This window comes from Carassius carassius, chromosome 8 (assembly GCF_963082965.1).
Source record: "Carassius carassius chromosome 8, fCarCar2.1, whole genome shotgun sequence".
Classification (NCBI taxonomy): Eukaryota; Metazoa; Chordata; class Actinopteri; order Cypriniformes; family Cyprinidae; genus Carassius; species Carassius carassius.
Genome location: NC_081762.1, coordinates 30475574 through 31046587, shown reverse-complemented (window position 1 = coordinate 31046587; position 571014 = coordinate 30475574). Strand labels below are relative to the sequence as shown.

Here is a 571014-nt window from a genome sequence, read left to right as displayed (position 1 = left end):
ATACTGTTGCAACATGTGTACATGTGATAATATGAAAGTAATTTGTACTTAAATGGACCCTGAAAAATGTTGCAACTTTCCCCATACATGGGGACAGTTGCAACAGTACCAAGGGGCAGTTGCAACAGTCATTTAGATGTAATAAAACTCATACTTCGGCATCATTTTTCAAATCTTTTTTTAGTTTATTTGAGACCAGAGTTCACTGAGTTAACTTATTAAAGTAAAAAACCAGTACACAACCATGTAACACCTTTGTAAATCCCACAAACTGATTAATGTAGGCCCTAACAATTTTATAACACCACCAAAAGAACACAAACTGTTTATTTCATAGCATCATGTATTCACAATTCCCCATCTGACTCATAATTGTGGCAAACGTAAATGGAACCACCATCAGTGCAGGCTTCATGAGCCCATGCCTTGCACTGCCAACATTGAAGTCACACCTCGCTTGGTCTGGAGTAGCTCTCCCAACAAAAATCTTCTTCTTTCTCAGAGTCACTGTCCTTCTATGTATGCTTTTTCTTCTCGGTTTTGGTTTGTTGGCTTGTTTCCATTGTGTTTTTTGTCAGTTTTCTCTTAACTTTGGTTGGCTTTCTCTTTACTTTTGCTTTCTCCCTCTCCAAAGCCTCCTTTTCGGGGTTGTCTGTCAAGATGGCTGATTTGCATTTTTTCCTACCATTTGCTTTCGTTATCTTCCGTGGTCCTGCTCTGGGGTGAGGTCTAACAGTCTCAGGTGAGAACTCAGCTTGCACTGGAGGAACTGTAGTAGCAGCAGAAGTCCCAGCATGCACTGGAGGAACTGGAAAAGAAGCAGAACTCCCAGCTTGCACTGGAGGAACTGCAGAAGAGGCAGAAGTCCCAGCATGCACTGGAGGAACTGCAAAAAAGCAGAAACAATGCGTTGCAACTGTCCCACCCCCTGGCAGCCATCTTAAAACTAGTGATGCTAACCTAACAAATTAGCTTGAACACATTGTACCTAAGTCTGTTAAGAGCTAAGAAACTGCACATTCAAACTATAAAACTATAAAGATCAATGCTTAAACAGTTTAGACATTATGACAAAAAATCTAGTTGTAAAAAAAGTTACTTTTTTACCCTGCATTTCAGTTCTCCCATAATGTAGTTTCACATGTGGCTGTAAACTTCCAGAAAGAAGGAGGGGCATACTGAGCATGTGCAGTAGGACTGTCATGACTCCAGCTCATTCCTGATTGGATAAATCAGCAATGTTGCAACTGCCACACGTTGCAACTGTCCCCAGTCTCCCCTACATGGATACATTTAAGGATTTGTTCAAAGAAATGACTGATTCTTCACCCCATTGATCAGATCATATCTGAACACCGAGGCTGTATACGTCATCCATATACGTTCTGTATGTCATGAAATCGACAAATGAAAGTGAAAACATAAAATATTACAATTCCTTTGGGGCTCAGCCTGTCAGTTCCCTTCCAATCTCTCTCACTTTGACCTGGATGAGTACGACATAACACTAGGCCAGGCTGTGTGAAACAGGCCTAGCTGCTACTCTACTGTTGTGATACTCGCAACGTTACACCAGACACATCAAAAAACATTCGTAGTAGCTCAAAACCAAACTGTACGTACCGTTTCAGTATTGACGTCCTCGATGTCTTGGTCCTGTTTTTCGTCGTCGTCTTTGACAAGCTGCAGGAAAATGTTTTCCATTGATGCCGACCCGTCGTTCAATATAATCCACTGCTTGCCCGTTCGCCTATATATTAAAACAGGTATCCCATACTCAGTATTCAGTATGGGATTCAGTATGCAGTCCCGGAACCATTCTTTTTCGACTGTTTGTCTCTCAAAAAATGACGCAAACAGTTCGAATGCAAAATCCATGTGCAGTACACCACATGGCTTGTCTTCATAGGGTAACGTTACCAGCAACTCCTCCAACACCTCTGGACTCCCCGCAATTGTGGACTGTCAGATTTATCTATAAAATAATCTATTTTTTTTAAGTTTCCTCACCAGAGAGCGTCTGGAGTGAAACCCTTAAGTTGTTGTGCTTCCAGCTTGCGGTCCGTACTTTCGTCCTCAGAATGCTGTGATCCATTTTGAAATAAAGCGCAAGCAAACCTGATTGTTGGGGTGGGGTCAGGTGTTGTGCATCAATGGGTGGATGGTGCGATTTTTGTTGGGTCAGACCCATCTACTAGCGATTGGGGGGAGGGAGGTGGGACTGAGGGGAGCTACATGGAAAATATGCACTGAAAAAGCCTCTTTGAAATGTTGATTTTTTTTCATGAATACAAAAGTTGAGTGACCCTCCCCCTAGACTAAAAAAAAGTTTGATGACCCTCCCCTCAGCAAAGAAAAAAAAGACATGACCCTCCCCTATTTTCCTCCGGTGGCCCCTTCCATAAATACCGAACGGTCCCTTACCAAGAAATAATTGATATTTTCTAAAATAATGTAATAATAATGACTTTTTTTATAAAAAAACATTGAGAGTCTTAACTAAAAACAAACAAAAAAAGGCCAAATGTATCCATATGGGCCAAAGTATGTGGGAATAGTGCTCATTTTAATTTAGGTAGACCAGAAAGTTAAAAACACAGAAAAATGGCTGAGATTTTAAGAGGTAAAAGCACCTGGTGTAACCCTGGGGTAAAATGACAACATTTGAAGTATAATATATTTAATGTAATATTTTGTAGCCTGGTGTGTGTGTAATCATGGTTTAAGATGACAGCATTGAAAATAAAAGGAAATTTCAGACTTCATATTGACGTTACATATTTTATATGTCAGGGATTCCTGTCCTTTGTAGAAAACTCATCTTCAGGACAGTTTATGTAATGGCCATGTTTATTACCACAGTAATATAGTTTATGCGTAGCTTGTTAAATTATTGTTACACACTTAACATACAGGTGTCTTTTAGATTGCAAAAGGTAGTAGTCTTTTTCTGATTTTCATTTCAGAAAATGTATGCATATCCCTCTTTTCAACGGCAATCGGCAACATCAAGCCGACTCCTCATGGCACCTTCGGTAGAGGCGAGGCGCCTTGAAAATGTGGAGTCTGGAAGGGCCAAACCTAAGGAGGAGGTGCTGTCAGAGGCCAGTACTTTTGTCAGCACAAACGGTGGAGACCCCAGTGACCAGGTTTTATTACTGGCTCACTGCAAACTTCAGTTTGGGAAGTACCAGGGCCAGAGATTTAGATGGCTCCTGGAAAACTCTCTGGGGTATGCCGTGTATTTGGTGCTCAGCATTTCCAATGAGACGGCGCAGACAACACCCCTGCCAGAAAATAAACAACTGTTCCTACAGTACACTTCTCAAATTAGAGAGATGGCAGAAGAAGTGGAGAAGTATCAGAGGAAGCAGGAAATGCAGGCAGAAGCCCGGGCAACTGGAGACCAGGGCTGCTTGATGGTGGAGTTTGGTGACTTCCAGGGCCGGTCCATGAAAGATGTTTATGAGGACCAGAGCAAGGAGGCTCAAGCCCTCATCAGGTACCTCGTTAAGGCAGATGCCAGGCCCAAAACCAACATGGCCATTTTCAAGACATATGTCCTGAAAAGACGGGCTTCTGCTGTGGGCACCAGCGTATGTCAGCCTGCACCTCACGCTGCAACCTCCAGTATTTCTGCAACCACTGCACCTCCACCTGCAGCTTTCCAAACTGGTGTACAGAAGACCGCAACTGTGAAAGCGCTGTTGGCACGTGGCAAAAATTTGTCGCCTTCACAGCTGGCGAAAAAACTCACGTCACCAGTTAAAGCCTGTGAGTAGGAGTGTGAATATAGAATTTTACCTACAGCATTTCTACATATATTAATTTATCATTATGGCAAACTTGTCAACTTGCCGTTTCCAGATCCATTATTGCAGTGCACTTTACCTCCTCCAGCAGCAGAACCCCCAGCCAAACATTTGCCCCCCATGCAGCTTTTCGCTACTGGTAAGTAAGCACCATCTTACATATGTTTGTCTCTGTGTATTGTTCACAATGATAGTTTTAACATTTGTGCTCCAGGCAAGTCCGTTCCCACTGCTGAAGATGACGATGAGGAGCTGGTATTTGCTGCATCACAATGTGAAGGACAGCTAAATACAGGTGTGGCATATGACACAAATGCACATATTACAAGAATGTTTTGTGAAAACACACTGAGAAGCGTTATTTCTTGGGGGAAAATAATCAACATTTTAAAATATGTTTTGTTTACAATACAGAATTATATCATATCATGCCTCAAGCGGGATGCTTTCTTTGAGTGCACTTCTTCAAAACCGTAAGGATGTTCCAAGGTGTCAGTGTATTTATTTGCGTTTCCGAACTTACCCGTTGTTAGATAATCACCAGATAACTTTTTCACACCGTTTGCTCTTCTCACACACTCTTCAGCTCTCCCTGAGCAGACAGGATGGTGGAGATTCATTGTTCTAATGATTAGAGGAACAGTTTTTCCTTACTCTATCTGTGCGTATGCTTCATGTCCGTGGGTCAAAGAAGACTGGCCACATCTCAGAAAAGGCGGTCAGTGCTCGCATTACCCAGAGGGAGTTGGCACTGCACTGCCGGAGGAGGACCAGGGGGGTGGAGGAGACCGCCAGATTGATTGGGTCACTGATTGATCAGTTTGACAGTGCGGATGGGAAGGACACCCTGGGAGTTCCTCTGCTGGACCACGAACGGATCCAGCAGATATGGAAGGAACAGCGCAAGCACGTCCAGTGTATACAAGACCCAGAGGACTTTCCGCTGTACATGAAGACAGGGACACTGAAGAAAGGCAGCGTGGAGCTGTGCTGCTACAGGTGTGCTCGTGGCTCTACCTCCTTGGAATCGTTCCACCTCCACCTGAACCGTTTTATTCCAGGTATTACATGCATATGGACTATTATTTTTCTGTAGAAAATATAAGCACTGTAACTGCTTCCATCACTGTAAAGTAATGCCGCATTAATAAATGTCACACTCTACATTACAATTACTTTTTAATGTCATTAGCATTGACAAAGCTGTCTTGACTAACAAGTCACTAGTAATACAGGAATAAGTGACAATCATTTTTAATTTAGTTACACAACTCTATTAAATGTAGTATACAAGTTACTTCAGAGCACCTTATGTGTAGTACATATATTGTACATATGTGACATATAAAACCCTTTTTTATATATTTTTTAATATTATTTAACTTTTAGGAACCAGTGCCAGCGATGCGCATTTTCAGGCCTATCTCCTTGAGGGCTTGATGCGTTGGAATGATGACCGAATGGAAGATGCCATAAAACGGGCGTCCTCCATTCGGACATATGGCAGTGCCATGAGAGAGGCTGTGGACCGGCTTAGCCGAACAGTCTTTGGGAAGCCCTGGGATGAGCGCTATCGCCCTCCTGGAGCATATACAGGTAAGAAATTTAATTTGTTCTTTTGCAATATTCTATATCTAAGTTATCTCCAATGTACTTGATAAATTATTAAGAGCACTTTTTTTCTTTTTTTTATTATTTTATTATTGTAGGTGAATTGCTGGGAATCGAGTACCTTTACAGCCAGACTGGCAAAACACTGACTCCAGTGCTCCAGAACCCAGAGGAGGAAGACCGGCTGGTGGAGCAGGTTGATGATCAGGACCTGCTAGATGAGGGGTTTGAGGAAGAGAGCATGGAGGACATCACAGTTCCAGTGCTGTATGAGGATGACCCCTGCCGTGATCTCAGAAACAGCCCCTCATCTTTGCCTCTGCCTCAGTCCCCAGCATCACTGGCTGAGCCGTCCACATCATCTGGAGGAGAGGGACAGCATCTCGCCCCTGCCTCTTCAGTGCTGTCACAGCCATCTGACACTGGAAGCAGTGTCTCCGGCGAGGCTCAGGTAAGACACTCTAAGGGCTTTATTTTGTTTCAGTCTCGTTTTATTCCAAATACACTCCAAGCAAGGTGTTTTTTTTAAGCCTGCATTTATTTGATTCAAAATACAACAAAAGCAGTAATATTTTGAAATATTTTTACTATTTAAAATAACTGCTATCCATTTGAATATATTTAAAAAAGTAATTCAGTCTTGTGATTTCAATGCTGAATTTTAGCATCATTACTCAGGGCACACGATTCTTCAGAAATCATTCCAATTTGCTGCTAAAAAAACCGGGTGCCGGGTGCTATATTATTATTATTATTATTAGGTTAAAAATAGCTCCTAGAGATTTTTTGTTTAGGTTTCTTTGATGAATAGAAAGTTCATTATATATTGTAACATTATAAATGTCTTTATCATCTATTTAATGCGTCCTTGCTAAATAAAAGTATTAATTTCTATAATTTAATACTAAATATATAATGATTTAAATGTTCTGACTCCACACTTTTGGATGGTATAGTGTATAATGTTAAAAAAGCTTTTTATTACAGATAAACTCTTATCTTGGATCCTTCTATTCATCAAAGAATCTTGAACAAAATGTACACAACTGTTCTAAATATTGATAATAATATCAATAAAAAAAGGTTTCTAGAACAACAAATCAGGATATCTGAATGATTTCTGAAGATCATGTGACACTGAAGACTGGAGGAATGATGCTGAAAATACAGCTGAGCATCACAGAAATAACTTACACTTTAAACTATATTCAAATAGAAAGCATTTTTATTTTAATTAGTAAAATTATTTCACAATATAATGGCTTTTGTTAAATTTGAATAAAATAAATGCAGGCTTGTTGAGCAGAATTCTTTAAAAAATGTAAAAAAAATATTTCTGTTCAAAGGCTTTTGACTGAAAGTGTATATTAACACTAATCTGCATTTCCTAGGGAGCAGTCATTGGACCTGATGGCATCGCTGGGTGGGACAAGGTCCAGGATCTGGCTGGTTTCCTGGTGGGTCTTCGTGAGGCTCCTTACCTCACCAACCTGCAGGTGACAGAGGCCATCCAGCTGTGGACAGCTCTCCCTGGCGTTGATAAACAGCGGGTCAACTATCAGCCTCGACATCAGCCTCAGCTGACACATGGGCGCTTTAAGGCACCGAAGCGGTCCGGAGTCACACCGGGTGTGGAGAGTGTGAAACGGTGTCTGATTGGACATCCTGGGGGTCCAGCACAGTGGCCCAGCACCAGTCGCTTGGTTGAGGCCATTTGTATGAAGCTGTGTGCTTTACACAAGTCACCGACCAAGAAGGCTGGAGTTTACACCCCCAGGTGGTCTAAAATCCTTTCAGATTACCACCACATCCGAGACCTGGTGCTTAACAGTCGAAGGCTGATGGATGAAACAATGATCCAGCTGTTTGAGCTGAACCAGAGGACACTCATTCAGTGGTAAGCAAGGCACATTATTTGGTTCCAGGGAACTGAATACTTCTGTACACACACACACACACACACACACATATATATATATATATATATATATATATATATATATATATATATATATATATATATATATATATTTTACAAGTAATTTACTTTCAGGTTTCAACGGCAGCAGAAGAATCAGCAAATGAGTGTCCTCGCCCAGGGACTGACTCCATCTGACCCAATTGATGTGGCTGATACGCAGCTTCCTCTGCCGAGGGAAAAATTGGATGACGTGCCATCAACATCAGGCCCAAAACATCAATTTATCCTTCCGCCAAATCGAGAAGGACAGGCTCCAATTCTGCGACCGGGTCGCCGGCCCACTGCTGCCAAAAGGCAGTGCCCTATCGCACCCGTCCCCACAGCAGCAGGAGTTGTGCAGCCCATTTCAGCACCTGGGTCACTGTTAGGCACACTAGTCCTTAACCCAGACATGACTGTGTCGATGGTGATTTCATCTTCTGGTGCTTTGACATCCGGTCCAGGCCCAGCTCCGCCTGCTCCAGCGCCTGCTCCAGCGCCTGCTCCAGCGCCTGCTGCTTCTGTGTCCCGTTACACCCAGAGGAACAGGCGCCGGCGGGCCCTGGAGACGGAAAGCGGAGTCCATAAGAGGAAGTATGTGCGAGGGGTAACTTTTAACAAGTACAGCGAATGTGGGCAGCCCAAAACTAAAGAGTTTGGTCATAGCCGATATGGGAATGCCACATTTTGCTCACGCTCCTCTAATGGAAAAACTTTAGATGATTGGTTGGCAGAACAGCGGCAGGCAAAATAAATGACAAACTCCGCCTCCATAGTAAATAATTTATTTCCTGTGTATATTTTGTATATATTATATGGGCCCACTCTTTTCATATATATTTTTTTAATATAAGTAGTACATAATATCTTTCCTGTATATATATATATATATATATATATATTGTTTATATTATATGGGCCCACTCTTTTCATATTTTTTTTTATACAAGTACATTATATCTATCCTGTATATATTTTGTTTATATTATATGGGCCCACTCTTATCATATTGTCCTTTTTAGATTGTGTGTATGTATGTGTGTGTTCATTTTAATAAAACATTTTGTATATATTACTTGGGCCCACTCTTTTATATTGTTCTTTTTATATTGTGTGTATGTGTTTGTATTCATTTTAATAGAACATTTTTTTGATCAGATAAAAAAAAATCTGCTAAATCATATCAATCAAATCATATCCACACACACAAAACATATTTGAAGAAACGTTTTTTATTAATTCTATTTAAACACAAACATGAAAAAAGTTTTTTTTAATACACACACACACACACACACAAATCTATGTAGTATAAAAGCAATCAATGGTATGTCATAGATAACAAAATAAAAGTCGTGGACATATGACGTCACGGCTCATCTGAGAGAGCACGGGTTCGAATCCAGGCCGCGGAGGGTAGAATTGTTTCACATGTAATAACAACTCTTCAAAACGCAGAAACATATACCCCGAGTATTGCCGCAAGGGAAATCCTTCGGCGTTTTCACGTGTTCTGCGTCTTTTTCGCTTGCATGCGGGGCTCAAAGATTGGACCCCTTCCTTTGCGCAGCGAGCGCTCTAATTCCCCTGGCCTTTCAAGAATGACGAGCATAGCTGGGAATGACGGGTTTGACGCAAAGAGGCTGTCCCTCCTCTGGGCTTGCTCCTTTGCACTGGCCGAGATTATGTTGTCGAATTTACAAAGAGATTAAGCTTTTGTGTTTAAGGACCTTCTCGGTCTTGTTATGCCAGTATGCATGTGTATGGATTCTTGTATTATGTAGGCTACCTTGGAACACTCGGTTCATGCAGACAACTTCTCACCTCTTTTGCTCACACTGACTTAAAGTCTAAGGAAGCGTTTCTCAATTCTAGTCCTCGCTCCCCCCAGGTCTGCATGTTTTGCATGTCTCTCTTTGTTAGCACACCTGATTCGGATAATCAGCTCATTAGAAGTGAGCTCCTAGCGATTGACATGGTCCCTACACAGTGTTCATTGCTCCCCACTCCCTGAGCAGGGGAAATCCGTCAAAGTATTCTTCACTTTGGAACATTGGTTCACGGATTTGTGCTGCGCAACTTCTTCACACATGGAGAAGTGTGACATCATTTACCTCTGTATACCTCGATACACCACTGTATTACTCACTATGAATTGAACATATACATACGCTTTGAACTTGAATCACGGAGGGATGTCATGTGATGTCCAGTTCTCAGGGCACTTACGTTCGAATGGAACAAATGTCTGAAGCTATACGAGAAACTTACAAAATGTGAAGAGCAGGGGGCGCGAGGACTGGAATTGAGACCCGCTGGTCTAAGTGACATCTGACCGTTTCAGCTGTCCTCCCTAACATCCCTCTACATGTTAGATACAGCCCCATTTTTAGGTCAATTAAGAGGCCAACTTGCATTCGTTAGCCTTTTACACTGTCTCGAGGACTTTGATTGCTTCCACGTTATTTCATGTTCCTTCTTTTGTTCATTCAAAATATATAGATGTCTTCATCATTTAATGCTCTCTTAGCTTTTATTTAAACCAGTGTTTTTGATAATATCAGCAGGTCTCATCTCAGCCAGAAGATCTCCCCCTTCTGTGGCCACAGACAATGCCACAGCAAGACCAGAAGTGGGTGTCAAAGGGAAAGCTGGAGCTGCGTGAAAACCTACAGTTGTGGTATCACCCCCCTCCACCAGCCCTGTTGTACCACCAAGCTCCAACACCTGATTTTTTTCACAGCGTCTCTTGCTCTGGATGCCATATAAGCTGTGGAAGGTGCGGCTCCAGTGTACTAACCCTGCCTGTGCCAAGCAACAGCTGTGTGGTGGTGGACTGCACAGGAGGGTACGACAGGTGTTAGACATTGACAGATACTGCAACCTGGTGACAGAGACCCTGATCTGCACCAGGTGTAGAACCAGCTACCTGTCCTGGAGTCATGCTGTGCTGCAGCAGTTGGACCTGGCCCATCAATCTGAATTCAGGGTCATCCTCACACGCAAGTAATTATTGTGCAGTCATTTTCACTTATGTGCTACCTTTTTTGATAAATATTTCCTACAATAATTAGATACCTTACAATAAGGTACTTAAATGAATACTTTTTTTCCAAGGTATGCCTCTGACATTCGGGTTCTTCGCTTGCTGCGTGAGAGGGGCATGGGGAATGGCCCAGTGAGGATCATCGGCCAGCCGAGAGAGAACCACAGTGAGGAGTGGTTGAAACGTGCGCTTCGGTACACATCAGAGTGTGTGGCCTTTTTTGATAATCGTGGCCTGCATCCGGTGCACTTCCAGGAGCCACCACCACTTGCTTCAGTACCCAGCTATAAAGGGTTCCTCACTGTATACAGTCAGGACATTCTCAACAGGCTCGATCACATAAAGGCCAGCATAACATCCACGTATGGATCAATTTTAAAAATGGATTCAACTAAGAAGGTCAGATAAGCTGCTTACTTGACTGTACCCATATCTATAATGTATTTTTAGACCGAGAGAGCTTTATTTTTTTCAGTGTAACTGATTTGGATGCCTGTTGTATTATTTGCTATGCTTATTGTTTGTTTCAGATCACCAAGAAGTTGAGCGGGCCTGCGAAAGGCACAGCACAGTGGCTTACCTCAGTGGGCAATGAGATAGGTCAGGTGCTGATGAGTGTCCTGACTGCGAATGAAGGGGCTGGGTTAGACCTCATGGCTGCAGGGCTCATGGAGCGATACCGGAGTGCTGGTGTTGATCCTCCCACTGTCATTTATGTGGACTGTGATTGTTGCAAGACAGTGGGAGAGACTAAATTGAAGAGGCGGTTCAGCGGCTGGCCCGATGTCATCGTCCGCCTTGACATTTGGAATTTTATGCAACGTCTGGCAGTAGGGTGCACCACTGATGCCCACCAGTTGTACCCTACTTTTATGGCTAGGCTGTCATCCTGTATTTTTGAGTGGGATGCAGGGGATCTCACTCTGCTGAGACGGGCCAAAAGGGAGCAACTCATCCAACAGGGCTGGCCTACACTGACGGAGGCAGAACTGGACCATCATTTAACTAAAGCTGAGGTGCTCCAGCACTGCAGGAGGAGAACACGAGGAGAAGAAACCACTATCCGCCTCCTTGATATGCTCATCAGAGAGCTCATGGGTGGCAAGGGGAATGATGCTCTTGGTGTTCCACTACTTGACAGTGTGACAATGCAGCACATCTGGAATGTCCAGAGGCGGCACGTCACCTGTATCCAAGATCCTCCAAATGTGCCGCTCTATACTGAAACTGGAACTACAAACAAGGGTGGGGTGGTTCTAAAAACCTATCGTTGTGCCAGAGGCTCCACATCCCTGGAATCATTTCACTGCCACCTAAGCAGATTTATTCCAGGTTTGTCATGTCAGAATATACCACATTTTGCCACTAATTCATGTTTATCAAGATATTTGCAGATTAAATTTTCTGTTTTGCATTTTCTCAAAGCAATATTTGGCTTTCTATTTCTTTTTCTAGGGAACAGCGCAAACAGCCTGAACTTCCAGATTTATCTCCTGGAAGGTTTATTACGCTGGAATCAGGACCGGGCTGAAGCTGCTGTTGCAGATGAAGGTTCAACTCTGCGCTCTTACACAGGGGAGCTGGTTTACTCTGTCAATGAGAACTACAATAAGTTGTATGGCAGGAAATTGGTCCCAAGCTTCACTCGACCTGCAGTATACACAGGTAAAAATATTTTGATAAATGCAGCTCATGATGTAGCATGTTTTTGTTAAAATTACAATTGCTTTTGGACAGTAATAATGTAATTTTGACATATCAGAGAAAAATTATACTACCAGAATATTTGTACATTATTCTGTGTTCTAGGTTTCAGGGGAGAAAATAAAATATATAGTAGAATATAGAGTAATCCTTGTCTTTTTATGATACCCTCTGAATTAGATATATATTGTTCATACAGAAGTGGACAACAAAATATTTACTGCATTTCTGAATAAACCTTTCTGCATAATTTCCATTAAAAACGTTTTCTGTTACAAATATTTCCTCAGGAGAGCTCATTGGAGTACAGTACTTGTTGAGGCAGAATAGTCAGCCCCTGGAGGACATGTGCCCTACCTCTGAGAGGACCTCTCATTTGCTGGAGGAGATAGATGTGGAGGAGCAAGTGGAAAGGGATGAGGGTTTCTTTGATTTCTTTGGAGAGGAAGCCACAGTGGCAAATCTTGTGGCATCAGATGACTTAGTCCTTTCAGGTCCACCAGTTCTACCAGCTGCACCAGTTCCCAGTGTCCAGGCTCCTTCAGCTGCACCAGTGCCCAATGTAGCTGCACCTGTGCCCAGTGTCCAGACTCCACCAGTGCCCAGTGTCCAGGCTCCTTCAGCTGCACCAGTGCCCAGTGTCCAGACTCCACCATGGCCCAGTGTCCAGGCTCCTTCAGCTGCACCAGTGCCCAGTGTAGCTGCACCAGTGCCCAGTGTCCAGGCTCCTTCAGCTGCACCAGTGCCAAGTGTAGCTGCACCAGTGCCCAGTGTCCAGGCTCCACCATGGCCCAGTGTCCAGGCTCCTTCAGCTGCACCAGTGCCAAGTGTAGCTGCACCAGTGCCCAGTGTCCAGGCTCCACCATGGCCCAGTGTCCAGGCTTCTTCAGCTGCACAAGTGCCCAGTGTAGCTGCACCAGTGCCCAGTGTCCAGACTCCACCAGTGCCCAGTGTCCAGGCTCCTTCAGCTGCACCAGTGCCCAGCGTAGCTGCACCAGTGCCCAGTGTCCAGACTCCACCAGTGCCCAGTGTCCAGGCTCCTTCAGCTGCACCAGTGCCCAGTGTAGCTGCACCAGTGCCCAGTGTCCAGGCTCCTTCAGCTGCACCAGTGCCCAGTGTAGCTGCACCAGTGCCCAGTGTCCTGGCTCCACCACTGCTCAGAGTCCGGGCTCCTTCAGCTGCACCAGTGCCCAGTGTCCAGGCTCCACCACTGCTCAGAGTCCGGGCTTCTTCAGCTGCACCAGTGCCCAGTGTCCAGGCTCCACCACTGCTCAGAGTCCGGGCTCCTTCAGCTGCACCAGTGCCCAGTGTCCTGGCTCCACCACTGCTCAGAGTCCGGGCTCCTTCAGCTGCACCAGTGCCCAGTGTAGCTGCACCAGTGCCCAGTGTCCAGACTCCACCACTGCTCAGTGTCCAGGCTCCTTTAGATACACCCTCAGCAATGGTAAAATTTCCTTTTCTATACGAATTGTGACTCATTTAGTTATTTGCCATTAAGCAGTAAACTTACTTAACAGCATGTAAATACCTAACCAACAGTTATATATTTCCAGGCTGTTGACGAGCACTGCATTCCTGGAATGGACCGGGTGGATGCGTTGGTAGAGTGTCTGGTGGAGCTGCGCACACAGACAAGCCTCACACTTACCAACCAACAAGTTGCGACCATTGTGGGTTTGTGGCAGAACCTGGACAAATTTGATAAAGACAGGGTAGTGTATGCTGCTCGTCATCAAGACAGGCTACTTACAGGACGTTTTAGGTCCCCGAAAAAGAAAGCTGTCTTCACTCCTGGTGTCGAAAGCACAAAAAGGTGTGTTTTGGGTTCTAGCGGCTCTCCAGCACAGTGGCCTAATTGCTGTTGCCTTGTTGAAATGATTTTCATAAGGTTATGTAACATCCACCGAAGCCCCAAGAAACAGCAGACAGAATCTCTGTCTAGATGGGATCTCATTCTTCGTGATTACAGAAGAATTCGGCAGCTAATCTTGAGCAATGGAACGGTGATGAGTGACACAACCCTTCAGCTAGTTGAGGTAAATCAGAGGACTCTTACGACGTGGCACAATAACCGTTTAAAGGGTCAGGAGGTCTCCTTGCTGTTGCAAGGGCTGGACCTTCCAGAGGCACGTCCAGTGGCTTTGGATGCTTTGCCTCCAGCACGAGTACAGCCTGTTGTGCCTCCACAATATAGCCACCAGTTGCATACCTACCAGATGCCACCAGACACAGCTGGACAGGCAAAGACCAAGTTTAGAAAGATTGGGCCCTCAGCTACCTGTACATCTGCCACAGCAACTTCAATCTGGCCATCAGCCGTACACCCTCAGCGTTCAGCCACGTCCACCCAGTTAAGGCCAATTTGTCCCAGGCCGACAGCACCACACCCATTGGTTCCTGACACACCCACTGCCCCTGTTGTGTCTCAGATGTTTCTGGTGCTCTGCCTATTTTGCAACCAGTTTGCGCAGGACAATGTCTGAAATACTTTTCGGCAGCTTTTAGTCCAAAAAAATTAACTAACGTAGAGAGTGTGGCCGCATTGCATCGATGCTCAGTCTGTCTATTTAGGGCAGTGGTTTTCAAACCTGTCCTGGAGGCACCCCTGCCCTGCACATTTTTATTGTCTCCCTTATTAGACACACCCAAATCAGGTCTTGCAGTCTCTACTAATGAGCTGATGATTTGAAACCGGCTAGAGAAGGCAGCTCGAGGGGGGTGGAAGTCGGAAGAAAAATTTTAGAATGAGACCTAGAGAAAACACTTGCACTGTACTCAGAGCACTCAGAGGAATCAATTTTTGTAAATTTTATGCCATAATACTGAAGAAATATGCATAGAAACATTTTTGGATTTTGGTGAATTTCACCACATGTGGTGCACGTTCACCAAAATGTCACATATTTTGCCAAGCTGTAACTCCGCCAAAATAGGGCCAAACAGCACCAAAATCGGGTCAAAGTCAGACCACGGGGCCCTCTATCCAACGACACCTGCCCCATCACCCTATGTCCCCGGGGGTCCGAGATACAGACTCCCAAATTTTGCAATTTGAACCGTTATAACTCAGGAATCGGACCACCCAGGAACTGTTGGGTGGTCGCATACGTTAGGCCCCTCGACCCTCTAGGGATCCCCCGAATTTTAGTCCCAGGGTCCAACGCTTCGCGGAGATACTAGCAAAATAATAGTACCATCCACCCCCCCTCTCACCTACTCATCCAGGCCGGCCAGGGTGCACCCTCCACAGCTAGAGAAGGCAGCTCGAGGGGGGTGGAAGTCGGAAGAAAAATTTTAGAATGAGGCCTAGAGAAAACACTTGTACTGTACTCAGGGCACTAAGGGGAATCCATTTTTGTAAATTTTATCCCATAATACTGTAGAAATATGCATAGAAAAAATGTTGGAATTTGGTTAATTTCACCACATGAGGTGAATGTTAACCAAAATGTCACACATTTTGCCAAGCTGTAACTCCGCCAAAACGGGGCCAAACTGCACCAAAATCGGGACAAAGTCAGACCAGTGGGCCCTCTATCCGACGACACAGACCCATGTCCCTATGACCCCGGGGGTCCGAGTTACGGCCCCCCAAAATGTGGAAAAATATATCCATTATAACTAAGTAACCGGACCACCCAGGAACTCGAGGGTGGTCGCATACGGTAGGCCCCTCGACCCTCTAGGGATCCCCCGAATTTCAGCCCCGGGTTCCACCGCTTCGCGGAGATATTAGCAAAAAAATAGTACCATCCACCCCCCTCGCACCTACTCATCCATGCCGGCCAGGGTGCACCCTCCCTGACTAGAGAAGGCAGCTCGAGGGGGGTGGAAGTCGGAAGAAAATTTTTATGATGAGGCCTAGAGAAAACACTTGTACTGTACAAAGGGCATTCAGAGGAATCCATTTTTGCAAGTTTTATCCCAAAATACTGAAGAATTTGCATAAAAACGAGCTTAGAATTTTGGCACACTTGTGCACCACATGTGGTGCGTGTCTCACTGTTCATTAAATAGCAACTGTATTTAACTTTATTTATTTCAAATGTGTGCCATATTATTAAAGGAAACACCTCTACTGTACGCAGGGCACTCAGAGGAATAAATTTTTGTAAATTTTATCCCATTATACTGAAGAAATATGCATAGAAAAAATGTTGGAATTTGGTTAATTTCACCACGTGGTGAATGTTAACCAAAATGTCACACATTTTGCCAAGCTGTAACTCCGCCAAAACGGGGCCAAGCTGCAGCAAAATCGGGACAAAGTCAGACCAGGGGGCCCTCTATGCGACGACATCAGCCCCAACTCCCTATGACCCCGGGGGTCCGAGTTACGGCCCCCCAAAATTTGGAATTTGAACAGTTATAACTCATGATTCTTGCTTTGGGAGCGAGAGGTCCCGGGTTCAAATCCTGGACGAGCCCTTGTTCAGGTTAAAACGTGAAGCTTTGTTGTCTCATTGCGTTCACAAACATTATGGCAGGTTTTTTTTTCAATCAGGCAGACACAGATGGCTAAGCCAGGCCGGTTAGCTCAGCTGGTTAGAGCGTGGTGCTAATAACGCCAAGGACGCGGGCTCAATCCCTGTACTGGCCAGCTGTTTTTATTGTCTGGGGGCTCATCTCTGCTCTGCTCTTCAGCTCTGACAAAGAGTAGGGTGATCTCACTGAAATCCCTGCTTGCTAAGCAGAGGTTTGTTGTAGCCGAAATAGCTCAGTTGGGAGAGCATTAGACTGAAGATCTAAAGGTCCCTGGTTCGATCCTGGGTTTCGGCAAAATCTCCCACTCTTTTCCCTTTTTTGAGGCGGGCCATTGACCAAAAATCACTGGGTTCCAACATCTCTGTATAACTGCTTCCCCACAGCCAGAGAGCTATCTGTTTCCAAGTTGGCCTCCAACCAAGCAGTTTCGGTTCCATTGTGTAATGATCAGCACTCTGGGCTTTGAATCCAGCGATCTGACTTCGAATCTCGGTGGGCCCTGTGTGCTTTCTTGCCGCAGGAAAAGATAAAACAGCACTAGTTTGGCGCTGGTGCCAGTGTTTGTGGCCCTGTGAGCAACAAATGCTCCAGTTAAGGTTCCATGGTGTAATGGTTAGCACTCTGGACTCTGAATCCAGTGATCCGAGTTCAAATCTTGGTGGGACCTATTTTGCAACCAGTTTGCGCAGGACAATGTCTGAAATACTTTTCGGCAGCTTTTAGTCCAAAAAAATTAACTAACGTAGAGAGTGTGGCAGCATTGCATCGATGTTCAGTCTGTCTCTTTAGGGCAGTGGTTCTCAAACCTGTCCTGGAGGCACCCCTGCCCTGCACATTTTTATTGTCTCCCTTATTAGACACACCCAAATAAGGTCTCGCGGTCTCTACTAATGAGCTGATGATTTGAAACAGGTGTGTTAGACGAGAGGAAATGCGAAATGTGCAGGGGCAGGGATGCCTCCAGGACAGGATTGAAAACCACTGATTTAGGGATGTGTGAGTAAAAGGGCAGGAGCCAACTTGGAGAATGCAGGCATCGATCCCACTACCTCTCGCTTGCGCCTACTGCTTCCCACCGACTGAGCCAAAGTAAGCACAAAGTAAGCCCACATGAGCCAATCGCGTTTCGCCTGTGGCTTACTTTTGACCAATCGCGTTCCGCCTGTGGCTTACTTTTGACCCATCGCGTTTCGCCTGTGGCTTACTTTTGATCAATCGCGTTTCTCTTCCGTGGCTTACTTTTGATCAATCGCGTTTCTCTTCCATGGCTTACTTTTCTCCAATCGCGTTTCTCTCCTGTGGCCTCCTTTTGACCTATCCCCGGTCGTTGTTATTGTCATCTTTGTTAAAGGTAAGGCTATTACTTCATTCATTGAAAATTGGTCATTATTTGTTCATATACAGTGTGTATTTTGGGAAAATGAATCGTGTCAGTATAGCTAGCTAGCATGTACAGTTCATGCTTTCTTCAGTACCTGTGAACCTGTAACTTTTCACATGATAAATGATCAGATAAGTTAAATTTATCGACCGTCAGCTAATTAAGCTATGCTACTGTCAACAATGATGTGTTTATTGTCTAAGAAATCATGGTTTCTGGGCCCTATGAATGAAAATAATGATTAAACTATTTACATTTATATTTGGTATTAACACATAATAACACACACACATTTTAATTGTAAAAATCGTTACCAAATTGTTGTGGAGATATGGAAAACTGCATTTACCAAGAAATAATTGATATTTTCTAAAATAATGTAATAATAATGACTTTTTTTTATAAAAAAAAACATTGAGAGTCTTAACTAAAAACAAACAAAAAAAGGCCAAATGTATCCATATGGGCCAAAGTATGTGGGAATAGTGCTCATTTTAATTTAGGTAGACCAGAAAGTTAAAAACACAGAAAATGGCTGAGATTTTAAGAGGTAAAAGCACCTGGTGTAACCCTGGGGTAAGATGACAACATTTGAAGTATGATATATTTAATGTAATATTTTGTAGCCTGGTGTGTGTGTAATCATGGTTTAAGATGACAGCATTGAAAATAAAAGGAAATTTCAGACTTCATATTGACGTTATGAATATTTATTTATGTATATTTATATATCAGGGATTCCTGTCCTTTGTAGAAAACTCATCTTCAGGACAGTTTATGTCATGGCCATGTTTATTACCACAGTAATATAGTTTATGCGTAGCTTGTTAAATTATTGTTACACACTTAACATACAGGTGTCTTTTAGATTGCAAAAGGTAGTAGTCTTTTTCTGATTTTCATTTCAGAAAATGTATGCATATCCCTCTTTTCAACGCCAATCGGCAACATCAAGCCGACTCCTCATGGCGCCTTCGGCGGAGGCGAGGCGCCTTGAAAATGTGGAATCTGGAAGGGCCAAACCTAAGGAGGAGGTGCTGTCAGAGGCCAGTACTTTTGTCAGCACAAACGGTGGAGAGCCCAGTGACCAGTTTTTAGTACTGGCTCACTGCAAACTTCAGTTTGGGAAGTACCAGGGCCAGAGATTTAGATGGGTCCTGGAGAACTCTCTGGGGTATACCGTGTATTTGGTGCTCAGCATTTCCAATGAGACGGCGCAGACAACACCCCTGTCAGAAAATAAACAACTGTTCCTACAGTACACTTCTCAAATTAGAGAGATGGCAGAAGAAGTGGAGAAGTATCAGAGGAAGCAGGAAATGCAGGCAGAAGCCCGGGCAACTGGAGACCAGGGCTACTTGATGGTGGAGTTTGGTGACTTCCAGGGCCGGTCCATGAAAGATGTTTATGAGGACCAGAGCAAGGAGGCTCAAGCCCTCATCAGGTACCTCGTTAAGGCAGATGCCAGGCCCAAAACCAACATGGCCATTTTCAAGACATATGTCCTGAAAAGACGGGCTTCTGCTGTGGGCACCAGCGTATGTCAGCCTGCACCTCACGCTGCAACCTCCAGTGCTTCTGCAACCACTGCACCTCCACCTGCAGCTATCCAAACTGGTGTACAGAAGACCGCAACTGTGAAAGCGCTGTTGGCACGTGGCAAAAATTTGTCGCCTTCACAGCTGGCGAAAAAACTCACGTCACCAGTTAAACCCTGTGAGTAGGAGTGTGAATATAGAATTTTACCTACAGCATTTCTACATATATTAATTTATCATTATGGCAAACTTGTCAACTTGCCGTTTCCAGATCCATTATTGCAGTCCACTTTACCTCCTGCAGCAGCAGAACCCCCAGCCAAACATTTGCCCCCCATGCAGCTTTTCGCTACTGGTAAGTAAGCACCATCTTACATATGTTTGTCTCTGTGTATTGTTCACAATGATAGTTTTAACATTTGTGCTCCAGGCAAGTCCGTTCCCACTGCTGAAGATGACGATGAGGAGCTGGTATTTGCTGCATCACAATGTGAAGCACAGCTAAATACAGGTGTGGCATATGACACAAATGCACATATTACAAGAATGTTTTGTGAAAACACACTGAGAAGCGTTATTTCTTGGGGGAAAATAATCAACATTTTAAAATATGTTTTGTTTACAATACAGAATTATATCATATCATGCCTCAAGCGGGATGCTTTCTTTGAGTGCACTTCTTCAAAACCGTAAGGATGTTCCAAGGTGTCAGTGTATTTATTTGCGTTTCCGAACTTACCCGTTGTTAGATAATCACCAGATAACTTTTTCACACCGCTTGCTCTTCTCACACACTCTTCAGCTCTCCCTGAGCAGACAGGATGGTGGAGATTCATTGTTCTAATCATTAGAGGAACAGTTTTTCATTACTCTATCTGTGTGTATGCTTCATGTCCGTGGGCTTCGTTGCTTTACACTTAATTCATCACACCACATTTTCCTTCCTCCATTCCATCTGATCCTCATTCTCAGTGAGCTACACTGATTCCATTTCTTCTTAAATTAATATAGTGTATGCTGTGTTCTTTGCTTCCTTTACACTAGTACCACTTTCTTCACTCTCGTTCCTAAATATAACATAATAATTATGAATACTTGTCCAAAAATTGTGCTTTGCAGGCTGTTTGTGCACTGCATTTATGGCATATTACTATCAAATGCAACAGTCATCCTTATTGTTTTTTTTTACTATTCACTCAGAGGACTGTGCTGGTCCATCTCCATCAGTGGAACCTGCCAAGGCACCAGCTCCTTCACATCACCAGCCACCAGCTGAGCTTCCAAGTCACTGGAAAGATCAACTTCCACCTTTCCAGCATGAGTGGATCCGGAACACACTATTTAAGGCCAACCCACGAACCGGCAAGTCAGAACTAGTGTCCCAGCTGAAACTTTGGTGGTATCTTGGACATCAAAGATGTCCAAGACGTAAGGTCTTGGACATCGACGGGTGGTATGACCTTGCCACTGAGTATCTGGAGTGCAAACGCTGCAAAAAGAAATATCCTGCCTGGTCTGAGGACATCCTAGGACAGCTGGATATGGGCCACCGCAGTCAGTTTCCAGCTTTGCTGACATACAGGTAATTCATAATGACAATCATTCATTATTAGGTGCTTTTATATGGGTTATTTTTTACCAACTAAAGCATTTGCATGATTATACTGTTGTTTCCTTAGATACTCATGTGACAGCCGGGTGCTGAAGATGATGAGGGAAAGGACACTGGGCAACAGTGTGACTCAGCTTTACAGGAAGCTGATGGAACAGCACAGTGAGGCATGGACACAGCGTGTCTTGCAGTACCTGACTGTCTGCGAACCATTCACAAGGTCCTCCCTTGTGCAGCCTCCTGTGTTTGCTGATCCTCCACTTTTACCTGCCCTGCCTAAACCTAAGTGGCTGTTAGCCTTGTATGCCAGGGATGTTCTGGGGCGACTGCACGAGGTCAAGGCCAAATTAACATCTGTCTTTTGCTGTGTTCTCAAGATGGATTCGACAAAAAAGGTATCAAAGCCCTGTTTATATCCAGAAATTTGCCAGATATGGATATGTGTGTGATGTGCGTACATAAAGAGCACATCTTTTATTTTTCCCAATAGGTCACAAAGAAACTTGCCGGTGCTGCTTCAGGAACAGCTGCCTGGTGCACAAATGTCGGAAATGAACACGGCCAGGTCCTTGTCTCTGTGCTGACAGCTGCCGAGGGACATGGACTGGACTCCATGGCAGCTGGTCTGATGAAACGCTACCGAGAGGCAGGAGAGGCAGCCCCAAAAGTGATGTACGTGGACAGGGACTGCTGCAGTCAGTATGGCCAATCGCGGGTGAAGATCATGTTTTCGGAGTGGGATGAGCTTGTAGTGCGCCTCGACATCTGGCACTTCATGCGGCGATTTGCTGCAGGTGTCACGACAGAGGCTCATCCACTCTACGGGATCTTCATGGCACGTCTGTCCACGTGCATCTTTCAGTGTGATCCAGAGGATGTGGCTGATCTTCGCTCTGCAAAAGAGAGTGACCTGGCGGCAAAGAAGACTGGCCACATCTCAGAAAAGGCGGTCAGTGCTCGTATAACCCGGAGGGAGTTGGCACTGCACTGCCGGAGGAGGACCAGGGGGGTGGAGGAGACCGCCAGATTGATTGGGTCACTGATTGATCAGTTTGACAGTGCGGATGGGAAGGACACCCTGGGAGTTCCTCTGCTGGACCACGAACGGATCCAGCAGATATGGAAGGAACAGCGCAAGCACGTCCAGTGTATACAAGACCCAGAGGACTTTCCGCTGTACATGAAGACAGGGACACTGAAGAAAGGCGGCGTTGAGCTGTGCTGCTACAGGTGTGCTCGTGGCTCTACCTCCTTGGAGTCGTTCCACCTCCACCTGAACCGTTTTATTCCAGGTATTACATGCATATGGATTATTATTTTTCTGTAGAAAATATAAGCACTGTAACTGCTTCCATCACTTTAAAGTAATGCCGCATTAATAAATGTCACACTCTACATTACAATTACTTTTTAATGTCATTAGCATTGACAAAGCTGTCTTGACTAACAAGTCACTAGTAATACAGGAATAAGTGACAATCATTTTTAATTTAGTTACACAACTCTATTAAATGTAGTATACAAGTTACATCAGAGCACCTTATGTGTAGTACATATACAGTACATATGTGACATATAAAACCCTTTTTTATATATTTTTTAATATTATTTAACTTTTAGGAACCAGTGCCAGCGATGCGCATTTTCAGGCCTATCTCCTTGAGGGCTTGATGCGTTGGAATGATGACCGAATGGAAGATGCCATAAAACGGGCGTCCTCCATTCGGACATATGGCAGTGCCATGAGAGAGTCTGTGGACCGGCTTAGCCGAACAGTCTTTGGGAAGCCCTGGGATGAGCACTATCGCCCTCCTGGAGCATATACAGGTAAGAAATTTAATTTGTTCTTTTGCAATATTCTATTAAGTTATCTATTTAGCCTCCAATGTACTTGATAAATTATTAAGAGCACTTTTTTTCTTTTTTTATTATTTTATTATTGTAGGTGAATTGCTGGGAATCGAGTACCTTTACAGCCAGACTGGCAAAACACTGACTCCAGTGCTCCAGAACCCAGAGGAGGAAGACCGGCTGGTGGAGGAGGTTGATGATCAGGACCTGCTAGATGAGGGGTTTGAGGAAGATAGCATGGAGGACATCACAGTTCCAGTGCTGTATGAGGATGACCCCTGCCGTGATCTCAGAAACAGCCCCTCATCTTGGCCTCTGCCTCAGTCCCCAGCATCATATTCATGCCGGCGCTAATGATGTTCGACTTCGCCAGTCGGAGATCACTAAAAATAACATTAAAGAGGTGTGTGAACTTGAAAGCACGATGTCAGACACTGTAATATGCTCTGGTCCCCTCCCTGCTTACCGTGGTGATGAGATGCATAGCAGATTGTCATCACTCAATGGCTGGATGTCTAAGTGGTGCCCACAGAATAACATAGGTTTCATAGACAATTGGACGAGCTTTTGGGGCAGACCTGACCTGTTTAAAAGAGATGGTCTTCATCCCTCCTGGGGTAGCGTCACTCTTCTCTCTAGAAATATGGCAAATAGTCTTAGTGTTTATACTTGACTAACTGGGGCCCAGGTCAGGAAGCAGACAGACTGGCTAAACCGACCGTCTGCTAGCTGCCTCCCGTCACAGAGGTCAGTTAATTCTCAGCACATAGAGACTTTTTCACCTAGGTATCACACTATAGAGACTGTGTCTGTTCCCCGAACTAGAAAAAAACAAAAAACGTCCAAACCAAGTTAAGATTAACAATTTAATTGAGGTTCAACAAATAAAAAACAGAAGCAATATGGATAAACAAATGATAAAGCTTGGCTTATTGAATATCAGATCCCTTTCTACGAAAACACTTTTTGTAAATAATATGATCACTGATCATAATATAGATGTACTCTGTTTGACAGAAACCTGGCTAAAACCTGATTATTACATTATTTTAAATGAGTCCACCCCCCAAGATTACTGTTATAGACATGAGCCACGTCTAAAAGGCAAAGGTGGAGGTGTTGCTTCAATTTATAACAACGTTTTCAGGATTTCTCAGAGGGCAGGCTACAAGTATAACTCGTTTGAAGTAATGGTACTTCATATAACATTATCCAAAGAAACAAATGTTAATGATAAATCCCCTGTCATGTTTGTACTGGCTACTGTATACAGGCCACCAGGGCACCATACAGACTTTATTAAAGAGTTTGGTGATTTTACATCTGAGTTAATTCTGGCTGCAGATAAAGTTTTAATAGTTGGTGATTTTAATATCCATGTTGATAATGAAAACGATGCATTGGGATCAGCATTTATAGACATTCTGAACTCTATTGGTGTTAGACAACACGTTTCAGGACCTACTCATTGTCGAAATCATACTCTAGATTTAATACTGTCACATGGAATTGATGTTGATGGTGTTGAAATTATTCAGCCAAGTGATGATATCTCAGATCATTATTTAGTTGTTTGCAAAATTCATATAGCCAAAATTGTAAATTCTACTTCTTGTTACAAGTATGGAAGAACCATCACTTCTAACACAAAAGACTGCTTTTTAAGTTATCTTCCTGATGTATCCAAATTCCTTAGCATATCCAAAACCTCAGAACAACTTGATGATGTAACAGAAACTATGGACTCTCTCTTTTCTAGCACTTTAAATAAAGTTGCTCCTTTACGCTTAAGGAAGGTTAAGGAAAACAGTTTGACACCATGGTATAATGAGCATACTCGCACCCTAAAGAGAGCAGCCCGAAAAATGGAGCGCAGCTGGAGGAAAACAAAACTAGAGGTATTTAGTATTGCTTGGCGGGAAAGTAACATATCCTACAGAAAAGCATTAAAAACGGCTAGATCCGATTACTTTTCTTCTCTTTTAGAAGAAAACAAACATAACCCCATGTATTTATTCAATACAGTGGCTAAATTAACGAAAAATAAAGCCTCAACAAGTGTTGACATTTCCCAACACCACAGCAGTAATGAGTTTATGAACTACTTTACTTCTAAAATCGATACTATTAGAGATAAAATTGCAACCATTCAGCCGTCAGCTACAGTATCACATCAGACAGTGCACTATAGACCCCCTGAGGAACAGTTCCACTCATTCTCTACCATAGGAGAGGAAGAATTGTATAAACTTGTTAAATCATCTAAACCAACAACATGTATGTTAGACCCTATACCATCTAAGCTCCTGAAAGAGGTGCTTCCAGAAGTCATAGATCCTCTTCTGACTATTATTAATTCCTCATTGTCATTAGGACATGTCCCCAAAACCTTCAAACTGGCTGTTATTAAGCCTCTCATCAAAAAACCACAACTTGACCCCAAAGAACTGGTTAATTATAGACCAATCTCGAATCTCCCTTTTCTGTCCAAGATACTAGAAAAGGTAGTATCCACACAATTATATTCCTTCTTAGAGAAAAATGGTATATGTGAGGATTTCCAGTCAGGATTTAGACCGTATCATAGTACTGAGAATGCTCTTCTTAGAGTTACAAATGATCTGCTCTTATCATCTGATCGTGGGTGTATCTCTCTATTAGTTTTATTGGATCTTAGTGCTGCGTTTGACACAATTGACCACAACATTCTTTTGCATAGACTTGAATACTTTGTTGACATCAGTGGAAGTGCATTAGCATGGTTTAGATCATACTTATATGACCGCCATCAGTTCGTAGCAGTGAATGAAGATGTATCCTATCGATCACAAGTGCAGTATGGAGTACCTCAAGGCTCAGTACTAGGGCCGCTACTCTTCACGCTTTATATGTTACCCTTGGGAGATATCATCAGGAAACATGGTGTTAGCTTTCACTGTTATGCTGATGATACTCAGCTCTATATTTCTTCGCAGCCCGGTGAAACACACCAATTTGAAAAACCTAATGGATTGCATAGTCGATATAAAAAACTGGATGACGAGTAATTTCTTACTGCTAAATTCTGAAAAAACAGAGGTGTTAATTATAGGACCTAAAAACTCTGCTTGTAATAACCTAGAACACTGTCTAAGACTTGATGGTTGCTCTGTCAATTCTTCGTCATCAGTTAGGAACCTAGGTCCTAACCTAGTCCTAACTAGGTCCATCTTTTTAACCTGGCATACACATAACATACTAATATGCTTTTATTATCCAAATCCGTTAAAGGATTTTTAGGCTGCATTAATTAGGTAAACCGGAACCGGAAACACTTCCCATAACAACCTATGTACTTGCTACATCATTAGAAGAATGGCATCTACGCTAATATTTGTCTTTTTCTCTCTTGTTCCGAGGTCACCGTGGCCACCAGATCCAGTCTGTGTCCAGATCAGAGGGTCACTGCAGTCACCCGGATCCAGTACGTATCCAGACCAGATGCTGGATCAGCACCTAGAAAGGACCTCTACATCCCTGAAAGACAGCGGAGACCAGGACAACTAGAGCCCCAGATACAGATCCCCTGTAAAGACCTTGTCTCAGAGGAGCACCAGGACAAGACCACAGGAAACAGATGATTCTTCTGCACAATCTGACTTTGCTGCAGCCTGGAATTGAACTACTGGTTTCATCTGGTCAGAGGAGAACTGGCCCCCCAACTGAGCCTGGTTTCTCCCAAGGTTTTTTTCTCCATTCTGTCACCGATGGAGTTTCGGTTCCTTGCCGCTTTCGCCTCTGGCTTGCTTAGTTGGGGACATTTCATCTACAGCGATATCGTTGACTTGATTGCAAATAAATGCACAGACACTATTTAACTGAACAGAGATGACATAACTGAATCCAATGATGAACTGCCTTTAACTATCATTTTTGCATTATTGACACTGTTTTCCTAATGAATCTTGTTCAGTTGCTTTGACGCAATGTATTTTGTTTAAAGCGCTATATAAATAAAGGTGACATTGACATTGACATTGACATCACTGGCTGAGCCGTCCACATCATCTAGAGGAGAGGGACAGCATCTCGCCCCTGCCTCTTCAGTGCTGTCACAGCCATCTGATACTGGAAGCAGTGTCTCCGGCGAGGCTCAGGTAAGACACTCTAAGGGCTTTATTTTGTTTCAGTCTCATTTTATTCCAAATACACTACAAGCAAGGTGTTTTTTAAGCCTGCATTTATTTGATTCAAAATACAACAAAAGCAGTAATATTTTGAAATATTTTTACTATTTAAAATAACTGCTATCCATTTGAATATATTTAAAAAAGTAATTCAGTCTTGTGATTTCAATGCTGAATTTTAGCATCATTACTCAGGGCACACGATTCTTCAGAAATCATTCCAAATTGCTGCTAAAAAAAACCTTTATTATTATTATTAGGTTAAAAATTGCTTCTAGAGATTTTTTGTTTAGGTTTCTTTGATGAATAGAAAGTTCAGTATATATTGTAACATTATAAATGTCTTTATCATCTATTTAATGCGTCCTTGCTAAATAAAAGTATTAATTTCTATAATTTAATACTAAATATATAATGATTTAAATGTTCTTACTCCACACTTTTGGATGGTATAGTGTATAATGTTAAAAAAGCTTTTTATTACAGATAAACTCTTATCTTGGATCCTTCTATTCATCAAATAATCTTGAACAAAATGTACACAACTGTTTTAAATATTGATAATAATATCAATTAAAAAAAGGTTTCTAGAACAACAAATCAGGATATCTGAATGATTTCTGAAGATCATGTGACACTGAAGACTGGAGGAATGATGCTGAAAATACAGCTGTGCATCACAGAAATAAATTACACTTTAAACTATATTCAAATAGAAAGCATTTTCATTTTAAATAGTAAAATTATTTCACAATATAATGGCTTTTGTTTTATTTGAATAAAATAAATGCAGGCTTGTTGAGCAGAATTCTTTAAAAAATGTAAAAAAATATTTCTGTTCAAAGGCTTTTGACTGGAAGTGTATATTAACACTAATCTGCATTTACTAGGGAGCAGTCTTTGGACCTGATGGCATCGCTGGGTGGGACAAGGTCCAGGATCTGGCTGGTTTCCTTGTGGGTCTTCGTGAGGCTCCTTACCTCACCGACCTGCAGGTGACAGAGGCCATCCAGCTGTGGACAGCTCTCCTCGACGTTGATAAACAGCGGGTCAACTATCAGCCTCGACATCAGCCTCAGCTGACACATGGGCGCTTTAAGGCACCGAAGCGGTCCGGAGTCACACCGGGTGTGGAGAGTGTGAAACGGTGTCTGATTGGACATCCTGGGGGTCCAGCACAGTGGCCCAGCACCAGCCGCTTGGTTGAAGCTGTGTGCTTTACACAAGTCACCGACCAAGAAGGCTGGAGTTTGCACCCCCAGGTGGTCTAAAATCCTTTCAGATTACCACCACATCCGAGACCTGGTGCTTAACAGTCGAAGGCTGATGGATGAAACAGTGATCCAGCTGTTTGAGCTGAACCAGAGGACACTCATTCAGTGGTAAGCAAGGCACATTATTTGGTTCCAGGGAATTGAATACTTCTGTACACATACACACACACACACACACATATATATATATATATATATATTTACAAGTAATTTACTTTCAGGTTTCAACGGCAGCAGAAGAATCAGGAAATGAGTGTCCTCGCCCAGGGACTGACTCCATCTGACCCAATTGATGTGGCTGATACGCAGCTTCCTCTGCCGAGGGAAAAATTGGATGACGTGCAATCAACATCAGGCCCAAAACATCAATTTATCCTTCCGCCAAACCGAGAAGGACAGGCTCCAATTCTGCGACCGGGTCGCCGGCCCACTGCTGCCAAAAGGAAATGCCCTATCGCACCCGTCCCCACAGCAGCAGGAGTTGTGCAGCCCATTTCAGCACCTGGGTCACTGTTAGGCACACTAGTCCTTAACCCAGACATGACTGTGTCGATGGTGATTTCATCTTCTGGTGCTTTGACATCCGGTCCAGGCCCAGCTCCGCCTGCTCCAGGGCCTGCTCCAGCGCCTGCTCCAGCGCCTGCTCCAGCGCCTGCTGCTTCTGTGTCCCGTTACACCCAGAGGAACAGGCGCCGGCGGGCCCTGGAGACGGAGAGCGGAGTCCATAAGAGGAAGTATGTGCGAGGGGTAACTTTTAACAAGTGCAGCGAATGTGGGCAGCCCAAAACTAAAGAGTTTGGTCATAGCCGATATGGGAATGCCACATTTTGCTCACGCTCCTCTAATGGAAAAACTTTAGATGATTGGTTGGCAGAACAGCGGCAGGCAAAATAAATGACAAACTCCGCCTCCATAGTAAATAATTTATTTCCTGTGTATATTTTGTATATATTATATGGGCCCACTCTTTTCATATATATTTTTTTAATATAAGTAGTACATAATATCTTTCCTGTATATATATATATATATTGTTTATATTATATGGGCCCACTCTTTTCATATTTTTTTTTTATACAAGTACATTATATCTATCCTGTATATATTTTGTTTATATTATATGGGCCCACTCTTATAATATTGTCCTTTTTATATTGTGTGTATGTATGTGTGTGTTCATTTTAATAAAACATTTTGTATATATTACTTGGGCCCACTCTTTTATATTGTTCTTTTTATATTGTGTGTATGTGTTTGTATTCATTTTAATAGAACATTTTTTTGATCAGATAAAAAAAAATCTGCTAAATCATATCAATCAAATCATATCCACACACACAAAACATATTTGAAGAAACGTTTTTTATTAATTCTATTTAAACACAAACATGAAATAAGTTTTTTTTAATACACACAAACACACACACACACAAATCTATGTAGTATAAAAGCAATCAATGGTATGTCATAGATAACAAAATAAAAGTCTCGGTTTATTGCACGCTTAACAATACACGTCGTGGACATATGACGTCACGGCTCATCTGAGAGAGCACGGGTTCGAATCCAGGCCGCGGAGGGTAGAATTGTTTCACATGTGATAACAACTCTTCAAAACGCAGAAACATATACCCCGAGTATTGCCGCAGGGGAAATCCTTCGGCGTTTTGACGTGTTCTGCGTCTTTTTCGCTTGCGTGCGGGGCTCAAAGATTGGACCCCTTCCTATGCTCAGCGAGCGCTCCACCATTTGAGCTAATTCCCCTGGCCTTTCAAGAAGGACGAGCATAGCTGGGAATGACGGGTTTGATGCAAAGAGGCTGTCCCTCCTCTGGGCTTGCTCCTTTGCACTGGCCAAGATTATGTTGTCGAATTAACAAAGAGATTTAGCTTTTGTGTTTAAGGACCTTCTCGGTCTTGTTACGCCAGTATGCATGTGTATGGATTCTTGTATTATGTAGGCTACCTTGGAACACTCAGGTCATGCAGACAACTTCTCACCTCTTTTGATCACACTGACTTAAAGTCTAAGGAAGCGGTTCTCAATTCTAGTCCTCGCTCCCCCCAGGTCTGGATGTTTTGCATGTCTCTCTTTGTTAGCACACCTGATTCGGATAATCAGCTCATTAGAATTGAGCTCCTAGCGATTGACATGGTCCCTACACAGTGTTCATTGCTCCCCACTCCCTGAGCAGGGGAAATCCGTCAAAGTATACTTCACTTTGGAACATTGGTTCACGGATTTGTGCTGCGCAACTTCTTCACACATGGAGAAGTGTGACATCATTTACCTCTGTATACCTCGATACACCACTGTATTACTCACTATGAATTGAACGTATACATACGCTTTGAACTTGAATCACGGAGGGATGTCATGTGATGTCCAGTTCTCAGGGCACTTACGTTCGAATGGAACAAATGTCTGAAGCTATACGAGAAACTTGCAAAATGTGAAGAGCAGGGAGCGCGAGGACTGGAATTGAGACCCGCTGGTCTAAGTGACATCTGACCGTTTCAGCTGTCCTCCCTAACATCCCTCTACATGTTAGATACAGCCCCATTTTTAGGTCAATTAAGAGGCCAACTTGCATTCGTTAGCCTTTCACACTGTCTTGAAAACATTGATTGCTTCCACGTTAGTTCATGTTCCTTCTTTTGTTGATGCTGGAATAGCTCTTTTTTCTTGGCCAGCTGTTTTTATTGTCTGGGGGCTCATCTCTGCTCTGCTCTTCAGCTCCGACAAAGAGTAGGGTGATCTCACTGAAATCCCTGCTTGCTAAGCAGAGGTTTGTTGTAGCTGAAATAGCTCAGTTGGGAGAGCGTTAGACTGAAGATCTAAAGGTCCCTGGTTCGATCCTGGGTTACGGCAACATCTCCCACTCTTTTCCCTTTTTTGAGGCGGGCCATTGACCAAAAATCACAGGGTTCCAACCTCTCTGTATAACTGCTTCCCCACAGCCAGAGAGCTATCTGTTTCCAAGTTGGCCTCCAACCAAGCAGTTTCGGTTCCATGGTGTAATGGCACTCTGGGCTTTGAATCCAGTGATCTGAGTTCGAATCTCGGTGGAGCCTGTGCGCTTTCTTGCCGCAGGAAAAGATAAAACAGCACTAGTTTGGCGCTGGTGCCAGTGTTTGTGGCCCTGTGAGCAACAGCTGCTTCCATGGTGTAAAGGTTAGCACTCTGGACTCTGAAGCCAGTGATCCGAGTTCAAATCTCGGTGGGACCTATTTTGCAACCAGTTTGCGCAGGACAATGTCTGAAATACTTTTCGGCAGCTTTTAGTCCAAAAAATTAACTAACGTAGAGAGTGTGGCCGCATTGCATCGATGCTCAGTCTGTCTCTTTAGGGCAGTGGTTCTCAAACCTGTCCTGGAGGCACCCCTGCCCTGCACATTTTTATTGTCTCCCTTATTAGACACACCCAAATAAGGTCTCGCGGTCTCTACTAATGAGCTGATGATTTGAAACAGGTGTGTTAGATGAAGGAAACATTCAAAATGTGAAGGGCAGGGGTGCACAGTTGAAAGAGCACAATATGTTTAATCTGAGTATTTGTTTTAGTCAAATTAATCCATAATGCTCTATATTTATTTATTTATTTATACTCAATAACGAGTTGTATGAGCCTAGGTCATTGAGACATACAGCCATAATAGAAAGATCTATCACAACATGTTAAGAATCTATATATAAATAGTTCTTATACTTTTGTTCTTGTCATAATTTTTTATATGTATTTTTTGTATATTTGTACATACATACATACATATATATATATATATATATATATATATATATATATATATATATATATATATATATATATATATATATATATATATATATATATGTATGTATGTATATAATTTAAAAAAAAAAATTATATAATTGTTTTGACATGATATATATGACTGAATTGTGCAATTGAAATATTTCCTCTTGGCATGAATATAGCCCCTGCTGCTGACATGGCATTAAATGATAAATAAATAAATCACAACATGTTATATGTAAGATAATATATGTATTATAATGGATTTATAATCTGCTATAATATGGCGGTCGTTTTGGACCAGGAACACAAAACTACCTATCATGAAATGAACACAGCAGGAGGGTAAATGCTGTGTTTCCAGGCTACAATGGCAGTTAGTGTAACGTGTTATGTAGTGTTTCAGGCAACGACATGGCTTCAGCTAAGTCTCACAAAGGCATGAGTAATGCTGAATGGCTTGCGTGTCTGGAGAGTTTTGCCCAAACAAGAGTTTGGCCATCTACGCAGGGGAATAGACCTTCTCCCCGACAAAAAAGATGGCATGAGTTGTATCAGAAGGTAAGTTATGCAGCTAGATTCATGGGCAAACTAACAAACATTTTTGATAATACATTGTGGTATTTTTATTTATATGTATGGATAAGTAATTACTTACCATGTAAATACAATGTTATATTGATATAACTATGATGACTTATGGCTGTTTTGAGATCCAGTGTCAGAGGTATAATTCATGTTCACAGATAGAAAAGTGCCCTCTGCAAATGAGGGGACAGACCACTCTTCTGAAGGAAGCTCAGACATGTATTTGTGGATTTCACAAGGTAACTTCAATTAGCCTGGTTCAAGTTGCATAAATAGATAGATGTGTTTGCCACATCAATATTTCTTTATATCTAAAATCACATTAGGAAGACTGTTTTGTACTTTATGCATGTGTCACAGGTTCATCTACCAGTCACAGTGGAAGCATCACAGAGCACCCCGACCCAAAGCACACCCTCTGTCAGTGATGTGTCATGTCCTGCAAAGAGAGCTAAACTAACATTGTCAATGGTAAGCAGACCACACTATTGCATGCATCACTGCAGATATTGAAACATCTCAACCTTTAACTATAGTGTTAGGGTTTTGTTATCACTAACCATGACAAATCTTTTCAGTTTGAAAAGTCAAGGTTTGGAGGCTCACATGTGGCAGCAGCAAAACCTAATTTGAGCACCCAGAGGAAAACCTCTCAGGTTAATATTAAAAGACATCAAGGCTTTTATAATGACATCATGACTTTATTACTATGTAATTTTAATTTATTAAAAACATGGCAATCCCCTTAATAGATTAATCATAATGTTTGACTCCACAGATGTTAGAGCACTCCAGTTCAGCTGCAGTTTCATGTCCACCCTCTGATCCTCATCCTTCTCCATCCCCCAAACCTCATCAGCCTGTCATCCAGTCCTCCTCTTCCTTCTTCCTTCCTCCACCTCAGAGTTCACAACGCATCAAAGAAACAGCAACGCCATCAACTGTTTCTGAGAATACTGTTGTGAGGAGCCCAGTAAGATCTCATTCAAAATATATAGATGTCTTCATCATTTAATGCTCTCTTAGCTTTTATTTAAACCAGTGTTTTTAAAAATATCAGCAGGTCTCATCTCAGCCAGAAGATCTCCCCCTTCTGTGGCCACAGACAATGCCACAGCAAGACCAGAAGTGGGTGTCGGAAGCACTTTTTAGGGTTGGTGCAAAGGGAAAGCTGGAGCTGCGTGAAAACCTACAGTTGTGGTATCACCCCCCACCACCAGCCCTGTTGTACCACCAAGCTCCAACACCTGATAGGTTTTTTTCACAGCGTCTCTTGCTCTGGATGCCATATAAGCTGTGGAAGGTGCGGCTCCAGTGTACTAACCCTGCCTGTGCCACGCAACAGCTGTGTGGTGGTGGACTGCACAGGAGGGTACGACAGGTGTTAGACATTAACAGATACTACAACCTGGTGACAGAGACCCTGATCTGCACCAGGTGTAGAACCAGCTACCTGTCCTGGAGTCATGCTGTGCTGCAGCAGTTGGACCTGGCCCATCGATCTGAATTCAGGGTCATCCTCACACGCAAGTAATTACTTTGCAGTCATTTTCACTTATGTGCTACCTTTTTTGATAAATATTTCCTACAATAATTAGATACCTTATAATAAGATACTTAAATGAATACTTTTTTCCAAGGTATGCCTGTGACATTCGGGTTCTTCGCTTGCTGCGTGAGAGGGGCATGGGGAATGGCCCAGTGATGATCATCGGCCAGCTGAGAGAGAACCACCGGGCTCCTTCAGCTGGACCAGTGCCCAGTGTCCTGGCTCCACGACTGCTCAGAGTCCGGGCTCCTTCACCTGCACCAGTGCCCAGTGTAGCTGCACCAGTGCCCAGTGTCCTGGCTCCACCACTGCTCAGAGTCCGGGCTCCTTCAGCTGCACCAGTGCCCAGTGTAGCTGCACCAGTGTCCAGTGTCCAGACTCCACCACTGCTCAGTGTCCAGGCTCCTTTAGATACACCAGTCCCCTCAGCAATGGTAAAATTTCCTTTGCTATACGAATTGTGACTCATTTAGTTATTTGCCATTAAGCAGTAAACTTACTTAACAGCATGTAAATACCTAACCAACAGTTATATATTTCCAGGCTGTTGACGAGCACTGCATTCCTGGAATGGACCGGGTGGATGCGTTGGCAGAGTGTCTGGTAGAGCTGCGCACACAGGCAAGCCTCACACTTACCAACCAACAAGTTGCGACCATTGTGGGTTTGTGGCAGAACCTGGACAAATTTGATAAAGACAGGGTAGTGTATGCTGCTCGTCATCAAGACAGGCTACTTACAGGACGTTTTAGGTCCCCGAAAAAGAAAGCTGTCTTCACTCCTGGTGTCGAAAGCACAAAAAGGTGTGTTTTGGGTTCTAGCGGCTCTACAGCACAGTGACCTAATTGCTGTCACCTTGTTGAAATGATTTTCATAAGGTTATGTAACATCCACCGAAGCCCCAAGAAACAGCGGACAGAATCTCTGTCTAGATGGGATCTCATTCTTCGTGATTACAGAAGAATTCGGCAGCTAATCCTGAGCAATGGAATGGTGATGAGTGACACAACCCTTCAGCTAGTTGAGGTAAATCAGAGGACTCTTACGACATGGCACAATAACCGTTTAAAGGGTCAGGAGGTCTCCTTGCTGTTGCAAGGGCTGGACCTTCCAGAGGCACGTCCAGTGGCTTTGGATGCTTTGCCTCCAGCACGAGTACAGCCTGTTGTGCCTCCACAATATAGCCACCAGTTGCATACCTACCAGATGCCACCAGACACAGCTGGACAGGCAAAGACAAAGTTTAGAAAGATTGCGCCCTCAGCTACCTGTACATCTGCCACAGCAACTTCAATCTGGCCATCAGCCGTACACCCTCAGCGTTCAGCCACGTCCAGCCAGCTAAGGACAATTTGTCCCAGGCCGACAGCACCACACCCATTGGTTCCTGACACACCCAGTGCCCCTGTTGTGTCTCAGATGTTTCTGGTGCCCTGCCCAGCCCCATTTTCCACCATTAACCCTGGAGCAATTACCTCTGACCCACCTGCAAATGACACAGCCACTCCAACCAAACGGTCGTACAATCGTACTGTAAAAGAAAATTCGTGCAGAAAGTGTGGCCAATTTCGTACTCAAGAAACTGGCCATAGCCAGTACAAAGGCAAAATATATTGCCCTAATAAAGAAACATTTACGAAGGAGCAATGGTTACAGATTATGAGAAGATAACTCATTTATTTATGTGTGATACATTCATTTTGTTCTCTTGGTTGGATCTGTTTTTTTTGTTCTGTTTTTTATCTTCCAGCCATATTTAATGTTAAGTAATTATACTGTGCACTTTTTTATCTTGTATTATTATTATTATTATTATAAACATGTGGGCATGTGTATGAATACACTATAATACATATGTAAATATATAATACATTTTAAATAAAGTTAAACTATTATATTATTATTATTATTATAGAAAGGTTTATGTGTAAAGGAAGCAGTATAAAGTAAAATACCAAAATGTGTATATTTTGATGTATATATTTATATATTTTTTGTAATTATTTTATATAGACTGTGCACATAAAATACTTAATTTTATATTGAATTAAGTACATTTACTACATTTTTCTAAATATGTATATAGTTAATAAATATATTTCTTGTATTGTTGTTGTATTTATTTGTTTTATTGAATGTAATGACATTCAGTTTACAGTTGCATTCAGTGTCACGTGTAGCTTTGCAAGTAATATGATACAATAAAGTGTGAATGCCATAATAAGGAGGTTATTTTGTCCCTACTGCCACAGGAAATGATTGCCTTAATAAATGCACTTGGACAAATGATAATGATAATGATAATGAGGATACAATAAAAATCAATCTTAGAAACTTGGAACATTAAATCAAAAACATTACTCTCAAAATCAATCTTAGAAACGAAACAATAATTAAATTCAAATACATTACTTTTAAAATCAAACTTGGAACATTAAATCAAAAACATTTCTTTCAAAATCAATCTTAGAAACGAAACAATAATTAAATTCAAATACATTACTTTTAAAATCAAACTTGGAACATTAAATCAAAAACATTACTTTCAAAATCAATCTTAGAAACGAAACAATAATTAAATTCAAATACATTACTTTTAAAAGCAAACTTGGAACATTAAATCAAAAACATTACTTTCAAAATCAATCTTAGAAACGAAACAATAATTAAATTCAAATACATTACTTTTAAAATCAAACTTGGAAACGAAACAATCGATTCACGAGTTTTAACAATTTTTAACAACTTTATGTGACAGCGTGGATTCGAACCTGCGATTTCCTGAGTTTCTCGCGCTTCTCTTCCTCCCTCTCCCCCCCTTCTTATACAGACTATTGTTCCCCAGCTTTGGCAGAGTTGGGAGAGCGTTAGACTGAAGATCTAAAGGTCTCTGGTTCGATCTCCCACTCTTTTCCCTTTTTTGAGACGGCCATTGACAAAAAATCACTGGGTTCCAACCTCTCTGTATAACTGCTTCCCCACAGCCAGAGAGCTATCTGTTTCCAAGTTGGCCTCCAACCAAGCATTTTCGGTTCCATGGTGTAATGGTCAGAACTCTGGGCTTTGAATCCAGCGATTCGAGTTCGAATCTCGGTGGAGCCTGTGTGCTTTCTTGCCGCAGGAATAGATAAAACAGCACTAGTTTGGCGCTGGTGCCAGTGTTTGTGGCCCTGTGAGCAACGGCTGCTCCAGTTAAGGTTCCATGGTGTAATGGTTAGCACTCTGGACTCTGATTCCAGTGATCCGAGTTCAAATCTCGGTGGGACCTATTTTGCAACCAGTATGCGCAGGACAATGTCTGAAATACTTTTCGGCAGCTTTTCGGCAGGTCTGCATGTTTTGCATGTCTCTCTTTGTTAGCACACCTGATTCGGATAATCAGCTCATTAGAAGTGAGCTCCTAGCGATTCCGTCAAAGTATGCTTCACTTTGGAACATTGGTTCACGGATTTGTGCTGCGCAACGTCTTCACACATGGAGAAGTGTGACATCATTTACCTCTGTATACCTCGATACACCACTGTATTACTCACTTTGAATTGAACGTATACATACGCTTTGAACTTGAATCACGGACGGATGTCATGTGATTTCCAGTTCTCAGGGCACTTACGTTCGAATGGAACAAATGTCTGAAGCTATACGAGAAACTTACAAAATGTGAAGAGCATTGCATTCACAAACATTATGGCAGGTTTTTTTTTCAATCAGGCAGACACGGATGGCTAAGCCAGGCCGGTTAGCTCAGCTGGTTAGAGCGTGGTGCTAATAATGCCGAGATACAGACTCCCAAAATTTGGAATTTGAACCGTTATAACTCAGGAACCGGACCACCCAGGAACTCGTGGGTGGTCGCATACGGTAGGCCCCTTGACCCTCTAGGGATCCCCCGAATTTTAGTTCCGGGGTCCACCGCTTCGGGGAGAAACTAGCAAAATAATAGTACCATCCACCCCCCCTCTCACCTACTCATCCAAGCCGGCCAGGGTGCACCCTCCCCGGCTAGAGAAGGCAGCTCGAGGGGGGTGGAAGTTGGAAGAAAAATTTTAGAATGAGGCCTAGAGAAAACACTTGTACTGTACTCAGGGCTCTAAGAGGAATCCATTTTTGTAAATTTTATCCCATAACATGTGGTGAATGTTAACCAAAATGTCACACATTTTGCCAAGCTGTACCTCCGCCAAAACGGGGCCAAACTGCACCAAAATCGTGACAAAGTCAGACCAGGGGGCCCTCTATGCGACGACATCAGCCCCAAGTCCCTATGACCCCGGGGGTCCGAGTTACGGCCCTCCAAAATTTGGAATTTGAACCGTTATAACTCAGGAACCGGACCACCCAGGAACTCGTGGTTGGTCGCATACGGTAGGCCCCTCGACCCTCTAGGGATCCCCCGAATATCCCATAATACTGTAAAAATATTCATAGAAAAAATGTTGGATTTTGGTAATTTTCACCACATGTGGTGATGTCACACACACATTGCCAAGCTGTAACTCCGCCAAAACGGGGCCAAACTGCACCAAACTTGGGTCAGAGTAAGACCTCCAGAAGGCCTACCAAACACCGTTTCAGCTGTCCTCCCTAACATCCCTCTACATGTTAGATACAGCCCCATTTTTAGGTCAATTAAGAGGCCAACTTGAGGTCTTTGATTGCTTCCACGTTAGTTCATATTTCTTCTTTTGTTGATGCTGGAATAGCTCTTTTTTCTTGGCCTTGGGCAAGAAGGCTCGTTGGTCTAGGGGTATGATTCTCGCTTTGGGTGAGAAACGTCCCAGGTTCAAATCCCGGACGAGCCCTTGTTCAGGTTAAAACGTGAAGCTTTGTGGTCTCATTGCATTCACAAACATTATGGCAGGTTTTTTTTTTCAATCAGGCAGACACAGATGGCTAAACCAGGCCGGTTAGAGAGCTGGTTAGAGAGTGGTGCTAATAACGCCAAGGTCGCGGGTTCGATCCCCGTACTGGCCAGCTGTTTTTATTGTCTGGGGGCTCATCTCTGCTCTGCTCTTCAGCTCCGACAAAGAGTAGGGTGATCTCACTGAAATCCCTTCTTGCTAAGCAGAGGTTTGTTGTAGCCGAAATAGCTCAGCTGGGAGAGCGTTAGACTGAAGATCTAAAGGTCCCTGGTTTGATCATGGGTTTTGGCAAAATCTCCCACTCTTTTCCTTTTTTTGAGGCGGGCCATTGACCAAAAATCACTGGGTTCCAACTTTCTCTGTATAACTGCTTCCCCACAGCCAGAGAGCTATCTGTTTCCAAGTTGGCCTCCAACAGCACTAGTTTGGCACTGGTGCCAGTGTTTGTGGCCCTGTGAGCAACGGCTGCTCCAGTTAAGGTTCCATGGTGTAATGGTTAGCACTCTGTACTCTGAATCCAGTGATCGGAGTTCAAATCTCGGTGGGACCTATTTTGCAACCAGTTTGCTCAGGACAATGTCTGAAATACTTTTCGGCAGCTTTTAGTCCAAAAAAATTAACTAACGTAGAGAGTGTGGCCGCATTGCATCGATGCTCAGTCTGTCTCTTTAGGGCAGTGGTTCTCAAACCTGTCCAAGAGGCACCCCTGCCCTGCACATTTTTATTGTCTCCCTTATTAGACACACCCAAATAAGATCTCGCGGTCTCTACTAATGAGCTGATGATTTGGAACAGGTGTGTTAGATGATTGAAACATTCAAATTGTAAAGGGCAGGGGTGCCTCCAGTACAGGTTTGAAAACCACTGCTTTAGGGAACTGTCTGTAAAATGGCACTGTTTTGCAACCAATTTGCACAGGACCATGTCTGAAATACTTTTTGGTAGCTGTGAGCCCAAAAAAAGCTAACGTGGGTGTAACAGTCACTGTCTGTCACATTATTTACTTGTCCTTAAGGTCAGTGCTATGTTCATCCCATTCACTAGGTACACCAGTAGCATATATACCTTGTGTATAAAAGAGGAAGGAGAAGAGTAAGAGGTTGCTCCAGTTTGAGTAACCACATTGTTAATGGCTGTTCTCTTAAATAATCCTGGCTTGAGAAACTGTTTGTTTGCTGCTCAGCTAGGACCTTTGCATTACATGGAACTTACATTGCCTTGAGTGCTGGCATGAGAATTTGCTTGGGTGCTTAGGACAAAGCAACTGCCCAAGGATTGTATTCCAAGACTCCCGGACTACAACCAGAAGAACAAATACTTCCTTCCATCAATACCTACCATTTGCAGATAAGACTGTTCATTCTTATGACTGCTCACTTGATCAACTCCATTATTCATCAACATCTTTATGGAACATTTCACACTTATCCACTCACACCATTACTTTTTTGTGATTTATTCTAGGTTTGAGTTTGTTTGATTGTTCGGTGTTTATGGTGCACTGTTCATGTAAAAATTCAATATATGCAGTGAAAAGATTTTCCTTTCTTGTCTTTTGTTAATACATGTATACCCTGAACACAGAATCCAGTAGGATAGAGTGCAAGATTGATTCCACCTCATTCTTCTGTTGCAGGCCTGATTTAAAATAGCTTGGGACAGTTATATGGGAGTGTCGCAGCATTGCGTCAACGCTCAGTCAGTCTCTTTAGGGCAATGGTTTTCAAACTTTCCTGGAGGAACCCTTGCCCTGAACATTTTGTATGTCTCCCTTATTAGACACACCCAAATCAGGTCTTGCAGTCTCTACTAATGAGCTGATGATTTTAAACCGGTGTGTTAGATGAGGGGAAATGCAAAATGCGCTTCGGTACACATCAGAGTGTGTGGCCTTTTTTTGATAATCGCGGCCTGCATCCGGTGCACTTCCAGGAGCCACCACCACTTGCTTCAGTACCCAGCTACAAATGGCTCCTCACTGTATACAGTCAGGACATTTTCAACAGGCTCGATCACATAAAGGCCAGCATAACATCCACGTATGGATCAATTTTAAAAATGGATTCAACTAAGAAGGTCAGATAAGCTGCTTACTTGACTGTACCCTTATCTATAATGTATTTTTAGACCGAGAGAGCTTTATATTTTTCAGTATAACTGATTTGGATGCCTATTATTTGCTATGCTTATTGTTTCTTTCAGATCACCAAGAAGTTGAGCGGGCCTGCGAAAGGCACAGCACAGTGGCTTACCTCAGTGGGCAATGAGATAGGTCAGGTGCTGATGAGTGTCCTGACTGCGAATGAAGGGGCTGGGTTAGACCTCATGGCTGCAGGGCTCATGGAGCGATACCGGAGTGCTGGTGTTGATCCTCCCACTGTCATTTATGTGGACTGTGATTGTTGCAAGACAGTGGGAGAGACTAAATTGAAGAGGCGGTTCAGCGGCTGGCCCGATGTCATCGTCCGCCTAGACATTTGGCATTTTATGCGACGTCTGGCAGTAGGGTGCACCACTGATGCCCACCAGTTGTACCCTACTTTTATGGCTAGGCTGTCATCCTGTATTTTTGAGTGGGATGCAGGGGATCTCACTCTGCTGAGACGGGCCAAAAGGGAGCAACTCATCCAACAGGGCTGGCATACACTGACGGAGGCAGAACTGGACCATCATTTAACTAAAGATGAGCTGCTCCAGCACTGCAGGAGGAGAACACGAGGAGAAGAAACCACTATCCACCTCCTTGATATGCTCATCAGAGAGCTCATGGGTGGCAAGGGGAATGATGTTCTTGGTGTTCCACTACTTGACAGTGTGAGAATGCAGCACATCTGGAATGTCCAGAGGCGGCATGTCACCTGTATCCAAGATCCTCCAAATGTGCCGCTCTATACTGAAACTGGAACTACAAACAAGGGTGGGGTGGTTCTAAAAACCTATCGTTGTGCCAGAGGCTCCACATCCCTGGAATCATTTCACTGCCACCTAAGCAGATTTATTCCAGGTTTGTCATGTCAGAATATACCACATTTTGCCACTAATTCCTGTTTATCAGGATATTTGCAGATTAAATTTTCTGTTTTGCATTTTCTGGTTTCATTTTCTGGAGCTGGTTTACTCTGTCAATGAGAACTACAATAAGTTGTATGGCAGGAAATTGGTCCCAAGCTTCACTCAACCTGCAGTATACACAGGTAAAAATATTTTGATAAATGCAGCTCACGATGCAGCATGTTTTTGTTAAAATTACAATTGCTTTTGGACAGTAATAATGTAATTTTGACATATCAGAGAAAAATTATACTACCAGAATATTTGTACATTATTCTGTGTTCTAGGTTTCAGGGCAGAAAATAAAATACATAGTAGAATATAGAGTAATCCTGTCTTTTTATGATACCCTCTGAATTAGATATATATTGTTCATATAGAAGTGGACAACAAAATATTTACTGCATTTCTGAATAAACCTTTCTGCATAATTTCCATTAAAAACGTTTCCTGTTACAAATATTTCCTCAGGAGAGCTCATTGGAGTACAGTACTTGTTGAGGCAGAATAGTCAGCCCCTGGAGGACATGTGCCCTACCTCTGAGAGGACCTCTCATTTGCTGGAGGAGATAGATGTGGAGGAGCAAGTGGAAAGGGATGAGGGTTTCATTGATTTCTTTGGAGAGGAAGCCACAGTGGCAAATCTTGTGGCATCAGATGACTTAGTCCTTTCAGGTCCACCAGTTCTACCAGCTGCACCAGTTCCCAGTGTCCAGGCTCCTTGAGCTGCACCAGTGCCCAATGTAGTTGCACCTGTGCCCAGTGTCCAGACTCCACCACTGCTCAGAGTCCGGGCTCCTTCAGCTGCACCAGTGCCCAGTGTAGCTGCACCAGTGCCCAGTGTCCAGGCTCCACCACTGCTCAGAGTCCGGGCTCCTTCAGCTGCACCAGTGCCCAGTGTAGCTGCACCAGTGCCCAGTGTCCAGACTCCACCAGTGCCCAGTGTCCAGGCTCCTTCAGCTGCACTAGTCCCCAGTGTAGCTGCACCAGTGCCCAGTGTCCAGGCTCCTTCAGCTGCACCAGTGCCCAGTGTCCAGGCTCCACCACTGCCCAGAGTCCGGGCTCCTTCAGCTGCACCAGTGCCCAGTGTAGCTGCACCAGTGCCCAGTGTAGCTGCACCAGTGCCCAGTGTCCAGGCTCCACCACTGCTCAGAGTCCGGGCTCCTTCAGCTGCACCAGTGCCCAGTGTAGCTGCACCAGTGCCCAGTGTCCAGACTCCACCAGTGCCCAGTGTCCAGGCTCCTTCAGCTGCACCAGTGCCCAGTGTCCAGGCTCCTTTAGCTGCACCAGTGCCCAGTGTCCAGGCTCCACCACTGCCCAGAGTCCGGACTCCTTCAGCTGCACCAGTGCCCAGTGTCCTGGCTCCACCACTGCTCAGACTCCGGGCTCCTTCAGCTGCACCAGTGCCCAGTGTCCTGGCTCCACCACTGCTCAGAGTCCGGGCTCCTTCAGCTGCACCAGTGCCCAGTGTCCTGGCTCAACCACTGCTCAGGGTCCGTGCTCCTTCAGCTGAACCAGTGCCCAGTGTAGCTGCACCAGTGCCCAGTGTCCAGGCTCCACCACTGCTCACAGTCCGGGCTCCTTCAGCTGCACCAGTGCCCAGTGTCCAGGCTCCACCACTGCTCAGAGTCCGGGCTCCTTCAGCTGCACCAGTGCCCAGTGTAGCTGCACCAGTGCCCAGTGTCCAGACTCCACCAGTGCCCAGTTTCCAGGCTCCTTCAGCTGCACCAGTGCCCAGTGTCCAGACTCCACCATGGCCCAGTGTCCAGGCTCCTTCAGCTGCACCAGTGCCCAGTGTAGCTGCACCAGTGCCCAGTGTCCAGGCTCCACCACTGCCCAGAGTCCGGACTCCTTCAGCTGCACCAGTGCCCAGTGTCCTGGCTCCACCACTGCTCAGAGTCCGGGCTCCTTCAGCTGCACCAGTGCCCAGTGTAGCTGCACCAGTGCCCAGTGTCCTGGCTCCACCACTGCTCAGTGTCCAGGCTCCTTTAGATACACCCTCAGCAATGGTAAAATTTCCTTTTCTATACGAATTGTGACTCATTTAGTTATTTGTCATTAAGCAGTAAACTTACTTAACAGCATGTAAATACCTAACCAACAGTTATATATTTCCAGGCTGTTGACGAGCACTGCATTCCTGGAATGGACCGGGTGGATGCGTTGGCAGAGTGTCTGGTGGAGATGCGCACACAGACAAGCCTCACACTTACCAACCAACAAGTTGCGACCATTGTGGGTTTGTGGCAGAACCTGGACAAATTTGATAAAGACAGGGTAGTGTATGCTGCTCGTCATCAAGACAGGCTACTTATAGTACGTTTTAGGTCCCCGAAAAAGAAAGCTGTCTTCACTCCTGGTGTCGAAAGCACAAAAAGGTGAGTTTTGGGTTCTAGCGGCTCTCCAGCACAGTGGCCTAATTGCTGTCGCCTTGTTGAAATGATTTTCATAAGGTTATGTAACATCCACCAAAGCCCCAAGAAACAGCGGACAGAATCTCTGTCTAGATGGGATCTCATTCTTCGTGATTACAGAAGAATTCGGCAGCTAATCCTGAGCAATGGAACGGTGATGAGTGACACAACCCTTCGGCTAGTTGAGGTAAATCAGAGGACTCTTACGACGTTGCACAATAACCGTTTAAAGGGTCAGGAGGTCTCCTTGCTGTTGCAAGGGCTTGACCTTCCAGAGGCACGTCCAGTGGCTTTGGATGCTTTGCCTCCAGCACGAGTACAGCCTGTTGTGCCTCCACAATATAGCCACCAGTTGCATACCTACCAGATGCCACCAGACACAGCTGGACAGGCAAAGACAAAAATTAGAAAGATTGCGCCCTCAGCTACCTGTACATCTGCCACAGCAACTTCAATCTGGCCATCAGCCGTACACCCTCAGCGTTCAGCCATGTCCAGCCAGCTAAGGACAATTTGCCCCAGGCCGACAGCACCACACCCATTGGTTCCTGACACACCCAGTGCCCCTGTTGTGTCTCAGATGTTTCTGGTGCCCTGCCCAGCCCCATTTTCCACCATTAACCCTGGAGCAATTACCTCTGACCCACCTGCAAATGACACAGCCACTCCAACCAAACGGTCGTACAATCGTACTGTAAAAGCAAATTCGTGCAGAAAGTGTGGCCAATTTCGTACTCAAGAAACTGGCCATAGCCAGTACAAAGGCAAAATATATTTCCCTAATAAAGAAACAATTACGAAGGAGCAGTGGTTACAGATTATGAGAAGATAACTCATTTATTTATGTGTGATACATTCATTTTGTTCTCTTGGTTGGATCTGTTTTGTTTTCTTTGGTTTTTATCTTCCAGCCATATTTAATGTTAAAGAATTATACTGTGCACTTTTTTATCTTGTATTATTATTATTATTATAAACATGTGGGCATGTATATGAATACACTATAATACATATGGAAATATATAATGCATATTAAATAAAGTTAAACTATTATATTATTATTATTATTATAGAAAGGTTTATGTGTAAAGGAAGCAGTATAAAGTAAAATACCAAAATGTGTATATTTTGATGTATATATTTATATATTTTTTGTAATTATTTAATATAGACTGTGCACATAAAATACTTAATTTTATATTGAATTAAGTACTTTTACTACATTTTTCGAAATATGTATATAGTTAATAAATATATTTCTTGTATTGTTGTTGTACTTATTTGTTTTATTGAATGTTATGACATTCAGTTTACAGTTGCATTCAGTGTCACGTGTAGCTTTGCAAGTAATATGATACAATAAAGTTTGAATGCCATAATAAGGAGGTTATTTTGTCCCTACTGCCACAGGAAATGATTGCCTTAATAAATCACTTGGACAAATGATAATGATAATGAGAATAAAATAAAAATCAATCTTAGAAACTTGGAACATTAAATCAAAAACATTACTTTCAAAATCAATCTTAGAAACGAAACAATAATTAAATTCAAATACATTACTTTTAAAATCAAACTTGGAACATTAAATCAAAAACATTACTTTCAAAATCAATCTTACAAACGAAACAATAATTAAATTCAAACTCATTACTTTTAAAATCAAATTTGTAAACGAAACAATCGGTTCACGAGTTTTAACAAATACACGCATAACTTTATGTGACAGCGTGGATTCGAACCTGCGATTTCCTGAGTTTCTCGCGCTTCTCACCTTTATTTATATAGCGCTTTAAACAAAATACATTGCGTCAAAGCAACTGAACAACATTCATTAGGAAAACAGTGTCAATAATGCAAAAATGATAGTTAAAGGCAGTTCATCATTGGATTCAGTTATGTCATCTCTGTTCAGTTAAATAGTGTCTGTGCATTTATTTGCAATCAAGTCAATGATATCGCTGTAGATGAAGTGTCCCCAACTAAGCAAGCCAGAAGCGACAGCGGCAAGGAACCGAAACTCCATCGGTGACAGATTGGAGAAAAAAACCTTGGGAGAAACCAGGCTCAGTTGGGGGGCCAGTTCTCCTCTGACCAGACGAAACCAGTAGTTCAATTCCAGGCTGCAGCAAAGTCAGATTGTGCAGAAGAATCATCTGTTTCCTGTGGTCTTGTCCTGGTGCTCCTCTGAGACAAGGTCTTTACAGGGGATCTGTATCTGGGGCTCTAGTTGTCCTGGTCTCCGCTGTCTTTCATGGATGTAGAGGTCCTTTCTAGGTGCTGATCCAGCATCTGGTCTGGATACGTACTGGATCCGGGTGACTGCAGTGACCCTCTGATCTGGACACAGACTGGATCTGGTGGCCACGGTGACCTCGGAACAAGAGAGAAACAGACAAATATTAGCGTAGATGCCATTCTTCTAATGATGTAGCAAGTACATAGGGTGTTATGGGAAGTGTTTCCGGTTCCGGTTTACCTAATTAATGCAGCCTAAAAATCCATTAACGGATTTGGATAATAAAAGCATATTAGTATGTTATGTGTATGCCAGGTTAAAGAGATGGGTCTTTAATCTAGATTTAAACTGCAAGAGTGTGTCTGCCTCCCGAACAATGTTAGGTAGGTTATTCCAGAGTTTGGGCGCCAAATAGGAAAAGGATCTGCCGCCTGCAGTTGATTTTGATATTCTAGGTATTATCAAATTGCCTGAGTTTTGAGAACGTAGCGGACGTAGAGGATTATAATGTAAAAGGAGCTCATTCAAATACTGAGGTGCTAAACCATTCAGGGCTTTATAAGTAATAAGCAATATTTTAAAATCTATGCGATGCTTGATAGGGAGCCAGTGCAGTGTTGACAGGACCGGACTAATATGGTCATACTTCCTGGTTCTAGTAAGAACTCTTGCTGCTGCATTTTGGACTAGCTGTAGTTTGTTTACTAAGCGTGCAGAACAACCACCCAGTAAAGCATTACAATAATCTAACCTTGAGGTCATAAATGCATGGATTAACATTTCTGCATTTGACATTGAGAGCATAGGCCGTAATTTAGATATATTTTTGAGATGGAAAAATGCAGTTTTACAAATGCTAGAAACGTGGCTTTCTAAGGAAAGATTGCGATCAAATAGCACACCTAGGTTCCTAACTGATGACGAAGAATTGACAGAGCAACCATCAAGCTTATCTTCCCCCCCTCTCCCGTCTTCCCCCCCTTCTTATACAGACTATTGTTCCCCAGCTTTGGCGGAGTTGGGAGAGCGTTAGACTGAAGATCTAAAGGTCCCTGGTTCGATTCTGGGTTTTGGCAAAATCTCCCACTCTTTTCCGTTTTTTAAGGCGGGCCAGTGACCAAAAATCACTGGGTTCCAACTTCTTTGTATAACTGCTTCCCCACTGCCATAGATCTATCTGTTTCCCAGTTGGCCACCAACAAAGTAGTTTTGGTTACATGGTGTAATGGTCAGCACTCTGGGCTTTGAATCCAGCGATCTGAGTTCGAATCTTGGTGGAACTTGTGTGCTTTCTTGCCGCAGGAAAAGATAAAAACAGCACTAGTTTGGCGCTGGTGACAGTCTTTGTGGCCCTGTGAGCAACGGCTGCTTCAGTTAAGGTTACATGGTGTAATGGTTAGCACTCTGGACTCTGAATCCAATTATCCGAGTTGAAATCTCGGTGGGACCTGTTTTGCAACCAATTTGCACAGGACCATGTCTGAAATACTTTTTGGCAGCTTTGAGTCCAAAAAAGTTAACTAACGTAGAGAGTGTGGCAGCATTGCATCGATGCTCAGTCTGTCTCTTTAGGGCAGTGGTTCTCAAACCTGTCCTGGAGGCACCCCTGCCCTGCACATTTTTATTGTCTCCCTTATTAGACACACCCAAATAAGATCTTGCGGTCTCTACTAATGAGCTGATGATTTGAAACAGGTGTGTTAGATGAGGGAAACATTCAAAATGTGGAGGGGTGCCTCCAGGACAGGTTTGAAAACCACTGCTTTAGGGAAATGTGCGTAAAATGGCACTGTTTTGCAACCAATTTGCACAGGACCATGTCTGAAATACTTTTTGGCAGCTGTGACCCCTGCCCTGAACATTAGCTCTCTTTGGTGGTGTTCCCATGTATTATGAAGGTAAAAAAGGGATAATTTACATAAAATGATACTTCACCCAGTGCTGAATATTAAAGTGCTGTCGTGCTGTTGGTAACCTGAGTGCTTACGGCTACCGTGTGTTCCTCGCCATCCACACCCTTTCCTAACTAATTGCAACACCTGTAAATATATCTACCTCCCAGTGACGTGTCACACATAGTGCAACACTCCCACCCAGTGGCTAGAATAATAATAGCTATATTAACCTATCCAGAGAAGGTGAATATATAAATGGCTCCTACACCCCGGCCCCATAATTGTGAATGTTTACTTTAACCACAATTACCCAAATTACCAATTTTAAACTAAAGGAGCCATTTGTGCAATGATAATCTTAAGTACAATCTTCTTCTCTTGAGCTTAGGACATCTGTAGGCAGATCAGCTAGTCAGGACCTCATCTGTGACACTTCGACTTCCATCAATAGGCAGATCTTTGTTACTGGCCGTTCCAGCTGACCCGTTTTTGTTTTCAGCAGCACCGAGCGAACAAAGCCTTTCTTGTCAGGGTATGTCTGCATAATTTTTCCCATCAGCCAGGACCCTCCATGACCACAATGTCTCCAACAGAAAAGCTTCTTTTTGGTCTCATCCACTTCTTTCTCTCCTGGAGTAGTGGTAAGTATTCCCTCACCCAGCGTTTCCAAAATAGATCAGATAGGAACTGCACCTGCCTCCATCTTCTCTTTAGATACAGGTCATCCTTACAAAAGAGCCCAAGAGGGAGGTGTGGCTTTGACTTTAAGAGCAGGATGTGGTTGGGTGTAAGTGCTTCGAGGTCATTCACATCATCAGAAGCGTTTGTAATAGGACGACTATTGAGAATGGCTTCGACTTCACAAAGAATGGTATGAAACCCTTCATCATCCAGTGTTTGGAGTCTGAGCGTGGAAGAAAGGACCCTTTTCACAAGACGAATAAGACGCTCCCAAACCCCTCCATGGTGAGACCCAGCTGGAGGGTTAAAGGACCATGTCAGACCATTCTGCAGTAAGACATGCTGAATCTTCTGTTGGTCTAACTCAGCAATGGCTTCCCTTAACTCCTGATCAGCTCCTATGAAATTGGTGCCATTATCTGATGTCAGGTGTGTCACCTGACCTCTACGACACATGAAACGGCAAATGGCATTTATGCATGAGTCAGTGTCTAAAGCATAAGCAACTTCGAGATGAACTGCCCTGCTCACCATGCAGGTAAAGAGAACGCCGTAGCGCTTTGCTCTGCCCCGGCCCATCTTCACCACAATTGGCCCAAAGTAGTCGACTCCCACATTTGTGAAAGCAGGTAAGTCTGGCACAATCCTCTCTACTGGTAGGTCAGACATTTTTTGTTCCCCCGTCTTTCCTTGGAGGCGGCGACAAACTACACACTCAGAGATGACCTTCCTGCAAGCAGAATTGGCATGAGTAATCCAGTATTGCTTCCTGAGAGAAGAGAGCATGTGATTTCTACCTGCGTGACCCAGTCTTTGATGGATATACTTTAAGATGAGTTTGGACACATGCTGCTCTTTAGAAAGAATGACAGGATGTTTTTCAATTTCTGGCATGGCAGCCCTACTAAGCCTTCCTCACACACGCAGCAATCCATCCTCCAAAACTGGGTCCAATTTGTAGAGGTCACTGTTTCTTTTGAAAAATCCTCCATTTTTCAAAACTGCAATCTCATCGGAAAACCTTTCTTGCTGGGAAAAACAGATGATGGCACTTTCTGCCCTCTCAAGGTCACCTGCAGTCAGTGGCTGTCCACGAAGTGCCAATTTTTCCCTTTGCATTTCGGCATAGAGGTAGTTGCTTCTTTGGCCTCCATTATCGTGGCCAGGACAGGGTTAGAAGCACATCTCTGAGTCTGAACATCCATGCCACAGACGTTCTTAGCTTCTTAAAATCTGAAAAGTAGCTTAAAAACACCTTTGTTGCATTCAGTGGACGATGGGATACAAAGGCATTCACCAGTAGATCTTTCTTCACCTCCGGGTCACCCAAAGGGATTAGAGGTTGTTCCATGATGGTCTTAGGCTATTCCACCTCCCCCCTCAAGAGAAAGTCTGGTCCCTTCAGCCACCGCCTGCATTCAAGAAATTCTTCAGACCCCTGGGAGGCCTCATCTGCTGGATTAAGTTTTGTGCCAATGTGTCTCCATTGTGCAACATCCGTTTCATTTCTAATCACAGCCACCCTATTTGCCACAAATGTATGAAACCTCCTGATCTCGTTTCCAATATACTTTAAAACAGTTTTACTGTCTGTCCAGAATACTGATGGGTATAAATCTAGCTGAACTCCCTCTTCAGGATGTTGTCCACCCGGACAGCCAGGACAGCAGCAGTCAGCTGAAAGCGAGGAATTGTTATTTGCTTTAAAGGAGCAACCCTGGCCTTGCCCAAGATAAAAGCAATACTGACATGATTTCTCTTATTCTCCATCCTGAGATATAACGCAGTTCCGTAGCCATACTCACTGGGATCGGAGAAGTGATGCAACTGCAGGTGAGTAGGTGTTCCAAAATCCTTCAGCCTGATGCACCGGTCCACAGTGAGATCAGTGGTATGATGGAGATCAGCCAGCAATTTAGACCACTGCTCGGAGAAGACATGAGGTATGTTGGCGTCCCAGCCGATGTTCAGCCTACACATATCCTGCAGCATCCTTTTAACAGGTAAAGTAAATGGTGCAAGAAAACCCAAAGGGTCATAGATAGACGACACCACAGACAATATGCCACGTCTTGTATGTGGGCGCTCTTCGATGGCTATCCTAAAGGTCAGCATGTCTGTATCTATGCACCAATGAAGACCAAGAGCTGTTTCGACAGGACTTGCCTTTTGATCCAGGTTAGCCCCCTGGTGGTCATGGAGCGCTGTGACTGAGGAATACTAGCCAAGACCTCACTGCTGTTGCTTGTCCACTTCAACAGGAGGAATGCTCTCTTCGAACAGGCTTCAGTCAATTCATTCACAGTTTTTATGGCTTTAGCCTCTGATGACACAGATTTTAAACAATCATCCATGTAGAAATTTTGGAGTATTGTGTTCAGAACACTAGGTTCAAAGCTGTCTTTGTAGTCTTGCACAATTCTCCCAAGCCATAGTTCAAAAATGTAGTAAAAGTACTTAATTCAATATAAAATTAAGTATTTTATGTGCACAGTCTATATTAAATAATTACAAAAAATATATAAATATATACATCAAAATATACACATTTTGGTATTTTACTTTATACTGCTTCCTTTACACATAAACCTTTCTATAATAATAATAATAATAATAATAATATAATAGTTTAACTTTATTTAATATGTATTATATATTTCCATATGTATTATAGTGTATTCATATACATGCCCACATGTTTATAATAATAATAATAATAATACAAGATAAAAAAGTGCACAGTATAATTCTTTAACATTAAATATGGCTGGAAGATAAAAACCGAAGAAAACAAAACAGATCCAACCAAGAGAACAAAATGAATGTATCACACATAAATAAATGAGTTATCTTCTCATAATCTGTAACCACTGCTCCTTCGTAATTGTTTCTTTATTAGGGCAATATATTTTGCCTTTGTACTGGCTATGGCCAGTTTCTTGAGTATGAAATTGGCCACACTTTCTGCACGAATTTGCTTTTACAGTACGATTGTACGACCGTTTGGTTGGAGTGGCTGTGTCATTTGCAGGTGGGTCAGAGGTAATTGCTCCAGGGTTAATGGTGGAAAATGGGGCTGGGCAAGGCACCAGAAACATCTGAGACACAACAGGGGCAGTGGGTGTGTCAGGAACCAATGGGTGTGGTGCTGTCGGCCTGGGACAAATTGTCCTTAGCTGGCTGGACATGGCTGAACGCTGAGGGTGTACGGCTGATGGCCAGATTGAAGTTGCTGTGGCAGATGTACAGGTAGCTGAGGGCGAAATCTTTCTAAACTTTGTCTTTGCCTGTCCAGCTGTGTCTGGTGGCATCTGGTAGGTATGCAACTGGTGGCTATATTGTGGAGGCAAAACAGGCTGTACTCGTGCTGGAGGCAAAGCATCCAAAGCCACTGGACGTGCCTCTGGAAGGTCAAGCCCTTGCAACAGCAAGGAGACCTCCTGACCCTTTAAACGGTTATTGTGCCAGGTCGTAAGAGTACTCTGATTTACCTCAACTAGCTGAAGGGTTGTGTCACTCATCACCGTTCCATTGCTCAGGATTAGCTGCCGAATTCTTCTGTAATCACGAAGAATGAGATCCCATCTAGACAGAGATTCTGTCCGCTGTTTCTTGGGGCTTTGGTGGATGTTACATAACCTTATGAAAATCATTTCAACAAGGCGACAGGAATTAGGCCACTGTGCTGGAGATCCGCTAGAACCCAAAACACACCTTTTTGTGCTTTCGACACCAGGAGTGAAGACAGCTTTCTTTTTCGGGGACCTAAAACGTACTGTAAGTAGCCTGTCTTGATGACGAGCAGCATACACTACCCTGTCTTTATCAAATTTGTCCAGGTTCTGCCACAAACCCACAATGGTCTCAACTTGTTGGTTGGTAAGTGTGAGGCTTGTCTGTGTGCGCAGCTCCACCAGACACTCTGCCAACGCATCCACCCGGTCCATTCCGGGAATGCAGTGCTCGTCAACAGCCTGGAAATATATAACTGTTGGTTAGGTATTTACATGCTGTTAAGTAAGTTTACTGCTTAATGACAAATAACTAAATGAGTCACAATTCGTATAGAAAAGGAAATTTTACCATTGCTGAGGGTATATCTAAAGGAGCCTGGACACTGAGCAGTGGTGGAGCCAGGACACTGGGCATTGGTGCAGCTACACTGGGCACTGGTGCAGCTGAAGGAGCCCGGACTCTGAGCAGTGGTGGAGCCTGGACACTGGGCACTGGTGCAGCTACACTGGGCACTGGTGCAGCTGAAGGAGCCCGGACTCTGAGCAGTGGTGGAGCCTGGACACTGGGCACTGGTACAGCTGAAGGAGCCCGGACTCTGAGCAGTGGTGGAGCCAGGACACTGGGCACTGGTGCAGCTGAAGGAGCCCGGACTCTGAGCAGTGGTGGAGCCAGGACACTGGGCACTGGTGCAGCTGAAGGAGCCCGGACTCTGGGCAGTGGTGGAGCCTGGACACTGGGCACTGGTGCAGCTACACTGGGCACTGGTGCAGCTGAAGAAGCCTGGACACTGGGCACTGGTGCAGCTGAAGGAGCCTGGACACTGGGCACTGGTGGAGTCTGGACACTGGGCACTGGTGCAGCTGAAGGAGCCCGGACTCTGAGCAGTGGTGGAGCCTGGACACTGGGCACTGGTGCAACTACACTGGGCACTGGTGCACTGGTGCAGCTGAAGGAGCCCGGACTCTGGGCAGTGGTGGAGCCTGGACACTGGGCACTGGTGCAGCTACACTGTGCACTGGTGCAGCTGAAGGAGCCTGGACACTGGGCACTGGTGCAGCTACACTGGGCACTGGTGCAGCTGAAGGAGCCCGGACTCTGAGCAGTGGTGGAGCCTGGACACTGGGCACTGGTGCAGCTACACTGGGCACTGGTGCAGCTGAAGGAGCCCGGACTCTGAGCAGTGGTGGAGCCTGGACACTGGGCACAGGTGCAGCTACACTGGGCACTGGTGCAGCTGAAGGAGCCTGGACACTGGGCACTGGTGGAGTCTGGACACTGGGCACAGGTGCAGCTACATTGGGCACTGGTGCAGCTGAAGGAGCCTGGACACTGGGAACTGGTGCAGCTGGTAGAACTGGTGGACCTGAAAGGACTAAGTCATCTGATGCCACAAGATTTGCCACTGTGGCTTCCTCTCCAAAGAAATCAATGAAACCCTCATCCCTTTCCATTTGCTCCTCCACATCTATCTCTTCCAGCAAATGAGAGGTCCTCTCAGAGGTAGGGCACATGTCCTCCAGGGGCTGACTATTCTGCCTCAACAAGTACTGTACTCCAATGAGCTCCCCTGAGGAAATATTTGTAACAGGAAACGTTTTTAATGGAAATTATGCAGAAAGGTTTATTCAGAAATGCAGTAAATATTTTGTTGTCCACTTCTGTATGAACAATGTATATCTAATTCAGAGGGTATCATAAAAAGACAGGATTACTCTATATTCTACTATGTATTTTATTTTCTGCCCTGAATCCTAGAACACAGAATAATGTACAAATATTCTGGTAGTATAATTTTTCTCTGATATGTCAAAATTACATTATTATTGTCCAAAAGCAATTGTAATTTTAACAAAAACATGCTACATCATGAGCTGCATTTATTAAAATATTTTTACCTGTGTATACTGCAGGTCGAGTGAAGCTTGGGACCAATTTCCTGCCATACAACTTATTGTAGTTCTCATTGACAGAGTAAACCAGCTCCCCTGTGTAAGAGCGCAGAGTTGAACCTTCATCTGCAACAGCAGCTTCAGCCCGGTCCTGATTCCAGCGTAATAAACCTTCCAGGAGATAAATCTGGAAGTTCAGGCTGTTTGCGCTGTTCCCTAGAAAAAGAAATAGAAAGCCAAATATTGCTTTGAGAAAATGGCTTGGATGTTTGCCATCAGCGCTACTCGATCATGTCTAAACCTAGTAAGTACGCCAAGTAAGGTGCTTGTGAGGTGAGGCCCCTGCAACAGCTGAGAATTCAATGAAATTCCTTTAAACACAGCAGCACAGTCAAAGACAACTTGAAGGGTTTTCTTTTTTGGATGGTATACCCCATGATGGGGAATATACCACACCTTGCCATCATCTCGCTTCAACTGCTGATGTGGTACAAGCTCAGCATAACCCTTTTCAATGACTTCGGAGAGGAAAGCTGTGTACTCTTGATGATAATCTTTATTCCTCTTAAACTTCCTGTGAAGACTTAAGAGAAGCTGCTTTGCGATGCTATAATTATTTGGCAAGATGACATCTTTAGCCTTACAGTTTTTTACAGACGCTAGGATACATTTCTCAATACTTAGGTCACTTTTGCAAAACTCTTCACACAGTTCTCCTAACCAACTTTCAGCTTGGCAAAGCAGTTCATTTCACATTCAAAAAGGCACTACATCTATCAAAACACTTTATTCAGGTCTCAAATCAACTCATTCTTCCAGAACACTAGCAAAGGTTGACAGCCAACAAACACACTTTGTCAACCACAAAACAATGACCTAAAAAACACTAACAACATGTAGCATTATACAATGTTTTCTTTTGTAAAACAAGGACACATCTCTGTTTATAATTCACTGCAATATAGGTTACTTGAATGAATCAGACATGATGCAGAATCCGTCAATATTTTATGTTGTTTATTTATTTATTTATTTATTTATTTTTGCACTGAGTAATTCCGAAATACAAGAATTTGTATACACATCATCCACTGATACAGATACAATAGTAATGCTAATCTACTAATTGTCCAATTGTTTTTATAGCATTTAATTTTAAGATTTAAAATATATTTCATTCAAATATTACTGTAGAAATGTAGCAAATTGCTGTCTTACTCAATTTTGTATTATGTTGTTTTGAACATAAGTTTAACAGTTTTGAAAACAGTATGTAAGCATGTGCAATGATCAATGGACTTTCCTGCAGGCCAGTCATATCAAAGTACACATCCAAATCTACTACTGCTTGGTTCAGGGATCAGCCATAGAATGTACTTGAGTGACCTGTTCAGTCTCCAGGCTTAATTCTCATTTCAAATATCTGGTTGAATTTGAAGAAAGCAGTGGCAATGTGTAAACCAAAGATTATCAGTGATCTGAAAGCTTTTTCAGGTGTGGAATGGGCCAAAACTGTAGTAGAGAGGTGACAGAAGCTTCTAAACACTTACAGACAGCGTTTATTGGTGATTTTAAAGAATAAAAGATTCTGCACAAAGGGGGTTGAATAATTTTGAACATGAATGTTTAGAGTCAATTTGAATTTTATCATGATTCATCAATGTTCCATTCTCAGAATCACTCAAAAGTGTATTAACAAACTTTCTCTAATACTTTACTGATGCCTTTGTTAAATTGATTTCATAAAATGTTATCCTTCACAGCAAATTGTCTTGCAAGTCAAGTGTTTGAATAATTTTGAACACAACTGTATATCACAAGTGAAAGGCTTGTCACAGTCCCTGCTCATATGACCTCTCCTCAGACAGCTGAAACACACTCTGCCCACCTTCAAAACCTCCAATTTCTCCCTGTGTGACATCTCATCAAGCTGTGAACACTTCTCCACTGAATGCTGACTCTTACAAACACAGCATGACTCTTCGTCATTCCTTAGTGAAGCTGGCCCTCTGTGCTGTTGGTACCAAGCTGCTGATGTGGTTGATCCGAAGGCAGTATTGATGGCAGCAACAGTAGCTTGACTTCTTCCGGTATGTCTACTCTTTTGTTTAGAGGAAGAGTTTGATGGCGTACCCTGTAGGTCACAGAAGAGAGGATCAGACAGAATCTTTACCTGACGCTCAATGAAGGCGACAAAGTCTGGGAACATAGCTCTGTAACCACGGCGCTCCTGTAGCTCCCAAACGACAGACCTCCATTTTTCCCTCAGTTTATATGGAAACTTCATCATTATCAGGCGAAGATTGGATGGCACGTTCAACTCCTCCATATGCTGTAAATCTTCCATAACATTACAACAGTCCCTTAAAAAGATTAAAAAGGACTGCAGAGCATTAATGTCATCAACCCTCATCGTAGGCCACATCATAGCCTTCTCCATATAAATTTTTATTTCATTTGCGAAGAATTCTTTCAATAGATTCTTTGCTCTCTCATAGCCATGCCCAGGAGCCATGTTATAGCAACTCCGAACCAGTTCTCTGGGCTGCCCTCTGGTATGTTGTTCAAGATAATAAAGATATTCTTGTTTATCTGTAGTTTTCCTTTCAATTGCTTGCTCGAAAGCTCTAATGAAGGCACCATACTTAAGTGGATCACCATCAAACTCTAGGATAGCTCGTGGCGGAAGAGAGGCTAAGGCTTGGTTCTGTACCAGCTGACCGATTATGTTAGTTTGTTGTTGCATAAGGTCATACAAAGTAGGGTGTTGAACATTGTCAACAGAGGAATGATGGTGCGACTGTGATTGCATACATGTACTCCCTTGTGAGGTCAGTGGTTGAAACCCTTCTGTTGAAGCGTTGGTGAGTCTGGATCTGTCAGAAGAGGTCACTTTCAAAGAGACACTTTCAATTTTACGAAGCAACAACACTGAAACAGTCTTTCATTTCAATTTCGAGAGTCCACCTTTTTCCAATTCCATACATCAGCAGAAATATATTAAAGTATACCCACCAGCTTTCCGTGATTGCGGTCTGCGTGAGGACTTACAAATGTTTCAATTATAACTTCCAGGCTCCGTGACAGGTAAGCAATCCAATGAAATGGGCAATCCTTTCAATATCCAAGCGATCAGGCCACTCCTGTCCAATTCAGAAGCATCTCCCAACGAAAAGGAATGGGTTCTTACTGTGTTGAGGCTATCCTATAAGCCTCGGCATAGATGGCATGGTGTTCTCAACGCGTAGCAGAAAATTCTGAGTCCAAACATTAGCTCTCTTTGGGTGGTGTTCCCGTTTATTATGAAGGTAAAAAAGGGATAATTTACATAAAATTATACTTCACCCAGTGCTGAATATTAAAGTGCTGTCGTGCTATTGGTAACCTGAGTGCTCACGGCTACAGTAAGAACCGTGTGTTCCTCGCCACCCACACCCTTTCCTAACTAATTGCAACACCTGTAAATATATCTACCTCCCAGTGACGTGTCACACATAGTGCAACACTCCCACCCAGTGGCAAGAATAATAATAGCTATATTAACCTATCCAGAAAAGGTGACTGTATAAATGGCTCCTACATACATATATATATATATATATATATATATATATATATATATATATATATATATATATATATATATATATATATATATATATATATATATTACAAGTAATTTACTTTCAGGTTTCAACGGCAGCAGAAGAATCAGGAAAAGAGTGTCCTCACCCAGGGACTGACTCCATCTGACCCAACTGATGTGGCTGATACGCAGCTTCCTCTGCCTAGGGAGAAATTGGATGACGTGCCATCAACATCAGGCCCAAAACATCAATTTATCTTTCCGCCAAATCGAGAAGGACAGGCTCCTCTTCTGCGACTGGGTCGCCGGCCCGCTGCTGCCAAAAGGGTGTGCCCTATCACAGTTGTGCAGCCCATTTCAGCACCTGGGTCACTGTTAGGCACACTAGTCCTTGACCCAGACATGACTGTGTCGATAGTGATTCCATCTTCTGGTGCTTCGACATCTTGGGCAGGCCCAGCTCCGCCTGCTCCAGCACCTGCTGCTCCTGTGTCCCATTACACCCAGAGGAACAGGCGCCGGAGGGCCCTGGAGACGGAAAGCGGAGTCCATAAGAGGAAGTATGTGCGAGGGGTTACTTTTAACTAGTGCAGCGAATGTGGGCAGCCCAGAACTAAAGAGTTTGGTCATAGCCGATATGGGAATGCCACACTTTGCTCACGCTCCTCAAATGGAAAAACTTTAGATGATTGGTTGGTAGAACAGCGGCAGGCAAAATAAATGACAAACTCCTCCTCCATAGTAAATAATAATTTTGTATATATTACATGGGCCCACTCTTTCATATTTTTTTTTATATAAGTAATACATAATATTTTTCCTGTATATATTTTGTTTATATTATATGGGCCCACTCTTTTCATATTTTTTTTATACAAGTACATAATATCTTTCCTGTGTATATTTTGTATATATTACATGGTCCCACTCTTATCATATTGTCCTTTTTATATTGTGTGTATGTATGTGTGTGTGTTCATTTTAATAAAACATTTTGTATATATTACTTGGGCCCACTCTTTCATATTGTCCTTTTTATATTGTGTGTATGTGTTTGTATTCATTTTAATAGAACATTTTTTTGATCAGATAAAAAAAATCTGCTAAATCATATCAATCAAATCATATCCACACAAACAAAACATATTTGAAGAAACATTTTTATTAATTTTATTTAAACACAAACATGTAAAACGCTTTTTTAAAATAATACACACACACACACACATCTATGTAATATAAAATCAATCAATGGTATGTCATAGATAACAAAATAAAAGTCTCGGTTTATTGCACGCTTAACAATACACGTCGTGGACATATAACGTCACGGCTCATCTGAGAGAGCACGGGTTCGAATCCAGGCCACGGAGGGTAGACTTGCTTCACATGTAATTACAACTCTTCAAAACACAGAGAAATATACCCCGAGTATTGCTGCAGGATAAATCCTTCGGTGTTTTCACGTGTTCTGCGTCTTTTTCGCTTGCGTGCGGGGCTCAAAGATTGGACCCCTTCCTTTGCGCAGTGAACGCTCTACCATTTGAGCTAATTCCCCTGGCCTTTCAAGAATGACGAGCATAGCTGCGAAAGACACCTTCAAAGAGCGACCCTTATCCTAACGGGCTTGATGCAAAGAGGCCGTCTCTCCTCTGTGCTTGCACCTTTGCACTGGCCGCGATTATGTTGTCGAATTAACAAAGAGATTTTGCTTTTGTTTTTAAGGACCTTCTCGGTCTTGTTACGCCAGTATGCACATGTGTGGATTCTTGTTTTATGTAGGCTACCTTGGAACACTCGGGTCATGCAGACAACTTCTCACCTCTTTTGCTCACACTGACTTAAAGTCTAAGGCAGCGGTTCTCAATTCCAGTCCTCGCTCCCCCCAGGTCTGCATGTTTTGCATGTCTCTCTTTGTTAGCACACCTGATTCGGATAATCAGCTCATTAGAAGTGAGCTCCTAGCGATTGACATGGTCCCTACACAGTGTTCATTAGTTTTCCGGGGGTTCTGGTGTTTTCCGTGATCAAAGGGTGACAATTTCAACTTTATGGGTTAGACCTGGATAGTAAGTTTAGCTGAAAGTTCATCTACTGGTCAAAAGGATGTGAAATCTTTTAACAAGTCAGACCATAGAAAAATGTAGTTTAATTCGAATTAATTTAGTTTATTTTAGTTACATTTATAATTTTATTAACCCCTAGATCTTTCAACCTCAACATAGACGTACTGAGAATGCAAACAAGTACACAAACACAACCATACAATCATAAACACACACACACACAGATACAAATGTAAACATACAGAAAACATGAACATGTAACCAAACAAATACAAATATACACTCAAACAGGTACATAAATACACAAACAAACAACCGTAGTCTACCTTGCTTTTTTCAAGTCTCAATACACACCCACACACCCCCCACCCCACACACACACACACACACACATACTTTCCTTCTCCCGCGCTTATGTCATGTTATCTAGTAAATAAACCAGACATATGTAGTTAAAAGTATCCCCATTTAACAATATAACAGGAAAGAAATATACAATTCGTCTCAAGTTGTGCATCGAAACGTGACTGTGTCCGGCGTCTGGTGTTGTCATTTAACCGCCAAAACCATCCAGTCATACATCCCAATGTTAGGATTAACAAGACAGAGGGTGTTTTATATATATATATATATATATATATATCGATAGTTTTTATTTTAATTACATTTATTATTTTTATTCACAAGGTGATTTTTAAACACCGATGCAAACATTAATGCACACAGGTCATACAAACAAGCGTAGGCTACCTTGCTTTTTTCAAACCTCAATACACACACACACACACACACACACACACACTTATGAGGTTTTTAACTTATTAAGACTATGACTTATTGACTTTTGATTTATTAAGATCTTTGATTTCCAATGTGAGACAGAATAACTTTTAAACGCAAACGATACACAATACTTTGTGGGGAGAACCGCTAAACAGATATCATCGCATTGATTTTGGAATTGTTAAAAAAACCAATGCATTTCAAACAATCCAAGTTAATGCAGTATCTACTCCGTCGAGATGAAAGACCGTCTTTACGCAGCAGGATATAAGATAAAGGCCAGACGGTGTCTGGCGTAGATCATGCCGGTAACAGATACATTCAGTCAAGTTGTAAAAATAATATACATAAATCAACGTGTATGGGTAGCCTATTAAAGATTTATGTTATCAGGGTCTGTTCTACTGAAGTTTATTATATTTTAGAGGTGTTCTCAAGAGACGCCCACAGGGCTATCCAACCTTTAAAAACTAAAAGTTGTGTCATGCTCATTACCTGCAAATTATCTTCAAGACGTGCTACGTTACAAAACCAACAATAAACGAAAACAATGGCAGACAACTACCAGGGTGAGTTTTTTATATATATATTTATATATATATAAATGATTTAAATATATTTTAAAGTGAATATTTGTTTAATGTTTCGTGAATGATCTCTAGGTTTTGAGAATCAGGATTTCAATGAAGGTTTGGAACAGATCCTTGAAGAGTTATGTGAGTATTTTCCAATTGTATTTTATTAACTCAATGTCTAATAATCACATCAATAACTTTTGCTATCATTCTTACAGTTGATGAGGCCGTGTTGTTTGCCTGTGATGAACCCGGAGCTGTTAATAACGGTAAGCCTTTTTCTCAATAAGTTAAAAATTAATGTTCACATAACATGATTAGGCTACCAGATAAATAATAATAATGAGATATATTTTTTTTGTTTATTTTTTTGACAGACGAGCAAGCTGTTGGCGACAATCAAGCTGTGATAATTCCGCCAGAAAATGTTTCACAAGAGGTTGTGATAATTCCGCCAGAAAATGTTGACGACGAAACGTCAACGGACGATATTCCAACCACCAGTCGTTTTAGGATTTCGGAGAATAACGGTATGTATTAAGGCAGAAAATTTGTTATTACGTTTTATGTTTTGCATTTTATTCAACAAAATAATAATACAAGTTTTATCAACATTTACAGAGCAAGGATATGACGAAGGTGGACTAACAGCCTGGACCGATTCGATGGTGAGCGCCTGGGATCGGGCGTCTTTTAACGAATCGGCAAACGAGGAGGAGACGGAAGACTTACCTCACGAAAATCCTCAAGAGCTGTTCCGTGAATGTGATTTAAATAGAAGGCTTGATTATGATATGCTTCGCCGTGTTAATCGACGGTTTGAGACACTTTTCGATTTGAGCGGTCAAGCATTGTCCTATCGGGGTGCAGAAGAGATCGTTGGTAATGCACAAAGTGATGTGGTGGCAATTTTAAGGAATATCATAGAGTGTCAACAACAGCTCAACGAATCATTGCGTCACGCGGCTGAATTTTGGAGAAGTTGCCATGAACTGCTATATGGAGAATTTCAACAGTTTCAACAGCGCATGAGCGGGGTACTGGGAGAAATCCATCAGGTACAAGTGGAACAAAATCTATCTGTTAATGCTCTTACTCTGATCACAGAACGTTTAAATCTAATGCAAAGAATGTTATCAGATTTGTATCGGCGTGATCACCCTTGATATGTATTATATTGTTGTTTTTTATTATTATTATTTTTTTTTTTTTTTGGCTTCGATTCGTTATTACCGCCAAATATTTCTTGCATTATTGTTTGTTATTTCTTACATGTAGAATTGTTTTGTTCTTGGTAGTGAATTATCATTATTTCTTTCATTTATTAATATTGTTTGTTGGCATTGATTTATACCTTAGCTATTGCATGTTATTGTCTCCATATTAAGTGTTGTTTTACTTACGGGGAAAAGGTGTTTTGAATTTATACCTGCTGTATGTTTCTGTTTTTCATCTGATTATATCGCATTGTGAATCGGTGTCGGTGTTTTCAGGAGCATGCACGCTTGTCTTTAAAATTTAAAAAAGCTGTGTTTTTCGATTTAAAATAAATAAAAATAATTATTCAAAATGAGTAGTAAAAGATGTCACGATGATTTACATACCCACACTTCAGAAGATGATCAGAGACCATTAAGACCCAGATATGATTTTCAAAACAATACACAACAGTTACATGAAATTATTAACAATCATTTACAGATGTTACCGCATAATCCTCTTAACATGATAGATAGATTACACGAGATTATAGACGAACAACACGAATGGTTGGGTGCCGCTATAGACAGCGATGATCAGGTCGGTGCAGGTCCTTCTAATAACGGTCCCTCAGGATATGATCCGACAGCTCCAGATATGGGTCTCAGTCGGTCTTACATAGACAGACTGGTGAGAGAAGGAGGTAGTGTGGGTGATTTTACGATTGTCCCAAGACCTCGATTTAATGGATTAGAAATTCGCAGAACTTTAAATTTTCGTGAAATAGCAACAGATGATTTTGCCGCTTATAATATATTTTTACATGATATTTTGAACGAAATTGTTACGCTTTCCAGATTATTAGCTGGTGAGGGTTTTTTTTAACATCTCTCTGCAAGGTGCAAATCTCCCCACAGATATTAATGCCGTTCTAACGCCTGATAACAATCACGACGTTAATGTATTTGTAGACCAAATCGAACGAACAGTTCAAAGCAATACGGATGTGGGTTTTGACACCGCTTTAGAGTTATGTGCCTCTGTAGCGCGAAACAAACAAGGTGGGGCTTGTAGGAAGTTGGCAGACCTGGCACATAATCAGGTCATACAGAAAAATAGAATGCATTTGTTTGCCCCCAAAAATTTCACAGACAATATGTGTTTTAGCATGTGCATAGCTCACTTTCTAAATCCACAGTGTACCGACGCAGAATTGTTGACATTAGCCAGAAATATACATACCGATCTGGGTTACGATCCACAAGATAAAATTGCGTTGCATGATGTTTCTAAATTTGAAGCCTTTCTAGACCTGAAAATAGTTATCTTTCACAGATCTGATTCAGGTGAATTGGAAGTGTATAAAAATACGGATGAGCCGCATCACAAGACGTTGCATTTGTACCTGCATGAAGATAATTTTTATGGGATAAAAAATCTGAAAGGTTTCTTAGGTTACTCGTATGTTTGTGAGTTCTGCTATCAAGGGTTTAGGGATCGTGGTGTACATTATTGCAAATTTACATGTAACGTGTGCACGAACATGTCTTGCTACACGCATCCCAAGAAGCCGTTCCAGTGCAATGATTGTTTGAGATACTGTAGATCTGATTTCTGTTATGAAATGCATAAACAAGCACAAAGTGATGGTTCAAAGTCTCAGTGTGATAGCATAAAATACTGTGATAAATGTTACAGACAGTACAGAACAAAATGGGCCGGTCATAAGCTATTAACGCACAAATGTGCACCATCCAGATGTGCGCATTGCGCCGAAGTTCTCATGGGTGAAGACCAGCACTGTTGCTATATTCAACCAGCCAAGCCTAGAGAACATAGCCAAGACTATATTTATTTTGACTTTGAGACGATGTATGAAGACGGGCGGCATAAGGCAAATTATGTTTGTGCATCAACGCAAGCTGGGGATGAATTTTCGGCGGAAGGGTTAGATTGTGTAGATCGCATGATCAAGCATTTCAGACGACCGAAATTTGAGGGTTACACATTTATCGCACACAATTCTTCGGGTTTCGACTCTTTTATACTGCTCGAGTATTTTACTAGTCAGGGACTAACTCCAAACATCATACTCCAAGGTTGCAGACTTGTTTACATGTACGACCAAGCCTTTAAACAGAGATACATCGACAGCTATAGCTTCTTGCCCATGAAATTGTCAAAAATGACCTCTGCTTTAAACCTAAACACCAGCGAAAAAGGGTTCTTTCCACATCATTTTAATCGCTTGCAGAATGCAAACTATATCGGTCCGTATCCGTCAAAAGATTATTATGGATACCAGACAATGTCTGACGCTGAACGTGTGAAATTTGATTCGTGGTACGAGGGCGTAGCAGGAGAGGTGTTTGACTTCAAAAAGCAATTAGCCTTGTACTGCAAGAATGACGTTGTATTGCTACGTGAAGGATGTATGAAATACCGAAAAGAGTTTATAGAATGTACAAACGTTGATCCTTTCGGATGTATAACATTAGCCGGATGTGCTATGAAAGTGTTCAAAACGCTTTTTTTAACCAAAGACACAATTACATTAAAGCACACAGAAATGTAGATGTTCATCACGCTTTAAATTATGGCGAAGTCAAATTTGGACCGTATCATGTGGACGGCTATTATGAGGCTGATAATGGCGATAAAATAGCTTTGGAGTTTCTGGGATGTTTCTGGCACGGACATTGTTGTCGTTTTAATCCTAACGATTTGAATCCGGTGTCAAAAACACCTTTTGGCCTGCTCAGAAGACAATCTGACAATAAGCTGAAAGTTTTGCGTGATACCTATAATCTCAAAGTGCACAAGATTTGGGAATGTCAGTGGGAGTCTGCTAAACAAAACGATCCAAGTGTCGTTGCATTTATGAGTAATTATAATGCACCAGCGAGACTGAATCCTAGAGAAGCACTCTACGGAGGTCGCACGAATGCACTCCGCTTGTACCACGAGACCGGTGAGGGCGAGCGCGTGTCATATCTGGATTTCACATCTCTATATCCGTATGTACAGTCGTGTAAAACCTACCCTATTGGGCATCCTGAGATCATTTTAAAAGATTTTGAACCGGTCAAATCTTATTTCGGTCTCATTAAATGCAGTGTACTGCCCCCACTTAAACTACTGCATCCAATATTGCCTGTCAAATCCTCTCAGGGGAAACTACTATTTGCGCTGTGTCGCACCTGTGCTGAGGCACAGTATCAGGGTCAGTGTCAGCACAGTGATGACGAAAGGGTCATTTCAGGAGTTTGGACCTCTGTCGAGCTCTCCAGAGCTATTGATAAAGGTTATTCGGTAGTCAGAATTGAGGAAGTCTGGCATTTTCCACAGACATCAGACACTTTATTCAGCGGTTATGTTAAGACGTTTCTCAAATTCAAACAAGAGGCTTCAGGTTTTCCATCACACGTAGTGACAGATGCTGAAAAGGAGTCTTACGTCAGAGATTATTTTGAGAAGGAGGGAGTTCAGCTCGACCTTGACAAAATAGCACTCAACCCCGCATGTAGATCTATAAATAAATATTTATTGAATTCGCTTTGGGGTAGATTTGGACTTCGGTGTAATCAAGCTACAGCTGAGCTTTTAACAGACCCTGAAGATTTCGCCCACTATATCTTTGGAAACGGACGGGTCATTAAACACTTCTCATTCGTGTCGGACACTGTGGCTTTAGTTCAATGGTGCTATGCCGATGAAGACCCCGCCCCCGCGAGTGATGTTAATGTGTTCATCGCAGCGTTTACCACGGCTTACGGGCGTTTGGAGTTATATGATCTCATGGATCAGTTAGGGCCCGTGTTTTTTACGTAGATACAGACAGCGTTATCTTTGTATCGAAAGATGGAGATTGGGTACCTAAAACAGGTGCATATCTTGGTGAATTGACGGATGAGCTTGATGATTTAAATATATTCATAAGTACTTTTGCGTCAATGGGACCAAAAACATACGCGTTTAAAACCACAAAAAATCAAGTAACTCTTAAAGCTAAAGGGATCACGCTGCATTCTGCTAATGCGAAAATTGTAACTCTAGAAAGCATGATATGCCTGATACAGGGATATGTAACATCACGTGACACTAGCCACCTGCTCACGCACACAGAGACCATTGTGCGGAATAAAAAGAAGTTCACTCTGCATAATAGAGCAGTCTTGAAAAGATTCAAAGTGGTATATGACAAACGCGTGCTACTTCCTGATTACACCACACTTCCTTATGGGTACTAATGGTATTTCTAGCATACAAAATGTGTATGTTGAAGAGGATTTTGACTTTCGTTTCCAATATCCTTTCTCAGCCTTAGTCTCTGGGCTATCCGGGAGCGGAAAGACTGTTTTTGTAAAGAATTTATTGTGTAACGCACTCAAGTTGATCAATGTAAAAATTGACAGTATTGTATTTTTATACAGTTGTTGGCAACCTTTGTATGATGAACTGTTGTCATTGTATGATATAACATTTATTGAAGGTATTCCAAACTCTTTAACCGATGAAACTTTAATAAAGCCTAATGTCAATGTGTTGATTATCTGTGATGACCTAATGTCTGAGGCATTTTCAAACGATGAACTCTCGCGAGCTTTCACACAATATGTTCATCATATACCATTTTCTATCATACTGATAACACAGAATCTGTTTTTTCACGGTAAAACCAGTAGGACTATCGCTCTCAATACTCACTATCTTATTTTGTACAAGAGTCCGAGAGACTCGATGCAAATAATGACTTTAGGACGTCAGATTTACCCAGGAAATACAAAGTTCTTTATGGAGTGTTATAAGGATGCTACCAATCAACCTTACGGATTCCTTTTGATTGACTTTAAAGCTAAAACACCAGAGCGTTTTCGTCTCAGATCAGAATTGTTTTCAGATCAACAGGTGGTGTATGTACAGAAAAGACTACGGTAAATACTGTTGTTGAAAATGAGTGATAGGCTCTGTAAAAACCTACCTCTTTTAAAACTATTATATAAGGCTTCACCGAAACAACGCCGTGTTATTTTACAGTCAGCGTCAGATCAGCTAATTCTATCCCTGTGTGAGATAGCTCTTAATGTACTTCACGGTAACATACCTCTAAACACCAACCAGTTCCGGAGGTTAAAAAAGAAAAAACAGGAGATCAAATACGCCGCTAGTAAAAAGGTTAACATCCAAAGAAAAAAGCGGTTGATTAATCAACGAGGCGGTTTTCTTGTACCTCTGTTAAGTGTGGCAATACCATTTATCACTAGTTTAATAACCTCCAGACAGCATTAGGAATGGAATATGCCGAAAAACTTTACCTAATCCCTCAGAATCAGATGAATAAATTAAGAACTGCCGGTGTTCGTGAGACAATTCAACAAACGATTTAGATACGGCTATAAGAAACGTATTGCAGAGGAGTGATTTAGATTCGCATGGGAAGGCTAAACTTTATTCCAGCGTCTTACAGAGGTTTTTAACTATATTAAAACAAGGTGATTTGGAGACTAGTACTTAAATCTTTCACTACCGAAAACGGACGCTATTCACGCCGATGAACTTGCTAATACACCTGCTACAACCCGAATTCCGGAAAAGTTGGGACGTTTTTTAAATTTTAATAAAAATGAAAACTAAAGGAATTTCAAATCACATGAGCCAATATTTTATTCACAATAGAACATAGATAACGTAGCAAATGTTTAAACTGAGAAATTTTACACTTTTATCCACTTAATTAGCTCATTTAAAATTTAATGCCTGCTACAGGTCTCAAAAAAGTTGGCACGGGGGCAACAAATGGCTAAAAAAGCAAGCAGTTTTGAAAAGATTCAGCTGGGAGAACATCTAGTGATTAATTAAGTTAATTGATATCAGGTCTGTAACATGATTAGCTATAAAAGCTTTGTCTTAGAGAAGCAGAGTCTCTCAGAAGTAAAGATGGGCAGAGGCTCTCCAATCTGTGAAAGACTGCGTAAAAAAATTGTGGAAAACTTTAAAAACAATGTTCCTCAAACGTCAAATTGCAAAGGCTTTGCAAATCTCATCATCTACAGTGCATAACATCATCAAAAGATTCAGAGAAACTGGAGAAATCTCTGTGCGTAAGGGACAAGGCCGGAGACCTTTATTGGATGCCCGTGGTCTTCGGGCTCTCAGACGACACTGCATCACTCATCGGCATGATTGTGTCAATGACGTTACTAAATGGGCCCAGGAATACTTTCAGAAACCACTGTCGGTAAACACAATCCGCCGTGCCATCAGCAGATGCCAACTAAAGCTCTATCATGCAAAAAGGAAGCCATATGTGAACATGGTCCAGAAGCGCCGTCGTGTCCTGTGGGCCAAGGCTCATTTAAAATGGACTATTTCAAAGTGGAATAGTGTTTTATGGTCAGACGAGTCCAAATTTGACATTCTTGTTGGAAATCACGGACGCCGTGTCCTCCGGGCTAAAGAGGAGGGAGACCTTCCAGCATGTTATCAGCGTTCAGTTCAAAAGCCAGCATCTCTGATGGTAAGGGGGTGCATAAGTGCATACGGTATGGGCAGCTTGCATGTTTTGGAAGGCTCTGTGAATGCTGAAAGGTATATAAAGGTTTTAGAGCAACATATGCTTCCCTCCAAACAACGTCTATTTCAGGGAAGGCCTTGTTTATTTCAGCAGGACAATGTAAAACCACATACTGCAGCTATAAAAACAGCATGGCTTCGTCGTAGAAGAGTCCGGGTGCTAACCTGGCCTGCCTGCAGTCCAGATCTTTCACCTATAGAGAACATTTGGCGCATCATTAAACGAAAAATACGTCAAAGACGACCACGAACTCTTCAGCAGCTGGAAATCTATATAAGGCAAGAATGGGACCAAATTCCAAAAGCAAACCTCCAGCAACTCATAGCCTCAATGCCCAGACATCTTCAAACTGTTTTGAAAAGAAAAGGAGATGCTACACCATGGTAAACATGCCCCGTCCCAACTATTTTGAGACCTGTAGCAGAAATCAAAATTGAAATGAGCTCATTTTGTGCATAAAATTGTAAACTTTCTCAGTTTAAACATTTGCTATGTTATCTATGTTCTATTGTAAATAAAATATTGGCTCATGTGATTTGAAAGTCTTTTAGTTTTCATTGTATTAAAATTTAAAAAACGTCCCAACTTTTCCGGAATTCGGGTTGTAATACACCTGCTACTGCACCTGCCACCGCCTCTGTTAGTGCACCTGCTGCTGCACCGTCGCACGATGAAAGCGAGGATCAGATTGTCAATGAAATCTTAAACAATGTGCCGCAAAGAAGTTTAAAAAACATCAAACTCATTCTGAATAAAATGTCTAATGCCAAACAAGTGTCTTCATGGACAACTTCTGGCGAGTTTGTATTTAAAGGGAATGTAATCGTAGGTTCACACATGTTGGATTTGGTTAAAAGTATAACGGCGCCTCACACGCTCCGTGATGAATACAGACCGTGTGGTTGGGATGAATTTCTGGATGCTTTTGCAACTTTAAATATACCATTTTCCACTATCACGAATCCGCAGGTTAAACGCATGGTTGAAACCCTTAAAAGGAAATCGCCTATCCCCATGAAAAAAGAGATTCGTAAAAAGCATGCGTCAAAGACTATACCACGATCTACGGCCACTGATGGACAGTTGTTTAATTCACCCTCACTCGATACTACTGCCTGGTTATCTTTTTTAAAAAAAAAATTAAATTTTTTTTTGTGTAAATATGTTTTTGAAATAGTTGTGTTGTGTTATGTATTAAGTTTTTGATGTTAATAAAAAAGATGGAAAAAGAGATCTGTCTATACATTGTCTTTATTTATACAGTACAACCATATTGTTAATACATTCAAGATTACATAGTATTTTATTTATTATTAAACATAAAATAATAGCACAGTTCTAGGCGTACTACAGACACCTTTTACAATTTTGTACACACTTAATACAATTAAATGTATCACAGAGAGAAGGTTTCAGTCTCTTTACAAATCGTGCAACCATATTATCATTTTTTATCAGATCATCATGATACATTTTAACAACATTTTCATAATCATAACCCTTTGACATGTGATACAGAAAAAACACACAATGTTGTCCGCAAGTGTCTGATGTGAAGTCTTGAACCTGTTTGATAGAGTATTGTACACAGATAGAATTGTTTTTTAAAAAGGTTTGTACGGTCTTTGGAAAACGGGGGTCTTTTGGAGATCCTCCAAAGGTATCAAAAAAGCAGCTCACGCCATCCTTGGTTATGTAAATTGCTAACCAATGCAACCCCGGTTTTGTGGAGGGGTCCGAGTTAAAAATAAGCATAGACGGGGTATTCTTTACGGTCACTTTGGGTAGATAATCGCTGGGAAGCACTCCTAAAAAACTTGTATTGTGATCAATTTTATCCATAACAGACGTTAGTTGAACCGTATTCATTTTCCCTCCTCCTCAGTAATAATCCACTAACACCTGTCTTCGATTGGATATTTCAACAATTGAATCAAAAATCGCATATACGATAATGGTTATTGATTGTCTGAGAGGTTGTCTGAATCGTGCTTCTAGTCTAATATTTCCCGATTTAATTAGTGAAACATGATTCGAACAATCTTCATCAGGGGACAAATTAAAGGCATAGAGCGTGTAGCCGTTTAGAAAATCCTGACGATCTATTACAAGAGGTTGATTTTTAAGATGTCTTCCGGTAGCCGTCACGAGTTGATAAAAGTCCCTAACGGCTGATCCGCTTTCATATTCCGGTTGAAACGGTTTGGATGGAATTTGGACGCCGTCTTGATATAAAGCCAAAAACTCCAGGTTAAAATGTTTAAAAGCAAAGGGGTTTTTATCATACGCTCCTGAAAAGGCTGAATTTTCGGTCATTGCTAAAATTATTGATTTTGGTAGTGTACCGAGAAAAAGATTTTCTTGATTAGATACGCGAGAACCAGCTGGGATAGAAAAATTCTTCACACACAAACGGTCTATGGGGTATTTAGCAGTAGTGCTTAGAAGCGCCTGAGCATGCCCCAACCGGACTCCTGGTGAAACAGTAACTTTTTTGACAAAAAGAGATGCTGACACAATATTGAGTTTATAACCAACAGCGTCATCTCGCATTAGGCAGAACTCATCTTTAGCTCTTGTCATCCTTATTTTTATATCTACACCATTCAACATTAATTTTTCTTGAAAGAAAATGTCGCTGTGAATGGGGGCTAGTAATTCTATCACATTACTAGCATTGGTAAATGCAGCTCTCTTCATTAACCCCGTATTTTCTCCAGCAGGGTCAGTAGCATCCATGTGACCCGGTGTATCTTTGTAGAACAAACCGGCTGAAAAGACACTTTCGAGTGTATCTTTTCCAAAATTAATCAGAGCTTCAATCAAACATCTGTAGGGGTAGGTACTGGAACTCTGGGTTATCAGACGATCCCCCAGAGAGACATCCACCTGTGAGAATATACATGCTCCCGGATAGTTTATTAAACCAACAGGCGATCCGTCTGGTATATTTGAACCGTCGGGTCCGGTTATTTTGAGTCTAGTGTATAAAAGAGTGTTATTAAGATCCAAATAATCCTCTCCCGTGCCAGCGATAAAAAAATTCTAATGGTGATGAATCGGTTATTGCGGATAGAGGCGGTATTTCGACGTAAGTATTTTTTTCAATGGACGTCTGTGTCATGGGGATCGTGAATAAATCTAACTCTGATTTAATACACTCCTCGGACATGCGATGGAATAGAGCCATGTTTAGAAAATAGTGTTCAGAAATCTTTTGGTACGGACGGTTTTCTTTACACGTTTAGTGCGGGGACGCCGGTTACGTTTTGGGGCCGCGCGCTTGTTACTGCGACATTTAGCTTTCTTCACACGGCCACTCCCCCTACGTAGACGCTCACCCGGTGGTTTAAAAGAACCTCGTGACATCAACATTAATCCGTTGTCATTTTGTCCATTATTATTATTATTGTCGTTATACGATCTTGATAGAGCGCTGGTCACAACATCGCTAGCTATATTTCTAGCAGCAGTTTTTAGATGTGGTTTTACTATACTAAAACCTCTTTTCAACAGCGGTAGCGCCGTCCTAAAAAGAGATTTGAAGATGCCACCTATGCCTGCTCCGTACATAACAGGACCGCCCGCGTAACCTGGTAACCCGTTACCCGCCTGGTTCCGGTAGTATGTAACATATCGCTCGGGATCCATAGTTGCGTAATAGTTTGCTAAAACTAAAACTTATTTCACCGGTCTGAAGTGAAGTTTAGCCACAACTTTACCATACGTGAAACGCACGAGTTTGTTCTGATCGTCTTTAAGCTCAATGCAGATATCTGTAATATTAGATTTATTCACAGGTACGTAATGCGGCTTGTCGAATCTAACACTGACGCTGTCATTAGATGTACCGTCTATATGTACAGTTCTCAGTAGCTGTACGTACGAATCACCTACTGCTTGATATTCGATCATATCACTGTATATTTACATGCTATAAAATGCACCTCTTATGTCAGCTTGATGCGTTGCGTATGTGACGACAGGTCAATGTCAATGTCACCTTTATTTATATAGCGCTTTAAACAAAATACATTGCGTCAAAGCAACTGAACAACATTCATTGGGAAAACAGTGTCAATAATGCAAAAATGATAGTTAAAGGCAGTTCATCATTGGATTCAGTTATGTCATCTCTGTTCAGTTAAACAGTGTCTGTGCATTTATTTGCAATCAAGTCAACGATATCGCTGTAGATGAAGTGTCCCCAACTAAGCAAGCCAGAGGCGACAGCGGCAAGGAACCGAAACTCCATCGGTGACAGAATGGAGAAAAAAACCTTGGGAGAAACCAGGCTCAGTTGGGGGGCCAGTTCTCCTCTGACCAGACGAAACCAGTAGTTCAATTCCAGGCTGCAGCAAAGTCAGATTGTGCAGAAGAATCACAGGTGCGCCGTCAGAACTATTTTTGGTGTGCTGTTTTGCAGTTCCTAGAGACACACCAGACTTTAATCCTAGAATAATAGCCAACTTCCCATAAAATATCAAAGATGTGTTTGTCGGTGCTTTTAGAAATATCCTGTTTTTGATGTGATCGTAACCAAGTGAGACTTTCGGGGGAAGGTTGGCATTGATTTCTCTAACCAGAAATAGTACATATTCATAATAACCCGGTTTTAACGTATTGCACACTTTAGATACATTTTGTAGATTTTTTTCTTTAATGTAGATAATCACATCGCTGTCCTCTTCGTAATGCGTCTCATCATATCCCAGTATATTAGGGTCGGTGTTAATAATAAAGGCGGCATCCTCCTCATTAAACGTATACCAGGAAATAGGATAATAAAACTCGATTAAACCGACTTCCCATTGACCTTTGAGGTTCATACTTCTTGCTAGTCTCGTTTTGTAATTTGAGATACGATTGTCAGGGTAAACATCCATAGATGCATTACAAGGTAGCGTGATATAAAAGCCGCCCTCACTCATGGTGTAGTTTTTCACAAATGCTACTTATGACACCTCCGGTTGTTACTTTAATGGATTCTGTATGTCCACAATCTCCTTTTCTGGTAACCATGAGGAAAACTTAGTAGGCCAGCCCAGCCACTTGACAAGACAAAGCACTTGGCGGCCGCTTTTTTTTTTCGATCTAAAATCTTTTCTATTTTAAACGATTTGTCTTGGTTCACAATGATTTTTTTTAATTCTTTTTCATAAAAGCAACCGTCGATAACATCACCGTCATAATCTTGTAGTCTGTACACTGGAGGGTTTCGTGGTATACGAGCGGCTATAGTGAAATATTCCTCGGTGTAATTCTGTTCATAACCCTTCGAAAATACACTTCTAACTTTTGAAACTCTAACTACATCCCCTATTTTATACTTGGAGACAGGTGTTCCTTTACGTAACTTTCCATACAGATTATTGAACACATCTGTCTCATTTTCTTTATTGACGTCCAACGGTCGCATTTTAATACTTTTGTGATAACTGGCGTTATATCCTTCTATAAGATCTTGTAAGATATTGTAGTAACGCTTTGAATTGATAGCCGTTAAAAACCGAGCCATTTTCGATTTAAAAGTGCGATTAAATCGCTCCACACAAGAGGATTTTACATCACTTGCTGTAGCAAAATGATGTATGTTATACTTTTTCATCAGTTGTTGGAAATGTTTGTTGAAAAATTCTGTACCTTTATCGGTCTGTAATTTTTGAGGTATACGGTTTTCTTTGAGTATGGAGTCGAATGCTTTCGTAACCTCTACACCTGTTTTATTCTTCAGCGGACGTACCCAAGCATACTTGCTAAAAACATCTATACATGTCAGTAAAAATTTGATACCGTCGTTTTCTTTCAAAAAAGCAGACATTTCAACAAGATCTGCTTGAAACTGTACATCTTTTCCGTACACTATCACTCTATTCCGTTTGTATTTGATAGGTGCTGTCTTGTGTAATGTATAAGTGTCCTGATATGCTAGCCAATCTGATATTTCTTTATCCTTCAGAGTTACCCCGTATTCCTGTAGTACATCGTGTTTTATTCGTTCTTTACCTCCCAAAGAACCAGGGTGCGCTGGGTTGTAGTACACTTTTTTCATTAATTCAGACATCTTACCACCACTAGTGTTTACACAAAACAATGACATAGTTATTAGGGTCAAAAGCTTTTTTATTAGCAATCGTTGCAGAAGACACATACGAGTTCAATTTGATTGGTCATACATTATCTAATTATACATCATCTAGATATTGAAGGAATTTCACACACATTAAAACATTTTTCGCTATCATATGCTCAACTAGCATGTCAATAATTTTATATACGTCTATCGGATCATTTCTTGACAACAACATTACACACACATCGGTTACATGAGTACAAGACATAAAATGTTACCTATTTTAAGACTTTCTTCACATTCAGGCATAAGTTCAAGAATATTTTTAACAGTCATGCGCGGGTTATACGTGTTTGTGAGGCAGTGAGTTGTCATAACACACCACTCCTCCGATATTCCCCTCACAAATAACATTTGTTTTTTTAATTTCATTAAACGTTTATTGTCCACATAACATTCACTCTCATCATCTATAATCTTATACAATAAAAAAGGCCTGCTCGCAAGTTTCATCCACAAGTTTCGTCCGGATTTCTGCCAGACCTTCCACTATGTACATCTCATCTCTGAGGTCACACAGAACACCATCGACAACCCCCTGAATTCTTTGCTGATGCGGTGTTAAACCAAGTTTCAAGGTTTGTGCCAGAATGAGTTTCAGATCAGGTTTACATAATTTATGCGAGAGTTGTTCAAAACATCCCAGATAATAGTATGCAGGTGCCTCATAGAGACATGAATGTTGTGTTTGCGAAGGATGATCGACCTGACATCCGTAACAATCTTTCTTCAGCTGTTTGTCAACCAGATGTTCCAGAATTATGGCAACAACAGCTTTAATGATCTTATGTCCGATCACCCCAATGCAACCGTCGACGGTGTCCGAGACGTTTTCAGAATTTGCTGTGCCAGATGGACCAACGTGGGGAGGTGGTGGCGGATTGTGCTTTGCGAGGAAGGCGAGGTTATGGTATCCGAGCTCTGTACAGAATTTGTTCAGCCAGGCGTCATTGTCCGTCGCTGACCACGGTGCGGATGCGTTGTCAGCGCATACAAATTGTGGAGCTGGCGAGGTATTTTCTTGAGTCATGTTGGTGGTGGTGATGTCGCTCAAAGTCTATTTCCACAGAGGCCCTTGACGTGCATATTTAATGATTATAGATGGTAGGCGGGGCCACATGAACCCCTCTCCGGCTGGCCACACACCATTCAGGGTGAAACAGCTTCACTTTTATGTTGTTGTATCTGTCAAACGCCTCGCACCACTTAAACATTTTGTCTATCTTTCCAAATATCTCCTCTAACGTAGGCACGTCTTTCCACTGAAACAAAAATTTAATCTTATAGTATTTAAGATGGTCCTCTTCAGATATTGGCCATGTGCGTTCAGGTAAATCCAGGAGACGGTCGCTGCAAATAATATATATATAATCATCAGCATACTTGTCAATGTGATCTCCGAGCACTCTGTAACGCATTCCTGGAGTGATACCGTTCCATTCGCCTATGAATAGAGGATCGTCGCCTCCATCTTTTAGATCACGCCAGACATAATTGTAAAATAAACACCAATCTTTTACTGTGAAAAACAGATCAGGATCCTCGGCTGTGTCGTACGTGACCCTTTCATCACTGTCCACGGTGCTCAGTCTGACCTCGCGGTTGCACTTGTCAAAATCGTAACTGCAAATACGATTACCGGATAGATGAAACTCACGCTTAACATTGTCCAAAGGTTCGTGGAGGAAATTGGCCAGACACGGCCCCTGTTTTATCTTCCTCGGGGCCAACATTAGCTGTTCCATAGCTAACTCAACACTCTTCTCAGGAGTTTTAGGTGATGATGTCGTGGCCATTGTTACAGAATAGCTCTCCAATTTTTCCAATTCACAAAACACCGTTCGTATTTTACAACTAGGTACGGATAAATTAGTTTCAACAAAAACCTCTTTTTATACACTTGTTACAGCCAAATTGATGCTTCTATCACGCCTCCTGCCCGGCCCTCTCTAGCGCTGGAGGCGTGGTTTTTTCCGGAGCATTCCCGAGCCTCATTCTAACTGTGTTTGCGGTGGTGGTAGGTTGTTTTACGGACGCTTCACAACTCTGCTGGAGGATCTTTTTTTTTTTCTTTCGTCTAACAGTCTCGCTTTTTAAAATTGTAGTTAGTGGTAAAGTACTGCATAGATTTGACAAGTATCTTGTCCGATGTATTTTATTTTAAATCCGCGTAATGTCTACCATCTTTTTTCTTTTGTTTTAACTTTTCTCTAACATCGTGACAAAACTCCTACTTTTCTGGTTTGTATCGCTGCTTTACATTCGTTTCTTTTTTTCAGTTTGAGGTAAGGTACAAATGCTAAAACTCTATTACCTAGTTTTCCTTATTTTCTAACCTAGTTTTATTTCATTTGTAACAACTTTAACAACGTTGTTACACTTTTTTTATTTTACTTTTTGTAAGGGTACACAGACCATGGGATCAATCACAGAATCAATGATGCAAAAATAGATGAAAACCCATGCTGGATGCTCCCTGCCAACTGAACAACAGTTTCTAATGGAAACATATGAAGAGGTTAAACATATAATATGTAAAAAAGGGAAATACAGCTGCTAAAATAAAACTAAGAGAAAGTTTTATTTATAGATTAGATAAAATCAATTAGATAGAAAAAACAAATAGATAGAGGTGCTGGTCATATAATTAGAATATCATCAAAAAGTTTATTTATTTCACTAATTCCATTCAAAAAGTGAAACTATTCATTCATTACACACAGACTGATATATTTCAAATATATCAGTCTGTGATATATCCCAATACTGAAATCCCAAATTCAGTATCTCAGAAAATTACAGCCAGTGACCCTCTGATCTGGATACAGACTGGATCTGGTGGCTACGGTGACCTCAGAATAAGAGAGAAACAGACTAATATTAGCATAGATGCCATTCTTCTAATGATGTAGCAAGTACAACGGGTGTTATGTGAAGTGTTCCCGGTTCTGATTATTTAATTAAATTGTGGCCTAATGGTTAGAGAGTCGGACTCGCAATCGAAGGGTTTTGAGTTCGAGTCTTGGGCTGGCAGGAATTGTAGATGGGGTGAGTAAATGTACAGTGCTCTCTCCACCCTCAATACCACGACTGAGGTGTCCTTGAGCAAGGCACCAAACCCCCAACTGCTCCCTGAGTGCCGCAACATAAATGGCTGCCCACTGCTCTGGGTGTGTGTTCACTGCTGTGTGTGTGCGCACTTTGGATGGGTTAAAAGCAGAGCACGAATTCCTAGTATGGGTCACCATACTTGGCTGTATGTCACTTTCATCTACTTCTTTGCTAACTGTGTGAAAAGTTTTGACAATGTGACTAATGTTTTTTTGGAGATGATTTTAAAACCAAATGTTAGCTAAATCGGACAAAAAAAATGTATTGTACAAAAATGCAAGTCCTCCGTTAGAGTTGGGATGTGGATTACACCTAGGTTGCAGTATTTATAACTATATATAAAACAATGGAATTCCATGGAATGTCCCTATTTAAATAGCTAAGTGCATGTTTGCTTGTGTGTGTGTGTGTGTGTGCTTGAACATTCCAGAAACCTGCAGTCATGTAAAAATCATGATTTATTATCTGAGACAAGTCAACTCAGTCAGTACATACTAAGATATATTTACCACAGGTATGAACTAGGCTGTGTGTGTTATAAATGGTTGATTTTTATTTACATTTTTGGACTGCTTAAATGCATTGGTTAAAACTGACATCAAAGCTCTCACAGTCAGTGATATAGTCATCTTTGGACAAAACTGTGGATATTTTTTTTGGTAAATGGTTTCCATAACCACAACTTAATTGTCCTATCATTCAGAAATAGTGATTTTACATGTAAAATACTATATATATCATATATCAACACTTTGAAAAGCTTTTAAAACTGTTAAAACACATTCAAAATTACTCTATTGAAATAAAGAGAAAAACAATAATATATCTTGAAATAATAATATTAATAGCAGCTAATTGTAAACTAAACTGACAACCTACTCAGGTGTCATCTTTGCCATCTTCTTTTATAAAAGGGAATGGCTTTAAAATGATTTTGGATCCTCAGGTTGGTGGGGAAAGAAGAGTAGGAGACAGGGATGACCAGAATACTTTCAGTACTCTACAGAGTCACAGCAGTGTTCACCGCTCCTTATTCCCTTAGCATGGTATATCCTTTGAGGTTTTCTTTACTTGACAGAATGCATTCATTCATATCACTCTGTATTGTCTTCACACAGAGATGGAACTCCAGTAGCACACATTAGGAACGTTTGAGGTATGATGACACTTTTACAGAACAGAACTTTACACAGATCTCCTTACCCATTTTCAATTTGGAACAGCAGTAAATTTCACATCCAAATGGCACCAAAACCAAAAGTTATTCTTCCATAACACGTTTTCACCCAACAAAAAGAATTTGTCACTCATAAAACACTAAAACACTAACAACAGGACGCATTTTACAATGTTTTCTTCTATAAAATATCTTTACAAAACAAGGATGATACACCTCTGTACTGTTAGATTTCACTGCATTATGTTACACTACACATTGTCACTGGCTTCCTTATAATCAAACCCATCTGATTTTACCCATTTACAGCTCCTTAGATTCCATGACCTGAAAGGGATGGATCAGATAAAGGAAACATCCAAAATATGTACAAAATGCCTCCAGGGAAATGGTTGGGAAACGCAATAGAAAAATGTAAGATAATAGCATCATGGGATGGGCTGACATGCCCTGGACATGGGACACAGCTACATTGTCCTATTCAGTTGTTCAAATGATGGCCTATATTTCCTCACTGTCTTGCTTTACCTGACAGAACATGACCACTTTTACAGTTTTCTCAGTCGCTTTGGTGCATTTCTCAAATCAGAAATGAAATTCTCAAAACTACTTGTACAACCTCCACATTATCATGCAGATAAAGTTTTAATAGTTGGTGATTTTAATATCCATGTTGATAATGAAAAAGATGCATTGGGATGAGCATTTATAGACATTCTGAACTCTATTGGGGTTAGACAACACGTTTCAGGACGTACTCATTGTCGAAATCATACTCTAGATTTAATACTGTCACATGGAATTGATGTTGATAGTGTTGAAATTATTCAGCCAAGTGATGATATCTCAGATGATCATTATTTAGTTTTGTGCAAACTTCATATAGTCAAAATTGTAAATTCTACTTCTTGTTACAAGTATGGAAGAACCATCACTTCTACCACAAAAGACTGCTTTTTAAGTTATCTTCCCGATGTATCCAAATTCCTTAGCATATCCAAAACTTCAGAACAACTTGATGATGTAACAGAAACTATGGACTCTCTCTTTTCTAGCACTTTAAATACAGTTGCTCCTCTACGCTTAAGGAAGGTTAAGGAAAACAGTTTGACACCATGGTATAATGAGCATACTCGCACGCTAAAGAGAGCAGCCCGAAAAATGGATAACCTATCCTACAGAAAAGCATTAAAAACTGCTAGATCGGATTACTTTTCTTCTCTTTTAGAAGAAAACAAACATAACCCCAGGTATTTATTCCATTTATACAGTGGCTAAATTAACGAAAAATAAAGCCTCAACAAGTGTTGACATTTCCCAACACCACAGCAGTAATGACTTTATGAAATACTTTACTTCTAAAATCGATACTATTAGAGATAAAATTGCAACCATTTAGCCGTCAGCTACAGTATCACATCAGACAGTGCACTACAGACCCCCTGAGGAACAGTTCCACTCATCTGATCGTGGGTGTATTTCTCTATTAGTTTTATTGGATCTTAGTGCTGCGTTTGACACAATTGACCACAACATTCTTTTGCATAGACTTGAATACTTTGTTGGCATCAGTGGAAGTGAGTTAGCATGGTTTAAATCGTACTTATATGACCGCCATCAGTTCATAGCAGTGAATGAAGATGTATCATATCGATCACAAGTGCAGTATGGAGTACCTCAAGGCTCAGTACTAGGGCCGCTACTCTTCACGCTTTTTATCATACCCTTGGGAGATATCATCAGGAAACATGGTGTTAGCTTTCACTGTTATGCTGATGATACTCAGCTCTATATTTCTTCGCGGCCCGGTGAAACGCACCAATTTGATAAACTAATGGAATGCATAGTCGATATAAAAAACTGGATGACGAACGAGTAATTTCTTACTGCTAAATTCTGAAAAAACAGAGGTGTTAATTATAGGACCTAAAAACTCTGCTTGTAATAACCTAGAACACTGTCTAAGACTTGATGGTTGCTCTGTCAATTCTTCGTCATCAGTTAGGAACCTAGGTGTGCTATTTGATCGCAATCTTTCCTTAGAAAGCCACGTTTCTAGCATTTGTAAAACTGCATTTTTCCATCTCAAAAATATATCTAAATTACGGCCTATGCTCTCAATGTCAAATGCAGAAATGTTAATCCATGCATTTATGACCTCAAGGTTAGATTATTGTAATGCTTTATTCGGTGGTTGTTCTGCACGCTTAGTAAACAAACTACAGCTAGTCCAAAATGCAGCAACAAGAGTTCTTACTAGAACTAGGAAGTATGACCATATTAGCCCGGTCCTGTCAACACTGCACTGACTCCCTATCAAGCATCGCATAGATTTTAAAATATTGCTTATTACTTATAAAGCCCTGAATGGTTTAGCACCTCAGTATTTGAATGAGCTCCTTTTACATTATAATCCTCTACGTCCGCTACGTTCTCGAAACTCAGGCAATTTGATAATACCTAGAATATCAAAATCAACTGCAGGCGGCAGATCCTTTTCCTATTTGGCGCCTTAACTCTGGAATAACTTACCTAACATTGTTCGGGAGGCAGACACACTCTTGCAGTTTAAATCTAGATTAAAGACCCATCTCTTTAACCTGGCTTACACATAACATACTAATATGCTTTTAATATCCAAATCCGTTAAAGGATTTTTAGGCTGCATTAATTAGGTAAACCGGAACCGGGAACACTTCACATAACACCCTATGTACTTGCTACATCATTAGAAGAATGGCATCTACGCTAATATTTGTCTGTTTCTCTCTTATACCAAGGTCACCGTAGCCACCTGATCCAGTCTGTGTCCGGATCAGAGTGTCACTGCAGTCACCCGGATCCAGTACGTATCCAGACCAGATGCTGGATCAGCACCTAGAAAGGACCTCTACTGCCCTGAAAGACAGCGGAGACCAGGACAACTAGAGCCCCAGATACAGATCCCCTGTAAAGACCTTGTCTCAGAGGACCACCAGGACAAGACCACAGGAAACGGATGATTCTTCTGCACAATCTGACTTTGCTGCAGCCTGGAATTGAAATACTGGTTTCATCCGGTCAGAGGAGAACTGGCCCCCCAACTGAGCCTGGTTTCTCCCAAGGTTTTTTTCTCCATTCTGTCACCGATGGAGTTTCGGTTCCTTGCCGCAAATAAATGCACAGACACTATTTAACTGAACAGAGATGACATCACTGAATTCAATGATGAACTGTCTTTAACTATCATTTTGCATTATTGACACACTGTTTTCCTAATGAATGTTGTTCAGTTGCTTTTATTGCAATGTATTTTGTTTAAAGCGCTATATAAATAAAGGTGACTTGACTTGTCTTGACTTGACATCATCTAGTCATTTATACACATCATAAAACCAGTTTCTCATTCTTTTGAACAAGTTGCAATTGCTTTTGTACATTCATGCAATTGATTATGTACATTTATCTGCAGTTTCCTACATTATCAGTTGCTAATATCATGTCACTCAAAATGTATTATTCAGTTTTCTGTGCAATAGTCTTACCCCTCAAAACATCGGGTCTTTAGTTCATCGTATAAGTCATTAAATGCAAAATGATTAATCTAGTTGTCAAAAACTGCCATCACACTTTTTATTTTTATTTTTACACATTACAGTTTTTCTCAGTCACTTTGGTGCATTTCTCAAATCAGAAATGAAATTCTCAAAACTACTTGTACAAACTCCACATCATCTAGTCATTTATACACATCATAAAACCAGTTTCTCATTCTTTTGAACAATTTGCAATTGCTTTTCTACATTTATGCAATTGATTATGCACATTTATCTGCAGTTTCCTACATTATTAGTTGCTAATGTCATGTTGACTGTAGTTAGAGTTTTGCACATGTGACTCCAGTTGTGCTCGCTGTCGTTTAGCAATCGAAAAAAAAAAAACTGTAAAAGAAGAGCTTTAGGTTTTGAATAGTTTTTTTCAATTGCTTAAGCACAATTTTGAAAACAGGGCCTGGTTTTTCAAACCCCGTCACACAATTAGCACAACACTACACCAAAGTAGCACAACACCTCAGATCATTTGCAAAATGAAACTCTTTTGTCAAAACTAAACAATGTCTTATAAAAACCTTATTTTGTTGTCATAACATAAACACAACCATCACATGGTCTGATTCTGTTTGAATCAGTTAAACACTCCTGTGCTCAACCTAAAACACTTGTAGCATTTACACAAAAAGTGTAAAAATAAATTCACCAACACCACATGACACCAATTGTGCAGACTGATGAAAATATTACAGTTTTTTTCAATTGCTTACACGCAATTTTGAAAACAGAGTTCTTTTTGTCAAAATATAATCACAATTATACAAACACCACAATCAATTAGCAAATTTCCTAGATTGTTTGCAAAATGACACACTTCATTCAAAACATATACACATATTTGTGAAAATGCTATTTGTTTTCATTTAACCAACACAGTCATCAATGATCATACACTATTGCAGCCAGTTTCACACTGCTGTGATAAATAAAAAACACATTTGTAAAAAAAAAAAAAAAAAATAGATTTTTGGCCAGACATTCTTATTGTATGCAAGAGATAATTTGGGTGACAAAAAATAGTGAGAAACTCACAACATTATTCATGATTTGTTTTGAGATATAAGGAGAATGTAGACAAATACTGTAGGCCTACTATAACCTTACCAAGCACTGCACAACACTTGATGCTGCAGACTGAATATTTCAAGTATTTATTTCAATACTTACAGTATTTCTTCCCATAATCAGTTACAGTAAATCAACCAACAATGATATCAATTACTGTAAACAAATAAAATCTATAGACAAATAAAAATTACTGCATGAATTACAGTACATACACTTTGACTCTGAAGAAAAGTAAAGTAAAAGTAAACAGAAATGAAAGAAAACTACTGTAAAAGCAACAAGAATACTGTAACTATCCGTCTCTCCGTCTGGCTGGATCAGGCCATAAGATTTTATCCACATCACAGGCTATGTCTTCATTGGCAAGGCACAGTTGGAAGAATCGCCTTGTGTGACGAATCCACCCCTGCACTGAAGCTGCTTCAATAAGATCACATGCCTGTTCCATGGCCTGAATGAGGGGCAAACGGTCATAGTGAGAACAAACACCACACGCAGGTCATATACCTTCCACCGCCACGCTGAAAAAAATTATTCTATAGGATTCAGGAAGGGGGAGTATGGGGGAAGGTATAAAACTTCAAAATCAGAGTGATCATGGAACCAGTTCTGGACCAGAGCAGCCCGATGAAATGAGACATTGTCCCAAACGACAATGTACCGCATCTGGTCCACTTGGTGTAATGCTGTGACAATCTCATGCAATCGGTCAAGAAATGCAAGTATCAGATTTGCATTATAGGGTCCCAGATTTGCATGGTGGTGGAGGACCCCATTTTGTGTGATAGCAGCGCAAAGGGTGATGTTACCCCCTCGCTGCCCTGGCACATTGGTGATTGCCCTGTGCCCAATTACATTTCTCCCTCTTCTTCTTGTTTTTGCAAGGTTAAATCCAGCCTCATCCACATATATAAATTCATGTTGAATTTCAGCAGCATCCATTTGCAAGACTCTCTAAAACACATTAAGGAAATAGGATGCTATTCAATATCTATAGCACAGTATTTTTTTTGGTACCCGGTATAAATGGTACCCGATACAGTTGCTTCATGTATATTTGATTTTCGTTGGATGTTATTGAAAATATTGTCATCATTGATGATATTGGCTTGGATTTCTCGTAGCCTGATACAATTATTGGCCAAAACCATGTTCACAATGGCGGCCTCTTGTGCACGACTAAACATAGGGCCCCTTCCACCTTGGTGTCCTCGACCCTCAATCCTATGTAAAAAAAAAAAAAAAAGATAAAAAAAAAAAAAAAAAAATATATATATATATATATATATATATATATAGCCTACTGTCAAATGTCACAGTAAACAATATTGATTATACAAGCTTCAGTTTCAATGTATACTGTGTGGTTAGCTTACCTGTTTTCTCGATGAAATGTCCGAATTACTGACGCAACAGTATTTCTGCTGAGATTTGGTTGAACTCTTTGTCCAGCTTCCATCAGTGTCAGTCCATGGTTGATAACATGGTCAATAAGTGTTGCACGGATTTCTCAAGTCAAATTTGGTCCTCGTCTTCTTTGTTCAGGTTCTATCACCTCTTCAAGTCCTTCTCTACCTCTTCCTCTACCTAGGTGTCTTCCTCTACCTCCTTCTCTTCTTCCTCTACCTCCTTCTCCTTTTCCTCTACCTTCTTCTCCTCTACCTATGCCTCTTCCTCTACCTTCTTCTCCTCTACCTATGCCTCTTCCTCTACCTCCTTCTCCTCTTCCTCCTTCTCCTCTTCCTCTACCTTCTTCTCCTCTACCTATGCCTCTTCCTCTACCTCCTTCTCCTCTTCCTCTACCTCTACCGCCTTCATCTCCTCTTTGAGCTCCCCCTCTCATTCTCACTCTTCTTCTTCTTCTAACTCCTTCCATTTTTGTTGAAGACAGGTGAACTCACCTGCTGCCTTTTATAGCACACCTGAGTGCTGCGTTTTCAAATTAGCACATGTGTGCTTCCACACCTGGTAGATGTGTTTATCCAATTCGTTCATTAGTGTGGTTATTGGCAATCCGGTGCTTTGTAATTACAATGAAGTAACCTCACAATCCTTATCTGTGTCTAAGGTGTGAAAATGTGTGTAGAGTTTTACAAATCACTGTGTGTAATGTTTTGCAAAAAGGGTGAAGCAGACATTGTGTGTAATGTTGTGCAAATATGTGCAGGTGTTTTGCTCATTGGAGTAAAATTTTGCTAATTGTGTGGAAATTTTAATTTTAGTGTGTAAACAATCGTAAAAAACTGTAATTTATTTTCATGTACTCAAGTCAGTCAATACTGAACATTTCAACAAAACATTCATAAAACATGTTCCAGTTTTCATATATTACAGTATTACTGAACGTACCATTGTACTCTAAGTTTATAGTAATACTGTAACAAATTACATATCCAGTTCAGTACCGAAAAAAATAAAAATAAAAAAATAAAAAACCTAAACATCTCTCCGCCTAGCTGGATCTGGCCACAGGGCCTCGACAACATCACAGGCTAGATTTTCATTTGCAAGGCAATGTGGGAAGAATCTTTTCGAGTGACGAATCCACCCTTGTATGGATGCTGGTTAAATTTGATCACATGCTTCCTCCATAGCTTGAATGAGGGGCATCTGGACATAGGGCCGGAGATCATAAACCTTCCACCGCCATGTTGAGAAGAACTCCTCGATGGGGTTCAGGAAGGGGGAGTATGGCGGTAGGTATTGAACTGTAAATTGTGGCTGTTGTTGAAACCAGTTTTGGACCAGAGCAGAACGATGGAACGCTACATTGTCCCAGACGACAATGTATTGCATCTGGTCCCTTTGGTTTGCTGCTGTGATGATATTGTGTAATCTGTATAAAAATGTAAGAATGAGTTCAGTGTTGTAAGGACCCAAGTTGGCATGGCGGTGGAGGACCCCATTCTGTGTAATGGCAGCACAAAGGGTAATTTTGCCCTGGTACATTGACAATAGCCCTGTGGCCGATGATGTTTCTTCCCCTTCTTCGTACTGTTGTCAGGTTAAATCCAGCCTCAATGTAAATAAACTCATGCGGGACTTCCTCCGCATCCATTTGCAAAACTCTCTGAAATACAGCAACAGATCACATTGTGTAGATCAGTATACTGTAGGTCTGCTTATACAGTAAAATTACATGTACAGTAAAAAGGTTATGTGTGCAGTACACAATACTACAGTCAGTGAACAACACGTACCACCACATATTCACGCCGCAGGACTTTCACCCTGTCTGAATTTCTTTCAAATGGCACTTTATACGGTTGTTTCATCAGAACTTTAGGTTTTTTAAGGATACGGGCTATTGTTGACAGAGAGACCTGTTGGACATTATTGAAAATTAGGTGATCATTGACAATATGGGCTTGAATTTCTCGAAGTCTGATTGCATTATTGGCCAAAACGAGGTTTATGATCTCTCTCTCTTGCTCCTGTGTGAATATGGGGCCCCTCCCTCCTTGGTGTTCACGACGTTCAAGCCTATGTTGGCCAAACAAAATACAGTACACAGCTTACTGTAAAATGATACATACAGGAATATATACAGTACCAAAATATAGAGTACATATACAGTACTGTTGATATAGTACATGCAGTAAGCAATGGATTTTCTGTTGACTGAAGAGAAGTTTCTCACCTGTGCTCTTGACGAAATGTCTGAACTATTGATGCCACTGTGTATCTGCTTAGGTTAGGCTGTACTCTCAATCCAGCCTCCCTCAGTGTTAGTCCGTGGTTTATTACATGGTCCATAATTGTAGCACGAATTTAGTTACACAGATTTGGTTGTCTTCTTTGTGCATGTCCTACCCCTCCGCCAGGTCTTCCTCTTCCTCTCCCTCTTCCTCCACCTAGTACTCTCTGGATTCCCCCTCTCATCCGCACTCTCCCTCTTCCTCTGACACCATCCATTTTTGTTGAAGACAGGTGAACTTACCTGTTGCCTTTTTATAGTGCTTTAACCTGATTGGTGTGTCTACAATTAAGCACCAGTGTGTGTGCACACCTGGTGCCTGTGTTTAACCAATTGGTTCATGGGTGTGCTCATTTGAAAGCTTTTGCTTTGAAATTGCAAGGAAATTAAATCATGATAAATTTCTGTGTCAAATGCATACAAGTGTGTTTAGTGTTTTGCAAATCACTGTGTGTAATGTTTTGCAAAAAGTGTGAAGCTGACAATGTGCTTAAAGTTGTGCAAATCTAGGCCGGTGTTTTGCTCCTTGAGTGTAAGGTTTTGCTAATTGTGGGAAAGTGTGTAAGCAATTGAAAAAAAACAGTGTGTATATGACATAATCAAAAATATAACATTATGGTAAAGGTGTTTACAACATAAGACAAATGTTTGCTTTTGAAATATGTTTGTGATATTTTGACTGTGGTGTTTCATTTTGAAAGTTTTGAAAAAAAGAGGAAAACTCTGGAAAATGTGTATAAGCAGTTGAAAAAAAAACTGTAAATGCAAAATGGTCACATTTTTACACATTATTACAGTTTTTCTCAGTCGCTTTGGTACATTTCTCGAATCAAACTCACAATTTGCAAAACAGTAAGTGCATTTCTCAAAACAACTCGTACAAATAGCAAAACACCATGGATTACCTGCAAAAGCCAGTCTCTTGCTCAAAATCCTTAGTTCATCTCTCAAAAATAAATATCTGTGTCAATGAACATGTCAGTGCCATCGAATGACAAGTCCTTGTGTCATAGTTTACGGATAAGACAGTCAAATCGCTTAGTCATGTTGTCAATATAACAGTGTGCTCTGGAGAGATGTTCTGATGTAAACTATGCCATATACTTATGTATGCCATATATCCATTTCAACAGTACAAATTTACACATTACTGTATGTGGGATATTGATTGAAAGAGACTGGATAGAATTCCCAGTTACACTTTTACCTGTGGTCTGGCCAAAAACCTTTACAATGTCAATGTGATATAGAAAAGGAAAAAGAAATATGGGCACAAAGATGAAAATAAGTCAATTGTCAGAATGTGTAACTCTTGTGTTTTCCTCTGTCTATACAGTATAAGCTTTCTAACTGAAGATTCATGAGATGAACCTTTGAGCTATTTCAGAGAAATGGTCTATCATTGGTTTATCATCTACATTCTCCTCTTTAGTAAATATTCACTTGCACAATTCATGCCAAATTGACAAAAAGTCTAATAATAATGTGTAAAAAAAAAAGTGTGCTTGGCAGTTTATTACAACTAGATTACAGGTTTTTTACAGACGCTAGGACACATTTCTCAATACTTAGGTCACTTTTGCAAAACTCTTCACACAGTTCTCCTAACCAACTTTCAGCTTGGCAAAGCAGTTCATTTCGCATTCAAAATGCACTACAACTATCAAAACACTTTATTCAGGTCTCAAATCAACTCATTCTTCCCGAACACTAGCAAAGGTTGACAGCCGACAAACACACTTTGTCAACCACAAAACAATGACCTAAAAAACACTAACAACATGTAGCATTATACAACGTTTTCTTTTGAAAAAAACAAGGACACATCTCTGTTTATAATTCACTGCAATATATGTTACTGGAATGAATCAGACATGATGCAGAATTTGTCAATATTTTATGTTGTTTATTTTTTTTTTTGCAATTATAGAATTAATTCCAAAATAGAAGAAATTGTATACACACCATCCACTGATACAGATACAATAGTAATGCTAATCTACTAATTGTCCAATTGTTATTATAGCATTTAATTTTAAGATTTAAAATATATTTCATTGAAATATTACTGTAGAAATGTAGCAAATTGCTGTCTTATTCAGTTTTGTATTATGTTGTTGTTCTGAACATAAGTTTAACAGTTTTGAAAACAGTATGTAAGCATGTGCAAATTGACTTGTACGTACAAAGAGTTTTGGCAGTTGTTGTGTCTGAGTGAGAAAATATTTCATGAAATTTGAGAGATGTGGTCATTGAATGCATTTTGTGCCAAAGCAATGATAATCGATCCTCAGTTTAGCCCAAATAGACTTCTGTTGTGCTCACTGTGTGAAGAGTTTTGCAAAAGTGACCTAAGTATTGAGAAATGTGTCCTAGCGTCTGTAAAAAACTGTAACCATTTTGCATTTAATGACGTATACGATGTTTTGAGGGGTAAGACTATTGCACAGAAAACTATATAATACATTTTGAGCAACATGACATTAGCAACTGATAATGTAGGAAACAACAGAGAATTGTACATAATCATTTGCATGGATGTACCAAAGCATTAGCATCTTGTTCAAAGAAATGAGAAACTGCTTTTTTGATGTGCCCAAGTGACACAATGATGTGAGAATTGAACAGGTAGTTTTGAGAATTTAAATTCTGATCTGAGAAATGTACCAAAGGGACTGAGAAAAACTGTATTAGACTTTTTGTTAATTTGGCATGAATTGTGCAAGTGAATCTTTACTAATGAATCTTTACTAATTTTGGCTGTTATCCAAAATGTTGCCATAGTTTACATCAGAACATCTCTCCAGAGCACACTGTTATATTGACAACATGACTAAGCGATTTGACTGTCTTATCCGTAAACTATGACACAAGGACTTGTCATTCGATGGCACTGACATGTTCATTGACACAGATATTTATTTTTGAGAGATGAACTAAGAATTTTGAGCAAGAGACTGGCTTTTGCAGGTAATCCATGGTGTTTTGCTATTTGTACGAGTTGTTTTGAGAAATGCACTTACTGTTTTGCAAATCTCAAGGATGATTCGAGAAATGTACCAAAGCGACTGAGAAAAACTGTAAAGAGATGGAATAGGTGTGCTTGTTCTAAAAGCTCATCTAAAAGGTTTCAATACTACTTACACAATACACATACAATATAATTATATGTAGCAGCAGTACTTCAGATGAGAGAACTTTCATTATTCTATTTACATTATTCCCCTGACTGAGCCTGGTTTCTTCCAAGGTTTTTTTCTCCATTCTGTCACTGATGGAGTTTTGGTTCCTTGCCACTGTCGCTCCTGGCTTGCTTAGTTGGGGACACTTCGTTTACAGCGATATCATTGACTTAACTGCACAGATACTATTTAAACTAAACTAAGCTGGATGATGACATCACTGAATTCAATGATGAGCTGCCTTTTTGCTTTATTGACACAATATTTTCCCATTTAATGTTGTTCATTTGCTGTCACAATCTGCATTGTTAAAAGTGCTATATAGGCTAAATAAAGGTGGCAACTTGACAAAAGAGAACAGGTTTTGGACTAAACTATTTGATTTTGACCTGGAAGTTTGAAGTTTGCATAAATTGTATAGTTACAATTTAGTTGTATATTTTCAAGTCGCTGAATATTTTGGTGGGGCGCTAACCCACCTGCCCCTATAGAGGAACAGCGGTTGCCCTTAATTAACAGTCCATGGTTTAATGTTAGTATTCCCACAACAAAAAGGGCATGTGTGGGAGAGTGTTTTCCACCAGCAGCGGTGTTATGTCGGTTTGTCATGTTCACCGCGCCCTGGAGACTCAGGTGTCCGCAGGGCTGCGCTCCATCGCTTCCGTGTTTGGACGCGTAGTGGGCGGCTGTTTGGGTGTGCCTCTATAAATCTAGCTGATCACGACAGTCTGACGAGAGTCTAACGGTCCTCTGCATCAACTCAGCTCACATACATCAGGAAACATGAACAAAATCTTGCTCGGAATCTTTGCAGTTGCGGTTTGTTTCGCAGTGGGTAAGATTTTTTTTTATATATTTTTTATATGTAAACATATACATTTTCTATGTTTTTATATTATTTTCCTTCGAGTCAAAGCCTACTAAACGATATTTAATAACTTCACACTGTGAATGTAACTTCGAATAGCAACTAGAATTGTAGATTATTTATAATTGAAGATTGTTTGTAATTGTAGATTATTTGTTGCTTATTTCTGGTTGTTTTATTTGTGTGATGAATGAGTTTTTTTTCCATTCCACATTGTTCCAGTCATTGTGGGACACGTGAGTCACGAACATATTAAATTTATAAGCCTGTGGTTTATGAGTCATTCTCCTATGATTATTTAATTATTGCTTCTAGTGATTTGGGTCTACATCAAGCTTTTGAAAATAAATATTCTGGATTCTGAGCACTTCTTTTTCTTAATAATGCAGTAATGTAACTTGTTAGAACATTGTGTTTGGAAAGCTTGTTTTATTTTTATTTTTTCATGCTCTTTCGTGGGAAATGTGGATGTGTGCTTGTTTTTTAGAGAGACACAGATTACCTTAAGGCAGAGAGACCCACCCAGTTCACAAAAGAACTTGACTGAATTTGCCCACTGATTAAACTCTGTTGTTTTAAAATCTTGGATCATATCACTTGTAGATAATGTAATCTCATTTTGTGTTTTGGTTCTTGTACCTTTTCTTGGCTGAAATGAGAGCTAAAAAAAGAAAAAGAAAAAAACACGAAATATCTGCCTAACTGCAGGTTATCACACACCCAAAAGCACATAACATTACATAATGACTAAGCACACTTCATCATTTGCACTTCATTAAAACAAACATTTAAGCTTTTTCAGTGCTAGTCCTTCACAGAGATTTGATTAAGGATGGTCTTGTCCCTACCAATTTTAGGAAAGTCAAACGTGTCATACTGGTAAAATAGAATAGAAGTGAAAAGCTTTTGAAAAGCTTTTTCTTGAAAATTACATTGTGAAACCAAATGCCACCTTAAAATACCAGGCGATGCATTATTTTTCTCACAGATAAAAACAGAAAATGATGGAAAATTTACTTTCAAGTATCTTTCAAACTGAGGGATTATTTGTAGAGTACCCTCATGGGATAATTGGTTCAAAATAACATTCCATATAACAATACAGCGAGTGTTTATACCAGGGGGCGCTGTTGGCTCAGTTATCAGATAAAAAAATAAAAGTTACCTTTTAGAGAGAGAAAAAATGGATTGCCCATACAAGCTGCATGCACTAGTAGAAAGGCAATGCTTTGTTTTGTTTAGTTTGTTTTGTTTTGTTTTTTTGTAGCTGATGTTTTTCTTGGTCATGAACCATGTTGCCTCAAGGAGTATGACAAGCTTTATACTGTTTGCATTGTCTTAGTAAATATAATTTGACAAACTGATGCTGTATTGTTTGTTCACTCCTCCATTTTAAACTCAGTCATTGTGGAAAAATACCTTTTGATTATAATAGAGTTAAATAGTCTAAAACAGGGCTGGGCCGCCCTGTTCCTGAAGATCGTCTTTTTTTTTCTTTTTTTTGCAAAGTTCAGCTCTAACCCTGTTCAAACTCAACTCAACCAACTAATTAAAATCTTCAGGAGCACTTGATCATCTCAGACAGGTGTGTCAGATCCGGGCTGGAGCTGAACTCGGGTAGATAGCTCTCCAGGAACAGGACTGGGCAATCCTGCTCTAAACAATCACGTAAAATCACTTCGAAACTAAGTTTGGGTTGCTTTCCCTATCCAGTCTTCAAAGAGTAGAAAATGTGCAATTATTTGTTAAAGAGAGTCCCTGTCAATAAATATTCTGTCATAAAGATGTATAATGAAGAATTAATTTTATACCATTTATTCATATTTGATATATATTGATTATTTTATGAACCAGACTCCATCCTGTCATTGCTATGCAAAAATGCTAATAAATATATGGTCTGATGCTTCTGATAACGTTGAGCTTCTGAAATGCAAGCAGCACCTTCGGGCCCCATCTGGAGCAACACACTTTCAGTCACTCTGCTTCTGATCTTATCTGTGACTCAAAACTGTGAGTCACTGACTGGAAAACTGTTTGCCAACACATTTTCTATGGCTTTTATTTTCCGTATTGAATCTAGAAATCTTGAAGAGATGACGCTGTCTCAGCAACCGCTAGGTTGGTAACCAAAGGACTGTTTGTTTTGAACAGTACTGAGCAACTTTCTGTGTCAAAGTTGCTGTAACCTCCACACACCCTACAGCTCTAAAGAAGATCAAAAGATCCAGTGGAAAACAGGTTAGACAGGGATTTGTGAAAGGCATTTCACAGAAAACTGGGATGAACATTATAATTATCTGAACTGTCACAAAGTTAGGCTAATGCTTGCCCAGATCTTGCAAAACCAAAAATAAACCCCAAGTACACCTGAATCATCCTGCATGTTGGAGAATGACAAATTATGTGTTTATTTATCTTCATTAGTAGTAACTCATTGTGTAGCAAAGTGGTGGTTTAAAGAGTTTAATGGTTCAGAGAATTTGCCTCTTCACTTTGTTTGTCCTGTGCTGCCTTTAACCCACTTGAATGGTTTGCTTTAACTGCTTCATGTTTCAGAACCCTGTTAGTGAAATGTGACTGGAATTCCTGACTATACAATATGGAGCATTTGCTGTGTGATATGTATGTCTTCATTCTGTAAAATGTAATGTGTACATGTAGACAGAGGGTTAGTGTAGCTTTGGGTGAGGTGAGAAATTGTGTCCAGAATGAAAAAGTCAGAAAAAGTATATATATATATATATATATATATATATATATATATATATATATATATATATATATATATATATATAAAATTCTGACTTTTTAAAAAAAAGTCCCCAAAGATAACAATTATTACTAAATATTGGTAAATAATGTTTTGGTCTACTTAGTGGTTAGTCCGTAATTGTTCTTTTAAAAACGACTGCACAAGAATCCCTGATGTAATGAAATGCTGTCATGGAGAGATCCAGATGAACGTAGGTGTGGTGGAAAGGAAGGGTCGCTTCTGTAATCCTTGATCCTTAAAAAGCTTTAACTTCCACCCAGGGTGTGACCGTAACCAGTCTGTGAAGATTTCCATTTCTTTCGTAAGACTGTCAGCTATATTCAGTTTCTGCTTGTGAGTGAGTAAGTTTAGGTGTAGAGGGATAGAAATGACAGTTTGTACAGTATAAAAACCATTATAACTACGGTTGTGTGTTGTATGTGTACCTGTGCATGTGTACCAGATATTAAAGTATGTAAAACTTTTTCAAAATTGTCAACATTTCCTCTCACTCCATCAATGGGTTATAAAATTAAACATTTATAAACAACTTTTTTGTATGTTAGGCTGAACTAATATTGTTGATGAACTCTTGAAAGCTTAAATTTAATGTGTAATTCTTCATCCCTCTGCTGCCGTGAATGACATCATTTAGCAGAGATGTGTATTGCCCCAAAGAAACCAGACCAGTCCAGCAAGATTTTATAGTGGTTTTCTTCTTTTTACGTGAATATTTCAGGTGCTTCACAGAATCTAGAGCACACAGATAGGAGAAAGGGCTGTTGAGAAATGTTGAGAAGGTTACTTATGTTCCTTATTTGATCTATGTGAGAAGCATGTGCAACAGGCTATTCTATAACTTGTTTATTAATTTTTATACTGCAGAAACGTCTATGCCTTTTTTTTCGTTGTATTTGAATACATTTCATGATGTTACTGACAGTTTGAATTTTCCATGAATCTTTTATCTCTCAGGTCAAGCGCTGCAGTGTTATGAGTGTAAACTGGGTTTTTGGGACCTTTGCATTACAACCAATAAGACGTGTAATGATGGTGAACAATGCTTCAGCGGATTAGGGACAGCTAGTAAGTTTATGCTCTTCAAAAGCCATCGAACACTTTTTTATGGGATTTTAAAGCTTCATTTGTTTTTCTTGCATCTCTGTTTCAGTTGGTTTCGTGGATATCAAGACAAAGGGATGTCTGGAATTGTCCAGATGCAACAAAACTGAACAGACGAATTTCCCGTCCAACTCGGGCAGCACGATGTACCAGGTGACAAAGACGTGCTGCTCTGCTGACCTGTGCAACTCTGCTCCGGCTCACTTTCACATGTCTGCCGTCAGCGTGGCCTTCGCGGCCATCAGCGCTGTGTTCACGGTCAAATACGTCATCTGAGGAGGATTATTTCAGCTCACACACGAAATACAGTATATAAATATATATATATATATATATATATATATATATATATATATATATATATATATATACACACACACACACACACACACACACAACATCGCTGAGCAAATCCTGCACACTAAACAATCCAAATTAATTTGTTGCAAAGCAGTTTATGGAATAATTACTCAAAATAGGTCACACACTTGAATATGTAACATTTTCAGTAGATTTCCAAGTAGTGACACGTTCAGCATATTAACAATTTAACATATTTCTACATATAACATGGCAGGAATAAATTTAATGTCAGCAATGAAAACAATTCTGGCTATAGATAAGCACTTCACCCAGCTAACCTTCAATAAAACCAGCAATATACAGTTAGGTTGTTTACATACAATTACACACACACACATCATCATCATCCTGCATTCAGACAGATTGTTTTACTTTTCTTTAGGGGAGTTTGAAAGATACCCATAATAATTAATAATACCCCAAATAAACCTTTTTTTGATAGCAGTTTGCTGTGTATTTTTATTATTTTATTTCTCCTGTCTGCATTTCACCTATAATACACGGTCTGCTAATAAGACCAGGGGGTTTGGCTGTCAAATCATAATTGCATGAATTGCATGCTTATGAAATCATTTAGTTTAATGTTGGGGTGGGGGGTTATCCACTGTATTATGCATGCCTATTCATTTACACAGGACATTCTTCATTTTCAAACATAAGGTTTATCAAAGCCATTTTGGTCAAATTTCTAAAGATGTCAACATGGTGTTTTATATTTTGTGGATTTGTCTGATAAAGATGACATTCTTTATTGAAATAAATGTACGAAAAGGGCAAGAAGGAATGTTTTTCTAGAGGTCTGCCATCAGTAATGTCCACAGAACCCCTGTGGCCTGCTCTGACAAATGACCTGTTTTAGTTGCTGTCACGATGTGTGTATAAATTGCAAATATAAGATCAATAAAACTGGAATTAAAACTGGTTTGTTATTGATGTCTGTGTCCTTCTTGAGTTTCGCAGTGACCAGACGAGTCCTGCAAGTTCTTTTTGAATATATTCATGAACTGACGAATATGATCACTTACATTATAAGACATAATACTTGCGCAAGGCATCCTTAATCAGCAATCAGCAGATATTCATTACATCAGTTTTTCAGCCACTGACGTTTTATACAATGGCTCAGATCCACTTAAGCTACGATGTTTTGTTGCCTACATTGACAGAAATCAATGTAAAAACGTCCAAACGTTTTTATTTTACATCTGATTTTATAATTCATTTTATTTAAGATGCAAGACTGGTAACTTGAATCATGTGATGAATGACAGTATTTTTTGTTAGCTCTCTCCACGTGAGTTGAAGATGGATTGACGATTGTGACATACACATTCTAATATGCAATCACATGATTACGTTTGTTTATGGTTTCTTAGATACAGGGAGCAGCTCATTTATTCTTATTCTCAATTTACCTCATTCTCCCCTAAAAGAAAAAATGGTAACACTTTAATCTGACAGTGCACTTTAGACATTCTACTAACAGGAAGTACCTCCGTGTCAGCTAGCAGTCATTAGAGTATTAGCAGACTGTCTGCTTGATATCTTCCAACACTTTATTGTGATGGGTCCACAACATACAACACACTGATTATGAGAAACTGAACAAGTATATTCTACTAACTCTAAACCTATCCTAACTAGATGTAGTTGCAAAGTTACTGATGGTTACAACAAAGTGGCTGTTGGACAGTGTTTTCTCTACTTCCTGTTGGCTTTCTGTAGCAAATTGTAGCTCCGTGTAGCTGTTTTTATTTGATTTTTTCTCTAGAATCTTTATCTTACTATCACTCTCTGTTTTTTAAAGTGGTAAAATATAACTTAATTCACACCATATTTCTGATATTATCGATCAATCTTATCAGATTAACTTTGATCGTTCACTTTTATTTTATATCCGTGAGTGCAGTACACCTGCAAAGCGTTAGCACTCGTTAGCTTGTCATTAGCGTTTTCATTCGAACCTATCGCTGTTTTCTTTTCTCCTCTCCCTCGCTCCAGTTTTTCACAAGTTCATCAAAAAACCGCAGTAAGAATATTTCATCAAGCACGGTGAGTAATGGCTTCTCCCGTCATTGTTACTTGCACCTCTTGCCACATGTACAGTTTACCTATCTCTGTCGCTGATGAGGGATTCACATGTGATAAATGCAGGGAAATAGTTAGGCTGACAGAGAAGATTTCAGAATTAGAGACACGCATTCAAACTTTAATTGAGGACAGTAAGAATGTTAGGGCTCTAGATACGGCTTTGGATGCGTCTAGCTCGGGGATTCCTGTACATTGTTCGGTTCCGGAAACAGAGCCCCTGCAGCAGGGCAACTGGGTGACGGTGAGGCAGCGTAGTCGTGGGTCAAAACACCGCTCTTCTGTTCCAGTCAAAACATTAAACAGGTTCTCCCCACTCAGTGATGCACCCACTGAGAAACCTGATGAAAGTGCTCTAGTTATCGGTGATTCTATTGTACGGAACGTGAATATAGAGACACCAGCCACCATAGTCAAATGTTTACCGGGAGCCAGAGCGCCTGACATCTTGGCAAATTTAAAAGTGCTGGCTAATGCTAAACGTAAATACAGTAAGATTGTTATTCATGCCGGCGCTAATGATGTTCGACTTTGCCAGTCGGAGATCACTAAAAATAACATTAAAGAGGTGTGTGAACTTGCAAGCACGATGTCAGACACTGTAATATGCTCTGGTCCCCTCCCTGCTTACCGTGGTGACGAGATGCATAGCAGATTGTCATCACTCAATGGCTGGATGTCTAAGTGGTGCCCACAGAATAACATAGGTTTCATAGACAATTGGACGAGCTTTTGGGGCAGACCTGACCTGTTTAAAAGAGATGGTCTTCATCCCTCCTGGGGTGGCACCGCTCTTCTCTCTAGAAATATGGCAAATAGTCTTAGTGTTTATACTTGACTAACTGGGGCCCAGGTCAGGAAGCAGACAGACTGGCTAAACCGACCGTCTGCTAGCTGCCTCCCGTCACAGAGGTCAGTTAATTCTCAGCACATAGAGACTTTTTCACCTAGATATCACACTATAGAGACTGTGTCTGTTCCCCGAACTAGAAAAAACAAAAAACGTCCAAACCAAGTTAAGATTAACAATTTAATTGAGGTTCAACAAATAAAAAACAGAAGCAATATGGATAAACAAATGATAAAGCTTGGCTTATTGAATATCAGATCCCTTTCTACGAAAACACTTTTTGTAAATAATATGATCACTGATCATAATATAGATGTACTCTGTTTGACAGAAACCTGGCTAAAACCTGATGATTACATTATTTTAAATGAGTCCACCCCCCAAGATTACTGTTATAAACATGAGCCGCGTCTAAAAGGCAAAGGTGGAGGTGTTGCTTCAATTTATAACAACGTTTTCAGGATTTCTCAGAGGGCAGGCTACAACTATAACTCATTTGAAGTAATGGTGCTTCATATAACATTATCCAGAGAAACAAATGTTAATGATAAATCCCCTGTTATGTTTGTACTGGCTACTGTATACAAGCCACCAGGGCACCATACAGACTTTATTAAAGAGTTTGGTGATTTTACATCCGAGTTAGTTCTGGCTGCAGATAAAGTTTTAATAGTTGGTGATTTTAATATCCATGTTGATAATGAAAACGATGCATTGGGATCAGCATTTATAGACATTCTGAACTCTATTGGTGTTAGACAACACGTTTCAGGACCTACTCATTGTCGAAATCATACTCTAGATTTAATACTGTCACATAGAATTGATGTTGATGGTGTTGAAATTATTCAGCCAAGTGATGATATCTCAGATCATTATTTAGTTCTTTGCAAAATTCATATAGCCAAAATTGTAAATTCTACTTCTTGTTACAAGTATGGAAGAACCATCACTTCTAACACAAAAGACTGCTTTTTAAGTTATCTTCCTGATGTATCCAAATTCCTTAGCATATCCAAAACCTCAGAACAACTTGATGATGTAACAGAAACTATGGACTCTCTCTTTTCTAGCACTTTAAATAAAGTTGCTCCTTTACGCTTAAGAAAGGTTAAGGAAAACAGTTTGACACCATGGTATAATGAGCATACTCGCACCCTAAAGAGAGCAGCCCGAAAAATGGAGCACAGCTGGAGGAAAACAAAACTAGAGGTATTTCGTATTGCTTGGCGGGAAAGTAGCATATCCTACAGAAAAGCATTAAAAACTGCTAGATCCGATTACTTTTCTTCTCTTTTAGAAGAAAACAAACATAACCCCAGGTATTTATTCAATACAGTGGCTAAATAAACTACTTTACTTCTAAAATCGATACTATTAGAGATAAAATTGCAACCATTCAGCCTTCAGCTACAGTATCACATCAGACACTATAGACAGTGCACTATAGACCCCCTGAGGAACAGTTCCACTCATTCTCTACTATAGGAGAGGAAGAATTGTATAAACTTGTTAAATCATCTAAACCAACAACATGTATGTTAGACCCTATACCATCTAAGCTCCTAAAAGAGGTGCTTCCAGAAGTCATAGATCCTCTTCTGACTATTATTAATTCCTCATTGTCATTAGGATATGTCCCCAAAACCTTCAAACTGGCTGTTATTAAGCCTCTCATCAAAAAAACACAACTCGACCCCAAAGAACTAGTTAATTATAGACCAATCTCGAATCTCCCTTTTCTGTCCAAGATACTAGAAAGGTGGTATTCACACAATTATATTCCTTCTTAGAGAAAAATGGTATATGTGAGGATTTTCAGTCAGGATTTAGACCGTATCATAGTACTGAGACTGCTCTCCTTAGAGTTACAAATGATCTGCTCTTATCATCTGATCGTGGGTGAATCTCTCTATTAGTTTTATTGGATCTTAGTGCTGCGTTTGACACAATTGACCACAACATTCTTTTGCATAGACTTGAACACTTTGTTGGCATCAGTGGAAGTGCTTTAGCATGGTTTAAATCGTACTTATATGACCGCCATCAGTTCGTTGCAGTGAATGAAGATGTATCCTATCGATCACAAGTGCAGTATGGAGTACCTCAAGGCTCAGTACTAGGGCCGCTACTCTTCACGCTTTATATGTTACCCTTGGGAGATATCATCAGGAAACATGGTGTTAGCTTTCACTGTTATGCTGATGATACTCAGCTCTATATTTCTTCGCAGCCCGGTGAAACACACCAATTTGAAAAACTAATGGATTGCATAGTCGATATAAAAAACTGGATGACGAGTAATTTCTTACTGCTAAATTCTGAAAAAACAGAGGTGTTAATTATAGGACCTAAAATCTCCGCTTGTAATAACCTAGAACACTGTCTAAGACTTGATGGTTGCTCTGTCAATTCTTCGTCATCAGTTAGGAACCTAGGTGTGCTATTTGATCGCAATCTTTCCTTAGAAAGCCACGTTTCTAGCATTTGTAAAACTGCATTTTTCCATCTCAAAAATATATCTAAATTACGGCCTATGCTCTCAATGTCAAATGCAGAAATGTTAATCCATGCATTTATGACCTCAAGGTTAGATTATTGTAATGCTTTATTGGGTGGTTGTTCTGCACGCTTAGTAAACAAACTACAGCTAGTCCAAAATGCAGCAGCAAGAGTTCTTACTAGAACCAGGAAGTATGACCATATTAGCCCGGTCCTGTCAACACTGCACTGGCTCCCTATCAAGCATCACATAGATTTTAAAATATTGCTTATTACTTATAAAGCCCTGAATGGTTTAGCACCTCAGTATTTGAATGAGCTCCTTTTACATTATAATCCTCTACGTCCGCTACGTTCTCAAAACTCAGGCAATTTGATAATACCTAGAATATCAAAATCAACTGCAGGCGGCAGATCATTTTCCTATTTGGCGCCCAAACTCTGGAATAACCTACCTAACATTGTTCGGGAGGCAGACACACTCTTGCAGTTTAAATCTAGATTAAAGACCCATCTCTTTAACCTGTCATACGCATAACATACTAATATGCTTTTATTATCCAAATCCGTTAAAGGATTTTTAGGCTGCATTAATTAGGTAAACCGGAACCGGAAACACTTCCCATAACACCCTATGTACTTGCTACATCATTAGAAGAATGGCATCTACGCTAATATTTGTCTGTTTCTCTCTTGTTCCGAGGTCACCGTGGCCACCAGATCCAGTCTGTGTCCAGATCAGAGGGTCACTGCAGTCACCCGGATCCAGTACGTATCCAGACCAGATGCTGGATCAGCACCTAGAAAGGACCTCTACATCCCTGAAAGACAGTGGAGACCAGGACAACTAGAGCCCCAGATACAGATCCCCTGTAAAGACCTTGTCTCAGAGGAGCACCAGGACAAGACCACAGGAAACAGATGATTCTTCTGCACAATCTGACTTTGCTGCAGCCTGGAATTGAACTACTGGTTTCGTCTGGTCAGAGGAGAACTGGCCCCCCAACTGAGCCTGGTTTCTCCCAAGGTTTTTTTCTCCATTCTGTCACCGATGGAGTTTCGGTTCCTTGCCGCTGTCGCCTCTGGCTTGCTTAGTTGGGGACACTTCATCTACAGCGATATCGTTGACTTGATTGCAAATAAATGCACAGACACTATTTAACTGAACAGAGATGACATAACTGAATCCAATGATGAACTGCCTTTAACTATCATTTTTGCATTATTGACACTGTTTTCCTAATGAATGTTGTTCAGTTGCTTTGACGCAATGCATTTTGTTTAAAGCGCTATATAAATAAAGGTGACTTTGACTTTGACTGATAGTTAGTAGAATGTCTGAGATTGACATTCAAAATAACAGAAAAATCTAATAAAAAATTATCCAACAGTAAATGTGTTTAACTGTTCAGTGCTCAGTAACATGAGCTATTAAGGGCATACTAGCTTTAAAATTGTTTGAGTTCTGCTTAAAAAGATCCTGAACTGGAGTAAAACTTCTGTTGTCCGTCATGCTGTCCATGTTCTGCCCATTGCTGGCGTGAGATTGGGGACAAACATGAAACTAATGAACAACCCCACTGTCAAATCTTTGACGCTGTCTTTACATGTTCTTCATACAGATATAAATCTGTTCCATTAAACTGAGAAATATTAACCCAAGATATACCCACCCCCCCCCCACACCACCATCTCAGTGTCATCAGAATGAAAAGTCCTTGTGTCATTGTGTACGGATAAGATATAACAGTGTACTCTGGAGGGATGTTCTGATGTAAACTATGGCTACATGTTTGATGACAATTATTGTAAATTGTAGGTTAACACCTTAGTGTATGTGGGAGTTTGATTGCAAGAGACTGGACAAGATTCACATTTATGCTTTTACTGTTTGTAATGTAATTTGTAGACAGACCGTGTCATTTCGATACAGAAAGGAAAAGACAGCACTGCATAACACAAGGAAAAAAACTAAAGTAGAAATGTATCCATGGGACAGTCTCCTTAGGGAAAACTGTACTAGCAGTGCTGTAGGAATTACAGTGCAGTCTTCCCACACCTCCTGACGTTCCGGTCTGTTGGGCCACAAATTCTCATCCACATCACAACGAATATCTTCTCTTGCGACACTCCGTAAGACACTCTGTATTGTATGGCCCAATAAAGGGAATATGCGTTAGCACACCATTCTCAGAAATAGCTGCACCCATGGTTATGTTTCCGCCCTGTTGGCCTGGCACATCAACTGTAGCTCTGTGGCTGATGATATTTTGACAATGCCTTCTGCGTTTCGTTAGGTCGAAGCCAGCCTCTTCCAAGTATGAAGCTGTGTGGTGGTCAGAGGTGGGTAGTAACGAGTTACATTTACTTCGTTACATTTACTTGAGTAATTTTTTGGGGTAACGAATACTTTTCGGAGTATATTTAAAGATGGGTACTTTGTACTCTTACTTGAGTAAATTTTGGGGGAAAAATCTGTACTTTTACTTCGTTACTGTGGGCGACGCTCCTCTCGTTACTTTATCTTAATGCAATAAATGCATCAGTTTATTCCAAACGCGCCGTCTACTTTTCTCTGGGCAATGAGCGATGCCCATTCGCGAATGATTCATTCTTTTGAGTCAATTCTGTTCAAAGGCTTGATCAAACCAATTGGCAAACGAGTGAATTGGTTCATGAATCAGTTTGAATGAGTCGTTCAGTTCCCTGCCGCACGCGCTGAGCGTCTGAAGTGGTTCACTCGGAGTTGTAACGTTTAAGAACAGAAAGAGCGTTGAAAACGTGGCTGGAACGGCACTGAATTGAAATCTGCAAAGGTTATTGTTTGCTAGCGATGGAGATCCTTATTAGATGAACACCGCGTGTGCTGTCTACTGTTTAACAGGTAATAACTTGGGCTACATTCGATTACAGTACACGATACCACTGTGACATTAGTTTGTTGTAACGTGTGTGGCTTATAACAGAGGGGAGTCAAGTTGAATGCAGCTTCCAAAAGACAAAAAATAGCCGATTAAGATTTTATTAATTTTACTACAATCACACTGGTGCAAGTACGTTCAGCGAGTCATATTATCAGCTGCTAAATTCAGATCTGTGATTGCTTGCTGGGCTTAGCCAGAGATAGATGCGTTTATACAGCGCTGCGTATTATAACAAATCACACATGATTCTTTTGAGCTTATTAAAGCATTGGCCAATCAGAGGCTTTCAGATGAGTCATCGCTAAAATGCCGGTGCTTCCTTCACTTGCTCACTGACTGAATACCTCTTTCTGGCGAATTCTCTCGCAGGAACAACAAAGTGCAGATGTGTGTATGAATCTTTAATTAAGATATTGATTTCACAGTGTTAACAGTTTCAGTGATTTTAATGGGAGTTTCTGAGAGTGATTGAAATCTAGACTGTCAGTGAAAATTATCTTTAATAATGTAAATGTTATTTGCTCTCTTTCTGAACAATGAAAGATTAGTAGCAATATTTATATCACATTAACTTTCAATGTTAAACTCACATTTAATATAAAGTCAGTCGTATTAAAAATATGTTATGGCATGACACCTATATCTGTTACTTAAGTAAACAGACAGGGTTTTATAATAAATTACATAAATTGGAGTAAAGGCTGATGAAATATATACATTTATACACACACACATACATTACATACATTTTATCTATATATCTAAATAAAAATAGGCTCAGTATATATGACCCAAAGTAACTAGTAACTAACTACTTGAGTAGATTTTTTATCCGATAATCTTTTACTCTTACTCAAGTAACTATTCAAGACTAGTACTTTTACTTTTACTTGAGTAAATATTTCTAGAAGTACTTTTACTTTTACTTGAGTACAGTTTTTGGGTACTCTACCCACCTCTGGTGGTGGTTCACTTTCTTCCAGTTACATTATACACTATATCCAGAAGACACAAAATTAGTTTTATGAATTACATGCATTTTCATTTTGGCTAAGATACAGTTACATGAAATGTATACAGCACATATTACATCTTCTTTTTTACAGCCATAGCAAATGTGTAAAGGTCACACTTACTGTACTGTATATCACTATAGGATGTTGTACTGTTTACTGTGAAGTACAGTTGCTGCAGGCTCATACATGTTTTACCTGTACATACTGCTAGCACAGCTCCTTCACTATTTCACACTTTCTTTCATATGAAACCGTGTACAGCTGTTTCACATTCATTTGGTGTCTTTTCAGCACCCTGTCAATGGTTGAGATGCTGACTGTTTGGATGTTTTCAAAGATGTTGTTCTCCTCTATAATGGCACTCTTATCTCCCTTAGTCTTAGGGCATTGTTTTCTACAGCCATGGTGCAAATAGCCTCCTCCTGTTCAGGTGTGAAGAGGGGCCCTCTGCCACACCTGTTAAGTTGCCTTGCAGTCCTATATGGACAAAAATATAGTAATGCAAAACACAAAATTGAGTAAGATAAAATTTCACTGTTTAAAGTATACTTACTGTATATTGTAAAATGCAAGTTGAATGCTGTAATATTGTATGAAGCATAACAGAAAGTATACAGTATTACAGTACAGTGCCTATTGTTAGATTACATACCCGTTCTGTCGACAAAAAGTCTGAATGATTGAGGACAGAGTTGTTCTCCCAACATTTGGCTGCACCCTTCAACCAGTGATTGAGGACGTGATCTACAAGAGTGGCTCTTATCTCATCAGGAACACGCATATGTCCTCTTCCTCCTCCACCACACAGCCTCACTCCTCTTCCTCTTCTTCTTCTCTCTGGCTGTTGATCCTGTCCAATTCCTTGTCCTTCCATTGTCAGACATTGAAACATTGTGTTGTGCTCTGGTTATATATACTTGCCAGTTGATGGCTCATGAGATGCCCCTTCATTAGAGAAAATCAAGATTCACCTGGGAGCAATTTAGCAATGCAGGACAGATTTAGAAAAAAAAGTCTAATGGAAATCTATAAAAATATGCTTGACATATTATGACAACTTTTTCAACCATTTTGCATATAAAGACTTATACTAGGCCTACTGTATGAACTAATGCCTAAATGTTGTGGGGGGGTGAGACTATTAAACAGAGACCCATTATAATACATTTTGACCAACATAAGCAATTGATAATGTAGGAAACAACAGAGAATTGTACCTATTCATTTGCATGGATGTACCAAAGCATTAGCATCATGTTCAAAGAAATGAGAAACTGCTTTTTGATGTGCACAAGTGACACAATGATCTGAAGATTGAACAGGTAATTTTGAGATTTTCAGTTCTTATCTGAGAAATGTACCAAAGTGACTGAGAAAAACTGTAATAGCATAATTAGCATTAACCTAATTAATTCAAATATACAGATGTCAATATTTGCTTGAAAAAGCTTCAAATGAACATCAATTAAAACTTGAAGGTGGTCCTTCATTCATGATTGTTCTTTTTTATTTATTTTTTTAGTGGGTGCTGGGAAAATGTAATAAAAATATGTATTTGTACATTCAGTGTTGAGGCTTCAACAACAATACCAACATGTTATCAACCTATCACCTTCCACTTGTGGGAACTTTATGCTCAGATGATTATTGAGACAAAACAAAAGATCTTGATCTAGGAACACAGTGTACAAAATCACAGTCACTGTGTGTCTACAGCGTGTGAGTGTGTGTGTGTGTGTGTGTGTGTGTGTGTGTGTGTGTGTGTGTGTGTGTGTGTTTGACAAACATAAAAAACAATTGACGTCTACAAAATGTACTTATAGCTAAGTACACATGTGTGTGTTTGTATGTGTCAAAAATGAGGTATCTCTTAACTCCCCAAACCAGATTGCTCTGTTCATTCTTCACATTCAAATGCGTCTTTCCACCTGCATATATCCATTGTCACCCCTATGTCAAAAAACCCCACCCTCTCTATCAGGGCTATATATCTGGACAGATTCAGACCAGCATCCAGTGCTTGCTGTCCTCACAAGAGCTTCTCTGCAGTCAGACTTCAGTTCTGTTGGACACGTCGTCAACATGATGATCAGGATTGTGCTTGGAGTCGTTGCAGCGATTGGTTTCCTCACTCTCAGTAAGTCTACAGAGAAACAGGGCGTTATCATCCTCTCCCCTTAATTAATTACATTATTCTGATTCTTTAATGTTTTTAAAGAAGGATCTTCTGCTCTCCAGGCTGCATTTTCTTGATTAAAACATAATAAAAGCCATAATGCTGAAAACTATTGCTGTTATTTAAAATAACTTTATATTTGAATATATTTTCAAATGTGATTTATTCCTGTGATGGCTTAGCTGAATATAGTCCATTATCCATGGCTGGTATTTGGCATTGAGGACATTGTTGTAATTTTGGCAATTTGTTTTTCAGTATGTGTTTTAAGTGTATTTGCAAGAGCAAAAAGAGGTTCAGCTAAATCAATTGAAGAAAAAAAAACATTTTAAGGTTATTAGGGAAGAGTTTTACTGTAATGTTTTTTACTTAAAACACACCATTCACCAACAGAGCTTTTTGTTAACACTTTAGATTAGGAAACACTATTCACTTAAGTAGTTATTTATTAGCAGTTATTATAAGCACATATTAAAGGGATACTCCACCCCAAAATGATAATGTAGTCATTAATCACTTACCCACATGTCGTTCCAAACCTTTGTTCGTCTTCAGAACACAATTTAAGATATTTTGGATAAAAACAGGGAGGCTGTCCCATAGACTGCCAAGTAACTTACACTGTCAGGGTCCAGAAAAGTATGAAAAGCATTGTCAGAATAGTCATCTGCCATCAGTGACTCAGCTGTAACATTACAAATACAATTAAAGTAAAAGAAATAAAGTAGATATTGTTGAAGCATCAGAAAAATGCTTGTGATAGAGGGTGGAAATATGTTTAGGTTACCCACACAGACACGTTTGGTTTTCAGACTCACAACAGTCTATCTCTTTAATCAGATTTCAGGAAACTCAGCATCAACATAGTAACATTCTGACCGTGCTGTGCTGTCCTGTTTGAAGATCTATCACATTTCTTTATCATTTCTATATGTAGTTACTGAATTACTCAATCAGGATTACCCAGACCTTTTGGGGGAGGGATATGCCCAGAAGTTTACAAGAATGCTAATTTTATTTCCTGTTGTTGTTCTGTGTTTCTCCAGGTGAAGCCCTGACGTGTAATTCCTGTAAAGTGGGCATTCTAGGCAAATGTTTATTCAGTTCTCAAGTGTCCTGCGCTGCCTCCGAGAACAACTGCTACACTGCCAAAGCAGGTCAGTCAACACACACACACACACACACACACACACAAGAACTTCATTTAGTGATATTTGTAATGGGTTTATACTGAGATGATGATATTTGCTGAAGCCTTACCCTCACCCAACCCAATCCTACGCCTAACCCTCACAAAACCTGTTGGTATTAGTGCGGTAGATCAAATAAAACATGATTTAGCAATTCATTATATTTCCATATAGTTAGGGGCCACTTTAGATGCCTTCATAAGTCAGTTTCAACAACATGCCCACGTGTATAGTAGACATTTTAATGGGGGAGAGCCTTCCACATTTTATTCGTCATTCCAGTTTGTTTATTATCACATAAAGCTATAAAGACTACAGACCTACCTGTAAAAGAAAACCAAAGTCAGGACTGTTACACATTGTTGAAAGTTACTAACACAGGCTTCTGGAAAACACTACTAGTTTTATTAGTAGAATAATCAATCCTGACATTTTGCTTCTGCTCCTCTCTAATGCTCTCGCAGAGTTCAATGTGACTGGGTTTTTGAGCCTGTCCTCCAGTGGCTGCACCTCTGATTGCAACAACACTGCTGGAAGCATCCTGGGTGCGGGCTACACCGTGACCAAAAGCTGCTGCGCTGTCGATCTGTGCAACGGAGCGAGTGCTGCGCAGCTGTCGGTGGCTGGAGCTCTCAGCGCAGCACTGCTGGCCTCCATCTGGAGCAGCTCCATGCTCTAGATCTAAAACCTCCATGTCTGTGATCAGTGTTAGGTTCACAGTAACTGAACCGGTATCAGTGAAGATATCAGCTCTAGAATGTATAGATCCCATAACTTTAATCGTTTACTTCCTGTGTTTATCTGTCTATATATATAAACATTTAATTACAATATAAAACATATTTAAAATTTCAAAACTTTTGATTTATATATATATATATATATATATATATATGTGTGTGTGTGTGTGTGTGTGTGTGTGTGTGTGTGTGTGTATAACCTACATTTGGATGCACACTGTGGAATAAGGTGATGATATGTTCGAGGTGGAACTGAATAAATTTCACAGCAGTGCCTCTGGGTTAGGTACTGTACTTGCTCTGGATTTTTTATATCTTTTAGTAAATTATGTCAGTTTTAATTTTTGGATGAACTATACCCTGACTTTATTGTATATTTTAGCACATTGTAACATTAGTCTAGATGAATAAATATGAACTGGAAAAACTGTTATTTTCGTTATGTTTTTGTTAACTAGTGCTGTCAAATGATTAAATGCATCCAAAATAAATGTTTTTGTTTACATATGTATGTGTACTGTTTACTTATTATGTATACATAAATAGACACACATTCAGTATATATTATGAACATTTTTACATTTACATTTTATACATATATGTGTGTGTTAGATTATGTATAAATATATTTAATATTTTAAGATCATATATTTTTCTGAAATATATACATACACATATATGTATATATATATATATATATATATATTTACACAAAGTCACTTTTTTTTTTTTTTTTTATAGACCCAGTAATTTTTATTTTGGATGTTTTGGATTAATCTTAATTCATCGTTTACTAGTATTAACTGTTACCAAATGTAACCTTATTGTAAAGAGTCACCATTAAACAAACTTAACATACTTCAGCCTTTTTGAGAAGATATTTTATATACATTTAATTCAGCTTCTTTATGTCATCATAAACTTTAATGTAAGTCAAACATTTGTTTAATCTATAAATTAAATATTAAAATAATACTTATATTATTTAGACTTATATTATCTTTAGTCAGATATATGCATGGTCTCCAGTCCTAGCAGTCGTGTTGGGTCTGAGTCGAGTCCTAGTCTTTAACCAAAGACTCGAGCATAAGTGGGAGACATTTGTATCTTCATTTTATTTATTTATTAAATGTACATTAATCAGCAGTCATGAATGTAAATGTACCCAAATTAGCCTGAAGGCTACTTTTCATTGCTAGTCTCTTTGCCAGAGGTTATTTAAACCTAAAAATAAAAATAAAAACCTACAAAAGAGAAAAGAAACAAAGTAGAAGAACTGTAACAAGGAAATAAAACCAAAAATATAAACAACTCTATAAAATACAATTAAACAACAGATTATACAAAATGACAATAAAAAATAAATAAAGAAATAAAAAAGAAAAAGCAGCTTATCAAAATAGATGTTCACATTAATGTTGCTTATGAAGAAGCCATTTCTTAAAATTATACTACAAAGTTATACGCAAGAGGTAAAAAAAAAAAAAAGCTTCTATGTTGCTTTTATGTTGTTAGTTATTTTTTATCTGTATGTTAACATGACATAGACTCGTCTGTACTCTGAGAAATGTATTCTGTCAAGACCGAGTTCATCCGAGTATCTCAGCTCTAAACAGCACACTTGTGCTGCTGGTACAGATTCAGGGTTTCCAAAACAGAAGTGCCTCTGTCAGTGGAGCTGCATAGGACTGTGTCGGTGGAAAAGTGGAATGAGAGAGAGAATAGGAAAATCCCTGTTAGCTGTAACTCAGTTTGCTGGAGCTGTGTGTTTGGTAAACACAGAAAGACATGCACAGGGACAGAGAATGCACGTCTGTATTGCCTCACAGTTTCCACTCCTACTAATGACTTCACCCTGTCTGAGTGCTCTCACCACACCTAAAACACCCCACCTTTCTTTTACAAGCTTGTTGTGTTGTGTCTTCACACAAATAAATGACAGCTTGTCAGATGGTAAAGATAGTAAGAGTAGAGTGCTATTCTGAAATCAGACAAAGGAATGTGTATAATATGTATTTATGTATTCACAGACTTACTTTGAACAGAAAAATAGTTTAATAACTAAAGTAACTCTACAGAAGATGGTATAGTCTCAGCAAGTTGACCAGATCTATCTATCTATCTATCTATAGAAAATGCACCACATCTAGCACCATGGTCACAGAGCCCACTGCAGATGTATATACGTGCAGAATTATATAACCTCTGTATCTTATTTTTTTTTTTATGGTTACATCCTGTCAGCTAGTGGGAAAAAAGTGTTGGTGCCACGCATTCTGAAGAATAGGCCTATCTCACTATCATTGTCAAGATCACTAGTGTGAGGGAGCGTGAAGCAAGGAATGCGGAGAACATCAACAAGGAGACTTTAAAAACATCAGAGAAACCAGGAAAACACATGTAGCAGAGGAGGTTGACACTAGATCTAAATGAACAAAACACATGGAGAGCAAAACACACAAAACACAGAACAGAGTCTGACATTAACTCCCGGAAGGTGCGTCCCACATCGTAACAGTTCCACCTGGGAAGAGGGCTGGGCCCTGGAGGCTGGAGCAGGACTGGGACATGGGGATACCTCAGGGGCAGATCAGGCAGTCCAGGGTGCCCCGGCACTCGGCCCGGCCTCCACAGATGGACCCCTGCTATGGGCTCCACCTGGAGCTGGCATCCCACATAGCAAATGTCTTCTGGCCCATATCCGGGCCACAAAATGACTTTTCTTTTGGCCCAAGTACCGCAAAGAATGAGAGCCCTGAAGTGGCCCAGAACTGGATTAAAGACTCGGGCCACACATGGGCCATAACCGGCCCGAATCTCAGCCAGTTAATGAGCCTTAGCTGGCCCTGAACTGGGCCAAAACAGGTTTTATTATTGGTGCCAATTCTCAGCCTTAAGGAAACCAGAATCCTCAAATCTGAGCCACACTTGAGCCTCATATAGTCCAGACCCAACCCAGACAGCAAGCAGTGTTGGACCAGATCCGCCCGAGTGGATTTCACACGGGCCAGATGTGGGCCGGATCTGGGCCAACACTGTATTGCTGTCTGGGAATTTTAATATTTCATGCACTTGACTGATTTGCTTAATTTTTACATGATAATGTTTCATTCTGTTTTGACTTGTCATTTCAAAGACTTCATTTTAACAATACTACACTTCATTTAACCATTATCATGCAATATTGTATTTATCTTGTTTATCATGAGTCACAAAATATGCTGCCAGATCTTAGCCTGATTTGGGCCACATATCACCTGACTGACCTGGGCCACACTCCTACCATCAACAATCGGCCCTCATGTTGTTTGCCGGATCCCCGCCGTGCCGTCATTGCCACACATGGCCCAGCTCTGGCTGAAAGGGTACATGCCATTGCCGACAGGAGGCCAGCAGTGCCACCTTCAGTCCGTTTGCTATTTGCTATGCATCCTCATCCAAACCACCCCAGAAACAGTGCACCAAAGTCCACCGGTCAAGGGAAGTCTGCTCAGAGCAGGAGAGGAATTCATGGATATACTCTTCCAGGAGTCAGCCGTCTTGATACACGAAACAAACCACTCAAGGGGATCCATTTGAAAAAAAAAAAAAACAGAAGTAAACACTGAGAGAAAAACAGGAAAATAAAGCGCAGGGTAGATCGCTGCTCACTGTTTCTGTTTTGGTCCGGTATTCTATGAACAATAAACTGATAAAATCAAAGAAATGAACAACATCAAAACGAGTAATTCAATTAAATGTGGGAAATACAGTAATCCACTGAGCACTGGTTAACAGGGCTGTTTCTGATCACTTCATGTGTATAAGGAGAGCCTCATAACTAAAATTGACCATCTGTCTGGAATTCTCCCTCACTGAAATGTGTAGCTTATCATGAGCAGCAGCATATTTCCATATTTCTATCAAGGAGAAGTATGACATATTGGTAAAGACTTGTGACACTTTGTATTTTATTTTAGTACCAGAACAAGGGCTGTTGAATATGCTGGAAGATATCAGCTCACTCTGATTTGTGCTGTTTTCTCAGTAAATAAATCATTGGTGGCAGGTATCATTTGTTAATTATGTCCATAGGGATGTAGGAATTGTTTAATTTTAATGATCAGTGTGCAGTGTGGCCTGTTTTTCAGTGTTGTTCTTGTTCCTCCTGCTGTCTGTTTGACAAAGGAACAGAGAATTCCAGTCAGGGAGAGAAGATTAAGCTTTTCTCTCTCTTTGAGGGACACGGCTTCAGCACGGATGAATCTGATGTTGCTACCAGCGGTGATTAAACTTAACAACTGGTTAGCTTATATCATAACCGTGCAAATTGTTACATTTCTTTTTCTTTTTCTTTTTTTAAAATTCTTTTTTGAAACTCCATTTCTCAAAACTCTACACACAAAACCACAAAACATAGAAAATGTCACACACATATTGCAATAGCAAACACTTACTATAAAAAACTGTTTAAACTTTTCTAAAAATGTATAATTATTTATTTATTTATTTTTCTTTGCGTAGTAACTCTACACACAAACATAAAATAATTAACCACATACAAGCCAAACAAACTACACACATATGTGAAAAATGTCAAACACTATGTGTCTTTTGCTTGTCCAGTGTGCAGTGGAGAACAGGAGTATATATATATATATAGTATTTTATTTTTTATATTATATTATTATTATTTTTAAGTATAGTTTCTAGTTGGCTCATCATTCTAATACTGTCTAATTAGGGTTAGGGTTAGATTGATAATTTACTCATTTGAAATGTTCATGTTTCAGTTTTCTACCACTAGGTGTCAGAATGACGTTGGCTGTTGAAATGATACTGTCCCTTTAAGCCAGAAACAGTTAAAGCAGTGGTTCTCAAACCGGTCCTGGAGTACCCCAGACAGACCTAAAGTCCCAACTCGGGATGCCATTTGATCTAAATAGTTACTTAAAATTAAAACTAAATAGTCATTACAATTAGGTTAAAGTAAAAGAATAAGTTAAATGTACTAAATTATTTTAAACTACTTACTATTAATAAAAAAAATTCCGTACTCATAAAATATGCAATACACGAGTGTCTTTATGCATATTGATCAGCTGACTAATTTGTTTGCAAACGTTTGACGTAGCGGGTTAAAAATAGCGCAGACGGAACAAAAGAAGCTGAGCGCGACTGTAGCATCACACAACAGTTAACAGTTATAATATGGTTACAAGTTAGAGGAAGTTCAAATCAGGAAGAGAGAGAGAGAGAGAGAGAGAGAGAGAGAGAGAGAGAGAGGGAGGAAGTAAGTAAGTCTTGCAGTAGGCGTTATTGATTTCGATACTTAACGCGAACAGCAGACATTTATTCAGTTTATAAGATACTCGGATATTCAGACACTTCTTAGCGGCGTTTGTTTGGACTTTCTCCAAATTCGAAATCCATAGCTCGAGGGGGTAAAGTTGCACACAGTTTGAGTGTCGAGGGTCCAGCGGAAGTGCGCTCGGAGGAAGAGAAGGCGCTCGTCGGTGAAGCTGTAGCTCGGAGTGAGTCCAGCATGAGTGAAGACAGACCTGAGGTGGAGCTGTTCGTGAAGGTGAGTGTCTGGACCACTGCTGCCCATCCGAGAACTACACTCAGTCTCATAAACAATGCGTTAGACGTAATAACATGCTGGTTATGCATTGATTGGCTCAAACATGACAAAATCGCGAGCGTATAACCTAATAACGTTTTTTTTAAATTGTGATATGAAATCACCAATGTGTTTTATGAAAAAAAGAAAAGAAAAATATAAACAGCGGTTATCCTTTCTAAATATAGTTTTGAACTACCTATGAAAAATTCAACAGATTTATATATTCATTCATTTATTTATTAGTATTTTTGTTGTTGATGATGATGTTATTGTTTATTTTATTATTTCAGGTTTATTTGACAGGGTCAATGCATATTAATAATACTTGTAGCTACATTGTGCCAGAAGGCTAATTTGCAACCCTGGGCTGATGGGAAAATTGTCACCCTTAAAATATAAAATAGATAATATTTATTCCAAAATACATATGAATGTTATTAGTAATAACATCATTTCCGTCAAGTCATCTTTATTTATATATCACTTTATACAAATGAAAGCATCTTTCCAGCGATGACGCCACGTGTCGCCAGCACAGCCTCAGTGCGGTTCTGTGTTTGATGATGCTACTGGAGAGCACGGTCTAACTCAGTCCAAAATCTCCCATAAAGATGTTCAACTGGCTTGAGATCTGCTCAATGCAAAGATCATTTTTATATTAAAGCCTTTGGTGACCCCTCATAGCTCTGGATTCTGGAAGAGATCATGTCTCATCAAGTGAAAGACGCATGTATAAAGAGTACATATGCAGTATAAAGAGTTTGTCAAGAACTTGCGTTAGGTTTAAAAAAGTCAACTACAATTTACTTCTTTGTTTTAATCCAGTGCATAAAACGTTAAATCTGTTTTGGGGCCATAGCAAAATAATACCACAAAATTTGTGTAATTTTTATAAAACTCTTTGACTTCCCAATATAGCTTAATGTGCTCATCAGTTTTTGTTAAGAGAAAACATTGTTCAACATACAGTATACTATAAGTTGCTACCATGTATTTATAATGTAAAAAAAAATTGTTTTACAAAATAATCTGTTAAATCTCATTATTCAGATGACAAGTCCCAATGAAGTGGCTTGATAAGAGCAGTTTTTTATTTAGCATTTATAAATAAAATGTGGTGGTTCCTCTAAAGTGCTATAAAATCCAGTGTTTTAAAGAGCACAGCCATCAGTGCAGCTGGTGCGGTTTACCTGAACACCCCTCCAGGTCACCGCTAGTGCTCGGACAATATATCACCCCATATCTCTCATTTAAACTGTTTGGACAATAAACGTCAGACTTGTATTGAGCAGAGCTGAGTGCAGTCTCATTCTCAGTCTCCATTAGTAGCAGTTCTGTCTAATAAAATCTGATGGGGAGAAAAAATCTGGGTCCTAGAAATCCCCCTAAATAATAATAATATAAAAAAAACATGAACTTTATGCAAAATCAGAAAAATGTGCACATCTTCATCCTTTTCAAAAGTTTACACCCCTGCTCTTAATAATGTGCATAATGTATAATTTGAGCATGAATCTTTGCATATTTTGTGGCATTTGCGTTCGAGTCCCTCAGCTGTCCTCGGTGTGTATAGACGGATCTCAGAAACTACAGTCACAGCTGGGAAGGGTTCGAATAAACAGAAGATGCTGGAAAACCAAAGTGTGTGCAGGACCTGGAGCACTGGACTGCTCGAGACAAACAAGAAACTCACACAAAACATGGATCATCCAGATAATGATAAACACTGTTAAGAAACAAGCATATCCAAACAATCCATCTTATTTTGTTAAAATAACATTTTGCGTGGTATATATGAAATTTATACTTCTATGTTTATTTGCCAGTACTTCAGTTTCTGGGTAACTTATCCTTCCTCATGAAGGAATCAGATTTTTCCAATGTGATGTGTATTAAATGACCTTGTTACGCTCTTAATGCTCGACGGCACAAACTATTCACACTGCAAACTCACATTCCCAGTTTGGGTACAGTAGGATTCTTTGCTGTGGCTGCTCGCTGTACACTTGCTGTAACTGTTTTGTAGTTATGTGTAAGCTGCACGGTCTTTCAGAAAGCTGCAGTGATCCTCTGTTGATGTGTGTAGGCAGGAAGTGATGGTCAGAGCATTGGGAACTGCCCGTTCTCTCAGCGACTCTTCATGGTCCTGTGGCTGAAAGGCGTGACCTTTAATGTGACCACCGTGGACATGAAGAGGTGGGTGTTTCTGTGCATTCATGAATCTAATGCAGATACATTCAAGTAAACCTGGAATGTTAATGTTTCAGACCAGTACTATGCAGCATTGTATTGACACTGTATTCCAAAGAGAAACTGGTGGTCATGAGTAGCATCTGTAAAGAAGTTATGTGCTATTCCTCTCTCTGTGTTGTGAGCAGGAAGCCAGACATTCTCAAAGATCTGGCTCCTGGCGCTCAGCCTCCTTTCCTGCTGTACGGCACAGAGGTGAAGACGGACACCAACAAGATCGAAGAGTTCCTGGAGGAAAACCTCTGCCCTCCTAAGTAACTCTCTTCATCCACACATGCGTTATTTCCCATTGTTTGTGTTTTCACGCTGTTGGTTTGCCATATCCTCTTCATCCCTCTATCCACCACAGATACCCTCGGCTGGCAGCTCGCAACCCTGAGTCTAACACCGCCGGTCTGGATGTGTTCTCCAAGTTCTCCGCCTACATCAAGAACTCAAACCCGCAGATGAACGACAGTGAGTGTTTGCATTCTTTCAGATTTGTTAAAACTATTGTAAAGTGGCCTGAGGTCTTGAGACTGTCTAAAGGTCTGAAAAGCTCAGTGCCCTTGACCCATCCTAAATCCACACACGTTTAATTGTGTTTCATAGGTCCTGCAGTCTGCTTTTTAAATCCATAATTCAACATATAATACAAATATTCACTCTACTCAGTTTTACTCCAACAATGCATTCCTGCAGATTTAATTTGTGCGTTTATTATATTCAGCTAAGATGTGACATGACATGTTGATACTGTGTTGGTCACTTGTCTTCAAGTGATGTGAATTCACAGCTCAGTTCATATTTGTTCTCGCCAATTCACATGAATATAAATCGAGTCATTGAAACATAAAGTGTATTGTGAGTGAGACAACAGAGAGAAACTGTTCGATTGGTGAATCAGTTTTGTAACTGATTGTGTTGCATCACATTTTCGTCCACATTGGTCTAAACGGATAAATCTCGTGTGAATATCAGATCCATGTTGGTGTGTACAGGCCACCGGCATAGAACATTATGGTTTTACAGGCTTTTAAAAATAGGACAAGCCCCTACTCAAACAGGAAATTCATCATCACAGGAAATTGCGCCTGTCAGGTCATGTTGTGGGTTCTTGATTAAACGAAGCTGTGTGAACCGTTTGCTCGTGCAGATCTGGAGAAGGGTTTGCTGAAGGCCCTGAAGAAGCTGGATGACTACCTGAGCTCTCCTCTGCCGGACGAGATCGATGAGAACAGCGCTGATGATGATGTCACTTCCTCCTCCCGCCCCTTCCTGGACGGTCAGGAGCTGACTCTGGCCGACTGTAACCTGCTGCCCAAGCTGCACATCGTCAAAGTGAGTCAGACAGAGCGACGCTTTAGCAGAAGAGCTGAGGAAAGCAGCTGATCTTCTCTTTCCCTCGCTCTCAGGTGGTGTGTCTGAAGTTTCGAGGGTTCTCCATCCCTCGCTCGCTGACGTCTCTGTGGCGATACCTGGACGCGGCGTATGCCCGAGAGGAGTTCTCCTCCACCTGTCCCAGCGATGAGGAGATACACGTGGCCTACTCCTCCGTCGTGAAGGCGCTCAAATAGAAGAACACAGTCACACACACACACTCATGTGCGTTATTACAGTTCTCCTTCCAGATTGTCCCAGTGTTTCAATTGTACGTTCCTCATGAGGTCTCACTTTTCAACTAAACGTGGTCTAAATCGTGCTGCCTTCACATGCTCTCGGAATTATTCCAAATATGACCAAACTTTAAACATGGCGGATGGGAGAAGGATTTCTGCTGTGCGTGCTTTATTAGTAGATTTTCCTGCAACAGCTTCATTGCCTTGACTTGTCATTAAAGTAGTAGCTTATCTAAATATTAATAATCCTTTGAAGCATATTGTATTTTTATACACAGCGAAAATAGCATGCGTTTCAACAATTTTCCAGAATAGAATAGAATAGAAAAGAAAAGAAAAGAATAAAATATCTAGGTGAAGTAAAACTATACGGTGGGTAACTATTTCCTTAACTTGTCTACATAATGCTTTTGTTGTGAATGTGATTATAAACAATGGCATCCTCAATTCTTGACAACAAAGCACCTGAACACAACAAGCTCATAATCAAACTTAAGAAGTGCACATGATCAAATTTCCAATAGCGTGTGAAGGCAGCATATATATTATAGTTCATATTTCTTTAAAGCAGCTGAACTGCAAGGTCAAGGTCCCTTCTGTGCGTGTAAACATCGGCAGCCTGCAGCCATACAGTACAATAATCATCAAATGTTTCAGCTTACAGGCAGTAATTATAGTTGTTTTTCACTGGGTTATGGACGAGTGCATTGCTAGCCGTTACAAACAGGAAGTTGTTGCCTCATTCCTCCCATTGCTGTCCCTCCCTCTCAGTGTGGCGGTCTGTAATGACAGCTTTTTGCTCACAGCTGCTTTGGTCACGTACATTTCAGAAACTGTTTTAAGCTGCTCTTTACATTCCATATATGATGTTACAAAATCATGAAGGTATCATAAAAGTAGCCCTAATGAATCCTGTGTTAAGGTTTATAACTGGTTTATATGTGAGAAGTAAAAACTGAAAATCCCAATCGTCTCATCTCGTACATATATGATCTGATGTATGTGCAAATTTGAGTCACTAGAATATTCTTCCATCTCTAATTATGACTGTCAACTTCCACATTGAGAAAACTCGTATTTATTGTCTGGGGAGAGTTATGAAATACATGCACATTTATTGTCTTCTCAAAAAATAGAAAACCAGTGACAGCAACAACTGCTGCCTTTTTAAAGTTGATTCGGCCTGTTTCTAAGATGACCTTAACACAATATTTTTCTATGCAGTATCATGCTTTATCCCCAGTCCTCTCCCGTGCACTTCTGTTTTCACTTCCTCTCAACCACTCAATGGTCCTTTCCAAATCTCACTCTGCACTCAGATGGACAACACAACATCAGTCCAAGTATTGATTAGTTAGGATTTTATTGATTAGAGGGATGTTACAACAAAGTCAGTTTCTTCCTGCATTTCTAACATTGTTATTCAGCAATACAGTTTATAATAAAGTTCAAATAAAAAATAAATAAATGCTGAGTACATTTTTTCTTGACCCTTCATGTTTAGATCAGGTTTAATATAATATATATTGTTAAATTAGATTAATTCAAAGAGAAAAAAAAACTTGAAAAATAAGTTTCAAATATTGTTATGTGCTCTACAGCCTCTGGAACACAGCCTGTCCGTATGAAAAATATGCATTAATGTTTCTAGAATTACTACAAATGACAAAAAAGTTACTGTCATTAGTATTTACAGCAAAAAATTAAGCAAAATGTTAGATTTAGCAGTTGTGTGGGTTTTATATTTAGAAGAAGAGTTTCAGTATTTTGAGCATGCATGACTCATTCTCATGAGTCTTGACTCAGTGTGTGTGTGTGTGTGTGGTTGCAGGCACTTCCCTTCAAGCAAGGCGTTTGCAAGAAAGTGCGTAGATGGACTTACAGTTTCAGTCTTATGTGCATGTCAAATTTGAGTGGATGCATTGGTTTTAAACAGACGGTGTTGGTATGTGGTGGTGTTTCTGAACCTCAGCCTTTGCTGATGGTGTTGTAGCACCTCGCATGAGAGCAAGAGCTGCTCATCCCAGCTGGAGCAGGAGAGCCAGACCGCAGAGGCGCAGCACTGCTCCAGTCCAGCGGGGGGAGCTGATGGGTGCAGCAGTGTTGCAGAGATCCGTGTCACAGCACTCATTGGTGTAGTTGAACTTTATTCCTGCGGCCTGTTTCTCTCCGCTCTGGTCACACTGTGATGGCAGGGCACAGCTCCGCTCGTACAGGACAATGGACACTGACCCTGGACACACACAAACATCACATCTCAGTGCTGATGCACGGTGTCCCAGTCAAGGGACGCAGATCACAGTGTGCCATTCACAACAGTTTAGCACCTGATAGTATTATCATCACTGATGATCTGGTTTTGCACCAACAAAATATCCACTAGGATGAAGTTACCCCAAAAAAAACTGCAAGAGGCCATGCAGAAATATTAGAGCAAACATGAAGCTCAATGCCACATGTAAGTGAGAACTACTCGTGATGTAGTTTCCAAATGCTTCTTGAGTGAAATCACAGTAGTAAATTACCGTCTGACTTCACAGAGCGACTCATGTTGTGATTATACAGCCAGAGCAGAACTAAACTCTTTCCACCACCACAAATTTACCTTTAATATTATTTTCTTCATAAATGCAGTTGAGATCAATTCTGAAATACATTTTTTTACAATACTTATGACCTAATTTCAGTTCCTAGATTACAGGTCTTTTGCAAATCACTTGACTCGGTTATTATCAAGAAAAAAGCCACATTATTGTCAACAGAACATGAAAAAAAACTGTTGTATGATTATTTGAACAAGCTACAACATGCATCATGCTGGACTGTTATTGTGCCTTCAACAGCCACAGGTTTTCCTGCAACACACGCCTGATGAGAAATAAATCACCTGTCGCTTATCATTTCACATATTTTTCAGATCATCTATTTCATTGGCATAAAGTGACAAGATGTTCTCAACTTTGTTGATAGTAAAGACCCTGCTTGCGAAACTAAACTTGTGACGCAGTGTTAAATCAGGTTCTGCAGAATCAGGTCCTGACAGCTTTATTAGGGAACACCGTTACTCACTCACGAGGGCAGAACTCGCCTTAAAAACATCATCGTCAAGTCCACGTTCAACCAAGTCCTCTAACTCATACTCAGAATACACCTTCACTCCTACTTTCCCACACCTTACATCACACACACACACACACACACACACACACACACACACACACACACACACACACACACGTGAGATGTAAGTATCATATGTGTGTGTGATGGTGTGGAAAAAAAATCAAATCAGGATCACACTTTCCCACAGACTGCCGATTCATTCTTTTGCTGTTTTTGTATCAGTCAGTAGAACAGTGCAGTGTTCGGTTCAGTTGACCTTTAACTCCTATAGCTGTGCTGGCAAGACATCGCTGGCCCACGGGACACTCCTGGGGGAACTTCAGACAGTCCAGAGGAGAGATGGCTGGAAACATGCATGTGTAGCATGTCAAGGACAACACTGCAAGAGAGGGACCATAGTCAGTGAATGTTTCAGAATCTGATAGTCTTACATGTTAGTCCTCTAATGTTTTTTCTTTAAAGGGGTCATGAATTGCCTTGGTTTTCATTTGTGTACTGTTCTCTGATTTTTTAGCAACTTCTGAAATGAAAAGGATGTTTTAATAGTACAATGATCTCTTATATTTCAAAAGATCAAGGGAATTTTGTTTTCTCAGTTCATGACCCCTTTAAACTGGTCAATTAACGTTGGTTCCCTAAAAACTTTCACTGGTGTCATCTGAATAATAAGACTCACTACCCCTTGGTGAACTGCTAGTTGGTAACACTACTTCTTAAGACAATCTTAACATAGAGACTAAGGACTGGATTTACTAAAAACAAAAAGGCAAATTAGCGTGAGAGTCTCATAAAAGTGCTGACGGGAGTGGAAAGTCCTGCGGGTTACTTACTGAGAACACGGATGTAATTTCCATAATGACCAATGCAAAACAGAGATCATTTGCATAAAATTTGTGTAATTATATGTTCAGATAATGTCTTCCTCTTGCACTCCAAATAAATTCATTATCTCCCTTCTATCATGGTCTCTGTCCTCTGTGGAGCCTCCTTCTGGCATCAACAATCACAGCCATGTCAAGCGCAAAATGGGTTAACGCAGGCTTTGAGCTGGTGAATAATGGAGCAAATGCCAGTGAATTAACTTCTGCCAACCATGGATAATCAGGTTGTGTGATTCCTGTAAATATGCATGAATGGGGCACTTCTACAAATGCATATGTAAGAAGGTCAGCCACACAGATGTCTACATGGCCTTTGCATCACAAATTTTTCATTACACACCAGTAGTAAATCCTGACAGTAGTTTTTTTTTTTTACGCCGAAGAGGGTTTGCACTGGCACAGGCTGTTAGAAAATCAGGCTCTAAATTTATGCAACTGGCCCCTGATCCCGTTCACCCTTCCTCACCCATGCTCTTTTAGTTAACTCAATTCAAAGGTTTCTCCTGACACAGAGTTGAGAGTCAAAGTAGAGGAGACTCCAGAGGACACTAGATCTGAATAGCCACATGCAATCAAGGTATTGACATCTTTAGCAGTTGTAATGGGATAGAGTTGTGCATGATTCATTCCAAACATGTGAACTAAGAAGATATTGATGAAGTTAGGAATACATGCAAATCTAAGTCTGTACTCTCTTTCATTAGTCCTTGAATGGCAAAAACATTGAAGTGATGCTTTTTATACTCAGAGAACAGCTCCAGCTTAAAGCAACGACATTCAGCACTGCTCCAACTAAGCACATCGTCTTCAGTGAGGCGACATAAAAATGTTTCGAATCACAAGTTTCTTTGGTTGAATGAATTGTAATCTCCATGTTTAGATGCATACATACCTGCTAAAGGCAGACAGCCGATGAGGATGAGGAGGGATCCTTTAGATTTCATCATGATCACCAAAAAGAGTCTTCCAGATCAAATTGAGAAGAATCCCAGGCATGTAATATTGAGTATAATGGAGTCAGAATCGAAATGACTATGAAACTCCCACAGTTTTTGGTTTGCTGTTGTCTAGAGCTGAAATAGGATTGTGGTGGGCTTCGGACTCCACCCTGGCAGTTTGATTTGATTTAGTGACGAGAACTAAACTGGAGTCAGGGCATCAATTATAGGCCAAATCACACTGCACTGACAGACACAGATCCAACAAGTCCCTACAAACACAGATTGAACATGATCAATCAATGAAAACAAATGCCGATCAGACAAAGCCCAGCGGACGTCTGCGTCTGTCAGTGCAGTGTGAACTGGCCATAAGAAAACACAGAACATCTGACATCTTCTTTTTTTAGTAACTGATCTGATCTGGTGGCGCCACTGCTATAGCTTAAGAAGGAGTGTATATGTGTGTTTGTGAGCACTACAATGAACAAATGCACAGCCTGTTTGTACTAAATTACAGGCATGCAGAGCAGCAGGGAAATCAAATGACAGCAACCTTGTGACACAAGCGTGACACACAGTCACGATAAACGGTTTATTAGTGATTATGGCATTAAGGCACACACAAACACACCGCAATGCAAATCTCAGACAGAGCATGGAGATATTTGAGAATCTCTACTGGACTGACGGCTCACTCCCAACAGAGTCATGCACATACATGTGCAGCCAAAGAGGACATGTCTGTGTGTGTGGCTGTCGTGAGGCTGTTTGCTGGTTTAGCTTGAGAAACGAGGGATGGACAGATGGTCTGTTCTTTAATCCCGTCTGTCCTCTGCTAGTCTTTGTCTCGATCTGTTGCTCCATTCCTCTGCAGTCATGGCCGTGTCATTTTGAGCTGTCTGTGGATCAGTGGCCTCATGCCTTGCTGCTATACAGTTATCACGTCACAGCTCCTTCAGATCCTAAAAACAAACTAGAAAAGGTGCTACTATACACTCACTGCCGTAACGACAAATCATGATCTTAACCTTAAATCACAGGCAGAATCATTAAAGTGCTGGTGTCCAGAACACTGTGGTCAGATGTTTTTAAATGATCAGCAGAAAACAGTGCTCATGAACAGCTGTTGAGATAGCTTTATTCGATACCTCACAACAGATTCAGAGCCACAGCATGGCTTGCTAGTGTATTGCTTTTATTGCTTTAGCAATCCAATAAACAAGAAGTTAGTGATGAGAGAAACAAAACTTGTCAAAGTGTCTCAGTGACACCCCACAAGCATGTCAGAACAGCTTAAACATGCATAGAAAATGCTTTATTGAAAGTTATTCTCCTCAAGCTCATTAAAGCAGGATGGATTCTGATTAACTGATTCTGATCAATGTTTTTTATCATTCATTAGCTGGGGTGAAAAAATATTGTTTTAAAAGTGAATGCAATGATATTGTTCCTATGTGCAATTATCATTATAGGTGTGGTGTGGACTCTTCTTTTAAATTTAGAAAGATTTTTTAAACTATATGGTTAACATTGTAGTTATTGTTATCTTGTTAATGGACCTTAAGTCACTAGATGCCACCTCCTGGCACAATGATGCAACTAGCAGAAAAAAATCCCCTGAACCTCCAAAATCACCATCCGCCTCTCTGAAATGTGCAAACATAAAACATGTGGAGTGATACGAACAGCACAGTCCCGCTGCTATCGGACCGTATCAGCACCAGAGCTCACTATTGTGTATAATACAGCTTTTTCAGTGACTGACTCGTTTCATTAAAGTCCTATAAAATCACCTTAGCAGGTCTTCAGTTTACTGCAGTGTTTTTCAGATCTTCCCAGCGCTGCACATTGTGGATGTTTTCCTTCTCAGACTCAAGTTCTGATCCTTTAGCTGGGTTAACAATGAGAGACACACAAACTGTGCGGTGCATTTCTTCTGAAATAGGGTGTGACACTGAAGGACTAAGAATTAATTATATAGGATTTGGTTTACTTCACAGCCATGAATCATGGTTGCTGCTTGTGGGAGTGATATTCATTTGTGAGAACTTTTTATTGGACACACCCGCAAGTGCATGAGTGAGCATTTTAGTCAGATTTCAGGGAGAGTGAAGGTGACGATACATGAGAAATGTTGTTGTGTATCATCACATTGAAATTTGAAATGTGTTATCTGCTAAAAGCATTTTTATCAGCATAGATGTACGTGGGAACTAATAGCCACAGAACCCATATATATGCATTTCATGTGGTCTAAAAACTTTTACTATTTCTTAAAAACCACCCATTCCATGAGCATTGATGAAGCAGAAAAAAGCAGAATTCAGTGACGTCATCTCAGTTCAGTTTAAATAGTGTCTGTGCAATCATTTGCAATCATCAAAACAAAACTTAAAGTGCCCTACAACATTGGGTTTTTAGTGAGAAATCAGCTTTGTAGAATTAAAACCAGTTTTGTTATTGAAGGAGGTATGGCCTCTTAATTGTGCTCGTAAAATGCACCAGAAAGATGCATTTAACTAAAACAAACAAACAGAAAATGTTTTCATAGGAAAGCATTCCACCAAATCCTCCTGAGGGTCTGAGGTCACCCCACCACAGTCCTGTCTGAAACACCAGCCCATAACAGCAAAACAACACATCTATGAGGCGAGGACACTAAACCTGACCTACATATTAAAAGAGTGGATTAGAGAACAGCTGCAGACAACAGAACACAGACGAGGGCTGCTTAACTGTGTCACAGCTCAGAATCCGCTGAACACTCAGTATTTAACATGAATAAAAGAGTGTGTCTCCATACTTGCCCCATCTTTAAGTTTCCAGTCCGGGAGCGATGGGGGTGTGGCTGTAAACAACAGGGCTGGTGAGTGGAAAATCCTGAAAGATGGTCGGGAATGTCTTTAATTTGGATCAGAGTTTGGCAGATGTCTAGAAGCGCTGTGTCACTTTGACTCAGAGGGAGGCTAATGTTACTAAACCAGTGTAAAACCAATGTAAGTGCGCTTCCCTGACATCAGCTCCGAGTGCACTCGTTTGAGTCGTGATGAGTAGATTCAAGGATCGCTTATGGCCAGACAGGAGGGAAGCACAGGGACTGGACAGGATGGATGGACGGACTGAGGGGGAAGGGAGAGAGAGAGAGAAAGAGAGGAGAATAACGGTGTGTGTTTGTGTGAGGCGGTCAAAACAGCTCAGCGCGTGCACAGAAACAAACAGAGTTAACGCGTTTCATCGTGTCATAAGGTAGGACTTTGGGTTCTAGAGTTCAGGGCGTCAACTTTGGCGGCGAGACACTTTTGACAACTGTTGAACCGCTTTAGAGTAACGTTAGTTCATCAGCACGACTTTACACAAACACTTAGTGTCTTCGAATCTCGGAAAAGTGCGATGAATTGGTGTTTTCTGGAAGTTTGACCGTTAGGTTTGTGAGCTGCTGCTCTGTAAACACAGACATCGACTGTAGCTCTGCCGTTATTAGCATAAAGTTACCCAAACAAACGCGTTGTTCGTAGTGTGTTCTCGTCTGTTTGGAAACTAACGTTACAGTAGTTGATATTTACTGGTAATACACTACACTTCCAGATTCAGCCGTTTTATCAGTTTTGTTTTCCCTGAGCAATGTGGATACAGTTCTTCTCTTATCTGCAGTAACGTAACTTTTATATGATTTGTAAATTATTTTAAAATACAGATTATGTCCTAAAGTGTTTGTTGTTGAACAGAACTATCTTAAAGTATGAGTGATCTGAAATGATACCACGGTACTATGCCAGAACCAGGAATTCTCCCACATTCTGTTGTTGTTGTTGGGATATATATACACACACACACACACACACACACACACACACACGTCACACATATGCCAAAATATTCTCCATACCATTTACTCAAAGTTCATTTGACAACAGTTAATGTGCATAATCCACTGACAGAGCTGTTTAACTTTTTTTTTAAACATATACAAGGTTAAAAAACAAACAAAAACGTTAAATTATTTGTACAGTGTTGCTGCTAACCTCATAAATGTGGATCTTTGAGTCCGCTTTAAAGTCCAGGTAAAAGACATTATTTATGAATTATATGTTCCACTGAAGGGTTTTTAATTTAGCTCTCAAGCAGCATCAGGTTGATTCGTTTCAACTTTAGATCCTAGAGGTTTCCGAGACCCAAAGATTCACACATTAATTGGTTTGGTCTATAGCTCTTTAAAATGTTTTTTTTTTGTTCTCTCTCTCAGTTTTTTATTTTCTCTGTCTCAGGCAGTATTAAAGGGATGATGCTCCTGGAGGTTTCTTCCCTGGGGATTCAGAGACGTCAGGAATGATTTGCTGATCCAGTTGCTGTTGCCAAAAGCTTCCAATCACTTCCACTCCAAGACTGACTTCAAACCTGCACACACACACACACACACACACACACACACAGTTGAGCCTACACAAACATACCATTCATATACACGCCGTCATGGCCAACATCTATCCGTACGGCTGCTTCACGCATGCTGTGGTCAGAGGTATCCCAGAATCCTTTGGGAAGTTGGCGGAGGGTGGCGAAGGGCTTCAGACAGACCTGGCCAAGGCCCAGCGTCAGATGGGGGTGCTGACGGGGGCTCTGAGACAGAAGGTGGGGCTGCAGCTGATAGAGATCCCAGCAGTGACCGAGCTGCCCGAGAGCTGGAGGATCGAAGACGTGGCTGTGATCCAGGGCGACACGGCGCTCATCACCCGACCACTCAAACAGCAGAGGCGCACTGAGGTAAGGGCCGCTCGCGGGGCTGTGGGACACTCAGGTGTGACTGGGGCTCAGAGCTGTGTCTTCTCCAGGCGGAGGCCGTGCGGCGCGTCCTGAGCGAGCTCAAGCTGACGGTGCTGGAGATGGGCGACGAGGAGGGCCGGTCTGCTGGAGCCACTCTGGAAGGAAGTGATGTCCTCTTCACTGGAAAAGAGTTCTTTGTGGGCATTTCGAAACACACCAATCACCGTGGGGCAGAGGTTTTGGCCGACACCTTTAAGGTGAGTGTTGTGATTCGATTGAACTGGAAAACACAGAATCTGTTAACAAAATAGAAAAAGTACAACAGAACTTAATAATAATAATAATAAAAAAAAGTATTTGAAAAGGGCCCTAAAAATTTGATCTTTCTTAGACTTTTAGTAAAGTGTTTTTAACTTTCATTATTTCAATCAATTAGACATGGCTTTTGGTTTATCAAAATTTTATTTAACCATTTAAACTGAGTCCAGAAAAACACAAAAGGAATTTTGGAAAATTGAAAACACTTCATAGGGCCCTAATTTTTACACCCTTCTTGTTATAACTACTTAAAGCTCTTTCAACTCGTATTATATTTAATTTTACATGATATTTTACAGTTTGTCAAGGTTTGTAGGCTTTACATACACGTTTTCACCCCACAACAATTATTTTATACTTCCATTTAATAATTTAGCAGACACTTCGCTCATCATCGTCAATTCAGTTCAAGTTTATTTGTATAGTGCTTTTTACAATACAACTCATTACAAAGCAACTTTACAAAAATATTAAGTTTCTACAATATTAATAGTAGCTTATAAGTGGTGACTGTCAGTTTGTGCGCATATGAAAGGATTTTTTTTTAATTAATACAAGACGTAGTCAGCCAGATGATGAACATTATTAATATTATTAATAATTAATTATTATATGATGCAGTCACACTTGTAGCAATATTTGTAGTTCTGTTTGTTGATTCAGGGTTAGCATCATCATAGTTTAATAATGAGTTTAATTTCTTAAATACTTTGAATTGAATTCTTGCTCTTATTTTGGTACCTCTGTATTGCAGTAGTCCCATTATCGTAAGAATGTCAGCTCACAGTCATTAGTATCTGCAAACTCTTTATTTGTATGGTCTCCTCTTTGCAAGTGCATTCTACTATTATTCTCCCCTAACCTTGATCATCTACTGATACTCTAACGAGAGTTAGCTGACATGGAGTCAGACTCACTTATAGTTAGTAGAATGCATAAAGTGGATTACTGCCAAAGTATAACAACATAGAGTAAAGAAGAGCATTACAGTGCTTGGACGCAGTGGCTTGTGAGTGGTTCCAGAGCCTGTGAGGTTCTGCTCTGTGGATATGGATATAGCAAGTAGGTGATCACTAGTGATTGCTTAGAAAGGTAACAGCATCGCTCTCCTCAGCAAGCTGCAGAACTGAAGGTATCGTTCACGTCCAAAGCAGCACGGGATGCTAAGATTCAGTACTTGGGGTTTTCACTAATAATAAGAGGAGATGCCAGCACAAGGCAGCTAACAGTGCTGTGGTGCGGCGTGTGTTCAGGACTTTGCGGTGTCCACTGTGCCGGTGTGTGGAGGCTCTCGTCTGAAGAACATCTGCTCCATGGGCGGCCCTGACACCATCATCATCAGCAGCAGCGACGGGGCCAAGAAGACCCTCCGAGTGAGTGTGTGTGCATGTCAAATACCTGACATAGTCGCTTCGTGGCGGACAGCTTTTCTGAGGAGTGCTTGTGGTTTCAGATGATGGAGCAGCTGACTGACCATCACTACGAGATCTTGTCTGTGCCCGAGGATGTGGCTGCTAACTGCGTTTACATCAGAGGTCCTGCTAAAGTGGACTTCCTCCTGCACCCCACGGCCGAGGAGTGTCCCAACAGTGTTCCCGTGAGTAACAGAGCGTGTACAGTAAAACAGACCATAATCAGCAGCTCTCGTTGGCATTATGTCATCCCACTCATCTAAGGATCTTGATTTCAGTGTAACATATTTTTGGTGGAAACCATAATATGTTACCATACAAAAGTACCACTAAAAACACACTTTTATTTAACAAGGACAAATGGAAATGATCAAAAGTGACACAAAGAACAGCGTTTATTTGTAACATAAATGCCTTTAAAGACATTCTACTTCCTGTCAGTAAGTTTGTAACTAGCAGTCATTACAGTGTGTGCATAATTATTATTATTAGTTGATTTTCTCTTTTTTTCTGAGGTCATGCCTTAACTTTACAAATTCTAGTATTGCATTAGTTTTGAACATTTCTCGTGGCATTTAATTTTTTCTTACTTTTCCATCTGAGGTGTATCTATTTTCGGCTCATTTTATCTGTAAAAGAGACCCTGCTTAATAATTATTCACACCTGAATACAAGGTGTTTTTCACTTCCAACCTTCATAGGCAAATATATACTGTATGTGACCATGGAGCACAGAAGCAGTCTTAAAGGGTTAGTTCACTCAATAATCAAAATTATGTCATTAATAACTCACCCTCATGTCGTTCCAAACCAGTAAGACCTCCGTTTATCTTCAGAACACAGTTTAAGATATTAATTAGATTTAGACCGAGAGCTCTCAGTCCCTCCATTGAAGCTGTGTTTATGGTATAGGCTATAGGTCCATGTCCAGAAAGGTAAGAAAAACATCATCAAAGTAGTCCATGTGACATCAGAGGGTCAGTTTGAATATTTTGAAGCACCGAAAATACATTTTGGTCCAAAAATATCAAAAACTACGACTTTATTCAGCATTGTCTTCTCTTCCGTGTCTGTTGTGAGAGAGTTCAAAACAAAGCAGTTTGTGATATCCAGTTCGCAAACGAATCATTCGATGTAACCGGATCTTTTTGAACTAGTTCACCAAATCAAACTGAATCATTTCTAAACTGTTCACGTCTCCAATACGCATTAATCCACAAATGACTTAAGCTGTTAACTTTTTTTAATGTGGCTGACACTCCCTCTGAGTTAAAACAAACCAATATCCTGGAGTAATACATTTACTCAAACAGTACACTGACTGAACTGCTGTGAAGAGAGAACTGAAGATGAACACCGAGCCGAGCCAGATAATGACTCATTCTCGAGTCAAGAACCGTTTCTGTCAGACGCGTCTGAATCGAGAATCGAGGAGCTGATGATACTGCGCATGTGTGATTCAGCGTGAAGCAGACTGACACACAGAGCGTCTGAACCAAACTGATTCTTTTGGTGATTGATTCTGTGCTAGTGTTATGAGCGCGGATAAACCGAAGGCTTGAATCAAGGCCAATCATCGCCAATGACGCCATTACGACGAGCGCAAAAGAACCGGTGAACCCTTTTCTTCAACCGGTTTATTGAATTGAACTACTGGTGATCCGAAAACCGATGCAACCGGTTCTTGACTCGTGAACGAGTCAGTCTGTTGTTCGTTATCTGGCTCGGCTTGGTGTTCATCTTCAGTTCTCTCTTCACAGCAGTTCAGTCAGTGTACTGTTTGAGTGCATGCATTACTCTGGGATATTGGTTTGTTTTAACTCAGAGGGAGTGTCAGCCACATTAAAAAAGTTAACAGCTTAATGCGTATTGGAGACGTGAACAGTTTAGAAACGATTCAGTTCGATTTGGTGAACTGGTTCAAAAAGATCCGGTTACATCGAATGATTCGTTCACGAACCGAATATCACAAACTGCTTTGTCTTGAACTCTCACAACAGACACGAAAGAGAAGACAATGCTGAATAAAATCGTAGTTGTTATTTTTGGACCAAAATGTATTTTCGATGCTTCAAAATATTCTAACTGAGCCTCTGATGTCACATGGACTACTTTAATGATGTTTTCTTACCTTTCTGGACATGGACAGTAGACCGTACACACAGCTTCAATGGAGGGACGGAGAGCTCTCGGACTAAATCTAAAATATCTTAAACTGTGTTCCGAAGATAAATGGAGGTCTTACGGGTTTGGAACGACATGAGGGTGAGTTATTAAATACATAATTTTCATTTTTTGGTGAACTATCCCTTTAAGTCTCTGGGGTATGGTTTTAGCAATAGGCAAAAATACATTGTACTGGTCAAAATTATACAGTTTTCTATTATGCCAAAAATCATTAGGGTATTGAGTAAAGATCATGTTTTATGAGGATATTTTGTATATTTCTCACCATAAATATATCAAAACTTAATTTTTGATTAGTAATATACATTGATAAGAACTTAATTTGAAAAACTTTAAAGATGATTTTCTCAATATTTAGATTTTTTTTTTGCTCCCTCAGATTCCAGATTTTCAAACAGTTGTATCTCAGACAAATATTGTTCTCCTAACAAACCATACATCAATGGAGAGATGATTTATTCAGCTTTTATTTCTATTTTGTTTATTTAAAAAATTCACACTTAAGGTCTTTTTGTGGTCCAGGGTCACATATCATATAATACATACACAACTGATTGAAGTTATTAAAATTGATGTTGATTTGGCATTGGTAAATTGTGCTTGGTTAAAAATATGATCAGAGTATCAACTTGCCTAATAATAATCCATGCACACAATGAGTTAACTGAAGCGTAGTTGAAAAGCTACCTCTAGTTAGTGGGATGTCTACGGACTTGCCTTTTCCTGTCAAACTACTTGCTTGAAGCTAATAAATATGAGTAAATGCAAATCTCATGGCTTATTGTCCCGTTGTCTTCAGCTGACAGCTGTGTTTCTAGAAGTAACGGAAACCTGTTTTCTTCATAGCAGTTTGCATGAGCTGTTTATGTTTGCTTCTTCTGTTTCAGGCTTTCCAGCGCTTGACCGACTACACCCTGCTGCCCACCGCCTGCAGCGAAGCCTCCAAACTCGGGGCGGCGCTGTCCTCCCTTTGCCTGCTCATCAACAAGAAACCCAACTATTAAAGACATTCAAGTACAATCACCGCATAATCGCTTACTTCCTTTACCTCTCGCCTTTTCTTGTGTTCCCTTCAGCCTGAGTTTTAAGGGCTGCAACTGTCCCTATGTTTCTCTTATGCTTTAATTTCTTAGCTGTTTTATGCAGGTTCGTTTAGATTTGGATAATGGACACACATTAATGAGAGTATTATAATAAATGGCCTTGAAAATAGTTTTGTTATTTACTCCTGTTCCAATCCTGGGGGTTTTAACACTGGACCTCAACCTCCAGCCTTGCCCGAACACAGGGGTCTTTATAGCAGTCCTGAACACTTACTCTCAGGTCCGCTAGTTCATGTGTGTTTGATCAGGATGGTGGACCTCGAGGTCTCAAGTGTTCAGAAGACGTGTCGTTTCATGGCGTCTGTGGGTATATTCTGCTATTAAAGCTAGTCATGTACAATCATTTTTTGGTATATTGTTGTTTTCCCTCAACTGTATTGACAAAAAAAAAATAAAAAACATTGTTTGCTCTTGTGGTTTCTATAATGAGCAGTTTAGTTTTACATGATTCATTTAAAAGAAAAGAAATGCCTTCCTCTCCAAAAACTCATTTTGTTTGGACACATTCAGAAACTGCCCACAGGTGTGTGATGGATGGGTCATCTGTCTGTCTGGGGGGGTTCCTCACCTGTGACCCTACAAAGGACAAGCATTTGGCAAAATGCATGCATAATTCTGCCATGAACTAACTTCAGTTTCTTATTAGTGAGTGGATGTTATGTTGGCATTTTGTATATAAATATGTACAGCTGTTCTAATTAAACAAGAACAAAAGTTAATGCAGTGGTACACAGACAATGAAGCCATCTTTTTTAAAACAGGAGGCCTTAGTTTGATTAAAAAATGAAAACATTTGGGAAAAAAAATGTTTTATTAGGAAAATACCGGATACATAAATGGGCTCTTTCTATACCACATTTCTTCACATTTTATAAAAAATGACAAACTTCACAAACCTTTTAGAACAAACGAAAAACAAAATCACCCTGTGAACATGCAATGCTAAGATAGCACTTACATGTATGATGTTTTTAAACATTGCTAAAATGGACAATACCTCTTGTTGTTGCACTGAGTAATTAAATATACACACACACAAATACATCCTAACACATGGTAATGGGCCTGTGGTGCTGTTGCCTCCAGTATATTACAAGAGTACAGCTTAAACCACAACTACACTGCACACAATAGCTGTGTGTATATTCCATGAAACACTTCTGTTATGAAATATGATTAATTCATACGTTTATAAAACAACAGATGTTCAACAGTTTGGCTTCACACTTTCCAGCTCATCTTCAGTGGTTTGATGATCCCTGAGACAATAAAGAACAGCTGTTAGACATCAGCCTGTGTTTGTATGAGATGATGCATGTTTCTGAGCTGGTGATTGGCTGGGCAACGTAAAGCAGCAGCCAATGAATAAGCAGAGAGTTACTCTGCGAGGACTATAGCACACCAGGACCACGAGCAGCATCAGGGTGTGACTCTAGTCTCGCTTTACTTGATCAAAAACATACAAATCCCAATCAGTCAGTCAGAAGCAAACTCACGCTGACAGCACTGTTGAGCCGGTGGACGCTCCTCCTGACCGATACGCCATTAATGACCTCATCCACCAGCATCTGCAGGGGCTTCGAGAGACAACCACACATTACACTTCAACCACTGCTGAGCAAGTCACACACACAACAGTCTGATAAACAGGGGTTTGTTTCTGAGCTGGTGATTGGCTGGGCAACAGAAAGCAGCAGCCAATGAATAAGCAGAGAGTTACTCTGCGAGGACTATAGCACACCAGGACCACGAGCAGCATCAGGGTGTGACTCTAGTCTCGCTCTTCACACATTAAAGCAGGAATCATTTAGATCTGAGTAATGGACAGCAGCAGCAGTACCTTCAGCGTGTGAACTCTCCTGCGGTCATCAGCTGCTGTTATCAGTGTGTGTCTGGAGCAGCCGAGTGGAGAAAGCAGCTGGTGCTCTTCTCATTCAGGATTACATCACTGTCAAAGAAGAAGAAATAACGGTTTGATCCAATCAAGAAATGAGAGTCACTACAAACCAAGTTCAGGCAAATACAGAGAAACTCAATCTCAACCAGGTGCAACAAATGACCAACAAATAAAATAAAAGTACAAACCCCATCTCTTCCAGTAATCTGAATCTGACTTTAATCAACTGAAACCACAACAAGCAGGAAGAAGGGTTGGGTATCATTTGAATGATCAATTCAGATTCTGCTTATTGATTCAGATTCTTATCAATCCCTAGTTTTGATTCCGATACGATCCAAAAAATGAAGTCAAACATTTAGACATCAAACAGTTGCAACAGAATACCATGATGAAAAATCAGCTCATTTAGGAGCTGTTTGTGTGCAAAATAGAGATGCATGACTATGAATTTAATACTTTCTTTTATATTAAATGGAGTTTGGGTTTTTCTTGGGACTCAAGTAATTTGTATTTTTTACATAACCAAGTGAATGATTCAGTGACTCAATCTCGGTTCACTTGTTACTAAAGACAAACTGGCGTAATCACGTATCAAATCTTCATTTGAAGCATCAAATTACTTTTAAACGGTGACTTTATTTTAACTGCTACTGTATACATCAGTGTTTAATTTTGAACTATAAACTTATTGTAGTAACTAGAGGTCGACCGATATATCGGGCCGATATTTGTCATTATTTAATATATCTGCATTGGCTGATTTCCGTGTTTAGTAGCGCCGATTTAAAGTCAGGCACGTCGGCGGGCAGCCCCGTGTTATTGGTGCGGTGGAAAGTGCTGCTGCGCATGTGGAGGACCCCAAGCCAAAACTTTTGGAAGACTCAACAACAGTCCTTGGGAGATAAAGGTGGTCAGAGAATCTCACTCTGTGAATGGGGTGGAGAAGTTAGCAGCTCTCACAAACACTGGAGCGTGATTGAGGGCTCCGTTACTCCGCCTCGCTCACAGACAGCACCGTGCACCGAGAGATAGCTGTCCTGGAGCTGCCCAGAACCGTGAATCACATTTGTTCAGAAGCATGGTTTGATGCAGACAATAGCCAGGTTTCCATCCAACTCATTTGCACTTAGGGATGTCAATATTCGCTCATTTCCATGATCGATCGACGTTTAAATTAACGATCAATTAATAACCTTAATACTGCAAAATGCATCTGCAGCGGTATTATTATTATGTGCAAAAGCCACTTGGAAAAAAGCTTTCTCACCCGAATTAAAGGGGTTTTAGTCTGAATAAAATACTAGTAGCAGGACTGTAAAATGAATAGATGTGATTATGATCATTTGATAAAATGAAAATACGTTTTAGATCATGTTACTTTGCTGACTGTTTCCCGTCAAGGAGACCGCTGAATGCGCCTCTTTAAATGGTTTTGTGGTGCTCGTTGTTGTATTTTAAAACGCAATTGCAATGTTTTCAAATGACACTAGTATTAAAAATAAAATGATCCCAAACGTAACTGTGATGCTTGTGGCTGTGCTGCACAGTCAGTAAACCGCTTTTTCACATCAAACATTTTATGCAAGTATTATCACCAGTACTTTTTTTGTTTGATCCTGTTCTGCAAAATATTTGATTAAGAATTTTTGCATTCCGCTTGACCTATTTGTTTTAAAAAATCCTGCCTTTACAGAGCATTCGATCGAGACGCATGAGTGCATGCCTGCGTGCATACGAGGACGAGCGAGCGCGGGTTTGACTAGATGTATTTGGAGGTTATTGCTCAGGTCTCATTCTGCGCATATCCAAATGTTTGCACATTCACAATGTATCTGAATGTTAAACTAAAATATATATATATATATATATATATATATATATTTTTTTTTTTTTAAATGTAAACTAGACGGAAAAGATCATCCTCTTCACATGAGCAAAAACGTCCTTGGAATAACAGCAGAGTGGACAGTATACTACGGTCTATTTAAACTGACCAGTGTAACCTTTTAAATGTTTGGTTGACTGTACTTTATTTTAATAATGAACAGACTGCGATTTAAGTTTAAAATTAGAATGCACTTTAGATGTTCTGTGTCATTTATACCAAACACAAATGTTGCTGGTTGCTAGTGTGTTTGCAGCACTATTATTTTTTTATATATCTATTTTTTTATATTTTAGTTTAATTGATTTTTATTTATAGCATTATATTTATTTTATTTAAATGTATATTTAAGTTTACATTTATGTTCCAACCAACTTGAAAAATTCTGCTTGCTAAATGCTCTAAAACTTTTTTGTAAATGATTGACTTTCTGTCTGTGCTCAAATGATAAGTTTAGAAATGTTGTGCATCCAATTATTATTAGGGTGTCATTTTAGCATGCAAATGAAGGGGAAAACTTCAAGATATCGGCCCTAAAAAAAATCGGCAGCACATATCGGCCACCGGCTGACCCTGAACTCTAAACATCGGCTATAGAAAAACCCATATCGGTCGATCTCTAGTAGTAACTACTGTGTACTGTGCATTAGCACACCTGTGATTATTTGAATGTAACAGAAATAATGGTCCTGTGAGGTTGAAAAAAAAAACTTGCTCTCCTTAGGTCAGCCGCGGCAATGTGAACACAGTTCAAGACTCAAATCACACTGGTGTCATCTTTGACAATTCGTTGAATTAAAGTGCTTTATGTTGTTGGTGACACTTCACTTGCAACGTGTTTAGCATATCGCAAATATTATACTTCGATTTTTTGGCTTCTGATCACAAGTAGCCAAACTTTATAGAGTATCTGGATTAGCGAGCATGGTCCTGGCAGATCGCCAGCTCAGGTCCTCACAGATAAACACAATAAAAAAGCAGGAATTGGGAATTAAAATTTCATAAGTCTCTGATTCCTGAAGTTCCCTGACCTTAAAGAAGACCTTAAAGTTCCCTGAAGTGCATTGAAACACAGGGTTATTCTATGTGGTGACATCATTTCAACTGAAACAGGAAGATGGGGCGGGACATAGAGAAGCCCCGCCCCCTTGAATTAGGCAATAGTGTTTTGTCTTTATCTGCACTGGTCAGAGTCGTTGAGCTTGGTAAAGCCATATTTGACAGCCACAGTCTGATAGATTACCTCCTTACATTATATTCAAGATGAAACTAAGTAAAACAATAGTGATCATAATCATGATGAGGCTGTGTAGTTTTAAAGGCGTTTAATATATCCAGACTCACACAAATGAACTGCTCCATGTGATCTCGTCTCTGGACCGGTGTCCTGATATTTTATCCTAACTGTGAGATTGTCCCACCAGGGTTTACTGTGCATGAGCACATCAATATTGTGATCTGACTTTGCAAACTTGAAGCGTCGCACCTGGGGCCTGTACCATGATGGTAACTGAACAAATTCAGAGTTACAGGATTAGTTTTGAGTTGACAAAACCAAAACTCCAATCCGGCTTTGTTGGTACCATGATGCTGATCATCAACTTTCTTTGTCAACTCAGGCTTTGATCCTGAGTTTGTGGAGTGCGTGCACATGAATGTGTGACATCACTGGCGAACAGCCAATCACGAGCCTTGCAACACACAGCAAGTTTGATTTAATTCTCACGAGAGACCCAGCGAGATTCAAAACTGAAGGTTAAAGGTTTTGCAAAAGGTTAAGAGATTGAAGAATGACAAGTTTAAATTTCATATGAAAAATGAAGTAGGACAAATAAAATAAATGATCTTGCTCTATCAGTGCAGTGACAAGTGAAACTTGTTAACTTAATTTATACATTTGAAAATATATAGTGATAGAGACTCAAACATGTGTCAGATTTTTTTTTTTTTATAAAGAGTGCAGTATTTTGATACTACAGCTTATTTATATTACATGAGCTGTATACATTAATATTTAAAATAACCAATTTATAATAACTGTTAAACTAAAATTTCTAGTGTGTAAGAGATATATACCGGTAATAATAATAACATGAATCAAAATTATATAAATCATAAAATGACTCCATAATTATCATTAAAGCCAGACTTCTATTATTTTTTTTTTTAAGCATTAGTGACCTTTGATTTGGAGCAAGATAAACTGGAGTGACTTTGTGTCACTCCTCTCACATCTGATTGGTCCAGCTTCAGTCTGAGATCAGGTTATCCGTGGAGTTTAAGTTACTATGGCAATAAATGCTGCTAAAGCCAAGCCAATTACGTGGTACCTAAAACCCAGGATTGGTGCAAACTAACCTGAAACTTACCTGGCTAGCCAGCTAATCCAGCTTCATGGTACAGGCCCTTGGTTAAGAGAAATGGTAGGCCACAGTATTTGGCATGTTTCTGAGCTGGTGATTGGCTGGGCAACGTAAAGCAGCAGCCAATGAATAAGCAGAGAGTTACTCTGCGAGGACTATAGCACACCAGGACCACGAGCAGCATCAGGGTGTGACTCTAGTCTCGCTTTACTTGATCAAAAACATACAAATCCCAATCAGTCAGTCAGAAGCAAACTCACGCTGACAGCACTGTTGAGCCGGTGGACGCTCCTCCTGACCGATACGCCATTAATGACCTCATCCACCAGCATCTGCAGGGGCTTCGAGAGACAACCACACATTACACTTCAACCACTGCTGAGCAAGTCACACACACAACAGTCTGATAAACAGGGGTTTGTTTCTGAGCTGGTGATTGGCTGGGCAACAGAAAGCAGCAGCCAATGAATAAGCAGAGAGTTACTCTGCGAGGACTATAGCACACCAGGACCACGAGCAGCATCAGGGTGTGACTCTAGTCTCGCTCTTCACACATTAAAGCAGGAATCATTTAGATCTGAGTAATGGACAGCAGCAGCAGTACCTTCAGCGTGTGAACTCTCCTGCGGTCATCAGCTGCTGTTATCAGTGTGTGTCTGGAGCAGCCGAGTGGAGAAAGCAGCTGGTGCTCTTCTCATTCAGGATTACATCACTGTCAAAGAAGAAGAAATAACGGTTTGATCCAATCAAGAAATGAGAGTCACTACAAACCAAGTTCAGGCAAATACAGAGAAACTCAATCTCAACCAGGTGCAACAAATGACCAACAAATAAAAAAGTAAAAAACCCGTCTCTTGGTTAACTAATGAGGTATTATTGTAAAGTCATACCTATGAGTCTTTACAGTTCTTTTGCACATTAATCCGTGTAAAACTTTTAACTTTATATATTTTACTGTATTGCTTTATTGTATTCAAAATGTTCAGTTATTTGTTATAAGAATTATTTTACCTGTTATACTGCATTTTGACCATTATGACCGTGAGAATACTAGAATAGTCGCTAAAGCCACATGTGACAGCCACAGTCTAATGGGGCGTACACACCAGACACGACTTGCAAAAATAAAATCGCGCTATTCGCGTGTAGTTGGATGCTTGAACATTGAGTTTATTCGCTTCATTCACTCGTGAAATTAACTTCACAACAGACGCAAATTCGCGTCATGGAGAGGCTTCTGCCAGTTGAGTTCACGCAGCATTGTGACTTCAACCACCATTTATTGTTTTCAAAATATTACTGTTGTGTGTCATGAAATGTACTTTTAAAAGTACTTCAGGTGAGAAGGTAGTTGTTCAAAACTCAAATCTACTCTTCATTTATAATGACAGCACTATTTAAAAATGTGTTTCGCCGAATTTCAGAGACGATCAGCTCCACGCGATCAGTCAGAGCTCAGTGATCATGTATCCACCGAGAGCACTCTCACCTCGGCATGTCCTTCTGATACGTGCAGCTGGCTCTGATGTCACTTTAGTGGTTAAACAAAATATAATTAGTTTGGTCTGTATTCAATTTATCTATTTCTTCCCAGCAAGTAGGGCTGTGCAAAAAAAATCAAATGCGATTTTCATGCACATCTCGTCAGTAAAGGCACTCCTGTGATTAGAAGTACATCTCCAGCACACGAATCATCCTCTTCACGTAATCCACTGACTCATATTTCTCGTTCACTGAAGTTCCTCCCTCCACAGCAGCGCTGCGCTATTAGCAGCACATGCGCAGCTCGGCGAACCGAGTATCTGTGAACCGTTTCATCCTGTCAAAGTGTTACTCAACCTCGAGCCAATAGCCTTCGAGTATAAGATGTGAGGAGCATGTGATTTGTTGAATGTAGTGAAAGAATACGACCTTCACTGAACAAACTTCATACGAGTCTGAACGAGACCTAGAGATATCGTTCATGAATGAAATGACTTAACTGGTACACGTCGTTCGCGAACGAGTTGAATGAACTGACACGTGTCGTTCATGAATGAAATGACTGAACTGATACACATGTCGTTTGTGAATGAGTTGAATGATTTAGTACATCTCGTTCATGAATTAAATGACTGAACTGATACCCATGTCATTCGCGAACGAGTTAAATGAACGGATACGTGTCGTTCGTGAATGAAGTGAACTGGCACATAGCTTACGTGAACGAAATGAGTAAACCGGGTCAGTTGGCCATTTATCATGTCAATCTTCCAAAATGCGAAGCGCAGTTGTAGGTACTGTGCACATGTTTTCATATTTAGCATACAGAACATAATTCCACATTTAATCCCCGATTTATGAATGTGAATATATAAGCTAATATATGAACTGACCAAACAATTAAAATGATAATTATGCAAGGAAACCTTGTGCTTTGTTCATATGAACAACTTAATTAGACTTTATATACTGAATGCGATTATGCACACATTTTAATAAAGCCAAATCAGTTTTTGTAACAAGTCAATTCGTTCGTTGACTTAAGACACTCTTTTTCGCCACCTGCTGGCATATTTTGTGTAATACGAAGAAATGGTCACTGAACGAATTGGAACGAATCATTTTGGTGAATGAACTGAACATGAACTAATCTCTTGAAAGAATCATAATTTCCACCACTAGCCCTCTCGCGGCTGTATACAGTAATGTTTTCTCTTGGTTCATTTATCTTGGTTCATGTCGAGTAAATTTTCATAAGTCGCAGGACCAGCCAAACTATGAAAAAAAAAAAGTGACTTATAGTCCGGAAAATACGGTAATATCATACAGCTCCAGGTATCCACTAGAGGTCGACGATATATCGTCCGGCCAATATATCGAGCCGATTTTAGGATTTTACATGTATCGGCATCGGCCGATACGTGGGTGCTGCGTTCGCCGATAGTTTTTTCCCGGCATTATTTACAGACAGGCGTCCAAGGGCGGCTCTGTGTTGAGTTCACACTGCCCCTCCCCCACTGAGTGCTGGAAGCCTGCTCTGGTACGTTTCGAAAGCATCGTTTAACTGTTTGACTCAGCTGAAATATTGCCACACACTTTGAAAGTGGAAACACGTTGCTCTATATGTGACTGTAACTATAGCTAAGAAAGTCTGTGGGTCAAAATGGAAAATGCAAATGCCTCGTCTATAAAATAGCTTGCCATTGTTATTTAGGGAGCTGCAAATAGCTAAGTAATGGCAGCTGTTACGAACACTGGTCATAGGATTAAATAATGCAGAGTTGCCGACGTTGGAGTTTTATTCAGCGACCGCCTGGCTGTGGTTTGGACGCGTGCTCTTAATCGCGGTTGCGATGTGCATGTTTGTCCGTCCGCGCTTATGCCGTGGTGAGATAAAAACATCTCAACTTTTCAGAATGCCGCAAGCGAACGCAGGTCATGTGATAAAAACAACCAACCTTTCCATGACGACATCGAAAGCTCAGCTGAACAGCTGATGCTTCCTCATTGTGGAGAGCACAGTTCATGGTTGCATAGCAACAACAGACGCCACGGGAGCGCAAGCACTTGTGAAAAGGAGAAAGCATTTTAGACGCGATATGTGAATGGCCTTAAATTCATAAACTGAGAATCTGTTTGATTTAAAATAGAGATCACGATTACATATATCAGACAACTATACAGAATAACATGTTCCAGTCTATTAAAAAAAACAAAACTCATTTGAATCAATTCAAACACGCTTAAAATTCCTGTTTAATTAATGATTCAGTTTTTTTTTATTAATCTCGAGTCTTCTTGAATAATTCATTTAATGGACAAAGAAAAACCGTAGTTTTTGCCACCTACTGGAGTAATATAATCAAACACAATCTTTATTTGAAGAGACTCCTTTCACTTTAGCCATTTTATTGGTTATGCCATAGAAAGAAATATTTATTCAAGTATTTGAACAACAATTTTATTTTAAAAAATAACGATACCCAACCCTGCTTGGACATGCTCATTTTATGTAGAAAATTTGAAACCATGGCAGTCTTAAATTACAAATCAAGCACTTTATTTCAATGGCTACTTTTCAGGTTTATTGTTTTCTTAAATTATTTAAATGTGTTGACAGTCAGGACATTTTGTGATGACCTGATTATGGCCGAATCCCAAATCTACCCCTTCCCCCTGTCTCGATTTTCTTTTGGTTGGAGGGGTAAGGGCCAGATAGCCCTTCAAACGAAGGGGTATGAATTATCTCGGCAACATCGCTGCTACAGCGAACAAAAAGACACAAATGTAAGCTTTTTTGGCATAAAGATTTTAACGAAAAGTAATCATTTGTTTTATGTTACATTCTATTGTGAGTTTATATTAATGGTCATGTTACTCAAAGAAATGTTAGAAAAAAAAAAAAAAAATGCTAATATTTGCTAACGTCATATTACAGACTGTATGATAGTGCCACAGCATATGTCTGATCAGGGCCACAACTGCCGTAGACATTGATGGGGGCTAATCCCCCCAATAATTAGACATCGCTAAACCATTTTCTCAAATATTGACTATTCGAGAGAGAAAGAGCGAGAGACAAAGAGAAATGGAAGTTGCATGTATTCGCGTCTGTGCGTTTATCTTTTTAGATAGAGATTTAGAAAAATTTTACTTTTTTTAGATTTAGAGTTTACTTAAAAACAGCGATTGTATCCTCTCGTCGCTGGAAAATATAATGTAGCGATTCAGTATTTAAACTTTATTTAATAAAAGTCGTGGGGCAGCGTTGACAAGTTTATTTTCTCCTGGATGTGTGAGCTGCACGATTTCCGATATGTGTGTGTGTGTCAGTAAGCAGTGCATTAATACAGAACGATAATTAAAGGCTCTAATGCACACCAGCACACGAGTATATGTGTTTATTGTAAGAGCTAGATGACGAATGATGGCGTGTGATGGCATAGTAGTGGTGTCCCAATCCACTCTGTTTTAAGGGACAAGGGGAAGGGGTAGGCGGAGCGGTATAAAATAGAATCGGGCCTATATCGGTCTTATAATACGTAATGATAATGCATCATCAAGACTGTGTTGTAGATGTTGATGAAAGCCTTTTACCCTTGCACAGTTAACCATATGCATTACATCCATCCATATTAAGTTCAATAAATGTTGCTTTTTTAAATTGCAGTTTTAACAATTGGCATCATTGTGTCATTTTTATGATGTTAATTGAGTGAGAAAAAGCAGTATCGGCTCCAAATATCGGCAGCCCATATCGGTCATCGGCTAAGGCTGATGGGAAAAAAAATAAATAAAAATAATCTGTATCAGCACTAAAAATCCATATCGGTCGATCCCAAGTATCTACATACAGCGACAATGACTTTGTCCTCCATTGTTGTTTCGGATTTTCCCTCCGCTTGCTATGTTGTAATCACATCACTACTATAGCAAGCTCCTGATTGGTTAACACAGCATGAAATTTCACCAAAGTTCAGATTTTTCACTCCGCAGGATATCTATTGGCGTCTTTGCATTGACTTAACATGTAAATCACTCACGCTAAACGCTTCATTCACATCTGGTATGGTAGGCCACAGTATTTGACGTGTTTCTGAGCTGGTGATTGGCTGGGCAACGTACAGCAGCAGCCAATGAATAAGCAGAGAGTTACTCTGCGAGGACTATAGCACACCAGGACCACGAGCAGCATCAGGGTGTGACTCTAGTCTCGCTTTACTTGATCAGAAACATACAAATCACAGTCAGTCAGAAGCAAACTCACGCTGACAGCACTGTTGAGCCGGTGGACGCTCCTCCTGACCGATACGCCATTAATGACCTCATCCACCAGCATCTGCAGGGGCTTCGAGAGACAACCACACATTACACTTCAACCACTGCTGAGCAAGTCACACACACAACAGTCTGATAAACAGGGGTTTGTTTCTGAGCTGGTGATTGGCTGGGCAACGTACAGCAGCAGCCAATGAATAAGCAGAGAGTTACTCTGCGAGGACTATAGCACACCAGGACCACGAGCAGCATCAGGGTGTGACTCTAGTCTCGCTTTACTTGATCAGAAACATACAAATCACAGTCAGTCAGAAGCAAACTCACGCTGACAGCACTGTTGAGCCGGTGGACGCTCCTCCTGACCGATACGTCATTAATGACCTCATCCACCAGCATCTGCAGGGGCTTCGAGAGACAACCACACATTACACTTCAACCACTGCTGAGCAAGTCACACACACAACAGTCTGATAAACAGGGGTTTGTTTCTGAGCTGGTGATTGGCTGGGCAACAGAAAGCAGCAGCCAATGAATAAGCAGAGAGTTACTCTGCGAGGACTATAGCACACCAGGACCACGAGCAGCATCAGGGTGTGACTCTAGTCTCGCTTCTGAAGCAATCAGAGAGATCACAGGCACTGAAGATGAGCAGTGAGGACACCTGGCAAACATCCGAGTCCAGAACCAGTGATCGATCATCCATCTGCTGGTGCAGCATCTCCTGACGAGCACACTGTCAAACAAGAAAGAACTAATTAACAACAGCTGAATCACTCGATCAGTATCTTCTCTGTGTGTACCTTACACTTAGTAAGAACAGGAAAGACAATTTTGTAGAATAAATGCTTGTCTTCATGTACATAGAGATTAGTGGTTATTTCATTTGTACAAACCACTCCATTATATTACTAAATATTGTAAACTGGCGTTTATCATTACTTTTTAATTATTGAAATTAAACAACCGTATTTTTCGGACTATAAGTCGCACCCGAGTATAAGGCCTGGTTCACACCGGACGCCGAAGCGATGCGGAACAGAAAATCACGCGCGGTCCGGCGCCTGCCTGTTCACACCAGACGCGTATTCTCCGCGGCGGTCTACAATCGCTTGCTCAGTTGTTGTTTATTCAGAGCACATCATGGGAAATAAGTAAATAACCTCATAAAATGAATACACCATGTTTCTGTAACCAAGAAGTTATGAAGTTAACCATGTGCGTGCGTGTGTTGTGTTTTTTTCATCTTTCTAGTCTGTTTAGATACACAAATATGATCGCATTTGTTACTCGCGGTATTTTAATTTGAAAATTGCTTATATTTTGACAATTGACCGGATTGTCTCGTGTTTCTTGGTGTGACTTCCTGCCGAAATTGACGCGGATCGCTCGCGGTTCGCGCAAAAAATAGACCAGACGCCGAAACTGGTGCTTCATGGCACGGGCCGGCCGCGGCGCTCCACGTCTGGTGTGAACGACACCATAGTATAACATGGGCGCCGAAAGGAAGCGGCCTCCATTCCGCGCCGCTTCGGCATCCGGTGTGAACCAGGCCTAAGTTGCATCAGTCCAAAAATACATCATGATGAGGAAAAAAACATAAGGTGCACTGGACTATAAGTCGCATTTATTTAGAACCAAGAGAAAACATTACCGTCTACAGCCGCGAGAGGGGCGCTCAATGTTTTCAGTGAGAGACCACAGGAGCACTGAGCAGCATAGAGCGCCCTCTCGCGGCTGTAGACTGTAATGTTTTCTCTTGGTTCATGTCAAATTAATTTTGATAAGTCGCAGGACCAGCCAAACTATGAAAAATAGTGCGACTTATAGTCCAGAAAATACAGAATATATTTTTCTGTACGGTGTTGTATTATTACAGTTTTCTGTAGCGAATCAGGAGCTTAACACATTAACTGAAAATAGCATAACGTTGCATTTTTTATGGATGCACTAAGTTAATATTATTTGCAGAAGCCAAACAAAATGAAGAACTGGGCCGTAATACCGAAAACGTTTTTTGGGCAAATGTTTTTCAGCATTGCACGAATTAAATTTTATCATTTTGAAAGCATGAGCTTTTTAAAGGAAAAAAAACAATAAAAAAACAATTTAGAAAAATTTACTTAACTAAGATTTTTTTATTATTATTTCGCGTGTGTATTAGAATACAACATTCTGCAACTTGTGATTTAGGCCACTTTACTGATTTCAATCATCATTCAGCCACCTCTTCCTCTTCTCACCGGACACTGAACGGCCTCTCTTTAATTTCTTTCTGCAGTTTTAAATGTTTCCACACTGCATGTTCGCGCCTTTATTTGATCACAACACGTCATTGCTCGGTACACTTTATTCGGACGATCACTCGGTAACGTTTGCATTCCTAACAGTTACAACAGTTACCTTTTGTACACTTTTGTGTTGCAAAAATAAGAGCGCACATGGAATCCTTTTTTGAATCGTCCATGCTTTAACAGTAACGTAACTACTTTCACATGCCGTTAGAGAATTCATGGCCTTACTCAGTAAATCAAACTAATGCACGTGGTTTCGTGTAACGTTAGTCAAAGCATTTTTCTTAACAGTGAACAGATACTGGTGTTCGATTAATGTGCGCCAAATATTGTTAGAAAAGTATATAACGCTTGAAATGATGAATCATATCAACATTTTCAGTGAAAAGCAAGCGTTATGTCTCACTCACATGTCTACGCCGCCGCACTCCTCGTCGTTCCGAACCGGAAGAGACAGTCCTGCCTGCGCGTGTCCTTGACGTCATCCTTTCACCGGAAGAGCCGCCGGGGCCTGCTACTGCGCATGCGCCCGTCACACCGTACAGTAATTCTGTATCTGCATTACTGTAAGAGTAGCTGTAGACGTGAATAATACACATTATAGAGAAAAATGTCATTTATTGTTAGTTTCCAACCGTAGCTGTATCCCTTTAGCCACGAGCCTTCAGATTAGCAAAACGTTTACACTTTTTGATACAGACATAATATTTCTTAACTTCCTATAACTTTCATATATGCAACTATAACTTGTTTTCTTCATGTTTATATAAACGACATTTCAGATATAAATATATAGTGCAGTTTTGTTTACATTAAGTCACTCATTTATTGATTGATGTCTTTTTAATAGTTTGATTTTAATTGAAATTGAATTAAAATCTTAAAATCTTACCAGAGCTCAGACTTGTTTAGCTGCCTGTATATGTTTTTTAAATAATAAATGAAATGACAGACAAACTGTGTGTGTGTGTGTGTGTGTGTGAGAGAGAGAGAGAGAGAGAGATAGAGCTCTAGAGATCAATAATAAAATAGTTCCCTATTGTTGCCCAGTAAATGATAAATGTGCAGAGTTTAAAAAGACAGTCCACTAACTTCCATTATGTGAAGTCTGCTATATAGCCTCATTCTCAGCCTGCCTATCATTATTTGATATTTGTCAGCTCTCGTTTCTCTTAAAACATCTATCTTCTTTGATTGAGTTTACTTGTCTCCCTTTTATTTTTTGACTGCTTCCTTTGCCAGTTTGTCTGTTTTCGTATTTCCCAGAATTCCCGAAAGCAATATTTTTCCTTGACCATCACGACTATTCAGTTAGCAAGTTGTCACAAAGCAGGTCCTGATAGTGTCTGGCCAGATCCAGAATCACTACATGAGAAATAAACCAATGAAACCCACTCCGTCATTCGCTTTCATTCATAATCACTTTAGCATTGGAAGTGGAAACACTGCAACAGTCTGATGTGATTTACTGAAAGAAGACCAGCTCCTGTCACATCTGTTTGCAGATGCTTTGATCCGGAGGATTGTCTGTTTCCTGTCTCTATATCTTTGATATTAATTTGTTAAATCAGCAACCAGACCACACCACAGTTCATAGTCCTTTATTACCATATACCACATGTACATATCGTAAGGGAATGATGAGGATTTTGGATAGTACAGTATCACTTGTGCTTGTAAACTTACCCGGGTATGTTGTATAACCTGCTTTCTTCCCTGAACTCAGAGAAACATGAAGATGTGACTCTCAGATCAGTGGCACTCGAGTGCTTTCAGTCATTCAGATGGATTCTTCTTCTGGACTAAAGCAGGCTCACTAACAGCACACTAGGTGTACAGAGACAAGGGCAGGTTACACTCTATACACATAACCCCACGTGGTTTAGACCAGCGATCCTCAAATCTGGCCCACAAGATCCATATTCTGCACAGCCTTGTGTTGGAGAAAATTACTTTTAAAAGTAATGCATTCAAATAGTGCCTTACTCCCTAAAAACTTATTACGTTACTTGGTCACTTTTTTTATGGGAAGAAATGCATTACGTTACTTTTTAAATCTGGACAGGGCTTGCTTGTTTGTTTTTAATATAAAAAGTTAATTTACAAATGTAAAGCCCTTTCACAACAAAAGTGAAATGAATGAGCCAGGCTGAAGGAAATGAACGTCTGTACAGTGGAGGGCGCAGAAGAAAGGTCAACACTCTCCAGCAATAACAGCACTCAAACAAATGTGTCCTTTTCAGTTGGGTTGAACCATCGAAGGTCAGTAGCAGACGTTGGTTAATAAAATGGGATTGAAACAAATGGCATTCATTTTAAAGAATACTTAATCTGTTTTTGTGAGGGTGGGATGAGTAAATAAATGTTCATATTTATGTCCCTGGAGCACAATACCAGTCTTAAGTTGCTGGGGTATATTTATCCCAATAGCCAAAAATACATTGTATGGGTCAAAATCATTGATTTTTCGGTAACACTTTAGAATAATGGTCCATTAGTTAATGTTAGTTAACTACTTTAGTTAACATGATCCAAGCAAGAACAATCCTTCTTCAGCATTTATTAATCTTAGTTGATGTTAATTTCAACATTTACTAATGCATTTTTCAAATCAAAAGTTGTGTTTGTTAACATTAGTTTAATGCACTGTGAATTAGCATGAATTAACAATGAAAAACGGTCTTTTCATTAACTAACATTAACAAAGATGAATACAGTAGTAAACGTATTGTTCATTGTTTGTTCATGTTAATTAATGAATTAACTAACATCTAAACATCTATCATTCTAAAGTGTTACCGATTTTTCTTTTATGCCAAAAATCATCAGGATATTAAGCAAAAATCATGTTCCATTAAGATATTCTGTAAATTTCCAACTGTAAATATATCAAATCTCCATTTTTGATTAGTAATATGCATGGCTAAAAACTTCATTTGGACAACTTTAAAGATGATTTTCTCAATATTTAGATTTTTGTGCTCCCTCAGATTCCACTTTCAAATATCATCTCCTAACAAACCATGGGAAATCAAAGGAAAGAGGATTTATTCAGCTTTCAGATGATGCATAAATCTCAATTCTGAAAAAATTGACCCATATGACTGGAACATGAGAGCAGTCAGTCGAGACGCGGGAAACAAAGTTAATGAAGTTACTAGTTTGAAAAAATAACTCTGATATTTTCTTCTAAATTAAAAAGGTAATTTGCTTGTTACTTGCAATGTTACTTACTGGGCCTCCGGGGCAAGATTCGAGGAACCCTGTTCAGACCGCTGCACTTATGCTAAAAAACGTCTAACAATAGACAACACTGTTAACTTCATAAAATGGAAATTTTATTCTGAAAGCTGGCTTGAGTACAAACAGTAAAGCACACTGGTATGAACCTCAAGTCCCTTACAAAATCTACATCTGAAGATGTTCACGGTGTTGAAATATTGAAAATTGTACTTCAGTATTAAAGAGTTTTCTACTTCAGACACTATACGTATACTTTATGGTAAACTATCCGATAACCCCCAATGTTAGACATTTAATTAAAAATAGTTCAACCAAGCCAAAACATAAAATCATGCACATAACACTGCTATGATAACAATAAATATGGCAAAATATGTTTTGTACAGTACTCATCTGTATAGCATGTGTTTATCTCAGCCAGAGGAAATAGATTTCACAATGCATTCTTTCAAATTGTGCTTCTATTAAACCCTTTTCTGAATCTTTCTAAAAATGTTAACACTATATGACATGAACACCTTGTTAGAGCAAGATGACCTTCAAGCATAAAACACCAGGTTTCCATAATTATAAAATAACAGTAAAAGTATTTCATATGAATGAGCGGTTCAGAGTCGGGTCCTTCAGGGCTTGAAGGATGGGAAATGAGAGGTAATGCTTTATACAACAAATGCAATTCCCTTTCCGGTTTCTTTCACGCTATCCCTTTTTCTCCTTTCTCCCTTATTCTCTCCTTTCTCATTGCACTGTTAGCACTTGGATTAGAGACAAAGTCATGTCCAAACACATCATATGTAAGGCATAAATGTTACTGCAGCAGCAAAGTCCACATCAAACACACCACATAATTCAAAAGAGGAAATAGAAACTATATCTACAGTACACATTGAAAAATAGAGCTTCAGATCTTTCTGCAAAATGAGAAATGTATCCCTCAGGCACTGATGGTTATTCCTTATGTTTAGAAGTCACCTTTCTACCCCTGTATTTCACTGAATGTGTGTATGAGGCCATGCATTAGTGTCCTGTAACGAAATGTATACAGTGAATAGAAAATAGAGAAAGATCTGTAGTCAAGTGTGGGCGCTTGTCAGTGTCTACGTGAGCCATTTCTCAATGCAGGTTTTATAAACGGTTTCATTGGAGTGCCAGAAGACGTGAGCGACACCTGCCATCGAACACAGAGCCAGATCTCCTCGAGCGTACAGCGTCTTCAGCCCGAAGATGTCCATCAAAAACACCTGGAAAACATGAGGAGTCATGAGGAGGAAGTCCAATCTGTCGGGAGTCTGAGGTCCTGAGCTGGCTCTCATTAAGGAGATCTCTGGAGCGCAACTTCAGATCCAGAGACAGAACGATGTCAGACAGAGCTCAGCTTCCTGATTTATACACATGTAGAGGAAACATCAAAAACGGGCTCTCGCTAAAAGAGCTACCCGATCACACACTGTTCTGAAATCAATCACCATTAAGCCCACAAAACAATGCATTTTGTTTAATGGGGTCTTTTTTATAACTGAAGGCGAGTACCACCGATGAGGTCTCAGATTTATAATAGATATTTTCCCCCTAACAATCACTAAAGCCCTTCAACATTACACTACTACTGAGAGCTATCAATTTGAACATTTAGTGTTATTTTGGCTTGGCATTCTTTGACCATGATGATAGGACAGTTTGGAGTTGATCTGACACATAGTTTCTTTCACATTACAGTTTTTCTCAGTCACTTTGGTGCATTTCTCAAATCAGAAATGAAATTCTCAAAACTACTTGTACAACCTCCACATCATCTAGTCATTTATACACATCATAAAACCAGTTTCTCATTCTTTTGAACAATTTGCAATTGCTTTTGTACATTCATGCAATTGATTATGTACATTTATCTGCAGTTTCCTACATTATCAGTTGCTAATATCATGTCGCTCAAAATGTATTATTCAGTTTTCTGTGCAATAGTCTTACCCCTCAAAACATCTAGTCTCTAGTTCATTGTATAAGTCATTCAATGCAAAATGGTTAATCTACTTGTGTCATAAACTGCCAAGCACACGTTTTTTTTTTTTACACATTATTATTAGACTTTTTGTCAATTTGGCATGAATTGTGCAAGTGAATATTTACTAAAGAGGAGAATGTAGATGATAAACCAATGATAGACCATTTCTCTGAAATAGCTCAAAGGTTCATCTCATGAATCTTCAGTTAGAAAGCTTATACTGTATAGACAGAGGACAACACAAGAGTTACACATTCTGACAATTGACTTATTTTCATCTTTGTGCCCATATTTCTTTTTCCTTTTCTATATCACATTGACATTGTAAAGGTTTTTGGCCAGACCACAGGTAAAAGTGTAACTGGGAATTCTATCCAGTCTCTTTCAATCAATATCCCACATACAGTAATGTGTAAATTTGTACTGTTGAAATGGATATATGGCATACATAAGCATATGGCATAGTTTACATCAGAACATCTCTCCAGAGCACACTGTTATATTGACAACATGACTAAGCGATTTGACTGTCTTATCCGTAAACTATGACACAAGGACTTGTCATTCGATGGCACTGACATGTTCATTGACACAGATATTTATTTTTGAGAGATGAACTAAGGATTTTGAGCAAGAGACTGGCTTTTGCAGGTAATCCATGGTGTTTTGCTATTTGTACGAGTTGTTTTGAGAAATGCACTTACTGTTTTGCAAATTGTGAGTTTGATTCGAGAAATGTACCAAAGCGACTGAGAAAAACTGTAATATGAAATGATAAAGGCTACAGCATGCATCCTCGTATGTGTCTGTGCAACTGAAAACAGTGATCGAGGCCTCTGCTTTAGCTGTGTTAAACAGTTTAAACACCGTAAACTGGAGAAATTATTCACCTGCATTATCGCGCTAATTTTGACAGCACTATATACATATATACACTTGGTATTTGTTGTCAAAGTCAGGGGACACATTACTCTGGACTTACAAAGAAATGAAATGATACTTACTTTCTGGTTTTTCATCTCAACGACCGTTTCATTCTCATCGTAGAAACCGAACTGACTGAAAAGCAAGAAAATGAGGCATCATGAAAAATCTCTTAACAACAAATAATGGTAAATACCCATGACAAGGTTTTGTGAATCATGGTTGAAGATGACAGAACTGACAGGTGACTGGACCAACCTTGACTGCCACGGAGTGATGACTCCATCATCAGCTCCACCAATCAGCACCAGCTTCTTAATGCGCAGGAAGTTTTGTTTCCAAGCTGTGCAAAGACAATACTACATCACAAAGCAGCTCTGGCACTCAACAGCACACAAATCACCGTCCTCTAACAGAACTAGTCCTTTCGCTGAAGCAGGTGATGTGGTGCCTCTCCTCACCTGTAGAGTTGGGATTTTCTTTCTCGTTGTTCAGTAAGGCCAGGTAGTCACTGCTGTTGATGTACATGTCTCTGTGATGAGGGTCTGGAGACAAAACACACACCGAAACATCACCGCATGTCTCGCCAGACCACGGGAACACACTTGTCTTCTTAATAATACCATTATTGAAATAGAAATGGTTACAGGTATATTCCCTTTTGAGCTTAGTTCGACACAGCACGAATCGTTCTGTTACAGTTCACTGTAGAATCTGATAAATCTGGCTAACTTAAAAAAGACTAGTATCAATTACTACAAGACAAATGTTTAGTTACACAAGAGTACTAGTAACTACAAAAGAACTGTGGGGGATCCTTTACTTTAGGTTTACTCATTATACTCACTGACTCCCAGAGTGCATTGCGGCACAATTAAATTATGCAATTGCTCTGTTTTACTGTTGTTGTTTTCATTTGCTGTCTTGGCAGTAGTAACAAAACTAAGAGAGCAAATAAAATGGCTACAGTTACAATTAATAAAAAGTAAATCAAACTGAAATGTTACCATTGTAGTGATCCGTGCACTGAATGAAGAAGTCTGTGTGTAACTCATATTAGCATATTAGCACACATATTAACAGATTACAGCAAACCAGGGCAAAGCTTCTCAAGGGCTTTACGAAAAACTAGTTTTAAAAGCTTTAATAAGACAAATACACAAATGTTTTAATTAGAAGATAGATCACCTTCTAAAAGCAACCTATTACTTTTCTCCTTTGAAAATCAAATAACTGATTTCATGTTGCATTGCTGCATTAATGAAAGACAATTATAATAACATTAACATAAGTTTCAAGTGCCCAACCAAAGGGAACGCTGATCACTATTATGGTGAGTTTAACACACACACCCACACACACCCACACACCCACACACCCACACACACAGTCAGGTCTATTAAGCCTCTTCTGTTCTTCTTCTGTTCATGTTTGTGCACTGCTTCCTCTCACTGGTGTATTAATGTCAGTGGGTCCTCTGTGGCTACTTTAATATTTAAGCGCAAGCGTTACTCATAGCAGTAAGTCAATGGTTTTATTTGCCTTGAAAGTAGCTGCAACTTAATAAAACCTAGTAAGTATAACAAAGAAGTAAAGAAAGCTAATTCCAAGTAAGGTAAACTACTGTATTTCACAGTAGTACAGTAGTAGTAAAGCCTGCTGACCCGTGGCTCATTAATGGTTTGAGTTGACGTTCTGCTCCATTCGTCCACTCACCGTTCCAGTAGTTACAGATCGAGATCTTCTGGCCCACTGCGGTATAGCACACATGATACAGGTTGGATTTGACGAACTGAGGGAAGAGGTACTTCAGATAGTCTGTGTCTATGAAAGAAGAGCAAATATGAAACGTGAGCAAAACCAGATGAGACGAGGCATTACAGTTCAGTGTGTGTCCTGGAGCACAGCAGTCTGTAGATGTGTTTCTGAGCGTACCTCCATACTGCCCGGCCTGCGGAGCAGACAGAGATATGAACGAGTGCACGTTATGATCTGGAAGAGTGGACAGGATCCCTCGACACACCAGGCCACCTGCAACAGATCCAGACATGCCCTGGCGTTAACCCTCAGATAAGACAAGTCACGCTTACAACAACAGAACAGAACAGAAGTAAGAGCAGAATGAGCACCACGGCAAAAATCTGTATGTTTATTATAAGGCAAAAGCAGAACTTGTCAATCAGAGTCTGCTATTTAAAAAAATGTTCACAAAATGCAAAACATAAAACTTTAGAAAAGAGTTAATAGCAGTATATGAAGGAAACTTTCAAGAATATTTCCCGATCAAATTCCCAGGAAGATTCCAGCAGATGTTCGCTTTAGCCCCTGATGCTCCTAACCTCTGGATCACACGCATAGGCCAACAAACACAGTCTAACATTTCACATCAATCTACTACATTTTACAATTTTAATATTTTTTGATTAAGATTTGTGTTGTGTCATAATTATAAATAAAAAAAATATTTAAAATATATAAAAAATATTTGTATTGTTATTTTTCTCCCATTAATTCATTTTTTAAGATTAAAACAGAGAAAAAAGCATTTAAAATCGAGTGTGAAGAACTATCTGGACAGATAAATGATGTCCATATGTAATAGCAGGGTGTAGCCACTAGAGGCCGGTACAGCTCTAGTGTGAATATACCTGTATGTACTGTACAGGACTGGACTAAAGTCACCAAGCTTCAGAGCGTTACAATTATAAATGATTGAATGGAACAAAAATATCTAAACGTAAATTGCTGATCTGGAGATTGGTAGGTCTGGTATTAAAATCGGTTGACTTTAGCTTTCTTTGTTGCATTATGTCACAAATAATTCAAAAATAAAGATTATACTTCAAGAGGTGCATGCACAAACTTTGGAAAAAGTATATTTGTGGCACTCAGTTATGTTCTATGCAATTGTTTTGATAGTTAAAAAGAAGATAGATTTAATCAGCATTTGTTCTTGAGACATTCCTCGTTAAAAGAAAAATAAGTATCTGTGTGCAAAGTGACCCATGTTTAGTTTTTGACTCAATTTACTCGAGGAGCCACACTGAAATCCCTGCATCTCTGGAAATGAAGCATCCAGGGGCTTAACACTTAAGATACCAAGAGGAAAGTTTGTTAAGAACAGGGTTCCCACACATTTCAAAATGTCATACTTTTCCAGATTGATATTTCCAAACCTCTCAGAAGATTTTCAGACCATAGTGAACATACATGCTTCATAGAGCATTATTTTCATCATTGTATTTAGTATATAGTCATCTGCAAATATTCTTATCATCTCATATATAATAAAGAATAAATAAATAAATAAAAATTACGTGCATAATAAAACTTTGCTTACGCATCAGTTTCTAGTTTAATATAATCTATTTCCTTTGTGCAACACTGTCCAAGAATAAAACAAGAGCATCGATGCACATAAATGATTAGAAATCTACTTGCTCAAATGTTGTTTGTTTTCTAATGGTATTACCTCTAATATCAAGAGCCCGTGAATGATGATCACAGGTTTATACGCGACACACACACACAACACACACACAGAGACCAGCGACCACACACATGCATCCTTCATCATAACAACAACGATAAAATAAAACCACGTCTAATTTAGATTAAAATTTACAATAAAAGCAAAACAGTGAGGTCAGAAGTGATCCCCAGGGCGCTCCTGTGTGAGTTTCTGTGTGCACTCGGCTCCCTCGATCATATTTAGGGCGACTTGCATCTGTTTGTGTTGCTTCCGGTTAGTACATCAACAAGCGTTCGTCATATCCGTGCTCAGCTGCCCTCCCAGACGTACATCTACACTCCCAGACATTATGAAGCTTTCTGCCCATCAAAGTGTAGCTTCTATGAAAAATAAGAGGTTTGATTCATAAGTTTTGTGAAAAAGGGAATTATTTCAATTTATTATTTCTTTTTTTCTCTTTTAATTTTCGTTTCTAAAGATCTCACTGTCACAACATTTAGCTTGGACTATATTCACAAATACCGTGTAAATACATTTGCAAACAATGCTAGTGTCCAATTTACCACATCCTCTTTGGTGGCACAGAAACCATGGCATAAAATCTGCCAAGGTCAAGGGTTTATAAAAAAAACACTGCTACTGTAAAATAGGGGTTTAAATGTGGATTTCTCTAGAGCAGTGTGCCATATTGCAAGGTCTTAGGTCTGTTTAACGCATGCTTTGTGGAGGCCAAGTAATCACACCACAGAATGGGCTGAAGGCACAATAGGTAGCTCTGTGTACATCGTCCTATAAGATATAAACTATGACCTTACCTTCAAACCTCAGGTGAAAATTGTCATTTTGGCCCCTCGCTACAAAACAGTGGATTACTCAGTAAATATACTGTAATATTTTGGCCTTCCACTTCACATATTTATTTCTTCAGAAAAAATCTACACGAAACCAAACATTTGAGACGAGGACCTTTGTTTGTGTCAGTCCTGGTCCTGTCTAGTGTTTAATGCAGCTCCTCCGGCCGTGCTTAAACCCCAGCACAGCAACAGATAACAAAAACAAGTCGTTTCCTCTCACTGCTCAGCAAACCACAGCGTGATGTCATGATGTTGCAAAGCAGCATGTGGTGCACATCATGCCTAACAACAACAAGCCTCTAGTAAAGCACACAGCGTAACACTATTGTGTGACCTACAAACCTTGCGAGTAGCAGATGAGGTGGACGCCATCGGCTGCGTGCTGCATGATGGGATATATGGCTTCTGTAAAGCCCTCCACCTGCTTCCAGAGCGGCTGCAAGCTGGCGCTGCGGTCAAACAGGTCTAGGACAGTCACATTAGTGCCTGGGTGAGACTGTCACCAGACAACACACAAAACACACACACATCAGTTACAGATCATCAGACAACACACACACACCAGTTACAGATCACCAGACCACACACACACACACACACACACACCAGTTACAGATCATCAGACAACACACACACACACACACACACACACAAACACACACACACACACACACACACACACACCAGTTACAGATCATCAGACAACACACAAAACACACACACACACCAGTTACAGATCATCAGACAACACACACACACACACACACACACACACACACACACCAGATCAACAGACAACAGTAATGACTTTATGAACTACTTTACTTCTAAAATCGATACTATTAGAGATAAAATTGCAACCATTTAGCCGTCAGCTACAGTATCACATCAGACAGTGCACTATAGACCCCCTTAGGAACAGTTCCACTCATTCTCTAACATAGGAGAGGAAGAATTGTATAAACTTGTTAAATCATCTAAACCAACAACATGTATGTTAGACCCTATACCATCTAAGCTCCTAAAAGAGGTGCTTCCAGAAGTCATAGATCCTCTTCTGACTATTATTAATTCCTCATTGTTATTAGGATATGTCCCCAAAACCTTCAAACTGGCTGTTAATTAACTTGGCTTGGTTTCATATCCCTCCACACTGGTGTTTTTCCCTCATCATTTAGACAGGCTTGTATAACTGCACTACTTAAGAAACTCAACCCATCCCTTTTAGAGAACTACAGACCAGTTTCCCTTCTTCCTTTCATTGCAAAAACACTTGAACGAGCTGTGTGCAACCAAGTGTCTACATTTCTCACAAACAACAACCTCCTTGACAGCAACCAATCTGGCTTCAGAAGTGGACATTCAACTGAGACTGACTTGCTCTCAGTTGTTGAAGCTCTAAGACTGGCAAGAGCGGAATCCAAATCTTCAGTACTTATCCTGCTTGATCTGTCCGCTGCTTTTGACACAGTTAACCACCAGATCCTCCTATCAACCCTACTGGCAAAAGGCATCTCAGGAACCACACTTCAATGGTTTGAGTCTTACCTATCTGATAGGTCCTTCAAAGTATCTTGGAGAGGTGAGGTAGCCAAGTCACAACATCTAACTACTGGGGTGCCTCAGGGCTCAGTTCTTGGACCACTTCTCTTCTCTGTCTACATGGCATCATTAGGTTCTGTCATTCAGAAACATGGCTTTTCATACCACTGCTATGCTGATGACACTCAACTCTACCTCTCTTTCCATCCTGATGATCCGACGGTAGCTATTCGCATCTCAGCTTGTCTAACAGACATTTCTTGCTGTATGATAGACCATCACCTTCAACTCAACCTTGCCAAGACAGAACTGCTTATGATTCCAGCAAATCCATCGTTTCATCACAATTTCACAATCAAGCACATCAACCATAACTCTTTCAAAAACAGCCAGAAGCCTTGGAGTTATGATTGATGATCAGCTGACTTTCTCAGACCACATGGTTAAAACGGTCGGATCCTGCAGATTTGCTTTATTCAACATCAAGAAGATCAAGCCCTTTCTTTGGGAACATGCTGCACAACTCCTTGTTCAAGCTCTTGTTCTGTCCAGGCTGGACTATTGCAATGCCCTCTTGGCAGGTCTTCCAGCCAATTATATCAAACCTTTACAATTAATTCAGAACGCGGCAGCAAGATTAATTTTTAATGAGCTGAAAAGAATACATGTCACACCTCTGTTTATCAATTTGCACTGGCTACTAATAGCTGCTCACATAAAATTCAAGGCATTGATGTTTGCCTACAAAACTACCACTGGCTCTGAACCCATTTACCTAAATGTATTACTTCAGACTTATGTGCCACTAGAAGCTTTTGTTTGTGCCATCCCAAAGCAGCACAAAGTCACTTTTACGGACTTTTAAATTTAATGTTCCTTCCAGGTGGAATGACCTCCCCAAATCAATCCGAGCAGCTGAGTCCTTAGCCATCTTCAAGAATCGGCTTAAATTCTGTTTTCTTTATTATATTATTTAAAAGCCCTAGCTACGTGTACTGTCTTAAGCTAACTGAGACTTGTTATAACACTTATATCATTGCACTTTTGTTGTTTTTGATTGCTTCCACTGTCCTAACTTGTAAGTCGCTTTGGATAAAAACGTCTGCTAAATGAACAAATGTAAATGTAAATGTTATTAACCCTCTCATTAAAATAAACACAACTTGACCCCAAAAAACTAGTTAATTATAGGCCGATATCGAATGTCCCTTTTCTGTCCAAGATACTAGAAAAGGTGGTATTCACACAATTATATTCCTTCTTAGAGAAAAATGGTATCTGTGAGGATTTCCAGTCAGGATGTAGACCGTATCATAGTACTGAGACTGATCTCCTAAGAGTTACAAATGGCCTGCTCTTATCATCTGATCGTGGTTGTATCTCTCTATTAGTTTTATTGGATCTTAGTGCTGCGTTTGACACTGTTGACCACAACATCATTTTGCATAGACTTGAATACTTTGTTGGCATCAGTGGAAGTGCATTAGCATGGTTTAAATCGTACTTATATGGCCGCCATCAGTTCGTAGCAGTGAATGAAAAGGTATCATATCGATCACAAGTGCAGTATGGAGTACCTCAAGGCTCAGTACTAGGGCCGCTACTCTTCACGCTTTATATGTTACCCTTGGGAGATATCATCAGGAAACATGGTGTTAGCTTTCACGGTTATGATATTATTATAGAATATCAAAATCAACTGCGGGCGGCAGATCCTTTTCCTATTTGGCACCTAAACTCTGGAATAACCTACCTAACATTGTTCGGGAGGCAGACACACTCTTGCAGTTTAAATCTAGATTAAAGACCCATCTCTTTAACCTGGCTTACACATAACACACTAATATGCTTCTAATATCCAAATCCGTTAAAGGATTTTTAGGCTGCATTAATTAGGTAAACCGGAACCGGGAACACTTCCCATAACACCCGATGTACTTGCTACATCATTAGAAGAATGGCATCTACGACATGTTGGTCAGTTGCTTTGAATGCAATGTATTTTGTTTAAAGCACTATATAAATAAAGGTGACTTGACAAACCAGTAGCAGATCAACAGACAACACACACACACACACAAAACAGTTACTGATCAAAAGACAACACACACATTACAGTTACAGATCAACAGACACACACACGCACACACACACACCAGTAACAGATCAACAGACAACACACACACACACACACACACACACACACCAGTAACAGATCAACAGACAACACACACACACACACACACCAGTAACAGATCAACAGACAAACACACCAGTTACTGATCAAAAGACAAAACACACATTACAGTTACAGATCAACAGACACACACACACACACACAAACACCAGTAACAGATCAACACACACACACACACACACACCAGTAACAGATCAACACACACACACACACACACACACACACCCATACACACACCAGTTACAGATCAACAGACAACACACGCGTTACAGATCAACAGACAACACAAACACCAGTAACAGATCAACACACACACACACACCAGTAAAAGATCAACACAACACACACACACACACACACCAGTAACAGATCAACACACACACACACACACACAAACACCAGTAACAGATCAACACACACACACACACATACACACATACACACACACAAACACCAGTAACAGATCAACACACACACACACACCAGTAAAAGATCAACACAACACACACACACACACACACACACCAGTAACAGATCAACACACACACACACACACACCAGTAACAGATCAAGTTGATCTGTTACTGGTGTGTGTGTGTGTGTGTGTGTGTGTTGATCTGATCAACACACACACACACACCAGTAACAGATCAACACACACACACACACATACACCAGTATGGCCTCTCATTGCTTATTCCCATTCGTCATGAGGAACTACAACAAAACATGTCTACAGCAATAATTGATGTAACGTTATATGATTTTATTTTATTTCAGTATCTTTCCTTCCTTTTTTAATAAAAGAAGATAAGACCTACAGTATTTGTATTAATTTATTTTTGGTAATTGAAAAAAACATATGCTTTTAATTAAAAACCCTAAATGAATGGACAGAATTTTATGTAGATTATAAAACAGACGGAATCACCATTTTATACTCTCAGTGTCTGTAGGTAAGAAGGTTTTTGTCCTCTAGTCGTCTCTATTGTGGAGTTATTGTCTGTATATTGACCCTGTGCAAACGTACAGATGTGATACTCTTGGTGACAGAGTAACGAGAGGAAACATATAATACTGTTATCAGAGAAATGCTTTACCAGGTTGATGAATCGGTGAAGGTTGATAAAATCCGCGGAGGTGTCGAAGAGCCCGTGAATGATGATCACAGGTTTATACGCGACACACACACACAACACACACACAGAGACCAGCGACCACACACATGCACCCTTCATCATAACAACAACGATAAAACAAAACCACGTCTAATTTAGATTAAAATTTACAATAAAAGCAAAACAGTGAGGTCAGAAGTGATCCCCAGGGCGCTCCTGTGTGAGTTTCTGTGTGCGCTCGGCTCCCTCGATCATATTTAGGGCGACTTGCATCTGTTTGTGTTGCTTCCGGTTAGTACATCAACAAGCGTTCGTCATATCCGTGCTCAGCTGCCCTCCCAGACGTACATCTACACTCCCAGACATTATGAAGCTTTCTGCCCATCAAAGTGTAGCTTCTATGAAAAATAAGAGGTTTGATTCATAAGTTTTGTGAAAAAGGGAATTATTTCAATTTATTATTTTTTTTCTCTTTTAATTTTCGTTTCTAAAGATCTCACTGTCACAACATTTAGCTTTGACTATATTCACAAATGCCATGTACTGTAAATACATTTGTAAACCATGCATCACAATTTGAGGTAAGAAACACCTCTCAAGTCTAATGACCATGTATGAAACACAATAATTATGAAGTCACTTTTAAGGGGGCTGAAGTGACTCTAATGGAGAGCTGGGTACAACTGATTACATGTGATCTGGACTACTCAGATTCCACAAATTAAGTACTTGTAATTTGATTAAATTACATTTTGAAATATTCGTAATCAGACTATTTATTGGTAACACTTTATTTCGATAGTCCACTTTAGACATTATACTAACAGTAAGTAACTTTGCAACTCCATGTCAACTAGCAGTCATTATAGTATTAGTACTGTGTCTGCTTAATATCTTCTAACACTTTATTGTAATGGATCCACAACATACAACATACTATGAGAAACTTTGCAAGTATATGCCACCATATTCTACTAATCCTAAACCCAATCTAAGTCTCTTAGAGTTAGTAGATGTAGTTACAAAGTTTCTTATAGTTAGTAGAATGTCTAGTGTCAAAATATCAAAATAAATTTAGTTTTTATTACATGCCTATATATTCACATAATATCAATAAATTATTCAGAATTTATTGATTCTCCCTAATTACTTTTTTTTCTTTCCTTTCTAAATCAGCCTACAGTTTAAATACACTTAGAAGTCTTCCAGTTCTATAAACATTCACACAATAATCATTAGTCAGGATTTGCACAGCATTTAACCAAAGGATTTATAAAAAATGCTAGGGAATCAGGTAGTGATTTCAGTTAGTGTGTAATAGTTTGGCAGGGGGTCAAAACGGACACAACAACGAACTACAGTTTCAGATTCCATGTAATCTACCAGCTCTGCATGTCAGGACACTCAAAACTAGGTCTTTCCTCGAGGAAGCAGGCCATGTGGGACTTGACAGCATCAGTCACCGGTCCGGAAACCCTTTCGGCTAAACTAGCAGCATTTACCCCTTGTCCTGCCTGATTTTGTACAGCAATAGGTGCAGAACGTTCACTGTGAGAAATGTAAGTTTGCACATTTCGTCAGCACTGTGTGAGCAAATGTTACAAAGCAAATTACGTGAAAGAGCATGGCTCTGGAGTGACTATACTGTGTGAAGAAAGTAGTATTTCAACGTTAATACGGAACCAAAACTGGTTAGCACATACCTTTTAATCGAAAGGGTTTAATAATTGTATTTGGTTATGGTTAGAGCTATGGTTACTGACAGAAGATACAGCTTGTGAGAAAACAGTTATTGGTTCCATATGAAATGGTTTGCAACTTGCTTGAGAACAAACCAACGTAACTACTTCATATAGTCAGACAGAACAAGGGGACATTTGGAGAAGGAAAAAAAAGCCATTTGTTACCACTTGATTTATTATCAGAAACTTTTTTTTTCAGTACATAAGCAACAGATATCTTCCATATATTTAAATAGTAACAATTACTGATTTTGTAACAGTTAGTGATTTCACAAAAATATATGTGTGAGTTTTGGAAATATTTGGTCACTTCCTGACAGTTAATGAGGAAGAAGCGTACATCTAATTGAACTTCTGGGATTTAACATGTCAAATAAAATCTGACTTATTTGAAACTACATGCTGCAGAGGGACCCAAATGCACAAAATTTGATAATTTCATATTTTAAACCCCTTTAAATGTTGTATTCCATTAGATTACTGGTTTAAGCTTTCATAGTGGTTCTTAAAATACCAAAAATAACCATGTATTTCTTATTAGCAAATGGTCCATCATATATGTACAGGTGCATCTCAGGTGTAAGCCTCCATGAAGACCACTTATTAAACAAAGCCTGGCTCTTTCAGGAGTGCATTCGGTCTTCCTGAAGCTGCCACAATGCTGGAGTAGTGTTAAAACCATCTCTGAGTGTCTAGACGGTGGGCTGAAATAACTCCTGGAGATCACGAAGCGATCGTTCCAATGTGAGAGCCAGTTTTTCTGCGTTGGTTTCCTCACAGCAGTTGAAGGCAGTTATGGAGAAGTGGACGTGATCTTGCTGTGGATTGTAACAGACTGCATAACCATCTGGAACCAGCGGTCCAAAACACATCACACTGTCTGTGTTGGCAGGCACCTGTGAGGAAGATGCAACATGCAAGTGCTTTTAACTTGATCTTCTCAACGTTTAGGCCTGCTGTGTAAATTGAACAACTTAAATTGGAGTGGAAAGCTTTGGAAATGCAGAGGGTGGGAAGAAAATGTGGCGCATATATGCTGAAAAGTAAAGCCAAAACAATACTGGCTACAGTATAGGTCAAAAACCTCACCCTCTCCATGTAAATGAATGGGACCTGAGTCAAAGTATCTATCTAATAAGACCTTGATACCTCAGCTTCACTTTAAGTTTATTATTTTACAGACTCTGGCTCCAAATAACATCATCCACACCGGATGACAGCTGCCATATCTGTGATATTTTGGCTTCATTTGTCATTTTTACAGGAAATAGAAGGAGATTTATTTATAAATTATATGACTGATCATCTTCCAGTTTTTGGGATCTTTTAAAGGTTATTTGAAAAATTGAAAGAAAATAGTTACACAATGCCTATTTGCCATAGAACACCAGAAGTTATTGCTGCTCTTGGTGAGGACTTAAAGAAACAAAACTGGAAATAGGTTTATGTAAATAAAGATCCTAATGGAGCAAATGGTGCTTTTTGACAATATTAACTGAACTAAATGATAAACCATAGATAATTAAGGGAATATAGAAGGCATGTAAAAAGAAAATAGTAGAAATAGTATAATTAAAAAGAATACTGGAAAAGTAGATACCCAAATTATTTTTTTAATTATGATAAAATAAGTATAAATACAATGAATGACACCGTCAATGAATTCAATGAGTATTCAATGAGCAAAGGAGATTGTGGAACAGAGAATTGGGAATAGGGTAGATGAAGTTAATATTTCTAGTAATACTTTAGGGGAGTTGATGAAAAGGAAATAATTGACATCATTAATAACTGAAGGAAATAAATATTCAATGAAAACAGCTAAAGTTATTCCTATTTTTAAAAGTGGAGATCGGCATCTTTTTTCCCCAACTACAGAGCTATTTCTCTTTTTTCCCCCAGTTCTCAAAGATTTTAGAGAAATTCCTTGTATGCAGGCTTGATCATTTTATAGATAAACTATTGAATGAACATCAATATGGCTTTAGAGCAAATAGGTCAACCTCAATGGCATTGATGGAACTGGTAGAAGAGATTTCTACTTCAGTGGATAATAATACATATACTGTGGGGCTGTTCCTAGACTTAAAAAAATTATGGCTTATTAATGATGAAACTAGAGAGATATGGTATAAGAGGAAAAACCTTCTCTTGGAAAAAAAAAGTTACATCAGAGACAGATATGTTTGTACAAAAAAATGGTGTTAAATCAGATTTAAGTTACATGTGGTGTTCCACAAGGTTCGGTATTGGGCACCAAATTGTTTTTATTGTATATAAATTATATTTGTAAAGTACTGAAATGGCCAGCCTGCAGTCCAGATCTTTCACCCATAGAAAAACATTTGGCGCATCATAAAGAGGAAGATGCGACAAGTCCTAAGACAGTTGAGCAACTAGAAGCCTGTATTAGACAAGAATGGGACAACATTCCTATTCCTAAACTTTAGCAACTTGTCTCCTCAGTCCCCAGACGTTTGCAGACTGTTATAAAAAGAAGAGGGGATGCCACACAGTAGTAAACATGGCCTTGTTCCAACTTTTTTTGTCCTGTGTTGATGCCATGAAATTTAAAATCAACTTATTTTTCCCTTAAAATTATACATTTTTTTTATTTTAAACATTTTATATGTAATCTATGTTGTATTCTGAATAAAATATTGATATTAGAAAATTCCACATCATTGAATTCTGTTTTTATTCACAATTTGTACAGTGTCCCAACTTTTTTGGAATCGGGTTTGTAGTTTTTTTTTTTTTTTCTCTGATGCACTGCAATGCTTGAACTGTCTGAACTGTGTGAGTGCCTCCTCAAAACACAGCCTGCGCATGAGGTGTCTTATTCTTGCTTGGCGGTGCTTATCCAAACTATTACATCATGGAGTAGAAGATTCCACAAGCTGTGGTTTTGGCAGACTGCCTTCAGTATAAGCTGTTTTTACACTAACAAAAAAAGTTTTGAGTTCTGAAACTTGCAGGATGTTTTTTTTTATAGTACAATGACGACTTATATTTCAAAACATCAAGGGAATTTTGGTTTCTCAGTTCATGGCCCCTTTAAGGCAGCTTTTGTTTGAATGTAACAAAGTTACCTGTCCTGTTCTGAGTTTCCAGTGAGTGGCAAGTCCATAGGCCGTGTCCATGAAGATTCGGGGCACGCTCAGTCCCTCCTCGATGGCTTGAAGTTTAAGACCCAGCAAGTGGCGATCTATACCCTGCCCCTTCAGCGACTGATCAAAAATGACACTCATTATGCAGTCAACATAAATATGGATCTGGGCAGAGAGTCAGAATGTTATTCACCTGCTCTGTGAGGATGCTGTACGCATCAACAGCCTCTCTCAGCAGCTGCACCTTAGCTTCTCTCTAAAACACATGCCAACACAAACACGCATTTAATGATCAGCATTACTTATGAATGTGACATGTCACGTGGTCTCCCTCTCCACCATGCTAATAGAACAATTTTGGTGTTTGGAGCCTATTTGGTGGCAGAAAAGACAGTTTTAATGTAGCAGTCTATGGAATAAATTGATTAAAAAAAAAGATCATTTTGAGTTTTTCAAAATTCTGACTTATTTCCCCCCTCACAATTCTGATAAGAAAAAATCAGCTTGTCAATCTCTTTTTTTCCCTTGGCTCAGAATCATGGATAAACATGGATTTGTGAGGGAAAAAAAATCTGAATTGTGAAATATATATAATGGGTACATTTTATGTAAACTATTATAGGTTTAAATAGTATTTCATGCTGTAAATGGAAATAAATCGTCCCCTATGAACTGCATATAGACCTATTGTTTAAATTTAATTTATGCTTTAAAGGTAGAGTAATAATCATGGCAGGTTTTACCCATAATTTTTCTGTTAAAACCAGAGATGCAAAAAGGTGAAAACATTGTGCAGATCGGGGCATGCTTCTCATGGCATTTTTCTTATTACAAAAAAGATATTTGCTTTACATTCTCATTTGTAGTTACTTTAAGGTATTTAAGTATTTTTTTTTCAACTTTATCCTTATTTAACATCTTTGTTCCAACATTTTACAAAAATCAAGATTGAGTTTATCTGGTCAAAATCACATCTCATAAAAGATGAAGTGCCTTGAAGGCTATTTAAGACAATGTTGGCTTTTTAGATGGAAATGCTGGCCTAAAGTGCAAAATGTTTGCCCTCTCCCTTTCGCACACTGAAGACCTCAAATACATTAAATATTACCCTATTTAGGTAATAAAGAAAAGAAAATTAAAGAAAATAATATACTATACAAAACTTACTGAAACAACCAGGGGTCAGTTGCATAAACTTATCCACCATGTTAAGACTGTCTTAAGAACTAGTTTGGCCAACTAGCAGTTGCCAAGGGGTAACCAGTCTTACTTTTGCAATACAAATAAGACCAATTTACCTTTTCATAACTGAATTCAAAAAGTTGATAAATGTTCAAAAAGCAGATAAACATCACATTTTCATTTTTTTCACGTCTGTGTTTAGTTTCAAATGGTGTCTCTGGTGACAGTATTCTATAAAAAAAAACATGATTTGCTTTCCGACTCCAAAGGCAGAACAATAAAACCAGTTTTAACAATAAAACCACCCAATGTTTTTCTGCCACCACAACGTGTGCTCCTCCAAACTGATCCATTACTCACAGACACGGCATCATCGTCAAAAGCCTGTATGAAGCTCAGCATCTGATTGGTCGGAGAGCGGATGTAGTCTGTTCTCCCTCCCTGGAACATCCTCAGAGAGGCGATGTCGCAGGCTGCACAAACTTCACTGTGGACTCTAGCAGAGAACATGAGCGCACACTTTATTTATTCACTTTTATCATCCGTCATTACTGGATCACGGCAGAACTTCATCTAAAAGCCTCACCGGTAGTAGGCCAGCTGAATCGCCACCTGGATGAAGGAGTTTGGACTCAGCTTAAGTTGTTTGACAAACTCTTTTCCAAAGCGCTGGAAGTTAAAACAGTTGATGTCCAAATCGTTGATGAGACTAAGGGGAAATTTAGTTTTAAAAATACAAATGAGCATTTTATTATCAGCATTCAGTTCTTTATTTCATCCACTTATTCATAAATGTAAGAGACAAAGTCATTCTCAAATTTGCAAAGAAAACTCAATACTCAGTCTATTATGGTGAACCTGGGTTGAAGTTGTACTGCAATAACCAGAACCGAGTGAGTGGCCACTACCTCAACAACTACCAGACAGTCTAGAGGGTTTTCACACATTATAGCCTCAAAATACTGCTGATGCCAAGATTCTTTAAACTGCAAATATTTAAACATACAGACTTATGTTTGACTTGGCTTTGGCTTTTATTATTCAAACATAGCTGATGGATGTAGAATAATTCCCCAGTAAATACTATAGTGTTTTGGAATCATACTATACTGTATATATTATAGTATTTACAACACTTAATGAATGCTACAGTATAGTGTAGTATTAACTATAGTGAAATGATCTGTGTTGTACTTAAATTATGCTATTTAATATCGGTTTTCTAACTTTACGTTAACTGCATTGGGATACCAGAAAAAGCAGCGGTCTTCTGATAAAGAGACTGGATCCAACATTTTTGCTTTTTCTGACATGTTGGAAGAATCTAACAGAGTGCTGTGCATTTTTCAAACATTAACTTAATGGGAGCACCATTACGTCCAGAAACATCCATCTAACGCAGATGTACATGGAGCAAAGAAATTATTCTGCTTTTATCCAAAGCAACTTACAGATGAGGACAGTGGAATCAATCAAAAACAACAAAAGAGCAATGATATAAGTGCTATAACAAGTCTCAGTTAGCTTAAATGCAGTACATGTAGCATGGGCTTTTAAATTATATAATAAATAAAAAGAAAACAGATAGAATAGAAAAAGAATAGAGCAAGCTAGTGTTAGGTCTTTTTTTATAATTGAATAATAAATTAAAAGAAAATAGAATATAAAAAGATTAGAAAGGTAGTTAGATTTTTTTTAAAGAATATAATTAGAATAGTGAGTTAAGTTAGAGGGTCAAATAAAGATGGAAGAGATGTGTTTTAAGCCGATTCTTGAAGATGGCTAAGGACTCAGCTGCTCGGATTGAGTTGGGGAGGTCATTCCACCAGGAGGGAACATTTAATTTAAAAGTCTGAAAAAGTGACTGTGCTTCTTTGGGATGGCACAATCAAGCAACGTTCACTTGCAGAACGCAAGCTTCTAGAGGGCACATAAGTCTGAAGTAACAAATTTAGGTAAATGGGTGCAGAGCCAGTGGTAGTTTTGTAGCCAAACATCAATGCCTTGAATTTTATGTGAGCAGCTATTAGTAGCCAGTGCAAACTGATAAACAGAGGTGTGACATGTATTCTTTTCAGCTCATTAAAAATTAATCTTGCTGCTGCGTTCTGGATTGATTGTAAAGGTTTGATATAATTGGCTGGAAGACCTGCCAAGAGGGCATTGCAATAGTCCAGCCTGGACAGAACAAGAGCTTGAACAAGGAGCTGTGCAGCATGTAGAAAGTGTAAATGGGAATAGAAAAGGAAGACCTTGTGGTTATAGGGCCATATTTGCAAACTAGATAAAGTTAGCAACACTGCTATAAACTGTAAATACAACAGAATAACCCTCGGATTACAATATGAGTGGTACCACAATAATCTCCCAGCTAGCCCAGCTAAGCCTCTCCAGCTAAAGAAAAGAGTACACAACAGTACACAAAAGAGCCCAAACATAACAGGCATTTGAACTCACATATCCAGGTTTTGCTTGGCCATCTCTAGATCCCATTTGATCTCAGAATTGATGTAGAAGTAGAGTTTCTTGGGCATGGGCAGAGGAATCAAAGGAGCTCGCATTCTGTCCGGTTTCTTACTAACAGAGAAAAACATTGTCCATTATTGTCGCTACACTAAACTCTTTTTAGGCCAGCATCTCTCTGGCCAAGAGTCCTCCAAGTTACAGACGAGGATTCATCAAAAACATTGTAGGACTGACACCATTAAACAAAGCAATTTGGCTAGTGAGATGCTGCCTAATTAAACAATGCAGAGATTAGAAATGCATGGAAGAGCTTGCCTTAAGGCATGATTATTAGGTTTGTAAATACCAGTATTCTAGTACATGATCCAACAATGTGGCTATAGGTGGACCTTCAGCTGTCGCATGTTCATACAAGAGACCCCAAGACCCATCCTCACCAACAACAAACTGAACACAGAGCAGAGGGGAGAAGAAAGAAAGAAAGAAAGAAAGAAAAGAACAAATAAACAGATATGGGGAGGGGAAACAAATAGGTTAACAATGAAAATAAAGAAAAGCTGAAACTGACCAAGTAATTAAACAAAATTAATCATGGTTTACACAATTTTAAGAAGGCTAAAAGAAGGCTTTTTACATGTACGAAGATGTGGTCCTCCACTGGTATTATACATTAACTATATGAATGACAGTTTTACACATAATGAGTAATGATGATTATTATATTATCCATACACAAAATACTTTAATTGTGCCATCAGGGTTTGCTTTAGAGATAAATTTCCTGAAAAAAGGGTCATTCATCACCCTTAATTATAAACGAGAGCCGGTCCTAGTTTAAATGCCAGAGCAGTAAGACCGAGCCTTGGCCATGTAACTCACCTGCAGCGTCTTGTCAAACCAGCGATTGCCGCTGTTTGAGAAAGTCCCACCCCCATGCAAAATCTGTGCGGCCATTCGACTAGAATACCTGCCAAACAACCCACATCCTTAGCACCACATCAAACCATCACCGGTACACATCAGATGACAATACACTGCTAGGCTCTAGTAACTGTCAGGATCATCCACAATCAATCAATGTGTAATCAATTCTTACTTCTCATCAGAAATCATCATAACCGGAGAGTCCAAGCACAACGTAAAGATTGATTTCTCTATCAGCCTCACAGATTCTTTATTGATTTTATCTAAAAAAGGGGGTAAAAATAAAACAAACAGTTTAAATCAAGCATAAAACTCAAGACAGTTGAACTATGCAGCTAGATGGTAAAGAGTGAAATATAAAAGGTCTCAAAATCCACAGCGGGTCACATGAGTGTAGCCAGAGACTGGCCTCGTACAGAGCCCTACTGTGCATCACTCTTCCCTGGTGTTGTGTGTAACAGTAGTAGAGAGTGCAGGTCATGTTCACCTCTGAGCAAGCGTGTGTAAGCCTGACCCCAGGTGTGACGATGCTCGCTGGTCAAGATCCCCATCGGCTGCTTATCGGTCTTCCACGACTGAGAGCGGATCCGCAACAGCTGAGCAAGGATCTGACTTTCTGTCAGTGGTGTTCCATCACTGTTGTAAACATCCAGCTGGAAAAACTACACACAACCACTCATTAATCACTAGGATATACATGTTTGTGGGCTTTAAAGAAACTGTATGCTCACATATAACAAAACACAGTTTTATCTAGGCTCATTTCCAGAATCAAATACTGAGTGTGTTTCAGAAATGAGTGAGTGTGCTCTAGCCCCAATACATACACATTTTCACACATATTTTTTGTCCCATCCATTGCTCTTTGGTGTGTGAATCCTGCATAAATATGCGGATGTCATTCCCCAAACTTTGCAGTGTGAACGTATGCGAAAAAGATTTAATGTGAGCAAAAAAGCATTCAAGATAGATATGTCTGTGACTGGTGACATTGCTGAATGCTGCAAAAAGCCATCTTTATATATACTGCTACGTGTACTGCGTTAAGCTAACTGAGGCTTATGATAGCACTTTCATATTTTTGCTCTTTTGTTGGTTTCGATTGCTTCTGATTGTAATTAAAAGTAAATGATATTGGATTTAAAAATAATAATAAATTGTCTGCTAAATGAATGAATGGAAATATACAAATTTGTAAATAAGACCTTTTGACACTCTCCAGAACACAAACAAATAAGCACTGGATAGTTTCCCAGATCTGGTTCGCCATTGTGATTTTTTTGCTGAGTTGTAGAATCATGGCGATCTATTTCGCTAATATCATCTTACTAGGTAATTTAGGTTACCTGGTAGTTCCTGACCACTGTAATGTGTGCTTGGCCATAGCGTGGACGTCCATAGTGAACCACATGGTCATGTTTGGGGCCTGGGATTCGACAGGAGGAGAACAACTGAGGAAACAACTCCATACACAACGGGTGTCCACGCATGTACTCCGACGCCAGCCTCCCACTGGATGAGCGAGAGAGGACGTGTGCAGAGAAATCAAGGAGAAAGATCAAAAGAGATAGGGAGTCACATTGATCTAAAGACAGCAACAGTATGACATATTTAGAAATAATATCATGATATTAAGTTCCAGTGTTTGGCACTGCTTGGAAAACTGGCAAAGGTGCTCGGACATAAATATGTAAATCTGCCAGTGTGTTAATATTATCCAGACCTGTCCACCTGAGCTTTGAAGTCCAACACTCCTGCTATGAGCTTTGATGCAAACCTGCACAAGAAACAATGTACACACGCAGAAAAAAGAGCATATCAGATAAAACAGCTTGTTCCATGCTTTGATTTTACTGTGCAATCAATTATCTGAACCATCCGAAGGGAAAGGTAAGACCACTAGAGAAGACAGTATATCAGTAGTTCTATAAGGGTGTTTGTGTGTGTTGATTTTGGCTGTCACATACACTAGTTGACCTTTCCAATCAGTGAAGTCACGTTTGGGCAAAGAGATGGCAGGGTTCGAATGCACTGCCAAGGGCTGCCTGCACTCCAGGTAAGCCCACTGCACCCACCAGTCTGAAATCTGTGAAGAGTCATGACACACATTCACCAAATGCTCCAGACCAAAACTAAACACACCAGCCTGCCAGTGCGCCTAAAATAAAGATCGGAGTAAAAACTGTAACACAACTATGATGCCAAAACGATTGGGTTCATCCTCATCTCCTTTTCTTAGTGAGACCCAAGAAAAGGATGCAGTTTTTTTTATATGTTCACTGAAGTTTGCTTATAATGTCAGTAATGTTCTTTTACACGCACACACAAAGAAATAAATTCAGCAAAATGATTGTGTTCAACCCTCATTCTGACAACCAATGTTTGTGAACTCCATGAAACTGTGCCTCGTTTACAAGACAAAATGCTCCGTTCAATCCTCTGACATGATCCGGGATGCCATTAAACAAACTATCCACTTGTTCCTTCTGCTGGGACCCTTCTGATATCTGTACAGACGCGAACGAGCAGTTTAAACCAAACGCCTCAAAGCAAACGTTCTTTCACTGCATTCGTCCTGACAACAGACTCAAGTGAGTGGACTGTGTCTGCGCAAACACACATCTGTATACTGTACTCAGTTAAGACAAGTGATTAAGTCATTTCTATTTGCTTTTGACACAACAAAACACTTGCATTCAGCGCAATCAGACTCAGAGCCGATCCTCACTACAGACAAAATACACAAGCTGTGTAGGGCCCCTTTGCTCTCAAAGATGATTTAATTTTAACTTTGTTTTTGAATTTGGCCAGCGGTTATGAAAGCAAATGATAATTTATTTTAATGCGGTACACTGTCGCCCTTTCTACATAAAAATTAGTCAAATTATGTAACGTGAATGTCGTACAGTCTTGCTTGAGACTAAAAAAACGAGCTGAAAGTTTACCGAGCCGCAGAAGAGGCACCGTCTCTCAAGCATTTTCCACAAGCGCAATTCGAGATGGAGTGAAACACAGACAAATGCATTTAATTCAGCTGCTTGTAAGTTTAACTTTTATTATAACTTTTTATTATTATTATTATTATTCATTTTTAATTATTTTTAAATACAGCCCGGATATGTAATTTAATATAAATAACTAAATATATTTGATATAATTGTGACGCATCAGGATATCACATTGAAATGAATCACTGACATGGTAATTGAAATTGAATTGAATCGTGAAACCAGTGAGATTCACACAAAATGCTTTGTTTATAATTAAGAGGTTTTAAGCTATGAATCTTGCAGGCTGTTTTAATGGTACAAAGACCTCTTATATGCTAAAAGATCAAGGTAAATTTGATTTCTCATGTCATGGCCCCTTTAAGAACTGAAAGGCAGCTAGGCCTATTATGGTACTTCTAATATAGACAAAAAAAGTAGCCCAGTACTGAGTGAAGACTAAACACATAAATCCTGATGTTGACATTTTATATAGTTCGCGTTGTTCTCACCCAGTTGTGTGAGTGCTTGGCTCTCTTAATCAGCTCTCGTTGCAGTTTCTCGCCCAGTCCTCCAGGGCAGCCGAACTTCTGCACGATCCTGCGGGTGTGCTCGATCTCGTCGGGCGGCAGGAGCGGCTCCAGGGCCGTGAGGTAGCGCTGCAGCGTCCGGAGCAGCGGAGGCACCGGCTGCGGCGGCACCGGAGAGGAGTGCGCCTGTCTCCGCGCGGCCTGGACGGACAAACGAACCACTCAGGCAGCTTCCACTTCAAATACACTGCAAAGTCACTTCCCTCATGTCCTTATGCAAGACCCCTCAACTCAAAGACAGAAGTTTGCGTCTCTTATGTTAATATATGCATGCATGCTTTATATTTTACAAGTTTTTCTAATAATCAGTCCTTTTATATGTGAATGTGCTTAACACTCATAAAAACACGCGTACAATATGTGCACTTCACACGACTTACCCCGAGCATGAATAAAGAGCATATTCTTGGAGGTATTCTCTCTAAAATCATTGTTTTTACGATGCCTGTTGTTCACATCGAAGTAGCAAACTAACGTTAGTGCTTAAGCTTGCGCAAACATGAACGCCACGGAGACTCTGAATCTTCATCAATGATATCACGGAAAGATAACGCGTTATTCTAAAAACAAGACTGCAGGAAACTCCTTCGACAGTTGAAGTGTCGAGACTGTTAGAAGTCGTCAAAGTTCGGCTCGAGCTCGAGTTCGTGAGCGTCAGCACGCGCTTCGGGTGGAGGCTGAACCACGTGCGCACTGTTTAGTGTCGACTACCGAGTTATTTCGTGTATGTGCGCATAAACAATCAGACGAGGACAAGAAAATAATCTATCCAGAGCCTGAAGAGAAGTGTCTCCGAGGTTAACATAAAATTTCATGCAGCAGTTAATTTTTTTTTTTTGAGATAGTTGACCATTAATCATAATCGATCAAACGTGCAGGGCTATTTGGTTCTGCAGAGTATTCCATACACATTTAAAAAAAAAAATATTGTATATTAAAATAAATAAATGAAAAATTAAAGGTCATAAGGGATCTTGCTTTCCTGACAATTTAAAATGAGGGTTAAATGATTTGAAATGGCCTAAAAATGTGACCCTGGACCACAAAACCAGTCATAAGGGACATTTTTTTTATTCACATTTATACATAATCTGAATAATGCTGCATACATGTTTTCCCATTGATGTATGATTTGTTAAGATAGGACAATATTTTAATTATGGAATCTGGGGGTGCAAAAAAAAGCCAAGGTTACACCTCTACTCTTTTTCGAAAGACATCCTGGGATTTTTAATGACCACAGAGATTCAGGACCTCGGTTTAACGTCTCATCCGAAGGGCGGTGCTTGTTGACAGTATAGTGTCCCCATCACTACACTGGGGCGCTAGGACCCACACAGAGACCACAGGGTGAGCACCCCCTGCTGGCCTCACTAGCACCTCTTCCAGCAGCACCTAGTTTTCTCAGGAGGTCTCCCATCCAGGTACTGACCAGCTCAGCCCTGAATAAGCTTCAGTGGGAAATCAGTCTTGGGCTCCAGGGTGATATGGCTGCTGGCAATATATTCAGTAAATTTTGACCCATACACTGTATTGTATTGCTACAAATATACCTGTGCTTTTTGACTGCTTTCATTCTCCAGGGTCACATATGTTCCCAAAGCCCTGTGTTTCCTGTGATGTTTATGGGGAGATGATGAACAAACAATAAAGGGTCCTGGGTCCCCACATTTAGGGTTAGGGATGGTCTAACGTTGGAAGACAGGGCTAAAGAAACAGTTCACTCACATAAATAAATAAATATTGAAGTTAGTTTAATTACCCTCAAGCCATGAAGATACAGGTGACTTTCCTCAGCAGAACACTAAAGATTATTTATGGTCCTTGGTGATTCATAACATCGAATCAATGGAAACTGTCACACTGAGAGTCAAAAAACAATATATATATATATATATATGTGTGTGTGTGTGTGTGTGTGTGTGTGTGTGTGTGTGTGTGTAAGAACCTGAAAACTAACATTAATATCAGAAAAAAGATACAGACTCCCCTCTGAAATGCAAATGCAAAAGATAATTTTTCTTAATGATCATTTAATTCATGGAAAGATGGCAAAATTGAAATTAAATATATTGTAATTGATATATATTAAATATATATGTAATATAAGATAAATGTCATTAATACCTGTAAAATAAGTAAATTAGCCAATTTTGTTTAAACGAAGGTTTGAGTATGCCCTCATTTAAATTAAACAAACATACAGTTTTCTCATACTTAATGTGTCCTCTGTAATTTTACAACTCTGACCTTTCTTACCTTATCATCTATCCTGTTCATCTCTTGAACGATAAATCCACCTACACTTTGGGAGAATGTATATGCTGAAGTCATTGAGATGAAAAACCACCCAACAATGCAGGGAATGAGGAGAGGGTGGCATCTTCTGTTTCAAGATTTTCTATTACATCACACCGAATTTTCTGCACACTTCACCATCAAGGCCAAAATGAGCAATGTGAATGTACAGTAAGAGCCTCACACTACATTGTTTGTTTGAATTGTATTTCAGGGCAGTTCGTGAAGACAGATAACCTGGACAGAAGTCAGTTCCAGATCAGCCTCCACACCAGACGTCTCACTCTCAAGGATTGCTGTCTACTAGATATTATTTGTACTCTTCAGACTTAGGTGAATGCAGATATTATTATTCAGGGACATGAACACTTGAACATTGCAAAAATAGAGAATACTTTTTTAAGAATTTTATGTTAATTGCGTAAACATTTGTTCAGAACATTGTTGCTGTTGTGACTATTTATCAGCGAGGAGTTTACTGTACTTTTGTTAAAATATTTTGCTAGTCAATATTTACTTACTTTAAACAAAGACACATATGAAGACCATAATGTTTATTGTGACATATTGTAATGTTTATCTTTTTTTTTTTAAAGCCCCATATTTTATGTTGGCTACAGACAAAACAAAACAGTAAGCCACAATAATTTCTCCAGTCAGTAAAAGTATGGGTTCAGCCTGTGTGTCAAGCAACAATACAGTTTACTGATGTTGCTTTTTTCCAGTAGCCTACAGAAGCCAGGTACGGATTACTTTTCTGCCGCTTTTGATTTTTTAGATTCAAACATATATGGACGGACACACACACACACACACACACACACACACACACACACACACACACACACACACACACACACACACACACACACACACACACACACACACACACACTACATTAAGGTGTGCATTCTAAGAAACTAGCCTGCATCATTAGAGCGCCCCCTCGGGCTGAATTACGCAAGGACACTACACCTCTGCCACGATGTGCTCAGTCATCTTCTGAAACCTATATAGGTTAGTCATGTAGACTACGATGCGACCCAGAATCTGTCCCACCTAAATTCAGGATATTGGTTACTGGGTAGACTTTTGATTTCCAATAGCTTAGGGTTTTACAATTTAGCCCCAGTATTATCTATCTAGCCTACAGAAATATAAAGGTATCAATATTTTACTGCATTATTTTTCATCACAGAGAGATTGGTCATGGCTTCAGCCGAAAGTATAAGAATAGCTGGTAGGAGTGGTCTAAAGAAAACTGGTTCATTTATTTAAAGGCGACTGTAAGTTAACTTTAGTCTTTACATTCAGTGCAGTGATGCGCCTTGATATATGTGAGTGTTCCATCGGTGCTCTCTGAGTTTCCAGTGAGACACACTGAGCTGAGGGACGGTCCAGCTGCCTGCTTCTCTCTCGCAGAAGTGTTGAGCTCGGAACGTGGATGAGCTGCAGCAGCACAGAGCGCGAGCTACGGACCGCAGACCCCGGGACTCCCGCGGAGAAGGTAAACCGCATTCACTCCGAATCACATTAGTCAAAGCAGGGAAGCGACCGCCTCTCAAGTGAGTCAAGACATTGATCTTTATGCTCTCATTGCACCAGGATTATTATTTTCTTTTAACGAAGAAGAGAAATTTATCCTATCAGACTATCTTAATTTCAATACCTACCGCATATTTGAAAGCAATGGCTAATTTGATGATATATGTAATGCTTATGAACTCTTTTCCCACTATGGTTAATATACTTTTAAGTTTAATATATATATATATATATATATATATATATATATATATATATATATATATATATATATATATATATATATATATATATATATATAAATCAATTAAAAGTCAGTGAGTGAAAACTGAATTGCAGATCTGTAGGCCTGAAATTTTAACTAGTCAAACTAATCAGGCATATACCATGAATTATTATTAGTAAGCTAGTAGGCCTAGTAATAAAGCAGGGATTATTAATGCTAAATAAACTTCCTAGGCCCTATTTACACTTTAGCAAAGTCAGATTGAGCAGAGGACTCTCCTGGTTCATGTGTTCTCACCCCTATATGTGTGGAAAGACGTTAGTCTCCTGACAGTTCTCTCACAACGTGCTTCCTGCTTTAAGTCTGGGAATGATTCAACGGGCTATGCAGCACATTTAATTATCAAGACATTACTTCTCTTTAAAAGTATTGGTTTAATAATTCTAATATCTGTTGATCTTTCTCCCTCTCTTTCTAATATGTAGCTCCTGCGTCTGAAACGCTCGCTCACATTTATGCGGAGTAAAAGTGTGGAGAACTTCTTCCAGCGTTCTCAGAGCGATGCTTACCTACCAAAAGAGCTCTTCTCTGGTGGCATGCCTTCTTCCCCGCGCCTGTTTACTGGGCCTGCACCTGGTAACAGCAGTGCTGTTTTGCCCTCCCCCAGCATCAGCTCGAGACCTGCTCCATTTGGTGTGCAGGCGCGACCAGCACAAACACACTCCTTCCTCGAGCATGTGTTCCGGCGACCCACCAGCTGCAGTCTGTGCAAGCTCATTATTGCAGGTAAGCAGGGAAGGAAAAGTTTTTCTATTTTTGCACTTGTGTCCTCTTTTTAGCAACTCTTGCCAGACTTAGCATTTCCTCCCATCTTTCTTTTGTCTTCTCTGTATGATTCTCATTTATATTTGCCTGTGTTCATTTAGTAGAAGCTAGAAGTAACAGGAGAAGTGCCACAGTTAAAAGTTCCAGAATTGCTCATAAAATGTATGAGATACAGTAGGACAGAATAAAGTAAGACATCATGAGATAATAGTAGGAGCTTCAGTTTTAGTGGGGGACTATGAACACCTGAACAGTGAAAGAGACCTGATTAAAAACAATTTGTCCAAGTATTTCCACTGTGACAAGAGGAAAGTGTCTGGTCTATACTTTTCTAATAGTATCGTAATATAAGGTTGAAAGTTTCAGACCTCAAAAAAAAAACAAAAAAAAAACAAAAAGGATTGTTCTAACCAAGCTTCCAAACCAATTATTTTTACTTCTTCCACATTGTGATATCACACTGTAGTAGACATTTTCACCTGACCATCTCTACCAAAGCACATCACTTAACATTTCCTGCCCAGCAGTTAAGTGACAAGGAGAATGATGCAATAACAAAAGAGTATGAGGGGTGGAAAATTATGTGCAAATGCAAAGTTTACTAACATTATGACTGAACCTTAAGGAACATATCAAAACAAAAAAAAGGTACGTAATAACCCTTTTAAATTCTAAAGCACATGAGTCTCTTTCCCGTGTCTTTTTAGGAAACTCTAAACAGGGACTGCGCTGTAGAACATGTAAGATGGGAGCTCATCTTTGGTGTGTCTCTGAATTCACAGAGAAACCATGCCAAGGAAAGGTACGTTTGATGTGTGCTAGTTCATATCTGCAGTAAAGTTTCCCTTTTCTACTGTATTATTGTCAGTTGTGTGGAACTAAAAAATAATTTGCAAAAAAACAAACAAATAAATAAATAAATAAATAAATAGAATTTGCTTGGTTGGTCCTGGCTTGTAACAGGAAACCCAGGGAGCACAGAGATGGCACTCCTGGTTATGACAGGGTGAACAGATGACTAAGGCGACTCCAGGGCTAGAGAAGATTATAGAGAAGGGCCATGACCACTGAACTCCATAGAATGAAATTTGCCTGGTATAGCTCACAGAAGTGTGAGACAGTCTTCCTTATGGATTTGTCTAGTCCCAACCAAAACATAAAGCTCATACAGTCCAGTTGCAATAGCAGCCTTCAAAATTTAACACAGCAATCACTGATGGGCCTAAGTCTCTGGTGGAAGCTCCTGATTGATTAAGTGCCACAATTCAAAGTTCCAAAATTGCTCATAAAAAGTATGAGCTACAGTAGGAAAGAGATTAAAGTAGGGCAGTTTCAGTTTTATAAGTTACATTATTAAATTGTGCATTCACAGTCAGGCATTTATCAGAGATATGTTACTTGAAAATTGTGAAGGACTCAGTTCAGTGATCGATTTGTTGACATATTGGACTAGATAGAGTAATATCAAAACATGAATTTTTATATAAGATAAAAGCAACAGTACAAGAAACAGAAACCCATGATATATATTATTATATTATATACAGGCAAATCTTTACATCAGCCCATCCTGATAAATCTATCAGTAATTGTGCAGATATTTAATAATATAAAAATATTGTTTGTAATAATATGATAAACTATTGCGATATTTAATAAAATAAAATTTGATAATAATGTAAACAGAAATTAATTATTTCTCTTTTGTGTATTTCTCTTTCTCTCTTCAAGTCTGGCATGTTCAAGAGGAACTTAAGCACACCTGTACTGACCAATGATCAGTTATGTGCTGTAAAGACACAGGGTATGTGTGTATGAGTGATAAACTGATTTAATGTGTAAAATAATGAAGTGGCATGATTATTAATGCAATTATCAGTTGTTTATTATATATTCTACTTAGCATCAAGAGTTAAATTGGGATTTAGGTGGAGGTGTGGGAGATGCTATTTGCCGCTCTTATAAAAAAGATTTACAAATGTGTTGTTAGTATACTTCTTTAAGCTAAAATTAAGGGATACATTTTAGTCAACTTTTATGTGCTTCAACGATATATCAGAGATATATAAGTGGCAAAGTTGTATTTAAATGGCTATATTTGGCTTATACTGACAAGTATACAAAAAGTCTTTGGGGCAAGTGCATGTTATCTGTTTCCAGTTATTTTAGCTGTAAAAAGACTCCATTATGCTGCTGGTATTTGTTGTGATATTATTTTTTATTATTTTATTGTAATCATAAGCACGCTGGTTTGCAGCTCAAATGTTTATTCAATTTGCCACATTGTTATTCTTATAGTTATTTACCTATGATGATCAATAAATTGAAAATCTTACAGAAAATAGTTTTAATTAGGATATACTAAACAAAAATATTCTTAAGTATTCTATCCTTTTTTGATAGAGTAGCAAGTTAAATGACTGGCATCCACACTGTCATTGGACAAAATAATTTCAACACTATATTGTAGGGATTACAATTTTTCTTGATTGCTAAATCAGAATTCATGAAACAATTCACCATTTGCTCACAACTATTAACACAATCTCAAAAACTAAACACCAACTATCACAGTCTGCCTAGTGCAGGAACGAGGAGTGAGGAGCTGGAAGTGGGGACTGGAGTAGAGGTCTTCGCAGTGCACCCGAGACCCGTCGACCCGGGACCCGACCTGGGACCCATACGGGTTCGGGTCTATATTTTAAATGATCAGCCGGGTCCAGGTCGGGTCCGAATCTATTACTTGGGGTCTCGGGTCTGTTTAACACTGTTTGTAATACCCGTGCGATCGGAGTCATCTGACTCGGGGAACACCCGGCCGTGATTAGACACTGCTTGTGTTTTTTTTAACTTGCAACTTGTAAAATTAGGAAAAAAAATGGGAGCCAAAAAAAAAGAATGGATCTCTCTCTCTTTCCCTCTGCTGTTAGAAACAGAGGGCGCAGACTCAGAGTTAACGCAAGTGCACGCACGGTAATAATGCTTGTAGACTTGACACACTCATATTTAATATATTTCAAATCAGCAACAAAATCTGAGGTGAACTGTCACATCAATGTTTTCTATGATGCTCAAATTGCATTAAAAAACATATTTTAGGTTGATCCAGCTAGCACGCATGTGCAGTATCAAGCATGTCATGTTTCTATGGCAACCAGTGATGGACACAATGACTTCAACCTCCAAACCTCCAAACCATTTTCATTTTCTCCCATTTTTATAATAATATAAATGAACCGTTTTATCTTAAAGTAGTAGTGGCCATAATTAGACTCGACGCAGAGCGGAGAGCACAGAAATGATAGCAAATTGATAACGTCAGCGGCCATGGCACTGAACGAGCAATCGTTATTATAGTTCAAAAGGGCAAACAGTCAAAGTTATTATGCGAGTCAAATCGAGTCAGAATGTACATGTGCACAGTTGCATTTGTCATCTGTCACCGTGACATTAAGTGGACTTGTGAAGCTGAAATAATAAGTGGATTAAGCTTGGACTTGGAATAATGAGAGGAATAACATGGATAACTTTCTTTTCAGAGGATTGTAATGCATCACAGGCAGTCAGGTGCAAGGATGAAAGACTACGGCTCCTTAAATTAGGTAAGACAAAAAGTTGTATTTTTCGCAACAGGTTTATGGACTTGTAATAGCAATTTAAGGTGGAATATGTGACAATCGGGTCTAGTCGGGTCTGTGTCTTCCTGGCGGGTTCAGGTCCAGCTTTCAAATAATAGACAGGTCCAGGTAGGCATTTCTCTACACAGGTCCGGGTCCAGCTTTTAAAATAATAGACGGGTCCGGGTCGGTTTGGTGTAGTACATTACGGGTCTCTTTCGGGTTCGGGCATGAATTTTTGGACCCGTGAAGACCTCTAGACTGGAGCCCTCTCTGGGCTTAACTTGGGAGCAGGAGGCCTCTCTGGGCCTAATGTGGGAACAGAGTTCTTCCCTGGGTTGAACTTGGGAACTGGAGACCTCTTTGGGCTGGACATGGAAACTGGAGCCCTTTTTGGAGTGGACTCAGGGGCTGGAGCCTACAGTGGAGTGGACTCAGGGGCTGGATTCGACATTGGAGTGGACTCTGGGGTTCGAGCTGACACTGGAGCGATTTCAGAGGCTGGAGCCGACACTGGACTGATCTCAGGGGCTTGAGCCAACACAGGAGCAGACTCAGGGGCTGGAGCTCTCATACTCCTTTTTTGGATTGAGGAGAGGGACACAGCAGCTGTCAGCTGAAGGCTTGGGGGTGAACTGGTTGGCAGGCTTGACAATGGAGTAGCCACAGACTTGACAATGGAACATCCAGTGGGCTTGATATTGGAATGGCTGGCGGGCTTGACAATGGAGCGGCCAGAGCGATGGTAGTTGGCCCCAATCCAGAACAGAGATTTCAGTGTGACATCATCCATTGCTGTCTTAATGGCAAGCCCACAGAAAATGCAGATCAGAAAAAAAAACACTTTCTAAAAATTAACTGATTCCAGCAGTTCTTTAGGCAGACATCCTCCTGCTGCTCCCTACCCAAAGACACTCCAGAGGTAACCTGCTGAAGGAGATCAGAGTATACATTAACATTAGTACTTTCTGACTCACCCAAAATATGTTTGTGTCCCTGTGCAGATTTAGGCAGTGACCCTATCAAGTCCATGCCAACACGGGTGAATGGGACCTCAATGAACAGAAGCGGTATTAGGGAGCCTGGAACTGGTTTCTTTGAGGTGGTTCTCTGAAAAACTTTGCATGTGGGGAGGTGTGAGATGGGGGGAGGCATTCATGCATGAGTCTATTTATAGGCAAGCAGGCAGTTCTGTCTGGCGTAGGAGTAGGTCCAAACCAGGTCAGTCTTTCCCCAAGAGCAAGGGCACAGGTAGATCGGAGAGAACACCCACTTCCACCGACTAGGTACCTGCAGCAGCAGAGACTTACACTGTTTGAGCTGGAACATACCTGGTGTCCTCATGGACACAAGTGATTGGAAGAAGAGACCGTCCCAGCTTGGTTGTTCCCTGCACTTGAGGGCGGATGAAAAAAGTGACACTGCTTCTAGTGTCCAACACAGCCTGAAGCTGTCTGCCATTTATCCACACTTCCTGTTCCGGGGCACCATCAGGCACAGTCTGATGAATGATGCAGCCCGGCATCCATGTTCACCCCACTGGAGGATTAGGATCTGTAAGCATGGGTTTGTCCTTTTGTGTGCTTCGGAGAGCCACCAGGTTTACTAGCGTGTAGTTCCCATCCATTCCTATCCACTCTCTGATGATGCCCCTCCGAGTACATAGAACATCTCTCCCCTGGGTCCCTTGCTAGTGATGCTTTTGAAAGCTTCACTGCTTCCAAAAGTTGAGCAATAGTGGTGGGGTTGGTGAGTCCCACAGCTCAAAGATTAGGATGAAGAAGGGACTGCAACAGCAGTCTAAAGTGACTCTTTCTACTACAAACCCAATTCCAAAAAAGTTGGGACACTGTACAAATTGTGAGTAAAAAAGGAATGGAATAATTTACAAATCTCATAAACTTATATTTTATTCACAGTAGAATATTGGGTATAAAAAGAGTCTCTCAGAGTGGCAGTGTCTCTCAGAAGTCAAGCTGGGCAGAGGGTCACCAATTCCCCCAATGCTGCCATGAAACATAGTGGAGCAATATCAGAAAGGAGATTTGTTTTTAGAGAAAAATGGCAACAAGTTTGAAGTTATCATCATTTACAGTGCATAATATCATCTGACATTCTGGGGGCAGCTGTGGCCTAATGGTTAGAGGCTTTGACTAGTTACCCGAAGGTCGCCAGTTCGAGTCTCGGTGATGGCAAGAGTTGTAGGTGTAAGGGAGTGAATGAACAGCACTATCTTCTACCCTCAACACCCATGGCTGAAGTGCCCTTGAGTTGCTCCCCGGGCACTGGATATATAGCTGCCCACTGCTCCAGGTGTGTGTTCATGGTGTGTTCATTCTCACTGCTTTGTGTGTGCACTTGGATGGGTTAAATGCAGAGCACCAATTCTGAGGATGGGTAACCATACTTGGCAAATGTCACGACTTTCACTTCACTTTCACTTCAAAGATTCAGAGAATCTGGAACAATCTCTGTGCATAAGGGTCAAGGCCGGAAAACCATACTGGATGCCAGTGATCTTTGGGCTCAGGAATACTTCCAGAAAACAATGTCGGTAAACACAATTCGCCGTTGCCAGCTAAAACTTATAGGTCAAAAAAGGAGACATATCTAAACATGATCCACAAGCGCAGGTGTTTTCTCTGGGCCAAGGCTTATTTAAAATGGATTGTGGCAAAGTAGAAAACTGTTCTGTGGTCAGATGAATCAAAATTTGAAGTTCTTTTTGGAAAACTGGGACGCCATGTCATCCGGACTGAAAAGGACAAGGACAACCCAAGTTGTTATCAGCACTCAGTTCAGAATCCTGCATCTCTGATGGTATGGGGTTGCATGAGTGGCATGAGCAGCTTACACATTTGGACAGGCACCATCAATGCTGAAAGGTAAGTTCTAGAACAACATATGCTCCCATCCAGATGTTGTCTCTTTCAGGGAAGACCTTGCATTTTCTAACATGACAATGCCAGACCACATACTGCATCAATTACAACGTCATGCCTGCGTAGAAGAAGTGTCCGGGTAATAAAATGGCCAACCTGCAGTCCAGATCTTTCACCCATAGAAAACATTTGGCTCATCATAAAGAGAAAGATGCAACAAGACAGCTGAGTCAAAGTCAAAGTCAAAGTCACCTTTATTTATATAGCGCTTTAAACAAAATACATTGTGTCAAAGCAACTGAACAACATTCATTAGGAAAACAGTGTCAATAATGCAAAAATTATAGTTAAAGGCAGTTCATCATTGGATTCAGTTATGTCATCTCTGTTCAGTTAAATAGTGTCTGTGCATTTATTTGCAATCAAGTCAACGATATCGCTGTAGATGAGCAGCTAGAAGCCTGTATTAGACAAGAATGGGACAACATTCCTATTCCTAAACTTGAGCAACTTGTCTCCTTAGTCCCAAGATGTTTGCAGGCTGTTATAAAAAGAAGATGCCACACAGTGATAAACATGGCCTTGTCCCAACTTTCTTGAGATGTGTTGATGCCATGACATTTTAAATTAACTTATTTTTCCCTTAAAATGAGATGAGAAAATTAGATGATTTTCTCAGTTTAAACATTTGATATGTCATCTATGTTGTATTTTGTACAATACAATTGAAATTTGAAACTTCCACATCATTGCATTCTGTTTTTATTCACAATTCGTACAGTGTCCGAACTTTTTTGGAATTGGGTTTGTACATCAGCTTCTGTTGATTGGTCAGGTAGCAGCCATTGTCATATGATGTGATTTCAAGTTTTCCTTTCTCATTAGAATTTTACAAGCTGTTTGTAAATAGATAAGATCCCTAAAGTTGCAAAGACTAAAGTCTCAAACCCAAAGAGATATACTTTATAAAAGTTAAGACTTGACCACACCTTCCTAACCCACCTCTTATAAGCACGCCCCAACAACAACTACGACACTGTGTGGGAAGATTTGCATAACATTGCCCAAATGTTTACACAAAGAAAGAGTGCGTCATATTTTTTTCCACTGTATTATTGTTGCTGCCAAAGACGCTGTGCTTTTTGGTGTGAAACTACTTTGTTTGGCCTTCCAAAAGAGGACACAACTAGAAATCAGTGTTTAAGTTGTATTTACAACACTGTTCCAGTACAGATATACCCAAATATTCAGATATGTGTAGCGCATTTTATGGAGGACTGCATCCTGAACCTGGGAAAGTAGCCAACAATGCTGTCTACACACAAAGTCTGTTTCTACAGTATATAGTGGGCAGTTCCAACTTTGTAAGCACAGTTGGGCGCTTCTGACTCACAGCCTAAAAGTACTTTTTCATATTAAAAGTATTTGCCACTGATGATTCAAACATGAGTTTTAAGCATTGTAGAGTAGCACTTGTTGTTTGTCATTTCTCCGATCACAACATTGTTTTATGTTTACGCTGCGAGCTATGTAACGCAATGCGTAAAAAGACAGTATAAGTCATTATAATCAGTAATTATGTCCCCACTGGATGCAACAGGTGCCTTGTTTGCAATGGGTTTTCTTGGTTTTATATTGTTGCGCTGGGACACAGCATCACAGCATGGTAAGGGGCGTAACATTTTTGTCAAACACTTGAGGCATTCTTCCAATAACAATGCATTGGTTTAGCTGGCCAATCAGCATACACCTCTCTTTTCAGACCAATGAGCTGTGTAAAAATGATACGTTTCAGAAAGGCAGGGCATAGAGGAGCAACAATAATGTACAGTATGTGGAAAATAATGAGTTTTTAACCCTAAACCCCATAAACACATTGCATTTTACCAAATACACAAACAAATGTTCTTTTTAGCAATGTCATATGACCCCTTTAACAAGTCGAGCAAGCTGAGTGGCCTGAATTTGTACTGAGATGCCTGGCTCAAAAGTCTATTCATGCACTTTCTGTGGTCATATAATGACCATTTTCCACAAGTTGATAAGATTCTTTAGGCTCTTAATGAAAAGTCTGTAAAATAGTCTGTTAAAAAAATTCTCAATGGTAGTGTAGAAACTCGTTTTTTACCCTGTAAAAACAGCTCTTTTCAAAACACGCTGGTTTGTGGAATTCTCATTTAATGCTAATATGAGCTCTGCTGGGCCCGGACCTCTCTTCCATCTGCTCTCTGAGAGACGGTTTACTTGTGTCACATTCATAGTGAAACCTGCTAATTAGCACATTATTAGAAAAGGCGATTTGCAATGATTCATTTAAATACATTATACTCACTGCTTCTGTAGGTGAGGCTGGATCATGAATGATTCACATGAACATAAACGCATTAAAGTAGATCCAGGGCGCATTTCTTTCAGATCCAAACGTAAATTAATCCTCTGTGATTTCAGTCACTCAAATGTCGAGAGTAAATGACTACTGCTATGATCAGGATTACATCCAACAACAAAACACTTCAATAGAAGTCATTAGAACTCATGCTTGTCTGCATCTTGGACTGATGACGGCTCACTCAGGGCAGGTCTGTGGTAAGAGACAAGTCCAGTCTGTGCTGAAACACTGCTGTCAATCAAACAATCGTGGTATCCGACCATGTGATGGCTCGATTTGAGAAAGGGGAATACATTAAAGAGATTACAAAAAAACCTTGTTGGATTTTTATCATTATAGGGTGGTTGTGTACACACTGCCAACACGCATGTCGGTTCAAACAACTTGTAAAAGTGCATGTAGCAGTATATGACCCCTTTAAGAACAACATTTTTAACGTAACCATTGCACTGACATGCCACGTTTTGTGTCTGAGCCATCATTACTTGTGCAGAATTGCTTTTACCATCATGCCTCATCACAGATACTAAGAAGGACTGTATCCAAACAACACAGAACTACTGAAGCAAAGTTACGGCATCCATAAAAGAACTGCATTTGCTAAAACTTTACTCACAAACATCAAATGACAAAATGTGATAAATGTGGTGTCATGATCATAAAGTCTGAACAATTGGAACACCAAGATGAACTTCAACATCTTTCTTGGCCAAACAAATCATCTGACTTGAATAGTATCAAATCATTATGAGCAGGTTTAAAGAGAAGAGTAAGTTGACAATTTCCTCTTTCAACACCATTGAAGCAATTTGCAGATTTTCTGATAGAAGATTCCAATGGATACTATTTAAAAGTTGTATAAATCTATGATTCTTCTGTTGACCACAAAATAAGATGTTTTGGTAACCATGCATGTGAAAGTAGCCATTGACTTTCATAGTGTTTTTTCTTCTTTTTCCATAATATGTAAGTCGGTTGTTACCATTGACTGTTTGGTTGAAAACATTCTTCAAAATATCCTCTTTTCCTTTAAAGGCAAATGGTGGTGAAACAGCTTTTAAATAATCTTAATAATGAAATATTACCAGTTTTCCAGGTTTTCAAATTATTTTATCCAACCCCCTTAGTACGTGAGGGGAACTAAACATGGTCTTTTGTACACAGTGCTTTTAACACACAGAGAAGCAAATAAAAATTCAGCTAATTTTATTGACATTTCTTCTTCTCACACAAAGGTATATAGGTATTGTAACATATTTCATTCAAAAATTCTATTATGAGCCATTACCAGAATAAATAATTTCAAATCTCAATACAAAAGATTTAAAGCCAGCAGTTTTAACCTTGCAGCCAAAGACTGTTTGACCACTGAAGCTAAGCAGGGTTGAGCCTGGTCAATACCTGGATGGGAGACCTCCTGGGAAAACTAGGTTGCTGCTGGAAGAGGTGTTAGTGAAGCCAGCAGGGGGTTTTCACCCTGTTATCTGTGTGGGTCCTAACACCTCAGTGTAATGATGGGGACACTATACTGACAAAAAGCACCGTCCTTTGTATGAGACGTTAAACCGAGGTCCTGACTCTCTGTGGTCATTAAAAATCCCAGGATGTCTTTCAAAAAAGTGTAGGGGCATGACCCTGGTATCCTTGCCCAAATTCATCAATTGGCCTCTGACCATCATGGCCTCCTAACCATTCCCATATCTGCTGAGTGGCTTCATCACTCTGTCTCCTCTCCACCAATGAGCTGGTGTATGGTTTGTGTTCTGGTGCAATATGGCTGCCGTTGCATCATCCAGGTGAATGCTGCACACTGGTGGTGGTTGAGAAGATTTCCAACTTGTATGTAAAGCACTTTGAGTGCCCAGAAAAAGCTCTATACAAATGTGTGGCGGGGGAGCCGTGGTTCAGCGAAGTCTGTGACGGGAGAGAGAGCGAGGAGACGAGCGGTGGTAAGTGAGTCAAGTGAAAAACGACTAACACCTGGATCTTGTTGCAGTGATTGGTGTGGGGAGGCTATATAAGCCGGTCGGGAACCACCGCTCACATGTCTCTCACCAAGATGGGGCCTTCAGATGATCCAGAGGCTTTTCTGGACCTGTTTGAGAGGACTGCCAAGGCGTGTGAGGGGCCATCAGCCAGCTGGCCGGTGCGACTGATACCGCTGCTGTCCGGGGAAACCCAGAAGGCTGCCCAACAACTGCCCATCCCGATCCTCCTGGTGTACATCGATAACGCTTCCTGTCATTATTAATAAAATATTGGCGGAAGCAGATTGTAACCAGACCTACATCCATCAAAGCCTGATAAAATCAGGTTTTTCCAGACGGCACAATTTAATCCAATGGCGGGGCATTTAGGGATGACAGCGACATTAAATTGTCTAATGACTCGATTCTTTTGGCCAGGCATTCATGAGAATGTGCGCAGATGGTGTGTGTCGTGTCAGGTATGTCAGTTGGTTTAACCGCCCTCTACCGCTAGTGCAGGTCCCTTTCGAACAAATTGGTATGGACCTCATCGGGCCATTAGAACGTTTAGCATGAGAACATTGTTTTGCGTTAGTTATAGTAGACCAGGGGTCATCAACTATATTTGTCAAAGGGCCAGAATTTTTCTCTGCAGACACTGTAAGGCCCAGATACTCGTAATATAAAATACAATTCGAATTGTATCCTAATATGTTATTATTTGCTATACTAATTCTAATTCCAAATTTATGTTATTTTTTACATATTACCTGTACTGCAGCAAGCCACCAGGGGGCGTTAGCGATATTTAAGGCTTCATATTTGTGAGGCTGTCAAGCTGTCCATCACTGTCACATGCAGGTCGTAGTTTGTGGAGAACACTATAGAAAGGCCTTCTGAATATATTTAAATGAAAAAATGGCACTCTCAAAGAGCCTTGAGCGAAAAGTTGATTCAGAGAACTGTAGTTTTAATGAAGAATGGACTGATAAGTACGTATTCATAGTGCCTACTGTTAGAAATGCTGTACCTGTGTGCCTCATTTGCTTTTTTTCTCGTTAGATTTAAAAATAAATAAATATGGAACGGACCCGAATATTCATTCGGTGGGTTGGTATTCGATTTGAAAATTTGACATTCGAATATTATTATTATTTTATTTTATTTTTTTGCACATCTGGGATCCCCCGTGAAACGGTTCTCATTCCCCCTTGAATAAGGCCGGCGACACACTGGCTGTGAGCGTCAGAGGTGGAAAGAGTACAAAAATATTCTACTCAAGTAAAAGTACCATTACATTAATGAAATTTTACTTAAGTACAAGTAAAAGTACCAGTCTAAAAATCTACTCAAGTAAAAGTAAAAAGTAGCTCATTTAAAATTTACTCAGAGTAAAAATTACTTAGTTACATTTTAACAGTGGAGGGAGTCAAAATGGGACAGGCCAAGGGTGTCAAACTCAGTTCCTGGAGGGCCACAGTCCTGCACAGTTTAGATATAACCCTAATTAAACACACCTGATCCAGCTAATCTAATCATTTAGGTTTATTTGAAAACTACATGATATGTGTGCTGGAGCAGGGTTAGAACTAAACTCTGCAGGGCTACGGCCCTCCAGGGACTGAGTTTGACACCCCTGGGATAGGTCTATTAATCTCAAACTAGTTGTTTTTAATTAAAGGAATCAGTTATTTAGAATAATAAAACATTTGGGCTGTTACCAGGCAAATCAGTATCAACAAACTCATCTTTTAATGCAGAGGAAATGCAGAAGATTCATTGGAAGTGGCATTTAGATGTATTACACTGTTTAGTGCAGGACAAGAATGCATTTAACCTGCAGTTACAAATGCATGAATAATGTTTTGATATACAAGACATACAATTTTGAATACTCATTTGAAATGATAAGAAATTAATTATTTAAAAAAATCAAAAGATACTTTAAATGTGAAATTAAAATGGCCAGTATGTGTCAGCAAGTCACTGTTAATAAGTGAGTCATTGCGATTGAACCGAATCATTTAAACGGTTGATTCATTCAGGAACGAAACACTGTCACGTTGCTCAGAGACGCAAAACTGTGCTTTGGTGGCTGTGTTTGGAATTATTTTCTGTTGTAGAATTAGAGCTAAAAAAGGCAATATGATGTCTAAAACGCAAGTCTCTTAATTAACCTGTTTACTGAACTGTTATATATATGTATGTATATATTCATGATGATTTTTGGAGGAAAAGATGGCATTGTGTGATTTTGATTTAATATATGAAATTATATAAATATGTTAATTTTCTGCCCCTATATCTTCAATTTTGTGATCATTCTAAATGGATTTTAGGAGACTGAATCACACAGTGAAAGAACGCACTATAAATGCGCGCGCACATCATTAAAACAAAAATAGCACACTCCTCACCACTGTCTTTTTGGCTAATTTGTGCAAAACCTCTTGCTAAAATGTCAAAGCTTCATTTTAACCACCAATGCAACGATGCAATTATTTAGCTTACCTCTACATTCTTGCGAAGGGTTGATGTCTTGTCGAGATTTTATAAGCTGCTAGTTTGGTCTTCCTAGGCAAGTACAGCTTACACTGCATAATAGAGCATACATATGGCCAGGGGCTCACTTCATTTCCTTCGAGTTCAACTTCAGAATATGACGGGGTTTCGTTTTCAGCAGTGTCTGCACCACTAACGCCTGTTTTGTCCGTCTGCATCTTTCTTGTGATTTTAGCGCCAGTTTGCCCTCCTGCCCATTATTTACTGCCGTAGTTTCCAGGGAGCGATTTTTTTTTTTTTTTTTTACTCAGTAATTCATGTGTTTTAAAATGTAGCGAAGTACAATACTTCAAACAAAATATACTTAAGTAAAAGTAAAATTACAGATTTAAAAAATTACTTTAAAAAGTATTAGTACACAAAAAAGCTACTCAATTACAGTAACGCGAGTAAATGTAATTCGTTACTTTCCACCTCTGGTGAGCGTCTCAGCTGCGTGGCATGTCCGTTTTTTATTTCGGCTCCCATTTAACAGGTTGGAGTTTGCACACTGAGACATGCGTCTCAGGCGCGCTCGAGCCACACGGAAAACGCGTGCATGCTAGAAATAGAACCGACGCGTTTCCAACGGGAGTGTTCTCTGGCTAGAGCGCAGAACAGCGGAGTTTGTACGGACCGAAGTGCATGTCTGAGCTTGTGTTTTGTTGCTTTGACATTGTGGAAAATAGAATAATAGAAACAAAATGTATTAGCATTTTTACCCGTTATTATTAATCTAAATTAATCTCGCTTTTAATTTAACTTAATTTCGTTTTTTCTTTATTTAAATTTTGTTTTTTCTTATTTAAATTTCGTTTTTTCTTTAATTTAAATTTCGTTTTTCTTATTTAAATTTCATTTTTTCTTTAAATTTAGTTTTTTCTTTAATTTAAATTTAGTTTTTTCTTTAATTTAAATTTAGTTTTTTCTTTAATTTAAATTTCCTTTTTCTTTATTTAAATTTAGTTTTTCTTTATTTAAATTTAGTTTTTCTTTATTTAAATTTGTTTTTTATTTAAATTTCGTTTTTTCTTTATTTAAATTTCCTTTTTCTGTATTTAAATCTACCCTTACTGTGCCAATTTGTTAGTCAGAAAAATATAAGACTACCTTAAAAGCATTGCTTAATTTAATAGACCTGTTTGTGTGCGTTTTAGTGCAGTGTCCGTTCTTGGAGCATAAGCCCTGCCCGCGTGAGGTGCGCCGCTTCCCGCTCGCGCTGTTCTGATTGTAGTTTACTAAAAGTTAATTAATTCTGAATGTGTCGCGTTTTGCGTGTCCATCTATATTGCACCAAATGCGACACTGCACTCCCTTGTGAAGCCGATTGGATGAACGGTTCTCGAAATAAAACAAATGCAAACAGACATACAGACACAGATTCCTGCCTTTATTAGAGAGAAAAATATGTTAATTACTACTGAAGCTTCGAAGCTCAAAAAATGGTATTCGGACCAGCCCTAAACTTTTTCCTCTTACAAGGCTATTCCTGAATTCGGTATTATTCTGGGGGCCGGATGGAAATCTTTGGTGGGCCGGATTTGGCGCCAGTTGACGTTGCATGTAGTAGACTATGCAACACGATATCCGGAAGCAGTGGCACTCCGCAGCATCTCAGCGAAGAGTGTGGCGGATGCCCTGTTTCGTTTAATTTCCCACGTGGGAATCCCAAAAGAGATTCTCACGAATCAGGGCACGCATGTTAAGCGAATTGTACGAATTATTGGGCATTAAATCGGTACGTTCCAGCGTCTATCACACACAAACGGATGGTCTGGTCGAACAGATTCGTAAATTCGTACAAGAAGATGCGAAAAATTGGGCCAGATGGCTGGCCCCTCTTATTCACTGTGTGCGAGGTCCCACAAGCCCCCACAGGGTTTTCCCCCTTTGAGTTTCTTCATGGACCCCAGCCCCGTGGGGTGTTAGACGTCCTAAAAGAAACTTGGGAAGATGGACGCTCAGATAGCAAAAACGAAATTCAATATGTCATGGACCCGAGAGCAAAACTCCAAACACTGGGGCAGCTCTCTATGGAGAGCTTCAGGCTCAAGGCAGTCAAAGCCGGTTGTATAACAGGGGATCTAAGCTTCGAGAGTTTGCACCGGGAGATAACGTGCTCATATTACTACCAACCTCCAGCTCCAAATTGTTAGCAAAGTTGCAAGGAACCTTTGAGGTCACACAGCGGATAGGAGATCTCAATTATGAAGTAATACGAACAGACAGAGGCGATTCATGGCAAATCTACCACCTCAACCACCTTAAAAATTGGAGTGAGGAGGAGTCAGTTTTGCTTGCACCGGCAGTGAGCGGAGAGGAGGATCTCGGGCCATCATCATTTATCGTCAAAGAAAAATCTCTCACCCTGGCCCCGGGAGGGGATTACCTATCACTCTCGCAGCTCACTGACATCATAGGTTTACAATCAGAATTTGCAGATGTGTTTTCGCCCCTGCCTGGTCATACTAATCTGATTCAGCACCATATTGAGATGGAGCAGGCGTGGTAGTTAGAAGCCGGCCATACAGGTTACCTGAACACAAAAAAAAGTGGTTCACTCAGAATTAGAGGCAATGCTGGGGATGGGAGTAATCGAGGAGTCCCACAGTGATTGGGTGAGACCGATAGTTTTGGTCCCCAAAACGGACGGCTCGGTGCGGTTTTGTATGGACTATCGCAGGGTGAACGTAGTGTCGAAATTTGATGCATATCCAATGCCACGGATTGACGAGCTACTTGATTGGTTAGGTACAGCTCGTTTTTATTCAACACTGGATTAACAAAAGGATACTGGCAGATCCCCTTATCTCCCATGTCCAAAGAAAAAACAGCCTCCACCACGCCGTTTGGATTACAACAATTTGTGACGCTTCCTTTCGGCTTGTTCGGGGTCCCAGCCACATTTCAGCTCCTCATGGATAGAGTCCTGCGGCCCCATGCTGTCTATGCCGCTGCCTACTTGGATGATATCATCATCTACAGTGGAGACTGGCAGCGACATATGGAGCATGTGCGCAGATGCCTGTGGCAAACTTCCTCTCCAGGAAAGGGGGGGGGGGGGGTAGGACTGCAGGCCAGATGGAAATATATGCGCGTGTGGCATGATTTGTTTTATTTTATTAATAAAGTACCCATGAGCCTCAGAACACTGACCCCGATCACCTTCCTTCTCACTCAAACGAACTTGAGATAATTACAAAATTTAAGGAATTATTATTATTATTATTACAAAACATCAAGTCAAAAATCTAAAGAGCAAGTATCTTTATTTAATTCATAAAACATTGTCATAAATCATGTATTCATATTTGTCCACTGGAAATTTACTTCATATACAGAACAGTGAGATGTATTTCAAGAGTAGTAATTATTCTACTGCTTCTGTCATGATGATTTATGACTTTGACCTTTGACCTTTTGACAGGTTGAACTTCCGGTGACCTTATGATGGATGGGTTGAACTTCCGGAATGAGTTCAGGGGCTAACCTATGACCGTTTCCCACGCATCGATCATGTGGTTTTGACAGAAAGTTTTACCCTATTGACCTAGTTAGTACTAAATTATAGTTTTTGACGGCTAGTTTAAACGGTAAAGGAAACACTCCCCACGCATCGATCAAGTGGTTTTGACAGAAAGTTTTACCCTATTGCCCTAGTTAGTTCTAAATCATGGTTTTAGGAAACCCTCCCGATGCATCGATCATGTGGTTTTGACAGAAGCTGTTTGAACTTTGTGTCAGTTAGCTTGTTTGAAGTTTGTGCCAGCTAACTTGTTTGAACTTTATCCCAGTTATACGGTTATGTGTGTGTGTGTGTGTGTGTGTGATTATATGGCTTCTCCCCCCTCCCATTACATTCCTGAGCAGTGTATAAATGGGATCGGTGTGTTCTACGTTTATATATAAAACATTATATAATTTATATAATATAATAATTATGCTAAAGTTGGAAACATTTTAGTTATTTCATATATGTGACATTCAGTTATTTCACATTTATATATAAAACATTCTATAATTTATATAATATTTATATAATTTATATAATATAATAATTATCATGCTAAAGTTGAAAACATTTTAGTTATTTCACATTTATATATATATATATATATATATATATATATATATATATAACATTATACAATTTACTAAAACAATTAAAGGTTTAAAACACACTTTAGTTATTTCATATATGTGACATTCAGTTATCTCACATTTATATATAAAACATTATATCATTTATATAATCTAAAGCAATTTAACTAAGGTTGAAAAACATTCTGTTCTTTTAAAAAGGTTATAACTGCTTCTGTCATGATGATTTATGACTTTGACCTTTGACCTTTTGACAGGTTGAACTTCCGGTGACCTTATGATGGATGGGTTGAACTTCCGGAATGAGTTCAGGGGCTAACCTATGACCGTTTCCCACGCATCGATCATGTGGTTTTGACAGAAAGTTTTACCCTATTGACCTAGTTAGTACTAAATTATAGTTTTTGACGGCTAGTTTAAACGGTAAAGGAAACACTCCCCACGCATCGATCAAGTGGTTTTGACAGAAAGTTTTACCCTATTGCCCTAGTTAGTTCTAAATCATGGTTTTAGGAAACCCTCCCGATGCATCGATCATGTGGTTTTGACAGAAGCTGTTTGAACTTTGTGTCAGTTAGCTTGTTTGAAGTTTGTGCCAGCTAACTTGTTTGAACTTTATCCCAGTTATTATGGCTTCTCCACCCTCCCATTACATTCCTGAGCAGTGTATAAATGGGATCGGTGTTTTCTACATGCACTACCGGAAAGGGAAACATGAGCTACATGAGCATGGATGGTTTATCCTCCCCTCAATCGACAGATGCGGGGACGAGCAACAGGATGACGGATAGTCTGACTATGGCACCGAGAAAACCTTTCGGACACATCCGTTTGACAAGTTTTCTCCATGAAATTTCGGAATGGACTAAAGGTGAATTTATGATGCGCAGTAACCGCGTATTCGGATACAAATTTCACAAACCAACTCGAGTTGTTACGCTCTACACCACCGACGGTCTCGGTGAGTTTCAGGCTGGGGAAGACGAGTGTCTGGTATTTCCTGAAAAAGACTGGTCTCTATTTTACAAACATGTCTGGAAGGATCTGAATGATGGCGGCGAGGAGCCTTTGTACGTGGCGGAGTGGGACGGGGTGAGCCCGAATGTCCGGTACCGTGTGGTGGGAGACCATACTCAAAAGAGGTCGAATGATTCTGTTTACATATTCAAGTGTAAAGACAAGACAAAGCTCAACAACACTCGGTTTGGGCGCATCCTGCCTAACGAGCATCACGATCTGTATGAAATGCAATTTTTGTTCAAGTGGTGCGATCTGGATCTACTGAATAGGGTTTTTTCAATCATCAACAAAATGTTCAAATGGTGTGACATGCATGACGGATACAACAAAATTAAAGTGCAACTGTTCCACCCCGAGAGATGTGCGCGGAGCAGCACATACTCTCTGCCGTCCCCGCCCATTCACTACACCCATCCTAAAGCTCCGCGGTCGGACCTCGCCAAGCGTCGCGTATAAATCAAGGCTGAAGCGCTCCAACGCCCCCTCCCCTTTTCACAGCGATCATAAAATACCTCGGACCAACCCTCCCAAGCTTCATTTATAAACCATGGCTGAAGACCACGTATGTAGCTGCGGTATCTCTTTCGACAGCATTCTCGACCCTCCGGACGACGACGCAACCCTACATACTTCGACTGACGCCGGCGGTCCATCGGGCCTCCACAACGACTGGGTCTCGGCTAAAACGGTCAGACGGCGCATAGAGTTGCAATCGTGCTTTGAAAACGATTGGGCTCCCGGCAACATCGTCAGCCCTGAAACCTCGGACCTCGACTCTGGTCCGGCTATCAAACGTAGCTTAGACTCGGATCCGGTGATCGGGAGCGCCTGCCCCCACGGAGGGGATAAAAGTTTTCGGGTCCAATCGCACGACTCATCTACTTCCGACCGGACCCTTCCTCATTCTAATCCTGGCTTCGACGCCACAGACGGATGTTTCAGCGACGTCGGGTTCAAAATCGTAAAAGCCGCAACTGTGGTTTTGCTGCAACATCTCATCAACGATAAGCAGAAGGACGAGTGCGAGGGCTGTGAGATTGACCATCCTAGCCAGCTGCAACATTCCTGTCTGTTTGACCCTCCCAACTACTACTTGGACACACACTTTGAAGAACTTTCGGGCAAGCTGTTTAAACCCTCTTTTCATTCCATCATCACTACCCTCCTGGAGCGGTGCGGGTTAAAATCTCAACCCCATCGTATTCAAGGAACGGTCGGGGCTATACTGCGCGAATTAAAAGACGAACCATTCATCGTCCCCAAGGTGGAAGAAATCAGGGCGAGACTTCTGGACAAACCCTGCAAGGAAATAGTCGGCGACGTCGTTGATCTCTGGGAAAATCTCCCCAACGCGAATGGCCAGTGACCAAACCACCACCAACATGGGTGCAGCCTGTAGCCTAAAGTGCTGTATGGAATTATTGTTTAAAGCGCATTACAGAGACCAGATGACCGATCTCGTGAGCAAGATTATTATGGACGCATCCCACCCCGATACTCCGTGTCACGATACCGTGCGCGGGGCAAATCTCAAGAAAAATATGGTGTATATAAGAGGACTGGTTAGCTCATGGGACTACATGACGGACAAATGTGTTGATGGCAACGATCCACCCATTGTAATGATAAAACAGGTTCTAGATATGCTGTGTGAATCACAATCCCCGCTCGGGATCACCGATCTGTTGTGTACTTGTACGTACGTGGCGGATGTCTGTACCGAGCTAATGAAGAAATCAAAAGAATATGACTCCGATGATCAGGACGACGCTGTCAAAATCGTCGAAGTGATTAAAAACGTAGACAAAATTGTCGTAATGTACGTCGATTACATCCTAGACAAAAACATGATGGCCTGCCGCGATTTTCTTTTCTGGTTAGATTACCACTGACAGTATTATTATTAATCCATTTTGTATCCTGTAACACACCTGTTATAACTATTTTACTTTTTAGTCTGTGTATGTAACGTCATCATATCCATTTTGCATGTTCAATCATATTAATCCCATTTTTTACTTAGAGTGTGTATTTTTACATGTTGTATTAATACCATTTTACTTAGTCTCTTTATGTATTTTTTTATTATAGTATGTATGTTTTGTATTTTATCCATTTTACTCGTAGTATGTATGTTTTCTATCCTTTATTACATCCATGTTTACTATCTTTTATTATATCGTGTAACGTTTTTTAATAAAAGATTGATTCAAACCGCTTGTACGCGTCATTCTTTTCCAACGGTTGCGACGGCACCATGGCGGAGCTCATGAAAGAGGCTTATTATACGCCCTCCAACCCGGGCTCTTTAGGGGGTAAAAAACGATTAAAAGACGCCGTCTTGAAAGACAGCGGGGTCCGTCTAAGCGATAAACAGGTTTCAGAATGGCTGGCTGGTGAGGACGCTTACACATTACACAAACCAGCCCCTATAAAATACAAACGAAACAGAGTGGTCGTGTACGGGGTCGATACTCAGTTCCAGGCCGATCTCGTCGACATGATAGCCTACGCTAAGGATAACGACGGTCATAAATATCTGTTGACGTGCATTGACGTATTTAGCAAGTACGCCTGGGTTCGCGTGTTGAAGAATAAGAGCGGTCTAGAGGTCACTAGAGCGTTCGAGTCTATCCTCGAAGAGGGCCGCGTGCCTCAGAAATTGCAGACGGATCAGGGAAAGGAATTTTTTAACAAACAATTTCAAGATGTGATGAAAAAGCACGACATCAATCATTTCGCTACCGCTACCGATTTGAAAGCCAGCGTCGTTGAACGATTTAACAGAACCTTAAAAAGTCGTATGTGGAGACTTTTAACGGCTACAAATTCCCGTCGATACATAGATGTTTTACAAGACATCATGCAGGGGTACAACGCTAGTTATCATCGAAGTATCAGAATGAGACCCGTGGACGTTGGCAAAGTAAACGAGGATCAAGTGTTTCAAAACTTGTACGGCGATATAAAGAAGACCGAGAGACCCGTATTTAATTTCAAAGTCGGCGACGTCGTCAGGATTTCTAAAGTGAGAGGTCCGTTCGCCAAAGGTTACGAGCAGAACTACACGGAGGAATTTTTCACCGTATCCTCGCGTATCCCCCGTCAACCCCCGGTCTACAGACTCACCGATTACGACGGCGATGTCATCGAGGGGGTTTTTTATGAAAAAGAGCTGCAAAAAATAATTGTGAGTAAAAACAAATCTTTTAAGGTGGAAAAGATTTTAGGGCAGAAAAAACAAGGGAAATCTACGCTCGTTTTAGTGAAATGGCTAGGGTGGCCTTCAAAATTTAATAGTTACATAGATAAAAAAACTCTGCTGGACTTAAAACACCCCGACGTTTAACGGATGAGATCATACCGACGAAGGGTCGCCATGGACGATCACGGGTTCTACGTCACGTTGCCGTGCAATGCGTCGTCGTCGGTTTATCCTGAAAATCGCATATCCTCCTATACGACCAGGTTAGCAAAAGCTATAGACTTGAAAGGACAATGGGAAGTCGGACTCGCCGAAATCGAATATCCTAGAAGTTGGTACAACTTTGATGACGAAGACGGTCATTTCATCCTACATACGGCTCCGGAACCCCCGGATAGCAAGACCTCCAAAGACTCGTATATCGGTTTTTCTGTAATTACGAAATTACACATAAGCGGCGGGTACTACGCAAACATTCGTACAATCCTGCGGGCTATAAATCAACTCACCGCACCGGCGGCCGTATTGAGTCATGACGAATTAAAAAACAAGGTGATTCTGACCGCGAAACCCAACATTTCGATGAGTTTTCGAGGGAGACTAGCCACTATTTTAGGAACGACGCTAAAACCTCTCGGAGGTTTAAACTATCATAAAAAACCAGATTTTACCGTAAACGCCGTCATGTACGCCCCTCATCAATGCGATATCAACGGTGGGTTCTACACGATGTACGTCTACACTGACATTATCCAATATCAAACGGTCGGTGATTCTTACGTTCCTCTTTTGAGATGCGTACATATATCGGGTAAAAGCAACGACTCGGTCATTGCTAGATACGACACCCCGCATTACGCATCGATCAGCAAGGATCACATCACCGACATCACCATAGAGTTGAAGGACGATCAAAACCGTCGAGTACCATTTTCTTACGGGAAAGTCATCGTAAAACTACACTTTAAACCAAAAAATGGTTTATTATAGGCCCGGAGAGACCGCCGACTATGTCAGCTACTACCGAAATCAGGCCGGCGGGGGTTTGCCGGGCTATGCCGGGGGAGGGGTTATGTACGGAGCGGGCTTAGGGGGTCTTTTCAGAGGCCTGTTCAGGATGGCTATACCTCTGTTAAAAAGAGGATTTAGCATCGCGAAACCCCATCTAAAATCGGCCGCTAAAAATATAGTATCCGACGTAGTCTCAAACGTATTGACGCGGTCTCATAACGATAAAGCTCAAGACGGATCCGGTCTGATGGTCATGGCCCGTAAGAGGATGTCTAAACCACCGGGTGTGAGGAGGCGTGGTCTGTGGGGAAAGAAGAAAACAACGCTTGGACCAAAGAAACGCTCAGTCGTACGCAGAAAACGTAAGGCGGCTGTTAGACGAAAGGCGTTGATCAAGAGAGTCGCAAAAACCATCTTCTAACATGGCGTTATTGCACCGCATGTCGGGGGAGTGCATCAAGTCCGAGTTGGACCTATTTACAGTCCCGCTGACGCAGACAGTTATTGAGAAAAACGGCTATTTAGAAGTAGCCCCATTATCGGCCATATCGGACTCTGCACCGTTGGAGTTTTTTATCGCAGGCAACGGTGACGATTATTTGGATCTTAACAACACGATGCTCTATCTACGGGTGAAAATCACGGGGCCTGACGGAGCGGTTATCGCTCACCCGGCTAAGGTGGGGCCGATAAATTACCTGGCAGGTACCATGTTTTCACAGGTCGACGTAACCCTCGGCGACCGTCTGATATCTCAGAGCTCCGGAACTCATCCGTATCGCTGCATCATCGAAAGTCTGCTCAACTACGGTAAAGATACGTTGGAAAGTATTTTCACCGCCGGGCTGTTTCACAAAGACACGGCCGGTCACATGGATGTACATGACCCCGCAGGGCGTAACGAGGGGTTTACGAAGAGATCGCTCTACACCAGCCGAAGCAGCGAGGTGGAACTGCTCGCTCCCATACACAGCGATATATTCTTTCAAGAGAAACTTTTAATTAATGGATTGGATTTAAAATTACGGTTCATACGGGCAAAGGATGAATTCTGTCTGATGAGGTCCGACGACGTGGCTTACAAATTACATATAGCGGCGGCGTCCCTATTTGTCAAAAAAGTTTCCGTATCGCCCCCGGTGAGACTGGCTCACGCCCAGACGCTGCTCTCGACCACGGCCAAGTACCCCATCGATAGGGTCTGTCTAAAATCCTTCTCCATACCCGCCGGCTCTCGCGTTTCCAATCAAGAAAATCTGTTTCTAGGAACGCTACCAAAGTCTATCGTTATCGGTATGGTCGATAACGAAGCATTCACCGGTTCCTATGAGAAAAATCCATTCGCGTTCAAACATTACAATCTGGAATTCCTGGCAGTCTACGTGGACGGTCAACAATTTCCCGCCAAGCCTCTACAACCTAATTTCGATGCCGGTTTGGCTGTGCGCGAATATTATCAGTTGGCGATGACAACCGGGAGACACCTTAAAGATCGACCTCTCTGTATCGGCAGGAATGATTTCCTGAACGGATACACGCTCTACGCATTTAACCTGACGCCGGACGAGGACTGCGGTCAGCACATTTCCCTCATCAAGTCCGGGAACATCAGAGTCGAAGCTCGTTTCAGGCAACCTCTGCCGAATACCGTTAATTTAATAATTTACGCCGTATTCGACAGCCTTATTGAAGTGTCTAACCGCAGACAGGTACTGATCGATCACTACTGAGAGATGAACATGCTACAACTGACAGCTATCGTGGATAAAATAGCATGCGGGACTCATTTTCTCGGGGTTCTACCGAGCGATCAACTACCCAAAACACCGTTGAGGATCTTACCGTCGTTCTGCGTCGTTAATACCCACCCGACTCGATTGCCGGGGGAACATTGGTTAGCCGTTTATTTAGCCCGAGAGGGGACCGCTTGTTTTTTTGACAGCTTCGGCAATCCGCCCGACAGTCCCCGCTTTCCAATCAGCATCAATAACTTTCTTGACGTCAACGACGTCGACGTATTATATTCCGACAGACGCGTCCAGGACTATTCATCGGATACCTGCGGACAGCACTGTGTGTTTTTTCTATATCATTTAGCCAGAGGTCGCGACTATAACCACGTGATGAGACTATACACCGATGATTATATTAAAAATGATAAAATGGTGTCCCTGTTTGTGAAGAGATTGAAACCGCATGTTTGTAATGATAAAATGTTATCGTGTGTTCATTGTGTGCAGACATGTTTGACGTATAAATAAAAAAAAGCTTAAACCATTATATTTCTTATCGTCTTTTATTTATTTAATCATAAGATACAAATTAATGCACACACAAAATCTAAGGAGTCGTTACATTTCCATCCATTGGCGTAGGTCGATAGCCGGCGATTTAAACGGCGAGTCTTCAAAATCTGGACCCGAGGGAGGTGAATATCTCCTCCCTTTTTTTCTTTTATAAGATCTAACAGGCGGTGATGGGGGTTCTACAGGTTTACTCTTTAGAGAGTTAATCGCTCGTCTGACCTGTTGGTTCGGCACCGTAGAAAAAGGGATGTTTAATTCGCCAAAGGCACGTAGAAACTCCGACCATCCCGGAGGTCTCCGTTCATCCCTAACGTTTTGCGGGGCCGTAACATTTTTTAACAAATCGACCATGTGCGAACCTTGTACGGCTTTACCCCTGAACACAAACTCCCCGGATTCGTTCCACGAGCTTAGTCCTTTAGCTTTAGACATCTTGTCTAATATGTATCTGCTGTTTTTCACGCTTCTCGACGGTACGTTCTTCAGAACTTCGGCGACGACAGCCTCCTCGGCTTTACCGTCTTCAACGTTAGCGGCAGTCTGCGATTCGTCTTTATGACCGGGATCGAGATCGGGTAACGAAAGCGTTAAAACACCGCTCTCACGATCCCCTTGTTTAACGATGGTCAAAAACCTGTTCAGGGTATGGGTGTAAAGTTTGACTTTTTCGTAAGGATTCAAATCGGCGCGGTGTAAAATATTTCTTATGGCGACGTCCAAATCGCTCTCCACGGTCTGTTGAATGTTCTCGCGAGCATTTTCACTCTTGAGCTTATCCAGCTGATGGTGAGGGACTAAATACATCTTTTCGGCATACTCCATCCTAACGATTCGCTATCAAGCTCGTGAGAAACGGCACGGCGACGCTGAGGAGCGGTAACAGGAACCCTCCCTTCTGGTTGAAGACTCGTTTCTTGGCCGCTATGCCGATTTTTTTATCGGCTACAAATTTAATATCCGCTTTTCTCTTTTTCAGTTTTTGGTACTGTCGCCTGCTGACCGGAATGACGCCGTAGAGGATGTTTAGAGCCACTTCGCAGAGCGCTAAAATGAATTCGTCGGACGCCGATTGTAAAATAAGGCGTCGTTGTTTAGGAGTGGCTTTATGTAGCAGTTTTAACACCGGCAGATGCTTACAAAGCCTGGCGGACATGGTGATCACGCTCTTCTTTTTTTCGGGATATAAACCACTTGACGGTCTGAAAGCAATCCTGTTCTGAGACGGTACTGCTCCGGAGTTTTTGCTTTATAGTCTATCAGTAGATAGCCGAAAGGTCGGTCGACCGCGTCGTGATAACACTCCATAAAGTATTTTGTGTTTCCGGGGTACATTTGACGACCTAGCATCGCCACTTGATGGACGTCCCGGGGATTTTTAAACAGGATCATATAATTGGCGTTTAAGCTGATGGTTCGACTCGACTTTCCCTGCGCAAATAAATTTTGCACTATGTAAATAGAACTGAGATTACGATGGTGGCAGTATTGAGTAAACACGCGCTGCAGTTCGACGTTAACGCTAGCTTGCTCCATGAGATCGTCGACGACGAGAAGGTTAGCGGAGGTAACAGGCAGTAAATCATCATCATTCAGACTCTGGGGTATTCCTTGTATAAATTTAATGTCATACAATTGAAGTAAATCATCGTACAAAGTTTGCCAGCAATCATACAACCAAACAATGTTTTCAATTTTCTTCGAAATGATATTCAAACCTTTTTCCAACAAGAGTTTCACAAAATAAGACTTTCCGGAATTGGAAGGTCCAGATACAACGCAGCTGAAAGGGTGTTGAAGTCTGAAATCAAAATCGGACGCATCCTGAGACCCTCTGTGCATCGCCATCTGATCAGTAGCCGTAAGGAAGCGTGGTATAATCGCTTAAAAGCCGACGTTTATCGTAGACGACCTTAAACCTTTTAACGACTGATTTGTTTTGTAACGTGAGAGTCTTTTTATCTCTCACAATGTTTTCCGTCTGAGCCAGGATGTATTTGGATCTATCATGAGACGTCACATAGCTGTCAACCAGACCAATCAGGGATTCGAGACAGATAGCTTTGGAATTTTTAGCATTTAGAGTTATGCCCTTAGCTTTCATGGAAACTTTACCTTTGGCCGTCTCGAAAGCGTAGGATTTGGGACCGCTGGCACAGAAGGTCGTTATATGGTCGTCTGGGTCCAATTCGCTCGTCAGCTCCCCTAAATGATCACCCAGAGGAGGCTCCCAGTCGCCGTCCCTAGACACGAATATGACGCTGTCTGTGTCAGAGTATAGCAGTCGGTCGCCTAGTCTGTCCATCAATTCGTACAATTCCAGTCGGGCGTGCGCCGTAGTGAAAGCGCCTATGCCGCGAGCCCGTTTCTCACAAAGCTAATTTTATTCAGCTAAAGCAAACGCTTTTTATAACCTTTTTAAAAGAACAGAATGTTTTTCAACCTTAGTTAAATTGCTTTAGATTATATAAATGATATAATGTTTTATATATAAATGTGAGATAACTGAATGTCACATATATGAAATAACTAAAGTGTGTTTTAAACCTTTAATTGTTTTAGTAAATTGTATAATGTTATATATATATATATATATATATATATATATATATATATAAATGTGAAATAACTAAAATGTTTTCAACTTTAGCATGATAATTATTATATTATATAAATTATATAAATATTATATAAATTATAGAATGTTTTATATATAAATGTGAAATAACTGAATGTCACATATATGAAATAACTAAAATGTTTCCAACTTTAGCATAATTATTATATTATATAAATTATATAATGTTTTATATATAAACGTAGAACACACCGATCCCATTTATACACTGCTCAGGAATGTAATGGGAGGGGGGAGAAGCCATATAATCACACACACACACACACACACACATAACCGTATAACTGGGATAAAGTTCAAACAAGTTAGCTGGCACAAACTTCAAACAAGCTAACTGACACAAAGTTCAAACAGCTTCTGTCAAAACCACATGATCGATGCATCGGGAGGGTTTCCTAAAACCATGATTTAGAACTAACTAGGGCAATAGGGTAAAACTTTCTGTCAAAACCACTTGATCGATGCGTGGGGAGTGTTTCCTTTACCGTTTAAACTAGCCGTCAAAAACTATAATTTAGTACTAACTAGGTCAATAGGGTAAAACTTTCTGTCAAAACCACATGATCGATGCGTGGGAAACGGTCATAGGTTAGCCCCTGAACTCATTCCGGAAGTTCAACCCATCCATCATAAGGTCACCGGAAGTTCAACCTGTCAAAAGGTCAAAGGTCAAAGTCATAAATCATCATGACAGAAGCAGTTATAACCTTTTTAAAAGAACAGAATGTTTTTCAACCTTAGTTAAATTGCTTTAGATTATATAAATGATATAATGTTTTATATATAAATGTGAGATAACTGAATGTCACATATATGAAATAACTAAAGTGTGTTTTAAACCTTTAATTGTTTTAGTAAATTGTATAATGTTATATATATATATATATATATATATATATATATATATATAAATGTGAAATAACTAAAATGTTTTCAACTTTAGCATGATAATTATTATATTATATAAATTATATAAATATTATATAAATTATAGAATGTTTTATATATAAATGTGAAATAACTGAATGTCACATATATGAAATAACTAAAATGTTTCCAACTTTAGCATAATTATTATATTATATAAATTATATAATGTTTTATATATAAACGTAGAACACACCGATCCCATTTATACACTGCTCAGGAATGTAATGGGAGGGGGGAGAAGCCATATAATCACACACACACACACACACACACATAACCGTATAACTGGGATAAAGTTCAAACAAGTTAGCTGGCACAAACTTCAAACAAGCTAACTGACACAAAGTTCAAACAGCTTCTGTCAAAACCACATGATCGATGCATCGGGAGGGTTTCCTAAAACCATGATTTAGAACTAACTAGGGCAATAGGGTAAAACTTTCTGTCAAAACCACTTGATCGATGCGTGGGGAGTGTTTCCTTTACCGTTTAAACTAGCCGTCAAAAACTATAATTTACTAGGTCAATAGGGTAAAACTTTCTGTCAAAACCACATGATCGATGCGTGGGAAACGGTCATAGGTTAGCCCCTGAACTCATTCCGGAAGTTCAACCCATCCATCATAAGGTCACCGGAAGTTCAACCTGTCAAAAGGTCAAAGGTCAAAGTCATAAATCATCATGACAGAAGCAGTAGAATAATTACTACTTTCAAGTATAAAACATGAATACCTATATGTACCTTACTCTATAGTAAATGAACACAGTATTTATTTAAATACACCCCCTCCATAAATTTTAATTCTAAAAGGAAAACTCCTATGTGCATAAGCAAATAGGGTCTCAAAATTGCAGTTGCAATTGCAGCAGAACATGTCTCTGGCATAGTGTTAGTTTATTTCCTGAAAACATCAACAATAATGTTATCCCATGGCTTCTGCAACTCAAGCCAAAGGCTTTCCTTTGAATTTACAACAGATCTGTCCTTGCCACAAATTTGTTCCATGGGGTTGAGGTCCGGACTATAAGGTGACCATTCCATCATTTTCAATGTTCCAGCAGATTTCTTACATCACAAAAAGTTCCAGCAATAGTTTGTTTTATGGATATTGTAATGGCCAATTCAACAAAAACAACTCAAACTTCTTAAATATACCAAATATGCCACACTTTTGCCCACCACTGTTAACATAGAGTAAAAAAAAAATTAAGCATGAGTATATGTAAAGAGCTATATTTTTAGCATATTTGTTTGTGATGTGATAGATTCAAAAGCTCAGCTGGACCCTGTGTATGCTACACTCCGCTTCGGAACTTCTCTGGCCAACACCAGCCGATCTAGCTTTGGGAGTTTCTGTGAATCTCCGAGCCAAAGCCTGGTGTGTACCACATATACCACAAGCAAGTTTAGGTTTCATGGATGTTGTGACTGGTTAGATATTTAGATTTAATAAAGGTGTATTGAACATAAACCTAGAACTAAAATTTTTTTTCTGATGACTAAATGTAAATTATGTTTTACAAGCATTTTTGAGCCCTTAAACTTGAAAACTGCATTCTAATTATTACTGTATTTGCTTTATCATAATTATTATTTTTTTTAAATAGATCAGTTACTGAATGGAAGCTTATATTTTAAACATTCACATTTTTATTGACCATTTTTGTTTGAAACTCTTTATGTGCCTTTGAGGATGAAGAGGATGGTCAGCAGAAGGACGAGTATGTGTCCACTGAGGAGGAAAAAATGACTGAAAACCAAATAAAGGGTAAAATAATCTAACTTAATATATACAGATATACAGTACATTGCACAGTAAGAGATCAGTGGTTCTCAACTGGTTTTGCTTTAGAACAGATATTTTAACCTGTTAACTGTCAGGATTTTCTTTTTCCATTTAGTTATTTGCTTTTTTTAATTCAAAAGTTATTTGTATTTCATACTAACTCGGCACAATGTATTGCTATATTAATATGTCTGAAAAAACCAACAAAGTATGGAACAAGTGAATACTCATAATGTCTGATATAAAAATCACAAGTTGGAATGTCAGAGGACTCAGGAAAAGAATTAAACTAAAACAGGTTATCAACAGGATTAAGCAACTCAAATCGAAAATAATTTTTCTTCAAGAAACGCATCTTACAGATTGTGAATTAAAATTTGTAAAAAACAGATGGCCTGGCCAGGTGATACACTCGTCATACAATAACTATGCAAGAGGCGTAATTATTTTGATTCATAGGAGCATACCATTCCAAATGCTACAAATAAAAATGTCACTCAGGTATACAAAAATCCCGCTCACGTATAGATTACTTTCTTGTCTCAAGGGAACTTTTATCAAGGATCAAACAATGTCAGTATGATAGCATAGTGATTAGTGATCATGCAGCTATCTCACTGAATGTTTACATGGACAACTTCACCCACAAACAGTTCCGTTGGCGGTTTCAAGCAAGATGGCTACAGAATTCAAACTTTGTTAAATTTATAGGGGAGAAAATAGATAATTACTTTGAGTTGAATACAGATCAAACTTGTGCCGCAATGAGATGGGAAGGATTTAAAGCATATATTCGTGGTGAAATTCTTAGCTATACGAGTACGAAGAATAAACAACAACAAAAACAAATGGAAATCTTGGATAAGCAAATTAAATCTTTGGAATTAGACTTAAATGCTAGTGATGACCCAATAAAACAAAGTGAATTGTTACGTTTGAGAACTGAATATAATAAATTGTCTTCTGATGCAGCAGCAAAAAGTTTAATGTGGTTAAAGCAATCTTATTATGACCAGGTGAGAAAGCTGGAAAGCTCTTGGCATGGAGAATAAAGAAAACACAGAGTGAAAGAGCAATTAATAACATAAAGACCTCCTCGGGTATGGTAACAGTAGACCCATCTGAAATTAACGATAGTTTTAGACAATTGTATGAAAATTTGTATAAATCTGATTGTTGCCATACCTCGGAAGAACAAGACCTATTCTTGGACCAACTTCAGTTCCAGACACTCACAGAAGACACACAACAAGAGTTGGACAGAAATTTAAGTATTGAAGAGATATCACAGGCCATACAAAGCATCAACAGTGGTAAAGCTCCTGGGTTAGACGGATTTATGATTGAATTCTACAAAACTTTCAAAGAAAAATTAATAGTTCCACTTTTTAACATGTATGAAGAAGCATTTAAAAATGAGGTTCTCCCACCCACTCTAAGACAGGCTATGATCACTTTGATATTAAAACCAGGTAAACCTCCTGCAGAATGCTCATCATTCAGATCAATAAGTCTGATGGGGGTTGACACTAAAATACTTTGTAAAGTTTTAGCAAAAAGATTAGACCCCTTTATCTCACATCTAGTTCATAACGATCAAAATGGCTTTGTACCAAAACGTCAAGGGTTTCATAATATAAGAAGAGTTTTGAATATAATTCATGAGAAATTTGATGCTAAAGATACGGCTTTATTATCACTTGATGCCCGTCAGGCCTTTGACAGAATAGAGTGGTCATATTTGTTTAACGTTCTTCCGAGGTATGGATTTGGATTTAACTTTCTCAAATGGGTTAAACTTTTGTATACAGATCCTAAAGCCAGTGTCTTGACAAACAACATAGTCTCTAAACCTTTCACATTGGAACGTTCCACTCGCCAGGGATGCCCGTTATCTCCAATGTTATTTATTTTGGCTATGGAACCCTTGGCAATGACGATAAGAAAACGAACTGATAAATTTGGCATCCAGTTAGGAGATCAAGAGCATAGATTGGCCCTATATGCTGATGATCTGATAGTTTTTTTGACAAGGTTGTCCATCAGTGTCCCAAACTTAATGCAACAAATAGAGCTATTTGGTCAATTTTCTGGCTATGAAATAAATGATTCAAAATCCTCTATTCTATTTTTGAATAGGGACGAGAGGCTAAATCCAGTCATACAGACCCCGTTTATCAATGCAAAAGAGGGATTTGTGTATCTTGGTGTTAAAATTACCCCAGACATTAAAACCGTTGTACCAATGAATTATGATCCTTTGATTAGTGAAGTAAAGGAGTCTTTAGATAAATGGGCAGTAATGCCCGTGTCAATGATTGGCAGAATAAACATGATCAAAATGAGCATATTACCAACATTTTTATATCTGTTTCAGGCACTCCCTTTGCATCTCTCAAAACAATTTTTTGATGAATTAAACACTGTCCTTAATAGATTCATTTGGAATAATTAAAAACATAGACTAAGGCTTCGCCTGCTGTACCTGCCATATGAGAGAGGGGGGTTACAACTCCCTAATTTTAAATTATATTACTGGTCTGCACAGCTGCGCTCAGCCATATTCTACTTTGCAACTGAGACACCCCAAGCATTGATCAAAATTGAACAATTAGAAACAAAACTTAACTTGAATCTGTATTTATATTCCGCATGCCACCAAAAATTGGGAAAAATTACAAAAAACCCCTTTTTAAAAAACACAATTGATATTAGGTAAAGGGCTCATCAGTTTACGGGAGGTATTCCTCCCATCTCTCCTTTTTCGCCTATTAGGGGCAACACAGGTTTTAAGGCAGGAAGAGCTGATGGGGGTTTCAAAATCTGGGTAGATAAAGGTGTACAGAAGCTGGCAGACCTTTTGTCACGATCATTAGATGGAGTGCCCATGAGCTTCAGTAGAGGGCAATCCAGTCAGGACCATTCCACCCATTCACCACCAGTTGTCACTTGGACACTAGCACCTCTCAAACTGTTGCACCACACCCGAACTACATTACCCATGAGTCACTGCATCACAATCACCCTGCCACACCTGCACCTCATTCATCAGCCAATTTCCTTGCCACACCTGCACCTCATTTACACACACACATAAAAGCAGCACACTCACTCTCACTCTCACTCACTGCGAAGTCTTGTTTAGCCAGTCTGACATTTCCGAGCGTTTTCCCAGTGTTTGTTATTCCTGTGTTTTGACCTTTGGACTGTTTATTCCGACTCTGATTCTCCGCTGCCTGTCCCGATCTCTGCTTGTTTCTGGTTACGATTCTGGTTATCCCTGACACACCTGACGCCATTCCTGATCTCTGCCTGTCTTACCATTCTGTTGAATAAATGCTGCATATGGATCCGAACGCCTCCGACCCCTTGTTACAGAAGACTTCGCCATACCAGGATCCAGCAGCCCGGTATCCCCTTGTCACTGAGGTATCGGTTCCTGTTTCAATGTCAGCATATCACCAATCCAACCTAACCACAGATCCAGTTGACCTGCTGTTAGATCTAAAGCAAGGAGATCGAACTATTGAGGACTATGTTCAACAGTTCTGTGAATTGGTTTATAGAGTTCCTCTAGACGATGAAGTCCTGTTTAAGGATCTATTCCGTTTTGGAGTCAATGAACCAGTAAAATCATGGTTACCTAGAGGGGAGTTTAATTGCAGCTTAAGGGACATAATGGACTTTGCACTCTTGTTATGTGGTTCTCCTTTCACTGTGGGAGAGGCAGAGGACTTTAAAGCCCCAAAACCGCTGCACAAGATGGCCGCCAGCCCAGCGCCGCTGCACAAGATGGCCGCCAGCCCAGCACCATTGCACAGGATGGCCGAATCTGTGTACACCTGTGTTGCCAGACAAGATGGCTGACTCAACGCCTGAGTCTTCCGTCAAGGTGCTACTGGCTCGCCATCATAGAGGGCGGAGGAGGAGGAGACAGGCGTCTACCATTCCTCAAAGCCCGGAGGACGTTCCCAAGTGGGCCGCTGCCTTCCAGGAGGACGTTCCCGAGCAGGCCGCTGCCGTCCAGGAGGACGTGCCCGATGCTGTTCCGGAGGCCGAGGCGGTGCCCGATGCTGTTCCCGAGGCCGACGAGGTGCCCATTGACTTTCCAGAGTCGAGTCAGGTTCCAGTGAACTCTCCAGAGTCGAGTCAGGTTCCAGTGAACTCTCCAGAGTCGAGTCAGGTTCCAGTGAACTCTCCAGAGTCGAGTCAGGTTCCAGTGAACTCTCCAGAGTCGAGTCAGGTTCCAGTGAACTCTCCAGAGTCGAGTCAGGTGTTCGTGGACCCTTCAGAGTTAGGGCTAGTTCCTGTTGACCTTCCAGAGTCTAGTCAGGTGCTCGTGGACCCTCCAGAGTCAGGGCTAGTCACCGTTGACCTTCCGGAGTCAGGGTTAGTCACCATTGACCTTCCAGAATCAGGGCTAGTCACTGTTGACCTTCCAGAGTCAGGACTAGTTACCATGGACTTTCCAGAGCCAAGGCTAGTCACCGTTGACCTTTCAGAGTAAAGTCAAGTAACTGGTGATCTTCAAGGACAGAGTCAAGTCCCTGGTGATCTTCAAGGACAGAATCGAGTCACTGGTGATCTTAGAGGACAGAGTCGAGTCACTGGTGATCTTAGAGGACAGAGTCGAGTCACTGGTGATCTTAGAGGACAGAGTCGAGTCACTGGTGATCTTAGAGGACAGAGTCGAGTCACTGGTGATCTTCGAGGACAGAGTCGAGTCACTGGTGATCTTCAAGGACAGAGTCGAGTCACTGGTGATCTTCAAAGACAGAGTCGAGTCACTGGTGATCTTCAAAGACAGAGTCAAGTCACTGGTGATCTTCAAGAACCGAGTCAAGTCACTGGTGATCTTCAAGGACCGAGTCAAGTCACTGGTGATCTTCAAGGACTGAGTCAAATCACAGTCGTTCTTCAGGAACCAAGTCAAGTCACAGTTGATCCTCAGGAACCAAGTCAAGTCACCAACGATTTTCATGAGCAAAGTCAAGTCATCAATGATCTTCATGAGCAAAGTCAAGTCACCATTAACCTCCGTGAACTAAGTCAAGTCACAGTTGATCCTCAGGAACAAAGTCAAGTCACCAATGATCTTCATGAGCAAAGTCAAGTCACAGTTGATCTTCATGAACCCAATCAAATCACCACAGATCTACCAGAGCCTCGTCACATCTCAGCCGAACTCCCAGAGCCTCGTCACATCTCAGAGCTCTCGTCCTATCCTGTCACGGCCAGGGAGGCCGTCAATGAGCTCTCATTCATTCCGGTCAGGGCTACGGAGACCATCCACCAACTCTCTGTCTGTCCTGTCATGGCCACGGAGGTCCTCCATGAACTCACCGCCTGCCCTGTAATGGCCACGGAGGCCAGCTACCATCTCTTCACGGCCACGGAGGCCGCTATTAACCTGTTAATGTTCTCTGTTTCAGTCCCACCTGAGCAGACTTGCTGTCCTGTGCCATCGACTCCACTGTGGTGGTCCTCTGCTCCGCCCTGGTGGGCTTCTGTCCCGTCTGCTCGGCTGTGGTGGTCCTCTGCACCGCCCTGGTGGGCTTCTGTCCCGTCTTCTCAGCTGTGGTGGTCCTCTGCTCCGCCCTGGTGGGCTTTTGTCCCATCTTCTCGGCTGTGGTGGTCCTCTATTCCTCCCCGGTGGGCTCCAGCTCCACCTGCTCCACTCTGGTGGGCTCCCACGCCACCTGCTCTGCCTTGGTGGACCCTTGTTCCCGAGTTAGGCCCATGGCGGGCTCCTGTTCCCGAGTTAAGCCCATGGTGGGCCCCTGTCTCCTATGTCAGGCCCAGGAGGGGCTCCTGTTTTCCTGAGTTAGGCCCAGGAAGGGCTCCAGTTCTGCCTGCTCTGCCCCGGTCCCCGACCACGGCACTTCTTCATGGACCTGGCCCTCCATCCCTCCCCCTGTTCCGCCTCCGCTCCACCGCCCTCCTAGATTGTTTTGAGCGTCTGGAAGCCGCTCCTTTGAGGGGGGGGCTATGTCACGATCATTAGATGGAGTGCCCATGAGGTTCAGCAGAGGGCACTCCAGTCAGGACCATTCCACCCATTCACCACCAGTTGTCACTTGGACACTAGCACCTCTCAAACTGTTGTACCACACCCGAACTACATTACCCATGAGTCACTGCATCACAATCACCCTGCCACACCTGCACCTCATTCATCAGCCAATTTCCTTGCCACACCTGCACCTCATTTACACACACACACATAAAAGCAGCACACTCACTCTCACTCTCACTCACTGCGAAGTCTTGTTTAGCCAGTCTGACATTTCCGAGCGTTTTCCCAGTGTTTGTTATTCCTGTGTTTTGACCTTTGGACTGTTTATTCCGACTCTGATTCTCCGCTGCCTGTCCCGATCTCTGCTTGTTTCTGGTTACGATTCTGGTTATCCCTGACACACCTGACGCCATTCCTGATCTCTGCCTGTCTTACCATTCTGTTGAATAAATGCTGCATATGGATCCGAACGCCTCCGACCCCTTGTTACACCTTTATAAGGATGGCAACCTTCTTACATTTGAGCAGTTATGCCAAACATATAACATTCCATAAAAACATTTCTATAAACACAAATTAAACATTTCATTATGTCGAAATATAAACAGATTGAATCTGAACCAACACTGTCAAACCTAGAGAATATTATATGGCAAAATCTTGAAAGGAGAGGTCATATTTCTTTATTTTATGCAGCTTTACTAACACATGATGAGGAATCCACCGCTGATAAGCTGGATGCATGGAGATCTGACATTCAAGAGGAGATAAAGGTGGCAGACTGGGAAGCTGCATGTCTAAAATCCCAAAAACAGTCAATTAGTACCAGGATGAAACTCCTCCAATATAAATGGTTGATGAGAACCAACATTACTCCGGTCAAACTGAACCGTTGGTCACCTAATATCCCAGATAGCTGTAGTAAATGTTTAGATGGAAAGGGTACTCTTTTTCACTGTGTATGGGATTGTCCAAAATTACATCAGTATTGGAAGTCAGTCATGCAGACTCTGTCAAAGATTGCTGGAGTAAACATACCTGTTGAGGCAAAAATATGTGTGTTGGGTATATATCCAGAGAACTGTTATTTTAGCTCCAGACAAATAAAACTGATTGACTTTGGACTCCTGCAGGCCAGACGGTTAATATCTCTGTACTGGAAGAAAATGGATGTACTTTCAAATCATATGTGGGTGAAGGAGATGGCATCCTGTATTGTATTGGAACGACTCACTTATATTGTTAGAGGAAAGGGAGGAAATTTTGAAGAAATATGGTCACCATTAACTGAGTTTCTGAGACATTATGAAGGAAATTAAGAAAGTAAAGCTGACTGCCGAGTTTTTTTTATTTTTTATTTATTTTTTTGTTCTTTATTATCATTGTCTTTGTTACTCTGTTATGTGTGATGTTTTTTTATTTTTTTTATTATTTCTATTTACTTTGGGGATTAGGTTGTGAAATATTAAGCTTATGTCAATGTATCACATGTTTGTTTTGTTAAAAATTTAATAAATATAATGTTCAAAAAAAAAAAAAACCTGTTAACTGTCACTCACATTTTTGAACATAGACTTGAAAGTGCACGATCCAAACCTCAATTTTAAAATTCATGACTGAATTTAAAATGGGTTGCAAAGGATGAATTTTGAGATTTTAAGTTATATAATTTCTGATGATTTCTAAAGTGTGATAGAGAAAAAGGCAACAAAGAAGACTTTTTTGACAAAGGTCAGAACTCCTGTTATGATGTAGGCTTTTGAGGTGCACTCTTGCCATATATTAATCTATTACTTTTGCTACATAATTCTTAAGAAAAAAGATTGGTAAAAATATCTATTTAGGAGTCTTAGACCTTTTCAACGATATATAGTTTGTCACGATTAGATTAGGATTTAATTGTAATATAATGAAGTAAACGTAGGGGGCCCACAGAGTGCCCGGTAATAGTTAATAGGTTAAACTGAACTTAAACAGATGAATCAATATTAAGTGCTCTATCAAGAATGGTATTTCATTTATACAGCAGTGCTATAAAGATATTGGTTGCACTTTATTTTACAGTAAATGCACTTACGTGTACATGTATTTACAGTGTACTAACCTAAGAAAGTACTTTTAAGTAATATTTTGTAGCTACATGGGTTATGGTTAGGTTTGAGGTAGGTTCAAGGCTAGTACCTATTGTAATTACAATAATAAGTACATAGTATGTACTACCAAAAATATATATATATTAACTTAATTTTCAGTCCAAAATGAGCTGTTTTGATTATTTTGTATATTACTTTGTGCACATGTAAGAGGCATGTATGAGTGGAGTTGACCACAGAGATTTTCATTTGCTACCAAAATATTTTGTAACCAATGTTTCCCAGCCAAGAGGTGCCATAGGTGCACATGAGGCTGATGAGTGTGATGTTGTCTGCAAACTTCAGGAGCTTGACAGAGGGGTCTTAAGATGTGCTGAATGTGAGTTTTCCCAGCCTCACTAGCTGCTGCCTGTCTGTCAGGAAGCTGATGATGCAAAGACAGACAGAGGTGGGCACAGAGAGCTGAGTAAGTTTGGCAAGGAAAAGGTTTGGGATGAAAGTGCTGAAAGCCGAGCTGAAGTGAATTGAGTCCTTAGTTTTTCAGAATAATTCCTCTTTGCCACTCTGATCTCCTTTTCCAGTGTGAATTTGTTATACAAGACATTGTTCCTCTTTCTGTAAGCATGTTCTTTGGCCTGATGGAGCCGTCTGCGTTTTGCAGTGAACCATGGTTTTTCATTGTTGTAAGTTAGATGAGTCCTGCTAGGTATGCACATAGCTCCACAGAAACTGATAGAAGATTTTACAGTCTCTGTCAGCTGGTCCAGTTCAGTCGCAGCTTTGAAAACACTCCAATCAGTGAGGTCAAAACAATCTTTTAATTCCTGCTCCGCTTCCTTAGTCCATCTTTTGACAATCCTCAATACAGGTTATGCTGATTTCAGTTTCTGCCTGTAGGTATAAGATATACCAAACAGTGATCAGAGAGCTGCCTGTTGAACAGAGTGATACGCAAGCTTCATTGTGGTGTATCAGTGATCAAATATATTACTGTCTCTGGTTGGACATGTGATGTGTTGTGTATTTTGGCAGTTCACAGGAGAGATTTTATTTATTAAATTCAAGTCAAGTCAGCTTTATTTATAAAGCACTTTAAACAAAAAAGATTGCCTCAAAGCAACAGAACAACATTCATTAGGAAAACAGTGTGTCAATAATGCAAAATGACAGTTAAAGGCAGTTCATCATTGAATTCAGTGATATCATCATGTCAGTTCAGTTTAAATAGTATCTGTGCAATCATTAGCAATCAAGTCAACAATATCACTGTAAATAAAGTGTCCCCAACTAAGGAAGCCAGAGACGACAGCAGCAAGGAACCAAAACTCCATCGATGACAGAATGGAGAAAAAACCTTGGTAGAAACCAGGTTCAGTCGGGGGAAAGTTCTCATCTGACCAGACGAAACCAGCAGTTCAATTCCAGGCTGCAGCATCATAATTGATTGTAAATGCTGCATTTCTTGCAATCTCAGGATTTTCTGTAATTGGCAAACAAAGTTAAATATTTTTTTTTCTTCTTCTTCTTATTTTTCTTACTCAAATTATTCTTATTTGTATTTTTCCTAGTGTTCAAATAAATCACTTATATGATGTCTAAGTTTATATCTAGTGTTTTATAATTGAAAAAAAAACTATGCAGTGGTATGTTTACTGACTAAATAGTTTGTAGAAGCCTTCAATACTATTGGGAAATATATTTTTTTATATTTGGGGGTGGGGGGTGTAGACACAGTCTCATAAAAATATATGCAGGAGTCTCATTTTTCATGATATCTTATTCAGAAAAGAAACATGTGGCTTTCAACCCATTACTTTTCTATATTGCTCCAGGACTGATTTCATGTATTTTTATATAAAATAAAAAAAATATTTAAGTGTGGTAAAATATAACTTTAAAGTCTATAACTTTTAATATTTTGATCATTATCAAATCTGGTTGATAAAAAGTAAAGCCCAACGGGTTTTCTTTCCAAAGACACCAAAATTATGTTTGTAACACACTGAAGTAGGAAACTGTTACAATTATAAGTTAGGTAGAGCACTTTCAGCTGTGAGTCCCATAATGGGGGATACTGGCTAACAGGTTAATGCCAACAAAGTGTTCTAGTCTATGCAAAAGAATGTTGTGGTCAATAGCGTTGAATGCAGCACTAAGATACAATAGCACTAATAGAGAGATACAACCATGATCAGATGATAAGAGCATGTCATTTGTAACTCTAAGGAGAGCAGTCTCAGTACAACCTCTCCGGTATGGTCATTCAGCCAGGTTTCTGTGAAACACAGAGCAGCAGATTGTGACAAGTCCTTATTTGTCCAGGAGAGCAGAAGGAATTTGTCCATTTTGTTGCATAAAGAATGGAGGTTTGCCAGAGCTTCACAAGGGCACCGGCTCACTTTACTCGTCTGTGTGTCCTGAAGCATGCACATGCTTCAATCAAACTTAAAGAAACCCAGGAAAAAGGCAGAATGGACGTGAATCAGGGGGAGGGATGGCGTGCCAGGAAGAGTGCCTGGACACAGAGGTGGATCAAGAGGCCAGAGCAGGGCAGGAGCCCAGGGCAGGGCCGGCAGAACAAACCAGCGAGGCTCCGGCCAAACAGGATCACCAGCAGACCACCAGGACAGAGCCTGAGAGACAGACATGAACCCTGGCAGAGGGCTCAGGCAGGACTGCAATGAAAAGCACAGAGAGGTTAGTAACACCCTTGCTGGCCGTAACAGCACAGGCATACAGTTCAGCAACAGCCTTCTTAGACTAGAAGTAGAATGAGAGTTCAGGAATGGGCACCAGCACCCAGAGAGGAACGGAAGCAGACGCCACCGCTGCCACCTTGGGAGATTCTGCAGCAGAAGCCACCACCTCAGCAGGAACTGGAACAAGCTCAGGACTCAACTCATAAACTTGAGTAGGCTCAAGAGTGAACCCATGAACTAGAACAGGTTCTGTAGAGGATTCTGGGGACTCCTGGACTGTAGCAGCCTCTGGAATTGACTCTGAGGGCTTCCGGACTGGAGCAGGCTCTGGAATGTACTATGAGGGCTTCCGGACTGGAGCAGCTCTGGGGTTGACTCTGAAGGCTCTTGGACTGGAGCGGGTTCTGAAGACCAGCAAAACAGAGAGCTTAGGTGTGGCCGGTAGGGCAAGGAGCTTGGTTGGAGCTAGCAAAGCAAGGATCAGGGGTGGAGCTGGAAAAACAAGGATCATAGATGGAACTGGCAAAGCAAGGATCATAGGTGGAGCTGGCAAAGCAAGGATTATGGGAGAGACAAAGAGAGCTGGCTGCTAAGTAATTTTTGGGACCTACAGGACCACCAGACTTGGGACCAACAGTCAGGTCCTACAGGACCACCGGACTTGGAACTAACAGTCGGGTCCTTCAAGAGCACTGTACTTGGGACCACCAGAGTCGACCATGCTGTCCTTCTCCTTCTCAACCTTTTCTATGGTGGGGAAATCAACAGAGGGTACCATACTTGACTAGATAACGGAGTAGGGGATGGGATAGTCCCTGTCAGCAGATTCTGGTGTATTACCTTCTCCTCCTGATGAACCTGTAAGTACCTGGAAAAGTTCCAGAAGTCCAAGGACTTTAACTACATTTACATTTACATTAATCATTTAGCAGACGCTTTTATCCAAAGCGACTTACAAATGAGAACAATAGAAGCAATCAGACCAACAAGAGAACAACAACAGTATACGAGTGCCATGACAAGTCTCAGTTAGTCAAGCAAAGAAGTTGTAGCTATGTTTTTTTTTCAAAGAATAGGATAGACAAGAAAAGGTAAGTGCTAGTATTAGTTGGTCAATTGCTGGTGAAAAAGGTGATTCTTTAGATGTTTTTTTGAAAACAGGTAAAGACTTTGTTGTTCGAATTAAGATTGGGAGATCTTTTCCACCAGCTGGGCACAGTACAGGAAAGGTCAGTGAGAGTGATTTTGAAACTCTTTGGAAAGGCACCACAAAGCATCGTTCCCTTGCAGGACACAAGCTTCTGGAGGATGCATAAGTTTGAAACAGTGAGTTTAGGTATATCAGTGCCGTGCCAGTGGTCATCTTGTAGGCAAGCATCAGTACCTTGAATTTGATGCGAGCGGCTACTGGTAGCCAGTGTTACCTGATGAGGAGAGGAGTAACGTGAGCTTTTTTTGGCTCATTTAAAACAAACCTCGCTGCTGCATTCTGGATCAGTTGTAGAGGCTTGATAGTACATGCAGAAAGGCCCTACAGGAGAGCATTACAAAAGTCCAGTCTGGAGAGGACAAAATCTTGGACAAGAAGTTTGGTGGCTTGCTCTGACAGGAAGGGTCTAATCTTACTAATGTTGTATAAGGCAAATCTGCAGGATTGGATCATTGTAGCAATATGGTCTGTGAAGCTTAACTGATGATCCCTCACAACTCCTAAGTTTCTGGCTGTCCTGGAAGGAGTTATGGTTGATGAACCCAGTTGTATATAGTAGTTGTGATGAAATGATGGGTTAGCTGGAACCACCAGCAGTTCTGTTTTAATAAGGTTGAGCTGAAGGTGATGGTAATTCATCCAGCTAGAAATGTCACTTAGACAGGCTGCAATGCAAGCAGCTACAATCCGATCATCTGGTTGGAATGAGAAGTAGAGTTGATGGTCATCAGCATAGCAGTGATAGGAAAAGCCATGCTTCTGAATGACAGATCCTAATGATGTCATGTAGATGGAGAAGAGAAGTGGTCCAAGTACTGAGCTTTGAGGAACCCCAGTAGCAAGAAGTTGTGACTTAGAAACTTCACCCCTCCAAGACACCCTGACGGATCTATCTGAGAGGTAGGACTTAAACCACAGGAGTGCAGTTCCAGAGATGCCCATCTTTCTGAGGGTGGACAGTAGAATCTGGTGATTGACTGTATCAAAAGCTGCAGACAGATTCAGCAAGATGAGTAAGGAGGATTTGAAAGCTGCTCTTGCCAGGTGCAGGGCATCAGTAACTGAGAGCAGGGCAGTCTCAGTTGAGTGGCCGCTTTTGAAGCCAGATTGATTGCGGTCCAGGAGGTTTTTCTGTACAAGAAACATAGAGCTGGTTGAACACAACTTGCTCATGCGTCTTTGCAAGAATGGAAGAAGGGATATAGGTCTATAGTTTTCTAGAAGTGCTGGATTTAGAGATGGTTTCTTAAGCAGTGGGCTTACCAGAGCCTGCTTTATTGCTGAGGGAAATGTACCAGAGTGAAGAGAGGTGTTGATAATGTGAGTAAGTGAAGGTATGACTAAAGAAGAAATTGCCTGAAGGAGGTGAGTGGGGATAGGATCAAGTGGACAAGTAGTAGGATGATTGGACAAGATAAGTTTGGAAACGCCATCTCTGAGAGTGGAGAGAAGGAGGAGAGAGAGTGTGTATTTGTGATTGTGAAGATATCCTCAGTCTGCTGTGTGGAGAATTGGTCACTGATGGTTCTTGTCTTATTTGTGAAGAAAACTACAAAGTTGTCGGCTGTAAGAGTCGATGAAGGAGGAGGTGCAGTTGGACTAAGAAGAGAAGAGAACGTTTTGAAAAGTGTGCGAGAGTCAGAACATTTATTAATTTTGTTGTGGTAGTATGATGTTTTCATAGTGAAAACACTTGCAGAGAAGGAAGAGAGGAGAGACTGATACACACTGAGGTCAGTAGAGTTTCTTGATTTATGCTATTTCCGCTCTGCAGCCCTGCATTTAGAACGATGTTCACGGAGAACATCGGACAGCCAGAGGGCAGTTTGGGTGGTGCGTGCTGGTAACTGATCCATCTCTCATAGCGGATGGGGTTCATCCAGAGAGAGGTTAAAGATGTCCTTAATATCCAGCCCCTGACAATCCAGCCTCTATGTCCTCATTCAAACCTACTGGTAAAAGTCCTGCACCTCCATTCCCTGCTGGTGAAGAGCAGCCAGACTCTGAAGAAGGACTTGTCCGTCTTGCGTGTTTACAGGGAGCAGTCCTCTGGCTGCAGTGAAAACATAGAAGATCCAAGTGCAGTTTAATGCAGAACTAAATACTGCAGCAACAAAGGACACACAGAACATGGTATATATAGAGAAGTAGTTCTCAAACCTTTCCTGGAGTACCAACTGCCCTGCAAATTGTGTATGTCTCTCTCAATTATCACACCTGATTCAACTCATCAGCTCATTAGTGGAGACTGCAAGACCTGAAGTGGGAGTGTAAGATATAGGGAGACATACAAAATGTGCAGTGCTGTGATTCCTTCATGGAGAGTTTTGAGAAACCCTGATATAGAGGAACTAACAAGACTAACCACACACAGTTGAAAACAATGAGATCTGATTGACAGAGCAAAAGGTAATGGGAAATTAAGTCCAGAACAAAACAAACAATAGCTCAGAAGAGGCTTGCAAGGGCACTCTAGTAGATGGCTGTAACAACTGGTTACTAATCGATGGTAGCCATTGATTTTCATAGTATTTTATTTATTTTATTTTTTTCATAATATATAAGTCAATGCTTAGCTAAGAGGGAACATTCAAAAGTTATGTGAACAAATGTATGAACATTCATTCATACAGTGAGTTGTTTGTTAGAAAATTTTTCAAAATATTCTCCAAAAAAAAAAAAAACATTGTTTATAGGAGTTTTTCTTTCTCTCTTATTTTTATTGTCTTTGTGTTGTAGTTGTCTCTGGGTACTGGAAGCTTATGTCATTAAAACAAATTCCTTGTATGCACAAGCATATTTCGCAATAAAGCTCTTTCTAAATCTGATTCTGAAGAAAACAGAAACAAATATTTGAAGTCACTATTTTGGTGATCCATTTTGTTAGTCCCTCCCCCCTCTAGATCCTCTGTTTGTGTGCTCAGACACGATTACTGCTTCAGAAGAAGTTGGGACAGAATAACAGGTGATCTTGGCTGTAAAGGGAAGTTGTGGCCTAGTGGTTAGAGAGTTTGACTACTAATCCTAGGGTTGTGGGTTCGAGTCTAAGGCTAGCAATACCATGACTTACATGCCCTTGAGCAAGGTGCCGAACCCCCAACAGCTCCCTGGGCACCGCAGCATAAATGGCTGCCAACTGCTGTGTGTGTGCACTTTGGATGGGTTAAATTCAGAGCTGAATGTCACTTTCACTTTTTTATTTTTTCACTTGAAATTAATGTCATTGTAAATTGGTCTGATTCACTGAGTACATCTAAAGTCTAAACACTGATTTGTTTACACTGAAATACTAATTTGTTTAAATATTGTGTTATAGACCATGTCATATACTACTATGACAATCAGATATTATCTGTGCTTAATTTGTAAATTGCGAGGTCCCGGAACAAAACGGGGTAACGGATCTGGCATGTGATTACAGAAGGGAGAGGTAACTGAGCATTCGCGCAATGACATTGGTGGACCAGTTTAAGTGATTAAAAGCGTGCATCAGATGCTTTTAAGGTCTGTAACGCCACGAATAACCTGGAAATGCCATGCAATTTTAAAACAGCAAATTCCAGGCATAAAAAATAGTTTAGAAAAAGTAGTGGAATTTTATTTTACAAATCTCTGTATAATAGAGTTATATTTTGTCAGGTCCTAAATTTAGGTGGGGGAGTGTGTGTAGATATATCGAATGGTTTAATAATTATCGAAGCTTTCAAGTTCATAATGAGGGAAATCCTGCATTTTTTTCAATAAATCCACACAAACTATAAGATTAAATCAGTCATCCGAAACCAGATTCTCATCAGCGCATCTTGTCTTCACTACAGCGACCTGCTGAACGCTGCGATATAAGACTTTCTCTCGCATTTCTGGACAGCTGACAGAACTGTCACTTGACTAATCGGGTCATTGTTGCATTGTCACAAAAATAGTTATAATTTGCACTACTTTAAGTATTTTAAGCAATACTCGCGCGCTCCAAAGGCTGTATTATGTGCCCTCACAGTCACATCTTATTTGTGCATATAAAGCCATATATATTTAATTTCAAGTAATTATATTTCGTTTCATTTTTGTTAAGGTTAAAGTTGATTCGTGGCTGTGATCTGCTTTTATTTGTGTGCAGTCACAATATCAACAAATGTGCTTTTGTAGAATGGGGAAAAACAACATGATGTGCTTTCTGCCGTGTCGTCTTTAACAGGAGAACAAAAATTAACCGACACTCATGCCTCAAGCGAAAACATGCCTCACATACATGATAAATAAATCTAATGAAATAAAACAAATCGAAAACAAAAACTTTCATTATAATCATAATCATAATCCATAAAGATTAACTTCTCTTTAAAGGCGCGTCTAATGGAAATGGCGAGTCAGGATCGGCAATTCATCCTTGCAACACAGAATCAGAAAACACTAGTTTATTAATATATAATTCAAATATCTCCTTACTATTTCCCCCTGTCACATTTTTGACGTTACTTTTGCCGGGGCTTTGCGGCACGCTTAAGTTTATTGCGTGTATTTGAACGCAGAACTGTTCAACTGCTGACGGCACGCACTGCTGCTGCGGGACACTTAACACCGTCGAGTCGCTCTTCACAGTCGCGGTAGCACGGTCTCGTGTTGTTTCCATCAGGGCAGCAATTATTATTATTTTTCGATCATGGATGTATGTATGTATAAAATATAAAAATAAGGAGAAGCCTAAAACAGACACGACCCATGTCTGAACTATGATGTGAAAATTTTAGTCCGAGGCCGGCCCAAGTGGCGTAAAAAGGAGGAAGGGAGTCCACCATATGAGGTGCCGGATCGGATTTCGGAGGTGCCGGATCCGGATCCGGCTTGTTCCGGCACAAATTAAGCCCTGGATATTACGAAAACCTATCGTGAGGTATGATAGGTATGATAGTATGTGCCAATTAAAACACTCACAGTGTGTAATGCTGTTTGTGGAGCTGTTTAATCATCCTTTGCTGAGATCTTGAGAGATTTGATGTCTTGTATTTCAGTTCATTTCATTTAAGTCAGTTGGAGCTTTTATCTTTTTTTATCAGTTTATCTTTCCTTCAGTTATTCTGCTTGTAAAAAGTAGGTGTTCAAATGTTAAAAATAATGTTTTGGGAATATTATGCTAAACTTTAAATGATGTTCTATTAACATAAAGGAAATGTTTATGTTCTTGGAATTTAATTGAATCAATGTTCCTAGAAAATTTAGTTCTCAATGAAAAAAAGAAAAGAAAATTAAAACACTTCAGGAACATCATATTAACCATAAAAATGTTTTCTACTTTAATGTTTTTTCCTAACCAAAAGAGAATGTTTGGAAAATGTGCTTAGAATAAAAATTTGTTAGCTGGGTGGTTACCATCAATTTTTTTAATTCACAGTGGGGGAATATTTATTTGCCCCCCCTGCTGATTTTGTAAGTTTGCTGACTTACAAAGAAATGAAGAGTCTGTAATTTTTATGGTAGGTTGATTTTAACGTAAAGAGACAGAATACCAAAAATAAATAAATAATAATAATAAAAAATCCACATCTTATATAAGGATTAGAAAAAGGGGCGCTGCTAGCAATTTTGGGCCCCCTACAACACCAAACATACACTATATTGCCCAAAGTATTGGGGACCCCCCCCCACCCCCCACCCCCACCCCCCACCCCACTTATTCTGAACATCTCCATGAGTACAAATCTTAATGTTTAAGCAAATAATGATATTCTAGGGAATTGTGTGCTTCTGTTTTTATATCAATAGTTTGGACAGGGCATTTTGTGCTCTGTGTATAAGGCAAGGTTTAAAAAAAAAAAATATTGATTTAGTCAGTGTGGAAGATTTTGACTGGTCTGCAGAAAGCAAAGTCCTAATACAAGTTTAACACCTCTGGTGTGATTTTAAATGCAGACCTTAAAGGGTTAGTTCATAGAAAAATCTAAATTATGTCATTAATAACTCACCCTCATGTCGTTCCAAACCAGTAGGACCTCCGTTTATCTTTGGAACACAGTTTAAGATATTTTAGATTTAGTCCAAGAGCTCTCAGTCCCTCCATTGAAACTGTGTGCACAGTATACTGTCCATGTCCAGAAAGGTAAGAAAAACATAATCAAAGTAGTCTATGTGACATCAGAGGGTCAGTTAGAATTTTTTGAAGCATCGAAAATACATTTTGATCCAAAAATAGCAAAAATGACGACTTTATTCAGCATTGTCTTCTCTTCCGTGTCTGTTGTGAGAGAGTTCAAAACAAAGCAGCTTGTGATATCCAGTTCGCAAACGAATCATTCGATGTAACCGGATCTTTTTGAACCAGTTCACCAAATCGTACTGAATCGTTTTAAAAGGTTTGCGTCTCAAATATGCATTAATCCACAAATGACTTAAGCAGTTAACTTTTTAAATGTGGCTGACACTCCCTCTGAGTTCAAATAAACCAATATCCTGGAGTAATACATTTACTCAAACAGTACACTGACTGAACTGCTGTGAAGAGAGAACTGAAGATGAACACCGAGCCGAGCCAGATAATGACTCATTCTCGAGTCAAGAACCGTTTCTGTCAGACGCGTCCGATTCGAGCTGATGATACTACACATGTGTGATTCAGTGTGAAGCAGACTGATTGATTCTGAACTAATTTCATGAGCGCGGGTAAACCGAAGGCTTGAATCAAGGGCAATCATCACCAATGATGCCATTACATCGAGCACAAAAGAACCGGTGAACCGTTTTCTTCAACCGGTTTATTGAATCGAACTGTCCGAAAGAACTTCTGGTGATCAGAAAACCGATGCAACCATTTCTTGACTTGTGAAAGAGTCAATCTTTCGTTCATTATCTGGCTCGGTTCGGTGTTCATCTTCAGTTCTCTCTTCACAGTAGTTCAGTCAGTTTGGGCACCTTGGTATAGATAATACAAAAGAACAGTGTACTTCAATTGAGCAGGAAACCAAAAGTTTCTCAATCAGGACTTGACTTGTGGTGATGCAGCAGGGAATCCATACTTTCCTCTGCCCAAACAAATCTATCTCCTTTTAGTACATACCTGACTTTAAACCCAACACCAGAGCAAACTAGCACCCCCTTATGGAGCGTAGTTGAAGCATGAAAACTCTTACCCCAATCAAAAACACCTGAAGCAGCTAATCAAGCTCTTACTAGACATACTGGAAACTTTGTGGCAAGTGTGTTGAGGCAAGTTAGATCTAAACTCTGCAGGACACTGGCCCTCCAGGACTGAGTTTAGGCACCCCTGATCTATACAATGTATTCTCTGGAATGCTTTTGGTCATTTTGTGTGTTCTTCATATTGATTGCATTTGTGTTTGCTGTCAGATTAGTAATTTTAATGTTAGCGTATCTTTTGTATCAATAGAAAAGGACTTCTTGATACATTTTGTCAGCTGATTTCTGGGTAATTCATTCAACTCAGAGATCAAATGGATTCCTAATAATGAACTTTACTGACACCGCTGGCTTGAAGGCAGCGTTTTGCATGTTTCAGGATTGCAACAAAACTTGACATAGAAGACGGTAATATACAGTGAATTCACTATTGTATGCGATGGGCAAACAGGCTGAACCCATATTAGAGTCCTGCACGGGTCCATTTTTGGAGATCCGCCCCCACCCGTGCCCGCAAAGTTCAGCACCAGATCCGACCCGTCACTCGTGATAAAATCAAAACTAAATCCTCACCTGCTCAGACCCATTAATATTTGGCCCATTACCCGATACATGCCTGCGATAAATCACACACGCTAAAGTCATTCCAATTAAAGTGCTTCATCATTGTTGTGTATGTGTAATGGTAATTTAGACATAGAAATATTGCACATATTTTTCATCTGCGCTACTACCTGCCTGCAAGGAGTTAATTATCCACCCACATCACCGCCCGGGAATGTCACAATCCACCCGTTTTATCCACTTTTATGCGGGTACCCTACCCATTGCAGGACTCCAACCCATATTCAGCACATTTACATTTTCTGTAGTAAGGAAGAAACTTTTAGAGCCAGATACTGACACAGATTTCTCGATAATCAGAACTGATTAAAACACAAAGCGCTGAAATTCCAGGTGCATGTGATGTAAGTGAAGTAGGTTATACGTCTAAACACATTAATCAATTCAAGAAAGACACATGAGGTAAATATATTTAGAGGTCACTTGTAAAACATAAACTGTAAAAGAAGTGACCAGTGAAAGAAAACATGATGTAACAAGAAAATTTGGTTTCTGGGGTCAGTTTCGGATGATGTTAATGAGGATGAGTGGCATGTGAAGTTACCAATTCAGAGGACTATTGTTAAGTTCAAGATCGATATAGGTGCAGATATCATGTCTGAGCAAACATTTCTGAAACTTCCTAATCACCCTCATCTTACAAAAACATTTGTCAGCTTCTGGACATATGTATTTATAATAAGTAGGAGCTAATTTAGTTCATCAAAACGGAGTTCCTAGAACTAAAACCATTCCTAGTGCCTGCAGGGACATGCCAAAAAGCAGATATTTCCGCCAAAAGTTCTAGGAACAATGAAAATTTCCTTGGTGCAAAAGCTCCTAATCTGTCCTTGGTATCTGCACAATTTGCCTAGTGATAGATGAATTTACATGAAAAAAACATTTGGAAATAATTTGGATTAACATTTCTCCTCGCAGTTAAAAGTTGATAAGCTTACAGAATTATATGGCTAGTTGTATGGTTTAGGGGCAGTCATGGCCTAGCGGTTAGAGACTCAAACTTTAACCCAAAGGTTGCAGGTTCAAGTCTCAGGTCCGGCAGGAATTGTCAGTGGGTGGAATGAATAACCAACACTCTCTTCCACCCTCAATACCATGAGTGAGGTGATACCCTTGAGCAAGGCAATATTGAACTGCAGCAATATGGCTGCCTACTGCTCTGGGTGTGTTTACTAATGTGTGTGTGTGATTGTACTTGGATATGTTAAATGCAGTGCACAAATTCCAAGTATGGGTCACTTCACCTCATTATTTTACTGACATTTGATTGTTGTTGTTTTTTTTTCCTGCTGTTAATGAACATTACACAAAATTTTGGGTTGCAACTCCGCAGATGAGAACCACTGCCTCTGAACAATACAAATAATTGTAATATTTTTTTAGATCAACCCTGACAGATTATTAATGTTTTAGATAAACAGATTAGGCATTATTGAACTGACAACTTAATGTCCAGCATTGCTTGATCACAAGATAGTTATACTTCCTTCCACTATTTTTCAATTACAGATGTCTCAACTGAGAATATCAACTCTGAACTGGATGAGATCTCCCAGGTATAGTGACATTTCTGTATATTTGTGATGGTTTTTAGTAGTTTTTGTTTGCAAAGATCAAAATTACAGAATAACCCACAATTTCCAAAAAGTTAAGTTAGTGCTCAGTCCCATTTGAACTTGTCCTAATGGGTAGAATGGTAGTTTTTTTAAGCATATTACATAAAATAACTGTATTCTGAAGTGCAGTATAACAAAGAAAAATAATAATAATAATAATAAACTAATGAAATATAAAAATGATAAAAATAATACATCTGGCACCTGGTCACAAGCACACAGCAGGTCGTCCTGATGAAGGCCAAAGGGATGACCCTTTAAGCCAGAGCAAGAGAGGCTGGTTATTCTAAATCTGTGATTTCTAGAATATTGCAGGTTTACATTGACCCTAATTCATTCAAGTCCCCCCCAAAAAAGGCTGGTCATTGAGAAACCGATGAGGAATCATTTCAACACTGCAGCTGGAATTGCTCTCCAGTTCAGTGCTGAACAGGCTAAGGATATGTCTCAAGAAATTTTAAGAGAAGTTGGACTGTTTAAAGTGAAGTTTGGCAAGTTTAATTTATTTGGGTCCAATAGAAATCATTTTGTTATGCATCAAACCGATGAAAGACTGAACCTTGAGTGCATAAAGAAGTCAGTGTAAGGTGGAGAAAGAATGGATTGGGGGATATTTTCCTGCAGCAGCAGTTGGGCCTCTTATACAGATACATAGCAGGGTAAAGCAGTTCATTGAAGCTGAAAACATTTAAATAATGAAATGGCCAGCCCAGAGTCATGATCTTAACCTGATTGAAAAATCTTGATGAAAAAAAGTAATTGCTGAGAATCCCACTACAGTCATCAAATTGTGGAAGAGACTTGAAGAAGAGAGAACAAAGATCACAGCCGCACAGTGTGAGAATCTAGTGATATCTTGCTGGCGCAGATGTGCTGAAGTCATTCAAAACGAGGGCCCCTCCACAATTTTACAAATTTTTGACAGTTGTAAGCCACCAAAATTTTAGTTGTAAACTTGGTTAAAAGTGGTTAATGATCTCTAATTTTGATCACTGTGTTTTTAACAAAAAGATTTTTGTTGAAATGCCTTGGTTATTTTGTCAAATGTTAGTAGAACAATAATGGCAATATAAAGCAATAAACTACTGATTAGATATTGATTTTTGTTTTCACTTAAGATTCCTAAAGTTCACCCCATTCACACTTACGTGGCACTTTACAAGTTCCTCCCTCAAGAGCAGAATGACTTAGAATTGCAGTAAGTAAACAGTGTGGGTGTGTGTGAGTGTGTGTGTGTGTGTGTGTGAGAGAGAGAGGTGGGGGGGGGAGAAAGTATATGTTTGTGTGTTTAAGTGTATTATTAACACATTCACATATCCAGCACACATATGATTTGGAAACATCACATTTGGCTTTTCTCTCTGTTTTAATCTCAGACCTGGTGACAGAGTTATGGTGATTGATGACTCTAATGAAGAATGGTGGAAGGTGGGTATTTATCTCCAAAGAGCCCTATTTCCTCAGTGTCACGTCCTTGGACTGCCCCTGTGTTCTGTTTCTTGTGTTTAGTTCCTGTATTTAAGCCCTGTGTTTTCCTGAGTCCTGAGTCCAGTCTTAAATGTAATCTCCATGTCCTATGTGTGTATTTACCCTGGTTCTGTTTATTTAAAACTTTTCGATCCTTTTCTCCGCGCTCCTACCTACCTACCTACCTGGACCTACAAACAGTAAGCGGCACCCTTCTCCCCATGTTTTTGTTTGAATTTTTTTTTTTTTTTTAAATCAATCATGGTAACTGCCACAAGATTTGCCACCCTGGCCTGGAAGAATCTTCCCTTTGTGTAATTCTGAGGGGAAGAAGGATTGTGGGAAGGAGGGGGAGATCAACTCTACCTTCATGAAATGTTTTTTTACTAAAATGTATTTGAAATACATTTATTTTGTGCTAAGTATATGGCAAATACATTTACAAATTTATGTTCTTAAAAATACATTGTGGTTGTACATTTGGTTTACTAAACTGGATTTATTTTGTTCTTAATGTACTTTGTGTGGAAGTAATAATTAGACCAAGCTAAATATATATAAATTTATTGTCAGGGACCAGGCAAGCCCAGTCCAAGACAATCCACAACGATCATGCTCCCCTGAGTATTAATCACTCTCAACTGGTCAGCATCAGCAATCTCATCAAGGCACTATAAAACACTCACCTCAGCCCCAGTTCACCATCAAGCCTCCAACAGGAATAGACCTTATGTTTCCGTCCCCTGCTTGCTTCGCATTCCGTGTATTCCAAGACGTAACGTATACATACTTTTGAAACACTAAGCTTTGTGTCAATTGTTCTGCTGCCTCCAGGATTCCCAAGCCATACCTGTTACCTGATTCCCCTACAATCTCCTGTATCTCCTGTGTTCCTGTCAAGCTCGTTGGACAGTTCCCTCTCCTGTAAAAGAAAAGGGACAAGCATTAGTGAACCGTTATTGTGTGGCATCTCTTCTATGGATGCACTCACCTGCATTCAGCCCCTCACTGAGTGATCTGCACAGTATCCACACCTGAAATCACCTTCTACTCACCGTGCACTTTATCTTGTGAAAAATAAATGTTGTGTTGAATTCACTTACCTCTGCCTCCAATGACTATCCTGACAGAAGGCTTGACTGACACCGACATGAATTCAGCACAACCCGAAGACGGCACTTCCGCAAACACCGGAACAAAACGCCAAACATACTCCCTTGAATTCCGGACTCTGACCGCAGCGAGTGGATGGAACGAGAAAACACTTCTGACGGTATACCGAAGAGGATTAAATCCCGCACTTTGACTGCAGCTCGCCATCTATGGTGATAATCTGGGGTTAGAGAAATTCATGCAACAAGCCCTCCGAGTTCACTTGAGATCCCAGTCCTGTTATCGTTATCCTGTTATCCTGTCCTCGATGTTGCAGCCATTGTTAACTCCAGATCGGCCGGCAACTTCATTTCAGGAAAACTCGCCAAGGCACACAACCTCCGAAGGACCCAAACAACGAAACCGTACTCTATCTATGCAGTGACTGGTGAGATGATCAACAAAGGGTATGTGACATACAAATAGCACCCATCACCTTCTGTGTAGAAAACACCCATCTTGAATCAGTTGCCCCATTTGTTCTCACAAATAGCCAAGCTGATTTAATTCTAGGCCGCCCTTGGCTAATCCGACATCAACCCACGATAGATTGGGCTATGGGGAAAATTCTGAACTGGGGTTGCAACTGCCAAGCCACTACTCACTTGTATCCCGTACAATCCGCTAATGATTACCCTGTATCAATGTCAGTGAATTCTACATCTATTGAGAGTCCCAAGGAAAACTTGTCTGTCTATGTCTCTTCATGTTATGCCTCTTTTGCAGATGTCTTCTTTCCAATTGCAGCCTCCAAGCTACCGCCACATCGACCCTGGGATTGTGCCATAGACCTAATTCCTGGAGAAACCATTCCCAAGGGTCGAATTTACTCCTTGTCCATCCCTGAACAAAACGGCATGCGAGAGTATGTCGAAGAGGCTTTGAGACAGGGACACTAGACCTTCCACCTCACCGGCTGCCGCCAGTTTTTCTTCGTCCCCAAGAAGGATGGAGGCTTACGACCCTGTATTGACTATAGAGCCCTAAACAAGATAACGGTGAAGTGTAGTTATCCACTTCCCTTGATCCCATCCTCCCTGGAAAAACTCTGTGACACCCGTATTTTCACAAAATTGGATCTGAGAAGCGCATACAACCTGGTCAAAATTCGGAAGGGAGACGAGTGGAAAACGGCTTTCATCACACCCGCAGGGCACTACGAATACCTTGTAATGCCATATGGTCTAGTAAATGCCCCCTCAGTGTTCCAGAGTTTCATGGATGAGGTCCTCCAAGAGTTCCTGAACTGTTTTGCCCTCGTCTACATTGATGACATACTCATTTTCTCTCGCAACGAAATTAAACACCAGCATCACGTTTCCCAAGTGCTCCATCGACTCCGAGAGTTCTCCCTGTTTGTAAAGGCTGAGAAATGCGTCTTCCACCAGACCTCTATAGAATTCCTGGGCTTCCACATCAGCGCGAAAGTGGTTAAAATGGATGACTGAAAGAAACAAGCTATCACACCTTGGCCTACTCCCAAGTCAATAAAAGATCTTCCTGTAAAAGAGGTTCCTGGGCTTCGCAAACTTTTATTGCCACTTCATCGACCAGTACAGAATGATAACCACACCACTTGCATCTCTCCTCAAGGGGAAGCTGAAGACACTGCAATGGACCCCAGAAGCTGAGCAGGCTTTCCAGACATTAAAGACTGCCTTCACGAGAGGCCCCTTGCTTCAGCATTCAGACTCAGAGAAGAAATTTGTTGTGGAGGTAGACGCCTCTACAACAAGTGTGGGAGACATCCTGTCCCAGTACTCCGAGAGCGCATCCAAACCCATGCCATGTGCCTTCTTTTCTAGAAAATTATCCCCAGCCGAGAGAAATTATGATACTGGCAATCGATAACTCCTTGCTATGAAATTTGCTCTGGAGGGATGGAGACACTGGTTGGAGGGAGCCAGACAACCATTTCTCGTGCTTACAGACCATACAAATCTCCAGTACCTAAAAGAAGCTAAGAGGCTCAATCCTCGCCAGGCCCGGTGGGCCCTGTTCTCTTTCAAATATCCTACCGCCCCGGATCCCAGAACACAAGAGCCGATACCTTATTATGCCTCCACATGCTTGAGGAAACCCCAGAAGAGCCAGAGACCATCTTACCCACTTGGCTATTCGTCAACCCCATCCAGTGGGGTCTAGATGAACTGCTCCTCGAGCAATCACGACACCGGCCCATTCCACCCACGTGTCCAGCTGGCAAGATCTATGTGCCCGAAGATCATCATACGTCCTTCATCCCCGATTTTCACTCATCTGTGGGAACAGGTCATCCCCATAATCAGTAAGACACTCACCACTCACCACTCTGAGTGGCTCAGTGGTTCATGTAGGATCTCTAAACCGGAAGGTTGGTGGTTCAATCCCCGGCTCCACCTGACCAAGTGTCGAGGTGTCACTTGTGCCATGACCAAGGTACCTCGGCAACTACCTACCAGAAAACTACTCCCGTTACCGACTCCCCATTGCCCTTGGTCCCAAATTGGAGTTGTTTTTCGATTTTGTCACTGATCTCCCAGTCTCGGACGGTAACACCTGCATTCTTGTAGCCATAGACAGATTTTCTAAAACATGTAGACTATTCCCCCTGAAATGTTTTAAACAGTCGAACTCCTGTTTGAACATGTATTTCGTATCTTTGGCATTCCAGAGGATATCGTGTCGGACAGAGGGCCCCAGTTTATCTCCAGTGTATGGTGGTCATTCTTCACCCTCTTAAATGTAACAGTAAGCCTCACTTCTGGTTACCACCCACAAACAAATGGTCAAACAGAACGTAAGATCCAAGACATCAGTCACTTCCTCAGAACATTTTGCCATCACAGTCAGAACCTCTGGATCCGTTACTTAGTCTGGGCAGAATATGCCCAAAACTCCCTCCGACAGACATCCACCAACCTGACCCCATTCCAATGCATCCTGGGCTACCAGCCTCCCCTGTTCCCCGGGTCCGGTGAGTTGTCCGAAGTTCTTGCAGTGAATACCAATTATACTGATTGTGCTGAAGTGGAACTACTGCAAGTATACCTCTGGTACACTTTAAACATCTTGCATTTAAACACTGATATTTTACAGATATTATAAAAGTAATGTTAAAACACATTTTAGGCATAATGTTAAGAAATGTGCATTGTGCAATAAAGTAATACTCTAATAAAGCTTGTATTATTTAATTACAATTTTATATCTGTAAGTGTTCAGTAATTTGTCAATAAATGTTAATAAATTTGAAGTAACTTAGTATGAAATAATGTATTTCAAATAAATTATGGCATAAGATTTTTACTTGGGTAAATATATTTATAAACTAAAGCTTTTTAAAGGGAAAATTGAAATTAGCAGTTGAAATAATTTTGATATAATTAATATTTTGAGCTTTAGACAGCAACATGGTTTTGAAACACAAAGCAATGCTGTACTTATAAAAAATATTTTATTAGTCATTTTATGGAGGTAGTATGAAAGGAAAATGCCATCAATAAATACTGAAGTCGGTTCTGTTTAGTGAAACATTAATCTTCTTTTCAAGGGTCTTTCCTACAAATTTGTCTTTGTTCCGGGTTTGATGAACCGTTTAGGTCTAGGTTAATGCAAAGTCAGGTTTTTATTTTGTGCTTCCATTTGGAGAATACTGTATTTTGATATAGATACTTAAAGGGGGGGGGGGGGGGGGTACAATGGTGTTTCGTGTATTCAGAGTTGTTCACAGTGTTAAAGAGATGGTTTCTCATGCTAAACATGGCCAAAGTTTAAAAAAATAATTTAGAAGAATGACTGAGAATTTCTGTGCCGAAAAACTTACTTCCGGGTTGGTACAAGTTTCGGCTGTTTTTTTTTCGATCATGGATCTAATGACGTAGACGAGAACGGAAGTCCTTATATGAGCATTTCTCCCGGACTAAATTTACATTTAGTCATTGTTGATCTGAAATTAAGCTTTGTCTCGGTTATGGTTGAATCACAGGACCGGATACAAGTTGCCTTGCAAAAACTCTTTATTGTCATATGTATTAGGCATTGGAGAGAAACTTGTTGTCTTTGTGCTAGCTGTATGCGTTTCTCTGGGACATTAACAATGAGCATAGCTTATATACCACTGACTAAAGGATTTGCAATTCCTTACAAGGTAAAGAAACATGAATGTATACTTCATGCATACATCAGTTGAGATATATATTAGGGATGAAAACAAAAAAAAAATGTGCTCAGACCGTGGTTCAATTTAAATCTGACAAAGCATCTGTAATATGGTTTGCTATAAATAGCACGTAAAACAAACAGGGTTCATCCAATATATGTTTCTGTTGATGGATGCGCATTCTGGATTCCCAGACATTACAACAACAGCGATGAGAAAAAAAACCCCTGGAAAAATCATTCATTCTTGTTCAATGCGAATGCCTTATGCTGGAATATGGACAGTCATTTATTCCGTCATCATCCGGGTGCTGATGCACACGTTAATATGTATTTAAACCAAACTAATTTAAGCTTTTTCAATTTAAACCTTTAAGAGCCAAAGGAGCAAGAAGATTTGTGCGTGCGCTCATCCGAAGAGTGCAAACCTGCGCCTCAGAATGCACGCAAATATAAGCTCTCTTTGAAGTATTCTGTTTAAATGGACAAATTCACACAAAATTTAGGTCAAAATACCTGTTTTGGTAAGTATCCTACAGCAGACATAGCCGGCTGAATGCAGGCCTGCTGTATCAGTGCACTGGATCAGTGCATTCATCAGTGCACAGCAACAACAAAGAAATCACTCACTGCTCTTGGTTAAAAAGCTTTTGTAAATATAATAAAGAATTATCTTTAATTTATATAGTCCAATGTGCAATGCTGTTTTACATTTGATTACTTTATTCAATTTCTGTACCTAAAAACTTAGACCCGGATGCTAGACCTGCCTAAAAAAAAATAAAAAATGAAAATTCCTGTTTATTGTTTGTATCTTTACTGCATTGTATTCATTTGTGCTTGTAGTTGGATAGAATATTCTTCTTTTTTTATTAGAAAGTATAGTTTTTCCATAAACATAGCACATACCGAACTGGGTAACACATACTGTGTAACACAGACAGTACATACATACATACATATATATATATATATATATATATATATATATATATATATGCATTGTTGGAAACAGGTTACATGTAGACACATTCTTGTACGGCCAAAATGATCTCTTATCCCTGTGTCTGATCCTAACATGTTCACTTCAGCTTATGTAGTATATGTAACTTTGTCATGCACTAAACTTTACAAATAAGTTAGACATCCAATTATGAATATAAGTAATATTAAAATAATACATTTATTTTCCACATTCATTTAGCAAATGCTTTTATCCAAAGTGACTTACAATTGAGTACAATAGAAGAAATCAATCAACTAACAAAAGAGCAATAATCTGTAAGTGCTATGACGTTTTGTGAAGTTTTGGTTAGTCTAACACAGTACATGTAGAAGGTTATATATATATATATGAAGATGACTAAGGATTTAGTTGTTTGGATTGAGTTGGGCAGGTCATTCCACCAGGAGGGAACAGTTAAAGTAAAAGTCCACGAAAGTCATTTTGTGCTGGGATGGCAGTATAATGTACTGTTCACTTGCAGAACAAAAACTTCTAGAGGGCACATAAGTCTGAAGTACTGAATTTTGGTTAAGTGGTGCAGAAACCAATGGTTGTTTTGTGGGCAAACATCAATGCCTTGAATTTGATAAGAGAAGGTACTGGTGGTAGCCAATGCAAATTGATGAACAATTTGTAAATTTTCTGTGAAATTTATTGTGGTTGATGAGCCTAACCGAATGGTGAAATTGATATGAATTAACGGGTTTGCTGAAACCATCATAAGCATTGCAGTGATATGAAAAGTCATGTTTCACAATGCCACAACTTAGTGATGCCATTTAGATAGAGAAGAGAAGTGGTCCCAAATCTGAGCACTGATGCACCCCGGAAGCTAGGCGACTTAATCTTTGTTTGTGTTCTACTGTAGAAATAAAGTCACCTACATCTTGGATGCCCTGGGGGCAAGCAGATAAACATAAAATTTTCATTTTTGGGTGAACTATCTCTTTAATGAAGAATGGCAAAGTCATCAGCTGTTAGAGTTGATGAAGGAGGGGTTGGAAGAGTAGGACATAAGAGGGAGGAAAAATAGGTTAATAGTCTGATTAAACATCTTACCTTTTAATATTCATATCATGTTTAGTTCATCAAATTTATGAATATTGTTGTGGAGAAAAATTCTCAGACACCTCTTCTTTGGCCCCAATATTTCATTTGAACATCCATGCTTAAGGACTTTGCATGAAGTTTAATTTTGTAAAGTAAAATAGCTAATAAAATAAGTAATAATTTCACATAAAAAAAGATTTTAAACTCCTGGTTTGCTGCATATATACTACTATGTAATATACAAGCTTCCTAAAACAATATTCTTAATGTAACAGGCTGCCCTGTTACTGGTGATTTTTTTCTTTGCAAATATGATATTTTATACATATTTACTCTGATTATGAAATAGATATATGTATTTACCTGATGAAATTAGTTATTGTATTATTTTGTAAAATGTATTTTTATATTTTTTTATTCAGACTTCCTGCACAAATGATTGTATTCAGTGGGCATTTTTTTTTAAATCTTAAATTTCATAGTAACATAAATATACAATATCTTTCCCTATTTTTTTTTTTCTGATTTGAATCACTTTTCAAAGTTTCAAAGTTTTCATTTACTTATGCCAAACAATTTGAGAATTAGTCAGATTTAAATGATAATTAAAAAAATTTGATAATTATCATATTTCCATGACAGTGCTGAATTTAGTCATTCAGTCAATGACAGTAATTAATGGGAGTTAGAGGAATTAGATGGAGTATGGGTATGTCTTACAAAACTGTAAAAGGTTATTTAAAAATAAAGCGGTCACGGAACGCACACAAATAGGTAGATCCAGGTCCATGGAGGGGAATAGGGACTGGAAGTGAAAAAACAAAAAAACAAAGAGACCAGGAGGGAGGTGGAATGGTGGAGGATCAGGGGGAGGGACTGGAGCCCACCGGGGTGGCGCAGGCGGAACTGGAGCCCACCACAGCCGAGCAGATGGGACCGAAGCTCACCAAGGTGGAGCAGAGGACCACCGCAGCCGAGCAGACAAGACAGAAGCCCACCAAGTCAAGTCAAGTCAAGTCACCTTTATTTATATAGCGCTTTAAACAAAATACATTGCGTCAAAGCAACTGAACAACATTCATTAGGAAAACAGTGTGTCAATAATGCAAAATGAGAAAAGGCAGTTCATCATTGAATTCAGTGATGTCATCTCTGTTCAGTTAAATAGTGTCTGTGCATTTATTTGCAATCAAGTCAACGATATCGCTGTAGATGAAGTGACCTCAACTAAGCAAGCCAGAGGCAACAGCGGCAAGGAACCGAAACTCCATCGGTGACAGAATGGAGAAAAAAACCTTGGGAGAAACCAGGCTCAGTTGGGGGGCCAGTTCTCCTCTGACCAAACTAAACCAGTAGTTCAATTCCAGGCTGGAGCAAAGTCAGATTGTGCAGAAGAATCATCTGTTTCCTGCGGTCTTGTCCTGGTGGTCATCTGAGACAGGGGATCTGTATCTGGGGCTCTAGTTGTCCTGGTCTCCGCTGTCTTTCAGGCCAGTAGAGGTCCTTTCTAGGTGCTGATCCACCATCTGGTCTGGATACGTACTGGATCCGGGTGACTGCAGTGACCCTCTGATCTGGATACAGACTGGATCTGGTGGCTACGGTGACCTCAGAATAAGAGAGAAACAGACAAATATTAGCGTAGATGCCATTCTCGGATCTAGCAGTTTTTAATGCTTTTCTGTAGGATAGGTTACTTTCCCGCCAAGCAATACGAAATACCTCTAGTTTTGTTTTCCTCCAGCTTCGCTCCATTTTTCGGGCTGCTCTCTTTAAATGCTTGTAACAAGAAGCATTTCCGCTAATTGTCATCCCCAACAAGCAACATCACTTACCTTCGGCTCGCTTCCCCTCAGTTCCTGTGTCACCCTCTCCTGCTGCCCACTCATCTTCGCCATCTGGATACTTCACCCACCTGCACCATCCTGGAAAGTGTATTCCTCTCAGCTTCATCTTTGTGTCTTATTGTCGTCTTGTATCATTGTCTTCATTAAACTGTGTTAAACTCGCACTTGCTTCCTGCCACTCCTTCACCCAGTCGTTACAGAACGCTCTCACCCAACATGGAAGCAGCGAGCACCACTTCACTTTCAGAATTCATCCATCACAGCATCAACCGTATGGATCAGCAGCAGGAGAACATCGTGAACACCGGACGCACGATCCAAGCGCTGGTGACACAGGTGTCTGAGCTCACCCAGCAGATCCATCAACTCACCTCTCCCACTGCGCCCACCGCACCGCCTGCGCCGCCCGGGAGACCTCCCAGGACCACTTCCGGCCAGAGCCACGACTTCCGGTGCCAGAGAGTTACTCCGGTGAGCCTAACTTTTGCAAGACTTTCCTTAACAAATGTTCCATGCATTTTGCATTGCAGCCCCGCACCTTCGGGACGGAAGAGTCCAAGGTTGCATTTGCTCTTAAATTAATAAATTGTTAGGAGCAACGGTTAGTCTGTCTTCTGGTTATCATCCCCAGAGTAACGGGCAGTCTGAGCGAGCCAACCAAGATTTAGAGAGAACGTTGCGATGTTTAGTCTTCAAGAATCCTTCTTCCTGGAGCCAACAATTCTCTATGGTGGAGTACGCTCACAATTCGTTACCAGTGTCAGCAACGGGCCTCTCTCCGTTTCAGTGCAGCTTAGGTTACCAGCCACCGGTTTTCCTAGTCTGGAGTCTGAAGTCGTGGTCCCCTCCGCTCATGCATTTGTCCAGAGGTGCCACCGCACCTGGAATAGAGCCCATGAGACTCTGCTCCGGATGAGGGAGTGCACTAAGGCCAAGGCCGATCGCCACCGGTCAAAGCCTCCCATTTACGTTGTGGGTCAAAAAGTGTGGCTTTCTACTAACAATATTCCTCTCCGCTCCGTTTCTAACAAATTAGCTCCCAAATTTATTGGCCCGTTTCCTGTCACCAAGATCATTAGTCCGGTGACAGTCCGCCTCAAACTACCTCCAGCGTTCAGGAGAATTCATCCAGCCTTCCATGTGTCCAAAATTAAACCCGTGTTTTATTCACGTATTAATCCGCCTACCACGGTTCCCCCACCGCCGCGTCTCGTAGATAGGGAACCTACTTATTCGGTGAATCGTATTCTGGACTCGAGATGGAGGGGACGAGGATTCCAGTACTTGGTGGACTGGGAAGGTTACGGTCCGGAGGAGAGGAGTTGGGTACCTGCTAGGGACATACTGGATCACTCCCTTATTGATGATTACAATCAGCAGGTAGGCCCTTCTGGGAACTCCAGGAGGTGTTCTTAGAGGGGGGGGGGGTGGTACTGTAACCGTGATCTCAGGGTTTTGCACTTTGTGGGTGAAGTCTGTGTGTTACGCGTCAGCACTGATTAGTCTGTGGGCTTCTCCTATAATTGTCATCAGCAACAGCTGTCACTCATTACTCATCCCTATATATTGGCTTGTCTAGCGTCTTGTGTTCATGAGAGTGTTGTTTCATGTATGTAACCTATGTTTGCTTTCTTGTGTGTTTCTGCGTTGGATGTCCGTGTCTCCCGGGAACCCCGTCCACTCTACGCACATCACCAAAAAGCAACATCACTTCACATCACAACTACCTTCGGCTCGCTTCCCCTCAGTTCCTGTGTCACCCTCTCATGCTGCCCACTCATCTCCGCCATCGGGATACTTCGCCCACCTGCACCATCCTGGAAAATGTATTCCTCTCAGCTTCATCTTTGTGTCTTATTGTCATCTTGTGTCATTGTCTTCATTAAACTGCGTTAAACTCGCACTTGCTTCCTGACACTCCTTCACCCAGTCGTTACAAGAACTAACTCGGATGTAAAATCACCAAACTCTTTAATAAAGTCTGTATAGTGCCCTGGTGGCCTGTATACAGTAGCCAGTACAAACATAACAGGGGATTTATCATTAACATTTGTTTCTCTGGATAATGTTATAAAAAGCACCATTACTTCAAACGAGTTATACTTGGAGCCTGCCCTCTGAGAAATCCTGAAAACTTTGTTATAAATTGAAGCAACACCTCCCCCTTTGCCTTTTAGACACAGCTCATGTTTATAACAGTAATCTTGGGGGGTGGACTCATTTAAAATAATGTAATCATCAGGTTTAAGCCAGGTTTCTGTCAAACAGAGTACATCTATATTATGATCAGTGATCATATTATTTACAAAAAGTGTTTTCGTAGAAAGGTATCTGTTATTTGATAAGCTAAGCTTTATCATTTGTTTATCCATATTGCATCTGTTTTTTATTTGTTGAACCTCAATTAAATTGTTAATCTTAACTTGGTTTGGACGTTTTTTGTATTTTCTAGTTCGGGGAACAGACACAGTCTCTATTGTGTGATATCTAGGTGAAAGAGTCTCTATGTGCTGAGAATTAACTGACCTCTGTGACGTGAGGCAGCAGACAGTCGGTTTAGCCAGTCTGTCTGCTTCCTGACCTGGGCCTCAGTTAGTCAAGTATAAATCGAGCGCCAACCTCCCGCTCTCTCTCGTGAGGCCAATAAGGAAGTGATGAAAACTGCAATTCATCGACTGGCCGCTTTAGGCTGGCTGCAAAGGGGAGTCAGTTCCATAGACTCCCCATGTTAAAATGCCCAACTTTACAGCAGGAAAAAACATGTTTACAGCCTGGTTCAAAAAATTATTTTGGTCTAAATAGCTAATTTTTCCCTTCATGACAACTGTGAGGGGGGTGAATTTTTTTATAACTCATCCGTTTAAATTATATTAAGACTTAAAGTTCTGCATAATTAAGGGTGTAGCCACTTGAGTGACAGGTGGATTGCCGCTGCTGACACTGCCGTTGTGCTAGGTAGGTGTGGCTTCAGCAACTAGCTCCCGCCTTTTTGCCCATTTTTGATTGTCCGGCAGAGTCGCGCGATGATGCGCTGCCAAGATGGCGACAGCCCGCTCTACACACTTTAGGCTTCAAAAACACACTTCAGGAGACTACGGGTGACGTCACGGACACTACGTCCATGTTTTTATACAGTCCATGGTATAAACAGTAAGACTATTTGCCATATTTCTAGAGAGAAGAGTGGCGCCATCCCAGGAGGGATGAAGACCATCTCTTTTCAACAGGTCAGGTCTGCACCAAAAGCTCAACCAATTGTCTATGAAACCTATGTTATTCTGTGGGCACCACTTAGACATCATTGAGTGATTACAATCTGCTATGCATCTTGTCACCACGGTAAGCAGGGAGGGGACCAGAGCATATTACAGTGTCTGACATCGTGCTTGCAAGTTCACACACCTCTTTAATGTTATTTTTAGTGATCTCCGACTGGCGAAGTCGAACATCATTAGCGCCGGCATGAATAACAATCTTACTGTATTTACGTTTAGCATTAGCCAGCACTTTTAAATTTGCCAAGATGTCAGGCGCTCTGGCTCCCGGTAAACATTTGACTATGGTGGCTGGTGTCTCTATATTCACGTTCCGTACAATAGAATCACCAATAACTAGAGCACTTTCATCAGGTTTCTCAGTGGGTGCATCACTGAGTGGGGAGAACCTGTTTAATGTTTTGAACGGAACAGAAGAGTGGTGTTTTGACCCTACGACTACGCTGCCTCACTGTCATCCAGTTGCCCTGCTGCAGGGGCTCTGACAATGTACAGGAATCCCTGAGCTAGACGCATCCAAAGCCGTATCTAGAGCCCTAACATTCTTACTGTCCTCAATTAAAGTTTGTATGCGTGTCTCTAATTCTGAAATCTTCTCTGTCAGCCAAACTATTTCCCTGCATTTATCACATCTGAATCCCTCATCTGCGACAGAGATAGATAAACTGTACATGTGACAAGAGGTGCAAATAACAATAGCAGGAGAAGCCATTACTCACCGTGCTTGATGAAATATTCTTACCGCAGTTGTTTGATGAACTTGTGAAAAACTGGAGTGAGAGAGAGGAGAGGATAAAAGAAAACATCGATAGGTTTGAATGAAATCACTAATGACAAGCTAACGAGTGCTAACGCAATGTTAACGAGTGCTAACGCAATGGAACAGTTGAATTTAAGTTGTTTTTCAGCTGTTGCTTTTTTTGGGCAGTTTCTGTCTTTGGTCTCCTCTTCAGCTGGTGAAATGAATGTTAAATCGGATTTAAATCTAGAGACTGATTTGGGCAATTTAAGACTTTACATTAAATACGCGATAAAGTCCTTGACTGAACTGGCAGCGTGTTTTGGGTCATTGTCCCAAGATGATTTTGTAGCCTTCCAAATTAATTCTGCTACTGCCATCATACATTGAGTCATCATAAAAAATGAAGAGGTCCTATTCTAGAGAAAGCCATGCATGGCCATGCCATGACATCAGCTCCACTAAGCTTTACAGATGAGGTTGCATACTTAAGATCATTTGCAGTTTTTATTTCTCTACACTTTTGCTTTCCAATCACGTAGATAGAGGTTAAAATTTGTCTTATCCGTCCATCAACACAGTTCCAAAACTCTACTGGCTCACATTTGTGAAGAATCTTGCCTTTCTATTGGTGCTGATCAGAGGTTTCATCTTGCTATGTAGCTTCTGTAATTCTGTGTTAAATTCTCCCGTGGACTGTAGATTGACAGAGCATCACCCCAGCTTTCTGGAGGTTGTTGGTGATTTTACAGACATGTATTTTATGGTTCATTTTCACAGCTTTTATTATTTGTCTGTCATCAACTACTGTTGTTATTCTCTGCTGGTCAGGTTGTCGTTGGTTGCTGATGTTGCCAGTAGTTTCCAAACTCTTGATTTTTCCCCACATTGCAAACAGACTTGGCCCAAATGTGGCTTCAAGCTGGCACTACTGGCACTACTGGCATCCTGTCGGCAATGGAATGTACCCTTTGACGCATGATAAACAAGATAAATACAAAATTGCATGATAATGATTAAATGATCACATACATTTTAATGAAGTGTAGTATTGTTAAAATGTAGACTTTGAAAAGTCAAGTCAAAACAGAATTAAACATTATCATTTCAAAATTAAATAAATCACTCAACTGAATTAAACTGCACTTAATTTATATTACCAAATAATGTTATATTATATAATGTTTAGGGGTGTAACAATACGCGTATTCGTATTGAACCATTCGGTACGAGGCTTTCGGTTCGGTACACGGTACGCATTATGGACCGAACGGTTAGTTGGACTAATTAATTATATTTGGAAAATAAAAAAAAATTGTGAAATATAATGATATGCTTTCAACAAGGTAGCCCAATAACCCAAACGACGTAACAGGCAATGCCCCTGACACCCCCGAAGAAGAAAAAAACACCAACTTATATGTTTATGTTAGGCTACTCAGTCAGGCGCTCGCTCACTCAGTAATACACGCTGAAGGCTCTTTGCAAAATGGCCAATGCGTTTAACAGACCAGAAATAGAAGATCCTCCAATAACCAACAGGTCTGGTGTTTGGGTGCACTTTGAATTCCCTGTAAGCTATAATGGTGATGGCAAGAGAGTGGTGGATAAAAAAAACAACGATATGTCGCATCTAGGGTAGCTACACCAGCGGGAATACAAAAAAAAAAAACACCAGCGGGAATACTTGAAACATGTCAACTCATTTACGCCGAAATCACCTTAGTGTGTCAGTATCTGGGAAAAGACGGAAAAAAGGAGAAACATACATGCAACAAACTATCCCCGCAGCATTTAGACAGACATTTCCAACGGATTCAAAAAAGGGGAAAAGACATCACCACGGCGATTGGTAGGCTACATTTACGTTATAGCCGTGGATATGAGACCTTACTATTTACCATTGATTCTATCATCACCATTATAGCTTACAGGGAATCCAAAGTGCACCCAAACACCAGACCTGTTGGTTATTGGAGGATCTTCTATTTCTGGTCTGTTAAACGCATTAGCCATTTTGCAACGAGCCTTCAGCGCGTGCTGAGTGAGCGAGCACCTTACTCTGTAGTGGAAAACGTAGGTTTTAAGAACATGTTTAATTTAATTGAGCCCCATTATTCATTCACGAGCCTATTTCAGACAGACCGTAATTCCTGCTTTGTTCCAAAAAACATAAGCCCTATAGAGAACCAATTGAGTAAAGAATAGCTCCATCATTGTTCAATGTAAAAAAAAAAAAAAAAAACATACTTTTATAATACTTTTTTAATAAATAAAACATTTTTTAAAAATCAAGGAAATTTATCTGCCAACTTTTTCTTTTTGCTGTATCTAAAACGTACCGAACCGTACCGAACCGAACCGTGACACCAGTGTATTGTATCGAACCGAACCGTGAATTTTGTGAACCGTTACACCCCTAATAATGTTATATTATTATTCTTGGTATCTTAGAATCCTTACATGAAAAGTGTGAGAGAGAGACACAGAGAGAGTTGCCCTTTAAGAAATATAAGTTTCAAATATCAGCTTTAAGTATTTTTTGTAAATATTCTCAAGTAAAAATGTGAAGTTCATAATTACTTTTTCTTTGTCTACCTCATTTGTAAAAAAAATATATTATTTGTTTCATGTGATGAAGTCACTTCCTGTTTAGTCACTTTCTATTACTTCTCCCAGTTCTTTATGTAAAACAATGAGATAGACATGGTGTGCTTTCTCTGATAATCCATTGCATCCACTCAAAAGCATCATAAAGGCAATGCCGTAAGTGTAACGACTGGGTGAAGGAGGAGCTGGAAACAAGTGCGAGTTAACAATTTAATGAGAATTAGACAAACAAACAAGAGTACAAAGACAATGCCGGGAAGACGACAATCCAAGATGGTGGGGAGACGGTGGGTAATCCAGATGATGATGGTGAGAAGGCAGCAGGAGAGGATGGCACAGGAACTGCAGGGAATAAAGCCGAAGGTAAGTCTGATGCTGAGTGAAAGTGCGGAGAGTGGATGAGGTTCCAGGGAAAGACACGGACATCCAAACGCAAACGACACAGAAGCAAAAGACAGGGTTACTGACATGAAACAACGTTCTCACAAACACAAGACGTGAGACAAGCCAATATATAGGGAGTGTGTAATGAGTGACAGCTGCTGCTGATGACAATTAACGGAGACGCACACAAACTAAACAGTGCAGACGCGAAACACACAGACTTCACCACAAAGTGCAAAACCCAGAGATCACGGTTTACCAACCGTGACAGTACCCCCCCCCCCCCCCCCTCTAAGAACTCCTCTTGGAGTTCCCAGAAGGGCCTACCTGCTGATTGTAGTCATCAATAAGGGAGTGATCCAATATATCCTTAGCAGGTACCCAACTCCTCTCCTCCGGACCGTAACCTTCCCAGTCCACCAGGTACTGGAATCCTCGTCCCCTCCGTCTCGAGTCCAGAATACGATTAACCGAATAAGTCGGTTCCCCATCTACGAGACGCGGCGGCGGGGGAACCGGGGTAGGCGGATTAATACGTGCATAAAACACGGGCTTAATTTTGGACACATGAAAGGCGGGGTGTATCCTCCTGTACGCTGGAGGTAGTTTGAGGCGGACTGTCACCAGACTAATGATCTTGGTGACAGTAAACAGGCCAATAAATTTGGGAGCTAATTTATTAGACACGGGGCGCAGAGGAATGTTACTGGTAGAAAGCCACACTTTTTGACCCATGACGTAAACGGGAGGCTTTGACCGGTGGTGATCAGCCTTAGCCTTAGTGCACTCCCTCATCCGGAGCAGAGTCTCGCGGACTCTGGTCCAGGCGCGGTGGCACCTCTGAACAAACGCGTGAGCGGAGGGGATCGCGACTTCAGATTCCAGACTGGGAAAGACTGGTGGCTGGTAACCTACACTACACTGAAACGGAGAAAGGCCCGTAGCTGACACTGGTAATGAATTGTGAGCGTACTCCACCATAGAGAGTTGTTGAATCCAGAGAACCATCCTTCTTACCCACAAAAAAGAATCCCGCCCCTGCTGGAGAAGACGAAGGAAGGATGAACCCAGATGCTAAGGAATCAGAAATGTATTTCTCCATGGCCTCCCTCTCAGGAATAGAAAGAGAGTATAACTTGCCCTTAGGCGGAGACTTACCTGGCACTAAATCTATGGTACAGTCGTAGGGACGATGCGGAGGAAGAGAAGCAGCACGGGACTTACTGAACACTTCCTTCAGGTCCAGATACTCTGCGGGCACGTTTGGCAATACCATGTTCTCCTTCTGAAAGACAGAAACAGGGACAACAGGACAAGCAGAAACCAGACAAGACTCATGACAACTTTCACTCCACAATGTGACTGTGTTGGATCCACTCGTGGATTATGTTTAATTAACCAGGGGTGACCTAACACAATGGGAGCTACAAGGGAGTCCATGAGAAAAAAGGATATGGTTTCACGATGATTGCCAGAAATGAGTAGTGTGATGGGTTCAGTGTGGTGGGTGACATGGATGGGAAGAGACACAGGCAGGAAAGGAATGTTCAGGTGATGTGCAAGGTGTGAATCGATGAAATTACCTTCGGCTCCAGAGTCCAGAAGGGCGTGGCAGTTGTGAGAGTTATCTTTCCACCGCAGTTTCACCGAAAGGAGGGTCGATGATGTAGTTGAGGACTTCCCAGTGGAGATCCCACCCGATAGTAGCCTCAAGTTTACTACCGGGCTGGCTCTTTTACCGGGCAGGAGAAGATTGTATGTTCTGAGCCTCCACAGTATAAACATAGTCCTTGGGACCTCCGCCGTTCCCTCTCCTTCCGGGACAGCCGAGCTCTACCCACCTGCATGGGCTCGTGGTTGTCGACGGGACCGACCGCGTTCTCTCGACTCGAGCGCCCCCTAACCGGAGAGATGGTATGGTGCGTAGGACTGGTCTGGCGACCCAGGCAATTAATCCGTGCATTAACTCGTAAGGCCAAGTCGATAAGACCATTAAGTGTGGGGGGCAGCTCGAGGAGGTAGATCTCCTTTTGAACACGGTCGGATAACCCATGCAGGAATCGATCCCACTGCGCTGCCTCGTTCCACTGGCACGCGGCCGCCAGGGTACGGAATTGAATGGAGTAATCCGTGACTGAAGATGTTCCTTGGCGAAGGTCTGAGAGCTGGTGAGTAGGCTCCCTGCCAGCCGCGGCTCGATCGAATACCCTCCTCATTTCCTCCGAGAGGATGTGGAACGAGGCACAACATGGATGTTGATTCTCCCACACCGCCGTCCCCCATAGGGCGGCCTTGCCCGACAGTAGCTTGAGCGTAAATGCCACTTTGGATTCCTCGGTGGCGAAGGTGCGGGGCTGCAAGGCGAAGTGCATAGAACATTTATTCAGAAAAGTTCTGCAAAAAGTTGGCTCACCGGAGTAGTTTTCTGGCGCCGGAAGTAGCGGCTCTGGCCGGAAGTGATCCTGGGGGGTCTCCCGGGGGACGGGCAGCGCAGGCGGTGCGATGGGCGCAGTGGGAGAAGTGAGCTGATGGATCTGCTGGGTGAGCTCGGACACCTGTGCCACCAGTGCTTGGACAGCGCATCCGGTGTTCGAGATACTCTCCTGCTGCTGATCCATGCGTTTAACACTCTGGTGCATAAAGCCCGTGAGAGTGTTGGTGCTCGCTGCTTCCATGGTGGTGAGAACGTTCTGTGACGACTGGGTGAAGGAGGAGCTGGAAACAAGTGCGAGTTAACAATTTAGAGAGAATTAGTCAAACAAACAAGAGTACAAAGACAATGCTGGGAAGACGACAATCCAAGATGGTGGGGAGACGGTGAGTATTCCAGATGATGATGGTGAGAAGGCAGCAGGAGAGGATGGCACAGGAACTGCGGGGAATAGAGCCGAAGGTAAGTCTGATGCTGAGTGAAAGTGCGGAGAGTGGATGAGGTTCCGGGGAAAGACACGGACATCCAAATGCAAACAACACAGAAGCAAAAGACAGGGTTACTGACATGAAACAACGTTCTCACAAACACAAGATGTGAGACAAGCCAATATATAGGGAGTGTGTAATGAGTGACAGCTGCTCAAGACGCCCACAAACTAATCAGTGCAGACACGAAACACACAGACTTCACCACAAAGTGCAAAACCCAGAGATCACGGTTTACCAACTGTGACAGTAAGTTCATTAATATGACATTAAACATGTTAAAGATCATATATTAGTGATGACTGTTAAAAAGAAAATGTTTGATTAGTTGCTGAAAATGGTTGTTTACCATTGTGAACAAGCTTCCAGCAATGCAATGGCCATTGTAATCGCTGCTACAAGGAGAACAGTAGTTTATGCTTATGTTACAGTCATTTATAATGCTATGTTAGTCAAGACACTGGACACTGAGTATTGCTGTATTGTTTTGTTACAGTTTTCACCGCAAATGGTAATGAGAAAGAGTGACAGGAAATTATCAACCTTACTATGACTCTGTCTTCATTGGCTACGGTTTAACTTGGTGTTTAGTCAGAGTTTCGATACGGTGCACGAGATAACTACAGTGAAAAGGCAACATTTGATGTTAATGTAGTTAAGATTGCCACAAGCAGCAAGTCATCTGTGTGCAGTGCAAGAAGTGGCAAGTCATCCACGTCATCGGCAAGTGCAGCCCATGCCTGGGCCAGAGCTGAAGCAGCCAAAGTGAGAGCATCATATGCCAGCTGAAACTGAAAATGGAAAAAGCCACAAGAGAAGCTCAAAATCAGCTGAGAACAATAGGAATAGACACTGAGTTGGAAGTCTATTCTACAACGCTACAACGAGAAGCTGATGCAGCCACTGTGGAGGCACAAGTGTTGGAAGATGCTGAATTAGCAATGCATGCTGCAGTTGAAAGAGGATGATCTGAATCAGAGAAAGTTAAAATTGAATGTACCAGTGAATTTGTCAATTTTCAAGATCCTCATGATCCTACATGATCATGCTATCCCTCCACTCTTATCAGCCTTACCCGTCGCCCTTCCATTTCATGCTGACTCACATACCAGCTTCATAACATGAAGTCCAGATGTGAAAGATAATCCAGAAGCACAGTCTATCAAAAATGAGCCAAAGTCTGAGAAAGGTGAGATGCACTTACCTGATCTGTCTTCAGGTGTGAATAAATGCGAAGTTTGGAGGACCACTCCCATCATGAATGCACCGACTTAGCCTCATCGATGAGACCTCGTTAGTTCAGGACTGTACCAATTAAACGATAAGCCTGAAAATTATCGGTCATGGTATTCCTCATTCACCGGTACAGCTCGTAAAGTTAATCTCACAGCAATCCAGGAATTGGACTTAATGACTAAATGCCTGGGAAAGAAAACTGGCTAAATGGTGAAGTGGATCTGCTCAGTGCATGTCAGTAACCCCAATCATGCTTTACACAAAGCATGGGAAAGACTATGTGAGTGCTATGCTGCACCAGAAATTATTGAAGGGTCACTGTTTCCACGATTGGACAGTTGGATTTCAGCTAAAGACCAGATCAAATTACTTGTACTCGGGTATTTGCTTTTGGAAATACAAGGTGCTGAAAAAGATCTAACAGGTCTGTCATACCTTGACACTTCACTTGGAATCAGTACAATTGTAGATAAGCTTCCACATGGGCTTCTGGACAAGTGGGTGACTTTCTGGGTCATGGTACAAAGAAGAAAATCACGGTAGCTTTCCTCCCTTTGAGTTTTTCTGTAACTTTGTGTGGTGTGAAGCAATGCAGCGAAATGACCCTAGCTTTATGCATCAAAGCAGTGCTATAACAACTGCGAAATCAGACAGATCGAATGTAAAGAGTTTCCAAATGTACAAATCTATAACAGTTCACAAAACAGATGTGTATGCAGCCAGTGATGACCATAACAAATATATCCACTACACAATAAACTACAACCACTGAAAAAATGCAGATCATTCAGAAACAGACTCCTTGATGACAAAAAGGTCTTCCTCAAAGAGAAAGGAATATGTTTCAAATGCTTTTCTTCTGTTGCTCACCTTGCCAAGGAATGCAAGTCTTCTGTAAAATGCTCTGAATGTGGTAGCACCAATCATGATGCAGCCATGCACCCTGGCCCATCTCCACAAGTAGTCAAGGCTCCTTCACAGAATTGCCAGACCAGAATTCTTTGTGCTGTTCAATGTGGAGAGTGAACAATACTTATATCATCTCAGAACTTGCTCTGACACCATAGAAACATCTGGCAAGAAAGTAAAAGGATTACTGATCGAGTCCCTGGACAGAACAGTTCTCATTTCCCTTCCACCACTCATTGAGTGTCATGACATCTTGAACAATCAATCTGAGATTCAACGACTAGACTTGGGATGGGTAGTAATAGGAGTAATAGTAGTAAGAGGAGAGGTGTGTCTGGGTAATGTACATAGGCCAATGGTCAACACTTCAATAACAATGTGCTGGAAAGAGGCCGCCATTAATTTTTTCAACCCTGTACTAGCTTTATACAGGTCAGGGAGATGCAGAAAAGTAGTAGCACGACTACCAAAGCAATGAGAAAAGGATTGAACAGACAGTGTTCAGTAGAACTGAAGATGACAACAAACCTGCTCCATCCATGGAAGACACAGCTTTCCTAAAAATAATGGACACCAACATCTACAGAAACAATGCTAAAAGCTGGGCAGCTCCTCTACCATTCAGAGAAACATGCCAGTCCTTGCCAAACTATAATGAGCGAGTTGTTAATCGTTTCACATGCCTGCAACGAACCCCGAAGAAGAAACCTGAGATGCAGCAACAGTATGTGGCATTTATGGAAAAGTTCTTTACCAATGGACATGCCGAGGTAGTGCCACCACTGAGAGAAGGGGATGAATGCTGGTATCTTCCTACATTTGGGGTCTACCATCCCCAACGTCCCAATCAGATCAGGATGGTCTTTGATTCCAGTGCTCGATGCTCTGGCGTCTCTCTCAGTGATGTGCTCAGTCCACAGGCCCCGACCACAATAACTCCCTTGTCGGTGTCCTTCTACGCTTTCAGAAAGAGAAGGTTGCAATCCTAGCAGACATTTAGCAGATGTTTCATTGTTTCTTGGTGTATGAAGACCATTGTAACTTCCCCCATTTCCGCACAGGGACAGTGATGTCAACAAGGAAATTATTGAGTATCGGATGAAGGTCCACGTCTTTGGCAATTGGCCATCTCCTGCTATGGCCATTTACGGGCTGCAGAGAGCCATCAGAGAAGGTGTACAGGAGCATGGTGCCAATACCGTCAAGTTTGTGGAAAGACATTTCTATGTTGATGATAGCTTGGTATCTGTACCATCAGAAGCTGAGGCAATTGATTTGCTCCAACGAACACAGGCTTCACTAGCTCAGTCCAACATCCATTTACACAAGTTTGCTTCAAACTCTTAGACAGTTATGGAAGATTTCCCTCCTGAAGATTGTGCTCCTGTAATCAAGGACCTAGATCTGAGTGGAGAAACCTCACCCACACAACAGAGTTCAGAGATTCTCTCCAAGACCTACAACAGCTTCATGTTCCACGTACATATACAACTACCTCACTAACTGAAGCAGTGACACAGAACTGTGTGTATTCTCTGATGCATCGACTAAGGCCATAGGTGCTGTGGGGTATATGAAAGCACTTCAGAAAGACTGATAAGTCAAAGTAGGATTTGTTATGGAAAAGGCAAAACTGGCACCCCTGTCTGAACCTACAATCCAAAGGCTTGAACTCTGTGCTGCTGTTTTAGCAGTAGATATGGCATATCTTATTGAAGATGAGCTAGATCTAGTGTTGAACAACATTTAGTTCTTTACAGACAGCAAGTGGTGCTCAGCTAGATTTATAATGAGTCAAGTTAAGTCAAGTCAAGTCATCTTTATTTATATAGCGCTTTAAACTAATTACATTGCGTCAAAGCAACTGAACAACATTCATTAGGAAAACAGTGTGTCAATTATGCAAAATGACAGTTAAAGGAAGCTCATCATTGAATTCAGTAATGTCACCTATGTTCAGTTTAAATAGTATCTGTGCATTCATTTGCAATCAAGTCAAGGATATCGCTGTAAATGAAGTGACCCCAACTAAGCAAGCCAGAGGCGACAGCTGCAAGGAACCAAAACTCCATCTGTGACAGAATGGAGAAAAAAACCTTGGGAGAAACCAGGCTCAGTTGGGGGGCCAGTTCTCCTCTGACCAGACGAAACCAGCAGTTCAATTCCAGGCTGCAGAAGAATCATCTGATTCCTGTGGTCTTGTCCTGGTGGTCGTCTGAGACAAGGTCTTTACAGGGGATCTGTATCTGGGGCTCTAGTTGTTCTGGTCTCTGCTGTCTTTCAGTGCTGTAGAGGTCCTTTCTAGGTGCTGATTCACCATCTGGTCTGGATATGTACTGGTTCTGGGTGACTGGAGTGATCCTCTGATCTGGATACTGACTGGATCTGGTGGCCACGGTGACCTCAGAATGAGAGAGAAACAGACTAATATTAGCGTAGATGCCATTCTTCTAATGATGTAGCAAGTACATCAGGTGTTATGGGAAGTGTTCCCGGTTCCGGTTTACCTAATTAATGCAGCCTAAATATAATTTTAACGGATTTGGATATTAGAAGCATATTAGTGTGTTATGTGTAAGCCAGGTTAAAGAGATGGGTCTTTAAAACAATATTGGGTAAATTATCAGGTTTTTAGGAGTTTAGGTGCCAAATAGGAAAAGGATCTGCTGCCCGCAGTTGATTTTGATATTCTAGGTATTATCAAATTGTCTGAGTTTTGAGAACGCAGCGGACGTGGAGGATTATAATGTAACAGGAGCTCATTCAAATACTGAAGTGCTAAACCATTCATGGCTTTATAAGTAATGAGCAATATTTTAAAGTCTATACGGTTTTTGATTGGGGGCCAGTGCAGTGTTGACAGGACCGTGCTAATATGGTCATACTTCCTGGTTCTAGTAAGAACTTTTGCTGCTGCATTTTGGATTAGCTGTAGTTTGTTTACTAAGCGTGCAGAACAACCACCCAATAAATCATTACAATAATCTAACCTTGAGATCATAAATGCATGGATTAACATTTCTGCATTTGACATTGAGAGCTTAGACCGTAATTAAGATATATTTGTGAGATGGAAAAATGCAGTTTTAGAAATGCTAGAAATGTGGCTTTCTAAGGAAAGATTGCTATCAAATAGCACACCAAGGTTCCTAACTGATGTTGAAGAATTGACAGAGCAGCCATCAAGTCTTAGACAGTGTTCTAGGTTATTACATGCAGAGTTTTTAGTTCCTATAATTAACACCTCTGTTTTTTCAGAATTTAGAAAGAAATTACTCGTCATCCACTTTTTTATATCGACTATGCATTCCATTAATTTTTCAAATTGGTGTGTTTCACCGAGCCACGAAAAAATATAGAGCTGAGTATCATCAGCATAACAGTGAAAGCTAACACTATGTTTCCTGATGATATCTCCCTAGGGTAACATGTGAAGAGTAGCGGCCCTAGTACTGAGCCTTGAGGTACTCCATACTGCATTTGTGATCGATATGATACCTCTTCATTCACTGCTATGAATTGATGGCGGTCATATAAGTATGATTTAAACAATGCTAATGCACTTCCATTAATGCCAACAAAATGTTCAAGTCTATGCAATAGAATGCTGTGGTCAATAGTATCAAACGCAGCACTAAGATCCAGTAGCACTAATAGAGAGGTATAACCACGATCAGATGATAAGAGCAGGTCATTTGTAATTCTAAGAAGAGCAGTCTCAGTACTGTGATATGGTCTAAATCCTGACTGGAAATCCTCACAGATACCATTTTTTTCTAAGAAGGAATATAATTGTGAGGATACTACCTCTTCTAGTATCTTGGACAGAAAAGGGAGATTTGAGATCAGTCTATAATTAACTAGTTCTTTGGGGTCAAGTTGTGTTTTTTTTATGAGAGGCTTAATAACAGTAAGTTTGAAGGTTTTGGGGACATATCCTAATGACAATGAGGAATTAATAATAGTCTGAAGAGGATCTATGACTTCTGGAAGCACCTCTTTTAGGAGCTTAGATGGAATAGGGTCTAAGATACATGTTGTTGATTTAGAAGATTTAACAAGTTTATACAATTCTTCCTCTCCTATAGTAGACAAAGAATAGAACTGTTCCTCAGGGGGTCTATAGTGCACTGTCTGATGCGATACTGTAGCTGACGGCTGAATGGTTAGAATAATATCTCTAATAGTATCAATTTTAGAAGGAAAGTAGTTCATAAAGTCATTACTGTTGTTATGTTGGGAAATGTCAACACTTGTTGAGGCTTTATTTTTTGTTAATTTAGCCACTGTATTGAATAAATAACTGGGGTCATGTTTGTTTTCTTCTAAAAGAGAAGAAAAGTAATCGGATCTAGCAGTTTTTAATGCTTTTCTGTAGGATAGGTTACTTTCCCGCCAAGCAATACGAAATATGTCTAGTTTTGTTTTCCTCCAGCTGCGCAACATTTTTCGGGCTGCTCTCTTTAGGGTGCGAGTGTGCTCATTATACCATGGTGTCAGACTGTTTTCCTTAACCTTCCTTAAGCGTAAAGGAGCAAGTGTATTTAAAATGCTAGAAAAGAGAGAGTCTATAGTTTTTGTTGCATCATGAAGTTGTTCTGAGGTTTTGGATATGCTAAGGAATTCGGATACATCAGGGAGATAACTTACAAAGCAGTCTTTTGTGGTAGAAGTGATGGTTCTACCATACCTGTAACAAGAGGTAGAATTGACAATTTTGGCTATATGAAGTTTGCAAAAAACTAAATAATGATCTGAGATATCATCATTTGGCTGCATAATTTCAACACCATCAACATCAATTCCATGTGACAGTATTAAATCTAGAGTATGATTTCGACAAAGAGTAGGTTCTGAAACGTGTTGTCTATCCCCAATAGAGTTCAGAATGTCTATAAATGTTGATCCCAATACATCTTTTTCATTATCAACATGGATAATAAAATCACCAACTATTAAAACTTTATCTGCATCCAGAACTAACTCGGATGTAAAATCACCAAACTCTAATAAAGTCTGTATGTTGCCCTGGTGGCCTGTATACAGTAGCCAGTACAAACATCAGGGGGATTTATCATTTACATTTGTTTCTCTGGATAACATTACATGAAGCACCATTACTTCAAATTAGTTATACTTGAAGCCTGCCCTCTGAGAAATACTGAAAACATTGTTATAAATTGAAGCAACACCTCCCCCTTTGCCTCTTTGGACGTGGCTTATGATTATAACTGTAATCTTGGAGGGTGGACTCATGAGTCAAAATTATTCTACGTGTATGTTCACTATATAGTCCAATGCATCCGTCAGTCCTGGAGACCTGAGCAGTGGCAGTATGTACATACAGAGGAAAACCCTGCAGATCATGCATCGCAATCCTTACTTGCATCCTGTCTGGTGCAGACTTCTTGGTTTACCGGTCCCTCCTTCCTGCGCCAGCCACCTGCAGAAAATACTCAAACTACTGAGACATTTGAACTAATTGAACCTGAAAACGACTCAAAATTCCGACCACAAGTACAAACATGTGTTTCTAACTTGAAAGAACCTGAGCTTACCTCTAACCGATTCCAAAGGTTCTCCACCTTCACTTCCCTGGTAAGATGAGTAGCATTCCTAGTTCACATGGCAAAATCCTTCATGCAAGGAATGTTATGCTTAAAGCAACACAAAATGTTGCAATTGCTAAAGAAATTCAGCTCTCCAAGCCAACCAAGCTGTACCCAAAGATAGCCACATATCCCTTCTGCTCATTCGACACAACATGAGCAAGTGAAACATCAGGGCTGCCACTTGATGAAAGTAGCAATCAGGGCAGCAGGATTGTGCCCTTATCAGTTCAGTACTCCATAAATGCATAACCTGTTGCAAGTTTAGTGGAAAGCCTGAAGAACAACACATGGCAGACCTGCCATCTGAACGTCTTAAAATCTTAAAAATTTTGGACCCTGGTCTGTCACAAGCAGAAGCACCAGAGGAGGACAGGCAGAAAGCAAGCGGTGGGCCATCATGTTCTGCTGTATGAGTAGGTCGAGGTCATTGAGTTGATGGAGGCATTAAGTTGTATAAATGCTCTCAGACGCTTCTGTGTACTTAACAGGCCCTGCTAAACATCGATTGAGGTACCAATTTCATCGGAGCATGCAAAGAGCTTAGAATGGACAAAATGGTCCAGATGTACCTCAGTGAGCAAGGATGCAGCTGGGAATTCAACCCACCACACAGTTCTTAAATGGGAGGCTCAAGGGAGCACCTGATTGGCATTGCCAAAAGAATCTTTGATTTAATGATTCTGCAGCTGAAACTCGCTTAACACACAAAGTCCTTTGCACAATAATGGCAGAAGTTACTGCTATCATTAATGCATGACCACTCCTACCTGTGTCTGCAGACCCGGAACAACCATTCATACTTTCACCGTCAGTGCTCTTTACACAGAAGAGAGAAGTTCCACCTCCTCCTGGAGACTTCTCGGACAAGGACCTGTACACAAAGAAATGGAGATAATTCTGGCTCTTGCAAGTTCTGGACCTGCTGGAGCCACAAATATTTACCTTGCTTGCAACACAGACAGAAGTGGACAGTACCTCACAGGATCCTTCAAGTGGGAGCTCTAGCTCTGCTCAGGGACAAGCCTGCAATTATTGACCCATGGCCAGAATCTCTGCCATATTTCCTGGAAAGGATGGCCATGTAAGGAAGGTTGAGGTCACAACAACAACTGACTAAGGCAATATAAAACATTTTTACAGCCAATTGTGGAAGAAAAACTCTGGAGTAGGTAAAGGATGCTATGGCTACTTACATACTCTGAAAAGTTATCTCCGTTTTTTGAACCAAAAGCTGAGTTTATCCACTAACTTGTCTTAAACATACGTCATATGACCTGTTTTGTGGAATACCCAGGTGTTTGACTTACTTTAAACCCAAACACTATTAAACATAACCTTGGTTGTAAATATTGACAGAAAGTGAAAGATTTGCAATACAAATTGTCACAATGAGGACACTAACAAGTTCTTTTTAGCCCTCCCTGCTATGAATATGCTATTTAAATTAATGCAATTTCATAAGACAGTATTTTATATTCTTAATTTTGCTCTTGCTCTCCATTGGGTTGTACCCCGTCTGTTGTGATGACAAAAATAAGGAGTTAATGTTTTAGTCTGAGCTGTCTTAGTGGTCAAATATCAGTACTCATCAAAGTCAAAATGACTTAGATGGCCAATCAAATCAAAGACAGCAAGCATGAGTTCAAGTGTTATGCTTCAGTTTGCATGGGGCAGGAGAATGAAGGTGCAAGCAGCTAAATAATTAATCGTTATATCCTGTTACATAACGTAAAAAGGATGGCAGGCAGAGGTGGGACCAAGTCATTTATTTCATGTCACATTATTAATCACTAATCCACAGTCATCACTTAATTAGTCAACTTACTTAGACCAACACTATTTAGCAGAGTTGTGGACTTGATTCACATGATTCAAGACTTGACTCAGACTTGAGTCCCAAATTTGAGGACTTGGTATTTGATTCAAGACTGGCTTGTGAATTAAAAGCAATGACTTGGTTCTACCTCTGCTGTCAGGAACATCCAGTGATGCTTACGTTGAATGCACCTGATGACGTAATAACAACTTGCCAACTCGCAACTACAGATTTCACAGGTGAACTTGAACATAATATTTGAGTACACAAGTTATTTTAAACGCGTTCTGTGCACATTCTGGGAAGCTGCAGCATCTATGTCCTTTGTGTTACAGCACCTTTCAAATAAAAAATTAAGCCTTGCATCCTAATAACTTTACAAGTGGACATGTACTTTCAAAGGTAATTCTAGTCAGTACAATATCTGCAAAATTAGGAAGATTAATCTGTGATTTCCCTCCAAATGAGTACTACAGTTGCTTATGTCTGTGTGTGTGTGTGTGTGTGTACAGGGAAAATGTGGTGATAAAGTTGGATTATTCCCAGCTAATTTTGTGCAGCGAGTGCGTCCAGGTGAACGTGTCTGGAAGGTGACGCAAAGTGTCCATGGCAACAAAGACTTGGGCCACCTGGCTGTTAAAGAGGCTCAGGTAGCACACACACACACAAACACATACTGCTTATTAATAGTAAGTAAGGAAGTTCTTAAGTTGAGATATGGGGTGTAATTATTTCTATCTTTTGCTGTAGTTTTTCAGTAGGAAGTATCAGTTTACATTTTCCAAACATTCATTTTTCCATTAATTATAGTAATACAGTGAGATTTTTGTTTGCACAAGGAGTCTGACAACAGCCACTGCTCCACACAGAGATCTGATCTAATTATTATCCAGTCTGTCTTGAATAATATGAAGAAACAGACTAAAGCCCAGAGACAGACTAAAGCCCAGCTTACATTATGTGATTTTGACCACTATTTGGAAGAAGTGGCAGAAGATTTGGTGCACAGTCCTGCAGTGTGATGTCTCCTACCACAGACAACAATCTGTCACCATTTTTCAAGACAAGCCATGATCAAAATTAATGCTAGAGATTTTTTATATCTGCCTTAAGCTCCGGTGCTCACGGAATTCATATAATTTGTTGCATTTGCTCTGATAAACACTGGTTGTGCTAGTGTTTCCTGTGGGTGTATGGCACCGCTTAGATTATTCTTTTTAAAAACTGCACTATTAATAATAATAATAATAATAATAATAATAATAATGACTGTTTTAAGTGCCAGGGGAAGTGAATTCCAAAGTTTGGGTGCAATAACGGAAAAGGACCTGCCGCCCATTGAAGATAGACAGAACCTCCTAGGGTACACATGTTAGGAGAAAATTGTTAGCCTGAATGCAAGTGTAAGTTGCTTTGGATAAAAGTCTGCTAAATGCATACATTTAATTTAATTTAAATTTAACCTCGGTACAGAATTAAGTTCAGAATTAGAAGACTGGAGTGTGCGAGAAGGTATATAAGAACATAGTAGGTCAGAAAAAAAAGGAGGCAGCAAGAGCCTTAGAGGTGAGCAGAATAATTTTGTATTGCACACAAATAGATACAGGCAACCAGTGAAGATTAAATAAAACAGGAGTGATGTGAGCAGATTTTTTGTGGAAGTTAATAATATGGCAGCAGAATTTTGAATGTACTGCAAACGAATGATGGTCGACTGAGTCGAGTGGTAATAAATGCATGCACTTATGACACACTAATGATTCTGCATATTTTCTATTAAGAAAAGGACGAAGTTGTGCAATTCGACATAGTTGGAAAAAAAGCAGCTTTGGTGGAGAGTTTGCTAATGTGGTCACCCAAGGTTAGTGATGGGTCTAGAGTGACACCTAATGCCGGGTTTCCATCAAAACATTTGTACCGGGAACTTTTTTTCCCAGGAACAACCCCCCCACCCACCTCCCCCCAGACCTGTTGCTTTCTGCATTTCCACCGCGGTGTAAAGTACCGGGAAGATTAGCAAATAGACTCGTGACGTAGGTCTGCGCCCGTTTCTCACAACAAGGTACACTGATTTTGGACGTGCATCCTCGGTAGTTCAGACTTTGTGCATTCGACTTGGGAGTGTGATGTCTGCGATGACGCAAACTGGTAAATCTGCAAACAGCAGCGTACTTGATAACTTCAGTCAGCTGACCATGGCTACTGCAATTTTCCTCACTGTACATTTACAATAAAATGAAATAGGATATCAAATACCACTGCCTCCTTTCGTTTCCATTTAAGCATAATAACAGCTGCAGAAATGTACTTACTTCAGGGAAATGTGTATATATACAGTCATTATTATGAAACGAAATATTATATAAATTTGCCTTTTTTATTTTAATTTTAACATATAGATAAACTGAATATAGACCAAAGATAACCTGTTAGATTTACCCAAAACAAATTATATTTTATGTCTAACCACAAAGGAGACATCAGAGCCAGCGGCACATATCAGAAGGTCTAGCCGAGAGTGCTCTTGGTGGATACATGAGGACTGAGCTCTCACTGATCGCGTGGAGCTCACGTCTCTGAGATCGGCGAAACACATTTTTAAATAGCCGCTGTCTTCATAAATAAACCACAGATTTGACTTTTAAACAACTACATTCTCGCCTGAAATACTTTTAAAATTACATTTCATGACACAGTAACAGTAATATTTTGAAAATGATTTGAATAAATGGTGGTTGAACTCAACCAATGCTGCATGAACTCAACCAATCAGGATGTTTACCGCCCAGGTCCTGCCACCGAAAGTTCCAGAACTTTGAAAAAGTACTACCTTGCCAGCAGGGACTTTCTGAGGGGCATTTTTTTACCCATAACTTTATTTAGTTCCTGGTTCCTTCGGTGGAAACACACCAAGTACCAGGCCAAAGTCCCTAGTTCCTGTGGTGGAAACGCGGCATAAGTTTCTAACAGTAGCGGATGGAAAAATAGCACAGTCAATTACTGAGCAGTATTAGAGCAGACAGTGTCAACAACATGGATGTTAAAATCACCAAGTAAGATTACCTGCGACGACACAGCAAAGGCTAATGTTAATAATTGACCTAGTTCTGAGAAGAATTCAGTTTGTTGCTTGGGTGGTCTGTAAATCAGTATAACTATGAGGGGATGTTTTAAACTACCCTTCATAACCATAAACTCAAATGTCATAGTATTAGGAAAATCCAGTGGGGTAAGTTCTATGGAGACCACCTCCTTTGCCAGTTGTACAAGGTTTAGATAGATACTGATATCCAGTTGGGGTAAGCAAATTCAGATGCAAATAGTAATATTGTGATTGCTAAGTCTCGGTTAGAAATAACATATCCAGGTTATTGTCAAGAATTAGTTAGTTTATGTAGGAACCTTTATCCGAAATGGAGCAACAATTAAGGAGAGTACAGGGTTTCTTCACAATGCTTCCAGCGGGGGTAACGTTATCCATGGAGTCAATCCTAGTTGTGTTGATAAGTGTTTGCAGTGTTCGACAGTTCTTTAGAGAACGTTTCAACAGAGCCCTGTTGCTAGACCAGACGCACGGTACAATACTGAATGTCCTTCAAGATGAGCGATGTAAATAACGCGGGCGACGAATGATATCAAGTGTACGAAAGTGTTCGTACGTCACGGGGTCAAGACGCAGGTGCCCATTTAGAGCCTTTAGCTCGCAGGGCGTATATCCAATTTCCATGTTGGGGTTAAATCCAATAGTGACTAAAAAATTATAATGAGCCTGAGTTATTGACGTGAATGCTATTGCAATGGGAATGCCAGCCATCAGCAAAACCACGTTAGCCAGAACCATAATCATTGCAGCATCTACAAAAGTTCACTGAGAGGAGGGCTACCCGACCAGACAGTAAGCCAGTAGACCAACTGACAAGAAGAGTGTCCAATAGATGGAGGATAGAAGAGGTAGAGGGCTGGCAGTAAACTGATGACTAAAAAAGTTCCCAGCGGCAGCAAAACACGCCACGTTGAAGTAAGGAAGTAAAAAACAGACCACAGAGTAGTATACACGAAATCAGAGGGACTCACAGCAGATCCAACAATTGTCCGAACAGTAGCCCAATAACCCAAAACGAAAAAAGAAGTCCAAGACGGTAGTCCAAAAAAAGAAAAAGGACAAAATAAAACGCTAACACAGATCGTAACAAAACAAACAAACAGCCCAGCATGGAGCGGCAGCCAGACGCACACAGCATACCCACAACCGGAAGTGAAGTCAAATGGGGAACACCTCTGGGGAATCTCTTCTATTGAGAGTTTTCATTTGCTTTCCATCACTGACTGCCAGTTATTTTAACGCAGTTTGCATTAAATTGGTCATATGATGTTGCTAAAAAGAACATTATTTTGTGTATTTGGTGTAATCCAATGTGTTTGTTGTTTAAGGTTCAAAAACACATTATTTTCCATATACAGGTGCATCTCAATAATTAGAATGTTGTGGAAAAGTTAATTTATTTCAGTAATTCAACTCAAATTATGAAACTTGTTTATTAAATTCAATGCACACAGACTGAAGTACTTTGAAGTCTTTGGTTCTTTTAATTGTGATGATTTTGGTTCATATTTAACAAAACCCACCAATCCACTATCACCTAATCAGCTAATAAACTCAAAACACCTGCAAATGTTTCCTGAGCCTTCAAAATGGTCTTTTAGTTTGGTTCACTAGGCTACACAATCATGGGGAAGTCTACTGATCTGACAGTTGTCCAGAAGACAATCATTGACACCCTTCACAAGGAGGGTAAACCACAAACATTCATTGTCAAAGAAGCTGGCTGTTCACTGTGTGCTGTGTCCAAGCATGTTAACAGCAAGTTGATTGTAAGGAAAAAGTGCGGAAAATATTCACAACCAACCGAGAGAACAGCAGCCTTATGAGGATTGTCAAGCAAAATCGATTCAAGAATTTGAGTGAAGTTCACAAGGAATGGACTGGGGCTGGGGTAAAGGCATCAAGAAGATGGAGAAGCTAATAGCCCAAGTTGCTTGAAGTCCAGTGTTAAGTTCCCACAGTCTGTGATGATTTGGGGTGCAATGTCGTCTGCTGGAATGTTACAACGTGCAATGTTGTTCCATTGTGTGTCCATTCTGCACCCATTTACCAAGAAATTTTTAAGCACTTCATGCTTTCTTCTGCTGACCAGCTTTTTCAAGATGCTTATGTCATTTTTCAGCAGGATTTGGCAGCTGCCCACACTGCCAAAAGCACCAAAAGTTGTTTAGATGACCATGGGGTTGCTATGCTTGACTGGCCAGCAACTCAGCAGTTCTGAACCTCATTTAGAATCTATGGGGTATTGTCAAGAGGAAAATGAGAAACAAGAGACCAAAAAATACAGATGATATATACAGGTCCTTCTCAAAAAATTAGCATATTGTGCTAAAGTTCATTATTTTCCATAATGTAATGATAAAAATTTAACTTTCATATATTTTAGATTCATTGCACACCAACTGAAATATTTCAGGTCTTTTATTGTTTTAATACTGATGATTTTGGCATACAGCTCATGAAAACCCAAAATTCCTATCTCAAAAAATTTGCATATCACGAAAAGGTTCTCTAAACAAGCTATTAACCTAATCATCTGAATCAACTAATTAACTCTAAACACCTGCAAAAGATTCCTGAGGCTTTTAAAAACTCCCAGCCTGGTTCATTACTCAAAACCGCAATCATGGGTAAGACTGCTGTCCAGAAGGCCATCATTGACACCCTCAAGCAAGAGGTTAAGACACAGAAAGAAATTTCTGAACGAACAGGCTGTTCCCAGAGTGCTGTATCAAGGCACCTCAGTGGGAAGTCTGTGGGAAGGAAAAAGTGTGGCAAAAAACGCTGCACAACGAGAAGAGGAGACCGGACCCTGAGGAAGATTGTGGAGAAGGACCGATTCCAGACCTTGGGGGACCTGCGCAAGCAGTGGACTGAGTCTGGAGTAGAAACATCCAGAGCCACCGTGCACAGGCATGTGCAGGAAATGGGCTACAGGTGCCGCTTTCCCCAGGTCAAGCCACTTTTGAACCATAAACAGCGGCAGAAGCGCCTGACCTGGGCTACAGAGAAGCAGCACTGGACTTATGGACAAATTTTGCATGTCATTCGGAAATCAAGGTGCCAGAGTCTGGAGGAAGACTGGGGAGAAGGAAATGCCAAAATGCCTGAAGTCCAGTGTCAAGTACCCACAGTCAGTGATGGTCTGGGGTGCCATGTCAGCTGCTGGTGTTGGTCCACTGTGTTTTATCAGGGGCAGGGTCAATGCAGCTAGCTATCAGGAGATTTTGGAGCACTTCATGCTTCCATCTGCTGAAAAGCTTTATGGAGATGAAGATTTCATTTTTCAGCATGACCTGGCACCTGCTCACAGTGCCAAAACCACTGGTAAATGATTTACTGACCATGGTATTACTGTGCTCAATTGGCCTGCCAACTCTCCTGACCTGAACCCCATAGAGAATCTGTGGGATATTGTGAAGAGAAAGTTGAGAGACGCAAGACCCAACACTTTGGATGAGCTTAAGGCCGCTATCGAAGCATCCTGGGCCTCCATAACACCTCAGCAGTGCCACAGGCTGATTGCCTCCATGCCACGCCGCATTGAAGCAGTCATTTCTGCAAAAGGATTCCCGACCAAGTATTAAGTGCATAACTGAACATAATTATTTGAAGGTTGACTTTTTTTGTATTAAAAATATGAACCTTTATGAACCTTCGTTCAAGCAGGTATATCACTTTGACTGCTACTAAAGCCCGTACCTCCTTTGGTCGTCTTTCTTTCCAGTTCTCCACTGTTAACGACTGGAATACACTTCAAAAATCTCTGAAGCTTGAATACATTGTCCCGTTATCCACATTCAAATTATTATTAGCAAACACATTGTCAGACCATTGTACATGCTAATCCCAGCTCACACTTTAGTCATTAATATATGTGTTTGTACATTTTAATATACCATGGCAGTCTTTGTCTGTTTGATCTGATGTTTGATCTGTTTTGTCTTGTAATTTCATGTGTAACTTTTGTACCTCAACGCTTTTATCTTGGCCAGGTCCCCATTGTAAATGAGAAAGTGTTCTCAATGTGCTTACCTGGGTAAATAAAGGTAAAAAAAAAAAAAAAACACTTTTCTTTTATTGGTCGGATGAAATATGCTAATTTTTTGAGACAGGCATTTTGGGTTTTCATGAGCTGTATGCCAAAATCATCAGTATTAAAACAATAAAAGACCTGAAATATTTCAGTTGGTGTGCAATGAATCTAAAATATATGAAAGTTTAATTTTTATCATTACATTATGGAAAATAATGAACTTTGTTATTTTTTTGAGAAGGACCTGTATATTGGTCTTATGAAGTAATTCTAATTTGAATTGGTGGGTTTTGATGCACCTGTAATGAACATTATTGTTTCTCCATTATGCTCCGCCATTCTGAAACATGTAGATTTTTACAAAGCCCATCGTTCTTGAAAAGTGAGGTGTGCTCTGATTGGCCAGCTATCCAGTGTGTTGTGATTGGCCGAATACCTCAAGCATGTGACGGAAATGTTGGTCCCCTTAACAGACTGTAATGACTGTGTGACTGTCTCCCAGCATGAAGAGACTCAGTCCAGCTGTTCTGCTCATGCACATCCCATAATTGAGAGTGTCAGGCATGTTTATAAAACGAATAATTTGTGGATTAGTGAGTACTAGAGATGCGAACCATTTCAAATGATTCAGTTTGTTTTGTTGAACTGGCTCAGCCGGTTAACTAAGAAGAACCAGTTAAATAGAAAGATTTGTTCACAATCCGGACATCAGATGAGACAAAACCAAGAAAAAAAACATTACAAACTAGGCATTTATTGCATCCAGTGGGGGCATATTTACTGATTATAATGACTTAGACTGTCATACTTTTTTGTTTTATTCTTTTGAGAGGTGATTAAATATTTGCAGCCATAAAACAGAAATTGAAAGGCATGTGCTGTAGTTCTATAGATTTTTTGGTCTTCGAGCCAGTCAAGTCACTGAAAGCTATCAATTAGCGCTAATCAGATACTTTTCATGATAGCCAACATTTCAGCCTTGCATATAATGCAGCTCACAGACAGTCATTGAATATGTATGGGATGATAATTCAAAACTCCAGACAAATTTTCTTGCACGCACACATTTTTAACACATCTTGTCAGTTGTCAAATTTTACAACTGAACAACATTAATTAGAAAACAGTGTGTCAGTAATGCAAAATAAAAGTTAAAGGCAGTACATCATTGAATATAGTGATCTCATCATTCAGCTCAGTTCAGTTTAAATAGTATCGGTGCAATCATTTGCTATAAAGTCAACAATATCACTGTAAATTAAGTGTCCCCAACTAAGCAAGCCAGAGGCGACAGCTGCAATGAACCAAAACTACATCATTGCCAGAATGGAGAAAAACCTTGGGAGAAACCAGACTCAGTTGGGGGGCCAGTTCTCCTCTTACCAGACGAAACCAGCAGTCCAATTCCAGGCTGCAGCATAGTCAGATTGTGCAGAAGAATGATCTGCTTCATGTGGTCTTGTCCGAGACAAGGCCTTTACATGGGATCTGTATAAGAGAGAAACAGACTAATATTAGCATAGATGCCAATCTTCTAATGATGTAGCAAGTACATCTGGTGATATGGGAAGTGTTCCTGGTTCCCGTTTACCTAATTAATGTAGGTTATTCCAGAGTTTATGAGCGAAATAAGAAAAGTATCTGCCGCCCGCAGTTGATATTGATATTCTAGGTATAGTCAAATTGCCAGAGTTTTGAGAATGTAGCAGACATGGAGGACTATAATGTAAAAGGAGCTCACTCAAATACTGAGGTGCTAAACCATTCAGGGTTTTACAAGTAAAAAGCCAGATTTTAAATATTTGATAGGGAGCCAGTGCAGTGTTGACAGAAATGGGCTAATGTGGTCCAACTTTCTGGTTCTAGTAAAAACTCAAGCTGCTGCATTATGGACTAGATGGAGTTAGATTTATTAAGAGTACAGATGAGATCAGACCTCCGTGTGGAGCATTGGCTGTTGTCAGACTAAAATCTCACTGAATTATTACAATTTATAGTAAAACTGTTTGGAAATAGCTGTCAGTGCAGATAGCCTTGTCGGCACTTGTGCTGAAATGAGGTCGCTGCACTCAGGCTTCCCGAGTTCAAATCCTGAATGGCAAATCTGTCTAAATCTGTGTAAGTGAGCACTTCTCCTTTGCCAAGATAATCCATCCATCATTAGACTTCATGATTATTGCACAGGTGTGCCTTAGACTGGCCACAATAAAAGGCCACTCTAAAATGTGCAGTTTATTACACAGCACAATGTCACAAAAGTTGCAAGTTTTGAGGGATCGTGCAAGTGCCATGCTGACTGCAGGAATGTCCACCGGAGCTGTTGCCTGTGTTTCGAATGTTAATTTCTCTACCATAAGCCGTCTCCAAAGGCGTTTCAGAGAATTTGGCAGTACTGTAGGCCATGTGCAACCACACAATCCCAGTACCTCCACATCCAGCATCTTCATCTCCAAGATCATCTGAGACCATTCACCCAGACAGCTGCTGCAACAATCGGTTTGCATAACCAAAGAATTTCTGCACAAACTCTCAGAAACTGTCTCAGGAAAGCTAATCTGCATGCTCATCGTCCTCATCAGGGTCTCGACCTGACTGCAGTCCATCGTCGTAGCCAACTTGAGTGGGCAAATGCTCACTTTTGATGGCGTCTGGCACTTTGGAGAGGTGTTCTCTTCACGGGTGAATCTCTGATTTCACTGTTCAAGGAAGTTGGCAGATAGAGTGTATGGCATCATGTTGGTGAGTGGTTTGCTGATTTCACCGTTGTGGATCGAGTGGACCATGGTGGCGGTTGGGTTATGGCATGGGCAGGTGTATGTTATGGACAACAAACACAGATGCATTTTATTGATGGCATTTTGAATGCACAGAGAAACTGTGATGAGATCCTGAGGCCCACTGTTGTGCCATTCTTCCACGACCATCACCTCATGTTGTAGCATAATAATGCTTGGCCCCATGTTGCAAGGATCTGTTTACAATTCCTGAAAGCTGAAAATACCCCAGTTCTTGCATGGCCAGCATACTCACCAGACCTGTCAGCCACTGAGCATGTTTGGGATGCTCTGGATTGGCGTACAGTATACGACAGCTTGATCCAGTTCCTGCCAATATCCAGCAACTTCGCAAAGTCATTGAAGAGGAGTGGACCAACAATCCACAGGCCACAATCAACAACCTGATCAACTATATGCAATGGAGATGTGTTGCACTGCGTGAGGCAAATGGTGGTCACATTAGATACTGACTGGTTTTCGGATCCCTCAATACAGTAAAACTGCTCATTTTAGAGTGGGCTTTTATTGTGGCCAATTGCACACCTGTGCAATAATCATGCTGTCTAATCAGCATCTTGATATGACACACCTGTGAGGTGGATGGATTATCTTGGCAAAGGAGAAGTGTTCACTAACACAGATTTAGACAGATTTTTTTTTTTAGAAACCATATTTAAGTTTCAAGATTTTTATTAGTCACATACACGATTATATAGAGAATACATTACCAGCTTTGAAATGTGAGTCAGTTCAGCTCCATGGACAGTGCAATTATTAAAAAAATACAACACAGAGGAAAATATACTTAAATATAGATAAGTAGAATGAAATAAAAATAATACTAAAAATAAAATGTAAAATAAAATGTATACTGTAGAATTAAATATAGAATAGAAAATAAAATGCATGAAAGTATACTGTAGTCTTAAATATTTACACAGGAATGTGCAAGAGGTGAATGTGAAAACATGTCATGACACTGTCAATATATCAATATGAGGTAGATAATAATGAATATCTTACTGATTAAGTGAATATTAAGTGGAGACATGTAGATGTTAAAAGGCTGGATTTGACTTTAGGAGCCTGATGGGCTGGGGGAAGAAACTCCTCCGAAGACACTTGCCATCAGGCTATGGCCACACTTATCAGATGGCAGCAAAAGAAAAGACAGTTACTAGGGTAGTTGGAGTCCTTGATGATTTTAACGGCTCTGCTTTTGTAGACAAAAATGCCTTTTGTGTACATAGAAAAAGTCTTATATTATTAAGTTCAGCTAGTGAAAAATGGGGGCAAAAACAAAAGTGTTGCATTTACATCTATACTGTATGTATATCTGGGGGGGGGGGGTCATCTCCCCCCCAAAGGTCTCACTTTAAATATGCTTTACTGTACAGATCTAAATATTTTATTGTGTTGACCAACCATATATTAAAAAGTTTAAAGGGATCCTATTATGCTCTTTTACAAAGTCTTGATTTTGTTTTGGGGGTGTTCTTGAACAGGCTCTCATACTAGGTTGTTCGAAAACATTTTACATTATTACAACACCTAACCTCCTAACAGTAGAGTGCAGTGAGATGTGTTCATGAGAACATTATTTATAATAATTTTATTTTAGTTATTTCATATAGCAGGTGTTTTACCTGAAACAGACTATAGACCCACAGAACATATAATACTCAAAATAAACGAGTACTTCCCCTCTGAAACTTAACAAATTCAGGTACCACTTAGAAGACATATTAGGGTTCTTTGGAGATATACGGGCATATCTATTGAGGTAAAGGCTTCAGTTTATTTTACTCTTGTTCTTTTTCATCTTCAAACCTTATTTCTTTTTGTGATAGATTTGTGTGGGTAAAAATGAAGACACTGATGGCTTTCTAAAACTAAGCAGCGGTAAGAAGAGAGGTCTGGTCCCGACTGATTCACTGGAGGAGATATAACAGCTTATAGAGTTGAACACAGTCATGAACAACATATATCTTGATACAGCAACATAATTTACCACATAAACCTGGTGTATTATGTCAAATGTATACACAAATATTAGCTGCATTAAAGAGCTGTGGTTTGTTCAACCTGATTGGATCATCATAATTCATGTTTCTCTACCAACATGTTCATGTTTCTTAGTTTTTTGCGATTTTTTTTTCTTTCCTTTACTTGTTATTTAGGGAAAGTGATATGTTGTTGGCATATATAATTCCTAGTGTATAGTGGAATAGACATTTAACAACTCCTGGGGCAAGTTGTATAAACTGTTTAGACTAGTCTTAGAAAGTAATCTATTTTATTTCTTCAAGACCGGTCATAACTTTTTTAATTCGGTTATGAAAAGGTATATCTTATTTGTATGGGAAAAGTAAGATTGATTACCCCTTGGCAACTGCTAGTTGGTCAAAATAGTTCTTAAGACAGTCTTAACATGGTGACCAAGTTTATGCAACTGACCCCTGGAGGAAATTAAGGGTTAGTCTAATAGAAGTCTAAGGGTTAAAATAGAACTACTCTGATTTTTCAAAACAAAAACTATACTTCCATTAGAATACTAACAATAAATACATGAGTAATGTTTTTAATTAATATAAATGGTACTAAAATAATATTATGAACTGGTGATATGGTGAAAATGATATTTTTGTCCTATTTTTAAAAGGGTTATGTGTTTATACAGTTATGAAAGAAAATTATGTCTGTTCCATGTAATACTGTATACCTATTAAAACATTTTTATGTTAAAATATTCAGTATTTTATTGCACAGACTAAATTAGTTGCTTGCTGTTTTATAGGATGTGGTTGTAAAACATGGCTTGTTTAGCAAAACAAATAAATATTGATGGAATTCTACACTGACTTTTTTTTTCAGATCATGCAACTACTTGCTAAACATACAAGTGTTACTTTAATTTTAAAAGTGGCCTTCATTTCTTATAAATCACTGAATATAGACTACAACCTATTTTACACTATCACTGCTGTACATCTATTTTTGCCTGCCCTCATTCTGACAGACACGTATGTGTGTAAGTGTGTATTTAGTAATCCGTACACTAAAGTAGGGCAGATTTCAGAGATGACGAAATGTTCCTAACAGTAGAGTGCAATGAGATGTGCTCATGAGAACATTATTTATAATAATTTTCTTTTAGTTATTTCATATAGCAGGTGTTTTACCTGAAACAGACTATAGACCCACAGAACATATAATACTGAAAATAATCGAGTACATCCTCTCTGAAATTTAACAAATTCAGGTACCACTTAGAAGACGTATTAGGGTTCTTTGGAGATACACTGTTTAACCACTTGAGCTGTTATTTTGATTTTTTGAGAATTAAGCATATGCAATATTGGACCCACCGGTGGGTCCCCAGAGTTGATGTGGTTAAGCAAGTTTGCTTGATCCGTTACCAAAGAAGCATGCCAAAATTTAGGGTACAAGAAATAATATTTTCTTATCAAAGTAAAATATTGCATTGCAACAATAAGTACATCCCCTCTAATTTTGTTTTGAACAGCATGTAAGTGTAAAACCAAAACATTTAAATAGAAGTCATTTCTTGACAAACGTATTAAACAGCCCACTGAAACATTTTTAATTTTTATGCTGAAAACAATGCAATGTCTCGGTCACAAGTGTAACCATGATCTTGCTCTTTGCCACATGCTGTCCAAACTGCCTAAATTGAACCAGAAAATTTGAGGGGTGTACTTATTGTTGCAATGCAACATTTTACTTTGATAAGAAAATATTATTTCCTGTAGCAAAAATTTTGGCATGCTTCTTTGGTAACTGATCAAGCAAACTTGCTTAAACAGTGTATCTCCAAAGAACCCTATAATATGTCTTCTAAGTGGTACCTGCATTTGTTAAGTTTCAGAGGGGATGTACTCATTTACACTGCTTATGTCAGCTTTCTGTACTAGACATAATCTTCAAGGGAATACTTGTTCAGGAAATGAAATAAATTTCCCAGTCTATCTAATGGGTTAGCAATTACACCATGCTGAACATAGACAAAAAAGTACAGAGACCAGCAATCCCAAAGGTGCTTGCCAATGGGAAGAGACAAAAAGACCACTTCCCATAGGGGCTGAGAGATTTAATGCCATGGGGGAGTGGGGGATGCAATATGATGGGAAGGAGGGAATTAGGCTAACACTCTACATTCAACCCAAAAGACTCATACAAGAGACTAGAGAGCTGTACGGGATTAGGATTCCACAGGACTGTAGCACGTGTAGCACCATCCCATAGTCCCATGATTTGGCACACACCAAGAATGCTGGAGTTACATAAACAGGTGTTTACATGATGTTTGTTCATACATGAACCAACACTTGGCCAACACTTCCTGTTGGCCTTCTGTAGCAAATTGTAGCTCCGTGTAGCTGTTTTTATTTTATTTTTTTCTCTAGAATCTTTATCTTACTATCACTCTCTGTTTTTTAAAGTGGTAAAATATAACTTCATTCACACCATATTTCTGATATTATCGATCAATCTTATCAGATTAACTTTGATCGTTCACTTTTATTTTATATCCGTGAGTGCAGTACACCTGCAAAGCGTTAGCACTCGTTAGCTTGTCATTAGCGTTTTCATTCGAACCTATCGCTGTTTTCTTTTCTCCTCTCCCTCGCTCCAGTTTTTCACAAGTTCATCAAACAACCGCAGTAAGAATATTTCATCAAGCACGGTGAGTAATGGCTTCTCCCGTCATTGTTACTTGCACCTCTTGCCACATGTACAGTTTATCTATCTCTGTCGCTGATGAGGGATTCACATGTGATAAATGCAGGGAAATAGTTAGGCTGACAGAGAAGATTTCAGAATTAGAGACACGCATCCAAACTTTAATTGAGGACAGTAAGAATGTTAGGGCTCTAGATACGGCTTTGGATGCGTCTAGCTCAGGGATTCCTGTACATTGTTCGGTTCCGGAAACAGAGCCCCAGCAGCAGGGCAACTGGGTGACGGTGAGGCAGCGTAGTCGTGGGTCAAAACACCGCTCTTCTGTTCCGATCAAAACATTAAACAGGTTCTCCCCACTCAGTGATGCACCCACTGAGAAACCTGATGAAAGTGCTCTAGTAATCGGTGATTCTATTGTACGGAATGTGAATATAGAGACACCAGCCACCATAGTCAAATGTTTACCGGGAGCCAGAGCTCCTGACATCTTGGCAAATTTAAAAGTGCTGGCTAATGCTAAACGTAAATACAGTAAGATTGTTATTCATGCCGGCGCTAATGATGTTCGACTTCGCCAGTCGGAGATCACTAAAAATAACATTAAAGAGGTGTGTGAACTTGCAAGCACGATGTCAGACACTGTAATATGCTCTGGTCCCCTCCCTGCTTACCGTGGTGACGAGATGCATAGCAGATTGTCATCACTCAATGGCTGGATGTCTAAGTGGTGCCCACAGAATAACATAGGTTTCATAGACAATTGGACAAGCTTTTGGGGCAGACCTGACCTGTTTAAAAGAGATGGTCTTTATCCCTCCTGGGGTGTCGCCACTCTTCTCTCTAGAAATATGGCAAATAGTCTTAGTGTTTATACTTGACTAACTGTGGCCCAGGTCAGGAAGCAGACAGACTGGCTAAACCGACCATCTGCTAGCTGCCTCCCATCACAGAGGTCAGTTAATTCTCAGCACATAGAGACTCTTTCACCTAGATATCACACTATAGAGACAGTGTCTGTTCCCCGAACAAGAAAATACAAAAAACGTCCAAACCAAGTTAAGATTAAAAATTTAATTGAGGTTCAACAAATAAAAAACAGAAGCAATATGGATAAACAAATGATACAGCTTGGCTTATTGAATATCAGATCCCTTTCTACGAAAACACTTTTTGTAAATAATATGATCACTGATCATAATATAGATGTACTCTGTTTGACAGAAACCTGGCTAAAACCTGATTATTACATTATTTTAAATGAGTCCACCCCCCAAGATTACTGTTATAAACATGAGCCACGTCTAAAAGGCAAAGGTGGAGGTGTTGCTTCAATTTATAACAACGTTTTCAGGATTTCTCAGAGGGCAGGCTACAAGTATAACTCGTTTGAAGTATTGGTACTTCATATAACATTATCCAAAGAAACAAATGTTAATGATAAATCCCCTGTTATGTTTGTACTGGCTACTGTATACAGGCCACCAGGGCACCATACAGACTTTATTAAAGAGTTTGGTGATTTTACATCCGAGTTAGTTCTGGCTGCAGATAAAGTTTTAATAGTTGGTGATTTTAATATCCATGTTGATAATGAAAACGATGCATTGGGATCAGCATTTATAGACATTCTGAACTCTATTGGGGTTAGAAAACACGTTTCAGGACCTACTCATTGTCGAAATCATACTCTAGATTTAATACTGTCACATGGAATTGATGTTGATGGTGTTGAAATTATTCAGCCAAGTGATGATATCTCAGATCATTATTTAGTTCTTTGCCAAATACATATAGCCAAAATTGTAAATTCTTCTACTTGTTACAAGTATGGAAGAACCATCACTTCTAACACAAAAGATTGCTTTTTAAGTTATCTTCCTGATGTATCCAAATTCCTTAGCATATTCAAAACCTCAGAACAACTTGATGATGTAACAGAAACTATGGACTCTCTCTTTTTTAGCACTTTAAATAAAGTTGCTCCTTTACGCTTAAGGAAGGTTAAGGAAAACAGTTTGACACCATGGTATAATGAGCATACTCGCACCCTAAAGAGAGCAGCCCAAAAAATTGAACGCAGCTGGAGGAAAACAAAACTAGAGGTATTTCGTATTGCTTGGCGGGAAAGTAACATATCCTACAGAAAAGCATTAAAAACTGCTAGATCCGATTACTTTTCTTCTCTTTTAGAAGAAAACAAACATAACCCCAGGTATTTATTCAATACAGTGGCTAAATTAACGAAAAATAAAGCCTCAACAAGTGTTTACATTTCCCAACACCACAGCAGTAATGACTTTATGAACTACTTTACTTCTAAAATCGATACTATTAGAGATAAAATTGCAACCATTCAGCCGTCAGCTACAGTATCACATCAGACAGTGCACTATAGACCCCCTGAGGAACAGTTCCACTCATTCTCTACCATAGGAGAGGAAGAATTGTATAAACTTGTTAAATCATCTAAACCAACAACATGTATGTTAGACCCTATACCATCTAAGCTCCTAAAAGAGGTGCTTCCAGAAGTCATAGATCCTCTTCTGACTATTATTAATTCCTCATTGTCATTAGGATATGTCCCCAAAACCTTCAAACTGGCTGTTATTAAGCCTCTCATCAAAAAACCACAACTTGACCCCAAAGAACTAGTTAATTATAGACCAATCTCGAATCTCCCTTTTCTTTCCAAGATACTAGAAAAGGTGGTATCCTCTCAATTATATTCCTTCTTAGAGAAAAATGATATATATGAGGATTTCCAGTCAGGATTTAGACCGTATCATAGTACTGAGACTGCTCTCCTTAGAGTTACAAATGATCTGCTCTTATCATCTGATCGTGGGTGTATATCTCTATTAGTTTTATTGGATCTTAGTGCTGCGTTTGACACAATTGACCAAAACATTCTTTTGCATAGACTTGAACACTTTGTTGGCATCAGTGGAAGTGCATTAGCATGGTTTAAATCGTACTTATATGACCGCCATCAGTTCGTAGCAGTGAATGAAGATGTATCCTATCGATCACAAGTGCAGTATGGAGTACCTCAAGGCTCAGTACTAGGGCCGCTACTCTTCACGCTTTATATGTTACCCTTGGGAGATATCATCAGGAAACATGGTGTTAGCTTTCACTGTTATGCTGATGATACTCAGCTCTATATTTCTTCGCAGCCCGGTGAAACACACCAATTTGAAAAATTTATGGATTGCATAGTCGATTTAAAAAACTGGATGACGAGTAATTTCTTACTGCTAAATTCTGAAAAAAACAGAGGTGTTAATTATAGGACCTAAAAACTCTGCTTGTAATAACCTAGAACACTGTCTAAGACTTGATGGTTGCTCTGTCAATTCTTCGTCATCAGTTAGGAACCTAGGTGTGCTATTTGATCGCAATCTTTCCTTAGAAAGCCACGTTTCTAGCATTTGTAAAACTGCATTTTTCCATCTCAAAAATATATCTAAATTACGGCCTATGCTCTCAATGTCAAATGCAGAAATGTTAATCCATGCATTTATGACCTCAAGGTTAGATTATTGTAATGCTTTATTGGGTGGTTGTTCTGCACGCTTAGTAAACAAACTACAGCTAGTCCAAAATGCAGCAGCAAGAGTTCTTACTAGAACCAGGAAGTATGACCATATTAGCCCGGTCCTGTCAACACTGCACTGGCTCCCTATCAAGCATCGCATAGATTTTAAAATATTGCTTATTACTTATAAAGCCCTGAATGGTTTAGCACCTCAGTATTTGAATGAGCTCCTATTACATTATAATCCTATACTTCCGCTATAGGATGCTTACGTCCCTATACGTCCGCTTTATATAGCGCTTTAAACAAAATACATTGCGTCAAAGCAACTGAACAACATTCATTAGGAAAACAAAATGTTGTGAAAAAGAATGTTGTGGTCAATTGTGTCAAACGCAGCACTAAGATCCAATAAAACTAATAGAGAGATACACCCACGATCAGATGATAAGAGAAATTCATTTGTAACTCTAAGGAGAGCAGTCTCAGTACTATGATACGGTCTAAATCCTGACTGGAAATCCTCACATATACCATTTTTCTCTAAGAAGGAATATAATTGTGAGGATACCACCTTTTCTAGTATCTTGGACAGAAAAGGGAGATTCGAGATTGGTCTATAATTAACTAGTTCTTTGGGGTCAAGTTGTGGTTTTTTGATGAGAGGCGTAATAACAGCCAGTTTGAAGGTTTTGGGGACATATCCTAATGACAATGAGGAATTAATAATAGTCAGAAGAGGATCTATGACTTCTGGAAGCACCTCTTTTAGGAGCTTAGATGGTATAGGGTCTAACATACATGTTGTTGGTTTAGATGATTTAACAAGTTTATACAATTCTTCCTCTCCTATGTTAGAGAATGAGTGGAACTGTTCCTAAGGGGGTCTATAGTGCACTGTCTGATGTGATACTGTAGCTGACTGCTGAATGGTTGCATTTTTATCTCTAATAGTATCGATTTTAGAAGTAAAGTAGTTCATAAAGTCATTACTGCTGTGGTGTTGGCAAATGTCAACACTTGTTGAGGCTTTATTTTTCGTTAATTTAGCCACTGTATTGAATAAATACCTGGGGTTATGTTTGTTTTCTTCTAAAAGAGAAGAAAAGTAATCGGATCTAGCAGTTTTTAATGTTTTTCTGTAGGATATGTTACTTTCCCGCCAAGCAATACGAAATACCTCTAGTTTTGTTTTCCTCCAGCTGCGCTCCATTTTTCGGGCTGCTCTCTTTTGGGTGCGAGTATGCTCATTATTCCATTGTGTCAAACTGTTTTCCTTAACCTTCCTTAAGTGTAAAGGAGCAACTTTATTTAAAGTGCTAGAAAAGAGAGAGTCCATAGTTTCTGTTACATCATCAAGTTGTTCTGAGGTTTTGGATATGCTCAGGAATTTGGTTACATCAGGAAGATACCTTAAAAAGCAGTCTTTTGTGGTAGAAGTGATGGTTCTTCCATACTTGTAACAAGAAGTAGAATTTACAATTTTGGCTATATGAAGTTTGCACAAAACAAAATAAGGATCTGAGATATCATCACTTGGCTGAATAATTTCAGCACCATCAACATCAATTCCATGTGACAGTATTAAATCTAGAGTATGATTTCGACAATGAGTAGGTCCTGAAACGTGTTGTCTAACACCAATAGAGTTCAGAATGTCTATAAATGCTGATCCCAATGCATGTTTTTCATTATCAACATGGATATTAAAATCACCAACTATTAAAACTTTATCTGCAGCCAGAACTAACTCGGATGTAAAATCACCAAACTCTTTAATATAGTCTGTATGGTGCCCTGGTGGCCTGTATACAGTAGCCAGTACAAACATAACAGGGGATTTATCATTAACATTTGTTTCTCTGGATAATGTTATATGAAGCACCATTGCTTCAAACGAGTTATACTTGAAGCCTGCCCTCTGAGAAATCCTGAAAACGTTGTTATAAATTGAAGCAACACCTCCACCTTTGCCTTTTTGGACGCGGCTCATATTTATAACAGTGATCTTGGGGGGTGGACTCATTTTAAATAATGTAATCATCAGGTTTTAGCCAGGTTTCTGTCAAACAGAGTACATCTATATTATGATCAGTGATCATATTATTTACAAAAAGTGTTTTCATAGAAAGGGATCTGATATTCAATAAGCCAAGCTTTATCATTTGTTTATCCATATTGCTTCTGTTTTTTATTTGTTGAACCTCAATTAAATTGTCAATCTTAACTTGGTTTGGACGTTTTTTGTATTTTCTAGTTCGGGGAACAGACACAGTCTCTATAAGTGTGATATCTAGGTGAAAAGTCTTTATGTGCTGAGAATTAACTGACCTCTGTGATGGGAGGCAGCTAGCAGACGGTCGGTTTAGCCAGTCTGTCTGCTTCCTGACCTGGGCCCCAGTTAATCAAGTATAAACACTAAGACTATTTGCCATATTTCTAGAGAGAAGAGTGGCGCCACCCCAGGAGGGATGAAGACCATCTCTTTTCAACAGGTCAGGTCTGCCCCAAAAGCTCGTCCAGTTGTCTGTGAAACCTATGTTATTCTGTGGGCACCACTTAGACATCCAGCCATTGAGTGATGACAATCTGCTATGCATCTCATCACCACGGTAAGCAGGGAGGGGACCAGAGCATATTACAGTGTCTGACATCGTGCTTGCAAGTTCACACACCTCTTTAATGTTATTTTTAGTGATCTCCGACTGGCAAAGTCGAACATCATTAGCGCCGGCATGAATAACAATCTTACTGTATTTACGTTTAGCATTAGCCAGCACTTTTAAATTTGCCAAGATGTCAGGCGCTCTGGCTCCCAGTAAACATTCGACTATGGTGGCTGGTGTCTCTATATTCACGTTCCGTACAATAGAATCACCAATAACTAGAGCACTTTCATCAGGTTTCTCAGTGGGCGCATCACTGAGTGGGGAGAACCTGTTTAATGTTTTGATCGGAACAGAAGAGCGGTGTTTTGACCCACGATTACGCCATACCATGGTGCGGAAAGCTACTTAAAGTGATCCATATAGTGGGACAGATATCTAAGCTCAACCCGGGGGAACTGCAATTCAAGAAGTGCTAGAATACAACACTTGAAAACTGCAGTCGATGACCAAGATCTCAAACATTTTAGCCATCCAGTAGGTGCCTAACAGCAAGAAGGGTTTGCAAACTGGGGCAAAACACACACACACAAAAAACACTTCTTGCTGGGTAAAGAGATGAACCTGAGCTCATAGGAGCACAGAGGATTCTCCTAGTAAGGTGTCCCAACAGCAGAAAAAAGGTTAAACCTTTGAAGGCCAGCTTCAACCTCATTATCACACAGGACCTAAAGTTCAAATGAGCTGAACACAGGGAAACAATGACCCTACTTTAAGACCCAACAATGGGGGAGGGTACTACTCTAATTTCAAACCAAACACAAGGAAGTCTCCTATTTAGGGAACCCCAGAAACTGGGAGAAGGAGCTTCAAACTTTATTTCCAATGCGTGCAGTACTTAATACAGAATATTTTATTTATTTTTAACAAGTATACAATACTACCAACAATTAAGCTAGATTAAAAAAACATTTAGAAGCAATTCAAGTGTAATTATCTGAATAAATAAATGAGATATGGTCTTTGCAATTTACGTATAGACATACAGACTTCAACAGATTACAATGTGCAATATGCACATACATATACTCAGTACACACAGTGTACTATTAGACATACATACAGTTAGCAATACACATTACAGTATATACAGCATGTACACATTCTACAATATGTAGATGTATATACACATGAAATATGCAAAGGTGCAACAGGTTATACCTGAACTAGATACGCAAAATGTCATGGATGTGTATTGGATGGTATCCAATTCACTCTCTGTTTTTTAAAAATGGTAAAATATAACTTAATTCACCCCATATTTCTGATATTATCGATCAATCTTATCAGATTAACTTTGATCATTCACTTTTATTTTATATCCATGAGTGCAGTACACCTGCAAAGCATTAGCACTCGTTAGCTTGTCATTAGCATTTTCATTCGAACCTATCGCTGTTTTCTTTTCTCCTCTCCTCTCTTTCGCTCCAGTTTTTCACAAGTTCATCAAACAACTGCAGACGGTGAGTAATGGCTTCTCCTGCTATTGTTATTTGCACCTCTTGCCACATGTACAGTTTATCTATCTCTGTCGCTGATGAGGGATTCACATGTGATAAATGCAGGGAAATATTAAGGCTGACAGAGAAGATTTCAGAATTAGAGACACGCATCCAAACTTTAATTGAGGACAGTAAGAATGTTAGGGCTCTAGATACGGCTTTGGATGCATCTAGCTCAGGGATTCCTATACATTGTTCGGTTCCGGAAACAGAGCCCCTGCAGCAGGGCAACTGGGAGGCAGTGTAGTCGTGGGTCAAAACACCGCTCTTCTGTTCCGATCAAAACATTAAACAGGTTCTCCCCACTCAGTGATGCACCCACTGAGAAACCTGATGAAAGTGCTCTAGTTATTGGTGATTCTATTGTACGGAACGTGAATATAGAGACACCAGCCACCATAGTCAAATGTTTACCGGGAGCCAGAGCGCCTGACATCTTGGCAAATTTAAAAGTGCTGGCTAATGCTAAACGTAAATACAGTAAGATTGTTATTCATGTCGGCGCTAACGATGTTCGACTTCGCCAGTCGGAGATCACTAAAAATAACATTAAAGAGGTGTGTGAACTTGCAAGCACGATGTCAGACACTGTAATATGCTCTGGTCCCCTCACTGCTTACCGCGGTGATGAAATGCATAGCAGATTGTCATCACTCAATGGCTGGATGTCTAAGTGGTGCCCACAGAATAACATAGGTTTCATAGACGATTGGACGAGCTTTTGGAGCAGACCTGAACTGTTGAAAAGAGATGGTCTTCATCCCTCCTGGGGTGGCGCCACTCTTCTCTCTAGAAATATGGCAAATAGTCTTAGTGTTTATACTTGACTAATTGGGGCCCAGGTCAGGAAGCAGACAGACTGGCTAAACCGACCGTCTGCTAGCTGCCTCCCGTCACAGAGGTCAGTTAATTCTCAGCACATAGAGACTTTTTCACCTAGATATCACACTATAGAGACTGTGTCTGTTCCCCGAACTAGAAAATACAAAAAACGTCCAAACCAAGTTAAGATTACCATTTTAATTGAGGTTCAACAAATAAAAAACAGAAGCAATATGGATAAACAAATGATAAAGCTTGGCTTATTGAATATCAGATCCCTTTCTACGAAAACACTTTTTGTAAATAATATGATCACTGATCATAATATAGATGTACTCTGTTTGACAGAAACCTGGCTAAAACCTAATGATTATTACATTATTTTAAATGAGTCCACCCCCAAGATTACTGTTATAAACATGAGCCGCGTCTAAAAGGCAAAGGTGGAGGTGTTGCTTCAATTTATAACAACGTTTTCAGGATTTCTCAGAGGGCAGGCTTCAAGTATAACTCGTTTGAAGTAATGGTGCTTCATTATCCAGAGAAACAAATGTTAATGATAAATCCCCTGTTATGTTTGTACTGGCTACTGTATACAGGCCACCAGGGCACCATACAGACTTTATTAAAGAGTTTGGTGATTTTACATCCGAGTTAGTTCTGGCTGCAGATAAAGTTTTAATAGTTGGTGATTTTAATATCCATGTTGATAATGAAAAAGATGCATTGGGATCAGTATTTATAGACATTCTGAACTCTGTTGGTGTTAGACAACATGTTTCAGGACCTACTCATTGTCGAAATCATACTCTAGATTTAATACTGTCACATGGAATTGATGTTGATAGTGTTGAAATTATTCAGCCAAGTGATGATATCTCAGATCATTATTTAGTTCTGTGCAAACTTCATATAGCCAAAATTGTAAATTCTACTTCTTGTTACAAGTATGGAAGAACCATCACTTCTACCACAAAAGACTGCTTTTTAAGTTATCTTCCTGATGTATCCAAATTCCTTAGCATATCCAAAACCTCAGAACAACTTGATGATGTAACAGAAACTATGGACTCTCTCTTTTTTAGCACTTTAAATAAAGTTGCTCCTTTACGCTTGAGGAAGGTTAAGGAAAACAGTTTGACACCATGGTATAATGAGCATACTCGCACCCTAAAGAGAGCAGCCCGAAAAATGGAGCGCAGCTGGAGGAAAACCAAACTAGAGGTATTTTGTATTGCTTGGCGGGAAAGTAACCTATCCTACAGAAAAGCATTAAAAACTGCTAGATCTGATTACTTTTCTTCTCTTTTTAGAAGAAAACAAACATAACCCCAGGTATTTATTCAATACAGTGGCTAAACTAACGAAAAATAAAGCCTCAACAAGTATTGACTTTTCCCAACACCACAGCAGTAATGACTTTATGAACTACTTTACTTCTAAAATTGATACTATTGGAGATAAAATTGCAACCATTCAGCCGTCAGCTACAGTATCACATCAGACAGTGCACTATAGACCCCCTGAGGAACAGTTCCACTCATTCTCTACTATAGGAGTGTCACGTTTATGAACTTTCTGTTTCCTTTTTTGGTCTTCCTGTTCTAGTTTTGGTTAATTGATTAATCCCCACCTGTCCCCAGTTCCCTTATTACCTCCTGTGTTTAAATACCTGGTCTGTTGAGTTATCCCTCGTCCGTGATTGTTTATCGTTATGTTGAATGTATACTGAATGTAGGTAAATGTGACTTGTATGTAAATGCTGTTATTTGTATTGTATCCTAACCTATTGTCTGTTATTCTCCTTCGTTTTCTTTAGTAAACTCCTCATTTGTTCCATATCCTCCTCGAGCACTTAGTCTTTCGTTTAGCACTACCTCAATTGTAACAGAATCACGGACCAAAACAGTATAGTTTATTTTAGTGGCGTTTTTCTTTCTTTTTGGTTTTTTATATCTTTTTTTCCCTCTCACGGAATGGCCATCCCAGCAGTCCGTCTCCTGTGCCTGGAGCAACTGGACCGTTCGCTGGAGGACCATACCAGGGACTTTTTAGATCTGGCGTGCCTTACCCACTTCCCCGACCGCTCGCTCTCTAACTTTTTCTATACCGGCCTGAGCGAGCGGAGTAAGGCACGCCTACCAGCGAACGGTCCCCGAGAGGATTTCGCCGCTTTTGTGGAGTGGATGCTGGAGAAAAATGGATCTTCATTTACCATCAGCACCGCCGAAGAGGGTATCTCCAGCCCCACTCCCGACCCAGAGACCAGCCAGCCACCATCCCGACACACGGAGCCCACCGCAGCCGCAGAGCTCGAGCCATTCACTGACAGGAAGCAGGATCTCGAGAGCGCGACTGACCAGGTGTGTGAGCCGGCAACACCGTGCATCGTGGGAGTCTTCGTGGAGATCGAGGGCGTGGAGGAAAGCCCTGCCCACACTCCCGCGACTGAGGGTGAGCTGTATCCGGTCTCGGAAAATATGGAGTAACTTCTGGATCTTATGGACTGGTCTATGGAGGTAATCCCTAATTTTCCTGTTTCTCCGCTGGTTCCGTCCAGCCATGAATTTTCTGTTTCTCCGCTGGTTCCGCCCAGCCCTGAATTTTCTGTTTCTCCGCTGGTTCCGCCCAGCCCTGAATTTTCTGTTTCTCCTCTGGTTCCGCCCAGCTATGAATTTTCTGTTTCTCCACTGGTTCCGCCCACCCCTGCATTTTCTTTTTCTCCGCTGGTTCCGCCCAGCCCTGAGTGTTCTGTTTCTCCGCTGGTTCCGCCCAGCCCTGATTTTTCTGTTTCTCCGCTGGTTCCGCCCAGCCCTGAATTTTCTGTTTCTCCGCTGGTTCCGCCCAGCCCTGAATTTTCTGTTTCTCCACTGGTTCCGCCCACCCCTGCATTTTCTTTTTCTCCGCTGGTTCCGCCCAGCCCTGAGTGTTCTGTTTCTCCGCTGGTTCCGCCCAGCCCTGATTTTTCTGTTTCTCCGCTGGTTCCGCCCAGCCCTGAATTTTCTGTTTCTCCGCTGGTTCCGCCCTGCCCTGAATTTTCTATTTCTCCTCTGGTTCCGCCCAGCTATGAATTTTCTGTTTCTCCGCTGGTTCCGCCCAGCCCTGAATTTTCTGTGTCACCGTTGGTTCCGCCCAGCTCTGAATCTTCTGTCTCTCTGCTGGTTCCGCCCAGCTCTGAAGTTTCTGTGTCTCCTGTATTCCCTCCCAGCCTCCCTCTCCCACCTCCTCCTAAACCTGCCAGTCCCTCTGCTCCACTTCCGCTGGTTCCGTCCAGCCCTGATCCTCCTGTGTTTCCTCCCATCCTTCCTTCCTCTCCTCCTCCTAGACCAGCCAGTTCCTCGTCATCCCTGCTGGTGCCAGTCAGTCCCGCAGCTCACCCTCAGTCAGATGGTTCGCCGCTGGACTGCCAGTCTCCAGCTCCGCCTTGGCGCGTTAAGGCCCTGTCTCCGCCTCCAGCCTCCGAGCCCTGGACTCCTCCTCGGTCCTTCGACCCAGCGGCTCTGCCTTGGCTCTTAGCTCCCTCGTCTCCACCGTGGCCTGTCATCCCACCTGCTCCACCGGGCTCCATCGTCCCTCCGGCTCCACCTTGGTCAGTCGTCGACCATCCGCCGCCTCGGGACTCCACTCCTCTGGTTCCACCTCGTCACTTCATCCCTCCAGCTCTGTCAGGCTCCTCCTTCCCTCTGGTTCCACCTCCATCCTCGGTCGCTCCGGCTCCCAGGACCCCGCCTCCGCCTTGGTCGCCTGAGCCTTATGCTCCACCTAGGCCCTCCGGATCCTCGACGTCACCCTGGCTCTGCGGCTGTGCTGCTCCATCTTGGGCTCCTCACCCACCGGTGCAGTCTCCGCCTGTCGGCCCCCTGGTGTCGTCGGCCCCTTCACCATGGCTCCTCCCGCCATCGACTCCACCATGGATCTCCGTCCTGGCTGGTCTCTGGTGGACCATCTGGCTCCTCCTGCTTCCTGGCTCCTCCCTCCATCCACTCCGCCCTGGTCCCTACCTCCATGCTCCCTCGTCACCTGCTCCTTGCCTGTTCCTCGCCCGCCTCCAGAACCCCCCCCTCCCTCCGCTGGCATTCCTCTTGCGGTGCGAGGATGCACCGTTCCGGGAGGGGGCGAACTGTCACGTTTATGAACTTTCTGTTTCCTTTTTTGGTCTTCCTGTTCTAGTTTTGGTTAATTGATTAATCCCCACCTGTCCCCCGTTCCCTCATTACCTCCTGTGTTTAAATACCTGGTCTGTTGAGTTATCCCTCGTCCGTGATTGTTTATCGTTATGTTGAATGTATACTGAATGTAGGTAAATGTGACTTGTATGTAAATGCTGTTATTTGTATTATATCCTAACCTATTGTCTGTTATTCTGCTTCGTTTTCTTTAGTAAACTCCTCATTTGTTCCATATCCTCCTCGAGCACTTAGTCTTTCGTTTAGCACTACCTCAATTGTAACAAGGAGAGGAAGAATTGTATAAATTGTTAAATCATCTAAACCAACAACATGTATGTTAGACCCAATACCATCTAAGCTCCTAAAAGAGGTGCTTCCAGAAGTCATAGATCCTCTTCTGACTATTATTAATTCCTCATTGTCATTAGGATATGTCCCCAAAACCTTCAAACTGGCTGTTATTAAGCCTCTCATCAAAAAACCACAACTTGACCCCAAAGAACTAGTTAATTATAGACCAATCTCGAATCTCCCTTTTCTGTCCAAGATACTAGAAAAGGTGGTATCCTCACAATTATATTCCTTCTTAGAGAAAAATGGTATATTTGAGGATTTCCAGTCAGGATTTAAACCGTATAATAGTACTGAGACTGCTCTCCTTAGAGTTACAAATGATCTGCTCTTATCATCTGATCGTGGGTGTATCTCTCTATTAGTTTTTTTGGATCTTAGTGCTGCGTTTGACACAATTGACCATCAGTGGAAGTGCATTATCATGGTTTAAATCGTACTTATATGACCGCCATCAGTTCGTAGCAGTGAATGAAGATGTATAATATCGATCACAAGTGCAGTATGGAGTACCTCAAGGCTCAGTTCTAGGGCCGCTACTCTTCACGCTTTATATGTTACCCTTGGGAGATATCATCAGGAAACATGGTGTTAGCTTTCACTGTTATGCTGATGATACTCAGCTCTATATTTCTTCGCGGCCCGGTGAAACACACCAATTTGAAAAACTAATGGAATGCATTGTCGATATAAAAAACTGGATGACGAGTAATTTCTTACTGCTAAATTCTGAAAAAACTGAGGTGTTAATTATAGGACCTAAAAACTCTGCGTGTAATAACCTAGAACACTGTCTAAGACCTAATGGTTGCTCTGTCAATTCTTCGTCATCAGTTAGGAACCTAGGTGTGCTATTTGTAACTATTTGTGCTATTTGTGAAAGCCACGTTTCTAGCATTTGTAAAACTGCATTTTTCCATCTCAAAAATATATCTAAATTACGGCCTATGCTCTCAATGTCAAATGCAGAAATGTTAATCCATGCATTTATGACCGCAAGGTTAGATTATTGTAATGCTTTATTAGGTGGTTGTTCTGCACGCTTAGTAAACAAACTACAGCTAGTCCAAAATGCAGCAGCAAGAGTTCTTACTAGAACAAGGAAGTATGACCATATTAGCCCGGTCCTGTCAACACTGCATTGGCTCCCTATCAAACATCGTATAGATTTTAAAATATTGCTTATTATTTATAAAGCCCTGAATGGTTTAGCACCGTAGTATTTGAATGAGCTCCTTTTACATTATAATCGTCTACGTCCGCTACGTTCTCAAAACTCAGGCAATTTGATAATACCTAGAATATCAAAATCAACTGCGGGCGTCAGATCCTTTTCCTATTTGGCGCCTAAACTCTGGAATAACCTACCTAACATTGTTCGGGAGGCAGAGACACTCTTGCAGATTAAATCTAGATTAAAGACCCATCTCTTTAACCTGGATTACACATAACATACTAATATGCTTTTAATATCCAAATCCGTTAAAGGATTTTTAGGCTGAAAGTGAAGTGACATTCAGCCAAGTATGGTGACCCATACTCAGAATTTGTGCTCTGCATTTAACCCATCCGAAATGCACACACACAGAGCAGTGAACACACACACACACACTGTGAGCACACACCCGGAGCAGTGGGCAGCCATTTATGCTGCGGCGCCCGGGGAGCAGTTGGGGGTTCGATGCCTTGCTCAAGGGAACCTAAGTCGTGGTATTGAGGGTGGAGAGAGAACTGTACATGCACTCCCCCCACCCACAATTCCTGCCGGCCCGGGACTCGAACTCACAACCTTTCGATTGGGAGTCCGACTCTCTAACCATTAGGCCACGACTTCCCCTGCATTAATTAGGTAAACCGGAACCGGGAACACTTCACATAACACCCTATGTACTTGCTACATCATTAGAAGAATGGCATCTACGCTAATATTTGTCTGTTTCTCTCTTATTCCGAGGTCACCGTAGCCACCAGATCCAGTCTGTATCCAGATCAGAGGGTCACTGCAGTCACCCGGATCCAGTACGTATCCAGACCAGATGGTGGATCGGCACCTAGAAAGGACCTCTATTGCCCTGAAAGACAGCGGAGACCAGGACAACTAGAGCCCCAGATACAGATCCCCTGTAAAGACAGATGATTTATCTGCACAATCTGACTTTGCTGCAGCCTGTAATTGAACTACTGGTTTCGTCTGGTCAGAGGAGAACTGGCCCCCCAACTGAGCCTGGTTTCTCCCAAGGTTTTTTTCTCCATTTTTTCACCAATGGAGTTTCGGTCCCTTGCCGCTGTCGCCTCTGGCTTGCTTAGTTGGGGTCACATCATCTACAGCGATATTGTTGACTTGATTGCAAATAAATGCCCAGACACTATTTAACTGAACAGAGATGACATCACTGAATTCAAAGATGAACTGCCTTTAACTATCATTTTGCATTATTGACACACTGTTTTCCTAATGAATGTTGTTCAGTTGCTTTGATGCAATGTATTTTGTTTAAAGCGCTGTATAAATAAAGGTGACTTGACTTGACTATACAGTGGTAACAGATAGATTATTGTTTTTAGTGCAGTGTGTACGTATAGTACAGTATTAAAGTTTGTTGGAGTTAAAGTGCAGTGTGTGGAATACCATATTGTGGGAGTATGCTTTAGGGTGTATCAGTTCTGACTGTTCATTAGTCTGATAGCCTGGGGGAAAAAGCTATTCATCGGATGCTGTGGAGACATCTTTCTGAGGGAAGCAGAGGGACCAGTCTGTAGGATGGGTGGCTGGAGTCACTAATGATCTTCTGGGCTTTCCTTATACACCACCTGGAGTAGATGTCCTAGCGGGAGGGAAGCTCACCTCCAACAATGTGGCGGGCAGTTTGCATGACTCTTTGCAGAGTTTTGTAGTTGCCAGCAGTGCTGTTTCCAAACCTTGCGGTGATGCAGCCAGTCAGGATGCTCTCCACAGTGCATATGTAGAATGTTCTGAGGATGCTGGGACTCATTCCAAACTTCCTTAGCTGTCTTAGGAAGAAGAGGCATTGATGTGCCTTCTTCAGCACTGTGTCAGTTTGTGTAGACAATGTGAGATCCTCATTGATGTGAATGCAGAGGAACTTAAAGCTGTTTACCCGCTCCACAGGTGTCTTCTTGATGGTCAAGGGTGTGTGTTCTCTGCTTTTTCTCTAGAAATCCACCACCAGCTCCTTGTTCTAGTTGATGTTAAGTGAGAGGTTGTTCTCCTGATACCATTTAGTCTGGATGCTCACCTCCTCTCTGTAGGCTGTCTCATCGTTGTCATCAGCGAATTTGATGTTTTTTCTCCATTCTGTCAGCGAGTTTTGTTTCCTTGCCGCTGTCGCCTCTGGTTTGCTTAATTGGAGAGTGTCATGATCCTGGCTCTTTCCTTCTCTTTTCTCATCCCTTGCCTCCCTCTGCTGGTTGTTTTATGTCCTACTTTCTCTTCTTACACTCTTACCCATTATCTCTACCTCTCATTACTGTCAGCTGGATCTCATTCTCTCATCATTACACCTATCCTCTATCTGCCTCTTTTGCCCTCGCTATATCTAGCTCTCTTTTTTCGTGTCTGTGTTGTCAGATTATTGTTTGACCTTGATGCACGTGGCTGAGTGTAACCGTGACTTCTCCAACCGTGAATTTATATCCTGTCTTGTCTTGTTCTGTCCTGTCTAAGTCGTGTTTACTTATCAAGCCTCAGTTTTTGCTGCTGTATTTCATCTCTTCTATGCTGTACCCAGTGTCCTTCGTTGAGAATAGCAGAGGGCTCTTCATCTCGCCTGTTGTCCAGATCTCACTGATCAAGAGCCATCGGGATCTGTGGCTGATATCTTCAGTTACTGTTTTGGGAAGAAGCAGCAAAGCACTCCTGAATTACCCTTTGTGAATATTTAGTTCTGTTTATCAGCCGTGTGGCACTTCCTAATTTGCTCATTAAAAAGACTGTACCTGCTTTTCGTTTCTGGACTCCTCTGTTTCATCACAGAATAATCAGACCAAAAGGATGGATCAGGCTATAGGTCACCTGATCCAGACTGCTTTAGAGATGCAGGGGGCGTTGCTGGGAAGGCACGATGAAGAACTCGCCATGGCTTGCCGTGTTGTGGATTCATTGTCCATTCAAGTGTCCAATCTTTCTCAGCAACTCCGCTTACTTCGTCCAGTCCTGGACTTACAGTCCAGTCCTCAGGATCCGCCCAAGCCACTGGTGAACAACCCTCCATGTTACTCTAGAGAACCCACAGAATGCCTGCCTTTCCTGACTCAGTGCAAGGTCGTCTTCTCGCTTCAGCCGTCTTCCTACTCCAGAGAGTGTTCCTGTATTGCCTATGTCGTCTCACTTCTCAAAGGAAGAACCCGCGAGTGGGGAACAGCTGTATGGAATGCCGAAGCCGAATGTCTGCTCAGTTAAACCCAGTTTAAGGACGAGATGTTGCGTGTTTTTGACCGCTCAGTCCATTGTCCAGAAGCCTCTCGCTCTTTGTCCTCGTTATGGAAGGGGCAACGCACCGTCACCAACTTTTCTGTGGATTTCCAGACCCTCTCCACTTGGTGTGGCTGGAATGAGCCAGCCCTGGTGGCCCGTTTCATTGAGGGCCTTGATGCCGAGATAAGGGACGAAATGTTGGCCCGAGAGGTACTGACTCGCCTTGATCCCCTGATCGATTCCGCCTTGCGAGTGGAGAAGCGCTTTGAGCAGCCGTCTTCTGACCACGCCCACTCCGTCTTCCACAGTCAGCTTTCCTTCTGTAGCCGCTATCGCTCCTGAACCGATGCAGCTGGGCGGAATCTGAATCTCGGCTGCTGAACACCAGCATCGGATTGTCAACCACCTCTGTCTCTACTGCGGCTCGGAGGGACATTACATTACTGCGTGCCTGGTAAAAGCCAGAGCTCAGCAGTCGTAAGAGGGAGACTGGTGAGCACCTCTTCTCTGGTCTTTCAACCGCACTCCCGGACCACCTTTCCTGTTTCTCTCCGCTGGGCCAATTCTTCTGCTTCCTGTCTAGCCTTGATATACTCTGGATCGGAGGGAAATTTTATGAACAAGAACTGGGCCCTGGAACAGGGTATTTCCCTCATAGATCTTCAGGATCCCACTTCTGTCTTCACCCTGGATGGTAGTGTTCTCGCCCAGGTTAACTGTTCCATAGCACCAGTGAGTCTCACCGTGTCCAGTAACCACAGAGAGGTTAAGTCCCCTGATACCACTGTAGTTTTGGGTCACCCATGGTTGACCAAACATAATCCTCATATTAATTGGGCTAAGAATTCCATACTCTCCTGGGGCCTTTCGTGTCATGTCAAATGTCTTGTGTCTGCTGTCGTTCCCTCCACCTCTCCTGCGGGGGTGGGGTTCTTTTTTTGTGAAGAAGAAGGATGGTACGCTGAGCCCCTGCATTGATTACAGAGGCTTGAATGACATAACGGTTAAGAACCAGTACCCGTTATCCCTTATGCCATCAGCTTTTGAAATTCTGCAGGGGGCACAATACTTCACAAAACTAGACCTTCGCAATGCCTATCATCTTGTACGTATCAAGGAGGGTGACGAGTAGAAGATGGCGTTTAATACAGCCCTCGGGCACTTTGAATATTGTGTTCTTCCGTTTGGGCTAGTCAACACCCCCTCCATATTTCAGGCTTTCATTAATGATGTCCTTAGAGACATATTAAACCTGTTCATGTTCGTTTACCTTTGATGATATTTTGATTTTCTCTCCGAATCTCCAAATACATATGCAACGTGTTAGACAGGTCCTTCAATGACTCTTGGAGAACCGTCTTTTTATCAAGCCAGAGAAATACACCTTTCACGCTCAATCTGTCACGTTTCTCGGTTTCGTTATCTCTTCCTAGGGTATTAGTATGGACCCTTTCAAAATTCACACTCTTACTGACTGGCCCAGGCCAGAGTCTCGTGTCGCCCTTCAATGTTTTCTGGGTTTTGCTAATTTGTATCAACGTTTTATTCTGAATTTCAGTCAGGTAGCAGCCCCCCTCACTGCGCTTACTTTGGTCAAGACTCAATTCTCCTGGACGGAGACTGCCCAGGCAGCCTTCGAGCATCTCAAATTGCTCTTTTCATTCGCTCCTATCCTTATCACCCCTGATTTAGAAAGGCAGTTAATTATCAAGGTCAATGCATCAGAGGTGGGTGTTGGGGCCATCCTCTCCCAGCGCTCCTCTGCTGATGAGCAGATTCACCCCTGCCCTTTTTTTCGCATCACCTTACTCCTGCTGAACAGAATTATGATGTGGGTAACCGAGAGCTTTTGGCCACCGGCTGGAGGGAGCTGCAGTCCCGTTTGAAGTCTGGACTGACCATAAGAATCTCGAATACATCCGATCAGCCAGGAGACTCAATGTACTCTTTACGTGCTTTGATTTTACTATCTCCTACCAGCCGGGGTGCAAGAATCTAAAGCCTGACACTCTCTCACGCCAATTCCCTTCTTCAGAGCCCGTGCCTACTGATGAGGGCATCCTCCCTCAGCAGGTCATAGTGGGCGCGGCCGTCTGGGGAATTGAACACTTGATCAAACGCGCCTTGTCTCGTACTCATACGCCTAGGCTCTGCCCTAAAGGGCTTTTGTTTGTGCCTCCATCCGTCCGTCGTGCTGTTCTTCAGTGGGGGCACTCATCTAAATTATTCGCTCACTCTGGGGTCAGAAGCACTATTGCAGCCGTTCGTCAGAGGTTTTGGTGGCCCTCCCAAGAGCGAGACATTCATCGCTTTATCGCATCCTGTTCAGTCTGCTCCCAAACTAAGGTCAGTAATAGACGCCCAGTGGGGTATCTTAGACCCTTGCCCATGTCGTCTCACCCATGGGCACAGATTGCTTTTGATTTCATTACTGGGCTCCCTTCCTCCAGAGGTAACCATGTTATTCTCACGGTTGTAGATCGCTTTTCTAAGGCCGCCCACTTTATTCCCTTTCCTAAACTCCCGTCCACCAGAGAGACTACCCAGATTGCCGTTGAACATGTTTTTTAGCATCCATGGTCTCCCCGAGAACGTAGTATCTGATAGAGGACCACAATTTTCCTCCCTCTTCTGGAAGTTTCACCCACAGACGAACGGTCAGACCGAACACCCTAACCAAACTATCAGTCGGCTGTTGTACAGTCTCACATTTCATAACCTCATCCTGTCATGCCCCTGGTCCGTGTCGAGGGCTCTCCCGTCTACCGAGTTCGTAGGTTACTTGATGTTCGCCCCAGGGGGAGGGGTCATCAATTTCTGGTCGATTAGGAGGGTTATGGTCCTGAGGAGAGATGCTGGATCCCCTCCCGGGACGATCTGGACCATTTGCTCATCGACAATTTTTTCAGCTCCCGTCAGTCCCCGTCTTCTAGTGCGCCAGGAGGCGCACCTTGAGGAGGGGGTACTGTCATGATCCTGGCTCTTTTCTTCTCTTTTCTCATCCCTTGCCTCCCTCTGCTGGTGGTTTTATGTCCTACTTTCTCTTCTTACACTCTTACCAATTATCTCTACCTCTCATTACCGTCAGCTGGATCTCATTCTCTCATCATCACACCTATTCACCTATCTGCCTCTTTTGCCGTCGCTATATCTAGCTGTATCTATCTTTGTGTCTGTGTTGTCGGATTATTGTTTGACCTTGATGTACATAGCTGAGTGTAACCGTGACTTCTCAGAAGTTATATCCCGTCTTGTCTTGTCTAAGTCGTGTTTACTTATCAAGCCTCAGTTTTTGCTGCTTTATTTCATCTCTTCTATGCTGTACCCAGTGGCCTCCGTTGAGAGTAACAGAGGGCTCTTCATCTCGCCTGTTGTCCAGATCTCACTGATCAAGAGCTGCCCGGATCTGCGGCTGATATCTTCAGTTACTGTTTTAGGAAGAAGCAACAAAGCACTCCTGAGTTACCCTTTGTGAAAATTTAGTTCTGTTTATCAGCCTTGTGGCACTTCCTAATTTGCTCATTAAAAACACTGTACCTGCTTTTCGTCTCTGGACCCCTCTGTTTCATCACAGGAGAGGCTTGATTTCCAGCGATTTCATCAACTTGATTGCACAAATACTATTTAAAATTACTAAGCTGAATGATGATATCACTTAATTCAATGATGAACTGCCTTTTTGCATTATTGACACATGATTTCCATTTTAATGCTGTTCAGTTGCTTTGTCACAATCTTTATTGCTAAAAAGCGCTATATAAATAAAGGTGACTTGACTTGACATACCAACTGTATAGTAAAAACATTAAAGTGAGTGATATTACAATTTATGATCGATATAAAATCATATTTTACTAAACAGCCACAGTGTACACTCTAACAGTAACTGTTAAATAAAATGTGAAATTATATATATACAGTGCAGACCAAAAGTTTGGACACACCTTCTCATTCAAAGAGTTTTCTTTATTTTCATGACTATGAAAATTGTAGATTCACACTGAAGGCATCAAAACTATGAATTAACACATGTGGAATTATATGTGGAATTATATACATAACAAAAAAGTGTGAAACAACTGAAAATATGTCATATTCTAGGTTCTTCAAAGTAGCCACCTTTTGCTTTGATTACTGCTTTGCACACTCTTGGCATTCTCTTGATGAGCTTCAAGAGATAGTCACCTGAAATGGTCTTCCAACAGTCTTGAAGGAGTTCCCCGAGAGATGCTTAGCACTTGTTGGCCCTTTTGCCTTCTGTCTGCGGTCCAGCTCACCCTTAAACCATCTCGATTGGGTTCAGGTCCGGTAACTGTGGAGGCCAGGTCATCTGGCGCAGCACCCCATCACTCTCCTTCTTGGTCAAATAGCCCTTGATGCCTTCAGTGTGACTCTACAATTTTCATAGTCATGAAAATAAAGAAAACTCTTTGAATGAGAAGATGTGTCCAAACATTTGGCCTGTACTGTATATATAAACCTTAATCACACTTGAAGCCAACACACCACCTCAAGTGGCAGCATATACATGCTAGAAGTTTGTTCACTCCCAAACCAGTCGATGAGCTTGTGTTACGCAAACTGAAAGCCTCTGGTAGGATCTCTGTGCCGTCTACTTTGTACAAAGCATATGGAGGTGATATCCAAATACCAATAAAACACATTTTCACGATAGGTAACAATTAAAATGCTGAGGCATTCCTCATTGCCTGTTGTCCACAACCACTGATAGATAGTGAAGATAGTTGATGTAATGACTGCTTTAACCATGGTGTCCTCTAAATTTGGAGAGGTCCCAAAAGGACCACTGCTGTCATACCAGTGTCCATTTGTGCTCTCAAAGGATGTACTCACAAATCCAAATGCTCCACAGTTCCGCCCATTAACAGTCCCACAATACAAGCTTTTACGATATAATTTTGCCCCTGGCAGCTGGGCTGAACTCCTGCATATGCAGAGTCTGGAGGTGGCATCTGAAATGACAGGGATCATTGAGAAGGGAACACATGATCAATCAAAAAACCCAATATGGGTTTGTATCAAGGTCTATGAAGCAGCTCATGTGAGGTCCAAATCCACTGCGATGACACTGGCTGGCTGAATCATTAAAGGTGCCACCAAGACCAGATCAATGCATTGTTTCTGCAAAGATATTTAACAAGTAATTTGTTTAACATGTACATCATGTTGACAACTGTGTGGTGCACACTTGGAATAGAATTTTCTTTGACTAGAGGGTTACTAAACAAAAAGTTACTTGAATACTGTTGTAGTTACATTTTCAAGTCGACTAGTTAAAAATGGCAAAAAATAAATAAATAAAATAATCTGCAAATGTTCTGAAAAAAAAAAACTATATAGAATAGTCTCATTTTCACCTCAATGACTCCCGATGTGTTTAACCAAACAGTTGCTTCTTTTCATTCACGTCCATAGTATTTTTCTAATGGGGACGAGCAATTGCTTGGTTACACACATACTTCAAAATATCTTTTTACCCTCAACAGAATAAATTTCGAATAAATTCCATCATTTCCAAAGATGGCGCCGTCCAGGTCGCTCCGCTTAGATTATGTTTTTATTAAATTTTTTACTTACCTTTGCTTTCTCTTTTAACACACATCACGTTTGACTGTGGGATTAAAATCTAGTTTCCAATGTAATAGGATGTACTTTGTGTTTTTACATTTTGAGGTTAAGATTATGACATTCTGAGATGATCAGGTCAAGCAGCCCAGTTTTCTGACACATTAACCTTTTGTCTTCATGCACTTCCTGCCTAAAGGCAAGGTCCCAACATAAAGGTGCCTGCTAAACCCAAGGCACAGCTGTGCCTTTGTTTCTATAATAATGTGAAGGTATGGGTGATACAATCAGGCACCTCTGTATTTAAATGACACTGTTATGCTGATGAGATCAAGGCTGGGAAAATGCCAATGTCTGGCACTTTCCTGATTGCATTTGCATTCTTTGTTTAGGTTGTCTTCACCTCTGTATATCCCGCCCCCTTGAAATGTATATAAACTACAATGTATTAATGGATAGTAAGACTTTTGATGACTACAGCACCACGCAGAGCGTTCTCAATAAATCATTCTGCTGAAGATTACCCAAGAGTCTCCTGGTCTTCTCTTCTGAGTTTCCAACATGACAAAGAAACAATTTTGGACATTGGACACCGCTTCACTGACCTGTTTCAGGACACTTTATCCTCCAACCCATTGTGGCCATCTGAGATTCTCCTGAATGCAGAGATGATCAATGGCTACTTGAATAACCAACTGAGGTGACGGATCAAGAAACACAGTGGGAAACGCACTGGGATTCACAAAAGACTGAGTAAAAAAGCTCACAGTCCTCCTCTACCGAGCATTCTGCTCGCCAATGTCCAGTCTCTGGAGAATAAGATAAACAATCTTAGAGCCAGGATAAGTTTCCAACGTGACATAAATGACTGTAACATCCTTTGTTTGTCTGAAACATGGCTCACGACCTCAGTCCCGGACACTGCTGTAATGCATTCTGATAACTTCTATGTCTTAAGGATGGATAGAACAGCCGAGGCTGACAAATCCAAAGGTAGAGGAGTGTGTTTCATGATTAACAAGAAATGGTGCCAGGAATACCTGCACTCTGTTGTGCTCCTGCTCACCTCATCTGGAACATCTATCCATTATTTGCTGCCCATTCTATTCCGAATTCCGAATACATTGGATCATTGCTACTCTCAGTTTAAGAATGCCTAAAAAGCTCGCTCACTACCGGCTTTTGGCAAATTGGATCATGCCACCATTTCCCTCACAAGAGCTGCTACAGGCGGCTCTTGATGACGTAGATGGGACATGTTTTGGTAAAGTTCATCTGACGTCAGAGAGTTCACAGTATTTTATTCTTGTATTTTTATTATATTCTTTATATTTATATTTATATTTATATATAGTATTCTTTAATAATTGCACTGTCCATGGAGTGGACCTGACTCACATTTCACTGCTGGTTATATATTCTCTATATAATCATGTTTGTGATATAAAAATCTTGAATCTTGAATTCAACAACTTTAGTGAGAGTAAATGAAAAATTTCATTATTGGGTGAACTATCCCTATAAGTCGTGCTTCAATTAATTACATTAAAAGTAATGTAGAATGTGGAATTTAAAAAAAAAAAGTTTTAATAATGTGTAACCATTTCATTTAGATTAAGCTTTATGATAGGTCTTACTCAGATATTTCCAAATTTACATTTACATTTAATTATTTAGCAGACGCTTTTAATCCAAAACGACTTACAAATCAGAACAATAGAAGCAGTCAGGTCAACAAGAGAACAACAACAGTATACAAGTGCCATGACAAGTCTCAGTTAGTGTAGTATAGAACGCCTAGCCAGGTTTTTTTTTTTTTTATATTGTCAAATACTGACAATATATTGTTGCAACATACCCATCCCAAACTGGAAAGATGACATGTTAGGAGGGGTTGATGTGTTGAGAATCTGAGAGGATACTGCAGATCATAAGTAAAGAGTTTTTTTTAATTTATGTATTGTATTGGTTAACACTTCACTCACCCATTGTATTCATTACACTGTTGTAATCATGCTCCTCCTACACCAGCACTCTCCATTTTGACATCTAACTTACTGCTTTTTCTGCTCCACAAACACCACCTTTTTACGCTAAGTCTAGCATGAATTAAATTCTCCCCAACTGTTCCACGCAAACCTGAAAGGCACTGCCTGATATGTATGATATTTATGACCAGACTACGGATGGACACTGACCTCAACGTCCATACAGTGCTTAGCACACACAATACACTCCCTGACAAAAATCCAAGTTGTAGGAACAACAAATAATAACTTGACTTCTAGTTGATCATTTGGAATCAGAAGTGGCTTATATGAAAGGCAAAGGCCTCTAGAGTATGCTTATTTTACCAAAATAAAATCTTATCATGCCTTGATTCTTTATTTAATTAGGACAGAAAGGTCAGACTTTGTTTAGACAAATGTCTTGTCGCATATTTAAAGGATTTAACCAATCATTAGAGTGTGACATGTGACAAATACTGTAATTAACACATTCCCAGGTGTGTAGAAGAACCCCAGCACACCCAACCTTCATTTTAAATGCATTCTGACCTCTGACAGCATCCCAGAGATTCAACCACAGACCAGAGTGCTGATCATCAAGAGCCTGGAGACCAAGTCTTCTGCTGAGGTGGCCGATATCTTTAATGTATCTAGACGTCAAGTGGAGAGGATAAGAAAAAAACTTAAGAAACTGGTGAAGTTCATGACAGGCCCAGATCAGGCAGACAGTTCGAGAGAACCGTCTGTTGGTTCAACAGTCCAGGGCCACCCCTTTTTCAACTGCAGCAGAGCTACATAAGAACTGATCACCAGAAACCCCTGTATCTACAAGAACAGTTTTCAAATTCTCTCACAAAGTGGTCTCAATGGCTGAATTAGTGCTCAGAAACCAGCATTAAACAGAAGACAACTAAAAAAAATCGTGTTGCATTTACCAAGGCCCACAGCTTGCAGGAAGGATGGACTGTGGAGAAGGTAGATTTTTTCAATTAATCATCTATTGAACTGCATCCCAATCGTCAAAAAAACTGCAGAAGACCTATTGGAACCTGCATGAACCCAAGATTCAGACAGAAAACTGTCAAGTTCAGTGTAGGAAAAATCATGGTTTGGGGTTACATTTAGTATGGGGGCGTGCGAGAGATCTGCAGAGTGGATGGCAATGTCAACAGCCTGAGGTAGCAAGACCTTGTTGCTGTCCATTACATTACAAACCACAAGAGAGGGGCAAATACTTCAGCAGAACGGCGCACCTTCTCATACTTCAGCCTCCACATCAAAGTTCCTGAAAGCAAAGAAGGTCAAGGTGCTCCAGGATTGGCCAGCCCAGTCACCAGACATGAACATTATAGAGCATGTCTGGGGTAAAATGAAGGAGGAGGCACTGAAGATGAAACCAAAATATCTTGATGAACTCTGGGAATCCTACAAGAATATTTTCTTTGCCATTACAGATGACTTTATTAATAAGTTTATCGGGGTCATTGCTGAGATGTATGGATGCAGTCCTCCAAGCTCATGGGAGTCATACACAATATTATTTTTTTCCACTGCATCACGACTTTATACTCTGTACTGTAAATTATTTATTTTAAGTGACAAGACTTTTGTCTAAGCAAAGTCTGACCTTTCTGTCCTAATTAAATAATTAAAAATCAAGGCATGATAAGATTTTATTTTGGTAAAATAAGTGTAATCTAGAGGCCTTTGCCTTTCATATAAGCTTCACTTCTGATTCCAGATGATCAACTAAAAATCTAGTTATTATTTGTTTCTACAACTTGGATAGGTGACAAGATTTTTGTGAGGGAGTGTAGTGTGCAAGCTCATTTTTCCATTACATAATAATAAAGATCAAGTGAGAATCTCTCTCTCTCTCTCTCTCTCTCTCTCTCTCTCTCACACACACACACCAAACATGGTTTTTGCATAAGTAAGTAGCACAACTGTTCTGAAGGATTGTGTCAAGTCACCTTTGTTAATATAGCGCTTTTAACAATACAGATTGTGACAAAGCAACTGAACAGCAATAAATAGGAAAATAGTGGTGTTAATAATGCAAAAAGGATAAAATAAGAAGAAATTGAATTCAGTGATGTCATCATCCAGCTCAGTTCAGTTTAAAAAGTATTAAGTCAACGAAAAGTGCAATCAAGTCAACGAAGTCACTGGAAATTAATTGTGCCCAACTAAGCAAGCCAGAGGCAACATTTGACACTGAAGACTGAAATAATAATGCTAAAAAAAACGTCTTTGATTACAATTTGAGATTTAGTTGAGTATTGCTTTCCTTTTTAAGACTGTAAAACTGCTTTGAATTAATTTGTATTGTATAAAACGCTATATAAATAAAGATTACTTGACTTAACTTGGATTTCAACCCAAATTTATATTAGCCTGATGTTGCTTCTGCCTCTTTGATTTTCAGCCTTGTTTGATGGAATTTAATGCATGGCTGAATATGCATGGTTTTCGTGATGAGGGAACTAGAAACACTAGAGATCAGAATGGACCCTGTGACCAATAAGAACACTTGAGATCGGAGAGGGCCCTGTGACCAATATAAAGGATTTTTAGGCTGCATTAATTAGGTAATCCGGAACCGGGAACACTTCCCATAACACCCGATGTACTTGCTACATCATAAGAAGAATGGCATCTAAGCTAATAATAGTCTGTTTCTCTCTTATTCTGAGGTCACCGTAGCCACCAGATCCAGTCTGTATCCAGATCAGAGGATCACTGCAGTCACCCAGATCCAGTACGTATCCAGACCAGATGGTGGATCAGCACCTAGAAAGGACCTCTACAGCCCTGAAAGACAGCGGAGACCAGGACAACTAGAGCCCCAGATACAGATCCCCTGTAAAGACCTTGTCTCAGAGGAGCACCAGGACAAGACCACAGGAAACATATGATTCTTTTGCACAATTTGACTTTGCTGCAGCCTGGAATTGAACTTCTGGTTTCGTCTGGTCAGAGGAGAACTGGCCCCCCAACTAAGCATGGTTTCTCCCAAGGTTTTTTTCTCCATTCTGTCACCAATGGAGTTTCGGTTCCTTGCCGCTGTCGCCTCTGGCTTGCTTAGTTGGGGTCACTTCATCTACAGCGATATCGTTCAATTGATTGCAAATGATTGCACAGACACTATTTAAACTGAACAGAGATGACATCACTGAATTCAATGATGAACTGTCATTTTGCATAATTGACACACTGTTTTCCTAATGAATGTTGTTCAGTTGCTTTGACACAATGTATTTTGTGCTATATAAATAAAGGTGACTTGCGTTGACCAATAGGAACACTCCAGATCGGAGCGGATCCTGTGACCAATAGGAACATTCGAGATTAGGTCAGGCCCTTTGACCAATAGGAACACTGGAAATTGGAGCGGGCCCTGTGACCAATAGGAACACTCCAGATCGGAGTGGCCCCTGTGACCAAAAGGAACACTGGAGATCAGAGCGAGCCCTGTGACCTATAGGAACACGGGAGATCGGAGCAGGCCCATCGACCAATGGGAACACTAGGAATGGGACTGGTGACCAATAGGAACACTGGATTGAATCAAAATTTAACTTACCTAGGCATAATAACACTAGTGTCTACTGCAGAGCTGCTTTCAGTAGAGCAATTTCAGAGTTCAAGAGTTCAACTCTTCATAATGAATTGACTTTACATGGTTAACCGAACAAACACGGAGCTGGCTGAAGCTGAATAAAAAAATGACACCAATTTACTGTCCTGATGAAGCTGCTTGACAGCAGAATTTGCAAGCAAGTTTACATTCACTTTCCAGTATAATACTTTGAAAATGCTTTTGTACAAAGTGCCAGTAAAAAAAAAAAAAAAAGCCTTGAACTGAAGCACAGGGTTTTTTTTTTCTACATGGTTTGAATTTAGAACCAAAACAATTTGAGAAAATCTGAGTTCTTATATCCACTAAGTTTTACAAGACTAATTTTGTCCAAAACCCTTATACGTAAGAAAAAGGAGCATTAGTTAACCGTTCCTAACTAGCCTAGTTTGAGCCCTACCTAGTAATACCAAACATTACACACCTTTCCTATTTCTAGAATGCAAATGCATAAAGCTGGTTCATATTTGGGGTCATTTTGCTGCATTTACAGTCATGTACAGCCAGTATCAACAGTGTGGTTTTGAGCACATTGAAAAATTAACCCAAATTACATAACTGGTTCAGGGTGTTCAGAGTTTGGAAAATGCTCAATTTCTCCCATCACTGCAACAGTAATCGGTGTACACCATAGCCATGCAATTGCAACAGTTACAGAAGCAGGAAAGTTAAAGCACTAATATCTGAAGCGACGGTGTAAAATTTGTGGTGAGGATGTACAGTAAAACCCAAAACAAAATGTAATTTTCACTCAAAACATTCAGCTCTTCACGAAGAGTGTCAGCTTCCAAAAATGCAAACAGTACATCAAGTACCACAGACCCAGCTACTATAAAATTATGCAGAAAGTCAGACTGACAAAACTAAAGCTTTATTTTTCATCATACAGAATGAACTTAATTTTTTTTCCTCAATTTTAAACCAATTTCTGTACCTCTAGTACAAACATCTGAAACAAAACATTCTCTAAACCAAATTCATGCAAGCACATTTGTACACAAAAAAAAAAAAAAAAGAAAAGAAAACTATTTGTCAGCCACCTTAGTTGGACGGATACTGAACAGATCTCGGAGGTTTACTTCAGGATCAACATGGTGAGGAATTTTACGCTCATTGAAGAGGCCAGTCAGATCAGCTTCCAGTTTAGCCCTCTGAGAGATCTTCATGCGCAGTGAAAAGAGAGCTCTAAGATCTTCAATCAGAGGACGGCGATTTCGCCCTTCCAAACGTTTCTGCCAACTCTTGCTGCTCCGCTTATGTTGGTGCTTAACACAGAAACGGAGTTAAAATTAAATCAAAGGGATTTAATTATACAAACACCAATGGAATTTAATGCGCTACCACATTTATGCTGTTAATCAAGCAGATTTTAAACACGAGTCAACTTTTGAAGTGGATAAAAAAAAAAATTGGCTTTAGGTCAACTTTGAAAGGCCATGATCCACTTCAAATTTGTACAGTACTGCAAGGGACAGAGCTACCTTGAGTTTGGCCACATCAGGTTCGTGACGCAACAGGTGGCGGATAAGGCTTTCCTGTTGAAACACGTGAGGCATGGGTTACTAGCACATTACAGCTCCACACATACGCAAACTTGAACATGAAGTCAAAACTGTAGTTGTGACTTCCAGAATTCAACTTTTTTTTAACACATTGTTACTTGGCTTTAAGAGACAAAATGTCAAAAGACCATTCTACAATCCTTTCTACACTCATACTCACACGCATGGCAAAACTCTTGCTGCAGCCAGGAAAGGAACAACGGTGTGAAAGCAGCTGTAGATGGATCTTCCGAATATGGTGTTGCAGGTTAAAGGTGGTGGAAAAGTAAGCCTGGCAGCCCTGACTTGGACAGAGCAGAACTGGCTTCTGTAATGCATGCGTCCGCTTGTGTCTCCTCAGAGCATCTCGCTTCCTGAAGGCTTTTTTACATACCATACAGGAGAATGATGCTGTTGACAACAGGAAACCTCTTTACAGCTATGGTGTAAACCATAACTAGCACTAAAAGCTCACCACTTACAGAAAACAGAAGTTTAAGCAATCAAATGGATTCACCAGTTTACCTGGGTGACTTGCCATGTGTTTTTGTAAGTTCCTCCAAGTGTGAACACTGATTGGGCATTCAGCATGAGGACAGCGATAACCTGAATAAAAAATACTGGGTGGGTGATGAAGTGCTCATTGTAGTAGTCTCACTTAAGCCCTTCTGATACTACACGCCCACCATATGTATAAAAGTCGCCATTTTACTACATTTGAGAAACCTAACTGAAACTCATGCATCTTAATGGTTTTGGCCCAAATACTCTGATTCACAGAAAACAGAGGTCACACCCAATTTAATGTTCAAGTCCCAGTACAGCTTTGCCAATAATCTAAACTTCAAAGGATTTAAAAGCTTGTACCTCAAGAGTTTGGGAATATGCACTCCACTTCCCTGCATTATATTGTTTAAATTTTTACTAAAACAAGTTCATTACACAAGGAAGCATTCAAAAAAAAAAAAAAAAAAATCACGTCAGGGAAAAACGCCAGGACATGTACACTTCGCAATAGAGGAACCTCACCTGAATGTCTTCGGTCATGCGCTTTCCGCACAATGTGAGACTCGAACCTCATTCCACAGCCACTCTTCAAGCATCTTAAACATGAAAAATTAAGATGTTTTCACTGTATTTTACTTTTTGTGGTTAGAGTTGCATTGGTTGTTTAAACATTATGCAGACGGACCTGAAACCGGATGTACCGTGCGTCGCCAGGTGCAGTTTTAACGCTCGCCGTTTCCTAAACGTCTTTGCGCACTGTGGCTCTTTACACTGAAAACAGACTCCGTGTTGATAACGAGTATAAAGAGAGTTAACGCGAACAGCAAAATGTGACTAGTAATTGTGTGTTGGGAAAGAAAGGCTACCTTGAAACATTCGCGTTCTGCGCTGTGAGCGTAGCGCACGTGCCTCTTAAGTTTGTCAGCAGTGAAGAAGCTCTTGCCACACGCAGCGGCACTGCACCTGCTCCACAGGAACCACAAACAGATGTACAAGGAGGAGTAAGTGGTTATTCACAGATGTAGTTAAAAACTAGCCATTTTTTTTCTACCCCCATGCCAATCATTTTAAACAGACATTCCACAGAACACCAATTAATACTAATTAAACGTAAAACTACAAGTAAGCTTATACAGGTCTCATTACAGGATATAGAAAATAGAAGCTGGTCGTTTTTAACGACGTTATACTTCAAGTCTTTCACCCCGCTGTGAGTTAAAGCATGTCGGCCCAGGTGCGATTTGCGGGTGAAACTGCGTCCACATTCGGTTACAGCACACTTGTGAGGTCGCTGAAAAAAACAACATTCCGATCAAACCCAGAAAAGAGAATTTTAAACGCGTCTTTTCAAGAAAACAATAACGGGACTCACTGCACCGGTATGCACGGTCTCGTGCTCAAGCAGACGCCACTGACGAGTGAATGTCGCTCCACAATCGGTGTAAGCGCAATTAAACAGCTGCTGTCGCGGCACAACGTCTTCTTTCTTAACCACCTGTGCGTTCATCATCTTCAAATGCGTATGCAACTGTATCAGTGCCTTTTCAATGTGATTATTATTACTTTGCTTCGTCCAATTCACATTAATAAGTAAGAGAGTTTCTCGGCTTTGTGAGCTATATACACTCCGGTCACCTGCAGATGGTTACGCTAATGACTTTTGGTAATAAGACAAAGGTTATCCAATGTAATGAGAACACAGTCGTGTTAAGAACAAATTGGTCTGAATAAAGATTACATTAGATTAAAGGTCAATGTGCATTTTATCTAGCGCTTAATTAAAAATAATAAAACATAAAGATACCAACAACTACAAATTCGACTTCCTATATACGGCTTTGCTCACATTTATACATACCCTTGGTAAATATTATCAAAGAACATTGTGAAAATAAACCTGTAGGCCTATCATTAATCCTTTTGATCTTAATGTAAAAAAAAAAAAAAAAAACTTTTCACTGGAGATTTTAAGGGGGTGGGGGTGAGAGGTATGATTTCTCATTATGAAATAAATGTTTTTCTCTGATACATATTGGCCACAATTTATCACACTCTTTATCCAATACGTTTTGCAACCACCTGATGCCAAGAGAGCAGTTCTGAATCTTCACCTATAATGCCTGAAGAGTTTGGAAAACATTTGACAAGAGTTTAGAGACCATTCCTTCATCCAGAATCACTCCAGACCCTTCAGATTTCCAGATCATGTTGGTGCTTTTCCTCTGTAGTTTACCCCACTCATTTTCTATAGGGTTCTTAAAAAGTTAATTTCATCTGACTTAGAAGCCAGTCCTGTGTGAAATTCCAGTAGTTTCTAGCAAATAAATATGATGGAGTTTTGGGATAAGAGCATTTTCTTTTCTGGATTTTTCCTAAAACACTCACAAACAACATGTGATGTACTGTAGATGCTGTTTGATATATATATATATATATATATATATATATATATATATATATATATATATATATATATATATATATATATATATATATATATCAGCATCAAAAGAGCAATTAAAAGTGTTGTTTGTAGGGATCCACCAACAAACATGGGAGTCTCCATAGGGCACAATGGGTTACAATCTGACTCCATTTTATTATGACGTCGAATTTAGGTTGAAAGGCAAATTGGTTGATTGTCTATCTCTAATTTTTACTATTATTATTCTGACATTTATTTTAGTTTACTCTTTGTTTTATATTTACTCGTTCATTAGGATCTATGTCGCTCAGGGTGTATCACGCAGGCAGATGTACGTGTACCCCACGATCATAAACACTCCAGTTATTAGTCAGAGGTTATGACTAACTATTTAATAGACCGCCTTATGCTTGTCATTCCTTAAATAGTGGTTCTGTTTAGCCCCCTACAGTCAAATATGGAACAACTTATTTAAAGCTCAAACAATAATCAGAGGTTATGGCTAGCACTGTGAAATATGCTATTCCAGTCGTGTTTTGCATAGCCCCCATTAATAAATCTAATTATATAACAAATATATTGAGACAATAACCAGAGGTTATGGCTAGTACTATGAAGTATACCCCAAAAATGCTAATATTCAAATAGTATTTTGTCTAGCCTCCATAGTAAATGCAACTACATAACATCTTAACTAAAGTCAAGCAATTAGTCAGAAATCTATAATCTCACCTGATGGGGCCCATGCTCCATTTTACCTGAGATTTAGTATATACTAACCCTGGATGCAGATTTGTGGTATCATATGCCTTCACTTAATCTCCTTGAGAAAATCATTTCAGATTAAATCAAATGTAACAATTTATTATCAGTCAGGTAAGAATTATGACAATTAAATAGCAAATTCAAAAATATATAAAACCAATACAAGACATCAAATTCTCAAAGATGAATCTAAGAGTAAAAGATGCATAGCTGACTTTTGGTGAAATACATAATATGAAGTTTGTCAACAACCTTCTTACCATGGGCTCATTCTTGCTACAGAAGGCACAATAATGTTTTGCCACTTCGCTAATATAACCAGACCAGAACAAAGAAATCTTCAAATCAGTCGTAAAAACATAAAAGACATTTTGGTAGTTAGGGTCTCGTAACACACCTAGTTTTCGGGATGAAAACAAATGGTTATCAAAGATCATCTCCCACATCAGAAGAACGGGTTTTGTTGTGTTTATTCTTGTCTGTTCTGTTAATGTGAGAGTGAAACCACCTTACCAGTTGCACCTAAAGTATTTAGAGTCAAGGCCAAAAATATCTGCACCCTTGGTAAATATGTTCAAAGAAGGCTGTGAAAATTCATCTGCATTGTTAATCCTTTTGATCTTTTATTTAAAAAAAAATCACAAAAATCTATTATTTCATTGGATAATAAGAATTTAAAATGGGAGGAAATATCATTATGAAATACATTTTTTTCTCTCTAATACACATTGGCCACAATTAAGTGCACCCTTTTATTCAATACTCTTTGAAACCTCCATTTGCCAGTTTAACAAGTCTAAATTTTCTCCTATAATGTCTGATAAGGTTGCATGATGAGAACACCTGACAAGAGATCAGAGACAATTCCTTCATCCAGAATCACTCCAGAACCTTTAGATTCCCAGCTCCATGTTGGTGCTTCTTCTCTTCAGTTCACTCCTCTCATTTTCTATGGGTTCAGGTCAGAGGACTGGAATGGCTATAACAGAAGCTTGGTTTTGTGCTCAGCGATCCATTTCTGTGTTGTTTTTGAGGTTTGTGTTTGGATTATTGTAAATTTGGAAGATCCAAACTTGGCCCATTATAAGATTCCCTTACCAAAAAGTAGTATACTTCAATTTTATATTATTAAGTATACTTAAGTAAAGTTCAAGTATATTTTTAAGTATACTTTATGTAGCAAATATCAGTGTTCTATTAGTATTTGTGTAAGTGTACTGTTTCAATACTCCTTGGGACTAAATTGGCCCACTTTCTCGTATATAAAAGTATACTTTTTTTGGATACGTTAAGTATAACAGTAGCAAGTATACTAATAAGTTTTCTTTAAGTGATATTTGATTATGCAACGCGATATCCTGAAGCGGTGGCCCTCCGCAACATTTCCGCTAAAAGTGTTGCGGATGCCCTGTTTCGGATGCCAAAAAGTAATATTTTGTTATATGAATATCTAAACATCCAAAACATCCAATGAAAGAACAGGGTATCTGCTTGGAAACAAAAACATTTTATTATAGCTTCATGCATTCTTTTTTAAACACTTCAATGTGGGTAAGTTTCATAAAAAATAAAGAAATAACATTTTTAACAAAAAGCTGAAAAAAGACTATGAATTGGATTCAGAATGATAAATGGAGTCGATCAACACCCCAAAGCTTGACTGTAATTATTTCCTCTTCATCCGTCAGCATTTTATTCCATAACGTTACAGTTTTGATGCTGTTTCGTGTCAGATGATCGTGTTAGATAACATGTTAGTATCTGTTGTTTATTTTTTCTTCTTCACTTTTGTTTTTTTCTTTATTCTGTGCAGAAGATGTGTACTAGTACCCTCTATTGTATAATAATGAAAACACAGGTTCTAGGATTATAGCTCAAATATATTTAGACTTTTTGTAAGTATAAGCCAAGTGTCACGGCTTACGCTGCTGGAAGGAACACGAAGCCGAGGGATAAACGAAACAAGGATTTATTTAATCAAACATAAACAAGGTAAGTAGTAAATAACAGGTGGCAAGAGGCAAGTGGCAAGTAACAGGTGACAAATAGACAAGTTGACATTTAGACGAGTAACAAATGGACAAGTAACTAGTAGACGAGTAGACCCGACAAAACAGAACTGAAAGGACAAGGCTTTTGTACAACGGATAATTGGGGAAACACAGGTGGATGGCATGACTAAATTAACAGGGACATGGAACACATGGGGAAATGAAGAGACACACCTGGAAACTAATCAAACCAGACACGGAAGACAGAAACTGGGTCACAGGGGCAAAAACACACAAAATGAGTCCAGGTGTGTGACACCAAGTATACTTAAATGTCAATTTAAGTATATTTCTGAGGATTACATAAAGCGCATTTCTGAGAAGTACATAAAAAGAAAACTAAAAGCATACTTTCCTATTTTTAGTTTAAAAGAAGTATACTAATAGCACACTTGAATAAACTTATTTTTCATAAGGGTATCTAACAGAGTCAGTCACTTACTGAATTTTTATTTGTTGGTATTTTATAGAATCCATGATGCCATGCCATCTAAACAAGATGTCCAAGATCTCCAGCAGAAATATAGGCCCACAACATAAAAAATACAGCAGTAAATTTCATTATACACATGGGGTACTTTTTATCTCTGTGTTTACCAAACCCATCTTGAGTGTTTGCAGCTAAAAAGCTCATTTTTTAGTTTCATTTCACCATAGAAGCCAGTCTTATTTGAAGTTCCAGTCATGTCTGACAAATGAATATGCTTGTTTTTGGATGAGCTATGATAACTTTTCTTGAAACCCTCCCAAACAAGAGGGTGATGTAGGTTCTGTCTGACAATTTTTTAAAGGTTTTCTGCACCCGAAACTCAATTATTTTCTGCGATTCTCCAGCTGTGAGTCTTTAGCCACTCAAACTCTCCTTCTCACTGTGCATTAGGATGATATAGACACACGTCCTCTTCCAGGCAGTTTCGTAACATTTTATGTTGATTGGAAATTCTTAATTATTGCCCTGATGGTGGAAATAAGAATTTTCACTGCTTTAGCTCTTTTCTTAAAGCCACTTCACTAATTTTTGAAGCTTAATTATCTTTTGCTGTAAATCAGAAATATATTCTTTGTTTTTTGTCATTTTGATTGATGATTAAGGGAATTTGAGCATTGTTTTCCCTCCACTTTATATTTCTGTGAAACAGGAAGTCATGGCTGGATAATTTCATGTTTATAATCACGCTGGAGTTCCTTAAAATTGTGAACATGAATGGGAATATACTTGTAGTATGTTCGTGAGAGGAAAGGAAGAGGACAAAGGGGTCGGCTGGACTGCTGACGTATTTATTAAACTAAAATAACAGAAAGTTCACAAACACCAAACGGTGACTTTTACTCTGACACGTTCGCACAATACTTTCGGTTTACTCCTTCCGGTTTCTGTTTCCGGCTCGGGTCAGCAGTCCGTCTCTCTCTCGCCTGCTTCTGTCTCTTCTGGCGTTTTATACTCTCTCCGCGCCAATTACTGAAACAAGAAACAGGTGTTGATAGTTTTTGCCCAAAACACTCACTTACCGCTCGTCTCCTGATTCTCTCTCCCGCTGCAGACTTCGCTAAACCACAACCCCCCTGCCACATACCCCCACCGCCCGTCTCAGGCCGGGGAGCCATCCGGCCTGCAACCCCCCCCCTCCCCCCCCATTTCTGGAGGGGAAGTCGGCCACCGCCATCTGAACACCCGGCCTGTGGATCACCTTGAACTTAAAAGGCTGAAGAGCTAGATACCAACGAGTGATCCGCGCGTTGGTGTCCTTCATGCGGTGGAGCCACTGCAGCGGAGCGTGGTCCGAACAGAGGGTGAACTCCCGTCCCAGGAGATAATAGCGGAGGGTGAGGACGGCCCATCTGATGGCAAGGCACTCTTTCTCTATGGTGCTGTACTTAGCCTCTCTCTTTGAGAGCTTCCGGCTAATGTACAGCACTGGCCGTTCCTCTCCCTCTATCTCCTTGGACAAGACTGCCCCCAGCCCCCTGTCCGACGCGTCTGTCTGCAACAGAAAAGGGAGAGAAAAATCAGGAGAGTGTAACAACGGCCCGCCACACAGAGCAGCCTTACCTGGGTAAAGGCCTGCTGACACGGCTCCGTCCACTGGACCGTACCTGGCACCTCCTTTTTAGTAAGGTCAGTCAAAGGGCTGGTGAGGTCCGAATAATTAGGGATAAACCGTCTATAATATCCCGCCAGCCCCAAGAACTGCCTTACCTCCTTTTTGGTCTTGGGACGTGGGCAGGTCGCAATAGCGGCTGTCTTATCAATTTGGGGACGCACCTGTCCATGCCCCAAGTGGAAGCCCAGATACCTTACTTCCACACGCCCAACCGCACACTTCTTTGGGTTGGCCATGAGCCCCGCTCCCCTCAGCGACCTCAGGACAGCCCTCAGATGCTGCATATGCCGCTGCCAATCATTACTAAATATAATGATATCATCCAGGTAGGCAGCCGCATATGCAGCATGGGGTCGCAGAATCTTATCCATGAGGTGCTGTTCGGTAGCTGGTGCCCCGAACAAGCCAAACGGAAGGGTAACAAACTGGTGTAATCCAAACGGCGTTGTGAAAGCTGTCTTTTCACTGGATAATGGAGACAAGGGGATCTGCCAATAGCCCTTTGTTAAGTCCAATGTCGAATAAAAACGAGCCGTGCCTAGCCGATCAAGCAACTCGTCAACCCGCGGCATTGGATACGCGTCGAATTTCGACACAGCATTCACCTTGCGGTAATCCACACAGAACCGGACTGAGCTGTCCGTTTTCGGAACTAAACCTATCGGGCTCGCCCAGTTACTATTGGATTCTTCTATTACCCCCATGTCAAGCATAGCACCTAATTCAGCCTGAACTACTTTTTTCTTGTGCTCATGTAAGCGATATGGCCGGCTGCGAACTACCACGCCCGGCTCGGTCTCGATATGGTGCTGAATCAGGTTAGTACGGCCCGGTAGGGGCGAGAAGACGTCGGCAAACTCTGCCTGTAATTTCGTTAAACCAGTGAGTTGGGACGGCGAGAGGTGATCTCCACCTGGAGCCAGGGCGAGGGATTGTGGTTTGATATTCGCCTCGCCTCTGTCACCGTTGCCAACATCACTGATTCCACCTCATTCCATTTTTTTAGGAGGTTGAGGTGATACAGTAGATCTGACGGGACCCGTTCCTATCGTACCGTATTACTTCATAATTGAGATCTCCGACTTGTCGTGCGACCTCAAACGGTCCTTGCCACTTAGCCATTAACTTAGAGCTCGACGTTGGGAGTAATACAAGTACTTTCTCTCCCGGTGCAAATTTGCGTAATCTAGTTCCCCAGTTATACAGCTGGCTCTGGCGGTCCTGGGCTTGTAACAAATTCTCCATCGATAGCCGCCCCAATGTGTGGAGTTTTGTTCTCAAGTCCAGCACATACTGAATTTCATTTTTGCTCTGAGACAGTCCCTCCTCCCAAGTTTCTCTCAGTACGTCGAGCACCCCTCGGGGCTAGCGTCCATAGAAAAGCTCAAAGGGGGAAAAGCCCGTGGAGGCTTATGGGACCGCTCACACAGCGAATAACAAGGGCTCTAGCCACCTATCCCAATTTTTGGCGTCTTCCTGAACGAACTTACGGATCATGGATTTAAGTGTGCGACTAAACCGTTCGACCAGGCCGTCGGTTTGTGGGTGATAGACGCTAGTTTGAATCGATTTAATGCCCAACAATCCGTACAGTTCGCGTAGCGTACGTGACATAAACGCCGTGCCCTGGTCGGTGAGGATTTCTTTTGGAACCCCCACCCGGGAGATAAGATGAAACAGGGCATCCGCAACACTTTTAGCGGAAATGTTGCGGAGGGCCACCGCTTCAGGATATCGTGTTGCATAATCAACTATGACTAATGCAAAGCGATGTCCTCGTGCCGATCGCTCTAATGGCCCCGATGAGGTCCTTACCAATTCTCTCGAAGGGGACCTGCATTAAGGGAAGAGGGCGCAATGGCGCTTTTGGGGCGGCCGGTGGGTTTACCAACTGACATTCCGGACAAGACGCGCACCACCTGTGACGTTGTCATGAATGCCCGGCCAAAAGAAACAGGTCATGAGGCGATTCAGTGTTGCTGCCTGTCCCAAATGGCCCGCCATAAGATTAGAATGAGCCGCATGGAAAAGCATTTCCCTGCGGCTCTTCGGAATTAACAATTGGGTTGTATTCACTTTTGTCCGAGCGTCTTGGGTCACTCGATACAACCGGTCTTTTAAAATGGCAAAATACGGATAGGTGAGCGGGAGACCATCACTGGACACCTGTCCACGAAATGCTCCGGGTCCCCACAATGCCAACAGGCCAGCCCAGACCTACCCGCCGCCCCAGTGGCAGGGAGTGGATTGGGGAATTGGTGCGGAGAGAGCAGAGAAATGGAAGCACTGTCCCCTCCGGCAGCCACAAGCCCTGGGCGGGGCCCTTGGACTCGCAAAGTGCCCTTGGTCAATCCCGCCCCGAGAAAGAGAATGAGAGAGAGAGTTAGAGGGCAGGGGTTCGCCGACCCCTGGGCACGCCACCCTTTGGTCCTCCGCCAGATAGATGGCGACGTGGGGCGGTGGCACTGGACCCACTCGGCCGTCTTCTTAGGTAGCTGAGCGATGAACTGCTCCAGCACCACCAGGTCGATGACATGCTCCACGTCACTTCCCTCGGCCAGTAGCCACTTGTGGCAGGAGTCCCGGAGCTGTTGGGCCATCGCGAAGGGCCGACCGGCTTCGTCCAAGTCCAGGGACCAGAAGCGCTGGCGATGTTGCTCGGGCGACCGGCCGACCCGCTGGATGATGGCCCTCTTCAGGTCGTCGAAGACCAGGAGGTTCGCCACCAGAAGTTGTTGCGCGGCCACCTGGGCTTCGCCGTAGAGCAGTGGAATGAGGCGCACTGGCCACAACTTGCGGGGCCACCCACACGCCTCCGCCGACTTCTCGAAGAGCTCCAGGAAGGCCTCCGGATCTTGTGTAATGGCAGGTGCATGGGCGTGACGGGCGGCCCCGCGGCCTCGGCGCAAACCTCCCGATTGATCCAGCTCTGGAACCTCTCGCGGTCCTCCTGCTGGGCCTGAACGATGGCTTGGAAGCGACTCTCCTGATCGGTCCTCAAGTCCAGCAGGGCCTGGTGTTGTTCGCGGTGCAGGACCGTGAGGGAGACGATGATGTCCGCAAGCGGCGTGGAGGACGGGATTTGCATGGCGGCGGTCCTTCTTCCTTCCCGGGTTTTGGCACCAGTGTAGTATGTTCGTGAGAGGAAAGGAAGAGGACAAAGGGGTCGGCTGGACTGCTGACGTATTTATTAAACTAAAATAACAGAAAGTTCACAAACACCAAACGACTTTTACTCTGACACGTTCGCACAATACTTTCGGTTTACTCCTTCCGGTTTCCATTTCCGGCTCGGGTCAGCAGTCCGTCTCTCTCTTGCCTGCTTCTGTCTTTTCTGGCGTTTTATACTCTCTCGGCGCCAATTACTGAAACAAGAAACAGGTGTTGATAGTTTTTGCCCAAACCACTCCCTTACCGCTCGTCTCCTGATTCTCTCTCCCGCTGCAGACTTCGCTAAACCACGCCCCCCTGCCACAATACTTAAGAGATTTTTTACTCATAAGAATTTCTAAGGGTGCCAATAATTGTGTCCAAAGAGTATTTAAGAAAAACCTTTATTTTCATAATGATATTTTCCCCCCAATTGAAAGGATACATTTTTGTGATTTAAAAAAAATTAAACATCAAAAGGATTAACATTGCAGATGAATTTTCACAGCCTTCTTTGATCATATTTACCAATGGTGCTGATATTTTTGGCCATGACTGTATATTGATCACACATAAAACAGCTTGAAACAATAGATTTGTGGATTTTGCATGACTGATTGAGACCTGAGGGGAAGAGGAGGGTGTGAGGAGTAAGGAAGGGGATGAGGAGGAACCAGAGCATACAAGTCAAGAGATTGTGTCAAAGCAACTGAATAACATTACTTAGGAAAACAGTGTGTCAATAATACAAAATGACAGTTAAAGGCAGTTCATCATTGAATTCAGTGATGTCATTATTCAGCTCAGTTCAGTTTAAATAGTGTCTGTGCAATCATTTGCAATCAATCAACGATATCGCTGTGAATAAAGTGTTTCCAACTAAGCAAGCCAGAGGCGACAGTGGCAAGGAACCATAACTTCATCGGTGACAGAATGGAGAAAAAACCTTGTGAGAAATCAGGTTCAGTCGGGGGGCCAGTTGTCCTCTGCCCAGACGAAACCAGCAGTTCAATTCCAAGCTCCAGCAAAGTCAGAAGAATCATCTGTTTCCTGTGGTCTTGTCCTGTTGGTCATCTGAGACAAGGTCTTTACAGAGGATCTGTATCTGGGGCTCTAGTTGTCCTGGTCTCCGCTGTCTTTCAGGGCTGTAGAGGTCCTTTCTAGGTGCCGATCCACCATCTGGTCTGGATATGTACTGGATTCGGCTGACTGCAGTGACCCTCTGATCTGGATACAGACTGGATCTGGTGGCTACAGTGACTTCAGAATGAGAGAGAAACAGACTAATATTAGCGTAGATGCCATTCTTCTAATGATGTATCAAGTATATCGGGTGTTATGGAAAGTGTTCCTGTATCTGGTTTACCTAATTAATGCAGCCTAAAAATCCTTTAACCGATTTGGATATTAAAAGCATATTAGTATGTTATGTGTAAGCCAGGTTAAAGAGATGGGTCTTTAATCTAGATTTAAACTGCAAGAGTGTGTCTGCCTCCCGAACAATGTTAGGTAGGTTATTCCAGAGTTTAGGCGCCAAATAGGAAAAGGATCTGCCGCCCGCAGTTGATTTTGATATTCTAGGTATTATCAAATTGCATGAGTTTTGAGGACGTAGCGGATGTAGAGGTTTATAATTTAAAACGAGCTCATTCAAATAGTGAGGTGTTAAACCATTCAGGGCTTTATAAGTAACAAGCAATATTTTAAAATCTATACGATGTTTGATAGGGAGCCAATGCAGTGTTGACAGGACCGGGCTAATATGGTCAAACTTCCTGGTTCTAGTAAGAACTCTTGCTGCTGAATTTTGGACTAGCTGTACAGAAGGCACAATAATGTTTTGCCACTTCGCTAATATAACCAGACCAGAACAAAGAAATCTTCAAATCAGTCGTAAAAACATAAAAGACCTTTTGGTAGTTAGGGTCTCATAACACACCTAGTTTTCGGGATGAAAACAAATTGTTATCAAAGATCATCTCCCACATCAGAAGAACGGGTTCCCTTTCGAGAGTACTCTCGTACTGCGTAAGCTAGCTTACGCTATGGGAAAAGGTCCCCTTTTCTCGAAAATATGAAGGAAAAAATTATCCTTAATTTTTAATAATGTAAAATGCAGTGCTGCAGCACAGCAGACCTAAGCGAAGCGGCTCGCGCGCTTATTGGCTGTGCTGTGGCAACTGCAGCAACCTATGGTGGGCGCTTCGCCCCCATTGGATGTCAGAGCGCGCCAAAATAGGCGTGGCTGGAACTATATAAGCCGCCGCTTTGCCATAGGGATCAGATTTCATCTCCTTCAGCGATCTCACCTGCACTTCGCTGTCTTCTCCGGAGAAGCCTCTACACGCCGTCGAAAAGCCTCTCAGGGGGATAGCACTGCAACGCAGATCTGAGGACGTCGGCTCGTGCTTCATCCCGACGCCGCCTTCAGCATTCGCTTCCTGCTGCGCCATCCGGCGTGACTATATCCTTTAAAAAGCTAAGTGTGTTTGCCGCTGCATCACACTTTTTCGCAAAAGAGCAAATTTCGAGGCGTTGTTTCAAATGCCTCGGGCCTGCGCTTCCTGCCGAGGCCCTCTGCCCAGCAAGGACCGCCACATCCTCTGTGTCTCCTGCCTGGGCCGCGAGCATGCTGAGAATGCACTCTCCAAGGGCGGCTGCCCTGAGTGCGACAACATGGCTATATCGACCCTGCGGGCTCGATTAGCTCAAACCAGCCACGACGCTCCACCCGCTCCGCCTCTTCTCTCTCAAGTGCCGCGTAAGAAACGCCGCGATCAGAGAATGCCTGAGCACACTGCTACACGCGAGCTCACGCCGGAACACTCCCCGCGTGCCTCGCCCGCTCTCTCTCCTTCGCCTGTCCTCTTCGTGGACGAGCAGCGCCAGTCTCTGCTCACCAGCGCCCCCTTCTCCTTCGGAGCGCCTGAGGCGGAAGAAGACAGACACGACAGCCTTTCTCTCGCCGCGTCCAGTAGTGAGGAATGGTCGGGCTCCATTGCGGACCCCCCCCCCCCCTCTACAGCCCCCAGCTGCACCGGACAACGCGCTGATTCTCCGCACGTTTGAAAACTTCTGTCTCGTCAGCGCTCTCCTCTGTCGACGGCGCCCGAGACCACGGTTACGAGAGCCTCCCCCCTCTCGAGGAGGCAATTGCTGCACACCTCTGCCCGCCCTCAGCCGCAGGATGGCGGTCGAAGCCCGTGCATCCATCCAAACCGTGCCGCACCACCTCAGCTCTCGCTGGCCGAGCATTCACCTCCGCTGGTCAAGCTGCTTCGGCTCTACACACCATGGCTGTGCTTCAGGTTTTTCAGGCCAGACTTCTCCGTAACCTGGACGAGTCTGCCCCAGATACCTATGATTTTAAAGATCTCCACAGCGCTACTGATCTAGCCCTGCGTGCGACAAAGACCACAGCACAAGCGATCGGCCGAAGCATGGCAAGCCTCGCTGTTTTAGAGCGACACCTCTGGCTCACGCTCACGGAGATGAAAGACGCCGACAAATCCGCCTTTCTTGACTCTCCTATCTCTCCTTCCGGCCTCTTTGGCCAGTCGGTTAAGGGTTTCGCTGAACGCTTCACTGAGGCTCAGAAGACGTCACAAGCAATGAGACACTTCCTGCCGAAACGCTCTAGCTCTGCTGCGGGACGCCGTAGAAATGCGCCGCCCCCTCAGACCTCGAAGCCATCGCAGCCAGACTTACAGTCTCGCCCAGCGACCAAAACCCAGCACCGCTCTCGCTCTACGAGCCGCAAACCGCCAGAGAGACGGGGACCTCGGCCCAGGATTGTGCTGAACCCCGAGCCTCCGAAGCCCTCCTGACCTTCGTGCTGAAAAGACCGTGGTTAAGTCCCGCTGCGGCCGGACCACCACACAAGAAACCTCACATACTTCCTCCAATCCCCTCACTAAAGGCGGTTGGAGATGTCTATACTGCAGTAAACGAACCTGTTACAATGCACGCACGCCTGCACACAAACGCCGCTTTCACGGCGACCTCAATAAAGCACAAAAAGAGCTTTTTCTATGTAGGCAGTGTGCCCACTACACAGTACGCACCCCTACATGTATACACACTCCCCCAAGTGTCACAAAAACACACTCGGGTCCCCTTTCATGCCCACCTTCCCGCTCGCGCCGGAGGTGCTCTAAATGTAGCGCGCGTGCCCACTTCTCAGTGCGCAACCCTACAAATAAGCGCTGTCACCACAGTGTCCCAAGCACAGCATACTCGAGCTACTGGTCCCCTCATAACAGGCGGCCAGTGCCCAAAGCACATTCAACCCATAGCCGCACGAGCCGCTGCATGGCAGGCCATCCCCGGCATATCAAATTGGGTTTTGAATATAATAAAACGAGGTTACTCGCTCCAGTTCGCTCGCAGACCGTCGCGCTTTCGCGCCGTGGTCGAAACGAAAGTGAAAAGCGAAATGACACACGTCCTTCGTGCCGAACTGATAAACCTTCTTGCAAAAGGGGCGATAGAAACTGTCCCCCCTGCGCAGCGCGAGTCAGGCTTTTACAGCCGCTACTTCCTCGTACCAAAAAAGGATGGCGGTCTCAGACCCATCCTAGATCTCAGACGTTTGAACAAAGCGCTTATGACGCGATCGTTCAAAATGTTAACTACAAAAACAAATACTCGCGCAAATTCGCCCGAGGGATTGGTTTTTCTCAGTGGATCTGAAAGACGCTTACTTTCACATTCAAATAGCACCTCATCACAGGCCATTCTTGAGATTCGCCTTCGAGGGGCAGACTTATCAGTACATGGTTCTTCCATTCGGCCTCTCCGTAGCGCCCCGTACGTTTACACGGTGCATGGATGCCGCTCTCGCACCCCTGAGAATGCGGGGAGTGCGGGTATTGAACTACCTCGACAACTGGCTAGTTTTAGCCCATTCCGAGGAACTACTGACGACACACAGATCCTGGATCATCAGCCATTTAGAATGCCTGGGTCTCACGATCAACACTGTCAAGAGCGCTCTGTCTCCCAGCCAGAGGATTTCCTTTTTGGGGATAGACATAGACTCTGTGACATGTACAGCGCGTCTGACGTCACAGCGCGCTCTCACTATTCAGCATCTAGCCGTGTCGTTCAAAGCCGGGTCTCTTTACCCGCTCAAACGATTTCAAGAAATGCTAGGTCTGATGGCATCAGCCTCTGCGGTTCTCAAACTGGGCCTGCTGCGCATGCGCCCACTACAACGCTGGCTGAGAGACCGTGTTCCAGCGCGCGCCTGGATTTCCGGCCGCGCGCGCATCAAGGTGACCCACGGCTGCATCACAGCTCTGGCCCCTTGGAAAATAGCCAACTGGTATCAGTTAGGCGTAAGCACGGGCGCTGTCTCGAAATGGATAGTAGTCTCGACAGATGCATCCAACCTCGGTTGGGGCGCCCTGTACGAGGGCAGGTCTGCCTCCGGCCTCTGGTTGAGCCCGGAGCGACTGTTACACATAAACTGTCTGGAGATGATAGCGGTCGAACTATCCCTGAAAGCTTTCCTCCCATTTTTAAAGGGCCACCACGTTCTGGTCAGATCAGACAACATGTCAGTGGTGGCCTACATAAATCGCCAGGGTGGTGTCAGGTCAAAAACCTTGCACACCCTGACCGAACGTCTTCTGACATGGGCACATTACAACCTGCGCTCGCTAAAGGCAGCGCATGTACCTGGCATCCTGAACCGGGACCCGGACATGCTTTCCAGGGCGAATGTTCCCCCTGGGGAGTGGTCTCTTCACCCACAAACGGTTCAGTTGATGTGGAGCATCTTCGGCAGGGCAGAGGTCGACCTCTTCGCCTCAGAAGACAACGCTCATTGCCCAATATATTTTTCAAAGAGCAGGGACGCACTGGCCCTCGATTGGCCCAGACGCCCGCTTTATGCCTTCCCACCGGTCGCGATGCTACCGCAGGTCATCGATCGGGTCAGGAAGAACAGATGTGCTATGCTGCTAGTAGCCCCACTCTGGACGACCCAACCTTGGTTCTCCGAGCTGATGCAGCTGTCCAGTACAGCCCCATGGCCAATACCGCTGCGGAAAGATCTCCTCACGCAGCTGAAGGGCGCGCTCTGGCATCCCCACCCCGAACTTTGGGCCCTTCATGTATGGCCCCTCAACGGGTACCCGGGAACCTCCCTGAGGGAGTGTTAAAGACCATTACGGAAGCCAGAGCGCCCTCAACCAGGCGCCTTTACGCGCAGAAATGGTCAGTGTTCTCCACCTGGTGCGGGACACGGAACCTAGACCCTCACTTATGTGACGTGACGGAGATACTCTCCTTCCTACAGGAGCGTTTAGATGCGGGCAGATCCCCGTCTACGCTCAAAGTGTATGTGGCAGCCATTGCAGCTTCTCATGCTCCGGTGGCCGGCCTATCACTGGGGAAAAACGAACTGGTCATTCGTTTCCTTAAGGGAGCTCGTCGGATGAACCCTCCCCGACCCCCTTCAATCCCTTCCTGGGACCTGTCTACGGTCCTAGAGGCCTTAAAGGGCCCCCCTTTTGAACCGCTTCAGTCTGTCGACATGAAGCTTCTTTCGTTCAAAACCGCTTTTCTACTGGCTCTGGCCTCAGTCAAGCGAGTGGGAGATTTACATGCGCTATCTGTAAGCGCTGACTGTCTCGAATTTGGGCCTAATGACTCCAGAGTCATTCTCAGACCAAGACACGGCTATGTCCCCAAGGTGCTCTCAACACCGTTCAGAGCACAGGTCATCTCGCTGTCAGCCCTTTCCTCGCAAAGCGACGAAAGCAACACGAGCTTCATCTGCCCCGTCAGGGCTCTCAAAACCTATATTGCGCGCTCCGCCTCATTCAGGAGGTCGGACCAGCTCTTCATATGCTTTGGTGGGCGCACCCGAGGTCTCGCCACCACGAAGCAAAGCCTATCGCGATGGATAGTAGACACTATCTCGCTGGCTTACAAATCTAAGGGCCTTCGCTGCCCGTTCGGCATCAGAGCCCATTCCACCCGAGGTATGGCCTCATCATGGGCGTGGTCCTGCGGGATACCACTGGATGATATCTGTGCGGCGGCAGGCTGGGCCTCTCCGTCCACATTTATTAGATTCTATAATCTGCAAGTCCCTGCCCTGCAGGCCAGGGTACTTTCTATATAGACGTGCTAAGCCTTATCACGTCCCCCTTTTTTCGTTCCCTATATAAAGCTCACTAAGGTTGGCTGTTGGGACTGGGATTTCTCCTGCTATAAAGCCCCGGGCTCTCGCCTCGGGCTGTGACAGGTCGAAGTTCCCGAGCACGCACGGCGTTTTACATTGTGTTCCCATAGCGTAAGCTAGCTTACGCAGTACGAGAGTACTCTCGAAAGGGAACGTACTCGGTTACTAACATAACCTCGGTTCCCTGAGATGAGGGAACGAGTACTGCGTAACCTGCCATGCTATGTGCTCGGATCGGGTGATCGCTTCAGTCGATTTAAAACCTGATCCCTATGGCAAAGCGGCGGCTTATATAGTTCCAGCCACGCCTATTTTGGCGCGCTCTGACGTCCAATGGGCGCGAAGCGCCCCCATTGGTTCGTTCCTCTCCGCCGCCTCACCATAGGTTGCTGCAGTTGCCACAGCACAGCCAATAAGCGCGCGAGCCACTTCGCTTAGGTCTGCTGTGCTGCAGCACTGCGTTTTACATTATTAAAAATTAAGGATAATTTTTGGCTTCATATTTTCGAGAAAAGGGGTCCTTTTCCCATAGCGTAAGCTAGCTTACGCAGTACTCGTTCCCTCATCTCAGGGAACCGAGGTTACGTTAGTAACCGAGTACGTTTTGTTGTGTTTATTCTTGTCTGTTCTGTTAATGTGAGAGTGAAACCACCTTACCAGTTGCACCTAAAGTATTTAGAGTCAAGGCCAAAAATATCTGCACCCTTGGTAAATATGTTCAAAGAAGGCTGTGAAAATTCATCTGCATTGTTAATCCTTTTGATCTTTTATTTAAAAAAAATCACAAAAATCTATTATTTCATTGGATAATAAGAATTTAAAATGGGAGGAAATATCATTATGAAATAATTTTTTTTCTCTCTAATACACATTGGCCACAATTAAGTGCACCCTTTTATTCAATACTTTTTGAAACCTCCATTTGCCAGTTTAACAAGTCTAAATTTTCTCCTATAATGTCTGATAAGGTTGCATGATGAGAACACCTGACAAGAGATCAGAGACAATTGCTTCATCCAGAATCACTCCAGAACCTTTAGATTCCCAGCTCCATGTTGGTGCTTCTTCTCTTCAGTTCACTCCTCTCATTTTCTATGGGTTCAGGTCAGAGGACTGGAATGGCTATAACAGAAGCTTGGTTTTGTGCTCAGCGATCCATTTCTGTGTTGTTTTTGAGGTTTGTGTTTGGATTATTGTAAGTTTGGAAGATCCAAACTTGGCCCATTATAAGATTCCCTTACCAAAAAGTAGTATACTTCAAGTTTATTTTATTAAGTATACTTAAGTAAAGTTAAAGTATATTTTTAAGTATACTTTATGTAGCAAGTATACAAATATCAGTGTTCTATTAGTATTTGTGTAAGTGTACTGTTTCAATACTCCTTGGGACTAAATTGGCCCACTTTCTCGTATATAAAAGTATACTTTTTTTTTTATACGTTAAGTATAACAGTAGCAAGTATACTAATAAGTTTTCTTTAAGTGAACTTTAAATCATACTTAGAGTATACCACTATGTCCCTGTTTAGGTTTGAATTGTATATATTTTGTTATATGAATATCTAAACATCCAAAACATCCAATGAAAGAACAGGGTATCTGCTTGGAAACAAAAACATTGTTGCAGAACAACCACCCAATAATAGCATTACAATAATCTAACCTTGAGGTCATGAATGCATGGATTAACATTTCTGCATTTGACATTGAGAGCATAGGCCATAATTTAGATATATTTTTAAGATGGAAAAATGCAGTTCTCTTACGAGAGTTCTCTCGTACTGCGTCTTAGCTAAGACGCTAGGGGAAAAGTCTCTTTTTACGATACACTGAAGCAAAACTTTTTCCTTAATTTTGAATTATTGTAAAGCGCATTTGCAGCAGCACACAGCCATAGGCGAGACGGCTCGCTCGCTCATTGGCTGCTCTGCGGCAACTGGATGGTAGTTTTCTTCCCGATGAGCGCACTTCTCCGAACTCAAACCTGAGGCTATCTGTCTCGCGGATTTGAGGAGTGCTTCGGATCTCTCTCTTCGCGCTACTAAGCCCGCTGCACAGGCCATGGGACGAGTTATGGCTTCCGCTACTATGGCTGAGAGACATCTATGGCTGACGCTGTCAGACATGGCAGAGTCTGAACGCACTGCATTCCTCGACGCCCCGCTGACTCCCGCTGGCCTCTTCGGATCTTCTGTCAACGACTTCGTTGAGAGATTCGTCGAGGACCAGAAAGCGTCGCAAGCATTCAAGCACTTCCTCCCGAAGCGCTCCGGTTCTGCAGTGAGTCGTGCTAGACCGGCCCCGCAAAGCTCTCAGCCACACCCCCCACCTCCTGCTGCTATATCGCAACAGCGTCAGCAACGCAGCTCGAGACCCCGCTCTCGCTCTACCGGCCGCCGCCCCGCGCCGCGGGGACCACGGCAGAGGATTACGGTGAGGCCGGAAACCCCAAAGTCATCCTAGCACTCCTAGGAAAGCGCCGGTGTACGAGTCCCGCTGTGGCCGAACTCTCACCCAATCGCGCCGCTGTTGCAGTTCCAAGAATTGTGACTGTCTCAGCGTCTTCTGCAACGCGCAAGCCTGCACGAGTGCCCGCTTGCCTGCACACAAAAGCCGTTATCACGGCTACCCAGATATTTCCCGAAAAGAGTGTAATTTCTGGTGTCCCGGCCACGGCCGATGGTGCTATAAATGTAGTGGCGATGCCCACTGCTCAGTGCCCATCTCCACATATAAGCACAGCCCTTCACACAGGGCTCGCGCCCATAAAAGCGACTCAGGTCGATCGCGCGCACTACATAGTAAACGTGCCCACTCCTCAGTGTCCACAAACACTATGTCACACGGCATGTGGTTTTTGTAAAAACGAAACCCGTGCACGTTCGTTCTGCCCAGGCAGACAGCGAGTCAAAAGCAGTAAATGTGCACGCTTACAGCCCACAATTACTCACAGACAGCACGAGTCCCACGGGACCCGCTCAGCCCTCCCTCACTCGGTTAAGCACCGTGGCAGGGTCGAGGACGAGCGATCTGCCCACTGTGATCAGCGCGCTCCCCGCCTCAAATGTCACAGGCATAACGCCCATGTTACAGCACATCGAAGCTCTGCCGTTGCCCAGCCAACAGAGCGCGCTTCGCATCCAACCCTTAGCCATTCATGCAGACGCATGGTCAGCGCTTCCAGGGGTCTCGGATTGGGTGCTAGACATTATAAAGAGAGGCTACTGGCTACAGTTTTTTCGACGCCCTCCGCGCTTTTTAGCGCGCGTCGAAACTACGGTCAAAACAGAAGTAGCCCACCTACTTCGAGCCGAAATATCAAAACTGTTGAGCAAAGGGGCTGTGGAGCCTGTATCTCAAGCTCAAAGCGAAGGGGGGCTGTACAGCAGATTTTTTCTAGTGCCCAAGAAGGACGGGGTTTCAGACCCATACTGGATCTAAGACAGCTGAACAAGGCATTGGCAAAACGCAGTTTCAAAATGCTTACCACCAGGAAACTCCTCGCGCATATTCGCAGAGGAGACTGGTTCATGTCGATAGATCTGAAGGACGCGTATTTTCAAATACAGATAGCGTCACGTCACAGGCGATACTTGAGATTCGTCCTCGAGGGCCAGACATACCAGTATACAGTCCTGCCGTTCGGCTTGTCCATGGCTCCTCGTATGTTTAAGAGGTGCATGGACGCAGCGCTTGCTTCTCTCAGACTCAGAGGCATGCGAGTGCTGAACTATTTGGACGACTGGCTGATTCTGGCTCAATCACGATCAGAGCTCGTGGAACACAGGGTCATTTTACTCGATCACCTCGAGAAACTCGGTCTCAGTGTCAACTGGACTAAGAGTTCGCTGAACCCCAGTCACATGATACTGTTTTTGGGTATAGCTCTGGACTCACGCTCCAGCGCGCAGCGAGCTCTCTCCGTTGCGGCGCGACCTTCTCGCTTAGAGAATTTCAGAAGATGCTAGGTCTCATGGCCTCAGCATCACCAGTTCTTCAGTTGGGCCTGCTCCGCATGCGCCCCTTGCAGTTCTGGCTGAAAGCGCGAGTACCGCGCAGAGCGTGGATATCCTGTCAGTTGCGTCTCAAGGTCAATCAGAGCTGTGTTACAGCCTTGAAACCCTGGACAGCGAACGACTGGTACCAATCAGGTGTAAGCCTGGGGACTTCCTCGAAAGTGAAAGTGGTGTCGACAGACGCCTCCACTTCGGGATGGGGAGCGCTGCTCGAGGGCAGACCGTTTCTTTGGCCTGTGGTCAGAATGGGAAAAGCTCCAACATATCAACTGTCTGGAAATGGCAGTTGAGAACGGGCTGATGCGCTTTTGTCCCCGAATCAAGGGCCACCACGTCTTAGTCCGTTCGGACAACATGTCTGTGGTGTCCTACATAAATCGCCAGGGCGGTCTCAGGTCCCGAGACCTGTACAGGTTGGCGGAACGTCTCCTGGTGGCGGAAGTGGACCTCTTCGCGTCCCACGAAAACGCTCACTGCCCCAAGTTCTTTTCCAAGAACGAAAGCGCGCTGTCACAAAGGTGGCCGTGCTGCCCGCTCTATGCTTTCCCCCCCATCTCCCTCCTTCCGCAGGTGATAGAACGGGTGAGGGAAACAAGATGCTCAGTACTGCTTGTAGCACCACTTTAGAAGAACCAACCATGGTTTCCAGATTTGATGCAGTTAGCAGACACTGCCCCGTGGCCAGTGCCGTTGAGGAGGGACCTCTTCTCGCAGGCCAGGGGCTTGATTTGGCACCCTCAACCGGAGCTGTGGTCCCTCCATGTGTGGGTGCTCAACGGTTACCCGCTGATCTCTCAGTGGGAGTGCTAAATACTATCACTCAGGCTAGAGCTCCGTTGACTCGATGGCTATATGCCTCGAAGTGGTCAGTATTCTCCACCTGGTGCACAGCTCGGGGACGTTCACCCCTTAGTTGTGAGGTGACAAAGGTTCTCTCCTTCCTACAGGAGCTGTTGGATAAGGGCAGAGCCCCCTCCACGCTCAAAGTTTATGTGGCGGCTATCGCAGCGTTTTCTGAGACAACGCTTGGTCAGTCAATAGGAAGGAACGATTTGGTCATCCGCTTCCTTAGAGGAGCTAGGAGGCTGAATCCTCCCAGACCTCCGTCAGTCCCTGTATGGGACCTTTCGACGGTTTTGGAGGCCATGAAAGGTTCCCCTTTCGAGCCTATCCGAACGATTAGCCTCAAACAACTGTCATTCAAGACCGTGTTCTTGTTGGCTCTTGCTTCAGTGAAGCATGTGGGTGGCCTGCACGCGCTCTCGGTGAGCCCGACGTGCTTGGAGTTTGGGCCTAATGACTCAAGAGTCATACTCAAACCTAGGCACGGTTATGTGCCGAAATCCCTCAACACACCGTTTCGGGCTCAGGTTATTTCCCTGTCTGCCCTGTCGGTGTCAGAAGAGGATGGAGACGCAAGTCTTCTTTGCCCCGTTAGGGTTTTAAGAACTTATGTGTCTCGCTCTGCTGTCTTCAGACAGACTGAGCAGCTGTTTGTCTCGTTCAGTGGACGTTCCAAGGGAATGGCGGTTTCGAAACAGAGCCTATCCAGATGGATAGTTGAAGCTATAGCGTTAGCTTACACTTCCAGGGGCCTTCAGTGCCCACTGGGTGTCAGAGCACACTCCACAAGAGGCGTCGCCTCATCGTGGGCGTGGTCTAGTGGGATTTCCTTACAGATTATATGTATGGTGGCAGGATGGGCCTTGCCGTCTACATTTATCAGGTTCTATAACCTAGAGGTTCCCACTCTGCAAGCAAAGCTGTTGTCGGTATAGTTGAATCAGTGTCCTGATTGGAACTCTGAGATCGCAAGCCCGATGCGCTGCCGACTGTTATATGGGCAGTATTGCGTAAGACCCACATTCCCACATTGGTCAGGCCTTGCCTTGAATATGTGATGTCATATTGCCGCGTCTACGGACGCTGCTAGATATGGGACGGAGGGAAGGCTGCCTTGTCTCCAAAAATTTGATTGATGAGGGTCATAAAAGCCATCTGTTCTGGACACCTGTTTGTACACCCCCCTCCCCTCCCTGTACACCCAGTGACCTAAATATGAACTTATGAACCCAAGAAGGAATTTCGGTGGGAGGGAGAAGTGTTGGGAAGCTATGTGCTTTTTTTTAAACTCTGAAAAGGGCGAAAATCATAAAAATGGTGTAAGGGAAGATTTTATTAAGGTTTTAAGTACACAGTGTATTTCAAGAAAAAGGTTATAAATACATAGCAGCAATGGAAACAATGTAATGATCGTTTTCGTAGTTGGAAAAGTGTAAAAACGTTGTTAAAGTTGTTACAAATGAAATAAAACTAGGTTACAGGTTATTTATCTAAAACAACCAAACAAGTCAAAAACTATCAGATATGTTTTCGTTAAGCAACACGTGAAAAAGATGTGAGAGCTTGTAGCATTACAATTTAAAAATGGTGTTTTGTTACCAGCTAGAAAAGAAAGAAAACTAGGTAATAGAGTTTTAGCATTTGTACCTTACCTCAAACTGGAAAAAAGAAACGAATGTAAAGCAGCGATACAAACCAGAAAAGTAGGAGTTTTGTCACGATGTTAGAGAAAAGTTAAAACAAAAGAAAAAAGATGGTAGGCATTTACGCTGATCTCAAAGAAAATACATCAGACCCCGTCTTTAAAACACCAGCACAAGATACTTGTCAAATCTAGAGCCCTATTCGGACGGGATTAGTTTAACATAGGGACGTGGGGTAAAGCAATTTTTATCAGAGCTTCTCGGTGATTTTAGTCCCGTCCGAATGCTCCATGTCAGTAATCATTACGGACAATGTCAGTAAAGATTACGGCGACTTTTACCTTCTGTAAAAAGGTCCGGAGAAATTACCTCAGGTAATACTAGTCCCGTGCAAATAGACCATCTGAAAAAATACACGGTAGTATTTCATCATTGCCTGTAATTTTGCGCGTTTTTTTAAATATGGAGGCGCTTGAAGAAGCATTCACTTGCTTTCTAGGCGGTGGAAAAAATCAATGGCAAACCTCAAGTTTATCCTGCATACGACGACACAGACCATTAAAGAAAAGGTCACAAGCAGTTCTCAGAAGCATGGAACTTCTGTTTGTATTAAGTTAATTTCCAATTACCAACAGAATCCAATCATCAGAATGTAATGAATTGCATTAATAAATCGTTTAACTGGACCCAAATCTTTGTTTATATATCTTTATTAATATTATATAATATATATATCTATTATTATTATTATTATAAAATGTATAAGGTACGTGTGTGTGTGGATCTGGCAACCAACGCAGCGCACACAAGTGTAGGTGCGTGTTTGAGACGAGGGAGGTGACTGCGCTGCGTAATCGTGTTACCCCTCCCACTTCTGACTGTTTTACTGAGACTTTCTAATCCAGTCCGAATAGGACATCAATATTACAGACGTCCTGTGGTAAAGTTATATTACTCCATCTACCCCCGTAAAACTAATCCGTCCGAATAGGGCTTAGGTTGTACTTTACCACTAAAGTGTTACTGACAAGAAAGTTAAACAAAAGAAAAAAAAGATCTCACAGCAAAGTGTTACGACGTCTCCGGTAACGTTAGATTGACTCAAACTAAAAAAAGAAGCTAACGTAAAGCAATGTTACAAACCATGAAAGTAGACGTTTGTCACGTCGGGTGAAAAGTTAAAACAAAAGAAAAAAGGTAACTTAGGCATTTACGCTGATCTCAAAGAAAATACATCGGACCCCGTCTTTAAAACACCAGCACAAGATACTTGTCAAAACTATGCTGTACTTTACCACTAACAAAAATTTTCAAAATCTTGACTGTTAAACGAAAGAAAATAAAAAGATCTCCCAGCAGAATTTGCGAAGCCTTCGTTAAAACAACCTCACAGCACGCAGACACACTCAGAATGCTTACGTCCGGTCCCACTCAAACCACTCCTTCTTCCTCTTTCACGCAAGGCTTTAGGTGCATTTACCGCCACCTACAGGGCAGGAGTGTGGAGCATTGACGTTAATGAAAACTAACTCAAACATAAGAGATAAAAGAAATACAAAAATAAAATTAATGATAATAATAAACTTAGTGGTGATTCTTTAAATACTGTTTATCAACTCTTTGAAATACTTAATCTGTGAAACATTTCTATAGCCACATCTTTATTTAAGAAAATCTAAAATGAGATCTGATTTATTGCTATATTAAGTGCTTCTGTAAGTTGTAATCTTTCGTTGTCATATCTTTTACATTTTATTAAAATAGGTTAAACTGTTTCAGAAGATCACATTTAACACAAAGTCCAGACACATGTATTTCATCTTATAAATAATGACTGATTAAGTGCAATGTGTCCAATTCTATGGCGAGATCTTCCCTTCTATTCCCAAAAATTCTCCTTTCATTTCCAACTGTTCTTTGAATATTATATAAATGCCGTCCTTTATTCTAACCAGCCCATTTAATTTGACACTTATCTTTTTATTTTTTATTTATTTTTTAATTAGACCTTTTATTTCTAATTTCCTCATTGGAGTATTAAATACGATGTCTGACATTTTAATGCTTTTATCTGGTCCACTACTTTCATTACCTTCATTACCTATATGTGTGGGTATCCATACAAAATAAATATTTGTTTTGCTTGTTTTCTGAACAAACTCTGTAAAATGACTGACAAAATGTCTTGTCTAGTAGAAGCTTCACCACTCTTTAAACTTGATAGTACTGAAAATGAGTCTGAACATATGACTACTTTAGGTATATTAATGTGTTCTAGCCTTTGGTGAGGTCCAGCGTGGAAATTAACCGGGCCCTCCCCAGCCGCTCCAGCAGCTCGTCGACACGGGGCATCGGGTATCCAACGAACTCGGAGACCTCGTTAAGGCGGCGGAAGTCGTTACAGAACCGGAGGGTGCCGTCTGGTTTTGGGACCATGACTATGGGACTGGACCAGGGACTGCGGGAGGGCTCGATGATTCCCAACTTCAACATCTCCTGAACCTCCCTTTCGACGGCGTGTTTCGCCGGGCCTCCGGGATTCGGTAGGGCCGCTGCCACACAATGGTCCCTGGAGGTGTGCGTACGTCGTACTGGAGTATGCGGGTCCGCCCGGGACGTGGAGAGAACACATCCGAGAATTGACCGACCAGATGTTGGATCTCCGTCCTCTGGGCGGCCGACTTAGCGAGGAATTAACATCCTTTCGTGGGGACGAGAACCAACACGTAATCCCCTGGCTGGAACTCCGGTGGTTGGGTCGTACCGTCTATGTTGGGCTTCCTGCGCTACTGTCAGGTGTTCCCGGACGAGGGGCATGACGCGGTCGATCCTTTCCCTCATTTCCCTCACGTGCTCGATCGTGGTCCGATGGGCGGTCGGCTGCTGCTCCCAGGCCTCTTTGGCGACATCGAGCAGGCCACGGGGCTGCCGCCCGAACAGCAGTTCGAAAGGTGTGAATCCTGTGGAGGCCTGGGGGACTTCCCGGATGCCGAAGAGGACGTACGGCAGCATTTGGTCCCAATCCCGTCGGATGTCCGCAGCCACATGACAGAGCATCTGCTTCAACGTCTGATTGAACCTCTCGACCAGCCCATCGGTCTGAGGGTGGTAGATGGTGGTCTGGAGCTGTTTGACCTTAAGGAGGTGGCAGAGGTCAGCCATCGTCCGGGACATGAAGGGGGTGCCCTGGTCGGTCAATATCTCTCGGGGGATGCCGACCCAGCTACACAGCAGGAAGAGCTCCTGGGCGATGGCCTTGGAGGTAGCCATGCGCAGTGGAATGGCTTCGGGGTACCGGGTCGTGTAGTCCACGATGACCAATATGTGTTCGTGCCCCCGGGCGGACTTTGGCAACGGCCCTACTAAATCCATTCCTATTCGCTCAAAGGGCACCTCGATGATGGGCAGCGGAATGAGCGGAGCTGGGGGAGGAGTATGAGGCGACGTCCGTTGGCAGTCCGGACAAGCTTGACAGAATCGTTTGATCTCCGCCTCCATGCTCAATAACCATCTGGGTCCGTGTGCGTGGGACCACCAGCAGTTTCACCTCCTCCCCTCTCCGCTGCGCGACACAGTACAGCAGGCCATTCTGGACCACAAAGTGTGGGGTCGGGTGCGGCGGTGGAAGGACTTCCTTTCCCTCAAGCACCCATACTTGCTTCCAGCAATGTTTTAGCCGATCATCCCCGAGCTGCTCCTCCACAAATTTTCCCCCACCACCTTCTTCTTCGGGCGGTTCCCTGCAGGGCTGGCAGGCTGGGTAGCTTGGGTGAGTAGTTGCTCCAAGCCTGGCCAGTCTCTCCCCAGCAGCACGGGTACTGGCAGGTCCTTGACCACGCCCACTTCCAGGGGCCCGGGGCCGGTCTTTGTGGAGATGGTCACCACTCGGGTAGGTACACTATGGCTGTCACCGTGGACGCAGGTGATGGATATGCAAGCTTTGGTTCCCGCCCGTGGGGGAAATATGGAGGACTGGACCAGGCTTACGGCGCTCCCGGAGTCGAGCAAAGCTGTAAACGGTTGGCCGTTGATGAAAACCTCAGTCTGGGGTGCCCCTCGCGGTGGTTCCAGATGAACTGCACAGCCTGCCAGCCAGGGGCGATTGGGTGAGGGCAGTGGCTCCGTTGGCATGGGCTCATCCTGTACGCCGGGAACTGCCGACCTGCTGACTGCGCGCTGGGTGCCCTCTGGCATGCGTCGCTCCTGGTACACCCTCCGGGGAAACAGCAGTGCTCGCTCCCCAGCCTCTCGACGCAACGTCGCCTCCGCTAGCTCGACTGCCTCGACGAGATCTCCTATGGTCCCCGGGTTCCTCATTCCGGCTGCCTGTCGAAGGGGCCGTGGTAGGGCATGCAGATACCGGTCCACAACGACGCGTTCGGCCACTTGGGCAGTGCTGGGGTTCCCGGTGAGCAACCAGTGATGGGCAAGGCGGTTGAGTTTGGCGGCTTGGGCACGGGCTGGCAACCGGCTGTTATACTCCCATGTCCGGAATAATTGGGCCGCAGCGATGGGAGACAGCCCTACACGGGCCAGGATTTCCTTCCGTAGTTCGTCGTACGATCTCTTTGGCTTGCTGACATGGAGAAATAGGCCTGCTGGGGTTCCCCTGTCAGCAATGGGGCCAGTATCCGTGCCCAACTTTCGCGGGGCCAATCCTCCCGAGTGGCTACGGACTCGAACATCCCCAGGTAATGTTCCGCGTCATCGTGGACGGTCATCTTCGGCAGGAGCTGGGTGGCTTGAGCGCGAGGATCCGGCAGCGGTACCCGCTGGGCAGCCGCGAAGCGGAGAGCGGCGACTTCACGCTCCGTCTCTCCCTGCCGAGTGGCCATATGTTCCACAATTTGCTGCTGTCGAATACTGATCTCCGTCAGGTGTTTAAGGAGTTCCTCTATGGCTGGGGGGGCTGGTCGGTCACTCGCTTTCTGGAGAGATAAGAAACACAACATTAGCTGGCGAACTTCTGGAGAGCTTTCTCACCCGTGTCTTCTCAGGTGCAGCTTTTGTAGTCGCCCTTTGAGCGTCTTCAGCTGGGACCGATCAGCCCGCGGTGATTGTGTGCAGGTGGATCTCCTCCGTTGCCAGGGCGACGCTGATAGGTGCCCGGGACACGGCTCACAATATATATATATATATATATATATATATATATATATATATGCTCTTTATTTTTAATCTAAACAAAAGTACTTGATGTTTTATTTTATTTTAATAAGCCACTCACACTTACTTTAGTAGCCTTAATCATTGAATATGTCTTTTATTTTGTTAATATTAACTTCTGGTACGAAATTCTACATTCATAAATGTATGTTTTTCAAAATTCCACCACGTTTAGTGGCGTTTAAAGAGGAATTTGTGATGTATTTGGAGACGTTAAAAGGAATGAAAAGTCCCAAAGCAAGATTTTTGTATTCTTCATTAGAGGACTTTGGTTTCTTAATGTGAAAATCTGTAACTCCCCCCCTACATTTTCTTTATCATTATATTTTTCTTTTTTCTTAAGTGTTGTTTTATTTATTTTACATTTATTTTGTTTTATGATGTACAGAGTGTGGTCAAAAATTTAGTGTAATCTCAGATCGTATTTGTAAATCTACCAGTAATGTACGTCTTTATGTTTTTAATGTTTAAAGCATCGAATAAAAATTAAAAAACACACACTAACACTTCCCCCACCTCCCTAATAACGTTGGTCGCAAAGGTTTAAATGTATGTTAAAAGAATTAAACAAAGTAATGTTTTTAATAACAACACATCAGTTCTCATTTGATGAAAATATTCTACCTGGTTTTAATATTAGACCGACGTTTTTACTTTAAAATTAGGTAAACCTATACGATTTAATTTTTTCATCTCAACAAAAATTCCTTGTTGGAAAAAAGTGTTGTTTTATTTAATTTTAATAAGTCACTCACACATACTTTAGTAGTCTAAATCCATGAATACATCTTTTATGTTGTCAATATTAAAATCTATCATTGCTATATCGTTGCTATATCAATTAAAACATGCGTTTAGGCAAACACAAATATTAAACAGGAATGAATGTGATATGTCAAGATGGGCTTTTCTTGCCAAAGAAACTTTTACAACATTACAGGAAAGGGTAAATATTTCATCTCTAGTAGTGCGTAGAAACGGGTCTGGTGTCTGGCATCTGATGTCTTTGTGTTTATTGTTACGACCATGTCAGCGAAGATTGTAAAACATCTAAAGGTTTTTGGGGTTTGCAACTCAACTGTAATCTAATTAGTTTTCCGGGGTTCTGGTGTTGTAAATGGTGTGCTGCAGGTCAGCTAAAGTAAAAATAAAATGTTTGTGTATTCAGTGATCAAAGGGTGACAATTTCAACTTCATGACTTAGGTCTGTGATTGCAAGCTTAGCTGAAAGTTCATCTACAGGTCAAAAGGATGTGAAATCTTTTAACAAGTCAGACCATAGATAAATGTAGTTTAATTCGAATTAATTTAGTTTATTTTAGTTACATTTATAATTTTTATTAACCCCTAGATCTTTCAACCTCAACATAGATGTACTGAGAATGCAAACAACTACACAAACACAAGCATAATCACAAACAAACGTAAACACACACACACACACACACACGAATGTAAACATACAGAAAACATGAACATGTAACCAAACAAATACAAATATACACTCAAACAAGTACATAAATACACAAACAAACAAAATAGGTCGCGAAAATACCTATATTAGATTGAAAATGAGTTGTCATAAGTTTTCTTTGAAACCAAAAGTGTTTGTTGCTACAAATGTCTCACAGAACTTTATACAATAGATTAGACGTCCTTTTTAATGTTTTTTTAGATTGTTTAAAACAATTGAGTTTATGCATTTCTCTTGAATGTGTGTACGGTAACCGTTGCATACATGAAGCAGAAGAAATACATAAACGCATTGTGGTTGATGTTAAACAAAAAAAAAAAATTATTTATATATCATAACTTACTTTCTTTTCAAAACACAATAAACATTCTTATGACTTTTTTAACTGCGAACAACCGGTTTGGTTGGAAAATAAAAAATAAATAAAAAAATATTATGTTTCTTAGTTAGAATGCTTATAGTTTGTAGTAAAATCACATATATAAGCTAAAACATTTTTCTTTCAAACCACACGGTTTTCACACACACACACACACACACACACACACACCTCACAAAACTGCCAACAAGGACCTTGTGTTTTTTTTCAACGTTTAGCTGTAGCTGAGACCTTGGTGAAATTATTTTACGCACAGTTTTGGGGAGGTTACTATGAACTTTGTAATAGGTTATAGATCACAAATTACCCTATTTAAAATCTAAAAGGTTGTGCAACTATATCAATTTCTTTAAAAAAGTAATGTAACTGATAACATTTGATTACATGTTTTAAGACTTGTAATGTTTTCAACCGTTAATCTTTTGAAACGTGTAAACAGGACGAGGTTAACATTAGTGCTCCACAGCTAATGACCGTCTGACTTTTCAAAATCCTTCATCATTTTAATTAGGATTGTGATCGTGATTTCATTTTAATGCACAACCACCACGAAATCCGATTTGCTTGGAGATTAAATACATATTTAAAAACACAACAAGAATATTTAACAGCTATGATACTGTTTTGAAATCAGGTTTTTCCACACCTATGAAGGGAAATGCCACAGTATCTAACAAGGGGTTGGTAAAACACTACAATTTAACAAATATATATACATCAGCCAAATAGGAAATTAGCATAGGTCTTTAACTCCTGAAACATCTGACTCATATTTTAGAGTAGTTAAGGTAGTTTATGAAATATATCAATTAAATCTGTACGTGTGTGAAAAAATATTCAGCTGTAACATTTTTATAATTAACCGCAATTTAATTATTTTTTCTCACTGACTGTAACTGATTACACTTATTTTTGTAATCAAAGGGTATAATTTAGCTATATGTAACTAGTTGATCCCCCTAACACTGATTATGCGTTCTAACAATAATAGATGGTGAAAGAATTCATTACCCTCTTTAACTTTTAAAATGCGGACAGTGTCGCTTAACACTAGTTTGTCAAACAAGGGTTTGCTCTTAAAACAACCCCAGACCCCGACTTGAAAGCACCGTAACAAGTATAGCCATTGCAGAAATTTATTATAGAGATGTAGTAAGATAAACTCTGGATGCACGATTGACCGACTTATGACATGTTTACCATATTATTACAAGGCACTGCTTACCTAGTTTTATGATGAAATATGTCTGTAAAAATAAACAAACATACACACAATCTCCAGAACAGGGTCTGATGATGGGGGGTTCATCATTTCATGATGAAGACAGACTGGATATTCAGACCACAGCAGCAGGACACGATTGTCTTTTTCTAAAGATAAAGACAATTTTTGGTTTCAGGACACGCGAATCCTAATGATTCACAAGATAACATAACAACGGTTGCTCCATTACAGCATAGCCAACCCTATTTTAGCCTGTTTTAGCACATGTATATCGTATTATTGTTGAATATAGTCGTTTATTCTAAATATGTGTTAACAGTTATTTTATTGTTGTTATATGTATTATGTGTTTTTGTTTTATAAAGGGGTTAAATTTAATACGTTTAACTAATACCTCATTCAAGCTATGTAGATCTTCAGGTCAGGGACCTACAATACCCATCATACACCTTTGCAAAGATTTCTACACTGTTTGTGAAGTATACGCTCCTTCCATGTTGTGATGTTACAAATCTCTTTTTTGTGATCTGTTTTAGTGATACAAAGTCCGATTCACTTCTGAAAAATGATTCATTTGGACAGTTGGGTTCAATGAACCGATTCATAGGGCCCTTAAGTAATTTTCGCAGTGTCAGTACACATTTTTTTTTTCTTCTAAGAACTCAAGAGTCATTTTATTTCCGTGAATCATCTAAATAAATTTATTGTGTGAACACATATTGGTGGTTATTATCATCTGTTCATTTAAGTTAATGCTGAATCATCTAAATAAATTAACTGTGTGAACACATATTGGTGGTTATTGTCTTTTGTTCATTTAAGTTATTGATGTTTGTGTTCGCAGTTCTCTTACGAGAGCTCTCTCGTACTGCGTCTTAGCTAAGACGCTACGGGAAAAGTCTCTTTTCACGAAATACTGAAGCAAAAAAATTATCCTTAATTTTGTATTTTTGTAAAGCGCATTTGCAGCAGTACACAGCCATAAGCGAGACGGCTCGTTCGCTCATTGGCTTGTTCTGCGGCAACTGCACAGCCTATCGAGCGCAGGCTGATGCAACATTTGGGAAGTTGGGCCACTTCCCGCCGAAACGGGTGTGGCCCAACCTATAAAAGGAGCTCGAAAAGGCTGACTCACCTGATTTTTCATCTCTTCAGCGAAGCTCACGCATCGCTGGATCACGGAGGAAGCAAGCGCCGTCTGAGAAGCATATCAGCGGGACGAGCCATTCTGAAGCTGCCGGCCTCGCCGCCTTCCACTGCCGTTCCTGCTGCGCTGTCCGGCGCCTATATCCTTTATATCCTTTATATATCCTGTGTGTGTTCGCCCTGCGACGGACACTCACAAAAAGAGCTGCGTCTTTTTAAAGATGCCCTCGTGCAGCTCGTGCAGAGCCCCGCTCAGCGAAGGAGATCGTCACGTCATCTGCGTCTCCTGTCTGGGTGAGGACCATGCAGCACTCGCGCTCGATGACGGCGGCTGCCCTCATTGCGAGCTACTGCCTATGGTGACTCTGAGGACTCGCCGGGCGTTCTTCTCGAAGCCTGCATCATCTGCTGCGCCGCAGCGCCGTAAGAAGCGCCGCTCGCAGCGTCTACCGGAACCGCCTCCAGCTCGGCCGAGCTTGCCCGTTCCCTCTGCTTCGCCGGCCTCCCCTGCATCGCTTCCCGATGTTCAGCGTCCGCTGTCTGCCGACGCGTCATCTGAGGAAGTGGATCTCAGGCCCGCGTCAGAGGAAGAGGACACGTGCTCTCTGCTTGCTTCGGGCAGTGAGGGTTGGGCGAGCTCCGTGGATCTCGCGCCCTCTACTCAGAGGCCCAGCAGACGGGGGGATATCAACCCAGCAGACGCGGCGAGCCTCGGCCTCGAGTGGTCTGCACCAGCGCCCCCTTCACGTTCCCGGCTGGATGGTAGCTATCTCCGGATGAGCGTTCTTCTTCAAGCTCAAAGCACGCCCCCTTTCTTCCTGAGCTTCACGAAGAAGTGGCGAAAGCTTGGAACGCGCCAATTTCGGTGAGAATCCGTTCATCTGTTTCGCCAGCATTCTCCACACTGGACGGTGCTAAAAACAGAGGCTACCTGTCACTTCCGCCGGTGGAACAGGCTATAGCAGCGCACCTTTGCCCGCCCTCTGCTGGACGGTGGACTAAGGCGGCGTTGCCATCCAAAGCCTGCCGCATTACGTCATCGCTGCTCGCACGGATCTTCTCTGCTGCTGGGCAGGCTGCGTCTGCGCTACACACCATGGCCACGCTGCAGATTTTCCAGGGCGATCTCCTCCGCAAGCTGGATGAGATGTGACCTGAAGCGATCTGTCTCGCGGATCTGAGGAGTGCTTCGGATCTCTCCCTCCGCGCTACTAAGTCCGCTGCACAGGCCATGGGACGGGTTATGGCTTCCGCTACGGTGGCTGAGAGGCATTTGTGGCTGAAGCTTTCTGACATCAAGGAGTCTGAGCGCGCTGCGTTCCTCGACGCGCCGCTGACTCCTGCTGGCCTCTTCGGATCATCTGTCAACGAGTTTGTGGAGAGATTCGCCGAGGACCAGAAAGCTTCGCAGGCGTTCAAGCACTTCTTGCCAAAGCGCTCCGGTTCTGCAGCTAGCCGCACTAGACCGTCCCCACAGAGCTCTCCGTCACGCCCACCGCCTCCAACTGCGTCATCGCGACAGCGTCAGCAACGCAGCTCGGGACCCCGTTCTCGCTCTTCAAGCCGTCGCCCCGCGCCGCGGGAGCCGCGGCAGAGGATTGCGGTGAAGCCAGAAGCCCCGAAAACATCCTAGCACTGCTGGGAAAGCGCCGGTGTACGATTTCCGCTGCGGCCGAGCTCTCACCCAAGCGCACCGCTGTTGCAGTTCCAAGAGTTGTGACTGCCTCAGTGTCTTCTGCAATGCGCAAGCCTGCACGAGTGCCCGCTTGCCTGCACACAAAAGCCGTTATCACGGCTACCCAGATGTTTCACGAAAAGAGTGTTTTTTCTGGTGTTCCGGCCACGGCCGATGGTGCTATAAATGTAGTGACGATGCCCACTCCTCAGTGCCCATCTCCACATGTAAGCACAGCCCTGCACACAGGGCCTGCGCCCATAAAAGCGACTCAAGTCGATCGCGCACACTGCATAGTAAGTGTGCCCACCCCTCAGTGCCCACAATTACTATGTCACACGCGTCATGTGGTTTCTGTAAAAACGAAACCCGTGCACGCTCGTCCGGCCACGGCCGATGGTTCTATAAATGCAGTGACGATGCCCACTCCTCAGTGCCCATCTCCACATGTAAGCACAGCCCTGCTCACAGGGCTCGTGCACATAAGATCGACACAGATCGGTCGAGCGCGCCGCATAGTAAACGTGCCCACTCCCCAGTGCCCACATACACTATGTCACATACGACGTGCGGCTTCTGTAAAAACGAGGCCCGTGCACGTACGCTCTGCACAGGCAGACAGCGAGTTGAAAGTGGTAAATGTGCACATATGCAGCCCACAGTTACTCACAGACATATCGAGTCCCACGGGACCTGCTCGGCCTTCCCCCAGTCGGTTAAGCGCCGGGACGGGGTTGAGGAGGAGCGATCTGTCCGCTGTGATCAGCGCGCTCCCCACCTCAAATGCGCAGCACACCCGAGCGCCGCCGTTGCCCAGTCAACAGAGCGCGCTTCGCATCCAGCCCTTAGCCATTCATGCAGATGCATGGTCAGCGCTTCCAGGGGTTTCGGATTGGGTGCTAGGCATTATAAAGAGAGGCTACTCGCTACAGTTTTTTCGACACCCTCCGTGCTTTTCAGCGCGCGTCGAAACTACGGTCAAAACAGAAGTAGCACACATACTTCGGGCCGAAATATCAAAACTGTTGAGCAAAGGGGCTGTAGAGCCTGTGTCTCAAGCTCAAAGCAAGGGGGGGGGCTGTACAGCAGATACTTTCTGGTACCCAAGAGAAACGGGGGTCTCAGGCCCATACTGGATCTAAGACAGCTGAACAAGGCATTGATGAAACGCAGTTTCAAAATGCTTACGACCAGGAAGCTCCTCGCGCAGATTTGCAGAGGGGACTGATTCATGTCAATAGATCTGAAGGACGCGTATTTTCAAATACAGATAGCGTCAAACCACAGGCGATATTTGAGATTCGCCTTCGAGGGCCAGGCATACCAGTTTACAGTCCTGCCGTTCGGCTTGTCCGTGGCTCCTCGTATGTTTACGAGGTGCATGGATGCAGTGCTCGCTCCTCTCAGACTCAGAGGCATGCGAGTGCTGAATTATTAGGATGACTGGCTGGTTCTGGCCCGATCACGAGCGGAGCTCGTGGAGCACGGCCTCAGTGTCAATTGGGCGAAGAGTTCGCTGAATCCCAGTAAGACGATTCTGTTTTTGGGTATAGTTCTGAACTCGTGTTCCATGACGGCGCGGCTGTCACCACAGCGCGTGTTGGGCATTCAGCGCGCAGCGAGTTCTTTCCGCTGCGGCGCGACCGTGTCGCTCAAACACTGTCAGAAGATGCTGGGCCTCATGGCCTCAGCATCTCCGGCTCTGCAGCTGGGCCTGCTCCGCATGCGCCCCCTGCAGTTCTGGCTGAAGGCGCGGGTGCCGCGCAGAGCGTGGGCGTCTGGCCGGCTGCATCTCAAGGTCAATCAGAGCTGTGTCACAGCTCTGGCACCCTGGACAGCGAACGGCTGGTACCGATCAGGTGTAAGCCTGGGGACTTCCCCGAATGTGAAGATGGTGTCGACGGACGCCTCCACTTCGGGATGGGGAGCGCTGCTCGAGGGCAGACCGTCCTTTGGCCTATGGTCAGAACGGGAAAAGCTCCATCATATCAACTGTCTGGAAATGCTGGCAGTGGAGAACGCGCTGATGCGCTTTTGTCCCCAAATCAAGGACCACCACGTCTTAGTCCATTCGGACAACATGTCTTTGGTGTCCTACATAAATCGCCAGGGCGGTCTCAGGTCCCGAAACCTATACAGGCTGGCGGAACGCCTCCTGGTTTGGGCTCAGCGCAACGTGCGTTCGCTGAGGGCAGTGCATGTGCCTGGGCTACAGAATCTGGGTCCAGACAGGCTGTCCAGAGGCAATGTTCCTACGGGCGAATGGTCTCTACACCCGCAAACAGTCCGGCTGTTGTGGGAGAGATTTGGCAGGGTGGAGGTGGACCTCTTCGCGTCCCATGAAAACGCTCACTGCCCTGCGTTCTTTTCCAAGAACAAAAGCGTGCTGTCATGGGAATGGCCATGCTGCCCGCTTTATGCTTTCCCTCCCGTCTCCCTCCTTTCGCAGGTGATAGAACGGGTGAGAGAAACGAGATGTTCAATACTGCTTGTAGCACCTCTTTGGAAGAACCTACCATGGTTCCCAGATTTGATGCAGTTAGCAGATGTCGCCCCGTGGCCAGTACCGTTGAGGAGGGACCTCCTCTCGCAGGCCAGGGGCTCGATTTGGCACCCTCAACCGGAGTTGTGGTCCCTCCATGTGTGGGCGCTCAACGGTTACCCGCTGATCTCGCAGTGGGAGTGCTAAATACCATCACTCAGGCTAGAGCTCCGTCGACACGACGTCTGTATGCCTCGAAGTGGTCGGTGTTCTCCAGCTGGTGCACAGCTCGAGGATATTCACCCCTTAGTTGTGAGGTGACGGAGGTTCTCTCCTTCCTACAGGAGCTGTTGGATAAGGGCAGAGCCCCATCCACGCTCAAAGTTTATGTGGCGGCCATGGCAGCGTTTTCTGAAACAGCGCTCGGTCAGTCAATAGGAAGGAATGATTTGGTCATCCGGTTCCTCAGAGGAGCTAGGAGGCTGAATCCTCCCAGACCTCCGTCAGTCCCTATATGGGACCTCGCGGCGGTTTTGGAGGCCATGAAGGGTCCCCCTTTTGAGCCTATCCAATCAGTTAGCCTTCAGCATCTGTCATTCAAGACAGTATTCTTGTTGGCTCTCGCTTCAGTGAAGCGTGTGGGTGATCTGCACGCACTCTCGGTGAGCCAGTCGTGCTTGGAGTTTGGGCCTAATGACTCAAGGGTCATACTCAAACCTAGGCACGGTTATGTGCCGAAATCTCTCAACACGCCGTTTTGGGCTCAGGTTATTGCCCTGTCTGCCCTGCCGGTGTCAGGAGAGGATAGAGACTCGAGTCTTCTTTGCCCTGTCAGGGTTTTAAGAGCTTATGTGTCTCGAGCTGCTGCCTTTCGGCAGACGGAGCAGCTGTTTGTCTCGTTCGGTGGACATTCCAAGGGAATGGCTGTTTCGAGACAGACTCTATCCAGATGGATAGTTGACGCCATAGCGTTAGCTTACGCTTCCAGGGGCCTTCAGTGCCTGTTGGGCGTCAGAGCACACTCCACAAGAGGCGTCGCCTCGTCGTGGGCGTGGTCTACTGGGATCTCCTTGCAGGATATATGTATGGCGGCAGGTTGGGCCTCGCCGTCTACATTTATCAGGTTCTATAACCTGGAGGTTCCCGCCTTGCATGCAAGGCTGCTGTCGATATATAGTCGAATCAGGGCCCTGAGGGGAATTCTGAGTTCATGAGCGCTATGCGCTGCCGACTGTTATATGGGCAGTATTGCGTAAGACCCGCATTGCCACATTAGTCCGGCCTTGCCTCGGCTGTGTGATGTCGTTTTACATTGGGTTCCCGTAGCGTCTTAGCTAAGACGCAGTACGAGAGAGCTCTCGTAAGAGAACGTACTCGGTTACTAAACGTAACCTCGGTTCTCTCTAGAAGAGCGAACGAGTACTGCAAGAACGACTGTTTCGCTTCAGCCATCCTTAGTTAGCGGTAAAGTACAGCATAGTTTTGACAAGTATCTTGTGCTGGTGTTTTAAAGACAGGGTCCGATGTATTTTCTTTGAGATCAGCGTAAATGCCTAAGTTACCTTTTTTCTTTTGTTTTAACTTTTCACCCGACGTGACAAACGCCTACTTTCATGGTTTGTAACATTGCTTTAAGTTAGCTTCTTTTTTTAGTTTGAGTCGATCTAACGTTACCAGAGACGTCGTAACACTTTGCTGTGAGATCTTTTTTTTCAACTCTCTTGTCAGTAACACTTTAGTGGTAAAGTACAACATAGATTTGACAAGTATCTTGTGCTGGTGTTTTAAAGACGGGGTCTTATGTATTTTCTTTGAGATCAGCGTAAATGCCCACCATCTTTTTTCTTTTGTTTTAACTTTTCTCTAACATCGTGACAAAACTCCTACTTTTCTGGTTTGTATCGCTGCTTTACATTCGTTTCTTTTTTTCAGTTTGAGGTAAGGTACAAATGCTAAAACTCTATTACCTAGTTTTCTTTCTTTTCTAGCTGGTAACAAAACACCATTTTTAAATTGTAATGCTACAAGCTCTCACATCTTTTTCACGTGTTGCTTAACGAAAACATATCTTATAGTTTTTGACTTGTTTGGTTGTTTTAGATAAATAACCAGTAACCTAGTTTTATTTCATTTGTAACAACTTTAACAACGTTTTTACACTTTTCCAACTACGAAAATGATCATTACATTGTTTCCATTGCTGCTATGTGTTTATAACCTTTTTCTTTAGCAGTAAGAAATTACTTGTCATCCAATTTTTTATATCGACTTTGCATTCCAATCATTTTTCAAATTGGTGTGTTTCACCGGTCCGCAAAGAAATATAGAGCTGAGTATCATCAGCATAACAGTGAAAGCTGACACCATTTTTCCTGATGATATCTCCCAAGTGAAACATATAAAGCGTGAAAAGAAGCGGCCCTAGTACTGAGCCTTGAGGTACTTCATACTGCACTTGTGATCGATATGATACCTCTTCATTCACTGCTACGAATTGATGGCGGTCATATAAGTACGATTTAAACCCTGCTAATGCACTTCCATTAATGCCAACAAAGTGTTCAAGTCTATGCAAAAGAATGTTGTGGTCAATTGTGTCAAATGCAGCACTAAGATCTAATAGCACTAATAGAGAGATACAACCACGATCAGATGATAAGAGCAATTAAGAGCAAAATGAATTTTGATCTGCTAAATAGTGATGCGTGGCCAAAGCCAGTGAAAGTACTTAATTAGCTGTTTTGCAAGCACTTGTCAGAAGAAACAGTCGAGCAACAGAGAAGGACAGCAGCTTGTGAGTGTTTTGTGTCGTTTTCTCATTAGACTACTGTGTGATCGCCATTGCTAGGAAAGTTTTTGGTTTAAATTGTGTGTGTCTTACCCTGGTAAATACGTGCTGAAAGTGGCGCTTGGTTTTGCGTTTGCCTATCGCGCCACTGCCCAGTTTCGATCTGCTAAATAGTGAGGCGTGGCCAGCTGACTTCAATCACAGGTAATAAGGCAAATACAAAAGCGTTAGGTTTTACCGCGGCAGTGGTCGCGGCAGCCCTCGTGTGAAGACCGACGAGTGTAAAGACAATCTACTCTACCTGCGCGACTCCACCGAGCAAGGACACCGACAGGGCACTTGAGTATTGCTTTTCTCCTCTTTCTTTACTTTTTGTATACCTTGTTCTCAAATATCTCTTACACTTGTAGTCACTATGTGCTTTCAGATCTCTACTATCACTACTAACACTCGGAGAGCACGCTATGTACGTCGCAGGAAGGCCTGTCTGACAAACCTACGGCCTGTCCCTCTGACCTCTACTACTACGCTCTCTATTCCAGTTGGTCTCTGGAACTGCCAGTCTGCAGTTAACAAAGCAGACTTCATTTCTTCTCTTGCTACTCATTCCGGTCTTAACCTCATGGCACTGACAGAGACTTGGATCAAACCTGAAGATACTGCTACCCCTACAGCCCTCTCCACTAATTTCACTTGTTCCCACACTCCTCGTACCACTGGGAGGGGTGGAGGTACGGGTCTCCTTATATCAAAAGAATGGAAATTTGATCTTCACCCATCACCTACAGGTACTGGTTCATTTAAATCACATGCCATTACTGTAACCCACCCTGTTAAAATCCACTTTGTGGTCATTTATCGTCCCCCAGGTCAATTGGGAAACTTCTTGGAGGAGTTGGATGTGCTGCTATCAAACTTTCCTGAAGATGGTACTCCTCTGGTACTGTTTGGTGACTTCAACATCCACCTAGATAAGCCCCAGGCTGCTGGCTTCAAAACTCTGCTCACCTCATTTGATCTCAAGCTAGTGTCTACTACAGTGACTCACAAATCAGGCAACCAACTGGACCTCATCTACACGCGCTGTTGCTCTGTGGACAACTCTTCAGTTGCTCCACTGCACACCTCAGACCACTTCCTCATTACTGCTAACCTAGCACTTACTCCTGAAGTTCCTCACACTCACCTTTGACGGAACCTACGCTCACTCTCTCCATCTCGCCCATTTTCTTTGGTTTCGTCCTCACTTCCTGCACTCTCTCAGTTTTCTGCTTTGGACACGAACAGCGCTACGGACACTCTTTGCTCCACTTTAACATCTTGCTTGGACAACTTTTGCCCACTGTTGTCTAGACCAGCACGCACTACCCTATCTGCCCCCTGGCTGACTGAGGTTCTCCGTGAACATCGCTCTAAACTCAGGGCTGCAGAGAGGAAATGGCAGAAATCAAGAAACTCTACCGACCTCAGTGTGTATCAGTCTCTCCTCTCTTCCTTCTCTGCAAATGTCTTCATGGCTAAAACATCCTACTACCACAACAAAATTAACAACTGTTGTGTCGCTCAGACACTCTTCAAGACTTTCTCTTCTCTTCTTAATCCGCCGCCACCACCTCCTCCATTGACTCTTACAGCGGACGACTTTGCAGCTTTCTTCACAAATAAGACAAGATCCATCAGTGACCAATTCTCCACACCGCAGACTGAGGACAACTTCACAATGACCGACGCACACTCTTTCTCCTCCTTCTCCCCATTATTAGAGATGGACGTCTCCAAACTTCTCCTGTCCAATCATCCTACTACTTGTCCACTTGATCCAATCCCCACTCACCTCCTTCAAGCGATCTCTTCTTCAGTCATACCTTCGCTTACTCACATTATCAACTCCTCTCTTCACTCTGGAACATTTCCCTCAGCATTCAAGCAGGCTCGGTTAAGCCCACTGCTCAAGAAACCATCTCTAAATCCAGTGCTTCTTGAAAACTACAGACCGGTATCCCTTCTTCCATTCATTGCAAAGACACTTGAGCGAGCTGTGTTCAACCAGCTGTCTAAGTTCCTTGTACAGAACAACCTCCTGGACAGCAACCAATCTGGCTTCAAAAGTGGCCACTCAACTGAGACTGCCCTGCGACTAGCAAGAGCAGCTTCAAAATCCTCGGTACTCATCTTACTGGACCTGTCTGCTGCTTTTGACACTGTTAATCACCAGATTCTCCTGTCCACCCTCAGAAAGATGGGCATCTCTGGAACTGCACTCCTGTGGGTTAAGTCCTACCTCTCTGACAGATCCTTCAGTGTGTCTTGGAGGGGTGATGTTTCAAAGTCACACCACCTTGCTACTGGGGTTCCTCAAGGCTCAGTACTTGGACCACTTCTCTTCTCCATCTACGTGACATCATTAGGATCTGTCATTCAGAAGCAATGTCTTTTCTTATCACTGCTACGCTGATGACACCCAACTCTACTTCTCATTCCAGCCAGACGACCCGACGGTAGCTGCTCGCATTTCAGCCTGTCTGAGTGACATTTCTAGCTGGATGAATGACCATCACCTTCAGCTTAACCTTAAGAAGACAGAACTCCTGGTGATTCCAGCTAACCCATTGCTTCATCACAAGTTCTCTATACAGCTGGGCTCATCAACCATTACTCCTTCTAGGACAGCCAGAAACCTAGGAGTTGTGATGGATCATCAGTTAAGCTTCACAGACCACATTGCTACAACGACCCGGTCCTGCAGGTTTGCCTTATACAACATTAGGAAGATTAGACCCTTCCTGTCAGAGCAAGCTACCCAACTTCTTGTCCAAGCTCTTGTTCTCTCCAGACTGGACTATTGTAATGCTCTCCTGGCGGGCCTTCCTGCATGTACTGTCAAGCCTCTGCAGTTGATCCAGAATGCAGCAGCGAGGGTTGTCTTCAATGAGCTGAAAAAAGCTCACGTTACTCCTCTCCTCATCAGGTTACACTGGCTACCAGTAGCCGCTCGCATCAAATTCAAGGTACTGATGCTTGCCTACAAGACGACCACTGGCACGGCACCAACTTACCTAAACTCACTGGTTAAATCTTATGTGTCCTCCAGAAGTTTGCGCTCTGCAATGGAACGACGCCTTGTGGTGCCATCCCAAAGAAGTTCAAAATCACTCTCACGGACCTTTTCCTGTACTGTGGCCAGCTGGTGGAATGACCTCCCACTCTCAATTCGTACAGCTGAGTCTTTACTCATTTTCAAGAAACATCTAAAGACTCATCTTTTTTGCCTGCACTTAACCAACTAACACAAGCACTTTTCCTTTTCTTGTCTTTTCATTTATAAAAAAAAAAACCTGGCTATGTGTTCTATACTAGACTAATTGAGACTTGTCATGGCACTTGTATACTGTAGTTGTTCTCTTGTTGACCTGACTGCTTCTATTGTTCTCATTTGTAAGTCGCTTTGGATAAAAGTAAATTGTAAAATGTAAATGCAATGTAAATAAGAGCAGGTCATTTGTAACTCTAAGGAGAGCAGTCTCAGTACTATGATACGATCTAAATCCTGACTGGAAATCCTCACATATACCATTTTTCTCTAAGAAGGAATATAATTGTGAGGATACCACATTTTCTAGTGTCTTGGACAGAAAAGGGAGATTCGAGATTGGTCTATAATTAACTAGTTCTTTGGGGTCAAGTTGTGATTTTTTGATGAGAGGCTTAATAACAGCCAGTTTGAAGGTTTTGGGGACATATCCTAATGACAATGTCAGAAGAGGATCTATGACTTCTGGAAGCACCTCTTTTAGGAAGCTTACATGGTATAGGGTCTAACATACATGTTGTTGGTTTAGATGATTTATCAAGATTATACAATTCTTCCTCTCCTATAGTAGAGAATGGTTGGAACTGTTCCTCAGGGGGTCTATAGTGCACTGTCTGATGCAATACTGTAGCTGACGGCTGAATGGTTACAATTTTATCTGTAATAGTATTGATTTTAGAAGTAAAGTAGTTCATAAAGTCATTACTGCTGTGATGTTGGGAAATGTCGAAACTTGTCGAGGCTTTATTTTTCGTTAATTTAGCCACTGTATTGAATAAATACCTGGGGTTATGTTTGTTTTCTTCTAAAAGAGAAGAAAAGTAATCGGATCTAGCAGTTTTTAATGATTTTCTGTAGAATAGGTTACTTTCCCACTAAGCAATTCGAAAATACCTCCAGTTTTGTTTTCCTCCAGCTGCGCTCCATTTTATGGGCTGCTCTCTTTAGGGTGTGAGTATGCTCATTATACCATGGTGTTGTACTGGTTTCCTTAACCTTCCTTAAGTGTAAAGGGGCAACTGTATTTAAAATGCTAGAAAGGAGAGAGTCCATAGTTTCTGTTACATCATCAAGTTGTTCTAAGGTTTTGGATATGCTAAGGAATTCGGATACATCAGGAAGATAACTTAAAAAGCAGTCTTTTGTGGTAGAAGTGATGGTTCTACCATACTTGTAACAAGAAGTAGAATTTACAATTTTGGCTATATGAAGTTTGCACAAAACTAAATAATGAACTGAAGTATCATCACTTGGCTGCATAATTTCAACACTATCAACATCAATTCCATGTGACAGTATTAAATCTAGAGCAGGGCCAAACACGGCCCACAGAGGTGTCCAATCCGGCCCGCAGGAGGATTTCAACAATAATATAAAATAATAGATTAAACCTCTGTTTGAAAATTAAATAAAGTGTGTTCCCTACAATATTTTATTTTGAATTTTAAGAGGAACAAATTACTAATTAATTTACCTTGATATTATGCCTCGGGAGTCTGTACACTTAACATGCGCATTTTAAAGTGGTGCCAGAATCTCGAGCAGCATGAGGATATGATGATAGCTGCGTTGTAACTGATGTTTGTGTGGCATTTTGTGATTGTAAACATGTCCAAAAGAAGACATTTTAGCTCAACTAAAAAAGATGTTGGTATTAAGTGTGTTACATTAGTCACAGTGCTGTCGATCTCGGTTTCAGCAAGGAAAAGTTTTGAACAAGGCCAAAGTAAGACCAATTGTGTGTCTTCGTGCAGCACTGAGTATTTTGTTACTGAATTAATCTTTGTTTTTGAACAAAGCATTTGAATCTATGATTCAGTGGCCCATTCATAAAGACAATCACACTAACTTCATTTCTAAATGAATCAGCCGTTTTGAATGAGTCAGTTGATCACTCATAAAGACAGAGATTTCTGCCACCTATTGGTGGCTTTAGTGTCATATTATATATTATATATATATATATATATATATATATATATATATATATATATATATATATATATATATATATAAGGCCCTCAGCCTTAAATGAGTTTGACACCCCTGCTCTAGAGTATGATTTCGACAATGAGTAGGTCCTGAAATGTGTTTTCTAACCCCAATAGAGTTCAGAATGTCCATAAATGCTTATCCCAATGCATCTTTTTCATTATCAACATGGATATTAAAATCACCAACTATTAAAACTTTATGTGCAGCCAGAACTAACTCGGATGTAAAATCATCAAACTCTTTAATAAAGTCTGTATGGTGCCCTGGTGGCCTGTATACAGTAGCCAGTACAAACATCACAGGGGATTTATCATTAACATTTGTTTCTCTGGATAATGTTATATGAAGCACCATTACTTCAAACGAGTTATACTTGAAGAAATCCTGAAAACGTTGTTATAAATTGAAGCAACACCTCCCCCTTTTGCCTTTTAGACGCGGCTCATGTTTATAACCGTAATCTTGGGGGGGGGACTCATTTAAAATAATGTAATCATCAGGTTTTAGCCAGGTTTCTGTCAAACAGAGCACATCTAGATTATGATCGGTGATCATATTATTTACAAAAAGTGTTTTCGTAGAAAGGGATCTGATATTCAATAAGCCTAATAGAGAGATACACCCACGATCAGATGATAAGAGCAGATCATTTGTAACTCTAAGGAGAGCAGTCTCAGTACTATGATACGGTCTAAATCCTGACTGGAAATCCTCACATATACCATTTTTCTCTAAGAAGGAATATAATTTTGTGGATACCACCTTTTCTAGTATCTTGGACAGAAAAGGGAGATTCGAGATTGGTCTATAATTAACTAGTTCTTTGGGGTCAAGTTGTGGTTTTTTGATGAGAGGCTTAATAACAGCCAGTTTGAAGGTTTTGGGGACATATCCTAATGACAATGAGGAATTAATAATAGTCAGAAGAGGATCTATGACTTAACATTCCTACTGTCCACAATTAAAGTTTATCATATCTTTTCTTGTTTCTGACTTCTGATCATTCAAACTTATTAGGGCTGAACTTGAATCTGAAGATAGTTTTGCATTGGATATTTTAACTACACTAATCCACCTTTTTGCCACAACTATTGCAAATGTCTCTCCAGTGAACACTGATAAACAATCTGATATTCTACTGCTCTTATTTACTTTTAACTTTGGTATTATAAATGCAGAGCTCACATGACCTGTATCTGGATCCTTTGAGACATCTGTAGGGATCATCATATATTTCTTTACATCATATACCTTTTTTTTCGCAAACCCTTTCCTTTTTCTGGACTGGATCATTTCTACTAACAGACATCATGAATCTGCGTATGAACGTCAACAATGGTGACAGTCAACAAAATTTTTCGCAAACCCTTTCCTTTTTCTGGACTGGCTCATTTCTACTCACAGACATCATGAATCTGCGTATGAACGTCAACAATGGTGACAGTCAACAAAATATTAAGATAAACAGATAATCTCTGAACATCACAAAACTAGCTACTAAAGTCACAAAAAATAAATTTTGTATTGATTGTCACCTTTGTTGTGTTTCATGTGCTGAATCCTGATCTTTGTGTAAGTCAAAAAGACAGCTCAAATTATTTATTATACGATGAAAAAGAAAAATCACAATATCTGATTGTCATAACATCACAACATTCTCAGAAATTTGACCATTACATGATTACTGATTCATCATCATCAATAAGTAATCAGGATCATTTGATCACAGTTGCTCTCACAGCTTCTATAACATATATGCTTAAAAACAAGAATTTGCAGCAGTCAGAGAAAAAACAGAGGTTAAATATTCAAGGGTAAAGAGCACAGATTAACCATATACTTGTCTAGTTACTTCAAACTTGATTATTTTCATCAACATCAACATCAACATATAAACCTCAGTTAATTCTCAGTAAGAAGTTTAGTATGAAAGAAATAAAGTCAGACTGGATTGTTATAAGTGTGAGATAGAGATCTGTTAGTGTTTAATATTTTGTTGCCGGCAGTCAAGTGATACAACAGTCACACAAAAGAACCACTAATACCGCATGCATTGCTGGGCAGACCATGGGCAAAGGTCGGTACTGATTTGGTTCAGCAAGTCAAGATAAGTCAAGAAATTGCGTTACTCTCAGACCCCGGTGCATACAGACAACATTAACATTAAAGCCTAAAAATGTAGATCAAATATAAAATGTAGATACAACTATACAATAATAGAATGTAAAAAAAACGGCATATAATAAAATTATATAAGGCATATAATGCGCAAGGCAAATGACAGATAGAGTGCAAATCAATGAAGTGAACAACAGTGCAGATAAAATATTTTTAGTACAAAAAATAAAACAAAAAAAAAATCCTCATTAAGTCTGATTAAAGTGACAAGTGACAAATGGCTCAAGAGCAGTTATTTTATTTGACTGATGAGGTAGTGGAATGATGTCAGTTCCATGCTGAATGAGGTAGTGAGCAGACCAATGCTGCACAAAGTGACTGGTGCATGCCATCATATATTAGTTGGGGGGGGGGGGGGTTGGGGATGTGGGAACTGGGGGGGTGTTCATAGTTCAGTGGTGCCTGAGGCAGAAGAGGGGAGGGGGGGCAAGTTCGGGAGGGAGTTCAGCTTCCTGACAGCCTGGTGGATGAAGCTGTCCTTCAGTCTGCTGGTCCTGGCCTGGAGACTCATCAGTCTGCTGCCATCAGGGAGGAGACTGCGGAGTCTCCAGGCCAGGACCAGCAGACTGAAGGAAAAAAACGGGTGTGACGGGTGGGTGGGATCACCTGTGATGCAGAGGGCTTTGCGGGTGAGACGGGTTCCATAAATGTGCTCTTACTATGCGTTGCAGAGTCTTTCGGCAGGACGCGTTGCAGGCGCCATACCACACAGTGATGCAGCTCGTCAGGATGCTCTCGATGGTGCCTCTGTAGAAGGTTCACATGAAGGGGGGTGGGGCTCTGGCTTTCCTCAGTTTGCGGAGAAGAAGTAGAGACGCTGTTGTGATTTCTTGGCAGGTGCTGTGGTGTTTTCAGTCCAGGAGAGGTCCTCTGTGATATGCACACCCAGGAACTTGGTGCTGCTTACTCTCTCCACAGTTGCACCGTTGATGATCAGAGGAACGTGCTGAGTGAGTGCTCTCCTGAAGTCTACAACAATCTCCTTCATCTTCTCCACGTTCAGAGAGAGATTGTTGTCACTGCACCACTTGGCCAGGCGGCTCACCTCACTCCTGTAGTTTGTCTCATCTTTGTTGCTAATGAGACCCACCACAGTCGTGTCATCTGCAAACTTAATAAAGAGGTTGGAGTTGTGTGACGGTGTGCAGTCATGGGTCAGGAGAGTGATGAGGAGGGGGCTCAGCACACATCCTTGGGGGGCCCCAGTGTTCAGTGTGATGGTGCTGGATGTGTTGCTGCCGACCCGTACTGAGGTCTCCCAGTCAGAAAGTCCAACAGCCAGTTGCACAGCGAAGTGTTGAGCCCCAGCTGAATCAGTTTGTAAATGAGCTGTTGAGGAATGATTGTGTTGAATGCTGAACTGAAGTCTATGAACAGCATTCTGACATATGAGTCCTTTTTGTCCAGATGTGTGAGTGCTGAGTGGAGGGTAGTGGAGATGGCATCATTGGTCGACCGGTTGGACCGATATGCAAACTGGAAAGGGTCCAGGGGGGGGGGGGCAGACTTGATGTGGTGCATGACTAGCCGTTCAAAGCACTTCATGAGGATGGGGGTAAGTGCAACAGGACGGTAGTCATTGAAGCAGGATGGAGATGGCTTCTCTGGAACTGGAATGATGGTGGTAGTTTTCAAACATGTGGGAACAACAGCCTGACTCAGTGAGATGTTGAAAATGTCTGTGAAGACATCAGTGAGTTCTGCTGCACAGTCTCTCAATACACGCCCAGGGATGTTGTCAGGACCCGGAGCTTTGCGTGCATTGATCCTGCTGAAGGATCTCCTCACACTGTCTGAGGTCAGTGTCATCACCTGGTCGCCGGGAGGAGGTGGAGTCTTCTGTGCAGTGGTGATGTTTTGTTGCTCAAAGCGAGTGAAGAAGGTGTTCAGCTCGTTCAGCAGAGAGATTTTGTTGTCACAGGTCCGTGGTTGGGGCTTGTAGTCCGTAATGGTCTGTATCCCCTGCCACAGGTTCCTACTGTCTCTGCTGTCGCTGAATTGATAAGCTATCCTCCTGGAGTGCTGTCTCTTAGCCTCTCTGATGCCACGGGACAGGTTGGCCCTGGCTGTTCTCAGGCCCACCTCATCTCCAGCTCTGAAGGCAGCGTTCCGTGTCTTCAGGAGTCTGTAGACCTCCCCTGTCATCCATGGCTTCTGGTTGGCCCAGTCAGTGATGGTTTTTGTGACTGTTACATCATCAATACACTTGTTGATGTACAGTAGGCAGTGACAGTCTCTGAGCACTCCTGGAGGTCAGTGGTGTTATTGCATGTGGCAGCCTGCTTAAACATTTCCCAGTCAGTTGTGTTGAAGCAGTCTTGAAGAACATCTGATGATCCTTCTGGCCACACTTGAATCTGTTTTTGAACTGGTTTGGCGACTTTAATGAGTGGTCTGTAGCATGACAGTGATGTGGTCTGGGGCTCCGAGGTGGGGGAGGGGGAGGGCTTTGTAAGCTCCTCTCTGTGTGGTGTAAACAAAGTCCAAAATGTTATTACCTTGTGTTGGAAAGTTAATGTGTTGGTGTATTTTTGGAAACACACTCTTTAGGTCAGCATGGTTGAAATCCCCAGCTATGATGAGAAAAGCATCGGGGTGCGCTGTCTGCTGCTCACTGATGTGCTGGTACAGTTCATTTAGTGCGTCTTTCCTGTTCCTGATGATGTTGAACGGGGGAATGTACACCGAAATGAGCTGTATAGCAGTATATTCCCTCGGCAGATAGAACGGCCGGCACTTAATAATCATAAACTCCACCAGGGGTGAGCAGTGTTTGCAGATCACAACAGTATCGCGGCACCACGTGTCATTGATGTAAACACAGAGCTCTGTCTGCTCGATAGCACGTCAGCTGGTCGAGCTGAATAGCGCAGTCTGAAACGCTGTTGCTGAGCCATGTTACCATGAACACAAAAACACAACAGTCTCTTACAGTCCTCTAAGTTGAACGTAGTAATTGAATGTAGTCCAGTTTATTGTTCAACGAGCGTACGTTAGCCAGTACGATGGTGGGGATAGATGGCTTGTGTGGGTTAGCCGTTAGCCTAGCCCGGATACCTCCGCGCTTACCCCTCTTCTGCTTCCTCTCACACCGCTTGTGGCGCCTCCGCTGTGGGCAAGATGCAGTAGTGGGGGTCGGTGATGGTGAAGGCCTCCGTAGCAGACCGAGATCCCGCAGCTGTTCCGCGTGCGCGGAGTTTAACTGTAAAAATGCGGTTCTGCCAACATCGAGCAGAAACTTGCGACTGTATTTGTGCTTACAGACAGGTAGACGCAACGACGACGTACAACACTGCGACTCACAAGACAAAAAACATGACAACACCGTTCTGTCGGGACAGAGAGAAGGCGCTGTGTGTGGACGCACGGCCATCTTGTTTTAAAGCACAGTGGAATGGAACCATGACCAGAAGTGTAATCACTCATTGAAATCACTGTTTGCAAGACATGGCTGATGTGGTAATATCAGATAATGGTCCACAATATGCCAGCCAAGAATTCAAGTCTTTCGAGCAAAAAATGTCTAGTCTGTGATATGCTCAGTGAAACAGACAAGCAGAAGGAACGTGGGAAGTTTAAACCATCAAGAGATGATGGAGAATGGAGATACATATGTTGCAATACTCTACTAGATGGCAGCAAATGTCCTCGGCACAACTTCTCATGGGAAGATGACTGAAAACCAAACTACCGATTTCTACTAAATTGCTGACTCCAAAAAGGAACTGAAATAATTCAAGAAAAACTAAAACAGAGACAGTCAAAGCAACTATTGTATTATGACAAAAACACCAGACAGTTGCTATAAATATCACAGAGTGACAAAGCTAGTGTACAGCAAGGACAACCCTTACCAAAAAGTTTATCCAAGTGTGCTATTAGTATACTTCTTTTAAACAAAATATTGGAAAGAATGCTTTTAGTTAACTTTTTATGTTGTTCTCAGAAATGGAATTTTTGTACTCTTCAGAAATATACTTAAAATGATATTTAAGTATACTTGACTTAATACTTACAAAAAGTCTAAATATATATTGTTTTACTAAACTTACCCACGTTAAAGTGTTTAAAAAAGAATGCATAAAGCTAGAATAAAATGTTTTTGTTTACAAGCAGATACCCTGTTCTTTCTTTGGATGTTTTGTATGTTCAGAATCAGATATTCATGTAACAAAATATATACAAATTAAAACCTAAATAGGGACATAGTGATATACTTAAAGTATGATGTGAAGTTCACTTAAAGAAAACTTGTGAGTATACTTGCAGTATAAAGCTACTAAACTAGTAGTTTACTGAGACTCTACTTCAAAGTGTACAAAGTATTTCATTAGTAAATCAGTATACCTATGAGTTCACTTTTAGTATAATTGCAGTACCAATTACAAACATAGAAGTAAACTAGTTGTGCACTCAAGGTTTGCTACTGTTATACTTAATACATACTTATACTTATTGTATACATACTTATATACTAGAAAGTGGGCCAATTTTGTCCCAAGGAGTATTGAAACAGTACACTTACATGTACTACATGTACTACTCTTCACTGTACTACTAGAACACTGATATTTGTATATCTGCTACATAAATTATACTTAACTTTACTTAAGTATGCTTAATAAAATAAAATTGAAGTATACTACTTTTTGGGAAGGAAAATCTGGAATTCTGCAATGGTCCTGAAGAAACTTGATTCACCAAGATCATACATTCTTTGCACCTTAAATGGAAAGATCTATGGAAGAAACAGAAAGTATCTGTTAAAATCAAGGGGACAAAACTTTCCATCTGCAAATGATCAAGATGACTTTGACAGTGAGCCTTACACAAGTGCAGCACTGCAGAGAGAAATGAGTCCAGACTTACCTTCTATGATGATGCAAGCATCTCAAGAGGAACTGAGGGACAAACAGAGCAAGCCAAGCATCATCACAAGATCAGAAAGGGAGGTTAAAGTTCCTCCGCAATTCAAAGACTGTTAGATGTACTTGAATAGTTACTAAATAAAATACATCAGAGTAAACGTTTGTTTATATACATGTAGCATTTGGACCAATCAGACACAGGACTATTTGTTATATTTAACAAATAATATCGAATGCCCCCTAATCTAACCAAAGGGTCTATGGACCCTTCCCCCAAAAGGCAACTATCACCTCAAAAAAGGACAGAACAGGCCTCTGGTTCCCAAGCAACCATAGAAACACTATCTGATAATACTAGGTTTCCGAATTACGACACCAAGGAATGTGGCTAAGCAACTCTAAACTCATCAAAAACAGACACATAATGCACATAAAAAGGGACTCTTCTCTAATTCAATCATAGAAAACCCTTTCTTTGAATTAATTCACATATACTTTAGGGCATTGTGTACACTGTTACTGTTCTTGTATATTGTGTTTTATGTATTGTATATGTTTTATACATGCTTATGATGGATCACTAGTTAATATAACCTCATCAATATGATGCTTGGTATCTATGAGTTCGTATTTTCATGATCTAAATGAGAGTGTATATTATATGTTGATGCCTATGCAACACATTAGTTCTATAAGAATCTTAAAGATTCTTCTCTTGAACCCCCCCCCCCCCCCCAATCTAATTTCAATTAGATCAATTAATTCAATTTCATCCCCTTATATAGATCACTGATCACCAGATCAGGCGGTTCTTCTAGATTCAGGAATTCCAGGAGAAGATGCTGAGTTAAGAGCCTTAAAAACAACGCTACGCTTGTGCCAGGCTTCGGTCTTGACTTTCCATTCATCAAGATCCTCTGATTGAAACCGGTCTCATAAACTCACTTCAGCAGAGACCAACTGGAGCCCCAAAGTGCATCAGGAGTCTTTTTCAAACAGGCAAGACTTGCAAGTATCAAACTTAGTCTTATTAATTGATACATTGAGTATCATATGAAACTTTTAAAAAGGTTTCCTTCAGGCTGTAGATCTGCTGAATATCAAATTGTATGATAGCTTCATGTCTTTATTTCTCTTCTCTTTACTGCTTAGGCTTTAACCCTTTTTCCTATGCCAACTGTATGCATGTGTGTGTGTGTGTGTGATTGGTGTGTGTGTGTGTGTGTGTGTGTGTGTGTGTGTGTGTGTGTGTGTGTGTGTGTGTGTGTGTGTGATTGGTGTTTCGGGTTTAGTGTGTGTGTGTGTGCTTGGTGTCTCAGGTTTGGTGTGTGTGTGTGTGTGTGTGTGTGTGTGCTTAGTGTCTCGGGTTTGGTGTGTGTGTGTGATTGGTGATTTGACATTTGGAAAAACTGTTGAGGTGAAGGATTTTTCCCGGAAATAGACAAATTTATATGGTCAGTGGTGTCAATGATGAAAGTTGTTAGTTATGAAGCTTTATGCAAGAAGAAGAGGTTTAGGCTTAAGAAGATTCTGGCTAAATTACGGAAAGAAAAAAGAGCTTAAATGCACAGGGTGAATTTCATACTTTATTTGTTGTGTCTATTCACATTTGTTTTTCTTTATTCTAATTTTTCTATGGAACTTTAAAAATGTGGTTCCTTAAATATAAATGGGGGTACAGATCGGAATAAATTAGCCATGATATCAGAGTTTGTTAAAGGAATTGATATAGTCTTTTTGCAAGAAACACATACAGGTATCGATAATGAGACTCAGTGGGGTATGTGGTGGGAGGGGAAATATGCTCTTAGCCATGGTACAAACACAAGTGCTGGGGTAGCTATTCTTTTTTCCAAAAATCTAAATATTCTATCAACAGAGGAAATTGTAAAAGGTAGAGCACTTTTAATTAAAGCAGAGTTTGAATGAACTATATTTGTTTTAATTAATGTTTATGCTCCTTATAATGGACATGAGCGTGTGTTTTTTTTTTATGGAATTGAGAACAGGTATTCAGAAAATTGATGATACTGTGTGCATATTAATTGGAGGTGATTGGAATTGCACAACTAATTTTATAATTGATAGGAATGGAGAGGAGCCACATAATCAGTCAAGCATTCAATTGTTAAAAATTATAAATGAGTTTGATTTAATAGATTTGTGGAGAAGTAGGAACATAGGAGTTAGACAATATACATGGTTAAAGGCATCAGATAATTAAGTTAGTGGTGCTCGGTTAGATAGATTTTATTTGTGGAAGATTTGGAATAATAAGGTTGTAGTGAATGTGACAGACATAATTCACCATTATTAAGTGTAGTTCTTTACACTGTGTTCTGCATAACTTTTCAGGGATCGTGGTCCCTTTAAATGTTCGGAATGAGTGATGATGTAACACGCCGATCAGCGCCATTGTTGTTTTATTCTGTTTTCTGCTTAAAAATAAATGAGACACGCATTTCGTGTGCTCAAAGTGAGAAGTTGTCCCTTGCAAATTACTGCAATTTCCACACTGGTGACCCCGACATTAGTCTGCTGGACGTATCCAGAGACACGACGCGATCATGACCGCAAACGCTGTCACCCTCAAACTCCCCGAATTCTGGGAATCGTCAGCATCGGCATGGTTCGCCCAGACTGAAGCGCAGTTCGCATTGCGTGAGATCACCGTGGATACGACAAAATATTACTACGTTGTGTCTGCTCTCAGAAATTCAACAGCATCCAGAGTGGTGAGCCTTCTTACGAATCCTCCCGAAAACGGGAAGTATACGGCACTTAAAACCCACCTGTTGAAAACATTTGAACTGTCAGACGCTGAGAGAGCCAGCAGGCTTTTCTCACTTCAAGGACTGGGTGACAGCAAACCGTCCGAGCTCATGGACCGTCTGCTGGATCTTTTGGGTGAACACAGACCTGATTTTCTTTTCATCCAGCTTTTCTTGCGTCAGCTGCCTTCCCAAGTGAGAGCTGCATTAGCCAACACCACAATCACTGATTGTCGTAAACTAGTTGAAGAGGCTGATAAATTTTTCCTGGCAAGTCAGGGACATTTTGCGGCCACGCTTTTTCCCGCGCACATCTCTTCAGTGATGCGGGACGACGCCACACTCATTGCTGCGACCACTTCTCGTCGGCAGCAGTCTTCTGGCACCCAACAGCCCTCAGGATTGTGTTTCTACCATGCAAAGTTTGGAACCAAGGCTAACAAATGCCGTCCACCATGCAGTTTCATTGTTTTGGGAAATGCCACGGCCGGCGCTCAGTAGTAGCCATGAGTGTCGGCCACGTAGGCAGGCTGCTTTTCATCCGCGATAGCATCTCCGGACGCCGTTTTCTGTGTGACACGGGAGCACAAAGAAGCGTCCTGCCTGCATCCCGTTTGGACATGGTAAACGACAGCCACGGCCCCCCTATGGAAGCTGCCAACGGTAGCCCCATCCGCACATATGGAACGAGGTATGTCGAATTGTGTTTCGGAGGACAGCATTTCGGTTGGGACTTTGTTACTGCAAAGGTTGCCGTTCCCCTCCTCGGCGCTGATTTTTTGTGTGCACATGGACTGTTGGTGGATGTAAAGAACCGCCGTCTGATTGATGCTGTCACGTTTTGTTCTTATACATGCACGCTCAGCGAAGCGGACTCCATACGACTGTCTAGCATGCTCACAGCTTCAGACGATTTCCAACGTCTATTGGCCAGTTTCCCAGCCCTCACTCAGCCCACTTTCTCTTCATCTACAGTGACGCACGGTGTGGAGCACCATCTCGCCACTACTGGTCCACCCGTCTATGCCCGCGCTCGGCGCCTCGACCCGACCAAGCTTGCCGTTGCAAAGGCTGAGTTTGCAAACATGGAACGCCTGGGCATAGTACGCCGATCCGACAGCCCGTGGGCATCACCCCTTCACATCGTCCCCAAACCTGGCGGCGGCTGGCGCCCGTGCGGCGACTACCGGCGGCTTAATGAGGCAACGGCACCTGACCGATACCCAGTCCCGAACATACAGGATTTTTCAGCACACCTGGCTGGCAAGGTAATTTTTTCCATGGTGGACCTAGTCCGGGGATATCATCAGGTGCCGGTACACACACTGGACATTCCCAAAACAGCAGTGATCACGCCGTTTGGTCTGTTTGAGTTCCTGCGCATGCCGTTCGGCCTTAAAAACGTCACCCAATCTTTCCAGCGCCGCATGGACTCAGTTTTGCGGGACCTGCCTTTCCTTTTTGTGTACTTGCATGACATCCTGATGGCGAGCACGTCCAAGTCTCAGCATCTGGCACACCTCCGAACCCTTTTTGAGCGGCTTAGCCACCATGGACTAATTGTCAACCCTGCCAAGTGCCAGTTCGGTCTCTCCACCATCGACTTCCTAGGACACAGAGTCACTAAGGACGGGGCAGTTCCTCTCCCATCAAAGGTGGAGGCAGTCATACAGTTCCCACACCCGCTCAATGTCAAATCCCTGCAGGAGTTCCTGGGCATGGTGAATTTTTATCACCGCTTCATCCCTCGAGCCACTCAGCTCATGGGGCCCTTGCATGAGGCCTTAAAAGGTAAACCCAAAAACGCTGTGGACTGGACTGAGAGCAGAGTCAAGGCTTTTGATGCCACTAAAGCAGCATTAGCGAACGCCACCATGCTGGCGCATCCTTCTCCTACAGCCCCCATTGCCATCACCTCGGACGCCTCTGATTATGCTGTCGGTGCAGTTTACGAGCAGTGGGTAGGTGGGACCTGGCAGCCGATGGCTTTCTTTAGCCGTCAGCTGCGCCCTGGTGAGCGGAAGTACAGCACTTTCGACTGGGAGCTGCTGGGTATCTACCTCGCCATTAGACACTTTCGTTCCCTGCTGGAGGGCCAACACTTCACTGCTTTTGTGGACCACAAGCCGCTGACTTTTGCCATGGCCAAGGTGGCTGAGCCGTGGCCTATCGTGCCCTCGGGGTGGAGGTGTCAAGTTTTTGATGCCATCCATGGTCTCTCCCACCCAGGGGCGAAAGCATCACAGAGGCTTGTTTCAGCAAAGTTTGTGTGGCACGGCCTCAAGAAGGACGTTAGGGACTGGGCTAACACCTGTGTTGAGTGCCAACGGGCCAAAGTACACCGCCACACTAAAGCCCCGTTAGAAACATTCATGGTTCCTGAGAGGCGTTTTGACCACTTAAACGTGGACCTGGTTGGTCCTCTGCCCTCCTCTCAAGGTTTCAAATATTTGTTAACCATGGTTGACAGGACCACCCGCTGGCCTGAGGCTGTACCACTGACATCGGGGGCATCTGTCGAGATGACACGGGCATTTATTGGCACCTGGATTGCCCGTTTCGGCACCCCTTCAGACATTTCCTCTGACAGAGGTGCACAGTTCACGTCCGAGCTTTGGAACGCTGTCACACAGAGCCTCGGAGTGAGACTCCACCGCACGACTGCATATCACCCGCAGGCTAACGGACTCTGTGAGCGTTTTCATAGATCGATGAAGGCTGCCCTGCGTGCCAGCCTCAAAGACAGCAACTGGGTCGACAAGCTCCCGTGGGTGATGCTGGGTATCAGGACTGCACCAAAGGAGGACCTTCAGTCCTCATCCGCGGAGCTTGTTTACGGACAACCGCTCCGAGTACCAGGGGATTTTGATACGCCCACCCCTCCGTTGACAGTTCTGGGGGGACGTGTGTAGTGAATGTGACAGACATAATTCACCATTGTTAAGTGTAGTTCTTTACACTGTGTTCAGGGATCGTGGTCCCTTTAAATGTTCGGAATGCGTGATGACGTAACACGCCGATCAGTGCCTTTGTTGTTTTGTTCTGTTTTCTGCTTAAAAATAAACGAGACACGCATTTCGTGTGCTCAAAGTGAGAAGTTGTCCCTTGCAAATTACTGCAATTTCCACAAGGTAATGAATATATCCATCTTGCCTAATGGTTTTTCAGATCACCATATGATCAGGATATAAGTTTCTGTGAAAAATTTAAGGTTTTCCTGGTATATGTGGAAACTTAAGAAAGAGTTTTGAAAATCTTGGTCAATGGTGGGATGTAGGTAAAGCTAACATTAGAATTTTTTGTCAGAACTAGACTTGTACTACTGTAATGATGAAAACAACAGTGGAAAGTTTACAAAGAGACATTGTATCCCTGGAAAAAGACATGTTAAATAATAAGGGAATGGTAAATAATGAAAGGCTAAATAAGAAAAAAGAAGAACTTGGGTCTTTTTTACAGGAAAAGGAAAAAGGAGCACTTATAAGATCAAGAATTTGTTCCAGCAAAGCTATGGATGCTCCTAGTTTTTTTATAAAAAAACCAACTGTGTCATATAAGACGTTTGAATGGAACTATAACTTCTGACCCTCTGGAAATGAGAGAAGTGACAATAGACTTTTATTCTAAACTATATAATGCTAAGATTTGTGTCTCTGGAAGTGTGGATGATTTGCTTTGTGATCTGCCTCAGTTGAAAGAATAACAAAGAGAATTGCTGGATGAACAAATAACTTTGCAAGAGCTTACTGATGCAATGAGACAATTATCCCCTAGAAGATCTCCAGGAGTGGACGGTATACTTGTGGGGTTCTATCAGGCTTTCTGGGAATTACTTGGTCATGATTTAAAGGAACTGCTGATAGACTGCATCGAAAGAAAGACATTACCCACAAGTTGTTGCAGAGCAGTCCTATCCTTAATTCATAAGAAAGGTGATTTGGGTCTATTAAAAAACTGGAGACCAGTGTCATTGCTATGTTTAGACTACAAAATATTCTCAAAGGTACTAGCCTTAAAAAATATTTATATGAATTAGTTCATAGAGACCAGTCTTACTGTAAACCAGATAGAACAATTATGGATAATTTATTTTTATTGAGTGATGTGATTGATTTTAGTCAAAGAAATAGTCTTAATTTGGGGATTCTTTCATTTGATCAAGAAAAAGCATTTGACCAAGTGGATCATAAATATCTTTTTAATGTATTAAAATAATTTGGTTTTGGGGATAAATTTATATCTTATATAAAATTGTTGTATTCCAATGCATTTGTTATGGTTAAAGCTGGAGGTTGATTGTGTCGGGTCTCGGGGCTAATCACCTGTCTTTTTGGTGTGGGTGTGTGTGTTGGGATGGTGACTGCTCACCACGTCTGCCTGTTTGTGTTTTCCCCGCCTCCCTTGTTCCCCGTGGTTAACCATAATTGCTCGCCACCTGTTCTCTATGTCCTTCTAATTTTTTCCCCTTTATTATTCCCTGTGTTTCTCTGTCTATTGTCAGACTGTTGTTATTCGTTCCAATAGCTCCGATCATCCAGCAGTTCTTTGTACTCACCCTGTCGTGTCTTGTCCTCAGGCTCCAGTGTGTTTGGCTTATTTCTCTGCTCTAGTTCTTACAAGCCCAGAGCTCCTAGTAGCTTCAGCTGTTCATCCTGTCACTACGAGTGAATCCTGTGAAACGTGACTCATCTGCTGTTCATCCTGTCACTACGAGTGAATCCTATGAAACGTGACTCATCTGCTGTTCATCCTGTCACTACGAGTGAATCCTATGAAACGTGACTCATCTGCTGTTCATCCTGTCACTGCGAGTGAAACCTGTGGAGCGTGACTCTTTCTTCTCTGTCTCCGCTTGTTAATAAAGCCTTGAGTTTACCCGCACCTGAATCCAGCCTGCTTTCTCCTGACAGAACAGTCTGACCATATTATGGATTCAGCGGGATCTGGTCCGCTTTGCGCGGCTCTCGCTCAACAGGGAGTGTTGATCGGGCAGCATGCCACTCAGCTCAACACCACCGCGCTGGATGTGGAAGTTCTCAGTGCCCGAGTCTCCGAACTCCTCACACGGGTGGACGATCTTCAGCAAGAGGCAACGAGCCGGGGTCCCGTTCCTCACACCGGTATGTCACACGAGTCCGAACCCCATGCCAACAATCCACCGGTCTACGATGGCGATCCTAACGCCTGTCAAGCGTTTCTTTCCCAATGCTCGTTGGTGTTTTCTCTGCAGCCCCGGCGTTACGCTAATGAAGAGACCAAGGTGGCTTACGTCCTTACACTCCTCTCGGGCCGTGCCCGCGAATGGGGTATCGCCGTTTGGAGATCGCGGGCTCCCTGTTGTGCCACCTTCGCGGTTTTCAGTCAAGAGATGGCCAAATTGTTTGATCGCTCTGCTCAGGGTGACGAGGCGGCGGCCCAGTTATCACGACTGTCTCAGGGGAGGAGCTCCGTGACTGACTATGCTATCCAGTTCCAGACTTTAGCTGCGGCATGCGGCTGGAATGAGAGCGCGCTGCGCGCTCGTTTTCTTGAGGGGTTGGATTTCGCCATTTCGGATGAGCTCGCGGCCATAGAGCTCCCGCGGGAATTGGATCGGCTCATTAGTCTCGCGCTCCGCATTGAGGGTCGTCTCAGCCGGCGCCGCAAACAACGGCAAACACCCGCCCCGTGGCGCCACCTAGAGTTCTCTTCAGCCAGTTTAGCCAGCCGACAGCCCTCGGAGGAGGAGCCCATGCAGTTGGGTCGTCTACGGCTTACACCACGGCAGAAGCAGGAGCGTCTGTTGTCGGGGGCGTGTCTATACTGCGGCAAGGGAGGCCACTTCGCCCTTCAGTGCCCATTAAAGGGCCAGGGTCCACCAGTGAGGCGGAGCGTCCTGGTGGGCACTGTTCTCAGATCAAGCTCTCCTGCAACACGCACTCAGCTGCCGTTCCAACTCTCCTTCCAGAGTCATTCACACACTGGACTCGCCCTTGTGGACTCAGGGGCTGAGGGGAACTTCCTTGATGCTGCCTCTGCTCAACGTTGGAAGATCCCGCTTGTTCCTTTGGCTAGCCCCGTTTCAGCATGGTCATTAGCTGGCCGTCCCCTTACCACCATCACCCACGTCACTCCCAAGATAGACCTCCATATTGCTGGCAGTCATCATGAGCGGATTGAACTGTTTATTATTGATTCCCCTAAGGCTCCTTTAGTTCTGGGACACCCATGGTTGCACAAGCACAATCCCCACATTGACTGGGTCTATAATTCTGTTTTAGCCTGGAGTCAGTCTTGTCACGTGTCATGTTTGGGTGCTGCTTTTTGTCCTGTCTCTGTGTCTTGTGTTCCTCAGGAGGATCCCTCTGACCTGACTGGTGTTCCGGCGGAGTACCACGATCTTCGGGCGGTCTTCAGTAGGGCCCGGGCCACCTCGCTACCTCCGCATCGCCCCTACGACTGTGCCATTGATCTCCTCCCGGGCTCTTCTCCGCCTAAGGGTCGTTTATATTCCCTTTCAGGTCCAGAGAGAGAGGCCATGGACAAGTACATACGTGAATCACTTCAGGCTGGGCTCATCCGCCATTCCTCCTCTCCCGCTGGTGCAGGGTTTTTCTTTGTTCAGAAGAAGGACGGCTCCCTGCGCCCTTGTATTGATTACAGAGGTTTGAATGACATTACTATCAAGAACAGGTACCCCCTACCTTTAATGTCTTCTGCTTTTGAATTGTTACAGGGAGCTCGGGTCTTCACCAAGTTAGACCTGCGCAACGCCTACCACTTGGTGCGCATTCGGGAGGGGGATGAGTGGAAGACGGCATTTAACACCCCTTCGGGACACTACGAGTACTTGGTTCTTCCGTTTGGTCTGACCAATGCTCCAGCCGTTTTCCAGGGACTCGTCAACAGCGTGTTGGGTGACATGATTAATCAATTTGTCTTTGTGTATTTGGACGATATTTTGATTTTTTCTTCTTCTCTCCAATTACACACCCAGCATGTCAGACGGGTTCTCCAGCGGTTACTAGAGAACCAGTTGTTTGTCAAGGCGGAGAAGTGCGAATTCCACGCTGAGTCTGTTACGTTCCTTGGCCATATTATTTCTACGGAGGGGATCAAGCCTGATCCCGCTAAGATTGAAGCTGTTGCCCAGTGGCCGGTCCCTGACTCCCGGAAGGCTCTGCAGCGTTTCCTGGGTTTTGCCAACTTCTACCGGCGTTACATCCGGAATTTTGGTCAGATCGCTGCACCGCTGACAGCCTTAACCTCCACTAAGGTGTCTTTCAGGTGGAACCGGGAAGCGCAGGTAGCCTTTGACATTTTAAAGTCCCGTTTTGTCTCTGCACCTATTCTGATGGTTCCAGATCCGGAGGCCCAGTTCATTGTCGAGGTTGATGCTTCTGACGTTGGGGTTGGCGCAGTTCTATCTCAGCGTTCCCTCCATGATGGGAAGGTTCATCCTTGTGCATTCTTCTCCCGTCGTCTCAGCCCTGCAGAACGTAACTATGACATCGGCAACAGAGAGCTGCTGGCGGTACGATTGGCCTTGGGTGAGTGCCGTCATTGGTTGGAGGGGTCAGCGCAGCCCTTCTTGGTCTGGACGGATCACAAGAACCTTGAATACATCCGTTCGGCCAAGAGGCTGAGCTCGCGTCAGGCCCGCTGGGCGCTCTTCTTTGCCAGATTCAATTTCACCCTCTCGTACCGGCCGGGATCAAAGAACACCAAGCCTGATGCCCTCTCTCGCCTGTTCGGTGCTCCGGGGGGAGAGTTTGCGGCCGAGGCCATCCTTCCTGAGGGGGTGGTGGTCGGGGCTCTTTCGTGGGGTATCGAGCAGCGAGTTGAGGAGGCCGGTCGAGGGGTGCAGGTGCCGGGAGAGTGTCCGGCGGGCAGGTTGCTGGTGCCGGCTGCGCTGCGCTCTGAGGTCCTTGAGTGGGGTCACTCATCCAGGTTAGTCTGCCATCCAGGTATTCGGAGAACGTTGTCTGCCATCCGACAGCGTTTTTGGTGGCCTACTATGGCCGCAGATGTTAGACAGTTTGTGTTGGCCTGCCCCACATGTGCCCAAAGTAAGCCTGTCAATCGCCCTCCTGATGGTCTACTGCATCCTCTCCCTATCCCTTCCCGTCCGTGGTCACACATTGCCCTTGATTTCGTCTCTGGGCTTCCTCCGTCGAAGGGAAACACTGTAATTCTCACGGTGGTGGATCGCTTTTCCAAAGCGGTTCATTTTGTTCCCCTGCCCAAGCTACCCTCCGCCCGGGAGACCGCCCAACTGGTGGTGGATCACGTCTTCCGTCTCCACGGGTTACCGGTGGATGTGGTTTCTGATAGGGGTCCCCAGTTCGTCTCCCGGTTCTGGAGGGAATTTTGTAGACAGATTGGGGCCTCTGCTAGTCTGTCATCTGGTTTTCATCCTCAGACCAATGGGCAGTGTGAGCGGGCCAACCAGGATCTAGGTAGAATGCTCCGCTGTCTAGCTTCCAACAATCCGAGTTCCTGGTGTCAGCAGCTCTCCTGGGCAGAATACGCCCATAACACCCTTCCTGCGGCCGCGTCAGGTATGTCCCCTTTTGAGTGTGCTGTTGGTTATAATCCACCTCTGTTCCCATCACAGGAACCCGACGCAGCGGTTCCATCCGCCCTGGCTTTCGTCCAGCGCTGCCGTCGCACCTGGGAGAGAGTCAGGAGGATTTTAGTCCAAGCCTCTGACAGAACCAAGGCTGCAGCTGATCGTCGCCGGTCCTCTCCTCCTACCTATGTGTGTGGTCAACGGGTTTGGCTCTCTACCAAGGATCTGCCTCTCCGGGCGCCTTCTCGTAAGCTGGCACCCAGATTCATTGGGCCTTTCCGCATCACCAAGGTGGTTAGTCCGGTGGCGATCAGGCTCAAGCTCCCTCCTACTCTTGGTCGGGTTCACCCGGTGTTTCATGTTTCCAGGGTCAAGCATGTGTTCTCTTCCCCCCTTAATCCTGCTTGCAGTCGCCCCACCCCCCCACCCCCTCGTCTTGTGGATGGATCTCCTACCTATACGGTTAAGAGATTACTCGATGAGCGGCGCCGCGGCAGGGGGTTTCAGTATCTTGTGGACTGGGAGGGGTATGGTCCAGAGGAGAGGTGTTGGGTGCCGTCCCGGGACATTCTGGACCGTTCGTTGATTGAGGACTTCCGGCGGCATCGAGGTAGGCCCCTTCCTAGAGCGCCAGGTGACGCTCCTGGGAGGGGGGGTACTGTCGGGTCTCGGGGCTAATCACCTGTCTTTTTGGTGTGGGTGTGTGTGTTGGGATGGTGACTGCTCACCACGTCTGCCTGTTTGTGTTTTCCCCGCCTCCCTTGTTCCCCGTGGTTAACCATAATTGCTCGCCACCTGTTCTCTATGTCCTTCTAATTTTTTCCCCTTTATTATTCCCTGTGTTTCTCTGTCTATTGTCAGACTGTTGTTATTCGTTCCAATAGCTCCGATCATCCAGCAGTTCTTTGTACTCACCCTGTCGTGTCTTGTCCTCAGGCTCCAGTGTGTTTGGCTTATTTCTCTGCTCTAGTTCTTACAAGCCCAGAGCTCCTAGTAGCTTCAGCTGTTCATCCTGTCACTACGAGTGAATCCTGTGAAACGTGACTCATCTGCTGTTCATCCTGTCACTACGAGTGAATCCTATGAAACGTGACTCATCTGCTGTTCATCCTGTCACTACGAGTGAATCCTATGAAACGTGACTCATCTGCTGTTCATCCTGTCACTGCGAGTGAAACCTGTGGAGCGTGACTCTTTCTTCTCTGTCTCCGCTTGTTAATAAAGCCTTGAGTTTACCCGCACCTGAATCCAGCCTGCTTTCTCCTGACAGATTGAGTGCACCTATCATGAGGACCAAAGGTATCAAACAAGGCTGTCCACTTTCTGGACAGTTATATAGTCTAGTAATCAAACTATTTTTGTGCAGATTAAGGAAAGAACTAATTGGTATTTCACTTCCAGATTTAAAGAGTACATTTAAAGTATCCCTGTCAGCATATGGGACATATGAAAAAGCATCCTCAGCCAAAGTGAATTGGGGGAAAAGTGAGGGATCACACTGGATCCATGCAGCAGCACTTTATTTACCTGTCCGTGAAGGAGGTCAAGGGCTCGTGGATGTGAGAAGTCGGTTGATTTCTTACAGGATACAAGCAGCACAAAGACTTTTATATCACAAAGACTTGACTTGGGCCCATACTGCAAGATTAATTTTGAAGAACACAGGTGGGCTCGGGTTGGATAAACTTTTGTTTATAATGGACTTGGAGAAGGTGAGTCTGTCAGAGATTACTCCCTTTTATAAGTCAATGTTTCAGTCCTGGAAAACAGTTTTTAAAGTGTCTCGAAGTAGTGATGACGCAGGGCATTGGATTCTGGAAGAACCATTATTTTTCAATCCAGTGATCCAAACAAGACTGTTGTCTTCAGTAAGCATATCTGCAGTTTTGAAACGAAATGGGATTGTAAAAATCAGACACCTCTTGGAAGCTGATGGGTGGAACCCGGTTGAAATTCTTAAAGAAGTGACAGGATTGAAATCTGATCGTCTTGTGTCAAAACTGACAGAGGAGATTTGGAATGTATTACCAAGTGGGCACAGACAGTACATTAAAGGACATCGGACAATGGACTTAAGAGATATAAAAGAAGAATTTCCAAAAATCAGAGTGTCTCTACACATACTTGAGGAAACTATGGCTGTAAATATGGACTCAATTTTGTCTTTTGATACACCACAGCTGGACTGTTTTAAATTTACGTCAAAGAAAGCGATTTACTATTCTTCAGTAAAAGTAACACATCAAGTCTTTCTCAAGAGAATAAAAGCTTCAAAGTGGCCAAGTTTGTTGGGACCAGACTTCCTCGTGAAGGACAGGTGGAGAGCCCTGTATAAGCCTCCTATAGAGAAGCGCACTGCAGATCTACAGTGGAGGCTTATTCACAGAGCGATAGCTACTGAAAGACACGTGGCACACTTGAATCCAGCAGTGGGCGGGGAGTGTAGATTTTGTGGAAACCAAGAAGATTTAGAGCATTTATTTTTAAAATGTGGAAGATTAAAAGATCTTTTTAATTTTCTTAGAGATTTGTTCAAAGATTTTAATGAAGAATTTTCAGATCAAATATTTATTGGTGGTGTTAAGTATAGGTATTCTATGAGAAGGGTGACATGTTTACTAAATTATTTGTTGGGAAAATTAAAACTAGCAATCTGGAAAACAAGGAAAAATAAAGGAACACAACTTGGGACTACTGATGTGGAAATTATGTTTAGATAACTAGTGGGTGGAAGAATCAAGATTGAATTTGCGTACTACAAACTGGTGAAAAATGAAATGTTGTTTTGTGATATTTGGTGTTGTAAAGATATTTTATGTGAGGGCTTTGAGGGTCAGTTGGTTTTGAATATTTAATGTTTTATTTAATTTCATTTTTTTGTATTATTGTGAATGTGTGTGATATATAAATGATAATTGAATAAACGTTGTTTAATCCTCTCTCTCTCTCTCTCTCTCTCTCTCTCTCTCTGTCTCTCTCTCTCTCTGTCTCTCTCTCTCTCTGTCTCTCTCTGTCTCTCTCTCTCTGTCTATCTCTCTCTCTCTCTCTCTCTCTCTATATATATATATACACGCACAATTTTGTATATAAAAATTGATGAATAGAAAGTTCAAAAGAAAAACATTTATTTAAAGTTTAAATATTTTGTAACATATCCTTACTGTCAGTTTTGATCAATTTAATGAAAATTAAAAAAAAAACGTACTGACCCCAAACCTTTGAACTGTATTTTATAATTTTACAGAAGCTTTCTATTTCTAATAAACACTGTTCTTTTGAACTTTCTATTCATCTGTGAATCCTGAAAAATTATTTATATATATATATATATATATATATATATATATATATACACACACAACTGTATATGTACATTTTAAGAAATATATACAGTTATAACATGTTATACAATTATATACAAATTGTAAATATATAAAAGTATCATATAAATATATTCGTGTAAGTATGTGTGAGAGAGAGACCAACAGTGATATGAAATATATTCACAATTTAATTATCAATGTAACAAACAAGTTTTTTTTCTTCTTCTTCCCCACTGTTTAATGTAAGACGTGATAATTATTCTTGTTTGAATGCGCAAAAATGAAACATTACTGTTAACATTACATAAACAACTGTTTAAAACAGGTCGTATATATTTAGGGGTGTAACGGTTCACAAAATTCACGGTTCGGTTCGATACAATACACTGGTGTCACGGTTCGGTTCGGTACGTTTTAGATACAGCAAAAAGAAAAAATTGGCAGATAAATTTCCATGATTTTTAAAAAATGTTTTATTTATTAAAACTAACAAAGTATGTTTCTTTTTTTTTTACATTGAACAATGATGGAGCTATTCTTTACCCATCTTCTATGGTGTTTTCTTAACAGCATACTGTATAAAACAAAAACAGCTCCTTATAAAAAAAAATGAAAATGTTATATTAGTTATGAACAAATACAAAGATGAAACTTTTTATATGGAACTCTATAACTCTTTATATTGAGTGTGTTTTTACTCAATTGGTTCTCTATAGGGCTTATGTTTTTTGGAACAAAGCAGGAATTACGGTCTGTCTGAAATGGGCTCTTGAAGGAATATTGTAACAGGGCTCAATTACATTAAGCATGTTCTTAAAACCTACGTTTCCCACTACAGAGTAAGGCGCTCGCTCACTCAGTACGCGCTGAAGGCTCGTTGCAAAATGGCTAATGTGTTTAACAGACCAGAAATAGAAGATCCTCCAATAACCAACAGGTCTGGTGTTTGGGTGCACTTTGGATTCCCTGTAATGGTGATGATAGAATCAATGGTAAATATTAAGGTCTCATATCCGCGGCTATAACGTAAATGTAGCCTACCAATTGCCGTGGTGATGTCTTTTGCCCTGTTTGAATCCGTTGGAAATGTCATATATATATATATATATATATATATATATATATATATATATATATATATATACATATATACATATATATATATACATATATATACACATATATATATATACATATATATACATATATATATATATATATATATATATATATATATATATATATATACACATGTATATATATACACATATATATATATATATATATATATATATATACATATATATATATATATATATATATATATATATATATATATATATATATATACACATATATATGACCACTGATCTATATATATATCTATATATCTATCTATATATATTATAGATCAGTGGTTGTACCGCTGTCATACGTTCGCCGGCTTCACATGGAGCGTGTGAACTGCGCATGCTCCTTAACCTTGCAATCAAACCACGCCCGCTTGATGTGGTCAGACCTGAAACCCCAAGTATTTAGTCTGTGCCGTATAAAAACAGAAATGGAGGAGGCTCGAGCAGGTGTGCTCTTCAGGTGATGTGTGGAGAAAGACGTGTGGAACACGCTGTGTCGGCTTTTCTAAGGAGTTTAAACAAGTCGAAGATATACAGGCCTTGGTTTTTTTTTTTTTCTCTTCTTTTTTTCATATTTTTCTTTTTAGTAGTAGAGGTAATAATAATATTAGATTAGTGTTGGGAAAAGGAGGAGATAGCATTGGCTAATGGCGTCAGGGAGTAGAAGGGACGATGGTGATGATGGTGGTTAAGGAGAAGGGGGGTTCTAAGAGGGAGGCATCAAGTGAAAGACCTGAAATGTCTGGAGATAAAGGAAATAAAGTTAGGAGAACAGGAGGTTCTGATGAGTTAGTTGTGCTGTTTAAAGTCAAGGGAGCTAACCAAGGAGATGCCGGATTCAGAGCAATTAATCCTTTAAAGGTTACTAATGCTTTGGAGAGTCAAATAGGAAAGGATTTTCAGGCTAAGATATTATATAATGGAATGTTAAGAATTTGTTGCAAAAATAGGAAACAGTATGATGATGCTAGTAGTGTGGGGAAATTGGTGGTTAAGGTGGAGACTTTGGTCCCAAGAGGAAGCAAGCAGGGTGTCAAAGGATTAGTATATGGAATGTTTGCTGGCTTATCTGAAAAGGAAATCTTAGAAAATGTTAAGGGAGCCCAAGTAACGGATGTGGTAAGATTTAAGCGTAGAGATGGAGCTGGGGATCCGCCCATCCTGTTAACATTTAAAGATGGTGTACTGCCACAGAGAGTGTTTCTAGGGAGTATGGCATATTATGTACGGGAGTACATTAAACCACCATTGCGTTGCTATAATTGTCAGAAGTTTGGGCATGTTGCTGGGTCATGTCAGGGAAAAAGAAATTGTGCAAAGTGTTGTGGAGATCATATAATACAAAATTGTTAACCTGCACCCCGACGCCCTCGTCCTCAAAGGCTCTCCCACACGCACATGCAAGTGATTATGAATAGATTAAATGAAACAGGACAAATTTAATCTTGACACACTATGTATCATTATAAAGATCTAAGCCTCAAGCATCGACGACAGATCGCTGTTTTTCAATTGAAAGCTTATAAAGACTGTATTTGCTACATTTGTGTAAGCAGTTCACATAAAAAATTAAACATTGAAAACGCTGTACATACCAGATCCGTCGTAATAACGAGTCATAAACACATCCACAGCTGTAAATCCCGGTTTAGTTCGAAAGGTAAGGGTCCACTGAACGACATCTCATGAAGCACGTTTAGTCCAACGAAGCAATAACGTTGTAATATGGATCATAATTCCTTTGTTTACATTTCATTTCTTCAGCGAGAGAATTGTTTGCGTCCGTTATGGAATAACTCACGGTCGAAAACTGCGTCTTGGTAGTAAAAACACGGCACGGTTTTGCAGCGTACAGTGTCACAAACAGAATGAGGCGATCCACCGGAAAAAAGAATGAATGAAAAATAGGCAGAAAATAGTTTATTTGAATTTGGCGCTCTCTCCTCAGAGCTGGTGACCTGTCAGCTGATGGAGGCGGAACTTACAGCGATCGCACATTCCTGTCTTTCTTTTTATTTTAGAGAGTTTTTATATATGTGAGAGTGTGTTTTATGTTGAATGTGAATGTATGTGCATGATTACCATCTGTTTGATCGCAAATCAGCCCAAATCAGCTCGCTATTACTGAATGGTCACGGCTATCAAAGTGAACGCGTCTATATGAATAGGGAGAGTGGATTATTTACTTCGGCACATTTGTGTTATTACCATCTGTATAAGTGGCCATCAGCACATCAGCACTTATTTGCATCGTAATTCATTGTAAAATATGCATCTCTAGCAATCTCAGGATGTTCTATATTGGCAAACAATGTTAAATCTTTTTTTATTTTTCTTATTATTCTTATTTTTCTTACTCAAATTATTCTTATTGTATTTTTCTACTGCTCAAATAAATCATTTATATGATGTCTAAGTTTATGTCTAGTGTTTTATAATTGAAAAAAACTATGCAGTGGTATGTTTACTGACCAAATAGTTTGTAGAAGCCTTCAATACTATTGGGAAATATATTTTCTTATATTTGGGGGGGTGGGGGGTGTAGACATAGTCTCAGAAAAATATTTGCAGGAGTCTCATTTTTCATGATATTTTATTCAGATTTGAAATAGAAACTCATGAGGCATGTGGCTTTCAACCCATTACTTTTCTAGATTGCTCCAGGACTTATTTCGTGTATTTTTATATCAAATAAAAAAAATATTTAAGAGTGGTAAAAAAATTCAAGGCACTTTAGTGTCTATAACTTTTAATATTTTTGAGCATTATCAAATCTGGTTGATAAAAAGTGAAGCCCAAATGGTCTTCTTTCTAAAGACACCACAATTATGTTTGTAACACACTGAAGTAGGAAACTATTACAATTATAAGTTAGTTAGAGCACTTTCAGCTGTGAGTCCCATAATGGGGGGTGCTGGCTAACAGGTTAGTGGTGGGTGCAGCTGAAAGGTATCTGAGTATAAAACAGTTGCCAGAAAAGTTGCATCAATACATGATGGATAGTCAGTGTATAAACAGATCGCAGATGTTGAAGGCTAGCAGTATGGAGGACGTTTGTGAGGTGGATGATGAGGATCCTCATTAATATTTTAATGTGGTATATTCTTCAATGGAACGCCCGGAGTTTGATAGGAAATGATCAGGAGTTAAAAAGGTTTGTAGATGATTTTAAAGAAGTACCAGATTTGATATGTATCCAAGAGACATGGCTAAAGCCCTGTTTAGAGTTTGTAATTCCACAATATGAATGTTTGAGATTAGACAGGATAGATAGATCAGGAGGGGGCTGTGCAACCTTTGTTAAGAATGGGTTGCAATTGTCACAGTGTCTGGGTTGTGTTCCCTGGGGTTCCACTAGGTGTCCTCAGTTCCCACGGTGTTTATCATATTATCACTTCCTGTCTCCTTATTTGGTCACCTTCCTCCTTGTTTAGTTAATTGATTGTTCCCCACCTGTCTCCTGTTTCCCCATTATCCTTTTGTGTATATAACCCGGTCTGTCTTAGTATGTGTCACGGAGTCGTTGTTTAATTCATGTCTGTCGTCATTGTTTATTCATGTCCGTCAGTTCGTGCCCTTGCCTTGTCTTCTTGTTTAGTTTGTTTTGGATGGATGTTTCCTATTGACCCCTGCCTGGACTGTTTATGCTGTTTGGATTACCCCTTAATAAAAGACTTACTTGCAATTGGTTCTATCTCCGTGCTTCATTGGATCCCGGCCGTGACAGAACGACTCCGTCCATCTAGGAACCAGCGGTATGTCGTCTTTCCGTTCCCCAGCCAAGATGGCAGAGCGGCGAGCCAAGTATCTTCGGTTGATCGCCCTCCGCCAAGAGGGAAATGAAGTGGGTGCCCTGGCTCAGGTGTTCTGGTCCCTGGCCGAGGGCATGGGCTACAATGATGCGGCCCTCAAGGACTATTTCAATGGCGGGCTGGATGATCCAGTGTCTCAGGAGGAGATGGCGCAGTTAGAGACACTGGAATTCTGGGAATTCGTGCGCTACCTGCAGCATCAGCTTCGGTGGGATGCCCCAGCCACTTCTGTCTCTTCCGGCGGGGTGGTCGTCAGCCCAGCACCACTGCCCAGGATTGCAACCAGCCAAGCGCCACAACCCAAGATGACCGCCAGTCCAGCACCACTGCCCAGGATGGCTACCAGCCAAGCGCTACAGCACAAGATGGCCGCTAACCCAGCGCCAATGCCCAAATTGGCCACCGTTCCAGCGCCACAACCCAAGATGGCCACCAGTCCAGCACCACTGCCCAGGATGGCTACCAGCCAAGCGCCACCATCCAAGATGGCCGCCAGTCCAGCATCACTGCCCAGGATGGCTACCAGCCAAGCGCCACAGCACAAGATGGCCGCTAACCCAGCGCCAATGCCCAAATTGGCCACCGTTCCAGTGCCACAGCCCAAGATGGCCGCCAACCCAGCGCCAATGCCCAAATTGGCCACCAGTCCAGCGCCACAGTACAAGATGGCCGCCAGCCCAGCGCCAATGCCCACTTTGGCCAACGGTTCAGTGCCACAGCCCAAGATGGCCGTCAGCCTAGCGCCACAGCACAAGATGGCCGCTAACCCAGCGCCAATGCCCAAATTGGCCACCGGTCCAGCGCCACAGTACAAGATGGCCGCCAGTCCAGCACCACAACCCCAGATGGCCGCCAGACCAGCACCACAGTACAAGATGGCCGCCTGTCCAGAGTCATGGCCCAAGATGGCTGCTTGCCCAGTGCCGCTGCACAGGATGAGAGTCTCAGCTGACCCTTCAGAGTCGAGTCAGGTGCCCGTGGACCCTCCGGAGTCGAGTCAGGTGCCCGTGGACCCTCCGGAGTTGAGTCAGGTGCCCGTGGACCCTCCGGAGTCGAGTCAGGTGCCCGTGGACCCTCCGGAGTCGAGTCAGGTGCCAGTGGACCCTCCGGAGTCGAGTCAGGTGCCAGTGGACCCTCCGGAGTCGAGTCAGGTGCCAGTGGACCCTCCGGAGTCGAGTCAGGTGCCAGTCACTGCTGATCCTCCAGAGTCAGGGCTTATCACCGGTGACCTTCCAGAGTCAGGGCTTATCACCGGTGACCTTCCAGAGTCAGGGCTTATCACCGGTGACCTTCCAGAGTCAGGGCTAGTCACCGGTGACCTTCCAGAGTCAGGGCTAGTCACCGGTGACCTTCCAGAGTCAGGGCTAGTCACCGATGACCCTCCAGAGTCAGGGCTAGTCACCGATGACCTTCCAGAGTCAGGGCTAGCCACCGATGACCTTCCAGAGTCAGGGCTAGTCACCGATGACCTTCCAGAGTCAGGGCTAGTCATTGATGACCCTCCAGAGTCGAGTCGATTTCCAGATGACCCTCCAGAGTCAAGGCTAGTCACCGCTGATGCTCCAGAGTCAGGGCTAGTCACCGTTGACCTTTCAGAGCTGAGTCAAGTCACCGGTGATCTTCAAGGACTGAGTCAAGTCACCGGTGATCTTCAAGGACTGAGTCAAGTCACCGGTGATCTTCAAGGACTGAGTCAAGTCACCGGTGATCTTCAAGGACTGAGTCAAGTCACCGGTGATCTTCAAGGACTGAGTCAAGTCACCGGTGATCTTCAAGGACTGAGTCAAGTCACCGGTGATCTTCAAGGACTGAGTCAAGTCACCTCTGATCTTCAAGGACTGAGTCAAGTCACCTCTGATCTTCAAGGACTGAGTCAAGTCACCTCTGATCTTCAAGGACTGAGTCAAGTCACCTCTGATCTTCATGAACAAAGGCAAGTCACCTCTGATCTTCATGAACAAAGGCAAGTCACCATTGATCTTCATGAGCAAATGCAAGTCACCAATGATCGTCATGAGCAGTGTCAGGCCAGCACCGATCTTCTGGAGTCCAGTAGAGACACCATGGAATTACCAGAGTCTCGTCCTCCCGTTGATCCGGCCGCACGGAAGTGGTGGGCTTCTGATCCGCGCTGGGGGCTTTGTGCATCGACCACAGGGATGTGGTGGTCTTCTGCTCCGCCCTGGAGGGCTTCCGCTTTGACCACAGGGGGGTGGTGGTCTTCTGCTCCGTCCTGGGGGCCTTCCGCCCTGACCACATGGTGGTGGTGGTCTTCTGCTCCGCCCTGGGGAACTCTGGCCTCGACCACAAGGTTGTGGTGGTCTTCTGCTCCGCCCTGGGGGGCTTCAGCTCTGACCACACGGACATGGTGGTCTTCCGCTCCGCCCTGGAGGGCGCTTGCCCTGACCACAAGGGTGTGGTGGTCTTCTGCTCCGCCCTGGGGGGCTTCATGTTGTTTTTTCCTTTGGTTTTTGTGTTAATGTCTGTCCCTGTTCCTTTCTGTTAGTCTGGCCCTCCGTCCCTCCCCCTGAACCTCCTCCTGTCCTCCTCCCTCCTGGTCTCTGTTTTGGGTCTGTCTTGGAGCGTCTGGGAGCCGCTCTGTAGAAGGGGGGTACTGTCACAGTGTCTGGGTTGTGTTCCCTGGGGTTCCACTAGGTGTCCTCAGTTCCCACGGTGTTTATCATATTATCACTTCCTGTCTCCTTATTTGGTCACCTTCCTCCTTGTTTAGTTAATTGATTGTTCCCCACCTGTCTCCTGTTTCCCCATTATCCTTTTGTGTATATAACCCGGTCTGTCTTAGTATGTGTCACAGAGTCGTTGTTTAATTCATGTCTGTCGTCATTGTTTATTCATGTCCGTCAGTTCGTGCCCTTGCCTTGTCTTCTTGTTTAGTTTGTTTTGGATGGATGTTTCCTATTGACCCCTGCCTGGACTGTTTATGCTGTTTGGATTACCCCTTAATAAAAGACTTACTTGCAATTGGTTCTATCTCCGTGCTTCATTGGATCCCGGCCGTGACAGCAATATAGAAAGGTTGACATTATTTCTAATATTGAATGTTTGGCTGTGGAGGTTTGTAGTAGTATCAGTTCTATTACGGTGATAAATTATTATAATCCCTGCCAATCTTTGGTACTGTTAGATTTTGATGAGATAATGGAGTAGGTAAGGTGTCCTGTTATATGGATTGGAGATTTTAATGCACACAATCCAATATGGGGGAGTGATCACAGGGATAAAAATGGTGTAATAGTAGAATAATTTTTAGATAAGTATAAGTTGGTAGTGTTAAATGACGGAAGACAGACTAGGTATAATATTGGGAGAAATATTTACAGCCATATAGATTTATCAATTTCTTAATCAAACTTAGCCAGAATTGGTGAATGGGATGTTATAGATTAATATACAATAGGAAGTGATCATTATCCAATCTTGTGCAGGTTTGGTAGGGATTTGAGAAGAGAAGTGGAAAAGAATGTCCCAAGATACATATGTATAACTTTTCTCAGGCTAAATGGGATAAATACCAGGAGAAAGCTCAAAGCTTAGTAGGAAATGTTGATAGCGAGGGTTCTATAGATAACTGGAATACTCCAGTTTGTCTCATGATACATGAGGCTGCTTGCTATACTATTCCTGTAAAACAGGCGCCTAGGTCATGTGTGCTGGTTCCTTGGTGGAGTAAAGAATGTGACGAAGCTGTAAGGAGTAGGAATAAAGCATATAGAAGATTAAGAAAATACCCAATGTTGGTTAATGTAATAGAATACTAACGTCTAAGGGCAGTAGCAAGACGAATTATAAAGGATGCAAAAAGAACTAGTTGGAGGAAATTTTGTGATACGTTAGGTCCTGAGACATCAGTAAGGCAGTTGTGGTCAGCGGTATGTAGAAGGTCAGAGGAGTCTATAAAAGAAGACTGATACCAGTGTTACAGAAGGGAGAGGTGGTAGCAGTTTCCAATAAGGAAAAAGCAGACATGTTTGTTGAGAGTTTTCAAGCTGTGCATAGATCAAAGAGAATGGGGGTTGAGAGGTGTAGGAAGAGGATGAGCTGAATTGATGGAAGCAAATACAGCCCCAGAGAGAGATAGGCTGTCTTATGAGTTATTTAAATATCTGGATGATTTTTTACTTGAAGAAATGTTAGCTTTGTTTAATGCTGTGTGGGCAGAGGGTCATTTACCAAAGGAGTGGAAACATGCAGCTGTGGTCCCTGTCTTGAAACCAGGGAAAGAGGCATCTGACCCTAATTCATACCGTCCTATAGCACTCACAGCAGTGACCTGTAAGATTATGGAGAGGACGGTTACTAACAGATTAGTATATTTTTTTGAAACTAGAAGACAATTTGTTGATATACAGAATGGATTTAGAAATGGAAGATCTACAATGGAGTCAGTTGCAGTTTTAGATCAAGATAATAAAAGGGCATTTAGTAATAAGGAAGTGGTAGTGAGTGTATTTCTGGATATTGAGAAAGCTTATGATTCTTTGTGGAAGGAGGGTTTTATGATTAAAATTTTTAACATGGGATTTAGGGGATGAATGTTTAATTGGATAAATTATTTTTTAATGAAAAGAACATTTCAAGTAAAGGTTGATAGTGTTAGTTCAAAAAATGTGGACATAGAGAATGGAACCCCACAGGGAAGTGTAATAAGTCCAGTTTTATTTAATATAATGATAAATGATATCTTTGATAAAATAGAGAGAGGATTCGGGTTATATTTATTTGCAGATGATGGGGCTATTTGGGAAAGAGGGCGTAATGTAGAGTTTGTTTTAAAACAGATACAAAGAGTGTTGGTATCTGTAGAGGAATGGGGAAATACATGGGGCTTCAAAATCTCTGCTTCGAAGACAAAATATATGATTATTGGTTTTAAAAGAAAGTTACCTAATATAAGGTTATATATGTATGGGTCTCCATTGGAGAGAAGGTAAAGGTTTTTAAATTTGGGGGTATGTGGTTTGAAGAGCGTATGACTTGGGCCATGCATGTAGGTAAAATTGTGTTGAAGTGTGAAAAAGTTTTGAATGTGATGAGAAGTCTGGCTGGGTGTGGGTGGGGGGCTAATAGGCAGACAATGTTGTTAATTTTTCAGGCCATGATCAGATCTGCCCTAGATTATGGGTGCTTTGTGTATGGATCTGCTTCCAAAACTGTTCTGGCTAGGTTGGATGTGGTGCAGGCAAGAGCTTTGAGGCTTTGTTGTGGGGCTTTCAGATCCACCCCAGTACCTGGCCTGCTCATTGAAATGGGAGAAATGCCCTTATGGTTAAGACACATTAAGTTAAGGTAACAGTATTGGGTAAAACTTAGTGGGTGTAATCATATCTTCCCAGCAAGGTGTTTGTTGCAAGAGAATGCAGGAAATAATAGATTCAATAATAATTTTTGTCATAATAAATAAGTGGGCAGGGAAGATGAGCATGGATCAGGGAAGTATCATAGAACACACAAGTTGGTTACCTATGCCCTATTGGGTGCTTCCTGAAATGTGTGTTGAGCTTGGTTTTCATCATGAAAAAGATCAATTGGAGGTGGCACCAAAAATAGAGGAATATCTTAATTCAATTAGTGGAAGTACTATGATTGTTTTTACAGATGGGTCTAGAGATCCAGTTAGTGGGAAAGCTGGTTTTGGGGTATATGTGGAACAGCTAGGGTTGGAAATTGGGCGATGTATTTCTAATGGAAGTTCTGTTCTCACTACCGAATTAATGGCAATTTTATGGGCTCTATGAGAGCTTAGAAAGAGAAGTAGATGTTCATGTATTATTAGGAAGAGTGGAACTGAGGGAACAAATTAAAGAGGACTTAATAAATGAATGGCAGAGAGGGTGGGAAAAGGAAATTAGGGGTAGACACTACTTTTCCATACAACCTATAGTTAAGAAAAGATTCAGTTGAAATTTGTAGATTGAGGTTGGGGCACTGTGCGTTAAATTATTCTTTGTGGATTGTAGAAAAGCATGTTTCTGGATTGTGTGAATGTGGGAGTCTTGAGACGGTAGGGCATGTTTTCCTAGAATGCAGAAAGAAATATAATATATTTACACTAGCAGGACTTGGAGTTGAGGCTTTTTCTCTATTATCTTTGTTTGGTCACAGCAATGAGCATAAATTGATCTCCAAGGCAGTTCTTCAGTTCTTGCATGATACAGGATTTAGGTCAAACTTTGACCTGTGGAGGGCAGTAATACGCTGAGCAGCGTCTAACACTGCCGGAATTGTACAAGAAGAAGAAGAAAAACAGAAATGGAGGAGGGAGAAGTGTCAGGTGCAGAGAATGGAGGTAATAAACGGAATGTCGTTAAAAATCGAAAAAGAAAGTCAAACCGGGGTCAGAATTCGGATTCTGATAGTGAAAAGGGAAGACATCAATTAAAGAGAAGAAAGGAATGCAAGGTAATGATACAATGCGAATCTGAATCTGCAATAAATCCGCTGAAATAAGCTAAAGCGATTAATGACGAGATACTAATGCAAAAATGTTAAGGTGTGGTAAATTGTTATTATTTTGTAAAGATAACAAGCGACAATTATAGCTGCAAGCAGCGATTACGGGGGTTCAAGCTGGATCCCTTGTCAAAAAATCCCAAAGGATTCCAATAAGAAAACTGTACAGGATTCTAATTGGATTTTCTATCATATTTTGGAACCGTTCCTACAGGATTCTGATAGGAATAGTCTTTTAGGACAAGACATAAATATCCTGTAGGATCATTCCTATAGGATTTTAATGGGATCCAGTTGGGTGACTGTTTATATGGGATTTTTTTTTTATTCTAAAGGTACACTTTTCCATTGTATTTGTTTTATGAACAAATAGTACTTGCTGTTTGCTTAAACTCACCATGATGTAGACATTGTTCATTGTATGTTGCATGACCTTCAGTAACATTGTAAAAAACATGAGAGGTGATTTGTGCAACATACAGCATTAGTGCAAAAATTTCTAAGGCACTGATAATGGATTGATCACACACACACAATTTGCGTCCAATGTAAATATACACTAAACCAGTTCTAGAACCAAATGGAGGAACATATCTAGAGTGATAAGAAATATATAAAGTGTATACAGGAGACCAGAAGTTGAATATAAAAATAACACTTTACTGTAACAATAATAATAATAGCAAATACAATCACATCACAACACAGAACAATAAAACATTAAACAATATGTAGAATTTGATATTGTAAATCATTATAATACACCTCAAAGGGAATTTAAACTGTTCATTTCATGTAATAAAGTACTGTTTGTGTGTAATGTAAAAACAGAGAAAAAAAAACTGAAAAATATTGTATCAAATATATTCCAAAGCAAACACTAATGCTCTGTCAACTGAACATATGCACGATTACTTCCTGGTTTTAGATAAGCCAGCTCAGTCATTTCCAGTCAGTTGTACTGTGCGTTTCTCAGCTTCCCTACAAAATCTATTCACAATTTGAAGAAAATTTTTGTTTATCTAAGAGGATGAAACGTCCACATTTACCATTTCAGAAATGACAAACACGAGTGTTAAATATTACTCAGGTAAATCTGCTAAATTGTTCTGGACTCATTGCTTTGAGTGACAGTAAAACGGAAGACAAGCCAAATTCAAAATAGAGAGGTCCATTATGTGATTTAAACTAAATTCAGAGTAACAAAACTACAACAGTAACAAGTCTGTGTTGACTGAATATATTTAGCAGCTTTTACAGTTAAAGATAAAACTTTAAAAATTTATTTACTAATTAAATCTAAAAATAGAAAAGAAATATTTAATGCATTATTTGTTATACCATTAATATTTAACTTAATTTGTATTTAACTAGTTAAGTATTTAAATAATTCTCCCTTATACACTGTTAGTGTCGGGACATATATATATTTTTTAATTAAATGATATGAGACTTTTTGATTCCTGCACTTGCTATACTTTATACTTCAGTACAAAAAAAAAGTACACATTTGGAGTCAAAATCTTTAAAGTGAATTTTACTGCACAGCTATAGAGTTGAGCGGGCAAGTATTGTAAGGGTTTAAAATGTGTTCATGACTATGTAAGTAAGTAATTGATAAGTAATTGATTATTAATCATAGCAATGTGATGTCATTTGGGAGATAGCATCACTAATGTTAGCCTACACCTAAACCAGTGGTTCTCAAAGTGTGCTACGAGTCCCTCTAGTGGTACACAGACAAATCACTTATTTAATTATTATAAATTAATGTTAAAACACAATACTTTTGAACTTAAATGTAAAAACAACTCTACTCAAATAAATATTAAGTACAATACAGTTTTTATTTAACTTTCAGGTACAACACATTTTAATTTAATCATTATTTCCGTTTTTTTTTATTTACCTGTTTGTAAGCACAGTGTAGTGTTATTGTTAATGTTCAAAATGTATATTTACAATGTTAAAGTGGCTGACAACAGTAAATATAATAAAAGTTAGGCCTACTACGCTACTGAATTTTAATGCATGTAATTGGTATAAGATTTTGAGAACCACTGGCCTATAAACAGTTACTAGTGTTTAATTGTCAGCATTTCAATGTAGTTACGTGTCTAGGTAATCACCTGGGATTACGCTTGGCATATACAATTATGTGTTGTTAAATAACATAAAACTGTATGTATGTTAATGCCATCATTAGAGTTGTTCCGATTCCGATACTAGTATCGGAAATATCTCCGATACCACAACAAATTCTGGCATCGGCATTGGCGAGTACATGAACCCATATACCGATCCGATACCATTTTCAAGACCTAGTTATGAACGCTAGCTTTGCCTAACCGCTGCACGGTTCTTCTTCGCTGCTCAGAATGCATTGCAAACACATGACGTTGTGCTGTAATGCCACAAGCAACCCCTGTGTAGAGCAGCGAAGAAGAAATGAAAACGCGTTAGCAGCACTGATCTATATATGACTGGATCGCTCATCGCGTTCTAAACTGCCAACAGACAGTGAAGCCGCTTCTATATTATAGATCAGTGGTTAGCAGTATGTCCGCTGTTTAGCAGTATTTCAGACTGGACCAACCAGACAGTAAAACGGCGACTAGGGACCAAGACGGTGCTGAAAATTTTAAAATGTGATGATACCAGCGTCTCTGTAGAACCGGTAGTAAGTTTGAGTATATTCTGTACCCGCAGCTGCGTTCAGTCGCTTCCGTGTTAGTCTAAGCGCAGGGCTCCAGACTGTAGCCGAATATATATACTAGTGTCTGTGAATATTAAACTGCAAAATACTATTTAAATATTACTCCTGCAAAGTCTACATCTCTGTGGGAGACGGGCGCAGATGCACGGGAGCTCGCTGTTTTGTGGCTTCTGCCGTGTGTCACTATATGAGGACTTGAACGCATAAACCGTCACTTCATGAGAATTTAACGTTTCATTTGAGAAAACTGTCATATCATAAACACAGACACTCAAAGATCTTCATGGCGAGTAAATTGACAATATATTAAGCTACTGTTGTAGCCTACAGTAGATTTAGCTACGTCTCTATGTAGTAATAATACGTCTCTATTAATAATAATTATTATGCCTAGACGGTTGCTTGTTTTTTACTTGTTTTGTTGTAAAGAGATTATCTGATTAATATAGAATTTTTTATATTCCTAGACTTATTTGTTGCAGTTTTTTATACACCAATATTGTAAAACTAAAATACTAAAATACCTTTTTTAGTTTGCGGTGTTAATTTTTGGCTGCATTTGAAGTTCTTTTTCGCTTAAGAAATTAAATAATATTACTGTCAAATTCATGTCAGATAATAAAAATACTGTAATAAATACAGTAGTTAACCATGTATTTGTTCATGTTTTATCATGGGATAAGTCTGGAGCACACCATAAAATAATTCTAGAAATTTACACAGGGCTAGTAGTATATACAGCTGTATATACAGATACACACCCAGGTATCGGATCAGTACTCGGTATCGGCCGATACCCTGAGCCCAGGTATCGGAATCGGTATCGGGAAGAGAAAAAGGGTATCGGAACATCTCTAGCCATCATCTATCATTATTGTTATGCTATCATTATTTATGAAGATGGAAGGTTTTTTTTCATTTCTGACAAGAACTAGGCAGGAGATGTTTCTGTACCTGTATAAACCACAACATTAAATCAGCTTTACCGGTAGTTTACAAGTATTGGCTTATCTTTATGCGGAAGTTCCATGCATATGGTCAATAAGTTACCAGGCAATGTAACAGGTCCTCTCACTGACAAAGGCTCGCCATCTATTCTCTTGTCATGCGTGTCTTCTCCATGTACACACACATATCACGATTCACGGGAGAACTGTATCATGTCAAACTTTTTAACTGGAACATAAAACCTGACCTGCACAACAGAACATATTAATCCATCAATACAAATAAAGCGCTACACAAAACCGTAAATCACAATTCAAAACGCTCAAAATGGTGGCAGAACAGGCATTTTGTACTCGCTACTTCAGTGTTTTATACAATTACATTTTATTATAAACGGCATACATTAATATTTCATTAATATCAGTTGTTAAATTAGCTTTTGCTATGTATGGCAGACTCCTGTACTAATCAGCAGAGTAACGAGATCAACAACTCGCCAACAGATATAGTTACCTCACCCAAAATGGTTCGTTTGGGATGCAGCTCAGATAAGTATCATTATTTCTTCCTTTTTAGCGTCTTTCAATAAACTTTTAACAAGTTAAACAACGTTAATCACTCGATTTCTCAGCTTCCTCACCTGACCGTTACCGTTCAAAATATGCACGCTACAGGGTCACGCGCACTACATTCGGATTTCTTAAAGGGGAAGCGTCAACAATACCATTATAGATGTTTGTGTTTCTATGAATTCTTGGTCACATGTAATACATTTTAACTTATTCGGATATTATATCATTTAACATATTTGCCTTACTGTATTATGAATTTCATTTTTTTTATATTTGTGTATATGTAGGCTGCATTTTTATGGGTTAAGCACACACACACACACACACAGTGCCACTCTGAAAAAGTAAAGTTACTCTTAAAAAGTAATTAACAGAATCAAATAGATCCTACAGGACAAAGTGAATTTCCATTTAAAAATCACAATGTCCAATACAAATCAATAAAAGATCACATGAAAAACTTAAATCCCATTAAATTAAACCCAATGTCCAAAAAGATTCTAAACATCAAATAAAATCCTACAGGACAAAGTGAAATTCCATTAAAATCAATCAGAATGTCCAATAGGATCCTAAGAATCCAGTAAGATCCAATAGGACAAAGTGAAATTCCATTAAAATCAATCAGAATGTCCAATAGGATCCTAAGAATCCAGTAAGATCCAATAGGACAAAGTGAAATTCCATTAAAATCAATCAGAATGTCCAATAGGATCCTAAGAATCCAGTAAGATCCAATAGGACAAAGTGAAATTCCATTAAAATCAATCAGAATGTCCAATAGGATTCTAAGAGTCCAGTAAGATCCAATATGACAAAGTGAAATTCCATTAAAATCAATCAGAATATCCAATAGGATTCTAAGAATCCGGTAAGATCCAATAGGACAAAGTGAAATTCCAATAGGATTTTTTGACAAGGGATGTATGGCTGACAGTAGAACACATCTAAAATGCGCGCACAAACACACACACACACACACACACACACACACACAGAGACATGAAATGGTTAAACTGTGCTATTAATAATCAAGCATGCTCTCTCTCTCTCCCTCTCTCTCTCTCTCTCTCTCTCTCTCTCTCTCTCTCACACTCACACACACACACACACACACACACAGAGAGAGAGAGAGAGAAATGGTTAAACTGTGCTATTAATAATCATCAAGCATGCTCACACACGCACACACACACACACACACACACACACACACACACAGAAATTAAATGGTTAAACTGATATTAATAATCATCAAGCATGCTCAACGCGCACACACACACACACACACACACACACACAGACAGTCTTCTCTTTTTAAGTAGATAAGTCACGTGAGTTACGTCTGCAAGATGTCTGTTAAAGATCTCTTGATCTGGAAACATCTGCTGTCTACAGACATTTTTTCAGATGTTACTTTAGCATACATTTCGTAATCATAAAAATCTTATAGACATCTGATAGACATCTATTAAGGGTCATCTGACATATGTTCTCACAAAGTTTGATACAGTTTTGAGTTTTTGTTTAGGTTTTATAGGCGCTTGGTTAGGGCTGGACAATTATGACCTAAAATCAATACCTAGATTAATTGAACATTTTACCTCGATTATGATTAATGAATGATTATTTTGTTTCCGTTTTTTTTTGCCCTCATAGTCAGTGGCGGAGCTACAGTTTTATACAATGGGGTGGCCAGGGGGTGGCCAAGGCTAATTCAGGAGGTCCATGACAGAAAATCAGTGTATAACTCCAACCTGGTATAAACAATGGGAATTATATAAAATAATAATTTTATCTAACAAAGATTTGCGACCATAAATATTAAAATGCGAGTGAAGTTTTTGCTGAGGTCGCCACTGGCGACTAGGCCTATGTATTTACATGCTATCTCTTAAAAAATTGCATGTAATGCCTTTTATCCCTGATTGTTTTGCATTCACATCTTTTGTTATGTTCGCGCATTGAGAGAATGCGCATCGAAGTTTTAGTGGGAAAAAGAGTTTTAAACAGTCCTCATCTGTCGCGCAGCAGCGCTGACACACACCTGATAAACGCGCGAGAGAGAAATGATGGAGACTTGAAGAGAAAGTGCAGAAAAACAGCGTCTATTTCGTTCATATCTTGAACAAACTACAACCCGAATTCCGGAAAAGTTGGGACGTTTTTTAAATTTTAATAAAATGAAAACTAAAGGAATTTCAAATCACATGAGCCAATATTTTATTCACAATAGAACATAGATAACGTAGCAAATGTTTAAACTGAGAAATTTTACACTTTTATCCACTTAATTAGCTCATTTAAAATGTAATGCCTGCTACAGGTCTCAAAAAAGTTGGCACGGGGGCAACAAATGGCTAAAAAAGCAAGCAGTTTTGAAATGATTCTGCTGGGAGAACATCTAGTGATTAATTAAGTTAATTGATATCAGGTCTGTAACATGATTAGCTATAAAAGCTTTGTCTTAGAGAAGCAGAGTCTCTCAGAAGCGAAGATGGGCAGAGGCTCTCCAATCTGTGAAATACTGCATAAAAAAATTGTGGAAAACTTTAAAAACAATGTTCCTCAACGTCAAATTGCAAAGGCTTTGCAAATCTCATCATCTACAGTGCATAACATCATCAAAAGATTCAGAGAAACTGGAGAAATCTCTGTGCGTAAGGGACAAGGCCGGAGACCTTTATTGGATGCCCGTGGTCTTCGGGCTCTCAGACGACACTGCATCACTCATCGGCATGATTGTGTCAATGACATTACTAAATGGGCCCAGGAATACTTTCAGAAACCACTGTCGGTAAACACAATCCGCCGTGCCATCAGCAGATGCCAACTAAAGCTCTATCATGCAAAAAGGAAGCCATATGTGAACATGGTCCAGAAGCGCCGTCGTGTCCTGTGGGCCAAGGCTCATTTAAAATGGACTATTTCAATGTGGAATAGTGTTTTATGGTCAGACGAGTCCAAATTTGACATTCTTGTTGGAAATCACGGACGCCGTGTCCTCCGGGCTAAAGAGGAGGGAGACCTTCCAGCATGTTATCAGCGTTCAGTTCAAAAGCCAGCATCTCTGATGGTATGGGGGTGCATAAGTGCATTCGGTATGGGCAGCTTGCATGTTTTGGAAGGCTCTGTGAATGCTGAAAGGTATATAAAGGTTTTAGAGCAACATATGCTTCCCTCCAAACAACGTCTATTTCAGGGAAGGCCTTGTTTATTTCAGCAGGACAATGCAAAACCACATACTGCAGCTATAACAACAGCATGGCTTTGTCGTAGAAGAGTCCGGGTGCTAACCTGGCCTGCCTGCAGTCCAGATCTTTCACCTATAGAGAACATTTGGCGCATCATTAAACGGAAAATATGTCAAAGACGACCACGAACTCTTCAGCAGCTGGAAATCTATATAAGGCAAGAATGGGACCAAATTCCAACAGCAAAACTCCAGCAACTCATAGCCTCAATGCCCAGACGTCTTCAAACTGTTTTGAAAAGAAAAGGAGATGCTACACCATGGTAAACATGCCCCGTCCCAACTATTTTGAGACCTGTAGCAGAAATCAAAATTGAAATGAGCCCATTTTGTGCATAAAATTGTAAACCTTCTCAGTTTAAACATTTGCTATGTTATCTATGTTCTATTGTGAATAAAATATTGGCTCATGTGATTTGAAAGTCTTTTAGTTTTCATTTTATTAAAATTTAAAAAACGTCCCAACGTCCCCCTTTTCCGGAATTCGGGTTGTACAACAGGTAAAGCTGTCATCTGTGTGGATATTGGCAATATCGTTAACAGTTCTCGTTTATAATCATAAGGCTTCTTCTTAACAAGATCTTAGTCCATGCTGTGTTCTGTTAATGCATGAACTTCATTATTTGAAGTGCACTTGCCGTCCAGTAATCGCAAAAAGTTTTGTGCTTTGTTACTTTTTAATTTACAAAGTATCAGCTTGAAAATTATTCCAAATTCATAACAAAATTCAAACAATAAATACAGTTTTGGTGCTCTTTTAAGGGGCTCTTTAAGGGGCCGCGCGCTGCCAGCGCCGCGTCAGCGTCAGGCACGATTCTAGTGTTTAAAGACACAGAAAACGCGAGGCAGCCGCCACGCTCCTGACACGCAGCTGCTGCTGCTGTAGGTGACATAGAGGGAGGCCGCCGACAAACCAGGCTCTTGTCTTCATGACAACAGTATAAACTTTTTTTTTACACACATACACCTACGCCTACTGATAAAGGACACCGTCAACAGTTTTGACGGCAAAATATACTATGTTTGACAGGTGCAATATTTGAAAATCGATAATTAATTATTTTTTTAATTACATTTATATCTGAATTTATGTCAACCTACAGACTTTCAAACATCAAAATGTCATGAATTAATATGTATTTGTGTACAAAATGACACACAAACATATTTTCCTATTATATTTTGCCTGGAAATGCTTCCAACACGCGCGCGAGCTCTAGCCTGTTAACATGGGAGCCGAATTAAAAACGGACACGCCACGCAGCTGAGACGCTTGCGCCACGCATCCAGTGTGTCGCCAGCCATGCGGCAGACGCGATCGCGAGTAGTGCCTCAGTTCAAGCAGCACGTGAACCTATCATACGTTGCTCTTTACTACTAGAGTACATAATGAACATGAATTAACATCAAAAGGTAGGCTATTTTATAAGAGATTCTACAGTACAACACTTTCAAACTGCGGAAAACGTGTAAAGCTTGTAAATATTGCAACGTAATATTAACTTCAGTAACCTTTCGGTGTCCACAAGCTCATCAGTCAGCTAGAAAAATAACTATAAAGAGGAGCATTTTGCTATATTTATGAGCTATTGAATTTTAATATTTTTACTTAACCTGTTGTCTACATGATTCAACTCTTCCTATAAAATTTAATTTTACTAATTAAGAAAAACAGACTGAAAGTGTGAAAGACATGCACTCTTAAAAATAAAGGAGCTTAAAAAGTTCTTCACAGAACAATTTTGGTTCCACAAAGAACCATTCAGTCAAAGGCTCTTTGAAGAAACAATCTCTTTCCGACCTTTTCATAATCTGTTATTGTCTTCAAATGTTTAAGGTTCTTTATGAAACCATTTAGACAGGAAAAAAAGGTTCTTCTATGGTATCATGAAGCACCTTTATTTTTAAGAGAGTATGAGAACATTTACAGGATGCATTGAGGAGGACCCCAAACTATACTCAGGGGCCAAGTGATGCTTATGGTCCATGATATTGGTACAGATTTTGTGTAATAAACAACGCATGACTGTATGTTTCAAGTTGGAAAAGACATTTAGTTCCCACTTTAAGTGAACCTTCATTCCCAGGTCATCTACAAGATGGATTAAAATGCTGATAAAGTCAAGAAAAGATGAGACATAAACACGTCAGTATGATTAAAAAGTTAAAATGTAAAATAAATAATTTAAATAAAACACATAAAACATGTTTATTCTGTGGCACCTAAAAAAATCATTTGGCACCTAAGTTTTTTTCTTATAGGAGCCAATGGCTCCTTACTCGATTTTTTTGTTTGGAGCCCTGATTTCAGATAAATGCTGCTCTTCTGAACTTAATATTCATCTAAGGAACCTGAAAAAATTATAATCAGCTGTTTTCAACATGATAATAAGAATTACTTTTTGAGCAGTACATCTGAATATTAGCATGTTTACTGAAGGATCATGTGATTGGAGTAATGATGCTAAAAATTGTTTTGAAATCGCAGGAATAAATTACATTTTAAAATATACTCAAATAGAAAGCAGTTATTATATATATATATATATATATATATATATATATATATATATATATATATATGTATATATATATATATGTATATATATATATATATATATATATATATATATGTATATGTGTGTATATGTATTTATGTAATAGAGTTTTTGACTGGTAACGTACACTAGTTTTTCTAAATTGTTCCATACTAAACTTTACAGGGAACCCTAACAATTGTTTTGTATAGATTATATAGATTATAATAGACAATTTTTGTAATAACGTTATATCTATACAATTTTATTAATTATAATAAAAAAGCAATTATGAGTAAAGGTATAAATGTAATTTTTGCATTACATTTTTCTAATTAGTTTATGGACACTAGTGAGTGGATTTTCTGCTGTTAATATCTTCTAGCTGCTGTCTTTCCGCGGTTGAAACACTCGTTGAGTGATTACATGATACACTATACATTCAGTAAGTTGTAGTGTATCTTTCAGCATGGATCAGATGTTCCTTCAGTGTTTACTTCATGCTAATAAAAATCATAGCTCACTATCAGCAGTTATTTTATCTACAGTATGTTCGTAAAATTTCTTACAGATTATTGCTTGGTGTAAGAGATAAATAAAGATCAGATAAAGATAAATTAGCACAGTATAATATGAGTGATTGCGTGTGTGAATTACACACAATTACAATAACGTCTCTCTGTCTCGTGGGTTGTAAATAGCCGAGTTCCTTCAAAAGTAGAAAAATATGCTTATATAACTTGAGATTCTAGCTACTTCAGTGACTAGTTTCTGCATTCCTCTGTGCACGTGATCTTCACAGCTACTGTTTATATGAATGTTCATGCCACAATGCAGCTGCGCGAACATGGTAGCTCGATATAATAATACACATCTGATCGTCTAATCGCTTGAATGTCCAAACCATAAAACAAATACAACTGACAAAGTTTAGTGAAGAAACAAGGCTCACCGCTCGGACGCAATCACTGTGTGTTGAACCAGCGTTCAACTAAAGAGTTAAGAGTGATAGCTTAAATAAAAATTGGCTAACGTTAGCATAGACGCAAATTTCAACTTTTTTTTTTTTTTTTATAATTATTGATATTGAGTGACCAGAGAGTATTTCTGCAGTGGTTTGGTTCTGATCTAAAAACCTAGGACTAGTCCGTAAAAGTAGGTTTTGGATATATCTCGATTTTGCGAGAAAACGGTGTGCCGTAGAGCATAAAATTTAGCTGTACACTTTTGTTCGGGCTAACCCAAGGATTGCAACGATGTAATGTTTTTGAGTCTATGACAAACGGTTTACGAGTTAGAGCCTATTGGGCTGAGACTTTGATACATTCTCCCCAAATTGAGCTCTATGATCTGGCCAAACTTCAGCTCTCTAGGTCTTATGGTTTGGGCTGCACGTTCAGTTCTAGGGCAGAATAATAATAATAATAATAATAATAATCTTAACAATTACAAGAGGGTTTCAGCACTGCGTGTTCGAACCCCTAAAAAAAAGGCACTAAGAATGAAGATGTTATTGGGAAATAACAGGAATCCCGATTGACATGTCAACAGAAAGAATCAAAAAGAATATCTCTGGAGCAGAAGTGAAGGAAGTAAGAAGACTTCAGTATGACAAAGACTAAAAAAAGAAGGATAGTTTATCTGTGATGATGCATTTTGATAAGGATAAATTACCTGAAAGGGTATATTTAGGATACATGAGCCATATGGTTAGACCCTATGTACCTCACCCGTTAAGATGTTTTAAATGTCAAAGATTTGGTCATGTTGCGGCAGTATGTAGAGGGAAGCAAAGATGTGCCAGATGTGGAGGAGAGCATGATTACAGTAAATGTGAACAAGGAGTAAATCCCAAATGTTGTAACTGTGGGGGAGAGCACAGCGCAGGGTACGGAGGATGTCAAGCGAGACAAAAAATCTTAAAAGTACAAAACGTAAGAGTGGAAGATGTGTTAACATATGCTGAGGCCCTGAAGAAAGTGGTACAGGAAACAAAAACAAAAGAAAATGAGAAAGTTGAGCCTCAGAGAATGAACAAAGGCTTAGAAGAGACTGAGAAGGATTCACTGGAGATTGATAAAGTGTCTTTTGTAGCATTTATAGTTGAATAGCTCAGCACAAACGGAAAGTTGGACAGAGAGAATTAAAATCATAGTGAGAGCAGCAGAAAAGTATTTTGGAAATAGAGGGAATCGTTGTGGAGATGATAAATGGAAAAATGAAAGTACAGGAAACACCCAGACAATATGTGGTGGTTCATAATGGTCTTACAAATATTGCAGTGGAACACTAGAAGTTTGATTGCAAACAGACAAGAGTTTAAGAACTTTATATTAAAACAAGAAAATTGCCCAGATATATGTGTTCAGGAGTCTTGGTTGAAACCATGTCTTCATTTTACAGAACTAGGCAATATATAGTGCAATATGTGCAGACAGACCAGGTGGAAATTGACAGGGAGCAGCGCAGAAACTTAAAATACATGTTGTTTTCGTAATTTTAAGAGCTTGAGTTTTAGATGGCCTTTTCAATTTTATAAGCAAGAACCCCTTGGGTATTCAAATGGTAAGTTATTACAGCATTACTGACACATTTACAGTTTGCACTGTTTTGATCTATCAAAAATATTTGACACTGTACGTTATAAGTTACTATTTATTAGAGATGTTCCGATACCCTTTTTCTCTTCCCGATACCGATTCCGAAACCTGGGCTCAGGGTATCGGCCGATACCGAGTACTGATCCGATACCTGGGTGTGTATCTGTATAAACAGCTGTATATACTACTAGCCCTGTGTTAATTGCTAGAATTATTTTATGGTGTGCTTCAGACTGATCCCTTAATAAAACATGAACAAATACATGGTGAACTACTGTATTCATTACAGTATTTTTATTATCTGACATGAATTTGACAGTAATATTATTTATTTTCTTAAGCGAAAAAGAACTTCAAATGCAGCCAAAAATCTAATTATTATTAATAGAGGCGTATTGTTATTACTACATAGAGACATAGCTAAATCTACTGTAGGCTACAACAGTAGCTTAATATATTGTCAATTTACTCACGTTAAACCGAACAGTTTTCTCAAATGAAACGTTAAATTCTCATGAAGTGACGGTTTATGCGTTCGTGTCCTCATCTAGTGACACACGGCAGAGACTACAAAACAGAGAGCTCCTGTGCATCTCGCCCGTCACCCACAGAGATGTAGAATTTGCACGAGTAATATTTAAATAGTATTTTGCAGCTTAATAGTCACAGACACTAGTATATATTCAGCTACAGTCTTGCGCTTAGACTAACACGGAAGCGACTGAACGCAGCTGCGGGTAACGAATATACTCGGGAGTCGATAACTTAATACCGGTACTACAGAGACGCTGGTATCATCACATTTTTACATTTTCAGCACCGATTTGGTAGTGAAGTGCCAGTACTTGTGGCATCCCTAGTCGCCGTTTTACTGTCTGGTTGGTCCAGTCTGGAATACTGCTAAACAGTGGACATACTGCTAACCACTGATCTATAATATAGAAGTAGCTTCACTGTCTGTTGGCAGTTTAGAACGCGATGAGCGATCCAGTCATATATAGATCAGTGCTGCTAACGCGTTTTCATTTCTTCAGCACAACTTCCTGTGTTTGCAATGCATTCTGAGCAGCGAAGAAGAACCGTGCAGCGGTTAGGCAAAGCTAGCGGTCATAACTAGGTCGTTTAAGAAAATGGTATCGGATCGGTATATGGGTTCATGTACTCGCCGATGCCGATGCCAGAATTTGTTGTGGTATCGGTGATATTTCCGATACTAGTATCGGAATCGGAACAACTCTACTATTTATGGGAGAAACTGGCATAATTCATAACCTGCTCAGTCATTAATTGCACTGTTAACTTCATTTACAGCAGTCGTGTTGCCTCGCGGTTTGTCTGTGTTAACTAAAGCCTTCCTCAAGTGAATACTAACAAAAATAAAGCAGACATCCCAACCTGCAAAAAGTCATTTCAGGGAGGTACCCCCCCCCCCCCCCCTCAAGAAGGAAATACATCTCAGCTGTAGTCACCTTCTCAGTGAGACTTTGCTGAATGGGAGAACTGAGATATATTGGAGCAGCCTTCCCTGCGCTTAGCCTCCCTAACATGTTGTGGTCCCTAACAGATATAAAAGCATAAAATATCATTTCTATGAGCTATAGGCCTATGTAATTATTCGTTAAATATGTAGATTACTTTTACTATTTATATAATCTGCTTATACAATTTATGTAAACTGCTTTTATTTATTTTCCATTGCAACTTCAAACAGGTCTAAGGAGTTTGTTGTTTTCATGTAGCCTTGGCAACTAGCCTGAATAATATGCAGATGAAATGAAACCTGTCAACTCACCTCAACATGCCTTTTGCAATCATATAACCCGCCATGGGCAATGCTTGAATAAGACTGTCATTATGTTTGACACCTATAAGGGGTACACTTTCGTGTAGTCTGCCGTAAAATGTGTCTTATACTTTTTTTGTTTTGTGGCACTCTCCCTCTGCCATGGTGCTCCTGTTTCTAGATAGACATAACTGATAAATTTTGTTCGGGAGAAGAGATAAAAGCCCGCCCACACTGACAATTGATTGGTTGATTTGCAGAAACAGGCCAATCAGGATGCTCTTACATGCGCTTCGCACACACGCACATTAGCACACACACGCAAGATCTCTCGCTCCCTCTCCCTCTCTGCTGTGCGTGCGCTACACGGCTTGAAACACAGTATCTGTTTCGCATGCACGCTTTTGCTCGCTCGGTCTAGATTCCAGGAGATTTTAACTAATTTGCGGGTCTCAGGGAGCCGCTTTCAATAAACGGGAGACTCCCGGAACTTCCGGGAGACTTGGGATGTCTGATAAAGTTACGAGGATGTGACCACCTGAAGTGTTTCATTTCAGTGTATGAATAAATCCTATGATGGCATACTTCACATTACTCCACATTAGTTAAACATTCTGTAACTTCAAATCTTATTTTTATTTATTTATTTTTCCCCTGTTTAAAATCAACTAATTATGCCAAATTTGCAAATAATTCATAGTTTTGATCTAATTTGATGAGCAGCTTTGTTTGGGGACAGTTTATTTCTGGCGTTATTGTCGACTTGATTGTACAGACATTATTTGAAGAGAACTGAATCTTCATTGAACCGACTTTAGCTGAGATCTGGCTGTTTTCTATTGTGCCCCTGCATTATTATGATCACACGTTTTTCTCTGTTTAACGCTAAAGCTGCTTGACACTATCTGTATTGTATAAATGTGATTTGACGACTTCTCATACTGCAATAGCAACAGGATATTATATAACACTGATAACAAAATGATATTTACCTAAAATCCATTTTAGAAAACGAAACCTGCAAATGTCTTTTCAGTAAAACGGCTCGACTCTGTACTGTGTACTTGCAAAAAACTTACTTGGAGTAAAACATTCATAGATGGCTGTGATTTTTGTTTTATTTTATTTATTTATTTATTTTCTCTCAGATTCCTGAGTTATCAAACTTGAGGGACCGCGAGAGGGTGGAGCAGATATTAACATCCATGAGAAATGCTGGACCTAACACACTTCAGGTAATTATTTCTCCTAAATGTGTCAAGCCTGTTTTAGCACTTGTCTTTCACACCTCCGATCTGAATAAATCCTCAAGAAATGGGTGTGTAAAGTAGCAGTAAATTGGGAGCGTTAAAGAGTGGGAAGACAACAACCAGCAATACACAGACCTACAACACTCATTATACAGTAGTAGGGCTGCAACTAACGATTATTTTGATAATCGATTAATCTGGCGATTATTTTTACGATTAATCGGTTTATGTACTTATATTTTAGTTTTGCCCATTTTCCCCCAAGTAAATTATAAATAAAGGGTATTTATCATTCAGCATAGATTTTTAAGACATTTTAACCATTTTGCATTGTCATATCCTCATCAAAAATATACCATAATATATATAATAGTATGTGTTAGTAATCCTTTGTTGAACTCTTCTGCAATCAAAACACTGACCCATACTCTAGCAAATTTCACAAGGAGATTTCAAATAATGTTTTCACCATGGCAGTCCTTAGAGCTCCTAAAGTAGTTTAACATCCTGAACAAAGCTTATTAAGGAATCTTTAAGAACATATTTTCACGAAGAATAAGGATAAAACAGAATAAAATTGCAGTACATTGCATTTTATAATTTACGGGGAAACAGCTTTATAGCTTATGCTGTGAAATTGTAAACAATCCTTCGAAATCCTTCGAAATCCTTCAGGTTTCAAGTGCCAATGGCATGAAACCTGAATGGAACTCACAATTTAAAGTAAAATCCATCAGAAGGTTGTCCAGAAAAAAAAAATTGAACACACACAAAAAACCTGCTGTGTGAAAAAGAGCAGTGAATGAATACTTAGAAAAAAGTGCATTTCAAATATATTTAAACATTTACCTCTCTCATTCAGTCATAATTAAGCTGCAAGACTGAATTATGAACTGGTAAACGACAAACTGATCACAGAACATGTTTGTAAAGCTTTAAATGTTAACTGTTAAAAAGCAATGTTATCAGCTTTTACGACTTAACATTTGCAAACAACATTGTACTGGAGAATCTGCACAAATAAAAGTCTTAGGGACCGTTCACATATCGCGCCTAAAAACGCGTGGAAAACGCTAGGCGCACCGCTTTCTCCTTTTTTCCAAAGCGCTCGGGCAGAAGCGCCCCTGAGGCGTCTGCCTTTGCTAAGCAACCATGACGTGCTCTCTCCTTGAAGACGCGGAAATTTCAGCAAAGGATAAATGGATTTGCAGCTCTAAAAATCGCTTGCAGTAGCTCTGCTACTAAATTTATTTCAAAATGGAAATCCATATACAACTATGATCAGCTGTTCCCTCATCTTACGGCAAATAAAAGTTATTTAGCAACTAATCGATGACTAAATTAGTTGACAACTATTTTAATAATCGATTTTAATCGATTAAATCGATTAGTTGTTTCAGCTCTATACATAGTGTATATCAAACTGTGAGTATCACGGCTGGGGCCCGTTCTCAGTCTCTCTGGATTTGATTGTTGGTGATTTGGCATGACCTTAGATTGGTTAATCTCCGAAGCTCCTCCTGGAGTACCTGTTCGTAAGCTTAAACCTGCTCTGGAGCAGCTAGTTTCATGTAAGCAGGAGTAGATTGCATAATTTTTAGTAGAAGACTAGAGCCTTAAATTGGAGTAAATTAATGACTGTTTTCTTAATGTGTTTCTCTGCAAAGATAACTTTAGAAATGGTTCTCCAATAAATATATTAATGCATAGCTGTTCTTTCTTTTATTTTAAAGGAAGTTTAATTTTCATTTTCCTTCCTTTTTGCAAAAATACGTAAAAGCATACATAAACACAGTTTACACAACAGTGATCACACATGAGTATATAATTTGAAGGCAAGCAAGGTAGGCATTTCTCTTTTATATAATCTTTCTACATTCATTTCCATGCTTTGTTGAATAAAAGTGTACTTGAAGGAAAAACTATGAACACTATATTGCTTACAGGCAAACAAAGTTAAAGTATAAAAAATAATAGTTGAAATTCTTTATTGTCGATGTTGTTGATAATGTTGACTAATCATTTCGGCCCTATATTGGACTGCTCTGTTGAAGAGCACAGTAACCTCTTATATGTCAAAAGATCAAGGACATTTTTAGTTTCTCAGTTCATGACCCCTTTAAAATAAAAGTCTCACATAGTCAGATATGTAGTCATCAGGAGATCAGTGCCCCACTATGCTTGGTGTCCTCCTGCAGACTTCTTGCTGTTCTGGCTCCCTTCCCATTGTGCTTTTACCTAGCACAACCAGTGGAAGACATCACCAGCACTAAACTGCTCACTAAACCACGTGCACTAACACAAACCACTTTCAGAGACTTAAGCATTAGCCTTAGTGTTAGATTTTCTAAATTGCAGAACAAAGCAAACTTGTTGGAAATATTGTGGATGCTAAATGTATATTGTTGGATTGTATCAACGCTTTTTTGAATACAAGGCTTGGATGTTCTCGTGTAATGACTTGGGTATTTGATGGATGTTTGTTGTTTATGTTGTAGGTAATCTCAGATTTTGATATGACTCTCACAAGGTTCTCCTTCAATGGCAAACGCTGTCCTACATCGTATAGTAAGTACAACAATCACTAATTGTACTGTTCTCGCTGAGGTGTAACAACTCCAACTAAACAGTGAGATAAACTCTCTCTATTCATGAACATGAAGAAATCCGAAGTTCTTTTTATGTAGATTTATTTTCTTCACATTGAACTGAATCCATACATATGAGATGACTGATGAAAAATGAGAGAGTGAAACTAGAAAAAACAGACAGCAAAATACTGTAATTAGCTAAGCCATTTAGCTTTCATGAACATTTCTTTTACAGCACAAAATCAACTGCTTATAAGTTAACTTAGTCAGAACACAGATTATATACATACAAGCGATGCTTCTGCTGGGGAATCAACATTCAGGATGAATTTTCTCTGAAGAAATTACTGTTTTCATTTTTATCCAGTCTGCCGTTTCTATCGCGTTCTTTCATGCGTTTTTTTTTACTTCCGGTTTTTTTCTCAGTAAACAAACGTCAAAATAAGAGTCTGCATGAAACTGAAAGTATACCAAATTAAAGCATAAACTTTAAACTAATTAAACTTAAATGCCTGAAGGGCAGAACACTCCCCGTCTGACCTTAAAGGTCACTATTAACTACCAAATGTCTCTGAACATTCAGTGATTGGGCAGAAGAAGAACTACGTCTGACACTGGTCTCAAGAACACCCTCTCAGAACCTTGATCTGATGTCCTGAGCTCCACCTTCCTTACTTTACTGTCTCTCCCAGGGAAGACAGCTGTGATCCTTGCCATAGGCCACGTGTTACGTGCAGCTTGACTGTCTTTCAGGAGCACAATGTCCCCTTCTTTTAGGTCTCGTTGAGAATCTCGCCATTTCTGGCGGACTTGCAGGGTGGGGAGGAACTCCTGACGCCAGCGACGCCAGAATCTGTCAGCGAGAGCTTGGACTTGTTTCCATTGTCTGCTGAGAAGATCCTTCTGGGATCCCCAGAAGAACCCCAACCTTCTGGGTAAGTATCATTGAAGGAGACAATATGAACGGTGACTCTGGGTCGGTGGAGACTGGAAAGAGAGGCCTGCCATTGATTATCGCAGTCACTTCCATCATGAGTGTGCACAGGACGTCGTGGGTAAGTTGAATTTTCTCTTGAAGCAGGATTGCATCCAGGATCCTTCTTGATAAGCCTATCATACGTTCCCATGATCCACCCATATGGGACGCATGAGGAGGATTAAACGCCCATGAGCACCCTTGTTGACTCAAGAAGTTCTGCACTTTGAAGTCAGGTTGTTGTTGGCTTAATCCCAGTTCCTTTGCAGCGGCCACAAAATTAGTTCCGCAGTCCGATCTAATCTGCTTTGCAGGTCCCCGTATGGCAAAGAACCGTCTCAATGCATTAATGCAACTTGACGTGTCTAGGGAGTCGATGATCTCGATGTGCACAGCTCGGGAGCTCATACAGCAGAAGAGCATCGCCCATCTTTTGCTTTGGGCCTGTCCACCTCTTGTACGCCTGGAGACGATTTGCCATGGTCTGAGCACATCCACTCCTACATAGGTGAAGGGTGGACATGTGTGCAAGCGTTCTGGAGGCAAGTCTGCCATAAGTTGTTCCTCTGTTCTTCGACGTAACTTTCGACACACTACACATTTGTGCAAGACAGAGGTAATAAGACGTTTTCCACCTATGATCCAGAAGCCCGCTGCTCTCAGGGCCCCTTCTGTGAAGTGGCGGCCTTGATGCTTTACCTCTTCATGATACTGTCGCACCAACAGCAGAGAAATGTGGCTGGTCTTGGGCAAGATGATGGGGTTTTTTTCCTGAGTGCTCAAGTCAGCGTGCTTTAATCTGCCACCAACACAAATCAAATCACCTTCAAGAACAGGTCTGAGCTTGTGAAGAGAACTGTCTTTGGTTACAGCTTGTCCATGCTCAAGAACTGCGAGTTCTTTTGCATAAACATCTTCCTGTGCTGCTCTGATGATAATGTGTCTCGCCTGAGACAACTCATCCGGAGTACGTGGGAAGTTGCAGTGATGCCACCCTTTACATTTACTGGACTTGTTGTGTCTGTAAGCGCTGGCTATGTGGATGAGTAGGGCAATAGCCCTGATGAGGGAGCGCATACAAGAAAAGCACTGAAACCGTGCAGCGGTGAGGCCTCGGTTTTGAGTCTGAGTAAGAAAACTGCTCACTTCAGGTCGTATTTCCATGTCTGATTCTGGGTTAACAAGTTCAAACGTCCTGATTGTATGTGTGTCAGATGGGTTTGGCTTGTGTAAAAAGGCTGGTCCAGTGAACCACATAGTCTTTGTCAGTTGGGACGCAGGAACTGACCTGGATGCGTGGTCAGCCGGGTTGTCCTCTGTGTTGACGTAGAACCATTGGTTAGGTCTTGTTGATTGACGAATTCGTCTGACTCGATTGTGAACGTAGACGTAGAAGCGTTTTGTTTGATTGCAAATGTATCCAAGCACGACCTTGCTGTCACAATAGAGCTTGATTTCATCCAGCTTCAGGCCCAGTTCATCTTGGATGAGTTCGGCAACTTCTACGGCTAATACTGCGGCGCACAATTCCAACCGAGGAATGGTAGGTTCGGACTGTGGTGCCAGCTTAGCCTTCCCTAAAATGAATCCTACTTCGACTTGTCCCTCAGCTTGAATGGTCCTGAGATATGCCACAACTCCAATGGCTTTTGTGGACGCGTCAGAGAACACACATAGCTCTGTATGTACAGCATTGGAAAGTGACGTTGCTGTGTATGAACGTGGGATATGCAACTTACTTAAGTCATGGAGTGACTCACGCCATGCCTCCCATTGCTTCAGCTTTTGTTCTGGAAGAGGAGCATCCCAATCACTTGTATTGACACTGAATTCCCTCAAGAGACTTTTGCCCTCAATAGTCACCGGTGCGACCATGCCTAACGGATCGAAGACACTATTAACTGTTGACAGAACTCTCCTGCGAGTAAAGGGTTTCTTGTTTTTTGAGACTTTGAATGTGAAGGTGTCTGTCGTTGTCTCCCACAGCAGTCCCAAACTGCGTTGGGCTGGTGTTACTTCACCGCTTAGGTCAAGGTCTTTCAGAACAGCCCTGTCTTCTGGTGCAAAGGCCTGAAGCACAGCTTCTCTGTTTGAGGCAAACTTATGAAGCCTCAGGTTCGATTCACTAAGAGAGAGCTGCGTTCTCTGTAGCAGACTGACGGCTTCATCTTCAGTAGGCAAACTGATGAGACCATCATCTACGTAGAAATGTTCAACAAACTGCACCGTGTCTTCTCCATATTTATGTGCACCTTCATGGATGGCTCTCCTTAGTCCGTAGATGGCTACAGATGGTGACGGACTGTTGCCGAAAACATGAACCCTCATCCTGTAATCGATAATGTCCTTAGACATATCATTGTCTCTGTACCACAAAAACCTCAGGTAGTACCTGTGGTCACTGCGGACAAGAAAACAGTGGAACATCTGCTGTATGTCAGCGATCACTGCTACCTGTTCCTTGCGGAAGCGGATCAGCACCCCAATGAGTGAGTTATTGAGGTCTGGGCCTGACAGAAGAACATCATTTAGAGATGTGCCAAAATACTTTGCGCTGGAGTCAAACACCACGCGGATGTTTCCAGGCTTTTGAGGGTGGTAGACTCCGAAAGTAGGCAGGTACCAACACTCATCATTCTTCTCCAGTGGAGGAGCCACTTCTGCATGTCTGTTGTCAATTATTTTCTTAATGAATTCTTGAAACTGGTCTCTCATCTCAGTTTTTCTCCGCAACGTTTTCTCCAAGGAGGCAAAGCGAGTAAACACCTGTTCACGGTTGTTGGACAAGCATTGACGGGGAACTCTAAAGGGGAGAGGAGCGACCCAGTTGTTTGACTCATCTCTATGCATTTCTTGGTCCATGATTTTCAAAAAGATTGTGTCTTCCATGGACTGGGCGGGTTTGTTGTTGGACTCAGTCTCCCTGAAGACATGCAGTCCAAGGGCTTCCAACGATGCCTTCTTAGGTTTGTTCTTCTGCTCCTTACCATTGGACAAATCTTCGGTCAGCTTCATGAAGCCTTTACATGGTCTGAGAATGGAGGGTCGGCCATTCTCTAGCACGCTTGTCTTGAATGCACTCACATCTGGTTTGTGTGCATTTCCTAGGCACACGTCTCCTATCAAGACCCATCCCAAATCCAGTTTTTGTGCAAAGGGGGCGTTGTGAGGTCCGCTCACTTGCTGTCGGACTTTATGGACTCTTACCATGTCTCTGCCTAGCAAGAGGAGGATTTCCGCTTTGGGGTCGAGTTCTGGAATGTGTGCCGCTACACCTTGTAGGTGTGGATGATGACGGGCTGCATCGGGCGTTGGTATTTCAGAGCGATCAATGAGAATGTCATTACACTCAATTAGCGGCGGTAGCAATAGGCTAGTCTGCCCATCAAGCGATTCGACTTGGAAACCCTCTGCCTTTCTGCCGGACGTCTGAACCAATCCGGCACAGGTCTTCAGTGCATAGGGGAATGATTGGCCCTTGATGTTGAAAAGCTCGAAAAACTCTGAACGCACCAGTGAACGGTTACTTTGATCATCCAAAGTAACGTACATGTTGGTTGCCTTTTCACGTTGACCTTGAGGGTATATTCGCACCAGACAGATCTTCGAGCAGGATCTTGTGGTATGATCTGGACCACATACTTGGGTGCAGTGTGAGGAGATGGCTTTGCTGTCGCTAGCATGTTCCTCTACCTCCCCACCGTTGTCTGGTGGGGGTGTAGGCCTTCTGTAGACTTGAGGTGGTGGACCTGGATGCATAGCAGCATGATGTCGTTCGCTGTTGCACTCCAGGCACTTTACTGCTGCTTTACAGTCTCTTGCAAGATGACTAGCTGATATGCAGCACTTGAAACAAATACCATTCTCCTTGAGAATGCTCTTTCTTTCTTCAAGAGTCTTCCCTCTAAATACTCTGCATTTCCTTAGCGAATGTGGTTTGTTGTGAATGGGACAGTTTTTCTCTGGCCCACCGAGCCTTCTCTCAGGTGAGTTCGCAGGTGGATCTTTACCTGAAGAGATGTCTGTCTTGTGAACTGATATATTTCTTCCATAGTTATTTGAAACTACCCTGTCTGACTTCAGTCCGTTATTGCTGGCATATAAAAGGATGAAACTTGGATCATTCCTCCGCCGTGCTTCGTCACAGATGAAATCGGCAAAGTAATCGAATGGAGGGAAGTAGCCGTTATTATCTTCCTTAAATTTTGAGCCAACTGAGAGCCATTTCTCCTGTAGTCCGTGAGGAAGTTTCTCCACGATGGGCCCAATGCCTCTGGCGGTATCCAGGTAGGCCAATCCTGTGAGGTAATCTTCTTCTCTGGCACCCTGGATTTCCATAAGAAGATCGCCTAAGTCTCTCAGCTTCCCGTAATCTTTAGTTGAAATTCTTGGGAATTCATCCAATCTCTTAAACAGAGACTTCTCCATTACTTCAGGCACAGCGTAGCATTCTTGGAGGCGATTCCAGGCCTTTTTAAGTGCTGCATCTGGGTTTTCGATATGCACAGAGCGAATCCTTTTAATGTGTTTCACAGACTCTGGTCCGAGCCATTTAATCAGCAAATCTAACATTTTGGGGGAGGTGAGTCCTAAGCCTGTAGTAGCATTGCTAAATGATGACTGCCATGCTAAATAATTTTCAGGTTTATCATCGAATCGGTAGAGACTTCTACTCACTAAATCACGACGAGCCATGTACCGTGCCAGGTGTTCCGTTTCAGGTATTACGCTTGAGATGGGTGGTGCATACACAGGCACATATGATGGCGCTGTTGCTTTAAGTGGTGATTTGTGAGGATGTTGTGTTGTCTCGGGTTTTGTTGGGCATCCGTTGTCTCTAGCAGGTGTTGTGTGAAGTCCACCGCCTCCAATGGGTGTTGTATGATGTCCATCATATCTTACCAAACCTGTATGACCTCCATTAAGTGGTGTGCTGATTTGGGTTTCATCCCTAAATTTAGCCAGGTTGCTGAAGAATGACTTTGTCGGCGCTGTGTTATACTCAGATGGTCTGTTAAGGGTTTTTACCTCTTCTTGCCCATCCACTAACTGCAATTTGCCTTCTACAGGAGGATTCCATGTGACATAGCTCTCTTCTGACAATGTTGCCTCGTGTAATGTTGCATGTGCAGATAGTTGAGTTCGTGGTACGTTATGTTCAGTTTGTGCTTCAACATATTCATTAGTGCGTGTTACAATTTCATTTTGTAAATTTGCTTGGGAAGATACAGCGGTCTTACTTGAATCTTCTATATCTAACTCGGCTGCTTCTAATGCCTCAGCTTGGGCAATAGCCGCTGCTGCCTCTCTTTGAAGTTCAAGTGCGCCTAGTTCAGCTTCCAGCTTTGCTTTTCCTAATTGTAGCTCTGCTTCCTTCTCTGCCCTTTGTACCTTCAACTCTGCTTCTTTCTCGGCAAACGCTGCTCGTGCCTTCGCCGCCTCTGCTTTAGCGCGCGCCCTTACTGCTGCACTCGACGCTGACGAGTGAGAGCTCTTTGATCTTCTTGTCCGCGCAGATGCATTGTCAGTCCTTTCTGATTCCATTTTACTCTTTCTTGCTTCTCAAGACGTTGAAACTTCAGCTGGATTACGCTTTTTCACTGTACTGTTCTCGCTGAGGTGTAACAACTCCAACTAAACAGTGAGATAAACTCTCTCTATTCATGAACATGAAGAAATCTGAAAATCTTTTTATGTAGATTTATTTTCTTCACATTGAACTGAATCCATACATATGAGATGACTGATGAAAAATGAGAGAGTGAAACTAGAAAAAACAGACAGCAAAATACTGTAATTAGCTAAGCCATTTAGCTTTCATGAACATTACTTTTACAGCACAAAATCAAATGCTTATAAGTTAACTTAGTCAGAACACAGATTATATACATACAAGCGATGCTTCTGCTGGGGAATCAACATGCAGGATGAATTTTCTCTGAAGAAATTACTGTTTTCATTTTTATCCAGTCTGCCGTCTCTATCGCGTTCTTTCATGCGTTTTTTTTTACTTCCGGTTTTTTTCTCAGTAAACAAACGTCAAAATAAGAGTCTGCATGAAACTGAAAGTATACCAAATTAAAGCATAAACTTTAAACTAATTAAACTTAAATGCCTGAAGGGCAGAACACTAATATTTGCCTCTAGTTTTGCTGAGCTAGTTGTCCACCAATCAATTAGCCAGTTAGTGAGGTTAAGTGTTCTTGTTTAGTTTTTGTTTTGACAGCATGCTGGGTGTTTAGCTGTCTAGCTGTTTACTCTATCTGTGAAATGCTGCATCTTTAAATTCATTCATTTAAAATCTTTACATCCTTAGACATTCAGACAGGTGTCTTTGGTTAGATGTTTTTGTTTAGCTGATTTTGAAAATGTGTACTTTTGCAGGTCCCTGTGAGTAAAATTAAGCACTGAATGCTAGATTAAGGTTGTAAGTAGAGCTGAAACAACGAATCGATTTAATCGATAAAAATCGATTATTAAAATAGTTGTCAACTAATTTTGTCATCGATTCGTTGCTAAATAACTTTTATTTGCCGTAAGCGGCTCATTTCGTGCATATTTCAAATCTGCGGTGATCAAAGTGTGGCAGTAATGAGCCACCGGAGGTTTTACTCAGCCAGTACAGCAGGAGAAGTAGCGAATAGCCAATAGCTGGCCTCGTTTTATGTCACGTGCTTCCCGAACAGCATCTCTGCAGCATTTAGCGGGATGTGGGAGACTGGGAGTACTTTACTTTGAGCCTTCAAAAAAGAAGAGTAACCTGTAAACTCTGCACTACTGAACTGTTTAAGGGGACGTTCACATATTGCGTCTTTTGCGCGCTCAAGTTCGTTATTTCCAACACCGCACCGCATCGAGTTAAAAACATCTCAACTTTTCAGAATGCTGCAAGCGCATCGCGGGTCATGTGACAAGAACTAACCAATCAGCTTCATCCTTTCCCGTAACAACGTTAAAAGCTCAGTCAAGATGAAAGGAACAGCTGATCATAGTTGTATATGGATTTCCATTTTCAAATAAATTTAGTAGCAGAGCTACTGCAAGCGATTTTTTGAGCTGCAAATCCATTTATCCTTTGCTGAAATTTCCGCGTCTTCAAGGAGAGAACACGTAATGGTTGCTTAGCAAAGGCAGACGCCTCAGGGGCGCTTCTGCACGAGCGCTTTGGAAAGGAGGAGAAAGCGGCGCGCCTAGCGTTTTCCACGCGTTTTTAGGCATTATATGTGAACGGCCCCTAAGACTTTTATTTGTGCAGATTCTCCAGTACAATGTTGTTTGCAAATGTTTAGTCGTAAAAGCTGATAACATTGCTTTTTAACAGTTAACATTTAAAGCTTTACAAACATGTTCTGTGATCAGTTTGTCGTGCAGCCTAATTATGACTGAATGAGAGAGGTAAATGTTTAAAGATATTTGAAATGCACTTTTTTTTCTAAGTATTCACTGCTCTTTTTCACACAGCAGGTTTTTTGTGTGTGACTGTCCAATTTTTTTTTCTGGACAACCTTCTGATGGATTTTACTTTAAATTGTGAGTTCCATTCAGGTTTCATGCCACTGGCACTTTATTCGAAGGATTGTTTACAATTTCACAGCAAAAGCTATAAAGCTGTTTCCCAGTAAATAATAAAATACAATGCACTGCAATTTTATTCTGTTTTATCCTTATTCTTCGTGAAAATATGTTCTGAAAGATTCCTTAATAAGCTTTGTTCGGGATGTTAAACTACTTTAGGAGCTCTAAGGACTGCCATGGTGAAAACATTATTTTAAATCTCCTTGTGAAATTTGCTAGAGTATGGGTCAGTGTTCTGATTGCAGAAGAGTTTGACAAAGGATTACTAACACAATAAAACAACTCCAGGTATATTTTTGATTAGGATATGACAGTGCAAAATGGTTAAAATCTCTTAAAAATCTATGCTGAAGGATAAAGACCATTTATTAATAATTTACTTGTGGAAAAAATGGGAAAAACTAAAATATAAGTACATAAACCGATTAATCGATTAACCGTAAAAATAATCGACAGATTAATCGATTATCAAAATAATCGTTAGTTGCAGCCCTAGTTGTAAGAGTTTAACAAGCTTTCAACATAAATCTGTAAATCTTACCTGAAAATAGTGCTGTTAAACACTGAAAGCTGTAAATGACCTACAGAAAATGAATCCGGGTTAAAAGAGTTTATCTTGTGTGGAGTTCTTGTTTTATTAAAATGAGTACTAAATTGTATGCTTTCAGATATTCTGGAACATAGCAAACTGATCAGTGAAGACTGCAAAGCCAAGGTGAGAAGGCAAATGTTGTCCCTAATGAATATTTTAAACATAAATTTAGTTTTGACTGTAGTTTCTGTAACTATTAAGTTTACACTGTTATGTGTTTGGTGTTCACAGATTTACAACCACCTTAAGTAAATGAACAATGTGTGTTTTTTACCTATATACCTGTACCAAAATATCCCTGTTTATTCGTCAGTTCCAGGGCTTTTGTGATAACTTCAGATCATACGTTTTATTTCTGTTCATTTCTTTTCTGAAGCAGTTTCACGCAGTCCCTAATTGTCTTAAATGCTGTTTTTGATCATTTATTCTGTGTGCAGATTTTATGGTTAAAACGTACCTTAGAACTGTATAGATTTCTTTTTAATGACCAGGACAGTCTTCTTGAAATGTTTGAGGATTGTTTTTCTGCAGCTGAAGAATCTTCTGGACACTTTCTACCCTATAGAGATCGATTCCAAACGCTCAGTAGAAGAGAAGTTACCACTCATGGTTGAATGGTGAGAAACATCTTCTCATTGCACATCGTATCTCTCAACAACAAACAGAAAGTGATTCCTATGAGGGTGCAAGTCTGACCATTATTTGTTATATGGGTTGAAAGTGTATGTAGGAATGCACCAAAATATCTGCCAATAATCGGTATAAGCTGATAAAAGGAGTTATTTGCACCATTGACCAATTTTTTTAAATAGTTGATGATCAGAGCTGAAATCAACATGAATGAACATCAGAAGGGATGTTGAAAGATACAGACCACTTACTGAAGTGTATCATGTTAGCCGTAAAAAGAGATATATAATGCTAGTTACCTATAAAAACACTAGAGGGAACCAAAACAACATGTCTTAAACCACACAGTGAAAATCTAGTCAAGTCAAGTCACCTTTATTTATATAGCGATTTAAACAAAATACATTGCGTCAAAGCAACTGAACAACATTCATTAGGAAAACAGTGTCAATAATGCAAAATGACGGTTAAAGGCAGTTCATCATTTAAACTCAGTTCAGTTTAAATAGTATCTGTGCAATCAAGTCAACGATAGCAAATGATTAGTCCTACACTACATGCTGTATTAGGCTATATAGCAAACACTGAGGAATCAAATAAAAAAACATGAAAGAGGGCCTCCATAGCATAATGTGAGGTAAACAGCAAAGATAAGCTTAAAAAAAAAAGTAAACCTGCCGGTGACGGTGTTTGCATGTTGTTGTTTTTTTTTCAAAAAAATACCAACATATTCACCTTCTCAATTTTTCAATTACTTTCAAAAAGTGGTAGCGACAATATCGACCCTGGGAAAAAGTGGTGGGGACATGTCCCACCCACAAATTACACCTATGGGAAGATCTGACTCAAACATTCGCTTTTCTCCCAACATTTTCCCATCATTAAGGACTCATTTAAGGAGCGTGTTTACGAGGTTACTCGCAATAACCGCACATTTTCACATAATTGTGTGCGTTTCTGTCTGCTGTAGTGGCTCAGTGTATGTGGAAAGTTGAATGTGAAGCCTTTCAAACTCCATTTCACAATCAACTTTGTCCAGTCTCTGTGCTATTTCTCGCTAGTGGATATGACAGATAGCACGGTCATTATACTCATTTAAATTAGAGTTGCAGATACATCATAATCCCCTCACATGAGCGCTTTTCGGTGAGTGTCTTCCTTTTCTTTTTCATCTGTGAAACAACGGCCCGGCCAGTGTTAACACCTTGTGTACAAACTAATTGGAGCAAACACTTTGCAAACCTAATCATGCCATGATTTTTTAAAGCTTTCTTCTGGCAAGCATTTTTTTAAACATGCCATACTTGTCCCATATTTTACTGTCATGAACTTTAGCATTTAACATGTTAAGGCCTGTGGAGCCTACGGTAATGTTCTTGGGTTGACTGTCTCTTTTCTGAGTGTTACACGGTCTGTTCTTGGGGTGAATTCACTGGAATGTCCACTTCTGGGAGGATTGGTATCTTTTTGAATGTTTTCCACTTGTGAATAATATACCTCACTGTCGAATGAAGGGATTTCATTGTGTTCATTGTGTTAACACACACTTGAAGGCTCCAGACCAGCAAACCAAAACATCTACTTTTATAGAGGTGCTTACACTTTTTGATGATCAGTTGATTAAATGCAATTGATTAGCAGTGCCTTACTGCTGCTTACCCTCTTAATTCTTATTTTAACATTAAGGGTGTCCTAATCTTTTCACCCATGGCTTTTCCATTTTGGCTTTTTCCAATATTATTATTATTATATTATTTTATTTTTTTTGGTTAAAGAAGCAATGACACAGTGCTATATGCCATGTGTTGTTGTTCATCTGAGGTTTTATTTTCAAATTTTAAAACCTAGATCGAACCAGTTATTTTAAGAAAAAAATCAATAGGATGTCCTTACTTTCTGAAAGTTTGGTATCACTTGATCCACGGATGTTTACCAGAAACAACATTTTTATCCATTATATTGATTTCAAATGAGTTGTTACTCAAAATGCTTTTTCAGCATTCTGATCCTCTTTTATCACAGTATAGTAATAGAATCTTTCATGGACATATTCACGTTTAAACGCTGTATATATAAACAACGTAGTATTCAGTGCATTTGACTTCTAGATTTGTAAATTAAGTTGTTCAAGCAAGTGCTAACACTTTTAAACGCAGCTTAAGCCTACTTACAATAAAAGTAAGCTATCACAAACATTTTAAATTAAAACATCCCTCTGACAGAAACGGTTTAATCCTCTGCCTTTTCTTTTGCATTTACATCGTTATTACAAGAAATCCTGCTGTCCTTAAAGAGCTTTGATTTTCTACCTTCACATTTTTTATGATGCCTTGTTTATCTAAAAGGGCACTTTTCCTTGTTTTAAACCTAGCCAAAAAGCTAAGCGTTGACTGAGAAACACAGTAGACTTTAATTATATCTATTTATTTTGAAACCACTACATTTTTGTCTCAGTCAATGTTCATTTTTACCACAAACAATGCACTATCACTTTAATTCAGCATGTGCAGCACAGCAAAAATAGACTGGGTGCAGAAATGATTTCTGCACTGCTGCAGATGGACCACTCTACGTGCTGTGTGAATGCTTGAAACCATTAACAAGTGTACAGAAAAAATACACACCGCATATAAACTGCAGACGGAGTATGTGTGAAACAGGTGTGAGGGTGAGGAGCTTTTTGTGGTCTCTGTGTTATGACTGTGTTGAATGCCAAGGTGTAATAAATACCATTCTCATTGGCTATGTTTACATGCACAATTTTTGGTTGAATCGGACTGAATTAATTCCGATGGATGAATATGATTGTAGTGTTTGTCTGTAAACTTTAGCATGATGTGGAAAAAAATATTGGAGTCAGTTTGTTACTTTATTAGATAAATTGTTCAGGGCTCCAAACTGCGACTAAAACGGTGGCATTTGCGACCATAAATATTAAAATGCGAGTGAAGTTTTTGCTGAGGTCGCCACTGGCGACTAGGCCTATGTATTTACATGTTATCTCTTAAAAAAATGTAATGCCTTTTTTTGTGATTGTTTTGCATTCACATCTTTTGTTATGTTCGCGCATTGAGAGAATGCGCATCAAAGTTTTAGTGGGAAAAAGAGTTTTAAACAGTCCTCATCTGCCGCGCAGCAGCGGTGACACACACCTGATAAACGCGCGAGAGAGAGAAATGATGGAGACTTGAAGAGAAAGTGCAGAAAAACAGCGTCTATTTCGTTCATAACTTAAACAAACAACAGGTAAAGCTGTCATCTGTGTGGATATTGGCAATATCGTTAACAGTTCTCGTTTATAATCATAAGGCTTCTTCTTCATCTTAGTCCATGCTGTGTTCTGTTAATGCATGAACTTCATTATTTGAACTGCACTTGCCGTCCAGTAATCACAAAAAGCTTTGTGCTTTGTTACTTTTTAATTTACAAAGTATCAGCTTTAAAATTATTCCAAATTCATAACAAAATTCAAACAATAAATACAGTTTTGGTGCTGTTTAAGGGGCCGTTCACATATCGCGCCTTTATTTTTAAGAGAATATGAGAACGTTTACAGGATGCATTGAGGAGGACCCCAAACTATACTCGGGGGCCAAGTGATGCTTATGGTGTCAGGAGAAAGCAGGCTGGATTCAGATGCGGGTAAACAAGGCTTTATTCGAAACAGAGGAGAAGAGTCACGGTTCACAGGTTACACTCGCAGTGACAGGATGAGTAGCAGATGAGTCACGTTTCAAAGGTTTCACTCGCAGTGACAGGATGAGTAGCAGATGAGTCACGTTTCACTCGCAGTGACAGGATGAGTAGCAGATGAGTCACGTTTCATAGAAGTACGTATAACCGCCGGACCGGAGGGATGAACAGCTGGAAGCTACTAGGAGCTCAAGGCTTGTAAGAACAAGGGCAGAGGAATCAACTAAACACACGGGAGCCTGAGGACAAGACACGACAAGGTGAGTTCAAAGAGCTGCTAGATGATCGGAGCTATTGGTATGAATAACAACAGTCTGACAATAGACAGAGAAACACAGGGAATAATAAAGGGGAAAAAATTAGAGGGACATAGAGAACAGGTGGCGAGCAATTAAGGTTAACAACGGGGAAACAAGGGAGGCGGGGAAAACACAAACAGGCAGACGCGGTGAGCTGTCAAACCATCCCAACACACACACACCCACACCAAAAAGACAGGTGATTAGCCCCGAGACCTGACAGTACCCCCCCTCCCAGGAGCGTCACCTGGCGCTCTAGGAAGGGGCCTACCTCGATGCCGCCGGAAGTCCTCAATCAACGAGCGGTCCAGAATGTCCCGGGACGGCACCCAACACCTCTCCTCTGGACCATACCCCTCCCAGTCCACAAGATACTGAAACCCCCTGCCGCGGCGCCGCTCATCGAGTAATCTCTTAACCGTATAGGTAGGAGATCCATCCACAAGACGAGGGGGTGGGGGGGTGGGGCGACTGCAAGCAGGATTAAGGGGGGAAGAGAACACAGGCTTGACCCTGGAAACATGAAACACCGGGTGAACCCGACCAAGAGTAGGAGGGAGCTTGAGCCTGATCGCCACCGGACTAACCACCTTGGTGATGCAGAAAGGCCCAATGAATCTGGGTGCCAGCTTACGAGAAGGCGCCCGGAGAGGCAGATCCTTGGTAGAGAGCCAAACCCGTTGACCACACACATAGGTAGGAGGAGAGGACCGGCGACGATCAGCTGCAGCTTTGGTTCTGTCAGAGGTTTGGACCAAAATCCTCCTGACTCTCTCCCAGGTGCGACGGCAGCGCTGGACGAAAGCCAGAGCGGATGGAACCGCTGCGTCGGGTTCCTGTGATGGGAACAGAGGTGGATTATAACCAACAGCACACTCAAAAGGGGACATACCTGACGCGGCCGCAGGAAGGGTGTTATGGGCGTATTCTGCCCAGTAGAGCTGCTGACACCAGGAACTCGGATTGTTGGATGCTAGACAGCGGAGCATTCTTCCTAGATCCTGGTTGGCTCGCTCACACTGCCCATTGGTCTGAGGATGAAAACCAGATGACAGACTAGCAGAGGCCCCAATCTGTCTACAAAATTCCCTCCAGAACCGGGAGACGAACTGGGGACCCCTATCTGAAACAACATCCACCGGTAACCTGTAGAGACGGAAGACGTGATCCACCACCAGTTGGGCGGTCTCCCGGGCGGAGGGTAGCTTGGGCAGGGGAATAAAATGAACCGCTTTGGAAAAGCGATCCACCACCATGAGAACTACAGTGTTTCCCTTCGAAGGAGGAAGCCCAGAGACGAAATCAAGGGCAATGTGTGACCAAGGACGGGAAGGGATAGGAAGAGGATGCAGTAGACCATCAGGAGGGTGATTGACAGGCTTACTTTGGGCACATGTGGGGCAGTCCAACACAAACTGTCTAACATCCGCGGCCATAGTAGGCCACCAAAAACGCTGTCGGATGGCAGACAACGTTCTCCGAATACCTGGATGGCAGACTAACCTGGATGAGTGACCCCACTCAAGGACCTCAGAGCGCAGCGCAGCCGGCACCGGCAACCTGCCCGCCGGACACTCTCCCGGCACCTGCACCCCTCGACCGGCCTCCTCAACTCGCTGCTCGATACCCCACGAAAGAGCCCCGACCACCACCCCCTCAGGAAGGATGGCCTCGGCCGCAAACTCCCCTCCCGAAGCACCGAACAGGCGAGAGAGGGCATCAGGCTTGGTGTTCTTTGATCCCGGCCGGTACGAGAGGGTGAAGTTGAATCTGGCAAAGAAGAGCGCCCAGTGGGCCTGACGCGAGCTCAGCCTCTTGGCCGAACGGACGTATTCAAGGTTCTTGTGATCCGTCCAGACCAAGAAGGGCTGCGCTGACCCCTCCAACCAATGACGCCACTCACCCAAGGCCAATCGTACCGCCAGCAGCTCTCTGTTGCCGATGTCATAGTTACGTTCTGCAGGGCTGAGACGACGAGAGAAGAATGCACAAGGATGAACCTTCCCATCATGGAGGGAACGCTGAGATAGAACTGTGCCAACCCCAACGTCCGAAGCATCAACCTCGACAATGAACTGGGCCTCCGGATCTGGAACCATCAGAACAGGTGCAGAGACAAAACAGGACTTTAAAATGTCAAAGGCTACCTGCGCTTCCCGGTTCCACCTGAAGGACACCTTAGTGGAGGTTAAGGCTGTCAGCGGTGCAGCGATCTGACCAAAATTCCGGATGTAACGCCGGTAGAAGTTGGCAAAACCCAGGAAACGCTGCAGAGCCTTCCGGGAGTCAGGGACCGGCCACTGGGCAACAGCTTCAATCTTAGCGGGATCAGGCTTGATCCCCTCCGTAGAAATAATATGGCCAAGGAACGTAACAGACTCAGCGTGGAATTCGCACTTCTCCGCCTTGACAAACAACTGGTTCTCTAGTAACCGCTGGAGAACCCGTCTGACATGCTGGGTGTGTAATTGGAGAGAAGAAGAAAAAATCTAAATATCATCCAAATACACAAAGACAAATTGATTAATCATGTCACCCAACACGCTGTTGACGAGTCCCTGGAAAACGGCTGGAGCATTGGTCAGACCAAACGGAAGAACCAAGTACTCGTAGTGTCCCGAAGGGGTGTTAAATGCCGTCTTCCACTCATCCCCCTCCCGAATGCGCACCAAGTGGTAGGCGTTGCGCAGGTCTAACTTGGTGAAGACCCGAGCTCCCTGTAATAATTCAAAAGCAGAAGACATTAAAGGTAGGGGGTACCTGTTCTTGATCGTAATGTCATTCAAACCTCTGTAATCAATACAAGGCCGCAGGGAGCCGTCCTTCTTCTGAACAAAGAAAAACCCTGCACCAGCGGGAGAGGAGGAATGGCGGATGAGCCCAGCCTGAAGTGATTCACGTATGTACTTGTCCATGGCCTCTCTCTCAGGACCTGAAAGGGAATATAAACGACCCTTAGGCGGAGAAGAGCCCGGGAGGAGATCAATGGCACAGTCGTAAGGGCGATGCGGAGGTAGCGAGGTGGCCCGGGCCCTACTGAAGACCGCCCGAAGATCATGGTACTCCGCCGGAACACAAGTCAGGTCAGAGGGATCCTCCTGAGGAACACAAGACACAGAGACAGGACAAAAAGCAGCACCCAAACATGACACGTGACAAGACTGACTCCAGGCTAAAACAGAATTACTAACCCAATCAATGTGGGGATTGTGCTTGTGCAACCATGGGTGTCCCAGAATTAAAGGAGCCTTAGGGGAATCAATAATAAACAGTTCAATCCGCTCATGATGACTGCCAGCAATATGGAGGTCTATCTTAGGAGTGACGTGGGTGATGGTGGTAAGGGGACGGCCAGCTAATGACCATGCTGAAACGGGACTAACTAAAGGAACAAGCGGGATTCTCCAACGTTGAGCAGAGGCAGCATCAAGGAAGTTCCCCTCAGCCCCTGAGTCCACAAGGGCGAGTCCAGTGTGTAAACGACTCTGGAAGGAGAGTTGGAACGGCAGCTGAGTGCGTGCTGCAGGTGAGCTTGAGCTGAGAACCGTGCCCACCAGGACTCTCCGCCTCACTGGTGGGCCCTGGCTTTTAACGGACACTGAAGGGCAAAGTGGCCTCCCTTGCCGCAGTATAGACACGCCCCCGACAACAGACGCTCCTGCTTCTGCCGTGGTGTAAGCCGTAGACGACCCAACTGCATGGGCTCCTCTTCCGAGGGCTGTCGGCCGGCTGAACTGGCAGAGGAGGACTCTAGGTGGCGCCACGGGGCGGGTGTTTGCCGTTGTTGGTGGCGCCGACTAAGACGACCCTCAATGCGGAGCGCGAGACTAATGAGCCTATCCAATTCCCGCGAGAGCTCTATGGCCGCGAGTTCATCCGAAATGGCGAAATCCAACCCCTCAAGAAAACGAGCGCGCAGCGCGCTCTCATTCCAGCCGCATGCCGCAGCTAAAGTCTGGAACTGGATAGCATAGTCAGTGACAGAGCTCCTCCCCTGAGACAGTCGTGATAACTGGGCCGCCGCCTCGTCACCCTGAGCAGAGCGATCAAACAATTTGGCCATCTCTAGACTGAAATCCGAGAAGGTGGCACAACAGGGAGCCCGCGATCTCCATACGGCGATTCCCCATTCACGGGCACGGCCCGAGAGGAGTGTAAGGACATAAGCCACCTTGGTCTCTTCATTTGCGTAACGCCGGGGCTGCAGAGAAAACACCAGCGAGCATTGGGAGAGAAACGCTTGACAGGCGTTAGGATCGCCATCGTAGACCGGCGGATTGTTGGCATGGGGTTCGGACTCGTGTGACATACTGATGTGAGGAACGGGCCCCCGGCTCGTTGCCTCTCGCTGAAGATCGTCCACCCGTGTGAGGAGTTCGGAGACTCGGGCACTGAGAACGTCCACATCCTGCGCGGTGGTGCTGAGCTGGGTGGCATGCTGCCCTAACAACACTCCCTGTTGAACGAGAGCCGAGCGAAGCGGATCAGATCCCGCTGAATCCATAATCTGGTCAGACTGTTCTGTCAGGAGAAAGCAGGCTGGATTCAGATGCGGGTAAACTCAAGGCTTTATTCGAAACAGAGGAGAAGAGTCACGGTTCACAGGTTACACTCGCAGTGACAGGATGAGTAGCAGATGAGTCACGTTTCACTCGCAGTGACAGGATGAGTAGCAGATGAGTCACGTTTCACTCGCAGTGACAGGATGAGTAGCAGTTGAGTCACGTTTCATAGAAGTACGTATAACCGCCGGACCGGAGGGATGAACAGCTGGAAGCTACTAGGAGCTCAAGGCTTGTAAGAACAAGGGCAGAGGAATCAACTAAACACACTGGAGCCTGAGGACAAGACACGACAAGGTGAGTTCAAAGAGCTGCTAGATGATCGGAGCTATTGGTATGAATAACAACAGTCTGACAATAGACAGAGAAACACAGGGAATAATAAAGGGGAAAAAATTAGAAGGACATAGAGAACAGGTGGCGAGCAATTAAGGTTAACAACGGGGAAACAAGGGAGGCGGGGAAAACACAAACAGGCAGACGCGGTGAGCTGTCAAACCATCCCAACACACACACACCCACACCAAAAAGACAGGTGATTAGCCCCGAGACCCGACATATGGTCCATGATATTGGTACAGATTTTGTGTAATAAACAACGCATGACTGTATGTTTCAAGTTGGAAAAGACATTTAGCTCCCACTTTAAGCGAACCTTCATTCCCAGGTCATCTACAAGATGGATTAAAATGCTGATAAAGTCAAGAAAAGATGGGACATAAACACATCAGTATGATTAAAAAGTTAAAATGTAAAATAAATAATTTAAATAAAACACATAAAACATGTTTATTCTGTGGCACCTAAAAAAATCATTTGGCACCTAAGTTTTTTTCTTATAGGAGCCAATGGCTCCTTACTCGATTTTTTTGTTTGGAGCCCTGCCTTCCACCATGAGGTTGCTGTGGCCATGGACAAGTTGGACAGTCAGTTTTATTGTGCCCGGGCTGTCCAAAGCCCCAGCACAAACCTGGAGGCCTGCCTCTGCCTCTTTGGCCTTGTTGTATGGGTTTTTTTCTCCATCCCATTTGTCCTGGCTGTTGAGTTTAAACATTTATTATGGGCACAGAGTTCAAGTGTTCATTTGGAGGGACTGCTGTAAGTGGGCTTGACTGAAGAGTTGGTTGTGGAGCAATTACTGGAGGCATTATAGTCATTTGTTCTGCTGCTGCATTTGTTACTGAACCTTGAATATTTTTCTTATTTTTCTTTGTGAGTTCTTAAAGCTGCTTTTTACCGCTGGCGGCATAGCATCAATCACAGCTTGTCTAAACAATGTTGCCATTAATGGGTCTCCCTCGGGGTCCCCCTCAGTTTCTTGTTTCCACCTTTTCAGCTGTTTCTGAACATATGTGGTTGGATTTTCTCTGTCCCCATCCTCTTCTCCCTTCAGTGATTTAGGATTCAGTCTGATCGGATACTCCGCACACAATGCCTGCCATACTGCTGGGCGGAATGCATCAAAAACAATCCCATCCATATTATGAGAGTTCACTGCTCTGTTTAAAGTCGTTGTAAGAAGAATTTCATCCAACTTTGTCCCTCCAATAATTTTAGCCAGTAGAGCTTTAACATCACCCACTGACAATAGCTTTCCCATTGTTTCCTCCTCAAACATCCTAATCCATTTCCCCGCTCCCTCATGAATATCAGGAAGGCAGGTGACAAGCCCCACGAGGTCCTGTGAAGCTCAGGGGACATACTGTCCCTGCTCACCCTTGATTGATTAAAATTGGGAGCTGTGCGGCCAGTGGTCTAAGTGTCCCTTTTTCTCTGCCCTGTTCCCATTTACCGTTATCAAGTAACTCCTCTGCCTGATTCTCATCCTCACTACCATAGAACAACTTACTCTTTCCTCTCTCCAACTTATTTACCTCTTGTATTCTTTTCCCTGATTCTCTAATTTTCTCTTTCATTTCTTCTTCCATAGCTTGTACTTGTGCTACAATATCTCTATCTTTCCTCCTCTTTTTTTCTAATCCTTCCTCAAACCAGGTTTTATCTTCCCGATTAGCTTTCATTTTTTCTAATGCTGTACGTGCTTGCCTGTAACAATCAAGATGCAAACTTTCTGCAATTTCCTTTCTGGGTTACCTCTGTGTTTTTACAGCTGGTTCCTCTCTATCATCCATCTCTATCTGCCCTTCTAACTCTAGTTCTCCTGTTACTTCCACTGTTCCCTTGAGTATTGGGAACTCTCCTTGTACTGGCAAATAGGGGGGAGGCTCTGAAAATAACTTTTCTTTTCTTATGTTATCTTTCTCTGCCCCTTCAGGATTTTCCTAGCCTGTTTAAGACTATTCAACATATCCTCACCTTCTTTTTTAAACAGGGCAATTACTTCTTTCTCTTCTTCCCTCTTTGTCTCATTTTTCGCTTTTCATATTGATGCTTGTAGTTTTTATAGTTTTTTTTATCAGTTTCCATTTCCTCACACAATGCCACATCAAATGTCCCTTCTTTGGCCATTTTGTCATCATATTTTTTGTTCTCTTCTGCCATTTTTTTAGATTTTGTTTATTTGCTCTTTACACAGTGGATATTTTAATCCAATTATTTCCACTGGTGTGGCTGCCATATCTTCATTTATATTATTACCATCAAAAATCAACTGTTTAGTTTTATATAGTAACTTGGTTACAATCTCTTCTTTTCCTTTCACTTAATTTAACTATATTTTTACCAATTTTACCCTACTTTTTATTCTTTACTATGTGTCATACCTCTTTTGAATTTAGTTTATTTTGTCTCATGCATTTACACTTTTTTTTATATTATTATTTGACTGTCTATTTTATTTGCTCTATTTTATTATCACTTTTTAGATAACAATTTCTAACAATAATTCTTTATTTTTTACTTCTCTTTCCTTTTTTGTCCACCCATGTAATACAACTTTAATGTAGACACTTCATCCCTTGCTTCCACTCCCACTGCACTGGGCTCATAGAATTTTCTCCCCTTTCACACAAACATCCAAAATGCAAAAACCTATTATAGATCTTGATTCAAACTTTATTGATACTATTTTCCTAAACTCATTCACACGTTCTACACTCTTTATTGAGCCAGAGTGCTTATTCGTGCATACTTTTTCCCTTTATCTAAGGGATAATCAGTCATTAATTGTCCTTTTATTATCAAGGCTCATCATACATTCATCCCTCTCAAGTGGATACTAATTGAGTCCAATTCTACCAGGTCACACCGAAGTGACGGTCCAGGAACGGTGCTCAACTTTTACCCACCCAATACGGAATTTATTTGTTCATTCATTCATCATCGTTCACACATTCATTCATCCGGACACCGTTACATCCACACAACAAAACACCGCTCTTCCCTAGTGCGTCTTTAAGGGTCCACCCATTGCTTATGAAATAATGAACTTGAGCAAAAAAAGAAGCGATATGTGAACGGCCCCTTCATCTGTCAAAATGTTTACTTTCGGCTAACGGTTAAACGGTCAATATGAGCATCCCTAACTGGCATATACACATAACATACAAACATACAAAATTAATTAATTTTAAGCCACACAAAGTCAACATGTTGGTATTTCTTGCTCGGAATTTGACATAAAATAGAATAAAAGTTTACTGATCTTGGAAAAGGTGTACCTGTGTTATTATGCCATTATCATTATATGTTGAAACATTATATAGTGAAACTGTTCTTAGAACGACAATATTATAATTTATTGCGATCATTTCTTGGACAATTTTTCATCAAGCAAGTTTGTCACAAGTTCATGACAGGCCTAGAGAGATCCTTTAATATTGATTTTTCCTCTGAAACACAAAAATAAAAAATTGAAATTTGATATTTTATGTTTTGAGAATGGTCAACCATTCTCAATTCTGCAGATATTGTTGCTTCTGGTTTATGCATTGTAAATCATGTGTTTTTATTTCCATACTCTTTATTGCTTAAGCTTTAACCCTTTTTCATATGCCGACAGAAAGTCTACAAAATGATGTTGTCTCCCAAAAACTCAAGTCCATAACACATGTTTTTCCCAAATCTAAATAGCCTTTAAAACACGGTCATTGACAGATACTTTTCTGATGTCTGGACTCTGTTTGGGATTAAGACAAACAAAGAGATGGTTCAATATATTGGTAATGAATACATTCTGTGAAAATGTATATTTATGATTTTGATTGAGAATGTCATGTCAGTAGCGTTGACATCAACAATGAAACAAAAAATAATAGGGCCAACATGTTTCTTATTACTGCAATATATTTTTACATCTGTATTGCGAAAAACGACTGCACCCTTACAATTAAAACTGAAAATTAGTAGAAAGTCACAGTCCAAAAAGTTATTTTTAATTTTGTGATATACTGCTGATGAAAAAAAAGCCCAAAGCCAAAACAGGTTAGGTGTGTAGTAATCCAAAATAGCCAAGAAAGGCCCATAAGGTTGACTAAAGCACAAAATATCCTTTACACTTTGACCTGAAACATTAGCCTTTTTTTTCCCTACTTTTTCAGTTAAACTATAGTTTCATCTTTATATTTTGCCTGGTGTGTGTGTGTGTGTGGTGTGTGTGTGTGTGTGTGTGTGTGTGTGTGTGTGTGTGTGTGTGTGTGTGTGTGTGTGTGTGTGTGTGTGTAGGTGGACTAAAGCTCATGAGCTTCTTGTGCAGCAGAAGATCATTAAGGATGACTTGGCTCTAGTTGTGAGAGAGTCTGAAGCCATGCTGAGGTAGGATGATTAACAAAGCTAATTTGTGTTGTAGTGGGTTATAATATCGCTAATAATCATGGTTTGATCATGTGTTTATCAGGGAAGGATACCAGCAGTTCTTTGATCATCTCCATCAGTTGTCCGTTCCTCTGCTGATCTTTTCTGCTGGAGTTGGGGATGTGTTAGAGGAAGTGATCAGACAAGCTGGTGTGTTCCATCCTAATGTTAAGGTCTTCTCCAATTACATGGACTTTGACGAGTCTGTAAGTTTCTTTACAAACATCCATCATGTGTTTGTCAAAATAATTAATTAATATGGATCAATTGATTTTTAATACATTTCTTGTTCAGTTTTCATTTCTATTTTTGGCTGTTTAATTCCTAATATTGAATAGTCATTTATATGTTGTGCAGACCTAACAATTTGTGAGACCACAAATACCACAAATAGTTAAAAAATATAGTGACGTGACATTCAGCCAAGTATGGTGACCCATACTCAGAATTTGTGCTCTGCATTTAACCCATCCGAAGTGCACACACACAGAGCAGTGAACACACACACACACACTGTGAACACACACCCGGAGCAGTGGTTTAACAATGAACTAATGAAAGCTTAATTAATGGGTTGGATGTTTCTAAAAAATAAAAATAAAAAACTAAAACATCAATAACTTGTTAAATGCACAGAGCATTTTTAAAAATATAATATAGCTTCCGCTAACTGTTGTACAAGCATTTCCGAGAGAGTTTCATTCCAGCAGATGACGAAGGACGAAGGCGTTGTGTAAGATCCGGTAAGAATATACTAGTCTCACGAAAACAAAGTTTTGTCTACAGCAAAGTAAAACCAGTTTCCTCTCGGCTTATCGAAATCCTCTGATATTTTTCTATACAAATCCTTGTTTTGTACTTCTAATTCGTGACCGGTGTTTTGTTCTGCTCTTTCCACTGTGCATCAGCGTGAACTCTCTTGTGAACACAAGTTACGACAGTTACCAGAAGCTAGAGATTACGGTTAATAAAGTTTTCAATATTGATATTTTTCTTGCATCGGTTCACCTCAGAAGGTCTATATTCACTCCCTGGAGCCATGTGGAGGACTTTTTTATATGATGGATAAATGCACTTTATTTTGCTTCAAAATCTTGACCACTTTTCACTGCCGTTATAAAAAAAATAATTGAATAAATACGTGATTTAAAAGTTAAATGTGTATTTACAACACACTCTTCCAAGCAAGGTCCTTTTTATTCCTGTCTCTATAGAAATATGAACTTGTCATATAGCTCCGGGTGAGTGCTCACTGACAACATCAGTCGTTCCTCCATGTTGAATGAGTGAGTCCTGAGCAGGCTCCTGATTGTTTAATGTGGCGTGAATTGACGCGAAGTTTACATTTTTCAACTCGGACATCTGACGTTAATTTGCGAAGCTCCAATCGCGCATATCTTGCCAGACGCTCAATTTCCGTCATTCGCGTGAACTAGACCCAAGAATGAGGTGAATTTGAGGTAGGAATGTAGATTAATAAAATGCAAACAGCTGCAAATAATGTTGAGAAGTAGTCTTATAAATGGTGTTTAAAATTTTGTGTATATATATATATATATATACAGGTCCTTCTCAAAAAATTAGCATATTGTGATAAAGTTCATTATTTTCCATAATGTAATGATAAAAATTTAACTTTCATATATTTTAGAATCATTGCACACCAACTGAAATATTTCAGGTCTTTTATTGTTTTAATACTGATGATTTTGGCATACAGCTCATGAAAACCCAAAATTCCTGTCTCAAATAATTAGCATATCATGAAAAGGTTCTCTAAACAAGCTATTAACCTAATCATCTGAATCAACTAATTAACTCTAAACACCTGCAAAAGATTCCTGAGGCTTTTAAAAACTCCCAGCCTGGTTCATTACTCAAAACCGCAATCATGGGTAAGACTGCTGTCCAGAAGGCCATCATTGACACCCTCAAGCGAGAGGGTAAGACACAGAAAGAAATTTCTGAACGAACAGGCTGTTCCCAGAGTGCTGTATCAAGGCACCTCAGTGGGAAGTCTGTGGGAAGGAAAAAGTGTGGCAAAAAACGCTGCACAACGAGAAGAGGTGACCGGACCCTGAGGAAGATTGTGGAGAAGGACCGATTCCAGACCTTGGGGGACCTGCGGAAGCAGTGGACTGAGTCTGGAGTAGAAACATCCAGAGCCACCGTGCACAGCCGTGTGCAGGAAATGGGCTACAGGTGCCGCATTCCCCAGGTCAAGCCACTTTTGAACCAGAAACACAGAACCTGGGCTACAGAGAAGCAGCACTGGACTTTTGGACAAATTTTGCATGTCATTCGGAAATCAAGGTGCCAGAGTCTGGAGGAAGACTGGGGAGAAGGAAATGCCAAAATGCCTGAAGTCCAGTGTCAAGTACCCACAGTCAGTGATGGTCTGGGGTGCCATGTCAGCTGCTGGTGTTGGTCCACTGTGTTTTATCAAGGGCAGGGTCAATGCAGCTAGCTATCAGGAGATTTTGGAGCACTTCATGCTTCCATCTGCTGAAAAGCTTTATGGAGATGAAGATTTCATTTTTCAGCACGACCTGGCACCTGCTCACAGTGCCACAGTGCCACTGGTAAATGGTTTACTGACCATGGTATTACTGTGCTCCATTGGCCTGCCAACTCTCCTGACCTGAACCCCATAGAGAATCTGTGGGATATTGTGAAGAGAAAGTTGAGAGACTCAAGACCCAACACGCTGGATGAGCTTAAGGCCGCTATCGAAGCATCCTGGGCAGTGTTGTGCATGAACGCATTCAATGAACGACGTTCACTGAACGCGTTCATATTTTCGCCGAACGCTGAACTGAACGAATTACTTTTCATACAATGAACGTGAACGAGAGCGGCGCTCACTCTGGCAGGAATGAACAGCACGCGCAGTTCACGTTCACGCTCAATTGAAAAGACAGGTTTTACCAGGGCTTAATTTGAGCCGGAACATGTTCCGTCACCTCCGACATTGGATCCGGCACCTCCTGTGTCACTAAAATTAATTGCCTAAATGAAAAAAAAATACTGTTTGTGTAGTGTTCAATGTTTGTGACACATGACTTGCGCGCTTGTTGTACTAGTTGAGATTGCTGTTAGCCTCGATCGTTTCACGCAGGGGGAAAATGACAAAAAGACAGGAAAGTTTGCTTAGCTTTTTCAAATACACTGGAACGTCAGATCCCAAACAAGCAAAAATCGTTTCCGCTGATCAAAAAGGAGACCACAGTGGACACAGTAGCCTAGTATCGATATCTCGTTATTTCGACATAATAAGGGGACATTCTAATCTGCATTAAGCCACATTAAGCGTTCTTATAATGGTTTTCTATGGGAGGAAAATGCTTAACCGCTCATCTGATTTTTTGTACATAGCATAGCCTATTTGTTAGGATTTTAGTATCATAATGATTAGGCTAATAAATGCACGCACAATTATTTGTGAACTTGATTTGAACAAATGCCTTTAAACTTGTGTGTGCAAAATTCAGAATTAAATTAATGTGCAGAAATTTGTACAAATAGAGAGTAGGCTATGTAGGCATACTATACTGTTGTAGCCATTAAAAAAGCGCGTTTCATATTTGTTAAAATATTATAATGTTATTTTTTTTTCCATTTATGTTGATTTATGAAAAGTGAACAGCACGACCGAGTAAGATAGGATGCGCAATATGAGACATGGAGTGGGTCCGACATGATTTTGACCGTTGAAGTTGTTATAGAAAGCCTTTCTTTAAAGTGAATTTCGTTTTGTATAAATTGTATCTTAATTTTAATCAACTTTTCATCAACCAATTGCCTGTATTAATGAATAGGCCGACGAAACAAATATAACGGAGGTGCCCGTGCGCTCACTTGCATTGCACGTCAACTAGAGCACATCCTAACTTAACGAAACTCAGTGTATGCCTCACACAGACATGACAAATACATCAAATACACAAAGCTTGAAATGTATAAATAATTGTCTCTTGTTTATTGGTACAATAATTTTGATTAGTTTTGGAGTGGCAGTGATTTGCAGCTGGTAATGGATGGTAAAGAGGTTCTATTGAGTAAGATAGTGGCCTATCTTAAAAAGAATTTAACAAATGAACGTGAACTAGTTCGTTTTTAGATATGTGAACTTAGTTAATTTTTTTTTTAAAATGAACTATGAACATGAACTAGTTCATTATCATCTGTGTGAACTGAACTTTGTGCTAGTTCTTTTTAAGTATGAACTGGCACAACACTGATCCTGGGCCTCCATAACACCTCAGCAGTGCCACAGGCTGATTGCCTCCATGCCACGCCGCATTGAAGCAGTCATTTCTGCAAAAGGATTCCTGACCAAGTATTGAGTGCATAACTGAACATAATTATTTGAAGGTTGACTTTTTTTGTATTAAAAACACTTTTCTTTTATTGGTCGGATGAAATATGCTAATTTTTTGAGACTTTTTGAGATTTTGGGTTTTCATGAGCTGTATGCCAAAATCATCAGTATTAAAACAATAAAAGACCTGAAATATTTCAGTTGGTGTGCAATGAATCTAAAATATATGAAAGTTTAATTTATCATTACATTATGGAAAATAATGAACTTTATCACAATATGCTAATTTTTTTTAGAAGGACCTTTATGTATGTGTATATATATATATATATATATATAATATATATATATATATATATATATATATATATATATATATATATATATATATATAATAAAGATATATATAATAAAGATTCAGAAAAGGTTAAAGTGATAAGATTTATAGGTATGTGGAATACACATAAAATAGATGGAGGATGAATGTAATAAGATTTTAAATGAGATGAGGTGTATTTCTGTGTGTGAATGGGGAGCTGATCGACTGGCATTAAAAACTATTTATTCGACAATGATAAAAGCAGTTTTAGATTATGGCTGTATGACATAAGGTTCAGCTACTTAGTCACAATTAGGAAAATTAGAGAGAATTCAAGCACAATCTTTGAGAATTTACTGTGGAGCTTATCCTTCTCCAGTTCCAGCGTTACGGGTAGAGATCTGGGAGATGACAGTTAAATTAAGAAGAAAGCAACTGATACTGACATATTGGGCAAACCTTAAAGGTCACAAAGATAGTCACCCGACAAAAGGTATAATTGAGGCATGTTGGGAACACTGGTAAAGGAAAGTTAACAGTTTTGGATTGATCATTAAGCACTTTGTGCAGGACATGAAATTAAATGAGTTCAGTGTCATTCCAGCAATATTACCAGCAAAGCCAATATGGATTTAAACAGAGGTGTGACATGTATTCTTTTCAGCTTATTAAAAATTAATCTTGCCTGCGCGTTCTGGGTTAATTGTAAAGGTTTGATAGAATTGGCTGGAAGACCTCCCAAGAGGGCATAGCAATAGTCCAGCCTGGACAGAACAAGAGCTTGAACAAGGAGTTGTGCAGCATGTTCCCAAAGAAAGGGCTTGATCTTCTTGATGTTGAATAAAGCAAATCTGCAGGATCAGACAGTTTTGGCAATGTGGTCTGAGAAAGTCAGCTGATCATCAATCATAACTCCAAGGCTTCTGGCTGTTTTTGAAGGAGTTATGGTTGATGTACCTAACTTGATTGTGAAATTGTGATGAAACGATGGGTTTGCTGGAATCATAAGCAGTTCTATCTTGGCAAGGTTGAGTTGAAGGTGATGGTCCTTCATCCAGTAAGAAATGTCTTTTAGACAAGCTGAGATGCGAGTAGGTACCGCATTGTATCAGGGAATGAAGCAAGGAATGAAGCAGCAGACAAATGAGCAAAACAAGGACAATATAGATATGGAAATAATGTATAGCAAAGCAGAACTCAAATCAATAATAAAAAATGAGATAAATAAAAACTGGCAATCTTATTGGGATAATGAGCAAAATGGAAGGCATCTACACTTAATACAACCATTGTTCGAAAGAGGAAGGAATTCAAGTGAGAGAAGGAAAGAAGACCGTATTATCTCTGGTTTAAGACTTAGACACACGTTTTTATTCAACAATACATATAATAGGAAAACACCCTACATGATTGTGTGATTGGTGTGGTATTAAAGAAACTGTAATAGATATCCAGATGAAAGAGGTAAGGCAAGGCAAGTTTATTTATATAGCACATTTTGTACACATTGGTAATTCAAAGTGCTTTACATAAAAGAAAGTAAAATAATCATGAAGAAAAATAATCACAAAAATAAAACAATTTAAAAACTTTGAAAATGATAAAAAAAAACTTAATAAAAATTAATTTAAAACATTTAATGATGTTCATTCTTAACTTTTGAGTTAAAGGAGTCAAGGAGAATCTCAACAGAGCCTGCAGAAATGTTTGGTGTTAAAGATATTGCCTCCATAAACAGCACATTAGTGTTCTCATTAATGCATCTCCTTCTGACAGAGACAGATCTAGATTCAGTGGTAGCAGAGATCAGTATATCAAAGAAAATACACAAGTGATCAGATAGTGCTACATCCTTAATAACAATGGATGAAATGTTTAGAGCCCTACTGATGATTAAGTCTAGAGTGTGTCCACCTTTGTGTGTATAAATGTCAAGCCTGTGCCTGAACCTGTGATAACATTTTCTCTAATCTACATGGTATTAAACCATATTTTAGATTTGACACATTTAAAAGGTGTGCAGTATTATTTATATTATATTATACGTTATATTCAAAAGAAATTGTGGTTTACTTTGCATCGGAGCATTAAAAGTGGTAGCCTATTTTAGGGGGTTGGCTACATGGATTAATGTGCAAAATATCAATATTTTTATATATTATGCCTATAGCCTATTTTAATTTATATTTTCAATATAAATATATTTTGTTGTTTTCATAAGGATTACTTTATCACAGAATATCTGTTTTCGGCGGCACTTGTTTAGTTTAACCCTTGTGGGTTGTTGGGGACGTTTTCGTCCCCTCGGGGGGTTAAAGTTGAGTATTATTTTGGCCACAACTTTCTCTGTGTTTGAGCTAATGGAATGATTTTTGGTGACAAATCTTATTTTGACCCATATTTTGGGAAAATGCTTTGAAATTTTTCAAAAACTCAACGGTACACTGTAGGCAAATTCACTACCCTTTCGGGATGTTCGTGGATGAAAACATCCACTAAATTAAACTGCTGTAAAAATGTATCAGATAAATATTTTTTTCAAATTTTTTTTGCATAAATCTATTAATCAGCCTCAGTCCTGATCAAAACTACCAAATTTTTAAAAAAATTCCAAGATTTTAACTTTTTAATTACCAAATTCATAAATGATGTCACTGATTTGGGGAAAAAAACACAAAATTACATATTTTCAATTTAAAAAGTGATTGTGGACTGGATTGTATTTTACCTTTTATCACAGTCTTGGGCATGTCAAAGATTAGTAACAAGATTGGCTTTGATGCATTGTTAGTTTTTGTGCAGAATTAGATTTAAATTTTTTCTCCCTAATTAGCTGTTGGTGGCTGTTTTTGCCCCATTGACTTCCATTATAACGACATTTTTTGATTGCAAAGCCATGACACCATATAATCATGCATTCTTGATTGTTTGTGGTTTTCACTTTTGGGAAGAGGTAAAAAAAAATATTTTTACAGTTGATCACTAGGTGGGACCATTAACCCTTTAAATAGGCCTGTGCAAAAAAAGGCTTAGTTTCTGGCTTGTATATGGAGTTATATGGAGTATAACAGCAAATTATAGTGTTTGTGTGTGTGTGAGATTCTTGATTGTTGGTGGTTTTTCCTGTTGGGAAGAGGTACCATTTGTTATTTTTTACAGTTGATCACTAGGTGGGACCATTAACCCTTTAGATAGGCCTGTGCAAAAAAAGGCATAGTTTCTGACTTGTATGGGGTTATATGGAGTATAATAGCAAATTATAGTGTGTGTGTATGTGTGATAGAGAGAGAGAGAGAAAGAGAGGGTGTGAGAGAGACCTTTGTGCACTTACCTTGATGTACAGTATTTGAAAAAAATCAAAATATGCACCTCATGCTCTCGGAACTACATGGAATAAACAATAAAAAAAGAAGTGTGTTTATGCACCTGCTTCCTTTTGATGGTGAAAAGTACATATGGCCTATAATTGAAATGCTCCTCTTTTCTTGATGGTAAAGCCAGTTTAAAACCTTAAAATCCTGTAAAAAAATATACTTTGCATCAAATTTATGAACATAATGTATTATGAACCAAAATGCAATACCAACTTCAAATAAGCTGCAGCTCGCTGGAGGGGTCACGCTACATAATCATTTCTATAAACTTTGGTACAAGTCAAGCCCTTTCTCGTGTTGCTTGCTGCTTTTCTCACCATTAAATATCCAGCACGATGGCATGCAAGTGTTTAAATCCACGTACTTTGCTTTTGTTTAGTCTATTCGCTTATTAAGTCTGACCAGAGGTGGGTAGAGTACCCAAAAACTGTACTCAAGTAAAAGTAAAAGTACTTCTAGAAATATTTACTCAAGTAAAAGTAAAAGTACTAGTCTTGAATAATTACTTGAGTAAGAGTAAAAGAGTATCGGATAAAAAATCTACTCAAGTAGTTAGTTACTAGTTACTTTTGGTCATATATACTGAGCCTATTTTTATTTAGATATATAGATAAAATGTATGTTATGTGTGTGTGTATAAATGTATATATTTCATCAGCCTTTACTCCAATTTATGTAATTTATTATAAAACCCTGTCTGTTTACTTAAGTAACAGATATAGGTATCATGCCATAACATATTTTTAATACGACTGACTTTATATTAAATGTGAATTTAACATTGAAAGTTAATGTGATATAAATATTGCTACTAATCTTTCATTGTTCAGAAAGAGAGCAAATAACATTTACATTATTAAAGATCATTTTCACTGACAGTCTAGATTTCAATCACTCTCAGAAACTCCCATTAAATCACTGAAACTGTTAACACTGTGAAATCAATATCTTATTTACAGATTCGTACACACATCTGCACTTTGTTGTTTCTGACGAGAGAATTCGCCAGAAAGAGGTATTCAGTCAGCGAGCGAGTGAAGGAAGCACCGGCATTTTAGCGATGACTCATCTGAACACCTCTGATTGGCCAATGCTTTAATAAGCTCAAAAGAATCATGTGTGATTTGTTATAATGTGCAGCGCTGTATAAACGCATCTATCTCTGGCTCAGCGCCAGCAAGCAATCACAGATCTGAATTTAGCAGCTGATGATATGTATTAAAATTAATAAAATCTTAATCGGCTATTTTTTGTCTTTTGGAAGCTGCATTCAACTTGACTCCCCTCTGTTATAAGCCACACACGTACAACAAACTAATGTCACAGTGGTATCGTGTACTGTAATCGAATGTAGCCCAAGTTATTACCTGTTAAACAGTAGACAGCACACGCGGTGTTCATCTAATAAGGATCTCCATCGCTAACAAATAATAGCCTTTGCAGATTTGCTTTCATTTCAGTGGAGTTCCATAGCCACGTTTTCAACGCTGCTGATGTTCTTAAATGTTAAAACTCTGAGTGAACCGCTTCAGATGCTCAGCGCGTGTGGCAGGGAACTGAACGACTCATTCAAACTGATTCATGAACCAATTCACTCGTTTGCCAATTGGTTTGATCAAGCCTTTGAACAGAATTGACTCAAAAGAATGAATCATTCACGAATGGGCATCGCTCATTGCCCAGAGAAAAGTAGACGGCGCGTTTGGAATAAACTGAAGCATTCATAACATTTATTGCATTAAGATAAAGTAACGAGAGGAGCGTCGCCCATAGTAACGAAGTAAAAGTACAGATTTTTCCCCAAAAAATTACTCAAGTAAGAGTATAAAGTACCCATCTTTAAATATACTCCGAAAAGTATTAGTTACCCCAAAAAATTACTCAAGTAAATGTAACGAAGTAAATGTAACTCGTTACTACCCACCTCTGAGTCTGACGTCACGTAGCAGCGCTTCCGTGTCCAAACGCTCTATCAGTTACCACGAGAAAACAACAAAAGGTGCTAATATAAACTGTGATAGAATACTAGTGAAAAGGTTATAACATTAACCTTTAACTCCATACTGAAGTTCCAGATAGCCAGACAATGAAAATATAAATATAAAAAAAATATCTTAAAATTATTTGTGTTTGGGACGCTGTGAGCACGGAGACTGTAGTGTATATCGTAAGTTTGAAAGCATTTAACTTAAATTATCAATATGAATAATCAGTGCTCATAAACGGCTGCTGAGGTCATATTCTCAAGTGAAGCGAGTTGAGGCCTGGACCCGGAAACAGCGCTTCTTACGTCATCACTTAACAACTGAATACTTTCACCACCATTAAAAGGCAGCAGGTGCATAAATACACTTTTGTTTACTCCATGTAGTTCTAAGAGCTGAGGTGTACATTGTGATTTTCTGAAATACATTAAGGTAAGTGCGCAAAGGTCTCTCTCACACACACTCTCTCTCTCTTTCTCACACACACACACACTTACACACTCAATATACTATGCTGTTATACTCCATATAGCTTCATATACAAGTCAGAAACTAAGCTTTTTTTGCACAGGCCTATCTAAATGGTTAATGGTCCCACCTAGTGATCAACTGTAAAAATAACAAATGTTACCTCTTCCCAACAGGGAAAACCACCAACAATCAACAATCTCACACACACACAAACACTATTATTTGCTGTTATACTCCATATAACTCCATATACAAGCCAGAAACTAAGCCTTTTTTTGCACAGACCTATCTAAAGGGTTAATGGTCCCACCTAGTGATCAACTGTAAAATTAACAAATTTTACCTCTTCCCAAAAGGGAAAACCACAAACAATCAAGAATGCATGATTACATGGTGTCATGGCTTTGCAATCAAAAAATGTCGTTATAATGGAAGTCAATGGGGCAAAAACAACCACCAACAACTAATTAGGGAGAAAAAAATTAAATCTAATGTTGCACAAAAACTAAAAATGCATCAAAGCCAATGTTGCTACTAAACTTTGACATGCCCAAGACTGTTATAAAAAGTTAAAAAAAAAAAATCCAGCCACAATTACTTTTATATTGAAAATAAGTCATTTTGTGTGTGTTTTTTTCCTCAAATCAGTGACATCATTTATGAACTTGGCAATTAAAGAGTTAAAATCTTGGATTTTTTAAAAACATTTGGTAGTTTTGATCAGGACTGAGGTTGATTGACAGATTTATGCAAAAAAAAAAAAAAAAAAATATGAATCTGATAAATTTTTACAGCAGTTTAATTGAGTGGATGTTTTCATCCCGAACAACTCCAAAGGGTAGTGAATTTGAACAATCCACAAGGGTTAAAAGTAGACATGTCAAGCTTTCTATAGATATCTCTCTCATGTATTTTTGTTGAGTATTCACAGAGTTACAGTTCATTTTAATGACGTGTTTGTAAATGAAGATCAGCGCAGACAAAGGCTGCAGACAGCACACCTTGTTTGTTATCTTTATTTTATAAGTTCACAAAGTTTGTTATTATGTCTGTATCCAAAAAAAAGTAGACCCTTTACAGATTCGATTGATGTATTGCTCTTATCTGTACGATTAAAACTGAAATTGTAATTTAAGTTCTTTTCGGGGTTATCAGGAGAAAATTACTCATAACGCGTATCCGCGTTAATCGACTCCAGAGGGTTAATAAAACAACATGCATTTTTGTTATTCGTTACCTGTCCTTTAACTTATTGGGGAAAAAACATTTGTCTGTAAACTGATTAAGAAATTGTTGCATGTTTAAATGTGAAGCTCTGTATAATTTCGTTCCCATTATTTAGGCCTAATTTGCCTAAAACAAGAAACGAATAAAATTAAACCGGCACGAGTAAATCTTTGAAACTCTAAAGAATTAATAAAACGTCCTCACGATTAAACTCATTATAATCTCATTATAATCAAAAACATTCACACGATGTAAAAAAAAAAGCTTTAGTAATTGACAACTAAAGTAATTTTAAAGGGAACCTTCTTTACTTGTTTTTAAAGTAGGGTAATATCATATAGCCTAAAAAAATCCCTGTTTATTTTAGAAATTTATGATTTAAACCGATTTTTAAATCAATATTCAAATGACGAAGAAATTTTACAAAACAAGTTTTAATATAGTTCTTTATCATCCATTTAGCAGTCAAATTTATAACTGCAACAAGATGATAAAAAAACAGTACTGTTATTACCTTAATGCTGGAAAGATGCTATTTTTTTTTATACTAGCCCATCATGCATCTAACCATCCACTCAGCTTTAAGAGCTGTTCAGATTAAAACTGCAACTGCAGTGAGTCAGTGTCATGGACGGAGGACCTGTTAATATATTTTCTAGTTTATATTTCCATCTCGTCATGCCGCTGGTTTAGATTTTTTTTTTTTTTTTCTTATAGAACTAATTTGTAAATAGAGCAGACACTTTCTGTGTCTACTCTGGACGCGAGAGTTGTCATCTGTGCCCCACAGCGAAAAAGTGTGTCTAAACTTGATGACATCACACTATAGTGTCAAATCATCTGAATGCAGTGTCAGAACATTTCATCATAAACAGAACGAGCATTAGTTCACTGATGGGGATCGAGTCCAGTGTATCCATCACTGTGTTCTGTTGTCTTTTGTTGGATCATTCCACTTGTGTCCAGTGTAGACCTGGCATGCGTTTTTTATTGTTTTATTTTACAACCCTGCTTGTTTTAATGTTTTTATTAAATATCTGTATTGACTGCATGGTCATATTATCGAATTATTTACTGCCATGCGACCTACAAAAGTAAAGCTTGGCGAGTCGATGAACGAGCATTGCTGCAGGTTGATTTTTGGCGGATGTGCTGTGCTTGTGCAGCCGCGATCGTCTTCATTTCGTTAGGTGAAACAATCTCTCTCACTCGCAGCAGAGTCTGTGAGCAGCAACAACTTCCCCTCCGCACGCACTGATACCAGAAACATAACATAGCATATAAAATAATAATAATAAAAAAATAACAGGAGAGTTTTAAAGTGGCTTAAGCTATTTTGTGAAAACTTTTTTCCCTATAGCCTATCACATGCCAAACTAATAACATTGTAAGCATTACATCTTTAATTGCTGCTTTCTGCTGTGAAAATTTTGTTTGTGATGAAAATAACAGTATATTTTTGTCCGTTTTTTTATCTAAACAGCTCGATTAACTTCAAGATTTCAAAATCAGATAGCATGCTGATAATGTAGCACTGTAAGATTACATTTGTTTGAACGCATTATTGCAAAAGCGATTGAGTGTGAATCTGTTTATATCATGCTTTAACTGGAAAATAATCAGTAAAAGAAACAGACAAACTCTTAACATCCCGCTGTACTCTTGCAGTCAACCTTCTGATCAAGCTAAATATGTTGGCTGTTGGCATGAATTTTACTCGTGATAAGAAGCTCATATTCAAGTGTTTGTGCAAAAATTATTAATGTGCATTAATGACAGGGAGGCGCCGTCTCATCACTTAAATTTTTCATGATAATGAATGTATAATTTTTTAATTAACATAATATCGTGGTGTCTCACATAGGTACATTAAAAATATATCTACTGAAAGCTTGAAATGTTTTTAAATGAAAAGGAATAGTGTAATGTGTGAATGTTGCATTTCTCTCGTCGGAGAGAGCCTGTGAATATAATCAAAACAACAGTCGTATATAAACCGGTTCAGCAAGTGAAAGCCTCATAAGACACTGTCCATATGAAAGAGCAATTCACACCTTTATCTCGACCCCCACAATCCATGAATAACTACCCAAAACCCAACCCCCTTCCAGCTGAACAGAATTCGGTCTGTGTTTTGGCTCTGGGGAACGGTGTGTTACTGGGCTGAAACATGCTTGCACTCAGCAGCACTAGCTACTCTTTGTATTCATAATTTTCTCGCAGCCCATATTATTATTTTCACAAGACCATAATGATAATAACAAATCATCAATTAATAATTAATCATTATTTTACGAAAATTATTGTTATTTGTGATCGTGGATGTTTGCGGGAGGCTTTAAGACCAAGCGGAATCCTCTGTTCCCGCCTCACAGCGCACGGGTCTCGAGGCTTCACTGTCAGCGGTTTGACTTTACTGAATCAGATTGAGGCCAATACAACTTATTGATCATGAGCCCAGGGCCAGCGCAAGCTCAAATGCCGCTCTAGGCAGAGCACGATCGTGCCGCCCCCCTCACATTCACAATTAGGGATCCTTAAGATGCATGTAAACAATTTTTTTTTAATCTATGAAATTACACTAAAATAAAAACGTGCAAGCATGTTTTCAGAGTTTTTAATTTTTTCATTCTGCAAAAAGGTGAAAAGGGTAGCCTACACAATGCAACAGCTAAGTATAAATTCTGTTTTATAGGCTAATAGATAGTGTACAGAATAAAACTAAACACATGCACACATTTTTTTAGCTCACAAAACTGGAGTTTTCGATTGTTTTCTTGACTGATACACACCTACATTTCAAAAGCGTTGCGCGTCGGGCTTTCGCAGCGGCAATTTTTATCAGTTTAAGCTTTGAGAAACTGCGTTCTCCATAGCTCACAGTGACAGGGAGAGTGAGAAGCACTCTCAATGCTACAAAAACCTCTGGAAAATTGTTTTCCATCCCTTTTTCACAGATGAATTTAAGCGCATCCAGTGGTTTAGATCCAGCAAGCAGGCGTCTGCCCAAAGCAGTCAGCTCTTCAAACAATTCATGCCCATCAACATCTCGCGAGTCTCCATGAGTCAGGGCCTTTTCCAGTCTCAAGCAATCCTGAAGAACTAGGCTATTCTATTCTCCTTTTCTTTGAGAGATGCGATGTCATATAAAAATCCAAATACGCGCCCATGGTGTCTAAGCAGAGAAAAGCGCTCTTCCATGGAGGCGATTACTCATGACCAGATAAATTTATTCGGTTTGACATTTTTGAATATACATTAAAGTATTTTGCATGCATATAGACCTACTAATAGGGCACTGCAGTGCGGGAATTTTTATTCGAAATGTAAAGTTTTTTTTTTTATAGCTTTTATTTTATTTATACCTAATGTGAAACAAACAAATAAATTAATAATTCCCTCTCTCTCTCTCTCTCTTTCTCTCTCTCTCTTTCTCTCTCTCGCCTTCTCTCTCTCTCGCCTTCTCTCTTGCCGCCCTGGCTGAGCTGCCGCCCTAGGCGGCTGCCTAGTTCGCCTATAGGCATGCGCCGGCCCTGCATGAGCCCAACATTTAGCAAGGCAGGAAAATTCTAACGGAAGGAAGACGTATATCATTGAGCTAATGCTGTTAAACAGAGAGAGAGAGAGAGAGAGAGAGAGAGAAACTAGTCTAGGGCTATTCTTAAACTTGGAGCTCATTATATTGAAGTACAAATCCAAACACCAGAAACGTTATGCATTTTATCAATAATGAAATGTTATGAAAATTATGCAGTTTATTTATTCACATGCTGTATGGTTGAAATAATATTTTAGTTCACAACTTTAAGTTCCGTTGTTTAAAAAAATGCTTTATTGGCTAACGTTTCATAAACCTTCGGTTGTTATGCTCTAAAATCCATGCCATTATTAATTTCACAGTATTTTTACCACCTAAATGACTAATCTTTAAAGTCACAATTCTATAATGGTCAAAATTACTCAGGCCAATGGTATTTTTTAATTACATTATTTTATTATTATTATTATTATTTGAATAATTGTAGCTTACATAAATAGGTAAAGTAAAACAAATATTCGGATTGTCCCTTAATTTTTCCCTTGTATTCCTAAAGATTAAACATGTATTTTTTTACAAGAATAAACATAACATATTATTAATTAATAAAAATAATTTAAGCAATTAAAACCTTTTTTTAAACTTGAATTTAAATACTATTAAACTAGCTTTAAATTCTCAAGGAGTTTATAAGTAAAAAAACAGTTCTAAATGAACTTGTTAACAATATAATTAGAACTAACAATATAATTCGATTTTTTTAAATGAACAATTCCTGTATAAAATGGGACAGCAACCTTTATATCAGTGGTTCTCAACCTTTTTTTCCAGCGGCCCGCACTATGGTCTAAGTGCAAGTCTACGCATATAATTTACATATTACGTCAGCAATACAAACCAACCTGATTTATAATATTATAGCCTAACTATTATGATATATAATCTATCACATTCATTGAAATAAACAATTCTACTCCCCATAAATAAAACACCTGATGCTGTCGGGAGCTGTCCAATTTTGTGAGATTCAGCTTGAAAGGAATAACACAAAGAAGTTGCGATTGTAATGCCTGTGTTATACTTTCTGCATGAGCAATCTGGACGCGTACACGGCCAGCGCGGACGCAGACTTCATCAATTTATACTTCTGAATGCACAGGCTGATGGTCCGCTCTGCAATTGCCCATAATTATTGCACATCTGACTGTCTTTATATTCTTTTACTGACGGATTGCACAGGTTCGAATAGCAATGAGCTTCTTCACTCTGCCTGCAAATGTGCAATTTTGCTTTTGAAGCCTACTGACCACGCGCACCTGTCCGCGCGGTTGTCTGCTCATGAGCCTCGGTACACACTCTCCAATGACGATAAGGATTGTTACATAGTGTATGGTGTTTCCATTTATCTGAACTTCTTCAAGTGAGTTGCGGGGCAAAAAACAAACAAACGAAAATCCAGCACTTCTCCTTCAATACTGATACTGCGACTATTCACAGTTTGTACATGTTCATTCGCTGGCATTTTTTGAATTTCTTTTTTTTTCTCCCTTAAAAAACAAATGTGTCCATTCTGACGCGCAATTTTACCCTAAAGGCAATTTACCTAATGGCTGTTGATGACTATTTGAATTGAATTCTGCCAAAGTGCGCGCTTGTATGCGTTCGTTAAATGCTTATGCCAGTGCTCATGTCTGAAAATAATATATGAAGAAAAAATCAAATAAAAACATTAGGATATAGCTTATATTTCATTAGTAGCATCATTTTTTTTAATTGATGTAAACAATAAAATTTTAGAAAATGATAAAAAAAAATGTATTTTTTATCCAGCATGTGGTGCGGGCCGCATTTGAATTCGTGACGAGCCTCGGGTTGAGATCGCGTGAAGTGAATGTAATGAACAAAGTCATTTTCAGATGCAATGAAAAAAAAAAAACATGGATAACCTAGATTAGTCCCAGGCTCTGTTCTGAAGTAAAATAATTATAATTACTGTTAACCAAGAGTAACACATTTTTAACACATTTTAACGGATTAATCGCCTATTTTCATTTGCTGAATGTTTTCTTTATTTTTTATTTTTAAACATGCTAAAAATTTAATTAAGTTTGTCAGAGGAAACAAATGAGTCGTGTATAGGTTTCATTTTAACGGATCAATCACCTATTTTCATTTGCTGCATGTTTTTTTTAAACACGTTAAAAAATAAATCAGAGTTTGTGAGAGGATAAAAATAGGCTATAAGAAAATATTTTACAACAAATCCTTTAAATTTAACAAATTTATCAGAACAAAACAATATATAATTCTAATGGATAAATATTTAAAGCTAAGCATAAGGTAAGGTTTGGCTTTCTCAGTCGGGAGAAATCAAACGTTTCCATATTTGTGATGTTGCCCATTTGAAGCTTAACTATTATTCATGCGGTAAATAGGCTGTGTGCGTTTCAGTATCGATGAAAAAATAAAAATCATAATTAACCATGTCAAAGTGCTCACGCCAAATGTCTGGTGAACGACTGCTGTTTCCAGTGAATATGTGCGCGAGGCACCAGCACGCTCAAACAGCTGAAACAAATAAACCAAATTTTTGGTCACACATAAGGCATAATTCAAAAATGCTGGTAGTTTGAAAAATCAAGAATAATAACAGAGTTAATACTAATTATTGCTAAATGCTGGACCGTTCCCATTCGCTCTGCATATGGAACCTGAAGATTTTTTTAAACCAAGAATGAACCGAAATGAAAATGAAATTAAAACATTTAGCATATATATATATATATATTTATTTATATAGGCCTTATATTTATTTACTGTTTAATAAAAATAGCATGCATATGATCCTTTGTGTTAAGGTCTTCTTTTAATTTTTATTTTGTAGACTGTAGCCTAAGACTATCCTACATTTTAAAAATTAACAAATTGTAAAAAAAAAAAAATATTTTTTTAAATGTTACAATGTTATATCATAATGTTATTGTTGTTTTACTTCCTCCTTTTATCTCATTTTACATCGCGAATGATTTTAACACGCGACTGAATTACCACGTGTAACGCCGCGGTAAGCCCCAGATAGGCTGGCCACCTACTGTATAGACCAGTGCGACTTATATACGTTTTTTCCCTCATCATTACGTATTTTTGGACTGATGCGACTTATACTCAGGTGCGACTTATAGTCCGAAAAAATACGGTAATCTAATAGAAGAATTTAAGAGGAAAGGTGTCCAACAATTAACATTAAAAAAGCTTTTAAATGCAGTAGAAGGGTATAATTTCTAAAATACAAATGTTAAATAAAACTCATTTAAAGGTCCTATGACATGAAAATTTCATGTAAATCGAGATTTTGCTATCTTTCTCTGCCTTTGAGAAAATGGAAGCTCAAACGGGCTGATCTTGAATCTCCTCTTTGTGACGTTGTAAAGAGAAATGTTACCTCCCCTTTCTCTGCTTTGCCCGTCCAAATATTTACATATAATTCAGTCGCAATGTCAGCACAGGCGTTACAAACAGACTTTTTATGATATGGATCGACACCACCGGCACAAACAGTGAGTAACCCTGTTCATTAATGCCTGATCTGTGATCAGTGATTTCTGATGTGTAGTTAATCATTCAAGTTCACACAGACTTTCTTTTTAAATCGTTTAATACTGTTTATGCATCAGTGAATCAAGCCAGTGACTAAACGATCAACTTCACGTTGTTTCTCTTAGTAGCATGAAACAAATCTGTTAGATCGATCTAGAGCGATCAAAGAACGGAGCTCTCACACATCGCGAGTATATCTGCACTCTTGCCCAAACTGCCGTTACAATGAATGACGCTGTTATGCTGCACAACAAAGCTCTTACTGTATTCATGTGTTTGCTGTTAGTTGTGGTGAAAGCATTTTGTGAGAAAACGTGTTGCAATAATGACGAGATGACTGCATTCACGCGATAAGCAGACTCTTGTCTACTCGGCTCATCACTACAGCCTTTCATGTGATGGGAAAAGATCGAAAAAATAATTACACAGCTGTAATAGTAAATATATATATTTATATTTGAGAGGGGTTCCACATGTAATACGCATTTCAAATGCAAAGATGTCAGCCAATCACAACAGTTGTCGTTTACTCTAAGTCTCACAGCAGACACGCCCCCTTCAAACAGAGCATTCAAGCCAGAGGGCTAATATCAGGATATAAAAAATGCTTTTTATTTCTAAATTTTAAATGTAAAAATCATACTAACAATATAAGTACACCTAAGGAAACATTAAAAAGCATTTAAAGAAAAGGAAATAATCCACGTCACGTGGACCTAATAGAATATAGATAGGCTATTGTTTATAACAATAATAATAATAATGCTAGTGATACTGATAGTGTTAATAATAGCAATGATATTAATAATGATGTTGTTATTTCTCTGGACTGTGATGGACGTGGGCTGTAGATGGAGGATCTGACCATGCAGCAACATTAGCCGCTTTTCCACCATCGGGCCTGAAGCTCCGATGCGCTTTACCAAAACCTGCCCTGACGTCTGATTTATTCGAACGGTCACATTTAGCATGTTTACTATAGTAATGTTAATACCTAGTGTGCATAGTCTTTTTCATCGCTTATAAATATTTATGTCTTTTATGGTGATTATAAACCACATAGGATTGGATCACGTTATTTCATATGAAAATGAGTTTTGAGCTCCACTTATTTTAAAAAGTTTTTAATATTGGTGTTATATAGCTGTTAGCTTTATGAAATAATCCGCGGTGCTGACGCTCTCCGCCTTTGTTCATAACAACTCCTCTAGCCCCAGCTGGCCTGCTTTGGCCCAAGGTTTTCGTCGGACTAGTAAAATAATGGCAACTGTGATAATGGGAGGCCTGTGACTGTCCCATAGACTGCCAAGTAAATAACAGTGTCAAGGTGTCAATAAAAGGTATGAAAAGTTGTGGTCAGAATACTCAATCTGCCATCAAACGTGCAATCTGGGTTATATGAAGCGACAGGAACACTTTTTGTAAGCAAAAAAAACAACAAAAATAACAACTTTATTCAATAATTCCTTTTTCAACGGTCTCCTCTGTGTCACTTCATATCACCGTGCTGCGTCTGCATCCTTGTGGCATTGGAGTATTCTGAAGACAGCTTTTCATACCTTTTATGGACCTTGACACTGTTATTTACTTGGCAGTCTCAAGCCTCCAGGTTTTCATCCAAAATATCTTAAATTGTGTTCCAAAGATGAACTGAACTCTCATGGGTTTGGAACGACATGGGGGGTAAGCGATTAATGACACAATTTTAATTTTGGGGTGGAGTAACCCTTTAAGTACTGGCTGCACTGCACTGACTACCAATAGCTATTCGCATAAAATTAAAGGCATTGGTGTTTGCCTACAAAACCCCTTTACCTAAATTCATTACTTCAGAGTTATGTGTTCTATTCTTTTTCTATTCTGTCTGTTTTATCTTTATTTTTTATATATTATGTTATATTTAAATGTGTATTACTTTAGGCTAACTGATACTAGTCATAGCACTTGCATATTGCTCTTTTGTTGGTTTTGATTGAATTTGATTCAGTTGTCCTCATTTGTAAGTCTCTTTGGATAAATGTAATACATATGCAAGTACACCGTTCTTTCGGTATACTTGAGCTTTATTTTGTGCTTGTAACAGGGTGTTTTGCGGGCATTTAAAGGAGAGCTTATTCATATCTACAACAAACGGGAAGGAGCTATGCTCAATACTGAACACTTCAAGGAACTGCAGAGCCGCTGTAATGTCCTCCTGCTCGGAGACTCTCTTGGGGATCTCAACATGGCTGATGGAGTCATGGACTTAGAAAACATCCTGAAGATTGGATACCTCAATGATAAGGTAAACCCACAGTAAAAGCAGGACAGCACATGGAAAAAAAAGGGAAAGAAGCACTAATGAATGTTTGTTTTTACCCTAGGTGGATGAGAGGAGAGAGTCATACTTAAACTCCTATGATATCGTTTTGGAGAAAGATGAAACCATGGATGTTCCTAATGCCATCTTACGATACATTACAGGACACTGAACTTAGACCTAGGGTCTCCAAGATAAGGAACGCGTTTGCCTCTACCCTAAAAACATTTAATGACATTATGTCATAATTTTGTCACTCTAGTAGTTAATAAACAGAACTTTGTGTGTCTTGCAGAGGAACATTATAGCCGAGCTGCTTCTGTTTTTTTTGTCTATGCAGTTTTAAGTACAAATTATAAATTATATTTGTCAAAAATTATGAATTAAAAAAGTTTTCTTAGACCAGATGTTAAACTCATTGTTCACAGCCAACTGATTTGTATAGAGTTTGCTATAGAGTTAATATAGAGTTAGGTCCAGTAAATGCATGTTACAGGTTTCAGAGAAAGAGCATGAAGTGAGCTAAATCAGTTGCTTCAGGAATACTGTAATTAGGGATGCACGATCATGATTTTTCATGGCCGATACCGTTTTTTTTTTTTTTACAAGCAAACTGGACGATTCCGATACCGATTTCCGATTTTTATTTTTAAGCAACAAACAAGAAAGAAGGAAAGTATGCATAAACGAGATGTTTATTTGGTATTTAATAGGCCTAACTGGCTTTTGGCTATTGAAAACAATAACCGTAACCATCATAGCCTACATTTAATACAAACGTACACTGTAAACCCTAATAAGTTCACAGAACTCAAAAAATATTTTGTAACAGATTACAAAAAAACATTTAAGTGATGTTTTTAAATGGTTTAAGTTTACATAAAATTAAAAAATACCTTTACAGTTGCCTTAAATTTTCTCAGTTATCTTATAAATATTGATATTTCTCAATTTCTAATTAGAGAGTAATTAACTCAAAATTTTCTCTATTTTTCAACTCAAATAATGTGGGAAATACACTCAAATTTAGACTTTTGTTGTCCATCCTCAACCTAACCACAGGCTCTACTCTTCACCACAACGGTAACACTATAAAACCAACATAACAGAAACCTTTGTAAATTCTAACATAATACAACATTTAAGTACTAACTTATGTCCCTCTATGTTAATCTTGTTTAAAAACACACAAAATAACACTTAATTTCTACATTTATTTTCCTTGTTTTCTGATGCAAAGCATGCTGGGAACTAGAAAATGCAATCATTTTAAGTTCACCTTACTACAACAACAAGTTTTTAGTTTACAGAACTTATTTAAATTAAGTCCAATGAACTTTCATTATTATTTGAGTGCAATTAGCTAATTTCATTTGATTAATTTCACTGTTCGGGTTTACTGTGAGATGGTACAGACATCAGCACTTAGCTTTTGTTTTTGAATTGGGTTGAAACTACATAGGACTGGCCTTAAATGAAAACATTAACTCTTACCATGTGAAATTAAAGACAATAACTGCATAGTTCTACAATCCAAACAACACAATCAACACACATTAAATAAGAGGTTTCTCAATCAGCATTCAGTATTTGTTTTAGTTTTTAAATTTGGTTTTAAATTTTAAAAAGGTCTTTACCAGTGAGACTAAAAAAAAGTGTGCTATATAAATAAATGATTCCAAAATGTTAAAGTCAAATAATGTTGGTGCAAATAAAACAAAGATGCAAAGTGTTTCATTCATCCAATAAAAAGAAAAATAAATAAATTACGGTAATGATTCACATCTCTATTGTTTTACTTGAGCCAATGAAAAATAAATAATTTCAGTGTGCTACAGCAGGTGATTTTTAAATCAAATTAAGTCGATGTAATTTTAAGGTAAAATAAAAATAATTATCCTATACAGAACTGACGTTTACTTCTGGCTTTTCAAACGTGTATGCAAGTTATACTTTACAAAAAAAAAAAAAACACACATTTCAGTTTTGTCACAGTTTAGTCTGTTTGGTTTCTCATCCAACATGCAGGGAGTTGAGCTGAACATCCCTTCACTGTCTCCGCTTGTGCAGGTACAGGTACACTACACTCGCGCAGCTTTAGTGAGCAGCAAAGGGTCTCTTATTTGTGCTGCAGTACACCAACTGCTGTTCGCTTCCTGCTATCTGAGCCTCAGACGTGTAGCTCTACACTTCCAGTGCTGAACGGCTGCCCGTGTCCTACACACAGGTTTCGAAATACTTCGACACAAATGACATGATAGCGAATGATTACAATGTAGTCTGTGCACGCGGGAGCACTTCCGAAAAAATCGGCCGAAAAAAGACCAAAAACCGCCCAGTTCCGATTTATGGCCGGTCAACCGGTGCATCCCTAACTGTAATGTTGTTGCAGCAGAGTCCTGGTAGGTGAACTAGTATTTGATGTAATGAATGAAAAATCCAAAAATCTATACAAGAATGTTTTGTTTTAGTTTTTTTTTTTTCATTTAAAAAGTAATAAATAAAAGAAAAATTAACTTAGACTTAGCGAATTGTGTAAGGGTGGTTTCCTTACAGTGCTTCAGGCTGTAGGATTCCTGAATGACTAAAGAAACATTATCAGCACCTGCTTCTCTTGTCTTTTACCACCCATTGCTACTTCCACACCTTCGGAAATAAGTAAGGTTAGAATAGCTAAATATGAGGGAAAGGGCTGCTATTGAGTGATACAATTTTGTAATGAACTTTAATTTATTCACCATTTACTTTTATTTGCCATCAGACTAGACATATAGTGCATTGTTTTGGGTTGCATCTTGCTTTAAACTTAACAACAGACTGGCATACTGAGACCACAAGCTTCATGCTTTCTAAACTTATCTCCACATTTTCTTTTTGTTGCATTTTTTATGCTTATTGTACATATAAAATACAGGTTATTTAAATTATATTCATAATGGTGACCAAACGGTACAATGAGTGTAACATGTTTACATCTACCAATGGCTTCATACAGATCACACAAACACACACACACACACACACACACACACACATTGGGTTCATTGGGCACCAGACACTAGGAAAATACAAGTATTAGATTGGGACTCTGTATCAGCAGAAACTCAACTCAATCCTCGGACTGGATCAGTGGCATAACAAAACCTGATCGGGACATAGACGCTGCATAAAACCGCTATATCCATGCAAACCCATCGTTCAGTTATATTGATTAATGGACAGAAAAAAAGACACCGAAAGGTCACATATTATAACACATCTTCCAATGTAAACTCTGGAATTTATTTTGTTTAATAGTGCATCATATGTCATCAGAACATTACCCATTACTGAACCCATGGATCCCAACATCAAGCTGACATAGTCAGCCAGTTACAACTTGAATTACAAAAACCTTACTCCAACAGCGATGTTGCCCTCACAGCTCCTCATGTTTAGGCACTTCATCATCCTCATTTACTATGATGTTCAGTTCGTCTTCAGTTATCTTTCCATCTGCATTGCGATCTTGCTTTTTGAACATGTCCTTTAGAATGACATCACTGTCTACTCCTGGATGGAGGCGGCCCCTGCCTTCAGCCACCTGTAGCTTAATGAATGCTGAAAACTGCCGAAGAGGACAACAAAAACCAATTGGTGATCAAACAGTACGAGCATGTCACATCGTATAAATCACATACTGTAGGTGTGTTGCTCTTTTGTTGATTTTGATTGCATCCATTGCCCTCACTATGGATGAATGCAATCGAAATGAAGTGGCAAACAGGAAATCATTATAATAAAGTCTGAGTATAATGAATATATAAGTTTTTTTTTCTTTCAGTCGGTTGTTTGTTCATTTAAAATGCAACTGATGGTGACTGATGTGCTTCAGGTGTGTGTCAATCAGTCTTTAGTTTTTTTTTTTTTTTTTTTTTCTGCTTATTTCGGAATAATTTAACATCAATCACATCCAACTTTTTATCATCTCATTGATGCATGTTTCTTTGTTATTCTTTTGAGTTTGACTTTAAAATAGAACTGTGCAATACTGTATTAACATACCACTAAATTAATGTGGAAACACTTCATTTAAAGGTCCAATTATTCCCTTATTAACTAGTTGCTTATTAGCAGGAGAAAACATCTGGTAATATGAATAACATGCAATAAAGACTACTTTGACACATAAAGTAACATGTCTTTATCTCAAAATTAAATAAAACCACTTCTCATAAAGACACAAGAACATGGTCCTCTTTTAAAACACCAAATAAAATACTGGTTATATAATGTGTATCCTTTATAACAACTTGAATACAACATCCTTCATTTTTTAAGCAGACATACTTATAAAAAATACAATTAGATTTATCCTTTTTAGGGCTAATAAAGTGAATCATTCCTCTCTCTCTCTCTTGTGGATTCATTAATAATAAGGACAAAAAGAGCACACACCAGTATCCAAATTTCTATTCTTGAGAATGATGAGCACAAAAAAAAAAAAACTTTACTGATTTAGAAATTGAGGTCCTTCTGGAGGAGGCAGAGGTCCATGTGGGGATACTTATTATTGAATAATGTGTAAATATTTACAAACAATGTTTGTGTGGTTATATATTTTTTCTATTGAGTATTATCAAGAGTACTACTTATAGAAACAGAAATAATAATAGTTATAAAACAATTAGGTTTCACAAAGTAAGAATAAACATTGAATTCAAGTAAAATTTTCAGTCATCTTATAAAAAGTAAGCCATCTAGCAGTCTTTTTAACTAATAAAAAGTTTAGTATCACGGTATTCTTGAAAAAATTGGATTTCATATTATAATAAAAAAAAAATAAAAAAAAAAAAAATATATATATATATATATATATAAACCTGGATGTGATTTGGCATTTCTTTATATTTACACAGTTTACTAATGCTGCTCAAATGTACCATTAATGTAGGCTATTTTATACAAATATAATTGATGTAAAGGACAAAAACAAAGTTTAAGGCTGATGTCTCTATTCATTTTCACAGAAGAAAAGCAGCAGATGTAATAAATAAAAAGTTAACAATGTTATTGAATAAAATATATTAAAATGTTATTCCAGGACATAGGCCTATTCTTATAGGCTACACAGACAAAACAGTTATAGAGATGAGTTTATGCATTTTCTTCTATTTTAAACATTTTAGTAGTAAAGTAAAATAATAATAATAAAAACATGGAATAAACTGTGAACAGAAAGCGAGTAATGAACTCTCAACATTAGGCTACTAAAAATGTCAATTTAATCTCACAAAAACTCCCGTTAATAAAGAAAATCGTTTATGATGAATTCAGTGCTTGCAAATACACCGCTTTTATTATTATTGCAGTTAGATGTTAAAATAGCTGCAGTACTCTGACCTTGACAGAAGGAAAGTGGTGTACGCCTGCCCAGACCCTGATGTTGTCAGGATTATGGACCTTTTTGTTGTCTTTTGCCCGTGTTTGTTCCTTGTGTTCCTTATATGGTCTTTTTCCTGTCCCTTTAATTAGTCTAGTTTAGTTAGTCATTAAGTTCACCTGTGTTTAATTATCCCTTGCATTTAATTTTGAGTCTGTGCTGTCTGTCTTTGTCCGAGATTGTATGTCAACTCTGGTGTTACCTGTGCTCCTGTCTGCCCGGTGTATTCCCTAGCGGTGGGCAGAGCGAGGCTTCATGAAACACCGAAATAGTCTAAGCAAATGTGCAAAGGCTTCTAAATAATTCGACACCCATCTCACCATTGAATTAAATAACAAAATTCTTAAGTTGTATTGTGTTGTCTAATTGAGAATACAGAATATACAATCAGCATATTACACCTTTAACTTGATTCAAGATCAATGTGATTATAATATAAGGATTAGCTTGTGCTTTATTGTACACTTTATGACTCGTTTTCTTTCTTTTTTTATTAATTTATAAATAAAATAGTTAAAAAGGGTGGGAAAAATAGAAATCAAATGGCTGAAAAAAAAAAGAAAAGTAATGTATGAAATGCTTCATACAGATTCTTTCCCCACAAAGACTGGAGGAAAAATAAGTCAATGACTCGCTGAAGTGCATGAAAACTAGCTATGTATTGGACCCAGAAATAATGTCTCATGCATTTTTTGGAAACACACGTGACACAATAACGGACGATCGCAAAATGACTCAGAAAATGCTCTTAAGCTCTAAGATCAATCATTATTGGGAAACCTGAAATGTTGATATTACACTATTAACCAGGTGCTTTATAATTAATAAATGTTTTATTATTATTATTTATGCTGATTTATACTTTTTAAAACAATATTTTGTATGAGGCCTATATGGGTTATCAGTTGAAGGACCACACAGTTCTTAATTCATCTTTTTTCATAGTAAGAAGAAAATAGCTTCATTGACAGTAATAAGCCAGACAGCGGAGATCATACCTCTTCCAGCGGTACCTCCTGGTCTTGGTTCATGTCCATGGCAGGAAACATCGGCTCTGGACTGTCCTGCAGCCAGATGAACAGAAAGCCCTCAGGAACACCCTTTTGCAGCTGTAGCAATTCCAGCTCAAACAGCAACACTGCATTACTGGGTACACCCGACGCTGCAGAAATAGAGAGAGACAGACAGGAGATCAGGGAAACCTGGCACATCTAATAGATCAAAAGCTAGAGGATATAATACTTTAAAAAGCAAAAAGAAGCATGTTTGTGCAATCAGTTTGTAGAATTTTAAACGGGGAAAACTCCTGGAAAGTTTTCAGTTCGAGGAAAGTTCTGAAGTATGACGACTGTAATCAAGGTAAAGATGATTATAGTGGTACACAGGAGTCATACATTGGGCATGCAGCAGTCTAATGTTATCGATGTGCAATCAAACCAGCTGTGTGCTCTCGCACTGTGATCACTATAACATCATTTTTGCATGAACAAATTTCAGTATATTCGTGTAGACATCAAAATCCATGCTCTGCGAGTGTTTATAATAGATTCTGGCTAAAGAAGTATGTGAGGGTCAATGGTGTAACCCTTGGTGAATTTCTATAAAAATGGTTGTTAATTTATATTTTGTTATTTTATGTATTTTGCATTGTAAGTGTTTACACTGTTAAATAAATATTTACATGTTCATGTCAGAAGTTTAGTTTATTTTAACATAACTGGTTGTAAAACAGCTTAATTCTGCCTCATGTGAGTTATGGCACATGTGATTGGCCTGTGCTTATGTCAGTCAAGAGAGTGTATTTTTTGGGGTAAAAGCAAGTGTGTACATTATCAGCATGATAACAGATGATTGCTATTTCTGTGAATTTTAAGAAAGGAACTTTAATAAAGTTCATCACTTATGTGGTCAGATTTAAGAGCATCAAAGGTGATTTAAATGATTGCTGTTGATCAATGTTGGGGGGTGGTGGGGGTCAGCCTTGTCATGTGACACAGCATCCACGATATAGGCTTTTGTTTTATTAATTTTTCAGATTTTGTATTTAATGTGAATTTAATACAAAATATTGTAAGTTACTAATTATAACACTTTCATTGTACAGAGAGCAAAAACAAATTACATTTTCAAAGAACATTTCAAACAAAAAACTCTTATAATCACTGAAGCTGTTTACACTGTGAAATATCTTACTTACATCATCTGAACGCCTCTGACTGGCCATTGCACTCATAAGCCATTAGCAATTAGTTATAATGCACAGCGCTGAAAAAACGTCTGTCTCTGGCTCAAAAAAAAAACAGATTTGAATGTAGCAGCTATTGATGTGCCACATTGAACGATCTAATCATGCTGCTGTAGTTGTATCAAATAGAAAATTATTATTTAGCTAGTTTTTGACTTGTGGAAGCTGCATTCAAAATCCACTTGGCTCAAGAATCTGAGGAATCAGAGCCGTCTTGGTCTGAATGGGCATAACACCTCAATAACAAACCATAAACAAACATTGCATAAGGGTTAAGGATTGCCTGACCCTAGCTACTTTTTTTGAAGGAAGTGTTAGTCCTTATATAATACTGTGGAAAAAGTAGAAATAAAATGAATAACTGCATACTGTGTAGCAGCATCTTGAAACTTCAGAGAAATAACAATATAGCAAAAGAAACACGCATTTGAAGATTGGCATACTTAAAACATATATGCACAAGAATATTATACAGCCTGTACTGAGCTCATCGCAATGCATTCTGGGATTTAAATTCTAAGCGTAGGATATAAATGTGATGCTTCCCTGGATTTTTTAGAGCGCATAATGAAAGCATATATTTTTCAGCAAAAACATTTGTGCAGCCAACTGGAGACCTATTGAGACTGGGTTATGGATTAGTGCGATTATTTGTGAAACACCACTCCACAAACTGAACTGTCATTCTAAAAACCTTTTGAAGTTTATTTTGAAAGTGCGTTCACTGACCTCCATTGGTGCCGTGTGCAAGGTGGGGCGGCACAGTGATCTCTCTCCTTTCTAACACACACATGCCCTGCAAACCTTCATCCAGACCGGCGATCAACTTCCCTTGACCTAACGTGACACGTGGGGGTTCTGGGTAGTCATCTCTGCAGATAATACATTACTAATGCTTAGAATACTAACAATGCCCCCACAATTTCATCACAATTTGTATTTGATTAAAGTGTGTTCTGCACACCTATTCATTAATAATCTTACTGATAGTGATACCAAAAGATGTCATGCCGATTTGTGAATCTTAGTTACATCATGTTCGACCATCAGTAGTCACCTTGTTAAATTAATAACCACACAATGCAAATGGAGAGCACTTACGAAGAGTAGAGTAGTGTGCCATCCAACAGAGAACATTTGTAGCGGTAGATAATCAGGTCATTTGCAGCACTTATCAGGCTGCATTCAGCTGGTTTGTAGATCACTTTGATGTCCACTTGGTCTTTGGGGTTGTGAAAGTCAATGATGTGCAGGTCAAAGATGAGTACAGCAGATCCTGGGATAAACTCACCTGAGAACACAGAGCAGATGAGAAAATATTCGCATCCCTCTTGTTCCTCTTTCAAATTCAGTCATATATAATGTTAAATAGAATAAACCCAGTAAACTACTGCATGAACCATGTAAAATATATTTATGCCCACTATGATAAAGTTTTGTGATTTTCTATCAGATAATTGAAAAGGTTAATTGAAAGTAAACACAATAATGCATTCTGGAACATTTTAGCATGCCTATGTTGCATTATGTAAATTAAAAGCTTCCAGTGTTTTTTTTCTTCTTTTCTTCTAATTTCCTTCTGACAGTCACCTGATCCACTCTCTCCATAGGCCAGATGAGGAGGCACAGTGACTCGTCTCCACTCACCCACACAGACCCCCTGCAGGGCTTTGTCGATGCCAGCAATCACATAGCCCATGCCAATAAATGTGTTGTAAGTGCTGTTTCGAGAATAACTGAGGATATATATATACAAATATATGAACAGTTAAATATATAAAATTTGATGTTTTTGCAGTCTTGTGAAATATAAATGATGGCAAACATTTGCAAAACACTGATGACAGACTGACCTGGAATCGAAGACAGTGCCATCTTGAAAGGATCCATTATAATGGTAACGTATGAAATCTCCCACCACTGCCTTTCTCCGGCACGGCTGCGGGATCTTTTGAACCTCCACATTCACATCATCCTTCACGTTAAACACGTCGACCAGTAACACGTCAAAAATTAGAGTTGCATATGGAGGGACCTTTGTACCTAAGGGTGAAGTTCTTTTAGACTATGCTTCAAACTGATCACATTTTCTTAAATCCAGGATCTCATAAAAGATAACTTGGTCACACTTTACGTTTTTACTACACTTTGAGTTTTATAGCTTTAAATGTATAATAATTTACAATAAAAATATATGCATAATAAGGTGTGTATAAAAAATGAAATAAATATCAATGCATGTCATATAAATCATGAAAGTAATTAATAACTATACCATATCCTTTGTCATCATAAGCCAGAAATGGTGGGATGATGATTAATCTCTTCTCCCCAACACACATGCCCAGAAGGCCTTCGTCCATGCCTTTGATGAGACTGCCCTGTCCCACATATGTGTCGTACGTTGAGTTTCGAAGATAGCTGTGATAAAAATTTACAGGCCAAAAAAAATAATTAAAACATTTTCTTTCTTTTTTTCCTTTTCTTTTTTTTTTATCTGGATTTGCTAATAAATAGTTTGATAGTATTTATGTACTGCACTTTGGTTAGCTTTGGTTGTTTTTTAAATAGAAAATAAAAGTGCATGTGTTAAGAAATAAATGTGATTTACATCTAATTTCATATATACAGTAGTCCCAAAAGTATCCTGACATTGTGATCCAAAATTAAAAATTTAATAATGTGTTTGCATTATTTATCAAAATATCAAGTGACACTGGCTTTAAAGAAATATACGCTTTACACTTTTACACATTTTAAATCAAGTTTGTAAGGATTCATGGTTTTATGAAACCATAAATGCACTGCTCAGAAAAGGAAGGGAACACTTAATCATCACAGTATAACACAGTCGATTCAACTTCAGGCCAGGGATATCAGTTCAGCAAAAACATTACTGAGCTACACCAATTTAATAGAGTCAGCAAATTCAGTTTTGAGAACAAGCAAGTCAAAGTTTTCTGGGTTCAAAAGCAAAATCACCAAGAAATGTTGAATCTTTTCCTCCAAAAGCAGTTCAATCAAGAGCAGTGAGTGATTCCCTTTTTTTATTGTTAGATTAACATTGAGAAAGATGGCCTGTATATTACAGTAAGACCTACTGTATTGCACGGATGTAATATGTGACCCAGGACCACAAAACCAGTCTTAAGTGTCAATTTTTCGAAATTGTGATGTATACATAATCTGAAAGCTGAATACATAAGCTTTCCATTGATGTATGGTTATTAGGATCAGACAATATTTGTTTGAGATACAACTATTTGAATATCTAGAATCTGAGGGTGCAAAAAAATTAAAATATTGAGAAAATCATCTTTAAAGTTGTCCAAATGAATTTTTAGGAATGCATATTATTAATACGTTTTGATATATTTACGGTAAGAAATTTACAAAATATCTTCATGGAAAGTGATCTTTACTGAACACATCAAAGAAATAATCGATAAATCGGTTTTGTTATTATTTTGGATTACCTGGAATCAAATAGGTTTCCCACTAACAAAGATCCATTGTAATGATAACGGACAAAGTCACTGGGCATCACTGTCCTTTTGCAGTTCTGCTGTTTGTGAAGTATACGGATTTGAACCTTGTCTTCTTTACTCCACAAATCCAGCAAAAGCACATCAAACACCAGCGTTGTATCAGGTGGGATTACTAAACCTAGAGAGAAACAACAGTGCAGAGTCAGATGGGATACTTCTGATAAAAACCAGCATGCCCTTTTCTTGTGTAAAAAACATTAATACACCCCACTAACTATATCAATCTCCTAAAATCTCATTAAAGTGTATCAATTAGTGGAATCAAGTGAAAATTATTAGAACATTATTAAAGAGGATGGCCACACCTTCATGCCAAGTTCAAAACTATAACACAGAAACATTCAGTTCATCATCTGATCACCATCTAATTGTGTTATCAGTTCATTTCCATGTTTTTCGTTGAGTTTATTCATTTCATATGAATATGAAATATAAGCAGTTTCTTTAAATGCATTGTCCATTGCTGTCGTGTTTTGCTTGTTTGATTCTGTTCATGTTTGCAAGTATACTGATTTCTTTGAATAAGATAAATGAAATACTGCTGCATTGTTTTATTTTTACTCATAATTATTTCAACCATGCAATGTACCAATTATAATTAATCATAAAAAAGACATTTAAGAATGTAGACAGTCAGCCAATGAAACAAAATGATTATTCTTAAAGGTCCCGTTCTTCGTGATCCCATGTTTTAAACATTAGTGAGTGTGTAATGTTGTTGTTAGAGTATAAATAATATCTGTAAAATTCTAAAGCTCAAAGTTCAATGCCAAGCGAGATATTTTATTTAACAGAATTCGCCTACAACGAACGACCCGTTTGGACTACATCCCTCTAGTTCCTGCAGTAATGACGTCACTAAAACAGTTTTCTGACTAATCTCCGCCCACATGAATACACAAAAAGGGGGCGTGGTCTTGTTGCGCTCCGACGGAGAAGAGGAAGAGTTGCGTTTGTGTTTGTCGCCATGCCGTCAAATGCTGGTATTTTCGTCTCGGAGTCCAATCATCTTTGTTTGGGCTTCCCAGGGACGCTGTACTTGGAGATCAATGGTTACAATTTATGTTTAACTCGGTTCCCGAAAATTATAATCCACATGTAAAACTATGTGCAGCACATTTTGCTGAGGACAACTTCCTCAACCTCAATCAGTTTAATGCCGGATTCGCACAAAGATTATTCTTGAAAGATGGAGCAGTTCCCTCTTAGTCTGGAGAAGGCGTTGTTTATGGACCACAACCGGTAAGTGTATTTTATTATTTAAGTTGGTGCGTTAAACAGTTTCTGTAACTTATTACACAAAGGGCAACGCTGTTTAGCTTTGTTAACTATGTTAGGGCTGTGCAAAAAAATCAAATGCGATTTTCATGCGCATCTCGTCAGTAAAAACGCTCCTGTGATTATAAGTACATCTCTAGCACATGCTCCTGCATACTTGCTTCTCAAAACCAGTCCAATCGCATTTCCAGGAGGGCAGCGTTCGCTCAGCTGCTGTCCAATCACAACACAGGAACCGCTGGCACAAATGAAAACAGCGGTATACAGATAGGTGAATTGTGTGAAAAAAAATTTTTTTTACACGCGAAACATGAACACATGTTATATTGCACACTGTAAACACAATCAAACCTTCAAAAAAGCACGAAACATGGGACCTTTAACATTCTTTTTAGGTTACTTTTTTTTTTTACCATAAAACAACGTTACAATACTGTTTCAGAGTTCTTTTTAAACAACCTAAAATTATTAAAATTTTAGGTTGTTAAAATTATTCTTTTTATAACCAAGTAAACTACCCTTACAATTACAAAGTTGCAGATGTTTTTGTGTGATGACCTATACCAAGGTCTAAAATGTATCTAATTCAGCATTTAATAAATGTAGAAATTAGATAAATCAAAACACATTAGAACTTCAAACTTTATAACTAAAATATTAAAGTGCTATTATTTTCAACTTCTGAAAATTACCTTTCATGCAGTGTGTAATGAAAGTGACATTCAGCCAAGTATGGTGACCCATACTCAGAATTCGTGCTCTGCATTTAATCTATCCAAAGTGCACACACACACACACACACACACACACACCGTGAACACCCACCCGGAGCAGTGGGCAGCCATTTATGCTCCCACCCACAATTCCTGCTGGCCTGAGACTCGAACTCACAACATTTGGATTACGAGTCCAATCTCTAACCATTAGGCCACGCCTTCCCCAATGTAATGTTAAAAAGTCATTTTGAATTTGAATCTCAAAGTTCATACGTCACAAGTTAACACATTTGCATAATGTCTGCCTGGACATCCCGTGAAAACATCCTTCAAATGCTGTCGCTCATTTGCTTAATCTTGAGAAGATGCTGTGCTTTGCACTGTGAAAGTGAATTTGCTTTATTTAAGGATGAGGCTGTGAAGAATCAGTGGTTACAAATTCATCTTTACTATGATACCACAGCAGTATAATCACTAAAATGTATGAATTTGTTTCCTTTGAAAACCATGTTTCTAGCAAATCGAAGTTACTGTAAATCATTTTCCTTTTTCCTAATCACTAGCAACAACCACAGGGCCAACATTCTGCAGAGTTTAACTCCAACCAGCTCCAACACACTTTAAGTTTGTAGTGAGTCTGAAGACCTTGATTAGCTGGTTCAGATGTGGTTAGATGAGGTTGGAGCTAAACCTTGCAGGACAGTGGCCCTCTGGGAACAGGTCTGGACCCCCCACTGAATAGTCAAGTCACATTTACAGTATTAATCTGTGCTATGCAAAATACAAATTGTTTAGCAGCACAAATAATAAACAGGAAAATAAAGCTGTTAATGTTGTAAAAATATATATCTATTTGTAATATATAGATTACAATAATATATCTAATTGAATATATACAATTGAACTACACTCTAAAAAACGAAGGCTCTTTTAAAGGTTCTTTTCATGAAGAACCAGTTCTATTTAGAACCATAGCATCATGAAGAACCCTTTTAATGCTGAGATGGTTCTTTGTGTCAGAGTTTAGGGTTCTTTATTCCCTTCTGTTTTTCAATTTGTAACTGACAAAGAACTTCATTACTTTGTGATCCAACTGTCAACACGCTCTCAACAGGTAAATGATTTCTTTCTTAAATTAACTACAAATTTAACTTTAGTTGAAGATACTTACTCATCTTCTTCACTAAGTAACAGAGCCATTGAATTTATAATCAGTATTGTTAGCATGTATTAATAATTATTTATTAATTACTAATAGAGGCTACACTCTAAAAAAGATGGCTCATTAGGCCTACTGATTTTCTGAAGTTCAGCTATCCAACTACAAGTCAATTCAAGTCAAGTCACCTTTATTTATATAGTGCTTTAAACAAAATACATTGCATCAAAGCAACTGAACAACATTCATTAGGAAAACAGTGTGTCAATAATGCAGAATGACACTTAAAGGCAGTTCATCATTGAATTCAGTGATGCCATCCTCTCAGTTGAGTTTAAAGACTCAATCTACACAGACTGTCAACACACTCTCAGCAGGTAAATTATTTCTTTCATAAATTTCTATAATTTTTAACTTTCAAATTTTATCTGGTTTCTTACAAATCATGTATTTTTCTCTTTTCATTTTAAGAGAACATGTAAGTGTGTCTAGCACTGTTCAGTTAAGGATACTTCTCTCCACTTCACCACTAAGTAAGTAACAAAAATATTAAATTTATGGTCCTTTTTTATTTATTTATTTTTTGCAAAAACAAATGGAAGGAGACACATTGTAACTCTGAACTCAATTGTGTATTTCTGATGCTGTCACATCCTACGACCTCATCATCTGCAGAGAGAAACGGCCACTCAATCACACCAAAAAACTTATTTATGTATTTAATATGTTCAATGTCATTTATTAATGTATTCTGCTAATAACTGTTGTTAGAGCACTGTAATTTTTGGTAGAAATACATGTCATTACAAAATTTAGTTTTTATGTAAAACCCTAACAGACACTGCAGATTATTGTAATACCAGGCAGACAGAGTAAAAAACAATATTAATAAATAATATATACAAATAATATTAATAGTGATACAAATATACTAATATTAATGAAATTAATCATTAAAAAGGCATGGTTCTTTATGGAACCCTATAAAAAGGGTTCTATATAGCATTAAAGAGGGGTTCTGCTATTGTTACAAGCCGAAGGGCCCTTTTCTGGTGCAGTTTGTTACCTTTTTTTTCTTAAGAGTGTATGAACTAATTTAATTTCAGCTGTGGAGCAGCTCTACAAGAGATACTGTAATAGTGTAAGTGTTTAGTTTAGATTAATGTTGTTTCAGTGCAGCACAATAACTGTCCAGTTACAGTAATCAGTTATGAAGCAAGTTTACTATAGCTATAAGCAGATCTACAAAAGACAATAGTGTCATTATTCAGCTAAAGCGACTTCGGAAATGTAGCACCCTTTACCATAATAAAAAGTTTCTAAACCACTTGTGGACACAAAGAGTTAATAATGCCATTGGTTTATCAGTTTTAGCCTGAGTCAGATTCTGTAAATGCGGACAATTAATCAGAATAATTGGAACCAACTTTGCGAGCAAAATTTATTAGGAAATTATTTCACAGTAGTAAGCTTTCATTCTGTTACTCTTTTACTTTACAGATACAATGTACAGTATAATGAAATAATGTGCTGTACTCAAGCAAATGTTTTCAGTGTACTGTTTAAGGGGTGCTATTTATTTATTAATGATCAGTGTTATAAATAAATCTTAACTACTTATTCCTAATTTCATACAGTTTTGGAAGGCCAAACTAAGAGATTTTGCTCGTGCATTGAAACACCATAACACTAAAATTTGCAACTTTATTATTCTTGTGTATGCCTTTAGACGGGCATTATTGCTAATATTTCTAATATATTGCTATAGACGTTTGCGGAGGTAATACTGAACTTCGAACAATGAATTTTAGGCAGATCTGGAGCTGTGTTAGCTTTATAATCTGGCAGAATTTTTCATACACAGATGCACTTTACACACAGAAGGAAAAGGAAAACACATGGCCTCTTTAAAAAAAATTTTTAAAGAATTTATGACATTTTAAAGAATTTTAAGACATTAAATGATTTACCATAAAATCATATTTTTTTATGTGTTCTATATGTTAATTAATTTCAATTTCAATATTCCTTCTGCAGTTTAACTCTGTCTCAACATATAATGATGTGAAACAAATCAGAGTTCTCCCACATACCTACGTGTCAGAAAGGGTTCCCAGTACATTTGCTACATGTTAATGAACAAAAATTCATATAAGGACAACTGTGAACGCATTAAGATATATTACATTTTGTGCCATCTGTCTCATATTAGAAGATGTATTTATATTTATTAGGGGAAAAGGACAGTGTTACCAGCTCCCAAGACTCCGTATGCAAGATGAGGAGGTATGGTGATCTTTCTTCGCTCGTTTACACACATGCCCTGAATTCCTTTATCCAAACCTGGAATGACTTTAGACTCCACACCCACCTGCCCTACGAAAGGAAAACCCTTATCCAGGCTGAGGTAGAAAGGGAGGAGAGAGAAAAGAGAAATATACTTTATTCTAATCTTTTTTTTCTTCTTTTTTCTTTAAGAAATTACAAGCATATATTTTATATATACATATTTGGGGCATGGGACATGCACAGGGGGTGGCTCTGATTTGAATTCTTGATTTCTTCTGCTGTTGTGTATATCGAAACAAATTACAAAATAAAACAAATGAAACCTGAGAAAACACACATAACACAATCACCCATGTGTAAAACAATCTGATCCTTTGAACTTGGTTTAAATCTGGTTATGCCACCTTTAGCCTAAAACTGCAAACAAAAGCTTTTGATAACTAGCAACATTTCACAGAGCTGTGGTGGAGTATTGGCCCCCTCTTCCTTCCAGAACTGCTTTAGTTCAGACACATTGTGGCAAATACATTTTTACAGCACTCATCTCTTTTCCTCATTTTGTCACATCCTTCTCTCTGCTCATCTCTGCCTGTTCATCCGCCCACTCTACCACCTTTTAGGCAGACATCTCTTTGAGACAGACATCTTCAACTAAAGCAAACACTGACCTCGATGATGGTATCCTCAAATGAAACTCAATAAATCATCAACATCCTAAACTACTGTTCATTCTTAAAGCTTTAGTAGGTGCCTGAGAGAAATAAAGTCAATCTGGTTGGTAATGAATGAAGCTGGTAATGCTGTTTGTGGAGTTGTTTAATCCTCCTCTGATGAGATCTTATTAGATGTACCTCCGGTTTCACGGACAAGGTTTAAAGCTAGTCCCAGACTAAAATGCATGTTTGAGCTGCCTCAACTGAAAATATCTTGCTCTGACATATCTTAAATTATGTCAGTGCCATTGTTCAGTCGCAAAATGCACACCTGTAACATTTATTTTCTTCTAAGGCATTTTTATAAAAGCAACTTAAATATTATTTTATTTAACTTTAATTTAACTAAGACCTAGCCCTGGCTTAAACTAAGCCCTGTCTATGAAACCGGGCCTTAATGTCTTTTATTTGGTGTTAATTTCAGTCTGTGTGCCTTTAAGTCAGTTGTAGTTGTTGTGAGCATGATGTTGAACCAATATCACATTGTAACATTGATTTATTGAATGTGTTCATTAAATGCCACTGATTACTGAAACATTATTTCAATGGATGCTTGCTACATATCTGGGATACCATGTTCATTTGATACGAAGACAACTTACAGAGTCCTGTTTGTTGCGTTGGGACTAATGGGACATTGGTAGATATAATTTGTGGAGAGAAAAAAAAACAATAAAAATGTCTGTAATTGTTGTTGTTGTTGTTTTTATCCCACTATATAAACATTTTGGTTTGCTGAATTATTATGAAAACATTTGGGATTTCTGTGCACAGTGAAAGATCATGTGAGATGCATTTACAAAGTGACCATGCCTCAGATACAATATACAGAAACTGTCTGTAATGGTGTGAAGCCAATGGTCCATTCAGTTAAAATAACAAAAGAATGGCATTTCTCAGGAACTTCTTGTAGATTGCAGGATCTTAACTATTGTTTCTAGCCCTTTTGTCTTCAGGTATAAAGGTCTGTCTCACAGACACAACTTTGGGAGAAGCTAAGATTCTTATAAAGATAAAGATATTTTAAAGACAAGCATGCCAACATTGCTGTTGAAAAACTGCTACCTTCAATAAATTATTCTCCCCATAAGAACTCAGGTCAGATTTAGAGAAATCCAGTCAACCAAAACCAAATCTCAGTGTTTTGAGAAAATGTTTTACATGATTTGTATTTTATATGAAATGAATGAAAAACGCTTTTAAGATCCGAACAACTGAATATGGTGACATGACGCTTGAGTAGTTTTGAGTTGTGAGCTGAGAAATACACCAAAGCAACTGAGAAAAACTAAAACCTGCCCTGCAATTAGTTGTGTACCATTGCAGATGTAAAAGCCAACCTTCTTCTTTCTTTCTTTTTTTCTTTCTTTCTTTTTGCAATAAATGTTGTTAACTATTTAACTTGTGAATGTTTTATCTAATGGTGTATTTGCAGGGGTAGTTTAGGAATAAGATCATGCCAGAGCAGGAGAATCAACAGCTGCAGATGAGAAGTGTGTGACTCACCCTTACTATCTCCAAGATAATGTCTTTAAAACATCTTATATGTTTGGATGTTGCTAGAATTGTCTGTTAACCTATCAAAACCTGTAAAATTATGTCAATGTGACTATAATTATTACTGTTAAGTTAGTTGGAGGCTCTTCATCATTTTCTACGGCCTTCAGTTGACTCTCTGTCAGCTGACTGAACAGAACTGACTCCTGGTCTTCATGGAGCATATTGGTCTCTCTATGGGATTTAACTGAAAATCCTCCACAACAATACTTTTTTCTCTCTCTCTATATATCGCATTGCATTGCAGGCTACTGCAATTTTTAGTTAGACCACCCGTAAAAGCATAAAGTCTGTCCAGTGTCTTGAAATCGATATCCTGCAATTTTTTAGGCTGTTGTTGAAATTGATGCCTTGCTGAAAAAGAGAAGATAACATGTTCAGAGGTCCACTGCACATTAAAGTGTGAGTTCACTCACCTGGAGTCAAACTTCCGTCCGTCCTTGAATCTGCCGGTATATTGATACCGAACATAATCTCCGATCTGAACCTCTCTCGAACAGTGTGTTGGTATGAAGTATCGATCAATAATCACATCTTCCAACTGACCACATGCAACGTGTATGAGAGTGAGGAGAACAGTGAGAGCTGCTGTTATCGCCATTTAAAATAAGATAATTATCATGTATTCTGCAAGAAAAACAAAAGCCGTGAAAAACGATACTTAGTTATGAAAAAATCACTATGCATTTGTTATCCTGAAATCCGTGAAATTATGTACAAACATGCAGAAAATAACTTGAAAGAAGTTGCTGTTCACGTAGGCTCTGTTAGCCCACTGTAGTGCGTGTCAAGAAGAAGCAGCATCCTCCGCGCGGTCCTAAACTCCAATCCGTCACGCGCGTCCCAAAGTTCAACAGTAGGCTATTCAACAATACAGCACGAACAAGACAAATATTTAACAAAATGTTCTGGTCAGTATAAGGAACGCAACTAAATTGCATGATTTTTTTATACATCTTTAACCCGATATTTCAGAATTCTGCGTTTAAATAATAAAAAAATTATAATAAAATAGACTCTGATTCATTCAGAAAGCTGATTATGTTGTTTGATCGATTTAGGGCTACGGCTTATTCCGATTTCAAGACATACAAAACATCTCTAAAACATTTATGAATTGTAGGTCACCGAATGAAAGCTCAAATCGGACAATGGCTTTTAAATTAGCCCATTTAAAGTTAATGATCCAATATAAGCTAAGTGCATTACTGTGGGGGTAAGGGGCCAAAGGAAGTGTTTTATTCATATTTAAAGCAACAATAATCTGTCAAAAATTTCCAACTTTAGGTATTTCTCAGTGCAAAGACTAGGCCTACTTAAAAGTGACGGACGTTTAGACCCAGAGAAGCAGTCCAGATCAGATTTTGGGAGGCATGCAGAGTTTCCATCACCGCAACTCCTTTAACCCCGACGGACCACAGATTTCCTACGTGCAGTCTGACATGAATCTTCACTCTCCGTTATTACACGGGGATCTGCGCTTACAGTGAGGGACAGAAGTATGGCCCAAGCAGGAATATGTTTAGTCGTGTTTTTCAGTTCTGCATATCTCTTCTGTACTGTTCAGGCTCAGTATGAGAAGTACAGCTTCAAAAGCTTTCCAGCGAACGAGCTCATGCCGCTGGAGTCTGCGTACGGCCACGCGTTAGAGATGTACACGGCTCAGGACTGGAAGCAGAGCGCTGAATATCTGGAGCTGAGCCTGCGCCTGCATCGGCTGCTCAAGGACAGCGAAGCGCACTGCAGCCACAACTGCAGCTCCGTGGGCCGGGACTACGAGGAGAACAACACGGAAACGACCCTCCTGATCATGGGCCACATCATAATGCGAGCTGCATGCCTGAAAAGGTGCAAAACAAACTTTCCCGTGTTTTCTAAATCATATCCTAAGAGAGAGACTTTGGGTGCTTTCGAACAGAGGATACCCTACCGTTACCTTCAGTACATCTATTTCCAGGTAAGAGATCCCGTTTGTGGATTTGCGATGAGCCAGAACGCGTTTAGGTGTTGCTTCACAGTATGCTATACATACAATGTAACTGTCCACTGAAAATGGTAATAAACGACGAATGGACTACTGTACATCATTCCCCAACTGTCTTAATCACTTGTAACAACCACAGCCTAGCAACATGTTTAGATTAACTCTATCAGCAATAATGTATTTTTGATTGTGTCTCAATCGGTGCGTTGCGTTTCATTGGTCCAGTCAGCGGCACACATGCCACGTCCACGCATGATGCGCTTCGTGATGACAAGACACGCGCGCTTTAAACGTGTAATGTCTTAAAACTGCTTAACGCAATATATATATTTCAGTTAGTCACTGTCGTGAATATATATTTCAGTTATATATATTTCAGTTAGTCACTGTCGTGAATATATATTTCAGTTATATATATTTCAGTTAGTCACTGTCGTGAATAGTGACCGTTCATAAGATTTAGGATGGATTGGATGAGGATTCACAACCACTGACGAGAAAAGTAATGTTAATTAAAAAGACAGAAATCTGAGGCAAATCGGGCTAAGGTTATAGAAAGGTAGGCAATATTTGCTTTATTATTATTATTGCTGCTATAATAATTTAAAATAAAAGGAACTAATTAAATAAGAAACCCAAATAATTTCAGATTTGCTATAGATTATTCCCACTTTTACAGTTGCATACTATGGAACACCATATATTGGTTTATAATTAAGTTATAAAGCAGTAATAAATATTAAATACCAGCATGCAGTGCCTAATGGTGTTTAACGCTCTCGTTTCACTACACAGATGCAAATACTAACGACATGTGTCGTCAAGAAATGTGTAAAGAGGTAATAAATGCATTAACATGTCTGTATTTTATACTAAAAACATGCAATTTCGAGATAATCTTTAGATGGGGAAAAAAGTTTAATTTTACAAATGTTAGAAATGTGACTTCAACATTCAGGTTCTTGACTGATGATAAAGACTTAACAAGAACATCACAGAGGAAAGAAAAGCTGAAAATTTTGATCTCTTTAACATCTCAAAAATGCCGGTTTCTAGTTTACTTTAACATCATATTGAGACTTTTGCTTGATTCTCCTGCTTATCAGCATTGTCTCCTGCAAAACTCTCAATATGGTCTGCACAAACATTTCAGAAGCAATGTCAGCAGCATCACACACAGGGTTTTCTCCGAATACAGTGAATATCTCACTTTTGCCTCCTTTAAAGCTTTAGAAGAGATCTCAGCATCATCACACATTATGCTCAGATTATCTCCTTAGCTAAAGGCTTTGGATCGCTCATAATGGTCTTCTATAAATTTAAGGGATTTCAACAACTTGTATCAATATGAGCTCAAACATTTCTACCAAATAATATATATTAATAATCAAATTTGTTTTGGATTGGATTGAGTCATAAGCCATGTGTTTTTCAGCAAAGAACGCTCCAGGGTTACTGTTCCTGTAAATCAGGTTTTGATAAAGGCACTGGGTAGATTACTATTTCCAACAAATGATGTGCCCTATGCACATAAACTGTACGGTTCTATTATGATATAGTGTGTCAAAAAGATTAATGTTAACTGTATTTTTGCATAAATTAAATTTTAATATAGGCTTAAACTCTGAATTTATGGTTTCTTTTCTTTTTTTATTTAATTTTGTGCCTTTCTAGTACTTCTAGTACTTTACTGCATACTTTGTAAAGTTGTTTAGATCTTTTCTAAAGCCTTAAAAGAGACAAATATAAACCCCACAGATTCTTTAGGAGCAGAGTGTGTGATGTTGTTGAGATGCATTCTGAACTTTAGAGGAGACAAACCTGCTACACAGGCTCATTGGAAATACTTGCCTTTGTCTACATTTCTGCAAAACTCAAAAAATAAGATTTGCTGCAGTTTCTAGGTGCAATGAACACTAGGGGCAGTAAAAGAGTCTCCAGCTAAGGAGAAGAATCTGAGCACATTGTGTGATGTTGTTGAGATCTAGTCAAAAGCTTTGAAGGAGACAAATGTAAGACCATGGAGTCTTTAGTATTGGAGAAAAGTCTGATCACAGTGTGTGAAGATGATAATGAGATATCTGCTAAAACCTGTAGGAAGACCATTTTAAAAGTGTTAGATTGTTTTCCCCCATGACACAAGTGTGTGAAGCAGGAGACTCAAGCAGGAAAACAAGGTCATGCAACAACCTTAAACGAACTGGTACACCAGTGTTACGTTTAAAAAGAGAGTATTGATCTTATACTAGAAAAGTTACACTTATATAATCCTTTGTAGTGTATTTAGAAAATGTTCTGCATAAACAATGCTGGGCATTGAAGAAAAATGTTATCCATTAACTCTTGATATTCTGAAATGTATAATGTTATTTAAACGATAGTTTCAGAATTTACAATAATAATACAAATTTTACATTTTGTAATTATACAAAACTTTTCTCCTAAAATGAAACCGAAGAGACCTGAATACAAAGCTGATACCTAAATGAGATATAAGAAAATCAGTGAAATGAGAAACTGCAAAACCATATTTAAACAAAACAATCTAGACACTGAGTTATCTTATGTTATGTGCGTCTAGATGAATGAGTTGGAGAGAGCGGTTTCGGCAGCACACACGTATCTACAGCGAAACCCTGAGGACCCCCTTCTAACTAGGAGTCTCAACTACTATAAAAGCCTGTTTGACACGGAGGAGTACCTCGTAGACCATGAGGAGAAGCCCTATGAGGTATGTATTCTCTCTAATTGTGTTTATAACTAAGTGTGAAATAACTAAATATGGGTTCATATCAATCTGTCTCTTAGGCTTTATTCCTGAAGGCTGTAAAGCTGTATAATTCAGGAGATTTTAGCAGCAGTACACGAGACATGGAGCTGGCGGCTGCTGAGTATTTTAAAACATTCAACACGTGTTTGATGTCCTGTGAGGGATCATACGACGTGCAGGAGTTTAAAGACTTCTACCCAACCTTAGCCGGTCAGTGATATCATGATGCATTCTCAGATTTGCTTCAAATATAGCTTTGAATATTAGAAATCCATCCTAACTTAAATTAGCCTAGTTCAAAAGCAAATTACTTGGTATACATGGGAAGTCCATCGATGATCTGACATATAACTGCAATTTCCTCTCTCATTTTTTCTCCCCCAGATTACTATTTTGAAGTAATTAAGTGTAAAGTAAAATGTGAGGAAAATTTGATTCCAAATGTTGGTGGTTTCTTTGTGGAGAAATTTGTTGCCACCATGTACCACTACATGCAGTTTGCTTATTACAAATGTAAGTATCGTAAACACACACACACAACAAAAAATGTTTATCATCTTCTTTCAGCATTAGACACCAGAAATACTACAATCAATTAGTAAATGTTGGTATAATGGGGAATGGTGTATTTTAAAACATTATTATTGTAGGAGACATACTCAAGTCTCTCAGTATCCAGTTCTTGTAAACACTTTTATTAAACACTAGTTCTTATAAACATCTAGAGGTATTGGCACGATACACTGTTGATGCAGAACTGTGAGTTATTCAAAACTGATAGAATAACATGTTTGCAAGATATTTACAGTGTAACAGACTTGTTGATCTTGACCACTTCATGCATTTTCACTGATTGAACAGCAAACTGATCACTAAACCATTTCAGGTGGTGAACTGAGAGCCATTTTAGATGTGGCTCTGTCACATGTGAATTTGGCGTTAAAGTGACATGTACTCTATAGATTTTACTGCTTCTAAAATGGTTAAAACGTGTGTTAATGGAATGTACAAACTCAATCAAATAACAATCCAATCATAGAGATAAACCAAGAATAAATGCCCCATAGACTAAGACTTCATTGCCAAAATGTTTTCATTAAAACCAACACTTTATAAGAGCCTGTCCTCTTACAAAAAACGACCATATAGGTTTGTGCAAGCACCTTATTACGACCTATATTTACATTTTAAAGTTAAGCGCCCTCTAGCTGGCGTAAAAATACTGACAGTATCGCGTTGCGTCTGTCGTCATGTAACGTCATTACCAATCAAAACGCACGTTTATTTAAATGCAATATGTGGACTTTTTACACCGATCTCACAGTAATTTGTACAGTACATATTTTACTAGGTGGCTTATTCGTTCGAATGACCACACCTAACCCCACCCCTAAACCTAACCCTCACAGAAATCATGCTAAATTATGATTTATTGAGCATATGCATTTTACGTGCACATCCGTTCTCTGGGATCGAACCCATGATAGCATGATTACATATCAAGGTATAACGCAATAATCTACACGAAACGCAAATCAGAGTTCAAATAAAAGAGTACAAAACATTAATATGAAAACGACCTTTTGCTGATAGGGGTGCAATTGTAGTTTACGCTCTGATGGGTCGTATTTCAGGGATTTGGACAAATGACCTATACGAGCGTATTGGATGGAGGACAGGTTGCTTTATAAATGACTTTTATTAATTTGTCCTTCTAGTAAATGATGTGCAGAATGCAGCATTGTGTGCAGCAAGCTATATGCTGTTTGATGCAAACGATCAAGTGATGCAGCAGAACATGGCCTACTACAGATTCCACAGACAACAGTGGGGACTGCAGGACGAGCATTTCCAACCACGACCAGTAAGCACACACACACACACGCATATCATGAACGTACCAAAATGACAAAGATGTAGTAATGCTTCTAATGCTCAACAATTGCCCCATAACAGTATACTGAAGTGGCATATACATTTTTGTTGTTGTTTCTCTTGACAATGGAATCAAACCCATGTTACATATATTCAAACAATATATTAATTGAGAAAAAAAAGATTTTGCAAACAAAAACAAAGAATCACAAAATATAAATCAAATAGAGAAAAAAAGTTATAATTAATTGCAATTAAGCTTAAAATCCTTTTTATATCTCTTTAACTGATTTTTAGCAGAAATAATTATATGGAATTATCTAGATGAATTAACAGCAAGCATTGTATAATATATCTAAATGAGAAATGAGCTTTATAAAACACATGGTTTTGAAATATAAAAGACAAAACACATTCACATTTGTTATTCATTTACATTTTGCATATTATGTAGTTTTATTATCAAATTATCATAATCAATTATTTTTTTTTAAATACTTTACTGTTTTGCAAATAAAAACATCCTCTCACATTCAACTGCTTTTATTATGTCAATATCAAAAGTAGCAGACAGTATCTGGTGTGGCCACCAAGTGCTTTAAGTACAACAGTGCTTCTTATCCTCATGGACTGACCCAGATTTGCTAGTTCTTGCTATGAGATTTTATTTTATTTAATTTTATTTATGGATGAGTTTATTTGTTGTATGGATTTGGTTCCATGCTTGGCTTCTTTTAACTCAAACTCCACACATGCCATCTTCTACAAATGCACACACTCCTCCCCACGACAGAAACTACCGATAAAGGTGTCTCTTCTTTGTTTTCACTGAATTGCTCAGTCACTCTGAAGTGGCCTGATAATGGACATATATTTGTAAATGTTCTGGCTTTGCTTGGGTTTTGTTTTCACACCTACTGTTTTAACATTTCTGTCCATACAGGAAGCTCTTAGATATTTCAATCAAACCACCAAACTGAGGGAACTTCTGGAGTTTGCACAGAATTATTTACAGACAGATGACGAGGTAACCCTTAAATGTGTTATTTAATAGCACAGTAGATTAGCTACATAAAATAACCCTAAGTTAACTATATTTCTTGAATGGTAAATTAAGTTGTGTGTTGTTTTAGGTTGATCTTGGATTGACTTTTCCAAGCCAGCCAAACAAGGATATACTCTCTATCTCTCTCTCTCTCTCTCTCTCTCTCTCTCTCTCTCTCTCTCTCTCTCTCTCTCTCTCTCCCTCTCTCTCTCACACACACACACACACACACACACACACACACATGGCCTGAATTGTCTTTTAAGAGCAGAGCAGGTCAAAAGAAGTAGTTATAGTTCTCTTACGAGAGTTCTCTCGTACTGCGTCTTAGCTAAGACGCTACGGGAAAAGTCTCTTTTCACGATACACTGAAGCAAAAAATTATCCTTAATTTAGAATTATTGTAAAGCGCATTTGCAGCAGCACACAGCCATAGGCGAGACGGCTCGCTCGCTCATTGGCTGCTCTGCGGCAACTGCATAAGCCTATCGAGCGCAGGCTGATGCAACATCAGACCAATGAGCTTCGCGCCCTCCATGCCACTTCCCGCCGAAACGGGTGTGGCCTAACCCTATAAAGGGAGCTTGAAAAGGCTGACTCACCTGATTTTTCATCTCTTCAGCGAAGCTCACGCATCGTTGGATCACGAGAGGAAGCAAGCGTCGTCAGATAGCATCTCAGCGGGACGAGCCATTCCTGAAGCCGCTGGCCTACGCCGCCTTCCACTGCCGTTCCTGCTGCACGTTCCGGCGCCTATATCCTTTTTGTATCCTCGTGTGTGTTCGCCCTGCGACACACACTCGCAAAAGAGCTGCGTCTTTTTAAAGATGCCCTCGTGCGGCTCGTGCAGAGCCCCGCTCAGCGAAGGAGACCGTCACGTCATCTGTGTCTCCTGCCTGGGTGAGGATCATGCAGCGCTCGTGCTCGCTGACGGCGGCTGCCCTCACTGCAAGCTACTGCCAATGGTGACTCTGAAGACTCGCTTTGCATTCTTCTCCGAGCCTGCATTCTCCGCTGCGCCGCAGCGACGTAAAAAGCGCCGCTCCCAACGAATTCCGGAACCGTCTCCAGCTCAACCGAGCTCGCCGGTTCACGCTGCTTCACCGGCCAGCGCCCGCTGTCTACTGCCGCGTCTTCCGAGGAAGTGGATCTCAGGGCCGCGTCGGGGGAAGAGGACACATGCTCTCTGCTAGCTTCGGGCAGTGAAGGTTGGGCGAGCTCCGGGGATCTCGCGCCTTCTGCTCAGAGGCACAGCAGACGGGCTGATATCGAGAAGGAGCTGATGCGAGTGCTCACGCTGGCCGCGACGAGCCTAGGCCTCGAGTGGTCTGCACCAACGCCCCCCTCTCGTTCCGGGCTGGATGGTAGCTTTCTTCCGGATGAGCGTACTTCTCCTAGCTCAAAGCCCGCCCCGTTTCTTCCTGAGCTTAATGAAGAGGTGGCGAAAGCTTGGAACACTCCTTACTCAGCGCGAACTCGTTCGTCTGTTTCGCCAGCATTCTCCGCACTGGATGATGCTAAAAACAGAGGCTACCAGTCACTTCCGCCGGTGGAGCAGGCGATAGCGAAGCACCTTTGCCCGCCCTCTGCTGGACGGCGGACGAAAGCGGTGTTGCCATCAAAAGCCTGCCGCATGACGTCATCTCTGCTCGCGCGGATCTTTTCTGCTTCTGGGCAGGCTCCGGTTCTGCAGTGAGTCGTGCTAGACCGGCCCCGCAAAGCTCTCAGCCATGCCCCCCGCCTCCTGCTGCTTCATCGCAACAGCGTCAGCAACGCAGCTCGAGACCCCGTTCTCGCTCTACCAGCCGTCGCCCGGCACCGCGGGGACCACGGCAGAGGATTACGGTGAGGCCGGAAGCCCCGAAGTCATCCTAGCACTTCTAGGAAAGCGCCGGTGTACGAGTTCCGCTGTGGCCGAGCTCTCACCCAAGTGCGCCGCTGTTTCAGTTCCAGGAATTGTGACTGTATCAGCGTTTTCTGCAACGTGCAAGCCTGTACAGTTGCTCGCTTGCCTGCACACAAAAGCCGTTATCACGGCTACCCAGATATTTCCCGAAAAGAGTGTAATTTCTGGTGTCCCGGCCACGGCCGATGCTGCTATAAATGTAGTGACGATGCCCACGGCTCAGTGCCCATCTCCACATATAAGCACAGCCCTTCACACAGGGCTCGCGCCCATAAGAGCGACTCAGGTCGATCGCGCTTACTACATAGTAAACGTGCCCACTCCTCAGTGCCCACAAACACTATGTCACACACGGCGTGTGGTTTCTGTAAAAACGAAACCCGTGCACGTGCATTCTGCCCAGGCAGACAGCGAGTCGAAAGCAGTAAATGTGCACGCTTACAGCTCACAATTACTCACAGACAGCACGAGTCCCACGGGACCCGCTCAGCCCTCCCTCACTCGGTTAAGCACCGTGGCGGGGTTGAGGAAGAGCGATCTGCCCGCTGTGATCAGCGCGCTCCCCGCCTCAAACGTCACAGGCATAACGCCCATGTTACAGCACATCCAAGCGCTGCCGTTGCCCAGCCAACAGAGCGCACTTCGCATCCAACCCTTAGCCATTCATGCAGATGCATGGTCAGCGCTTCCAGGGGTTTCGGATTGGGTGCTAGACATTATAAAGAGAGGCTACTCGCTACAGTTTTTTCGACACCCTTCGCGCTTTTTAGTGCGCGTCGAAACTACGGTCAAAACAGAAGTAGCACACCTACTTCGGGCCGAAATATCAAAACTGTTGAGCAACAGGGGCTGTGGAGCCTGTATCTCAAGCTCAAAGCGAAGGGGGGCTGTACAGCAGATACTTTCTAGTGCCCAAGAAAGACGGGGGTCTCAGGCCCATACTGGATCTAAGACAGCTGAACAAGGCATTGGTGAAACACAGTTTCAAAATGCTTAAGACCAGGAAACTCCTCGCGCATATTCGCAGAGGAGACTGGTTAATGTCGATGGATCTGAAGGATGCGTATTTTCAAATACAGATACTGTCCAGAAACAACATTCCCACGGGCGAATGGTCTCTACACCCACAGACAGTCCAGCTGCTGTGGGAGAGATTTGGCAGGGCGGAAGTGGACCTCTTCGCGTCCCACGAAAACGCTCACTGCCCCGCGTTCTTTTCCAAGAAGGAAAGCGCGCTGTCACAAAGGTGGCCATGCTGCCCGCTCTATGCTTTTCCCCCCGTTTCCCTCCTTCCGCAGGTGATAGAACGGGTGAGGGAAACAAGATGCTAAGTACTGCTTGTAGCACCACTTTGGAAGAACCAACCATGGTTTCCAGATTTGATGCAGTTAGCAGACACTGCCCCGTGGCCAGTGCCGTTGAGGAGGGACCTCCTCTCGCAGGCCAGGGCCTCGATTTGGCACCCTCAACCGGAGTTGTGGTCCCTCCATGTGTGGGCGCTCAACGGTTACCCGCTGATCTCTCAGTAGGAGTGCTAAATACTATCACTCAGGCTAGAGCTCCGTCGACTCGACGGCTATATGCCTCGAAGTGGTCAGTTTTCTCCAGCTGGTGCACAGCTCGGGGACGTTCACCCCTTAGTTGTGAGGTGACGGAGGTTCTCTCCTTCCTACAGGAGCTGTTAGATAAGGGCAGAGCCCCCTCCACGCTCAAAGTTTACGTTGCGGCTATCGCAGCATTTTCTGAGACAACGCTCGGTCAGTCAATAGGGAGGAACGATTTGGTCATCCGCTTCCTTAGAGGAGCTAGGAGGCTGAATCCTCCCAGACCTCCGTCAGTCCCTGTATGGGACCTCTCGACGGTTTTGGAGGCCATGAAAGGTTCCCCTTTCGAGCCTATCCGAACGCGTGTGGGTGACCTGCACGCGCTCTCGCTGAGCCCGACGTGCTTGGAGTTTGGGCCTAATGACTCAAGGGTCATACTCAAACCTAGGCACGGTTATGTGCTGAAATCCCTCAACACACCGTTTCGGGCTCAGGTTATTTCCCTGTCTGCCCTGTCGGTGTCAGAAGAGGATGGAGACTCGAGTCTTCTTTGCCCCGTTAGGGTTTTAAGAACTTATGTGTCTCGCTCTGCTGTCTTCAGACAGACTGAGCAGCTGTTTGTCTTGTTTAGTGGACGTTCCAAGGGAATGGCTGTTTCGAGACAGACTCTATACAGATGGATTGTTGACACTATAGCGTTAGCTTACGCTTCCAGGGGCCTTCAGTGCCCACTGGGCATCAGAGCACAGTCCACAAGAGGCGTCGCCTTGTCGGGGGCGTGGTCTAGTGGGATTTTCTTACAGGATATATGTATGGCGGCAGGATGGGCCTCGCCGTCTACATTTATCAGGTTCTTTAACCTAGAGGTTCCCGCCCTGCAAGCAAAGCTGTTGTCGGTATAGTTGAATCAGGGTCCTGATTGGAACTCTGAGATCGCAAGCGCTATGCCCTGCAGACTGTTATATGGGCAGTATCGCGTAAGACCCACATTACCACATTGGTCAGGCCTTGCCTTGATTATGTGATGTCATATTGCTGCGTCTACGGACGCTGCTAGATATGGGACGGAGGGTCTCCCCCCTCTTGTTCTAGGACTCTCTGTGAGTCCCTCTGGTGATTGTGCACTGTAAATCCTGGGCGTCGCTTCCAGGTTTATTGGTGTGTGATCCCTGTGCGCACGGCGCTTTACATTGGGTTCCCGTAGCGTCTTAGCTAAGACGCAGTACGAGAGAACTCTCGTAAGAGAACGTACTCGGTTACTAACGTAACCTCGGTTCTCTCTAGAAGAGGGAACGAGTACTGCGTTCTCTGCCGTGCGTACGATTCACTCTGGTTCGCTTCGGCGATGAAATAAATCAGGTGAGTCAGCCTTTTCGAGCTCCCTTTATAGGGTTAGGCCACACCCGTTTCGGCAGGAAGTGGCATGGAGGGCGCGAAGCTCATTGGTCTGATGTTGCATCAGCCTGCGCTCGATAGGCTTATGCAGTTGCCGCAGAGCAGCCAATGAGCGAGTGAGCCGTCTCGCCTATGGCTGTGTGCTGCTGCAAATGCGCTTTACAATAATTCAAAATTAAGGATAATTTTTTGCTTCAGTGTATCGTGAAAAGAGATTTTTCCCGTAGCGTCTTAGCTAAGACGCAGTACTCGTTCCCTCTTCTAGAGAGAACCGAGGTTACGTTAGTAACCGAGTACGTTTTCACATTGAGCATATCTAATTAATAGTGTTTTTCCTTATTTCTGTGAGCTTGCAACACATATCCATTTGTTAACATCAGTGCATTAACTAGAGTTAAACCAGTCAGCCTGGTAGCCCAAAGCCCACTTACAGCTCTCTGGAAAAAAAAGAGACCACTGTAAAATTATCAGTTTTTCTGATCTTTATTTATTTATTCTGATCACGTATTTATAGGTATGTGTTTGAGTAAAATTAACATTTTTGTATTATTCTATAAATTACTGACAACATTTCTCCCAAATTCCAAACTAGCATATTGTTTTTAGAGCATTTATTTGCACAAAAGGACAACTGCTCAAAATAATAAAATAAATAAAAAAAGGTGTTTTGTCACGGTTGCACTATTGCGAGGAATGAGAAGACGTAGGAGAATTTCACAACCTCTTTAATGATCCAGGAAACGAGGAGTACAAGGCAGGAACACACAGGTAGCTCAACGGGGAATAACGTTTAAGACTCGACAAGGAAACATGGGGCAGATTATACATACACTGAACAAAATTATAAAATCACCCAATCTGTATTTCATTAAGCAGAATAAGGTTAGAATTCAACAGACACTGGAATGGAATGGAAACTTCTCATGTTGTTCCAAACCTGTTTAAGTTGCTTTCTTATGTTGAACGTAGAAAATATTTTGAAGATTGATGGTAATCAAACAGTTGGTGGTTGCCATTGATGTCCATAGTATGTTTTTATTCCTACTATGAAAGTTAATGGCAACCACCAACTGTTTGATTACCATCAATCTTCAAAATATATTCTATGTTCAACATAAGAAAGCAACTAATACAGGTTTGCAGAGTGGTCTCTTTATTTTTTCCCCAGAGTTAAACATGCAGTTCTATTGACTCTTTGGGGCTGCAGTATTACATATGTCTTGCCTTGATTTTATTTAATTTTTTTACATAAACAGGATTAATCACAAAAAATAAATAAATAAATAAAGCTGGTTTGTCTGGTCAGAGGAGAACTTACCCCCCAACAATAAGAGAGAAACAGACAAATATTAGCGTAGATGCCATTCTTCTAATGATGTAGCAAGTACATCGGGTGTTATGGGAAGTGTTCTCGGTTCCGGTTTACCTAATTAATGCCGCCTAAAAATCCTTTAACGGATTTGAATATTAGAAATGTTTTAGTGTGTTATGTGTATGCCAGGTTAAAGAGATGGGTCTTTAATCTAGATTTAAACTGCAAGAGTGTGTCTGCCTCCCGAACAATGTTAGGTAGGTTATTCCAGAGTTTAGGCGCCAAATAGGAAAAGGATCTGCCGCCTGCAGTTGATTTTGATATTCTAGGTATTATCAAATTGCCTGAGTTTTGAGAACGTAGCGGACGTAGAGGATTATAATGTAAAAGGAGCTCATTCAAATACTGAGGTACTAAACCATTCAGGGCTTTATAAGTAATAAGCAATATTTTTAAATCTATACGATGTTTGATAGGGAGCCAGTGCAGTGTTGACAGGACCGGGCTAATATGGTCATACTTCCTGGTTCTAGCAAGAACTCTTGCTGCTGCATTTTGGACTAGCTGTAGTTTGTTTACTAAGCGTGCAGAACAACCACCCAATAAAGCATTACAATAATCTAACCTTGAGGTCATAAATGCATGGATTAACATTTCTGCATTTGACATTGAGAGCATAGACCGTAATTTAGATATATTTTTGAGATGGAAAAATGCAGTTTTACAAATGCTAGAAACGTGTATTTCTAAGGAAAGATTGCGATCAAATAGCACACCTAGGTTCCTAACTGATGACGAAGAATTGACAGAGCAGCCATCAAGTCTAAGACAGTGTTCTAGGTTATTACATGCAGAGTTTCTATATGCAACATTTTTATAATTTATATGAGAAGCTGGACACCTTTGTCAGCAACAGCAAAGTTTTCAGAAAATAATAACAGAACCCTCCTTCATTCATGAAACGTCTCCCTCTTCCAAAACATCAGAGGTCAATCACCAGATGATTTGGTGATTGTTTTGTCACTGGGAAGGAATATTAGACCAACCAGGAAACCTTTGCAAGCTTTAATAATCTCCAGGTTGAGCTGTTTTTTTAAATATTTTAATTTTTAAAAGCAGGTTAGTTCTGGGCCTGAAAGAGCAACCAACCACTGAACAACATGGTTCTGAATTTATTTTTGTATTTTTTAATTGCATGATTAAATAAATTACCACAATATCACTGTGTGACGCCTCTCACCAATGGTTTGAATGGGTGGGACAACTAACTGGAAATGTCCTTAAACTGGCTAATACAGTAGCTTTTAAAATGGTCAATAGGCAGACATGTTTTGAGTGTGTCCTATTGTTCTATTCATTGGAATAATAAAATTAACATGTGCTTATGAACCGTGTGTTTTTAACAGGATACTGTTAGTTCAGAAGAAGCAGCTTCATCTCTGTCAAGTCCTCCTGATGAAGAGTTTGAGGGAATTGGGGACTACGAGGAGTCTTTCCTGGCTGAATGGTGGCAGGAACCCAAAACTAAAGGAGATACAGGAGAACCAGCTGAATAAGCACAAACCAAATCATATTATTTATACTAGTTCCCTGAGGGAGTCTTCATCTGGTGTCTTCCTCATCCCTTGTTGACACTTTACCCCTTTTTCATTGGAGATGGATTGTACTGTGTCCAGTCTAACTTTACTTTTAAGTAGAGTATTTTGATTTTTTGTATAATTTCAATGTAATAAGTTTTATAATAACAGTCTCTGATCCAGATTTGTATTTTTTAGTTTAGATGAGCTTTTTTTTTTTTGGCTTTTGTTTCCTCACATGTATTTCATATGATCTATTACAACATATTTTTATTGATATGAAATGTATCTGCCTCTTTTCACATGCAATCTCTTTTATTCTGAATCACTTATAGATGATTTCATTTTCAGGCTTTATAAGAGAGTTGCTGACACTGTTTGTTTTGACTGATAAGGAAGATTATATATCATGGAAATATGTGTAAATACACTTGATCAAATATGAGACAAAATTCAGCTGTTAGCAGCTTAAAAACAGTGCTGTTATTCAGATCCATTATTTAGGGTTGCTTTTGATTGGTTTAATAGCCATATATAGTTCATAAGGTTTTGATACAAGCTCAACTTTGCAACACAAAAAAACAAAGAAGTGTTTTAAGAAGTGTTTTCAAAGCACTTTACAGAAGCAATGTATCCATGGGCCTCAAGACCCATGAAATAAAATCTAAAGATATAACAGTTATTCTTTGTTGTGGTCTTCCTTTGTACATTTAAAATTAGGTACATTTGTTGTTATCTGTGAATATAACACTTCCTGTAACAACTGAAATAAACATACAAATTGATTGGTGGCCTAACCAAAATTTTGTCACCTACCTGGGTGTGATTACGCTCGATCACCCTTAAGTTTGTTACTTGCAAAATCTTTCTGTTTCTGTCTGTCTTTTGATTGCTGTATTTAATGTCTGTTTCCTAAGTCAAAATCCATCAAAACCAAATGTGAGAACCTGAGATCAACAATTCTGTGCCTTCTGGGTTTTAAAAATTAAATTTGAAGGAAAACGGTTTTGTGTGTATGTGTATGTATCCTATAATTAACAACAGGAACCTGTAAACCTCAGTCTTATAGGTCTGGCTTAATTATTTAAATCGTATTGTTATTATGTAACCCGTGGCACCCGAAGCCTAACTAAATGTATGGCCAGTAACATTTATTCTGATAGAGATCCCCCTTATTGTTCTTCCATGAGGTTTCAGTAAAGAAAGGCAGGAGGGGGAGACAGAACAGGAAGTCAAGTCAGCTTATGATATCACAACACTTAAACGAGAACCACTCATTTTCATCAGGTAACCACTTAAAATGTGACAATGAACAATTTTGTGCAAATTCTACTCAAAAGTACATCTATAAATTTAACAGTGTAATTTTCATACCTGTTGCAAAGTTGCAAAAAATTGTGTTTACCGCAGATATGTTACGCAATGTCTCCTAATATGACATGGAATGGCCATGCTGATAGAGAGTTAATGTGGGTGCTGTCAATATTTGCAGGCCACTTCCTCATATTTCGTCATATTTTTGCAGTCTCCAGTACTCTATGCAGTAAAGGACTGGAGGTTGCAAAGGGTTAAAGACACAATAGAAATATGGATGTCCAGTTTATTTAATCATCTTTATTTCAGCAATTCAACTCAAATTGTGAAACTCGTGTATTAAATAACTTCAATGCACACAAACGGAAGCATTTTAAGTCTTTGGTTCTTTTAATTGTGATGATCAGCTAATCAACTCAAAACACCTGCAAAGGTTTCCTGAGCCTTCAAATTGGTCCCTCAGTTTGGTTCACTAGGCTACACAATCATGGGGAAGTCTGCTGATCTGACAGTTGTCCGGAAGACAATCATTGACACCCTTCACAAGGAGGATAAGCCACAAACATTCATTGCCAAAGAAGCTGGCTGTTCACAGAGTGCTGTATCCAAGCATGTTAACGGAAAGTTAAGTGGGAGGAAAAAGTGTGGAAGAAAAATTATCCCCAACCAACCGAGAGAACTGCAGCCTTATGAGGAATGTCAACCAAAACTGACTCAAGAATTTGAGTGAACTTCACAAGGAATGGACTGAGGCTGGGGTCAAGGCATCCAGAGCCACCACACACAGATATGTCAAGAAATTTGCTGAACCACAGACAACGTCAGAGACATCTTACCTGGGCTAAGAGAAAAAAAACTGGACTGTTGCAGTGGTCCAAAGTCCTCTTTTCAGATGAGAGCAAGTTTTGTATTTCATTTGGAAACCAAGGTCCTAGAGTCTGGAGGAAGGGTGGAGAAGCTCATACCCGTCCAGTGTTAAGTTTCCACAGTCTGATGATTTGGGGTGCAATGTCATCTGCTTGTGTTGTTCCATCGTGTTTTTTGAAAAGTCACTGCACCCATTAACCAATAAATTACCCTTCTGCTGACCAGCTTTTTGAAGATGCTGATTTCATTTTCCAGCAGGATTTGGCTCCTGGCCTTACTGCCAAAAGCACCAAAAGTTGGTTAAATGACCATGGTGTTGGTGTGCTTGACTGGCCAGCAAACTCTCCAGACCTGAACCCCAGAGAGAATCTATGGGCTATTGTCAAGAGGAAAATGAGAAACAACAGACCAAACAATGCAGATGAGCTGAAGGCCACTGTCAAAAACCTGGGCTACCAGACCACCTGATCTGATCCCCTCCATGCCACGCTGAATTGAGGCAGTAATTAAAGCAAAAGGAAACCCCTGCCAAGTATTGAGAACATGTACAGTAAATTAACATACTTTCTAGAAGGCCGAAAATTCACTAAATGTTTTTTTTTAATTGTTCTTAAGTATTTTAATTTGTTGAGATTTGGTGTTTTTTTTGTTAAATGTGAGCCAAAATCATCACAATTAAAAGAACCAAAGACTTAATCTACTTCCGTCTGTGTGCATTGAATTTATTTAATACATGAGTTTGACAATTTGAAATGAATTACTGAAATAAATGAACTTTTCCACAACAAGCTAATTAATTGAGATGCACCTGCAGTAGCCTGACATTGCCTGACAGCCAATGGATAAATAAGAGTGTTCCAGTAGCTCAAGTGGTAGAGCATTGCATTAGCAAGTGCAAGGTTGGGGGATTGAATCCCAGGAACACATCTTAGGAAAGATTGTTAGCCTGAATGCAATGTAAGTTGCTGTGGATAAAAGCGTCTGCTAAATGCATAAATTTAATTTAAGAGAGGGGCTGGAATTGCCATTTTTCCATGTTCTTTAGCAAGGAGCCTCCTCAAAAATGCTGATTCGTTCGAAGTGGATGGTTCAGTGAATCCTTGTTTTTTTAAATCACATTTAATATTAAATTATTGCTTCCTGGTGTCTGATGTTTTGAAATATTTGGAAAACACAAACAAATAGGCCTACATCACCACTGATCAAACTATACAGAAATAAATTTGCTTTCGTTGGAGAGTTCTAATGTTTATTTTATACAATAAGAGATTACTTTACATAAAATAAAAGTGTTTAAAATATTATGTTCTGTTTCCTACAACACAGAGATACTAGCTCAAAACTAAATGATAAGGATTTTGATGTTGCAGAATTCTCCTAATCTCGCAGGAGTGAACACACCTCTGTGACGTCATGGCCGTGATTCGGTAAGAGCGCGTGAGCAGTGAATGAGATGAGCTCGTGAAACCGTCCGGTCGTGTGAGGTAAGAGTCAACTGATTTGTGCACAAACATATGTTTCTTTGTCTATATTATGAGCAGTGGAGCATTGGTTTATGTGTTTTCGCTTCGGATTTTGTCATATATGTATTGATACTGACAAACACAAGACGTATTTTGTGAAACTTGATTAATTGTCTGATTTGTTGTAATTAATACTGATTGATTTGTCAATTGAACCGTCCATATTTCAGCTTTATATTTGAACGAGCTCTTCGTGTCATTCCGGTTAAATGAGTGCAACTTACTACATTTTATAACAATCAATTAGTCGAAACAGTTTATATCGGAAGATTATAATCATGTGATGCATCTAATTATAATATAATTATAATGTCTTCAAGTCTCTCTACTTGGTGTCAAACGATTTATTTGTTTTATGTAGTGTATTTAAGAGACATATGAGCGTATTAAGGGATTTTAATAATACCAAGAGACGGTAAACTCGTGTGTGTGTGTGTGTGTGTGAGAGATGTGCAGTGAAACCTTTAAACCTGAACTGATCTGAGCTGTCTGCTCACATTCCACACACACTCATCAGACCAGTCACGCCAAGCACTTTTATTTTTTAATGTTTTTATTTTTGTTTATTCATTGCATGAATGGAGCATTCACAATCTCAGTGATATTTTCATGATAACATGTTGTATCTTTTCTACTTCAGTTTCGTTGTGAAAAAGTGGGACAGAAGCTATATAATCAGTTACTGGTGAACTCCACAGATAGTCCATAGCTTTACAAACGGTTTCAAATAGTTTAAGAGGAACAACTTCTTTCTTTCTGCCTAAACCTGTTTGTTCACATTGCTCAAATTCAAAGTCAAAGAGTCACTGATGTTAGACAGGCCTACAATAAGTGTAGTTTAAACACTGTTTACACATTGTCTTTTTAAACCGATTCGATGTTGGCCTTATTTTGTGCTTTGTTTCTACCTTATGGCATTGTAGCATAAACGTTTCATTTTTTTTTCTTGTCCTTTACATGTTTTATTAGATTAGCTGAACTTTTAGATTAGCTATAACTGTTACCTTATTTCCACTAATTTGATTGTGTAATTCTTCTCAGAGTATTTGTTAATTGATGGAAGCGTCCAGCTTGGAATAGACTGACTAAACATAAACTGATTGCATCAATGGCTGACTACGGACATCCTCTGGGGAGCAGCCAATCAGTGAGAGATCTGGATAAACCAGTGGCCATCTCTGCTTTTAAACCCACACACTCCCGTAATGGCAGCACAGGATCTTTACGCCACTCACGACAGGTCAGTGAACTGCTCTCTCAGTATTTCTTTTGTTCTGGTTCCTAATATCTGAATTGTTTTGTAATTTCCTCTTAAAAACAAAAAAATATTTTTTTCTCCCAATACAGAATTCCAGGGATTGGGAAGTAATATCAGATGTAGAATGCTCCGCATCTGTCGCAGGAACGAGTATGGCCAATAACACTGTTCCAGGCATTTGTGAGGGATTCCTCATGAAAAAGCGCAAGTATCCTCTCCGTGGCTGGCATAAGGTGAGTTGCATAAACTAAGAAAATATCCGTGAAAAGAATGACCACCATGTCTTCTGGTGTCCTGTCCCAATGCAATTTTCTTTTGTTTGTTTTTTTGTCTTTTTTAGAGATATTTTGTATTGGATAAGGGGACTCTCAGATATTCAAAGTCTCAACAGGATGTAAGCAAAATTAGTTAAACTTTTTGCAGTAATTTTAAATTTCTACTTCCAGTGTTTTTCTAAAAGTGTGACTTCTTACATCCTCAGATTGTAAGAGGCAAGGTTCACGGATCTTTAGATGTTAGTCGTGCGGTCATGTCTGTGAACAGGAAATCTAAGCGCATCGACCTTGATGCTGGCCACAGCTTGTACCATGTCAAGGTGTGTATATGTATAACTAAGAGTGTTATATTAGTAGTGTTTGATATTGTAAATCGGTACAGAAAAAATTAATTTGTGGATTAATGCGTATTGGAGACGCGAACTGTTTCAAACGATTCAGTTAGATTTGGTGAACTGGTTCAAAAAGATCCGGTTACATCGAATGATTCGTTCACGAACCGGATATCACAAACTGCTTTGTTTTGAACTCTCTCACAACAGACACGGAAGAGAAGACAATGCTGAAAAAAGTAGTTTTTGCTTTTTTATTTTTATTTATTTATTTTTTTTTTGGGACCAAAATGTATTTTCGATGCTTCAAAATATTCTAACTGACCCTCTGATGTCACATGGACTACTTTGATGTTTTTCTTACCTTTCTGGACATGGACAGTAGACCGTACACTAGTGTTGGGCGATATGGTCATTTTTCAAATCGTCAAATCGTCTGCCCGTGAGATCGACAATACACAATATTATCGAGCATGGGTGGAGCAAGAGAGAGACTTTTTGTTCTTGTCATAGCATAATATTTGGTGTTTTAAACCGCGCAGGTGCACGAGAGAGAGCCTATGGAGTCACCAATAATCAAAAAAAAAATTACTTTGAAACATACTGACTGATTTAACTAACGTTAAATATAAAAATACTGTATTTAAAACAATCAATAGCAGATTTCATTTAAAGTCCAACAGTTAAACACTAATATTGGGCATAAACGAACATTTAAATATAAAGTATTTAAAACAGGTAAGTTGATATATTTGTAGTAAAGTTGAATTGAACTGATGCATCAGTCATACAGTGCTCCGGACCGTGCGCCTCATGACGAGTCTGACGCACCGTCACAGAAACAAGAATGAGATGCAGTCTAACATAACTGTGGCATTAAACTCAGTTAGTGAGGGCTCGTTTAATATATTGCACATACAGTATATAGGCCATTTAGATTACTTGTTAAAGTGCAATGAAATACCTGCAGACGATGTACGTCTGTTTGTGGATGGAGACTTTGTAACGGCCAAAACTATGTATTTTGCATGCATCACATTATAGTGCGGTGTTCATGAAAATAATTACAAGGCGGCAGATTGAATTTATTATACATGGTGGTTCTCACGTAGTCCTTCTACGTCATCACCACATAGTGTGTTTTATAAGTTAAGTGATCTGTCTTTAAGAAAAGGACTACGTGAGAACCATGCACTATGGATGATAAATTCGCTCTGCCGCCTTGTTAATTATTTTGTCTTTACTTTATTTGTGACACCAAGAAAGTGTTAATCTCTCATGTATGAGAAGAGCGTGTTGTCGTGTAGCAGCCATTAAATGTGTGGGACACCAACTCGTCGTTTTCTATCTCTTTCATTTCATGGATTTAACGAATTTTCCGAGTCAAAGCGTTATAACTTCACCGACTACATGCTCTAATCCTCCTGCACGTGCGAGGTGTGTGTGTGAAATGCGGGCAGTGAAATTAAGTGAAATAGCTTGCCAGTTTAAAAGCCGAATTATAATAAGCAGCCTAATAAAAATAATAGTCATTATTATTATAATCTAGTACATTAATAGGAAAATGAGCCTAATATCGTCTTGATTATCGACAGAGAATTCTGCTTATGTCTATCTCTGACGATCGTCGATACACGATACTATCGTCTATCGGCACAACCCTACCGTACACACAGTTTCAATGGAGGGACTGAATCTCTCGAACTAAATCTAAAATACTGTGTTCCCAAGATAAACGGAGGTCTTACGGGTTTGGAACGACATGAGGGGGAGTTATTAATTACATAATTTTGATTATTGGGTGAACTAACCCTTTAAAGATTAGTAGACAGCCTGCCAATTAACAAAGTGATCATCCATTTCCTAACTAACGTCAAGTCACCTTTATTTATATAGTGCTTTAAACCAAATACATTGCGTCAAAGCAACTGAACAACATTCATTAGGAAAACAGTGCGTCAATAATGCAAAATGACAGTTTGTTTTAACATCACAATCACCTCCATTAATTTGTCCAGTAATGCATTAAAGTCAAACCCGTTAAGGCATTTTAATAAAGAAAATCTTGTCTCCAAACATGAAGACATATTTATACCCCAATAATCATAAAATTTACATGCATTTTGCACCAGAAAATTTACATAAAATGTTTTTCAATGGAAGCATTATGGCACTTTGCAAAAAAGTCTTGGACATGAAAAAAATTTTGTTCAAAAGATTAATAGACATGCGTGACTGATCTTTTATATTTATTTTGTATGAAGCATACATTTTTATTTAAAGCCACAGAAATACAAATGAATTCCTGAAATACACAATCTTCTAGCCTAGGATGAAGCCAATATGTGCATTAGGCCTATATTTGTTCCCAACTTTCTTTTGAATATTAATGACTATTTGTGAGTGGCGCATCAGGAAAGAGTCTCGGAGTGGTATGTATGCTCAAAAAAACAATCAAACACACGTTTAAAAAGGTTCGCCAGTGTCCAATGTGGGCTCTCTTTATACGTGTCTTTTAATGTGGGAAGCACATCTTAGGAGAGTGGCGAGTGATCGCGATGGCATGCAAAGTGATGGAATAGAATTTAATCATAGCACAATAAATTTGCTTGTGGAAAAACTCTTAATTGTAAAGATTTGTTTGTGGGTGCATTAACTTATCTTCTCCTTCCAGGCAAAGAATGACGAAATTTTCTACATCTGGCTCACCAAACTGACTGCCCACCGGCATTTCAAGAAAAACGAGGCTATAAACCTACACCAAGTGCTCCGTGAAGCCTTCTCGACAGGATCCAGCATCACTTTGCCTGCCATGGCGAGTCTTGCACAGATAAACAGAGTGGTGGTTGGCATTAGTTTCTTTTTTGCTCTTGAAAAATAATGAAAACAAATAAATGGAATACAAAACTAATTTAAGAAAACAAGCAGTTGGTAAAATGAATAGTGCAAGTCTAAAAGGGACAAGGTTTTTAATTTATTTTTTTAAAGAATAGAATTAGAATAGAGAGTGCTTTAGTTAGAGGGTTAAATAAAGATGGAAGCGATGGGTTTTTAGTCATTTCTTGAAGACTGATAAGGACTGATTGAGTTGGGCAGGACATTTTACCAGGAGGGAACGTATAATGTAAAGGTCTGTGAAAGTGATTTTCTCTTTGGGATGAACAAAGCGATGGTCACTTGCAGAACACAATTTTAAATGTGATTGCTTTAGATAATCTTCATGTAACATTTAACATGTCACTTTTTTTTTTTCTTTTTTTTTCGTTGCTTTAAAGTGTTCCACATTGAGCTGTTGTATATTTTTCTCCTCTCTAGATGCCATATTATCCGAGCTCAGTATCCTTGGTTGAGTCGGAGATCCAGGGTTCCCCATCAGCCTCTTCATCTCAAGGAAATACTAAAGTATCTGATTGGCTCAAACAGACACCGGAAACTGACTTGTGCCAACAAGGTATGAACCTTCGAATACCTTTTAATTCAACATGACTATATGGGGCCAGTGTGGGACATGCCCACTAATTCTTCAGTATGGTCTATTTGGTAACAAATATTAAATCAAAACTTAATCAGGTCTTCAGACATTTTTAAATTGGTAGCTGAAAGGTTGTGAGAAACTTCAGTGTTTGCAGTGATCATAAACTGCTAAAGTGATTTTGTATTATTAAAGGTTATTCAGTGTAATGTTATATGGACCATTTCTAAAAACAAAACAAAAAAGAACAGTTACTTTCATTTCATATAAAAAAAAGACTTTTTGTGCTTAAGTTCCTCTCACATCTCTCATGCACAGAACTTGCCAGGTGTCAACTGGATTTAGCTATGCTCTCGAATTTAATCCAGAAACTTCACTGGCATAAGGGTGGTCTTCCCATCACAAACATGAACCTTGAGCATCGAATCAGCATGCAGGTGAGTCTGCTGTTGTAAATCTGACACAGAATGGACATATGTTGTCTATGTGCAGCATGCAGCAGTACACAAAGCAAATGTGAGAAGTACAAATGGTGATTATTTTATGACGGTAGCAGTGATAAATAACAAAGAGGTAAACATGGTGCTTATTTTACAGAATATTAGTCTTGAGAAACCCAAAAAGAAGTCTGGAAAGATCTGGGGTCACTCCCGAACACTGTCAAGAGGCGAATCGCTTGACTTTGTAAGTTCATAATGGTATTCCTTGTTTGAGATTTAGAAATTTTTCTAGTGCTGGGCAATGGTTAATCATGTTTAATAGCATCCAAAAAATTGGGTTTGTACTGTATATATGTATATAAACATGCATGTGTACATTTATATATTAATAAATAGTTTTTATACTAAATTTAGAATATAAATTATATGAATATATATATATACATGTAAATATTTTAAAAATGTATATTAGTCTCTTTTTATATATAAAAACGTAAGCCTTTATTTTGGATGTGATCGATCATTGCCCAGCACAAATTTTTATTACTGACTATTTTAAATATAGTGGTTCTCATTCACTAATTGATGAATGTAGGCATCTGGGTTTAAAAGCAATTTTAATGAATGACAATCAATTGATTAATCATTAACTTTAATAATGTAAGAAGTGTCTATTGAGGTGGCATATAATGTGAACATGTGTTCCTGTAGCTCAAGTGGTAGAGCATTGCGTTAGTAAGTGCGAGGTTGGGGGTTCATATCCCAGGGGACACATGTTAGGAAAAATTGTTAGCCTGAATGCAATGTAAGTAGCTTTGGATAAAAGCGTATGATAAATGCGAGCATGCATGCAGTATGTGGGATCATTTTACGTCAAATGGCAATACTAAGTTTGATACATTTTCCGTCGTGAATGTTGATGCATTGTTTACATTGTTCAGCTTAAGACCACGTAAAAATGGTTTACACTAACCGTCATAATTGCTATAGCTGTTCTCATGGCCAGTGTGAAAAATGATATTTTTCAGCTTTCTAGCGCAGGAAAGGCAGACATTTTCCATTCTGACCGTATTTCCACTCCAGCGAAGAAATTGTCAATGTCAAAATAATGTTTTGGTAAAATTTCAAATCATAAAAAAAAAAAAAAATAGAAAGACACTAACTGTAACACAAATTGGTTACATAAACTGACACACAAATTGTGAGTTAATGCAGGATTATTTTTTTAATAGTAATATTGTCCCCTCTTAAGTGGTCTTTCTTTCATATGAAAACATTTGTCCAAATGCATATGTACAGTATGCAGGGTGAGTAAATGAAGCCCACAAATAGGTTGAATGTCTTTCCATCTTTTATTTCTGAACTACTGCTTCTGTTACCTGTTGTAATAATTATATTTCCATCTCTGACTTGAGCAGCTTTCCACAAGCCAGTTGGGCACATCATCTGGTTTGGCTGCTTCCCTTCAGTCCATTCCAGATTACGTTTACTCCCAGCTGTCCACACCTGCGGTCTCCTCACCAGAAGGAAAGCAACTGCAGTTAGACATCTGTGCCCTGTGTGACAAAGGTACACAATCTCGTTCCTTGTTTCTACAATATTAAATGCTGATGTAAATTAGTATAGAACAAATTTTGTATGTGTCCAAGAAGAGACATGCAGGCCTTTCATACCTGTGTTGGGAAGGGGGTAAAACCTTCACAAGTAATGGGAAGAACCATGAACTGGCTTTTACGCAATGGTCTGAGAAGAGAGAGAGGGAAAAAAAGAGAGCGTATGAAGAGTACTGAAAATGTACAGACTGTACAGGTTTTTTTCTTTTTCCCCCACAAAAAAATCCCAAAGTGGCGATGCTGAAGAAGTAGTTGTTCTTTCACATCATGTGCCGAGATATTTATCATGGTTACGTAATAAAGAGGAGGAAGTACAAAATTAGTTGTTTGGCAGCTTGGTTTCAGTAAAAGCTGTTTTTGCACTTACAACGAAGTTTTGAGTTTTTAAAACTTGAAATAATGCTTAAATGTTTCCTCCATCTAGATGGCATAAGACTTGATGACTTCTCTAACACTAGAACTAGAAAAAATAAACAGCTAAATTTGAAGCGATATCAGTTATGTAAGTGTGGGGAAAAACCTACAGAGTTCAACAGTGTACTTATGGAGCACTCATGTTCACAAATGCACACGCTTGTATACAGGTGCTTCTCAATTAATTAGAATGTCGAGGAAATGTTCATTTTATTTCAGTAATTCAAATTGTGAAACTCATGTATTAAATTCAATGCACACAGACTTAAGTAGTCTTGGTCTTTTGGTTCTTTTAATTGCGGTGATTTGGCTTACATTTGACAAAAACCCACCAATTCACGACCTCAACAAATTCGAATATGGTGACATGCTAATCGGCTCATCAACTCTAAACTCCTGCAAAGGTTTCCTGAGCCTTCAAAATGGTCTTTGACACCCTTCACAAGAAACGTAAGTCACAAAAATGCATTGCCAATAAGCTGGCTGTTCACTGAGTGCTGTATCCAAGTAACAAAGTTGAGTGGAAGAAAGATGAACAACCAACCGAGAGAACCACAGCCTTATGAGGACCCACACACACAGGGGTTATCACGTCAGATAATTAATAAATAGATTCATTAATGTCAATGATGAATGGTAGGCTATAGTTAAAAAAAAATGTTGCGTGTGCACTGTCAAATTGCAGCCAGCCTGGTGCTTCTGATCTGAAGGAGTCTTTATGCATCAAGTGATATCACCCCTGGCCCCGCCTTCACCAACACGCTTCCCAACGTGTGTTATGTTCTCAGTCACGGTTCTCCTGTCTGATTTGAGGGCATCGCCGGCTCAACGCAAGTCGTGGTGTTTACAGTTGCTGTTCTAGCCATAGCTAGTGGATGTTACAGTGGAGTTAAAAGTCTAATTTAGACAGTGCCACAAACACAAGTTAAAGGGATAGTTCACCCAAAAATGAAAATTGTCATTAATAACTCACCCTCATGTCGTTCCAAACCCGTAAGACCTCCGTTTATCTTCTGAACACAGTTTAAGATATTTTAGTTTTAGTCCGAGAGCTCTCAGTCCCTCCATTGAAGCTGTGTGTACGGTCTACTGTCCATGTCCAGAAAGGTAAGAAAAACATCATCAAAGTAGTCCATGTGACATCAGAGGGTCAGTTTGAATATTTTGAAGCACCGAAAATACATTTTGGTCCAAAAATATCAAAAACTACGACTTTATTCAGCATTGTCTTCTCTTCCGTGTCTGTTGTGAGAGTTCAAAACAAAGCAGTTTGTCATATCCAGTTCGCAACCGGATCTTTTTGAACTAGTTCACCAAATCGAACTGAATCGTTTTAAACTGTTCGCGGCTCTAATACGTATTAATCCACAAATGACTTAAGCTGTTAACTTGTTTAATGTGGCTGACACTCCCTCTGAGTTCAAACAAAACCAATATCAAGGACCGTAACCTTGAACACATCGCTAACGTTGTTAATCCTAAACAGCTGATCATAAAGGATGTTCCATTTCACTGTGGCAGTGAAATGGAAAATAACATGGGTTATGAGACAGAAGTTGAACTTTAAACTTGAGCGCTGCAGTTTTAGTTTCTTGAGCGAGACGCGGTTGCGTCCGTCAAGCGCGTGCGCACACTCATACACACACACACACACACACACACACACAAAAAAAAACTTTATTGTAGCCTACTACTTCTGTATGTTTGAGATGTCATATTTTCACGAAGTTTGACAGGCTGAAATGTGCTGTTATCTTTTTTTTTTTTTTTTTTTTTACAAAACATTGCTAATAATATTATCATCCATGTGAAGAGACATTTCCCCACAATGTAGAGAATACCAGGACAACGCGCAGATGCATACACACACAATTTCATCTTTAATATGAACTAGTTTGTCTGAATTTCAGTTTTTTTTTTAATATAATTTGAAGTTGCATTTATTTTTTATTTTTTTTGTTCAATTTCAAACCATTGTTTTATTTTTATTAAGATGTCTGCACAAGAGTTAACTAATCTGTTTAAAAAAAAATAAACTTTGAAATTAAATGTCTTTCTTTGGTCTTCACAGGAAGTGTTCTGTTTGCTCTGGTAAACTATAATTACTAATAATTAATAAAACTGAAACTAAATAAAATAAACTATATAGAAATGTGTTTGCAAAATAAAAAAGAAACTAAAACTAACAAAACCATTGATTAAAACTAACTAAAACTAAAATTTAAAACGATATTAAAATAAACTGCAAAACTATCATAACCTCGTGACAAACATAAGGTTAACTGCAAGGTAGTTGGCTCGCACTCTTGCTTGTCACTATTGAAAGAGACAAATGTCCATGAATAATAATTACACAGAATAGGGTAGTCTGTCAAAATAAAACCACTAAAATATCAAGTAAATAAGTATTGTGATACTTGGTGCCCCAGTGACAATCTTGTCCCAAAAATTGTCTATACCACGATACTCTGTTTTCCCACAGCAAGTAATTTTACCCTGTTGCACCTACAGTACACAAAATTTGAGGGTTCCCCCACCTGCCACATCCCACTTTAACCACTGTGTATATATATATATATATACACACACACATATATATGTGAATTCATATAAATGTTTTTTTATTCCCTGTGTGCAACGCATTCGTAATCAAACACGTAGATCATCGTAACAGACCAAACTAATAGATCGCAAATCGCCTAGCCTTACTCCAGTGGTTCTCAAACTGACGGATCATGAACAGCCAGCAGATCATTTTGCAAAAGAAACCTCTGCTTGGTGATCGACTACAATGTATAACTGTCCTGCTTATCATGCGGCCACTTGCCTGATGAGTAAATTATTGAACGAAACATATTAATTTAATAATTTAAACACCTCAACATGATTCTCAGTACCCGCTTGAGCGCTCCGTTATCAGTTGTATCAATTACAGACCACTAGATGGCGCGATTGAATGGAGTTATATTAGGTTAAATAATTCTGCTGGCAGAAAATTTGGGACTTTTGGCCAGCTCCAACGTACAATATTTAATTTAATTCATACAGGCCTACCTTTGTTGCACCTTTGCCCTTATTGGAAAACTATGGCACAGTAAAATTCTTTTCAGGTCTCTCCTATCCCTCACCTTTTCTAGTTGTTATAAGGTTAAAATATTTTGCCTTTTTTTTTTTAAATTTTTTTTTTTATTATATATATTTCAATATAGTATAAATAACTCCAGGACAATGTAATATATATATATATATATATATATATATATATATATTTTATTTTTTATTTTTATACATTTTAGCCCATATCACCATAGACTGTATCACCCACCCCTAAACATAGCCTCACAGAAGACCTCTGCAAATGTGTTTTTTAATTAGGGCCCGAGCACTGCACTGCGAGGACCCTATTGGAATTGCTCCGTTTATTATTGTTTTTTATTTTGATTATTATTTAAACTAACACTGCTTAGAATGCTTAAGCCATTTAGTTTACGAGGGCATAGGAAATCCTTGTAAACTATGTTATTGCTGTAATACGCCTGTTATGTAATGTGTTCTCATTAAAAAAAAAAAAATAGGTAACCATGGTGAAAAACAAAACAAGATTGTTTTATTCTATTGACATAGTGAAATTAAATAAATATAACTGATTCAAGGTGTTTTTTTTTTTCTCAGAATTGAGACATTCTAAGGTTTGGTTAATTGGGGAAAAACAAAGCAAGCACAGTTGCCTGTTGCATGCAGCTAGCTGAAAAAAAACTCCATTTCAGAGTAGGTTTACACTTGACAAAATCAAACGAACACATCCGGGTTTAGATCAGGTTCAGTGGGCTCACAAAGCACGACATAAACGTTATTTCTACTCCACTGCCACAGGTTGTCATTGCAATTAAATTATTTACTGAAGATTAAGAGATGTTATGAAAAATTAATCTAAAAGCTTTTAGAAGGCAGGAACAAATGCTGCTCGGGCAAAAGTTTGAGAAGGTAGCAGAAAGAAAATACCTGGCTATGATTCTATGCAATTGAATCGTAATAAAACAAACTAAAACGTGTATATGCTAACTTTTTGTTAATGCAAATTACGAAAGATTGCTAGAAAAGCCACAAATCTAAACAGGTTTTTGTTCCAAACTTGAGGTTGAAAAATTAACTCTCTTTCTCCATAAGATGCCAGCAAAGCTCTGCTGGTGTACTCGGCGGTGGGGATTTGATATTCGCAATGCAGTTTGATTTCTCTCTCAAACATTAGAGGTGTGTACATGCAGATATTTTAGTAGACTCATACAAACAGCACCCTGACATCCATGCCAACACACCTACGTGATAGCTGCATTATCCAGCTGGCTCTAATGAAGCGAAAGCAGAAAAAGGAAAAAAGCGTGTATGCTTAGACCAAACCTAAGAAAATGGCACCACCTAGTACAAGGAGAAAAAAAAACAATTTAGGCCTTACTAACAGAATTGAATGCCTATTAAGAAAGCATACTTTTGTAGTTAAATGGCCCTGGGATTAAAAAATTGTTTTTTAATGGGTTTCAATAGGGATATTTTTCCTTAAAGGGTTAGTTCACCAAAAAATTTTAATACTTTAATTATATATAGTCTGCACTGTTTATGTTCCGTAGACCGCACGTGACTGCTGAATGCAAACAATGCTGATTTACGTTGATTACGTTCTGTGGATACACTCCAAAATGGCAGAAGATTGTTACTTGTGGAGAAGAATTGCTGAATAAATAGTTATTTTCTTTTGCACACAAAGTATTCTTAGTTTCGTAAAACTATGGTCGAACCCCTGATGTCACACGGATTATTTTATTGAACATTCTTTCCATGTTTCTGTGCATTGACCGTGGTAATATCCTTGCTGTCTTTGGAGAGTCAGAGAGCTCTCAGATTCCATCAAAACATTTTAGTTTGTGTTCTGAAGATGAATGAAGGTATTACAGGTTTGGAAAGACATGAGGGTGAGTAATGACACTATTTTCATCAAGTAGACCATCCCTTTAAGGTCCTGAGTGTAATAAATCTCAATAGATACACTAAGTTAAAGGAAAATGATGTGAAATATTAAAATTGAATATTTTTCAAAAATGCCCAAATTTAGGCTGTTGGCATTAAGTCAAAATCAATAATAAAATAAACAAGTTTTCAAGACAATTGTGTAAGGTATTTGGTGGAAGTACAGTGTGTCAAAACCATAACTATTACAGTGACCGCTTTATACAAGCAAAACATGAGGGCTGATATCATAGGTTTTAAGACTCTTATCACATCCTTGTCTTTTTCATAATGCCTGTTCGTCAATTTGCTGGCTTCTGCAGCAGATCACACTGTAAAAGCATAATCTCTTACTCTGTCCTTCATGTTTACTTCCGTATGACGGCGTGCTGTGCAAGTGTTGCCAAGTTCAGTTTTCCTGAAGAATTGGGCTACTTTATTCACTGTCACTAGGGGTGTGTGTGTGTGTTCACTGCTCTGTGTGTGTGCACTTCAGATGGGTTAAATGCAGAGCACAAATTCTGAGTATGGGTCACCATACTTGGCTGAATGTCACGTCACTTTCACTTTCTTTCACTTTTGTTTTTCAACTCCATGGGTTGAAGCGACCCCACTAATGTGATATTTGAGCACTAAGGCTTGCAGTATAAATGTAGTCAAAGAGAGAACCCAATCAAACAGATGAGACCAAAATATATACGTTGTCGTTATTTATCCAGAAGAATTATTTAATATTGTGCATCTGTGAGTGGCAAAAGTAGAGTATGTCTGTTCAGAGGTGTTGGCATGAATATTAGGTGTCGGTGCCTGGCCTGTCTATGTAAAGAACGGTGATCTATCAATGTCTGATCATGTTTGTGGAAGTGAATCTTGGCACAAGCAGTATCACTCTGCAAGATGGATGAATGCTTTGAAGTGGCATCTTTTCACAAAATTATATTCTTCCTGAGAAGAATCACAGGGATTTGTGAAAATTTGAGTGACCAACCCGAGTGTTGGTGGCATGCCACGGCAGTAGATGTATTAAGGTTAACCGCTAATGGATTAATTGAGAATGTGTAAATTTACTTTGAATTAAAATTTGGATCATCTTTCATTCTCCCTCTTGTCTTTTGCAGTACATTCATCTTTAAAATCCATCCATGAATCCCTGGCTGTGGAGCGTGAGCGTGTCAGACAGGCTTGGGCCGGACCTGACCTTCGGCAGTCAACCTCAGATCAGTTGGCCACATTATGCTCGACACTCTCGGAGGTAAATCTTTTAAGATGGTGCTGGTGTGCAAGTACAAGTCTTACTTGCACTGTGAGCTGCTGCTCCTACTAGTATCCCATAAGCTTGTGGTAATTGAAAGAAATGCAGGCCTATGTTTTAATCACTTGTTCATCCAGTAAGAGGTGTGTGGGTGTGTTATACCATTTTATGTCCTGATATTTGCTAAATTACTTTAAATTATAAACTATATTTACTGTCTGGCATGTATGCTGTATCTTGCCTCTAATGATTAAATTGTTACTGACTTGTGTTTAGCTTGAGCTGCAGTCACGTTTAACCAGGGTTCACTCTGTGTCACTGTCATCTGATTCCTCCGATGAGTCCTACTGTACTGTGCGCCAGGATCAGGTGAGTACTTCCCCACATCTGAACTTTTAAAGTAAAAGTTTATTTATTTAAAATAAATCTGTTGTCATTAAGCAGGAAACCCCCTCTCAGGGCCGTAAGCTATATCGTACAACTTCAGTAACGGACTCTACAGCAGAGTATTTTGATGCCAGTGAGGTGGTTTGTGAGAATTTGTCTGAGAATGAAACGTCTGATGAATCTGGATTGAGTGATGTCACCACAAGCAACTCTGAACCAGAGGAAGGCCACAGTACGTCTACAGTTAGCAAAAATGCCTAGTTCCTGTCCTACATTCGTGTCATTTGTTGGTCATTTTAGTTGTGCACATTAACCCATTTAGTGGTATGTTTTTTTTTTTGTTTTTTTTTCAGAAACCGCAAATATGAAGTACAGAGCCAGTGTTTCCAACACAAATGATTTGGCTTCTAAAGCTCAGGTCAGTGGGCGCCGCACCGCTCTTCCTGCACACAGCACTGATAACAGCCATATCGGAATCCTCAACATCCTGTACAACAACATTGGGAAGGATTTGTCACGGATCTCCATGCCAGTGGCTCTCAATGAACCGCTTAGTTTATTACAGCGTGTCAGTGAAGAGCTGGAATATTCTGAACTCCTGGATATTGCCAATCACACTGATGACCCTTTCGAAAGAATGGTAAGAGCCCAGAGCATTGTACATAAAACACTGCATACATTTTATCCTAACTGTGTGTACCAACAAAAGGCTGATTTTGCATTATTTCAGTTTTTATGCACACGTGTTTAAACTCGCACTTTATTCCCTGCCTCATTTCCTTGAAATAACCACATATACTATGGAGCTTAGTGTATATATTAGAGTATAGTTTGTGTATAACCACCATTTAAATATGATTTACATATGCATATTCCCATCCATTTGATTCTATGTTCATGCTATGGCAACAAGCCTCCACAAGCTTTCATGGTTGTGGTTTCCAGATGTCAGAGTTTAAATCACCCAATCAAAGCTTGTATCTTAAAAAAAAAAAAAAAAAAAAAAAAAAAATTCTGTCTAAGGGTTCCTCGTGTGAGGAAGAGGTCAAAAGATTTCAAGATGAAGTCTGGTTTTGACGCTCTGTCCTGGTGGGAGAAATCAACCCATTTGGTCTTCTTGAGTCAGAATGGGTCTCATTCACTAATAATTTTGTAGATTATTCATATTCATATGCACATTCGAACTTCTCATGGAAATGTTCATCCTAATTTACAACATGGCAAATGTCACGACGTCCACTTTTCTTTTCTTTGTTTTTTTCCCCCAAGCATGGTAACCCTTACTCTGAATTGGTGCTCTGCATTTAACCCATCCAAGTGCACACACATAGCAGAAGCAGTGGGCGGCTATATTTATCAATCGCCCGTGGAGCAGTTGGGGGTACAGGTCCCTCAGTCATTGGTATAGACCGCTGTTCATTCACTCACTCTATTAAATTAAAACTATTGCTGGGCAATGTTATTTATTTATTTTTTTATTTTTTCGATTAATAACATTATAGTTCATTATTTTACCGCAATATGCACAAAACTAATAATGCATTCAAAAGTAGTGTATTGTGTGCTTTTGTTTTCTTTTAAAAGTACTGCTATGTGAACACGTGCATTTAACATTTGATTTGAAAACCCTTTAAACCAATAAGGTGCTTTTTTTTCTCTTTTTCTTTTTTTACAGTAGTATTCCTTTTAACCTCGATCAAAACATTATAACAGGCACCTTCCTATTAGAGACCTGCATGATCGCAGGACAACAATTGATGTGTGGGATACAGGAGAATAATTAGGGTGTGCTCACACTAGGCAATCTCACTAACCAATTAGTGAATTCACCAAATTGTTCTCTGGACCTGAGGGTAGCCTCTTCTTCCTTGCTTCTCTCTTAATTCTCATCAGCAGGACTAGCGCTATCGCTCGCTTCTTACAACGGGACAGATACATGTTTGCTGCTGACCGAAAGGAGGAGGAACAGACTATGAAAGAGCTCCCGCTAAACGTTTTTAAAACTCCTCCTACGCCATAGCGCAGCGCAAATCGCGTTGTATCTGAAGGGCAACGCTGAGCCCAGCGGCAAGCGCCGTGCATACCGCGTCCTGTGTGAAAGGCCCAATTACGCGGTCATTATGTGGGAAACACACCGCAATAGAATAAGAATAAATTAAACGCTAACGTTATAGTTTGACCTCCTATTAACGTTCGCGCTCTTCCACTGATAAACATGGTATTGGCTTTGTGGCTAATCTAATATAGCAATGCATTAGCGGCTGTTAGTGATGTTACAGAATATTTAGAAGTGATAATGATAGGACCGTTTGCTAGAACTACCACACAGTTTTTATATACAGGGTATGAACTAAATCTACAATCATTTCACATGACGAACGACAGACTCACCGTCAAAACAGTAAGTTACATCTCCTTGGCTTGGCTGATCGTTTTCTTCTGTAGTGGATTTCTGGCACTGTTGTTAACTCTGGAGCTGCAGAGCTCCCTCTGGTGGGCACACTATGCAACACTCATAACATGAGTGAAGCATGAGACTCTGTTTCTCATGTTTCATCGGCCGTTATAAATGCCGATGCCGATTTAAATGCAATTACCTTATATCGGCCGATATATCGGTCGGCCGATATATCGGTCGGGCTCTAATATATGTATATATATATATATATATATATATATATATGTCAATCATTTGCATTAAAGTTTTAGAGCATTTATCAGGTAGAATTTTTCAAGTTTGTTGGAACCTAAATGTAAAATTAAATATACATTTAAATAAATACAATTTTAGAAATAAAAATCAATTAAACTGAAAAATATAAAAAAATAAATATATTAAAAAAAAATAACAGTAGTGCTGCAAACACACTAGCAACCAGCAACATTTGTGTTTGGTATAAATGACACAGAACATCTAAAGTGCATTCTAATTTCAAACTTACATCGTAGTCTGTTCATTATTAAAATAAAGTACAGTCAACCAAACATTTAAAAGGTTACACTGGTCAGTTTAAATAGACCGTATACCGGTCCACTCTGCTGTTATTCCAAGGACGTTTTGCTCATGTGTAGAGGATGATCTTTCCGTCTAGTTTACATTAAATAAATAAAAAATATTATAGTTTAACATTCAGATACGTTGCGAATATGAAAACATTTGGATATGTGCAGAACGAGACATGAGCAATAACCTCCAAATACATCTAGTCAAACCCGCGCTCGCTCGTCCTCGTATGGATCGGATCATTTTTCGTTTTTTTTTTTTCATAAATCAATCCGGGGGTCACATGTGTGCCGAACCGAAGATATTGATCAATGATGATCCGTTGCACCACTACTATAGTGTGTCGTTTGAAAACATTGCAGTTGCATTTTAAAATACAACAACAAGCACCACGAAACCATTTAAAGTTTCCCCTTGACGGGGAAACGGTCAACAAAGTAAAATGATCTCCAACGTATGGCGCGCTCTCTTAATTTTATCAAATGATCATAATCACAACTATTCATTTTATAGTCCTGCTACTAGCATTTTATTCAGACTAAAACCCCTTTAATTCGGGTGAGAAAGCTTTTTTCCCAAGTGGCTTTTGCACATAATAATAATAATAATAATAATAATAATAATACCGCTGCAGACGCATTTTGCAGCATTAAGGTAATTAATTGATCATTAATTTTAAACGACGATCGATCATGGAAATTATCGAATATTGACATCCCTAAATACAAATGAGTTGGATGGAAAACTGGCTATTGTCTGCATCAAACCATGCTTCTGAACAAATTTCATTCACCGTTCTGGGCAGCTCCAGGACAGCTGTCTCTCCGAGCACGCTGTTGTCTGTGAGCGGGGCGGAGTAACGTCAGAGACAGTTTACTTTGGTAACGTCACGCTGCAGTGTTTGTTAGAGCTGTCAACTTCTCCACCCCATTTACAGAGTGAAATTCTCTGACTACCTTTATCTCCCAGGACTGTTGTTGAATCTTCCAAAACGTTTGGCTTGGGGTGCTTCACATGCTGCTGCAGCAGCACTTTCCACCGCACCAATAACACGGGGCTGCCCGCCGACGTGCCTGACTTTAAATTGGCGCTACTAAACCCGGATATCGGCCGATGCCGATATATTAAATGACAAATATCGGCCCGATATATCGGTCGACCTCTAGGCGTGGTACGCATGCAGTGTGAGCGCTAACCGCACCGGAGTGTGGAACAGATCCTTTTTTTGTGTGCGCTACTGTCATCATGACCACAAACATATTCTTTTAATACTGTTACAATACACTTCAATTTAATTCATTTAAGTATATTTAGGTTTATAATGGCTTTGGTTCTTACCTCATTGATGAACAGGAAATGTAGTTTGCGAGTAAAGCTTCATTTATTTTGCTTGTTTATGTTTCCAAATGGAAAAGATATAGGACAGGAGTCATATTGGTTTCATTTTAAACAACAGTATCATTATAGTAGGTTTATAAGCTGTTTAATAGCTACAGAGTCTAGAATAATTAACTGGATAATGTTACTTCACTGAATAATGTTCTCTGGAATATTGGAATAGTGCATTTCTCAACTGGAATATCAAAAAATGTAATTTTTTGTAATTTTAGATTATGAAATGCCTGCTGACACCATGGCTTATCTGTGCAGTTACAGAGAACTAAAACTCAAACTGTGACCACTCGAGAGGATAATAAAATAATTATTTACATACCGGTAGTTTTATTTTAATGTTTACTAGCAAAATAATGGTTATAGTAAATGTTAATACAATTTAGGATGTTTTAAACAAGTGAATCTTGTTAAATGCGGTGGCCGAGTTGTAGCATTTCCTGAACATCAACCACATCAACCCACTGAGTGAACAGCAATATGTTTCACGAGACTAATGATGATCAAAGGCAACAGAGAGAGTTAAATTCAGAGCTTTTTCCCAACATGCATGGCTGTATTTAACTTGGCGGTTCTCAATTCCAGTCATTGCGCCCCTCTGCTCTGCAAATTATGTACATTTTTCTCTTATCGCTTCATCGATAAGAGAACATCACAGGATATTCCACCATGATTCCAAAGTGAACATGTATGTTCCATTCAAAATGCACTGAAGTGTGCGCGAGTGAATTTAAATGGTATTTATTTCCAGAGGTATATGATGTCACACTTGTCTGTGTGTGTGAAGACATTGCGCAGCGCAAATCCGTGGATGAATGTTCGGGAGTGAAGTAAACTTCAACAGATTTTCTAGGGAGAAGGGAGCATGTCAATGAGAACACATTTCATGCACTGAGCTCCCTTCTAACGAGCTGATATCTGAATCGGGTGTATTAACAGAGACATGCAAAATATGCAGAGCTGGGGAGAGAACCGCTGATTTAACTAATGAAAAGTTACATCTTTATTGGGAAAGGATCTTGACGGATTATCTGTGTGACTCCGACTTCATGAGATGCGCTTTTATTTCCAACATGCGCTCATTCATGGCTTCATTAATTCAGGAAAAGTTATGTCTTTATTGGTAAAGGACATGATGGATTATGTAACATGAGTTAGTCTCTATTTCTTAGAGCCAAGCTGCATAAACTATATATGCAGAAGTATAAATCTGCATTAAATCCCCAAAACTTACTAGTGTGACCGCTCCGTTTAGTAGTCCCTGGCTCGGTTGGAAGAGGTGGGCAGGAGCGCGCTTCAGTTGTATATAGATCCGTGAATGTGAGCGTTAACTGCACTGGAGTGCAGATCTCCTGATATGTGCTGCATGATTGCATAAATATTTCTGAGTGGCAAAACTGATAGATGTGTAAAGCAATACATTGTGAGAGGGCCGTGTGTTACCATGTCCCATATGACTCAAAATAAACCAAAATGTTAATAAAACAAAACAATGCACTCCTGTCTACACGTGCTATCAGAAACTCCCTATTTCCCATTTATGAAGTCGTGATTAACGAGCTTGTTGCATTCTTTTGTTAAAAATAACAGTGGACACTCGTTTGTGAACGCTGATGCTTAGCCTAAATTTGATCAGGAGCATCCCCTCCTGTGACCAATGATTTGTCTGTATATGTATTCTGAGCCAGTGAGCAACGGACTTTCATAATAAACTGTTAGCGTGATAAAATTATCAGCATTAATGCATTAATTTGCCCAGCCCTAATTCAAACCTAACATGGCAATCTTCCGTATCTAAGTACTTTCCAAACTTAACAAGCAGAGTGAGGGTAGCATCTTCAAGTTCAACTCACTTAAGCAAACTGCAAAGGATCAAGTTTCCCAGTCATTGCTTGAAAGTTGCTGACAAACTACTCTCTCCATCCACGCACTTCCTGGTTCTAGTAAGAACCCTAGCTGTTGCATTTTGGACTAGCTGGAATTTATTAAGCTTGCAGAACAACCACCCAATAAAGCATTACAATAATCTAACCTTGAGATTGCTATCAAATAGCACACCTAGGTTCCTAACTGATGAAGAATTGACAGAGCAGCCATCAAGTGTTGGACAGCATTCTAGGTTATTACATGCAGAGTTTTTAAGTCCTATTATTAACGCCAGTTTTTCATGCTTTAGCAGTAAGAAATTACTCATCCAGGTTTTTATATCGACTATGTATTGTTTATTTTTCAAATTGTTATGTTTCTCTGGCCCTCAAAGAAATCTAGAGTGAAGTATCATTTGCATAACAGTGAAAGCTAACACTGTTTTGTGATGATATCTCCCACGGGTAACATGTAAAGCGTGAAAAGTAAAGGTCATAGTTCTAAGCCGTGAGGTACTCCATACTGTACTTGTGATCGATATGATACATCTTCATTCACTGCTACGAATTGATGGGGGGCAAGAAGTATGATTTAAACCATGCTAATGCACTTCTATTAATGCCAACAAATTCTAGTCTGCAAAAGAATGTTGTGATCAATAGTGTCGAACACCGCACTAAGATCCAATTACACTAATAGAGAGATACAACCACGATCAGATGATAAGAGCAGGTCATTTGTAACTGAGGATTTCTAGTCAGGATTTAGACTGTATCATAGTACTGAGACTGCTCTCCTCACAGATACCATTTTTTTTCTCCCAAGAAGGAATATATTTGTGAGGATACTACCTTTTGTAGTATCTTGGACAGAAAAGGAAGATTCGAGATCAGTCTGTAAGTAGTTCTTTGGGGTCTAGGTGTGTGTGGTTTTTTTTTTTTAGGCTTAACAGCCAATTTGAAGGTTTTGGGGACAATGACGAATTGATAGTAGTCAGAAGAGGATCTATGACTTCTGGAAGCACCTCTTTTAGGAGCTTAGATGGTATAGGGTCTAAAATACATGTTGTTGGTTTAGATGATTTAACAAGTTTATACAATTCTTCCTCTCCTGTTGTACAGAATGAGTGGAACTGTTCCTCAAGGGGATCTATAGTGCACTGTCTGATAGGCTTGGGTATCGAGTATCGATTGGAACCGGGATTAGCTTTGCGATTTCACAGACAGTAACACTGAACCGAGCTCTCCTTTGTGACGTTTTCCTTTAAGTTCCTCCTGCACCTCAACGAACAAAAACAAATTGCAGTTTAAACAAACAGAAAAGGATGTGTGAGAGCCCACTTCAGCACCGCGGTGTTCTGCTGTTAGGGCTCACGCATAGAGAGGCTCTTGCTCTTGTACCGACAAATACATAAAAAATGTGAAAATACCCGTCTTGGATAGTATGTTCGAAAAAACTGTCAGTTATGTCTTAAGTTAAAGTAAAAAGTTGAGTAAAAATCGTATGTGTATCATATTGGATGCATTCATTGTCTCTTAAAGTGACCGCGCCTTAAGTGACTCCGCGTTGCATTCTAGGACGTGGCGGGCATGTTGATGAACAAATAAACAGAACGAACATACAAATTAAACCCTTTCAAACAGGGCCCACTGGTACAACCTGAACTGGGGCCCCGCAAACCCCAACTATGGCCCTAAGTGTAAGTGAACTATGAGGGCAAAAAAACTAAACCGAAACAAAATAATCGTTCATTAATCGTAATCGAGGTTAAATGTTCAATTAATCGAGGTTTTGACTTTAGACTATAATCGTCCAGCCCTAACCCAACCCCTAATGGTTAAAATTTTATCCCAGTATCGATTTTAGAAGTTAAGTAGTTCATAAAGTCATTACTGCTGTGATGTTGAGAAATGTCAACACCTGTTGATCCTTTATTTTTTTCATTAATTTAGCCACTGTATTGAATAAATACGTGGGGTTATGATTCTTTTCTTCTAAAAGAGACACAAAATAATCAGATCTAGCTGTTTTTAATTTTCTGTAGGCTAGGTTACTTTACAGCCAAGCAATATGAAATTTCCTCCAGCTGTGCTCCATTTTCCGAGCTGCTCTCTTTAGGGTGTGAATGTGCTTATTATACCACGTGTCAGATTGTTTTCCTTATGGTTGCTCCTTAAGCGTAAAGGAGCAACCATATCTTAAATGCTAGAAAAGAGAGTCCATAGTTTGTTACATCAAGTTGTTCTTAGTTTTAGGATGTGCTAAGGATTTGAGATAAATCGAGAAGTTTAGTTACAAAGCAGTCTTTTGTTGTAGAAGTGATGGTTCTACCATACTTGTAACAGGGAGTAGAATTTACAGTTATCTATATGAAGTTTACACAAGACTAGATAATGTTCTGTGATATTATCGCTTGGCTGCATAATTTCAACAACAACATCAATTCCATGTGAAGGCATTAAATCTAGAGTATGATTTCGACAATATGTAGGGCCTGAAACATGTTGTCTTATCAGAATCAGAATGAGCTTTATTGCCAGGTACGTTTACACATACGAGGAATTTGTTTTCGTGACGGAAGCTCCGCAGTACAACAGAATGACAGCGACAGAACATAAAACACATAATAAAAGAATATAAAAATACAAAAAATACAAATAAGTAGATAAGTAGAACTCTACCCTAGTAGAGTTCAAAATGTCTATGAATGCTGATCCCAATGCATCTTTTTCGTGATCAACATTAGAGGTTGACCGATGTATCGGTTTTTGCAGATTAATCGGCACTGATTGCTTGTTGATTGCTGGAACTAGTGTCATCATGGTACCAAAATTTCAGTATTCGGTACCGATACCAGTGAAAATCCACGGTTCTCGGTACCAATTTCGGTACCAAAGCAAAACACAAAAATATGCCAATTAAAAAAAAAAACTTTTTAGCACTAAAAATAAAACCAATGCCATTATTTATACTCATTTACAATTGTTTAAAGTTTTTCTACAAGTTATATAATTATGAAAAACAGTAAACAAGTTTCACCCAAATTTAATTTGTCTTTTAATTTATAAAATTTAAACATTTTATGTTTTGGTAAATAAAGGGGATTTGCTATTAAAATTAAAACATGGAAGAAATATTGTGATTTTATTTCTTTAAAAAATAAAGTTTTATAATTTTTTTTCAACAGTAGTAGCAGTATCACATACATTTTACTAAATAGTAATATTTCTAGCACAATGCCTTTATGTAAAAATTAACTTTTAGGCCTAATGAATGCATATTTGTCATTTTAACTGAACTTAAGACTGGTGGTGATGCTTAAGATATTTTTGGTCATTGAGGGTTTTCTGTAAAAAAAAATGGTAATAGATCATAATTATTATTAAAAGATAATACTACTACTAATTCTACTATCATACTAATGTATATACAATGCACTATGAATTGATGAGCTGCTGGGTTCATGAATATTAATCACGTTGTCTGCGTTCGGTCAAACTGATTTGCTGAAATCAAAATGGGGACGGTAAGAGATCAGCGCCAGCCAATGAAATTGCCATTTGCGCATTAGCTCCGCCCACTACCGGAGAAACCGGTATGTCTTCTGCTTGTTCGAAAATGAATATGAATAATTCTAAATGAACTCCATTATTTTGACAGGAGAAGACGACAAAGAATAGTTTACATGTAGCATGTCGATTCAGCATGGTAAGACTCTCGCTCTCTCTCTCTCTTTGCATGTGTGAGAAACAGCGCTATCAGTAAAGCGACGGTGAGTCGTGCGCCTTCATAAAGAGTTTACAGAGCATCAAATACAGGTGCGCTGTGCGTGCATTGAGATGAACTGAAAAGTTCAGATCGCTTGATGGAGAGAGAATTCTGAAGCTCAAATGCTGAAATTAATGCAAGCATCATGTGCTTCAGTCTATGTAGTAAACAAACCCGCACGTCTCTGCCATTCATTAATTCGCACAGAGACGCGCAGAACACGGATTCCAATTTCAAACAACTTTTGCGGCTTAACATTTACAGATTTTCAGATTAATCTCCATATTTGATTAATTTATGCTAACTTTGACAAATTCCATGACTGTCCATATTAAAATGTAAGTTTCATTTTCATGACTGGATTTTGAGATTCAGTCCTCGTTTTATGCTTCGCGGAAATCATAGCGCTGAACCGGGTTTGAACGGGACCTCGGTACTACCGGTACTAAAAGAAACCTTGTACCGTCACATTTAAATTTTTTTAGTACCGACTTGGTACCAAAGTACCGGGTCTTTTGACAACACTAGCTGGAACAATCGGTTATCTGCAAATAGGGATATGCCGGTATCAAATTTTCCTGTTGCGGTTAATTATGCTTTTATCACTGTATACGGTATTATCACTGTATTGAAATTTTGTTTTTAAAAAAGTGGTCATAATACAGTATAACAGGTTAAATAACTTTTTTCTTATAACAAAAATAACTTTTATATATTTTTCTGTATTGCTTTGTTTCAAATGTTTAGTTAAGTTTTACAAATTAAAGTGCAAAAGAACTATAAAGACCAAAAGGTATCACTTTAGACAATAAGGCCTCATTAGTTAACCTTGGTTAATGCATTAACATTCAAGGCAAGGCAAGTTTATTTATATAGCACATTTTGTACACAATGGTAATTCAAAAAGAACGTAAAACAAGTCATGAAGAAAAATAATCACAAAATTAAAACGAGCAATTTAAGAACTTGAAAATGATTTAGAAATTGACATTGAATTTAAGTTTAAAAATAGAAAATGATTTTACATAAAATAGTGTAATCGGTTCAGACATCACATAGTGATCATTCAATAAATGCACACCTAAACAATGAGCAATAGCTAAATTTACTATAGAAGTTATTAATTTTTGTTAAAAAAATATCTTAATCTTAGTTCATGTTAGCTCATTAAATAACAGATGCAACTTTCAATTTTAACAAGGTGTTATTAAATATTGCGATACCTAAAATTAATGAATGTTCAGAATAATTTTTTCATTGGCAGTTTAACTAATGAAGCCATAATGTAAAGTGTGAATGAACAATAAAAGATCAAAACACTTTCAAACATTATCTAGGGCATTTGTAGTCCAGATTAAAAAAAATAATGAATGTTTGAAGATAAATAGCCTATCAAGTCTAAATATTTCAGTAGTTGGCTCTGTAATAAACACCATAGGGAAAACACAAATCTGAATGGTTAAGATTATTTAAATATGGTTTAGAAAGTAACAGCTGCTTTATTTACTGTTTACAGGGTAAGGGCTGCATTTTAGCGACATCTTCTGTCAGAGTGAATGTGCTTTCATTCAGCACGTCTCTCACGTGTTCCTCCATGTGCTTCTCATGCGTGCTTGTTTACATCAGAGAATAACAATCTTACTGTATTTAAGTTTAGAATTAGCCAGCACTTTGCCAAAATCCAAGATCCTGAGGTTTCTCAGTGGGTGCATCACCTGAGTGGGGAGAACCTGTTTAATGTTTTGATTGGAATGGAAGAGTGTTGTTTTGACCCTCGACTATGCCACCTCACCGTTGTCACTCAGTTGCCCTGTTGCACAGATGCTTTAGCCGGAACTGAACAATGTACAGGACTCCATGAGCTAGTCGCATCCAAAGCCATACCTACAGCCCTCATATTCTTAAGGTCCTCAATTAAAGTTTGGATGAGTGTCTTTTAATTCTGAAATTTTCTATCAGTTTAACTGTTTCCCTGCATTTTATCACATGTGAATCCCTCAAGTGCGACAGAGATTGATAAACTGTACATGTGGCAAGCGGTGCAAACAACAATAGCTGGAGAAGTCATTACTCACCGTGACTGAACAATTAATCTAACTTACCACTGTTCTTTGAACTGGTAAAAAATGGTGTGAGAGTGAAACGAGGCAAAAGAAAACTATAATTAGACCCTAATAGAAATGTGGATGGAAAGTGAATGTCAAGCTAAATGGCTAATGAAGGCTACCGCACTGTAGGCTTGCTGCACTCGTGATTTTAACATTTTTAATCAAAAGGTCCGATTAGTCAAATTAGCCTGATATATCAGATATATGGTGGAAACTAAGTTTATATTTTATCACTTTAGTCAACAGAGCGTGATGGTAAGATAGAGATTCAGCTGCAAAGCGGAGCTACAATCACAAATCTCTCTGCAGCACGCAGATAGACTTTGTAAAAGAGCGTAAAAGGACCCCTTTCCTTTGCAATCCTTTGTGTAAAATAACACCGTAGTACTTATGGTGCATTCAAGTTATGTTGGATGGATTGTATTTTACAAGTTGAATGCACGTGAATGCCACCACAAACTCCTTATGAGTGGGGAAACTCCAAAGAGTGGGAGGTGTGTCGGTGAAAAAACGTGTCTGATGCAATGGATGCAGCCAAAGAATAAAGATATGTAGCATCTTTATTGATGGTCCATTTGTTAAAATTAATAAAATTATTACTATTCATTTTTTGTACTGTACAATAGAGACCCCCCCCCCCCCCACACACACACACACACGTTTGTAAAATGCTTTGGATGTGCAGCAATACACAATGCGATTTATAAATGCATCATTCATAAAACTACAATATTACTTATATATGTATATAGAATTACTGTATATTCTACATCACCTTCATAAGTTAAATAAATCCAGAAAAATGCAACAACACAATGCACATCCTTTAATTATGTAGAGTTAAAAAAAAAAAAAAAATCTATGAATTTATCTAAGACAAAATGCATGGATCTGATACTGACACGTATCCGGTAGGGCTGTCACATTTAGTTCGAAAATCGATTGCACAATCGATCGGACCAACCAAAAAAAGTTTCGAAAATGAAAATAGGGAATCTATTTTAACCAAATATGTACACTATTCATTTTAAAATAATTAAACAATTAAAAAATATAGATGTAACAACTCACAAACAAGCAGAAAAAGAAAATAAAGAATTCAGAAAGTGCAGTATGCCTTGCGAAAGCTAGACAGAAAATACCAGCAATTTTACGCGGAGAATTGGCAGTAATACCCCCACCTTGCGCAACTGTACCTGAGTGTCCCTGGGACATCAGTGCGGTCGGAGCGCGTTTTCTTTTTGAACAGTTGTTTGAAATGGATTGAATCATTATTTAAAATCTTGGAGATTTTTGAATTGCCTAAATCATAAATGCAGCCGGGTTGAAGCCTGCAGTGATTGTTTTTCTTTTGTTATGGCAGCCATCCCCTCTGCATATATATTTTTTCGAGAATGTTGCACTCCTGTTGCTGTTTGTTATTCTGCATGAAACTTCATGCCAATAAATAAGAAATATTGCTGACTTGTGCGTTTCCAGTGCTCTCTTTACGTTCGTCCGTTATTTGACGTTGAAAAAGGAAATGTCGTTTTTTTTTTTTTAGACATGGAAAATCCATTTTACAATCGATTCAATGAACACTTATCTTAAAAATCGAAAATGATTTTTTTCTCAACTGACAGCCCTAGTATCCGGTTTCTTGACTGTTTACGTTCATTTAAGACAAAACTGACTGTGTGTATACTTCTAATCACAGGATCACCTTTATTGATGAGATGCACATGAAAATCGTGTTTTGTTTTATCAGCTGATCTTTTCTTGTGTCCTCTTTTGAAGTCCTAACAACATAGCTTCGCTTTCACAATGAAACCTGCTTCCCCACAACATGGTGGGGACAACTGCGAGAATCAAAGTTTTGCAGCCTTTGCGTGAACATTTGGGCAGCGTTATGCAAATCTTCACACATCGTGATGTAAACATGGGGGCATGTTAGAATGAGTCATTTTAGGTGTGGTTGACTCTTAACTTTCATAAAGATTATCTATTTGGATTTGAGACTTCAGTCTTTGCAACTTTACAGATCTTCATGTACCAAGAGCTTGTGACACTACAAAGAGAGAGAAAATTTTAATCGCATCATATGACCCCTATAAACCTGGAAAACATGGGCAGTGAAATGCTATTTGAGTTGCATGCTTAGTACTTGTGTTGTAGGGGATTTCCAAGCTTTGATTTAGGTTCAGTAATTCAGATGTGCCAATACGTTGTTAAATCATTAATGTTTGTTAATGACAATGTGACAGCGGTAGGTAAGATCAGTCCTAGAGAGCTGCCATCCTGGAGAGTTTAGTTCCAACCCTGAATAAAAAATGTAAAAAAAAAAATCCTGTATCATTTGTAATACTGAGGAGATTGAATTGCTTGTTCAGGTGTTTAAGGTTTGAGCTAAAGTCCTACCCCTGCTATGTCATAAGGTGAACGGTGCATGTATAATTTTTACATAATTTCTTTATTAGCTTTTAATCAACTCATCCTTCATGAACCCCAGTTTGAGAATGTCAAGTCACCTTTATTTATATAGCGCTTTAAACAAAATACATTGCGTCAAAGCAACTGAACAACATTCATTAGGAAAACCGTGTCAATAATGCAAAAATGATAGTTAAAGGCAGTTCATCATTGAATTCAGTGATGTCATCTCTGTTCAGTTTAAATAGTGTCTGTGCATTCATTTGCAATCAAGTCAACGATATCGCTATAAATGAAGTGACCCCAACTAAGCAAGCCAGAGGCCACAGTGGAAAGGAACCGAAACTCCATCACTGACATAATGGAGAATAAACCTTTGGAGAAACCAGGCTCAGTTGGGGGGCCAGTTCTCTTCTGACCAGACGAAACAAGTAGTTCAATTCCAGGCTGCAGCAAAGTCAGATTGTGCAGAAGAATCATGTTTCCTGTGGTCTTGTCCATTCCTAATGTAATGTCATGCATCAATTTTTAATGACTTGAAAAATCTAGTCAGTGGTATAGAATAATTGTAAAAGGATAATATTGGTAATCATGATCTTTCTGAGACAATGTATTGCCATGACGGGCCTATGCAGTGCGACCGGCTTGCACAGCACCTTTAAAGTACAGTGGCATGTGTAAAAGAACTTTGACAGGTTTCACTTTAAAAGCCCCATCCAAATTGTATAACTAAATTCTCATTAAATTGCAGCAACAAAAACGAAAACTATTTTTAGATTTTTTTTTTTTTTTTTAAATCATGAAAATGTGTATTGTATTTTGTTTTTGTATTTTAAATTGTCTTTGTTTCAGTTTATGAAGATAACCTTCAATAAGTGGAATTTACTGCATTTGCAGCATTAGTCTGAGGCAGTGGTTCCCAACCTTTTTCAACTTGCGGCCCACACAACCAAACACATGTTTGCGCGGCCCACTGCAAAAAAATGAACTGACCCCGCTATTGTTGGGTTAATAACTTGGTACTCAGAAGCTAGATTGTTAACTGTATTTATTGAATGAACTAGGGCTGTGCGATATGGACAAAAAAAAAAACTATCGTAATTTTCTTTGATCAATTTAACGATTTCGATTTTAATCACAATTTTGACACACACGTATGCTTTACAGTCATAAATTCATTCAGGATGGATTTGAAACCCATTTCCAAAAGAAAACCAATAAGAGCTTTATCAAAAAGTTGTAATGTCTCTAGTGATTATTTTGACATATGTTCTATAGTAAAGGTGTAACAATGTGAAGACTTATGACACAAAAAAAATATATATAAATAAAACCTGACATTTTTTTTCTTTTTTGCCATGCATTGTTCATAGAGCTCATTGTAGCGGTGCCTCAGGTGTTGAAATAGATTTGTTATACATTATCCAGGTTCACACGTAGGCCTACTCCGTTTGCAGTTTGCAGTAAGCCTGTGTATGCGGCGCATCACAGACAGTGTGTGAACCTTGAGTTAGGCATATGCCCAGTCTGTTCTGTTCTCGCGCTAGGCACGTTGCATTCTAATTGGATCGGACCGCATACTGCGGGAGCAAAGGGCCGTGGAAAATCGTCTATAAAGCAATTTAGAAATCGTGCATGCTCAAATCGTGATTTTATGACTATTTCTATTAATCACACAGCCTTAGAATGAACTGGCAATGAACAGAAAATAACTCTGGCTGGCACCGCTCAGCAAAACGGGAAAATCAGATCCAGGCAGAGCTCGGCAGCGGGTAGACAGTCAGCGGAGTAAGGAGTCCGGAGGAAACATGTTGACAGCCATTTATGTTGACGTTGACCACCTTGATTTATGCATGTTTGAATTTATTGTTCTGTAGCATATGCAGCAAAAATATAAATTGGTGGTTTATTCTTAAACCAATCAGCGAGCTCGGATAGTGGAAGCATAGTTACAGTTTAATAATATGTGTTAATTTTATATATATATGAAATGTTATGTTATGACTTTTTTTTTATGACATTTTTACATATATTAACAATATTATTATTCCTTTTAATAGTAATTGGCGGCCCACCTGCAATACCGCCGCCCACAGGTTGAAAACCACTGGTCTGAGGTATTATTTGTAATGTGCCTTTTGTCTCCTCTCTTTCAGGTTTATGTGGCTGTGTTCTCTATTTCAGGCTATGCCTGGGCCAGCTGGCGTAATCGTTATAAACCCTTTAACCCAGTTCTAGGGGAAACTTATGAGAATGTGCGAGAGGAACGTGGTTTCCGTTATATTGCTGAACAGGTATACAAACTTTATATACAGGACATGTAGTATGAAGGATTTTATTTGAAATAATTACACCTTAACACTACCCTTTTTTCTAGGTCAGTCATCATCCACCTCTGTCTGCCTGCCACGCGGAGTCTAATAACTTCAGCTTTTGGCAAGGTAACAGTTGAAAATTCTTCATATGGGGTGTTATGTTTAATATCGAATTCAAAACATGGATACCCAATAAGCAGTTATAATGGAACACTTTTTGATGCCAGGCAGTGTTTCCTATGGCTTTTGGTGCATTTGGGTCTTTTGAATATCAGACACCCTCTTTTAGCCTAGCTTAAGCTGATCAGATCTCAGCCTCTCCGCTCACAGCAATTGTCGAGGAAAAACACCTTCTTGATAGCCACTTCAAGGCTCTCTCTCTACAGCATCTGTGCTGTTCCAGATGGCTCTTTACTAATTTTCCTGTGTCAAGTACAGAGTAGGTCCTGCAGAGCTAGGCCTGTCATGTTAATCGCTATACTGACTTATCACACAGTATAAGTATGTGACCGTAAGTGATGCAATATATCAGCCATTGTGTTTACATGTTTGTTTATATAAAATATAAATACATTTCTCAAAAATGTAGCCATATTTCTGCCTCTGTCATGTTTCATCTGCTGTGGTGGGACTGAGTGTGTGCGGTCAAGTCTTGAGGTCAGTTTATTCATGGGAAAAAAACTGTTTGCAATCAGTTGTCAGATGAAAGTGATATCTTGTTTTTGTAGCATTTTTTTTCCCCATGACTGGCATTAGCACTACTCGGTGCATTGAATTGATGTAAATATCATCTTCAGTGTTAGGGGATGCTTTGAGGTTGCTGATATGTACTGCTGAAATATTATATAGTCAGTGGCATAAAATTACAATATTGTTAATTATTTGGGAATATGTCTCTCTTACAGGTCTATGTAGGGCGACTGAACATGCAAAGACCCTGTAAAATTTAAAATGGTTCTCAATTACCCCTTTCTCAAAACCATTTTATATTTTTGGCTGTAATTTAAAACATTTGGCCAAGTTTCCCAGCAATTTCTTTATATTTTTGGCTGTAATTTAAAACATTTGGCCAAGTTTCCCAGCAATGTCTTTATTTTCTGTGAAGTGTCAGAACAGATGTGGTCAGTGTTAACACACCCAACTCAATTTAAGTCAGTGCTACAATGAAAAGTTGTAGATGAGAAGCTTTAGGCAGGATCCTTAGCAATATCCTGTGCTGGTAAATCCTAGTATTGACTAATTAGGTTGGCTTGAGAAAGCCAACATACTGACATGCTGTTTAAACATTCTTCCTCTGACGGTGGTTGTAGCTTCAAAGCTCTAGGACAAGTTGGAGTCAGAAATAATCTCAGACTCGTGTTGCTGTTTTTTTTTTGTAACTAGCATAGTGTCTATCTGAAACCTGCTGGCTGATGTGACCTGCTGAGCAAGATGGTGCCAGTGTGGTTTATTGCCTCTCGTTGCGCATGTTCTTTGCTGTTGTTTGTGTTATCAATGTGTATATGTGCACAAGAAATCAGTACCTTGCCCTGCTATAATCACCAAACCCTTCTTGATATTCAGTCCGCTGTCACTGAACTGTGTGCTTACAGTTGGTTCAAAATGCAGCCGAAAGGTTGCTAACTGGCACTAGAAGGCAAAGCATCTCCCCAGTCCTAGCATCTCTTCATTGGTTACCTGTGCAGTATAGGATCCACTTTAATATTTGTTTTTAAAGTGTTAAATGTTGTAGCCCTATCATATCTAGTGCTGAAATGTTAAAAATTCATCTTATTACACCAATGTGGATGTTTGCACGAGCTCAGTAAAGCATTCACGTCACGTCTATAGTATTTTATGCAATACCTTAAATCAAGCAGCTTTACATTTATTATTATTATTATTATGAAATATTTGATTAATGTGATGGTTTTGGTTTGCAGAGATCAAAGCTTATCTAGCTCAGGACGGTTTTGATTATCATAACCCAGTAAGGTATTTTAAGAGATTACTCTACCAGTCAAAAGTTTTTGAATGGTAACGTTAAGATTTGTTTTTTTATAAAGTCTCTTCTGCTAACCAAGCCTGCATTTATTTGATCCAGAAGACAGCAAAAGCAGTAATATTGTGCAATATTTTTACGATTTAAAATAACTGCTTTCTATTTGAATATCTTAATGTAATTTATTCTTGTGATCAAAGCTGAATTTTCTCCAGTCTTCAGTGTCACATGATCTACAGAAATCATTCTAATATGCTGATTTGCTGCTGAAGAAACATTTTATTATTATTATTATTATTATTATTATTATTAATATTTAAAACAGCGGAGTACTTTTTTTTTTTTTTCAGGATTTATCTGAAATAAAAAGCTTTTGTAACCTTATACGCAGTACCATTCAAAAGTTTGGAGTATATATATATATATATATATATATATGTATATAAAAATTTGGGATGGGGGGGGTTATTGTAGAAATTAATACTTCTATTTAGCAAGGATGCTTTAAATTGACCATCATTTATAATGTAGCAAAAGATTTCCATTTCAGATAAATGCTGCTCTTCTGACATTTTTGGAGCGGCAAATCAGTATATTAGAATGATTTCTGAAGGATCATGTCACTGGAGTAGTGATGATAAATTCAGCTTTGAATATATTTTAAAATGTAATTTATTCCTGTGATTTCAAATAAAAACTTATTTTAAATACAAAATCTTTCAATGTTACTGTTTTTGCTGTACTTTGGATCAAATACATGCAGGCTTGATGAGCAGAAGATGCTGTTCAAACATGTTTGACTGGTAGTGTATATTGTGAATAAAATTGTTTATCCAAAAATAAAACATTTACCTTTTTGTTTCTTATCCATATATACTTAAGGAGATGTTAGGCAGAATGAGGTTTCATTCAGTTAATTTTCATATAATTAAATGGTAAATAAGGTTTCTCTGGCATCTCATTTTGTGTATCAAATGTATTTATTTGTATAATAATTGTAATTGCATGATATTATTTCCCAAAGCTGAAGTGATTAGACTATCTTTTATGTATAACAGTAATATAACTAATTACAAGAGCTAAATCAAATTCTATTGATTAAATCAGTAAAATAATCAACAATTAGTCGATTAATCGTTCTAATAATTGTTAGATTAATCGACTGTCAAAATCATTTGTTGCAGCCCTAATCCTGTCTTGCTGAGCTTCTCAGTTATCAACTATATTCCTTCAAATGGGAGCAGGGGACATGTTTATTAGAGGATCTGAGAGTTCGAAGTCGAAAAGGGATAATGCATTTTCTGTAGCTGGTCATAGATTATGGACATTAGATCTGCCCTTTCCATTTAAACTTTTTTTTTTAAATCACAGCCTAATACCTATTTGTGTTCCCTAGCGTTTGGTTGAATGGTGTTTTGTGTACTGTAAGGTGTACAATCTCTTTTATTTGTTATTTGTTTTAGTTTTGTATTCGTTTTAATTTATTACTCCTTGATATTGTTTTTGTGTAGCATCTTGGAATACGCTTTTAAATTTGCAATATAAATAAATTTACCTTGACCATGCTAGCAATGTGATGCATAACTGCTGCATAGCAACACTCTTACAACAATCCAAAACGATTTATAGTGTTTGTCAATGAAAGCAGCACATTAATATAGAACAGTGATTAAACTGACTTGGAACTGCCTGTGCATTAAATGGTTTTAGTTAGGGCTGTGCAAAAAATCGAATGCGATTTTCATGTGCATCTCATCAGTAAGCAGCAGTAGTCAAGCAGCAGATAACAAAGTCAGGCAAGCAAAACAGCAAGTGAGCACAAAAGGGCTAATGAAGTAGCAACAAAGGAGGCATTTATACACGTCCAGGAGTCAGCTGATCAATCAGGGTGTGGCACCAATCAGACTGCAGGAACCAATTAGGTCTTCTTCCTGGATAAAAACAAACACCTCTCACAACAGCATAAAAACACAGACAGACCAAAAGGGATGTAACACCCCCATACACAAAAATAAACATGAAGACATGTTTATAGACAAGATCTAGATAAAGAATCCGCAATAACATTATCTGTACCCTTCTTGTACTGGATATGCAAGTTAAAATCTTGACAAATTAAAGCCCAGCGCATGAGTCTTTGATTCTTGTTACAGAACTTCTGCAAAAATACAAGAGGGTTGTGATCGGTAAAAACTTTCAACAGGTTGTGAGCTTGAACCAATATAAACTTCGAACTGTTGCAAAGCTAGCAGAAGGGCGAGCGTTTCTTTCTCAATGGTACTGTAGTTACATTGATGGCGATTACTTAGACTTCCCAATCCTGTCAATACAATCTTCTATCCGTGGAAACGGATAAGAATCTGATTTAGTGACCTGGTTAACCTTTCTGTAGTCTGTACAGAAGCGTGAGGACCCATCGGTTTTCGGAACCAGCAAACATGGAGAGCACCAGGGGCTAGAACTAGGCAAAGCTAAACCATGCTTCACAAGGTATTCAGTCTCTTGTTTCATTATTTCGCGTTTGGTAGGGTTTACACGATAAGCATTTTGCTTGATTGGGCGATGATCAGCAACATCAATATCATGCTTTAGCACATTAGTTACAGTTGGCACATCGGAGAAAAGTGAGGAAAATCTTTCAACTAACTGTAACAATTCGTCTTGAGATGACTCGGGTAAATGGGAGAGTTTTGAACTAAGTGTTGTAAGAGCTTCTAAATTTTGTAAACCAGCTCCAGATATGGCGGAACTGCCCAAACTACACCAGGAGAATCAGCGGGCAAAACTACATCAACAGGAACAGCAACAGTAGGAGAAATCATCGGAGCATTTTTAGAATTTTCTGAGTTTGAACGAGAAACATACAATTTCAGCATGTTTACGTGACAAACACGGGACTTTCGGTGTCTCTCAGGGGTTCGTACAATATAGTCTGTATCACCTAGTTTCTCTTCGATTTCATATGGGCCTGAAAACTTTGCTTGCAGTGAGGAACTCTGTATAGGTAAAAACACAAGCACTTTATCACCAACCTCAAAGGACCGTTTGACAGACTTTTTGTCATATTTATCCTTCATTCTGGTTTGGGACGAGTCTAAAGACTGACGTGCGAGCTTCCATGCAGAATGTAGACGTTCGCGAAATGAACTAAAATAATCTAACACATTGGAGGAAGGTTTTGATGGGCGGGTTTCAGAGAGGAGATGCTCTTGAAGCAACTTTTAATGGTCCACGCAGTGAGTGTCCAAAGACTAACTCAGCTGGGCTAAATCCCAACGACTCTTGCACCGTGTTACGAACTGCAAACCGCAAAAGAGGTACCTCCTCATCCCAGTCTTTCTGATGCTGTAAACAATAAGTACGAATCATGGATTTTAGAGTCTGGTGAAACCTTTCGATGACACCCTGGGACTGAGGATGGTAGGCACTAGACACAGCATGGGTAACATTCAGTTCTTTCATTACCTTACGAAACATGCGCGAGGTGAAATTGGTTCCTTGATCTGATTGTATAACCTTCGGTAGACCAAAAGTAGTGCAAAATTTCACAAGGGCTTTCACAATGTTGGGGGTCTTCAATGAACGCAGTGGGATGGCTTCAGGAAATCTAGTAGCGGAACACATCATACTGGCTTTAAAGGTGCAGGAGAAATAACCTGATTAGGCTTTCCTGCAATTTGGCAATCATGACATGAACGGCAATATTGTGACACAGAGGATTTGATTCCTGGCCAATAAAAATGTTTCAAGAGGTTATGATAGGTTTTCCTAACTCCTAGATGTCCAGAAAGTTCATGGTCATGGGCTAGCTTCAGTACGTACCCACGATAAGATTGTGGAACGACTACCTGAAATACATGATTGAAACACATTGGGGAAACTCCTGCACTAACACATTATCTTCCCCTGATACACATGGTATATCTGTAACCTCTGGTAGAGCACTAACTCTACTTCCAGCAAGATCATTTCCAAGAATGAGAGAAATCCCTTTTACTGGCAATTGAGAACGTACAGCAACCTTAACTACACCGGTCACAAGGCCAGAACGCAAGTAAATGGTATGTAAAGGAACTCTTAGTACTCCCAGTTCAATTCCTTGAACCAACACATCCGATCCACAACTGGACTGAGGTGAGAATGATAGCGTACTTGTTAAAATAAACGACTGTGCAGCCCCGGTGTCTCTCAAAATGCGTACAGGTGTAAACTCAGAATCAGAGTTAGACAAAGCAACTGCTCCATCACATACAAAAGGTTCAACATTGGGTCAACAGAATTTAAGGACTCAGAAGACGGTATACGAATGAAAGCTACACTCTTAGATAGTGACTTTTCCGCAGATTTTTCCGCTGCAATACTGGACAAACAGCAATCAAATGACCCTTCTCATGACAGTAGAAACATTCTCGAGCAACCAAAGAGGTGGCAAGCAATGGATCATCCCTTTGAGTAACTACAGCATGCTTAGAACCGTGAGAACGATCTACTGAGGTGTGTTGCGAAGGACATGATGACGAAAAAACAACTTTGTGAGTGAGCACAAACTCATCTGCAAAGATAGCCGCATCAGAAAGAGATGAAACTTTCTGTTCGTTCAAATAGACCACAATTTGTTCAGATATACAGTTTTTAAACTCCTCAACCAAAATCAACTCTTTCAACTGTTCAAAAGTCGTGATTTTACTCGCAGTACACCATTTCTCAAATAAAGTGGTCTTTTCGCGAGCGAACTCAACAAATGTTTGGCTGGGGATTTTTACATGTCTTCTAAATTTCTGACGGTAAGCCTCCGGAACTAACTCATACGCACGTAACACTGCCGCTTTAATCGCATCATATTCCAAACTTTGTTCTAACGTCAGAGAAGAGCACACTCCCTGTGCCTTTCCTACCAATTTGCACTGTAAAAGCAAAGGCCAAATATTTCTAGGCCACTTCAATGTGGTCGCGATGCGTTCAAAAACAGTGAAGTATGTGTCTACTTCACTCTCTCTGAACAACGGAACAAGCGAAATTTGCTTAATAATATTAAATTCAGAAGAACTTACCAGCGCAGTTCGATATGCTGTAGGTAGAGGAGATGTTGCACCAGATGAGGCACTTACTGATCCTGGAATAACATTCTCCTTTGTCTTCGGAGAAGTGCGCTGAACTTGGGTCTTTAACTCGACCTCCAGCTCTTTCAGTCGGATATCACGCTGTGCCTCAAGCTCAAGTGCCCGGACATTTAGCAGCTGACTCTGATACTGTTGCCGACTTAGTTCCAGGTCTAATTCTTTTAAACGGATTGCCAACCGTTTCTTATCCGGTGAAGGGACAACGGGATCTATGCCATCAACTTCGCCAGATTTGTGTTCCGCCTCAGCAGCACCCAAACCTTCAGATAGTTCTGGGTTAAAAGCAACACCCGGAGCCACACCCTCTTCCGGTAAGACCCTTTGTTTTACAAGCTCAATGCGCAACATCTCCTTTATTTCCTATTTAAGTGCGTGATGAGGTACATAAATATCAAAGAAATCTGCAATCACTAATAAATCGTCTTTGCGGCACTTATCAAATTGTTCATGTGTGGGCGCGATCGTAAATTTTTCCAATTCAAATTTTGACGCCATCACGCAGCCTACGTTTCCTCCCACACAAAGTAAAAACCCCAGGCAAACAACAAGTTGAATAATACCTAAATCGATCTGTTTTACTGATGAAAAACGACAAGTTTGTAATTTCGATTTAGAAAAAATAGGACGAGCCCCCAATTTCATGTTACGCCCCGTCTAGGGTAAAGGACTTAACATGAAAAAAAACAACAACAACGGTTTGTTATAGAAAAGTGTATGAAACAGTATTTGAGTAAATTAACAGATTTATGTTACCTTGGGATTTTACCTCAGGAGCCGACAAGGCCAAAATAACAAACAAAAACAACTAATTTGGAATATACCTCTTCCTGCCCTAATCCAGAAAAGAAAAGAAAAAAGAAAAATACAATTACTTCCCTAACTCCCTAATCCAAAACAGGCACAGAAAAATATCAAATTAAAAAGGTGGCATCGGTCTCCCTACCTCCCAATTTACTATGTACAATATATACAATTTAGTTCTAACAGAACAATGTAAGGGGATAATCTATTTTCAAAGTCGTTAAACAGGCTGTAGTCCAAACACTCAAATAAACAACCAAAAGACAAACACTCTCAAATCTTTACCCTCTAGCAACAGATAAACGGGGGGGGGGCAATTACTAAAATTGACCAATTGAGCCCTTTCAATCTTGCATTTGACTGAAATGCGTTATTAAATGAGCTGTTGCTCAGTCTGTGTGTATTCGTAATCCTGTTCCTCTGCCCTGAGGGCAGGGGGTCAAACAGTCTTTGACACGGGAGGGGGGAATCTACGGCAATGTTTCTGGCTGCCTTCTGCAGGTGTTCTGCATACGGAGTTTGTCAACTGTGTTTGTTTTGGTTCTTTTGAAACTAAATGTGAAAACACTCTTAAGACATAAATGCACAGCAAATATATTCACCCTGGCCTACGTAAGCCGGAAGCTGTGCACAACTCCAATTTCAGAGTGGACCATCTGGTGGAGAGATGATCTCTCATTGGGAGAACCACAGTTACAATATAACCCACAATGCTCTGTGTCGAGACCTTCTCTCTACCCAGATGCATATTGCATAGGATGGTCTGGAAGATATATTACGAAGGGTGTATTCACCTAGTCGCAGTGGTTTGTAGCTTTCCTTACAGAGGCAGTCTATCGAGAGGCCTATGGATAGCTCCACTGACCTCTGATTCCCCGGTAACACTGCAGTATAAGGACCCATTCTTACTATTAACAAGTTGCTTAATACTATGCCTATTATTAACATTTTGGATGTTTAATAGTGCCTATAAAGATATACTACATGATCATATTATCCATCCATAGTCCTTGCAAATACCTAAATTTAACAACTACCGCACTAACTATTAATAAGCAACAAATTAGGCATTTGAGGCAACAGTTGTTTGATGTTTTAATGGTGAAAAGGGGACATTTAAAATGTGTGACTGATCCCCAGTCCGAGTACTGCACACTGGCCTACCAGTGGTGCATTTGTTGCCACTAGCAAAAACAAAACAAAAAACAGTTCTTGCTATGACAGTCATAGTTTGCTAAAGGCTTATGCACTTTGCATAAATGCAACATTTGGCTGGTCCACGAAAGCCAATCCTTTTTGCATCTTGCATACCAGCAAGTTTCCATCATATAGGGTGGAATCATATTGGGCACTTACCACCAGAACTTTTCATAAGGCTTCCTCTTTTCTTTTCTTTTTCTTATAAGAATTGTTAAAAAAAATTCAAGGGTATTGCATGGTTTTTCTCTATTGTCATTGAATTTGTCAACAGCTGCACATTAGTTCTCAGTTTAAAGAGACTGTCACAGGCTAGCATCATGTTCTGTCATGAATAATTAAGCAGATATTACAGCATCATCTTACCAGGCCACACAGTCTCTCTTTTTTTTTTTTTTTTTTTTTATACTGTTTTTGCAATTCTGCAGATGAGCCATTTTTTTAAAATATTGATACTACCAAATTGAATAGCACACCTCAAATATTTTGTAATATAAACGTATGCATTTTATTTTATTCTGTTTGTTTGTTCATTCAATCATTCATTCAGACACTCATTCAGTCATTCTACATTTTCAGACCAGAGATGGAAGTATAAGTTCTGGGGGAAGTCAGTGGAAATTGTTTCATCTGGAATGGTTAACGTCACTCTGCCAAAGTGAGTATGTTTCAACTGAGCTCTCTACACAGCTGTGAATCAAATCATATTATTTAACTTAAGACTTAAAATAGTCAGTTACTGAGAGCTGTTAAGTGTCTTTTGTATATTCATTTCCATTCAGTTTTGAGTTTTATGTCCAGATGTAGTCATTTCAAATGCACATTGAAGGGAAAGGATCTCACATGGTCTCAATGTAGCACAAAGGTCTTGTCAGATGTATTAACGTAAAAGAAAGGGTGTTGATGGCGCAGTGGATAAGACACATGCCTTTGGTGTGAGAGACCCGGGTTCCAATCCAATGTGAGACACCAATGTGTCCCTGAGCAAGACACTTAAAGGAGCCGTATGTAGGATTGTGGTCTAAACTGGTACTGCAATCACTATAAAAATACTGTAGAGCGGTGTATCCCCTCCCCCTACCCCCTGACTCGAGGTTGCCAGATGAGCTGCAGGATTCAGCAGAAACGTAGGCTGCTTCAAGTCTCTCTTACTGGGTGTTGAGGTGCTGGGCACATAATAGCTGAAGAGATAAGTGTTTTTGATTTTTGATTTCTTTTTTTTGAACATATAAATACAATTACAATAAAAAAAAAATCTGAGAAAAAAAAAGGATAATAGTAAAACAAAAAAACATATAAACAACAAATTAGAAATTCCTTATTTTTCAATACGAAAAAAAAAATAAAAGTAAAAAAAAGTACTAAAGTTTTTGTCATAAGTAGGCTAACAAATAACCAAAACATTTGCCACAGCAATTATAACGTGGCACGTTATAACGTATAACGTGCGACCTCTGACATAAATAGCAATTGTAAGTCGCTTTGGATAAAAGCGTCAGCTAAATGAATAATGTAATGTAAAAAGTCATCATTGAACCCAATCACAGTCGTATCTGTTGAGCATGCGAACACGGTGACCAGTCAGGGTTGTTTAAGAATCTGTGTTAATATATGTAAAATAATTGCAATGCCCTGGCAAAATATTTTAGTTGTTTACAGGTTTCATAGAAAGAGAATGTGAAATAACTTGACTCAAGGCAATGCAATAACATCGGAAAAAAAAAACTTAGTTTTAAAGAAGAATGGCTTCAGTGTTGGAAATGGGGGATGGACACAGAATGGTAACAAAAACAAGACATCTACACTTAACATACAGGTTTAGTGTGCAAACTCTACTGCATGGGGATGTTTCGATAATTAATTATAGGCTATAAGAATTCATGTTTTGTTTTTTTGTTTTTATTTCAATTTTTTTTCTTCTCAGTTTAAATGCTTCAGTTTCAGTCTGGTGATATATTATAAATAATTGAGCTCAAAAAGGCAATTCATGACCAAATCAAATATAAAGAGCACATTGAAGTTAAGTAACTTTGTTTTTTATTTTGTGTTTTTACCTCACGATACGATATGAATTACAAAAACATCTCTTCCAAACTGGTCTTAGAGTTAAGCAGTTAAATGCACTGGCTTACACACACACACTCTCTCTCTCTCTCTCTGTATGTGTGTGTTATATATATATATATATATATATATATATATAAGGGCTGAAACGATTCCTCGAGTAACTCTATTACAAAAAATTATCGAGACAAATTCCTCTGCCTCGAAGCCTCTTTTAAGTTATTTTAAATCTTTCGCAATGTTTTTAATGTGACAACGTGTTTACGTCACCCACAAAGCGGAAGGAGACCCAAGCCCTGCGTCCGAAATTAGTGATTCTAGGTTCTTTTGGACGGTTTGATTCAATGAACCGGTTGAAAAAAACGGCACATGACTCATTCACAAATTGAGTTTGTAGTAAACAGAACATGAACACGAGTAGAGCAGCTGATGAAACTGAACTGCAGCACGTGCCGGTTAGAGTGATTCTCGTTCTCGAGTCAAGAACCGGTTGCATCGGTTTTCGGATCATCAGTACACTGAACCGAAAACAGTTTCTTTCGGACGCGTTCCCAAATCTCGTCCGAGAGCCGAGGAGCTGATGATACTGCGCATGTGTGATTCAGCGTGAAGCAGACTGACACACAGAGCGTCTGAACCGAACTGATTCTTTTGGTGATTGATTCTGAACTGATTCTGTGCTAATGTTATGAGCGTGGGTAAACCGAGGGCTTGGATGAAGGGCAATCTGGCGAAACGTAAGTTCATTTAATAAAAAATACGTCGCAATGGATTATGTATAGTAAGTGGATCATGGTTTCTGCGCTGATGACACCTAATTTATTTACTTTATATCTTCAAGACTTAAATCCTCGTATGCACATTATTGCTTTTACTGTTTGGGTGCGTTGTTGCAAAAAACTCAAATGTAAACTTTTCATGATAATGAGGTTTTTAACTGACTAAAGTTATGATTACAGACTTTTATTTTGACGGGTTGACGTACCTTTATAGTTCTGTGTATGTGATGTGACGCTAGTTTTACTCTAGTGATGGGAAGTTCGATTCTTTTCCGCGAACCGGTTCTTTCGGACGGTTTGATTCAATGAACCGGTTAAAAAAAAATGGTTTAGCGGTTCTTTTACGCTCGACGTGATGACGTAATGGCGTCCCGTCTATCAAATATATATATTTGAATCGAACCGTCCAATTGAATCATTGAATCGAACCGGTTCGCGGAAAAGAATCGAACTTCCCATCACTAGAGTAAAACTAGAGTACGAACCTGGACTGTGTATTAGTTGGATATTATCTCAATGGAACTCTCAACTTCTTGTATAGATGGATCTAATCTAAGGGTGCAAAAAAAATGAAAACACTTGAGAAAATAGGCTTGTGAAGATGTCCAAATATATTCTTAGAAATACATATTGCAAATCAAAAATTAAGGTTTGATATATTTACGGTAGGAAATGTAGAGAATCTTCATAGAACATGATCTTTACTTAATATCCTAATGATTTTGGCATAAAAGATCAATTAATAATTGACCCATACCATGTTTTTTTTTTTTTTTTGGCTATTGCAAAAAATATTCCCCAGCAATTTAAGAGGGTCTCACATGAATCTCGATTCTGTTTCCTAATGATTCTAATGGTTTCACTGTCAATGTTCTTAATCCTGTCCCTCGCACCCTCTGCCAAATGTTTTTCCAAATGTTCAAAAAAAATTTTTTTTGGTCAGTCTTATTTAACTAATGTAAAGTTGCATCTTTGGGACTTGTAATGTATGAATGAGTTTGTCTCTCTCAACACCAAGCTAAAAATATTGGTAATTTATGTAACTCATCTCTCATTTGTGCATAGCTTTAATTGATCTACTTTATCATATCCAGCAGAGATCTCTCTTCTAGATGCATGTAATGGGGTATTAATCGCAATTCTCAAAGCACACAGGATGGTGCCATATATTGGTGGAATATCAGGAAAAAAGATTTTTGGTCCATCTCTTACTCTAGACTCCATCGTGTAGAGATTCGTGTGATGCACAATAAATTATTTAAATTCTAAGAAGCCTGTCTGCAGGGTGCTTCACACTTGACTAATTGTGTTCTGACGTAGAGGAAAAAAAACTAAGTGTGCATTCTTAAAGACCATGTCTGTATCATATCAGTATTTTGCTCAATTTGATTTTTTTTTTCTGATCTTTTCTCTTCAGCTATGGTGATCATTATGAGTGGAATAAAGCAGTCACTTGCATCCACAACGTGTTCACTCAGCAGAGATGGCTCGAGCATTACGGTGACGTCATCATTCGTAATCTCAACGACGATGAGTGCACCTGCAAGATCACATTTGTCAAAGTGAGTTTGTTGTTTTTGTGTTCTCTTCACTTAAGAGTAGTTCTCCCTAAATTATTTACTCACCCTGGTGATGTTTTAATGCTTTCTTTTTTAGATCACAAAAAAAAATACAAAATATAGTTTTACTTTGAAAATCCTGGCCTTTGCGAATGGTCAGTTGGTCACTAGCACAACACACAAGTGCACACAGTGTTTAGTAGTCATGATTTATCTAAACGACACCTAAAACATGACACCCAAAAAGTATTTACATTTGAGTATATAAAAAGGGTAGCACAGACTAATCCTCTCACCAAAATTGGACAGTTGAAGACTGTTGAGACATTCAGATCGTAGAGTCAAAATTTTGCGTAAACAGAATGAGAACATGTATCCATCATGCCTTGTTTCCACTGTGCAGGCTGGTGGTGGTGGTGTAATGGTGTGGGGGATGTTTTCTTGGCACACTTTAGGCCCCTTACTGCCAATTGGGCATCGTTTAAATGCCACGGCCTGCCTGAGCATTGTTTCTGACCATGTCCATCCCTTTATGACCACCATGTACCCATCCTCTGATGGCTACTTCCAGCAGGATAATGCACCATGTCACAAAGCTCGAATCATTTCAGATTGGTTTCTTGAACATGAAAATGAGTTCACTGTACTAAAATGGCCTCCACAGTCACCAGATCTCAACCCAATAGAGCATCTTTGGGATGTGGTGGAACGGGAGCTTTTGTGATGTTTGCAGGCCTTTACTGCAGTTGACTTCAGTTGTTTGTTCGTGGGTCTTTCTGCCTTTAATTTTTTTCATCAGCAGGTGAAATGCAGCTCAAACATGTTGAGATCAGGAGATTGACTCCGACATAGCAGAATATTCAATTTTTTTACCTTCAAAAACTCATGGATTGCTTTTGCTGCATGTTTTGGGTCCTCACCTGTTTGCACTATGAAGTACTGCTTAAACTAGAAGCCAGAGTACAAAAGGTTGACACTTTAATTACATGATACAATCTAGTTCCAAAAAAAAATAACCTTATCCTATGATTGCATCAGTCAAAGGATAATGTCACAGTGGGGCACTGTGACTAGAGCCTTTGGTTATGATACTGGACTGAGAACACAACACACTGGGCGTACAGATAACAAAAAAAGACTAAGCAATATGATAGTCACATAGGAAAAATCTAAATTGCATTATTAATTGGTATAAAAAAATAAATAATCAAACCAACACTAAAGCCACGTGAAGTTTAAAAAAACCAAATCGTAAAAATAAGACCTCCCATACAGAAATGCTGCTACTAAAAATATCCACACAGCAGTGAGGATCATAAGACTACATCAGTTTAACGAAAGCATGACTAATACAATTAAATGCATATTACACTTCTAATGTGTGCTTTACTATATTGCCATAAGGCGAAGTCATCTCATTACAGAGAAATTAATGGTGAAACTCCGTTACTGTGAATTTAAAAAAAATGCTAACATGTTAATAAATAACCTTGTCTCCTGCTTGTAGCTCATCAATGCACACCATAAACCACCATCCCTTAGTTATACAGTTAAGCAAAATGGGTATACTCTTAATTTATGCCCCCATTTTCTTTTTAACATTTTTTTAGAACCTCTACTAAGTTACATGGTATTTTGCTTGGTGTTCTGTTCATAACCATGGGATAATCTCTATTTGAAGCAAAAAATGATTTCTCAGTTTATCCAGAGTTGTGCAGCTCTACTCCTGTGTAACTGGGGGTCACTATTTGTCATGGAAGGACCCTCCACAGATCATTAAATAATAATTTTAAAAAATGCCTTCTGTTCTCTGCGCCTGTCTCTTTAAATGCAAATGAGCTTCTGCTCTCCACCTCTTTTTCAGAAAAGAGCTGTGCCACTACAGCTCGGACCTGCTTAAAACCACTATTTTGGTTCTGATTGTTTATCTCACTGAAATATTTTAAACCTCGGATGTGTGCCCTTAAAACCATATATCAGAAGCGCACAGACAGAAACTGCGATTACACAGCACTAAACCAAGTTCTCATTCACACAAGTTTGCTAAAATCACAAGTTACAAACCTTATCGGTTATGTCTGTGAAGGTAAACAGCTGGAAAGTAAATTGCATGTTTATTTTAGATCTGTGTGGCTGCAGCAATATACAGTAAATTAATAAATCTGCTGCTCTGTCTCCTCTAAGGCTGGGACTCCTAAATAGTGTTCTGTGCTCGTCTGTGCAGACAAAGGCAGAACAGTTAGCATGTTTTGCATATTTGGTGTAATGATTAAGGTAAAAAAAACAATTGTTTTCCACATACTGTACATTATTTCTCCTCTATGCCCTGCCTTTCTGAAAAGCGAGGTGCACTCTGATTGGCCAGCTATCCAGTGCGTTGTGATTGGCCAAATACCTCAATCATGTGACCTGAAATGTTTACACCCCTTGCCATACTGTGATGCATGTCTGGTCAGAACAGTGGAGCGACAAGACAAAAACAAAGCCATTATAAACAAGCCATTGGTTGCACAGTGTAAGGTTTTTTTTTGTTTGTTTTTTTGTTTATGCCCATTTCTATGAAACCTATGAAGCATGTGTTCGTCAGGTTTATTGACTGACTTTATCTTATTAGATTCTTAAAGAGATGGTCCACCCAAAAATGCTAATTCTCTGCTCACCTCTTCACCAGATGTATATCCCTTTCATCAGATGTAAAGTGTATATGACACTAATGGAATTCTCTTTTATCCAGTCACGTTACTGGGGTGACGAAAACAGCAAGAATGAAGTGCAGGGCACCGTCCTTGATCGTTCTGGCAGAGTGCTTCACCGCTTTGGGGGATCATGGCATGAAGGCATCTTCTGTGATACACTTTCCAACCCACAATGCATTTGGAAGCCCAGTAAGTGACCATGCACATGGTAGTCCTAACCAATTTACTTTTTTTTTTTTTTTGATGTTGAATTAAATTGTCTCTATCGTAATTCACAGATCCACAACCAGATGATTACTTTGACTACTATGGCTTCTCCCAGTATGCCAGAGAGCTCAATGAACTGACGCCTGACGTAAAGGATAAATTGCCCCCGACAGACACTCGTTTCCGTCCAGACCAAAGGTATGTGGCCAGTAGTTAGAGACAGAAAAAGATCTGTTTGACCATTTGCACTGTAATGTGTGCTTTCAAACGGTGTTGGGAGGTTACTTTGCAAATGTAATGGGTTATTGTTTATGGTTTATTGTAAAATGGATCCCCATTAGCGGTCACCAAGGTGAACGAGCTAGTCTTCCTGGGGTCCTAAACAAAAACTCAAATCACATAATGTTAATATAAAAACAGTATAGCACTATAACATTATATACATCAATTCACATAATCATAAATTAGTCTGAATAAATGATTACAGTATTACATTCATAAAATAAATGTCCTTTCCTTACAATTTTAAATAGTGCATTCTCAGATGGTACCTAAAAGAGTCTTTGCCATTCAGTTTACATATATTCAATGGGCAATTATTCCAATGATTGATGGCACGATAAATAACAGTTCTCTTTAAAGCATTTGATTTTGGGCGTGGTAACATCATCAGGCCATCATCCACAGACCTAGTCACATGAGAATGTACCTGATCACACCTAACAATTTGGTTATATAAAAAAAAACTGGTTGAGAAGAATAGACAATGTTTCTAAAAAAACTTAATTGTATTAAAAACCAGCCTCTTCTCCACCGTTAACCATGAGAGCTGACAGTGCATACTAATAGTATTTGTTCTAATGGGACAATGTAATACTAACCTAGCAGCTCTGTTTTGGGTCATTTGTAATTTCTTTAGTTGACCTTTAGATATAGACGACCATACAGGGGCACAATAATCCAAATGACATAAAATTAAAGATTTAGCCACCTGCTCCACAGTGTGTGTGGGGACATAAAGACATTTCCTCACCATAGAGATACCACTACCTATCTTCACTATATCAATATGTTCTACCCATGACCGCTTACTGTCCACTATTGTGCCCAGTAATTTTACTTTATCTACCTGTTCTATAGGTTCCCCAGACAAGTTCAAACTCGTCTTTGGTATTAATGACAATTTATGACTCGATCCAAAAATAATTGATTTGGTTTTTGAGATATTCAGCACCAACTTATTCTGTTTTATCCAATCAGAAACCATATTTAACTCAGCTGATAAAACGTAATCCAGTTCACTAACAGTTTTTGCAGCATAATACAATGTGGAATCCTCAGCATACATTTGTACAGTTGCTTTACACTTAAAACAGATGGTAAATTATTTGTGAAGATGGCGTATAAAAGTGGTCCCAGGCAGCTCCCTTGCGGAACCCCAGTCCAAGACTTTAGAGTGAGACCAGCTGCCAGTGTAATAAAACCGCTGCGTCCTACATGTGAGAACTCTTCATAAAATCTATAGCAGTTGGACTAAATCCATAGCATTCTAGTTTACCAATGAGTAGATTGTGATCTATGACATCAAATGCCGCACTAAAATCAAGTAATACAGCACCAGTCATCTTTAAATTATCCCTTTCCTTGAGCCAGTCATCTGTCATTACTGTAAGGGCAGAACAAGTTGAGTGGTTTTGTCTAGAAGCATGTTGGAAATCTGTGTTCAAACCATTAGATTCAAAATATTCCTTTACTTGTGAGTGAACGATTCTCTCCATCAGCTTACTAAGAACTGGGAGAATAGTAATAGGTCTGCTGTTCTTCCCAGTAAGTGCTAGTCTGCCATCTTTAGGTAAGAGAATAATTTTACCTTCTTTCCAAATATTGGGAAAAACACCTTTCATTAAGCATGCATTTAATATTTGACATAACGGACCGCAAACATAGTCAACCGCCAGGCTAAGTACTTTACTGTCCAGCATATCAGTACCTACTGAGCTGTGTTTGGGCAGAGACTTCAACAACTTTTTTTTACTTCCGGCTCATCAACATTATTAAACTGCAAAGTACAACTCTTATCTAACATCACATCTCTTTTTTTTATAAACTTTAGGTAATTAGAATCAGTATTGTCCATATTCTGCCTTAGTGCATGGACCCTATTTATGTAGAAATCATTAAAATATGATATCAGATGGTTTGGTCAAAAACTTGCCTTCTGACTCCACACAGGAAGCCCCTCCAGATGTCCTCCTCCTCATTATTTCATTAAGGGTTTTCCAAAGCTCTTTACCATCTTGCTTTACAGCATTTATTCTCTGCATGTAGTAATCTTTTTTTCATCAATCTATTCAGTTTAGTAACCTGATTTCTCAGTTGACAGTACTTGAATCTGTCCTCCACCAATCCAGTCTTTACTAATATATATTTGGTCTCTTTCCTTCATGAGGCTCTTTATACTCTCATTCAGCCATGGGGCTGGTCTCCCTTTTACAATACACTTTCTCATAGGGGCATGCCTATCAACAATCTTCATAAATCTTTCCATAAAGGCAGCCTCAGGCTCATCAGCAGCATACACATCAGTTTAATCAATACCACCAACATCTGCCAAAAAACTCTCCAGAATCAATTTCTTAAACATTCTTTTATGTACTATATTAGCCTTACATTTTGGAATTTTAGTTTTTCTGGTAATTGCTATGATATTATGGTCACTAAAACCCACACATCGAGAAACTGGTTTAGTGCAACATTCAGGAATATTTGTATAAATATGGTCTATGCAAGTGGCAGAAGTATGTCCAGCACTGTTAGTAAAGACCTGGTTGGTTGAGAGATCACCTGAGACCGATTACAAGCAGTGATCAATGAAACTATCTTTTGTTTCATTGGACATTGATTCGCAAACCAGTCAATGTTCATATCCCCAAGTAAAAAATATCACGCTTCACATCTGTAACTGTCAATTAACACACATAAATCATTCAGGTATTGCACATCAGTCCCAGGAGGTCTATAACCGCAACCTATTAGCACCGGCTTTAGGTGAGGAAGATGCACTTTAACCCATAATGATTCTGTGCTCTGAGTTTCTCTCAGATGGTTTAGTGTTACCGAAAAGTTATCTATGATATATAATGCTATGCCACCCCCATATTTATTCCTGTGCCTTCTAAAAAATATTATACAAATCTGTCAAGAAGCGTAGCATCCAGATGAGTCTCAGATACTGCCAAAATACGAATGGTGTTTTCTGTAGTTAGATAATTAAGTTCAAATACCTTATTTCTGATGCTGCAGACATTCAAATGAGCCATAACAAGACCCTTTGAAACGGAAAGATGATTATCACCAATAGGCCTACTATCCATAATTATTATTTTTCTTTAACTTGGGCTCATATAGACTGATCTGATTTTAAGGAAACCAGAGAACTAGTCTCTCACTTCAGTTCTTAGCTCCAACTCCTGGCTGTTAGTTCCTTTCCTATCCTTATGCTTTCGGGCAGGGTGATGGACAATAAGCTTGTCATGTTGGATGTAGGCTTATGTCACCTGGTTCTCTGGCAGCTTTCATGGCTGGAATGAGTTCCTTACGCTTTTGCCTGATGGCTTCAGTATAGTCCTCGTTCACATAGATGTTGGTGCCTTTCAGTCTTTCCCAGAACAGTCATTTTATCTTTGTATCTTGTTTTTTGTGGGTTATAGGTTACAAATGACCCCATTTAATATGAAATAAGTAGTGTAACCATTTCAATTACTTAATATAACATATAACATTTACTATACTATTGAATGTTTTCAACTGTTAATTCTTTGAAAACAAACATTTAAAGCAGTCAGGGTTAATCTTACAGTAGTAATCAACACTGATTAAAGTTTTAAAAAATCTTTTTACTTTATCGCACTGAGGTTAAATACTGATTTTGAAATAAGATATGATGCTGTTTTTGTAGTCAAATCAAAGGCAGCACTGGCATCTTACAATCCTTTGGGGAAAAAACTGTTAAATTTAAAGAGCATATACACAAAACCAAATAGGAAATAAAGCAGTTATTAAATAAGCATGTGTCCTAAACTCCTGAAACATTGAGCAGTCAATGCACTTTGGGAAAGAAATCAATCAAATCTTCGTGTGTAAAGATATTAAAATATTAACTCTTACAAAGGGAATAAGGGAAAAGGCCGAATATGTACTGAACAATGACTAATGGGATCAAATAGAGGCACGCACGAATGCAGCAAACATGTCGGCAGTGTGTGAAAATTTAAAACCATCAGAGAAAGCAGAAATCATTACAGACCATTACAAGACAAACATCTTCCCAATTTCATAATGAATCTGCATGTTGTCATCAAAAAGAAGCACTGAGATCTTCATGTGGTTTTCTGCCAAAATGAAAGCCGAGAAAAAGCAGCAACTCCATCGACATTCATAAATTATATTATTTTACCGTTGTTCTGTAAAATACAGACGGGGTAATTATCATTATTATTTAATTTATTATAACATTCACACAGTGTTCAAATTGGGATCTGTAATATACTAAAGTTTTTAAAACATTATCTTCTGCTCTGCAAGGCTATTAAGCTACTGTGCCGTTTTGGTATAAAGTCTGCTAGAATGTAAAAAAAAAAAAAAGTTATTTAATTTTTTTTTTAATTTTGTAATTTTTTTTATTTGTATATTTTTTTGAAAAGCAGGACAAAACCGTAAAAATCTAATTTTGGCAATGTAATGCAATGGTGGAAAAATTTTGGAAAAATAGGTCTACATGGAGGAAAAATGTGAAAAACCATCTTCGGTTTTCAGCCTTCGGCCCATTGTTCCATTTTGTTTGGCTTTCAGCCAATAATTTATTTTGGTGCGTCCCTAAGGGTTACATCTGAATAAGTAACTGTAATTGCACATTTTTCTCAGTAACTGTAACAGACTAGTTAAATTTTATTTTGTAATTAAACCATGTAATTAAACATGTAACAAGTTAACATTAACATAAGTTAACATTGCTCTCCAACACAGCTTCCAAAACCTTGGTCAGAACAAAATCCATATAAATTGATCTTTTTAAAAAATGCTGTGTGTGTCAGCATCACTTTTCTCTAACAGTTGTACTTTGTTTATTGCAGGTTAATCAACTGACTTTACGCTATTAGATACTTAGAAATACTTTACCCAAAAATGCTAATTCTCTCATCTCGTCACCGGATGTATATCTTTGACTTTGATCACATGTGAAGTGTGAAGAAATGTTTTGTAAATGTAGTATTTCCCCGTTCATCTGCATCACTTCTCACCTGAACTTCTGACACATACACTTGCATAATATGGACTCGAGATTTTCTAAAAAAATTTCTTCAGTTCTTTTTTTATTTACATCTAAGAAAAGTCTATATATGTGGAACAGCATGTGGGTCAGAGTAAAGTTATACTCGTACTTGGTATCTCATTTCAGTTAATAAATGTTTTGTAGTTTGCCATTTTGGTCAGGTTTACTTATGTCATTGTTTTAGTCCCTACAACATAGCAAGTTAAGATATTGAGATGGCTGGAAAATGTATTTGAGTTAGCCATTTATTTTCCTTTCAGGCTTCTTGAAGAAGGCAAAGTAGAAGAAGCTGATAAACGTAAGGATGAAATAGAGGAGAAACAACGTGAAAGACGCAAGACAATGACCAAGAGGGGTGAAGATCATGTTCCACGTTTCTTTCTGTGAGTCCCAGTATTTATTCCATATTTCCATGCTTCTAAAATATGCTGGCAATCTGAAGCAATTAATTCAGATTAATTAAATATGCCAGAGGATCACGTATGTTAACAGAATATAATCTACAGTTAACATGTTTAAAATAGCCATGAATGTCTGCATATTCAGAGTGAATTAACATAGATGATTCATGAACTACAATAATGCCATTAAAACAGAATAGTAAATACCTTATTTAAAGCGATGTACACATGTGTTTTTCATCAGAAAAACCTTAGATCATGCTGGAAGAGAGGCTTGGGTGACAAATGGAACCTACTGGAAGATTCGAGAAAATCCAGGATTTGCCAGCTCTGAAAATCTGGATTTGTGGTGTTGATGGAAGTCCTGCGTTTTGTGATATCCCAGTATTCTGTTAGCAAAGCTCATGAATTAAGGCATGTCAGTATGGTTAATGTATATAATTATATTTTATGTAACTTGTGAATTTTAGTATAAACCAAAGACTTCAAAGGCAATGTAGGAATGGAGTTTCTGTGCTTTATAATCTAAATTGTGATATTCCTAAAGCCGTACCACCCTCATTTTTATTTGTTTTATTTAAAAATAGGTATGTTGATCAAAAATACTCTCCATTATTATGTGTAATGAATAGATGTCTTAAAAAATATTTTCCCCCTTTTTAAAAGTTTTTTTTTTTGTATTGAAAGATAATCAGCGACTTTGACATACATAATTTACATAAAAAACATAAAAAAGAGTTTAGTACAGAATGTTTCCCATTTTTAATAGACCTGTATGTGTAAATTATGCGTGTCGGTAATGTTTGCTGTAAGTTATGCTTTTAACCAGATGGATTTAATTCTTTCTGCTAGAAAATCTTGCCTGATCTCGCTGTATAAAATACGTTAATTCCTCAGATTAATATAATGAAAATGACATGTTTTTAAATTTTCAACCAAATCAGCTGAAAATATTTTGGGGAAAGTGTAATTGGGTTATGAGCAATTTCTTGTATGAATGCATTTCCAATTAGATGAGACTTGAATAAATATTAAATTTGAACAAGCTTGCACTTGTTTTTGCCATCTGAGGGGGGAGGAAGGTGAGCTCTGAAAGCGTATACTGTGAGGCCTTAGGAATTTTTATTTAGTTTTTATTTATTTTTTATTTTTTTGGCATTTCCTATTGCTACATCAAGCTGTTGTAAGGGGGAAAAAGTTTAAGATCTTGATTATAAAGTTAAATTGCAGTATATAGCAGTAACTAGTACTTTGGGTTCAGCTGTGCGGCACGGGTGAATGGGACACCCCTGCATTGCTTGGGGGCCCAAATCATAGAACATTTGTAAAAGTCATTCAAAAATCACAGTGTGGTTTTGTTAATTTAAAAATGGAAGATGTGGCAGTGCAAGAAAAAAAAAGCTTTGTCCTTTTTGAGTTGAGTACATCTTTTAGAATGCTGTCATACTCAAGATCCTATAAAAGAAGTGCAAAAACATGTGAAATACTCTTAACATGGTTTAAAATTCTAAAACGACATCATAGAATGTTTTTTTTCTCGTTTAATTTATTGGAAACCGTACACTAAAACAACGGCACTGTAATTGAAGTGGATATTTTTATGCTTCATGTGACTTAAGACGGTGATATCAAAAGATGGACCTCTGCGAGAGCCCACAATATGAACTCTATGTGCAAAAATGTAGGTTAAGCGTTTACCTCCCAATGTGAAGTTTTTTTTTGTTTTTGTTGTTGTTTTTTGCTCTCTACAATTAGTTATGCTTATGTAGGCCAATGTTTGAACAGAGATCTGCTCTGGCCATTAGCTAACATAAATTTTATTGAGCTTACTCCTAAATAAAATCTGTAGACCGGGGGCCTACAACAGATGTTTGTGTATTATTATTATTATTGTTGAAGGATCCTCCTGCTATAACTGAAATCAAATTGAATAACTAAAATCACTAAGCATATTATATGGCCTATACAATGTTATTCTGTAATAAAATAGACTTGTGTCAATAACTACTGAACTGTATTCAGCTCCAGTCAAACCTTAACTGTAGTGCCCCCACCAGTTAAGGCAACACACATCTCAGCTTTTTTGCACTAATAGTTACATCGTAACAATGCATAACAGTAAACAGTCAATTAATATCAATATTCCTAATGCGTTAGAAGTTTTGTGCATAAGAATGTATGATCGAACTCCTATGCTCAGCAAGATTAGTTAAGAACTTCTATGAAGACTAATACTGTGTTAGTACGTTTAAGCAAATGAAGAGAATGCAAGCCCACATATGCAGCAAAGCATCTTTGCTGCTGTCTACACATGTCCTGTGTATATACTTCAGAAGCAAGCTAAACTCCCAGTCATCACCATCACAGACATGGAATGTCCTTCTCCATAGTTTAAAAAGGGTAGAAATGAGAAAATGGGAAACAATATGAATGACATTCACAGTGTGTAAGCAAAAGAAATTCTTATTTTGTAATCTAGATCGAACTGTTCTGCTTTGTGTAACAACACGAAAATAAATTGTCAGGCAAATGAAAGTGACAAGTATATTAGTGGCTCTCATTTGGTGAGGAAAAAAAACATCTAAAATGCACTCAAGTAATACAAATTACAAAAAGTTCAGAATAATCAAATACAACTGGAGGTAATATATACATTACGATTAAAAATACTGATTAAACTACAAGGATTAATGCAGATGGATGATTCACTGCTTCCTGGCTAGAAGTTATGTACCGGTGAGTATACGCACATCAGTATGGATGGAGTAATTTATGTCACACTGTACAACAGTACCGCCGCTCCCTATACGCAGAGTACGCAATCTGCGTAGGGCACCAACTCCCAGAGGGGGCACCATCCCAGTTGCTCAAAAAAAAACATTCACCATTCTCCCATCCACGCTCGTGACCGCTCGCACCTCATGTTTGCTCTGAAGTGGATAAACCTTTATAAACACCCTATTCAGGTGATTCCAGTGGGTTGTGTTAAATCCTTTCACTCATCAGCACAGACTTGTGTTCTGTGTGGAGTGTGTGGATCTAGTGATGAAGTGAACCTCTGGACCAGATTTACCTTCCACTGAAGCTCACATCAGTTGCACAGAGTTAAAGAAGCCATGTGTGTCAGAAATGATATATAGATGATGTGTAAACTCATGAATAAATCATTTACAAAGCTTTCTGCACCCCTCTAATCTAAAGTGTTAACTATTCATCACTTGTAAATGTGTTACATATCACTTGCAGATCTTTATAAATTATGTACAGACTGCAGTTTGTAAATTTACCATGTAACGTTATTTGCCATATGCAAAGGTTGTGGTATACCTTTCAGTTACAGGATATACAAATCTACAGTATACAAATCCCTTATATGATATTTAAATTATAAATATTTTTATGCAAATATATTTTACTATTATATAGATATCGTTGAGTCTCCTTATACACAACTTTTTAGCCACTTCACACAAAAATGCAACATAGATATATTGACAGTGCCTATTATCTTATTTAATATACTATTGTATAAAAAAGATCATTTTAATCTCCCTACTCCACCCTATAATCTTAATCATAACCATTTTGACAATATACAAAGTGGTAAAAGGCAGATAAATGTACGTTAGTCACAATAATTTAAAACATTACAAAAAGCAGTATAAAGAACAGATAAAATGACGTCTGCCTACATTACCAGTGTTCTGACAGCAAAACAATTTTTGTTTAATCGCTGCAAACTTTCTACTGATCTGCATTTCTACCCTTCAAAGCATCGTGCTGCATCTCACTATCAGTGTTGCCAGATCTCACGAGACAAATAAGCAACCATGCCTGTGAGGCCAACAAGGCCAAAACAAGCGACTTTTTCTATGGACCCCCAACAACCCACCCCAAATACCGTGGTATCGTACAACTTCTGAATACTTGGAATAAAATGCACAAAATAATGGACTACGTTTATGGTGTGTTTTCATGTTATGGTGAGCAGCTTACGCATGGGAAACAAAATAAAAAATAAACAATTAAGTGCTGATTAAATGGTGGCAGAGTGTTAATTTATTTATTTTAAAAAATTAAGTTCAAGCTTGGGTAAAGTGATAGAATAAGATGGATCATGTAACAGGAAGATCTGCTAATGATATGTAACATATTTACAAGTGATGGATAGTTTTCACTTCAGATTAGGGGATGCACAAAGTGTTATAAATGACTTTTGTACATATACTGTACAAATAATTTGTAACAGGTAAGAAAGTCCTGCAAGTGATATGTAACACATTTAAAAGTGATTGTTAGTTTACACTTTAGATTAGGGGATGCAGAAAGCTTTGTAAATGATTTATTCATGCGTTTACACTAGTGCTGTCAATCGATTAAAAACTTTAACTAGATTAATCACACATTTTTTCTGTGATTAATCGCAATAAAAAAGAAATGTTTTTGTACGTTTTTAATATATTTTTTTATGTAATAATTTCACAGTTAATCAAATTCATGTAGAAACAACAAAGACAGTATATTTTAAATACTTGTTTAAATGGCATCTTTTTATGAATGAAGGCCAGTATTACTGCTATTAATACAGCTACTGATTTTTTATTTTTTTTTTACATTTATTATTAGGCTTCAAAAATATAACAGTTTTTAATTTAAGTAAACTTAAAACAATGCTAACATAAACCCATAATAAATGTCATGTTTACTCCTGCCCAGGGGCGAAAATCTCATCTAAATGTTGGGGGGGACAATAAACATAACATTTCTCACGAGCAAGTTTTGAAGGGGACACCAATAAAACAGGCAAGGTTGTACTTGTGTACAGAGAGGAAAGCCTTACTATTGCATGGAGAACGTTCCATTATCCTTCTTCTCAAAGTTTCTTTCTGGTTCAATGAAAAAGCTGACTAAATTGACCAAACCATTCTGCAAAACATTTTTTTTTTTTTGCAATGTTTTTGAAGTTGTTTACAAAATCAAGCCACCAAAATACAATGGAATTTGAACTTAACTTCAACTTTTATTTATTTGTATAGCACATTTAATAGCAATGTTGTTGCTTCACAGTTATAATTAAAACATGCATATATAAAAACATTTGCCATGCCTAGCAAAATGAAGGCATACACACTCTTAGACATACATCCTCACACAACTGTATAGTGAGATCGGTATAGACGTGAAAGAGGGGAAAAAACAAAAAAAAAAATTATTTATTACGTCAATGACTGATTTGTTCAAAAAGTGGATTCATTCAGTAAGGAAACACCTCCTCATTGTGTTTCTCAAAATTAGTGCTGTTACTGCTGTAGATTAGTTTTCAACTTTTTTCGTTGGTGAAATAGAGCTAAAACAGGCAATATGGTGCCTAAAATGCACTTAATATTAACTTACTGTTTATTCAACTTTTATAAAAATCTAAATCACATTTGTTATGCTAATATCTGGAGAACAGCTGCACTCTTATTGTGATGTTATATTAGATTGACTATATTAAATGAAGTAAAACGACTAAATCATAGTGAACGCGGGAAAATCTAAATGCGCACCCGCGCTAATCTAAACTAACGTACAAGACTGTGTGTATGTCGGTGGTGAGGTGAGATGAAAATGGGAGCAGGCAGTGGACCAAAGCAATGTGAGGCAAAGCAGGGAGAACTCGAGATGTTTAAAACTTTTTTTGTTGTTGTTGCTCCGTTTGCATTTGTATTGTTTTACTACTTACACAATTACTTTAACTATATATCATTATATTATTTACAATACACATATTTCAATTATATTTTAGAGGGGGACAACCCTCAGATAGGTGTGTGTGTGTACGTGTGTATGTGTCACATAAGGGCATTCACAGACAGCGCATTCTCTTTTGTCTTGCCGCGCTTGAAATGTTTAAAAGCATTTAAATGAATAAGAGCGTGATCATAATGTAAAGCTAGCCAACGGATGGCAGAAAATACGGATGCTGCGTTAATTGCGTTAAATATTTGGCACGTTAAACCAGACAAAAATTAATCGCATGCGTTAAAGCTTTAACGTTGACAGCACTAGTTTACACATCATCTATAACAGGTGTTGAACACTTTGTAGTGTGTAACATTACTAAGTACTTACTGGTGAGGGTATAGACAGCTGTCTTCTCTGACACACATGGAGTCTTTAACTCTGTGCACCTGATGTGAGCTTCAGTGGAAGGTAAAAGCAGTTGAGAGGTTCACTTCATCACTAGATCCACACACAGAACACAAGTTTGTGCTGATGAGAGAAAGGATTTAACACAAGCCACTGGAATCACCTGACTTAGGTATTCATAAATGTTTATCCACTTCAAAACAAATGAATTACTCTTCTTAAAAATAGTGCTTTAGCATACCTGCATGTTTGTGCTTTTGAACACAGACCAGCTAACAAATTCGCCAATAAATCATATACTGATCATTTACTAATGGTTTGTTCATCATTTGTTCATGATTAACAATTGTTTATTGAGATAATTATACAAAATGATTTTGACATAAATACATCAATTATTTATAAGTGTCAAATAAATGTATCAACTAATAACTTATAAACCATCTACTAATGATCAGTTTGATTTATTTCATAATTTCCACTTTTTTTAAGATAACACATTTTTAAATTAGCATACTATTAGCATACTCATTAATCATTTATGAACATACAGGTCCTTCTCAAATAATTAGCATATTGTGATAAAGTTCATTATTTTCCATAATGTAATTAAAAAAATTTAACTTTCAATATATTTTAGATTCATTGCACACCAACTGAAATATTTCAGGTCTTTTATTGTTTTAATACTGATGATTTTGGCATACAGCTAATGAAAACCCAAAATGCCTGTCTCAAAAAATTAGCATATCATGAAAAGGTTCTCTAAACGAGCTATTAACCTAATCATCTGAATCAACTAATTAACTCTAAACACCTGCAAAAGATTCCTGAGGCTTTTAAAAACTCCCAGCCTGGTTCATTACTCAAAACCGCAATCATGGGTAAGACTGCTGTCCAGAAGGCCATCATTGACACCCTCAAGCAAGAGGGTAAGACACAGAAAGAAATTTCTGAACGAACAGGCTGTTCCCAGAGTGCTGTATCAAGGCACCTCAATGGGAAGTCTGTGGGAAGGAAAAAGTGTGCCAAAAAACGCTGCACAACGAGAAGAGGTGACCGGACCCTGAGGAAGATTGTGGAGAAGGACCGATTCCAGACCTTGGGGGACCTGCGGAAGCAGTGGACTGAGTCTGGAGTAGAAACATCCAGAGCCACCGTGCACAGCCGTGTGCAGGAAATGGGCTACAGGTGCCGCATTCCCCAGGTCAAGCCACTTTTGAACCAGAGACAGCGGCAGAAGCGCCTGACCTGGGCTACAGAGAAGCAGCACTGGACTTTTGGACAAATTTTGCATGTCATTCGGAAATCAAGGTGCCAGAGTCTGGAGGAAGACTGGGGAGAAGGAAATGCCAAAATGCCTGAAGTCCAGTGTCAAGTACCCACAATCAGTGATGGTCTGGGGTGCCATGTCAGCTGCTGGTGTTGGTCCACTGTGTTTTATCAAGGGCAGAGTCAATGCAGCTAGCTATCAGGAGATTTTGGAGCACTTTATGCTTCCATCTGCTGAAAAGCTTTATGGAGATGAAGATTTCATTTTTCAGCACGACCTGGCACCTGCTCACAGTGCCAAAACCACTGGTAAATGGTTTACTGACCATGGTATTACTGTGCTCAATTGGCCTGCCAACTCTCCTGACCTGAACCCCATAGAGAATCTGTGGGATATTGTGAAGAAAAATTTGAGAGACGCAAGACCCAACACTCTGGATGAGCTTAAGGCCGCTATCGAAGCATCCTGGGCCTCCATAACACCTCAGCAGAGCCACAGGCTGATTGCCTCCATGCCACGCCGCATTGAAGTTGTCATTTCTGCAAAAGGATTCCCGACCAAGTATTGAGTGCATAACTGAACATAATTATTTGAATGTTGACTTTTTTTGTATTAAAAACACTTTTCTTTTATTGGTCAGATGAAATTGAAATTTTTTGAGACAGGAATTTTGGGTTTTCATGAGCTGTATGCCAAAATCATCAGTATTAAAACAATAAAAGACCTGAAATATTTCAGTTGGTGTGCAATGAATCTAAAATATATGAAAGTTTAATTTTTATCATTACATTATGGAATATAATGAACTTTATCACAAAATGCTAATTTTTTGAGAAGGACCTGTATAGTCATGTTTTGTAAGTGATTCGTTCATCATTAACTAATAACTTATAAGTGAAATAACTGAATCAATAAAACATTACTAAAATGTTAACTATCACTTATTAATCATTTATGAAAGTATAGTCATGTTTTGTAATTGATTAGTTCATCATTAACTAATAATTTATAAATAACTTATAACAGAACGTTATTATAAAGTGTTACCGAGGCATCTTTCATTTTTGCAAGTTTTGCATCTTTCATTTTGGCAAGTTTTGCACTTAACATTGAATGAATCAGCAATTCTCTCACTGAGAGAGATGGTTTTTAGCATATTTGGCTTGTTTCCAGTTCATTTCAACAGAAACACTATTTCAGCATTAGTGTTCTCAGAAAGCTGTAAACTGACAAACCTCAGCATTGATGCTCTATCATAAGTTTATGTGCATAGGACTTCTAACACATTAAAAACTGTCTTTCTGCCTTGCAAAAAAACATTACAATTCATAAGACAGAGGCATCTTTCATTTTGGCAACTTTTGCCCTTGACATTGAATGAAGCAACATTCTCTCACTGAGAGATATGGTTTTTAGCATATTTGGGCTTGTTTCCACTTCATTTCAACAGAAACACTATTTCAGCATTAGTGTTCTCAGAATGCTGTAAACTGACAAACCTGAACATTGAAGCTCTGACATATGTTTATGTGCATAGGACTTCTAACACATTAAAAACTTTCTGCCTTGCAAAAAAACATTTCAATTCATAAGACAGAGGCATCTTTCATTTTGGCAAGTTTTGCACTTTACATTAAATGAATCAGTATTCTCTCACTGAGAGTGAAGGTTTTTTAGCATATTTGGGCTTGTTTTCTCTTAATTTCAACAGAAGCACTATTTCAGCATTAGTGTTCTCAGAAAGCTATAAACTGACAAACCTGAGCATAGAAGCTCTATCATAAGTTTATGTGCATAGTACTTCTAACACATTTAAAACTGTCTTTCTGCATTGCAAAGAAAAAAACAAAAAAAACATTTATATTCATAAGACAAAGTCATCTTTCATTTTGACAAGTTTTTCACTTGACATTAAATGAATCAGCATTCGCTCACTGAGAGAGATGGTTTTTATCATATTTGGGCTTGTTTCCACTTAATTTCAACAGAAGCACTATTTTAGCATTTGTGTTCACAGAAAGCTATAAACTGACTGTGACGGTGGGGTGAAGGAAAGGCTGGAAACAAATGCGAGTTAACAGTTTTTAATGAAAATAAACAAACAAACAAACACGAAGGAACAATGATGCTGGGAAGACGACAATACAAGATGGTGGTGAGGAGGTGAGGAATCCGGATGATGGCGGTGAGAAGGCAGCAGGAGAGGATGGCACAGGAACTGCGGGGAATAGAGCCGAAGGTAAGTGTTTGTAGCTGAGTGGAAGTCCGTAGAGTGGATGAGGTTCTGGGAAAACACAGACATCCAACGCAGACAACACTGAAGCCGACAAACAGGGTAAACGACATTTAAACAACGATCTTACAAACACAAGACGTGAGACAAGCCATTATATAGGGGATGAGTAATGAGTGACAGCTGCTGCTGATGACAATTAACGGAGACACCCACAAACTAATCAGTGCAGACGCGAAACACACATACTTCACCACAACCGTGTCAGTAAGCCCCCCACCCCCTTTAAGAACTCCTCTTGGAGTTCCCAGAAGGGCCTACCTGCTGATTGTAGTTATTAATAAGGGAGTGATCCAATATGTCCCTAGCAGGTACCCAACTCCTCTCCTCCGGACCGTAACCTTCCCAGTCCACCAGGTAGGTACTGGAATCCTCGTCCCCTCCGTCTCGAGTCCAGAATACGATTTACCGAAAAAGTCGGTTCCCCATCTATGAGACGCGGTGGCGGGGGAACCGGAGTAGGCGGATTAATACGTGCATAAAACACAGGTTTAATTTTGGACGCAGGAGGTAGTTTGAGGCGGACTGTCACCGGACTAATGATCTTGGTGATAGTAAACGGGCCAATAAATTTGGGAGCTAATTTATTAGAAACAGAACGCAGAGGAAAGTTACTAGTAGAAAGCCACACCTTTTGACCCGCGACGTAAACGGGAGGCTTTGACCGGTGGCGATCGGTCTTAGCCTTAGTGCGCTCCCTCATCCGGAGCAGAGTCTCGCGGGCTCTGGTCCAGGTGCGGTGGCATTTCTGGACAAACGCGTGAGTGGAGGGGACCGCGACTTCAGATTCCAGACTGGAAAAGACTGGTGGCTGGTACCCTACACTACACTGAAACGGAGAAAGGCCCGTAGCTGACACTGGCAAAGAATTGTGGGCGTACTCCACCATAGAGAGTTGTTGACTCCAGGAAGAAGGATTCTTGGAGACCCAACATTGCAACGTCCTCTCTAAATCTTGGTTGGCTCGCTCAGAGTGTCCGTTACTTTGGGGATGATAACCCGAAGACAAGCTAACTGACGCTCCTAGTAATTTGCAAAACTCTTTCCAAAATTTGGATATGAACTGAGATCCCCTGTCAGAAACCACGTCTACCGGGAGGCCATGAAGCCGAAAGACGTGATCTAGGACAGTGACCGCTGTCTCCTTGGCTGTAGGTAATTTGGGAAAGGGAATGAAATGTGCCGCCTTCGAGAACCGGTCCACTACGGTCAAAACGACCATCATGCCATTAGAGGGCGGGAGGGCGGGAACAAAATCTAGAGCAATGTGGGACCAGGGTCTCGAAGGGACAGGCAGCGGTTGAAGAAGACCATCAGGAGGTCGGTTAGATGACTTACCACTGGCGCAAACTGAGCAAGCCAAAACAAAATCGCGGACGTCACAAGTCATACGTGGCCACCAGAATCGTTGTCTAACCAACCCATTAGTTCTACTTATCCCTGGGTTACAAGCTACATTATAACAATGACCCCACTGGACAACCTCGGACCTTAACTCCTCCGGCACAAATAAACGGTTCGGTGGACAACCGGACCGAGGCATTACCCCTTGTAAGGCCGTCTTGACCTTCGACTCGACCTCCCATACGAGTGCTGAGACCACTAACTTCTCAGGTAAGATACACTCGGGAGTCACCGGGTGGGCGGAGGGATCAAAAAGACGTGATAAAGAGTCGGGTTTGACATTTTTGGAACCCAGGCGGTACGATAAGGTAAACTCAAAGCGACCGAAAAAAAGTGCCCACCAAGCCTGCCTGGAATTGAGTCTTTTGGCAGTTCTAATGTACTCTAAATTCTTATGATTGGTCCAAACAATAAAAGGAACCCCTGAACCTTCAGAATCAGAAAGAATCAGAAAGAGCTTTATTGCCAAGTATGCTTGCGCATACAAGGAATTTGTTTTAGTGACATAAGCTTCCAGTAAACAGACACACAACAACACACAGAAAAAAAAAAAAAAAAAAAAAAAAAAAAAAAAAAAAAAATTACGGGAGAATTACAAATTGGCAAATAAATAAGTGTATAAACAATTGTGCTATAAATGATAATGGAATAGGATTGAGTGAGATGCAGGAATGTTCTAGGATGGAGGGGTAACAAATAAATATAAGGATATTGCACATTTTTGCATAAGCATAAGTTTAAGTGGGAAACATTTAATTGTTCATGAGGTAGATTGCCTGGGGGAAGAAACTATTCTTGTGCCTTGCTGTTCTTGTATTTGCGGCTCTGAGGTGCCGGCCAGATGGCAAAAGTTCAAAGATGGGGTGACTTGGATGTGAGGGATCCAGAGTGATTTTCTGAGTCCTTTTCCTCACTCTGGATGTGTACAGTTCTTGGAGGGTGGGCAGGGGAGCACCAATAATCCTTTCAGCAGTCCGAACAGTTCTCTGTAGTCTTCTGATATCTGATTTTGTAGCTGAACCAAACCAGACAGTAATTGAAGTACACAGGACTGACTCAATGACGGCTGAGTAGAACTGTTTCAGCAGCTCCTGTGGCAGGTTAAACTTCCTCAGCTGGCGAAGGAAGTACAACCTTTGTTGGGCTTTTTTCACAATGGAGCCAATGTGATTGTCCCACTTCAGGTCCTGAGAGATGGTGGTTCCCAGGAATCTGAATGACTCCACTGCAGCCACAGTGCTGTTCATGATGGTGAGTGGGGAAAGTGCAGGGGGGTTTCTCCTAAAGTCCACAGTCATCTCCACTGTTTTGAGCGTGTTCAGCTCCAGATTGTTAAGACTGCACCAGACAGCCAGCTGCTCAACCTCCTGTCTGTAAGCAGACTCGTCACCGTCCTGGATGAGGCCGATGACTGTAGTGTCGTCTGCAAACTTCAGGAGCTTGACAGAGGGGTCTTTAGAGGTGCAGTCGTTGGTGTACAGGGAGAAGAGCAGAGGGGAGAGAACACATCCCTGAGGGGCACCAGTGTTGGTGGAGCAGCTGTTTGACATGAATTTCCCCAGTCTCACTAACTGTTGCCTATCTGTCAGAAAGCTGGTGATTCACTGACAGATAGAGCTAGGAACAGAGAGCTGGGTCAGTTTGGTCTGGAGGGTTGTTGGGATGATGGTGTTGAAAGCCGAACTAAAGTCCACAAACAGGATCCTCACATAAGTCCCTGTTTTGTCCAGATGTTGCAGGATGAAGTGCAATGCCATGTTGATTGCATCATCCACGGACCTGTTTGCTCGGTACGCAAACTGCAGCGGGTCCAGTAAGGGTCCAGTGATGTCCTTCAGATAAGCCAGAACCAGTTTTTCAAACGACTTCATGACGACAGACGTTAGAGCCACAGGTCTGTAGTCGTTAAGTCCTGTTATCTTGGGTTTCTTTAGAATGGGGATTATGGTGGAGCGTTTGAAGCAGGAAGGCACTTCACACAACTCCAGAGATCTGTTGAAGATCTGTGAAAAGATGGGGGCCAGCTGGTCAGCACAGATTTTCAGACAGGCTGGTGTAACGCCATCTGGGCCTGGTGCTTTTCTTCTTTTGTTTTTCTTGAAGACCTGGCGCACATCATCTTCACAGATTTGAAGAGCAGGAGGTATGGAGAGGGGGATTGCAGGAGGTGTTAATGGTTGTGTAGGGAGATGGTCAGAGTGGGTGTTGGGGGTTTCAAATCTACAATAAAACTCATTCAGGTCGTTAGCAAGTCGTTGATTAGCCTCAGTGCAAGGGGATGGTGTCTTGTAGTTTGTGATGGCTCTCAGTCCTCTCCAAACTGAAGTAGAGTCGTTGGAAGTAAACTGGTCTTCCAACTTTGTAGCATAGGTCTTTTTAGCCGCTCTAATCTCTTTGTTCAGTGTGTTCCTGGCCTGATTGTACAAGACCCTGTCCCCATTTCTGTAGGCATCCTCTTTGGCCTGACGAAGGTGTCTGAGTTTTACTGTAAACCATGGCTTATCATTGTTGAATGTTAAATAAGTCCTGGTAGGAATGCATATATCCTCACAGAAACTAATATAGGATGTTACAGTCTCTGTGAGTTCGTCCAGATCGGTGGTAGCAGCTTCAAAAACGCTCCAGTCTGTGATGTCAAAACAAGATTGTAAATCCTGCTCTGTTTCGCTGGTCCATCTCTTCACAGTCTTTACTACAGGTTTAGCAGATTTAAGTTTCTGCTTGTAGGTCGGTATAAGATGAACCAGACAGTGATCAGAACGTCCCAAAGCTACTCGTGGAACAGAGTGATATGCATCCTTTATTGTGGTGTAACAGTGATCCAGTATATTACTGTCTCTTGTGGGACAGGTAACATGCTGTCTGTATTTTGGCAGTTCACGGGAGAGATTGGCTTTATTAAAGTCCCCAAGAATGATTAAAACAGAGTCCGGGTGTTGTTGTTCTGTGTCTGTGATCTGATCAGCGAGTTTCTGTAAAGCCAGACTTACTTGCGCTTGAGGAGGGATGTAAACACTAACCAGAATGAACGAGTGAAACTCCCGCGGCGAATAGAACGGCTTGCAGTTGATAAACTGTGTTTCTAGATCAGGACAGCACATCTTCTTTAACACAGTTACATCTGTACACGACCGTTCATTGATGTAAAAGCATGTCCCGCCGCCGCGCGATTTCCCCGTTGATTCTGCGTCGCGATCCGCTCTAAACAGCTGAAAGCCCGGCAGATGGAGTGCGCTGTCCGGTATGGCGTCATTCAGCCAGGTTTCCGTGAAACACAGAGCAGCAGAGTGAGAGAAATCCTTATTTTTCCGAGAGAGCAGAAGCAGTTCGTCCGTTTTGTTGGGTAGAGAGCGGAGATTTGCGAGATGGATGCTAGGCAACGGCGTTCGAAATCCGCGCTTCCTGAGTCTGACGAGCGCTCCCGCTCGCTTTCCCCGTCTGCGCGTCCTGAAGCGCTTGATCAGTGCCGCTGCTCCTCCGATAACAATGTTCAGTAAAACGTCTGTATAATAGAAATCCGGAAAAATATCATGTGGTGTGTTCTGCCGAATGTTCAGCAGTTCATCCCTGGTGAAACTGATCGTGTTTGATAAACAAAAAACAGGATAAACGAACAAAAACAGTACAAACACTGGAGAGCCAAGCACTGAAGCAGCCATGTGCGGCGCCATCTTGGATTTCCTTGGATTTCCTACCTTCCAGCCAGTGATGCCACTCCTCTAATGCTAATTTGACGGCCAACAACTCTCTATTGTCAATGTCATAACTACGTTCAGCAGGAGATAGTCGATGAGAGAAAAACATGCAAGGATGTACCTTATCGTCCGAAGCAGCACGTTGGGACAACACTGCTCCTACCCCCACCTCTGACGCGTCGACCTCCACCACGAACTGACGTGTGGGATCAGGGGCCACAAGGATGGGAGCCGAAACGAAGTGGCTCTTACCACCTGAACGGAGTACTGGGGGAGGTCAAGGCTGTCAGAGGTGAGGCTAGTTGGCTGAAATTGCGAATGAAACGCTGATAGAAATTGGCGAACCCCAGAAACCGCTGTAGGGCCTTACGGGAATCTGGAGATGGCCAATCTATCACAGCCTTAACCTTGTCAGGGTCCATACGTATTCCCTCGGACGAGACGATATATCCTAGGAAGGGAACAGACTGTGCGTGGAATACGCCTTGACAAAAAGCCCATTCTCAAGTAACCTCTGGAGCACTCGTCTGACGTGTTGAACGTGTTCCTGGAGAGATGAAGAAAAAATCAGTATGTCATCCAGGTAAACATATATAAACTGATCTACCATATCTCTCAACACGTCATTAATGAGTGCTTGGAAAACCCCGGGCGAGTTGGAGAGCCCGAACGGCATCACCAAGTATTCAACGTGCCCTCTAGGGGTATTAAAGGTGGTTTTCCATTCATCCCCCTTCCTGATGCGGACCAAATGATAAGCATTACGTAAATCCAGTTTTGTGAATATGGATGCTCCCTGCAACCTCTCGAAAGCTGAAGACATGAGTGGTAAAGGATAGGTGTTCTTTATCGTGATGTTGTTCAGCTCTCGGTAATCAATGCAAAGTCGCAGAGAACCAGCCTTCTTACCCACAAAAAAGAATCCCGCCCCCGCTGAAGAAGAGGAAGGACGGATGAACCCAGATGCTAAGGAATCAGAAATGTATTTCTCCAAGGCCTCCCTCTCAGAAATAGACAGAGAGTATAACTTGCCCTTAGGCAGAGGCTTACCTGACACTAAATCTATGGCACAGTCGTAGGGACGATGCGGAGGAAGAGAAGCAGCGCGGGACTTACTGAACACTTCCTTCAGGTCCAGATACTCTACGGGCACGTTTGGTAAAGCCATGTTCCCCTTCTGAAAGACAGAAACCAGGACAACAGAACAAGCAGAAACCAGACAAGACTCATGACAACTTTCACTCCACAATGTGACTGTGTTAGAAACCCATTCCACTCGAGGATTATGTTTGGTTAACCAGGGGTGACCTAACACAATGGGAGCAACAGGGGAGTCCATGAGAAAAAAGGATATGGTTTCGCGATGGTTTCCAGACGTGAGCAGTGTGATGGGTTCTGTATGGTGAGTGACGTGAGGCAGTTCCGGGCCGTTGAGTGCGGTGACTTGGATGGGGAGAGACACAGGAAGGACAGGAATGTTCAAGTGATGTGCAAGTGAAGAATCAATGAAATTACCTTCGGCTCCCGAGTCCAGAAGGGCGTGACATTCGTGAGATTGATTCCTCCACCGCAGTTTCACCGGAAGGAGGGTCGATGATGTAATTGAGGACTTCCCAGCGGAGATCCCACCCGATAGCAGCCTCAAGTTTACTACCGGGCTGGCTCTTTTAACCGGACATGAGCCGATGTTATGAGCTGAGCCTCCGCAGTATAAACATAGTCCTTGGGACCTCCGCCGTTCCCTCTCCCTCTGGGACAGCAGAGCTCTACCCACCTGCATGGGCTCGTGGTCGTCGACGGGACCGACCGCGTTCTCTCGACTCGAGCGCCCCCTGGCAGGAGAGGTGGTATGGCTTGTGGGACTAGGCTGGCGACCCAGGCGGTTAATCCGTGCATCCACTCGTAAAGCCAAGTCTATAAGTCCGTTGAGTGTGGGGGGCAGCTCGAGGAGGTAGATCTCCTTTTGAACACGGTCGGATAACCCATGCAGGAATCGATCCCACTGCGCAGCCTCGTTTCACTGGCACGCGGCTGCCAGGGTGCGGAACTCGATGGAATAGTCTGTTACAGAGGATGAGCCTTGACGTGAGTTCAGAGAGTTGATGAGCGGCTTCCCTGCCGGCCGCGGCACGTTTATGACCTTGTCATAAACATCATAAAATTCTTTTAAATGATCATACGCCTTCTTGCTACATGCTGCTGTCGCCTCCATGCTTTTTTTTTTTTTTTTAATGACGCGTCACGCATGCGGCGGACGGCGGTGCGACACTGGTTGCTGGTGTTGCCAGATTGGGTGTTTTTCCGCTACATATTAAGACCCGTTTACGGTATGTTTTTGCCAGGTTTTCGCCTGGAAGGCTCTATAGAAATCTGGCACCCTATTGAACGAAGATAACCTGAGAGAGCGTGCCGTTCACAGACACCAGAATGAACGAGTTGACAGTAACATTCATCAGGCATTAATACAGCACGTTCAGTTCACGTTCACCCAAAATATGAACGAGTTCATGAACTATCGTTCAATGAAAGCGTTCAGGCACAACACTGAGGACATCGAACACATTAAAAACGTCTCGGGTTACTTGACTGTAACCCTGTTCCCTGAAAAAGCGGGAACGAGATGCTGCGCTCAATAGCGCTAATGAGAACATTCTTTGTTCAACCGGTTGTGAAGCATGTGTGTCAAACACGCCAAGAATTGGCTTAAATAACCTCGGCAGGTGACATCACTGATAACGTGCACCTGCAGGTTATAATAGACGTGAAACGGAAACATCCTCAGGTTACCCCTTTGTCTGAAGAGACGTCCGGACACGTCGTCATTGCGGAATTGATGCGCAGCATCTCGTTCCCGATTTTTCAGGGACCAGGGTTACAGTCAAGTTACCCGAGACGTTCCCTATTAAAAGCCTAATGGGAACGAGAATACCAATGCCGCTGCACTGTAAGTGTCTGGACCCCCAAGGTTGTGTAGTGTGTGGGCACAAACATCGAAGAGGTCTCAGACATGACTCTGGGATGTGGACTCAAGAGCATGCAAGCCCGGAGTAGCATCGACATCCAAACTATAGAATCTGACAAATGTGTGCGGAGAGGACCAACCTAACGCATCACACACTTGAGCAGGAGCATCCCTCACCCAATGTGAAACTGTTTGGCTGGTGGCAGCCGCACCCCTGACTGCAGCCGCCACGGCATATGAAAAGCTGCTCTGACTTACGCCACCGGCTAGTGTGGTGGAAGTAAATCTGAAGAGCACATACCGGACACAGTAAGTGAAGTCTTTTCTGCTCTGGTGTTGTAAATGGCAGAGGACAGAAGTCTTTGGAAATGAGTAGGATGGACATCCAAACTATAGAACCTGACAAATGTGTGCGGAGAGGACCAACCTGCCGCATCACACACTTGAGCAGGAGCATCCCACACCCAATGTGAATGAATGAAGCGGGCGACTAGAGGGTGCTTCCCCACAGAAACCCAGTCAATCAAAACATGGCAAGCCAAACTAGTGGCCATGTAAGTTCTGAGAGTACTAGGGCATGTGCCTGAGGACAATTTCTCTTGCAGGAACTCCAGTACTGAAACAATTTGGCAGTGAGCTGGGTCTGCATGGTGTGTCATGCACCAGCCCTCAAAAACACTCCATATGAGGGCATAAGTTCTTCTAGTGGAGGGAGTCCTAGCACTTACAATAGTCTCTATTACTGTGGCTGGAAGGCCAACATCTCTAGTTGGTCTCCCTCAGGGGCCAGACGTGAAGGTTCCAGAGCTCAAGCCTGGGATGAAGAACTGTTTCCTGTGCCTGAGAGAAGATCTCTCCTGGCTGGAATCACCCATGGTGAGCCATCGAGGAGGGATATTAGATCTGAGAACCAAACTCTGGTCGGCCAATGTGGCGCTATCAGTAAGAGGCGAGACCCCTGTTGACGGACCTTGGCCAGGACTCCCGGGAGCAGAGCAATCGGAGGAAATGCGTAAAGATGCAATCTGGGCCATGCATGGGCCATAGCGTCCAGACCCAGGGGAGCTGGATAAGTCAGAGAGATGTAGAGGGGACATTGTGCCATCTCCTTTGAAGCACAGAGGTCCACTTTCGGTACTTGAAATCTTTCCCAGATTTGACTGACTACTTAGGGGTGAAGTTTCCATTTCCCATGTTTCACAGCTTGTCTGGACAGCAAGTCTGCTCCCACATTCATATGCCCAGGAATGTAAATGACCCTGAGGGACAGGGACTTGTCCTGTGCCCAAAGCAGAACTTGGTGCGCTAACTCGTTCGAGCAGCGCGACTGCAGTCTGCCCTGGCGATTTATGTAAGAGACTACAGATGTGTTGTCCACCCGCAGTAGGACATGGTAGCCTCTCAACTGCTGGAGGAAGTATTTCAGGGCCAGAAATACAGTCTTCATTTCGAGGCAATAGATGTGTCAATTCGAGAAGATGACCTCTCCAGATCCCTTGGGCTGGACAGCCAACTAAGGCCGCTCCCCAGTCCATGAGGGAAGCGTCTGTCATTAGCATCTTGCGATGACAACACGGACCTAGAGTGGGGCCCAATGTCAGAAACCGGGGTCTGAACCACATAGATAGGGTACGAAGCCCTTGGCGCGTAACCCTTATTTGCCACTGGGGATTGGCCCTCGGATGAAATCCCCTGGCTCTGAACCACAACTAAAACGATCTATTGTGCAGGAGGCCCAAAGGTATCATCGTGGATGCAGCTGCCATGAGACCTAAAACCTTCTGAAAGTGATGAACAGTGATTTTCTGGCCTAGCTTGATGTTCTTTAGGGTGTTTAGAATGAATTCGACGCATGCAGGAGACAGCTGTGCCTGCATTGTGATCGAATCCCATACCACACCCAAATACGTTGTCCTTTGAGCCAGAGAGAGAATGCTTTTCTTGGCGTTGAGTCTCAACCTCAGAAATTCGCTAGGACGACATGCTGATGTCGAAGCGCAAGCTCTTGAGACTGGGTCAGATTCAGCCAGTCGTTTATATACATTTTAAATGTGGATGCCCTGGAGTCGTAAAGGAGCCAGAGTTGCATCCATGAATTTCGTGTAAGTGTGGGATAACAAAGCTAGGCCGAATGGAAGAACCTGATACTGGTAAGCTTCGCCCCCGAAAGCGAACCTCAGGAACCTCCTGAGTTTTGGCAATATTTCAAAATGAAAATACACGTCCATTAGATCTATGATTGGACGCATCCCCCCATCTTTCTTGGGAATCAAGAAGTACAGACTGTAACAGCCTGACTCTCTGTCTGGCAGGGGAACACATTCTATGGCCCCTTTGACCAGCAGAGTCTGTGATTCCTGTGTCAACAGATTTGCACGTACCGGTTTCACAGAGGTGGAGACCACGCTGTTGAAACACAGAAGACGATGTGCAAACTGAATCCTGTAGCCCTTCACTACAGTGATCCCCTAAGGGTGCCAGGAAAGAGCCTTACACTTCTGATGGAATTTTCCAGGGCCCTCCCTGAGGGGAAACACCCTTTGTCCTGGGCACAGCTTAAGACCCTTGCTTTGGTCGTGATGACCGTATTTTAGTCCAGCTCCATCTGCGGCTGCCAAGTGTTACAAGTTGCTCCCCAGTCTTATGAGGGGGCGCACAACTCGCCACACTCTCTCTTTGAACCTCCTACCCCAGAGGAGCTGGATCGGGTCGGGACTGTTTATTTATTTATTTTTTGACAGCCCCGACACTTGAGCACAGTGAGTGAGAAACATATTAAAAGTCTCCTCCTGGCACTCAGATTGTTTTTTTTGTTTTTTTTAGATCAGCCTGATACGCTAGCAGAACCCATGGTGTGCAGGGCAGCACTAGTCTGACCCACAGCATGAAATGCGTTCCATCCAAGTGTAGATGTTGCTACAGTACGTGGCTTGGCAGGGAACAATTGCTGTCTTTTCGTATATATATTTTATATGTATTTTTTTATACATCATCATCATCATCATCATCATTTCATCATCATTTATTTATATTTTTTATTTAAATGATGTTGCTCCAATAGGGGAGAGATAGGAGCTAGCGTCTCTCTCACCTATGAAGTCATAATGTACAAAATCTAATTTTAAGGCTTTAATCTGGTCACTGCACGAGTCACCACCTAGTAACTCCTCATGTGCTTATAATCGCGAGAGGAGCGCTAGGAGAGAGCACTCTCAATATCCATTTCAACAGAAGCTAGAGCTACATCAGCCTCTGCCCAATCCGAAGAAGTGCCTGGGCACGCTTTGGAGGTGGGCGCGAGAACCGTCCAATCTTCCAGATCGGAGAGTGTTCTTAATGAGCGGGAAGCAGCTCGTTCCTCGTGAGAGCAAAGAGCCTAGCGCGGCTAGGAAGTGACCTGCGATGCTTACAACTGCCACTCTAGAACGAACAAAGAATGTTCTCATTAGTGCTATTGAGCGCAGCATCAAGAGTAGCTTTTGATAGGGAACTGTCTTTCTACGTTGCAAAAAAACATTTCAATTCATAAGACAGGGGCATCTTTCTTTTTGGCAAGTTTTGCACTTGACATTAAATAAAGCAACATTCTCTCACTGAGAGAGATGGTTTTTAGCATATTTGGGCTTGTTTCCACTTCATTTCAATAGAATCACTATTTCAGCATTTGCACTGAATATTGAATGAAGCAGCTTTCTCTCGTAGAGAGACAAGCTTTTGAACAGATTTGGGCTAGATTTCTGTTCACTTCATTTGAACAGAAGCACTATTTCAACATAACTGGTCTCAGAAACTTGTAAACTGACAATCTTGAGCATTGAAGTCCTAACATATAATAATACAAAATAAATAAACTTTTCTGTGCACCAAGAAAACGTGCAACACTTTGTTTTACTACTAAATTATTCTCAATATCTAATTATTATTATTAATATTTCACATACATTGGAAAGGTTTGCGTGACCTCCTGTGAGATCTCTGCAAAAAGTCTCACGATTAATTCCAAAACATGATGCATGATGGGATACACTAAGCGTTGTAAAGCGCTCCGGTGCAGTATTGGAGAGGTTTAGTTTGTGTTAAGGATGCTGCGCTTTGGCATTATTAAGACCGGGGACAGTCTTGTGCACGCACTGTCACATACACAAGCTCTCAAGTGAATAAGACCTCAAGTATGGGTATTTGGAAAGGGGAAAAGTCTTTAAAATGATCCCTAAATACAGTCGCACATCAAAGTCTTAATAATTCACTAATTCAATTTAACACTTGTATGATATTGTACAAGCCCCTGGAAAATCTCATCTGACACTGTCACAATATTGGAAAATCACACAGTCAGAAAGTTTATATTGTTCATTGGCTTCTCATTAAATTACTTCAAATAAGCCCCATCAGTTCATGTTCCCACTATACGTGATCTCCACGAGTAGAAATGCTAGTTTAATGTGTCACGTGATATATATTAAATCTTTGATTAATTTGTCAGAACCAGATCAATTACACTACTGATAACAGCCCTATTAGCATGTATTAATTTTTAAACCAACTCATATGAATATAGCTTGCTATTAATGACTTATACAGCAATTAATTATACAGCATCTTTGCAGAGGATGCTTTCATGGTCTAAAAAATAATGTATAAGTAATGAATAAGTTGCATGTAATGAAATAATATTTCTGTCTTACAGGATTGTTTGCAGATAATGCTGCTCTTCTTTTTCAGAAGTTTTTGGTGAGCCAACCCTCACACACCTTCCTAAAAACTAAAAGAGCTATTACTGAGTCTCAGTGAATCTTGCCATGATCAGCTCTTCCCAGGTACCTTTTTTTTTTTTTATATTTTTGAATTAACATTTACTCATCAAATGCTCTGGTCTGAATCTTACTTTAAATTAACTTAATTATATGTTTAATGAGCAATATTAATTACACACAGAGTAAGTAGAGATTATCTTGTTTCACAGAAGAGAAGGAAGACCAAGGAAATGATTTGCTCAGGATGAGGAATGAAGACGGCCATCTTGTGCTCAAGCAAACAGAAGTCCACTGGTATGTGTGTGTTGAAGCAATGCTGTGTTATGTGTTACAGCACTTTATGATGATCTCTCACAGGACTGGTCATGTCAGCCGTGATTATTCTTTCCAATGTTTTTATTGTTATGTTATTTTATTTGATACAGCTATTATAATTATAGCATGTTAGCAAAGTGTGACTGAAACATTTTTAATCTTAAGTTTTTAAAAAACACTACCTGTTTTCTTAAAAGCATACAAGTGCCATAAAAGTGGTTTAATTGATATAAACACCAATTGACATTATCTCATTGTATTGTAAACGTTGTGTTATAAATTGTGGATTGATATTTGATTGGTTTGAAGCAAGGCCTTACACTCCACAGACTAAAACACATTTGTGAGAGAAGTCAGGAACTTTGGAGAGAGATTCTAGAGGAAGAAAACACATTTACTGCAACATTAGATCAATTCTAGAGTCTCTGAGAACTACACATGCTAATGGAGTCTCATGAGCAAGACCTTTGCCTCTGTAATTTTTTCTTAATTCTTGCAGAATTAAATTGTTTATTGCAATACTTTAACAATTTCACTTTGCACAGATGATCTCATCAGCCAAATGAGGGGGTTTGATCAAGTGATGCTATTGAAAGGAGTGAAAGAAGAGGATGTGGTAAATTGTCTTCAGAGAAAAGGCTTCTCAAAAGGTCTTAAAACAGCTTGAAGAATGGTAAGTGTACAGTACTACAAGGGTCATAGTTGCTCACCCTGCTAAAATCACACAGAACATAAGCTGAGCTCTCTGTCCATTAAACAACTTCATCTGGATTGTTTGTTACACTTTGACCAGGTCTGGGATCTTAGGACTGAGAGATCCTCTGGCTGAGAACATGCTACACCACATCGGTGCTGGATATCAACCACAAACTGTTTCCAGACACGAGAGAAGAAGATCACGATGGGGAGATGAAACCAGTTTAGATGTGATGATAAGGAATCATTATTTTCTGGAACAGTATCACATGTCTTATATGTACTGTATCGCATGATCTGAATCACAGTTGACTGGATGGGATTGTGTGACTTTTAAGGACATTTCATCACTCATCTGTGTGAACTGATTAATATATGAGGTTAATGTATTTTTGATGATAAATAATTATTTTCCTTGAATCTTATTTGTCTTGATGCTACTTTTATCATCTTTATATTCTATGCTTCAATAAAATGAAAATGGTGAATATTGTGTTCTGAAGATTCTTGGTAAATACATCATTTTACTAGGTAGGCTCATATGTGTTTATTTTAGACTTGGAAAAACTACATATTATTAATTATCGGGATTATTTTTTACTTAAGACATAAAAATATTTGATCAGATTAATGACATCTGGGACATCAATACACCAGAAAGTTATTATTGTTTATATTTAGTAACAAATGCCAATTGTTTTGTGAAAGAAAGGGAGTTACGAGATTAATTATTTTGCATTACAAGATGTTGCCATGGGCTTTATTGTTACAAACACTTGAGGGATAACTGAGAATGTAGCAGGAATGATCAATGTTTATCTTGAACTGCATTAAAACCAAGAGCATGCACATTACTGATGTCCAGTACCTGAGGAGCAAGATAAGGGGGTGAGGAGGACATTTTTACACAGATTTTTTCTAATTAGTTTTTCCATGTTTCATCAGATGGCCTCACCATGTCCTGTCAAAAGCTTTACTAGCCATGATGTTAAGATTAGAAAAGTGTGGACTGTGAAAACTGTCAGATATAAATGTGACTCAGCTCAGTTTGTTGTCCATGATGAGGAGAATACATATATGTAAGGATTTACTGCCCTTCTACCCCCAGGGGCCCAGTAGCACCCCCTGGAAGAGCCCAAAACTGTACATTTCAAATGGCTGTAAATCAGAGTCAAATTAACATATCAAAGAGAAAATCAGCAGGATTACTACTTATGCTATGCTAAAAAAATAATTTTGGGCACAGTTTTCAGAAATAAATGGAAAGGTGGCATAAAGGCATTTTAAATATTGCTCACTCTAAAATACTAAATTTCATCATGCCTCTCAAATATATCATAGATGTTTACACAGTGAACATATTTATATGTCCAGTTTACCATTAAATATATTATTTATTTCATTTCGTTAATAAAACGTTTTAAACTACATTACCCATAAGCCTCCGTCGTTCTATCTATGGAAAGGCAAAACTAGGCGCTGTTTTTTGTAGTTCATTGAAGTTATTCTTAGGGATAGGGTTAGGATCTCACTAAAAAGGTGATTTTTCTCAACATAGAAACACTTCATTGTTGACTTAATATATTTACTAATGTGATAATAGCAGCAATACATACTTTTGTAACATGATGCGCTGTTTAATATGGGTTAAAAGATAGTCCTGCGGTGACAAGGAACATTCACAGCCAATGGCATCAAAGCTGAGCAGCGTCATCACACTTCCTTAACCATTTATGGTCATTCATGAGCGCTGTCTTCCGTTTTTCGGCTAAAGGGATAGATTGGTTAACAATAAATTAAATTTGCCACCTATTAGATAGTGTTTTATTAACGTCTACACCTTCTTCCAACAATAATGCAAATACAGAAATTATTGTCATTCAGCTTGACAAAAATTAGGCAATATTGATGTGCACATGTGTATTTACAACTACACATGTGATGAGAACTGCACAGTCACAGTTGTATCTTATCTAACCAATAGATTCATTTCATTCAATTTAAAAGATACATTTTTTTCCTGACCAAAGACAAGTGCATTTACTAATAAAAAGTAAAGAGTGAAATTATTAAGTTATTAAATTATTCACATTTGTTTCTGTGATTTGCCTTGCTTTACCAATTGATCTCTAGGAATAAAAACTGAAATAAAGCATAATGAACATACATAATTTTGTAAGAATTTTCCAGTATTTATTACAGTATTAAATTGTTAGTGTAAAGTAAAGTGTTAAATTGAATTAGTGAATTATTAAGACTTTGATGTGCGACTGTATTTAGGGATCATTTTAAAGCCTTTTCCCCTTTCCAAATACCCACACTTGAGGTCCCTTGAGAGTGTATGTACGTGACAGTGCATGCACAAGACTGTCCCCGGTCTTAATAATGCCAAAGCGCAGCATCCTTAACACAAACTAAACCTCTCCAATACTGCACCGGAGCGCTTTACAACGCTTAGTGTATCCCATCATGCATCATGTTTTGGAATTAATCGTGAGACTTTTTGCAGAGATCTCACAGGAGGTCAGGCAAACCTTTCCAATGTATGTGAAATATTAATAATAATAATTAGATATTGAGAATAATTTAGTAGTAAAACAAAGTGTTGCACGTTTTCTTGGTGCACAGAAAAGTTTATTTATTTTGTACATCATTTGTAACTTCTTTTTATCACTTAATTAGAAGCACCACAAATTAAATTGTCATCTTTAATAGGGACTATTGAAAAAACATTTAGAAGTTTATTTTAAAATGCAAAGTTGAAACAAACTTTGTCATGTTAAGATCGACACACACTTGGGATCTTCATGCTCACTTGGGCCAAATAAAGGAAATGTGCAAAGATGGCAAGTGTGGGTATTTGGACCGTACAACAGTTTAAGAAACAACAAATGCTGTGCAAATGATAACAGCAGGAATGTTTGATAAAAGGGACAAACTATCACAGTCCCAGACCAACCTGCCTCTGCAGCTTTCTGTCTTCTCCATTTCTGAAGGAATACCTCTCCACAAACACGACTGGGCTGACTGCTTCCTTTACGTCTTTTCAGCTAAAAAATAAATACAAGGGGAGAGAAAATAAAACAGAATTATATACAGAATGTTAATAGTGATCTGTGAGCAAAATATTTAAGATATAAACTAATATGAATGAACTGCAAGATGGGAAAAATGTCTTTTTTTTTAATTTACATTAGAAAGGTATTACAAGCATGGTACAGTAAATGTGATTACTGTGAAATTTCATATAAAAGCACATTTAAACACTATCATTACAGTGGTACAACTATAATTATTTTGGTGATTATTGTGCTATCACGAAACCATAGTAAAACTACAGTTACTGTGGTAAAAAACATGGTAAATGTCTTGTTTACTGGGTTTGAGCTACTATTGTAGGTGTCATGGTTACCATGATTTTACTACAAATACAACTTCCATCTTTGAACCTGAAATGAATATAAAACGGATCCCAGGTCTATGGCACGTCACACGACAGATAGAGTTTAATCACCCCAGTTAGCAGCTGTGTTCATTTAGTTAAACACAATGAAACTCAAAGACAGCCTCGGATGACCGATATAATACAGAGAGTAAACATAAGGCGCTCATCTGATTAATAAAGAAGACAGAATACATTTTATAACAGGCATTAAAAGAGCATATTTACTACTACTCACCCCACCTGCGGCTCTTGTAAACTGATGGCAAGTATCGCGATGTGTGCTGAATGAGACTTCTTGAACGTGATTTCATAGCGATAAACATCTCATGTCAGTGACGCTAGAGGCGCTTGACCAGCCTTCAGTTTTTGACGCTTTGGGAGTGAATGGGTTGACGCAAAGCGCGTGATGCGCGTGGTGGGAGTGGCGGCGCTGTAGTATATTAATTATGTATTATTATTATTTAGGTCTCTTTCGGTTATTATTTCGAAGCTGTGTTGATTTGCTGTTTATTGATATTTTTAAAACTATAAGGCTACATCTATCAACATTTATTTAGATGTTATCATTGTATTCATTCATTTCTTTATTTTAATTATATTATTTCGGTCTTATTACCGGTGAAATATTACAGTAAGCCAGAACACGGGCCGAGCGGGGCTCATTCTAAGCCCATTAGCCACAATCCAACGCGGACATTCATATCGCAGAATCTGACAGCGATCAGCGGCTCATCAGCAACAGCATTTTTAAGCAGCCTTTACAATAACCTTAATAAAAACTTTAAACTTTAGAGTCTAAAGTAAAAAAAAAAAAAAAAAAAAAAAGATCTCTGCTAGTTTATTTATTTATTCTTTTTATTTAAACTATATTGTTTCTAAATGTGAAAATGTGTTACAGTTATGTGTCAAGGACTTGATATTGAATTCTGTAATTTAAAAAAAACCTAGGCCTATGAAAAAAATAAAAATCAATAAAAAAAGTAAAAAAGAACCATTGCGCATTTTACAGCCAAAAAAGTTTTAATGTGTGTTTTTGTCACCAGCAATACAGTATGTTGCTCAGTTTTGTTACAGTAAGTTAAGCTCCGATTTAAAAAAAAAAAAGTTTCAGTGAGTTTCTTCTGTTGTCCTGTGGGGGGAAAAAAATAATTAATCAGAAAGTATCGTGCTGATGCACGAAAGATGCCTCCAATTGAAATGCATTAGTTTAAAAAAACGTGCTGCAATCACGAAAATAACGAAATAAACGTGTCCATGCCACGAATAAATAGATTAAATTACGTGCCCAAATCACGAACTGCCGTGAGACTGCATCCGTGTGTGGGCCACGGAAGATGAGTGTCATTGACTTGCGTTAGAGTTATCCGTGATCTCAGCACAGACTCCGTGCTCGTATCACAGATTTTAGTTAGGCTAACAGAATCAAAGTGAATTTTTATGATGGCAGGACAATGCAATAACTACAATAACTGTCTGGTTAACGTCATTATGGCATTGGAAAAGAAACAAATACTTCAAATGTTGCGTTTCCAAATGAGAAAGCACGTCCGTTGAGCGAGTTCTGTACTCCGTCATTGAAACGGGTATCCGTGTGTGGACCACGGAAGGTCAGTGTCATTGACTTGCGTTGGAGATATATCCGTGGCCGCGTCACGGAATTTGGGGCAATTCCGTAATGATTTCACAGATTTTGAGTTAAGGGCCCGTGGACATTTCACGGAATTCTGTGAGACCAGGTTGTTATATTTGATAAGACATA

At 40.5% G+C, this 571014-nt stretch overlaps 13 protein-coding genes, 2 long non-coding RNA genes and 12 other non-coding genes across 36 annotated transcripts; 14 read left to right on the top strand and 13 right to left on the bottom strand.

Annotated features, from left to right (window-relative positions):
* The first annotated feature begins 16659 nt into the window (after positions 1-16659).
* On the top strand, positions 16660-16733 carry trnai-aau (transfer RNA isoleucine (anticodon AAU)). The gene has a single exon. It is a non-coding gene; the product is annotated as a tRNA-Ile (tRNA).
* Positions 16734-16839: 106 nt separating this feature from the next.
* On the top strand, positions 16840-16912 carry trnaf-gaa (transfer RNA phenylalanine (anticodon GAA)). The gene has a single exon. It is a non-coding gene; the product is annotated as a tRNA-Phe (tRNA).
* Positions 16913-17213: 301 nt separating this feature from the next.
* On the top strand, positions 17214-17285 carry trnaq-cug (transfer RNA glutamine (anticodon CUG)). Its single transcript has one exon. It is a non-coding gene; the product is annotated as a tRNA-Gln (tRNA).
* Positions 17286-31238: 13953 nt separating this feature from the next.
* trnaf-gaa (transfer RNA phenylalanine (anticodon GAA)) lies at positions 31239-31311 on the top strand. Its single transcript has one exon. It is a non-coding gene; the product is annotated as a tRNA-Phe (tRNA).
* A 6237-nt stretch (positions 31312-37548) lies between these two features.
* Positions 37549-37620, top strand: trnaq-cug (transfer RNA glutamine (anticodon CUG)). The gene has a single exon. It is a non-coding gene; the product is annotated as a tRNA-Gln (tRNA).
* Positions 37621-92552: 54932 nt separating this feature from the next.
* On the top strand, positions 92553-97886 carry spaca4l (sperm acrosome associated 4 like). The gene is made up of 3 exons (XM_059556941.1): positions 92553-92695; positions 96459-96569; positions 96655-97886. The coding sequence occupies exons 1-3, from the start codon at positions 92644-92646 to the stop codon at positions 96879-96881; spliced, it is 390 nt and encodes a 129-aa protein (XP_059412924.1). The 5' UTR covers positions 92553-92643; the 3' UTR covers positions 96882-97886.
* A 10443-nt stretch (positions 97887-108329) lies between these two features.
* Positions 108330-110961, top strand: lye (lymphocyte antigen-6, epidermis). Its single transcript, XM_059555381.1, has 3 exons — positions 108330-108485; positions 109571-109681; positions 110179-110961. Exons 1-3 carry the CDS (start codon positions 108431-108433, stop codon positions 110391-110393), a joined length of 381 nt encoding a protein of 126 aa, XP_059411364.1. The 5' UTR covers positions 108330-108430; the 3' UTR covers positions 110394-110961.
* Positions 110962-115725: 4764 nt separating this feature from the next.
* LOC132145717 (chloride intracellular channel protein 1-like) lies at positions 115726-120022 on the top strand. Its single transcript, XM_059556940.1, has 6 exons — positions 115726-116017; positions 118146-118255; positions 118438-118563; positions 118659-118765; positions 119445-119629; positions 119704-120022. The coding sequence occupies exons 1-6, from the start codon at positions 115979-115981 to the stop codon at positions 119863-119865; spliced, it is 729 nt and encodes a 242-aa protein (XP_059412923.1). The 5' UTR covers positions 115726-115978; the 3' UTR covers positions 119866-120022.
* Positions 120023-121253: 1231 nt separating this feature from the next.
* On the bottom strand, positions 121254-124895 carry LOC132145710 (protein Bouncer-like). The gene is made up of 3 exons (XM_059556929.1): positions 124804-124895; positions 123287-123409; positions 121254-122140 (listed from the first exon to the last, which is right to left on the bottom strand). Exons 1-3 carry the CDS (start codon positions 124856-124858, stop codon positions 121926-121928), a joined length of 393 nt encoding a protein of 130 aa, XP_059412912.1. The 5' UTR covers positions 124859-124895; the 3' UTR covers positions 121254-121925.
* Positions 124896-127584: 2689 nt separating this feature from the next.
* On the top strand, positions 127585-134550 carry LOC132145708 (N(G),N(G)-dimethylarginine dimethylaminohydrolase 2-like). Of its 3 annotated transcripts, none has more exons than XM_059556927.1 (6): positions 127585-127718; positions 129118-129613; positions 129682-129870; positions 131185-131304; positions 131385-131528; positions 134418-134550. In XM_059556927.1, exons 2-6 carry the CDS (start codon positions 129323-129325, stop codon positions 134532-134534), a joined length of 861 nt encoding a protein of 286 aa, XP_059412910.1. In that variant the 5' UTR covers positions 127585-127718; positions 129118-129322; the 3' UTR covers positions 134535-134550. The 3 variants fall into 3 exon arrangements, with proteins under 3 accessions (XP_059412910.1, XP_059412909.1, XP_059412911.1); XM_059556926.1 differs by lacking the exon at positions 127585-127718 and adding an exon at positions 127746-128098; XM_059556928.1 differs by lacking the exon at positions 127585-127718 and adding an exon at positions 128880-128913.
* Positions 134551-135817: 1267 nt separating this feature from the next.
* LOC132145718 (uncharacterized) lies at positions 135818-519338 on the bottom strand. 4 transcript variants are annotated; one of them, XR_009434503.1, is made up of 7 exons: positions 519324-519338; positions 146531-146611; positions 141386-141493; positions 141042-141122; positions 136474-136581; positions 136130-136210; positions 135818-135892 (listed from the first exon to the last, which is right to left on the bottom strand). It is a non-coding gene; the product is annotated as an uncharacterized LOC132145718 (long non-coding RNA). The 4 variants fall into 4 exon arrangements; XR_009434501.1 differs by lacking the exon at positions 519324-519338 and adding an exon at positions 147203-147279; XR_009434502.1 differs by lacking the exon at positions 519324-519338 and adding an exon at positions 146866-147187.
* Positions 135947-136076, bottom strand: LOC132146138 (small nucleolar RNA SNORA3/SNORA45 family). Its single transcript, XR_009434879.1, has one exon. It is a non-coding gene; the product is annotated as a small nucleolar RNA SNORA3/SNORA45 family (small nucleolar RNA).
* LOC132146141 (small nucleolar RNA SNORA3/SNORA45 family) lies at positions 136286-136415 on the bottom strand. Its single transcript, XR_009434882.1, has one exon. It is a non-coding gene; the product is annotated as a small nucleolar RNA SNORA3/SNORA45 family (small nucleolar RNA).
* Positions 140859-140988, bottom strand: LOC132146136 (small nucleolar RNA SNORA3/SNORA45 family). The gene has a single exon (XR_009434877.1). It is a non-coding gene; the product is annotated as a small nucleolar RNA SNORA3/SNORA45 family (small nucleolar RNA).
* LOC132146140 (small nucleolar RNA SNORA3/SNORA45 family) lies at positions 141198-141327 on the bottom strand. The gene has a single exon (XR_009434881.1). It is a non-coding gene; the product is annotated as a small nucleolar RNA SNORA3/SNORA45 family (small nucleolar RNA).
* On the bottom strand, positions 146352-146481 carry LOC132146143 (small nucleolar RNA SNORA3/SNORA45 family). The gene has a single exon (XR_009434884.1). It is a non-coding gene; the product is annotated as a small nucleolar RNA SNORA3/SNORA45 family (small nucleolar RNA).
* LOC132146142 (small nucleolar RNA SNORA3/SNORA45 family) lies at positions 146687-146816 on the bottom strand. The gene has a single exon (XR_009434883.1). It is a non-coding gene; the product is annotated as a small nucleolar RNA SNORA3/SNORA45 family (small nucleolar RNA).
* LOC132146139 (small nucleolar RNA SNORA3/SNORA45 family) lies at positions 147022-147151 on the bottom strand. The gene has a single exon (XR_009434880.1). It is a non-coding gene; the product is annotated as a small nucleolar RNA SNORA3/SNORA45 family (small nucleolar RNA).
* Positions 152962-164524, bottom strand: ppt2b (palmitoyl-protein thioesterase 2b). Its single transcript, XM_059556925.1, has 8 exons — positions 164167-164524; positions 159670-159823; positions 156937-157032; positions 156718-156825; positions 155463-155546; positions 155260-155344; positions 155082-155136; positions 152962-153316 (listed from the first exon to the last, which is right to left on the bottom strand). Exons 1-8 carry the CDS (start codon positions 164305-164307, stop codon positions 153173-153175), a joined length of 867 nt encoding a protein of 288 aa, XP_059412908.1. The 5' UTR covers positions 164308-164524; the 3' UTR covers positions 152962-153172.
* Positions 166536-177867, bottom strand: LOC132145706 (carnitine O-acetyltransferase-like). The gene is made up of 15 exons (XM_059556924.1): positions 177566-177867; positions 177108-177326; positions 175576-175694; positions 175332-175385; positions 174955-175120; positions 174096-174270; positions 173781-173871; positions 173564-173651; positions 173031-173131; positions 172676-172795; positions 170805-170927; positions 170579-170714; positions 169230-169292; positions 169019-169156; positions 166536-166822 (listed from the first exon to the last, which is right to left on the bottom strand). Exons 1-15 carry the CDS (start codon positions 177614-177616, stop codon positions 166619-166621), a joined length of 1848 nt encoding a protein of 615 aa, XP_059412907.1. The 5' UTR covers positions 177617-177867; the 3' UTR covers positions 166536-166618.
* LOC132145714 (SH3 and cysteine-rich domain-containing protein 2-like) lies at positions 180873-276789 on the top strand. 3 transcript variants are annotated; one of them, XR_009434500.1, is made up of 13 exons: positions 180873-180990; positions 181740-182040; positions 182787-182881; positions 183811-183883; positions 185619-185681; positions 211950-212062; positions 212377-212452; positions 233750-233796; positions 234975-235054; positions 235233-235284; positions 264531-264668; positions 265800-265879; positions 275785-276789. XR_009434500.1 is itself a non-coding variant. In XM_059556937.1 (12 exons), the coding sequence occupies exons 1-12, from the start codon at positions 180928-180930 to the stop codon at positions 275881-275883; spliced, it is 1200 nt and encodes a 399-aa protein (XP_059412920.1). In that variant the 5' UTR covers positions 180875-180927; the 3' UTR covers positions 275884-276789. The 3 variants fall into 3 exon arrangements, 2 of the variants coding, with proteins under 2 accessions (XP_059412920.1, XP_059412921.1); XM_059556937.1 differs by lacking the exon at positions 265800-265879 and having other exon boundaries at positions 180875-180990; XM_059556938.1 differs by lacking the exons at positions 185619-185681; positions 265800-265879 and having other exon boundaries at positions 180875-180990.
* 42sp43 (P43 5S RNA-binding protein) lies at positions 308209-311004 on the bottom strand. The gene is made up of 9 exons (XM_059555380.1): positions 310780-311004; positions 310598-310698; positions 310274-310370; positions 310093-310178; positions 309930-310003; positions 309426-309506; positions 309082-309311; positions 308841-308894; positions 308209-308624 (listed from the first exon to the last, which is right to left on the bottom strand). The coding sequence occupies exons 1-9, from the start codon at positions 310915-310917 to the stop codon at positions 308385-308387; spliced, it is 1101 nt and encodes a 366-aa protein (XP_059411363.1). The 5' UTR covers positions 310918-311004; the 3' UTR covers positions 308209-308384.
* Positions 388126-451057, top strand: LOC132145715 (cytosolic 5'-nucleotidase 3-like). Its single transcript, XM_059556939.1, has 9 exons — positions 388126-388293; positions 403902-403988; positions 406502-406571; positions 415814-415860; positions 416269-416354; positions 429545-429634; positions 429717-429879; positions 450589-450789; positions 450869-451057. The coding sequence occupies exons 1-9, from the start codon at positions 388144-388146 to the stop codon at positions 450974-450976; spliced, it is 1002 nt and encodes a 333-aa protein (XP_059412922.1). The 5' UTR covers positions 388126-388143; the 3' UTR covers positions 450977-451057.
* On the bottom strand, positions 453873-470543 carry fkbp10a (FKBP prolyl isomerase 10a). Its single transcript, XM_059556936.1, has 10 exons — positions 470148-470543; positions 467426-467574; positions 461948-462137; positions 460747-460892; positions 460325-460514; positions 460062-460207; positions 459573-459762; positions 459201-459343; positions 457225-457388; positions 453873-454411 (listed from the first exon to the last, which is right to left on the bottom strand). The coding sequence occupies exons 1-10, from the start codon at positions 470330-470332 to the stop codon at positions 454223-454225; spliced, it is 1692 nt and encodes a 563-aa protein (XP_059412919.1). The 5' UTR covers positions 470333-470543; the 3' UTR covers positions 453873-454222.
* On the top strand, positions 471032-485821 carry p3h4 (prolyl 3-hydroxylase family member 4 (inactive)). The gene is made up of 7 exons (XM_059556923.1): positions 471032-471688; positions 474297-474446; positions 474524-474695; positions 474870-474998; positions 476204-476349; positions 477304-477387; positions 484969-485821. The coding sequence occupies exons 1-7, from the start codon at positions 471233-471235 to the stop codon at positions 485116-485118; spliced, it is 1287 nt and encodes a 428-aa protein (XP_059412906.1). The 5' UTR covers positions 471032-471232; the 3' UTR covers positions 485119-485821.
* Positions 488693-542951, top strand: LOC132145712 (oxysterol-binding protein-related protein 3-like). 3 transcript variants are annotated; one of them, XM_059556935.1, is made up of 22 exons: positions 488693-488804; positions 489885-490083; positions 490191-490334; positions 490442-490495; positions 490583-490696; positions 493383-493523; positions 494024-494159; positions 494499-494617; positions 494778-494864; positions 496039-496189; positions 502767-502900; positions 503177-503269; positions 503342-503519; positions 503641-503927; positions 519991-520128; positions 520212-520275; positions 529828-529906; positions 533509-533653; positions 536385-536535; positions 536625-536751; positions 542146-542268; positions 542531-542951. In XM_059556935.1, the coding sequence occupies exons 2-22, from the start codon at positions 489952-489954 to the stop codon at positions 542640-542642; spliced, it is 2709 nt and encodes a 902-aa protein (XP_059412918.1). In that variant the 5' UTR covers positions 488693-488804; positions 489885-489951; the 3' UTR covers positions 542643-542951. The 3 variants fall into 3 exon arrangements, with proteins under 3 accessions (XP_059412918.1, XP_059412917.1, XP_059412916.1); XM_059556934.1 differs by having other exon boundaries at positions 493383-493553; positions 503345-503519; XM_059556933.1 differs by having other exon boundaries at positions 493383-493553.
* A 21785-nt stretch (positions 542952-564736) lies between these two features.
* LOC132144810 (uncharacterized) lies at positions 564737-566082 on the top strand. Its single transcript, XR_009434413.1, has 4 exons — positions 564737-564862; positions 565009-565093; positions 565660-565787; positions 565908-566082. It is a non-coding gene; the product is annotated as an uncharacterized LOC132144810 (long non-coding RNA).
* The last annotated feature ends 4932 nt before the right edge of the window (positions 566083-571014 follow it).

Bases quoted from the DNA above. Each gene is read 5' to 3' on its own strand.
- spaca4l (XM_059556941.1), top strand. From the start codon at position 92,644: ATGAACAAAATCTTGCTCGGAATCTTTGCAGTTGCGGTTTGTTTCGCA. The intron at 92,696-96,458 runs GTAAGATTTTTT...TTTATCTCTCAG, and splicing joins TGCGGTTTGTTTCGCAGTGG to GTCAAGCGCTGCAGTGTTAT. The intron at 96,570-96,654 runs GTAAGTTTATGC...TCTCTGTTTCAG, and splicing joins CAGCGGATTAGGGACAGCTA to TTGGTTTCGTGGATATCAAG.
- lye (XM_059555381.1), top strand. From the start codon at position 108,431: ATGATGATCAGGATTGTGCTTGGAGTCGTTGCAGCGATTGGTTTCCTC. The intron at 108,486-109,570 runs GTAAGTCTACAG...GTGTTTCTCCAG, and splicing joins GATTGGTTTCCTCACTCTCA to GTGAAGCCCTGACGTGTAAT. The intron at 109,682-110,178 runs GTCAGTCAACAC...ATGCTCTCGCAG, and splicing joins CTGCTACACTGCCAAAGCAG to AGTTCAATGTGACTGGGTTT.
- LOC132145717 (XM_059556940.1), top strand. From the start codon at position 115,979: ATGAGTGAAGACAGACCTGAGGTGGAGCTGTTCGTGAAG. The intron at 116,018-118,145 runs GTGAGTGTCTGG...TGATGTGTGTAG, and splicing joins AGGTGGAGCTGTTCGTGAAG to GCAGGAAGTGATGGTCAGAG. The intron at 119,630-119,703 runs GTGAGTCAGACA...CCTCGCTCTCAG, and splicing joins CCAAGCTGCACATCGTCAAA to GTGGTGTGTCTGAAGTTTCG.
- LOC132145710 (XM_059556929.1), bottom strand. From the start codon at position 124,858: ATGATGAAATCTAAAGGATCCCTCCTCATCCTCATCGGCTGTCTGCCT. The intron at 123,410-124,803 runs GTATGTATGCAT...CCTCTCTTGCAG, and splicing joins CGGCTGTCTGCCTTTAGCAG to TGTTGTCCTTGACATGCTAC. The intron at 122,141-123,286 runs GTCAACTGAACC...GTGTGTGTCCAG, and splicing joins CACAGCTATAGGAGTTAAAG to GGTCAGTGTCCATTGTCCTG.
- LOC132145708 (XM_059556927.1), top strand. From the start codon at position 129,323: ATGGCCAACATCTATCCGTACGGCTGCTTCACGCATGCTGTGGTCAGA. The intron at 131,305-131,384 runs GTGAGTGTGTGT...TTGTGGTTTCAG, and splicing joins GGGCCAAGAAGACCCTCCGA to ATGATGGAGCAGCTGACTGA. The intron at 131,529-134,417 runs GTGAGTAACAGA...CTTCTGTTTCAG, and splicing joins AGTGTCCCAACAGTGTTCCC to GCTTTCCAGCGCTTGACCGA.
- ppt2b (XM_059556925.1), bottom strand. From the start codon at position 164,307: ATGATGAAGGGTGCATGTGTGTGGTCGCTGGTCTCTGTGTGTGTGTTG. The intron at 159,824-164,166 runs GTAAAGCATTTC...GTCTGGTGACAG, and splicing joins TTCACCGATTCATCAACCTG to TCTCACCCAGGCACTAATGT. The intron at 156,826-156,936 runs GTACGCTCAGAA...CTTCTTTCATAG, and splicing joins GCAGGCCGGGCAGTATGGAG to ACACAGACTATCTGAAGTAC.
- LOC132145706 (XM_059556924.1), bottom strand. From the start codon at position 177,616: ATGATTTTAGAGAGAATACCTCCAAGAATATGCTCTTTATTCATGCTC. The intron at 172,796-173,030 runs GTATTTACAAAC...TTTCTCTGTTAG, and splicing joins GATCATGTACTAGAATACTG to TAAGAAACCGGACAGAATGC. The intron at 169,293-170,578 runs GTGAGTAATGGA...CATGTGTTTTAG, and splicing joins TTGACGATGATGCCGTGTCT to AGAGAAGCTAAGGTGCAGCT.
- LOC132145714 (XM_059556937.1), top strand. From the start codon at position 180,928: ATGAGCTGCAGCAGCACAGAGCGCGAGCTACGGACCGCAGACCCCGGG. The intron at 182,041-182,786 runs GTAAGCAGGGAA...GTGTCTTTTTAG, and splicing joins GTGCAAGCTCATTATTGCAG to GAAACTCTAAACAGGGACTG. The intron at 212,453-233,749 runs GTAAAATAATCT...TTTCAATTACAG, and splicing joins GACTGAAAACCAAATAAAGG to ATGTCTCAACTGAGAATATC.
- 42sp43 (XM_059555380.1), bottom strand. From the start codon at position 310,917: ATGATGAACGCACAGGTGGTTAAGAAAGAAGACGTTGTGCCGCGACAG. The intron at 310,004-310,092 runs GTCCGTCTGCAT...TTCATGTTTAAG, and splicing joins CACGGTACATCCGGTTTCAG to ATGCTTGAAGAGTGGCTGTG. The intron at 308,625-308,840 runs GTAGCTCTGTCC...TTCTGTGTTAAG, and splicing joins CTGATGTGGCCAAACTCAAG to CACCAACATAAGCGGAGCAG.
- LOC132145715 (XM_059556939.1), top strand. From the start codon at position 388,144: ATGGAGGAGGGAGAAGTGTCAGGTGCAGAGAATGGAGGTAATAAACGG. The intron at 403,989-406,501 runs GTAATTATTTCT...TTTATGTTGTAG, and splicing joins CTGGACCTAACACACTTCAG to GTAATCTCAGATTTTGATAT. The intron at 416,355-429,544 runs GTGAGAAACATC...GTGTGTGTGTAG, and splicing joins TTACCACTCATGGTTGAATG to GTGGACTAAAGCTCATGAGC.
- fkbp10a (XM_059556936.1), bottom strand. From the start codon at position 470,332: ATGGCGATAACAGCAGCTCTCACTGTTCTCCTCACTCTCATACACGTT. The intron at 460,208-460,324 runs GTCAGTCTGTCA...ATATATCCTCAG, and splicing joins GGCACTGTCTTCGATTCCAG to TTATTCTCGAAACAGCACTT. The intron at 457,389-459,200 runs GTCAGTGAACGC...CTATTTCTGCAG, and splicing joins TGCACACGGCACCAATGGAG to CGTCGGGTGTACCCAGTAAT.
- p3h4 (XM_059556923.1), top strand. From the start codon at position 471,233: ATGGCCCAAGCAGGAATATGTTTAGTCGTGTTTTTCAGTTCTGCATAT. The intron at 474,447-474,523 runs GTATGTATTCTC...TCTGTCTCTTAG, and splicing joins ATGAGGAGAAGCCCTATGAG to GCTTTATTCCTGAAGGCTGT. The intron at 477,388-484,968 runs GTAACCCTTAAA...TGTTTTTAACAG, and splicing joins ATTTACAGACAGATGACGAG to GATACTGTTAGTTCAGAAGA.
- LOC132145712 (XM_059556933.1), top strand. From the start codon at position 489,952: ATGGCTGACTACGGACATCCTCTGGGGAGCAGCCAATCAGTGAGAGAT. The intron at 494,865-496,038 runs GTAAGTTCATAA...TGACTTGAGCAG, and splicing joins GAGGCGAATCGCTTGACTTT to CTTTCCACAAGCCAGTTGGG. The intron at 533,654-536,384 runs GTGAGTTTGTTG...TCTTTTATCCAG, and splicing joins GCAAGATCACATTTGTCAAA to TCACGTTACTGGGGTGACGA.